The sequence below is a fragment of the Pinus tabuliformis genome, chromosome 4_2 (genome assembly GCF_031772625.1).
Source record: "Pinus tabuliformis cultivar Carrire ecotype Pingquan chromosome 4_2, CPIR1, whole genome shotgun sequence".
NCBI classification, from domain to species: Eukaryota; Viridiplantae; Streptophyta; class Pinopsida; order Pinales; family Pinaceae; genus Pinus; species Pinus tabuliformis.
The window spans coordinates 509,455,268-510,031,983 of NC_142304.1; the positions used below are offsets into that span (position 1 = coordinate 509,455,268).

The 576,716-nt window shown below is 38.0% G+C and overlaps 5 protein-coding genes across 5 annotated transcripts; 4 read left to right on the top strand and 1 right to left on the bottom strand.

The window, feature by feature from the left end:
- The first annotated feature begins 53,036 nt into the window (after nt 1-53,036).
- On the top strand, nt 53,037-290,870 carry LOC149170230 (uncharacterized). The gene is made up of 5 exons (XM_089428958.1): nt 53,037-53,518; nt 53,599-54,073; nt 54,178-54,230; nt 289,576-289,745; nt 290,381-290,870. Exons 1-5 carry the CDS (start codon nt 53,273-53,275, stop codon nt 290,493-290,495), a joined length of 1,059 nt encoding a protein of 352 aa, XP_089285084.1. The 5' UTR covers nt 53,037-53,272; the 3' UTR covers nt 290,496-290,870.
- Nucleotides 284,150-286,894, top strand: LOC149170231 (uncharacterized). The gene is made up of 2 exons (XM_089427280.1): nt 284,150-286,409; nt 286,532-286,894. Exon 1 carries the CDS (start codon nt 284,206-284,208, stop codon nt 285,961-285,963), a length of 1,758 nt encoding a protein of 585 aa, XP_089283406.1. The 5' UTR covers nt 284,150-284,205; the 3' UTR covers nt 285,964-286,409; nt 286,532-286,894.
- A 30,715-nt stretch (nt 290,871-321,585) lies between the features above and the next one.
- Nucleotides 321,586-322,176, top strand: LOC149170232 (putative UPF0481 protein At3g02645). Its single transcript, XM_089425485.1, has one exon. It carries the CDS (start codon nt 321,586-321,588, stop codon nt 322,174-322,176), a length of 591 nt encoding a protein of 196 aa, XP_089281611.1.
- A 165,569-nt stretch (nt 322,177-487,745) lies between these two features.
- LOC149170233 (uncharacterized protein At5g65660-like) lies at nt 487,746-488,947 on the top strand. The gene is made up of 2 exons (XM_089428959.1): nt 487,746-488,418; nt 488,532-488,947. Exons 1-2 carry the CDS (start codon nt 488,068-488,070, stop codon nt 488,688-488,690), a joined length of 510 nt encoding a protein of 169 aa, XP_089285085.1. The 5' UTR covers nt 487,746-488,067; the 3' UTR covers nt 488,691-488,947.
- An 8,281-nt stretch (nt 488,948-497,228) lies between these two features.
- LOC149170234 (uncharacterized) lies at nt 497,229-498,724 on the bottom strand. Its single transcript, XM_089425486.1, has 3 exons — nt 498,238-498,724; nt 497,546-497,967; nt 497,229-497,444 (listed from the first exon to the last, which is right to left on the bottom strand). Exons 1-3 carry the CDS (start codon nt 498,722-498,724, stop codon nt 497,229-497,231), a joined length of 1,125 nt encoding a protein of 374 aa, XP_089281612.1.
- Nucleotides 498,725-576,716: the final 77,992 nt, after the last annotated feature.

A 576,716-nucleotide genomic window follows, 5' to 3' on the forward strand; every position in this document is an offset into this window, starting at 1 on the left:
GATCGCTAATTGCAGGGGTCCTGATCCTCGGCCTTTGGGTTTTTCTGATGCCGATCGTCGATCACATAGACAACTCTCCAACATCGCCGATTGCCTGCCTCTGACTCCGATATCGAAGATCACTGATCGGGGGTCCTAAAGGCCCACCTTAAGTCCGTCCTTTGGACTATGCCGATTGCGATTTGCCTCTTAAGGCTTAAAGTCCAATTTTTATGGAAAACCTCATTTTCTTAAGGATCAAGCTGACCTTCTTTTCGCGATAACTTCGTCATCCGGACTCGGATTGACGAACCACTAACACCTCCACGATCAGGAAGATGAGCTCTTTGATTTGGTCCTAATTCGACATCATCCTGATCACTTTGATTTTTGAGCATTTCCATGCCATGGTGTCTGAAGATCCACATGGATCATTTAAGGTCTTCAACAAAGGAGATCGAGATAGCATCAGAATGAGGTAGGCCATCTTCTTCGTCTCTCTTTTAATTTGAAAATTAGGAAAGTGTCTAGTAGATTGTCACTTTGGTTGCTAGACCCACTCATTGGGCTAGAGGGATCGTCTCTGTCCGGAGAGAGGATTTACCTAGACAACACACCTCTTTGTTTGACCACAACATACCTAATCGAATTCGCAGAAAGGTGGTGGCCATGGAAGAAGAGGAGACATATTGTGGACATTCTCCCCTCTAAGCCCTCTGCAACCTCCTGGCCAGGCATCTGAAGGACAGGGAAGAATCTAAATCCCAGGCCACCAACTGAGTTTTTGAGCTCTCTGCGCTTTTCAGCTACTCGTCCTCCTCCCTGAAGCATTTAGACAGATACTTATATATCGACTACCCTCCCAACTTCCCTTCCCCTGTTGTGCCTCCCGTGCACTCCCCTCTAGCTATTTTTCCCCTCCCCTCTCTCACAAAGTTTCTTTGCCTCCCTCTATGCCCCTCACTCGCCCGCTGATGACTAAAGCTCCCCCCTTCTCCCCCTTGGCCCATCCTATATGGATGTTTTGTTGTGGACGAGTTTCTAGAGGCTACCAGTTCGATGCAGGCTCATGGAAGCTCTCAGGAACATGGCAGCTCCAGTTCAGCATCAGTTTAGCTTCACAGTGACGCGCGTTATCCGCCAACCACTTGATCATCACAATGTTGGTTCTCTCTCCTTTTTGTTCGATGACTTGCAAAACAATCTTGTTTTGGCTCGGTGATCATCGATGTGATAACACCCCTCATGCTACTATCCAACCATGAGGCTAAGCCCTCCTGTGTAATTTGTATGGGCACACATTTTTTAATAACAATTTGGAAGTTGTAAGCTTAGGTTTCCCCCTTTAGGGGCAGATAAATTTTGATTTCTCTCTCTCTTTTTTTCATTTTGAGTAGAGATGAACCTCATGGTTGTAAATACTGTATATTTTGTTAAGTTGATATAATTTAGATCAGCATACCTACAAAAAAAAAAACTATAACAACAACAATAACAACAATCACATAAATGAGAAATATTTATGCAATTTGTCATTCAACCACTCCCATAACACTCCTAAAAACCATCACTCATTCAATATGCAAACATAAAAGCAAGTGCACTCCAAACTGTAATAGAAAAGCAAATAATTCACTTCCACACTAAACTAAGGGACCGGTCCAAGACTTAAGTTGTCACACCATCCAAAGCTTATTGCAATTAATTAAATTACACACAAAATTAACTATAATAGCAGCAGTAACAACAATCAAATAACTGAGAAATATTTATGTAATATGTCATTCAAACACTCTCACAGCACTCCTGAAAACCATCACTCATTCAATTTGCACACATAAAATGAAGTGCAATCCAAATTGTAACAACAAAGCAAATAATTCATTTCCACACGAAACATAGGGACTTGTCCAGGACTTAAGTTGTCACACCATCCAAAACTTACTGCAATTAAACTTTATTATTCATCAGGCTCCTCCATCGGGCTTGCATGGATAGCAGGGTCACTTCCGACCAATGGTGGAGAAGTTGGGTTGACGTGTCTGCCACAAGAATGCACCTATGTCACCCCACCCATTTCATCATGGCACTTTCCATAGACACCCCTCTAGCACCCCTAGGAGGGGACCACTGGGCGGACCTGATGAGTAAGGCCTCCTCTCAGCCAATAGCATATCACCAAGCTCATGTGCTATCTAATTTCATCATGTATGTCGTTATCATTTCCAAACAAGGATGTGTAGGATGCACGGTTCAGTGGGCACCACCCCAGCCAATGGCATAACTACTGGGATGATCTATCAACCCACTCATCCCGACCAACGTCATCCCATGAATCCTTTTGCGATGCAATCTAAATCTTTTGGGCTAGAGGCTCTGGGCTACATCATCCTCCTTCGCCCAATCACTTGAAGGGAAATTTGGGTGTGCCAATCAGAAGCTTCCATGACTAGGGTTCTGCCTGGATAAAAGATAAGTTTGATCGTATCCCTTTATAAGTATTAACCTACACCTCCATCGTTGCAACACTTGCCTGCATTTGATTGCAGTCATGGCAAGACAAGAGAGAGCTCTTTAGCCCCTATGCCTTCTACTTGGCCTTGGCCTCAATGGTCGCTAATCGAACTCACATCCTCTCTTCATTCACATCCTTCCATCGATCCCTTCCAACCATAGCTCAACTGCGGTGGTTGTGTCGACGTCTGGATTTGCGTCAACACTTTTCCTGACCTACAGGGGTTTTTTAAGGCATAAACGGGTGCTATCGCTCCTTATCTTACACTGGAGTTAATTGTCCCAACTCCACGAGATTCATGAGGTTCCAAAAGGGCCACATAAAGATTGGTGTTCAAACAGGAAATTCCAGGCATGTGTGCACTGGTGACCCTTCAGTCGCCCTCTGCTAAGAGTTTGTGGACTCCTCAAGGACATCCAACTCTCTTTCCACCGACCAAGGTGCCTCCCATGGGTTGTAGCGACCCTGCATTCGATGTTGTGGTGCTTATTAAGGGTTTTAGGGGTATTGAACTATTAATAGGGATGTTCTCATCATCCCTTATGGACGAGATATTAACACTTTGAATGCCCTAGATGTTACCAGCCTTTTAGGCAAGGATCTCCCACAACATATTAGCATCGCGATAGCACACTGAGGGTGGCTTCCAACCTACGAAGGTTCAACCACCATACAATGCAAAACATTTCCTCCCATGATGACATGCCCTACTCAAGAATGTACACATATATTTTAGAACAATCTAGTCAAGTGAACAATGTAGACCCGACACTAGGGTACTTATAGTAGTAGGTTGAGAAGCCCCTTATGCAAACTTACATATTTTGTGCTTTAAGAGTGGCTAGGGTTAAAATCCTCAACATACACAAATGAATGACTTTTAGCCAACACTTCAACATAGTGTGTATAGAACTGTCAACGCACGTTGTCTTCCATGTGACCATTAAACTTGTTATGAAGGAAGTTTATATCAAAATTGTTGACATGAGTTAGCTTAATTCCTTATAGGTCCTTTCATTGCTTTTGAAATTGCACAATATGTTATTTATTTGTATGTTATCAACAACACAGCCAACCATTTCAAGCCAGAAATGCAACACACTTTTTGATAGTCAAAACATATGCCAATATGTATTCTAATACATCTAATGTATGTATGTACTCGTTCATGTGATGGTATTTTTCTATGAAGATATTTTGGACCCGAAATGGATATTTGTCATACATTGTGATCCAATATTAAGGCATGTATTGGATGATGCATTAGTGGATATTGAGCAAAACAATGATGACCAACAAAATGAGAGAGATGGATTAGAGAACAACGAAGAAATTGACATCCATGATGATGTTGAAGATAGTTATGTTCAGGCAAAAGAAGACAACAATACATATTTACATGATGTTATGGAAGACAACAATATGGATGGTATAGAAAATGATGATCCAGATAGATTTGGTAACAATATGGATGGTATATGGTCATATTTCAATGATGATGAAGATGATGCAAGTCAAGACAAGAATGATGATAATATTAACTACTTGAAAGATCATATAAACATTGACAATGATATATTGGATGACATAGTTGCAAAAAATGATGTTAATGACCAAGATTTCTAAATTTTCAGAATTATTTGTAATTCATGTTTAAAAATGATGATTCTTATAGCCTAGGATTTGAAATGCTTCAATATTATTTTGTCAATACAAATTACCGATTGCAATATCATTAAAGTGTTCAATATATGGTAGGAATTATTGACAGAAAAAATACGATTTCTTAAATGCTTCTTCTATTCATTTTGTATCAACATATGTTCGTGAAGACATCAAAGTTAATAAAATATTAATGGAATTATCTCACAATGATTTAAATAAGTAACTTTGTTAACTTCATTATATTTATATTATTTTCATTTTAATGTTGGTCAACCCGCTCTTACATTTAATTATCGATCCAGGTAGGCTTTAATTTTTGCAAGACTATCGCGTAAAGTCTATGCCAAGGTAGATGATGACTAGTATAAATAATCTTAACCAAAAGTCGTTGCACACACTCTCTCAGCAATCACCAAAGCTATTACACACTCCACACAGATGCAATGCGAAGAAACACTGCAGAATAGGCTACTTTGTCATTCAACCACTCTCACAACACTCCTGAAAACCATCACCCATTCAATATGCACACATAAAAGGAAGTGTAATCCAAACTGTAATAGTAAAGAAAATAATTCAATTCCACACTAAACTGGGGGACCGGTCCAAGGCTTAAGATGTCACACCATCCAAAGCTTACTGAAATTAATTAAATTACACACATAATTAATTATAACAATAGCATTAACAACAATAACATAAATGAGAAATATTTATGCAATTTGTCATTCAACCACTCCCATAACACTCTTGAAAACCATCACTCATTCAATTTGCACACATAAAAGGAAGTGTAATCCAAACTGTAACAAAAAAGAAAATAATTCACTGCCACACTAAATTGAGGGAACGGCCCAAGACTTAAGTTGTCACATCATCCAAAGCTTATTGCAATTAATTAAATTACATACAAAATTAGTTGTAATAGCAGCAACAACAACAATCACATAACTGAGAAATATGTATGCAGTTTGTCATTCAACCACTCTCACAACACTCCTAAAAACCACCACTCATTCAATATGCACACATAAAAGGAAGTGCAATTCAAATTGTAACAACAAAGAAAATAATTCATTGCCACACTAAACTGAGAGATTAGTCCAGGACTTAAGTTGTCACATCATCCAAATCTTACCATAATTAATTAAATTACACACAAAATTAATTGTAACGGGAGCATTAAAAACAATCACATAACTGAGAAATATTTATGCAATTTGTCATGCAACCACTCTCACAACACTCCTTAAAACCATCACTCATTCAATCTGCACACATAAAAGGAAGTGTACTCCAAACTGAAATAGTAAATCAAATAATTCACTACCACACTAAACTGAGGGACCGGTCCAAGACTTAACTTGTCACAACATCCAAAGCTTGTTGCAATTAACTAAATTACACACATAATTAACTATAACAAAAATCACATAACTGAGAAATATTTATGCAATTTGTCATTCAACCACTCTCACAACACTCTTGAAAACCATCACTCATTCAATCTGCACACATAAAAGGCAGTGCAATCCAAACTGTAAAAATAAAGCAAATAATTCATTGCCACACGAAACTAAGAAACCGGTCCAGTATTTAATCTGTCACACCATCCAAAGCTTATTGTAATTAATTAAATTACACACAAAATTAATTGTAATAGCAACAGTAACAAAAATCACATAACTGATAAATATTTATCGAATCTGCTATTCAACCACTATCACTGCACTCTTGAAAACCATCACTCATTCAATCTGCACACATAAAAGGAAGTGAAATCCAAACTGCAACAACAAAGCAAATAATTCACTGCCACACTAAATTGAGGGACCGGTCCACGATTTAATTTTTCATGCCATCCAAAGCTTACTGTAATTAATTAAACTACACATTGAATTAACTGTAACAACAACAATCACATAATTGAGAAATATTTATGCAATTATGTATTCCATTCTAACTAACCAATGATCTTTGCTAAGAAGGAGGGCCCTTTCTCCTTTGTAGGGGTCAGTGCACTAAAAAACACACAAGCTACTCAAATGAAATTATTGAACCACAAAGTTGAGATTTGCATTAATAAAAATATCAGGATTAAAGAGCTCTAGTGATTCCCCTTTCCAATCCTATTCTCCAATTCTTTACTCTAGCCCTCGCAGGTAAACAATCTTCTATTTTAGAGATCTTAATTACAATGAGAATATCATCATCGGAATCTTTTGATTCTCATGTGATCTTAAAATAAAACGATATCTTGACAATTACACAACAACTTCCATGGAAGGGGTAAAACTATAACAGTTTCCTTTAATTACAAATAGAGTTATAAAAGATCTCAACCAAATGATCTCGATGCTCCACAAATATCTCCAAGTGGTTAGTTGTTTCTTTTGACTTTGACACGCTCCTAGATCTAGTCTAATAAGGAAAGGAAACACATGCTTAAGTAACTATCTATGTAACAATAACAGCTCCTGTAACCTTAATTAATCCAAATTGGTAAAGGAACTAAAATGTAATCCTGTAACAACAAGCTTCGATAGACCATCCAAACCTGAAACAACCCATACATTAGTTTTATGATAAAAAACAGCCTAAGAAAGTAGTTCTAATGTCAAATTATAAGTAGAATTGGACTAAGAAAGTGACAAGTGAAAAAGGACATACTTAGGTGAATAAGGGTTGTTACAGTAATAAGATATGGTCCTATTGGTAAAAAAGGGATAAAATAAATAGGAAAAATATGACAGTTCCATGACCCTAAATCTCCCCCCAGCTTAAGCTTTTGCATGTCCTCATGCAGATTCATGTCGCTGATGCTTGATATGTTGAGAGTGAAGTTGCGTGAGGTTATATTTTCCTATCATGTCTTCACCTCTAACCTTTTATCCTCGAGAAATAACCAATTCTCCCTCCCAACACTTATCAGTAATATTGTATGGATGTTGATACCGATGGTTGGGTAACCTAACAAGAGGGAAATTAATCTAAGTCATATCCATCCTGCACCACTCCTCCTAATACAAGCAATATACAAATGAACTATGCAAAATTCTTGATAATTTTTTTTATAACAATAAGGGTCTCCCTTCTTCAATTCTTATTGGGAAATATCCCATCTCAATTTGCTTCCTTCTAATGCACTAGTTCTCATTCCTTATATATTTCTTTGGCATCTTTGTAGAACTGATTCTCAATGGACTATAAGAAGTTTCTTAGTGGTTTGAAACTGCCATATTTTATTGTATTTATGTGCAACAACTTTAGTTGAACTAGGTTCTCCTCTAATAAATAGTTCTACCCGTTCTTCATTAGTTGTTATAGTATCATGGGTAGCTTTCCATCCTATCTGATTTTGCATAAAAAACAAAAGCCCCAAGTTGTACATCTCCCACATAGGGTGTCAGATTGAATGATTTGTTCCCAATGCTAGCGAGATCATGCAGGTACAACTTGCACAAAAAATGTTGTTCTAAGAATTTAACAATTTGAATGTTTCTAGGAAGTCATGTATCTCCCTTGTCTTATATGGTATCTTTTCCTTCAGGGTTGTTGATTGCAAGAGATAATGTTTTTTCTGGCAAATATAAAGGATAAGAAGGAGAAGGATTCCTACCGCACAATAATCCATTAATGATCTCATAAATAAGCTCCTTTTCTTAATGTAACAACTTCACCTCTCCGTGCAGTTCCTTCACCGGTTTCATTGCTTGATTCCTCTCCTTCTTAATTTTCACAAATTCTGCAATTCTTAATTTTTCAGCCCACTCCTTCTTAAGCTTATTAACCATTTCATCATGTTGCTTTAGGAAGATAACTTCATCTTTGGGAAAGAGTGCTAATTTCTCCCACTTCTCTAGTACCCTCATCAAATCTTCAAATTTAACGTGAGTTGTTTCAGATGTTGTTTCAACATCCTCCTTCTGATCCCTTTTCTCCTCCTGTTGCTCTATCTCAACTGTTGGTTCTTGTGTAACAACATAATCGATAGGTTCTTATGGTACAACAACCTTTTTATTTCTAGTCTTCTTTGTTTCAACTATTGGTTCTTGTGTAACAATAACATCGTAAACATGTTCTTGTGGATTAGCATACTATTTTTCTTATTCTTGCTCTACTTCAATTATTGGTTCTTGTGTAACAACAACATCATCAACAGGTTCTTATGGAAGAAAAGGACAAAATTATTTGTCTTGTTCCCCCACTTGTACTCCAACTAAAACAATAATCATCTCCATGTTTTTAGCCTCATCAAGGATTGGTTGGCAACCCTTACGAAGTTTTTATGAGACAGTAGATGATGTTATTTCTATGGACTCTACCAACATATCCAATCTTGTTTCAATCTTAGAATGAAGTTGTTCTTTAACCAAGGCAATTTGTTCCTTTAACTCCTCATTTTACTTTCTCAAATTTTCAATTTGAATGAGAAGGTCAATTTTTGTCTTACATGGTGAAGTAACAACCTCTTGTTCTTTTGTCCGCTCTTTTGTTACTGGTCCTTCTGTCTCCTATTGTTTCTCTGGTTCTTGTTCAGGCTCTGGTGTAACAACCAAGATTTCAGATGTATAGGGGCCTTCCTATGCAGACTTCTCCTGCTTTTCTTTGTCTTATTGTTGTTTCCCATGCTGCTCCGATTTGAGTAGGCTCGGGAGTCCTCTGTAGTCCCGCCATGACTTATGCGTTGAAGACTCATTCTTCTTAGCTTCTTCGCTTCGTTCTGGCCTTATACCTTAGAGGCTCCTTTGTGTTGAGTTGTACTACTGCATTGCATGTTGACCACTTGCACCTTTTGGCCTAGAGCCGGCTTCACTTGGACTCGTGTTTAAGCCAACTTTTGACCATGACGACTGCAAAATCAACCTTGCCTACCTTTGACTACTACAGCTTGACACACCTTGACCCGTGGAAGGAACATACCTTTGAGTGTAACTGACCATTTTTCACCTCCCTGCATTGAGCATAGGAACGTTCCATTCCCAGGAACTAGATCATCTGTTTCACCGACACTCGTTCTTTCCACTATACCATAGCATTCTTTTATTCTTTTTCAAGCTTAACAGAAAAAGACAAAAAAATTAAATATTCCAAAAAAGAGCGGGAACGGGACATTATTTCCATTTATTGTTGGCAGCTAGAGTCAGTCGTGTCGCCCTTGAACAAAGCACTCAAAACAAAGTCTCCTCTGTTTGGGCGGGATTTAGTTTGACTTAGGTACGCCTTAACCTTGTTATTGAGTCAGTTCTCCCCCGATTGGTTATCTCTTCCAATCATATGGAGGGTTCGTTCGTGCCTCCTGCATGACGAACTTATACAGAGTCATCATATGTTTCCACATAGTCACATTGAGTCGTGCTTTTGTTCAAGGGAAGTTAACCTCAGTCGGCCTTTCTGCAGTGTCTCTTGACTCATTTTTTAGTCGGCCATCCCCGGTTGTCAGTATCATGTCTATCATCACATTAGCTATATTGGTCCTTTACTTGTGCCAGTTTGAAAAGGTCCCCATTGACTTCTTGCTGGCAGGTCTTGTCCTTATCGACGACGACACCTTGCTCTGAGGACAGGCCTAGAGCTGCACCCTAGCCCTATTTTCATTATTGATAGGTCACCTTGTGCTCAACATCGATCAGTATCATGAGTCTTTGACTGAGTGGTTTCCCTTGTGTTCGACATCAGCTTACATTATCACACATTGGGATTCTTGCAGTACCTTGGTTTCCATTTGACCCTATTGGTGGATACCTCGCCTCTGTGTCAGCTTTCATTATTGGCTGGTTCAGAGGGTTTCTGTCGTGCACTAGCCACATCTTGTGTACGCCGGAAACGTACTTCGGTTTAGTTACTACATCTCTTTCATCTGATTCCTTCCACATTATTGGCCTACGGGTTACACTCGTGCTACGTTGATGAAGGATGCCTTAATGCCCTCCTTCTAGCATATCTTTCCCTATCGACTCTGACTCATTGCTCTGGGGCAAAGTTCTAGAGTCCATTTGGCAGTACCTTGGGGTTTGCAGTCATTAGTGGCAGATCCTTCGCTATCGACAGTGGGAAACCATAATTGTCTCTTGATCGATAGATTCTTACAGGTGTTCGACTCTAGCTCATCTATTCACACTTGTTAGATTGTACTGGGTACCTTGACGCTCATTATCATTATCGGTGAGTAGTATCGCGTTTGTTAACGGTATACATCAATGACCGGTAATCAAACGATTTCTCACATGGTCAACTTTAGATTATTTATTCCCATGGTGTAGAAATGTACCACGGCGGTCGGTGAAGACCTCAGGTTGTATCAGCATTCATTGGTTCACTTGACAGTTGCTTCTTTTGTTGCTAGTTGATACCACTCCACCTTATATGTTGCAGTGAGTCATGGCGACATTCTATATGATGGCACCTGAGTTTGCAGTGTAGTACCATCTTATTCCATCATATTCAGCTGGTACCTTTTGGGCTCAATCTTTGATATCAGTTATCCGTTGCATCTTTCAGCATCATTGACAGTCTTATATGTGATATTCAGACATGTACTTGTTCATCATGATCAGATGATCCATTATGTATTTTCCAGTCATTTATACTTGTATACTTAGTGGATCCGCTTGTACTTGATATGCGGACATGCTTTAATTTTTTTGAGCATGGGTATGCCCGCCTCAGACAGTGTTTCTTTCTGATCTCCTTTAGTGGCTTGGCAGGCTGAATTCTGGTGAAGTCCTCCTTGGTTTTTGACAGATTTCCTTTCCATGTACTTGCATAATATATTTCGGCCATCATGTACCCCTTCTGACCTCATATATTAGGGGGCATCTATTATAACTCCAAATCTCACTCTTATGGTTTGTGATGCTACACTCATGGCCTAGGGAAACCCCTCCTTCCAGACCTGGTCCTAAAATTTAAAAAACAATGTTTTATCCCTTATATGCGACATTACCCTGAGTTAAACGCGTGTATACGCGGGTCTGTGTATACCCAACCCGCGTATATGTATTAAAACACTTTAAAAAATATAAAACTCCTTATTTTCGGGCGGAGATCGTGGGTTTTACCTGCTAATCACCTCTTAGTGCCCATGGCCCAACTGTTCCCAACCAACTCCCAACTAAAAAACTACTTTGAAAGAGGTATAAAAATACCTCAAAGGGAAGGCCTAAAGGAGGAGAGAAGAGAGAGAAAGGTTATTATGTTGAGATTTTTCCCTTGACCAGGTCTAAAGTCCCTTGTGCCTTCTGCACTTCCCCCATTTGTACAAGAAACCCTTGTTTCCTTGTGTGTTGATGTTCATCCACCATTTATGACATCATGGAGTGAGTCATGGAAGGAGTTTGTTAGAGGCTTGAGGCTGGAACGGATCCGGAAGGAAGCTTTGCTTGGAGCCTGCTGAAGGTGACTCAGGTGAAATTATTCCTTTTTATGTACTTTATTTGTCTATAATAAAAGAAACACATGTCTTGGTTCCCGAAATGAATCTTCTTTATGTTAATGATATTCATGTTTAGAATTCATATGTAAATGGTTGTTTGGATTTCATAACTAACTACCTGTATTTATAACATGAAGATGGTTTCTTTATAAGGTTTTGTCCATATACTGTTGTGTTCTTTGAATTGGTTGTTTTGCAGGACAAAAGAGAAGAAGGGAACTCGAAGAAGGGTTTGGACCCTAAGGGCCTTCTCAAACGTAGGACCTAAGGTACGTCCCCTTTACAATAGAATTTGCTTATAATAGAATAATGGCTGTGTGAATGTGTGTTTCTTTGGATAGATAACTTTCAGTCTGCTAGGGTTTCAACCCAAAAAGCCCTAGGGGAACATTTCCCTCCAACAATTGTTGTTCAAACCCATCAGGTCAAGTTATATCAACACATTCCCCCTCAGTTATAGCAGAAGGTGTTTTATTCTCTTCTGTTATAACAACTACTCACACCCTTTTCCCATGGGTTCTTCCACCAATCAAACTTTTCACTTTATTTTTCTACAATATTACCTTTATTGATACTCCCCAGGTCCCTTCAGGGGTCTTCACTTCCTCAACTCCAGTTTCAGGCAAAGTTGTTGTTCCAGCGGTTTCTTCCTCCAACACTTCCTGTACAATTTGGCACCCACCTTATCTTTCCTCCGATGAGTCACTAGACACCACCACATGTTCTTCTATCCATGCCTCCTTTCCTCGTGAGGCTAAACTAGGGGTTGTTCTAATGGAACTCCACCTCTTAAGGTTTCATCGACCAGTCATAGGAGGTGTATCAACCCTACTCCATGTTGGCCCTCAATTTTAGTCATTTTTTCCTATCCTAAACCCATCCATTTACCACCATATTCCATCATATTTCACTTACATATGCTTCATTTCACTCTTATCTTTCATATTCAAGTAACTAAATCAAGTTTTTCAATTTTTAGAGATTTTTGTAAAAATTGGTTTTTAAGAGTAAATTTTCACTGCACAAAAAATTCACATAATAGCTCTGTTAAAGTCATATGTGCAGGACACCTAGGCGAGAGATGAGTGCATATTTGGAAAACTTGGGAACTGTGGATGGATGAACACCTATTGTTTTGGTCAAACTGAGCAAACACAAGCCCAGTCAACACTAGTCAAACTTGACCTGTCATTCAAAAATCCTTATTAAAAAGGGGCAGAATATTATTTTTTGGGATTTTGCCTAATTTTGTGAACCAGACTTAATGAGCTCGACCTAGATGGATGGATTAGATAGATGAATATTGTTAGATATATTGTAGCTAAGTTTGTTGTTAATTTTCTTATTTAAACTGAGTTTATGAACCATTCATGCATGTAATTTGCATTCAGACTATTGGAGACCTTTTGATAATTTGAAGAATATTTTTTATTGTTCTAAGTTGTTGTTCAGGTTATGGATATTTTAATAAATTATCTATATCTGAGAGTTCCTTAGGTCTACGAGGCAAGGTTGGAGGGCCCTCATACCAAGCTAAGTACACTTTGATTACATTAGCATAATTTAAATTTCAATATTTCTTGTTTCAGATTTATGCTTCATTTATTTAGATGTGCGATGCTTTTTATGTGATTTTGGGATGATGATAGTTTAAAATCAAATTTGCATATGAAAGGACAAACAAGAATTTAAGTTAACTTATCTTTCTATCAAGTTATGAATCATAGCTAAAATCATCCTTTTTGCATTTCTTGTATTATTTCTTGAATTCCAGTTTTATTTGATGCAATGGTAATGTTATTGGAGTAGATCTGTGAGGAAGGAAAACCAAGATCTCATAAGTTAGGAGCCTCTTCTCTTGCTATCTACACATTACAGACCACTGCTCTTTATTTTCTCTTCTTGGAGAGATTACTGTGAGGAAGGACAACCGGGATCTCCTAAGTTAGGAGCCTCTTCTCTTGATTGCTGCATATTGAACAAGAAACGTGTTAGTCTTTTGAAACTTAGATGATATTTGTAATATGCACTTCCTTTAAATTTATAGTCTTGCCTTCCTAATTTGATTTCACCTAAAATCCATATATTTTGGACATGCTTCCAAGTCTACAAACCTGGATTGACAAGTAAAACACATGTGTTAGTTTACTTAGTAAATTGACCTTACATTTTTGGCGCCGTTGTCGGGGAAGCTTATTCAAAGTTAATCAAAATAGGAAGCTTTAAACAAAAACATATAAAAACAAAACAAAAACATAAAAAGTAAATAGGATTTTTCATTATGGTCATTTATGCCTAGACAAAGAGATGAAAAGGGTAGATACATAAAACAAGACCCCCCAATTACTAAACCACTGGTAGAAGCAGGACTACCTCCATTTGAATTAACTACACCAATTGCTGGAAAACCAACTTTGGAAGAGTTAGAGGAAAAACAACGTTCAGGACAAAGGTTAACTCTTGTTGAAAGACAAACTTTGTTAGCTTATGAAGTGAAGAGAAAATAGAAACATATAGGAACATCTTCCATAGGAAAACAAAGAGAGACAAGAAAACTAATTGATCAGCCTATTCTTGAACAAATAGATCAGCCTATATTTGAACAACTAAAACAAGTTGAATCTCAAGTTGTTACTGAAACATTTGAAACTGTTGAAAAAGATATGGCAGAAGAAGGCCAAGGATCTAATACCCTCACACCAAAACAAAGGTTACAATATGAAAAGCAACAAAAAGAATGGCAAAGAAGAAGAGAAGAAGATGCCAAAAGATAATATGATCATAAGAGAAGACAAGATGTAGAAATAGAAAATGATGAAGAAGCTACTTTTGGATTTCCAATTGTAGTGTTGTAGCCAGCAACAACCCCCCTTTTTATTTAGTATTAGTAATAACACTAAATAAATGGGGACCCTTCTAAAAAAAATAAAATAAAATAAAATAAAAATTAGCACTTAGAATTCCCTTTTAATAAAACACACTATCATAAACTTAGGAAAAACATCCGCAAATGTAAAATCTTGAGTATTATGAAAAGTCTCAAATAAAATCATTCTCTTAATGATGAACATCGCATCGCAAAAGGGCGATGGAGGGCATCATATACAAAGAAACCGTCAGAATTGTGAAAACACGATGATGCGAGATCGCGAGCCATGCAAATTCATCGCATATCGCAGATCCCATATATTGCAGCGCCACCTAAGATAAAACATCCCGATATTGCGAAATGAGATAAGCATCTCGCAAATCGTATCTCGTTGTCGCATAATAAAGCAAAAGATTGTTAACGAAGAAGGATTAGCGATATTGCGATCTGCGATATTGCAAAGCAAATCGCAAAATCGCAGATCAACAAGGCTCACAGTTCGATGAAATATTTATTGTCATCCGATACTGAGTTATGGGCATTAATGTCAACTGAGCGAAAGGGTTATTTCATGCAAGGTGATATATTTGATGTGATTTTGAAATTAAGAGCTTTCCCATCACCTTATTATTTACCATCATTCGTTATCTTTCTTATTGTGTCTTAGTTCTCTACTTGTGAACTTACAGGAGCGGTACACAGAACAATACACAGAGCAGTGCGCAGAACGTGATGGGGAAGAAAGGAAAAGCTCAGGTATCTGAAAAAACAGAGATGACTCCATTATTCACGGACACCACCTGTACCAGAGAAGCAGGGATATCTACTTGGGAAGGCATGTATAGTCTGCTAGAGGAAGAAAACCCAAGAGTCATGGAGGTTACAGCTACGGCAGATGAACGTGGGTCATCCGAAGCATCACTTACAGAGCTTGCATGCTCATTCCTACACAGTATCGCAGCATGGCCAAAAATACTTCCCTATACAGATATGGTCAAATGGGTGATAGTCGATGCTGATATAACGGATAGGTAGTTTAGGACGCGAAACCAGGAAGTTATAGGATCATTTACCCCACATAATTTAAGACGCATGTATCATTTACCAGAGCCGCAGGCTAGCTATAACAAACAATTCGTGAAGAAATTCGCCAAGGAGAACGAAGATTTGACGGAATGAACCAAAAGCTGGTCAACAAAGGACAGTAATCCCATTCCCAAAATCATGAATGATGTAAAGAAGATTATCTCAAATTCCAACCTTGACGAAAAATTGAAAAAGAAATTAACCCCCTCTTGTGAAACCATCCCTAGAATCTATGGATTACCCAAGATCCATAAGGAAGGGGTCCCCCTTAGACCGATAGTTAATACTATTGGTTCCCCAACCTATGAGCTTGCTAAATATGTCGCCAAAATTCTAAAGCCCCTGGTTGGAAGTACTGATTCCTTCATCAAAGATTCGCAGGATTTTGTGAATCTTATTAAAAATGAAAAGATGGAAAGGGATGACATCCTTGTGAGCTTTGACGTGGTTTCCTTATTCACAAAGATTCCTCTTGATGAAGCCATTCAAGTTATAAGGGATGTTACTGATCCAGAGACTGCAAAACTCGCTGAAGTCTGCTTAAGATCGACGGTGTTCACCTTCCAAGGAACATTTTATGAACAGACATCTGGTGTAGCAATGGGATCACCCCTCTCGCCAATCGTGGCCAACTTATACATGGAATATTTTGAGAAGAAGGCCTTGGAATCTTATCCTTTAAAGCCAGCTTGGTGGAAGCGTTTTGTCGATGACACCAATATAAAATGGACCCATGGTAAAGCAGAACTCGAAAAATTTTTCATTCATCTTAACTCCATCTCCCCTGATATAAAATTCACAATGGAGCTTGAAGAAAACATGAGCATCCCTTTCTTGGACATTCTTATCATCAGAAAAGAGGATGGCTCTTTGGGCCATAAGGTTTTCAGGAAGACAACCCACACAGAAAGTTACCTCCATGCGGACTCCCACCATCACCCAGCCCAAAAGCTTGGCGTTCTGAACACTCTTGCCATTAGAGCCCTTCGAATTTCTGACTCAGAGCATATAAGCGAAGAGAAGAGGCATTTGGTTTTAACTTTTAAAAATATAGGCTACAAAGATCATGAGATTAAAAAAGCCATAGAGAAAGCTGAAAAGAGGTTGTCATCTCCCAAGCCTAATGATCAGGATCAACCTCAATGTGGTAAGGTTTTTCTTCCTTATATCCATGGGGTTACAGATAAAATGGCTAAAATCCTAAGAAAGAAAAACATTATAACCCAATTCTCAGCTCCTGGTACTATCAGACAAAGTTTGAAATCTGTTAAGGATGATATTGACAAGCAGCAGCTTAAAGGAGTCTATAAAATAGACTGTTCTTGTGGAAAAAGTTACATAGGTGAAACTGGTCGCTCCCTCCAGACAAGACTCAAGGAACATGGCGCTGACATCAGGAATGGAAGATCTCGTACCTCAGCCTTGGCAGAACACTCCTCGAAGACTAAGCACCACATCTGCTTGGAAGGCGCATCAATTATCGCAAGAGAAGAGCAGCATCAGAGACGGAAAATCAGAGAAGCCCTCGAAATTTTGAAGCACCCTTGTAATCTGAACAGAGACAACGGTTTGGAGATTAGCGGAAGCTGGCTTCCCCTGATCAGTGAAATCAAAAAGCGTCAACCCTTCCCCAGGTAAGCCTTCAAGCAGGTTAGTTTTTTTTTCCCTTCCTTTCCTTTTCTATTATTATTGGCCAGTACTTTTTATTTATTTCATTATTAAAATTATTATCATTAGAATTCTTTAATATATTAATCCCTTCATAATGATTAATTAATATATCAATTATTATATTAATTAATTATAAATATCAATTATTTATAATTATTAATATAATCTGGTTCATATATTAATTTAATTTATATATAGAAATTAATATAGATATTAATATAGTTTAGGTATCAATATAGATAGTATTATAGTTTAGTTTTTAATATTAATATAGATATTAATATAAGTATTAAATTATATAGATATTAATATATATATTATGTTATATAGTTATTAACATAGTTTAGATATTAATATAGATATTAAGTTATATAGATATTAATATAGATATTAATATCTATATTAATAAAATTGAAAATTAAATTTAAGAATAAAAATAAAATTATTCAAGCCGACCTGTGTTGTTCCTTAAAATTGTTTCCCTCATGAATATTTATTTCTTCCATTCTGCTCTTCTTTTATCATCATTCTCATAACCCTGATGATGGATCCCATTTGGGATTTGAAACGTTGGTGTAAAAATACGCTTATTGTGGATTCTCCGGTTGAAGATTCAGAAAGGAAGAGTCGTTAAAGAAGGATAAATATGGTATGTACAACACCGGTTCCCTCTCTTCTCCATATTGTTTCGCTGCTGCAATGTTATGTAAGCTATTCGGAAAACCTAATATTAATAAGTTTTCATCCGAGTGGCTACCCCTACTGGATGCGGCCACCAATGCCACTATAATGGATTGGGCCCAAATATTGTATGATAACTTAGCCTCTGCTATTTGGAATTATCGGTCTAAAAGGACTCTTTCTCAGAGGATTTACCCTCCCTTCTTTCTAGCTGCCTATGTCATGGATGCTATCTGTTTTGTTTCTAAATTTCCTCTCATGGGTTGGAAATGGACGGTACAAAATCCCTTACCCATTCAAGTCTACCATAAGGAACTGTGGGATTCTAAGTTCACCCCATATTTTTATAAAATCTACCATGGAGTTATGCTACCATTCACAAAATTTTGTATAATACAGATGCCCCAAGATTTTCTCCTGAAGCCGAAATTGATATTCTCCCTGGGGGAAGATGGTTTGGAGAAGAAATTTCACTTATATCAGAGTATTCGGAAGCATTGCCTTTCCTCATGTACTTCCCTTATATGTTCCTGACAAGTTGATGGCCCGGGAAATAGCCTACCAAACCTGCGGGGTTGGAGGAATGAACAGAGAACTTAAGGACAAGAAAAAGGCAATCTGGCCGCAATTCCCTGTAGTCTGTGGGGCTTTTGCATTGTTTGATCTAGGTCACACTTTCAACAAAGTAGAAAACATGTTGAGTCTACGATTGCTAAAGTTCCCAGGGAAACAGTTTCATCCCTTTGATGTGATAAAGAATTTTACCACGGCAGTTAAAATAAAGGTATTCACTAAGGAAGATGATCTCTTCGACGACGTTTTCCAGCAGAAAAACATACTCAAAGACATCTTATACCTGGCCCAAATCCAATTTGGCCTAGAAAAATTCCAAGAGTTTAAACTCTATAGAGAACGAAGATTAACAAATCTCCCCTTGGACAAATTGCGCATAGAACCAATAAGGGAGCCCACTCCCAGCATTAGTATGAGTGGAAGCTCGGGGCAAGACAAGTCTAAATCTAAGTCTGAAAGAGAATCGCCAGAAAGGTCTAGACGGTCAGAGAGCGATCACAACAAGAGTGAAGGATCAGTCAGGGATACTGCCCAATCCAAGGAGAATCCTGAGCAGTAAGTGTTGTCGCCAAAATAGGTGGAAATTCCCGCTCCCCTCATCCAGCCAACAAATCCATTAAGAATAGAGTTGGAGAAATAATGGGAGAAATTTAATGAATTGATCAACATAGGGGAGCAAAAAGTGGAGACACCAAGGAATCCAGAACAGACAATCACAGAAATGGTGATTGAAACAGTTGTCAATGCTCCAAAAACTGAGCACATTCCCATAGCTCCATCATCTGAAATTATATTAAAGATAGAGGAAATCCCTCCTCTAGATGTGTTTTACAGTCCGCAACACAAAGCCGTGTTCAGTAGACAAAGAAAGAAGTGAAAACTAGACAACATGCTATCACCTGAAGCAGAGCTGTTGGATGTCCTTTCGCAAGACCCTACCACTGATCCGACAGAGAACCTGACTAGATTGTCCCAAATCGCAGGAGCTTATGCTTCTGCTACTATTGACAAAGCATCCGAAGTTCAACTATTGCTTAAAGATAAAGAGGATAAAATCCTATTTTTGTAGCAACAGTTACAGCAGGCCAGCATTAGCCAGGAAGCGGAAGAAAACTTGGTAAAGTTACAACAGGACTTCCAGCAAATGCAGCTGGGTTATCAAAGCAGTCTGGCCGAAAAAGAATAGCAATTACAGGCCACGTTAGAAATGCACAAAGATGATCCTAAAGTCGTAGAATTTGTCACAGAAGCCCTTGCCCTGAATGACCAACTCTTGCAACAGCAGGAAACACTTTGCCAAAGAATATCGCAATGGAACTCTCACTGTGAAATGAGCGATAAAATCACAAGTCAAGTCGTAGATTTGTGACTTGATTATGATTTAATTGATAAGAATGTTTCTGATTATTTGAATTGGTAGGAATCATAGGAAGGCAAGAAAGCAAGGTTGCCCAAGATCAATGAATCCCACAAAGAAATGTTGTTTAATAAATGGGATGCACAGATTAAGAAAGCAGAACAGGCAGCGGAAGAAGCAGCGACAACAGCAAGCAATGCCATTCACTATGTCAATGAAAATCTGCACAAAGCCAACCTGATATCGAAAATCACTCCAGGATTTCTCCCAAAAACGCAACAACTGCAAACAAGTTGGAGATAGAAAGCTGAAGAAAAGGCAGAGTCAATCAAAAGTTAACTAAGTTAAATTGGGACACTTACTGACAATATTTGGTGAAACCACACAGTCAGTGTATGACTCTGAAGTGCCTTACAAATTCTGGTGAGAAGATAGCACCAGCGCTTACTTATTCCGTTTTCCTAGGACAATTAAAATCGGAGGTCGGCCAACTGACACTCTTGAAGCCGATGCTGGATGCTTGCGACTTAAGAGAACAGATGCATAGTTGATTTTCAGATATAGTTTCAATTTTATTTTCATTTTATTTTTGCTTTAGATGAGGATGGTCATTTAAACCTCCTCCTATAGTTTTGTAATAACTATTTTTAGTCTTTAGTTAGTAGAATTTAAACCCCTCTCATGTATTTAGAGATGGGTCCAGAAATATGTCAAAAAACAGTTCTTCAGAACATGCACTTCTGCACCCTCTGAGGAGGTTTTTGATAAATGAATGGAACGAGATTTATTTCTATCTGTGTTTAATGTCTACTACTGAAATGCACTTCTGTACTCTTAGTAGATATTGAATTATGATAAGATAAATCTATATTGTTGAAGCTCATGAGTAGGACTTATTATCAATGGTACTTTTATCTCGTAATGATTTCTGTGTATGCGTCAAGTGATATGTTATTTTAAGTTGTTTATATATGAAGGCCTGAATGTTCAGATATCATTTGGCACTTTTGTACGGTTGTAACTATTCTTTTTATGTTGAGTGTATGAATAACTTATTATGTGATATGCTTATCATAATTGTTTTGGCTAATTTGTTATACGAAACAATTTACTTTTAATGGATTCTTTTCTCGTAGAAATTGAATAATCTTTATTACTGATTGCTGTTGGAAACTATTTTAGATTGCATAAGTGAAGAGTTAAATCCCGGGATAGTTTTTAGAATTAGATGTTTCCGTTCATTAGAATAAAATTGCATGTGTTAGATTAGATTTAAATTAAAATCATTCTCTTTAGAAACTTTTAGAAAAGAAAACATCATCCCTTAGCATCATCACAAACAAATTGGGAAACTGGTCCCGTTATCCCCAGTGGGAGCCACTATCCCAAACAGAAAAGGAGTTGCTTTCAAGGTCCGGACCGGGTGGTTATCCCCCATGTTGTAGACCCGATTTTCGGGGCTTCAACATGTAGATACTAGAGAAATTCTAAGAGAAGAGGTAAAAATGAATAATATTCCACCGTCATTTTTACCAAATTTCTATGGAATGTCTTGTGAAGATCCTAATTCATTCATGTTTGAATTTGATATCTTATGTATAACTTATGGTTATATTGATGATACACATAAGCTTCGTCTTTTTTCCTGCTACTCTTAAAGCAATTGCCTTAAAATGGTTTATGGGATTACAAGAATACTCTATTACTTCTTGGGAAGAAATGAAGAGAATTTTTCTTAAGAAATATCAAGCCTATTGTAGGCCTAGAGATTCAAAAGAAGATATTTTTAGAATGTCTCAACAAGAAGATGAGAGTTTGGAAGAATACTTGGAACGATTTCTTTACAACCTGCAAAAATCCAAACAACATTCTCTAAATCTCGATACCATTAGAACATTTTTTATTAAAGGAATAAGAGATGAGTATCTTGATATTCTCAATGTAATGGGTAAAGGAGATATTTCATACTTACCATTTGATGAAATTGCTAAATTATGTCAAAAGTACTCTAGAGGTAGATCCAAAACAAGAAAAAGAGATATAATTTCTAGAACTTCTAAATCAGCAACAGGAGGAGTGACAAGATCAGAAATAGGGAGTTTGTTAGAAAACTTTAAAACAGATCTTTTGAGCACCTTAGGAACACAAGTTGATGTATTAAAAGAAAATAAGAAACAATAAGAAGAAGAAAAAACAATGTCAATCTTTTGTCCTAAGTGTAGGAAGAAGCATCTTTTACGAGAATGTCCTTTGGATAATATACATGTTTGTGGACTTTGTACAGAAAATCATGTTACAAGCGATTGTCCAACATTAAAAGAGTTGCAAGCATGTCAATTAGAAGAAACTCAAGGATTTTATTATATGGCACCAAGAAGAGCTTAGAAACCACGTTTTACAGGTACATCTCAACACTTTCCTCAACAAATCCCCCAAAATTTTCAGTATCAAAATTCATGGAATACTCCTATGCCATGGAAAGTTTGGCCTCCTTGGTAAAACCAAAACCAACCTTCACAAAGTTGGCGAGGATATGATTATGGAGCTCAACCTCCCCAACAATTTTACCCTCAACAATATCAATCTTATAAGTCATATCAATGGCCATATCATCAACAATCATTCCCATATCAACAATTCTAACAATCCCCTCAATCAAATCCATTCACACAACAATCAATGCCTGCACTAACTCAACCTCAGTAGCTTCAAATGCCTTTTAACCAAACACCACCCAGACCAACTCAATTACCAGCTCATCCAGTAGCAAATCTGAGTAATAAAGTGGAGAGGCCAGCTTATAATGTGGAAGAAACAACATTGTTTCTTACATATTCTATTCTTCCTATTCAAGACATCCACTTGAGGTCAGGAAAAGTTCTCCAAAAAGATTCTCCAACAATCATAGAAGAACAAATTGAAGAAGGAGAACAATCTGAAAAATCTAATCCAAGGAATCAAATTCAGAAAACTAAAATTATTATGACTCGGACACCACCTTTCCTAGAAAGTTTGATCAGAAAGATTCAATTTCTCTTCCTGAATTTGATATCATAGATGAATTAAAGAATTATTATGTCAAAAATCCTTTGGTGCAAGCTACCAAAGATATTCCAATATATACAAAAACAATAAAGTAATTATGCATTAAGAAAATTGGCAGAAAGAAAAGAGACCCACCTATAATCCAGGTCATTGGCAAACTAGCTAGTCTCATGTCTGCAAAAACAACAATTGAAAAATATATCGATCCAGGAAAACCTATGGTTACCATTTCAATCATTAATTTTTCAGTTCCTAAAACATTAATTGATCTAGGAGCTGATACAAATATCATGACAATAGAAACTATGAAGTATTTAAAATTGCCAAATATCCGACCTACTACTACAATTTTAGAACTAACAGATAGATCTAAAGTAGTACCGGAAGAAATACTTGAAGGCATCATTGTTTCTTTGGATTCATGGGAATATCCAACAGACTTTCTAATCTTGCAACCAAAAACTAATCTACGAGGCCATCCTTTAATTCTTGGCATACCATGGTTAGCCATAGTAGATGCCTTCATTGGATGCAGATCAGGAAGCATGATCATAGCACATGGAGATGAAATGAAACATATCACACTCTATCCTCCTGCTCAATCACCTTCTTTACTATCATGGCCTAATGATCAATAAGAAGAAACTCTACATGTTTTAAGTATTAATCAAGCCTTTAATTTTAGAGAAGAAGAAGAAAATGAGGATTTAATAGAACTTTTTTTATCTCGGAACCTTATAATTCTAAGCAGCTAAGAATAACATAATATGAAGCTACAAATAATCTTTTAAATCAATGTTTTCAGGAAAATTGTACTATTCAATCGTTACAAAATTCATTTTGAAGCATTTTACCTGTCAACTCAATTACCAATTCTCAAAGCAAAATCATTGAAATCAGTGCTGGAAAGAATTTAAATATTGGTAATAATCTACAATCATCACAAGAACAACAGGTAATTGCATTGTTACATAAATATTCAAAAGCTTTTTCCTAGGATTATATAGATATGCAAGGAATCCATCCAAAAACATGTATCCATCAAATTTACACAGATGAAACAATCAAACCATTAAGACAACCATAAAGAAGAATAAATCCAATGATGAAGGATATAGTGAAAGAAGAGTTGCAGAAACTATTACAAGTAGGATTTATCTACCCTATCTCTAATAGTCAATGGGTTTCTCCTTTAGTTGTGGTACCAAAGAAAAATGGAAAATGGAGAATATGTGTAGACTATAGGGAACTAAACAAAGCAACATTGAAAGATCATTTCCCACTACCATTCATTGATCAAGTACTAGACTCATTAGCAGGGAAAAACTTCTTTTCCTTTCTTGATGCATTTAGTGGATACAATCATATCAATAAAGCATTAGAAGATCAAGATACATTTACTTGTCCATGGGGAACATATGCTTATAATGTTTTACCTTTTGGACTATGTAATGCACCTGCTACATTTCAAAGAGAAGTCTTAGCTATCTTTGCAGATCTTATACATGAATGTGTTGAAGTCTACATGGATGATTTTACTGTTTATGGAAGTACATTTGATGATTGTTTAAATAATCTTGAAAAAGTTCTAAAAAGATGCATAGAGACAAACTTATCCCTCAGCAATGAAAAGTGTTTTATGATGTTAACAGAAGGGATAGTGTTGGGACACCACATTTCTTCTTCTGGAATTAAGGTAGACCCAGCAAAGATACAAGTCATTATAAACTTAATGCCACCAAAAACACAGAAAGAAGTAAGAAGTTTCTTGGGATATGTAAGCTATTACAGAATATTCATTGAAAACTTCAGCAACATAACTTTACCCTTGTTCAAACTACTTGCAAAAGACATTGAATTTCAATGGACTACAAATTGCCAAAATGCATTTAAAAGCTGAAAGAAAAAATTGTATGTAGCACCCATTCTCAGAGGATCAAATTGGTCATTGCCATTCCACATATCCACTGATGCATTAGACACAACTATAGGAGCATCTCTAGGACAAAAAGAAAACCAGTTTAACTATGCCATCTATTTCATAAGCAAAAATTTAACTTCAACAGAATTGAACTATCTAGTAACTGAAAAAGAAATGCTAGTTGTTGTCCATGTAGTCAATAAATTTAGGCATTACATAACAGGCTATGAAGTATTTATTCATACACATCATTCAACCATTAAATATCTAATGAACAAAACAATAAATAATGGCAGAATTACTAGATGGTTGTTACTAGTGCAAGAATTCAATATCATTGTTCTGGATCGACTAGGAAAAGATAATCAAGTGGCAGATTTTCTATCGAGACTTAATTCTCCTGATGATGTTATTCCTATTTCAGACAACTTTTCTCATGAGCATCTATTTGATGTAACAGTTAAAACCCCATGGTTTGCAGATATAGAAAATTATTTGTTATCTAGGATATTACCATCCCATTTCACTAGCAAGCAAAAAAGGAAAATAATTAAACAGAGTGCTAGATACACTTGGGTTAATGGTGACCTCTTTTATACTAGTCCTGCTCTTTTGATAACAAAATGTGTGAGTGAATATGAAATTCTTGATATTTTAAAAACATGCCATGATGAACCATGTGGTGGCAATTTTGCAGATAAATGGATAACATACAAGGTGTTCAAACTTGGCTACTACTAGCCAGCAAATTTCAAAGACTCAAAGACCTATTGCAAAAGATGTGATAACTATCAAAGAATTGGAAGACTTGTAGTATCAGATGAGATGCCATTGAAACCACAAGTACTTATAGAACCATTTGAACAATGGGATATAGACTTTGTGGGACTAATTAACCCGCCTTCAAAAGGAAAGAAGTACATCCTAATATGTATAGACTATGTTATAAAATGGGTTGAAGCAAAAGTAGTGGCAAGAGCAACAGAAGAAATAATGGTTTCTTTCCTCTTTGAAGAAATATTTGTAAGATTTGGAGTTCCAAGACAGATTTTTATAGACCAGGGAACATAGTTCACTTCTAAACTTGTCTGAGATCTTACAGAAAAATACAAAATCAAGCATAGAAAGTCTACTCTATATCATCCACAAGCAAACAGACAAGTAGAATCTACTAATAAGGTTCTGGAAAACATCATGACAAAGACAGTACAAATGAACATAAAAGATTGGTCAGATAAATTGAAAGATGCATTATGGGCATACAGAATTACATGGAAAAACACTACTGGATTCAGTCCATATCAACTGGTATATGGTAAAGAAGTTCTGTTACCAATCGAATTTCAAATTCATACATTCAAACTTGCAGCAGAATTAGGATTGGATCTATCAGAAGCTCAATAGCAGAGACTTATGCAACTGAATGAACTAGATGAGATTAGACAACAGGCAGTTGAACATACCTCACTAGTACAACAACAGAGAATCAAATGGCATGACAGATTTATCAAAAACAATTCTTTTCATAAGGGAGACTGGGCACTTCTTTTTTACTCCAAGTACAAAGATTTCAAAGCTAAGTTCACTACTCATTGGCTTGGGCCATATGAAATAGAAGAAATCTTTGACAATGGAGCAGTCAAGATAAAAACAATCGATGAAGCAACAATTTCATTTTTAGTTAATGGTCATAGACTCAAAGTTTATAACAAACTTATCAATAAAGAAGACTTTCTAAACAGAGTCTCAGCATAAGACAATATGGAAGTATTGGAACAACATAGTAATACACCTTCTCTATTTCTAGAAGAATAAAAAATAAATAATAAAGGAGTTTGGTTGTGAAAATCCAGGATACTGGCACAATACAAACTTGAATTCATATCGGAAAACCAGCTTGTTTGGCCAATATGAATTTTCTCTTTTATGTTTTTCATTTTTGCAGGATCATACTCCAAAAACTTAAAAACTTGAGGACAAGTCTTAAGATCATCAAGGGGGAGATTCATAATAAATCAACAAACCATGCAATGGTTTAATATCAAGCATTTGTACTATAGAAGCGACCTGTTTCAAACAAAATCAACATTTATCAGTAAGGGACTTGTTTCAAATAAGATTAACATCATATACAGAAGGGACATGCTTCAAATCAACATAAAAGGGACCTGAGAAGCAACTACAAGCATCTATTTACACTCCAGTATTGACAAAGAATTCATTTTGAAAACGTCAACTGTTGACAAAAGAATCAAAGCATTGACAAGAAACTATCAAGTAAAAGGGAAAAATACTGTAAGTTTAAAAGCATTCTTAAAGCCTTTGATTTTGAAATTTTTTCTAAAGATTGATAACTTAGTTTAAAATTTGAATATGCAATACTTCTAGCCATGTACATTGTACATTATCCTATATCACCCTACATATTCATTCATTTCATCACTTAACCACATATTCACATCTCATTTCATCACCAAACCATACATTCACATCTCGAGAAAAATTTGGTGTGCATCATGGAGAAATTGTACAACCTGAAGGATTAGTTTATGCATCTACAAAACAAGCACAAGAAGTTAGTATCATTATAAAAATATGAAGAAAATTTGATTTGAAATGACCTAAAACTATGGTCATTTCAAAATCAAATATGTGATGAAAAAGGACAAAAGTTACAATGATAAAAACATGAATATGCAACATGTATATAAGTGTGATGGATAAACAAACAATGATGAGCTAAGGTTACATGCAATACGAAATTATAAGTTAAGGTTGCATACCAAATGAAATCATAAACTAGGGTCCTAATGGTTATGATTATCCAAAACTCTAAACATGCAAGCTATGATGCGGCCTTAGTGATATAAAACAAGTGTTGAAGGGTGTACAAAAGGTAGCATAGTCATAAGTAAATGAACCGTGATGAATTGTGATGCATTGACACAAGTGGCAACCCAAATACAAAATGGACAAGATAACTAAAACAATGAAATGGTCAAAACCATTTCAAAGGGATAGAGACAAAGACTGCATATTCTCCTTCATCTTCATAGCCAACCTTAGCTCAAAGACAGAGAGAAGTATTACGCATTCACCCATGGTGTAATGAAGCTCTAACCAAAGAAAAAAACACAGAGAGTAAAGATAAATGTGTAGAGAGTAAACCCTGTGTCATGGAGAGACTGTGTGAAAGAGAAGTGTGAAAAATTGAAGAGCAACGTGGTGAAATAAGGAGAAGAAGAGTCTCGAGCAGCGTGGAGAAATAAGGAAAGGAAAACCCTGTGCTGCGTAGAGAATTTAAAGGAACTTGGTCGTTTGAGGAAGGAGAAAGTGATTGGGATTTCCTCTACGCCGAGCTCTAACAAAATCCACAAAATACACAGAGAATTCCTCAATTAACGCAGTGACTCTCAGTGATAAGGTAAGTGCCAAAGACTCCTCAAACAACTAGAATGATTTAAACTCCAAATTTATTTAAGATGTGTCACAATCAGAGAAAATTACGACTTCAATTCCTTATTTTTAACGATTTGTCATCTTCAAAATCCTTTGCCACCTGTAGAATCCACAATTTCTCGAGATATTAGAAATGAGTTTAATTGAAACTATATGTTTACACAGGGAGGACAATTCATTAACAAGAGGTTTCTACAAATTTTTCTACAAACTCTTCTTGCAGTTCAGGTATCAAAACCACGATTTCCTCATGCATTTTTTTGTCAAAAATTTTGCACAGTGAATAAAAAAACACAGTATGCAGTTTCTAGAACATAGGAGGCTTTTTCATAAATTTTTATGAGGAAATAAGATTTGTAAAAACAGTGAGAGGTTTTCTTACACTCGAGATTTTTCTTTGGGTCTTTTTACACAGTCGTAATCTTTCTTCAATCAGATTTATAAACAAAGAACCTTGTGTTGATACTATTGCAGCAACAGTCAAGAAAAATGAAGATTTATAAGCAAAGGAAGTAATCTCATTTGTTTTCAAAAGCTAAGGAGATCCGGTAAGTGCATTTACCAAAATTGTTATTGCATGAATATAAAAACATTTTGTTTATTATCTTCATAATGATATTATTTATTGGGAAAGGTTATATAAATTGGTATACAAAGCATATGCAAATGGAAACAAAAATGGAACCCAAAGAATTCAAAGTAGAAAATTGGAGTAAGGAAGCAATGGATTTTTTTTCAAGCAGGACTATTGGAGTTCCTTAGGAAGTTTAATGGCCATAATGACAAAATTACACTAGAATTCATAGAAAATTTTGAAAATGGGCAAAGTAAAGTGGGTGAACTTCCTATACTAGTGAATTCAACTTTCATATCTCAAGCATTAGAATATCATAAAGGTTTACATTTTAGGGAGAAAGGATAGACATTTTTCTTAGAAAAACAAAGCAAAGGGACCTTTGATAGGACAAAAGGAATTTTAAGGGATTGGTTCAGAGAGCCTTGGTTAGAATTAGTTGTGATCATCCAAAAATATTTTACTTGTGACAATAGGCACAGTATAGTCTACCTTTACCATATAAAATTGCTTCAACATATCAAATGAGACTGTAAAATCAATATTCCTTACTTCTTCTCAAAGAGCTTGACTAAAATGATAGAAATTGTTAAAAACAAAACTTAAGCTAAAGAGGTTAATGTCTATCATTGTGGGTTGATTAAGATCCTTGTGGAATATCAGGCAAGAAACAAAGGGATACTTTGGAATGAGTTTTTCGCCAAAAATCACTTTTAAGACCAATTAACAGGGAATGAGGAAAGGTTTGAACAATTACATGTCACAAAAAGTAGCATGAATTCTCCTTTATATCCAAGGACAAGATTGAAAAAGAAGCAGGATGGTGTTATGATTGAGAAAGAAAAATCATTTCTGTCTATTCCTAGGAGATCAAGAAGAAAGTCACAAGAAGAGCGAAACAACCAAGGGAAATACCCAGAAATTGAGATTGTTGAAACTGAACCTCCATAAACATCAAAACAAATTGATGAGATCATAGAGAGTTTGGAGGAGGAAGCTCGGGAAGAGCCCATAGAAAAAGGCTCTTATTTTGAGGATGCTTGGGTTGGAGCTACCTCATCTCATTCATATGCTAAGGAGGCAAGGGAAGAATCCAGAGAATTGCACAATGAGGAATATTTGAATAAAATAGCAGAGTTGACTAGTCAACTAGAGGACAGTAAAATCATAGAAAGACACTTGAAGGGAGAGAACAAAATGTACAAGGAAAACAATAACAACATAGTCCAAGAAAACAAGAAATTGAACAAGAAAATCAAAAATCTTAAAACACATAACATGTTCATTTCTAAACAAGCCTATAGATGGCTAAAAGAGAAGAAGTTATGGCAATATAAATATGAAAAACAAAAAGTAAAAACTTCCATCTACAAAGCAGAGGAACATGAGGGCATTGATATTTTACTTAGAGCTGCACAAGAAGAGGCTACAGGTTCAGGTACAACAGGGGCAACATCACTCAGAAGGTCCAAATGGAGGAAGCAAGCATGAGGACATGCTTGAGTATCAACAAGGGGGAGATGTTGGCCCTCAATTTTGGTCATTTTTTCCTATCCTAAACCCATCCATTTACCACCATATTCCATCATATTTCACTTACATATGCTTCATTTCACTCTTATTTTGCATATTCATATAACTAAATTAAGTTTTCCAATTTTTAGAGATTTTTGTAAAAATTGAGTTTTAAGAGTAAATTTAGACTGCACTAAAAGTTCCCATAATAGCTCCATTAAAGTCATATGTGTAGGACACTTGGGCGAGAGATAAACGCATATTTGGAAAGCTTGGGAACCACGGATGGATGAACACCTATTGGTTTGGTCAAACTGAGCAAACACAGGCCCAGTCAATGTTGGTCAAACTTGACCTGTCATTCAGAAATCCCTATTAAAAAGGGGCAGAATATTATTTTTTGGGATTTTGCCTAATTTTGTGAACCAGACTTAATGAGTTCGACCTGGATGGATGGATTAGGATAGATGAATACTGTTAGAGCTATTGTAGCTAAGTTTGTTGATAATTTTCTTATTTAAACTGAGTTTATGAACCATTCATGTATGTAATTTGTATTCAGACTATTGGAGACCTTTTGATAATTTGAAGAATACTTTCTACTGTTCTAAGTTTTTGTTCATGTTATGGATATTTTCATAAGTTAGCTATAGTTGAGAGTTCCTTAGGTGTACAAGGCAAGGTTGGAGGGCCCCCATACCAAGCTAAGTACACTTTGATTACATTAGCATAATTTTAATTTCAGTATTTCTTGTTTCAGATTTATGCTTCAGTTATTTAGATGTGTGATGCTTTTTGTGTGATTTTGGGATGATGATAGTTTAAAATCAAATTTTCATATGAAAGGACAAACAATAATTTAAGTTAAGTTCTCTTTCTATCAAGTTATGAATCATAGCTAAAATTATCCTTTTTTCATTTCTTGTATTATTTCTTGAATTCCATTTTTATTTGATGCAATGGTAATGTTATTGGAGTATATCTATGAGGAAGGACAACCAAGATCTCCTAATTTAGGAGCCTCTTCTCTTGCTATCTACACATTACAGACCACTTCTCTTTAGTTTCTCTTCTTGGGGACAATACTGTGAGGAAGGACAACCAGGATCTCCTAAGTTAGGAGCCTCTTCTCTTGCTTGTTGCATCTTGAACAAGAAACTTGTTAGTTTTTTAAAACTTAGATTATATTTGTAATATGCACTTCCTTTAACTTTATAGTCTTGCCTTCCTAATTTGATTTCACCTGAAATCCATATATTTTGGACATGCTTCCAAGTCTACAAACCCGGATTGACAAGTAAAACACATGTGTTAGTTTACTTAGTAAATTGACCTTACACTCCACTTAGAGTTTGCAGTTTTATTTCTCTTGGAAGATGTAGCAATTTCAGCAATATGTGGTGTTTCAGCGATGGGTGTTTCTTTAGTACTTGGTGGTGTTTCAGCGATGGGTGTTTCTTTAGTACTTGGTGGTGTTTCAACGATGGGTGTTTCTTTAGTACTTGGTGTTGTTTCAGTGCTAAGGGCTGCTTCAACACTCTCTTCATGCTCCTCATTCGCACTAGCATAAGGTCTCACTATTAAAGCACGCCACGAGCTCCCTTGTCTCTATAATGAATGCATTATGATTAATTTAATGAGTGCATGGTTAGTGACGCGAGTTTTTGGATGTTTTTCCCCTTTCACAACTTTTACCATGTGTTGTAATGACTTCAACAAGTAATGTGGTGAATTAATCAACTGCCCTATCCTCAGGTGTGCCAACAATGGAAAGCGATAATTGAAAATAATCCAAAATGGCCCTCACGGGTAATGAATTTTTGGATGAAGAGAGATCTATCTTCCCAAGGGTGAGGAAGAGATTTTATATCAAAAACCCTATGCTCATGCATCAATTATTCTCCCTCTTGTAAGAATATGGCCTTAGCTTCAGAATTAGACACTTTCCTTGAGAACCACCATTCTCCTATGCTAGGAAGCCCTATAAATTTTGTGATAACTTCTTCTATAACATCAATTTTGAAGCCCCTAACCACAAATTGTTTTCAACTAAGGCTTGGGCAAATTCTAAAGCAACCAATTCACTGAAACCTTATATTTTTTTCCAAATAACTCAGTCATCCAGCCCTTCAAAAAAATTTCCAATGCTTCGAGATGTTATGACAGCACATTAACAGAGTCAGGTTCGTGTCTGACCGCTACTCCACCCATAACTGCTCACAATCACACTAATCAACAATTCTAGGAACCTATTACAAAGTTGCTTCAATGCACACAGATGCTTGCTCAGGGGAGAATGTCAAGGTGTTGGAATTACTGATAATTACTCCTCCTTATTACCAATTCAAAACATTTAAATCAAAAGAAGTTTTTGAATGATTGCATTGATCTCCAGATGTAACAACATGAATAATTAAAAAAAGAAAAAGTGATAATGATGAAGGAATATCCTTACTAAAGGTGACAATTACATTGATTTAACTGTAAAATGTAATGGTGTCAGAACAGTCTAATCATGCAATTTTATGGCAGGGTGAGGTATGTATTAGTTGGATGAATAATTGGATTTCCTAGATCCGATCTGATTAGGAAAGGAAACACATGCTTAAGCAATTGTCTTTGTAACAACAAAAACTCCAAGAACCTTAATTAATCCAAATCATTAAATGAATTGAAATGTAATAATGTAACAACAATATTTGACAGACAATCAAAACTTGAAACAACCCATCCATTAACCATTAAGCTACCTAACGTGTAAGCACCAAATCCCTTAGCTCTTGACCCTTAATCCCTATTCCCTAAATCCCATAATCCTCAAAGCCTCTATCCACCTAACCCCCAAAATCTCAATTAATTAACTATTTAAGCACATCTGACGCTACATATGAGGCTAAAAAGGGAGCTAACCAAGGAGGTAATTTAGGTGCAAAAAAGGAGGTAAACCCGGCGCTATCACTGGCATTATTTCTGGAAAAATTGATGGCACTATTTAGGATGCTATTTTCGGTGCTATTTATGGTGATACTTTTAGTGCTATTTACGACGCTATTATTACCTAAATTAGCACCTAAATGTTTTGGTTGGTGAAAGCAACACAAAAAATAGCGCCATCTTGATAAATAGTGCCAACTTTTTCAAAAAATTGGAGAAAAATACACAAATAGTCGTTGGAAGCAAAAAAGGGAAATAATCATAGGGATTTGTTGTAGTGATATGTCAGGGCTACTCTGCCCATTTGATTCCTCATAAACCAGGAACCTCTTCATGTCATTCACTTACATAAGCAATCATTCCTCCACAAGCATGATCCTTTATGATCTTGTCAGACAATGACATACATGCATACATGTATACATATAAAATTAGTATAAAGAAATCATGATCCCTGACAACCCCGTCAGACAACAACATATGTACATACATATATACATATATAGACATCAACATAATCACTAGATATCATAAAGTCAACATTAAAAGAACTCCCTTTGTCTGTGCACAACATTGAGAACAACAATTCCCAACATAGCCAAGGCATCTGATGACTCAAATCCATTTACTTTACCTTTCTCATGATTGTCCTACCATCGTCCATTTACCCCAATGAACCCAACCAATCCAACTGGCTATCATATTCTTGCCTTCAACTACCCTTTACTCATGCATCAGGCTTCATTCAAGTCTTACATTACCTATTGGGTTTCATTCAGCTCTCCCCAAGCTCCATTAACTTTCCTCTTCCCCCAACCAATTCCCAAGACCCTCAAAACATAAAAGGAAAGAACAAGAAGCAAACAAGAAGAAAACTATGAAAAATCAATAATAATACGACACTAAAAACAAAGTGGCATGGCCATGCACTAAACATAAACACAACTGCAAATCAAGCACGAAAAAACCACAAAGCACCTAAGGCACAAAAATAACTACAAACACCATGACTCAATCCCCATGGGTTCCCAATGATTCAAAGGGAAAGCTCAAATCAAGCCTTATTCAAGATTACATGGTAGTCGCTTTTACCATGCAATCCCCTGCATCATATTGCCATAAACACATAACTTTCAGTGCATAAATAAACATAACAAGATACAAGTTACCTTACCTTGTTGTAACCAACACAGTGACCCTATAACTGAACATGTACATATATCATCTCTCAAGGGACTCCAATTCGTTGACGGATCCAACCATAAATGGAAACCAATTGCTATAGTTGTCAAATACATGTTCATGAATATAACATATATCCACGTATTGTTAGACAAAATCAAGGTGAAGAAGGCTTCCTATATTCATGCAAGGCACTCATTCCAAACATAGCCAAAGGAATTGTGGTTTCCAAACATAACCAAAGGAATTCTCACACAATTCCTTTCTTTTACCTTTTCCTTGTTGCAATTGAGTCTTATTATATATTATCACATCACCCAGTTGTTAGTTATATTAACAAATCAATTGTTACCTTGTCATGCTAATATTAAGCATGTTGCCCCACAACTTGTTCACACATGTTAGTCACATGTTCCAAACATCAAGACATCATGTATTAATTTGAAATCAACCTTTACAAAGACTAACAACCATGTCACAATCAACAATCAACTCACAGTGATTAATCATAATACTACAACTAGCACCCACTTGCACTCAAGTACATATTCGTTGTCTTGGGACATATTGTGTCAGTGCAATTGTCTTAAAACAATATCATTCCTTCATGCAATCCTATAAACACACATACTCATATCATGCAGTTAATCAAACATTAAAGCAACTTGTAAACATACCATGTTAGATGAACCAAATAGATGACATAATCAAACTCACACCTCAATGTAACTAAGGGGAGACTATCACATCTACACAAGTCAATCCAGATTAGCATGATACAATATCACAAGTATATCAACGCACACCTGAATACCATAACCATAACCATCTACACATGCCAATTCATATTAGCACGATACATATAACATCAATATCTTAGTTGCAATGACTATAATCATCATGCATATGACCACAATGCATATAACAACAAGTTAACTACCATGCATGACTAATCGACGCATGCTCATATAACCACATTGATTAACTAGCATCTCCTATGCACCTAACCACAACAACAATAAAATGACAAGCATGTATATAACCATAATGCATATAACAACCATTACCCATTATACATGCATGCCAAGCATACAAACTCGTGTGACGATCTGCTCTGACCCTGAGGGCCAGTGCTACAACCTCGCTCTGATAATCTACATCTCCTACTCCATCTCATCCAACATATTAGCATCATAATGTACCAACGGCATCATGATGACACAGACTGCATAATGACCACCACAATGCATGTCTAACCTACTATGCATGCACAACCATACACATTTAGCCCATCCAGTCTAATTGTTTGAACCTAGAATCTCTTATACCACCCTGTAAACACCTCCTCCCATATTTACCCAATTTCACTAACCTGCCAAGGTAAACATGAGATGATAAGTTAGTATGACATGACCCGACCTCTAAGCTTCAGTTATGAAAGTGGGGCCAACAACTGACTTCTCACAAACGTCACTTAGGGCTACAAGACACTCAATGACCAAAGGACCACCCCAGGTGACCAAACCCTTAGATGGAGCTGTTTTTCTCACATATTAAGCCCCAACCACGTGCACAATAAGGCAAGGGTGAGGTTATAGGGCTTCAGATGCATGCATGACACTGCTTCCATGCGGTTATAGCCCAAAATCTTCAGTGCAGAGGGTGTGGTCCCAATATTTGAGCCACAATTCCAAGCCAGCCTCCAGACCACTACCCATAAATGTCTAATACTTTCCAAAATCATTATTGACATGATGATAAAGCTAAATATTCAATATTGAACTAAAAACTTGACCTAGGCTGCCTAGAACACACTAGACATTTTGTCAAACACATGGCAAACATGTAAGCTACAGGTCATGAATGCATATATGATCATAAAAGTTTGAGATCCATCCGAGAATCGCTAAGAAGGCTTTATGACCTCTCCACATAGCTGCAACAACACTTATTAGTTAATATGTTCATCAATCAATCAATAACTATGATTAATGACAAGAGCCATAAATGGTACACATCATATAACCAACATATAACCATAAAATAACCAACATAGAAACCATGGCAACCCAACCATGATATCACCAAAAAAGTGTTACAAATACTCATAGATCATAATAGGAAATTGTCTCATATTAACATATGAAAATACCAACCAAGTCAGGGACTTCCACGTACCACTCGACCATAGATTTGGCTAGACCAAATATCTCTTGTATTCAATCATCCCCACGCCATATTCAAAGCATGGATGTGGGATCTCATGGAATAACCAAGATAAAACCAACCGAGTCTTTCAGAGGAAAAGCCACCTCAACCCTCAACCACAATGATTCCACCTCTATAGTCAAACATCACTAACACAAACCATATCGGTCTCTACCCAAGCTGTCCAGGGCTCCAGGAACTAGTAACTCAACCCACAACCTTCCAGGGCTCTAGAGCATTTGTCCAACCCAACTATAGGGACTAGTAACTCAACCCACCAAGTGATCCAGAGTGTTTGTCCCAACCTAGGCTATAGGACTAGTAACTCAACCCAAGTTGTTCCTGGGCTTCCAGAGCGTTTGTTCCAACCCACAACCATAAGGAACATGAGCACCAATTAGAAAAATAATCAAGTGGAAAACCCACAATACCATGGCCATCCAGGAAAGCTCTGAGTGTTTGCAAGAGTATGAGAAAATGAGAAAATGAAAGAGAGCTCCAAAACTAGATTGACAAAACTTGCAAACTGATCCTTAAAAGCCTTTTTATAATTGATGTCTCTATTTTCTTCATTTTCCTTCATTTTCCCTCTAATTTCCTTATCTTGCAAAGTTGTGTCTCTTCACCTTCCTTTTCTCCTATTTTCCTTTATTTTTGTAAATAAATGCCAATTATTGCCTCTTTGTCTTTGCCATAAATAAACTAAAAGTAACACATGTTAGTGTGTTTTGCCCATTTTGCCCACCATTCAACTTGGAATATGTGTCCCATGACCTTGGAATTGTATTTTTTTTGCATGGAAAATCAACTAGGGGATGTTAGATTGGGGGTGGAGATGGTTTTCTCCGAGAATTCCTCGATAAGTGGGTGGAGACAGGAAAATTCCTCAAGGTATGGTGAATAAATTTTGAGGCTTCTAAGCTTGGTTTGGTTTTGTGATCTCGGGACCAATTTAGGTGAGATCACGGTAGCTTGAGGGTGGAGGTGGTTTAACCTCTAGAGTCCCTGGTTGATTATGTATTGGTTTATCCCATGACATCCCACATTCATTCTTGGAATATGGCACAGGGGTGATTGGCTAAAAAAATATTTGGTTCAACCCAACCTATGGTCAGGTGGTACGTGGAATAACCTAACTTGGTTAACTTTTGCATAAGATAACAAGAGTTATTTTCCTACTGTGATCTATGAGCACTTGTACTTGTTGTTATGTGGATTTTATTACTGATTTTTCATGGTTAATATTATGGTCATATGTTAGTTATAAGCATGGTTCTATGATGTGCTCTAGCTATGACTCTTGTTCATGAATTGAGAAGTATTTGAATGGTTGTTGAATGCATGGTCTAACAAGTGTTGTTGTAGCTACTTGAGAGGGCATTAGACCTTCTTAGTGATTCTCATATGAAGTTGAGAGATTTAAGATCATATATGCATTCATGACCTGTAATTTATATGTTTACCATATGTTTGACGAAATGTCTAATGTGTACTAGGCAGTCTAGGTCAAGTTCTTGCTTCAAGTTTAAATGTTTGGCATTGTTATCACCTTAATCATGATTCTGGAAAGTTACAAGTAGTTCTGGGTAGTGTTATGGAAGCTTGCTTGAAAAAGGTGGCATAGATATCACAACTGATGCACTGAACTGGGGAAATTGGGTCATACCTGGATGAAAGCATACCTATGCATGCATTTATAGCCTTCCAACCACATGAATGCAATCTTATGGGTGAATTTGGGGATTAAATTGTGTGAAAAGGTTCCAACTCAGGGATTGATCACCTGGGGTGGTTTGCAGGGTCTTGAGTGGTTTGTAGTCCCGAGGGTTGACTGTAAGTTGTCAGTTTGTAGGCCTCATTTCCATAACTGGAACTTGGAGGTCGTGTCATGTCATAATAGCATTCCACTCACATTTACCCTATAGAGCTTGTAAAAGTGAGTAAATGTGGGAGGGGCGGTTACAAAGTTAATCATAATCAAACATAATTAGCCATAACCAACAAAAGTTAACCGATAAACTATTGTCAAACATATTTATACATGGTTAGTCATCAACCATGGTCATACTTGGCAACCAAATCAACCATAGTCATATTTCATCAAATATGGTCATACTTACTCATGGTTAACCATTATCATACTTGGTCAAACATGATCAACCATATCAACCATGGTCGACCATATCATGGATATTTCAATATAAATTCTATTGATATTTTACTTCACAAATCTACTAATCCTCCTACACATGCCAATTGTCAATTGAACAACCACATTATTAAAGATGATTGTGTTAATTTTTAACAATTTAGATGATATATGCCAAAGCAATTATAAATTTTGAACCCCTAATTTAGAAGAAAAAGACTAAACCAACATAGATCCATCTTGAATCAAGATCTACCAAGTGTCGAGAGGGATCAAATCTCTCAAGATGCAAACATCATTTTGAGTACAAAACTTGAGGAAATGTTTGCATCTCAAGAGATTTGATCCCTCTTGACACTTAATAGATTCAAAGTTAAGTGTTGGTTCCTAAAAAAAAGAATATGTGGGTTCTTTATAATACCATTTATATTATACATAAATTTCACATCTCTATATATAGAAAAATTCTTATTTTTAATTACATTAAAGCCATCTAATCATATAACTACATACATATGCACATGGCATATATATATATATATATATATATATATATATATATATATATATATATGTAAAAAGAGAAAGAGAGAGAGTGTGTGCTTAAAAAATAATTTATTATAAATACAGTTTTTATATGTTTATTAATTAAATTTAAGCACAAAGTTTAGAACATCATTACTACTAATACGACTCATCGTTATTTTAATTTATGTGTTAAGATATAGTCCCAAGGGTTAGCTGAATTGGTTGAGTCCTCGTCGTTAAAGCACTTTTTCTATTGAGAGGTCACGGGTTCAATTCTCTCGACACCCTCGTGGTCAGGCTCTGTGGTTGAGACGATAGGAAGTGATCCCTTTGGGTGGATATGCCCGGTTCAAATATTATGTGGACATAGCGATCACTGATCTTTGGGAATATATATAAACAAGAATTAGTACATATATTATATTAAAAATTCACCCCTTGATGTGGCAAGTACATCAAGGGTTACATTGCTTTTGCCTCGCAAAATTCTAAAAAGGCTAAAAAGCAACCTCCTCCCGATAAGAACAAGGGGGGCAGAGGTCCAAAGCTAAATCTTCGAATGTTTATTCCTACTGCTTCATGGGAGCAAGAGTAAATTTTAACAAATTGCTTACACAAGAAAATGTAGAGATAGAACATTTTTATAAATTGTTGGAAGAAGGCGCACTGATGGACCCATGGAAGGCAAGGTAGATCCAAGGTTGAAGTTCTTTCTACTAGGATCCTTCCTACTCCTTGTTACCTATGGGGAATAATGTTGATTTTTAAGAACATCTGAATAGGAAGGGGAATAAGAGGAGGGTTTGAAATTCTTCTCAGCTACCATACCAACTTCTTCAACTTTCAATGCAAGAGGAACCTTTGGAGAAAATTTTCCACCACAAAAGTTTTCTTTGGAGAGTCCTAATTTGGGCCTTCTTCATCTTTTGAATCATAAGGGAATTTTGGAACATGAGTATTCTAGGAAGATACTTGATATGGTATTCGCTAATATGATTGGGCCTTAAGATTCTCACTATCTACTTGAGGAACATTCAAGACTTCAAAATTGTTGTTAGAAAGGGGTTGATGCTGAGATTTAGCCTTACATGTCTATTGCTTCTTATGTTTCCTTTTAACTGTAGTGAATCCTTGCTTATTTTTTCCTTGCTCATCTTTAGGAGAAGTAAATGGATTATGAGAACTTCGAAAAATTGAAGCTTTTGGACAACTTTTCACAAAGTGTCCATACTCATGATACATATTACACTTGAAAGGAACTTGTTCATAATCCAAAGCCTGTAGGTGAGACCAACCATCTAGATTTAGCTAAATGGTTTAAGGTAGGCCTTTTGATAAATCCATTTCAACATAAATTATGGCACACAAAAAATTGCTCCCATTTTCCATGTCATTAGTGATAAACCGGCCCAATTTATCTCTTATAGCCATAAAAATGCCCTCACCCCAACAAAGAAGAGGGATTAATGGAAATTTGATCCACAAAGGTGCAGATGAAATTCCAAAGACTAATGAGTGAGAAACAAACCTCTAGTACCTATGAAATAAGGACTCGACTTATATATATGGTCTTTATCTTTCTAGTTTTAAAAAAGAAAGGTGTAATATCCATTTCCACAATAGAAAATGCTTGTGGGTTCATGATTTGGCCAATTGACACAAACCCAATCTTCAACGACTTCATAACTTGGCCACAAGCCAATAAACTTTCCCAATAGCCCTTTTTCCTTCAAATTTGCCACATTCTTTTTCGTTAAGGAGGAAAACTGTTGAATTTTCCTTATACCCCAGATATGGTCTATGTCTAGACTTGATCATAAACACATTGAAGGTACTCAACTAAAAGCACTTTGCACAACAAAAATATAATAATAATGAAATCAATTAAGTACATAGATTTATATGGCCCAAATCTTGACCTTTATTAGTCCATTAATAAAGAACCATTAGGGCTCTCGTACGAGGGATAATAGCCCTTTATATCTCTGATACAATTAGTATACATAGTATACAAAACTTAGGGCTTGAGATCTATTCCATCATATCTACAATCTGCCCAAAAAATCAAATGCATACCTGAGCTAGTGCCTTTAACTCAAGGTCCTTGGATTGTTGTTGTCCTTGGCAACCAATCCTTCTACAACCATGCTACAACTTCTCAATCTACTAGATCTGCTTCTTCAAATCAAAAATCTAAGTTTCTTCTTGCAGATCTGGCCCTCCAACACTCAGATCTGACTTTCTTCTTGTAGATATGACCTTCCAACACTCAAATCTAACTTTCTTCTCGCATATATGACCTTCTAACACTCAAATACGACTTTCCTCTCATAGATCTAACCTTCCAACACTTAGATATGAATTTCTTCTTGCAAATTTGACCTTCTAGTACTGCGACTAGATCCTCCTACTCGACCTTCTTCTCCCTTTTGGAAGTGGCACCTTTAGCTAACTAGATCATGGAGAAACTTGACCTCCTTGCTATTGTGGCTCCTCAAAGGCAGGTTTGTGGCTAGGTCCTGTAGCCTTCCTCTCTCCAAAAGTGAAAGTGCTTCTCCACTTGCGTGTTTAAGCCTTTCCTTTGGCTACTTATTTATATTTTACCTTTAGGTTATTTGGGGAACCCTTGGTCCTTTAGGGTTTTTCCCATTCAACCCTTTAACCATAAATTAGAATAAACAATTAATCGACAAGGGTCCAAACACACAAATTTGGGCCAAAACCCCAACCGCTTGGGTAACTTTCCCAACCAACTCACTTTTGGTGGGTTTTCTTCTCTTGGAAATACCTTTTGAGCTACCCAAATTCCAACAAAAACCCTGAGTCCAAAGAAGGGATTAATTCTGTCTTCTTCACAAATTTGTTTGGGGCACTCATTATTCATGCATTGAACTGCACAACAAACACAACACCCTCTTGATATCCTTCAAAGGTTGTCCACGAGTAAACAAAACATATCCAGGTGACATAAGTCTTCTTGTCAAACCCTTGCACCAACGACCTAACAAAACACAACTACACAATGAGTTGGAGGTGACATCAATGACACATTAACAACACTCGGATGACAATGATAATGAGCTTCAACCAAATCTCGACAACTTTTGTTCATAAAACACGACTTGCATTAAGAATCAATGCAAAAGCTCGATGTCGAGGATTCATGTGGCTAGGGAAACCCTAACCGCAATGGAGTAGACGCATAGAGCTCCAACTCAAATTCTTTACTTATACACACACTCATACATTTACATTTTGCATTTCATATTGGATCATTATATATATATATATATATATATATATATATATATATATAGGATTCAGGTGGCTAGGGAAACCCTAACCGCAATGGAGTAGATGCATAGAGCTCCATCTCAAATTCTTGACTTATACACACACTCACACATTTACATTTTGCATTTCTATATCATATTGGATCATTATGTATATATATATATATATATAAACAACACTCGGATGACAATGATAATGAGCTTTAACCAAATCTCGACAACTTTTGCTCATAAAACATGACTTGCATTAAGAATCAATGCAAAAACTCGATGTCGAGGATTCAGGTGGCCAGGGAAACCCTAATCGCAATGGAGTAGACGCATAGAGCTCCATCTCAAATTCTTCACTTATACACACACTCACACATTTACATTTTGCATTTCTATATCATATTGGATCATTTTATATATATATATATATATATATATATATATATATATATATATATATATATATATATATATATGCAATGTAACATTTTTTTATTAGGTAATGTGAGTCATGAGATGATTGGCATGCTACCCTCCAAATATTTAACCAAATAACAATACTATCAATTTTAATTAATTATTATTATTATTTTTTACTGAGAGTAACCTAAAATAACTAAAAGTATCCATAACTACTCAAAAACACCATTATAAATTAAATTGATATATTACTTTTATTAATACTTTTTGTTTTTACGTCGAAGGTGTTCTTTAAGGGAGAGGTATTTGAGTAGTTTTTGTCGTCTGTCCACATCGAATCAATAACTAACACCTGTTGAATGGACGTGAGCCTAAACCACTTCCCAATTAATTTGCTAACTAATAAATGTTGTTGTGCTATGAGTCTTTGAATTGACATTCTAGGAAGGTGTATTGAGGGCAGAGAATTTTCATCTATCGTACACGTATACAAACCCTCCCGAGTCCCTTAGCCTCAAGAACAAATAAATGTCCAATTTTATTGTAGATTCAAACTGCAGATTGTGATATGTTAAAACAATTGACTTGAATCTACTCTACTCATCAGTGGAAACAAAAATTGATCGATGAAATCATGAAGCATAAAAGGAAGAATTTCAATCACACATAACACAATAATTTTATGGGGAAAGCCTTGGCTAAAAACTCCTACTATTTGTATATTGCATTAACTTGAATACCTGAGAAGAAAATACAATGCTGGTTCAACCCAAGCAATCTTTGCACAAGTACAATCTATCTCATTACTTCCTAGACAAGTCTTGGATGAATACAATATGCTCTGCTCAACCTTGAGCTCAGCCTGCACAAGTATTTTCTATCCTCTGCTTGACTGACTGCCTTTGACCAATAGTTAGCCAAATTCCTAGCCCTCCAAGCTCCTACTTCCTTGCATGTTTTCCTAAGGAATTAACCCATATTTAATTCGGAAAAAATTCCTCATCCATAATTGCGCAATCCATCCATAGGCCTTCCTTTGATTGCATGCACCATCGATTTAATTTATATGATTTTACAACTGATAGTACACTGCCCTTGAACTCTAATCTCAACTGGGTCTTTCTTTGAACTGACGTGCATGCATTATTTATGAGTGAATTATCAGTTATCTGATTGATCATTGCATGTGAATTAAATCCAATTTCATTCACTTGACCTCTCACTAATTCTGTTATCTGATTGATCATTGCGACCTCTCACTAATTCCTCCATCAGTTAGAATCACTGCATGTGAATTAAATCCAATTTAATATACTTGACCTCTCACTAGTTCCTCCATCACTTAGAACTAGTTTAACTTAATTTAACTTAGTTAAACTGAATTAAATAATTACAACTCAATAATAACTCATTGATCACTGCATGTGAATTAAATCCACCTCTCACTAGTTACTCCATCAATTAGAATTAGTTTAACTGAATTTAACTCCGTTAAACTAAATTAAATAATTACAACTCAATAATAACTCAACTCAAGGGCCTAAAATTTAAAGATCACTCTACATGACTCTAGAAAACTCCAATTTTAAAATAATTAACTATTATGTGTTCCTTTCCGCACTTCAAACTATGCTAGTTTTAATTAAATTAATTCATATTTTATTATGAACATCTTTTAATATAAAACTTCACTACACCCTTTTACTCCAATTCACTACACCCTCCACCGCAAACATTTTGCTCCAATTCACTACACCCTCCACCACAAACATTTTACTCCAATTCTTTTTCAGAGAAAGAAAAACAACGTAGCTTTATATTAAGAGTATATAAAGATCTTCAATACATAATTCAAGATGACTGATTTGGCATGGATATGCCCAGACCTCTTCATAATGATGCAAACAGATTCCCATACAGGCAGATAATGCCTATCATCCTTAGCAGAAAACATTATGTCGGACCAGTTCAGAAATGCACATGAAAGAGAACAGAGACAATATATAATACATCTCCAGGATCAGTTGATCAAGAAGCTTGATGGAGATGTGACAAAACTTTACAAGGCTGTACCAAAAAGGAGATTTCATTCAAAAACATATAAGGAGAGGGCAGCTACGCCCTGCCTATGTGAAGAGGATCCAAAACAAAAGAGATAGTGACAATCTGAAGGCAGAGACCTCATGCAGAATCACAACTCGCGGCATCAGATGGGATCACATGTTGATGTAGTAAGATATTAATGATAGGAATCATAGCAAGCCAATATACGCTGAAGAATAGCCTGGAGAGGTTCCTTAGAGTCTTGGAAAATGTGCGCATTCCTCCAGTTCCACAGATACCAGCAAGTGATAATGAACAACGATCTCCAAGAGGGGGATTGTCTACTCCACCAGAGAAAACCTTCCTGAACAGAAGAAAAAATGATGTGAGGGAAAACAAAATATGTAGACAAATCATACCAGATTATGAGGGACGTAGGGCACTGAAAGAACATGTGCAAGTTTGATTCCGAGGCATTGAGGCACATGGAGCATCTACTTGGACCCTGCCAACTTCTCCTTTGTAGAGTCTCCCACGTAAGGTTTTTGTTCCGAAATAGCAACCAGGAGAAAATGATCATCTTCATCGGGCATACAACTTTCCAAAAACATGGAGGAAAAGGCGGAGGAGGATTTCCAGCAACGACAGAAATCATGTCAGCATAAATGTTCTTGACGCTCACAGGTTTATGGATAGACCATACCAGACTATCATTTGTGCCCATTCGGGAGATCCCCAAACAATCAAGTCTCGCTTTTACCCTCAGCCATAGAGGAAGCATCTGACGAGGTAAATGAAGCTCCTCCCCATCCTTCCAAATCGGAGAGGCACCAGACCATCCTTTAATCAACTTATCCCACGTAAAGACTCCCAGCCTATGAAGATTACATAACAGTGGATGAGGAAATGTGAACCCCCAGCCAGATAAAATAGAGTCAAAAGCAATAAAAATGTTAGATCCAGAATATAAGGTCCAACAAAGTTTTTTCATGAAAAATGGGTGGACTTTTTGCAGGCTTTGCCATATCATCGAGCCGCTTCTGGTGCCAAGGATCCACTTCCTGTACCAAAAGTCTACAGTCTTTCCCTTCAGATATTTAGTCTTTACGAGTCTACTCCACGGCCCATCCCCATATATTCCTTTGTAGAGAGACTTACAGAGAAGAGCATTACCAAAGGAGCATATGTTTTTCAAGCCCCATCCACCCATACTTTTTGGAATAGAGATGGAGGCCATCTTGACGAGATGAATTTTACACTGATATGCATGACCTCCCTAAAGAAAGTTAGCAATCAACCTGTTCATTTGCTTTATAATACTGCTGGGAAGATAGAAAATGTGAGCCCAGTAGACTGATAGTTGACAGAGGACAGACTGAGCTAATATAAGTCTGCCGGCAAGTGAGAGGAATTTATATTCCCATCGTGCAATCTTCTTGTAAAACCTATCCAGTAGCCATTGCCAATCCCTAATAGTATATCCTTTTGCCTTTAAAGAGAAGCCCAGGTATTTGAATCCGTGATGTATTGAATATGGAGCTATACCCATCAGGTCTGAAATCCACTGAACAATATCCAGCTTTACATCATTGTGGAACAAGAAGGATTTTTCCTTATTTATAAACAGACCTGTAGCCTTCTGGAATCTTGAGAGAATGTCATTTATGCAAGCCCAGGAGGCCCTGCAAAGCATAGCAAAGATGAGAACATCATCAACAAAAAGATTATGTGAGATGGAGATGTTCTTACAGATCTTAACCGGAAGACATCTCTTATCCGCGACGGCTTTGTTAATCTGGAGACTAAGAGAGTTCATCACCAGTATGAATAGCAATGGAGAAAGGGGACATCCCTGTCGGAGTCCCCTCTCAGCTTGAAAAAAGACCGAGGGGATTCCATTCACGATCACCGAATATTTTACATTCTCCACACAAGACATGACCCAATTAACACCTTAGGATTTAAGTCCAATCTTTGCCAACAAGATTCTCAGAAAGCCCCAATCGACACAATCATAAGCTTTTTGCAAGTCAATCTTGAGGATTGCCGCATCCAAATTCTTTGATATCATTTTAAAAAGGCTTTCTTGGGTCATGGCGACCGCGTCCAAGATGAATCTACCCTTTAAAAAAGCATTTTGGTCTTTGGTGATATAGGAGTTTAGTAGAGGCTTCATTCTCTCCGCAACAATTTTTGATATAATTTTGAACATGATGTTACATATAGAGATTGGCCGAAAATCCTGAAAGGATTCAATCCTATGCTTCTTTGGAATAAGCGCGATGAAAGTTGAGGTGGTTGTTGAGTGAATGTTTCCAGTCATCCGGGAAGCATCAACCATGCGCAGCAGATCCGATTTGAAGAGATCAAAGAAATGAAGGAAAAATTCTATTGGCCAACCATCAGGCCCCGGCTTTTATCCTTTTTGAAGGAATTCATGGCCTTTAGAAGTTCATCTTCAGATATATGCTTTATGAAGTCTTCATTTGCATCATCATTAAACATTTCAGGCACAAGCTCAACACCCCAAAGGGCGTCTTGGAAGATAACCTCCCTTCTTCTGTATTGATTTTGAAAATACCGCACTGCCTCTATCGTGATCTGATCCTGAGATATGAGTATGTTCCCCTGATCATCTCTTATGCTCTAGATAGAATTTTTTTCCCTTCTTGCGCTTACGAATTTGTGGAAGAACTTAGTATTTCTGTCTCCTGCTTTTAGCTAGATGGCTCTGCTCTTGAGACGCCATGATTCCTCCTCTTTTAGAAGGATCATATTTTTCCTTTTTTCTAGCTTTCTAATCATGTTCTTCATATCAAAGGAAAGGTAATTGGGGTCGGACAACTCACAGAGGGAGTCCAGTTCCTTGCGGATGTAGTTTAATTCCTCTTTATCCATCTTCTTTTTATTTTTTTGCCACTCTTTCGAGACTACTTTCAACCTATTTAACTTTTCGCGGAATGGCATGAAAGGAGCCATTTCGGACTCCTGTATGTGCTTCCAATTCCATGATATGACTTCATTAAAGGACTGGTCCTCCAAGAGTATTCTATTGAATTTAAAAGGGTATCCGGCTCTGTTTATGTTCCCATGCCAGGAAAGAAAGATAGGCCTATGATCGGATGAATGATCTTTCCCGATTGATAATACATGCATACCCAGAATTCCAATAATGCTAGCATGTATAATGACTCTGTCGATTCTCTTGGCTATGTATGCTTGCCCGGTCCTGCAGTTGTCCCAAGTCGGCATCATTCTGTCAAGAACAATGTCCGCCAAGTCCCTGTAGAGTAATTCCTTCTTTATTCTCTCAGCCAGAGAGTCAATTTTCCTGCAATTCCCCCAGCATTCATCAGAATTAAGAGTCAAGTTAAAATCGCCAGCTAATAGCAGCGATTCAGCCTCTAGAATGTGTGATTCAAAAAGCTTTTCGCAAAAAGGCAGCCTGTTTTTATATGGAGCATAGATATTCAACAAGTCGAGAGAACAAGATTGTCCCCTGATTGATGCATGGATTAAGATCCCAGCACAGCATTTGTATGCTTTTGCCATAATCCAGACTGGATCCCACAGAACCACTAGGCCACCCGACTGACCATTTGCTTAAGTTGCCACCATATGCCACGTGGGGAACATTTTCCTAAAGTAAACTATGGATGCAAAGCTGGGATGCATAGTCTCCTGTATGAATATGATCTTTGGATGGGCCATGTAGAAGACATCCTTTAGCGCATTGAATTTGGGGGCTGCGCCCAATCCCTTGATGTTCATAGAGACAAGGAATGTCATTTTGATGACTCACCAACCTCGCATGCTCTAAGGGGTCGAAACTCAGGTGAATCCAGAACAGGGACTTCCACTAAGGAGAAATTTCTCACATCATGCTCAGAAGCTACCGTTCTCCCTCTAAAATGACGACTACCCCCCTTTGATTTCTTCCTGACAGTAATATTTTTTGCAGATTGTGGACTAATGAAAGGCTGGGGCGGGCTGGACGGTTTGTGAATGGTGAGTGGCTCAAGCTCCAGCGAGGTTCTATTGAGGAGACAATCAATATCACTGTCAAAATTATTAACCAGAGAATTAGGGGAAACATTGCCCGGGGATAGACTATGACGAGGGTCATATTCTTGAGTCTGGATAGGTTCCTTACCCTTCGATTCAACATGACAATGTTTAACAGGAGACGGAGTGGAGGATGAAATCTGAATGGGAAGAGAACCTACGACGAAATCTTTTTGATTCATATCAGGAGGAGGAGGAACCAGAATATCCTCTCGAGGTTCAGGAATTTGAGAGCATAATGGTGGTGAGATGATTGAATCTAAGCGGTCTTGTGAGTCTCTATAGGAGCAGTAAAGATCCGGCTCTGAAGATGGATCTAAAGGCTGAGACTTATGGGCCATGTTCTGAGCAAGAATCGACAAATTTTGATGAACCTGCTTTCTGATGACCCGAATGTCCTCTTCCCGGGAATACTCAGACTCAGATCGCCTGACCCGCCTGATGTTAGATTTCCTGAATTTTTGAGAGAAACGATGACTGCAATTCCTGATCAAGTGGCTTGTCTTATGACATAAAGAGCACCTAAAGGGGATTCCCCAGAAGTCTAGCCTTTGCTGGATTTTACTATTTCCCCATACAATCTCCAAGTGATCTGGATAACCACCTTTATACGGATTTTCAATTAGGACCCAGGCAATTCTCTTGTCTTTCTCTCCTCTACACCAGGGGTCAACATAGACAAACTTGCCTATCGAGTTTCCTATTTTTGAAAGAGATTCTTCCGACCATAGTTCCAAGGGCAAGTTTGGTAGTTTCACCCAAATCAGGCAATTGGAAGGAGTGTTCTTTAAAGGATCAAAGCCTATGTACCAGCGAGATAGAGCTAAGAAGCTTCTTCCATAAACCCAGGGATTTTTTAAAATAATATCTACATCAGAGTCTTTCAGGAAGTGGAAGGAATACCATTCCTTCATGAGGCGGGAAATGATAGGAGTATACCCAATCAGGGGAGCCCACTTGTCCGTTAACCATTTACGCATGTCCTGGTCATCCATCTCAGGGAATTGCCACTTCCCAACCAGCGACAATTTCTTTAGGCTATCAATTCTTTCTGTGAGGGTGGCTCCATCCAAGCATATGGCTTTCGGAGGAGGGTCGGTCTTGACAGGATTCTTAGCCTTGTTAAAGAAAGAAGATGGGGATTCAGCTATTTTAGAGAAGGCCTTTTTAGGTTTATGAGCCCCCCTGCAAGCTGGCTTAATAATCATGTCCTCCACTGTGGCTTGCCAGCCTGTAAGGCTTGGTTGTTTTTTCCGATCCTCCTCGGCTTGAATAGCTGCCTGTACAAGCGCTCGCGTGGCTGAAGAGTCCGAGTCATCCATGCTATTAATGGGAGTGGGTGAGCACTAAAGCCGACAAGTGTTGATGCCGTCAGCCACTTGTACCAAAACAAGAGATCAAGCTCCTATTTAATTACCTTCCTTGATATGATCCCCGGATATAATAAAGCCTGGAGGGAAAGGCCATAAGTAGAAAAGACTGTTCTGATAATAATCCCTGGATGAAATAACACCTGGAGAGAAAAGCGAATAATAGAATAGACCGAGGAGATCAGCACCGTAGATCCGATCCTGACAAGAGGATGTGTCGGACAGGGAAAAATTAAAGGATCCAGAATGATGAGGACTCGGGATCAGCAAGGTAGAAGACTCCAGAAATAGGAAAAGGAGGTGGGGACTGACAATATGGAAAAATCTTCTAGTTGATATGATATAAAAGGACTTTCCCTTCCCCGAGACAACATCAAATCCTAAATTGGAAGAGATCATACGTACTATGCCAGTTAAGGATAGATTGCAAGAGCTGGAGGTAGATACAGACGAATTAAGGCTAGTGCAGACCCGAGAAAATTTGAATTTTTCAGGTCACCGGAAAGATAAGGAAATACCAGGGATTTCACTGGTTTTCAGGTAACCCTGGTTTATAGCCTTTCAGGAAAACGGAAGCTGCTATGCGGGAGCATGTTCATGACAATCGACACAGCAACAGACAAGCTGGAAAACACACCACCACTTCCCAATTCTAATACGAAAATCAGTACATGGGCTATAGAAGACAATTGAGTTCTTTATCTTGGAAAATAAAGATTTCAGCATTGTACAAACAGAACTAGATCTACAATAATGCTTAATATGAAAAAAAACCAGAGGACTTATCAATACTACTGCAATTCGTCCTCAATCGTTTTTGCCTTAAAAACTAAGAACAGATAAGGAGAAATAGAATAAAACTGACCTCATACTTGCTTTGCCGGAACATGCGGGAGAGAAGCGTCGTTTGCCAAACCATCACCTTCAACGAGATGTCTAGGCATCATCCAGAGCATAGAACCAGATATGAGCCGATTATCCAGCTAAGGAATTGACAATAGAAATTTCACAACCACCCCCCACGAACAAATCTGTAAGAGTCAGAACCATCCGAATCACCGATATAACGAGGCTAGACTCTAAAGATATGCATTCGCCTGAGAGGAAACTATCATGTTATGAGACCACCGCCCAGGAAAAAAACAGACAGAGAGCAGTCGAAAGAAATCCCAAGGCCAAAGGCCCGAGGTGGGAGGAGGAAACCGCGGCAAATCTAACTGAGTCCAATATATAACTGGAAACTGAAAACAAAGAAGTAACACCAGATGTCCTTCTGCATGAGATGAGGATGGAGGCAGCGCTACGTGTCTAGGGGAGTGTAAGTGCATGCGATGGACCACCTATGACAGCCGGGTGTCGCTATTCGGAAACTTATCGACCCTACTATCCGAAACGTGCGTTTTCTGTAGGGGACCAACCAGAAGACGCTCCCAGCCTTCCTAGCTTGTAAACCTATCGCCCAAAAGAGGAAATATGCACTGTCTGTCTCCGGGAATGGTGGGTGGCTGAAATCTATTGGACTCTGTGAAAAACCTATTCCGGCTCCGCAGTCATCCAACATTTTACTCCAATTCGCATGAACAAGATTTAATATTAAATTGAGAATTAAGTCGCAGAACCAAATGACTAATTAGGTTATTTGATTATTACTCATTTATTATTTCTTCCTATTATTTCATATAATAATAGTAATATAAGCTTTGTAGATTTAAATAAAAATCTATTAATTTATTCTTAATTGAATGCAAGCCATTGTCATTTGATAACTAAATAACTAAAACTAATTAATTGTTTATTTAATTAACTAATTATAGGTCCCTAAATATATAATTTTTTTATTAAACTAGGAATTTAAGTTGAAAAACCAACTAACTAATTAAGTTATTTGATTATTCTCATTTATTATTGTTTCATATAATAATATAGGTCTTTGAAGATTTAAATAAAAAAGACCATCATTGAATTCTTAATTGAATGCAAGCTATCACAAAATAATTAAAACTAACTAATTATTTATTGAATTATCTTATTTTAGGTCCCTTTCCTTATCTCTTGGTCTTGTCGATTATCGAGTGGAATGTAGCCGTTTCCTAGTCAATTATAGCCGTTTTTGGTCAAATATAGCCGTTAGATAACCTGCTCTCTCTATTTATACTCCATGCATGATCTGGTTCTTCAACTTGTCCACACTAATTGATTCAAACACGTTGACAAATAAATTATGATATGATTTACGCAGAAAACTCTTCTCAAAAATATTAGTATAAATCACACAAACCTAAATTCAACAAAATTCAATCTTTATTACCAAAAACAACTTAACAAATATATATACCAAAATTAATAACATGACTAACAACCCCCACACACATATATATATATAAATTCCAATATCAACCTCCCATAAATTACTACATCACGTAAGTGAGTACATGGCCCACTTACGCTCTCCATTTCCCCTCTGTTTTTCCATTTCCATCCTTCAAATATGGTACACAACCAAAAAATACACTTCCTCCTACGAATGCATGGGGACTTGCAGTGCCGCATTAATTACATTATAACATGGGACTTATACGGTCGGAGTGGAAGCATCTGAAATGGGATACGCTGCGTGCTGGTTGCATGTTTCTTGACCGCCCTTTTTCATATTCTGAAAGCCGCTGGTTACCTTTACACTACTTTAAAGCAAAGCCCAAAGCTAACAAAAGATTTCCTTCATATGAGTCTCTGATCTCCCGGAAATGCAAGGGATATCTGCAAATTCTCACGTATCATGTAATTCCTGCAATCGAGTATTGGGGTTCTTCACAACGAAGGCTGTCCTGGCCGGTTTTATCTACTGCAATGAATGCCAATCCCAAGGGAAGCTCCACTCCTTGCATGCCTTCAGGAGGTATTGGGACCCAGACATCTTCTGTCCACCTTTTCCTGATTTCTACCTAGAGGGAAGCGATGGAGGAATTGTCAAGGCACATAAGGCCGTACTGGTATGCTATCAATATTGATATTGGCCAAATTACCGATATTTCATGTCTTTATTTAATCTGAATTGTTTTTGGTTGAGCAGGCGGGCAAGTGCAAAGTATTCAAAGCTATGCTCACGGCAGGCATGGCCGAATGCAGCCTGGATAAAGTGAAAATTCTAGACATGACAGCTCAAGAATTGCAGGCATTAGTGGACTTTCTATACAAGGGCATGGTCTCCCAAAGAAGCCTGGAAAAGCATTCCGTCGCTCTCTACAAGGCCTCACACAAGTATGACTTACCTTCATTGACCAAGCTTTCTGAACAGTTTCTGCAATCTAATGTCTCCAGGGATATTCCGGGTGCTATCGAGGTTGCAATCACCCATGATTCAAAAACATTGCAAAAGGCTGTGTTGCCTTATATTTTCAACGAGGGTTTTGTCCAAAGCAATTCCCCTTCATTTGTAGTAAAAACCCTCCGGGAGGCTTTTATGTTTGATGGCTATGAAGAGTACAGAGAGGATCATGGCAATGAGATTCCTTGGCTCATGGAGAAGGCTATACAACGGATAGCATGTATGTTGCATTGAAATCTTACAGGGATATGAGTTTCAGAAGAAGGGTTACATAGAATGTTTGTTAGCTAATTCTGGTTTGGGCTTCCCTCTATTGAAATTCAGGCCAACTTGTGCTCGAAGATATGGAGGGCGCTCGACAAACGGATACCATACAAGTACGTATATTTTAGAAAAATCTCCCTTTGCATATGTTTTGCATCACTTTATGAGGAAAATACACATTTTGTAGCCCCAATAACTGTCTTTAAGGCTACACTCTTTGAAGGCTATATCAATGCCAATAGTCACATCCGACAAATCTCACATAGACATGGAGCACGCCCGCCTGGGTTTGACCCTAGGTCATTGCCACAACAGCTGGTCAAAGTGCAGCTAGACCATAGTTCGGTTGACATTTTCATATCCATTTGAACTAACAATAGGAGATTTATTTTTGGATGCAATAGGTCAGAGTTGATGGGGCTATCTAAAGTGTTTTGAGTGACGAACAATATTATTTTTAACAGTGTTAGCCATGGGATTTCAGTGCCTTAAGTGGCTATGGGGTACTCAAAAGTAAACACTTACTTAAGATATGAGTATGAATGAAAGTTGATATGGTAGAAGCAAGGCCAAGGAAAAGTGTTGTCCTTTGACATATGGCCCATAGTGTTTTATATGATACTAAAATAGTGGAAAGTGGCATAAGATGGTAAAGGTGGCATGGCATGGTACTTTTGGGTTCCTTAATGTAGGGGTAGGAGAAAGGTGTTGCAGCTCATATTTGAATTTTGGCATTGTGACTGGCTGCTAAAATGATAATCAGCCACATGATTAGAAGTATTGGATATGGGCTTAGGGTTTGAACTAGAGCTTGACGTTGGTTAGTATTAGGAGTCTTCTTGAATATCTACTGTCAGTGGATGTGGTTGCCGAACGATAAAACATTAGTCATGGGTATGTTGATTTACCAAAATCTTGTTCGGGTCCCTTATGTATACTACTTGGAGATAGTGTAACATGACTTTCTTTTCGAATATGGTTCTTCATTCAAACAACTCTCAGTGGTGAATCAGATTAAATTTTGTAGCCTACATCAAGTGGGGATCCATGGCCAACATGTTTCCGAGAGAGCTGAGCGCTTTCCTAGTGGATTTCTTGCCAGTGCTTGCTTCTCTTAGGCTTTCCATCATGCTTCATGTGATATTCAACCAATCTAGGCAGCCCATTTGACTCTTACAAAGATCTCATCATTTGGCCAAGTTCAAAGATTTTCTCCATTAGCGACTTTTGGGTAGTTATAGTCATTTGTTTTCTCACAAGCTTTATGAATAAGCTAAACATGCTATATTTTTATCATGATTTTGCGAAGTTGATGTTTTCTGCATTGCACTTGTAGAATAGGGAATCTTACTTTATAGGTTCAGGTGGCACCTTGGCCACCTTTAGAATGTTCTTTGTTTAAATGGTATTGACTTGTGCAAGATCTGGCAAGGAGATTCATGCTGTCTTCACTAAATGTATACGTAAGATGAATTCTACTCACATCCAAATATATGCTTCTAAGAAATAGCTTGCAGGTTATTAAGGATCTTTTAAGAGGTGATGTTCAAATCACGCTGGTTAATTCAGTGTGCAAGTGTTGTAAATATACCTGCCTCTGTTCTGGAGTGCTCTGTTTACATTTTCTTAAAAGCAGATTGCATCATGTACATACTACACATCAGCGGGAAACATCAGTGTCATACATTCGCTTTTGCCATTGGATGATATTATGGGTTATGACTCATCTTGGACTGTCTGATCGATTTTGTGATTAACTTGATTAATGTTATGGACCTAACTTGAAATCTGAATTTTTATATATACTGGACAAGGCTCAAAAAAGGAACTTGGAACCTTATGTTAGACCTGAAACTAATGGAGTGCTAACAACTGTAGACAATAGAGAAGACCAGAGTAATGATAGTAAATTTAGCACCAACAGCAGTAAATTGGTAATAACAACAGATGTTATATTATCTGTTGCAACAAGCTGTTCTTCCTGTTCAGCATGGACAAGCAGCAGCAGAGTTCACTCTTTAGCCATGGGGTGTTGCAGCAGTAGAGATTGCTGTGTTGTTAGTGGGTGCACTTGTGAAGAAGGGCGCATCACCTTGGAAGTAACACCTTGCACATGTGGCACATTCATTACAGGAGTTACGGTTACTATGTAGGGTGCATTACTGTGGGGGTTACACTATGTTAGGAAGGCACATTTATTATAGAGGGGGATTCCTTGTATGATGTGCATTCATCCTAGAATGTGGGGTGTATTTATACTGTTATTACACAGTTCACAATTAGGTGTGCTCAAAATCTAGCAGGCCTTTGTGAGGGGAGCTCACAAGGCAAAAGCTAGACCAAGTGACAACACTTCTGAGGTGTGGTTTACCATCCACTGTCACCACAGCCACAAGGCAAAAGCTAGACCAAGTGACAACACTTCTGAGGTGTGGTTTACCATCCACTGTCACCACAGCCACTACCTCCTACTCTTTAGTGGGTTTGCACCACAAGGGAGGCCTCCCTGTGTTAGGTCACCTAAAGGATATATGAAGTCCAAGTGTTAGAGGTGACAAAATAGGCCAAGGAGAGATGCTCTACTTAGGAGCAAGGCTCAGCTACCACTAACAAGGCCATGCACCTTCTCCAAGAGGTCTAATTAGGGCACAAAATGAACTAGGTTTTGAGAGTAAGCAAGGTCAACAGGCTTATCTAGGATGACAAGGCCAAGAAGAGGCTTGAAACTAGATGAGTATGATCAATTTATGGCACAACAAACCTTCAACAAGCCTCAAGTGAAGCCTAGGGCAAAACTAGGGCTTCACTAGGGCAAAATTTACCTAGGGCAAAGGATGTCAGCCCTAAAATGGAGAAATTAACCACGAGAAAAGGTTGATTTTGAGGCAATGACCTCACAGCCAAGTTTTGAATCCCTCCACAAGGCAACATAGTCAACCCTACGTGAAAATTGAAATAATGCCCTAACTTTAACCTAGTGGCTTTCCTTAAGAGGTCAAAAATCAAGTTTAGGGAAGAAAAGTGTGAGTTGAATATAATTCTGGTGTGATCAGCAATAATAAGGTCAATGCCTTGACCTTGGGTGATGGAGCCTATGGGAAGTCTACTTGGGAGAAAATCCTAAACCTTAGCAAGGAGTAAGGGAATAAGAAACCCTAGTTTCAAGTCGTAACTATCATTTTATGAGGGAGCAAAGTCCTTGAGGAGAGCTAGTCTAAATATTCACTCGTGGGATTGTCACACAATTGCTATAAGGGTAATGCATGCATTACCATTGCTAATATTCCATAGAAGAATTTTCAATAATAATTAGCACATAGAAACCCTAGGCAACAACCATTCCATACAATAGCCATAAAATAAATTCTAATACAAAGAGAATTTACAAGATAGATGCATGAACCAATCATTTAATGCTCCAAAGTGATATCTCCAAAACGAAAGAATAACTCCATAAGCAAAAATCCATAGTAGATCACATCTCCACAAGATACAAGACAACTTTAAGTTGGGCCAAAATCTCTAAGAGGGATGAATTGGTCCACAAGTGGGGGTGCCATCAAGTGGTCTTCATGGGTCTCCAACTGTCATATAAGGTCTCCTTCTCTCCAATGTTAGGGCTTCCTCTGGTGCAACAAACCCTTTGTAGTCTCGCAATAGGAGACCATCCTTATCTAGGCTATGAATCAACCCCTGCCTATTAGGTTGTGTCAAGGCTAGCCTGGGGGTATGCTGGGTCTAGTGGTGTCATCATGAAGGATCCTTAAAGCTAGGTCAAAGTTGACCAATGTCTTGGGTCCTGAATGTACTTGGGACATGTAACATCTGCTCATGCTGTCAGGAGGCTCCGGTCTCTCAATGCTGCATCTGCTTTAGGCCATATACTTCTTTGGAAGGCATGGGTACCTTTGGAGTGGGTGCCCTCAAGGCCTGGGCTCCTTTGGACTACCTAACAAAAACAACATGGACTCAAGTGAAAGCAACAATTCATTAGAGGCTAAGATCATATATGCATCTAAGTGGACCAAACTTGAATGTTAAGGGCATGTTAATACTTCAAATAAGGATCACCTTTCGATATCTAACTAGACCAAGTCCCGTAAAGGTGTTCCATACCTTGGTCGAGGTGGCTAATAGCCAACCCTATTAGGTGCTTCTAACCCTCGAGGGAAAATGGCAATTTTAAGGTCAACCCCTCAATCAATAGGTGTTGGTGAAAATAATGTGGTAATAAAGGGGAGAAAACTTCATGTCCAAGTGCCATGGTCAAAGGGACTAGCTGATGGGGTTGTCCACATCTTGGGTGCATAGATGTAAAGGAGGGAGCATTCGTGGATGCATGAATTACCTGCTTGGCCTGATTTTCCCACCCCTCTTGTGCGCCTTTTACTTCTTGATTTTTCCTTGTATTACTACATATAGCTTAAGGGTTAGAGCTTTCTCTTTATGATGTGGCGGTTTTATTACCCTTAAAAGATGAGTTAGTTCATTGCTCATCAGGGTTGGGACATGCAAGGGCTCCTTTTTGATGTAATAAAGTATCGCGTACTCAGGATCCAGGTGATGGCTATATGAGGAAGGTAGAGGTCATGCTAGGTTTTTTCCTACATGCTATTTTTATGTCCCTACCCTCATTTGCATTTTGATTTCTTTATTTTTTTTTCTTGTGGCCATGATATGCTTTTTCTTTTCTTTTAGCTGCATAAACCTCCAAGGCAAAGTTTTTTGACCCTACTCAAGGTATGTGTGCCAAATCCCAAAGTGGCAATGACAATGTGGACCCAAAGAATGGAGGTAAGATATGGGGATTGTAATGTGACATGGAAAGTGTTAAGTATGGTATAGGGGACAATGAACATGCTATCTCAATCATGGTCTTCCAAGTAGTGTCCCTCCTATAACCCTAAGGGGTTTTAAGGGATGTCCCACTAGACTAGGGCTAAAGATTAACCCCCTTGGTAAATTGAGAGAACAAAATTACAATCAAGATCGATCAATCTTCCATATCACCCCTTTAATATACTAGACGCCTAAAACAAACGAGTAGAAGCACCCGATTACAAAATGATAAAATAACCTTTTGAATGGCAACCCACATTCATCCAAGTGCAAATATTGGATGGCGAGAGTGATGATGCAGATGGTAGAAGCACATGGCATATCATCGTCAAATAGTGGCTGGCAGGGGCTATTAGCTGGCTAATTGTCCGACTGGCAGGGAAATGGAGGAGAAAAGTTTTCTACCATGGGATTACCCATTTTGGTGGGTAATAAGGTGCATCTATAATGGGACTCACATCTTAGAGGTTAGGTGTAGTTACTCTTCTATTTTGAAGCACACCCTTGATGACATGCGAGCCCATGTGGGCACCACCCGCGATTCATGGGTATCACTAGGTATGGTCTTGTTAGGCCGATAGGCCTTTCCTATGCATCAACAATTGTCAACACTTTTATCCTGCTCCGTTGGATCAGGTGAGACACTTTCAACCGTTGATTTCAAGTGTGACTGCTTTTTCCAAATATCATTGAGTTGCCTTATTGCTTTTTCCCATTCTTTTATGTCACTCTTGAAGATATTTTTACAGCTTTTTCCCTGCCAGTGATTGTTGCTTTTTCCTGCCAGTGATTGTTGCTGTTCTTCTTCCCTGGCTTTTGGCAAGCACTGTTCTTCTTCCCTAGCTTTTGGCAAGCACTGTTCTTCTTCCCTGGCTTTTGGCAAGCACTGTTCTTCTTCCCTGGCTTTTGGCAAGCATTGATTAGTATTAAGCATCTCACAGAACGCGTTCTCACTTTCATGTCATCATTTTCTTCAATACTCTGGATTGCATTGGCTTGCCTGGTTTCTTGTTCATAAGGTTATCCAACGTGGACACCCGTTGCCTGCCAGATTGGTTTGCTCATTGGATTGAAGGCACAACGTCTACGAATTCGAGAACAATACTAGTCGCCATTGCCATCGCACAACTCATTGACTCTGCAGTGTGTACCTTGAAACATTGTAATGAAAAATCTTTTACTCATTACTCCTATTATAGTCATCTAAATCAGTTGTTTAGTTGTTTAAATTAGTTGTTTAATTTCTGTTCCTGTCATAATCTGATTGTTTTTCAGAGTTGTTACTTTTTCTTGCCTGCTGCCATAAAAATGGCACTCAGGGTCTTTTATGGCTGACTCTTTAATGTGAGTATAAAATGAATGGGTTTTATTGTTTAAAAAACAAATCGTGAGTGCAAGACTAGTATATAGTTAAATTGAATTCCCTCACACCGAGGGCTTCCAACTTGAATCTGCATTAACAGTAATGCTTACGAATTCTTGTTTTAAATAAAGAGTTCATTTCCTACCGTGTATTATTTTGGAGGAAAAATGTTATCGAAGAGTCATTGCATTTTTTGCATAGATATTTTGCATTAACGTCCGTTTTCATGCACACTGTATTTTCATATTAATTATTCAGAGGATTGTTAAACCAAACTCTTCCATGGAAGTAGTTTTTCCTCTCGCCGATAGTAATCTTTATATTTTTGAAAAATCTTTTAAAACTTGTATTTATATGATGAAGTAGCGAAATCAACGGAACTGCATAGGAATAACCTTGGGAAATTGGCAGTGAAGGAGGAGATTTAGTAAGCGGGAGGCAGCGGATATTTGAAGCTTGCACCCTGACAGGGGATTCAAGTATAGGTAAATGAGCTAAATGAACATGAACCCGCATTCTAATATTTCTATAGCAATGGCGGAGAAGCTAAGTTGCTTCGAAGCCGGGCTGCCCATTACGAATATAGCAATTCCCCCGCAGATTAAGCAGTTGCTGAATTTTCCATCGCCCACAACTTGCTGATGGACAAACGTCACCTAGATTCAGAAAATTTAGGGGTTTCGATTAGCAGGGTTAGTGACTATGAACTCAGCCTACTGAGGCGCACATAGTTTAATCCCTTGGCTGTAATGGTGCTCTTTATGTGTTTCAATGGCTGCCCCATTACAATGTTGGTTCTTATTTTTAAGTGTTAGGTTAATTTTAAGTTTAGGGTTAATGTGCGATGTTTACTTTTAGCTTTCAAAGTGTTAGTTTCATTTATACTTATGTTGAACCATTAGGGTTTCTAGTGATAATCATCAGGAGCTTCTACTCTTCTTCTTTTACATGTAGCTATAGTATCGGGTGAAACTTTTGAATATTGTCAGATAAGTAAAATAGTGATAAGATAGTGGATTGTTCTTTGAAAACCTTCCAAAAAAAATAAAATAGTGGATTGTCTGAGTACTGTGTATAGAGTATATATTTAATATTGTGTATATTTTCAGATTGTTGTGATGTCAAAATGCAACCTATTTAAGATGATAAGAAACCAAACTGCGTTGCTAAGTTCTTTGTATATTCTTAAAATATTTGCAAAAGGTATTTGATCTCTGAAATATTTGTTATTACTGAGAAAATGTTTTTTTTGACGTGGAACATTTCTGGTCTATTTGGAGGCCACTCTTAAGAAGCTCATATGCACTTTGATTTTTGTCACTTTAAAGGTGGTCAAATGTAATAAGAGTGAAGTGCATAACAAACACTTTGATAAATGTAGGAATGTGTTATTTTAATTATATTTTTTATTGTAAAAATGGGTTTAACTATGAGATTGAGGTTACACCCTTTTTGGGGGAACTGTTGGATGGAAAAGAGCACAATTTGGTTTTAGCGTGACCAATGCTCTGGATGTTTGGTTTATAGATGTGAACTTGCACCTGTGGCTTGATGGGAACTCTAGCAGTGCAATCATAGGGCAATTGATTGGACACGAGGAGCCGCAGTTGGAGTTGTCTTTGGTGTCAAACTTGAAAGAGCTTGATGGATCATTTCACACATTTGGCAATAGGCGGATCTCTTCCTCTGGCTGGGTAGAATCCTCTCATGGCAAGCTCACTACTAATACTTCGCAAGAGTTCAGGTATGACAATTTAATGACTTTTCAAGCACTTGGAGAGTGACAGATTGTGAACCAAACGATAGTAACCAATAGTAAGGTTATTGTAGAGGCAGCCACAGGAATAGAATTATCCTCTGAAGTTGATGACTTCTTCACTTTATATTTAGATTTCAATGCTCCTATGGCTGTAATAAATGTTTCAAATGTACTTAATAAAAATGTATCCATTGTTGACTCTAGTGGAACGTTCTTCAGCTCTCTGAATAATAATCAAAATGCAGGCGGAGACGATACGATCACCAGCACCCAACAGACGTACAATTATCAAAGCATTCAAGGTTTCTATTCCAGGAAAGTTAAAGCAATCAACTCAGCACTTGGGATCAAATCCCACAAAGCAATTCTATACTTGCTCTTCAAATTCCTTCAAGCTTTTGAAAGTAAAACCAATGAATTATCAATATAATTTTACAATAATAAAAAACAATTAGAAGGCCTTTAGCCAGCTCAAATTGCTCATCCGTTAGGCTTGAACCAACATCTCTTCTAGAGAAATTCAACAATTCTAATTTAATAATCCTATCGGCCTCTCTTTGTACCTTTTGGGACAATTGCTAGTTAATAGGAGACAAGATTTGACAATGTTAGAGGATCTAGTGGGGTTGTTTGTCTTATACGAGATTATTTTCAAAGCAGGGTCACTTTGTTTTCATTGGATGAGCATGCCATATTTCTGTGGATTCGTTTCTATTGGCACATCTACATTGCAGTTTGCTACTTATCCCCCACCCTCATCACACTTTTTCACTTAGGGTGATCCTTTTCGTAATCTTTATGCAAATATTTCCCACTATGCCACTCTTGGTGATGTCATTCTTCTAGGTTACTTCTATGCTTGTACTAGAAACCTTCAGGTTGCCCCACACGACATAGCAAAAGATACACTTTGCGTCTACTAATTGGAACCAAAATTTGTGGGCCTTCATAGGAGTTCGTGGGATAGTTAGTGGCCCCTCACAGGTTATGAGAGATATCTCTTGCAACTAGGTGAATCCCATGGCTTATTAATCTTGAATCGCTTCCCTTGCTTTCCAGGTTCCAGTGACTTTACTTACTTCCCCCATAGTAGTGTTGGGTGTGTTATATTATTTCCACAACTAGGGCAGCGCCTTGGGAATTTTTTTTTTGGACCCTATATTAGGTGGGTGGACCTACCTATGGTTTTTGTGCATGGGTTTCGCACATGGTTTTGGGCATGATGGTTTTCTGCCCATGGTATTTTGTAGATCCGGTCAAGGGAGCTACGGTTATGTTCTAATACAGGGTTAATGGATGGGGTTTATGAATGCTTCAACATGTATATATATGTGTTGTAACATTGAAAGGAATATAATGAAAAATCAATTTGGTAGTCCCGATTTTGGGATCTAGGGGAAAATCTCTATGTATATCTATTTTATGTTTTATGCTCTTGCCAAGGTTTATTTTCTGTTTTTTAGAATTCGTATGCAGGTAATTTCTGTACAATGTTAAAACCTACAAGTAGGGGGGTTAGCATTGTTGATTATGTCTTAACCAACCAAGATCCTCCCACATATCCAACAACTTTTAGTCTTTCATCTCTTTCTGGCTAACCACGTTATCCTCAACTTCTTTCTCTGCCTCCTTTCCTTCCTCTCCCCACTCCCTAGTCCACCTGGTCAATCCCTTGTACTACCTTCCTTTGGATAGAGAGTACATTGACTCCTACACCACTTGTCACAAAGAGTTGCTCCTCCCCATTTCCCATTTTAGGTCATTAGGCATGTTACCCACCACCAATGGGTGACCCCATAGGAGAATTTTTCTTCGGTCGACAACTAACAACCCTTCACAACCACCAGTGTAGCATATATATTGTGCTAGTTGATCTCCGCTCCCTGAGCTAGCCATATGTCACCTTGCCCATCTGTCGAGAACATATGTTTGAAGGTGGGCCATCCAATCTTGTAGGTATGTTTATCATTGTGCAATCGAGTGCTTATGCTTGTTTCTCCTTCGGCACATTGGGCATGGATTATTGGGTAACTTAGAAGGAGGAAGGGTTTAGTATTGTTCCCTCACCTTAAATGGGGGGTTAATCCTAAATCCTAGTCTCGTGGGATCTCCCCTATTGGCCTATAACTTTAGGAAGGGCACTACTTGGGAAACTATGATTTTGGTAGCACGGTCCTGTTTCCCCATTTCTCATTTTTCATTGCCTTTCACACATTAGATGCCCTATTCCATCATCTTCCCTCTTTGGGTCCATAAGGCTTTGGTACTCTCCCTCCCCTTGTACATATGCTTGGGTTGGGTCTGGAATGTTGCCTTAGAGGTTGATGCAGCTAAAAAAAGGATTAAAAGCGTGTCATGGCCACATACAAAAGAAAATAATATCACAAAATGCAAAAGATGGCCAAGACAAAAATAGCACATGGGCAAAAGCCAAACATGAACTCTACCCTCTTAATTTTAGCCATCACCCTAGTTCTTAGGGCCCCATGAGTGCCCCCACATCATTAAGGAACCCATACATAGTCCGAACCCCTGGTGGGTAATGAATTGCCCCACCTTAAGGGGGTAATCACTGCTTATATCATACACAACATGCTCTCATCTCCTGGAGCCCCGAGTAGTATAATAAAGAAAAATCAAGAAAAGGCAAAAGGCAAATGAAGAAGGGTGGAAAAACAAAATCCAGGGTAACTCATGTACCACGATTGCTCCCTCTTACATAAATACACCCAAATATGTGGACAACCCTCATCATTACTAGTTACCACCCTTGAACCTCTGGCATTTGGCCTTGAGACCGCTGTGTCCCAATCCACCTCATCATTCTCCACATGGCGCCTATCACTTGAAGGATGTACCTAGGACTTGTCTTTCCCTTTAGGGGCTAGGAACACCTAATAGGGTTGTTTATTATCCACTCCTACTACATAGGGAGGTAACACTATTCCATGCTCAAACCCCCAAATTTGGAAGGGAAGGCCATTATGAAGTCTCATTTGTGCCCTTGATTACAAGCTTGGTTCACTTAGATGCACTAATGAATTATTGTACTTGATGGTGAGGAGACACTGGATCTTATATGTAATTTGCAGGTGGTTTCATCATGGGCTAGGCAACTTAAATGGGGCCCAAGCCCACCGGAGGATCATGTTGACATTTGTAGGGGATGCTTTGAGAGCCATGGGACTCCATCATGTGATAGATCATTATTTCATGCCATGGGCACCCTCAACATCTTCAACATCTTGTTCGTTGCCCCACATTATTCACGAGATGATGCTCTTGGACTAGCATTGCCCCAGCCAACTTAGCAGTGTACACATGATTTGGTAGTTGATCCAAGGCCTAAATGAGGTTTGTCTCACTATTGAGACATGGGAAGGCATGCACCATCTTCAGATCGCTCATCTGGGGCAGTCTATAGGCTTATCTTTCACCAAGAGCCCCATGAAACCAATACTTGTGCCCCAGAGCCACTTTGGAGCACCACACGATGACTTACATGGACATGAAGGTCCATCCCCTTGTGCATCATTTATGGATCTCTCTCTCATTTTGGCACTTAAAGGACCCAACGTGGCCTTCCAATGGCCTCATTTCATCATGATGTCATCATTTAAGCCTACTATTGGATGGTTTATTCATAATTTTTGAAGCTACTTGGCGGGGATTGTAACCAAGGCCTTATTTTTGCACATTAAAATAATGTTAGGGGCTGTAGAATAGGAATTCAACCTCTAAAGGTCTCATATAAATAGATTCTTCTCACATTGTGAGAGAGCATCATCATCACTTGGAATTCCCTTGTAAAAGCCATTCACACTTTTTCTCTTGGATGGATTGGAGACTCTTTGATGCATTTTGATATCTTTGGAAGCTAGATTTTCGTTCTTCTTGGAGCTACATCTTGGTTTGTGGTTGGATATATCTCATTGCCATCTTGTAAGTGCTATTTTATTGAAGATTTTTCTTAAAATAATGTCTAATCTGTGGAATTATTACAACTAGTTAATTTTCTTGTGCCCTAATTTGTTGAATATCATTGTGAAAAGTTATTTTGTTGTAAATTGCACATGTTACCCATTGCATGGCAATTAGATGAATGTTCCTAGTGGATTGAAATTTATTTTCTTCCATGAAAATCCATAAATCTTGAGTAGGTAAATATTGAAGATTGGTTGCTAGGGCATCATTCTTCGGCCTCCTAGAAGACAATTTTGGCAAATCTTGAATCGTCCTAGACTTCATAGACTAGGGAATTAAGCACTAGTCTAAGAAAATTGGTGATCAACCTTTCCTTTCCCTCTCTTTTCTTCTCTCCAAAAATTTCGGTCCCTTTTCCTAGACGGCTAGCTAGGGCAACCAACGAAATCCATTGGAGAAGGAATTTTGAGGTTTTGTTGGGATAGAACTTTTCCTTAGTGTTTCATCTCGGGGACCTCAAATTTTTGTGGAATTCTCATGGTTAATTCTCTGAAAATCCTCATGCCTTAGGTGTGCCCTAGAAGGGAAACTTAGTTAGTTTTCCTTGGGTAAGATGGATTTCTTGAGGGTCATACGATCTTAGTATTTTGTGGAATAAATATTAAAAGACCCCTTTCTCTCTCTTACCTTGACCTAGTGAAAATCTTGGAGGAATTTCTTCCAACGTTTATCTCTAAAAACCTTAGGTCTAGTGTAATCTCTTACTAGGTCTCTCAAGAAAAGCGAAGAACCTTTTTTAAAGTGTCATTTCATCTTGCAAGGCTTCTTGAGAGTTCGAGTTCCTATCACACCTTTGGAGCCTTGATTCTAGCCATACCTATCATTATTGCATATTTTAAGCTCTAGGTCTTGATTTCCATCCTAGATCTTTCTTGGAGAGCCTTTAGCTCCCCTGAAGCATTGAATCATCGTCGTGCCTCTCCTTGAATGGGCTTCGTGGAATACGTCACACATAGATCATCGATCCTTCCTTTATGAAGTGATTCCCCCCTATCGAGACTCGCCCCATTAGTGAAACTTCGTAAATAATAGGGGACATTGACTAAAGTGATAGTGGGTCTTTACCCCATTGTTGTCATTTGGTCTAGTTGTTGTCCCGTAGGTTCCCCTCCTTGGGCCCTGCTAGATTGTGTGGTAACATTTTTGGCGCTGTTGTCGGGGAGGAGGAAAATCTCCCTCCTAGGTTCAATGTTTGAAGAGGTGTTTCTTACGAGGACAATATAGATCCTCTTATGGCAACTCCTAAATTACTTGGTTACTAAAGATACGAAGAAAAGATAGCTCTCGTAACTAGGGTTGCTGCTAAGAAGGCTACTCAATGAAAACATTCTTCCCTTGTTGAAAGGCACCTTTTTCCTGAAAACATGAATAGTAACACTAACTAAAACCAAAATAAAAATCTAACCCAAGTCCCTAAACTTAAGAAGTGGAATGTGGCAACTTTCAAACCTTTAGATTTTAGTGGAATTCCTGATTGCTCCTCACATATTACCTGAGAAGTATCGTGAATGGCTACCAAAGTTTAGAGGGAGTGCTGATCAAAATACTGAAAGACATGTAGAAAACTTCTTTTGGGCAACAGACTCTCGAGGGATCAAAGATGAAGGTGTAGTGATGATGTTATTTGCTTTGACCTTCTAAGGGGACGTTGGGGATTGGTACCTATAGAAATTATGGTGTAGATTTGCAACTGCTCATGAAGTTTTAATCAAAATCACAAGATACAAACCTACTCTACTGCTCTGCAGAAGTTAATTCACAATTTAGAACAAAAATCTCAGACATGCAATAAGAAATATAACACATGCACACAATTTTTCCTGGGGAGACCAATCTGCTAAAAACCCCGATGCCTGTGTGCATTAATCTGATGAATAGAGATGTATTACAATTGCTTTGCCCAACTGAGCACAACCTGCAAGTGAATAACCTATCTCTTTGCTCACTGAGAAGCTCTGACCTAGACTTGGTCAATTTCTGCCTTTGCTTGAGCCCCTACTTCCTTGTGCAATTCCTTGAGAAATTAGGTCCCTATTATTTAGGAATTTCTCCAAATGGATTGTGTAATTCCCAAGGTTGATCATGTGATTGCATGCAACACCTGTACACTCAAGGCTAGTCTACAATTGATGTTACACTGCCTTGGAATCTCCATTACAGCTGGGGATCTCGAATTCTTTGCATGCACTAGCTATTTTGGGCTGATTGATCACTGAGTTTGATTGAAGTCCCACTGCACAACTGACCTTCCACTAGTTCCTCCAATAGTTGGAACTAGTTTAACTGAAAACAACTTGAGATAACTGACCTTGATTGCTACAAATTAGCAATCACACATGCTTAACTGAACTCTAACTCCTCCAACTCGAATTTACTGAGTAAACTGGGTGACACAAGCCATGTCACACAAGTTAACTGCATCCAAGTTTTCTGCTGATGTGGAAATTCAAATTTTCTCAATTTAATCAAGGCAAAATCAAATTGAGAATTTCTTGCTGCATTTTTCAACACTCCCTCTCAGCAAGAAAGGGATTATCAACCACCCCTATCCTACACCCATGGAACTCAAACTTCCCTCTTGACAAGGCCTTTGTCAAAATGTTAGCATTTTGTTCCTCTGTCAGAATGTATTTTTGCAATATTATCCGCCTCTCCACACAGTTCCATAAATGGTGATACTAGATATCTATATGCTTAGATTGATCGTGAAATACAAGATTCTTAGAGAGCTTAATGCAACTCTGATTATCACAGTAGATCACAGTTGGATCCATCATCTGACCAAACAATCCCACAAGTATATTTCTCATCTAGATCGCCTCACATGCTGCTTGACTTGCAACCATGTATTCTGCTTCTGTCGAGTTGAGTACCACAAATCTTTGCTTCCTGCTGTACCAGGAAACAACATCAGACCCAACACTGAAAATTCCACTTGATGTACTCTTTCGGTTTGATGGATTCCTTGCCCAATCTGCATCTGTGAAGTCACACAACTTCACTCCCTTTGCTCGTTTGCACCATAGTCCAAATTGGGTTGTGCCTTTGAGGTACCATAAAACATGCTTAGTTGCCTTCCAAAATAATTAGGTTGGCCTAACCATAGCTTGGCTCAGCTTGTTGACTGCATAACACATATTTGGTCGTGTGTTCACAAGATACATCAGTGAACCCAATAGCTGTTGATAAATGGTGGCATCCACTTCTTCACTTGAAGTGGCATCGTCCTTCCTCCAGTTGCTCGCTAGAGGTGTCTCCATGGGTTTACAACTCTCCACGTGGAATCTCTGTAATATCTCATTTGCATAATTGCCTTGAGACACAAATAGGTCCCCATTGCCTTGCCATACTTCCAACTCGAGGAAGTATTGCATGAGACCCATGTCCTTCATTTCAAATTCCCTTGCAAGGTCCTCCTTGCAAGATCTGATTAGCTGCTCATCACCAGTTAAAATCAAATCATCAACATATAAGACAATAATAAGCAATTTACCTTATACCAAGATATGATAGAGGTTTGCATCCACTTCACTTTTGGTGAAGCCCAAACTAGTGAGATAACTATTAATCCTGATGTACCAAGCACGGGGTGCTTGTTTGAGGCCATACAATGCTCGCTAGAGTATGCACACATGAGACTCTCGATCAAATGTCTCAAAACCTTCTGGTTGCTCGATGTACGCCTCCTCCTTAATAACTCCATTGAGAAACACTGTTTTTATATCCATTTGGTGGATCTTCCACCCCATCTTCACAGCGAGTGAAAGAATTAACATAATGGATGAATACCTTGCTACAGGAGCAAAGGTCTCCTCATAGTCAATTCCCTCAACTTGGAAGTATCCCTTGGCCACAATTCTAGCCTTATACTTCTCTATGCTTTCGTTTGCTGCATGCGTTACCTTGAAGATCCATCTCAAACCCACAATTGATTTATCTGTTGGTCTTGGGACCACTTCCCAAAAAACTGTTCTTTACAATGGATTCGTATTCCTCCACCATTGCATCAACCCATATAGGTTGCTCTACTGCTTCCTCGAAAGAGGATGGTTCAGTCTTTACAAGCTTAGTCATAAGAGCCATGTAGCCAATGTATCGTTCAGGTGGCCTTCTCTGCTCAGTCATAAGAGCCATGTAGCCAATGTATCGTTCAGGTGGCCTTGTCTGCTCAGTCATAAGAGCCATGTAGCCAATGTACCATTCAGGTGACCTTCTCTGCCTGCGCAAATTTGAAGGAGCTCCCACATTCTCCCTCGCATCCTGCACAAGTCTATCAGCTTCCCTGATCTTTTTTCTGCCTTCTCTGGATGGTTCTGCTTGAGTGGATGTCTCCACTCTCTTCTCCTCAATTTGTGGCTACTCCACAACTTCCTGAGGCTCCTCCTTTGGAGCTAAAATCTCCTCTTCTGGTGGGATCTGAAGCTCCCTCTCAAGAGAGCACCGCATTGTTGAAAAGTGTAACTAGGTTCGGTCTTCATAATGACATGTAATTGTGACTTTTGTAAATGATGTAATGAAGAAAATAAAATTATTTTTGTAAGCCTTGCTTCATGGGTTTCATGAGCAAGTGATTTTATTTTAGATGGCTCCCATTGAGAGCCTTAGGATTGGTCATTAAAAGTCAAAGAGTCTATGTCATGTATGAAGAACCCTTCTTGGGGATATAACAATGTATTTGAGTCTATAATATGTCTAGAAAGCCCTCCAACGACAAGCACTAGTTTTGCTCTTGAAGTCGGCCTCAAAACAATGAAGAATTCATGTCGGCTCTCCATGAAAAGACACACCCCTTCAGATGGACATGTTGGCTTATTTATAGGACGAACTACTATATATATAAGTGCAGGTTCTTCGCATTTCAGACAGAGAAATCCAAGAATATCTCTGAGATTTTCGGATGGCAATTATAGTGAGAAATTCAGAAGTCTCTTTGTGGTTTCGTAAGGGTAGTGGCAGTGAAGATAAGTTCAGAACTCTATTACAGTCATCAAGTAAGTTCAAATCTTTGTTTTTGGGTGGATAGATACAACAAGAAGGTACAATGAATAGTTTGGGCAAATCACAGTTAAGGGAATTCGGATCCCTCTTGATTTCGGGAAGATGAGCACAATGACTAGTTCAGATCTACTTGATCAACAGTTCGGATGAAATGCAGAAGACTGTCTCAGTAAAAAGGATTCGGTCAAGTGTACAAGCTGACAAAAGATAAGCTCGGTGTCTCCCTGTCTTGGTGGCACATCAAGTGCAGAAAGACAGTATTGATGATACAACAGTTCGTTGCAAACACAGTTTGTTGATGATACTACTGTGTTGAGTTTCCATCTTAGAGAGAAGGGCTCGGTGAAGGAATCAATGAAGTCAAGAGAGCAATGAAGATCTTGGTATCAAAGGCAGTGATGAAGATCTCAGTGATGGCAAGGTCGAAACGAAAGAAGAGTGACTATCAAGAGGACTTGTGTCTTGATCTTGGAGAGGCTACTAGGTCAAGGGTCTTGGTCTTGGTATTCGTCAATTGGAATCTCTATAAGAAGAATTTGTGCGAGTTTTCCTCTCAAAGAGTGAGAGGTTTTGGCCTTGGCTGATAGCCTACATTCTGTGTCTCTTGTCTATTTATGTTCATGCATTGGTAACTGTTTGATGAAGAAGAACAATAATAATCTAAGTAAAGAAGATCGTAATCTAAAGAAGTAAAAGCATTCACAAGCAGTCACTAATTGAAGAGAAATCACCTAATAATAATGCCCTAGATTTCTCAACATGTCTCACTTTCTCCTCATCAAACTTTACATCCCTTTGCATAGCTGTCATTTTGAGGGATGACAAGTACACATGGTAGTTGTGGGGAGTTTTTGTGTAACCCACAAATACGCCTATTTCTGCTATCGGCTCAAGCTTCTTCCTTGATTCTTTGGAGACATGGCAGTAAATAGAGGCTCCAAAAATCCCGAAGTGCGACACATCCGACTTTCTCCTCGAGAAAGCTTCCTTTGGTGTAATCATACAAAGAATCTGATGAGGACTCCGGTTCTGCAAATAGACTGCTGTGTTGCATGCCTCAACCCACAAATGCAGAGGTAGGCCTTGGTCATGCAACATCGCCCTCGCTGCTCCCACAATGCTACAATTCTTTCTCTCAGCCACCCCATTCTGCTGTGGGTTGTGGGGTGCTGTCAACTCTTGTCGAATGCCTTCTTTTGCACAATTTTTTTTTGAATTCATTCGACATGTACTCACCTCCATTATCACTCCTGAGAGCCTTCACCTTCTTTCTGATTTCTTTCTCAACTAGTGCCTTGAATTCTACGAACTTGGAGAATGTTTCATCTTTCTTCCGCATGAAGAAGATCCAACACTTCTATGAGAAGTCATCAATAAAAATGACAAAATATTTGTGTCTGGCAGTGGAGGCTGTCGAGAAAGGTCCACAGACATCAGAGTGGATCCTTTCCAAGACTGCATGTGCTTTGTTGTCTCGATCATGGAATGTGGATTTTGTGTACTTCCCCAAAGTACATCCTTTGCATACATCCTGCTGCTCAAGTGCTCCTTTAGGGAGGCTAGTGGTTATTTGTTGCATAATCTTTAAGGCGCCGTGATGCAAATGGCTAAGTCTTCTGTGCCAAAGTTCACCGAGATTGCGACCCTTCACATTCTTCGCCTTAGTGCTTAATGCAACACAGTGTTCCACATCTAGCTTATATAGGTTCTTCATCCGAACCCCGATCTGCTTCACTTGTCTTGTGGTTGTGTCTCAGGAATGCTTTTCCTTTGCCAAAGATCACATCATAACCACGGTCTTCAAAAACTGCAACAAAGATGAGATTTTTCTTTAGGCCCAGAACAAACATGACATCCTTGAGCCTGAGAGGAGATCCTGACTCCCTCTGAAAGGTGACTATACCAATCCCGTTCGCGCTGTACCTTCCGTCGTCCCCTAGCTCGATGTGCATCTGCAAATCTTTCTCCTCTAGGTCATTGAAAAAGTCTCTACACCTTGTCATGTGGAACGATGTACTTGAGTCCAGTTACCACACGCTCCCCATCACTTTGCTGGCCATCGATGCGATAAGGGTAAAGTCAAGCTCGAACTATGAAGCCAAAACTTCACTTGCTGGTCCTCCTAAGGTCTTATTGTTGCCTTTTTGTGTGGAAACTACGTGGCATAGTGCCCATATTGTTGATAATGGAAGCATTTAATTTTGGACAAATCTTTCTTCTTGCCCCCTTGGTTGGATTTTGGTTTGGTTTGAGATTTCTTCCCTTTTCCTTTCTTTCCCTTTCGAACTAGTGCAAAATTTTCTTCATCCTCACCCTTGGATGAAGTCCCATCTTTGGTATACCGACTTATTTCCTCTTGTACCAAATCGGACCATAAGCATTCCCAATTCGTTAGTTTCTCCCTCCTATTCACCGAATCTTGATAGCTATGCCAACTCTTGGAAAGGCCCAAAAGGGCTGGGCTTACCAAGTCATCCTCTAAAAATTAACACCAAATCCTGCAAGCTCATCACAAACTTGTGTGAACTTGCTTAGATAATGTGGGTTAGCATCGTTCTTCTGCATCTTGATATTTCGAAGTTTATCCTTGACTGCTAGCTTCCTATGGTCACTACTATTCTGGAACAAATATGTCAGTGCCTATTACATAAGGAGTTTCTTTCCCATGGAGATTGGTAACAATGTGGTCTCATACTCCCTCCAATATTATTCTCCTCGCCTTGGCTACATCTTTCTTCCATTGAGCAAGGTTCTAGGCATCAGATTCCGTTGGTTTTGCAACATCTCTCTTGATGTATTCTAGCAATCCATTGTCATCGAATACCGCCTCCATGCGATGAAATTAGAGCTACCTTCCAAGGCATACTCTAGCCTCAGCCCATTGAAGGTCATCTTCTTAGCTCTGAAGAGATCTTGCTACATTAAACTGCAAATTCAAACCTCTTGAGAAACAACTTCGAAATTCCTTCTCTAATGTGAATCCTGCTTTGATACCATGTAGAAATTATGGTGTAGATTTGCAACTGCTCATGAAGTTTTAATCAAAATCACAAGACACAAACCTACTCTATTACTTTGCGGAAGTTAATTCACAATTTAGAACAAAAATCTTAGACATGCAATAAGAAATAAATTATAATACAGATGCGCACAATATTTTTTCTGGGGAAAGCAATCTGCCAAAAACCCCAATGCTTGCTTGCATTAATCTCATGAATAAAGATGTATTACAATTGTTTTGCTCAACTAAGCACAACATGCAAGTGAATAACCTATCTCTCTGCTCACTGAGAAGCTCTGACCCAGACTTAGTCAATTTTTGCCTCTGCTTAAGCCCATATTTCCTTGCGCAATTCCTTGAGAAATTAGGCCCCTATTATTTAGGAATTTCTCCAAAACGAATTGCACAATTCCGAAGGTTGATCATTTGACTGCATGCAACACCTGTACACTCAATACTAGTTTACAATTGATGTTACATTGCCTTGGAATCTCCACCACAGCTGGGGAACTCAAATTCTCTGCATGCACTAGCTATTTTGGGCTGATTGATCAGTTAACTAGATGATCACTAAGTTTGACTGAAGTCCCACTGCACAATTGACTTTCCACTAGTTCCTCCAGTAGTTGGAACTAGTGTAACTGAAAACAACTTGAGATATCTGACCTTGATTGCTACAAATTAGCAATCACACATGCTTAACTGAACTCTACTCCTCCAACTTGAATTTACTGAGTAAACTGGGTGACACAAGCCATGTCGCACAAGTTAACTGCATCCATGTTGTTTGATGATGTGGAAATTCAATTTTTCTCAATTTAATCAAGGCAAAATCAAATTAAGAATTTCTTGCTGCATTTTTCAACAGTACCTTAACTTTCCCGTAGGTAGTATTAGTGAATTTGACCAATTTGAAGATCTCTTCAAGAAAAGATGTGCCGTGGATGCTAATGGAAGCTATGCCATTGAAAAGTGTTGAAATTTGATGACTAAAAAGTTTCTTGCAATCCCAACTTGGTTTTAATTTCACCTCATCACTCCCATTCAGTTAAATGCCCTTTCCCATAAACATACATTCAACATATAAAATTTTGGAAATGAAATTTTCAGATTAAAACACATGGGACTGTCAACACATGCTGAAAATAAATATGGACATAAACAGACCAGCAACACACATAAAAATACACAGATTTTTGGTCAACTTAGACGCAGGCAAAACCCCTTCAATCTTCTTTTGGCAAAACCTGTTAGAGAGCTCTTCAAATTTATTTATCTTTCAAGTTCAGGAAAAATACATTTGCAGACAAAACAAAACAACAAAATACAACTTATCTCTTCAGCCCAAAACTCCTTGAAAACCGTGCCCACTTTGCCTCGATTTCTGTGCCCACTTGAAGCTGAAAATATGTACTGTATGTATATGGACTGTACAGATTGTACTATACGGATTCTGTATGGATTTTCGTACTGCTATATGGATTGTATGAATTTTTTCAAATTTTTTCTCAAAAACTTTTCTCGAACAGTGTGCGTCTCACAACATTAAATGTTGTTCATATTGTACCTTTTGTTGTCTTCTATGCCTTGATTTCCGTGCCCAAGTTTGCCCAGTCAACTTGCTGCAACAAATTTCTCCTTCAGAACTTTTCTTCAGCTCTCAGCCTCCTTTCTCCAATCTGCTCATGAAGAATGAATGCAATCTCTTTTTTCTTTTCCCCCTTTTGTTTCCCTAAATGACTTTTGGGCAACCCTAAGACCTAATGGCTCAGATTCATTTAGATCAAGGGATGAGAATAAATGTGCATTTAATTCTCACTTTCTATTTTTTTTTAACTCACCCATTAAATAAAGTACCTACATTGTACTTTATGTCTAAAGTCACTTTTCACTTTATAATTTAACATTGACTTTACCACTTATAAAATCACTTTCACTTTATAAAGTCACGCTTAAGAAAATAATTATTTTGGACACTTTTCCCTAGGTAGAGACTAACCCATGGGAAACCACTTATCCAAGGTACATTCAAAATCAACACTCCCTCTTACCAAGGAAAGTGTTTCTCACCACACCCATCTTGTCCATGAAACGGACATGCTTGCCTCTTGGCAAGGACTTTGTGAGAACATCGGCCACCTGCTCATTTGTTGATATATACTCTAGCTTCACTGCCCCCTTCTGAACATAGTCACTGATGAAATGATATCTGATGTCAATGTGTTCTGACCTGTCATGGAACACTGGATTCTTCGTGAGTTTGATGAAACTCTGATTATCATAGTGAATAACTGTCGGTCTTAACTCCTGATCAAATAGGCCATACAACAACTTGCGAAGCCAAATGGCCTCACAACTAGCCTGGCTAGCAGCCATATACTCAGCCTCAGAAGAACTCAAAGCAACTGACTTTTGCTTTCGATTGAATCACGACACACTACCGAACCCAATCCGAAGCAACACCCTGGAGTGCTTTTCCTGTTAGAAGCACAATCTGCCCAATTTGCATCTGTGTAACCCGCCAACCTCACTCCATCTCCCCGCCTATAGTCCTGACCATAATCAACAATCCCCTGCACGTAGCGAAGAATGTGCTTTGCAACTACCTAGTGCACCCTCCTGGGCTCAACCATGAACTGGCTAAGTGTGTTCACTTTAAAGCATATATCTGGCCTAGTGTTGACCAGATACACCAAGGACCCAATAAGCTGCCTATACAATGTGGGATTCACCAAACTAGAATTTGAAGCATGAAGCTTCTTCCAGTTGGTGATCATAGGTGTAGACATGGGTCTACAATCTGCCATGTGAAATCTGCTCAACACATCCACAATGTATTGCCCCTGCCCCAGAAAGATATGCCTCTCCTCCTGCTCACACCTCAAGCCCAAAAAGTAATGCATCAGCGCAATGTCCTTCATCTCAAATTCCATAGCCAGATCCTCCTTGCAACCACTAATCAGTCTGTCTGCCCCAGTAATGAACAAGTCATCAACATACAACACAAGAATGAGCGGATCATCCCCTACAACAATGAGGTATAGGTTTGGATCTGCATCACTCTTCGTGAAACCCATCTATTTCAAGTAAGTATCAATCCTCGAATACCAAGCTCTTGGAGCTTGCTCCGTAGAGTTCTCGCCTCAACCGACCTACATGGGTCTCCTGCCCAAGTACCTCAAAGCCCTGTGGCTGCTCAACATACACCTCTTCCTCTATAACTTCGTTCAGAAATGCGGTCTTCACATCCATCTGATGGATTTGCCAACCCATTTTTGTAGCAATAGAAATAAGGGACCGGATAGAAGTGTACCGAGCTACGGGAGCGAAGGTCTCATCATAGTCAACTCCCTCTATCTGTGAGAACCCTCTAGCCACAAACCTCGCCTTGAACTTCTCAATGCTGCCATCCGCAACATGCTTGATCTTGTAGAGCCACTTAGAAGTCACAATTGACTTGCCCTCAGGCCTAGGCACCACTTCCCAGACATTGTTCTTAATGATAGAGGCATACTCCTCCACCATAGCCTTTCTCCATATCTCCTGGCTGGCAGCCTCTCATAGCTAGTAGGCTCAGAGTCAACAATGCTGGTAAACTTGGCTACATAACTGCAAAACCACTCAAGTGGCACACTCTCCCTGTTCACCCTCTTCAGAGGACCAACGGACTCCGCTTCCTCCAAGGTGCCTTGAAGCCACTTGGGCCTCCTCTTCCCTGAAGAAGCTTCCCCATGAGGAACCTCATCCTCTGCCCCCCAGTCTGGTGAACCTGAAGGTCTGCCAACTAACCCTGGTGTGCCTGTACCAGCACCTGTCTTCGAAGAACTTGTACTGGCACTTGTGCCTGTGTCAGCTAAAGTGCCATGTGAACTTTGTACCAGTGGACTCCCTAAAGAAGTGCTCGGTGAACTCACCATTGGTGCCCCAGATGTCACTGACACTAAAGAACCTCCTATACCAGTTGATCTAGAACCCTGAGGTCCTCCTCCCTGTACTCGACCTCCCTGCTGAGGAGAAGCCTGTGACTCTCTCTCATCATACTCCCGTGATCTCCGATAGGCCCTCTCTTCCTCGAACTTCACATCCCTCCTAATCATCACTCTCTGTTCAAAAGCAATGAAGATCCGATAGGCCTTCGAATTCTCGCTGTAACCCATAAAGATACCCTTCTCTGCCATGGGTTCTAGCTTCGTCCTCTGCTCCTTGGGGATATAAGAGTATGTGAGACATCCAAAGATACGAAGATGTCCCACATGAGACTTCTCTCCAGTGAAAGCCTCCTCCAGAGTCATATTCCCCAATCCTCTGTGAGGACTCATGTTCTGAAGATAAACAATAGTATTGGAGGCCTCAACCCACAAAAACAAAGACAATCCCTGATCATGAATCTGTTGATTTTGGGTAGCATCGGATGTGCTTTAGCTCCGAAATTTTGTGGAGGGGCCAAAACACATGAGATCTCTAGAACCTAGAAATCGTTTGGAGAAATTCCACCCAGATGAGAAGTTTTTAAAATAATTAATATTTTTAATAAGTTCCTAAGTCTAAACTTAGGAAAATAAAAATATTTATGTGTATTAATAAAAATATGGGTGAGAAGATTCTAAGTGATGAGGATCAAGCCTGTTTTAATCTTAGCCGTTGATTAGAGATTAGATCACGACCGTTGTTTCATCAACAGGAAAAGTATAAGAGGAGGCTTGAGGGCCAGTTGGAGACACACCAACAGATCAAAGAGTTCGATTTTTTTGGGGCGTGGTTTGCTGAGAAAATCAAGCTAGTGGTCTGAATTGCAGCGAGAGGGGAAATTCGGTAGAGGGACTTCTATCCAAGGCCAAGGAATACATAGCAGAGAGGCAGAGCAACAACAAGAGAGACAATGTAGCTCCAGAGAGGGTGACGCAGCGCTTAGAGGATGTGACGCAGTTCCAGCACAGAGCTTGGAGTAGCCATCGCTGCCCAGCACTGGGATAATAAATTGTCATCTGTGGGGTTTGATAATCCAATTGCTGGAATTGTCAAAATATCTGTCTCCGTATAGAGGTACTTCTGCCAGGTTTATGCTCTGTTGGGTGAGTCGGATTTGGCACCCTAGTTGTATTCAAAAATCTACTTAATAATACAAACTTTCTATATGTTGCACCGGTTTTCCCGCATTGGGTTTTTCCGGGGACAATTTTCCAAAAATAACGGTGTCCCTTGTGTGATTGTCTCAGTTTATTTCATTTCATGATTTGTAAGTATGTGTAGGCTGCAATAGTGTTTCCATCGCTGTTTAAGTAATTAAATAACTTGTTAAATGTAAAGAACAAGTAAGAGAGGATAAGCCAGTGATTGCAGTAGGATTTCTAATGTGTAGATTCATAAATTTTCAAATGGTATTAGAGCATTGCAGGTCATAGGAGATTGAAGACACCAGTTGAGAAGATCTAGAGAATTTGCTGCAGAGAAGCAGCTGTCTTGAGTGACAACACTGTTTCAGAGGCAGAGGAGTAGCTGCAGGAGTGACGCAGAGGCTCACGTAGTGACTGCGTCAGCATTTCGAGCCTGCAAAGGGTGACACAGAGCCAGAGAGGAGCCTGCTCAATGATTGTGTCAGCTCTTTGGGCCGCGCAGAGCCTGAGAGGAGCTTGCTCAATGATTGTGTCAGCTCTTTGGGCCGCGCAGAGCCTGAGAGGCTCAATTTAGAGAGTTGTCAGGGCTGGAGAAGCAATGTAGATTCGATCAGTGGAGTTGGTGGGGTGCTGTTTATGTTGGTACAGTGTTTGTGGAGACAAAGCCGAGGTAGGGGGAGTCACTACCTTGACAGATTTCTAGCCAAAGAAATCTAGATCCCGGTTGCAGCAACAAAGGAGGATTCGAGAGGAAGTGATTCGACAGTTGGCAGGAGGATTTCTGTGAAGGAAATCAGGACTTAGAGGGAGTCTGGAGGAGCTTGTTCCTTAGAGGATTTCTAGCGCCAAAGAAATCCAGATCCAAGTCTTGCTAGATTGACAACAGGAGAGGGAGAAGAGAACCAATCCTTTTTTTGAGTAGAGATGGCAGTGAATGGGTTGAGGGATCAGGATATATTGGATGGAGCATCCAATTTTGTCATTTGGAAGGCCAGGATCTTGGCAATCCTAGACAAACATCGCATTAAGGACTATGCCTTGAAGGTAGTTGCTGAACCGGTCGACGCTGATCCGTTGAAGAAGTACGAGGAGGCCCAGGCTAAGGCCAAGTGCATGATCCTAGACGGGGTCAAAGATCATGTAGTACCACACATTGCTAAGAAGAACACAACAAGGGAGATGTGGGAGGCGCTGACCACCTTGTATCAGGGATCTTCCGTCCAATGGAAGATGCTATTAGAAAATCAACGGAGACAGTACCAGATGCAGAAGGGAGAACAGATCGATCCCTTTCTTTTCAGGTTGCAAGGGATTCGCGACCAGTTGACTTTTGTGGGGTCTACACCAGATCCCGAGTTCATGGCCATGACTGCCCTGAATGTAATCACCAAGGACTCAGAGACCTTTGTCCAAAGTATTTTGGGTAGAGCGACTCTCCCCAGTTGGGAGGAGATGCGGGCAGCTCTTCGACAAGAAGAGCTCAGGAGGATGACCAAGACAGGGAGTCGCGACAAAGGAGCCCAAGTCAAGAAGGAGGAGGAGGATGCAACTCTCACATTGTTAGGACAACAAGTGTGGCATAAGAGGAAGAAGAAGGACATCACCAAGCTCAGATGCTTCAACTGTGGGGAACTGAGACATTATGCCACTCAGTGCCCCCCGAAAGAAGGGCAAGGGGGAAGCTTCTGAATCGAAGGCTGCTCTAGTGAAAGCGAACAAGGAAGGCGAGGATGGCGATTGTGCCATGAGTGCTCATGCACCTCTAGAGTATAGGTGGGGCGACATCAAGTTGTAGTCGAGAGGACTACATGGACGGGGCATGATCCTTGAGGTGCCCAAATTCTTGGATCACATACGGCTACAGGAGCCCTTAAGGATAGTAGCAAAATGACGGGTGTCGGTTGGGGCGAGGTGTGATGGAGCGACAATGGCAGAGCTAGAGTGCGAAAATCTGAGGCAGCGCAGTGGATGTTGTAGCAGTGTGAGAGGCACAAAGCAGTTTGTAGCAGCAGAGGGTCGACACAAATTAGTAGCAGAGGAAGCTTCAACGTCACGAGGCATCCATACTAACCAACATGTCAATGTTTGGGTGAAGTTTCAGTTGCTTACTTCTCAGCAACTGAGTTGCAGTGCAACGGTTAGTAGTGGCAGCGCCATGGGCAGCATGAGGCACCAGTTTGAGAGGGAGCTGCAATACAGATGTGGCAGTGATAGTGGCAAAGTCATGGGCAGCAGTACAGGATGCAATAGTGCAGTGGATGAAGGGCAGGAGGCCAAGCATCAGCAGCATAGAGGACTGATGCAGTGGATCAGTGTAGTACTTCTGTTGAGAAGTGTTACTAGAGCACATTCCTCGCTATGAGGGAGTGTTGATTTTGGGTAGCATCGGATGTGCTCTAGCTCCGAAATTTTGTGGAGGGGCTAGAACACATGAAATCTCTAGAACCCAAAAATCGTTTGGAGAAATTCCATCCGGATGAGAAGTTATTAAAATAATTAATATTTTTAATAATTTGTTAAGTCTAAACTTAGGATAATAAATATATTAATGTGTATTAATAAAAATATGGGTGAGAAGGTTCTAAGCGACGAGGATCAAGCCTGTTTTAATCTTATCCGTTGATTAGAAATTACATCACGGCAATTGTTTCATCAACAAGAAAAGTATAAGAGGAGGCTTGAGGGTCAGATGGAGACACACTAAGAGATCAAAGAGTTCGATTTTTTTGGGGCGTGGTTTGTTGAGAAAGTCGAGCTAGTGGTCTGAGTTGCAGTGAGAGAGGGGTAGTTCGGTAGAGGGACTTCAGTCCAAGGCCGAGGAAATATAACAGAGAGGCAAAGCAGCAGCAGGAGAGACAACGTAGCTCCAGAGAGGGTGACGCAAAAGCTGGAGGGGCTGACACAGTCCCTTAGAGGCAGCGCTGGGGTTTTTTGTGGGGCAGAGAGAGCAGCAGTTTAGCATATCGACTTCTGAGCAAGGGAGGCTCACTGGGAGGGTGACACAACTCCTAGAGGAGGTGACGCAGTTCTAGCGCAGAGCTTGGAGCAGCCATTGCTGCCCAGCACTGGGAACAAAAATTGTCATCTGTGGGGTTTGATCATCCAGTTGCTGGAATTGTCAAAATATCTGTCTCTGGATAGAGGTACTTCTGCTAGGTTTATTCTCTGTTGGGTGAGCCGGATTTGGCACCCTAGTTGTATTCAGAAATCTGCTTAATAATACAAACCCTCTATATGCTGCACTGGTTTTCCCGCATTGGGTTTTTCCAGGGACGATTGTCCAAAAATAATGGTGTCCCTTGTGTGATTGTCTCAGTTTATTTCAGTTCATGATTTGTATGTATGTGTAGGCTGCAATAGTGTTTTCATCGCTATTTAAGTAATTAAATAACTTGTTAAATGTAAAGAACAAGTAGGAGATGATAAACCAGTGATTGCAGTAGGATTTATGATGTATAGATTCAGAAATTTCATAGAATCATCACTCTAGCAGCCCCAACAATAGCTCTGTTCTTCGTTTCAGACACCCCATTTTGTTGGGGGTTGTAGGGAACCTTGAATTCTCTCCTAATGCCCTCTTGTGCATAGAAGTCAGAAAACCCACCATCGGTGTACTCACCACCATTGTCTGACCTCAAGACCCGAATCTTCCTACTTGTCTGCTTTTCCACAAGAGCTTTGAACTCTTTAAAGCGACTGAAGACCTCACCCTTGGTCTTCAGGAAATATATCCAAGTCCTCCTAGAGTAGTCATCAATGAATATAACATAATACTCATAACCACCCAAAGACACATGAGACATACGACCACTAACATCAGTATGAATCAAGTATAGTATACTTGTAGATTTGTTGTCGCTCGCTGGAAATGGTAACTTGGTGTACTTGCCCAAAGCACACCCTCTGTAGACCTCATAATGCTCGACACTGAAATTAGGAACTCCAGTAGTGATCTCCCTCAGTACTCTCAAAGCTCCATGATGCATATGCGCCATCCTCCGGTGCCATAACTTGAACAAGTCTCTACTGCTAGTGGTACTAGTGTGAGTGCTACCAGATGTGCTACTCACTAATGCTCTTGCCAGCTGAAAACTGAACCTGTATAGTTTCCCAGAGCAGACTCCAATATCTTTGGTTGAAGTGATGGAAGCTCCCTTGGGATGCATCAATACTTGCCCTCTTGAGAAAGTGATGTCAAACCCGTTCTCCTCCATAGCAACCCAGTAATTCAAATTGCACGGGGATCATTGGTGCTACACAAATGTATGTTGCTTTTCCAATAGTATCCGACACAGATGGAGTTATGCCACAGACTTATTATATAGTGCCTTGTATTAACGAGTAGGTGTTACCTATTAGAAAAAAGACATTACTCATTTTGAGCACCCTATAGGTATTAATCAGTCGGAAGCAAGGCTTGTGCATCCAATGATAAGGGGATCCACGAGTACGTGAAGGTTGATTAATGGTCGAGGGTCGAAGGTCGAAGGTCGAAGGTCGAAGCAAGGTTGAAGGTTGATGGTTGAAGGAACATATTTGAGTCAGAGTCTGGAGATCAAATTTTAATGTCCGGAGGTGGTATAAGGAAAATATTTGAGTCAGAGTCTGGAGATCAAATTTTAATGTCCGGAGGTGGTATAAGGAAAATATTTGAGTCAGAGTCTGGAGATCAGTCTATTGAAGACTCAAATATTTTCCTTATACCACCTCCGGACATTAAAATTTGATCTCCAGACTCTGACTCAAATATTTTCCTTATACCACCTCCGGACATTAAAATTTGATCTCCAGACTCTGACTCAAATATTTTCCTTATACCACCTTCGGACATTAAAATTTGATCTCCAGACTCTTACTCAAATATGTTCCTTCGACCATCAACCTTCAACCTTGCTTCGACCTTCGACCTTTGACCCTCGACCATTAATCAGCCTTCACGTACTCGTGGATCCCCTTATCATTGGATGCACAAGCCTTGCTTCCGACTGATTAATACCTATAGGGTGCTCAAAATGAGTAATGTCTTTTTATTGAAACCAAGTTCTTCTTCATCTCCGAAACATACAAAACATCCATGACCTTCAAAGGAGGCAAAGACTCCCTCTTAAATGTCACAGTCCCCACACCAACAGCTCTCATAGTGCGGTCATCTCCTAGTACAATCTCAATATCAAGTGCCCTCTCTGCAAGCTCTGAAAAGAACTCCCGTGCACCTATCATATGGCAGGAAGCCTTGCTGTCTATGTATTATACATCGGATGATATACTCCTACTAGATGTAGAAGTAATAGTTGCAAAGTCCTAGTCAACCTGTGAAGCAAACTGCTCCACCTCTGCTGAAGCTGCAGTACCCTTCTTCCCCTTGTTCTTGCTCTCAGGACACGTAGCAACATAGTGTCCCATCTTCTGACATGCCCAACATTTGACTTTGGACATATCCGTATCTTTCTTCTTCTTCTTCTTCTCTTTTCCCTTAGCACCATATGATGAGGCCCCTTTCTTGGCCTTACCTTTGTTCTTCCCCCTCACTGTCAAGGCTACATCCTCCTCATCTGCTATCTTCACCCCACCATTGCCAGTCTTCCATATCTCATGCTGCACACAATCATCCCAGAATTTGTCCCAATTGGGAAGATTCTCCCTAGAGGTAACAACATCTCCAAAGACCTCCCAAGAATTAGGAAGTTCCGCTACAGCTATCCTGAATAACTCTGTGGGTGCAACTGCCTCACCAATAGCAGGCAAATCATTATGTCCCTGTTTGACCCTACCAAGATAATGAACTACACTTTCAGCCTTTGTCATCCTGATGTTCTTCAATTGTTCTTTGAGTACCATCTTCCTGCTCTCATTGGTATTCTGATAGAGAGTGGTTAGAGCTGTCCACATTTGATATGCATATGTGTTTCCTCTCACCTGAGGAACCGCATGATCCTTTAGACTGTCCATCAAAATCCTTTTTTCATTTGCATTATTTTTTGTGAATTCAACAAGTTCATCTGCAGCAGTAGGAGGTACAACCACTTGCCACACTATGTCCCAAACAACTGCCTCTTCAAACACTGTCTGAATTCTATCATTCCAAATGGCATAGTTGGATATCCCATCCAGTCTCTCCTCTATCCTTAAGAACATGGCCATGACTTTTGTCCAAAATTTACAAAACCAAGAAAATGGAGAAATCAACTTTTCAACACACCTTAGAGAAATTTTATTTTATTTTATTTTATAATATGGTTCTATATAATCTCAAGAACTTCTCTCGAATGTCGTGCAACTCACAACATTAAATGTTGTTCGTACTGTACCTTTTGCTGTCTTCTATGCCTAGATTTCCGTGCCCAACTTTGCCCAGAAGTCACTCCTTCAACTTGCTGCAACAAATTTCTCCTTCAAAACATTTCTCCAACTCTCAGCCTCCTTTCTCCAATCTGCTCATGAAGAATGAATGCAGTGTCTCTTTTCTTTTCCCCCTTTTGTTTCCCTAAATGACTTTTAGGCAACCCTAAGATCTAATGGCTCAGATTCATTCAGATCAAGGGATGAGAATAAATGTGCATTTAATTCTCACTTTCTATTTTTTAACTCACCCATTAAATAAAGTACCCACATTGTACTTTATGTCTAAAGTCACTTTTCACTTTATAATTTAACATTGACTTTACCACTTATAAAGTCATTTTCACTTTATAAAGTCACACTTAGGAAAATAATTATTTTTGACACTTTCCCTAGGTAGAGACTAACCCATGGAAACCACTTATCCAAGGTACATTAAAAATCAACAAAAAGTTCTACCATTTACAAAAGAAAAGAGACGAAGATGTTAGAACTTTTATCTAGGTGTTTTATAGAATTTTTAGGGATATCCTTGATCGCCTCAAACCCATTGATCCCTAAATCTTTGAAAAGTTAATCAAGGCGGTCCAAGATCACCTAACATATCAACTTAGGGATAAAAATCCAAATACTTTTGTTGAAGCAAAGGAAATGGTTATTGAGATTGAACACAATCTAAATGCTGCTCATATTGAGATGTTTGATTTCCCTAGGGCTAAGGTTCAGCTAAAAAGAACAAGGGTAAGGACCAAGTTGAGGAAACCCTAGTTACCACACTCAAGAAAATTGATAAATTATCTGAGGATATGAATGCTAGGGATAAGATGTATATGAACAAGTTTACCACCCTTGAAAAGGGGCAAAGATCCACTTTCCTTTCAAAGGAAAAAACCCTTTGTCAAGAAACATAACGAGTAAGGCAAACAGGGTCCACTGAATGTCCCTAATAGTTTAGCTCCAACCAATGCTATAGACAAGAAGACTCGTCTTCTAAGGGTTACCAAAGTGATAGTGCTAGTGAGGAAAGTGAAGACGAGGAGGGTGGTGAGCAAATGAATCTAGTCAATGACTTGTAGGCTTTCAATACCATATTAGGTGACATGTATACTCATCCTCAAATCAGTGAAATGAAACTTAAAGAAGAGCAAGACAAGCCTATACTAAATACTACTGAGGAGAGTGAAAGGTTTTAATGGTTGCAATATTCTAGGAAGAATGACAAAGAATCCTCCTCAAGCTCTAATACATCAAATGGGAAGGATCTCCCTGCTAAGGAACCCCCAAAGAAGGATCGCCCTAAAAAGAATAACAACAAAAAGGATTCTCACAAAGGGGAGCCCAAGCACAAAGCCAAAGGTAAAGAAGTTGAATTAGACATTGATGCGGGTGCTGTTGAAATGAGCATGCAGGTTCCCATTAAGGAGATTGCGAAGATTTCGTTCCAAAGAAAGCAAGTGAAGAAAGCTTTAGGACTTGATGAAGAGGATCCATCTATTATGTTGCAAAACATTCACTTCACTAAAACCAATCATGGACATGAGCTGTTCTTATTGACATTGAGCATAAATAACTTCCTTCTTCATAATTGCGTGCCGGATCTAGGGGTTTCTGCAAACATTATGCCACTAAAGTTCATGAGACAACTCAAATTAGATATCACCTGAAAATATAAGAATGTATGTGGTTTTGATTCTATATCTATTCCCGTTGAGGGCCTCATCAAAGACCTCAAAGTAGCACTAGCCATGAATGAGGACATATCTTTGCTCATGGATGTTATGGTTATTGATATACCTGATGTGTGGGGAATGTTATTGTCTAGAAAATGGGGTGCCACTATGGGTTGTCAACTTAAAATGGACTTATTTTATGCCACCATCCCGCTTCCTAATTGGACCCCATTCATTCTTTATAAAGAGCTCCAGTTTCCAACTCATGTTGAGGACCTTGGTCTCCTCCCATATCTTGACAAGCTTCCCAAGCTCGAGGAATCGAATGCTCTTGCCACTCATCCCCCTTAGCAAGTCCATATCCTTAAGAGGCCTAACACTAAAGAGGGTAAGCCTACGAAGAAATAGGTGTAGAAACCTAAGAAGGAATTCAAGGTTGGAGAGATAGTGTTGGTAGACAAAAACCTTGTTCCTTTCAAGATCCATGGTAAGGTTGGTGAGGGATGCTACTATATTTCTAGACTTGATGATGAGCTTTGGCCTAATCTCGTCAAAGCTAGTCACATCACCCCCTTCCTTGATACTTGACATTGTATATTATGTATGTTAGAGTAGGATGCATTGCATATTGATTTTTGCATAGCTAACATCATCATGTCATGTTCTCACGCTAGAATAGGTGCATTTAGGTTAGATTTGCACTTTAAAATAAATGTCTATTTTCTGTATGGTTTATTATTTGATGAAAACATGGGCGATAAAAGTATGCCCAGGACAGATGCTTCCAACATTGTCTGTGATGTGCAGGAAACAGGGCTACGATCCCAGAGGATTGCTGGTGTTTTCATGACCTCCCATTTGAGTACATGGTTTTTGCACTCTACAGAGAGATCATGTGCCAGTTGGAGCTAGATGTTACCTACGACCAGTGGGTGACCCCACAGGAGAAATTTTCTCCTAGATTTGTCTTCAGCCAACAACCCCTGACAACCACCAGTGTAGCTGATATTTTGTGCCAGCTGATCTCCCCTCTCTAAGCTAGTCATATTTCCCCAAGCCCATATGTCTCGAGTGTATGTTTGGAGGTGGGCCATCCAATCTTGAAGGTATGTTTTTCATTGTGCAATCGGGTGCTTATGCCTGTTTCTCCTTGGGCACATTGGGTGTGGATTATTGGGTACTTGGAAGGAGGAAGGGTTATGACTGTAGTTTTGTTCCCTCACCTTAAATGTGGGGTTAATCCTGAACCCTAGTCCCATGGAATCTCCCCTATTGGCCTATAGCTTTAGGAAGAGCACTACTTGGGAAACCCCGATTTTGGTAGCGCAGTCCCATTTCCCCATTTCACATTTTTCGCTCCCCTCCGCACATTACGTGCCCTATTTCATCATCTTCCCTCTTTGGGTCCACAAGGCTCTGATACCCCCACTCCCCTTGCCCACATGCTTGGGTTGGTCCTGGAATGTTGCCTCAGAGGTTGATGCAACTAAAAAAATGATTAAAAGCATATCATGGCCACATACAAAAGAAAATAATATCACAAAATGCAAAAGATGGCCAAGACAAAAATAGCTTGTGGGCAAAAGCCAAACATGAGCTCTACCCTCTTAATTTTGGCCATCACCCTAGTTCTTAGGGCCCCATGAGTGCCCCCACATCATTAAGGAACCCATGCATAGTCCCAACCCCTGGTGGGAAATGAACTGCCCCACCTTAAGGGGGCAATCACTGCTTATATCATACACAACACGCTTTCATCTCCTAGAGCCCCGAGCAGTATAATAAAGAAAAATCAAGAAAAGGCAAAAGGCAAATGAAGAAGGGTGGAAAAACAAAATCCAGGGTAACTCATGTACCACGATTGCTCCCTCTTACATAAATACACCCAAATATGTGGACAACCCTCATCATTACAACCCTTGAACCCGTGGCATTTGGTCTTGAGACCGTTGTGTCCCATTCCACATCATCATTATCCACATGACACCTATCACTTGAAGGATATACCTTGGACATGTCTTTCCCTTTGGGGTTGGGAACACCTAATAGGGTTGTTTATTAGCCACTCCTACCTAGGGAGGTAACACTATTACATGCTCAAAGCCCCAAATTTGGAAGGGAAGCCCATTATGAAGTCTCATTTGTGCCCTTGATTAACAAGCTTGGTTCACTTAGATGCACTAATGAATTATTGTACCTGATGGTGAGGAGACACATTGGATCTTATATGTAATTGGTAGGTGGTTTCATCATGGGTTGGGCAACTTAATTGGGGCCCAAGCCCACTAGAGGATCATATTGACATTTATAGGGGATGCGTTGAGAGCCATGGGACTCCATCATGTGATAGAGCATTATTTCATGCCTTGGGCACCCTCAACATCTTCAACAACTTGTTCATCACCCCAGATTATTCACGAGATGATGCACTTGGACTAGTGTTGCCCCAACCAACTTAGCAATGTACGCATGGTTTGGCAGCTGATCCGAGGCCAAAAGGATGTTTGTCTCACTCTTGAGACTGGGAGGACATGCACCATCTCCAGAGCCCTCATTTGGAGCAGTCTACATGCTTATCTTTCACCAGGAGACCCATGAGACCAGTGCTTGTGCCTAGAGCCACTTTAGAGCACCACATGATGACTTACATGGACATCAAGGTGCCATCCCCTTGTGCATCATTTATGGAGCCCTCTCTCTCTCATTTTGGCACTTAGAGGACCCAGTGTGGCCTTCCAACGATCTCATTTCATCATGACGTCATCATTTCGGCCTACTATTGGATGGTTTATTCATAATTTTTGAAGCTACTTGGTGGGGCTTGTAACCAAGGCCTTATTTTTGCACATTAAAATAATGTTAGGGGCTTTAGAATATGGATTTGACCTCTAAAGGTCTCATATAAATAGAACTCGCTCTCATTGTGAGAGAGCATTATCATCACTTTGATTTCTCTTGATTTCTCTTGTAAAAGACATTAGCACTTTTTCTCTTGGACGAATTGGAGACTCTTTGATGCATTTCGATATCTTTGGAAGCTAGATTTTCGTTCTTCTTGGAGCTACATCTTAGTTTATGGTCTGATATATCTCATTGTCATCTTGTAAGTGCTATTTTATTGAAGTTTTTTTTTCTTAAAATGATCTCTAATGTGTGGAATTATTGCAATTAGTTAATTCTCTTGTGCCCTTATTTGTTGAATATCACTGTGAAAGGTTATTTGGTTGTAAATTGCACATGTTACTCATTGCATGACAATTAGATGACTGCTACTAATGGATTGAAATTTATTTTCTTCCATGAAAATCCATAATTCTTGAGTAGGTAAATGTTGAAGATTGGTTGCTAGGGCATCATCCTTTGGCTTCCTTGAAGACGATTTTGGAAAATCGTGAATCATCCTAGACTTCATAGCCCAGGGAATTAGGCACTAGTCCAAGAAAATTGGTGATCAGTGTTGCCTTTCTCTCTTTTCTTCTCTCCAAAAATTTCGGCCCCTTTTCCTATATGGCTATCTAGGACATCCAACAAAATCCAACGAAGAAGGAATTTTGATATTCCACTTGGATAGAACTCTTCCTTAGTGTTTCCTCTTGGGGACCTCAAATTTTTTTGGAATTCTCATGATTAATTCTTTGGAACTCTTTGTTGAACCTGAGATGTACTTCCCCTAGCTCCTGAGAAGGACATCACATGTACTGGATTTAAGGGATCAGGCCCTAGGTGTGCCCTAGAAGGGAAACTTACTTAGTTTTCCTTGGATAAGGTGGCTTTCTTGAGGGTCATACGATCTTAGTATTTAGTGGAATAAATCTTAAGTGACTATTTTCTCTCTTTTACCTTGACCTAGTGAAAACCTTGGAGGAATTTCTTCCCACATTTATCCCTAAAAGCCCTAGGTCTAGCGTAAGCTCTTAGCAGGTCTCTCAAGAAGAGCGAAGAGCCTATTTTAAAGTGTGATTTCATCTTGTAAGGCTTCTTGAGAGTTCCTATATCATCTTTGGAACCTTGATTCTAGGCATACCTATCATTATTGTATATTTTAAGCCTAGTTCTTGATCTCCATCCCAAGTCTTTCTTGGAGAGCCTTTTAGCTTCCCTAAAGCATTGAATTATTGTTGTGCCTCTCCTTGAATGGGCTTAGTGGAAACACGTCTGACATAAATCATCGATCCTTCCTTTATCAAGTGATTCCTCCCCTACTGGGACTCCTCCCATCGGTGAAAGTCTGTAAAAAGCAGGGGACATTGATTGAGGTGACAGTGTGTCTTTGTTCCATTGTTGTCATTTGGTCTAGATGTTGTCCCATAGGTTCCCCTCCTTAGGCCTTGCTAGATTGTGTGGCAACAGGGCACAACCACAACCAAATATCCCATGAATCGTTGGTTTGACAATGAATGTAAATCCCTTCACAAACAACTTCATCTCACCCTTAGTGCTCACACATGATCCATCTTCCTCCCCTTGCCTTCAAAAAACCTACTGTTAACTTCTTCGCTGTAAAAAGTGAACCTCTCTCGAAGGAGACATGAAATTTATGAGGCCCTTCGCCACTCTCAAAAGCCTTCTAACATGCTCTTTTTCCTATACACCATGCCATCCTGCCTGACCTTGACCCCCAACTCTTGTTCTCCCACATAATTGTAAGTTTCCCTTAAAACCCAGTCACTCATTTATGATTTTCCAAGCATGCAACCAAAAATACAGCTAAACTATTGTTTTGAAACTTTAATCACAAACACTATTGAGTTTTCTAACCATAGCATGCACAACGAAAGTAAATAAACTAAAGACAAACACATGCAACACATAAAACATTGGATATACTAAGGAAACCCCAACTCCGGGGAAACACTGCAATCTGTGTTTGTGTTTGATTAGCTTCAGCAATTCCTTCTTGGGGAAATTATCATAGGAAGGTAAACACCTCCCGTTTGCAGAAAAAAATCTCTGAACAACTTCCAAACAGCTAGGATTCACCCCCACAAATGACTTGGCCTGTACGACCTTAAATGGCTATACGACCGCACTATACCACTGTCTTTGTGCCCTTTTGCATGCTAGGAATGAATCTGATTGGTGCTGAGTTGAAGTAGAGGTTGTACGACCCTCTCTTTCTCTCTCTTGGTCGCTGAATTGAACGCTGAATTGCTGAAACCCTACTCTTCCTTAAGCTGAGCTAACACACACACTGTATACCAAATTGAACTGACCACTTTTGTGGTCTATTCCCCCATTAAGTTGACTTAGGCCCCACCATGATCTTCAATGGCTGAGATTAACTCATGGTGAAGGGTTGAGATCTAATCATTTGTTGACATTATGCTTTTTAATTTTTCCTAAGTCCAACATTAGAAAATAGTAAATTAAATTAATAATTTGCTAAGTGGCTGTCTAGTGGGTCCCTCAGCAAGCCTTGACACCTAGGCAAGCAAAACCCTTACTACTCTACTCCAATCAACACTCCCTCTTAGAGAGGAAGGTGTTCTGCACTACACCCAACTTGTCTCTTAACGTAAACAAATCTCCCCCTTGGCAAAGCCTTGGTCAGAATGTTTGTTTTCTACTCCTCTGTCAATGTGTACTGGACTCTAACTGTACCTTGCTGAACAATGTCCCTGATGTGATGATAGCGTATCTCGATGTGCTTTGAGCGACTGTGAAGCACTGGCTTCTCAAAGATCTTATTGCATCTCTGATTGTCATAGTGGATCACGGTGGGTTCTAACTCTTGTCCAAACAAGCCCACAAGCAACTTTATCAACCAGATAGCTTTGCATGTTGCTAGGCTGGCAACCATGTACTTGGCCTCTATTGAGCTCAATGCAACCGATCTCTGCTTCCAGCTACACTAGGAAACAACCGCTGATCCAACACTGAATGTGCAACCTGATGCGCTCTTCTTTTTTGTGGAACTCCCTGCTCAATTTGCATTAGTGAAGTCCCAAGCCTCAACCTATCAACCTGTCTATACCACAATCCATGCTTTATTATGCCCCTGAGATACCTTTGTACGTGCTTGGCGGTAACCCAATGCACCCTGGTAGGCTCAGCCATGAACTGGCTCAAGGAGTTAACTGCAAAACATATGTTTGGCTGCGCGTTCACCAAATACATAATTGACCCTATCAATTGTCGGTAGAGCATGGGGTCTACTCACTCTGATTTGGATGTGTCCACCTTCCTCCAGTTTGTGGCTAGAGGCATGGTCATGGGCTTGCAATCCTACATGTGGAATCTCCTCAAAATCTTTAGGTCGTACTTGCCTTGCCCCAAGAAGATCGCGATCCCTGCCAAACCTCCAATCCAAGGAAATAGTGCATCAAACCCACATCCTTCATCTCAAAATCGCTTGCAAGATCTCTCTTGCACTCTTGGATGAGCTTTTATGCTCCTGTCAAAATCATATCGTCCACATACAACAGTAGAATGAGTAGCTCACCTCCAATAACGTAGTAGGGGTTGGGGTTCGCTTCACTCTTAGTGAAGCCCAATCCCTGAAGGTAACTGTAAATACGAGCATACTATGCCTGTGGAGCTTGTTTGAGCCCATGCAAGGCTCTCTTGAGTCTGCACACGTGAGTCTCCTTGCCACATGTCGCAAACCCCTCTAGTTCAATATAAATCTCCTCCTCAACAACCCCATTGAGGAATGTTGTTTTAATGTCCATCTGGTGGATCTTCTACCCTATCTGAGCTGTAATGGCTATAATGGTCCTGACAAGGGAATTTTTGGCCATTGGGGCAAATGTCTCGTCATAGTCAATGCCCTGTACCTGCGAGAACCCCTTGGCCACAAATCTTGCCTTAAATTTCTCGATGCTCTCATCAGCCCCATGCTTGATCTTATAGACACAACAAGAGCCCACCACTGATTTGCCCTCAGGTCTCAGCACCACCTGGTAGGCATCATTTTTCATGATGGAGGCATACTCCACCATGGCATCTCTCTACACTTGTTGAGTGGTTGCCTCTTAGTGGTTGGAAGGCTAAGCATCCAACAACTCTGTCATGAGTGCCATATACCTAGTGTACCTTTGTGTTGAAATTTGGCAGCTCAGGGAAAAATTCCCTCCTTTGACAAGCCTTCCTCATCCAGAGAGGACCCTACTAGCCCTTAGAATAATTTAATTTGCACAAGGAATAATATTGTTTTTAATGTGAAACCCACTTTTGCACAAAAGTACAAGTCGGCCTGCGCATGGAAATTTGACCTCCTTGGACACATATAAATACACCACATGTCACATCACTTGGAGGCATCAATCACACATCACATCTTCTCTCTCTTGATTTGATTGGTTTGTACAAGTTTGAAATAGGAGGCTCGAGTTGACATGTGTGAAGGGAAGGAAGACTCTTTCTTTGTTTGGTTCGTTGACTTTTTGTGGGACAACTTTGACTTGGTTTGACTTGGAAATTCAAAATTTATCTTTGTTTTGGAAGGCCGAATTGATTGGGAAGGAGACTAAAGTTTTTTGGGCATGTTGACCAACTTTGACCACAGACTTTGGTTGAGTTTGATCACATATCTGTTGAGGGTTGACCATAGGTTTTATCTCTCCTTTGACCGAGTTTTTGGAGGCTACTTTGATAGAGGAAAGAAGGCCGAGTTCTTTGACTATTTGACCGAGCCTTTTGGAGTTTTATTTGATCGTTGACCATTGATTGGTTAGGGCTTCTTTTGCTACTGATGACTTTGACCAAAATTGACAAATTTGACTTTGGATCATATTTGGCTTTTGGGCTCATCTTTGATTGGATATTGGATTGATGTTTGGGATAGTCAAGGCTTTGAACTTTTGACTCTTTGTTGATGTTCTTGAACATTGTATCTCTCAAACATTTGATGACGATCTAATAGAAGAAGAATTTGGAAGGGTTTTCCCCCTTGTGTTTTTCCCTAGTCTTTGACCAAATCTTGTGTCTCTATTGTTCTTGGCTGTCTTCTATTGTGCATTTGGATTTTTGTTCTATCGACAATTGCTTATTGTTGTTGGAAGATTGAATTTATTGGATGAAGTGATTACTAACTAAAGAAGAATTGTAATAAGTGATTGTGTTAAGCATTGAACATTGGAAAATTTAACATGGTATCAAAGCTGAGGTGAAGACAAGCCCAAGGAGTCAAGAGACAAAAGCAGCCACCTTTGGAGAGATTTGAAGAAGCTTGTTTGACTTGGTCAAGATGTCCACCTCATATTTCAAGGAGGCAGAGAAGCTGAATGACTCATCAAATTTTTTCGTTTGGAAAATCATGTTGGAGGGGACCTTGGATGAGAATGATGTCTTGGAATATGTGGAAGGAAAGGTACCTAAGCCTCCTGAGAATGCTTCTGCTCTTATTAAGGCCAAGTAATCAATTCAAGGACCAAGGAAATCTATGATACACTGGTTGTGATCTATGAGGTCAACAATTTGAACCATATTCTTTCCTTGAAGAATCAACTCAAGGGCATCAAGATGAATAAGGGGTACACTGTGCAATCATACTTCATGAGAATATCTCAACTCAAGGACCAATGCTGACTATTGGAGAAATCTATATCTGATACGGAGTTGGTACTCGTTGCTCTTGGTGGTCTTCCTCCAATTTGGGAAACATTTATTACAACTATTAGTAATAATGACAAATTCCCGACATTTGATGAGCTTGTTGGCAAGTGCACTCAAGAAGAAACCAGGATGATTTCTAGAGGGAGAATTCAAAAGCATGAAGAAAGAGAACCATCTGCATTTGCTACTCAAGGAAAGAAGAGGAAAGGAAGAGGAAGACCATCTAATTCAAGAAAGTCTGCCCTTGATTGCTAGGAATCCAATAGAAGACATAAAAGGGACAAGCCACAAGTTGAATGCTACAATTGCCGCAAGGATGGTCACTATGCCCGAGATTGTCCAGAAAATAGAAGTGCTGCAAGGTCCTACAACAACAATCGTGGCTACAACAACTACAGGTAGAATGATAGAAGAAGAAGAGGAGCTCCTACTAATCAAGAAAAAGGCGATCGTCCTCTCAAGAGATCAAGGAACACAAGGTATGGAAATAATACAATTGCTACTCAATTTGAATATTTTCTTATTTCTGCTCTTTCTAGTTCCTCTCCTCTGGATTCGTTTGATAGTTGGTTGGTAGATAGTGGGGCCTCTAAACACTTCACTGGGTATTGTGAAGTCCTCTCAAACCTGGTTGAGAGGGAGACACATTTGAAGATTATTCTTGAAGATGATTCCACCTATCCTGTAAAGGTCTTTGGTTCTGTTTCATTTCATTTGAACTATGGTGAAAGCATACATCTACAAGATGTTATGTACATCCTAGGATTAAAGAAGAACCTTGTATCTATAATTGCCTTGGAAGACAAAAGGATAAGAGTTGCCTTCATAAGAGGAAAGGTCCTTAGGGATGCATTCACTTTGGGATCGAGAATTGAAGGACTCTGTAGAGTCAATGGAAGGCCAATCCAAGAATTGGTACATGATAGAAATCATCAAAGTGAACTATGACACATCTTCACTATGAAGCCTTGCCTAAAAGTAAGGAGGATGGTTTTTGGAATGCCTGAGGTTCAAGCTAACCATGATGGAGTATGTCCAGGATGTGCAAGTGGAAAGAAATCAAAGGGACCATTCCTTTCTAGCAGGAGCAAGACCAATAATATTTTACAACTCATACATTCTGATCTATGTGGACCCATGTCGGTAAAATATCTTGGTGGCTACCTATACTATATAATCTTTATGGATGAATTTTCGTGGAAGACATGGATATTCTTCTTGAAACACAAGGATGAGGCATTTGATATGTTCAAGGACTTCAAGGCACTAATAGAGAATCAAACAGGGAAGAGAATCAAAGTCTTCAGGTCTGATAATGGTGGAGAATTCACTTCGAATGAGTTCATTGACTTTTGCAAGAAAGCTGGGATCAAGAAGGAGACTATTGTACCTTACAACCCTCAACAAAATGGAGTGGTTGAAAGAAAGAACAAGACCATCATGGAAGTTGCCCGAGCCATGTTGCATGATCAAAAGTTGCCAAAGTTTCTATGGGGAGAATTTGCTAATATTGTGGTCCATGTTCAAAATAGACACCTCATTAAGCCTTTGGTGACAAGACCCTCGAAGAAGTCTTCACAGGTGTGAAGCCTGATGTTGGACACTCGAGGATATTTGGATGCCCCGTATACTTTCATCTGCCAAAGGAAAAGAGGGGAACAAGCTGGAAGCTACTGGAAAGAAAGGTACGTTTGTTGGTTACTCTAAAAATTCTAAAGCTTATTGAATATTTGTACCGGGTTAAAGGAATATTGAGTTTATTAGGGATGTGACATTCGATGAAGATGTTGCCCTTGGGAAAGGAAGGGACACTTCTCTTCCTCCTCCCAATGTTGAAAAGAAGGATGATGACATAGATTTACTAGAAGGTCTTTCTATGCCTGAACCTGAGATAGATGTGCTAATGATCCATTAGAACCCATGGACCCTTTGGATCCCCTTCCAAGTGATCCTCTCGCTAGGAAGAGACGTCTATGGCTTTATGACACCTTACAGGACGCTGAAAGACATGCTGCTGCTAGAGGAACCTTCAGAGAAAGTAAGAAACCATGTTGATACTAGGGTTATGTTGTAGCTACGAGCACCATCATACAGGCTGAACCTCACACCTTTGAAGAAGCAGTGAAAGAGCAGGTATGGAAAGATGCTATGGCAGAGGGGTATGAGTCTATAATGAAGAATGATGTGTGGGAAGTAGTTCCGAGGCCTGAAGGAATGTCAGTTATGATTTCTAAATGACTGTACAATATTAAGCATGGTGTAGATCAAAGTATTGAGAAATACAAGACGAGGTTCGTGGCTAGAGGTTTCTCCCAGAAAGAGGGAGATGATTATGATGACATTTTTGCACCAGTTGCCTGCTATACGACTATTCAATCTATTGTGGCTCTCGTTGCTAGTCAGGGATGGACTCTTCACCAAATGGATGTGAAGACTGCATTTCTACATGGCATACTTCAAGAAGTATATGTTGAGCGACCACAGGGCTTTGAAGTGCATGATAGGAAGACTCATGTTTGCGGGCTAAAGAAGGCACTCTATGGAACGAAGCAAGCCCTTGGGCTTGGTATGCTCGTATTAATAACTACTTGATGAAGCTTGGATTTACGAGAAGCAATGCTTACCCAAACCTCTACTTCCAGGTCATCCAAGGTTGCCCTTGATTTTGGTTTTATATGTTGATGACTTATTCTTGACAGGTGGCGAGCCTCTGATTCTCGAGTGTAAGAGAGAGTTGGCCTTTGAATTTGAAATAAAAGGCCTTGGATTGATGCACTATTTCTTGGGATTAGAGATGTGGCAAAGACCCGGTGAGATTTTCCTTTCTCAAGGAAAATATGTTTTTAAGTTGTTGGAGAGATTTGGCATGGTAGAATGTAAATCTATGGCCACACCGATGGAGATGAACTTTAAGAAGTTATGTGGAGAAGCCGTAGGACTTGACTTGGCAAATACTTTTGAGTATCAATAGTTGATTGGGGCATTGATGTTCCTTGTGAACACTCGACCGAACATATGTTTTGCATTTAACACACTGAGTTGATTCATGACTGAGCCTCTACATGCACATTGGGTCGTTGCTAAGCATGTGTTGAGATATTTACATGGGACAATTAATCTGGGATTGAGGTATACTACCGGAGATGTGAGGCTTCATGGTTACACTGATGCTGACTAGGCCAGAAATGTTATTGATAGGAAGAGCACATCAAGATGTTGTTTTAGCCTTGGATTTTCCATGATATCTTGGATGAGCTGAAAGTAGAAGTTTGTTGCCCTTAGTACGACTGAGGTTGAATATATTGTCGCTAGTATGGCAAGCTGTGAGGCAGTATGGTTGAGGAAGCCCTGAGAGCTGTTTGAGCAGGTTTTGGATACGATAATGATCTATTGTGACAATAAGAGTGGTATCCGATTAGCAGAGAATCCTGTGTTCCATGACAAGTCCAAGCATATTGAGATTAGATATCACTACATTCTAGATATGGTATAGAGAGGAGCCTTAAGACTCCATCACATTTCGACTGATGAGCAGATGACATATATTCTCACCAAGGTTTCATTTAAAGGGATGTTCTTGTTCTTCAGAGAGCAGCTGGGACTGAAGGGTGTGACCCTCCCAGGCAAGGGTCACAATTGATCAAGGATATTGAGCTATGCTCTTCCCCCCTGTCTGAGCTCCCAGGGAGAGGACTTGAGCTAGAGAGCTCATGGGGTTGAGGGAACTCGTGGACAATAGGTGCCTATGATCATTATCTCATGGTAATTTAGTATCTCCCCTATTGTCATTGTAGGGTTTTGTTTGATCCTTACCATTAATGGTAAGTGTGTATCTCCCCCTACCTAATATACCCTAGTATGCATCCTACCCACAAGATGGGCTTGTTAGGATTGCAACCCATCTGGATAAGGGGTGAGGATACTTGAGCGTGTCTGATCCTTACCACTGGCAAGTGTGTATCTCCCCCCAAGTGATGGGATGCCAGTGTTTTACCACTTGATTCTTGAGGATCAAGGTGGGATGATCAATGGACAATAGGATAGAGTCTGATCCTTACCTTGTAGAAAAACCACGAAATTCTGATATGATATATGAACAATCCGAAAGACACTTTCTTTTCATATAAACACAAAATTTCTTTATGGAATTTGCAGCGGAATAGAACAAAAATAAATGCACAATTCACACAAGAGAACGCAACAATTTTTTCTAGGGAACCCAACTGGGAAAATCCTCTGCTTGTTATTGAGAATTCTATTGAAGGTTGAACAATGAATCTCATACAATACAATGAAGTTTCATTAGAGAACAATCATGTTTTCTTTGCTTACACTAAGCTGAAACACCGTTGCTTGCACCTTGACCTTTGCTTCCTAACCCAAGGAACTCGTCCTTCTTCAAGCTCCCACAAGCCTCACCTAGGTTTGTTCTCTTTCTCTTACAAGCTCCATGCACAGAATTGTGCTTCCTATTGCTTGGTCTCACCAACACGCGCTCACCAAAACGATGATTAAACTTATGCCTTTGTTCCTCCTTTTAAAGGCAATTTGAATGGTTAAAATTTGTCAGGCCAAGAGTAACTCCAATTTGGCAGAAAACTCAGAAAAACTCATTCGTCTGATTATTCCATAGGTAGGCTATTGTTTTATACATTAGGAGTGATTGTTCAGTTCATCTTCCGATGACTGTTCACATTCCTGATTTATTTATTTTACAAATTCCCCAATCATGAAGATTAGGTGTCAACGTTCCCCCCCTTAATCTGAAGGAATGTTGGTGAGTCCAAGCATCATTCTGAATCGTTCAAGCTTTTCCTTTCCAAGTGCTTTGGTGAAGATGTCTGCAATTTGCTCATTTGTGGAACAATGACGGAGATGGATTGTTTTGGCCTCAACATGATGTCGAATCAGATGATATTTAGTATTGATATGCTTTGTTCGATCATGGAACTTTGGATTCTTGGCCAACTTTATTGCAGAGGTGTTATCAATCATGAGTGGAGTTGATTGTACTTGTTTTACCTGCAAATCTTCAAGAATTTTCCTGAGCCACACAATTTCTTTCGTTGCTTCAGCTGCTGCCACGTATTCTGCTTCAGTTGTGGAATCTGCTGGAACTGATTGTTTGCATGATCTCCAGGAGACAGCTCCTGATCCAAGACTCATAGCATATCCTGAAGTAGATACCCCAGTTTCTTTGTCTCCATCGAAGTCTGAATCAGAGTATCCAATCAAGCTGAAGTCGTCCACCTGTGTATACTTGATTCCAAGGTCTTGAGTTCCCTTCAAGTACCTTGGAACTCTTTTTGCAGCAGACCAATGTCCCTCACAAGGCTTTTGCATGAACCTGGAGAGGATTCCAACAGTAAATGAAATGTCTGGTCTGGTAGTAGTGAGGTAGATGAGACTTCCTACAAGCTGTCTATACTTTGTTGCATCCTCAAATTCCTTTCCTTCAATAGATGTGAGCTTTAAGTTTTGTTCCATTGGAGTAGAAAGAGGATTGCACTCTGTCATGCCAAATATGTTTAACAAATCTCCAATGTATTTCTTTTGAGAAAGAAATATGGATTTTGGATGTTGGGTTACTTCAATGCCAAGATAGTAATGAACATAGCCCAAATCCGTCATTTCAAAACTTTTCCCCAATTCCTTCTTTATGGATGCAATGTAGCTTTCATTGTTCCCTGTCATTAAAAGATCATTTACATATACCACAAGATACACAACTGTTTTGCCAACTTTCTTGACAAATAAAGTTGCATCATCAAGATCAAAATGATTGAAGTTGAGTTTCAGAAGATGCTCTGTTAGTTTTTCATACCAGGCTCGTGGTGCTTGTTTGAGGCCATACAAGGACTTCACAAGTTTGCATACTTTATGTTCATGTCCTTTCACAGCAAATCCTTCAGGCTGGGACATAAAAACATTCTCTTTTAGATCTCCATTCAAGAATGCAGTTTTTACATCCATTTGATGGACTTTCCAACCGTTCTGAGCAGCTAGTGCAAAGAGTGTCCGGATGGTGGCCCATTTTGCTGTGGGGGCAAAAGTTTCCTCATAATCGACCCCTTCCTTCTGTGCAAAGCCTTTTGCCACAAGCCTAGCTTTGTGCTTGTCAAGTGAGCCATCAGCTTTGTACTTGTTCTTGTAGACCCACTTGCAGCCAATTGGTTTGGTTCCAAATGGAGGATCAACCAGCTTCCAAGTGCCATTCTTTATGAGGGCATCATACTCCTTTTTCATCGCTTCTTTCCATTCATCATGAGAAGCAGCTTCTTTGAAGGAAGTTGGTTCAAAATCTGTAGACAAGTTCAATTCACAATCATAAGTAACATCCATATCAACAGGTGAATTAGAGTCATCTACATCACCTCCATTTTGTCGGTTTGAATTTCTGGTTCTTGTTTTTCCAATTTCATCAGGATGAACACTTTCAAGTGTCTTTGTCAGCCACTTTGGGGGACCTTTTTGAGATGGTCCAGGCTGCTCTGTTGATTGAGTTGGGACTAAATCAAGATTGAGTCTCCCAATTCTATCAATTACATCACTTAAAGGATCATCCGTTGTTGGAGTTTCATGCAGGGGAGATTGTTCTTCAGAAGAAGATTCCACATGTTGATCTAGTATAGGAATCCCCCCTTCAAGATGTGGAATCTGATTATCAAACTCTTGAAATGATTTCGTTTTTGTGAATCTATCCAAGCGATCAAGTTGCCGCTCAACAACATTGTCAAATTTGGATGATTCAAGAAAAATGACATCTCTAGATACAACAAACTTTTTATTTACTTCATCATAGAGGCGGTATGCTTTAGAGGTGTTTGAATACCCCAGGAAGATACACTTACGACTTCTAGCACCAAGTTTGTTTCTATGTACCTTTGGTATCAAAGCATAACAGGTGGAACCAAAGATCTTGAGATGTTTTACCAAAGGAACATGTCCATACCACAATTCATAAGGAGTCTTGTTTCTTATAGCATTAGATGGACATCTATTCTTTATATATGCAGCACATAGAACAGCATCAACCCAAAACATTATCTTTACATTTTTGAAGAAAAGCATAGATCGTACCATATTCAAAATTGTTCTATTCATTCTTTCTGCTACACCATTCTGTTGGGGATTATAAGGTACAGTTGTTTGATGTTTGATCCCATGTTGGCGAAGATAGTTTTCAAATTCATTTGATGTATATTCTTTTCCATTATCAGTGCGAATAGACCCAATATGAGATTGTGCATCATTTTCAATCCATTTATGAAAATTCTTGAATGTTTGAAAAGCATCAGATTTGTTCTTCAATAAATAAACCCAACACATTTTGGTGTAATCATCAATAAATGTCATGATATATTTATTTCCATTTGCAGAAGGAACAGGCATTGGACCACATAAATCAGAATGAATGAGTTCAAGCTTCCTATGTGCTCTTGAATGTGAATCATGAAAAGACTGTTTGCTATGCTTTCCTAGAATCCAAGCATCACATTGCTTATGTTTCCTAGGAATTGTAGGCAAACCAACAACACCATTTTTCTTCAATAAGTGGAGACTGTCATAGTTTAAATGTCCAAATCTAGCATGCCATAATAAACTTGATGGAAGTGTACCTTCTTCATGATGAGAAATATATGAGAAATGTTGTGCATGAGCAGAAGTTCCTTGCAGTTTGAGAAGTCTTTCTTCTTCTATTCCCCTCATGACAAGTGAGTGGTCAGATGCTTTTCTTACCTCAAGCTTGCCATCAAACATATGAATGGAGTGACCTTGCTGGCGGATGTGGACCAAGGACAATAAGTTTCTCTTGAGCTGTGGGAGATATAGAACATGATCCAGAAGAAAGTCTGGAAGACCAGGCAGTTTAAGCCTGATTGTGCCAAGCCCCGATGGCTTGATTTTTGACTGATCTGCAAAGTACACTGCTCCATCAACATTGTCAGTGAAATCTTCAAAAAAATCTTTCCTATGAGTCATATCACAGGTTGCTCCTGAATCAAGCAACCAATCATTTTTCGAAGAAGCAAGTGAAGCATTAAACAAATCTTCATTTACTCCAATGTTACATTGTGCCTCAATATAGTGAGCGGATTCAGGTGCTTTACCTTTGTCTGTATCATCAGTTTTACCTTTCTGCTGGTTTCTTTTCTGCTCAATTTTGTCCCATGGTAGCTTGCATGTAGAAGCATCATGTGATCCATTTCGTTTGCAGCGAATGCAATGCAGATCTGCCTTTTCTCCTTGAGAATGTCTGCCCCCCCTGCCGCTGAAATATCTTCCTCTTCCTCTTCGTCCACCTCTTCCTCTTGTAGAGTCTTGAGCAAGATGCTTTTCTTTATGAGCAAAGCACACAGTCTCTTCAGAAGATTCAGGGATTGTCTTCTTTCCAAAGGCTTTCTCTCTTTCAGCAAACTTTTTCACAAGAGAGTCAAAGGTTATATCTTTAAGATTTCCATTTGCTTGTAAAGACTCAAGATAATTGGAGTAAGTAGGATAGAGTGCCTTGAGAAAAGCAATAAGAGGGATATCCAGCTCAACCTTAGTGGATTTGATATCATGCATTATGGATTTTACTTCATATGCAAGAGCAAGAGGATCATTATTTTTCAGTTCAAGAGTGAAGAGTTTAATCATGAGCTGAACAACTTCAAGTGCAGAATGTGAGTCATAGAGTTCTTTCAGCTTTTGTAAAGCTTCAAAGGCAGTTGAATATGATGAAATATGACGACTTACTTCTTCATTTACAGATGCTGCGATCAATGCATAGGCTTTGTTGTTCTTGTTTTCCCAAATGACAAGCTCTTTATCTGATGTAGGCTGCACTGGGTCTTTGTCTTCTCCAACACACACTCCTTTCCACAACTCGTTGAAGATGAGGGTGTGTTTTATCATCCGGGACCATTCAGGATAGTTCTCCTTGCCAGTGAGAACTATTCCTACCATAGAGATGATTGAATGCATTCTGTAAAAAATTACTTCTGCTGCTGATAAAAAAACTTCTGCTGATAAAAAAGTGAAATTGCACTCAAAAAGGCATTCTCAAAGGCTAAAACTTTATGCACTATATTTTCTTCAAATCCCTCTAATGTTAGATAAAAGCATCCAGAATAATACCAGCTGTTCATCCATACATAACTTCAATACTTACAAGATTATCTGAATACTTAATGATGCAAACTCGGTTTCACCTTATAATTATTACAATGAAGACCCACGTTGAAGAAGCGCCTTCCCACTGGGTAAGGCTGAGAGCCACAATTCTGCAACCAAGCAATCTGTAGATAACAATCCACTGCCGTGTAGAGCGCCCTAAACTCTACGACTTAACCTATAACTAGGTTTTTTTTTCTCAAAAGATTCTGCCAAATCTAATTCCCATCAATTGGACACTGTAACATGGATTATTAAAATTCATACAGACTAAAATTCATCAGTCACGCCGACAGAGAATAAGGATATCATGTTTCGAAGTCCGAGAGCAGCCCAAAATTCACATATCACAAGGCGATATCATCGAAATTGGAACAGCCATGTCAGGCATATTAACATTGCAGTCGAAAGGATTTAAAGAGTCCACGACTTCAATCACATTCTCATTAACATTGCAGGCATATTAACATTGTCAGGCATATTAATATTGCAGTCGAAAGGATTTAAAGAGTCCACGACTTCAATCACATTCTCATTAATTATCTCCGGGTATGAATGACCCTTCTTCCTCAAGATCTCAATCTGTGGAGATCTCTGTTAATGGGTGAGCCCGCATCGATAGCCACAAAAGCTTGTTGAGTTAAAATATAATTAAATCGAGCGGCCCATTTTCTTGACCCAAGCCGTGCTCCAAAAAAAACGGGAGCGTATACATTCAACAAGCATGAAACATCATAAATCGAACAACGTATAAATTTAGAATACCAGCGTTTCTTCCAAAACAGGAGCAGCATACAAGTTCATAATACCAGCGTTCTTCAACAGGAGTAGCGGACAAATAAACAGTTCAACGCAGCATTCCAGATCAGCGTTCTTCAAACTTTAGTTTACTCAACGTGCCAGACTTCTTGCATCAGTATTTTTCTTTGACGATTGCTCTTGAGCCCACGCAGCAAGACAATATTCCACCGAAAGGTCTTCAGACAATATTCCAGTTTTGAAGCAGTAACTCTCTCAACGCTTTCTGAATTTAGGCAGGAAGAACAGTAGGTAGACTCCAGAGGGGCAGAGGACAAAGAGCAGAATAGGGAGTTACAACAGCCAAAAAAAGGGCTGGCTCTGATACCATGTCAGGCCAGGAGTAACTCCAGTTTGGCAGAAAACTCAGAAAAACTGATTCGTCTGATTATTCCATAGGTAGGCTATTGTTTTATACATTAGGAGTGATTGTTTAGTTCATCTTCCGATGACTGTTCACATTCCTGATTTATTTATTTTACAAATTCCCCAATCATGAAGATTAGGTGTCAACAAAATTAGTATGTTCTATATTAGGCAAGTCGAACCGGTGGTTCACAAGTTAACAAAGGCTCACTACTAGTGTTAACTCGTCCTTCCAAAATTTTAGGAGGCTAACTCAACTATTCCTCGTATTCCCAATACAACTCACATGAATACAAATTACGTTGACCTTCTATTTCAACACATTGGTTCACTGCTTCATAACTTGTCCTAGATTCCTATTTTTTTAGGAGCTCGAATATCCCAAAGAAGAAACTTGTTCTGGCTCCTATGACTAAGGCATAAATCAAGAAACCCTTTTCTTGCTAATATTTTCAACATACCTCTCATGGCAAGTAGTATCTTGCCTATTGTCATTGGATATAGGGCGGCAAATTTATCTCCCCAATGATGATTCTTCTTCTTTAGATTCGAGAGTGTTCAACAGATGAGTAGAGATGAGATATGATATGATACAATGATGATGATGTCGAGACATTTGAGATGAGGCTTATGGTGCAGTCGGAAATTCCTTCCTCGTTGAGAGGGGGTGTTGAAATTTGGCATCGCAGGGAGAAATTCCCTTGTTTGAGAAGCCTTCCTCATCTGGAGAAGGCCCTACTAGCTCTTCTAAGAATTTAATTTGCACAAGCAAAAATAATATTTTTAATGTGAAACCCACTTCTGCACAAAAGTACAAGTCAACCTAGGAAGGGAAATTCGACCTCCTTGGACACATATAAATTCACCATATGTCACATCATTTGGGGCATCAATCACACACCATATTTTCTCTCTCTTGATTTGAGTGGTTTGTACAGGGCTGAAATAGGAGGTCTGAGCTCACACATGTGAAGGGAAGGAAGACTCTTTCTTTGTTTGGTTCGTTAACCTTCTTCGGGACAACTTAGACCAACCTTTGACTTGGAAGTTTAGAATTTATCTGTATTTTGGAAGGCCGAATTGATTGGGAAGGAGATCGAATTTTTTTGGGCATGTTGAGCAACTTTGACCACAAACTTTGATTGAGTTTGGCCGTAGTTCTGTTGAGGGTTGACTGCAGGCTTTATCTCTCCTTTGACCGAGTTTTTGGAGGCTACTTTCATAGAGGAAAGAAGGCCAAGTTCTTTGATTGTTTAACCAAGCCTTTTGGAGGTTGATTTGACCATTGACTGTTGACTAGTTAGGGCTTCTTTTGTTGCTGTTGACTTTGGCCAAAATTGACAGATTTGACTTTTGCGCTCATCTTTGATTGGATATTGGATTGATGTTTGGGATAGTCAAGGCCTTGACCTTTGACTCTTTGTTGATGTACTTGAACATTGTATCTCTCTACTGAACATTTGATGACAATCTAATAGAAGAAGAATTTGGAAATGGTTTTCCCCCTTGTGGGGGTTTTCCCTGGGTTTTGACCAAATCTTGTGTCTTTATTGTTCTTCACTGTCTTCTATTGTGCATTTGGATGTTTGCTTATTGTTGTTGGAAGATTGAATTTATTGGATGAAGTGATTGCTAACTGAAGAAGAATTGTAATAAGTGATTGTGTTAATCATAGAACACTAGAAAATTTAACATCGTGGTTGTCTACTCTTTCGAATTAATGTTCTCGGAGCACCAACTGACTCCTGCGCTTGTTGAATCAACTGCTCTACCCGTCTCATTATCCTTCTCCCTGTATTGGGAGTCACAACATGAGTGGGTTCCACTCTCTCTACTCTCTCCTCCACCTACATGTCCTTGTTGTCCTCATGTTGTTCAGCTTACCCATCAATGTGTACTACTGTAGTCTGAGGTGCTAGGTGAGCCCCCTACTTGGGAGCCTGCGGCTCATCCTCTTGTGCTATAAACTGCTAAAGCTCTAAGGACTTCCTTAAAGCCCTTTCTCCCTCAAACTTCACATCTCTCATGATGATTGTCTTCCTGAGTGCTGGTATGCATACCTTGTATGCCTTTAGATGTTTCGCTATAGCCCACGAGATGCCCTTCTTCGTTGTGGGCTCCAACACTCTATGTGGGCTTTGGTTCTGCAAGAAAACTACTGTATTGCATGCCTCGGTCCAAAGAAACTTGGGTAACCCATGATCATGCAACATAGCTCTGGTCACTCCAATTATGGCCCTATTTTTGTGCTCTGCCACCCCATTTTGCTGACAGTGATATGGTGTGTTCAACTCCCTCCTAATGCTCTCCTTGGCACAAAACTCCTTGAATGCATTTGAGGTGTATTCCCCACCGTTATCTGACCTTAGTGTCTTGATTTTCTTGCCAATTTGGTTCTCAACCAAGGTCGTAAACTCTTAAAACTTCGAGAAGACTTCATCCTTATTCTTCATGATGAATATCCAAGTCTTTCTCTTGTACCCCATGAGGGATATTGAAGAGAAAGGGACCATAAACATCTAAATGAACATGGTGCAAATACACCCTTGGCCTAGTTGTCTTTGCTAAGGAAAGAGGTTTTGGCATATTTGCCAAGTGTGTAGATCTTTTACACTTCATGCTATTCTATGCTGCACTGTGGTAGCCCCATCTCTATCTCCTTCAGAATTTTTAGTGCGCCATGGTGTAAATGCTCCATGCGCCTATGCCACAACTCCCCAAGCTCCTTGCTCGAGTCACGACCCCCCTGCTGGTGAATGCTGAGGCTGTCTCAAACTGCGATCTGTATAAGTTCTTTTGTCTAACCCCAATCTTCTTGGCCATGTTGGAGTTTGAGGGTTTTATGAAAACCCTACCTTGTTTGGAGGTCACCTAGTACCCCTTACCCTCTAACGCTGGAACTAAAATGAGGTTCTTCTTGAGCCTTGGAATGTAAAGGACATCTTTGAGAAATAGAGGGTTTCCCTCCCTCTCAAATCTGACTGTACCAATGCCCTCGCCTTGGTACCTCTCGTCATCTCCCAACTCAATATGGAATTGCATGTCCTTCTATGTCAGTTTGCTGAAGTAGTTCTTGTTCTTGTTCATATGACAAGATGCAGCACTATCTTCGTGCCATACTTTGGTAGCCACTGAGCTTGCCATGCAAGCAATATGTGAGAGCTCGTTCTCAAAATGAGAAGATAACTCATCTACCTATCTCTGTAGAGGCTGCTGCTTAGTCCTTCTTGGACCGTTTCTTTTGGTTAGGGCACTTAGTGGCATAGTGCCCAAATTGGTGGCGTGGAAAACACTTGATCTTGTTGAGATATTTCTTCTTCTTTTTGCCCTTGGAGCTCGAGCCTCAACTCACCACCACCACTATTCTTCCTACCCTTTGACTTGCCACCTTTACCAACTAGGGCAAAGTTCTCTTCATTTTCGATCTTGGCACGAGACCTTGACTAAGCATGTCTGCAAATTTCTTCTTGGACACAGTCACCCTATAATCCCTCCCAGTTCGGAATCTTCTCCCTGACACATATTCTGTCCATAAAAGTTTCCCAAGCTTTGGTGAAACCCATCAGGGAAAAACTCACTAGGTCTCTATCTGTAATTGTCTCGCCCACACCAGCTAGCTCATCCCTTACTTGGGTAAACTTGGTGAGGTAAGACACCACGAAATCTAACTTGGACATTTTGATGGTCCTCAGTTTATCCTTCAACACTAGCTTTTTGGCCTCACTCGAACCTTAATAGAGGTCAACAATGGCCATCCGCATAGCTTTGGTTGTCTTCTTTCTGGTCAGGTGAGGAATAATGTGGTCTTTGACTCCTCCCATGATGATTCTCCTCACCTTGGCATCTCTCCTGTTATGCTGAGCCAACTGCTGAGGGTCATTGGGGGCAGCTGGGACATTATCCACTGTTGAATTTTGTAGCATTGGTCGGTGTTCAAGTCAACAATTCAAAGGGAAAATAAATTATTACTTAAGGTTCATGTAGGCTCCAAGATGACAGGTTGGCCCCACCTCTTGAAGGGGTTTGACCCTTAGTCAAAACCACTTGATTTGTCACATAAATTGGCAATTTGACCTCCTCATTTGGCATCATCATCATCAACTCAGATCTGATCAAGAAGACTTCTGTTCACATGTGCGAAGGAGGAAGAAGACACTTGAGGTTGACCATTGAAGTTTGACTAGCTCTATATCTGTTTGACTAGTGTTGACTTTGACTTTTCTAGGTTGCATTGACTTAGAATCTTTGATTGGATGTTGGATGAATTTCTAGGCAGAATTATGGGCATTGACTAAACCTGTTTGACCAGCATTGATTGTAGGTTAACTGAGGTAGTTTGATCAAAGTTGAAGGGCCAAAATTCGGCCTGTTTGACTGCAATTGAGTAGTTGTAGAGGCTGAAATACGACTTGCTGACCAGATTTGACTAGCTAAACAGAAGTTTGGAATTTCTGGTTTCATTGACCAGGTTTGACTTATGTGTTGGTGTTGTCAATTTGACCAAGTTTGACTGGGAAAATTGAGATTGTGTTTTTGATTGAATTGGACAATTTCTCCTAAGAAAAGATTGCTGGGTTTTTCCTTGTTTTGGGTTTTCCCAAGATAAATTTTGTGTCTCTTGTGCATCTTTATTTTTACTGTGATCTTTATTGCCCTAGTAAATTTTTGGTTGAAATTTTCTAAAGTATAATTGCTTAATGATCTGGAAAGTGCTAAATTTGTAATCATATTATTGGAAGTAATTATCTGGAATATAAAATTGTGCTGGTCTTAGTTGCATTTGTAAAATCAACATGTTATCAGAGGTTTGGTGAAGGAAAGGGCATTGAGATCACTCTTGAATATACCTACTTTTATAATTTTGATTGTTGACTAGATCTATGACCATGGGTTCTTCTACCAAGATAGAAAACAAGTCGGAAGGTGCTACAAACTTCAGGGCTTGGAAGACGAGGATTGACCTCATTCTTGCAGAAAATGATGTTATGAATTATGTGAAAGACAAGGTTACTGAACCACAAGATAATGAAGGAAAAGCAAGATACAAGAAGAATGAAATCACAACCATGAGGATTATTGTGGAATCGATCAAAGGTCATTTGGTTCCATTTTTTTCAGGATTAGAAACTTTAAAGTAGATGTATGATGCCTTAGTGGGATTGTGTACCATCAAAAACATTGGTCAGAAAATGAGTTTGAAAAATCAACTTTGTGACATTCAAATGACAAAGGATGATACCGTGGCTTCTTATTTCATGAGGATCCCTCAATTGAGAAATCAACTTCAAGCTATTGGTGAAATTATTTTTGATACAAAACTTGTGATTACAACACTTAATGGTTTTCCTAATTCTTGGGATTCATTTGCATCTAGTATTTGTGGCAGATATTCCAAATTTTGTTGAACTATGGATCTCATGTACTCAAGAGGAATATAGACTTGTATCAAAGGGGAACATTCAAAGACCTTAGGATGGTGATTCGAAAGCATTTGCAGCCCATTCTAAGAATGACAGAGGAATTTTTTTTCAGGAGGTTTCAAAAAAGGAATGTAAGAATAAGACCCACTCCCTCTCAAGGGAAGAAGGATATGTCAAAAATTCAATGTTTTCGTTGGCACAAGTATGGTCATTATCAAGACAATCATCCTAAAGGAAATAATAATAGGAAGAGGAGGGGCAAGCAGCATACCTCAGTTGTAGACTTTGATCATGATCATGCACATAAGAAGAAGTCAAGGAATGTCAATTATAATGTCATTTCCCCAATTTTTGTGAGTGCTAAATTCACTAAAAAGTTTTGCCAGTTTGTGAGATAATATTATTTTGTAGGAGAAAAGTGGAAATTATTATTTTAATGGAGAATGATAGCAAAATAATATTTATTAGAGAAGGGAGGTAAATAATATTTTATTAGAGAGAGGAGGTAATTTATATTTTAATGGAGAATGACAACAAAGTAATATTTTATTGGAGAATGGAAGAAAAATATTATTTTGTTCAAATGGTGGAAAAAATTGGAAAATAGCCCCCATCAATAAAATAATAAGGAAAAAGGGAGGATCTAGAAGCTAGAAGAAGGCTCCATGAAGAATTATAAAAGGAGGAGGAACTCAATTGAAAATCATTCTATCTTATCATTTCTAATTGACATCTATACTTGACTTCTCGCGCACTGTTCAGCCAAGACAACCAGTGCTACTTAGCACAAGGGATTTCCAGGCATAAATTCCACCTCTATCTTTGGAGAACTTCGAGTGTCTCCCTAGTGAGGCTTTGGGGGAGTCTATTTGAGGACTTCCATTGGAATTTATTGCAGAAAATTCACAGGGATTTTTGGGTGCAGAAGACAAACCCCGGAGATTAATTGGAGCAACATCTTTCTATTACAGGTTCTAGGGATTTGCAGGAGATTTTCTATTGGTTAGGGGAAGAGTTTGGCACCATTTGTCAGAGTTGTTCCCATATCTTTTGGTTGGGCCGAATTTTCTCTTACAGACCCTGTATAGGGATTGGAGAACAAAATTTTTGTTAGTGTTTGGTGCTGGTATTTGCTGGGCGTTTTTAATTTGGAGTGATAGCTAATTGCCGAAGGATATTTGTCCACAATCTCTTAGCCATTTGCTGGAGAGTTTTATCATTTCTCAGTTGTTCCTCTCCGGTTGGGCACAAAACTGTGTAGTTGGAAATTCACTCTATTTTGGGCATTCCAGATCAGCTGGAGTTAGCCCAAACGATTTCTGGCTTTTGTTGGTTCGGGTGTGAGGAGCCTACAACTAATTTTATAGAATTTTTAGGGCAGTGTTCGGGCCATAATCATACATTCTTATAGTAGGGTGTATTGCTGGTTAACTGAACAGTTTGCATCACATTGTGGGTTCGATTTTGGCTTGGAGTTAGGCCAAACCTTTTCTGGGTATTATTGGGTTATAGGAGAGGAGCCCATGGCTGCAATTTTAGGTTGATTCGAGCATTATTGAGGTCAAAATTTCAGATTCTTCTCTTATAGCAGTAGCAACAACAACATTATTTGCTGGGTAATTTGCACAATTTGGGGCTTTCTGGGTCTGGAATTAGCCCAAGATTTTTTTGGGTTTGGTAAATTTTGGTGAGAGAAGCCTCAAGTTAATTTTGCAAAAATTTTAGAGCAGATTTGAGGGCACATATCACAATTCACCTCCAGCAGCAACAATATTATATTTTCTGTGCAGTAATTCACAGATGCAACTTATTGATTTCCAGTTCTATTTTGGAGGTCCGATTTATTATTGCAGCAAATCTTCTGTGGCCATCATTGCAGCTATTTCTATTGAGAACTTTGTATGTAATTGCTCCAGTAAATAAATAAAGTTGCTCAATTCTCCATTTCTTGTGTTATTTGCAATTGTGGCATTTATGGGTTATTTGGAAATGTTTTTTTTTTTTGCCGCAATTTCATGGTTCTTGTTCTGCAATTGCTTGGTCAAATTTATGGTAGAAATTTGTAAGCAATTTCTCGAGAAAACTAGGAAAAATTATAAACCGGGACATTTCATCTAATGATGATAATTATTTCTTCTTTTCTGCTTTTACAAGTTCTATTGCAAATTACAATGACATTCGCTGGTTAACAATGGTGCTTCCAAACATATGCCAAGAAGCCGTAATATTCTCACAGAGCTGGTAGAAAAGAAGATGACACAAAAGGTGGAGCTTGGTGACAATGACAAGTATGCAATCAAAGACATTGGCTCAACATCTTTCTAGCTGGAATCAGGAGGTAACATTTTTACTAATGATGTATTGTATGTGCCTAGTTTAAAGAGGAATTTGCTCTCCACCTCATCTTTGGAAGACAAAGGATATAGAGTTGCTTTTGTTGATGGACAAATCTTGTATGGAAGAAAGGCTCTAGCATAGATTCTGCCAAAGTGATTGATGTTCGAGAGGGAGGCTTGTACAAACTTTTGGGACGATCAATTCAAGCATTGGTACATAATAACACTAATCTGTGTGAATTATGACACCGAAGGTATGCTCACATTCACTCTAAGGCTTTACCTAGATTGAGGAGATGGTTACAAGTTCACCTGAAATTCATGTAGAATGTGAAGGAGTTTGTAAAGGTTGTGCACTTAGGAAGAATGCCAAAGGACGATTTCCAAGCAGTGACAAAGGAATTTTGGTTTTAATACATTATGATGTATGTGGACCTATGTCTGTGACATGCTTGGGTGGTTTTTTGAACTATTTATCTTTCATTGATGACTTCTCCCGGAAGACATGGATTTATTTCTTGAAGACCAAGGATGAGGTCTTCAACAAGTTTTAGGAATTCAAGGCTCAGTGGAAAATTTTATAGGAAGGAAGATTAAAATTCTGAGGTTAGATAATGGAGGAGAATATACCTCCAAGGAACTTATTGCCTTTTGCAGGGAAGGTGGAATTAAGAGGAGTTGATAGTCCCTTACAACCCTCAATAGAATGGGATTGCTGGAAGGAAGAACACAACCATTATGGAAGTTGCTAAAGCAGTGATTCATGATCAAGACCTATCTATGTTCTTATGGGGAGAAGCCTCCAAGGCAACAATTTATGTCCATAATAGAAGTCCTCACCGAATATTGGAAAATAAGACTCTTGAAGAAGTCTTCACAGGTGAGAAACAAGAGGTTGGACATTTAAGGATCTGTGGTGGTCCTATCTACATTGTTAAATTTGGCAACTAGGGCCAAACTCCATGTGGGTCTACTTATTCACGACAGCTGATATTTTTCTTTCATTCCTCGTCGAGAGGTGTAGGATTGATCTAAAGATCATCCGATTTCGACATGTATTCATGGAGATATGAATTTATTTGTGTTATGGGACAATTCATCAAGGTCGGCCAACAACCAAATTGTCCCCACTTGTGCTCAACGTTTTAGTATAAAAAGAGGTGGCTTGCTAGTCATTTGTACACACTTCACTTTTGATCTCTCTCCACTTGTTTTGGGTTTTAATGGCAAGAGAGATCTAGATGATGAAGCCCTAAAAGTAGATGGAAGGTGATAGTTTGGCCACAGTCAAGAAGGGGTATATACGTTGTCCTAAATGGAGATATGATGCCCTAACCACAGTCCAGACTAGGAGTTGAAGCCGTTGTTCAGTTATACACTAATCTGCAATCAAGGAAGGGTTAATGCTGCCCTAAACACAGTCTTAAAGGAAGTGTTATAGCCGCAGCCTTGGAAGAGCCATAGTTGCTGTAAAACGTGCCCTAGCCGCAGGTCTTATAAGCTGTCCTAAAGGGATTAAGTCACAGTAAAGAGAGGCTCTATCTCTGTCCCAAAAGAAGACTCTTCAACGCAGCAAGGAGGCTTCCATATGTTGTCAAAGGAAGCTCCAAAAGAGCCCTAGCCGCAGTCTTCTATACACAAGCTAGACGCTGTCAAAGGGAGCCAATGAACCTTTAATTTGCTGTAAGAAAGAGACTAAATTCACAGTCCTAAAGGATGCGTTTTAGGTGTTGTTAGTCCTAGCACATCATAGCCGCAGTCCTGAAGACCAGCCACATTGAAGGGAGAAGTCTCTACAACTGTCTTATGAGGAGAACCTATACGTTGTCTCAAGAGGTTCTAACCAGCAGTTAAGGAGGGCTCTACTACGCTGGCTAGAGGAACTGCTACAACAATGAGAAACCTCAATCCGCTAATGAGAAGAAGCTCTAACAACATATAGAGTCTTGAAGGATCAACATAGTATTTCAGTGGCCACATGTTGATGACAACGTTGTGAGTGAAACTGTTCCTAGGACTGTGGGATTATAGCTTAACTTGCTGCTGGGCTAGGTCGTAGGCCATAGCCAACAGCTAAGGCAGTTGTATCAGTCTTGGTAGCATGGCAGAAGTAGTGTCCCTCCTTGACTGCAGGAGGAGGACAACATTCTGGAAGATGCAGCTTAATGGTTGGATGCAATGTGTTTAGATGCAGCAAATGGATGCAACTACATGTTTAAATGCAATAGTTGGATGCAACATTAATGTATTGACAACATGTTTAGATGCAAAAGTTGGATGCATCATGGTGTTAGAGACAATAGTGTAGTGCAGCATAATGATTGGGTGCAACTCGGTGATGGGAGCAACACAGTGATGCATAGTGCAACATGATGATGAAGAGGAGCATGTTGGTTACAACATGATGAGGTACAACCCAGTGATGGTGCAACATGGTGCAACACAGTGATGGTGCAACATGGTGCAACACAGTGATGATGGACATGGTATGATGGTGCAACACAGTGATAGGTACAACAAGGTGATGGAATCAACTGTGTTCGGATCAACTACCTCATGTGTCATCTTCTTAGAGAAGATCTCTTCTCTTATTTAGATAAGTCAAAATGTTGACTTCTGATGTATATGTACTATCTCTCTCTTTGCTGAAATATTGAAGAATACATAAGAAGAATTGATCAAGGGTTTCCCCACATTGGGGTTTGTCCCTGGCTGGCGCCACATCTTGTGTCCTCTTGTCTTCGCTTGTCTTCTGCGATTTATGTTTATGTTCTATCTGCATTTTACTATCATGCTAAATGTGATTGCTAATCTGGAATTGATATTGAGCTAATATGGAAAATTGAAGTAAATTTGCTATCAGCACAGAACATACCTAAAATTAACATGGAATCGGAGCTGAGGTGAAGACAAAGCCCAAGAAAGAGTGAAAGAGCAATCACCGAAGACAGTTGGATAGGACAAAAAGCTTAATGGGTTCCTCATCCCTCTTCAAATTCACCAAGGGTGAAGTCGAATCAAGAAGATTATCAGAGTGGCGCAGCAAAAGCACCTGATGGCCTACCTAAAGATCACTTCAATGAGAAGTCCGGATCTAAGGATGGAAGGAAAGGTAGATGCCTTGCTTGCAATAAGTTTGGCCATTATGCGAAGGGGTGTTCGATTAGAAGGGACACATCACTTGATAATGATAACAATCATTCCAGGGGCATCTTCAATGATCGAAGGAATGACAGGTACAATGGCAAAGGGAAAAGGAATGAAGGTCATCAGGGAAATGGCTAACTCTTCAAAGAACTCGAGACTCTTTGGGAATGTGGCTTATTGATAGTAGTGCTTCAAGGCATTTCATCGGATAGAAGGAAACTTTCTCTAATCTGAAAGAGAAGGAAACAACTAAGAGATTAGTCTTGGACACGATGCCACCAATCCTGTAAAGGATGTAGGGAATGTTACCCCTTAATTGAATGAGGGTAACATGATTCATTTACAAGAAGTTATTTATTTACTTGATCTCAAGAAGAACCTGGTGTCCATGGAAGTCAAAGGTTTCAAGGTGGCATTCATCAATGGAAAGGTACGTGTTTGAAAAAGTAATTTTAAGATGCTTTTGAGTTCGGGGTTGGCAATTTGTATCAAGTTGCAGGAAGTCCATTGGGGACCATGTCGGTTGACACATCTCTTCTATCGCACCGGAGGTCTACTCATTATGGGGCCCTACCCGATGTGAGACAGATGGTGAAAGGGATGCCTGAATTCAAGAAGAACATGGAGGTGCATGTCCAAGATGTACCGAAGGAGAATCTTACAAAGGGACCATTCCCCTCATGTAGCAAGTCCACAAGTTTGGAACAACCCGAGGGGTTTGAGATTCAAGATCGGGAATCTCATGTATGCAGGTGGAAGAAAGCCCTCTATGGCTTGAAGCTAACACCCCAGGCTTGATATGAGAGGATTGATAGCTATCTGATGAAGCTGAGATTCACTAGGAGTGAAGTCAATCCAAACTATTGCTTGAAGGTTGTGGATGATACACCTCTCTTACTGGCACCGTATGAGGGCGACCTCTTTTTGACAGGTGCAAACCCTCTCATTTGCAAAAGTAAGAGGGAGTTGGATTCCGGATGTGGAATAATGAACTGCAAGCCCATGCCTACCTCGATGAAGCCTAAATTTAAGAAGTTATGCGGTAGTGATGCCAAACCTGATTTGGGAAATGCCTCTGAGTTTCATAAACTCATACTAGCATTGATGTTCTTGGTGAATTTCCGTCCGGATATATGTTTTGCAGTTAACATGTTGAGCTCATATATGGTTGAGGCTCACTGGATTGGCGCTAAGAATCTTTTTAGATATCTTCGGGGCACAATCTCTCATGAATTGAGATACACTACTGGAAATATGAAGCTGCATGATTATTCGAATGCTGACTGGGTGGGCAGTGTGGAGGATTGTAAGAGCACTTCTAGGTGCTGGTTCTCTTTGGGTTTTGCTTTGATATCTTGGATGAGTAGGAAGCAGAAGTCGGTTGTTTTGAGCACGGATGAGGCCAGATACATAGTAGTGAGTATGGCCTCCTGTGAAGCTGTCTGCTTGTGGAAGCTCTTCAGTGAGTTGTTTGGACACGTGCTGGATACCGTCGTGATCTTCTATGACAACTAGAGGGGGATTCGATTGTTAAGGAATCCCGTGTTCTATGATCGCTCCAAGCATATAGACATCAGGTACCACTTTATCGGGGATATGGTACATCGAGGAGAAAGAAGGCTCCATTGCATTGGGATGTGCAGGCCGCCGATATTCTGTCGAAGCCCCTGGGAAAGGTCAAATTCTTGAATTTCCGAGAACGACTAGGAGTTGTGGAGAGACTCTCTCCTAAGGGTCCTGTATGATATGGACATTAAGCTCTGGGAGCTCCAGGGGGCTTGGGGGTACATTGTGGAGCGATGAGCAACCATAGGGTGAGTGGTTCAACCTTCCCCTAGTGGTTAGCTATGTAGGTAGCATGAGTGGTTCATCCTTCTCTTGCCGAGACACAGTCATAGGGTGAGTGGTTCAGCCTTCCCGTGGGATACTCCTGGCGACATGTAGGTAGGATGAGTGGTTCATCCTTCTCCTGTTGAGACATCCTACCTATGTAGTCTGAGACTCATGGGAAGTACCTCTCATTTGGCCAATGAATAGGGAAATGAGGATAAGGACCATGGTAGTACCGATGGATGCATCGTGTTACTACCGTACTCCCTATGCTAGGATGATATTGATTTGGGATCAATTGGAACTGACTTAGGGTTAGTGAGAGTGATATAACTCACTCTCTTTTGGAACTGATTGCGGATCAGTAAGAGTGGTATGATACACTCTTTATTTGGAACTGATTTCGGACTAGTGAGAGTGGTATGACACACTCTCTTTATTGGAACTGACTTTAGGTTAGTAAGGGTGGTATGAGACACTCTCATTTATATGGGACTGACTTCGGGTCAGTAGAAGATGGTATGATACATTCTTGATCACTTCTTCTTCTTCATAGTTTAACAGAGTAGAGTAGAGCAACGTAGTGCAGGGCACTGATGGCAGAGATAGTACAGTCTGGCAGATGGTTAGCAACCAAACTCCATGTGGGTCTACTTATTCATGGTAGCTGATATTTTTCTTGGATTCCTCTCGTCGAGAAGTGTAGGATTGATCTAAAGATCATCCGATTTCGACATGTATTCATGGAGATATGAATTTATTTGTGTTATGGGACAATTCGTCAAGGTCGGCTAGCAACCAAATTGCCCCCACTTGTGCTTAATGTTTTAGTATAAAAAGACGTGGCTTGCTAGTCATTTGTACACACTTCACTCTTGATCTCTCTCCACTTGTTTTGGGTTTTGGTGGCAAGAGAGATCTAGATGATGAAGCCCTAGAAGCAGATGGAAGGAGATAGTTTGGCCGCAGTCAAGAAGGGGTATATATGCTGTCCTAAATGGAGATTTGATGCCCTAACCACAATCCAAACTAGGAGTTGAAGCCGCTGTTTAGTTATACACTAATCTGCAATCAAGGAAGGGTTAATGCTGCCTTAAACGCAGTCTTAAAGGAAGGGTTATAGCCGTAGCCTTGGAGCAACCATAGCTGCTGTAAAATGTGCCCTAGCATTAGGTCTTATATGCTGTCCTAAAGGGATTAAGTCACAGTAAAGAGAGGCTCTTTCTCTGTCCCAAAAGAAGACTCTTCAACGCAGCAAGGAGGCTTCCATACGCTGTCAAAAGAAGCTCCAAAAGAGCCCTAGCCGCAGTCTTCTATACACAAGCTAGACGCAGTCAAAGGGAGCCAATGAACCCCTAATCCGCTGTTATAAAGAGACTAAATTCACAATACTAAAGGATGCGTTTTAGGTGTTGTTAGTCCTAGCACATCTTAGCCGCAGTCCTGAAGACCAGCCACGTTGAAGGGAGAAGTCTCTACAACTGTCTTATGAGGAGAACCTATACGTTGTCTCGAGAGGTTCTAACCAACAGTTAAGGAGGGCTCTACTACGTTGGCTAGAGGAACTGCTACAACAATGAGAAACCTCAATCCATTGATGAGAAGAAGCTCTAACAACATATAGAGTCTTGAAGGATCAACATAGTATTTCAATGGCCACATATTGATGACATTGTTGTGAGTGAAACTGTTCCTAGGACTGTGGGATTATAGCTTAACTTGCTGCTGGGCTAGGCTGTAGGCCATAGCCAGTAGCTAAGGTGGTTGTATGAGTCTTGCCAGCATGGTAGAAGTAGTGTCCCTCCTTGACTGCAGGAGGAAGACAACATTCTAGAAATGCAGCTTAATGGTTGGATTCAACATGTTTAGATGCAACAGATGGATGCAGCTACATGTTTAGATGCAGCGGATGGATGCAAATACATGTTTAGATGCAGTACATGGATGCAACTACATGTTTAGATGCAACATTGTTGTATTGACAACATTTTTAGATGCAACAATTGGATGCAACATGGTGTTAGAGACAACAGTGTAGTGCAGCGTAATGATTGGGTGCAGCTCGGTGATGGGAGCAACACAGTGATGCATAGTGCAACATGATGAAAAAGAGCAACATGTTGGGTACAACATGATGAAAAAGAGCAACATGTTGGGTACAACATGATGAGGTGCAACTCAGTGATGGTGCAGTATGGTGCAACACAATGATGATGGACATGGTATGATGGTGCAGCACAATGATAGGTATAGCAAGGTGATCGAATCACCTGTGTTCGGATCAACTACCTCATGTGTCATCTTCTTAGAGAAGATCTCTGCTCTTATTTATATAAGTCAAAATGTTGACTTGTGATGTAGATGTACTATATCCATCCATCTGTTGCATCTGCAGAACTATTGAAGAATACATAAGAAGAATTGATCAAGGGTTTCCCCACATTTGGGTTTGTCCTTGGCTGGCGCCACATCTTGTGTCCTCTTGTCTTTTGCGATTTATGTTTATGTTCTATCTGCATTTTACTATCATGCTAAATGTGATTGCTAATCTGGAATTGATATTGAGCTAATATGGAAAATTGAAGTAAATTTGCTATCAGCACAGAATATACCTAAAATTAACATACATTCATGTACCCAAAGAGAAGAGGACCAAGCTGGAGCCTTCTAAGAAGAAGGGAACATTTGTTGGATACATTGAAATGTCAAAGGACTACAAAATTTTGTTCAAGGACAACAACATGTTGAAATTATCAGGGAAGTTACTTTTGATGAGGACACTGCCTTTTAGAAGTCCAAAGCATCACACTTGGACACTGATGATGTGAGCAAGAGGCGCCCAAGGATGTGGATTCAAGACCTGTGAATAAAGGACTTGTAGAACATCCTCTAGATCAACAAGAAGAGCTAGAAGGGCCAAATGAAATGGACTCACCTAGGATCATTGTTCCAGAGATGAAGAAGAGGTTGGCATGGCTTCGAAATATATTGCAGGATGGACAGGAACATGCAACTCCCTGTGGGACTTTCAGGGAATCCAAATGTATTAAGAGACACTCAGGACATGCAACATTGATAAGTAAGATCATTGAGTCTGAGCCATCCAACTATGAAGCAACATGTCAGCGAGTCTGGAAGGATGCTATGTTGGAGGAGTACCAATCTATTATGAAGAATGATGTATGGGAAATTGTGCTGGGACCCGAAGAGAAGTCTTTGGTGGTTTCCAAGTGGATCTAGAAGATAAAACATGCGATTGATGGTAGCATAGACAAGTACAAAGAAAGATTCGTGGCTAGAGGGTTCTCCTAGAAAGAGGGAGAGGACTATGAAGACACATTTGCTCCAGTTGCCAGGTACACATCCATTATAACTATTATTTCTATTGCTTCTATTGCAGGTTGGAGATTGCATTAGATGGATGTGAAAACCACTTTCCTCAATGGAGTGATTGAGGAAGAAGTGTACATAGAGCAACGTCAAGGCTTTGAGGTTCATGAGAGGGAAACTCATGTTTGCAGACTGAAGAAAGCTTTGTATGGACTCAAGCAGGCACCTCGAGCTTGGTACTCTTAGATTGATGGATACTTAATGAGTCTTGGTTTTACCAAGAGTGATGCTGATCCAAATTTATACTACAAGGTTGTTGGAGGTGAGCTTGTGATTTTGCTACTATATGTTGATGATTTATTTTTGACAGGAGCAGAGAACCTCATTGTTTAGTGTAAGAGGGAGTTGATTTCTGAATTTGAGATGAAGGATCTTGGTTTAATGCATTACTACTTGGGATTAGAAGTGTGGCAAAAGCCGGGTGAAATCTTCCTTGGTCAAGGGAAGTACATTATTAAGATCCTTTAGAGATTTGGGATGATGGGCTACAAGTCCATGGGCACTCCCATGGTGACTAATATGAAGAAGTTGCGAGACTCTTACTCAGACCTGGTAGATCCCTCTATGTATCATCCGCTGATTGGATCATTAAACTATCTGGTTAACACCAAACCTGATATTTGTTATGCATTGAACACTCTGAGTCAATTCTTGGTGGAACCCAGGCATTTACATTCGATTGTAGCAAAGCATATATTGAGATATCTGCATGGCACTATCGGTTCTGGATTGAGATATGCCTCGAATGGTGAAGTTTAGTTGTAGGGTTTCATAGATTCCAATTGGGCTGGAAGTAATGAAGATAGAAAGAGCACAATGATATTTTGGATGAGCAGGAAGCGAACATTGTTGCAATTAGCACTGCTGAAGCATAGTATATTGTTGCTTGTTTGGCGAGTTGTGAAGCAGTGTGGCTTCAGAAGCTACTTGTAGGATTGTTTGATCAAGTGCTGGAACCGGCCGTGATATATTGTGACAATCAAAGTTGTCTGAAGATTTATGAAAATCTAGTTTTCCATGACAAGTTGAAGCACATCGAGATCGAGTACCACTACATCCAGAACATGGTTCAGAAGGGAGCAGTGAGGCTCCAATATATTTCCACAAACAAGTAGGTTGCTGACATTCTCACAAAGCCTTTGCCCTGAGTGAAGTTCATTTACTTCAGGGATAGGCTTGGAGTGGTTGAGAATGCCTCCCTCTATGAGAGGGGGCATTGATGTTATAGCATCAAAGGGTGAAGAATCTCCCTAGGTCATGGGTTTTGATTGGGAGCCATGGGATATAGCTGGGGAGATTAGCCTAGAATGCTCCCTCGGTTAAGGGTGGCTTGACTATATTGCCATGTGTTTTGCCTAGTGGGTTGAGCAAGTGCCTTATAGCACCGAGCAAGTATTTTTACCATTCAATGACATGTGGGAATGGTAAATGGACCCAGGTTTCACCATGGGTCGGGTGGGTTCCCTGACATGACTCTAAGTGACGACTTGGTAGATTGGTGACCCAAGGACATGGGTGACTAGTTCCTCTATTTGATTCTGATGTGGGGAGGCTTTCAATCTTTTCTTGGAATGGAGAAATTTATTCAACAAAAGTACATCTAAGGAATTCAAGGAGAATACCTCCCTATTTAAGAAGGAGCATTGAAATTTTATAGGCTTGGTAGGTATTCAAGTCAACAATTCAAAGGGAAAATAAATTAGTATTTTAAGGTTCATGTGGGCTCCAAGATGATAGGTCAGCCCCATGTGGGTTGAGCAGAGGAAGAGAGTTTGAGCTAGAAGGGATGCAAAGGGGTAGAGACAGTGATTCCATAAGAGGATTCCAGTTTCGGAGAGTCAGGAGAGGAGGCCGAGTTATTTCTTCAGGAGGCTACGCAGTAGTCTCAAGAAGGCAGTTCGATTTGGTTGAGCAAGAGGAGGATTCAATTTTCGGAGGCTAGAATAATTTTCCAGAGGGTCAGAGAATTCTTTCCAAAGCAACAATAGTAAGTTAGAGGCAGATTCATGGTAGATCCGGGCAGTGCGTGTGGGTGACTGCGGAAGGTTTGCGCAAAAGCTATGTAGAGGGGTCTGAGTTAGCCAGTGTGAGTGGCCTCACTGAGTTGGGATTCCTTGTGGAGGAGGGTAATTTTTCTTCGGTTGATTTTGCTAGTATTTCTCTCAGATTAGATTGCTAGTTGAGCATCCATATATTGTACTCAAAATTTCACTGTTGCATAATAATAAAATCCTCATCTGCTGCACTGGTTTTCCTACATTGGGTTTTTCCAGGGATAATTGTACAAAAGTAATTGTGTCAAATTTTTTACGTGTGTGCTCTATATTTCTCAGTTTCTAGCATTATATATTCCACAACGTTTTTATTGTGAAGAGATTACAATGTGATTAATTCGATATTTTCTTGTAACAAAATAAACTGCATAATTTATCAGTTAGAAGAATTAATTCAGGTGACTGTATTTCAAGCGAATTTTCACATGGTAGCAAAGAGAAGTTGATCAGATAGGAAGCTCAGAGGCGGAAGAAGGAAATCTTCCATATTTAGAGGGAGTTTGGCAGTTTGATTTCCAGTTTTGTGTAGGGCCTAGCCAGGTAGTGCATTTCATTGGACAGAGGTTCGATATCCAGAGGCAAGTGGCCGAAAAAGTTCGAATTTGTCTTGAAGTGATTCCAACAGGAAACATGTGAGCATATCAATATTTTTTGCAAGGTAGATTCTTGATTTGGGTGCAGTTGTTTTTGGAGCAATTTTGCAGTAGTAGAATCAGCGCCAGGTGGAAGAGAGATAACACATTGAGTGATTTTCTCAAAGGGTTTCTAGATCCAATTCATTGGAGGAAATCCGAAATTTCTAGTTGCAGAGGCAGAACCAATAGGCAAGTTTCTGCATTCCAAGGAGGAAGGCAGAGCAGGTAGCCAAGTAGGAGAGGAGGAGATTCCTGTTTATATCCTAGTTATGAGTTTTGCAGAGAATGGCTTCAGTAAGGCCTAAGAGTTCCAAACAGATTGGATGGTGCATCCAACTACATTATTTGGAAGGCCATGATGTCCTTTCTGCTGGATGAGTTTGGTCTGAAGACGTATACAGAACGAGCTAAAGCCTTACCTACAGATTCGCAATAGTTAGACAACTATATTAAAGAGATGGCCAAGGCAAAGCGATTGATCCTTGATGGAGTTCGGGATCATATAGTCTCACACTTAGTGGCCAATAATACAACCAAATAAATGTGGGATTTGTTGTCGCCCAAAGTGTACAAGAAATATGCGACAACGCGTAGGGCGGGGGTTGTCACTCTGATCCCTGCCCTTTTTGTTCTAGTTGTCTCCATACAACAAGCTATGGGGTGTAGTCCCTATGAAATTTGAAGATGGGAAACTTGTTGGCAACCAACAAGTCCAGGAGACACAATTGAAGATCAGATTTGATTTATCTTGAAAGATCAGTGGCTTAATGACGTCAATTACTTGCTTAAGATAAATTATTTACCAAGTTACTGGATGAATAATTGTTGCTTTAAAGATGCTTCACTATTCTATATGAAATGCAAATCTTACTAAGTGAGATGCAAAATCTTGGTTTATTTTAAGTCATGTGTCTTTCTAAGTGTATCCCTCCTCTCAACTATTTTGAAGCTACTCTCTAGAGTAGGTTGTGAGAGAAACCAAGGGGAAGCAAGCTATAGTTTGATTAACAATCCCTCCCCTTGGGTTCTAACTACCCGATGCTTCCGACACTGTAGAGATTGTGGATTCAACAACTGCAAGGTCACCGTGTTAACCACTAAAGAAGTTCTAGACTTTGCAAGATGGGTGAGAAAGGTGGGCCTATCTCTCTATCAACCAAGCTTATGCTTGGAAGTGAGTTAATTAATGCAATGCTAAACCTAAGATGCAAATTATGAGTGAATAGTCTTATGGTGAGATTATTACGTTTCTTAAGTACTTGAAAGACAATGATATTCAATCTAGAACAATGAAGCACTTAACAATAAATAACGACAATCTTCACCACAAAAGAAAGTGTTCAATATAAACGGTGCCAAAGAATGTTGCCAATATACCAATAGACAATTGCTTAAAAGGTAGAAAAGATCCAATTGACAAGATCAATGCTTCTTAACACAATTAACAACCTTCATGATTAGAACAATGGATCACCAATATGCCAGTTAGATACAAGAAAGGGCTCCTTATGGACACAATTAGATCTCTTATCATAATTATCATTAAATTCGATTAAGGTGCTTTAAGAGTTACTAAAAGCTATTAATAAAATCCAATGTATCCACTTATCAATGATATAAATGAGAAACAAGAGCATTAATCACAATGTTACTTGTTAAGCCAATATCATGAGACTATTAATACAATCCAATGTATCCACTTATCAATGATATAAATGAGAAACAAGAGCATTAATCACAATGTTACTTGTTAAGCCAATCCCATTAGACAATCATCTAATCAATTAGAGCACTTATGTTGTTAATGCAATAGTGCAAGTAGATGCCAATGATGCAATATGGATCAGCCAAGAGACATATGATTGCCTTGGTAAGAGAATCACCCAATTACACAATTAAACAATTATCCAAGATCCACAATATGCAAGACGCACGAGCTAAATGAAATTAGATGATTCCCAACACTTTTTCCACCACTGAATTTTTTTATATCAGACTTTTATGTAGTAAATTTCAGACCTCAAACTATTATTACAACCTTCCAAAAAGATCAAAAAATGGCCAAGAGATGCAAGCCCAATGAGTGCAAGTGACAATATAATGTTGAAATATGACTGCAAATGGGTTTATGCCACTGTTATATAATTTTATCACTGCTGTAAGTATGTTTTATATGGCTGTAGCAACCATATCAGATCTGAAATTAACTCAACAGTCCATGAGAAATTCACTTAATATGCACTGAAATTGACTTTAGTTTAAGCCAATCTCATTAGACAATCATCTAATCAATTAGAGCACTTATGTGTGTTAATGCAATAGTGCAAATAGATTCCAATGATGCAATATGGATCAGTCAAGAGACATATGATTGCAGCAATAGGAGAATCACCCAATTACACAATTATCCAAGATCCATAAGATGTAAGACACATGAGCTAAATGAAATAAGATGATTCCCAACACTTTTTCAACCACTGAATTTTTTTATATCAGACCTTTATGTAGTAAATTTCAGACCTCAAATTATTATTACAACCTTCCAAAATGATCAGAAAATGGCCAAGAGATGCAAGCTCAATGAGTGCTAATAACAATATAATGTTGAAATATGACTGCCAATGAGTTATTATGCCACTGTTATATGATTTTATCACTTCTGTAAGTGTTTTTTATGTGGCTGTAGCAAACATATCAGATCTGAAATTAACCCAACAGTCCACAAGAAATTCACTTATATGCACTCAAATTGACTTTAGGTTAATTCTCAATGCCTTAGTGAATTGTTAATGAATTTAGGCTTATTTAAAAATGTGTTTAGGCCTTAAATATGCTGCTGTCATAAAATACTTCAGAATTTAAAACAAGGACAGTGATGAAATCAAAGGGTTAGAGAGCAAACCAAGAGGCTTAGTGGCCTTGTAGATGGTTAGTGAGGCTTCCAATGAACTTGAGAACCTACAACCACCAAGTTAGCTCTAAAATTGCTACAAAACCAAATGTTAGAGATGAAAAATTAAAATAATGACTGAATAATTGCTGAATGAGGGCTAGAATGAGAGGCTAGGGCTAGGAAACCCCAAAACTAGGGCTAGAAAGGGCCAATGAAAGGTTGGAAATGGAAAACAAGGGCAGAGATGAGGGAAAAGATGCCTAAGAAGGCTACAAACAAGGGAATCAAGTTCCTTAGGGCTGACGTCAAGCCCAAAAGGGCTGACGCTGGGCTAGAAAAGGTCGTAAAAGGGCTAACAGCTAGGGGATAAGCCCTTTTATGGCTGCAACCAGGGGTAGAAGGGGGGCTGAGGGCCCCAGGAGGCTCCTTAAGCCCACAACCAAGGATAAAGGGGAGGTTGAGACCCTTGGAGGCGTGTGGCTAGGCCAAGGAAGAAGGCCGAGGGTTTTAGGGGCCCACGACAAGCCCGAAAGGGGCTGCAGCCAAGGTAAAAAGAGGGCCAAGGGCCCTAGGAGGCCTCTAGGCCTCACGACTAGGGCAAAGGAGGGAGGACGGCTAGGCCTTACCGCCTAAAAAGTTTTCGGTAGCTTGCAAATTGCCAAAAAAATGCAAAAATCACTGCCAAAACGCTGGATGGCTTCCCTTCAGCTAGACGTTGAGCTGCTGGAAGTTGGGGAGGCTAGATCTTACCCCCAAGGGCCTAGATTAGCCTTCCTTGCTTGATTAAATAGCCCAAAAAATTTGTTGCTTCAAACGCCTGAGCTATTACTTGCAAAATGGATCAAAGAATGCCAAACCCCAAATATATATACAAAAAATATAAAACCCCAAATACACAAGTGTTGCAAAATAAAATGGGTTAGGAAAATAATTTACAAGTTATTTACAAATGTAAAATATTTACAAAATAATAATTTTGGAAAAATAGTTCTGAATAAATAATAATGTATGGATAATTTCGAAAAAAATAGATATTTGCCAAAACCCTCCTGCAAAATAAAATGGGTTGGGAAAATAACTGACAAATTATTTACAAATGTACAATATTTACAAAATAATAGTTTTGGAAAAAATATTTTTTGAACAAATAGCAATGTAAGGATAATTTCGAAAAAAGATAGATATTGGCCAAAACCCTCGTGCAAAATCAATTATCACAATCAAGAGCCCAAACATAGTCAACTCTTCCCCACATTTTGTGAACTTGCAGCCTGTTGCACACATTTTGTTAAAGTTCCAAGGAAGTAGTTGTGCCAATTTTTTTCCAAAGATCAGGATCATCAGCCAAAAGTTTTTTGATTCATTATAAACCCGTTCTGCAAATTTGTAATTTAAATGATGCTAGTAAGACCGTGTATTTATGTAACAACCTAGGTAAGCCTATTATTTTGGCGACAAATTTCATCCTAGGAGGTTTTTCGTCTCATTGATTCTCTGTGTTTGTAAACATGGATGGTCGGCAAAGTTTTTTCCTCCAGCCTCACCCCAAAGCTAGGGTGAAATTTATCGTCAAAGTGTTAGGTGAGTCCTAGTGTTCTAGTCGAGTCTTCTGTAAAAGTGATTTGTGAATAATTTAAGCTAATTGGCTAAATTATTTTATTACAAGTCACTTGATCTACTAGATCATATTGTGTCGCAGAATTGGGTAAGTTATTTGAGGGTTTATAAAGAATGGGCATTTCACCTTTGAGGGTTGAATTATTATAAAATTTTATGTAAAAAATATTTTAGTGCATGGTCCCTCACACTTAGACACCATGGTTAAAATATTTGAGGGTGGAAAAATAATTAATCTCCTCAAGTGTCAATTAATTAATTTATCTAGCAAAAATAAAATTAATTAATTTAATTAATTAGAGTAAAAAAATTAAAATGTTAGAGAAATTAAATTCTTCAAGTGGAAAAATTCGCGGGTCTTGAAGAATTCAATTTTGGAGGTCCCCCACCAAGGGAATATTGGAAATTTCAAGAAAAATTAGACCCTTGGACCTTGGTGGTTAAGTCAAAGTCAAATTTTTGAGGAAATTAGCTCAAAATAATTATTTTTGAGCTAATAAAAAATAGTTTTAATGAGAAATTTGAAAATTCCTCAAAAATAATTATTTCAATGACAGAGATTAAAAGATTATCAAAGATTTATCGACAACTGAGATTATTTTGACGGGGATCAAACCAACTAGCCGTTATTTTCCACTTGGAGGAATTTCTCTATAAATAGAAGGCTTTTTGCTTCTATTTTCATCTTGATCTTGAGCTCTGCTCTGATGTAACTTTGTAAAAGCTGGTGTAAAGCCACTGTCCCACTGGGAACGTTTTGATCATCATAATAAAAGACTTTGGGGTGCAGTTCATGGTGTCTTTGTCTCACTGATTTGTGGTATGTGTTGGGTACGGACATTCCTATATTGTGCTTCAAATATTAATTGAATCGTTATTTTATTTGTAGATGGTAGGAACATTCTATTGGTAAGTTTTGGGCTTATTTTAGGTGATCTGATTCATTGTATGTTCTAACGGTTTCTTCTTGAGAAAATATATAGAGTTTGCAGGTTCCCCAGTCCTTAGTCTCCAAGTTCAAAAACTGTGGGCACAAACCAACTATGTTTGGATTTTGAATATTTTATGTGATTTTCTAATTTCGCTAACGCTGTGGTTTGACATTATTTTTCGAAATACATCTAGCCATTGTCAAGATCTACAAAAAATTTATTTTTCAAGTTTTTTCTCAAGCATTGTATATTATTTTTGTAAGATAATTTTTTGTAAATAAATTTTTCTAATGCTTGTTTTGTAGCCAAATGGGGTTTGGTGTTTTTATTTTGTTTTTGTAAATTTTGGGTTTTTTTGGGAAAATTCCTTTTTATTTGTACAGGTGAAATCTCTCAAGGGATCAAAGAAAGGAGTAAACTTTTGAGGTTTCCAACCCTTAAAAACCCTAGTCGTCTAGGGTTTTTGAGCCCATTTTTATTGGTCGTTTGTTTTCAAATTGGGGAAGAAACCCATTTTTTGAAGGCGCCATCCCTTACCCAACCTAAAAGGCTACTGTTTGGAACCTATTTTGCAAGCATTAAGAAGGCTATAAGCCCTACAAGAGCTAGATCTCATTGCAAAGAAAGATTTCTTCAAGGCATTGACATTTTATCTCTAATAATTTGTAATTGTAGCAGTCATAAAGGTTTGATCTTTGGGTTTTGAGCTAATATTTTGTGAGTGCAGGTGATTTCTCTCACATCTCCAAACTTGGCATAGGCCATTAGGCCTTGGGATTTGTTTCTATTGCCTTCATCTCTCATTTTAATTGACTACATAATTTATATCAGATCTGGTATATTGATATAACAGTGGCACAATCATCATAATATAAGCCTAAAGAACCCACACTTTAAGTTAATAACTCATACAAGGCATCAAGAATAAATTACAAGGGTTTGATTTATCAATTTTATTGTTTTATGTTGGTTGGCATATAATTTTCAAAGTTTGATTTGAAATTGCAGAGGTCTGATCTCAAAATTTCAGGTCTGATATAATTGTTACAACAATGTATTCATGGCATAAAACACACATAAAATAAGGCTAAATTCCTATGTTTCCAGGAAACGTGGGTTCGGGGACGGGGACGGGGACAACATTTTTTGAAACAGGGTGCGTGGGTTCATCGAGTAATATAATAATATTAAATTTTAGTAATTATATTTTATAAATTATAAATTTATAAATTATAATTAATAATATACATGAAATTTGAATTTGTATATTTTTCAACTTTAAACAAGAAAACATGCACATCATTGAACATTCAACATTCACGTTGAAATTTCAAAATTTATCACCAAAAAACTGTTCAGTGTTTACATATTAATAAGAATCATGAATCATGATATATGTCCATTGTCATACTACATTCAAAATTTGTCTTAAGGCATCTCCAAACATGAACTAGGAAATTTTAAAATACTAAAATAAAAATAGCTAAAGTCTAAAGAACATTGGCTTCCTCAAGCCATGTCATCAACATCACTTAGATCTTTTGCTAGCATGCTCTCCAGGTAAACACGGAGCCACAATACAAAGAAAGTCACCGCACAAGGAAATAGAATATACATAGATGATAGAACGCTTCACAAAATAAGCGTATGCAGCCTCCGAGAACACACCTAAACAGCAACGTCTCTGCCCGACGTCTCCCCTGCGCAAACACTAGCTCAAACTGGCGACGTCTCCCTTGCGCAAACAACATCCCCTGCCAATTGTTGGTGATGGAACGCCTAACGCCACTGGTGCTTTGTTCGTCTGAAGGTGCCGTCGAATCTGTCCATTGCCACCGGAAATGGGTAAATCAGAACAACTCAACCAAAAACAAAAATGAAATTTCGATGGCTGTGGGTTAGGTAAAAGTTTAGGTTTTAACTTTTAAGGTTTTGACATTGTTTTTGACATTTGTTAATAATAAATATCATATTATTAATTTTTAAATTTCAATAAAAAAATTATTTGAAAATTAAATTTTTAATATAATTTTTTCTGAAGAACCCAAACCGAAGAACCGAAGAACCCAAATAACCCGTTAAAGGAAAAGAACCCAATTTTTCTTTTGGAGAACCCGGTTCTTCATAGAAGAACCCGGTCCTTATGGGTTCTTCTGAGAAGAACCCGTACCCGAATCCGGTACTTAGAGACGGGAACCCGGGATGGGTTCGAGAACCCCACCCCCGGGTTCGGGAACCGGTGCAACATATCTAAATTCATTCACAAGTCACTTAAGGCATTGGACATTAATCTTGTGGTTAAATTGATTGCATATAAGTTAGTTTTTGAGGACTATTGGACAATTTTCAGATCTGATATGTTTGCTACAGCCATCTAAAATAAAATAACAGTGGCATAATAATTGAATTGCAAGCATATTTCATCATTGGAAAATCATTGGCATTGGTTGGGCTTGCATTTATTTGCATATCTTGTCACTTCTTGAGGGCTGTCATAAAAATCAGAGGTTTGATATATGCTGCATAGGGTCTGATATAAACATTGCAGTGGTGTCAAAAATTGTTGACAGTCATTTAAATTCACTTGGCATTTGTTCCTTACATCCTTGCTATTAAAGTCAATTGATAGTCATAATGTGATAAGAAATATTCTTGTGGTAATTTGGAAGAATTGCTAATTGTGTTTAATCTCTCTATCTTGTGTATCTAATTGACACATTGACACTCTATTGTTATTGGTCATTATCTAATTGGCATTATTATTTCACGAGCAATTGCCTTGATCTTAACAACCTCTTAGCGCTTTCTGTCTTGTTTCAGTGACCATTATCTCTTTTAGTGAAGATCATCATTACATATTTATTAAGTATTTCATCGTTTCAAATTGAATATCGTTGTGATTTATTGCTAAGTACTTGAGACATTTAACAATATCACTAAAAGTAATCTTACATCTTGCATTTACATTCTAGGATTAGGTTGCACTAATTTACCTCCAAGCATAATCTGGGTTGATAAAGAGATAGGACCACCTTTCTCATCTAGCTTGAGGAGTCTATAAACGCTTTAGTGGTTAACACTGTGACCTTTTAGTCGTCAGAGCCACAATCTTTGCAGCGCCAGAGGCATCGGGTGGTTGGAACATATGGGGAGGTATCGTTAATCAAGCTTCTGCTTGCTTCCCATTGGCTTCCATCCCACAATCTACTCTAAAGACTAGTTCCAAAACAGTTATGAGTAAGGTTACATTTAGAATAGGAATCTAACTTAAAATCAACCAAGATTTTGCATTTCACCTAGCTTGTAGGATTTGCATTTCATCTAGAATAGTGAAGCATCCAAGCCTGTTGTTGGGAGATAACTAGAATGGAGAGGTCAGGGATGAAAGTAATAGCCCCTGACCTAAGTCGTTGTCGCAGTGTCTATACAATTTGAGTGACAATATTTTTTGGTGTTGTTGCCGAGGATAGATTTTTTCTGTTCTTGGCCCTCACGACAAAATATTCAATCTTTCATCTTCATCCTTCATCTTTGATCTTTTCATTTTGTCGGCAACGCCACAACACCTTTTGGCGCCGTTGTATCTCTTCATCTTTTCATCACCTTATCTTTCTTCCTCTCACTAATCTTTTCATCTCTTCTATTTGCACCTTTAGCACCTGGACATTTAGGTTGGTTTCCTGTTCGAGTGGCAACTCCACTAATTCATCCATATACAAGAGCTTACTCTAGAAGAAATCTTGGTAGCTTGCTCAAACTCGCTCTTAGAACTTGGTTGAACAAACTATATTCTAGTAAGCATCCATTTTTTCTCAAGCAGGAAGCCCTCCCTGATATTCATTTGCTTCTCCTTGACTTACTTTTTGGTTTTTGCCTTGTGGGTTTTAGAGTTAGATTCATGTTCAAGTGACGACTCCATTTCTTTTATTTCTTACAAGAATTTCTGCTGGAAGCTTGCTTCTTATGGATCTCTTGTTTTTCTTGAACAAGGATCTCTCTGTGACATCCATTGGCTCCTTTTCCCCTTTAACAATTCATCATGGATGACTTGTTCGCCCCTTTGCATTTTACTAACATTCCTCATGATATTCTAGAAAGGTTATTGACAGATTACCTTCTTTCACGGGTAATGATGCAACCATTCCTACAAATCACATCAAAAGGTTCACAACTTTCCTGCAAAGATATGCTCATGCGACTGCATACAATCATGAAGACGTCAAGATGCAAATTTTTGTCCTTTCCTTGAAAGGTGATGCTAAAAATTGGTTATGTGGTTTTCCTGACGGTTCTTTTGATTCCTTACAAGCCATCGTCAAAACTTTCAAAAATAGATATGGGGATCAAAAGGGTTCGCCTTGTGCCCCTAGTACTATGAAGCAATGTTTTTAAAACCGGAACTGGTGACCGGATCTGTCCACCTAATGAACCGGTTTACCGACCAGAACTAGTCGAACCGGGAGTGGTTAGGTCTAAACGAACCAGTTTTAGAAAAATACATTAAGTAATTAATTTTTAATGAAACAAAACTATTTTTAAGATTTAAAACCATGATTCCAAGCAAATAGAGACAAAATATGCAAAGTTTGCTCATTTACATACCATGTAAAGGTGACTATATCAAAATGGCACCGAGTGCAATACATATCATCGACAAAATAGAAAAATACATAAGCAATGAGGCTCTAAATGGCCTATAAAGTCCAAAAACAATGCTGCAAGCTATGAGGCCATTGGCCTATTACAAGTCTACAGTGTACACATGATCAATCATCAAGTTCATCACCACTACTAGACACAGGATCATCATCAGGAGCTACATAGACATCATCTGGTTCAGAGTCTGAGGATGCCTCAGCCTAATCTGCAACCTCAGCAGCAATGGCACCAATAACAATAGAAGTGGACCTAATGGAAGCACGAGTTGGTTGACTTGCACGACTAGTGCTTTCCATTGGTTCTTTGCCTTTCCTTGATGCCACTACTGATCCTGGTTCTGATGCCACCACAAAATCTACTTCATCCCCCGCTAATGCCATGTCGATATCAAAATCAGCCTCAAACACAGGATCTTGAGTCTCCACCCATTCTGATGTTGGATCAATATCGTCCAACACAATGGGATCTAGATCAGGTGTTTTGTTCATCATTTGGTTCCTCCTTAGTCGAAGGTTGTATTGCACGAAAACAAGATCATTTAATCGTTTTTGTTCCAAATGGTTTCTCTTCTTCGTGTGTATGCGCTCAAAAATAGACCAATTGCGCTCACAACTTGAAGCACTGCAAGTTTGGCTGAGGACTCTAATTGCAAACCTTTGCAAATGAGGACACTGGCCACCAAATGACTCCCACCAATGTGCTACAAAGAAAAAGACATTAATTAGTAACTTAGTTTATAATTTGAATTGTAAAGAACATAAACAATTTTAACTTAAAAAGAAAAACAAATTGGAAATTGGAATTGCTTACCTGGTTGATCCACATCTCTTGCCATCTTTGCCAAGTTTTTGCTAAAGGTACCACCTGCCATAGTGAAAACAGTAAGTTGTCTATGTATTTCCAACTGGTCTGCATGGGTAGGGACCATGCGATCCAAGCAATCAATCAATCCAGCTCTGACCTCCCCATCATGCAGATCTGTTAGCCGATCTTTATAATGATACTTTGGGTTCAAAAAATACCCAACTGCATGTATAGGACGATGGAGTTGATTGTTCCATCTGTTATCAATGATCTCCCATATATGACCATATTTAGCTAACCTGTCCTTGTAGGATGCCCGTATCTGCTCCTTGCTTGATCCATAGCCTCATAAATGTAGCCCATTGCCACTTTTTCCCCATCCACCATCCGTAGCACCTTAACAAGGGGCTTGGTAATTTTCACAAGCTCTACAGACCTTTTCCAAAAATAATTGTCAAACACTTTCTTTTTGGTGTCTTTTCCATCTTGTCTACGAGCCCACTGAGATTCAGACCATTCTTCAGAAGAAAACATTTTCTGCAAGTTTTTATGTTGACCATTGAGACATTGCAATGTGAGGAAGTGAGTTGCAAATCTCGTAATTGCAGGCCTAACAAGCTCTTTGCCCCTAGTGTTTTTCCTCATTAGGTTCAATACCCATGAGTGGTTGTAAATGTATTTTGTAATGCACTTGGCATGCTCTACAGTGTTTTTTACCCACTCCACTTTGCCTATGTCCTCAAGCATGAGGTCTATGCAATGTGCAACACATGGAGTCCAAAATATGGTCCTATATTTGGACTCAAGCATCTTTCCAGCAAGAACATAGTTTGAGGCATTATCGGTGATGACCTGCACAACATTCTGCTCCCCAACTTCCTGAATAATGTCATCCAAAAGCTCAAATAGAAGGGCTGCATCCTTCACCTTATCAGATGCATCAACTGATCTCAAAAACATGGTTCCTTGAGGGCAAGAAACAAGGAAATTAATGATAGTGCGGTTCTTTCCATTGGTCCATCCATCTGACATGATGGAACAACCTGTTTTGAGCCATGAATCTTTAAACTCAACCAAATACTCATCAATGGAAGATATCTCTTTTTGCAAAAGAGCTCCCCTCAAGTCATGCATACTAGGGCCTTTGAAGCCCTTTCCTGCAGCTATAACTGAGTCCCACATAACTTGGTAATAAAGTGAGCGAGCAATATTAAATGGATATCTGAATCATACCACCATCTAGCAATGTATTGATGAGAAGTTTCTTTGCATTGTTTTTTCCAATCAGGGAAAATTTTAAGAACCCCCCCTAAATTTATAAATATAATAAATGGGCGAATCTCCATGGTATATAGGAAAAATGGAAGGCGATTTTATCAATAATATAATATGTATATATAATTTTTTGGCGAATCTCTCACCAGGCATGGCGAATATTTTACTCAATTATAAAATCTTGTAAGATCTTGGCGAGTCTTTCACTAAATAATAAAACTTTGTAAAGTCCTAGTGAATCTTAGCATAGGCTACATGTTGGTTTAATTCCCCCATTTAAATAGGCTACATTCCAGGTGAATACCATGGGTCAATACCATGTGCCATTTTGGTGAATACCATGGGTCAATACCATGTGCCATTTTTATTTTTATTAATTCTAATATTAGGGCTAATAATGGTTTTTTGCATGGTTTACCATATCTCTCGTTTATTTATATTTTTATTAATTTACCATACCTCTTTTACAAATATGGTATTTGGCCCATAGGATTCACTTAAATAAAACCTCTTTCTTGAGCCTTCATAAATAGAACGAGGGTTATGGACTAAATATAAAAAGAGGTTTTATTTATTTACGATACGTCTAGTTTATTTATATTTTTATTTATTTACCATACCTTTTGAGTAAGTATAAAAATACATTTTATTTATTTACCATACCTCCACTTTACTTATATTTTTATTTGTTTACACCCTTACATGTATATAAGGTGACTTATGGAGTAAATATAAATTTTTATTTATTTATTTACCATACCTCTCATTTATTTATATTTTTATTAATTTACCATACCTCTTTTATAAATATGGTATTTGCCCCATAGGATTCACTTAAATAAAACCTATTCTTGAAAATGGGCGAATGGATTCACTTAAATAAAACCTATTCTTGAAAATGGGCGAATGGAAGGTTGTAAGTCTTAATTTCAAGGGCTAAATTTACCTTTTTTACCCTCTCCCTTAAAATAAGGTGGGCTATTTGAGGTGATTTGTAAAAATGTACTATGATACAAAATATTCACCCACTAAAAATTTAAAACCCCTTAATTTCGCCAAAGGGCGAACATTCGCCCCTAAAATTATCCTTGTTTCCAATGTTGATCCAAAGTGGGTTGATGACTTGGCTGGGAGGAAGTGGGATTAGAAGAGGCAATGTTGGCAGAATATGAGAAATAACTTTGGTTGTTTGTTCTCTTTGTTCCTTTTGATGGTTGGCCACAAGAAGGATGAACATAGTGAAAGGGGTCATTGGTGGAAGGGATAGAAGTTGAGTCTTGAATCTCATAATCATCATACCCACTCTCTTTCATGGCTTCTAATAATTCCCTCTTCCTTGCAATGTCATATTGGAGGGCCTTCTCCCTAGCCTTATCCTCATAAAACTTTTCAAGCTTGGAAATGTATTCTGCTCTAATAGAACCTAACACTGCATTTGGTGCATCACATGGCTTTACTTGGCTTCTTACCCCAGCCAAGTGTTGTTTCAATCTAAGAATACCCCCACCCCCAATAGATTTATGGCATAATTTGCATATCATTTTTCCATCAATTACATCACGATGAGCCCATGCACTGTCCTTTCCTTTTGGAGCCATGTTTGCTTGAAATAATTACAATTTGCAAAGAAATCTGCCATTTAAAAAAAAATTTGCAGCTAAGAAACATGGAAAACAAAAGCTAAATTTAGGAAAACAAATGCACATGTAGGCTACAAAATTTGATAGCATAGAACTAGAGATTTGATAGCATAGATGATAGAAGTGAGAAGTTTATAAATTTATAACACAAAAAAATTTAATTTATGGACCACAGTCAAATGAGGAATTTTCAAGTGAAAATCCTTACCTGGAAATGCAAACTATCTTCCTTAGCCTCCTCTTGAAGATGCCAACTCCACTGACAGTTACAAACTATCTCCAAAATAGCTCCAACTCCAACTCCAAGCCTCCAAGATGACTACTCCAACAAAAACTCAACACTCTCCAAGCTCCCAAGCAAACTCACAAACACTCATAAACACTCCAAATGAGATGTATGGGACAAATGAAAGGGATAAGGGCCTCTTAAAGGCTTGGAGAGGGTGTTTTTGGAGGGAAATGACCCTTACTTTCCCTCCAAAACCCCTAAACCACCTTGGCTAAGCCGCTGCGTGGGTCCTCCGCGGGCATGGCAGGTAATCCGCCGGTTTGACTACAAACCGGCCGGTTAGGGCCAAAAATCCGCCAAACGACCTTTCTGACCGGGTTTTTCAGCTGATTCCAACCGGTGGCCTTGTTGACCGGCCAGTTTGACTAGTACCGATTAGGACCGGCCAGTTTTAAAAACACTGCTATGAAGAAAGATGAAAGTGATTATGTAAAGGACCCAATTATCGAAGACGGATCTCAAGAAAATACACCACATCAAAATGTGCCATATTGCAGACATTGTGACCATTCTCATGATGAATCCACTTGTGCCGTTGCAAGAAGAATCCTCGATAGTGGAAGGGCAAGGACAAAGGATCAAATTAATATTGATGATGAAAAGGAAAATGATAAGCATCTTATCAAGGAACTAAAGCAAATGATTAAAGACATGCAATTCAGTCAAGCACAGTTGATGAAAACCATGGAACTTAATCAAGAAAGATTAATAGCAGATCACGCCAAGGATATGAGAACCATGTATACCAAATTATTGGCCATAGAAGAAAAACGTGATGAGGAGCTAGAAATCATGAAAGTTAATCATAAACATCTTATCAAGAAACTAAAACAAATGATTAAAGACATGCAATTCAGTAAAGCATAATTGATGAAAAGCATGGAACTTAATCAAGAAAGATTAATAGCAGATCACGCCAAGGATATGAGAACCATGTATACCAAATTATTGGCCATAGAAGAAAAACGTGATGAGGAGCTAGAAATCATGAAAGTTAATCACTCCAATCAGATGACCACCATGCAAAATTATTTGATCACTATGGAAGCAAATCATAAGGAAGAAATGAGTTCTATTCAAATAAATCATGATAAAGTGATAAAGGACATGCAAGCCAGTCAGATGGCTCTTCAGAACAGGTTACAAGTTATGGAAGTTACGCAGTATAATTAGACAATCACCTTTTAGAATATGATGGATACCATGGAGGAGAATCATGCCAGAGAAATCAATGCTATGAAGGATGAGCATTCTAATCAAATGAATGCCATAAGAAGCAAACAAATCATTCTTCAAAATAAGTTGCAGATAATGGAAAAATCACAGGTTCAGGAACTCCAGCCAAGACCAAAGGACCCTGAACATGAGCCTCCCAGCTCACAAAAGCAACCTTCATCTTATTATGAAGAAGTCATTGATTCCATTGAGAAATATTTAAATGAAGATGATCTAGGCCGAAAGGAAATTGATAAGAATCAGGTTGATGCTTACAAGGTCGATCCACCGGTCATAACAGATCAGGTTCATGAGAATAAAACAGAGCAAGTCACAAAAGTCTTGGATGTTCCAAATTTTCCGTTTTCCAAATCAGATAGAAAGTTGCACACCGATCGCATCAACATCAACATCACATCCTGCTGAGAGCAACGTAAAAAACGAGAGAGAAGAAGGAAGAGGTTTGATGCATCCAATGGCCGGGAGCAACTCGATATTCATATAAGATAGAGTCCTTAGATTTTCAGATAAGATAGAGTCCTTCAATATGCAGGATCAGGGATTGCACATCCGAGAAGCAACCCACAGACTTGCCTGAAAGTCGGCAGATGCTCAGTATGCACTATGTTGAAGACACCTGATGCCATAGGGCATCTTTGTATAGTATTTATAACCCTACTCCTCTTCATTTATATCATTAGTTAGTTTTATTTTATGCACTTATGTTTTATATTTCAGTTTGTTAAAGTTGTTCTATTCCAGCAGATATTCTATATACACATAATGATTTTGATTATGAATGGATATCTATTTGACGGACTTTTGTTTTCTTCAATACAGTGTTCTGGGATTCTCACGTTACTTCATGGAAGAAATGTGTCCCCATATGGAGCTAGATGTTGCACTCATTTTAACAAAAGTTCTAAGGAAACAATTGTGCCGATTTTTTTCAAAGATCTGAATCATCAGCTAGTAACTTTTTGAGTCATTATAAACCCATTCTGCAAAATTTGTAATGTAAATGATGCTAGTAAGATCGCGTGTTTATGTAACAACCTAGGTAAGCCTATTATTTTGACGATGAATTTCATCTTAGGAGTTTTTTCATCTCACTGATTATCTGTGTTTATGCTAAAATTGGCAACTAGGGCCGAATTACTTTGGGCAGGTCTTTTGAAGAAGATAATTATGGCATTGAATTCCTCTTTTCGAGAGGATCAAAATCGACCTAAAGATCATCAAATTTGGTCAAGCAAAAGTGTGTTTTTGAATTTATTCCCACGTGCATTTTGTCAAGGCCGGCTTGGGGTAAATTTAATCAAGTGGAACCCCTCTCCATCTCTTATAAAAAGAAGTATCCTGCACCCTTATTTGACACGTTCAACACATGATTCTCCTCTCTGAATAGCTGCAGAAGATAAATAACTACAACGAAGGAAGAAAGGCTTGGTTGACATCATTAGTGGGATGTTTGATAAGCCGAGTTCCTCAGGCAGGAGGTCAAGGCAGTTAGGGGTAGTTTGGGCTAATTGGAGAACTGTTCTGGGTCGAGTTCATGCCCTTTTGCAGGCCGATATCCTACAGGAAGGCAACCACATGCTTAAGGATTGTTTGGGACATGTTTGAGGGCTACTGTATCCATGGTTTCTCTCATGCACCGGCCACAACATTGTGAGGTTGATTCAGTCTGGCCGCAGGCCTAAAGGACATTGATCATGGGTCAAAAGAGTGAGAGATTACCTAGGGTTGGCTGCAGGCTCTACATTGGACAACAAATAAGTCTAGTGGAAATATTGAGGGCTGAATCTAGCCCAGATCAACCCAAGGGTATGGAAAATTTACTAGAAGAGGAGCCACTGTCTTAAAAGGAGATCTGGAGATGAGTAGACTAGTTGAAACAGTGAGTCAATAAACCCTAACCAAGATACAATCTGCTATCGAAGAAGTCTGTACTCAAAAGATAGTACTTTATTGATGCCATGACCATCATTGATTATTGGATGGTTGTTGTTGACAAAGTGCTAGAATTGCAGTATTGATTGAGCCATCCTCTTATCTAAGGACAATGATGTTGGATCTGTTGGACAATTGGTGGTGTCTGGATGATTAGTGGCTATGTTAATGTTGGCATTGATGTCAACCAAGGTCAACATGATGATTGATGTCTACAAGGGTTAGCATGATGATTGGGAGTCCAGAAGGAATCCCATGGTAGCTGCAGGCTTCGTGTAGAGAATCATCATAGTAGCAGGCTTGCTGGAGAAGCCATAAAATGATGACTATGATGGTTGGGAGTTCAACATTTCAAGCACAAGAAGAAGAGTCAAGGAGCAAAGAGTGGCAGAGAGTTTGCAGCCATCTTAAAGGTAGCAGATGGGATCGAAGCCTATATTGGACCCTCTTCACTGGAAAGTTCCCAGAAAGAGCTTTCCAATAGTGTGTGGAAGTCTAAAAATGGACTCCTGGATCAAAAGTTATGGTCTGCCGAAGTTCAGGGACTTGAAGTCCTAAGAAGGTTGAAATATCGGAGGTCAGCACATCGGAGTAGGCTATATTGGAGGTTGGAGCACCTTAGGACCCAATTTTGGAACCCCGAAGACTAGAATAGTGGAGCATCATAGCAGATGATATCATAGACTAAGATATCGGAATACTGAAGGACATCAGAATATGGGAGGTTTAGGATATCGGAATATCGAAACTTCTTAACAATAGTATTATAAGAAGTTATGATATTCGACAGGGCCGATATTGCTGAAAGTGCTGAGCAAGTTAACAAAGGATTTGATGCAAAACCAAGGCTGATCGGGACTCTTTCTCTCTCCTCCTGTAAGACACATGGTGACATGTCATTGGATCCGAGAAGCTGAAGTGGCTAGTGACGTCAGGATGACGAGACAATATCAGTGGACATGTGGCATCCTGTTTCAGCATCGTCAGTGGCCCAATGGGACAAATCAGCGTGACACGTGTCATCTCTCATGAGTCGCCACATGTGGAAGCAATGTCAACATATTGGAGGTCGAAATATCGGAGGATGAGGATATCGTAACTCTTGTGCAAATGATGATTGAGAAGTTACGATAAAGAGGGTTACGATATTACCTGGCACATGGTCGTATGGAGCTCAAAGGGCCAAGGGCTGAATAAAGGGATCCAAGATGCTATCAGAACCTTGTTGAAGTTATGATACAAAGGGGGCTTCGATATAGTGCTAAGCCCATCGGTCACAAACTCGGTCCTATGAGAAAGCAAATGCCAAAGAAGCTAAAGGCAAAGGAGGCTAAAGATATCGGAGCAGTCCAATATCGTAACAATTCGCTTGTGTTAGTTACGATATGTTGAAGTTCTGATGGAGCAGTACAATGAGCTTAATGGATGGTTGAGTCGGCAGTTGAAGAATTAAATGCAGATTGACGAAGGTGGTTGTTGAAGTTAGCTAGATCTGCAGAAGGCTCTAAGACAAGGCAAGGAGGACAACATTTAACAGAGACAAACTGAAGGAATAAGGAAAGCAATCGACTGCTTCGTGTGCACGTCTGGTAGAGTTAAATGAGGAATAGAGTGGCCATTCTTGCGTGCTGTCAAGCTCTGTGGAGCAATAAATAAGCATGGGAGTCTCGGTAGAGTGTGTAGGCCGCCTGAGATTAAATTATCAGCATGGAGATTTACATAGGAAGTCAGTGGAGAACTTGAAAGCCCATCTCTGTGTTTAATGCTATGACAAAGTCCAACCAACAGACACAATAACAACAGAAAGAGCCATGTCGAAGTATGCTTGGATAGTATGGACACAGGAAACAAAGACAACTTAGTGTAGTGTGCATTAGTGGATCAAAACCATCGATTTCCATTGAGCAATGGGAGGAGCAGAGTATATTGTTGAGGTGTTGAGAAGTGAGAGATGAACAGATAGAGAGGTCTAAGCATCAAGAGCAGTGAGAGAGTGCTGGAGCAACGTGAGCAGTGTTGTCGCTGTGAGAAGAACAACAAGGGTAGAGTGCTGAGGATATGTCGCTGTGAGCAGTGTGAGCAAGGAACAACTGCATGAGACCAAAGGGACTCTGTGGAACAACAATGGACTGAGAGTAGAAGTTGAGTCTGCAACCAACCATATTGGTATTTTACTTGTAATGTATATGCCTCTGTTTTCAGTTTGAAAATTGTATGAAATAGTAGAATAGTGGCAAGAGCAGGTTGGTACCTGCATTTAGAAGAGGTTGGTGCCTCTTGGCAAGTTGGTGCTTGCTAACCTACCTCTTGTGAGTGGCTGCTCACAAACAAACATATGTAATTAAGTAGGTGCTTAATTTACATCATAAACAAACAACAATTTGGTGGTTTTTTCCCTCTGGGTTTCCACGTGAAAAACACTGTGTCAAATGTGTGTGATTCTCACATGATTGGTTGTATGAACATGAATGTTTAAACTTGTTGCTCACTTCCTTTATGAATGAATGCTCTCATAAGTAACAAAATAGAAAAAGGGACTGTAAGCATATTAGAAAAAGAAAAAGAATCTCACTATTACTGATTCACCCCACCCTCTCAGTAATTAATTATTCCAACAATTTGTATGGGAGCCAACTTCCTTCAGGAACAGTCTAACCATTGGAAGGTAGATCTATAAGGAATTATGTCTAGGTAAGAGAGTCAAGAGGCTTACTCAAGTACAATACCAGTCTTTGATGGGACAAACTATGCCTTTTGGTAAGTAAGAATGGAAGCTTATCTAATGTCCCTGGGAGTAGATGTTTGGACTTCAGTGCTAGTAGATTACAATGTCCTAGATATTCCTCCCACTGAAGCTGACAGTAAAAAATTATATGGAAATAATGCTAAAGCCAAGAATGCCATTCTCTTTGGTCTTAGTCAATCAAAACTTGTAAAAGTTGTGCACTGTAAGTTTGCTAAGGAATTATGGGTAAAGCTTAATCAAAGTCATGAAGGAAAGGGAAAATTCAAGCAGTGGAAGCTTCAAACTTTCAGAATGAGGTTTGAGAGCCTTAGAATGAGTGAAGATGAAAGCATAGTAGAATACTTCCTCAGAGTTGATGAAGTAACTAATATGATTATAGGACTTGGTGAAGAGGTCAAGGAAGAGATGATTGTTCAGAAAATACTAAGATCTCTGCCCATGATATTTAATGCCAAAGTCTTAGCTATTGAAGAAACGACTAATTTAAAGGATCTCAAGATGGACCATTTGCATGGTACTCTCATAGCCTATGAGATGAGAGTAGGAAGAGAAAAATCTGAACCTAAGGAAGCAACATTCAAAGTATCGAAAAAGTCTAAGGAGCACAAAGATCATCAAGACTGCTCCAGTTGTGAATTTGATTAGGAGTTGGCTCAACTAGCTAGGAAATTGAAGCGTGGCTCAGGAAAATATAAAGGGAAGTTTCCCTTTAAATGTTTTGATTGTCTAAGAGTTGGACATCTTTCGTCCAAATGCCTTTCTAAAGAAAAGGCTGAAAAGGAAGATGAACAAAAATTTGGAAACAAGTCTCAGAAACAACAAAAGAAAAATATGTATAAGAAAAAGGGGTTCTACTCCAAAGAGGATAGCTCAACACCAGAGTCAGACAAGTGAAAACTCTTCGGTGAATGACTCAGATAATATCTACTTATGGCTTTTGAAACAAACTCCAAGAAACAAGGTATTATGGACTCTGAAGAGGAAGAATGAGTAGTTGACCTTGAAGAGAAACTCATCAATGCCCTTGATTAGTTAAAGAAAGCGACGAAGAAGAATAAGCAGTTGAAGGAACAACTACAGTGTGCTGAACAAGGTATGTATAACTTTGATAATGAGGAGTTTGCTTATCAAAAAGAAAAACTTGAAGAAATTATCAAGAGCAAAGATAGTTTAGTCCTTCTACTAGAAGAAAAACAAGGAACATATGAGAAACTAGAAGAAGAGAACAAGCAATTAAAACAGGAGCTGCTCAAGTTAAGGAAAGAAACGATCTCAAAGACATGCAAAGATGATATTCTGTCTTTGAAAGTTAAACTGGAAGAGGCTAAACGAAAGGAAGAGGTTCTTCAAGACTTGATCCAGGAATGGGAAGAGAACTGTTAGAGTCTTGAAGCAGAGGTTGTCTCTCTAAGAACTGATCTTGAGGGAATAAAGATCGAGAAGGATTTAAATGAAAAATTTGCAAAAGGCACAAGGAAATTAGATCAGATTCTAAATAGCCAAAGACCCTCAGGAATCAAAATAGGTCTGGGATACTCAAAGACACATGAATCCTCTATGGAGAAGATGAAATTCAGGTCCACATGATTCAAAGAACTATAGAGCTATGTGAAGAAGCATCAAGGTAGAATCAATGAAGACAAAAGAGTAGTAGGGCAAAGAGGAGACCATCAATGGAGAACGAATCAATTAGTCAAACAACCACGGTACCCTCATGCACAATCTCATAAGATTTCCAATAACAGGCATGCCTATTTATTTTATGGTCATTACTATAAGTGTCATATCTTTGGACATAAAGCTGTTGATTGTAGAAGGATCAAAGTTGAAAGAGATGAAAATCCTAGATATAATAAATATCAAAATTTTAGATCTCAAAACTCTTCTCTCTAAGATCGAAATGTTTTTTCTCCCTAGCTAAGTAATGTAGAATGCTTCAAATGCAATAATTTTGGGCACAAAACAAGTGAGTGCAAAAGCAGGTTTGAATACCTGTCTAAGTCCCAAAATATTAGACAGTCAACTATCCAAAAGGATAAGGAAAGCTGGAAAGGAAAGACTAAAAATAACATGCAGTGTTGACTCGTTTTATCAGCTCATAATCAAGAAAACAAATGGTATGTGGATAGTGGTTGTTCCAAACATATGACTGGGGATAAAAGCAAATTTCTTACGCTAAAAGAAAAGGACAGAGGAAACAATGTCACCATTGGAAACAATGCTCCAACAAGAATCAAGGGTAAAGGCATAGTCAGTGTTGATAAAGAAATAAAAGCACAAAATGCGCTGTATGTGGAAGGTCTCAAGCACAATCTGCTTAGTGTTAACCAAATGTGTGATAATGGCTACGATGTGACCTTTCGATCCAAAGACTGTGAGATCCACAACATGGAGAATGGAAAGCTGGTGGCAAAAGCAATCAGAACACATAATGATGTATATGTGTTTGATGATTCCAGGTTCAACCACTATTTAAGCAAAACGAATGAAGCACAATTGTGGCACAAGAGGCTTGGGCATATGAATTTTGATAGTTTGATAAAAGTTAGCAAGATGGGAGCCATGAGAGGATTACCAAGACTGTCAAGGCCCGATAACTCAATCTGCAAGTCATGTCAGTTTGGCAAGCATACTATGACTCATTTCAAATCAAAAGAGTTCTCCACATCCAGACCACTAGAGTTCATTCACATAGATATTTGTGGCCCAACTAGAGCAAAAATCCCAAAAGGAGAAAGGTATTTCATGCTGCTCATTGATGATTTTACTAGGGCTGCTTGGATTGTGCTGTTAAAAGAAAAGTCGCAAGCATTCAAGCATTTTAAGAAATTTAAAGCTGAAGCGAACAAAGTTCGGCAAACAAAGTTTGTTCTTCACATTACTCCAAAAGACTTGGAATATGTAGATCTCCATTGAAGATACAACAATATATATTAAATGTATGAATAAGAATGATGATGCAATTGAGAGTGAGGGTCCTGTATATATAGGCAAGTAAGTACCCTTTTCACGAATGATTATGTCTGTAGAGACATGCTTCTTCCCTACTAATTATTAGTTAATTAATCATTGTTTATGTCTATTATTATTTATATTATTTTTATTGTTTTTATATATATTTTATTCATATTATTACCTTCCTCCTCAAAAGCTTTGTCCTCAAAGTTCACTGATGAAAGACTTGATCTCTTTTTTCTGTTTCAAATGTCTTCTTGTCTAAGCACTGTCATTTTCGTCGAAACAGGACGATATGATGCTCTAAGTGATAAACAAAACTGTTGCACTGGGAATGGATTTGACCATCCTAAATTAATTTTTTGTGGAATCTTGTGGTTACTGGATACTTCTTGTGAATTGTTATCTCAAGACTGAATTGTACTGACATTAGTAGTCTTCAGAACATAAGTTTGTTATTTATGTTCAAAGTGATATAGATTAGTAGATTGATTGAGATGTCTGTTCCTGATTCAGATGTTGATAAAGAGTTCTTTTGTCTATCTTTCCCCTATCATGTGTGTGGCGGTATCTTGATTTACTTTAGGTGACGATGTTGTTGAGTTGGTTACAGAGCCTTCACTTGGGGAGTTTATCATCTGAACTACAACATCTAAGTGCGTCTTTTCTTCAACAAGTTTGCCTTCTTCTTGAGTTATGATATTCACTGGATCAGTGTTTATTCCTTTCTCTTCAACTTGGACTTCTACATTCGATGCGTCCTTCTCGATAAGCTGTTGTACCTTGTTTTCCAATGAATTCTTATCCTTTTTAAGCTTCTTAATTTGTGTCAGTAGTTTTTCACTATGGTCTTTAAGCTGAGAAACTTCTTCATTTTTGTCAACAATGATCTTGTCAACTTCTCTTTGCAAATTTTGTAGTACTTTTTTACCTTCTTGAAAAATCACTTTTGAAATATCGTGTATGTCTTCTGGTGTTACTGAATTTGGCTTCAATGTAATGTCCTGTAGTGTTAATTTTTTCTTTTCATATGAAAATATCAAAAACTTCTTTTTTTGTATTTAGGATGAAGGAACCTAGGGTTTCCATCTAGGGTGAACCTAAAATAATGTCACCTTGATCGCTCCGTAGAGTTTGAATTGAGTATCGTGATATGAATGTATAATATCCAATGTTTAATTGTAAATTGGTTATGTCATAATTTTTGTTGTTATAACAATCTAATTTTTCGATTATATTTGGCATGGGAATCACTAATTGGTTTGCAATTTTAGGTTTTATATAATTTTTATCTTCAGCTGGCGAGATAGCGATAGTAACATCCTTTCTTGCAATAGACCCTTTAATTTTAAATAGCACTGAGGCATAGTTATATTTAGTTTATGGGAATCTTCCGACCTTCATTTCCGATCTAGGCTCCATTTTTCTCGACCTTAGGGTTTTAAATATACCCCTTTTTAATCTTTAGAGTAACACTTTTATATCTTTTTTTGTTTTAATACCCTTGGGTTAAATAATTTTTTTTGTTTTTTGTTTGTTTGTATGTTTAAGTCGTACCCTTTTTACTTTTAATAATAATACTCTTTATATATATATATAAACTTAATATTCATTTATTAAAGTTTTGTATACCATTCATGTACTTCTTATGTAGTACTTAGTATCATGTCAACTTTTAATGCGTGTTTCTCTAAAAATCGTTGACTGAGTAGTGTGTTAATTTTTTTGATTAATCATTTAGTTAGAGAAGTCAATTGTTTTTCATTAAGATAATGGTTATACGTATGAAGTGTTGGAACTTGTGACTTTTTCGAATATACTTGTTGTGTCGACGTGGGTTGTACGAATCGGTGCGATTGGAGACAACAGGATTGTATGGGTAGTGTGTATGGACGTGTCGGACGTTGAAAGGATGCTGAAATTATGTGAAGCGGATGGCAGTTTTACAGATATTGTTGCACATCTTATTTAATTCTCATGAAACCACTGGTGACTATGGTTGACTAATGAATGTCGGTGTTGAAGTGCCTAACTGAAGGTGGTGGTGTAGTAGCTAGTCGATGGCGGTTTAATTGCGAGGGCTGTGGCAGCTAAGGCGGAGCGGTGCCGGGTGGATATGAGGCTGGCAGCCTGCATCGGGGTTGCATAGTCGTTTGTTTTTTTCATATAAAGTTTTCTTTTTCCTATTGTTTTTATTTTATTTTTTATTGTTTTTATTTTTATTTTTCTAACTTAACTTTTTACATATTTTTTTATTTTATTTTTTTAAACTTGTTTTTTAATATATATTTTTTTCATATATATACTCTCTTTTTATATATATATATATATATATACATACCTTCTTTTCTTCTTTCCTTTTTCCAATAATAGATTTTTTTTTGTTTTTTGTTTTTGTTAAACAACCAAAGGCCTGACGACAAAATGGAGAATCTCCAATTACTTGAGAAGCGAAATGCTTGACTTGTAACGGCAACAAGGTTGACGAATTTGATGGGAAAAGGCCTAGACTAGACTGGCTCTGTGCAGCGGTGGAGCGGCTAGAGGAACGAACAACTCTGATACAAAATGAAGCGAACAAAGTTCGTTCTTCACGTTAAATACTCTAGAAGACTTGGAATATGTAGATCTCCATTGAAGATGCAAGAATATATATTAAATGTATGAATAAGAATGATGATACAATTGAGAGTCAAGGTCATGTATATATTGCCAGGTAAGTACCCTTTCACGAATGTTCATGTTTGTAGAAAAGCTCAAGTAGAAAATGAGAAAGACTTAAAGATAAAATGCTTAAGATCAGACAGAGGAGGAGAGTACACCTCAAGAGAGTTTGAAGAATTCTGTGAAGAGCACGACATCAGGAGGCAGTACTTAGTGGCTAGAACTCCACAACAAAATGGAGTAGTGGAAAGGAAGAACAGAACAATCCATGAAATGGCCAGAGCAATGTTGGATGAAGCAGGTGTGTCTCACATCTTCTGGGGAGAAGCAACACAGGCAACAACCTATCTGTCAAACATAACTCAACTTAGGCCTAACAATATTAAAACTCTCTATGAGTTGTGGAAGGGAAGACTTGCACCAGTTAAACACCTCAAAGTCTTTGGGAGCAAGTGCTTCATCAAAAGGAATGATAAGAATCCTGGAATGTTTGACTCTTGCGCTAACGAAGGAATATTGGTCGGATACTTTGACAGGACCGTAAAACAGATGTAAAACAGTAAAGGAGATTTTATCCTGAACCTGTAACTATTTTCCTGAAGTCTTACAAATTTAACTAACAAATTAACTAACAAAACTGTTGAGGGTACATACCTGTGCCCTTGCGGTTGATGATGCCTCCAGCTCCTTGCTTCGGTTACCAAAAGACCGAATCCACCCAGCCAAACTGAGCAAAACCTGGCTACTCAGTCCATTAAGCTTCTAAGATGAAGTCGACTATTCCCCCATGCCCAGAACCTCAGAACAGTTCCGGCTCTTCCTGTGGATAATTTCCGTTGATGATGTTCCTCCTCCTTCAGTTTTCCTTTCCTCCCTGTTTACCTTCCTATTCCCTCGGTCCCCTTCTAAAATTTTGCTCCGTGGTTTTTATTTGGTTTCTTGGTGGTGGCCGCTCTTCCACCAGCAGCCCACCGCTTAGTCTCTTGGTGACACCCTTCCATGTCACGTATCATCTCCCATATTTCTTTTAAGGTCACGTATATATATATATATATATATACTGTATGATTTAATAAATTGCCTTTCTTTATGTTTTATTAACGTACTCCTTTTATTATAAAGATTATAACATTATACTAAGTACCCCTTTTAATTAATTTCTTATATATATATTTTTTAATTATTTTATTAATTTATTAATATAATTTTTATTAATAATCTGAAATATATAATTTATATAGCCTTCTTTTATTATTTACCCATTAATCATGATACATTAAGCAATATGGGTGTTGATGGATGAGTAGAACCTCTATTCGAAGAAGTGTCATGATATTTAGTACTTATAGTTAATTTAGTATATAAATACTAGTGCGGTGTATGCGACACATGCATATGTAGCTATCATATGCATGCATCGTATGCCTGCTATTATTCTTGCGTTCTCTATATTTATAAATAGGTCGTTACATACACTCCCCCTTCAGAAAACTTCGTCCCTAAGTTAGAGTTTTTATGTGATTACTTATGATAGCAATTAGTACATTCTGCTTAAGATTGTGCATCGAGGTTGAATTATTATTTAATGTGAAGACACTATAAAATTGGCGTGGTTTTTTTTTTTTTTGAATACTTTTAGGTTTACAACTTTAATGAACCTGTCTTACTTCAAACAGGTCCCCAAGCTATTACAAAATCATCCTATCTTTCCTAATCTCTTCCGCTCCCATCCTATCCGCCCTCTACTGGAGTATGCCATGGCGTCAGTTTTACTGACCTAACCATTCATAAACTCTAAGGATGACAACGTCAGTTATACCGACCTGATTCCCAGTAGGCATCCGACAGTCATCATCACACGTCTAGGGGAGCGTGATTCGCACAGTCCTCCCATGACTCTAGGGTTCGGAGGATAAACGGTGGGTAACACCTCCACCCCTCCCAATAGAATTAGGGTTAATACCCTATCATAGAATCTCTTTGAGCTTTAATTGTTCTGAGGTTCTGTCATCACGTGGTCATTTTGGTAATGGATATTATCTGCAATCATAAACACTAGTCCATGCATTTATAAAATGTGCATTAACATATTCAAAATAACTTATGTATAATTCACATATGTCAACTACAGTATAACATATTTTGCCATATTCTATTCATGTCATTGTCTTTCATATTAAAATGTAATTATTCTTTGATTTCTATCTCATCAATCATATTGATATGCATAAATAAAACATAATTATAATATCTTAATTCCCATTAGAAGTAAAATCATTTAAATGTCTTGAACTTTACTTTGACAACTATAATTTAGTAAAATCAATAACATATTCCATCTTGGTATCCATGTACTAGCGGAATTTAAACAGATATTATGTCATAAAAGTTCACGTTTATATATGATCATTCAAAATGGTTATGAGTCTCTGATTTGCAGTAAAGTAAATATATACAAAACATAGTTTAAAGTTCTTCAAAATTGACACAGATTAGGGTATTTTTGACATATGTCCTCTGTATCTTCCCAAGTAGCTGATCCAGGACTATACTTGTCCCACTGGACCTTAACTTGGTCTACCAGACGATTCCTGAGCTGTCGAACCCTACGTTCCAGTATACGTAATGGTTCGACCGATATGATTCCTTCATCCTTCCATTGAAGGTTATGAGATTGATCAGCTATATAATGTCTTAATACAGATACATGAAATACATTATGAATTTTATGCAAGTGAGGTGGCAGTGCAAGACGATACGTGATAGGTCCAACTCTTTCTATGATTTTAAATGGTCCAATAAATCGGGGTGACAACTTTGTCCCTTTTCCGAATCGAATAGTACTTTTATTTGGCTTGATGTGGATGACAATCTGATCCCCTACTTCATACTTCCTATCAGTTCTGTGAGCATCAGCATAACTCTTTTGTCTATCTTGTGCTTCCTTTAATCGTTGTCTAATTTGTTTTACCTGTTCTTCCATTTCTTGGATTAATTTTGGTCCTATTATCACTCGATCTTCTAACCTGTCCCAACTTAACGGTGTTTTGCAAGGTCTGCCGTATAATGCTTCAAATGGAGGCATTCCAATCGAACTGTGATAACTGTTATTGTATGCGAATTTGACTAAGGATAAGTACTTTTTCCAATGTGATTGCTGATCCATAACATACATTCTCAACATGTCTTCAAGTACTTGGTTTACCCTTTCTGTTTGCCCATCAGTTTCAGGATGGTAAGTAGTGCTCAAATTTAGTTGGGTTCTTAAGGCTGTCTGCATGCAAATCTAGAATCTTGAAGTGAATCGTGAATCGCTATCGGATATAATCTTCTTAGGTACTCCATGAAATCTGATAATTTCATTTATGAATACTCGCGCTACGTCAACAACTTCGTAAGTATCTCTTACGGGAATGAAATGGGTGCTTTTTGTTAATTTATCCACTACTACCAGAATGGCATTGTGTTTTTGAGAAGTAAGAGGTAGCCCAGTGATAAAATCCATAGAAATAATCTCCCATTTGGTCATAGGAATGTCGTGAGGTTGTAAGAGACCTGCTAGATGACAATGATCCGCTTTTATTGTTGACATTCCAAACATTTTGCAACAAATTGAATGATATGACGTTTCGTGCCCGACCAGAAGAATAATTTCTTAGTATCTGTATACATTTTCTTTACTCCAGGATGTGCACAATATACTGCTCTATGGGCTTCCTTAAGGATAGTGTTTCGAAGATCCTTATTATCAGGAATATACATCCTTCCATGGAATCGTAAGATTCCATCATCTTCTAGTTCATATCTTTCAAACTTAGATTCTTTTGGCTTTTTACCCTCAAGACTAGATCTCACTTTTAAATACCAACTATCTTTTATGAGATATTCTAATACTCGTTGCCTTAAGTCTACTTTGATAGGTATGAGAGAGAATATTTGAGGTCTTCTGCTTAAAGCATATGCTACTACATTTTCTTTTCCCTTAATATATGATATTCCAAAGTCATATTCACTTAGGAATTCACTCCATCGTCTTTGTCTGGCATTTAAGTTTCTTTGGGTGAACAAATATTGTAGACTTTGATGGTTGCTTTTAAGTGTAAAACTTCGTCCCACTAGATAATGTCTCCAGATGTTTAAAGCTAGTACTACAACGGCTAATTCTAAATCATGAGTAGCATAGAGTTCTTCATGAGACTTTAACTTCCTTGAGACATACGCTATTACTCCTCTATCCTGCATCAATACTGCACCCAGCCCTTGTTTGGATGCATCAGTACATACCGTAAAATCTTTTTCCATATCAGGGACTCTTAGGATTGGTGCACTGGTGAGTAGTCTTTTGAGTTCAGAAAATGCTTTATTACATTCCTCAGTCCATTCATACTTAACACCTTTACACTTAAGGGTTGTAATCGGCTTTGCAATTTTGGAGAATCCCTCCACAAATCTTCGGTAGTAACTGGCTAAACCCATAAAGCTTCGTACTTCATGTGCGTTTTTCGGTATTGGCCATTCCATGATTGCTTTTACCTTCTCAGGGTCTACTGAAATCCCTTCACCTAATATGATATGACCTAAGTAATGAATCTTTTCCTAAAAGAATGAACACTTGGATAATTTTCCATACAACTGATGTTTTCTAAGGCAGGACAATACTATCCGTAAATGATTTTCATGCTCTTTCTTATTCTTCGAATAGATGAGAATATCATCTAAAAAGACTTGTACAAATTGATCAAGATATTCGCGGAAAACACTGTTCATAAGATTCATGAATACTGCTGGTGCATTTGTTAATCCAAATGGTACCACAGTAAATTCATAATGTCTAAAACGTGTCTGGAATGCAGTCTTAGAAATATCGTTTTCAGAAATCCTTAGTTGATGATAGCCTGATCGAAGATCGATTTTTGAAAAGACAACAACTCTTTTCATTTGATCAAAAAGATCACCGATTCGAGGCATAGGATATCGATTCTTTACTGTAGCTCGATTCAAGTCTCGATAATCTATGCATAATCTTAAGGATCCATCTTTCTTCTTAACAAAAATTATAGGAGCACCCTAAGGTGATATACTGGGTTGAATATGTCCTATATCCAGTAGTTCCTTCAATTGAATTTGCAATTCTTGAAGTTCTGGAGCTATCATTCTATAAGGCGTTTTAGAGATTGGTTGAGTACCAGGTTTCAATTCAACAGTGAGATCCAACTCTCTTATAGGGGGTAATTCTAGTAGTTCCTTTGGAAACACATCCGGAAATTTGGCTAACACCGGATATTGTTCTAAGGATGGTCTTTTTTCTTTACTTCTTGAATTACATATTCCTAACAACCTTTTCTTAAGAAACGCTTCATTTTCATTGCGGATATGTAACGTAAAGATCATAAGTTCCTAAGGCTGTGAAATAAACTTTTAGTTTAGTCGTACAGACCCCTAGGTCAATTTTGCATTGATCCACACTTAAGTCTACGGATTGGAGTTCTCCTGAGGCCATTTCTACCTGTTTGAAATCATTTTGTCTGCGAGCTGCCAACCCACATTTGTTTAATGCATATGACGAAATGAAACTATCTGTGGCACCAGTATCAAATAAGATTTTGAGTTTTATACCATTAATAATACTTGAAGATTCCACCACAGTGGATTGATGTGCTGCTTGGTCGTTGTTGACTAATGCATGAGTTCTATGATTGCCTTGGTTGTTTGATATTGGTTCCTTTCCAGTCCTATGCAGCGTATTTGATGAAGTTTCAAGGAAATCACGTTGAATATGCGGTCCTCCATATCCTCAGCAATTAACCTGTGTTGGTCCTCTTGAATCAGGATGTGAATCTCTAAATAAAGAGCTTCGTCCTCTCAAGTTGCTTCCTCTCGAAATTCTTCCTCTATTAGCAGTTCCATGGGATTTCCATGGGCTGGTGTTTGATGATTCAGCGGCTACAGTATTAACTGCCATGGGAGCTCTTGTTCCTACATTTCTTGGGGTAAATCTATTACCATAAGGTGGCCTTGAGCTACCTCCTCCGAAGAAATTTCGGTGAGTATTTCCTGGAAATCCTGATTGTAAAGGTTCTGCTGGACCTACATCCTTTTTGATTCCTAGATGTTCTTCTGCATAACGACCACACTCTACCGCCTCAGCTACTGATGATGGTTTCCACATGCTCACCAAGGCCCTGATGCGAGGATTTAACCCAAATATGAAGCGTTCAGCTTGACGTTCATCAGAATATAAGTAGTGAATGTATTTTACAAGCTCCATAAAACTTATCTCATATTCTTCCACTGTTTTATTACCTTGAACTAATGTATGGAAGGCTCTGCCTTGCTGTTGTTGAAAGTATGGAGGTAAATACTTTGTGCGGAATCTTTCCTCGAACAATTCCCAAGGGACAGTACCCGATGTAAGGTGCAGTTGTTTTTCCAGATTTCCCCACCAAATCAAGGCACTTTCCTTTAATTGAAATACAACAATTTTTGTTTTTGCAGAAGAAGAATATTCTCTTAATCTAAAGCATCTATTCATTCCTTTCAACCATGCCTCAGTGCGTTCACTTGCTCGACCACCTGAAAGTTCTGGGAGTTTAATTTTCTGAAGCTCCTTAGAAATATCGTCTTTTGATCTTTTGTGCTCAAAATTCTTTGGTTCCGCTGAATTGGTTGCTAAGGGTTGAAGTTCTTCTTTGGTCTTAGCCATAGTTGATACTTTTAATGTTTCCAACAAGGCTTCCAATGAGTTCATTATCATGGTCAACTTCAGTGCTGGAGTGATTGGTGTTGATAATGGTCTCGGTGGAGATGATGATGATGGTGGTGGCGATGGGGATGATGATGACGACAGTGGTGGAATTAATGACGGTGATGCTGCCCGACCACGTTGGCGTCACTCATATGTCCTTACCATTGTAATGTTTCTTGTGCACATAATAAAATTTTGTAAAAAATTGAGGTAGACATTCGGTTTTAACATACATTTTTTTTTTTTTTTTTGCAATTTCACATTTATAAACGGGTATAACTTTTTTTTTTGCTATTTTTATCTGCTAGGCAGATCTTACTGGTACCGAGGTCAAGGAGGGTGGTCTCGCGACCTCCTTGTCCCAATGCAGGGTATTCTATCCTATTATGAAATAATGCAGAAGCGTATGGTTATTAATTCCTAAGGTAGATCATCCAAAATTAATTACTAAGTAACATTCACAAAATTAAAATATTAAATGCCTCGTCATAATAAACATCATCAACATACCCATCACACCTCAAATTGACTATTACCTTTAAAAAAAAAAACAACACATAGCTATAATGTTGAATATGTTACCTAGATGTATACTATCGGAATATCAATTATAACTATAACATATTCATTGCAATTTCATAAAAGAAATTTAAAATATTTTCATAAAGATTATGGTAGGCTGGTAGTTTATATATTTCTATAAAATAAATATAAGGGTCAAACTCTAGTAGAACTAAGTAACTTAGATGATACCGATTAAACAATTTAAATATCATATTTATTTGTCCAACATAATATTTACATTATCTTATTCTTCTATCAAATTTTGAATTATAATTGATTAAATAATTTGTAACATAATTATATATATATTATTTTTTTTAAATTTCACAACAAAATTATAAATGATGATCTAAATATATAAAAACAAACTGCTTTATAACTATTACGCATGTTAATTAGAGTTTCGAATTCAAAAAAAACTATTGTCATAATAAGGTGATGTATCACTATTTTATTAATTATATTTTTTTTAATCAACCCAAAAAGATTTGCATGCAAACATGCGTGAGTGTGTAGAGTCAAAGTTCAAGGGGCTGTGACTGCGCCGACGAAAGAGAGCAACACAAGCCAGGCATCCAGCGTCCGCGACCACGATTAAAGTATAGATATAAGGCCGTCCTATTTATAAATAATTTATAGTCATTATTATTTATAAATATTTTAAAGTCATTTAGGCATTTTTATAAGATTAAAATGAAACAATATTACATTCACGCACCCATATCTATCAGGTATTGATATACAACGACATCTCTTTACATCGAACGACTGGGTTTTAAATGAATTTATATCGATGCGCAACATCTAGTTAAAAAGCTTAAAATTATTTAATGACTTTTGGTTCGAATGGATTCAGAGTTGATGTTCTAATTAACAATCTGAAAATTATTTATTGACTTTTGGTTTGTAAGTATTCGGTGTCGTGAGAATTCTGCGTCAATCTGATTGCTTATGCCTTCCTTACAACTTGGAGAGACGGTGCCCACTTGCATTAAGCACTAGTTACCAGGACGCGGGCCCTACTGCGTTTCTTGGGTGCCGGAATGCCGCCCATCATGCCCACGAATCATATCTTTCTCCAATCCGGAAACTTCAATGTTTAATGTTGGCTGCCCTCTGCCATGACACGGACGCTTGAATGGTTATTTATTGTATGAAACTAGGGAAGACACGCACCATATATGGAGCAGTTTCTCTGAAGGTCTTCCGAATCATCCCTACCATATTTTTTTTGGTTTTTATAAATAGCCCCTCCATATTTGGATTGGCAAGTAAGACACCTGATACCCGACGTCCGACCAACCGAGAGGTGGAACCATGCTGACACGCGGGGTCGCGGGTTCGAAACTCGTGGCGGGGATCCCTTCTCCTCCCACTCTAGCTGGAAGCGACCAGTGGAAAGAAACATTACCAACGGTGGTGGAGGGCATGCAGGTTCACACATTCAAATATATTATTAAGTTTGTCATTTATCCGGGTAACATCCCCTCTCAAAATCCACCATGAATTTCCGTGTGGGCCACGTTGGGGCCATGATTTTTTTCTTCTTCTTCTCTTCTTGCATTAAGCTCTTATCGGACGGATGACGGATGCTGTCTCTGCTTTTCAGATTTCATCTCAGTACATAGAGACCGGAATTTCTAGCATTTCACAGTCGGGGAGATGGCAAAAGGTCGTTGGGTCGATTCCCTCTTAGTACCTCGAGGGTTGCTTTCTATATGCGAGCAAACAAGGCCAGGATTCATTCAACTATACATATCAATTTAATCTCCAGCCCTCCTGCTTTTTCTTTTGCCATTTTGGACGTCTTCACAAAAGAAATTGAGTCTATTTGCTGCAGCAGGTCATGGTAAAAAAAAAAACGGGACGACATTGCTCATTCCAGTTTAATCATAGCTATTATTAATATGGGCGTCAAAGTTGCACTGCGTCTGAACGGAGAAGGTTTAAAGGTTAAGAAGTTCAGTCGATTCAGAACTCCGGAGCGTCCACGAATAAGATAATGGAGAAACCCCGTTGAAGCAAGGGCATGGAGAAGAGCGTGCTGGATGATATCATGGGGAATCCCGACGATTCAGTTCTAAAAACCAAAAGTTGCCAGTTCATAGTGAATTACCTGTTTAAATACAATGAAGTTGCGTCTAACTTAAAAGGTTCTCCAGAAAGAAAGAAAATGACTCCTAAAAATTTCACACAGCAGTTCAACAGAAAATTCAACAAAATTAAAATTCAATAGAAAATTACACGATGCGTAGGGCCTGTGAGGTCGAAGGGGTTAACCTGCCTCTGATACCAAATCACAGGACCGTAAAACAGTAAAGGAGATTTTATCCTGAACCTATAATTATTTTCCTGAAGTCTTACAAATTTAACTAACAGATTAACTAACAGAACTATTGAGGGTACCTACCTGTGCCCTTGCGGTTGATGATGCCTCCAGCTCCCTGCTTTGGTTACCAAAAGACCGAATCCACCCAGCCAAACTGAGCAGAACCTGGCTACTTAGTCCAGTAAGCTTCTGAGATGAAGCCGACTGTTCCCCCGTGCCCAGAACCTCAGAACAATTCCGAGTCTTCCTGTGGATAATTTTCGTTGATGATGTTCCTCCTCCTTCAATTTTCCTTTCTTCCCTGTTTACCTTCCTATTCCCTCGGTCCCCTTCTAAAATTCTGCTCCGTGGTTTTTATCTGGTTTCTTGGCGGTGGCCGCTCTTCCACCAGCAGCCCACCGCTTAGTCTCCTGGTGACACCCTTCCATGTCACGTATCATCTCCCATATTTCTTTTAAGGTCACGTATATATATACTTTATGATTTAATAAATTGCCTTTCTTTATGTTTTATTAACGTACTCCTTTTATTATAAAGATTATAACATTATACTAAGTACCCCTTTTAATTAATTTCTTATATATATATTTTTTAATTATTTTATTAATTTATTAATATAATTTTTATTAATAATCTGAAATATATAATTTATATAGCCTTCTTTTAGTATTTACCTATTAATCATGATACATTAAGCAATATGGGTGTTGATGGATGAGTAGAACCTCTATTCGAAGAAGTGTCATGATATTTAGTACTTATAGTTAATTTAGTATATAAATACTAGTGCGGTGTATGCGACACATGCATATGTAGCTATCATATGCATGCATCGTATCCCTGCTATTATTCTTGCGTTCTCTATATTTATAGATAGGTTGTTACATACTTTGCTCGAAGTAAAGGATATAAGTGTTACAAAAAGCGAACAAAGAAGATTGAGGATTGCATTGATGTGATAGTAGATGAAATAGCTTCACAACCTGAGTCCTCTAAAAGAAATATGAACTTAGATGGTGAAGAAAATTCAGATATGAGGTCTGCAGATATAGAAGAAATAGATTCAGATAGTGAAGGTGAGGAAGAAGGCACAACTCCAAGGCCAAAGACACCCTCCAAGTATGTACAAAAAGAACATCCTGAGAGTCAGATACTTGGAGATCAAAGACATGGTGTCCAAACTAGGAGAAAACTTGTTGGCAATACAAGTTATGCAAGTCTGGCTCTGTTGTTGCAAATTGAACCCAAGAATCTCAGCCAAGCAAGTGAAGACAAGTTCTGGGTGAAAGCTATGAATGAAGAACTTGACCAGATTGAAAAGAATGACACTTGGGAGCTTGTTCCAAGGCCTAGAGAGAAAAATGTTATTGGAACCAAATATGTTTTAAAAAAACAAGCTGAATAAGTAGGGTCAGGTAATCAGGAACAAAGCTCGATTGGTTTGCAAAGGGTATGCCCAAATAGAAGGGGCAGATTTCGAGGAAACATTTGCACCGGTGGCACAACTGGAAGCTATCATAATTTTTCTTGCTCTTGCCTACCATAAGAACATCAAGGTATATCAAATGGATGTAAAGTCTACATTTCTCAATGGAGATTTGGAAGAAGAAGTTTACATTGAGTAGCCAGAAGGATTTATACTCACCACAGATGAAGGATTCGTATGCAAATTGAAGAAGGCTCTATATGGATTGAAACAAGCTCCCAAAGCTTAGTATGAAAGGCTGGATAAATATCTTCGTCAACAAGGCTTTAAGAAAGGTACAGTTGACAAAAATTTATATGTAAAGTCTGAAGGTGACCATCTACTAATTGTAGTTGTGTATGTGGATGATATAATATTTGGCAGTGACATGGAACAATTGGGGCATCAATTTGCAAAATGTATGTAGACAGAGTTCGAAATGTCCATGATTGGAGAGTTGTCCTTCTTCCTAGGTTTGCAAATTGCTTAGTGTCCATAAGAAATGTTTATATCCGAATCCAAATATCTCAAGGAAACTCTGAAGAAATTTGGGCTGGAAGATTGCAAGCTAGTAAGCACACCTATGACTATAGGTTGCAAGTTATGCAAAGAAGATGGGACACTGCTGGTAAATCAGACTGAATACAGATCCATGATGGGAAGCTTGTTGTATCTTACAGCTTCGAGGCCAGACATCATGCGAGCTGTGGGACTTGTGGCTAGATTTCAGGCTTTCCTGCGTGAAAGTCATATTGTTTCCGTCAAAAGAATTTTCCAATATCTTCAAGGGACAACAAAATATGGATTGTGGTATGCTAAGAGCAAAGAATTTAAGTTGAAGGCCTACACTGATGCAAATTGGGATGGTAGCCTTTATGACAGGAAGAGTACTTCTGGTGCAACCTTCTTCTTGGGGAAATGCTTGATGTCATGGGTAAACAAGAAACAAGCCTCCATTTCTTTATTGACTGCTGAAGCAGAGTATATTGTTGCTGCTACTTGTTGTACGCAGATTCTATGGATGAAGCAGACTTTAAAAGATATTCAGGTAGAGCTGACTGATCCTATTCCAATTATGTGTGACAATACAAGTGCCATCAGCATCTCCAAAAATCCAGTCATGCATTCAAAGACTAAACATATTCCTATCAAGTTCCATTTCTTGAGGGAACAAGTTGCAACCAATATTGTCAGACTTGAATATGTGGCCACTAAAGAGCAACTTGCAAATATCTTTACTAAGCCACTGGAAAGAGAACCATTTGAATATCTCAGGCAACAGATAGGAGTTGTGACTCCTCCTTCCAAATGACTTCATTTTGGTAGGTGGTTGCAGCTACTCATTGTGTGGGATACATGGAAGAGTAGGCTGCAGTGGTTTAGGGGGAGTATTCAAGAAGTATTCTTTGCCATTGATGCCAAAGGGGGAGAAGATTACTGGGGCATCGGAGAAGACCATGCCTAGCCTGAGGGGGAGCTTATGGTGTTGCCATCAATGCCAAAGGGGGAGATTGTTGGACAATTGGTGGTGTCTGGATGGCTAGTGGTTGTGTTAGTGTTGGCATTGATGTCAACTAGGGTTAGCATGATGATTGGGAGTCCAGAAGGAATCCCATGGTAGCTGCAGGCTTCATGTAGAGAATCATCATAGTAGCAGGCTTACTGGAGAAGCCATAAAATGATGACTATGATGGTTGGGAGTTCAACATTTTAGGCACAAGAAGAAGAGTCAAGGAGAAAAGAGTGGCAGAGAGTTTGTAGCCATCTTAAAGGTAGCAGATGGGCTTAAAGCCTACATCAGACCCTCTTCACTGGAAAGTGCCTTGAAAGAGCTTTCCAATAGTGCGTGGAAGTCTAGAAATGGACTCCTTGATCAAAAGTTATGGTTTGCCGAAGTTCAGGGACTTGAAGTCCTAAGACGGTTGAAATATCGAAGGTCAGCACATCGGAGTAGGCTATATCAGAGGTTGGAGCACCTCAGGACTCGATATTGGAACCCCAAAGACTGAAATAGTGGAGCATCAGAGCAAATGATATCGTAGACTAAGATTTCGGAATATCGAAGGTCATCAGAATATGGGAGGTTTAGGATATTGGAACATCGAATCTTCTTAACAATAGTATTATAAGAAGTTATGATATCCGATAGGGCCGATATTGCTGAAAGTGCCGAGCAAGTTAACAAATGATTTGATGCAAAACCAAGGCTGATTGGGACTCTTTCTCTCTCCTCCTGTAAGACGCATGGCGACATGTCATTGGATCTGAGAAGCTGAAGTGGCTAGTAACGTCAGGATGACGAGACAATATCAGTGGAGACGTGGCATCCTGTTTCAGCATCGTCAGTGGCCCAATGGGACAAATCAGCGTGACACATGTCATCTCTCATGAGTCGCCACATGTGGAAGTGACGTCAACATATCGGAGGTCGAAATATCGGAGGATGAGGATATCGTAACTCTTGTGCAAATGATGATTGAGAAGTTACGATAAAGGGGGTTCCGATACTACCTGGCACATGGTCGTATGGAGCTCAAAGGGCCAAGCGCTGAACAAAGGGAGCCAAGATGCTATCAGAACCTTGTTGAAGTTACGATACAAAGGGGGCTTCGATATAGTGCTAAGCCATCGGTCACAAACTCGGTCCTATGAGAAAGCAAATGCCAAAGGAGCTTAAGGCAAAGGGGGCTAAAGATATCGGAGCAGTGCAATATCGTAACATTTCGCTTGTCTTAGTTACGATATGTTGAAGTTCCGATGGAGTAGTACAGTGAGCTTAATTGATAAAAACCATTGATTTCGATTGAGCAATGGGGGGAGCAGAGCATATTGTCTAAGTGCTGAGAAGTGAGAGTTGAGCAGACAGAGAGGTCTAAAGCACCGAGAGAAGTGAGAGAGTGTTGGAGCAGCGTTGTTGCTGTGAAAAGAACAGTGAGGGCAGAGCGCTGAGAATATGTCGCTGTGAGCAGCATGAGCAAAGAGCAACTGAATGAACTATAGTGGACTGAGAGGAGAAGTTGAGTCTGCAACCAACCATATTGGTATTTTACTTGTAATCTATATGCCTCTGTTTTTAGTTTGAAATTTGTATGAAATAGTAGAACAGTGGCAAGAGTAGGTTGGTGCCTCTTGGCAAGTTGTGCTTGCTAACCTAAGGGGGTCGGTGCCTCTTGTGAGTGGGTGCTCACAAACAAACTTATGTATTTAAGTAGGAGCTTAATTTACATCATGTTTTTTTCCCTCTGGGTTTCCATGTGAAACACACTGTGTCAAATGTGTGTGCTGTGTAGGAATTTACAGGGTAATTTCCTTAGATAGAACACCAAAGGACATCGTTCACTAACAGATCATAGATTAGTACATCAATATTCTTGACGTGGTTAAAACCCTCAAAGAGGGAAACAATCCACGACCTAAGCCAACGTGGCCACTTCAGGCAATTTATTAATGTAAAAGAAAGAAAATTTACATAAGCTCCTCTCATGAACGGTCACCTAAAAAGTGACCCTCCATGTTCTTTAAATGGAGATCATGGACCAATCAGGCGTTAAGCCATAGATCAGGTACGAATAACGAGGAGAGAATGAACCGTCAGATCACTTTACGTCTAGAAGATATCGTGATCGTCGGATTGTAAGTTACACAAAGTACATACTAAAGAAACACACTTTACCTAACTATACACTAGACCAAGTTGTACTTAATTATTTCCTATGTGTCGGAATATCCTAACATCCCCCCTTAAGAACAACTTGGGATAGGATTGAAGGATGTACAAATATGACACAATAGGAGAAGGAAGGAGGCATGAAAGCCTATTCCCCCTTAGTGAAAACTTCCTAAACTCCAACCATATATCGAAGTTTAGTAAACTTCGCCTTTGTGAGAGCTTTTGTAAAGATGTCTGCAACTTGATCACTACTTGAACAATATTGCACTTCAAGAACATGGTCATGAATGAGCTTTCTGATGAAGTGGATGTGTAGTTCAATGTGTTTGCTGCCCTGATGTTGGATTGGATCTTTGCATGGTTGAATGGCACTTTGATTATCACACCAAAGTGTAGTCGGATGCTGCTATTGAAAACCAAATTCTGACAGGATCTGATGAAGCCACATGGCTTCCTTACTAGCTTCAACGACGCCACAATACTCTGCTTATGCTGAAGAAAGAGAAATGGCACTTTGTTTCTTGCAAGCCCTTGTAATACGTCCAGAACCAAGAGTGAAGACATAACCCGCAGTGGACTTTCGATCATCCGGGTCACCAGCCCAATTAGAATCAGTGAAACCAACCAACATAGAAGATGCTTCTGCATTGTAATGAGTCCCAAACTGAACTGTACCTCGAACATAACTAAGTATTCTTTTAGCTGCTTTCCAATGACTTTCATGTGGGTTTTGCATAAACCGAGCAACAAGGCCAACAACAAAGGAAAGGTCAGGACGGGTATGGGTTAGATACAATTTTTTTCCAACAAGCTGACGGTATAAGGTAGCATCAACTTCAGGGGATGTACAAGTGATTGAAAGTTTGGCTCCAGACTGAAAGGGAGAAGGGGCTGGCTTATAGTCTTCCATGTGAAAGTGGCGCAGAAGATCACATGCATACTTGGACTGGGAAAGGGAAATACCTTCTTTGAATTGCAAGACTTGAAGACCAAGAAAATAATGCAAGTGTCCCAAGTCTGTCATTTCAAACTGCTTTTTAAGGCTGGACTTCACATGGTTTATAAGGTTGGGATCACTACCAGTAAGGATAAGGTCATCAACATAAAGAACAAGAATGATAAGAGACTTACCCACTTTCTTGGTGTAGACAGTATTGTTAGAATGACACCTAGAAAAGGCAATATCTAAAAGAAAGCTATCCATTTTAGCATACCAAGCCCGAGTGGCTTGCTTGAGACCATAAAGGGATTTCTTAAGCCGACATACAAGGTTGGAATCTGTTTGAACTTTGTATAAAGCCAGGAGGTTGTTCCATATAGATTTCTTCATGCAAGTCCCCATGCAAGAAGGCGGATTTAACATCCATCTAATGGACTTCCCATTTCAAAGAGGCAGCAAGGGAAAGAACAAGGCGGATAGAGTTCATTTTGGCAACAGGGGAGAAGGTTTCAGTATAGTCAATGCCTTCAACTTGTGAAAAACCCTTAGCAACAAGATGAGCTTTATGTTTATCAACTTTTCCATCTGGTCCAAACTTGGTTCTGTAAGCCCATGTAAGCCCATTTGCATCTAACAAGTATTTGTCCTTTTGGAAGAGGAACCAGGTCCCATGTATCATTTTCCAATAATGAATGATATTTTTCATTCATAGCTGCGTCCCAATCTCGATGGCCTGAAGCTTTTGCAAAGGTGTCAGGATCATAATTCGTTGAAGCTTGAGCAAGTAAAGTAGATGCTCTATCGAACTAAGAACGTGTACGACATTGATCTATAGGGTCACCTGCAAGAGCACTTGTTGCATCTCGAGTAGCGCAGACCCATTTTGGAAGCTGGGGAGCTGAAGGAGGATTCCGAGGTGGGGGAGGATTGTCATACTCGCTGTCATCATTTGAATAAGGAATATTTTCAGAAGTAGAAGGGATAGAGAGAGGTGGCACATTCGCCGAACTAGGCTCGTAGGCTGATATATTTTCAGCAAACTTTACATCTCTTCTAATGATAACATTTTTTGATTTAGGTTGAAGAAGTCTATATCCTTTGACATCTTCAGAATATCCAACAAAAATACATTTTTCACTCTTAGGTTCTAAGGATTTATGTTTCTCATCTGGAATATGGGCCCATGCTTCACTTCCAAAAACACGGAAGTGACTTACATCTGGTTTAATTGAGCTCCATGCTTCTTCTGGAGTGATATTTTTTAAAACCTTAGTAGGAGTGCGATACTATGTAATTTGCACAGTTAATTGCTTCTGCCCAAAAATTAAGACCAAGTCCTTTGGATTGAAGCATACAATTAGCCATTTCATTTAAGGTGCGATTCTTCCTTTCAGCGACACCATTTTGCTGTGGAGTATATGGAACAATATGTTGGAATTGAATTCCATGCTCAGTGCAGAAGTTGATGAATTTGTTGTTAACATATTCTCCGCCATTATCAGATCTTAGCTTAAGAATTTGATGTCCAGATTGTTTCTCAATAAAGGCCTTAATGGCCAAGAACATGTTAAAGACTTCACTCTTGAGTTTTAAGAAGTATACCCAAGTGCGTCAGGAGAAATCATCAATGACAGGTAAGAAATACTTGTAGCCAGAGAATGAAACAATTGGAAGTGGACCACATAAATCACTATGTACAAGCTGTAAAGGGGTTGAGGCGTGCCAAGAGGCATGTTTTTCAAAACTATCCCGATGAAGTTTTTCGAGTACACATCCAAAAAACACCATCTCTGCAAGATACCATAGGAAGACCTGTCACCATATTTTCTTTACATAGATTTCGAAGGGAGCGATAGTTTGAGTGACCAAATCGCTCATGCCAAAGTTTGCTCACTTCATCATTATGAGCAACAAATATTGAGGGAAGAGTTGATGACCCAAAGTTGTTAAACTTATACAACCTTGTAGAATCATCAACAATGCTAGTAGCTAAAATCTGTCTAGGATCTATTAGGTCCTTAATTACAACATCATGAGGTGAAAATTTAGCAGTTTTACCTTCACGTGAATGAGTTATCTGATATACAGTTAAAGGTTGCAGGATAAGGTAGGAACACACAATACATCATTAAATTGACCATTGTCTAGATGAATAGTTCTAGTCTCTACAACACTAGAGATATATCATCATCAACATAAATATTTTTGGTGTTACAATCATTTAAAGAAGAAAACATGGCTTTGTTTTTGGCCATGTGATAAGAAGCTCCAAAATCAATGAGCCACTCATGAGAATGAGAAGAAGAAGATACATTTAGTGCATAACCATACCGAGATGCTTGACAACCACATGCAGAAAGTGCTATTCCTGGAGATGAAGTTGAAGTTTAAGAGTGCTCCAAATGGATGTTATGCTTCTTCATGGCTGCTTCCAAGGCTTCCATCTTCTTAAAGCATTTGGATTCTAAGTGGGCATCCCAATTACAAAAGTTGCAATTTCGATCAATCTTCTTCCCTTTGTTTTTATTTGCCTTATCATTTTGTTGAATTGGTTTTTCATTTTGAGATTGAAATTGCTTAGGACCCTTGTTTGGTTTAGGACCATTCTTTTTAGGATGCTTCTTCTTAGGATTCTTTGAATTTGGTTGTTGCTAGGCTGCTAAGGCTTTCTTAGAAGAGTTTCCAGTATAAAGAAGATCAAAATCTAAGAGTTTTTCTTGCTCTCTTATTAAAGAATCACAAAAGGCATCAAAAGAGGGGGACTTGTAGGCTTGTCCTTGAGAAATAAAGGCTTCTCGAGTAGAATGGAAGGTGGAAACAAACTTAGAGTAGGCTGGTCCTAACTTAGTAAGAATGGAATAGATAAGGCTACCATCTTCTTTCTTAAGCTTAACACCTTCCAAGAGAAGTTTAAGGGTCTTGAACTTGGACAAAAAATCTTCAATGGAAGAAAAATTATTGGGGTCCAACGTAAGAAACTCATTTTCAACTTGATGGGCTTGAATTTCATTTTTAATTCCAAAATTTTTATTGAGTTGTTTCATTGCTTTATCGGGGGTATCAATTTTTGCGATATGGAATCTAAGGTCTGGAGAAATAGACATCCCTATCAACCCACGTGTTTGATCTTGCTTATTTTACCATTTGGCTTGCTTATCTTCATCTTTAGGTTGACTCTTGGCCTGAGGCTATTCTATAAAGACCTTTACTTCTAAGTAAATCGACAATGTAGGATAGCCATTGTAAGTAGTTGGTGCTGTCAAGAATAACTAGGCATGAAATTTCCATTTTAAAAGAAATTGAAGTTGTAGATGCTGAAACTAAGTGTTCCAATGGAAAGATATCTAAAAATTAGGCTGATTAAAAAAAACGGCTTCCGGATGAAGAAGTTATGGCTTTTTGAAGAAAAGTTGTTGAAGATGCCGTCGAACTAAGTGAATGATAATGTTATACAGATAAAAGGTTGCAGGATAAGGTAGGAACACACAATACATCATTAAATTGACCATTGTCTAGATGAATAGTTCCAGTCCCTACAACACTAGAGATATATCATCATCAACATAAATATTTTTGGTGTTACAATCATTTAAAGAAGAAAACATGGCTTTGTTTTTGGCCATGTGATAAGAAGCTCCAAAATCAATGAGCCACTCATGAGAATGAGAAGAAGAAGATACATTTAGTGCATAACCAGACCGAGATGCTTGACAACCACATGCAGAAAGTGCTATTCCTGGAGATGAAGTTGAAGTTTAAGAGTGCTCCAAATGGATGTTATGCTTCTTCATGGCTGCTTCCAAGGCTTCCATCTTCTTAAAGCATTTGGATTCTAAGTGGGCATCACAATTACAAAAGTTGCAATGTCGATCAATCTTCTTCCCTTTGTTTTTATTTGCCTTATCATTTTGTTGAATTGGTTTTTTATTTTGAGACTGAAATTGCTTAGGACCCTTGTTTGGTTCAGGACCGTTCTTTTTAGGATGCTTCTTCTTAGGATTCTTTGAATTTGGTTGTTGCTGGGCTGCTAAGGCTTTCTTAGAAGAGTTTCCAGTATAAAGAAGACCAAAATCTAAGAGTTTTTCTTGCTCTTATTAAAGAATCACAAAAGGCATCTGGAGCAGAAAACTTAAGATGCGCAGAAATTTATATATATAAATATTTTATTAAGAGATGAATTACAGATGATGCTATTACAATTGCGGGTGCCTGGCTTATATACTGCCATGGACACCCTTTGGGAAATGGCATGATCTTATGATCGTGCCCTTTCGTCTAATTAAAATTAAATAATACCTAAGTTAACTAATTTTTTACATAACATTGCCTTCCTCTCGAAAGAATGCTTTGTCCTCAAAGCATACGCAATGACGGATGTTGTTGACAAAATGCTTCATTCTCCCATGAAGCGTCTTCTTTGGCAAGTCTTTCCACTTGATTATATATTCCAAAATGATCAAAGTCACACACTGTAAAAGGTCTTGGATTAATCTCTCAATTTCCATTTTTTGGAGATGTGGATATCGGTATGGCTTGATGTTGACAAGGTCTGACCCTGCCTTAACTTCTATTCTATGTTCAATTTCCCTATTAGGCGACGTCTTCATAGGTAGGTCTTGAAATACTTTTTCATGCTTCCAAATCAGATCTTGTATCTCTGGTGACTCTTCTCTGGTCATATTTGCAGATAACATTTTTAATTGGTGACATTGTATTGCATAAGCAGGTGCTCTTCTTCGACTCAGCTTCATCATCTGAGATGATGATACAACTTGATTTTCTAGTGCTTGGAATCCGTGTAGCTTGTACTTCTGACCTCCCCATTTGAATTTTATAAATTGTACTTGATGGTTGGCAGCATAAGTACTTAAAGTTCGTAGCCATTAGATACCTAAGACTACATCTACTCCTCCTAACGGTACCGTGAAGAATGGAGACTCTAGATTAAAGTCTTGAATGTGCAAATTGACCTTATGGCATTTCCCTACCTTTTCAATCTTCTTACCATTAGCTACCATCACTTTCATGTTTGGTAAGGGAAATGAAAAGATATTAAGTCTCTTTGCCACGGTTGCATCTAAAAAATTGTGTGTGCTTCCAGAGTCGACGAGAACCACTACGTTGTTCTTCTTTATGTGTCCTTTTAACTTTAAAGTTTGAGGTTGTGATATACCTATCATAGCTGATAATGATACTTGTGGAATACTTCCATCATCTAGTTCTGGTGAGAATTCTGGGGCGTCTTTTGTGTCTTCTATGTCATAATCTTCACTGTTTGAATCATTGGTTGCTTCACAATTATATAGGTTCTTTGGTTCTTTACCTTTAGCACATCTATGTTTGGGGTCCCACTTCTCACCACAGCGTTTACATTTACCCTCTTTTATCCTTTGCATTTCCACATTAGATTTTTCATCTTCACGACGATGTGGTGGAACATATCTTGTATTATTTGAGTCCACATACTGGGGTATCCTTCGTCTTGTGTAAGATTTTTCCGCTGTTGACCAAAATATTGGTTCGGATTTCTTTTCGGCTGTTTTTGCTTTTCGTCTTGCTACTTCTATAGATGTAATGTCATGCATCTCAAGTTCTGCTTGTAAATGGGTGTTGAGTCCCGAGATGTATGACTGAATTAGACGAGATTCTGATAACCCAGGTACTCGTGTTACTAAGGTCTCCCATTCTTGAGTGTATTCATCCACACTTCCTTTTTGTCGTAATTTGATGAGTTTTGAAAAGAATTCTTCTTCCTTTAAACCTTGGAATCTTTTGAAGAATGCATCTTTAAATTTTCTCCAGCTAATGACGTGTGTTGTCTTTTTCCAACACATATACCAGTTATATGCTTCTCCTTCCATTTTCATGGATGCATGCCTGAGCTTTTCTTCATCGTCATTGATGTCATATATCTCAAAGTATTCTTCTGCTTTATTTATCCATGCAACATTATTTTTTTCGTTTCCATCGATTTTAGGCATCTCGACTTTTGCCCTTCGCTGGTATGTCGCTACTGGTTGAGCGAAAAAGGGTGTTGATTGGTAAAGTTATCCTAGAGTTGCTTGTTTGTAAAGGCTGTGTTACTCGCTTCTTGGTGGGGTGTCGCTGATTTTTTTGGGGATTCAACTTTGTCATGAGAGTCTGTGGACTTAGTTGAATCTGACGAGATGTGTTCTTGATTCTCTTCACCTTCTTTTAGTAGTTGTTCAGGTGTACAATTCGACCTTTTACACAGAATTTTCAGCATTGCTAAGACCTCTCTGATCCCTGCTTCTGTCTGGACATGGTAATTTTCCATCTTTATTTCTATTCGATTTGTCGTATCGTGAAGATTTTTGATTTCATCAGCTTGCTCCCCAAGCTTGATCTGGAATTCATTTAATCTTTTAATTTTTGATTTCATCAGCTTGCTCCCCAAGCTTGATCTGGAATTCATTTAATCTTTTATTGACCTCATCGTGGTTGCTATTTATCTTATGCTCTGCATCCAACAATTTTTTTTGGAAATCCGCCATTGTCATTGTCGACATTGAGCGAGTTTGCGGAGGCGTGTATTTATTTGCCAGTGAAAATATTTTTCCTCTTTTTTTTAATTAGCTAAAATAAATTTTATACATATAAAATTTAATTAATTAAAATAAATTTAATTAATTAAATTAACTTATATATATAATTTTTAATTAATTAAAATAAATTATATGTATTATATATAATATAATTATATATATATGTTAGTTATATATATCATATGTCACGTTATATATATATTATATATAATATATGTCACGTTATATTTATTATATATCATATGTCACGTTGTATTATATATAATATATGTCACGTTATAACGTTATGTATATTAAAAATATATATTGGACCGTTTGTAAATAACGTTATATGGTTGACCGTCACAACCCCCTGCCCAGTCACGTCTTTTTTTTTGAGCAGTCCGAATAATTTTAACCGTCAATCTGTTGGTGCAAATATTCTGCAGAAGTACCGTACACTGTACTGACAGCAGGGTTAATGCTACGATTCAACGCAGATATCCCGCAGAGATCACACCGTACGAACCAGTTTTAACGGTATGATTCAACAGCGTGACAGAAGTCAATGGAAGTGGACGTCAAAGTGGGCAGCACGATCGATGGTAGAGGAAGAGAGAATATTGGATGCGCAGAGTGTAATGACGCTGTCAGAATTTAATCTGTGCAGCACTAATCCGAGGAGCAACCTGCTCTGATACCAATGGAGCAGAAAACTTAAGATGCGCAAAAATTTATATATATAAATATTTTATTAAGAGATGAATTACAGATGATGCTATTACAATTGCGGGTGCCTGGCTTATATACCGCCATGGACACCCTTGGGAAAGGGCATGATCTTATGATCGTGCCCTTTCGTCTAATTAAAATTAAAATTAAACAATACCTAAGTTAACTAATTTTTTACATAACAGCATCAAAAGAGGGGGACTTGTAGGCTTGTACTTGAGAAATAAAGGCTTCTCGAGTAGAATGGAAGGTGGAAACAAACTTAGAGTAGGCTAGTCCTAACTTAGTAAGAATGGAATAGATAAGGCTACCATCTTCTTTCTTAACCTTAACGCCTTCCAAGAGAAGTTTAAGGGTCTTGAACTTGGACAAAAAATCTTCAATGGAAGAAAAATTATTGGGGTCCAACGTAAGCAACTCATTTTCAACTTGATGGGCTTTAATTTCATTTTTAATTCCAAAATTTTTATTGAGTTGTTTCATTGCTTTATCGACAGTATCAATTTCTGCGATATGGAATCTAAGGTCTAGAGAAATAGACATCCCTATCAACCCACGTGTTTGATCTTGCTTATTTTACCATTTGGCTTGCTTATCTTCATCTTTAGGTTGACTCTTGGCCTGAGGCTATTCTATAAAGACCTTTATTTCTAAGTAAATCGACAGTGTAGGATAGCCATTGTAAGTAGTTGGTGCTGTCAAGAATAACTAGGCATGAAATTTCCATTTTAAAAGAAATTGAAGTTGTAGATGTTGAAACTAAGTGTTCCAATGGAAAGATATCTAAAAATTAGGCCGATTAAAAAAAACGGCTTCCGGATGAAGAAGTTATGGCTTTTTGAAGAAAAGTTGTTGAAGATGCTGACGAACTACGTGAATGTTGGGAAGTGAATGATAATGTTATATTTAAACCCCTCCCCCCCTTTTCCAAACTTAATCTAATTAGCTCACTTTAAAAAAAACTTTATGTGACCCACTTTTATAAATAAGTGAAAGTCACTTTTAGAAGGGTACTTTATGAACTATCCACTAAATTGTAACTTAATTAAAAGATAAAGTGACTTTAGAATTATAAGTGACTCACTTTTTATAATGGGTGAGAACACTTTTACATAAAGTAACTTTAAAACATAAGTTACATGTGCTTTTTGAAAAAGTAACTCAACAAAAAGAAAGACTTGAACCCAAGACCTCTATTCTCATAAAGTAACTTTGGGCCAAGTTTAGTGATTTTTGGAAAAGAGGAAGGGGTTTTTTGTTTGTTTGTTCATTGAAGCTTTGGAGTGCGTGCTTAATTGAAAAACCCCTTTTTGCCTTCAAAACAAAAAAACCACAAACCAAAACGAACACACAAAAGTAAACCCAGCCTTGCGGCTTAATATTAGATTTGGCCGGAAACTATATATTTTCCTCAATCTTTCTGGTTTTCCGTGATCACACTAAGGCGTAATGGAAAAGAGCATATGCATGAGAAAAATCCTTTCTTTTTGTTTATGGTTTTCCCAGATCGCACAGAGTCACGGGGCAAAGAGCATACACAAAAATGAAAGGTATAAGATCTTCTATTTGGCAAGTCAATTTTGACTTTGAATTATTGTATTCTCTCTCTCTGAACATTTGATATTGATAATAAGAAGAATTGATCAAGGGTTTTCCCCATCTTTAGGTTTTTCCCCGGCTTGAGCGATATCTTAGTGTTCTCTTGTCTTGGCTTGTCTTCTGCAACTATCAGTTATGTTATTTCATTAGTTACTATTAATATATTAATGACTCATGTGATTGCAAATGGAAACAAGTGTTCTGATTAATGGGCTAAGATGGAACATTAAAGTAACTATCCTAAGCAAAGAACATGTTAGCCTAAAATTAACATGGTTTCAGAGCCAGGTTGAGGACAAGCCCAAGTAAGAGAGAAAATAATCAATAAGAAATGTTGACAAGTCTCCATGGCCTCCTTCCTTCCTCCTCAAAGATCAGACAACATGAATTATGGAAGCTTCTAATTTCTGGGTTATATGGATTTGCTGGAATTTCTGTTTAATGCCAGGCAAAAGAGTGAGATTTGAAAGTTGAAGGAACAAATAATCCGATCCTCATTAGGGCATCTCTTTTCAAAAGCTCTAAGGGTCTGACATGCATCTTTGCTGGAGACCGAGATGCCTTGACTGATCTGTTGATGTCTGTGGCTATTTTCATTTGGTTATAAGAGCTTTTGAGGCCATTCATCCCTATGAAAACATAACACATCAGATGGAAGTTTGTGAACAATATGTGACCTGCCTTTAGAGACCACTTTAGCCTCCCTTTTATTGACACATCAACGAAGTCTGAAAGTTGAATTACAGACTCATTTGATGCCTGTAATGATCAGAACTGAAGCTATCTCTGTGGCTGATCTACATATCTTCTTGTCTCTGTTCGTGGAAGAGAACAAGTTTTGAAGTTCTTCTTGCAACCCCTTGATGACAGAAGTAGCCTGCTTTAACAAGAGAATCTCATGGGAACAAAGGATTTCCTTGTGGCTTATGGGATGATCTCTATTGCATTCTGCCTCTGTGTTCAAAATTGAAGTCATTTTTATCTGTAGTAGATCTCAGACCTGGAGTTGAAGCTTCTCTATATATTGGTTGCCAAATTTGAAGGTTTGCTTAAGCCCTCATCCGAGCTCCTCTGAAGCATAATTTCATTCATGGCCTAATTTCAATGAGTTACAGTGACATTCACATTGATAAGACTTGTAAATCTGGAATGTTGTAATATCATACAACCATAAGTTGTGGATTTGTTTGAAGCTCAGTAAACCCTTAGGGTTTGTAACTACTGTAAGTCCTAAAAGGAAATTCTTTGTCCGTTTGATAAAAGTTGTGAGACAATCCTGAATCCTCCTGCTCTTGTAAGAAGTCACAGTCATCAATCTGTAACAGATCTTGTGGTTTGTAGTATTCTTTAAATGACTGATGCAACTTGTCAAGTTTTCATACATCTAAGGCTGTTGAGGCTTGCTTCTGAGCTCGAATAAAATCATATGGTAAGCTGTTTTCCCTACTCAGCGAACCTTCAGAAATTAATTGCAGGGTTCAATTTCTATGCCTAATGGTTGGCTGGAGCAATTGTTGTTTGGCTTGAATGATTTAATAGTTTAAGGGTTCCTGTTGGGCATCTGTGGTTTTTCTCCTGTGTGAAGTCAATCCTGTACATCAGTTAACTAATCTGGCATCTATACAAGTCTCTGACTGAATAATGGTAAGAGGTCTTCAAGATCAAGGATCCATTTTCAACAATTTAGGCAGAAGTATCAAGATAAAGACATCACTTTCATCTAAATAGATCAAGCATCTAAGGAGGTCATCCTCAAGTACTCACATGAGGTATGATTTCTGCATGAGGTAGGAATGACATCATATTTGTAGGAATACCTATATCGACAGCATCATACATACATACATACATATAGTCAGCATTAGAAAAAGTATTGGTATGTGTGCGGCATCCTTGCAGTACAGAGGCTGTTATGGTATTTTGGTAAGTCATAGAACTTCCAAATCCTCATCACTCAATTAAAGGAAGAGGCACAGTTCTCGTATTGTTCCTAGATCAATTGCATTCATAAAGAAAAAAAAGACTTTAGTCTCCTTTGCATAAAGAAGACCTAGGACAATGGATCATTGAAAGATCATCACCTTTTTCTTCAGTTTCAGACAATAGCTCAAAAGGATTAATGCATCTGTACATCCTACCGGAACAAATGACATGATATATGTTTCTGTCCAATATCAGATGAGCCATCTTGTGGAGATTTTCTGTCTTACAACAGCCACAAGCATGAAGAGGTGAAAGCATCTGATTCCAGAATTAATCCTCCTTCTGTAATGAGAAGAAAAATTGAAAAGCTTCAATACTGTCACAGGATTCTTCAAGTAACAAAGCAAAGAATCTGCTAAGATCTTGAATCTTTCAAGTAGTAATGGTTTTCCTTGAAGTATGGAGACCTGAAGCTACCAGCCAAGGATAGAACCCTGTCTAGTAAAGATTCGTGGTTACTTCCTTAGTCACCAGATACGCCGAATTTGAAGCATTAAATTCGAAATAAATTCGGCGTTTTTCAAGGGAAAACGAACATATTCGGCGTTTTTCAAGGGAAATTCGGCGTTTTTCAGACCTTGCAAGGGTTGGTCACCAAGTATCAAGCATTAAACATCACTTTTTTGTGGTCAAATCTCCAAATTTTCATTCCCTAGCTCTGCTAGTTATTTCTCTATAAGGCTGATCTGTTATTGGCATGTGTATGTGGGCTAACAAACTGTGGTTGCAGCAGTCATAAAGGTCTGATATTTGGTTTTGAGCTAACAATTGGTGAGTGCAGCTATTGAAAAATTGATCTATTCTGATATAAAATTTGATATTAAGCATTTAATAGTCTGATTATAAGGATAATCATGATAAAATTCACTCCATACCATTTCTCATATGCATATGATATATCTATCTTTAATATACATTTTTTTTTTCGAATTTCTATATGTCGAATTTTATGTCGAATTTTATCGACAAAATTTGAGTTGCCGAACTTTATTCGAATTTCATGGTCCTCGAACTCGAACCTGGTGACTAAGGTTACTTCATCGTTATATATGGCATCAGTGCTGTTATGTGTGGCTCTACCCTATGTATAGCATCTCAGGATATACGACTCAACTTATTTTCAGTCCTGCATTATGTATTTGTTACAGTTCAATAGCCATGACGATATGTTGTAACCCCTATAGATTGATGGTCTTGTTCACAATCGAAGTTGTGAACAAGACAAATGTAAATTTCGGATAGCTTATCTTTTGAAAGGTTATAAAGTAAAAGAAATTACAGCACCTTTTGGCTTTGATAAAAGTTGCAACTCACCTGAAGTTTTTATTCTTGAAGAACAACTGGGAAAAGAAGTGCATGGAACTCTGGAACAAGTTGTCTGTATCAGTTCTTATGAGCATGAAAAATAGAGGTACCTGGAAGAAAGTGCATGCCAGATTCTAGGCCTTGACAAGCACGATAAGCATAAGACCTTGAGGTCACTATCCTAGTTGAAGTCATAATCTTATGAAGAATGGTTCTATAGATATGAACACTCGAATGAGAAAGTCTCCTCCTCATCATGGATTGGGTAATTTGATGCATTCGTAGCTATCATCTAGCAATGAAGGATCATTCAATTGTGTTGAGATCTAGCAAGACTTCAGAGGGAGCTTGTCCAATTTTTGATGGAAGCAAGTCATGACAGCTGAGGTTAATGACTCTGATGAACTGCATATAAGCTGCATAATTATGATTGGATAATTCTAACACATGGACTAAAGGATTAATAACAGGTTGCAAGTGGCTTGATGGTTATGAGCAAGCTTAGTTTCCCAATATTCAGAGGGAGATATGATGTTTATTGATAATTCCTATCCTCTCATTTATCATTATAAGAGGAAGCTGATCCTCTTTCAGAGAGAAGTCTAGAGTCAAGAAAAGACCCTACTATGAGGCTCCCAGTTGAACACTGAGCTCTAGGAGCTCCTGGAGACTTGGGGTACTTTTTGAAGCTGAGCGGCCATATGGTGTGTGGTTCATCTTCCCCTATATGTGTGCTATGTACAGGGTGAGTGGTTCACCTTCCCCCCGTGATACCCCATGATGGTTGACATGTGTGTAGAGTGTTTCACCTTCCCCTACGATTGATGACACATGTGTAGGGTGCGTGGTTCACCTTCCCCTACGTTTGATGATATATGCATAGGGTGAGTGGTTCACCTTCTCCTATGGCATATGAGCAAGATGAGTGGTTCACCTTCTCTCGCGGATACCCCCGTGAGAGATGCATATAGGCATCTACTTGTTGTCACACATGGACATGTCGGTGGGACATGGTTTATCCTTTCCCCACATGTAGGATGCTCATTCCCTACGATCGATGCTTGACATGTCATTGGGATGTGGTTCATCCTTTCCCCACGTGTAGGATCCTTCCTACGATTGCTGGTTGGCATGCAAGTAGGGCGTGGTTCATCCTTTCCCTACACTCGGTGATTTGCATGCGCGTAGGATTTGGTTCATCCTTTCCCTACGATGGTTGTGATGTGTGACTGTAGGATTTGGTTCATCCTTTCCCTACGTGTGGTTGTGAGCAAGATGTGATTTATTCTTTCCCTGCTATTGCTCCATTACATCCTACTCATGTAGTTCGGGACACATGGGAAGTACCTCTCATCTGGCCAATGAGTTGGGAAAAGTGGATAGGGACCATAGAACTACCGATGGATGCATCGTGTATTGCCGTACTCCCTATGTCTAAGATGCATGTTGTTCAACAACTTGATCACTTGGGATCAAGTCCAATTAGGGTTCAACCCTTAGTTATGTGGATTGACTTTTGTTAGTGGAGAGTGGCGAGGTCTTATGACTCACTCTTGATTAGTTGTTCTTCATTATCTATATCATTGTTCAACAGAGATGAGATGAGATGCAGAGATGGTTCATGATGACAGGATGACATGATAATGAATGGATTGGAAAGTGGAATTCTCCCTAGTTGCGAGGGAGTGTTAAAATTGGCAACTAGGGCAAATTCCACTTTGGGCAGGTCTTTTGAAGAATATATTTATGGCATTTAATTCATTTTTTTGAGAGGACCAAAATCAACCTAAAGATCATCAAATTTGGTCAAGCAGAAGTGTGTTTTTGAATTTATTCCCACGTGCATTTTGTCAAGGCCGGCTTGGGGTTAATTTAATCAAGTGGAACCCCTCTCCATCTCCTATAAAAAGAAGTGTCTTGCACCCTTATTTGACACATCCAACACATGATTCTTCTCTCTGAAATAGCCTCAGAAGATAAATAACTCCAACAAAAGAAAAAAGACTTGGTTGACATCATTAGTGGGATGTTTGATAAGCCGAGTTCCTTAGGTAGGAGGTCGAGGTAGTTAGGGGTAGTTTGGGCTAAATGGAGAATTGTTCTGGGCCGAGTTCATGCCCTTTTGTAGGCCGATATCCTACAGGAAGGAAACCACATGCTTAAGGATTGTTTGGGACATGTTTGAGGGCTATTGTATCCAGGGTTTCTCTTGTGCAGGTGGGCCGAAACATTGTGAGGTTGATTCAGTCTGGCCGTAGGCCTAAAGGACTTTGATCATGGGTCAAAAGAGTGAGAGGTTACCTAGGGTTGGCTACAGGGTCTACATTGGACTACAAATAAATCTAGTGGAAATATTGAGCGCTGAATCTAGCCCAGATCAGCCCAAGGGTATGGGAAAATTTACTAAAAGAGGAGCCGCTGTCTTAAAAGGAGATCTGGAGATGAGTAGACCAATTGAAGCAGTCAGTCAATAAACCCTAACAAGGATATAGTTTGCTGTTGAAGAAGTCCGTACTCAAAAGATAGTACTTTGTTGATGTCATGACCATCATTGACTATTGGATGATTGCTGTTGACAAAGTGCTAGAATTGCGGTATTGATTGAGCCATCCTCTTATCTAAGGACAGTGATGTTGGATCTTCTATTTGGAAAGCCAATTTTGACTTTGAATTATTGTATTCTTTCTCTCTGAACATTTGATATTGATAATAAGAAGAATTGATCAAGGGCTTCCCCATCTTGGGGTTTTTCCATGACTTGAGCTATATCTTTGTGTTCTCTTATCTTGGCTTGTCTTCTGCAGCGATCATTTATATTATTTCATTAGTTATTGTTAATATAATAATGACTCATGTGATTACAAATGGAAACAAGTGGTCTGATGAATGGGATGAGATGGAACATTAAAGTAACTATTGTAAGAAAAAAACATGTTAACTTAAAATTAGTAGTTTCTAAACACGAATGATCGACAAAGTTTTTTCCTTTAGCCTCATCCCAAAGCTAGGGTGGAATTTATCGTCAAAGTCTTAGGTGAGTTCTAGTGTTCTAGTCGAGGCTTTTATAAAAGTGTTTTGAAAATAATTTACGCTAATTGGCTAAATTATTTTATTACAAGTCACTTGGTCTACTAGATCATATTGTGTTGCAAAATTGTTTAAGTTATTTGAGGGTCTATAACGAACGGGTATTCCCCCTTTGAGGCTTGAATTATTGTAAAATCTTATGTAAAAAATATTTTAGTGTATGGTCCCTCATACTTAGACACCATGGCCAAAATATTTGAGGGTGGAAAAATAATTAATACGCTCAAGTGTTAATTAATTAATTTTTTTTGGCAAAAATAAAATTAATCCTAAGCCAAAAAATTAATTAATTGGAGTCAAAAAATTAAAAGTTTAGAGAAATTAAATTCTCCAAGTGGAAAAATTCGTAGGTCTTGAAGAAATTAAATTTTCGAGGTCTCTCACCAAGGGAATATTGAAAATTTCAAGAAAAATGGGACCCTTGGACCTTGGTCATTGAGTCAAAGTCAAAATTTTGAGGAAATTAGCTCAAAATAATTATTTTTGAGCTAATAAAAAATGGTTTTAATGAGAAATTCGAAAATTCCTTAAAAATAATTATTTCAACGACATAGATTAAAAGGTCATCAAAGATTTATCAACGACCCGATTATTTTGATTGGAATCAAGCCAACAAACCGTTATTTCCCACTTGGAGGAATTTCTCTATAAGTAGAAGGCTTTTTGCTTCTATTTTCATCTTGATCTTGAGCTTTGCTATGATGTAACTTTGTAAAAGTTGGTGTAAAGCACTGTCCCACTGGGAATGTTTTGATCATCATAATAAAAGACTTTCGGGTGCAGTTCATGGTGTCTTTGTTTGGCTGATTTGTGGTATGTTCAGGGTACGGGCATTCCTATATTGTTCTTCAAATGTAATTGAATTATTATATAGGAACATTCTATTGGTAAGTTTTGGGCTTATCTTAGGTGTACCTATTCATTTTATGTTCTAACAGTTTTTTCTTGAGAACATATATAGACTTTGCAGGTTCCCCAGTCCTTGGGCTCCAAGTTCATAAACTGTGGGCACAGGCTGACTTTGTTTGGATTCTGAGTATTTTATGTGATTTTCTAACTTCGTTAAGGTTGTGGTTTGATGTTTATCTTTTGAAATACATCTAGTCATTGTCAAGATCTACAAAAGTTCATTTTTTTCAAAATTTTTCTATAACGACCAAAAGTCGTGTATGCAACAGAAATCTTTAAAATACTTCAAAGATGAACATGTACATTGTAAGACATGTAACTATATATTGAATATTGTATATTGAATTGATGTAAGATATGTGATGATTACAAATGAGAATGAGGGCTTGCTTATATACCCTAGGTAGGTGCTCTTTCATGAATAGTCATGTCTCTAAGACATGCCTCTTCATTACTAACTAACTAACCATTAGTTAATTATTTATTTATATTTATATTTATTATTTTTATATGAATTATATTCGTAACATTGCCTCTTCTTCAAGAAGCTTTGTCCTCGAACCTTACTGAGAATATCTTCTCGTCTCTGAACTTTCATCTTCATTGATACAAGATGATATGATGCTCTGAGTGATAGACAAAATTGTCGTACTGAGAACGGATCAAACTATCCTAGATTAATCTTCTGTGGAATCTTCTGATCTCTGAAAATTTGTGATGAATAGTTATTATAGAACTGGATTATGCAAACTTTAGTATTCTTGGGAACATAAATTTGTTGTTTATGTTTTGAGTGATACTGGTATGCAGATTGATTGGAAGGTCTGCTCTTGTGATTCAGATGTCGATAAGTAGTTCTTTTGGTTGGATTTTCCCTTATCATGTTAGTGGTTGTTTCCTGATTTCCTTCAGGGGTGGTTGTTGTTGAGATGGGTACTGAATCATGATTTGGAATGTCCATCGTTTGAACTGCAACTTCTGCATGTGTCTTCACTTCAGTAGGTTTATCCTTTGCTTGAGTTACGATTTTGACTGGATTGGTATTTGTTTCTTTATTTTCAATTCGCACTGAAACGACTGGAGACTTCGATACTACTTCTTGAAGTTGTTCTAACTTGTCATTTAGTGATTTATTGTCACTTTTAAGCTTCTTTATTTGCGTAAGTAAGGCTTGGTTATGATTCCTTAGACGTGAAAGTTCGCCATTTTCTGAATCGTTGACTTTGTCCTTAGTATATTTCTCTTTATCTTTTAAATTTTTGATTTTCTCTAATAATTTTTGATTAAGGGTTTTTAGGCACAATTTTTTATTTTTATTTTATTTTATTTATTTATTTATTTTCTGATAGATTCTCCTTTAGTTCCTTATCAGAACTTTCCTTTTCTTGTTTTAGTCTTTGTTTCTTAACCTTCGACTTTTTTATCTGTGAAAGTAATTTCTCATTGTGGTCCCTTAGACGCTAAATTTCTTTGTTGCTTTCTATTGATTTTTCATGAAACCAATCTTCAAGATATTTATATTTTTTCTTTGATGCTTTGTTCTTTTGTTGAAGTTTTGCGATTTCTTCCTTTAATCATTTTATTTGCATCTGCTCATTGTCTTGATGGTCTTCTGTACTAAATAATCTTCCACACTTTAGACAATGTAAATTGCCTTTTTTTAATATATGTATATCTAATTTCTTCACGACAACTTGGAAATTTAGTCCAAAATAGTGATTTTTGTGTGGGACTTGTTACCCACCATTTTGTGAGTAATATCCCTAGGAGAACTTTTTTCTCCATGACAGTCCTTAGCCGACAGCCAACAATCCCTTACAACCATCAACTAGCTCATTGTGCCATTTCTCCGCCACCTGAGTCAACCATGTGGTCCCTCGTCCATCTGCCATGATCGTATATTTGAAGGTGGGCCTCTCGAATCTAAAGGTATGCCTTGTCAACTTGAAATTGAGTATTATAGTTTGCTTATCATGGACACTTATGGGCGTGGATTAATGGGGGGATTCAGCGGAAAGAATGGGCTAGGTCTATGCTTCTGTCCCATAGACCCCTTCTAGGAATTAACCTTGGATTGTAGTCCAGTGGGATCTCTTTTATTGTCCATTTAGTTTCAGGGATGGTATTTCATGGGAAACCTCGATTTTGGTTGCGTGGTCCCACTCCCTTATCCGCTTATATTACCCTCTTTCCATTCATTACTACCCCATCCATCATTTTTCCCGCCTGGGTCCACATTCCTCCATTGGGTCCACATAGGGTTAGCTTGCCCCTTCCCCTTGTCCCCACCTTGGGTCATGGTCTGGAATGAAGCCCGGAGGTTGATGCAGCTGAAAAGAAAGTTAAAAGCATATATGGTCACACTCAACAAGAAAAGTACCACAAAATGCAAAAGATGGTCGGGACAAAACATTTTAGAACGTGGGCAAAAGCCAATACATGAGCTTCTACCACATTATCATGGCCATCACCCTGGTTCCTACAAGTTCTATGAGCCTCCTTCATCATATAGGAACCCATGATTGTCCCAACCCTTGGTAGGCGATTAACCACCCCACCTTAAAAAGGGGAATCCACAGCTATATCTTACACATCATGTTCTAACCCCTTGTGTCCCGAGCAGTTAATCAAAGAAAATCATAGAAGGTAAAAGGCATATAAAGAAGGGTGGAAAAACCAAGGCCAAGGTACCTCATGTACCACAATTGCTCTCTCCTACACATTATAAACCCAAAGTGTGGGCTTCCCTCTTATTATCTACCGTTCTACCCCAACATGTGACCCATGGCTGCCCCTTCTCATCCCCTACTTCATTTACCTATCTGTCACATCCTACCACCTTTTGACGGATGTACCTTGACTATATTATCCCCTTTAGAGGTGGAAATCAACTAATAAGATGGTTGGTTAACCCATTTGGAGTTTAGGAGACACTGGCACATCTCGAAGCTCATTATGGAAGGGAAGGCCATTATGAAGTCCCCACTTGTGGTCCATGATTAGGTAAGCTCATTTACTCCATTTCTCTAATGACTTGTTGTACTGGAAGGCTAGGGGACGCATTGGATCTTATGTAGAATTACAGATGGTTTCCATGTGGGGTTTGGTCTACCTATACGGGGTCCTAATCCTGCAGAGGCCTACATTGGCACATGTATGGTGAGGGTTGAGAGCCATGGGCCTCCACAACAGCAGATTACACTCCTGCAGAGGCCTACATTGGCACATGTATGGTGAGGGTTGAGAGCCATGGGCCTCCACAACAGCAGATTACACTCCATGGATCCCCACAACCATTTAGAGATTGCTCGTGGTTCACCTATTGGATGAGGAGGATGCACTTGATCCATCATGCCCAACTGGCCCCAGATCTACATCATACACTTGGCAGATGATCTAAGACTTCCATGATGATGTGGCATCACCTACACCATCATCCTAGCCCTTGAGGGCAGCCTATAGGCATCTTTGATTTGTTTGGAGACCCATGAGGACACTTGTGTGCCCCCAAATGTCATTTGGAGCACCACAGGTTATTACAAGGGGCCACCCCCTTGTCCACTGCTTTTGAGGGTCCTTCTCTTCATTATGGCACCCATGGACCTCATTAGGTCTCTTAGACGGCCCTACAATATGCATAGATTATTACTTGACCTCTTGAGAGGCTTATCTTTTCGTTCATGAGCTAGTTTGGTGGGCTTGTCACCAAAAGTTGCAATATTAGCACATTATTTTATTTTTGGGGCTTATGTAGGCCAAAGAGGCTAATTCGAACTCCTTAGACGTGTATAAATACAAGTGAGGTTAGCTCATTTCTCATCATCACTTTGGATTGGATCTCTCTCTTCTTTAGAGAATTTCACACCTTTTCCTAAAGGATGAATTGGAGCATTTATGGATGAATTGGTTATTGGTCTATCTTTTCTTGGAGCTTCTCTATTGTCATTTGTGAATGGTTGGATATACTCTACTGCATGTAAGTATGAAATTTTGATGTTTTTTTTTTCTTTTTTTTACAGAAACGGATAGAGGTTCTATTAAATACTTGGCCTTAATGCCGAAAAACGGATTACAAAAGGTGAGATTGATTCCACAAGAACCGCACAGTGATGCAAGGCCATGCCTTTTATGATTAGCTCACATCTCTTTTTGCCTGCTACTATGTAATCTATTTCTGAGATTTTCCCAACTTTATGGGTACAAACAAACTGCTTTAACAAAATGCTGTAAAACATGACTTAAGGAATTGGTTCCCATGATTCTTGTCCTCCTCTGAGTAAGGCTCCAGCCGTAAGGAGGGCAGCTTTGTTGGCTTCGGTGTCCGCCTCTTTATTGTTTGCTCTCAGAACATGATAAAAGTTCAACTTCTGGAAAGAGTCTCTAAGATCTGATACTCAGAAAATCAGCCTTGCAAGCTTTAGATCCGTTGGCTTAGAATGAGTTACCATAGTATTAATTATAACTTGGGAGTCCCCTATTACATTTACCTCCCTGATGTTCAACATTTTCATAATCTTGAGACCTTGTAAAAGAGCCAAAGCCTCAGCTTGTATGCTAGAAGCTATGCCCAGACCCTAGGCAAAACTGTGTATCTTTGTGCCATCGGGATTCAAAATGACGCCTCCAGCTCCAACTCTTCCAGGATTGGCCTTTGCAGCCCCGTCAAAGAAGAGGAAGAATCTTTGCTGATTTGTGGCCCAGTGTTTGAATTCATTTCCTGAAAGTCTTATTTGCCAATCTTTGAGGAGGGAGGTACTGTTTGCATTATTTTGGAACTGGAGTCCAAGAGAGGAGCCCCAATTTATATCTTGCTGATTGAGATTTAAGTCATCTTTAATATCTCTCAGATTCTCTTTAAGCTGGCTTTTAATCTTGACTACCACCAGCTTGGCATCCTGTCCATAGCTTCTAAAAATCCTTTTGTTTCTCTCTAGCCAAACCTACCAACAAATTATTTTAGGGAGAGCAGTCCAAGCAGCTCTGATGATTTTGTTTTTTGGAGGAGTCCCGGGATACCTTTGCAGCCATTTAGAAAAAATATCAGGGGTGGAGGAAGGCAACACTATGCTGAAACTCAGAGGTCCTAGGAAATCTGTCCAAATCTGCAAAGTAAAGGTGCATTCAAGCATCAGATGAACTACGCTTTCCTGATTTCCTTACAAAGACTGCACCTTGAAGGACCGTGAAATCCACGTTTCTGGAGGTTATCATCAGTCAGAATTTTGGAGTGACAAAGCAGCCAGCTGAAGAAATCGATTTTAGGCAAGGTGGGATAATACCATATCCCTTTCCAAGGCTCAGGATTAGTGGCCACATGGGGACGCTCACATAGCTTGGCGTAACCTTGAGCAACAGAGTATCTGCCAGACTTCGTACCCCATCCTCTTGTGTCCCTTTTTCGAGCCAGCAAAGGAGACAGGCCGTGAAGCATGGAAATCAGGGTCTCGCGCTCCATAAAAAGTTCTGGGGGTGTTTGAAGATTCCAGCCATCCCAGCGTGAGTTCTGCCAAGCTGAAATGTCCCAGAGAGTTCGCAAACCAGCCTCATTCATCCAACTGCGCAGCGATTGGAGTGAACGACAGTCTCCCAGAGGCTCGTTATTCAAAATTTTGTCAGTCCAGAGGTTGATCCTTTTCCCATTACCAGGAACCCAGAAGGCATGATCGTTGATGAGAGAGCAAGCGTTGCTGCAAGACTTCAGGAAGGATGAATTTGTATGCTTCTTAGGGTGATCTAGGCAGCGAGAACGCTGGCCTTTGAAGTATTTTTTCCAGAGAGCTAATTGCACCCAACCAGGTTTAGGGGCAATAATTCTCCAGATTAATTTAGCTCCCATTGCTACATTATGATAGCCAAGATTCTTGAAATTCAAGCCTCCTTCAGATAGCGGTTTGGAGATACATTCCCAGTTGACTAGCGGAATCTTTTTCTCGTTTTGTTTGCCCCCCTTCCAAAAGAATTTTCGAATGATCTCCTCCATTTTTCTGAGAATGCCAGTTGGAGCGAGAAGGATAGAAAACTGAAACAGGGGAAGACTGGAAAGAACAAATTTAATGAGGACCGACTTACCAGCTATGTTAAGCCAAGAATAACCCCAGGCATGCAGCTTATTCTTGAATTTCTCCAATTGGGGGAGCCAATCTCTGTTGTAAGCTTTTTTGAGGAAAACCGGGAGGCCCAAATACTTGAAGGAAGTCCAATTTGAGGATGCTGCAAAACCAAAGGTTCTGGATATAGAGTTGAGCAAGCTGGAAGTGGTGTTCCAGCAATAGATATGGCATTTTCCTTTGTTTAGACAGCTTCCTGAAACCAAACAAAACTCATCCAAAGCTTTTTTAAATCTGGAGGCAATAATCCCAGAAGCTGCTCCCAATAGCAACGTGTCATCCGCGAAAAGAGCGTGATTAATGGAATTCACACCCCTCGCTATACAGAGTCCAACAATATCCTGATTTGCTCTTTTTTTGTCTAGGTAAAAACTGAGAACAGAGGCTTGAAGAACAAATAATAGAGGTGAGAGAGGGCACCCCTGCCTGAGCCCTCTCGTGGCTTTGAAAAAGTCAGCAGCTCTGCCATTAATTAATGGGGCAATCCAGGGCTCTGAGATGCAAGCTCGAATCCAATTTATAAAATTCTCCCCAAATCCAAGTTTATGTAAAACTTTCAGCAGAAAACTATGTCTAACTCTGTCAAAAGCATTAGCTAGATCAAGTTTGACAACCATACCTTTTTCATTGCGGCTCAAGCTTGAATGGATTGCCTCCTGGACCAGAATGAAGTTGTCCACAATCTGTCTACCTTGAATGAAACCTCCTTGACTTTCTGGCATGAATTTGGGGAGGATGGGCTTCAGTCTGTTAGCGATGACTTTAGTGATCAATTTGTAATCTATATTACAAAGCGAAATCGGACGGAACCTGTTGAAGGAGTTGGCTCCCTTCTCTTTGGGGATGAGAGCGAGAAAAGCAGAGTTCGTGCTTCCTCCGATTTTCTTGCAAACTTGAGATTTAAGGACCATTTTGAAAAGATCCTTTTCCACAATGGGCCAGCAAATTTGGAAGAATCTGGCTGAGAATCCATTTGGCCTAGGGGCTTTGTCTGGATTCATGGCAAATAAGGCAGCCTTGACTTCATTCTTGGTGACTTTAGCTTCTACGAGTTGGTTCATATCAGCAAAGATCAGGGAACGGATCCCGTCCAACATCTCTGAGTTTTGATCCAGAATTATCTCTTCATTATATAGACTTTCAAAATGAAGAGAGGTTGCTTTTTTGATGTTTGCACTGTCCTTGTGAATGATGTTGCCATCTTTGATTTCAGAAATAGAATTGGTACATTTCCTGGCCTGAGCTTGTTTGTGAAAAAAGGAAGAGTCCCTGTTCCCTGCTTTGAGCCAAAGACTGCGAGACTTAAGTCTCCAATATTCTTCCTCAGCCAGACATGCCTTATGATAGTCTTGCTGAAATAGAGCTTCTTTGTCTAGGATTTCTTTTGTTATGACCGCTGTTTCAGCTTGAAGCTGATGGACTTCCAGCATATGCTGGATTTTTTTCCTTTCATTGGTTGGGTTTGGCAGGGATTTGGCCCAAATTTTCAAAGCCCTTTTCACTCTTCTGAGCTTTTCTTCCTAGACGAAAAAGGGAGAACCTTTGACCGGTTGCACCCAAGTGTCCTTGACTACTTGCATGAAGTCCGCTTCCTTAGCCCAGAGCGGGCTGAATTTGAAAGGGATAGGACCAAGGTTATGCTGAAACACGAGTTCCAGCTTGATGGGTTTATGATCCGAAGTGCTGCAAGGGAGAATATGCACTCTAGCCTCTAATCCAAGCAGAAGAAAAGAGCTTTGAATTAAGAATCTATCCAATCTAGGAGCAATGTGGCCAGGACCAATCCTTTTATTAGTCCAAGTGTACTTACCAGAAATTGGCTTGATGTCCAGCAGATCCCAGTCCTGTATAAGATCCTCTGCCCATTCCCTTGCCGGATCTCGAACAATGCTGCCTCCTCTCTTGTCTGCTGAAGAGAAGGTGAGATTGAGGTCTCCTACTATGATGATATTCTCAAGGATAACTAAATCTGCTTGGGTTCATATGGAGTCCCAACAGTCCTTTTTTTCCACAACATTCATAGGGGCGTATACATTGAAAAGGCTGATTATCTCTTTTGAATCTATGTGCTGCAATTTTAAGAGTAGCCAATGAGTATTGAGGGTCTCAGAGACGAATGTGAATTTGCTAGCGTTCCACAGAGAGCCCAACCCTCCGGAAGCCCCTTGGGCTGAGATTGCTTTCGCCTCACATTTGTTCCAGAGTTTCTTACTTGCCTGAAGGAAGACAGAGTCTTCCAGTTTGGTGTCCTGGATGAGTAGTATGTCAGGAGTTTGTGTTCTTATTAAACTTCTGATGGCTTCTTCTTTGATTCTACTGCCCATACCTCTGCACTTCCCGGAGACTATCTTCATCATTTGTATTTCTGATTGACTCCTTTGGAGCCTAGGGGCTGGTTTCTCGTCATCTTTGCTTTTGATGCTAGTAACTTCTCAAGGGTTGGCTGGCTGCCTTGAAGCTTATCTTTGAAGGTTTCCTGCTCTCTTTTTTCCCGATCTGATTTGCGGCCTCTTGTGGATCTCCTTATCGTTGCTGGAGATTCTCCTATTTCCCCCTCTTCCTCCGAGCACTCCGATTCATGCTTGTCTTCCTCTTCTTCAACAGTGTTTCCTTTGGAGCTCCCAGCCATTGCTATTGCTGGAACACCACTTTCAGCCATTACCTCTATTGCTGGGACACGATTTCCAGCTTGCTCAACTCCATTTCCAGGACCTTTGGGGGTGCCTTTAGAGGGCGAGATTGATTTTTGATTTTCTGGGTCCTGAGTTTCCTCTACTTGCGAGCTTAGAGGGGCGAATTTGTTTTCTTGGGCCATTCTAGACGGGGGTTGCTGAGGGGGGGCCTGAGTTCCTTTTCCGATTGTACCAGCCTGCTTTTGAATTTTCCTGGTGCGCTTGACCTGATTCCAACCTTCTTCTTTTCCCTTATCTGGTTCTACATTGGTTGGGCATCCTCTGGCGAAGTGGCCATAAACATGACATTTTCGGCATTTAAAAGGCAGCTGCTTGTAATCTAGCGTTTGCAAATGAGTCCAGTTACCTACCTTGATTTTGATGGCTTCCGGGAGGCCCACCTCTAGGTCTACTTCTACGCAGATACGAGCACAGTCATATTGATATTTGCTATTTTCCCTATCTATGAATTTCCCAAGGGCGTTTCCGATGTGTTTCAGCGAATCCCAGTTCCAGTAATGGACTGGGAGATTAGGGAGCCTGACCCAGACAAGAACAGCCAAGGGGACATCCACCGCAGGGTTGAAATCTGGCGTCCATCTGTTGAGATACAAACCCTGGGGGCCCATGAAATAGGGGCCATTCTGAAAAATCAGGTCCTTATCTTCCTTTGAGGAGAATTCGAAGAGGAAAAACCCTCGACCTAAGAAGTAAGAAGTGACGCTTCCCTTGATCAGAGGAGCCCAATTCCTGGTAACCCAGGACTCTGTGGTCTTAGGAGAAGGCCAAAGACTTGTAAACTGGCCCACGAGAGCCTGTTCAGCTAAGGAGAGGGCAACTTGAATCGGGGTCTCTGGCAGCAGGGAGATTTCAGGAATATCATCCAGCCTCTTGACAAATTTCGGTGCTTTGATCTTCTTCTTATGCGGCAAGCCAGCCGAGAGCCGAGAGAAAGCTTCGGCAGCTGAAGGCGGGTCTGCCTGGGGTGAGCATGGGGCCTCCATAAGGACGAGCCCGGCTTTAACGCCTACCCAGCAGAGGCTAAGCAATCTGAATTCGCAGAGAGGCTAAGGAGAACATAGGGGGGGGGGCAGAGGGCCCAAATTCGGGCCGCAGAGCAGCCTGGCGCTGAAACGCGGCGTCTCACAGCTAGGGTTCAGCACAGGGACTCGCAGCTGGGGTTTGCTTCCTATCCAGTTTGATTAGGTCAAGTATGAAATTTTGATGTTATTCTTGTCACTTTTGTCATATATTCTGGATGGGATTTTCGTTGTTTTAAGGCTAATTACTGCATGCAAATTATTGCTTAATATTATGGGATTGTCTCTATTATAACGTTCTCTCCATGTATGGGCCTTTTAGTATGAGCGAAATCTCCTAGGGGTAAATTTGACCTTGATAAACCATTCCTCTTGTGCATTTGAAGTATAAAAGCTGCAAGATTGCTTTCACTTGACTTAGAGGGGTTTGTGAAGTAATTTTGAGGCCTTCTTAACTGGGAACCTATAAATCTTACACATAATCAACATAGACTCCATTCTCCCAAGGATTAAGGCACTAATCTACCTAGGGTGGTCACCAAAACACTTAATTCTTTCACCTTCTCCCAAGTCTAGCCACATTGGGGTACTGAGGGCATCAATTTACCGACAAGTTAGCCACTAAAAAAGTTCGATCTCCTAGGGTTTCCTGCAATGGCCTTTCCTCTGGCCCTCCTCCAAATTTGAAGACATTCCGACGGTGGACTTGGGAGAAAAGTCAAGCCCTAGCTCCGAGACCGAAACTTGCCCTGCCATCGCCAAGGCTAGGACTTCCCAGGGTCAAAGCAACATCATTGAGTGAAATACTTTCTTTGATCCTTCCCACCTTGTCTAGGGTAAGAATATCATTGATTGTTTCATACCTTCCTCATACCATAGATCGGGTCCACTTGGCCCCATGTGGTCCCGCTCCTTCAAAGGACCATTCTTCAAGAACCATTTGAGATACCAATTCTAACAAGGATTTAGGGTGCGGGGAACTCCTTTCAAAGCTTATTCCCATACACCTAACCCCTAAAATCCTCATCCTTTCCTAGAAGCACATAGTACCTTGCTTAGAAAGCGAGCAAGCTCCATCCTTCAAAACCTTATGGGTCTCATCCCATCAGTGAAAGTCCGTAAATAGAAGGGAGCCTTAGCCGAGGTGACAGTGGGCTAAGACCCCATTTGTTTCCCTTGGCCTAGCATTTTCCCTTTAGGGATTCCCCTAAGGTCCCCTGTTAGTTTGAGCGGTAACAAGAGTCATCTTGACTACTTCCTTCATTATTTTCGAATTAGGCTCCATTTTTCTTGACTTGATAACCTTCCTTGGTAATTAATTTTTTTTTTCATTTATATATATATATATATATATATATCTATATATATATATATTTTTGTATGCTCAACAATTGTTTTTTTTTCTTAAACTCTCTTTTTTTATAATTTTTTTTTAAACTTTTTTTTGTTTATTTTATTTTTATAAACCTTTTTCTATATATATTTATATTTTTTTTTCTTTTTGAAAAGTGAAAACCCTAGTAAAACGTGGCTATTCACCTCTTTGGGGTATAATATAAAATATATGTGCACTTATGTGCCTTTGACTCTGTGAATTTTTCTCCACATAAAAAATAAAATTTACCATTCACATAAATAGATTTTGTATTCCTTTTGTTCTTCTTTTACCTTGAAAATACCATGGGCAATTACCATGGGTTGCTAAAACCATGAGCTTGTAAACCACTTAATGAAGAATCAAGATAATCTTATCTACTCTTCTTTCTCTTATGTATAGTTTTAAAGATATTTGGAAAGATTCCCTTTTGACTTTATCATGCATTTTTTTATTATCAATAATGTAGAACTTTATATATATATATATATATATATATATATATATATATATATATATATATATATGAATGTTCTCCTTCAAAATTTACATCGGACTATATTTTTTTTTACTAGAATCATTGAAATGTCAATGGCCAAAGGCCTTTTTTTTAATTAAATAGTTTTTTTTTTAACTCTTTTCTCTTATAACCTTTTTTCCAATTCTTTTTTTTAAGTGGCCAAGGGTCTGACCGAAAATGGAGAAACTCCAACTCGTGTAGCGAAACACTTTATTTGTGGTGACAAGTTGATGGCCAAAGACCGGGATCTGCCGACGTGGCTCTGATACCAATGTAACAACCAAAAGTCGTTGTTGGACATAGATTGTCATTGATGTCAATATGGCAATATTCGAGGAGCAGATAGAGGCGAGAGGAGCAGACAGAGCCGAAGAAGAGGAGCACACAGAGCCATCGGAGCAGATGGAGATGAGAGGAGCAAATATACCACAGATAACGCTATCAGGAGCCATCAGGAGCCGTATAGGCCACAAAAGCTTATTGGATGCTAGCGATTACACTATCGGAAGCTTATCGGGCCTGTAAAGCCCATATATGCGTTTAATACATTATCGGAGCAGAAACCATATAAATATGCATTAACGTAAACGGAGGTGGAATACTATGAATCCCTGGCAAATACACTATCAGAGTTGCGCAGATGGATGGCAGATACAGCACGACGGGCAGATCCAACGGTCGCGGGCGATAAAGATGCACGCAGGTTAACGAGCGGGAGGGCCGTACTAAAAGGCGGTAAGCGGTTTCCCCGCACCGCTCATGGGAAAAGGTGGCTTACGTACGAGATGGCGTACGTACGAGATGGCGGGATCCTATAATAAAGCGCCGCGTGGCAGATGGGACGGCGGGGAAACAACTTTCCCGCGGGCTATCGCGTGCGCAAGTTCGCGGGGTGGGAGTTGCGAACGCCGTCAGATCTTGTGGCAGATGATCGAACGACTGGGATAATCGCGCATGTTTCGGGGTTGATGTGACAGAGAAAGCCGCGGGCCTGGGATTTTGTTAAAGCTTAGGGTTATGAGGAAATGGTCATATGGCCGCTTTAACTCTGCGCTCGAGCTAAAAACGAAAAACCCTTATATGTGATTTTAAACAAAGGATCCCGGGAAAGAAGAGAAATGAGGATGAACGAGGTGAAGGGTGACTTAAACAGGGTCTTGAGAGAAAAACAGAGATAAAGGGGTTTAAAAGAGAATGAAGGAGAATGAAGGGGAGATGAAACCAACTGCTGCGAACCTCTTGAAAGCACAACCAACACTGCCAAACCTGCTTCTTACCCATCAAAAGCTTAATCTTATAGCGGAGCTAACAGTCACAACGATCAAGGAGGGAAGCTGAAAGATCAAGCGAGTCAGAGGAAACGATAGTGATTGAGGAGGAAGCCTAAGAGATAGTGTAAGCGGAAACGAATGGACAAAGGCATGGGAATGTATAAAACAATAGAAACAGAGAACTATTGGTGCGGTCATGGTGGTGAAGAACCCGAGGGTGAGATAGTAGAAGCAGCAGAGGCAAAAGAGGCAGAAAAAGCAGCGGAGGCAGGAGGTTAGGAGGGAGTGAACCTTCGCTGAATAGAGTGCAGCAGCATACTAGTGTATACCCAGATTGGGTTGGAGCCCAAGAGGTTGGAGCCTCATTGAAGTCCAAGTTGGAGCTTGGCAACTATTCACAATCAGATTTATACTTATATTGTATTTATTTCATTGCACTGTCTTGAGCTTGAATAAAAGCATTAATTCCAGCTGTTGATTTCTGTGTTCTGTATATACATATACATATCTATATATGTTTTGGCAATCACTAGAACAATTAAAAAAATAGTAAGAAATACTGATTCACCCCCCCCCCCCCCCCAAGTATTTCCAACACTTGGTATCAGAGCAGGCTTCTTCATGCTAGCCTAACAGCTTGAAGAAGGATCCGCAGCCATGATGAGAAATCACGAAGCATGAGGAAGACCTCCTTTGTTCGATGGCAGTAACTTTGGTTTCTGGAAGAAAAGAATGCCCTACTACTTAATGTCCCTTGGACCTGAAGTTTGGCATTTTGTTCAAAATGAATACAAAACTACTTCCACTCTTCCAACAGACCAAGACGAGAGGAAAGCCTACATCGCAAATGCAAAGGCCATGAAATCCATCACTAGTGGAATCACTGATTCCGAGTTCGCAAAAATCATGCACTGTACCTCTGCCAAAGAAATGTGGGAGAAGCTAGTTGGCTTGTACGATGGAGACTCAAAAGTCAAAAAGGCAAAGCTTCAAATTCACAGAAGACAATTTGAAAGTTTGAGGATGGAAGATGAAGAAGATATTGCAACATACCTCCTCCGAGTAGCTGAAGTGGTAAATTCCCTGAAAGGATTGGACGAAAAAGTGGAAGAAGTACCATTGTTCAAAAGGTATTAAGGTCTCTTCCAGACAGATTTGACTCCAAAATAAGCGCTATAGAAGAAGCAAAGGATCTAGATACCCTCAAAATGGATGAACTCCATGGAATTCTCACTGCCTATGAAATGAGGAAAGGTGGCCTAAGCTCCAAAGGTGTAGCATTCAAGGCCTCAAAGTCAAAGAAGGGGAAAGAAAGGAATGACTATAGTGATGAGTCAGATGTGGAATCCGAATCGGCTCAATTTGTACGAAAGCTGAATAGAGGATCTAAGCTTAAAGGCAAGTATCCTCTTATCTGTTTTAAATGTGGTAAAATAGGTCATTATGCAGCAAAATGTCCTCATAAACATGACAATGATGATGAAGGAAATTCTAAAAGAATGGCACATAAAAATAAAGGGTTCAATAAGAAAAACTTCTTCTCCAAGCAAGATGAGTCTGATGAGGATGAGTTTATGGTCATCAAAAAGAAATCAGATGAGGAAAGTGATCATGATGAAAGCCAAGAAGCATTATTCATGGCACTCGCAGATGATGATGACTCAGGGCTGGAAGGAAATGCAGATGAACTGTTAATAAGTGCCATTGAAGAAAATGAGAAACTATGGAACAAAATCGTTTCTCTCAAAGTGGAAAACGAGGAAATAAGGAGAGAAGATCTCTTGGAAGCAAAGCTTAAAGAAAAGGAAGAGACTTGTGAAGAACGCGAGGCCGAAATAGTGTCTTTGAGAAAGGAGTTGGAGCAAATTAAAAAGGGCTGTAAAAGCTCTCAAATACTTGAGACTATTCTGAAAAATAAAAAACCTCAGCATGACAAGTTTGGAATAGGTTTCAAAGGAGAATCCTCAAGCACTAAGAATAATGCGAAAAGCTATGTTGATGCACTTTCCTGCAATCCAAAAGATGAAAAGTGCACCCCAGATCCCAAGAATGAAGAGAGAATTACTCCAAAGAAGAATGTGGAGTCGAATCATGGACACTACAGCAAATACAAACCTGTACTCCACCAAGGGCCCATCGCAAATCCAAAGAACGAGGGAGGAGTAATTCCTAGGAAGGAAATCGACTCAAACCGTGGTTGCTTCAACAAGTACAAAACCATCTTTCTTGGACACTGCTTTCACTATAAAAACTTCGGTCATCAAGCCAGACATTGTATGGCTTGCAGAAGTCAAAAGACAAAGCTAAAGGACCGAATAATCAACTCATATGCCCCCAAAAGGCAAGGACAAATCAAAATGTTCATTTCATTTGATCCCTTGACCAAATTTGATTTGATTTTCTCTTTCTGCTACAATAATGGACACTATGAACAAGACTGCCCACTCAAAGGAAGAAGGACGAGTAGCAAGAACTCCAGCATGGACAAATGTGGCCTGGCTCTATATGCACAAAATAATGAAAACCAGTGGTTTGTAGATAGTGGGTGCTCCAGACACATGACAAGAGATAGAAGGAAGTTTGTCTCACTGAGTAAAAAGGAAGGGAATGTGTCCTTTGGAAGCGGATCAGGCAGAATTGCAGGAAAAGGAACAGTTACTCTGATCAATGGAAACGGAAAAGCTCAAGATGCTCTGCTAGTTGATGGGCTCAAACACAACCTCCTGAGTGTCAGCTAAATCTGTGATCAAGGACATAAGGTCGTTTTTAGCACCAAAGACTGTGAAATAAGGAACTCTGCCTCATGGAAACTTGTGGCAAAAGGGGTGAGAACATCAGACAACATTTACATCCTGAACAAGATTCAAGAAAATAAATGCTACTTAAGTCAGACAGATGAGAGTTGGCTATGGCACAAGCGACTTGGACATACAAGCTTCGAAAATCTAATCAATATCAGCGAGATCAACGCTGTACGAGACATACCAAGGCTGTCCAAACCAAATCAAGTACTGTGTGGTCCATGTCAACATGGAAAGTAGACCAGAACCAGCCACAAGACAAAGGAGTTCTATACATCGAAGCCCTTGGAGATCATCCATGCTGATGTGTGTGGGCCAACTAGAAATCAAGCACTCCAAGGAGAAAGGTATTTTGTGTTATTTGTTGATGATTATACTAGAATGATGTGGATATATTTCATAAAGTATAAATCTGAAACTTTTGAGTGTTTTAAGAATCTAAAAGCCCTTGTAGAAAATGAAAAAGATTCAAAAATTAAGTGCCTCAGAACAGACAGAGGAGGAGAATTCACATCAAACGAGTTTAGTGAGTTCTATAATATTCATGGAATTAAAAGGGAATTCTCGTTTGCCAGAACACCTTAGCAAGATAGGGTAGTTGAAAGAAGAAACCGAACAATCCAAGAAATGGCAAGAACTATGCTATTAGCAGCAGACTTACAGCCTAGATTCTGGAGAGAAGCAGTAGGGACAACTGTCTACACACTGAATCGAACTCAATTAAGACCAAATTGTGATAAAACTCCTTATGAGGTATGGAAAGGAAGACCTGCTTCGATGAAGTACTTCAAGATCTTTGGAAGCAAGTGCTTCATAAAAATAAATGATGGTTCACCAGGAAAGTTTGATTCTCGGGTTGATGAAGGGATATTTCTTGGATACTCTACACGAAGCAAGGCTTACAAGTGCTACAATTATCGACTGAAGAAAATAGTGGAAAGCATTGATGTAAAGGTTGATGAAGATCTTCCAGTAAAGGAAATTGAAGAACATGAAGATGACTCTCTCATTGAAGAAGAAGAACCTAAAGAAGAAGAAATAGATGAGGAAGAAGAAGAAGAAGAAGAGGAAAGAGAACCACCTAATACCCCTTCTAAGATGAAGTATGTCCAAAGACACCATCCAGAAGAGCAGATCATTGGCGATAAAGATGAAGGTGTGCAGACCCGAAGAAGGATAACAATTACACCCAAGAGAAAAGTCATTGCCCTCCTATCTATGATAGAACCAGAAACATTTGCAGAAGCAAGGATCCTCATTGGGTAAAAGCCATGGAAGAAGAAATGACCCAAATTGAGAAGAACAAGACATGGGAGCTGGTACCTCGTCCAAAGGACAAAAACATAATAGGAACCAAATGGGTGTTCAAAAATAAAATGAATGAGGAAGGACAGGTTATCAGAAACAAGGCAAGACTTGTTTGCAAAGGCTATTCACAAATTGAAGGAATTGACTTTGAAGAGACATTTGCACCAGTGGCCCGTATGGAAGCTATCAGGATGTTCTTGGCATTTGCTTGCTCAAAAGGATTCAAAATCTATCAAATGGACGTGAAATCAACATTTCTAAATGGGGAACTCAAGGAGGAAGTCTACATGGAGTAGCCAAAAGGTTTTGATCTAACAGCAGGAAAGGACTTAGTTTGTAAGTTGAAAAAGGCTTTATATGGGTTGAAACAAGCTCCTAGAGCTAGGTATGCAAGACTGGATCACTATCTACAACAACAAGGCTTCAAAAAGGGAGTGGCTGGAAGTAATCTATACATAAAAACAGATCAAGGTAAGTTACTAGCTGCTCTTGTTTATGTCGATGATCTGATTTTTGCTAGTAATAATGATGAAATGAGCCATGAATTCTCTCAAAACATGTCAAAAGAGTTTGAGATTTCAATGATAGGAGAGCTGTCCCACTTCCTTGGACTTCAAATATCCCAAACCAGAGCAAGATTGTGTATATCTCAAACCAAATATCCAAACGACATGCTCAAAAAATATGGAATGGCACACACCTATGACCACAAACTGCAAACTGACCAAATATGATGACTCCCCTCTAGTAGATGCAACTCACTACAGGTCAATGATTGGAGCCCTTCTATACTTAACAACTACACGACTAGACATAATGCAAGCAGTAGGAATGGTGGGAAGATTTCAATCTGCTCCCAAACAATCCCATTTATTAGCTGTAAAAAGAATTCTTAGATATCTGAAGGGAACTTCTGATTTCGGTCTTTGGTATCCAAAGGACTCAACACTGACTATAACTGCATACACCGATGCTGATTGGGCTGGAAGTATAGATGATCGGAAAAGCACTGGTGGAAATGCATTCTTCCTAGGGGACTGTTTGGTATCCTGGCCCAACAAAAAACAGTCATCCATATCATTATCCACAGCCGAAGCTGAGTATATTGCTGCAGCAGATTGTTGCTCTCAGATACTATGGATGAAGGAAGCTCTAAAAGATCTCGACATATGTACAGATCAACCAATTTCCGTTTATTGTGACAACACAAGTGCTATCAGTCTCAGCAAAAATCCTGTGATGCACTCAAGAATCAAACACATACCAATCAAGTATCATTTCCTCCGTGAACAAGTAGCTGAACAAAACATCGTCTTGGAATATATTAGTAATAAGGAGCAGATAGCTGATATTTTCACAAAACCTCTTCCTCGAGAAGCATTCGAACATCTGCGTCAAAAGATGGGGGTTATTTCTTTATCATCACTCAAGTTCATTCATAAAGATGTAGCAGCACAGGGGGAGCAGTTGGACAGGGGGAGTCCATATGCATCCGTTTGCCATTGATGTCAAAGGGGGAGAAAGCAGAAGAATATTGCCATCAATAACAAAGGGGGAGATTGTTGGACACGGATTGTCATTGATGTCAATATGGCAATATTCAAGGAGCAGATAGAGACGAGAGGAGCAGACAGAGCCGAAGAAGAGGAGCACACAGAGCCATCGGAGCAGATGGAGACGAGAGGAGCAAATATACCACAGATAACGCTATCAGGAGCCATAGGGAGCCGTATAAGCCACAAAAGCTTATCGGATGCTAGCGATTACACTATCGGAAGCTTATCGGGCCTGTAAAGCCCATATATGCGTTTAATACATTATTGGAGTAGAAACCATATAAATATGCATTAACGTAAATGGAGGCGGAATACTATGAATCCCCGGCAAATACACTATCAGAGTTGTGCAGATGGACGGCAGATACAGCACGACGGGCAGATCCAACGGTCGCGGGCGATAAAGATGCACGCAGGTTAATGAGCGGGAGGGCCGTACTAAAAGGCGGTAAGCAGTTTCCCCGCACCGCTCACGGGAAAAGGTGGCTTACGTACGAGATGGCGTGATCCTGTAATAAAGTGCCGCGTGGCAGATGGGACGGCGGGGAAACAACTTTCCCCGCGGGCTATCGCGTGTGCAAGTTCGCAGGGCGGGAGCTGCGAACGCCGTCAGATCTTGTGGCGGATGATCGAACGGCTGGGATAATCACGCACGTTTCGGGGTTGATGTGACAGAGAAAGCCGCGGGCCCGGGATTTTGTTAAAGCTTAGGGTTATGAGGAAATGGTCATATGGCCGCTTTAACTCTGCGCTCGGGCTAAAAACGAAAAACCCTTATATGTGATTTTAAACAAAGGACCCCGGGAAAGAAGAGAAATGAGGATGAACGAGGTGAAGGGTGACTTAAACAGGGTCTTGAGAGAAAAATAGAGATAAAGGGGTTTAAAAGAGAATGAAGGAGAATGAAGGGGAGATGAAACCAACTGCTGCGAACCTCTTGAAAGCACAACCAGCACTGCCAAACCTGCTTCTTACCCATCAAAAGCTTAATCTTATAGCAGAGCTAACCGTCACAGCGTTCAAGGAGGGAAGCTGAAAGATCAAGCGAGTCAGAGGAAACGACAACGACTGAGGAGGAAGCCTAAGAGACGGTGTAAGCAGAAACAAATGGACAAAGGCATGTGAATGTATAAAACAGTAGAAACAGAGAACTGTTGGTGCGGTCATGGTGGTGAAGAACCCGAGGGTGAGATAGTAGAAGCAACAGAGGCAGAAAAAGCAGCGGAGGCTGTAGAGGCAGCAGAAGCAGCAGACGCAGGAGGGTAGGAGGGAGTGAACCTCAGCTGAATAGAGTGCAACAACATATTAGTGTATACCCAGATTGGGTTGGAGCTTAAGAGGTTGGAGCCTCACTGAAGTCCAAGTTGGAGCTTGGCAACTATTCACAATCAGATTTATTCTTTTTTTTTTAAGTGGCCAAGGGTCTGACCGAAAATGGAGAAACTCCAACTCGTGTAGCGAAACACTTTATTTGTGGTGACAAGTTGATGGCCAAAGACCGGGATCTGCCGACGTGGCTCTGATACCAATGTAACGACCAAAAGTCGTATACGCAACAGAAATCTTTAAAATACTTCATAGACGAAAATGTCCATTGTAAGACATGTAACCGTATATTGAATTGATGCAAGATATGAGATGATTACAAATGAGAATGAGAGTTTACTTATATACCCTACACAGGTGCCCTTTCATGAATGATCATGTCTCTAAGACATGCCTCTTCATTACTAACTAACTAACCATTAGTTAATTAATTAATATTTATTATTATTATTATTATTATTATTATTATTATTTTTTTTTTTTCCAACTGGTTCACGGATACCCTGGTCAGTGGGTCCGCTACGTCCAGGTTCGAAAATGCTGGGTGGACCCCACCCGAAGGGGGTCCACCCCTTGGTCACCACAGACCTAACCCCAAGAGCTTTTGGGTTTCGACCCTGTGACCTCCCATTGGTGAGGCCCCGACTTGACCGATTGTGCTAACCCTTGGGGCTTAATATTTATTATTATTATATTTATATTTATATTTATTATTTTTATATGAATTATATTCATAACATTTTCTTAAGCATTGTATATTTGTATATAACTTGTAAATTATTTTTGTAAGTTGATTTGTTGTGAAGAAAATTTTCTAACCTGTGTTTTGCAGCAACTAGGGTTTGGGGTTTTTATTTTATTTTCGTATACAATGGGTATTTTTGGGAAAATTTATTTTTATTTGTACAGGTGCAATCTCTCAATGGATCAAAGAAAGAGCAAACTTTTGAAGTTTCCAACCCTTAAAAACCCTAGACGTCTGGGATTTTTAAGCCCATTTTTGTAGGTTGCTTATTTCCAATTAGGGAAGAAACCCATTTTTTGAAGGCCCTAACTCTTACCCAACCTAAAAGGCTAGTTTTTGGGACCTATTTTGCAAGCATTAAGAAGGCCGTAAGCCCTACAAGGGCTAGATCTCATTTCAAATAAGGGTTTTTTTCAAGGGATTCACATTTTATTTCTAATAATTTGTGATTGTAGCAGTCATAAAGCTCTGATCTTTGGGTTTTGAGTTAACATTTTGTGAGTGCAGGTGATTTCTCTCACATCTCCAAACTTGGAATAAACCATTAGGCCTTGGGATTTGTTTCTATTGCCTTCATCTCTCATTTTAATTGACTACATAATTTATATTGGATCTGGTATATTGATATAACAATGGCATAACCATCATAATATAAGCTTAAAGAACCCACACATTAAGCTAATAACTCATACAAGGCATCAAGAATAAATTACGAGGGTTTGATCTATCAACTTTATTGTTTTTTCTTGGCTGTCATATAATTTGCAAGGTCTGATTTGAAATTGTAGAGGTCTGATTTGAAAGTTTTAGGTCTGATATAATTGTTAAACAGTGTATTAAGGGCTTAAAAAACACATAAAATAAGCCTAAATTCATTAACAAGTCACTCAAGGAATTGAACATTAATCTTGTGGTTAACTTGATTGCATATAAGTTATTTTTTGAGGATTGTTGGGCATTTTTCAGATCTGATATGTTTTCTACAACCATCTAAAATAAAAATAACAATGGCATAATAATTGAAGTGCAAGCATATTTCATCATTGAGAAATCATTGGCATTGGTTGGGCTTGCATTTATTTGCATATCTTGTCACTTCTTGAGAGCTGGCATAAAAATTAGAGGTCTGATATATGCTGCATAAGGTCTGATATAAAAATTGCAGTGGTGTAAAAAATTGTTGACAATCATCTAAATTCACTTGGCATTTGTTCCTTACATCCTTGCTACTCAAGTCAATTGATAATCATAATCGTGATAAGAAATATTCTTGTGGTAATTTGGAAGAATTGCTAATTGTGTTTAAGCTCTCTATCTTGTGTATCTAATTGACACATTGGCACTCTATTGTTATTGGTCATTATTTAATTGGCATTATTATTTCATGAGCAATTGTCTTGATCTTAACAATATCTTCGCGCTTTCTATCTTGTTTCATTGAGCATTATCTCTTTTAGTGAAGATCATCATTACATATTGATAAATATTTCATCGTTTCAAATTGAATGTCGTTGTGATTTATCGCTAAGTACTTGAAACATTTAACAATATCACTAAAAGTAATCTTACATCTTGCATTTACATTCTAGGATTAGATTGCACTAAATTACCTCCAAGCATAAGCTTGGTTGATAGAGAGATAGGACCACTTTTCACATCTAGCTTGAGGAGTCTAGAAACTCTTTAGTGGTTAACACAGTGACCTTGCAGTTGTCAAAGCCACTGTCTTTGCAGCGGTAGAGGCATCGGGCGATTGGAACACAGGGGGAGGTATTGTTAATCAAGCCTCTGCTTGCTTCCCGTTGGCTTCCATCCCACAACCTACTTTAGAGACTAGTTCCAAAACAGTTAAAAGGATGGTTACATTTAAAATAGGCATCTAACTTTTTTTTGTTAAGCTTGGTAGGATTCTTCATTTTCTGTTTATAAACAACAAATTTACACCACTTATGTGAGATAGGTGGCCTCAACTTGCCCAGTGGAAAACCAAGTTTGTTGGCCACCTTTCTTCATTATAAGCCATCCAAAAACAGTAAAGTATCAACGTTTTTAACCAAGCTAGATAAGTTTCAGTTTCATGGTAAGACGCTATATGTCTATCTATCATAAGCATGCATATTGTAAAGTAAATGCTACCTGCAAAAACAAAAAGCGACCAGATTAGCTGACTATTCCTGCTGCTCTTCTGACGCTGACTCAACCGAAGCGGGGTTTTTGGCAGATTCACCAGCATCTCAGCTAATTCGATGATGCAAGGGATGTGCCTTTGGATTCTGTCCAGGCAGATGTCCTGCTTGTGAAGCTGAAATTGAATTTTCTGCAGATCTTTTTTGTAGTTGGGCATATCTTGGAGGGTCAGAGCCATCCCCACTGATATTTGTTCCATCGCCTTCCCCATCAAGCTTTTCATAAGCCAATAAAGATAAAGAGTCTGCTTAAACTGAGTTATTCTCCCTTTGGTATTCCCGGGGTCCGGGATTAAGGTCCTCCAATCCTCAATCTCCTCCTCAGTCTCGCTATGCTGCTTAATTTCTCCCTCCCATTCTTCCAGCAAATTACGGATACCTACATCCGTTCCCTCCCTGTAAGCTGCAACGGCTTCGCTGATGAGGTGTTCAATCGGTTTTCTTCCTTTTCGTGTTTCCGAAGTGCTCGGGTCTTTTGCCCTTGTAGGCTCCCTCCCACGTCTTCCACGCCCTCTTCCTCGCGCTGGTCGAGCCATCTCCTCTTTGTAAACACCTTGTTCACAGGCACGATGAATTAACTTCTGACGTTGAGTTTCATTGTCAATGTTAACCTTATTCCTTTTCCTATCCCAAGTGCTCTCCGAGAAATACACAGGTTGGGTGACAACCCGTTTTGGAAACGAGGCTAGTCGCCTTGTCCTAGCTTGCTTCTCTTTGCTCCCTTCCTAATGCCACTCATACCCAGAATGGTTGGCCAAACCCGCTCTGGGCCAAGCAAGAGTTCCCATGCATGGTTGAGCCTTCCCTTTCCCCTCTGCCTAGTCAAGCTGCGCCGCTCCTCTGCTTTCCTTAATTCCTAGCCTTCCCCAATGCATTGCTTTTGCCATTTCACCCGAATAATCATGTGAGTTTACTCTACTACTCTCAAGAGGGGCTTCCCAGCCACTGACCAAATCGACACTCAGGAGCCTCATAGCTAGAACACTAAACCAGATAGCAGCCATACCTTGCCTGCAATGTTTTCCCCGGCTAGCCCCCCAATTCCCCTCCCCAGGCTTCTCCCAAGCCCTCCATCCATAACCAAACAATGTCGCCATTGCAAGAAGGTTATAGGACCAAGAAACATACTTGAGTTCGCTCCACAGATGCTGTCGACGATGTCTCTGCCTCCTTGTTCCAGTGCTCCAGATCCCACCACCGTTCGCAACAATGCGATTAACACTCCCTTGTTCTGCCTTAACTCCACCCTCAACAATGCAACTGCAGCTCTCCTATCCTTCCTTACCTGCTACGCCTCCCGCCTTGTCCTTGCCATGCCCGCCACCTTTCCTACCACCTCTGCATGTATGCATGCGGGAGGCCATCGCACCCATCGCCATGAGCGTGTGGGGGGTGGTGGAAGGTACCCTACCTTTACTCCTCATAACTATCCACTGTCCTTTCTAGCCTCCAGCATGCACCCCGATTGGGGTAAAATAGGCATCTAACTTAAAATCAACCAAGATTTTGCATTTCATCTAGCTTGTAGAATTTGCATTTCATCTAGGATAGTGAAGCATCCAAGAAGCGATTGTTCATTCGGTTACTTGGCATTTAATTGGTAACAAGCAAGAAGTTGACTCCATAAGGCACTAGTCTCACATTCAAATCTAATCTAATCTTTAAATCCTGCTAAAATTAACCAAGTAGCTAGGCCATTCAATCGTGTCTCCCAGACTCGTTGGTTGCCAATTTGTCCTTCATCTTCACATTTCCATAGGGAATAACCCCCATAGCCTACTGTTGGGAGACAACTAGAATGGAGAGGTCAGGGATCAGAGTGACAGCCCCCGACCTGAGTCGTTGTCACAGTGCCTGTACAATCTGAGCGACAACACAACCTAAGGGCTAATGTACCTGCAATTCTCTATAATTTTTTCAAAGTAAAATTGTTAGATCATATGGTGAATCAGATCAACTAAGATGGCATGTACCAATAGAATTTTATTATTATCGACAAATGAAATAACAATTTTTTAAACAATATTCAACAAAATATAAGATCACACATAGCTAACTCATACCACAGATCAGCAGAAGAAGAACACCATGAATTAAACCTCAAAACTTTTCTATTATGATAAAATAATGTTCCCGGCAAAGCAACGACTCAGTACTAGCGTTCAAGAATTACATCATCCAAATATATGAGATAGAAGCTCAATAACTTCCTTATATAGAGAAACACCTCAAAGTGGAAAATAATGACTAGTTAGCTTGATCCTCGTCAAAATAATCTTGACTGTCGAAAATAATTTGATCATCATTTAATCTCCATCGTCAAATTTTTAATTTTGAGGAAAAAATCGATTATTTATTAAAACCCACTTTTAATTAATCCAAAAATTAATATTTTGGATTAATTTCCTCAAAACTTTGACTTTGACTTAACCACCAAGGTCCAAGGGCTCGATTTTTCTTAAAATATCCATTTTTCTCTTGGTGGGGGAGCTCGAAAAATTGACTTCTCTTTGACTCACTATTTTTTTGATTATTTTCCATGTGTAAAGAAACTAATTTCTCTATAATTATTTTTGATTGAAAAATTAAATATTTTTCTGGCTTAAGATTTTATCTTTATTTAGCTAGAAAAATTAATTAATTGACACTATAGGGGATTTAATGATTTTTTCCACCCTCAAATATTTTAGCCATTGTGTCTAAATATGAGGGACCATGCATTGAAATATCTTTACCTCAAATTATTACAAAATCAGCCTTTGGAAAGGGAAATATAGATTTAGACTCAGACCCTCTATAACTTATCCATTTCTGCGACACAATATCATTTAGTATGAAATCAAGTGTGCTTGTAATAAAATAATTTAGCCAAATGTGCTAAAATTATTCCCAAACATAGTTTTACAATAGACTCAATCTAACACTAGGACTCACCTAAGTCCTTCTCAAAGAATTCCACCCTAACTTTGGGTTTAAGCTGGAAGAAAAGCTCTGCCGATTATCCGTGTTTAGAAAAACAGATAATTCGGTGAGGTTAAAAAACTCCTAGGATGAAATTCTTTCCAAAATCAGAGGCTTACCTAGGTGTTGTTACATAACTAAATGATCATACGAGCATCATTTACAATACAACTTGTAGAAATTGGGTTTACAGTGACATAATTGTGTTGGCTGATGACTTTGAGCCTTAAAACATTTTCTTGACATCTTTGTACGCTACTTCCTTGGACTGTTTACAAAGTGTGGTCAACCGGATGCTTTTGCAACACTATATCAGAATCCTTTCGAGAATCAAAAGATGTTCCTAAAGGAGAAGCTGAGAACCACTAGGATGCAGAAGGGAGGAGGGGTTACCCCCTGCCTCACCAAAATTCAGGATATCTGAAATGAGCTATCCGCAGTTGGAGAGATGCCACAAGAAGCCTAACTGGTGCATGTAGCCATCAATGGTTTCACCGAGGAGTGGGCTACTCTCGTCCAAGGCATTCCTGGACGAGATTAGCTACTAGGGTGGGATCAATTGTGGGTAGATTTCATGCAGGAGGAGATGCGACTTGCCCTAGTCAAGAGTAGTCTCGGTGGTGGCAGCAGAGGATCGAAGAGCGTGAAGGAGGAGAACGTATCCCTTGCATCGAAGGGAAAGGCAAAGAAAGGTCTTAGTCAGGGACAAGACTCACAGGGAGGAGAAAAGAAAAAGGACCTGTTGAAGGTCAAGTTCTTTAGGTGTAGTGAGTTCAGTGCATCAGAGGAAATTTCAACCTAAAAGTGCCCATGGAATTTTCATTTAACTTCCATGTCATAATATGTAAACCAATCAAAATCCTTTAAATTTAAAAAGAGGTACATGTTTTAAATAATTTTAAATTGTTTAATTTGGGTATCTGTGAAATATTTTATTATTAATTTGGGTATCGGTGAAATATTTTATTATTAATTTGGGTATTTGTGAAATATTTTATTAATGTTATTTACCTACCTTACCCATATGAATTAGAATATCGAAAAAGTTATTAATGCAATGTAAATCTTGATATTAGTGAAAAATATAAATTAAAAATGCGGGCCCATTTGACATTAATAACCATGCCCTAAAAAAACACCAAAAAAATAGTTAAATATAAAAAATATATAGACAATTAAATATAAAATATAAATATAGAGTTAAATATAAAATAGTTAAATAGTTAAATAGTTAAAAAGAAAATATAATTATAGGTATAAAATAGTTTAATAGTTTAAAATAAAATATAGTTATAGTCAAGTAGTTAAAAAACTTATTCCAAAATGGAAAAATTACTGGATTTGGCAAAAATATAGAATATATAGTTAAATATAAAATAGTTAAATAGATAAATATAAAATAGTTAAATAGTTAAAAACGTATTCCAGAAAGGACAAATTACCAGATTTCGGTCAAAACATATATTCCAGGCGAAATTGTGGCTTCAGTAGATTGCCGTTAAAAAAACGCCCAAAAAAATAGTTAAATATAAAATATATATAGTCAATTATTTTAATAAAAGTGCAATATATTGAGGTATTTCGATAAAAGAAAACAATTAGAAATAATATATATTTTATTATTATTAAAACTCATGCTAATAAATATTGTCAAACATAGATAAAAGTAAAGTAATACTAAAAAACTGTCTGCATGGCATTTTTTTATTAATTTCTTGGTTTTTCCTTAGGTGGCCACTTTTAGGCTGAAATTTCCTCTAATGACTACAGTATTCAATGTCCTCAGAGGAAGAAGGACAAGAAGGAGAAGTAGGAGCGGGTTGCAACTTCGGCAGAGATAGATAAGTTGTTGTCTAGGTTGGAGGAAGATTTCACTTTGTATGCAACTATATCTCCAAGAGAGAGGTGGGGAGACATTGAGCTCTAGACTCTAAAGTTGCGCAGACTTGGGTAGGGTCCATCGAGATGAGCATCGAACAAGTGTTTCCTCTTGGATTAATACCCTTGCTACAGGGGTCCACAGTATTCAGTAGCAGATGGATGAATGTTCAGGATGGTGCAGTTAGTTCTTGAGGGATAGTTGCAGTACTAGTTGCAGTTAGACGCCGAGGGGCTCAGAGCAGTTGTAGCGCAAACAGTTACTCAGTGGACAGTGCAAAGGCACCCCCAAACATAGTGTAAACACTTTTGGAGTAATCCCAAAAGCTAACAGTTGGAAGATTAGTAGTAATTGCATTCCAACTTTCTGTCAAATATAGGTGAGTCTCAATGTTTGTCTTCATTTCTTAGCTATCTTTATTTAATTAACAATTGAACTATAAATGAATAATTAGCAATACCTCAATAACTAGCCATAATTAATACATTAATTAATAATTATTATTAGATGTTGAAATGAATAAATAATTAGTTGAATATTAGTTATTGTAGTAAACTTGTAAAACTCATTTACTGATAAATCAATAATTAATTATTAATGAGTATAAGCCTTCAAGAATTAAAAATTTAGTAATCTTGCAAACTCAACTAATAAATATATTCTTGTAAGTTGACATTCTAAATTATGATAATGACTTATTTAGGGTTATTTTTTGTATCAACTAACTCGATATAAAACAATTTATTCTTCTTGATGATTGAAAACATTAAATTGGTCCAGATGTCAAAACACAAATAAATGTGATAAATTTGAAAGACTCCATGATGAATTCCATGTGGTTGCAATCGGAGACTAGCCTATGTGATCTCCTCTCAAGAGTGCCAATTTTGAATTCTTAGCCCAACCATTGTTGATGTGGGTATTAGTTGTAACCAAAAAATCTAGCAGGTCTTGGAGAGGAAAACCCTTCTAGACAAGAGCTAGAAAAAATGCTAACAATGGGGTAGAGGCCCAATGTCAACTCAGCCAAAACCCCTTTCTCTTTATGGATTTTCATCGATGGGAGGAGTCTCGGTGGGAAGGAGATCACTTAAAATGGATATGTTAGGTATAAGGCACAAAGTGATCAAACTAGAGCTCATTCAAAAGAGAGACTCAATAATGACTCAAGGCTTCAAGGAAGCAAAACGCTCTCTATGAAAAGCCTAGAAATCAAGGTTCAAAGCGTAGGGTTTTGAGGTTTTGACTGAACACCCAATCACACTATGACCTGCAACCCAACCATGACATCATCCCAACAGAGACTCCTATACCTCCCAACAATGTCTTTTCGACTCTAGGCAGATTGATTCTTTTACAATAATGACTCTTCCAATGATGACACTTTTACAAATGGATCTTTTACACTTTTACAATGATGACTCTTGGCCTTGACACTTCTTCACAATATGCAGATGGCTGCCATGTCTTCAAACGATGTCCCGTTGACTCTTGGCCTTGATACTTCTTCACAATATGCAGATGGTTGTCATGTCTTCAAAGGATGTCCCTCTGCAATGCCTCCTTTGATTTGATACTTCAGCTTTTTAATTCTTGCTTGAAGTTGTACTTGGGTCTTTTTCTACCTGCATGCAAAATTTGCCTGGCGAAACCAATCCCAAAACAAAACAAAATACCCTTCAACTTACCCTGCCTGCAAAACACATGTAAGTGCATAATAATGAATAAATACAAATTGAAATTACAATATGTCACTGAAGTGTGCTTGTCACTTTTGTTGTTGACTTGTTGCAATAGTAGAAAAACACACCCACTCTTGATATAGGCCTGGACTCTATGCAAGACTATATCCAAAACTGACTTAAAGATATATACAATAAAAACTGATGACAAACCCTAGACTTGTGATGAACTAAGTTCTAAGTACAACAATAGAGACCATTCTATCAACTATGACAAGACAAATAACATGAACTCACAACATCATATAGATTTAACAGACTTGGTGTAGCATGAAATGTGTAGTATCAAGAATAGGACATCCGAAATGTGGTATCAAAACTAATTGTGACATATAGAGACATAGAGATATAAACGAGAGTCTGTATATACTTACGTTGTCCTGCAAAAACATATGTCAGAGAGGATACTCAAAATTCAAATGTAAACACTAATCATACATACCTTGCTGTAGGAGACTCACCCTTGACTGTTGATGTGTGGTCCTTACTACAGTGATCCTTGAATGCATGTTTTTTCTTGCCTTCTAGGATCTCGATATTGAATCTGTTGTATCTATGTAATTTCGGCTCTCCAGGGTCTGAAATTTCGTCCTGTGGTAGCCCTCTGAGTCCTCTTTCCAACCCCACAGGTTTGATCAAGATTGGATTCTTCAAGAAAGAGTTATGCCCAATCTCCCACGATGACCTGATTATAGACTGATTCAGTAGAACTTGTACGAAGTTCCACGTGTCACTGTTGCGACCTTAGGTCCTGAAAACGCTACTCAACAAACTATAGTCCGTCCTCTTTTTGTGACTATTTACGAAATTTGAATCCAATGCTCAGAGAGAAAGTTATGACGATTTTCCCAACGTCACCTGTTTGACATGGAATTCGGGACCCTGCAAAAACCCTAACTTCCTCAGATCATATCTCCGAAAATATAGCGAACCAAGATCTGAAATTCGGTCACTCATCAAGAGTTCGGTGCAAATGGGTCTTAATTTCAGCTTCTGAAGCTTCATAGAAAAAAGAAAGGTTATAGCAAAAATGCCACAATGACTTGTTTGAAAGCACGAAATCCCTACTAGAGGAGGATATGAGGTTCATTATTTATATGAATGTCTTGAGTTGAGAGGGTCCTCAACAGTGAATGTTGGAAGGATTTTAGGAGCAAAAAAATATTATTAAGTATTGACTATTCAATGACCACAACCAATTATGAGTGCCATGCCACAACCCCATAGGTTTTTAGCCCACTAATTGGGGTTACTAACTTCAAATGCAAATAACTCTCAAACCATGAAGAACTGGGAGGCGTACCATATATCAATGGAAACATCTCGACAAGTAGAATCCATCGAGAAGATCTTTGACGCAAAATAATATGAGTTGTCAAGTCAAAATTCCCTTGCAACATCAGGGTAGCCCCTGGTGCTGCTTGGGTTGACATCAATGACAACCACTGATCAACACATACAACTAATGCAGGTGGCGGAGATAAAGTGGCACATCCCATTGGCGGCAAGGTGGCTATCAGAGGTTGTTGGCTGCCAGTTGGAAGAAGATGAATAAAACAAATGCTCTCCTAGGGGTACCGATGTTTGGTGGGTAACATTTGACTCCAACTGGCACATGAGCTCATCGTAGAGTGCATGATCCATGTACTCAAATGAGAAGGTCATGAGAATTCCAACAATCTCTTGGGACGCGGACTTGTATCCTGCACACCATACTACAACCATTGGAAGCATGTGCATTGGGCATACTTTTATGGCCCATGTTTTTTTATCAAATATCAATTCATATAGAAAAGTAAATCTATTCTAAGTTCAAGTATAATCTAGATGCAACTATTCTAGCATGAGAACATGATATCATGATAGTAGCTATGCAAACATAATATGCAATGCATCCTGCATTAACATGCATGTTAGCACATTATGCAAGGGCTAAGTGTAGTCATATAGCCATTGTAACCAACATATCATTAGATCAATGTAACATCTTTTGTTCATACGAGTTCTTGTGAGATAGAGCATCAAAATATCATATCCTTTGTAAAATAGGCTTGATGAAGGGCAAGGGTGGGAGGCAGGGCAACAAGAAAGCCAAGCATCATGAAGAAGAATCATGGATGAGGAAGAGAAATCCGACTTGCACTATTGGATCCTCTCTTCTAACCAAAGAATAGAGAATTTAACAATTAAGTTCATGAACTTTTGGTGAAGAGCAACCTTAGGCTTATCGGTCTCATCATTGTCCTTAGTAAGATGGTGGGAGCGATATGAGGAAGACGGAGGAGGGACTAGATCATCATCAATGTCATATATTGGATTATTTGTCAAAACAATGACCAGTGTCCCATTTGTTTCTTCTATATGCAAACATTCAAAAGATGTCAACATCATGCAGATCCCAGGGAGCCATCTACTTGAGCTTTTGCATAACAATCAATGGGAAGTCACCAGGGTGAATTCCAAAATTCCCTGAGAGATGTTTGCTTCACCCTACAAGCATTGACATTGAAGTTTAGTGAAGAACTAGGGCTTCGTTCTTCCAGTGGAGTCGCCAAATAATGACCGGTATTGTCATATGGCGAACAAGATAGACGTCTCATGTCCTCGGCAACGACACCAAAATGTTACCACAAAATCTAGCAGGCCTTGGGGAGGGAAACCATTCAAGACATGAGCTAGAAAAAGTGATAACAATGGGTAGAGGCGCAATGTCACCCTTGCCAAAACACCCTGCGCTTTATGCATTTTCACCGATGGGAGGAGTCTTGGTGGGAAGGATAACACTTAAAATGGATATGCTAGGTATAAGGCACAAAGTAATCAAGCTAGAGCTCATTCAAAAGAGAGACTCAATAATGGCTCAATGCTTCAAGGAAGCAAAGCACTTTCTATGAAAAGCACTAGAAATCAGGGTTCAAGGGGTAGAGTTTTGAGGTTTTTCGATGGTGATAGGTATTCATAAGGTCAAGAACAAAGAGAAAGGATTTCTTACAAAGTTAATCAGCTATTCCAGGGCTCATGAAACCCTCAAGAAAGTCCTCAAGTTGAGGGAGAAAAAACTAGGGTTCCCTCTTAGGGCAAGACCTAGAGCAAGAGATTTTTTGGATGAAATTTGAGTGGATTCCCACCAAAATGACATGTCATGTAGCCAAGACCTACCTATTGATGTTTAGGCTCTAAAACCACCAAAAAACCTCCTCTCTAAAATTTCGCTTCAAGCCCTAGTTTTTCTCTCTATCCTTAAAAGGATCAAATTTAAGCAGAAAAAATTATGGAGAAAAATTTGAGACGGTCACCAAAGACTTGGACTAGTGCCTTGTCCTTTAGGCATATGGAGTCAAGGATGTGATAAATGAGCCAAATTCATTGCTAAGGAGCCGAAATTTGATGCCCTAGGTATTAAAATTCCAACATTTACCCTCTCTATGATCAATGGAGTTTGATGGAGAGTTATAAGAATTTCTCCACTAAGAACAGTCATTACATGTTATACAATGAGTAGCATATGCAATTCTCAACTAGATATCCATTAAAATTTATTTCAACAAATTAGGGCACAATCAAGCATAATTTAGAAGCAACAATTCCATACATTAGACAAATTCAAAATGGTAATCTTCAACAACAAGCACTTACAAGATAACATGTAGTATATCCATTCATTCACCAAATAAATAGCTCCAAAGAGAATCCAAAATAGCTTCCAAATATCAAAATGCATTCCAAGAATCTCCAATAGCTAGGAAGGAACAAGTGCGAATTCCCCTATGAGGTCTAAATTTTCCAAGTTATGATGACGAGAGAGTGGAATGACCTCTCTCTTATTTATACATGTTAATGATCTCTAATTTTAGCCTAAAGCCCCCCTAGTCATAAAATAATGGGCTAATACTAGGTGAGTTTGCAAGGCAACCTCATAGCCAATGTAAAACATAAGAATTAACCCACAAAAGAGGTCGAATGCTGACGTCATGCATGCGTAGGCCCCTCTATGGCATGCGTTGTGCTCCTCTAGTGCTGAGTTGAGTGAAGAGGGCTCCAAAAATAATACTCTAGGGGTTTGCCCCTAGATCTCCATGCAAATCATCATGTGGACCCCAATTTTGTGTTTGGGGCGCAAAGTAGGTCTCATGGGTCTCCTAATGATAGAATAGTTGGGTTCTGTTCTAACGTTGAGGGCTCAGAGGATGGTGTTAGCCCTCCCATGTCTCAAGGGGTGAGTCAAACCTCATTCGGGCCTCGGATCAGTTGCCAAACCATGTAATGACTGCTAAGGTGCTAGGGCACTATAGTCCAAGTGCATCATCTTATGAATAATGTGGGGCACACTAGTCCAAGTGCATCATTTGATGAATAAGGTGCAAACTGCTGTGGTACTCAAGGTGTCCATGAAATGAAGTGATGCTCTGCAAGTGATAGGATTCACATGGATCTCAACGCTTCAACTGTAGGGTGTCATAATGCTAATCTAGTGGACCTGGGCCCTGGTTAAATTGCCTAGACCATGATGAAAACCACCTGCCAATCACACACAATGTCTAGTGCAACATCTTCACCATTAGGTACAATCAATCATTTGTGCATTTAAGTGAATCAAGCTTGTTAATCAAGAGGAAATTGAGACTTCAAATAGAGCTTCTCTTCCAAATTTGTTGCTTTGACCACGTAATAGTGTTACCTCCCTAGGTAGGAGTGGCTAATAGACGACCTTATTAGGTGTTCCCAACCTCTAAGGGGAAAAACATGACCTTGGTACATCCTTCAATCAATAGGTGACATATGAATATTGGTGGAATGAATGGGGATAGAGGGGGTCTCAGAGTCCATTTCCATGGGCCAAAGGGTAGCAATAATGAGGAAGTCCACATATTGGGTATACAAATGTGAGGGAGGGAGCAACCGTGGCTGCATGAGTTACTCCAACCTTTGTTTTTCCAACCCTCTTTAATTGCGTTTTGTTTTTGATTGTTTTTTCTTTGTATCATTGCTCTAAGCTCTAGGAAATGAGAGCATGTTGCGAATGATGTATGACAGTCACTACACCCTTAAAGGAAGGGTAGTTCATCGCCAACTATGTGTTCGGACATGCATGGGTTCCTTAATGATGTGATGGGGCAACTAGTGGTCATAAGAACTAGGGTGATGGCCATAATGATAAGGGATAGAGCTCATGCTTGGATTTTCCCCACATGCTATTATTAATGGGTACTAAAGTTAATGGGTACTCAACTTTGCTTTATACATAGCTATGCAACTGAAATATGCATTGTTTATATTAATTGCATTACTTGGGCATTCACAATGTGCACATTATCTCTAAAGGCTTAAAGTTTTGCTTCATGTCCAATATATGTTTGAGCTCCTTTCTTAACTTGCATATTCTCCATATTTTTCTTCATGGTTTGAGAATTTCACTCATTGACGCCTTGCTGCCATTATCATTGTTATCAAAGTCGACTGTTTCGACCTCATGAACTAGGAATTGGTTCAGAGATGGGTTGGAACTAGGAAAATCTTGACAAAAAAGGTCAAACAAAAAATATACAAAATATTTAAATTTTAAATAAAAACATATAATATTCATGTGCATCCATATGAATCCAAACCATTTATACACAAATATGCAAAAGTTCTCATTTATATAGCAAGAGTGCATATAACCAAAATAACACTTAGTGCAATACATCTTAGAACCAAAAATACATAAACAAAGACGCTCTAGACGACCTCTAGTGTCAAAAAGAGAAATAAAAGAAATGCTAAAACGAATACCTGCATATCATCAAAGTCATTGCCTATATTGGGATGCTCATCTTCAATATTAACCCTTAAGCATTAAAACAAGATAGAGAAAACTTAACATGTCAAATCAAGATTTTTTTTGAGTGATGGATGCATTTTTGCTAGGGTCATGATAGAGGAGTTCAACAATCAACGCTACTAAATGATATTCTCCTTTATCCTTTATTTTACTTCAAGTATTTAACATTACCATTAATTACATATCATTGGTAGGGCCCTAGAGTTGAATATTATGTTGGCCCACTCATAAACCATTGTTTTTTTCTCTAATTTCACGTTTGGAGGGTCCTTGGTTACATTGTATAGAATCGACCAGGTGGAAAAAAACTGGTTCGGTATTGAACCGATGGGTTCTGTAAAAGAATCAGTTGGTTTGTTACCAAACCAGTCTTTTCCAATTCGTTGCCACTAGCCAGACTGTTTTAGGCTCCAAAACGGTTGGGCTAGTCGGTTTTGATAATATTGGCCCTTATTGGAGGATGTAGATAAGTATTGTTGGACCTGTTACCCACCAAAATGGGTAACCCCATAGGAGAATTTTCTTCTCCTACATTTGACAACCAACTGGTAAGCGAAACAACCTACAACCCTTGCTGGTCACTTGAATCAACCATGTGCTTCACACTTATCCGACATAAGCACTTGGGTGAAGGTGGGGTTGCCATTCAAAAGGTACTTTGATCATTTTGCATTTGGGTGCTTATAGTTGTTTGTTTTTGGGCATTTAGTATGGATAATGGGGTGATTTGGAAGATTGACAGACCTTGACTGCATTCTTGTTCTCTCACCTCACCAGGGGGGTTAATCTTTGATCCTAGTCTAGTGGGACCTCCCTTAAGGCCCTTTGAGTTATAGGAAGGGCACTACCTGGGAAGCCATGATTGAGATAACATGTTCCATCTTCCCTATGTCATAATTAACACCTTCCATCCTACATCACAAGCTCTATATCTTACCTCCATTCTTCGAGTACTAGTCATTGGTTCTTTGGGATTTGGAAGTCATATGTTCACATCAATGCTATCAGAATCGAACCAGAAACCCTTGTGGATTGGGAACCGGTCGGAACCAGATTGGAACTGGTAAAAAAACCAGACCAAAAAACCGGTTTATCAAAAACACAAAAAATATTCATATTTTAAATAAAAAACATATATATTCATGTGCATCCATATAAATCCAAACCATTTATACACATATGCAAAAGTTCTCAGTAATAGTGCATATAACCAAAATAACACTTAGTGCAAAACATCGCTGAACCATAAAACATCAATAAGCAGGCTCTAAAAGGCCTCTATAGTCCAAAAAACATGATAGTATGATACTACAATCTACAATGCTACAACTCAACCTACAAGTGCTAATTGTCAATGTCATCATCAGAATCATCATCCTAATCCCCCTCATCCTCATTTGCAGAATGAGTAGCATTCAAGTCTGCGATGGGATTACGGCTTGATTCCTCTGGCCCTAAAGCTGCTACTGGTACTTTTGATATATCTGCCTCTTCAACTTGTGGAGGTGGGTCCAAGTCCAACCAAGAAAGGTCTTCATTGTCAAATGATGGTGCCTGACTCTCCACAACCAATTCTGACGTTGGATCAAAGTCAGCTAAGACAATGTTGCTTGATTCAGGGGTTTTGTTATGCAATTGGTTGCGCCTCAACGTAACGTTGTATTGAACAAAAACCATGTCAGTGAACTGCTTTTTCTCCAAACGATTCTTCTTCTTAGTGTGTATACACTCAAACACATTCCAATTCCGCTCACACCCTGAAGCACTACATGTCTGGCTCAATATTCAAATTGTTTTTTTTTTTTTGCAATTGAGGGAATTCACCACCAAATTGTTGCCACCAATACGTTGCAAAAAGGTTGGAAGGCAAAGAAGTATTAGCAAATGAATTGGAAAGTTGAAACTTGGACTCAACAATTGCAAATTGAAATGAGTAATATAATAATTTGCAAATTTTGACAGTTCTTACTTGGGGGATTCTTTGCTCTATTTCTTACAACCATAGAAATGCCAAAGGTACTGATACTCTCACTGAAATTCAAGAGCTTGTTATGAATTTGATCTTGAGTCTTGGAATCTGGGACTATTCGCTTAATACATTTATACAATCCCCCTAATACCTCCCCATCAACCTCAGAATTTGTAGTGTAATGGTACCTTCAAAATTTAGAAAACAAAAACATATTCATCAACCAATTTCGAATATTTTGTAAAGCTTTTCTAATTAGTAATGAATGACGAAAGTTAAAAATTTAAACTTATAAGCATTGAGATCCAAAAATACATACCTTGGATTTAAGTAGTAGCCAACTGCATGTAAAGGTCTATAGAATTGTTTGTTCCATATTTCATCAATAATTCTCCATAGAGGAATGTACTTCTACCTTTTATCCCCTTATGTCGTCTTTATTTGTTCGTTGGTCCGATCCATGGCCTCATAAACAAAACCCATGGTAGGTTTATCAATATCCACCATTCGTAAAACTCTGACAAGAGGTTCACTAAATAGCACAATCACCTCTGCCTTTGATCAAAATCTTTTGTCAAATACTTGGTCAACCATTTGTTTCCCTTCAACCTTTTTGCTCCACTGAGATGCATTCCATTCATCATAGGAAAACATCTTCTTCAAGTCAGATTTTTGTTGAACAAGGGATTGCAACGAAATTTTTTTTGTTGCAAATCGTGTGATGGACGATCGAACAAGCTCTTTACCCGTAGTGTGCTTTCTCATAAGGTTCAAAACCCATGAGTGGTTGTAGATGTACCTGGTTATGGATTTTGCATCATCCACACACTTCTTCACCCACTCAATTTTGCCAATATCCTCAAGCATGAGGTCCAAACAATGGGCTGCACATGGAGACCACCAAATGGTGGGGTGTTTTTCCTCCAACATCTTTCCAACTGCAACATAGTTAGAGGCATTATCTGTGATCACTTGTACAACATTTTCAACCCCTACTTCCATAACTACTTCATCCAAAAGATGAAATAGTAATTGTGCATCCTTCACCTGATCAGATGCATCAATAGATTTGAGAAACATAGTACCTTTTGGGCAAGCAATTAAGAAATTTAATATGGTGTGAGATCTACCATCAGACATAATTGTGCATCCTGTTTTGGTCCATGATTGCCTGATCTTTGTAAGGTACTCTTATATTATTTGGACCTCATTTTTGTAAAAGTAGCTCTTTGATATCTTGAAAGATAGGGTCTTTGAAGCCTACTTCACATGAAGCTATAACATCAATCATGGGCTGATAATATGTAAAATTAGCAACATTAAAAGGTATTTTTGCATCATACCACCATCTAGTAATGCATTCATATGCAACCTCGTTTTCTATCTTCTTCCATTTAGCATCAAGGGTGGGTTGAGAACTAGGGGTGGTATGAGGTACAAAGGAGGAGTCAATCCCTTTATGGGTTGCTGTCCTCTTCAAGTTCAAAGCACTTGAATTAGGGCTAGAATTACCCTCTCCAACTCTAGCAGGGAAACTAGAGGAATCTTCAAAACTAGACATATATTCTTCAAAATCAAGGTCGCTAAGAGCACATCATCTTTTTAACTTTTTCCTATATCTTTTTTAATTCTCTTGTTTTAACCCTTACTTTCGTTGTAGGCTTCAATTAGACTTAGCATCTCTGCTTTAAGATCGTTAGAAACGTTGTCACAAGGTTTTACTTGCCCTCTCCAATGTGCTAAGTGTTCTTTAATTCTATGGATCCTGCCACCCTTAACTTTCTTCCCACAACAGTTGCAAATTTTTATCCATTGTTCATTTAAATGGTAGTGAACCCAAGATGGATCATTCTTGTTTTTGGGGGCCATGGCAACTTTTATAGGAAGAAATGAAAATTTGCATAGAAAACCCTAGGGTTTTTAAAATTCTATGGCAATATTTTTTTAGAGAAAAATAAAAGAGGAATAGAAGTCACGAAATACCTGGAGAATTGTAAATTTTGAGAAGAGAAGAAGCTCCCACAAATCAGAAAATAAACTCTTCAATTAGCTCCAAAATCTCCCTCACAAATTTGCCAACGAAATCTCTCAAAATAACCTTGCAAAACAGTGGTTGAGAAAAAAAATACAAGAAAATTTCAGCCATAAGAAATTTTGCAAACTAAAATTACAAATATGCATAAAAACACTAGGGTTTTTAAATTTTTAGAGAAAAATAGAACAATAATGGATGGCAAAAAATACTTTGACTTTCCCTCTAAATTTTCTAAAGAAAATCAGCTCCAAAATCTTTCCAAAATCAGCTTTGTAGCAACCCCCGCAAAATAGAAAAAATGCCCCTTGAACCAACTCCAAAAACAACTCAACAACACCCAAATATTTCTGGGAAGAAAAATCTTTGAAGTAGCTCGAAAATCTCCCTTGGTAATTAGCCCAACAACTTTCCAAGACTCCAATAAGCTCTTCAAATCTGCAAAAAACTCCCTCAGAACAACTTTGCGAAAAAATTCTCCAAATTCTCCTCTCCGAACTCAGCTCAAGAATTTCAAGAGGCAAATGAATAGTGTGAGCGAAAGAGAGGGGTGGGTGTGTTTAAATATGTTTACAAGGGGCAGCGGCTAGGGTAGAAACTAGAAAAAAAGAAGAAGATTTTTTTAGCCTGGGCCGCATAGGTATGGGTTGTATCAACCGGTCCCGAACCGATCGGTTCAATTTTGGTGGCTTGGTTCGGAACGGTTTTGGGCCAAAAATGATCGGACTAGTCGGTTCCACCAGTTCCAGTCTGACTCTGATAACATTCTTTCACATATGTTGAGTAGGGCCCGAAAACTTGGCCCTGGGAGGTTGATGCAGCTAAAAGAAAAGGAAATAACATATCTTGGTTGCAATGAAACAAAAGAAAATTAAAATGCATAAGATAGCCAGGACATAAGAATTAGCACATGGCCAAAAGCTTAGCTTGAGCTCTACCTACTTCATATGGCCATTGACTGGTTCTTGAGCACATGATAATCCATTACATTAAAAAGGAACACTTGGTGTCACAATAAGCAATAAACCGAGTCATTGTGTCAAAGAAAGAAAATGTTTTAATGTTAAAATAAAGTCTTGTTTCTCCTCCATCAAGTTAGCCTTGTCTACAATCAAGTCGACCTCTTCCGTAGTTAAGTTGACTTGATTGTAAACAAGGCTAACTTGATGGAGGAGAAACAAGACTTTATTTTAACATTAAAACATATATAAAGGAACATTCAACCTTGTGATGGATCACCAACCACCAACCATTCGATTTACAGAAAGAAGAGTACAAAGAAGAAAAAGGTAAGGAATAAAGAAGGAGATCGAAATTTGATTGATTGTAGGGACTGAAGTCCAATATGATAGCAGGGACCAAAGTATAGTACAACTGCAGGACCGAAGTTTTGATGAGGTCAACGAAATGAACCAGAAGATGTTTTATCTCATGAAACGCTGACTTGATGGATGGAGAGAGGTCTAGGTCAAGGGACTTGGATTGTCTCAACTTGATTTGATTCTACTAAATGCAGAGTTTGACTGGGTTTTCCCATTCATAAGGGTTTTTCCTTGGCTAAGTGCCTATATTTGGTGTCCATTTGTCATTGATGATCTTCATGTTTTTTGTGTCTAGGGTTTTCGATAAAACCTTAAGGTTGATATAAGGAAATAATAATGAAACCCTAGCTATGAAATGTTAGTATGCTAAATTGATTGTTGATATTCATGATTTAGTTTTATTAATGAAATCTAGGTTTTGTGACGAAACCCTAGTAGAGTTTGACATGAAATTCGATGACATAATATTGAAACCCCAGATATAAAAATGCTATGATTGGATTGCTAACTTAATTTAGTTGCTGATATCTAAAATGTTAAGTCTCGATGATGAAATCTAGGGTTTGTGACAAAACCCTAGCAAGTTGTTGAAGCCTAGAATATAAAAGATGTAACACTTGTTGATTATGAACCTAACTAGGTTTAGGTTTCTGATGTATAAAAGTTGATTGTTTTGATGCTCCCATTATAATGACATTTTGATATAGTTTACTTCATGCCTCTGTATATTTGTACTTGGTTGTACTTGCTGATGTGCAGGTACATAATCTTCAAGATGTTGAAGATGTTCATGACATGATAATAATGATGAGCATGATGGATAAAGTAAGCTGTAAGAATGATGATGACATAAAATATGAATAGATGACTTCGTTGCCATGATGAAGCTTTAAAAGGAGGTTGAAGTTTCTCCGATGTTATGATAAATAATTTGTAAAGATAAAACTATTGATCTCCCTAAGTTGAGAGGGAGCTTGGATGAAAGAAAGTGTATAACTCCCTAGTTGAGAGGGAGAGCATAATGTAACAACTATAATAAAGACCTTAAAAAAAAGGAATAAAGATCATGGCTGAAGCATTACAGATAGATATTTGTGAGTAGCAAAGTTAACAAGACTTGGATAAAGTGCTAAGGTTGAGTTTGATGCTGCTATAAAAGTTAAAGAATAAAGCTTCCAATGAAGATGTGTTTGGATAATATGATGATGACGTAAGCAACATCAGTATATTTGAGAACCCTGGAGGTTTGAGCTAACTCTTATATATATTGAAAGTTTATTTCTAATTGGGGTTGTGATTGTGCAGGATCTCTCCATAAGAAGGTTAAACCTTTTGAAGCATGCTTGGACTGGGGGATATATCTCATTCAGTTGATAAGGAGAGATGAAGCATCTTGGGGTGACAAGATACTTGGGAGGACATCTGGCCGATCCGTGATGATGTCTAAATCTCGAAGTAGGGAGGGTATTGTTGGTCTTGTGGAGCTCCGACCTTGGATATGGTACCAAGATCCCTTGGTTGTTGTTAGTGTTGAAGCATGATGGTACCTATAGTGGCAGAAGCTTGGAACACACTTTAGTCCCACCCGGTTAGATACCTTGGTAAAGTATCTAATCTGTAGCACTGCGTGTGTTGTGACTCTTCATAGAAAATATCGTTTTGAGATCATCCTTGTACCTATGTATATATGTAATTATGAATACCTCCCTAGTTAAGAGGGAGTGTTGAAGAATGTAACTAGTGTCGGTCTTCATAATTGTATTTGTCAAAAGAAAGAAAAATATATATTTTTTTTAATTGTAAAAGAAATTGACTTATTAAAGCATGGGTTTCATGCTTGGGTCAATGGTAAATAGGTCAAAGCAACCATTGAGTGCTCTAGGATTTTTGTTGAGTCAAAGTCAAAGTCATCATGTAAGAGGCCCTTATATAGGAGCATTCGACCTTGTGATGGAGCACCAACCACCAACCATTCGATTTGTAGAAAGAAGAGTACAAAGAAGAAAAAGGTAAGGAATAAAGTAGATTGAAATTTGATTGATTGCAGGGACCGAAGTCTAGTATGATTGCAGGGACCGAAGTCTAGTATAACTGCAGGACCGAAGTTTTGATGAGGTCAAAGAAATGAACTAGAAGATGTTTTATCTCGTGAAAGGCTGATTTGATGGATGGAGAGAGGTCTAGGTCAAGTGTCTAGGATTGTCTCAACTTGATTTGATTCTACGAAAGGAAGAGTTTGACTGGGTTTTCCCCTTCATAGGGGTTTTTCCCTAGCTGAGTGCCTACATTTGGTGTCCATTTGTCATTGATGATCTTCATGATTTTTGGTAGCTATTTGATGACAACATAACGTAATAATAACAAGGATAAGAAGAATCTAAAATAATGTCATGAGAAACTATCAAAGTTAAGAGAAATCAAATTGAATTAGCCCTATCCTAGCTGCCCTAAATTTGTCAATATATGCATCTACGAATGCTCCCTCCTCACATCTATACACTCAAGATGTGGACACCCCCATCAGCTAGTCTCCATTACCACATTATTGCTATTCATTGACACCTACCAATTGAAGGGTGGTCTAGGGAATCATTACTTCCCCTTAGGGCTTGGAAACACCTAATAGGGTTGACCTTTCAACCACTCCTACCTAGGGAGAAAACAACTTTGCAAGATCCTGGTCTTGAATTTGAAAAAGGATCCTTGTTTGAATTATTAAATTTCCCTTAACATTCAAGTTTGGTTCACTTAGATGCATTATTGATCTTCGTCCCTAATCACTGGTTGCTTTAACTAGAATCCATGTTGTTCTTGTCAGGTGGTTTAGTAGCCCATGCCTTGGGTTTCCACTCCACAGGTACCAAGCCTTTCAAAGGATATTGGCCCAAACAAGTGAAGTGATGAGAGTTTGGAGCCTTCTAGTAGCATTATTAGATGACACATGTCCCAGGGAGGAGAGCCTCCTAGTAGCATTATTAGGTGACACGTGTCCCAGAGCTCCTCCAGTACCCTGGACATTGGTTGAATTTGATCCATATTTGAGAATTCTTCGTGATGACACCACTGTACCCAACATGCTCCTAGGCTGGCCTTGATACAACTTGATGGGTAGGAGCTGATTTAGTGTTGTAAAATGTAACTAGTTTTGGTCTTCGTAATGACATGTAATTATGATCTTTGTAAATGATGAAATAAAAAGAATAAAATTATTTTTGTAATGCCTTGCTTCATGGTTTCATGAGGAAGAGTTTTTATTTCTAGATGGTTCCAATTGAGAGCTTTAGGATTTGTCAAAGAGTCATATGTCATGTATGAAGATATGTCAAAAGTATTCTGTCAAAATAGCCCTCCCAAAGACAAGCACAGTTCTCCTCATGTATACAAGTCGCCTTATTTATGGACAAACTACTATAAATACCCAGCTAAGATCTTCGCACAAGGACAGTCAAGAACTCAGATATCTCTGAGATTTTTGGAGGTTGATTACAGTGCTAAGTTCGGATAAGGGTATAGAAGAAGATTCAGTGAAGGAGCTCGGTCCAGTGTATAGAAGTATAAGAGATAAGCTCAGGATTCCTCTGAAGTTCGGATCACAGAAAGGAGACCAGTTCAGATCACAGATAGGAGACACTAGTTCGGATGGAACTCATAAAATGATGAAGGGACAACGAAGACTTGTTTAAGGACTGATCACATTTTGGATCTCTGAAATTAGGATGGTAAAACACAGAGACAGAGGTTTAGACTTGGATAAATAATTACAGTCAAGTTCGGATGTTATTACAGTCAAGAAGTTTAGACTTCTATGAGAAAGTCTCAGTGTTATAAAGAAGACACAATTCAGTAATGGAAACCACAGATTCAGTGCTATATCACAGTGATTTGGTGACATTACATTGACATGTTTCGGTACTATCTCTAGTGTATCTACAACTCGTTGAAGAAGATGATCTCAGTATGAAGAAGGTCGAAGAGGAAGAGGAAGTCAAGAACAGAGGACTAGTGTCTTGGTCTTGGAGTGGCTAATAGGTCAAGGGTCTTGGTCTTGGCATTCATCAATTGGAATCTCTATATGAAGAATTTGTGTGGGTTTTCCTCTCAAAGAGTGAGAGGTTTTGGCCCTGGCTTATAGCCTACATGATGTGTCTCTTGTGTATTTATGTTCATGCATTGGTTATTGTTTGATGAAGAAGAACACTAATAATCTAATGTGAAGAAGATCCTAATCTAAAGAAGTAAAAAGCATTCACAAGCAGTCACTAATGAAAGAGAAATCAACTAACACTAATGCCCTAGATTTCTCAACATGGTATCAGAGCTAAGGTGCTGAAGTCAAAGGAAGGGCATCTAATCAAAGAGACATTCAAGGATCAAGTCGAAGGTTATCAAAGCAAAAGATCAAGACCTACATTGAAGAACCAGACCCTAGATTAAAGAAGCAGTCTACAACTGCAAGAGCCTTTGTTTCTATAGTCATCATCAAAAGGCCATAAAGACACTCATCAAGTTGTCTACAAGGCAAGATAAGTTCTAAGGACTTTTAAAAATGAAGATCACATCATCTTGGAAAAATTTGAAACCCTAGAAGCATTTTTGACACTACAGGAGAAGTCGAAGTATGTTGAAGGCAAGAAGGCATTGGCATAATTTTCAAAGTTATAAAGCAAGCAAGGATTCTCTCCTCGCCCTGGAAGAAGTTCATCCAAGGAAGCAACAAATCATCCTCATCAAAAGAGGCAATCTTCTCTATTGGAGAAAGGATTTTTCATATGGAAGAACATTATCCAAGAGGGAGCATTAATAAATCTTCTTCAACCATAATCAAAGTGATCAAGGTGAAGATTTCATCTTTCACTTGTCAAGTAAGTATCTTTCATTCTTTAATCAATTTGGTAAAATGACTTCGTGTTTGCAAGGAGATCTATAAGCTGGTTGGGTCATCAAAATTCCTTGCATGAAAAAGGAGGATAAACATAGTCCTTTAAGAAGTTGGAGTCATTGAACATGTCAAAAGGTCTCCTCTGAATTCATGGAAAGGGATACTTATGAAAGATCCCCTCATATAGCAGTATTGGAGACATCAAAGAAGATGCATGTGATAAACTCATTCTCTGAAGGTACGATAAAGAAGGTCACATCTGATCTACACAAAAGTAAAGATATCAAAGGATGAAGGATATCTTCATAAGATCTCATCTTCAAGATCTAGGAAAGAAGATAATCATCATTGATCTATAATGCACTAATTGATAATCAAGGTAACAAATATCCATGGGATAAGAAAGTTACCTCATTCAACAACTTGTGATTTCTATGCAAGATAGAAGATGACAAATTGAAGGCAAAAGTGTTGAAGGTTAAGGACTCAAACATTTGCTGAAAGAAGGAATTCCAAGGAAGAGAAGCATTAGAAGCAAGAGCTTGTGACATCACCATAGGGAAACATGAAGGACCACTGGAACAAAATCTATGGTAGTCAACTTTGGAAGATATAGCTCTTGGTGACCTCATTGGAAGATCAAAGGAAGAAGTCATCCAAGACAAGTCTCATCAAACATCAATTTAAAAGGGAAACATTTGCTGAAAAAGGATATGCGAGATGGAATCCTCATTGGAGGATTCACCGATCAAAAGAAGAAGCAAGTGTTTCGTTAGGACCTCCAACGTGTGGAGTTTGTGGGATGATGGTATGATGACATGAGAGATGAAGCAAATCAAGGGGTTGAAGATCTTTTCAATCAAGGAAGCTGCTGAAAGAAGCCTAGATGACCTAAAGGTAAAATGAGGTATGTATGCTTGTATTTAATATTATAAAGTCATGTCATATGGTTGCAGGTAACAAGGATTACTATTTCTATTTTGAGAAACATGATCAAATGAAAGGAATATCCTCCTATGAAAGAATGTTGGAAGGCATGAGTCACACTAGATGAAATCAATTTAATATGTCCTCATATGAAGTATGAGGTGGTTGACTACGATTGAGGAACTCTGATTGGAAGACCATGGGAATGAAGTGTGTGAAAAGATAGGAAGAGATCGTGATAATATGCAATGAAGGTAGAAGGCATTCAACATCCAAAGTCCAAGAAGATTTGACTAGAAGATCTTTCAGAAGAATGTGAATTCAGAAAAAGATGGAGACCCTTGACACTGAACATCTGTGGGAGATGTGTCATTTTGCATGCAAGATGTTGATCCTTATAGGAAGATGTCATGGTGAAAGATCATCACAAAGGTAAATATGATTTGAAGTGTTCAGTGATTATTTTTGAACTAACATCTGGTTGGGCTTATGTAGGACTGTCAAAGGGAAGATCTGTGATTGAATTCCAAGCAAACTATATAAAAGGATGTAATGTACTTCCGAGAAATATGGCATGAAAGTAAAATGACATGAAGCAAAGCCAAATGGAAAATTTGATGGATCACTTTCTGATGAGTTAGGACATGACTAACTCATGGACAAAAGTGATGGATGATCTGTGCCCTATATATAGAAGTTCCCAAAAGTTGAAGACTCCTTAAAAGAAATTCATGACATCGAAAGGAGCTCTTCATGCAACTAAGTGTTCTAGAGCTGCTATAGGTCCCTGGTTAAGAGGGAGCCTGAGAAGAAGTTTCTTACTTGGAGGAAACTTAGAAATTTCTAAGCCAAAAGCTTAGGTACATTCCTCTGTGATAGGAATGGGTACATCAAAGGAATAAAACTTCCTGGTATAAGAAGGAGCGATAGACATGTTGTTCTGTGCTTCACTTAAGAAGACAGAATGGAGGATTGTGTAATCATTTGGCATCCAATGCTCTTGTGGGATGAGATAGGGAATCCCATGGAAGAGTAGTCATGGGGGACCGATATTCTTTTGGGGACTGGGGAGTCCAAGAAAAGAATAGTCCTCATGGAGCATATCCTAAGAGAACCCGGGTGGGGTATGTTCTAAGAGGGACAATGATGAGGATGTCTATAAATCATTTGTCTCGCCAACATTTTGCTCTGATCTTATGGAGAGATAGAGCTGTTAGTCAAGGCCTTGCTATATAAATGCTGGTTGGTATGATGCTATACAAATGAGTTACAAATCTGAATTCTTCTTATGAGAAATTATTCAGATTGAGAATGACCAAGTACCATTATGAATACCTCCCTAGTTAAGAGGGAGTGTTGTAAAATGTAACTAGGTTCGGTCTTCATAATGACATGTAATTATGATCTTTGTAAATGATGAAATAAAAATAATAAAATTATTTTTGTAATGCCTTGCTTCATGGGTTTCATGAGCAAGAGTTTTTATTTCTAGATGGCTCCCATTGAGAGCTTTAGGGTTTGTCAAAGAGTCATATGTCATGTATGAAGATATGTCAAAAGTATTCTAGTTGATAGCACTGTCAAAATAGCGCTCCCAAAGACAAGCACGGTTCTCCTCTTGAAGTCTGCCTACAAGATGAATTAAATAACACAAGTCGGCTTATTTATGGACAGACTACTATAAATACCCAACTAGGATCTTCGTGTAAGGACAATACAATGTTTTTTCATGTATTTCTCATTTTCCGTGTAGCAACATGGGTACTCTTTGGATGAGGAATTAAATTCCAATCATGTTTTTCATGTATTTCTCATTTTTCGTGTAGCAAGGTCCGTTGAAAGTATGCAACATGGCTACTATTTGGATGAGGAATTAAATTTTGCATCCAACGAGTGCTCTCGCTCGAAATTTGAGTAAAACCATAGGGAGATAATTTGAAAATACAAGTTGAAAAAATAGTTTTTTTAACTTTATAATATTTTTATTTTTTTACTCCAAAAATGGTGAATCATCTCATTTTTCATGTATTTCTCATTTTTTGTGTAGCAGGGTCCATTAAAAGTATGCAACATGAATTTTCCTTGGATGAGGAATTATATTCCGCATCCAACGAGTGCTCTCCTTCGAAATTTGAGTAAAACCATAGGGAGATAAGTTGAAAATATGAGTTGAAAAAATAGTTTTTATTTTTTCCCTCTAAACTTTGATGATGTAATCTAGTATTATTTTATTATTTCCACTATTATTTTATAATATTCCTTAGGAGGCCCATTTTAGACCTCAAAATTTCTCTAATGAGGAACATTAGAGATGTCAACAACTTATGACAATCAATCTACCCTTGAAAAAGGCACACTTGACTTGCTAAAGGAGATCTCACACTAGCCCTGCTCATAAGTACTTCTGCTGCTCCCGAATTGCTAACATCTTCAGCTGAACAATTCACCTTCCATCAATCCTCTTGTTGATCCAAGAAGACTGAGCATAGACCTCTAACAGTCCTCTGGTGCTCCAAAGGTCCCTGCTCTTAGGGTCTTCACAACATTGTCAACCGACTGTCTACTTGTGTCTCCAAAGTGATAGAACTTAGGGCACCTGTAAGAGCCCTCACAATAACCTGTAGGAATTTACAGGGTAAGTTCCTCAGAAAGAATACCAAAAGGACACCGCTCACAACCGGATCACAGATCAATACACCAGTATTTTTGACGTGGTTAAAACCCTCAAAGTGCAAGGAGGGAAACAGTCCACGGCCTGTCCCAACGTGGGTACTACAGGCAATTTATTAATCAAAGAATGAAAATTTACATAAGCTTCTCTCATGCACGGATTACCCGAACAATGACCCTCCATGCGCTTTAAATAGAACTCATGGACCAATCGGGTGTCAAGCCACGGATCAAGTGTCGGTAATACCGAGGTGAGAGTGAACCGTCGGATCACTACATATCGTGACCGTCGGATTGTAAGTTACAAAATGTACAACGGTAAAGAAACACACTTTACCTAAATCTAACCTAACTCTATACTAGACCAAGTTGAACTTAACTATATCCTATGTGTCGGAATATCCTAACATCCCCCCTTAAGAACAACTTGGGATAGGATTGAAGGATTTACAAATATGACACAATAGGAGAAGGAAGGAGGCACTAGAGCCTATCCCCCCTTAGTGACAACTTCTTGAACTCCAAGCATATATCAAAGTTTAGTGAACTTCGCCTCTGTGAGAGCCTTTGTGAAGATGTCTGCAACCTGATCATCTGTTGGACAATATTGCACTTCAAGAACATGGTCATGAATGAGCTTTCTGATGAAGTGCATGTGTAGTTCAATGTGTTTGCTGCGCTGATGCTGGACTGGATCTTTGCATAGCTGAATGGCACTTTGATTATCACACCAAAGTGTGGTTGGATGCTGCTGCTCAAAGCCAAACTCTGATAGGATCTGACGAAGCCACAAGGCTTCCTTACTAGCTTCCACGGCACCACGATACTCTGCTTCTGCTGACGAAAGAGAAATGGCAGCCTGTTTCTTACAAGCCCATGTAATAGGTCTTGAACCAAGAGTGAAGACATAACCGGCAGTAGACTTCCGATCATCAGGGTCACCAGCCCAATCAGAATCAGTGAAACCAACTAACAGAGGAGCTGCTTTGGCACTGTAATGAATCCCAAACTGTACTGTACCTCGAACATAACGAAGTATTCTTTTAGCTGCTTTCCAATGACTTTCACGGGGGTTTTGCATAAAACGAGCAACAAGGCCAACAACAAAGGAAAGATCAGGACGAGTATGGGTTAAATACAAGAGTTTTCCGACAAGTTGACGGTATAAGGTAGCATCAACTTCAGGAGAAGTACAAGAGACTGAAAGTTTGACTCCAGACTGAAAGGGAGAAGGGGCTGGCTTACAGTCTTCCATGTGAAAATGACGAAGAATATCATAAGCATACTTGGACTGGGAAAGGAAAATACCCTCCTGGGATTGCAAGACTTGAAGACCGAGAAAATAGTGTAAGTGTCCTAAGTCTGTCATTTCAAATTTCTTTTTAAGGCTGGACTTCACATGGTTTATAAGGTTGGGATCACTACCAGTAAGAATAAGATCATCAACATAAAGAACAAGGATGATAAGAGAGTTGCCCACTTTCTTGGTGTAGACAGTATTGTCAGAATGACACCTAGAAAAGCCAGATTCTAAAAGAAAGCTATCCATTTTGGCATACCAAGCCCGAGGAGCTTGCTTGAGGCCATAAAGGGATTTCTTAAGTCGACAAACAAGGCTGGAGTCTGTTTGTATGAAGCCAATGGGTTGTTCCATATAGATTTCTTCCTGCAAGTCCCCATGCAAGAAGGAAGATTTAACATCCATCTGATGGACTTCCCATTTTAAAGAGGCAGCAAGGGAAAGAACAAGGCGGATAGAGTTCATTTTGGCAACAGGGGAGAAGGTTTTAGTGTAGTCAATGCCTTCAACCTGTGAAAAGCCCTTAGCAACGAGACGAGCTTTATGTTTATCAACTTTCCCATCTGGTCCATACTTGGTTCTGTAAACCCATTTACATCTAACAAGTTTGCGTCCCTTTGGTAGAGGAACAAGATCCCATGTATCATTTGTCATCAATGAATGATATTCTTCATTCATAGCTGCTTCCCAATGTGGATGGCCTGAAGCTTCTGCAAAAGTGTCAGGATCATGATTTACTGGAGCTTGAGCCAGTAAAGAAGAGGCTCTTTCAAACTGAGAACGTGTACGTCGCTGATCTGTAGGATCACCGGCAAGATCACCTGCTGCATCCCGAGTAGCACGGACCCATCTTGGAAGTTGAGGATCCTGAGAAGGTGGGGGAGGATTATCATCCTCGCTTTCATCATCTGAAGAAGAAATGTTTTCAAAAGTAGAAGAGATAGGAAGAGGTGGCACATCCGCCGGACTAGGCTCGCAGGCCGATTTATTTTCATCAAATTTTACATCTCTTCTAATGATAACATTTTTGGACTTAAATGGAATAAGTCTATAACCTTTTACATCTTCAGAATATCCAACAAAAGTACATTTCTCACTCTTAGGTTCTAAAGCTTTATGCTTTTCATCTGGAATATGGGCCCATGCTTCACTTCCAAACACACGAAAGTGACTTACATCTGGTTTAATGGAACTCCAAGCTTCTTTTGGAGTGATATTCTCTAGAACCTTAGTAGGAGTGCGATTGATTATATAATTTGCACAATTAATTGCTTCGGCCCAAAAACTAAGACTGAGTCCTTTAGATTGCAGCATACAATTAGCCATTTCCTTTAAGGTGCGATTTTTCCTTTCAGCTACACCATTTTGTTGTGGAGTGTATGGAACAGTATGTTGCATTTGAATTCCATTTTCGGTGCAAAAGTTGATGAATGTGTTTTTAACATATTCTCCACCATTATCAGTTCTTAGCTTAAGAATTTGATGTCCAGATTGTTTTTCAACAAAGGCTTTGAAGGCCAAAAAAGTGTTAAATACTTCGCTCTTGAGTTTTAAGAAGTATACCCAAGTGCGTCTGGAGAAATCATCAATGAAAGTTAAGAAGTACTTGCAGCCAGAGAATGAAGCAACAGGAAGAGGACCACATAAATCACTGTGCACAAGCTGTAAAGGGGCTGAGGCGTGCCAAGAGGCACGTTTGTCAAAACTGTCCCGATGATGTTTTCCGAGTACACATCCGGAACAAACACCATCTCTGCAAGATACCATAGGAAGACCTGTCACCATATTTTCTTTACATAGATGCTGAAGGGAGCGATAGTTTAAGTGACCAAATCGCTCATGCCAAAGTTTGCTCACTTCATCATTATGAGCAACAAATACTGAGGGAAGATTTGATGACCCAAAGTTGTGAAACTTATACAACCTTTTGGAATCATCAGCAAGACCAGTAGCTAGAATCTGTTTAGGATCTTTTAGATCCTTGATTACAACATCATGAGGTGAAAATTCAACAATTTTACCTTCACCTGAATGAGTTATTTGATAGACAGATAGAAGGTTGCAAGATAAGGTTGGAACACATAATACATCATTAAACTGACCATTGTCTAGATGAACAGTTCCAGTCCCTACAACATTAAGAGATCTATCATCACCAATATATATATTTTTGGTGTTACAATCATTTAAAGAAGAAAACATGGCTGGGTTTTTGGCCATGTGATAAGAGGCTCCGGAATCAATGAGCCACTCATGAGAATGAGAAGAAGAAGAAGATACATTTAATGCATAACCAGACTGAGATGATTGACAACGACATGCAGAAAGTGCCATTCCGGAAGTTGAAGTTGAAGTAGGCTCCACATGGATGTTATGTTTCTTCATTGCGGCTTCCAAGGCTTCCATCTTCTTAAAGCATTTAGATTCTAAGTGGCCATCTCGATTACAAAAGTTACAATGTCTATCAGTCTTCTTCCATTTGTTTTTATTGGTCTTATCATTTTGCTGAAATGATCTTTCATTTTGAGGCTGAGATGGTTTAGGACCATTCTTTTGAGGATATGACTTCTTAGGATTCTTTGAATTTGGTTGCTGCTGGGCGGCTAATGCTTTCGCGGAAGAGTTTCCAAGATTAAGAAGACCAAGGTGTAAGAGTTTTTCTTGTTCTCTTATTAAGGAATCACAAAAGGAGTCAAAGGAAGGGGCCTTGTAGTCTTTTCCTTGACAAATGAAAGCTTCCCTTGTAGAATGGAAAGTGGAAACAAATACAGAGTAGGCTGGTCCCAACTTAGTAAGGATGGAATAAATAAGGTTACCATCTTCTTTCTTAACTTTAACACCTTCCAAGAGATATCTAAGGGTCTTGAATTTTGACAAGAAATCTTCAATGCAAGAAAAATTATTAGGATCCAAAGTAAGCAACTCATTTTCAAGTTGATGGGCTCTAATTTCATTTTTAATCCCAAAAACTTTAGCGAGTTTTTCTAATGCTTCATGAGGAGTCTCAAGTTCTGCAATGTGGAATCTAAGATCAGGAGAAATAGACATCCCTATCAAACCACGTGCTTGATCTTGTCTATTTTCCCATTTTGCAGCCTTGTCTTCATCTTTTGGTTTCTTCTCTTGGTCTGTGGCTATTCTGAAGAGACCTTTACTTCTAAGTAAATCTTCCATGTAGGCTACCCATTGGAAGTAGTTAGTGCTGTCAAGAATGACTTGGCATGGACTTTCCATCTTTAAAAAAAACTGAAGCTGAAGATGCTGAAAGTAAGTGTTCCAATGGATAGATCTCGAAAAAATAGGCGGTTTTAAAAAAAACGGCTCTGAAAAAGGCTTCCGGATGAAGAAGTTATGGCTTTTTGAAAAAAAATTGTTGACGTTGCCGGCAAAGTGCGCGAATGTGCGGGAATGAAAAAAAAAATCCGCCCCCACAAAATGGAGACTTGAACCCAAGACCTCTACTCTCTTAAAATAGCTTTGAACCAATTGATCTATACAAAAAATTTGAGAGAGAGAGAGAGAGAGAGAGAGGGGGGGGCCTTGGTTTGCGTGCTTGCCTTGAGAAAGCTCTTTTTCCCTACAAAACACAAAAACACAAAACCCAACACGAATATGCAAAGAAAAACGAACCTTGCGGCTCGAAGTTAGCTTTAGCCAAAAAACTAGAAATTTAAAAAAAATCTCAAAGTTAGCTTTAGCCGAAAAACTAAATATTTTTCTCAATGTTTCTGATTTTCCGAAATCACACTAAGGTGCAGGGAAAAGAGCATACGCATGAGAAAAATCCTTCCTTTCTGTTTCTGATTTGCCCAGATCGCACAGAGTCGCGGGGCAAAGAGCATACGCAGAAATGAAAGGTATAGATCCGGTTAAAAAAAAGGCTAAATAAACTGAGACCGAAATAAGCAGAGAGAAAATAACAGTAAACTGCAAAAAACACTGTATACCTCCCGATCTGAAAAATGACGCAGCTCGGGCTATCAGAAACCTTTTCGCGTGAAACAAAAGGGGTTCCTCACTGGAACAGATGCTCCGAACGCAACAGAGCAGTCCTCTCGGCCCGAAAGCAGTCAGAAACAGCAGATCTAGGAAACGACAGCCACATGCAGTTCTACCGGCTTCAGATTTGGATCACCAACGGACGCGGCCCTCAAATAGCTTTGATACCATGTAGGAATTTATAGGGTAAGTTCCTCAGAAAGAATACCAAAAGGACACCGTTCACAACCAGATCACAGATCAATACACCAGTATTTTTGACGTGGTTAAAACCCTCAAAGTGCAAGGAGGGAAACAGTCCACGGCCTGTCCCAACGTGGGTACTACAGGCAATTTATTAATCAAAGAATGAAAATTTACATAAGCTTCTCTCATGCACGGATTACCCGAACAATGACCCTCCATGCGCTTTAAATAGAACTCATGGACCAATCGGGTGTCAAGCCACGGATCAAGTGTCGGTAATACCGAGGTGAGAGTGAACCGTCGGATCACTACATATCGTGACCGTCGGATTGTAAGTTACAAAATGTACAACAGTAAAGAAACACACTTTACCTAACTCTAACCTAACTCTATACTAGACCAAGTTGAACTTAACTATATCCTATGTGTCGGAATATCCTAACATAACCTTCTTCCTCCACCAAGATGATTGCCCTTAGGGCACACAATGATCTGCCTTCTATCAGTGGTTTGGCTCATCAAGCTTACTAAACATAAGGTCTTCTGTACTATGCCTCTAATAGTCTCCTAACTCCTCTTTAGGGTCACTTTACTTAGGCAACCAAACAACTGTCCTAATCCTTCTTGTAGGACAAACTTCAACACTTTACTTTCAACCCTCTTCTCCATAATTAAGCTCATTTCACCCTTCACACTATACCAACCTTTACTTCTGTCCCATTGCTTGCACCTTTGTTCACACTATGAGGCAGATTTCGGCCTATCTCAATTTCGGATCAGACATAAAACCTTATGCAAAGACCTGTGGCCCTATCATAGAGATAACCCAACATTACAACCTCTTCCTTAAGGTCTCGGCCCTTCCCTTCAACACAAGACTTGAGCACACTTCAACAAATTTCTGGACAGATCTTTGATGCGGCTAGGTACACAGAAAAGAAACCCTAATCTAGAGCACGAACCACACAGTAAATGACCTATATACCTGCTAAGACAGACCTCCAACAAGGGTTGAAAAGAACTTAAGTTAAGCATCCTCTCACCTGAGCTAAACTCGGCCTTCAATAGACTTATGAATGACCATAAATGCACCAACTCGTCCTTGCTTGAGGCCTGCGACTTCCTGAGATATTTGGCATTTCTTCGAGGGCAAATATCACTTGAGAGAGATGCTTAAATTGATGCCAAATGAACTCCTCTTTCATCCTTCGTATAGTGTTCCTTGGTGGTGTCTTTTCTCACCAAGCGTCATGACATATAACCATGTCGGCCTAAGCCATCTTACTTGAACACCAATTTCTTAAGGAATAAAATTAATTTCGTTTGACCTTTTTGCGTTAAGCATTGAAGCCTTACGTTCCCCTTCAAGGTTGCCCCTCATGCTTTTAGTGATTAAACAATTCATTTTCGCCTTGGTGTTACACCCACAACTTTGGCTACAAAGCCCACCACTTGGGTACATTGTGCACGAAGCTCCATTTTCATGGGTCAACTCCACACAAACCCAGTACCCCAAGGGTTGTGGGCGTACCTCCTAAGCGACACATTTCAACACTCCCTCTTAGCGAGGGAGGTACTTCCATTGCTGAGAAGTGACTCATCATCAATGACACTAGCCCAATATTTGGTGTTCACCACAGTAGCATACCCTATAAAATGAACCACACTATCCTCGGTAGTGTCCTTGCCTCGATCTTGTCAGAACCTGAAGATTCAATCTTCCATAGGGAAACTGACAATCCTTCATAGTCTACCTCTGAAGCTAGACTCCCTCTGAGTCTACACAACCTCCACTGGCTCACCTTGCTTTACCTCCTGGAAAGTTCTACTATTGAACTTGTGTCCTTCCAAGATCAGTCCAAGCTGTGGTCGAACACTGGGTCTAATCACTCTAGGCCCTTGCAACTCAACTCAATAAGTGATCTCATCCTCCTAGGTCAAATACCTCATGTGCACATGAATCCAATGTCAGATGTGCAACTTCACAACCCAATGAAGATACTAACTTGCCATCATCTCATCCTTCACATAGAGCTAGCTTGTTCATGCCAAAGCACCCTCGAGCAGTCCCAACAATCTTTGACAAGTCATCGGAAGTCCATGATTTGCAACTTGCCTCACAACACAATTGTGTTCACCACCAATCCACTAGAACTCTTAGTCTATCTTGTCACCTAGCCAATCAAGACCACATTTCCATGTTCTCAGTTGAACCTTCTGCTCCATGTTCTAGGAAATTTCACAACTCCCTCTTAAGTTGCTTCGCTGTGCACACTTTGATTCAGTTGTCCCTTCAAAGTAGCTCTGATACCATGTTGATTTTTCCTTGGCACTTCAGAATTAGGTCTATGTCTAAAACACGATCATAAACACACTAAAATGCCACAACACTAAGCACTTTGCACAGTGGAAAATGTACAATAGTGAATCAATGTAGTACACAATAGATTTTTGCAAACCCAAAACTTGTTATATTACAACTTTAATACAACAAACATAGGGCTCCCATACTAGGGATCATGACCCTTACAATTAGCCCTGATACAAGGAAAACTAGGGCTTGATGTCAACAACGTATGACAATCAATCTACCCTTGAACAAGACACACTTGACTTACTTGATGGAGATCTCACACCAACCCTTTTAGTCCACGTACCTTGAACACCTAGCAGGTCCTTTGCCACCTCTATTGTTGCTCACAAGTATTTCTGCTACTACAAAATTGCTGGCATATATAGTTGACCAATTCACCTTCCATCAATCCTCCTACCGCTCCAAGAAGACTGAGCATAGGTTGCCCTTTAATAGTCCTCTGCTGCTCCAAAGGTTCATGCTCTTAGGCTCTTCACAACACTGCCCATCGACTATCTTCTTGCGTCTTCAAAGTGATAGAACCTGGGGCACCAATAACAACCCTCACAACAACCCTCTTGCTCCACTAAGATGACTGTCCTTAGGGCACACAATGATCTGCCTTCTATTAGTAGTTTGGCTCATCAAACTCACTGAACATAAGGTCTTCTATACTGTGCCTCTAACAGTCCCATAACTCCTCTCGAGGGTTATTTTACTTAGGAAACACAACAATTGTCCTAATCCTTCTTGTAGGATAGACTTCAACACTTTACTTTCAATGCTATTCTCCACGATTCTGCCCACTTCACCCTTCACACTATACCAACCTTTACTTGTTGAAATTTGGTACCGGAGGACAGGTGGTTCCCTTAGGCTTTGTTCTTTGGCCTAGGAAAAAGTGTCCAAAAGAATTTAATTTTTCTCCTAAAGTGACTTTATAATTTTATAAAGTTAAATCTAATTTAAAAGTGACTTTAAGTGATAAAGTTACTAAGTCTAATTTTAAAGTAACTTTTATAAAGTCAATGAAAAATTAGAAAGGAAAAGTGACTTTGGAAATAAATGACTAAGTGGGTCTTTATTAAAGTAGGGTGAATTAAAAAATAGAAAGTGAGATTTAAATGAGCATTTAATCTCAGCCATTGATCTAAATCTATTTCAGCCATTGGATTTAGAGATCACCCAAAAGTCATTTGGATCACCCAAAAGTCACTTGGAGTTATATTAAAGGAGGAAAAGGTCATTCATTCTTTCATGAGCAGATTGGGAGAAGGAGAGCAAGAGAGCAAGAGAGATTTCTGAGCAGGGAGGAGAAGGAGACAGCAGCTTGGCACACATTCCAAGGCAGCAGTTGAGCAGATTTGTACAGCTGATTCAGCACATAGTGAAAGGCAGATTTTTGCACAAAAATCGAGGAGCAGTTTGCTGATTTTTCTACACACAAAACGAAGGTCGTACAACATTTATTGTTGTCCTGTTTGCTGTAATTTCCAGATTGCTGTGAGGCACGGGAAAGGAGATAAGTTGTAAATTTGCTTGCTGATTTTTTGCTGAATAATTCTCACTGTAAAAAGGCAATTTTCAGAAATAAAGAAGAGCTCTCAAATTGGTTTTCCCCAAGAGTTGTAGGGGGTTTTTCCAGGGTCAAGTTGACCAAAAATATCAGTGTTTTAATGTGTTTTAATGGCTGTTTTTGATTGCTGATTTTTAATTCTGCAATTTCCAGCATTCTGAAAAATTTCCAGAATTTGTGTTTTCAGCAATATTTATTTTTTTCAGTCTGTTAAATGTATGGTTATGGGAATGGGCATTTAACTACATGGGAGAAATAAGGAGAAACTGAAAACTGGGGTGGGAAAACAGAAATTTCTACATGGTATCAGAGTTTGAGTGCTGAAGGGCAGTTTGGGACAGCAAAAGGAAAAATTACAGTTGCTGATTTTTCACTCAGAAAATTCCAGCAAACTGATTTTTTCATAAACAGCAGTTTTATCTTTACTATAGCAGTGCTATTTTTCAGTTTTAGGACAGCAGGATGTCATTGGGATTGAGGGTGGAGGATAGGTTGGATGGGCATACAAATTACAGTGTTTGGAAGGAGAGAATGCAGAGTATCTTTGAGGAGGCAGAAGTCTGGGATATCATGGTGCATACCGCACAGAACCCTGTTGTTGTGCCCACTGATGTTACTCAGTTGGCTGAGTATAAAAAGAAGAACAATAAGGGTAAGAGGCTGATTCTAGACGGAATCAAAGACCATTGCATTCCTCATGTGAGAGGAAAGAGCAATGCCCATGAGATGTGGACAGCATTGTCCAATCTCTACCAGAGTACCATTGAGAATCGGAAGATGGTCCTGAAGGAGAAGCTGAAGAACATTAAGATGGGTAATGATAGTGCAGCTGGATATCTCACAAAGATTACTAATGTGAGAGATCAGTTGGCAGCGATTGGAGAGGCCATTCCACCCACTGAGTTGGTGCGGATTGCAGTGAATGGCCTCCCCTGTTCATGGTTGAACTTTGCTGATGGGGTTTGTGCACGTGAGACCCTTCCCACATGGGAGAGGTTTTGGGATGATTGCATTCAGACAGAGATCAGGAAAGGTCAGCTTGGGGCAGCCAAGCCAGTTGAGCAGGATGAGGACGTAGCACTGGTGGCAGGAGGCAAGAAAGACAAAGGGAAGAAGCAAGCTTCCACAAGCGGTGGTGGGGGCAAAGGCAAAGGTAAAGGTAAACAGGGGAACACACAGAAGGACTATTCCAAGGTGAAGTGTTGGAATTGTCAAAAGATGGGACACTATTCAGTTGTGTGTCCGGAGAAGAAGAAGAAGGGGAAGAACCAGGACGTGGCAGCTTCAGCAGAGATTGAGGACTTTGCTGGTTGTTTTGACCGAGAGTTTGCGTTCACTACGTGTGAGTCCTCTAGTGCAGGATCACCTGCCACACAGGTTCAGAGGGAGCATGCTTTTCCCTCGATTAGCGGAGCATCTACAGGTATCTGGTATGTGGACAGTGGGGCTTCACGTCATATGACAGGAGTCTGTGAGTACTTCTCAGAGCTTTCAGAGAGTGACACTGATATTGAGGTAGTACTCGGTGATGACAAAGTTGTTAGAGCAGTCGGGGTGGGGACAGTGACATTTCAGAGGGAGTCCAAACCTCTCTTGAAGGTGTCAGAGGTTCTTTACGTGCCAGGGATGAGGAAGAACCTCATATCCGTCTCAGCTTTGGAGGACAGAGGATATGAGGTACTGTTTAGGGGAGGACAGGTGTTGATGTATCCCAGGGGCACTCCAGCGGATTCAGCTAGAGTGATAGGTGTACGCCATGCAAAGGTGTACAAGTTTGCATTCCAGCCCCTTTTGGCATTAAGCAGTAGTACCGATAGCAGAGCTAGCAGTTTTGAGCTGTGTGAGATTTGGCACCGCAAGATGGGACATATGTATCATGGAGCCTTGAGGACATTGCGGGAGATCACTACAGGTGTGCCAGATTTCAGTACTGACCACTTTGATACTTGCAGAGGTTGTGCGATGGGCAAGTTTGCCAAATCCCCTTTTCCCAGCAGTGACAGCAGAGCGACTGGGATACTTAATTTGATTCATTCCGATGTGAGCGGTCGGATGTCTCATGTTTCCTTGAGTGGATATGAGTACTATGTTTTATTCATTGATGATCACTCCAGGAGGACCTGGATTTATTTTTTGAAGACCAAGAGTGAGGTCTTCAAGCGGTTTCAGGAGTTCAGAGCTCTTGTGGAGACTCAGACAGGTCGAAAGATCAAGTCCTTGAGGTCGGACAATGGAGGAGAGTACACCCTTGGAGAGTTTGTTGACTATTGTGCGGAGGCAGGCATTAGGAGGGAGTTCACTGTTCTTTACAACCCCCAGCAGAACGGGGTTGCGGAGAGGAAGAACAGATCCATCATAGGGGCTGCCAAAGCCATGTTACATGATCATGGGTTGCCATTGTTCTTGTGGGCAGAGGCCTGCAACACAGCTGTTTACTTGTAGAACAGGAGTCCGCATCGTGCCTTGGGGCACATGACTCCGGAGGAGGCTTTCTCTGGGAAGAAGCCTGATCTTGGTCATCTTCATATCTTTGGATGCATTACATACTCCTATATACCCAAGGAGAAGAGGACCAAACTAGAGCCCACCGCAGAGAAGGGTATCTTTGTGGGCTACAGTGAGACCTCAAAGGCCTTTCAGATTTACATTCCTGCACAGAGGAGAGTTGTTGTCAGACGAGATGTGAAGTTCGAGGAGGACAGGGCCTTTAGGAGGTCACGGGGGTTAGAGTATCTGGATCAGCCAGACCCTCAGCAGCAGTTGAGTCAGTCGCAGGGATCCAGTGGGCAGGGATCAGGAGGATCCGGAGGTACATCTATGAGGATGTCAGGTCCGTCAGTGAGCAGTGGCTCGCCGAGCCAGAGGGGTGGTGCTCTGGGCAGCATGCAGAGCAGTTCACAGAGTAGTTCACTAGGGAGTCCACTGATGGACAGTTCACACGGTACCTCAGCTTCTACAGGTTCAGGTGCAGGCAGGAGGACAGCAGACAGACAGTCAGGAGTTCAGGCTACTGATGATGATGAGGAGGAGGAGTTTCATTCTCCGGTGGGAGAAGTGCGCTCAGGGAAGAGGAAGCCCAAGTGGCTTCAGGACACCTTGAGAGATGCCACATCTGTTGCTGAGCCGAAGAGGCCGGTCAGAAAGAGTAGACCACCTGAGAGGTTCTGTAGCTATATGGCGATGGTTACCAACATCCTTGACTCTGGGCCTTCTAGCTATGAGGAGGCAGCTAGCCAGCAGGTCTGGAGAGAGGCCATGCAAGAGGAGTATTCTTCTATCATAAAAAATGATGTTTGGGAGGTGGTGCCGAGGCCTGAGGGCAAATCCGTGGTTACTTCCAGATGGCTTTACAAGGTAAAGCATGCTGCAGATGGTAGCATTGAGAAATTCAAAGCGAGGTTTGTGGCTAGAGGGTTCTCCTAGGTAGAGGGAGTTGATTATGAGGAGACTTTCGCTCCCGTGGCTCGATATACTTCGATCCGCTCCATTATATCGATAGCAGCAGAGATGGGTTGGAAGATCCACCAGATGGATGTGAAGACCGCATTTCTCAATGGCTTCATACAGGAGGAGGTGTACATTGAGCAGCCACAGGGCTTTGAGGTGCATGGGAAGGAGTCCCATATGTGCAGATTGAAGAAGGCCCTTTATGGCTTGAAGCAAGCTCCCAGAGCTTGGTACTCCAGGATAGATGCATACTTGCAGGGGATGGGTTTCACAAAGAGTGAGGCAGATCCGAACCTTTACTTTATTGTGATTGGTGAGGAGCCTCTCATTCTGGTGCTGTATGTGGATGACTTGATCATTACAGGTGCAGAGAGACTCATAGAGCACTGCAAGAGAGATCTTGCGGCGGAGTTTGAGATGAAGAACATCGGCTTGATGCATTACTTTTTGGGCTTGGAGGTGTGGCAGGAGGAGGGGCATTTCTTCCTGGGGCAGGGGAAGTATATTGTGGGCATCCTTAGCAGATTCCACATGGAGGATTGTAGACCCATGACGACACTGATGATCACCAACTGGAAGAAGCTTCATGCTTCGGATTCCGAGTTGGTGGATCCCACATTGTACAGGCAGCTGATTGGTTCCTTGATGTATTTGGTCAACACTAGACCAGATATCTGTTTTGCAGTCAACACGATGAGTCAGTTTATGTGTGAGTCTAGGAAGGTTCACTGGGTGGCTGCAAAACACATTTTGCGGTACTTGCAGGGGACAGTGGATTATGGTCTGGACTACAGGCAGGGAGATGGAGTGAGATTGGCAGGGTACACTGATTCTGATTGGGCAGGTTGTGCTTCTGATAGGAAGAGCACTTCAGGGTGTTGTTTTGGGTTGGGTTCAGCAGTAGTGTCATGGTTCAGCCGGAAGCAGCAGTCAGTAGCACTGAGTTCAGCGGAAGCAGAGTATATGGCAGCCAGTCTAGCTAGTTGTGAGGCTATCTGGCTTCGCAAGATGTTGTTTGGCTTATTTGGTCAGCCGTTGAGACCTTCAGTGATTTACTGTGATAATCAGAGTTGCATTAAACTCACGGAGAATCCAGTATTTCATGACAGGTCAAAGCATATCGGGATCAGATATCATTTCATCAGAGACTATGTTCAGAAGGGAGTTGTGAAACTTGAGTATATTTCCAGTGATGAGCAGGTTGTAGATATTCTTACCAAAGCCTTACCACGGGGCAAGCATGTCTACTTCAGAGACAAGATGGGTGTGGTGAGGAACACCTTCCTCGGTAAGAGGGAGTGTTGAAATTTGGTACCGGAGGACAGGTAGTTCCCTTAGGCTTTGATCTTTGGCCTAGGGAAAAGTGTCCAAAAGAATTTAATTTTTCTCCTAAAGTGACTTTATAATTTTATAAAGTTAAATCTAATTTAAAAGTGACTTTAAGTGATAAAGTTACTAAGTCTAATTTTAAAGTAACTTTTATAAAGTCAATGAAAAATTAGAAAGGAAAAGTGACTTTGGAAATAAATGACTAAGTGGGTCTTTATTAAAGTAGGGTGAATTAAAAAATAGAAAGTGAGATTTAAATGAGCATTTAATCTCAGCCATTGATCTAAATCTATTTCAGCCATTGGATTTAGAGATCACCCAAAAGTCAATTGGATCACCCAAAAGTCACTTGGAGTTATATTAAAGGAGGAAAATGAGGAAAAGGTCATTCATTCTTTCATGAGCAGATTGGGAGAATGAGAGCAAGAGAGCAAGAGAGATTTCTGAGCAGGGAGGAGAAGGAGACAGCAGTTTGGCACACATTCCAAGGCAGCAGTTGAGCAGATTTGTACCGCTGATTCAGCACATAGTGAAAGGCAGATTTTTGCACAAAAATCGAGGAGCAGTTTGCTGATTTTTCTGCACACAAAACGGAGGTCGTACAACATTTATTGCTGTCCTGTTTGCTGTAATTTCCAGATTGCTGTGAGGCACGGGAAAGGAGATAAGTTGTAAATTTGCTTGCTGATTTTTTGCTGAATAATTCTCACTGTAAAAAGGCAATTTTCAGAAATAAAGAAGAGCTCTCAAACTGGTTTTCCCCAAGAGTTGTAGAGGGTTTTTCCAGGGTCAAGTTGACCAAAAATATCAGTTTTTTAATGGCTGTTTTTGATTGCTGATTTTTAATTCTGCAATTTCCAGCATTCTGAAAAATTTCCAGAATTTGTGTTTTCAGCAATATTTATTTTTTTCAGTCTGTTAAATGTTATGCCTAGGGAAAAGTGTCCAAAAGAATTTAATTTTTCTCCTAAAGTGACTATAATTTTATAAAGTTAAATCTAATTTAAAAGTGACTTTAAGTGATAAAGTTACTAAGTCTAATTTTAAAGTAACTTTTATAAAGTCAATGAAAAATTAGAAAGGAAAAGTGACTTTGGAAATAAATGACTAAGTGGGTCTTTATTAAAGTAGGGTGAATTAAAAAATAGAAAGTGAGATTTAAATGAGCATTTAATCTCAGCCATTGATCTAAATCTATTTCAGCCATTGGATTTAGAGATCACTCAAAAGTCACTTGGATCACCCAAAAGTCACTTGGAGTTATATTAAAGGAGGAAAAGGAGGAAAAGGCCATTCATTCTTTCATGAGCAGATTGGGAGAAGGAGAGCAAGAGAGCAAGAGAGATTTCTGAGCAGGGAGGAGAAGGAGACAGCAGCTTGGCACACATTCCAAGGCAGCAGTTGAGCAGATTTGTACAGCTGATTTAGCACATAGTGAAAGGCAGATTTTTGCACAAAAATCGAGGAGCAGTTTGCTGATTTTTCTGCACACAAAACAGAGGTCGTACAACATTTATTGCTGTCCTGTTTGCTGTAATTTCCAGATTGCTGTGAGGCACGGGAAAGGAGATAAGTTGTAAATTTGCTTGCTGATTTTTTGCTGAATAATTCTCACTGTAAAAAGGCAATTTCTAGAAATAAAGAAGAGCTCTCAAACTGGTTTTCCCCAAGAGTTGTAGGGGGTTTTTCCAGGGTCAAGTTGACAAAAAATATCAGTGTTTTAATGGCTGTTTTTGATTGCTGATTTTTAATTCTGCAATTTCCAGCATTCTGAAAAATTTCCAGAATTTGTGTTTTCAGCAATATTTATTTTTTTCAGTCTGTTAAATGTATGCCTAGGGAAAAGTGTCCAAAAGAATTTAATTTTTCTTCTAAAGTGACTATAATTTTATAAAGTTAAATCTAATTTAAAAGTGACTTTAAGTGATAAAGTTACTAAGTCTAATTTTAAAGTAACTTTTATAGAGTCAATGAAAAATTAGAAAGGAAAAGTGACTTTGGAAATAAATGACTAAGTGGGTCTTTATTAAAGTAGGGTGAATTAAAAAATAGAAAGTGAGATTTAAATGAGCATTTAATCTCAGCCATTGATCTAAATCTATTTCAGCCATTGGATTTAGAGATCACCCAAAAGTCACTTGGATCACCCAAAAGTCCCTTGGAGTTATATTAAAGGAGGAAAAGGAGGAAAAGGCCATTCATTCTTTCATGAGCAGATTGGGAGAAGGAGAGCAAGAGAGCAAGAGAGATTTCTGAGCAGGGAGGAAAAGGAGACAGCAGCTTGGCACACATTCCAAGGCAGCAGTTGAGCAGATTTGTACAACTGATTCAGCACATAGTGAAAGGTAGATTTTTGCACAAAAATCGAGGAGCAGTTTGCTGATTTTTCTGCACACAAAACGGAGGTCGTACAACATTTATTGCTGTCCTGTTTGCTGTAATTTCCAGATTGCTGTGAGGCACGGGAAAGGAGATAAGTTGTAAATTTGCTTGCTGATTTTTTGCTGATAATTCTCACTGTAAAAAGACAATTTTCAGAAATAAAGAAGAGCTCTCAAACTGGTTTTCCCCAAGAGTTGTAGGGGGTTTTTCCAGGGTCAAGTTGACCAAAAATATCAGTGTTTTAATGGCTGTTTTTGATTGCTGATTTTTAATTCTGCAATTTCCAGCATTCTGAAAAATTTCCAGAATTTGTGTTTTCAGCAATATTTATTTTTTTCAGTCTGTTAAAGGGAATGGGCATTTAACTACATGGGAGAAATAAGAAGAAACTGAAAACCGGGGTGGGAAAACAGAAATTTCTACATTACTTTTGTCCCATTGCTTGCACAACCATGAAGAAACTTCGCCTAGGCACATAAATGTTTGAAATTTTCAGCTGTCTTTAGGGCTCCTACAACAGCTTCAGAGAATGCCCTAACTCGGCCTCATCATATCTTTGTTTTTCCTGTGCAAACCTTATTGTTTAGCCCTTTATACCCCTACGCATAGAGTTAAGGGACTCGATCCTTGCTCCAACTGTGCCATAGGCCTTGCAGCCTCCCTATTCAGCAAGTATAAGGGTTTTGACTGATCCAGGTGGATGTTGGTGGCCACCCACCTATCCCACTTGGACCCCCACAATTGACTCTTTCAGTTTTTTAGTTTCCTTAATTGTAGCACAATTTACTATTTTTAGCAGTTTTTCGGGTCCTGAACTTCTGGAGCCGTTTTGAGGCCCTGAACGACGTTTTTTGGGAAAACTGGGAGCAACGTGGGTCCATGGATTGATGTTGCTCTTCCCAAAGTTGTAGTCCTCAGATAGATCTTTCTAACGAGATATTGTGCGCGTCAAACAAAGATTGTATGCCAAAGTTACGACCCCGGGAAGTTAATGTACCAATTTACCCAAAACAGGGCCCATAGTTTGGTGTTTCATCTCCTAGGGTTAGGTTTTTGGATGTTTAGGGTTTTCCATTGTTTCTCAACAATAAATAGGCCTTCGAGCCTCATTGTAACATAGTTCAGAGGCATGTAGCCGCCACATCTCTTCTCAGAGATAAGCTACCATCACCTTAGCTGGTTTATTTCCATTTCTGTTTGTAAGCATATTTCAGTATTTTACATTAATGAAATGAAGTATTATTTCCGCTGCATCTTTGTATTTATGGTTATATCTGTACTTTCTTGCATTCCTGTATAAATCCGGATCAGTGGTATCAAAGCGGTCTGCTTTTTCTCTGTTTTTCTTTGCATGTCCCCAACGAGGTTAGGACATAAGGAGTTAGGGCTTGAACTGGTCGAACCTTTGCAAGACCAACCTCGCAAATCCCGATGGCCTCCCATGGCGGATGAAAAGAAAGACGAGGGGGCAGGAGATCCTATCAAAATCTTGCTCAAAGAAGCCCTCGAGTGACAAATGAATGCGATGATGGACAACTTTGCCCTAGATCCTTCAACGGCTACCCAGGGGTGACGCATCGGCTTCCAACAGCTACTCTGGAAAAGCCACACCCTTCAAGTTACAAGTTAACTTTGAAATCCCCATATTCGAGGGTCAGATAGATGCAAATGTTGTAGATAAATGGTCAAATCTGCTAGAAGGGTATTTTTCTATTCATGATTTTTCCAGTTAGGAAAAAATTATTTTCGCTCTTCTCAAAGTAGCCCCCCACGTCAAGGACTGGTGGGAAACCTACTGTGAGTAGAAGGATGAAAGTACGGGCTCACTATTTTCAGCCGCACCCACTTGGAATTCATTCCAGGATGCCATCAAGGAGCAGTACTACCCTGTCAAAAGCTATGAGGACAAATACATAAAGTGGACCACGCTACGGCAGGGAAGGGACCAAGATGTGCCGGAGTTCACAAACATTTTTCATACCCTTCGCACACAGTTGGGTATCAAGGATTCTGAGCTGCATTTGGTACTCAAATACCGCGGCTGCTTACACATGTACATCCAGGACGAGATGGAGTTCCTGAACATCTCCTTGCTTGGCACAGCGTACCGATACGTTGTCAAAATCGAGCAGATTAAAAGTTTAAACAGAATAAATGAGACTTTGGATCCACGAATCTGAAGCAAGGGAAAGGCTTCCCCAAACCGCAGAACCAAGGACAAAGCGAAGACGGGGCGACCCAAGACAACCCGTTGAAGCCGCAAGAAAAGAACAACACCACAAAGTCAAAGAAGGACACAGGAAAGTGGTGTGAGTTCCATAAGAGCCCCACTCACAACACAAGTGAGTGTCGGACCAAGCAATCGTTGGTGGCCGAGTTGAAGGCTTCAGAATCAGATGCATGTTCCGACCTTGAGTTAGAACCCGACAAGGGGAATGACAAAGGGAAGCAGATCATTGATGCGGAGCCCAACGCCACTGTTCCCAGTGCCAAGATCCAGAAGAATGAGCCCAAAGATCCAGAGGAGGGGGAGCTTCTTTTCCACTCACAGATGTGGGTGAAGGGTTCGCCGTTGCAATTCATTGTTGACAGTAGGAGCCAAAAGAACCTCATTTCAGCAGAGGTCGTGAAGCGGCTGGGACTGCTGACCATACCACACCCGCAACCGTACAACATCGGGTGGCTTCACCAAGGATGAGATCTTCGAGTTCGCCGGCAATGCCGGCTTCCCTATAGCATAAAACCCTTTCACAGACGAGGTATTGTGTGATGTTACACCTCTTGATGTTTGTGATGTACTATTAGGCCAACCATACTTATGGAGGCGACATGCTGTGTATGAGTCAAGGCTTTATGTTGTTATTATTTCTTTGGGTAATTCTTTATACGGGATATCGGAGGTAGCCCCACCTACCGCCACCTCTTTGATCACTGCAAAGAAATGCAACAAGCTCATCTCCCAGACTAGAAAATTCATTTTCTGTCTGGTTCGCTCCCAAAGTAAGGGGAAGATCGTCGCCACATCCATGGCCCCCGTGAAGGGTTCCTCCACGTAGCAGCAACAACAGATGGATACGGTCATGAAAGCAGACAAGAACATCTTCTCCTCACCCACAGGGACACCGTTGCACTATCAAGTCAAGCATTCATTCGATCGGACTCCTAGAGCACCTCTACCCAATGGGTTGATATATCGTTGCTCCATTCTAGAAAATGCCGAGTACAAACAGCGACATGATCAGCATTAGGTACCACACAAGTTTCCAGTGGGTGACAAAGTTCGGTTGCATCTGTAGAAAGAGCGCCTTACAAGAGCCCATCAGAAGCTCATACCACTCCTACATGGTCCTTACACCAGTACCCAGGCTGTGGGAAACAATGCTTTGGAGCAAAACATTCCCCCATTCCTTCGCTTGCACTGAGTGTTCAATGTGGACCGCCCTCTACCATGCTTCCCACCATTACTGGACACATCAGAGATTGCAGAACAACTCACTAGGGACCAAGTTCAACGAAAGTTTCCTCATCTCATGGAGGAATTCAATGCAATGGGGACCATTGCTTCCTAAGGGGAGAGGAATGATCCAAGTGGATGTTGGTGGCCACCCACCTATCCCACCTGGACCCCCACAACTGTCTCTTTCAGTTTTTCAGTTTCCTTAATTGTAGCACAATTTACTATTTTTAGTAGTTTTTCGGGTCCTGAACTTCTAGCGCCATTTTGAGGCCCTAAACGACGTTTTTTGGGAAAACTAGGAGCAACATGGGTCCATGGACTAATGTTCCTCTTCCCAAAGTTGTAGTCCTCAGATAGATCTTTCTAACGAGATATTGTGCATGTCAAACGAAGATCGTATGTCAAAGTTACAACCCCGAGACACTGATATACCAATTTACCCAAAACGGGGCCCATAGTTTGGCGTTTTATCTCCTAGGGTTAGGTTTTTGGATGTTTAGGGTTTTCCATTGTTTCTCAACAATAAATAGGCCTTTGAGCCTCATTGTAACACAGTTCAGAGGCATGTAGCTGCCACGTCTCTTCTCAGAGATAAGCTATCATCGCCCTAGTTGGTTTATTTCCATTTCTGTTTGTAAGCATATTTCAGTGTTCTACATTAATGAAATGAAGTATTATTTCCGCTGCATCTCTGTATTTATGGTTATCTCTGTACTTTATTGCGTTCCTGTATAAATCCGGATCATTGACTCTTCTTGGATGCTCATAAATTATCTCGGCCTATTCATAGAGATTTTCCCTGAAACATATGTCCAAAACCATGTAAAACAACTCGTCTAGTAGCTCTTCCTAACTCGGCCAATCCAAATCACAAGACAAAAAGTCAAACTCATGCTTCTCTTCAACTCCAACTAGGCACCATTAGGTTTGTGGCCATCTCAGATGTAATATCCCTTATCAAGAATATACCTTAAACACAAGCAAACTCCAACCAGAGATGTATTGGGAGGGCATTTACTAGATATGTCGCCTTTGAAAAGAGGATGAGATCCGAAGGCTACCTGGCCCTTTCCAGACTCTGTCTAAGAGTATAAGAGAAACACACAAGTGGTATAATAGCCGGGAATGCTCAAAGAGATACAAATAACAATGATGCAACGTATAACAATAAAATCATAAGCAGATACTCAAGAAATGCAGAGAGAATGCTAAGCCATTTTATTATACTAAGTAATAGAATGAGTACACCTCGACTTGCACAAGGCAAGTGAAGAAATGCACTCAGAATAGCAAAGGAATAGCCCCTCTCTAAACTGCATCCAAGCTGCTGGAGAACTGTTGTGCTGCTGTTGCTGCTAGGAATCAAATGAGGATTTGGGGTTGCTCCCCTCCTCAGAAAAGGCTGAAACTCTGGAATCAGACTCTACTCAAGAAACCCAGAAAAGCCCAGAAAGCTTTTTTGAAATGGCCGATCCCCGAAAATCACCCCCTTGGTGTTCTGCGCAGTCCCTCAATGCTCTGCGCTGCCACTGAATGAACCCCTCCAGAAATTTGCCTGAAACCCCTGCCAAATCTCTCCAATATGCAAGGGTTGATCCCTTGCTCTATCTCTGAGCACAAATCCTACTGCAAACCCTCAACCCAGCAGTCCTGCAAAAAGGAACTGCGTCCCTCTCTCAGCGCTGCGCAAGCCTCCAAAACGCTGATGAAACTGCTGCTGAAATGCTGATGAAACTACTGCTGAAATGTCAATGGAAATACCTTGCCCGAGCAAGCATTCGAAGTCCCCCGGGGCTAAGGGTGAGATCTCCGAACGGAGACACTCAATGCACTAAACAGTGCTGCAGACTAGCTAAACAACCAGCGAGCTCTAAGTCGAAATGACTATCACCAATGCTCATAACAGGATGATCAGAATGAGGGGGATCCTCTCTCCGTTATAGCCTTTGCCTCTCTCAATCCCAAGGCTCACCTCCTCCTGCGTAATTCTCCTCTTGCCATGTGTTTCTTCCCTTCTGCACAGTCCCTCCATGTGTCTGCATGGGCTCCACTTCTGCGTCTCCCTTGGCCCCCTTGGCTCCCCTTTAAGTCACAACGTTGTGCTACTAGGAAGTGACTTTTTATTATAAAAGTGAGTTATGTCCCCCTTCCTCACTTTTATTTACAAATAACTATAGAAGGCAAAAATCGAGCAAAATCGAATATTCCAATTAGCCATGGCTAATTAGGAATATTACAGTCTCCCCTGGCAAAATGTTGCTTGTCCTCAAGCAACTGAAGTGATGGATGCTGCAAGATTTTCTCACTCTCCCAAGTGGCATTCTCATTCGGCAAATTCTTCCACCTCACCAAGAATTCCCAGACTGTCCTCCGCCGCAACTGCCTCTCCCTGGTATCAATGATAGCCTCCGGCTGCAATACCAAATGCCCCTCATCATCCATGGGTGGTAGCTGTTAGGATATTCCGACACATAGGATATAGTTAAGTTCAACTTGGTCTAGTATAGAGTTAGGTTAGAGTTAGGTAAAGTGTGTTTCTTTACCGTTGTACATTTTGTAACTTACAATCCGACGGTCACGATATGTAGTGATCCGACGGTTCACTCTCACCTCGGTATTACCGACACTTGATCCGTGGCTTGACACCCGATTGGTCCATGAGTTCTATTTAAAGCGCATGGAGGGTCATTGTTCGGGTAATCCGTGCATGAGAGAAGCTTATGTAAATTTTCATTCTTTGATTAATAAATTGTCTGTACCCACGTTGGGACAGGCCGTGGACTGTTTCCCTCCTTGCACTCTGAGGGTTTTAACCACGTCAAAAATACTGGTGTATTGATTTGAGATCTGGTTGTGAGCGGTGTCCTCTTGGTATTCTTTCTGAGGAACTTACCCTGTAAATTCCTACATGGTATCAAAGCTATTTGAGGGCCGCGTCCGTTGGTGATCCAAATCTGAAGCCGGTAGAACTGCATGCGGCTGTCGTTTCCTAGATCTGCTGTTTCTGACTGCTTTCGGGCCGAGAGGACTGCTCTGTTGCGTTCGGAGCATCTGTTTCAGTGAGGAACCCCTTTCGTTTCACGCGAAAAGGTTTCCGGTAGCCCTAGCTGCGTCATTTTTCAGATCGGGAGGTATACAGTGTTTTTTTTGCAGTTTACTGTCATTTTCTCTCTGCTTATTTCGGTTTCGGTTTATTTAGCCTTTTTTTTCTCCGGATCTATACCTTTCATTTCTGCGTATGCTCTTTGCCCTGCGACTCTGTGCGATCTGGGCAAATCAGAAACAGAAAGAAAGGATTTTTCTCATGCGTATGCTCTTTTCCCTGCACCTTAGTGTGATCTCGGAAAATCAAAAACATTGAGAAAAATATTTAGTTTTTTGGCTAAAGCTAACTTCGAGCCGTAAGGTTCGTTTTTCTTTGGATATTCGTGTTGGGTTTTGTGTTTTGTGTTTTGTAGGGGAAAAGAGTCTTCCCAAGGCAAGCACGCAAATCGAGGCCCCCCCCCCCCTCTCTCTCTCTCTCTCTCTCTCTCTCTCTCTCTCTCAAATATTTTGTATAGATCAATTGGTTCAAAGACCTTTTAAGAGAGTAGAGGTCTTGGGTTCAAGTCTCCATTTTGTGGGGCCGGATTTTTTCATTCCCGCACATTCGCGCACTTTGCCGGCAACGTCAACAATTTTTTTTTCAAAAAGCCATAACTTCTTCATCCGGAAGCCTTTTTCAGAGCCGTTTTTTTTAAAACCGCCTATTTTTTCGAGATCTATCCATTGGACCACTTACTTTCAGCATCTTCAGCTTCAGTTGTTTTTCAAAAAATGGAAAGTCCATGCCAAGTCATTCTTGACAGCACTAACTACTTCCAATGGGTAGCCTACATGGGAGATTTACTTAGAAGTAAAGGTCTCTTCAGAATAGCCACAGACCAAGAGAAGAAACCCAAAGATGAAGACAAGGCCGAAAAATGGGAAAATCGACAAGATCAAGCACGTGGTTTGATAGGAATGTCTGTTTCTCCTGATCTTAGATTCCACATTGCAGAAATTGAAACTCCTCATGAAGCATTAGAAAAACTTGCTAAAGTTTTTGGGATTAAAAATGAAATTAGAACCCATCAACTTGAGAATGAGTTGCTTACTTTGGATCCTAATAATTTTTCTTGCATTGAAGATTTCTTGTCCAAATTCAAGACCCTTAGATATCTCTTGGAAGGTGTTAAAGTTAAGAAAGAAGATGGTAACCTTATTTATTCCATCCTTACTAAGTTGGGACCAGCCTACTCTGTATTTGTTTCCACTTTCCATTCTACCAGGGAAGCTTTCATTTGTCAAGGCAAAGACTACAAGCCCCCTTCCTTTGACTCCTTTTGTGATTCCTTAATAAGAGAACAAGAAAAACTCTTACACCTTGGTCTTCTTAATCTTGGAAACTCTTCCTCGAAAGCGTTAGCCGCCCAGCAGCAACCAAATTCAAAGAATCCTAAGAAGTCTTATCCTCAAAGGAATGGTCCTAAACCAACTCAGCCTCCAGATGAAAGATCATTTCAGCAATATGACAAGACCAATAAAAACAAATGGAAGAAGACTGACAGACATTGTAACTTTTGTAATCGAGATGGCCACTTAGAATCTAAATGCTTTAAGAAGATGGAAGCCTTGGAAGCCGCAATGAAGAAACATAACATCCATCTGGAGCCTACTTCAACTTCAACTTCCGGAACGGCATTTTCTGCATGTCATCGTCAATCATCTCAGTCTGGTTATGCATTAAATGTATCTTCTTCTTCTTCTCATTCTCATGAGTGGCTCATTGATTCTGGAGCCTCTTGTCACATGGCCAAAAACCAAGCCATGTTTTCTTCTTTAAATGATTGTAACACCAAAAATATATATGTTGGTGATGATAGATCTCTTAATGTTGTAGGGACTGGAACTGTTCATCTAGACAATGGTCAGTTCAATGATGTATTATGTGTTCCAAACTTATCCTGCAACCTTCTATCTGTCTATCAGATAACTCATTCAGGTGAAGGTAAAATTGTTGAATTTTCACCTCATGATGTTGTAATCAAGGATCTAAAAGATCCTAAACAGATTCTAGCTACTGGTCTTGCTGATGATTCCAAAAGGTTGTATAAGTTTCACAACTTTGGGTCATCCCATCTTCCCTCAGTATTTGTTGCTCATAATGATGAAGTGAGCAAACTTTGGCATGAGCGGTATGGTCACTTAAACTATCGCTCCCTTCAGCATCTATGTAAAGAAAACATGGTGACAGGTCTTCCTATGGTATCTTGCAAAGATGGTGTTTGTTCCGGATGTGTACTCGGAAAACATCATCGGGACAGTTTTGACAAACGTGCCTCTTGGCACGCCTCAGCCCCTTTACAGCTTGTGCACAGTGATTTATGTGGTCCTCTTCCTGTTGCTTCATTCTCTGGCTGCAAGTACTTCTTAACTTTCATTGATGATTTCTCCAGACGCACTTGGGTATACTTCTTAAAACTCAAGAGCGAAGTATTTACCACCTTTTTGGCCTTCAAAGCATTCGTTGAAAAACAATCTGGACATCAAATTCTTAAGCTAAGAACTGATAATGGTGGAGAATATGTTAAAAATGCATTCATCAACTTTTGCACCGAAAATGGAATTCAAATGCAACATACTGTTCCATACACTCCACAACAAAATGGTGTAGCTGAAAGGAAAAATCGCACCTTAAAGGAAATGGCTAATTGTATGCTGCAATCTAAAGGACTCAGTCTTAGTTTTTGGGCCGAAGCAATTAATTGTGCAAATTATATAATCAATCGCACTCCTACTAAGGTTCTAGAGAATATCACTCCAGAAGAAGCTTGGAGTTCCATTAAACCAGATGTAAGTCACTTTCGTGTGTTTGGAAGTGAAGCATGGGCCCATATTCCAGATGAAAAGCATAAAGCCTTAGAACCTAAGAGTGAGAAATGTACTTTTGTTGGATATTCTGAAGATGTAAAAGGCTATAGACTTATTCCATTTAAGTCCAAAAATGTTATCATTAGAAGAGATGTAAAATTTGATGAAAATAAATCGGCCTGCGAGCCTAGTCCGGCGGATGTGCCACCTCTTCCTATCTCTTCTATCTTTGAAAACATTTCTTCTTCTGATGATGAAAGCGAGGATGATAATCCTTCCCCACCTTCTCAGGATCCTCAACTTCCAAGATGGGTCCGTGCTACTCGGGATGCAGCAGGTGATCTTGCCGGTGATCCTACAGATCAGCGACGCACACGTTCTCAGTTTGAAAGAGCCTCTTCTTTACTGGCTCAAGCTCCAGTAAATCATGATCCTGACACTTTTGCAGAAGCTTCAGGCCATCCACATTGGGAAACAGCTATGAATGAAGAATATCATTCATTGATGACAAATGATACATGGGATCTTGTTCCTCTACCAACGGGACGCAAACTTGTTAGATGCAAATGGGTTTACAGAACCAAGTATGGACCAGATGGGAAAGTTGATAAACATAAAGCTCGTCTAGTTGCTAAGGGCTTTTCACAGGTTGAAGGCATTGACTACACTGAAACCTTCTCTCCAGTTGCCAAAATGAACTCTATCCGCCTTGTTCTTTCCCTTGCTGCCTCTTTAAAATGGGAAGTCCATCAAATGGATGTTAAATCTGCCTTCTTGCATGGGGACTTGCAGGAAGAAATCTATATGGAACAACCCATTGGCTTCATACAAACAGACTCCAGCCTCGTTTGTCGACTTAAGAAATCCCTTTATGGCCTCAAGCAAGCTCCTCGAGCTTGGTATGCCAAAATGGATAGCTTTCTTTTAGAATCTGGCTTTTCTAGGTGTCATTCTGACAATACTGTCTACACCAAGAAAGTGGGCAACTCTCTCATCATCCTTGTTCTTTATGTTGATGATCTTATTCTTACTGGTAGTGATCCCAACCTTATAAACCATGTGAAGTCCAGCCTTAAAAAGAAATTTGAAATGACAGACTTAGGACACTTACACTATTTTCTCGGTCTTCAAGTCTTGCAATCCCAAGAGGGTATTTTCCTTTCCCAGTCCAAGTATGCTTGTGATATTCTTCGTCATTTTCACATGGAAGACTGTAAGCCAGCCACTTCTCCCTTTCAGTCTGGAGTCAAACTTTCAGTCTCTTGTACTTCTCCTGAAGTTGATGCTACCTTATACCGTCAACTTGTCGGAAAACTCTTGTATTTAACCCATACTCGTCCTGATCTTTCCTTTGCTGTTGGCCTTGTTGCTCGTTTTATGCAAAACCCCCGTGAAAGTCATTGGAAAGCAGCTAAAAGAATACTTCGTTATGTTCGAGGTACAGTACAGTTTGGGATTCATTACAGTGCCAAAGCAGCTCCTCTGTTAGTTGGTTTCACTGATTCTGATTGGGCTGGTGACCTTGATGATCGGAAGTCTACTGCCGGTTATGTCTTCACTCTTGGTTCAGGACCTATTACATGGGCTTGTAAGAAACAGGCTGCCATTTCTCTTTCATCAGCAGAAGCAGAGTATCGTGGTGCCGTGGAAGCTAGTAAGGAAGCCTTGTGGCTTCGTCAGATCCTATCAGAGTTTGGCTTTGAGCAGCAGCATCCAACCACACTTTGGTGTGATAATCAAAGTGCCATTCAGCTATGCAAAGATCCAGTCCAGCATCAGCGCAGCAAACACATTGAACTACACATGCACTTCATCAGAAAGCTCATTCATGACCATGTTCTTGAAGTGCAATATTGTCCAACAGATGATCAGGTTGCAGACATCTTCACAAAGGCTCTCACAGAGGCGAAGTTCACTAAACTTCGATATATGCTTGGAGTTCAGGAAGTTGTCACTAAGGGGGGATAGGCTCTAGTGCCTCCTTCCTTCTCCTATTGTGTCATATTTGTAAATCCTTCAATCCTATCCCAAGTTGTTCTTAAGGGGGGATGTTAGGATATTCCGACACATAGGATATAGTTAAGTTCAACTTGGTCTAGTATAGAGTTAGGTTAGAGTTAGGTAAAGTGTGTTTCTTTACCGTTGTACATTTTGTAACTTACAATCCGACGGTCACGATATGTAGTGATCCGACGGTTCACTCTCACCTCGGTATTACCGACACTTGATCCGTGGCTTGACACCCGATTGGTCCATGAGTTCTATTTAAAGCGCATGGAGGGTCATTGTTCGGGTAATCCGTGCATGAGAGAAGCTTATGTAAATTTTCATTCTTTGATTAATAAATTGTCTGTACCCACGTTGGGACAGGCCGTGGACTGTTTCCCTCCTTGCACTCTGAGGGTTTTAACCACGTCAAAAATACTGGTGTATTGATTTGAGATCTGGTTGTGAGCGGTGTCCTCTTGGTATTCTTTCTGAGGAACTTACCCTGTAAATTCCTACAGTAGCTCGTCTGTCACCATCACCTGCTGCCCCAATGCCTTTTTCAGGCATGATACATGAAAAACGTTATGAATCCTGCTGCCTTGGGGCAGCTCCAACTCATATGCAACCTGTCGAATCCTGCGTATCACCCGATATGACCCATAAAAGCGGGGCTTGAGCTTCTCAGCCCCCTTCTGCTTCAATGACGACTGTCGGTATTGCTGTAATCATAGGTAGACCACGTCCCCTACCTCGAACTGTCTCTCCACCCGACCCTTGTCGGCATACAGCTTCTGCTAGTTTTGCGCTGTAGCCATGTTATCCTTGAGAGCTCGGAGGATATCTTGACTCTCTTGGATCGAAATCTTGGCTCTAGGAGCCTTGCTATCACCAAACATCACGTCTGCAAAAGATAAAGGATGATACCCATATAAGGCATAGAATGGTGACATACCAATGGACATGTGATGTGAAGTGTTGTAGTAGTACTCCCCCAAATGTAGCCACTTTAGCCATGCTCGCTGCTACCCACTGACATAGTTACGTAAGTAGCCCTCCAGCCACTTGTTAACTATCTTTGTCTGCCCATCTGTTTGTGGGTGATCACTGGTACTTGGTGTCAACTCTGTCCCCACCAACCGGAAAAGCTCCTGCCAAAACCTGCCCATGAAACGGCTAAAGACCATGTAGCCTGAAGATCTCTTTGAAGAACAGCTCGGCCACTTGTGCTGCTGTATAGTGTGTGGATATGGCAAAAAAATGTGCATACTTCATCAGTCGATCAACGACGACAAAGATACAATCCTTGCCCTGTACCATGGGCAACCCTGTGATGAAGTCCATCAAAATACTCTCCCATTTATCCTCCGGAATGGGAAGAGGCTGCAATAAACCCGTGGGATGGCTCATCTCTCCCTTGTTTCTCTGGCAAACATCGCACTCCCGGATGTGCTGGAGTACGTCCTCCTTGAGGCCCTTCCATGAGAACCTCTCTCTAATGGCCCTGTAGGTTTTGGTAAACCCCTGATGTCCTGCCAATGGTGAATCATGTGATGCCTGGAGTATCTTCTTCTTGAGCTGAGACCCCTCAGTCAAGAAGATCCGGTCCTTGTAATAGATGATCTCATCGACCACCCTGTATCTGTCATCTGCCACCTACCCATCCAGAATCTCACATGCAAACCTGTCCTTGGAGTACTCTACTAAGAGTCAAGCCCTCCAGTCTGTATCCAAGCTCATAAGAGACAACATGGCTGGTCTATGTGAAAGGGCATCTGCTACCACGTTGTTCTTACCCTTAACATACTCAATGTCAAAGTCATATGCTTGGATCTTACTGATCCACTTCTGCTGCCTCTCCTGTAACTGCTTCTGCTCCAAAAAGAACTTGACGCTATTGTGATCAGTCCTCACCCTGAACCTGTTACCCACCAAATACTGCCGGTACTTAGCCAATGCATGCATGATGGCTAGCATCTCCTTTTCGTATATAGAATACAACCTCTCGTGCGGAAGGAGCTTTCGGCTGTCAAAGGCTATAGGGTGACGTCCTTGCATCAACATTGCGCCGATCCCCTCTCCTGACACATCACACTCCAAAACAAAAGGCTGCGTAAAATCTGGCAACGCAAGCACTGGGCAGCTGCTCATAACCTCCTTGAGCCTGTCAAAGGCTCGCTGCGCTGTATCCGACCAACTGAATGCTCCCTTCCTCGTCAAATCTGTCAGGGGTGCAGCACGCTGTGAGAAACCCTTGACGAACTTCCGGTAGTAGGTATAAATGCCAATGAATCCTCGAAGTTCCGTCATGTTTCTCGGCTCTGGCCATTCTCTGATGGCCCTGATCTTCTCTTCGTGGACTCTCACTCCAACCACCCCTATGATGTGTCCCAGAAACAACATCTCCGTGAACCCAAACTCACACTTGGAGAGTTTGGCATAGAACTGCTGCTCCTGTAAGATACTGTTTCAATGTGATGTAGATGCTCCTCCCAAGTCCTGCTGAAATGAGAATATCATCAAAGAATACCAACATAAACTTCCTCAAGTGACTACGGAAGATGTGATTCATGCAGGACTGAAATGTAGCAGGGGTGTTGGTTAGCCCAAAAGGCATCACCAAGAACTCAAAGTGCCCATGGTGACACCTGAAGGCGGTCTTGGGAATGTCCTGCTCCCTCACGCGAATCTGATGGTACCTAGATCTCAAATCGATCTTTGAGAAGAACTATGCTCCTCTCAACTTGTCCATCAACTCATCGATCCTGGGTATGGGGTACCTGTTCTTCAGGGTCTTCTTGTCCAGGGCCCTGTAATCAATGCACATCCTCAATGTACCATCCTCCTTCTTCACCAACACCACGGAAGAAGCAAAAGGACTCGTGCTCGGTCGAATGTGCCCAAGAGCCAGCAACTCCTGGATAGACCGCTCAATCTCATCCTGATAGGCCTTGGGGTGCCTATAGGGGGTGGTAATCATGCCCTGTATGCCCTGCTCAAGCTCGATGGTGTGCTCAAACCCCCGATCCGGTGGCTGTCCTGGTGGAATATCCCCAAACACTATGGCATACCGATCAAGGATGAACTATATCTCTGGATGTATCGTCTGCCCTGTAGTCCCTGCCTCTGATGCATGCAGCTCCACTGCCCACTCTATGTCTCCCTTCCGGAAGACTGCTTCCATCCGATGAGTCGAAACAGTCTGAGGCGGATATGTGTGCTATCCCCGTATCTTCTCATGCCTCGCTGTCTTATCATCATCCCACTCCATCTCTAGGGTCTTCGAATCCGTCGTGACCTTCCCTAGAGTGATAAGCCACTGAACACCCAGTATCATGTTGGTGTCCAGAATATCGACCACGAAAAAGTGGTCAGTCCATGTGTAGGTGCCCTCGTCACTGAAAGCTCTGGAACATAACGAGCACACGTCATGGTCTGATCTCCTGGAACCAAGACTGAAAATCCATCGAAGCTCTCTGTCTGTATACCTCTCCGCTCAACCATCTGTGCATCGATGAAGTTGTGGGTTGCTCCACTGTTAACCAAAACTGATACCCGCTGGCCACGTACTGTCCCTTGTACGCGTAGCGTCAGATACTTGGGAAGTCCTCGCAACGCTGCAAGGGCCCTTCCGGTGGGTGCAAAAGGTGCACCACCTGCTGCTGGCGGTGGAGGTGGCAAAGGTGCTATCACCTGCCTCCACATCATCCTCGTCATCCTCTTCTCCACTGCTCTCGGAGAAGACCTCAATAAAATGTGCTTTGCCAGCAGCACATCTATGTCCTGGTGCCCACGGCTCCTGACATGCGAAGCACAATTGCTTCTTCTTTACCTCCCTCCTGACATTGTCATTAATCTGTACTTGTCTTGGATTCCCTTCGGGGGTGGAATCCTCACATCCTTCCCCTTAGATTGAAAAGTCTGTCTCTGGGGTAAGGTGTCCGGGTCCTGGGTAAGACATCCTGTAAGTCCTGGGTCCTGCTGATAGCGTCCTGGAGTGTGGCTGGTCTAGTGGATCGGACTAGACCCCGAAGTGGCTCTGCTAACCCCTCAACATACATATAGACCCTTCGCGCCGTGGATAGGTCTGGCACCATCACGGAGATCCTCAAGAAATCTGCAATGTAGGTCTCTCGGCTCCCTGTCTATTTGAGCCTCGTCAACTCAACAAAATGCTGCTCTGGATCCCTCCGATCAAATTGCTCCATCAATCTCCTGGTAAACTCAGCATATGTCGTCATTGTAGAGTGCCCGAGTGTAACCATCCCATGAAACCACCAATCCTGGGCCTCACCATCCAAATGCAATGTTGTCACCTTGATGGCCTCTGTCTTCGACATCTGGTTAAGCTGGAAATAAATGTCCAGCTTCTCCACCCAAGACTTTGCCGAACTGTTTGATGAACCATCAAACGTAGGCAAGTGGAATCTACTCGCTGCACGGTGGGTGTCACCATCATGGTAATGTCAGTACCCTTTGTGATGGTCGCGGGGTCTACTATCCCGTTGGAGTTGAACAAAATCTCTGAATGAGAGGGCTTCCCTGAACTCCTGCCGATAGGCCTGGTACTCTGCAAAATAATCACCCATATGTATGGGCTCTGCCTCCTGCTGGGCTACGGCCCTTGTGTCTGCTCCTAAGAAAGTGGGCATGATAGAGCGTGTAGGGGTATGTGAGGCCACCTGCTGCGCAGTATCACGCTACTTTGGCAAATGGTGGGATGCGCCCGATCCCTCACCAACTTGGAAAACTCGTGGGCTCTCACACTATCTGGCCTCTACTGCTGTGAATCTCTGCCCCATCACCTCAATCTGCCTCGACAGATCCTGCACGGATTTGAGGAGCATATCCGCAAATCTCTTCCTGTCATCATCTGCCATCGGAGCCTCCCACTCTGCGTCCACCACAGGCTCCCTCTGTTTTGCATCCACCACAGGCTCCCCCTGTTTTGCGTCTACCACCGGAACACAGTTTCCCTCTTCGTAAGTGTTCTCCAACCTACGCCTAGTGTCTTTGTATCTCCGACCTCTATAACAGATATAGGGTTTTTCCCCGGGTGTCATAGATTGCTAGCTCCACAGGCTGATCCAGATCTATGCTCTGATACCACTATAACATCCCTTATCAGGAATATACCTTAAACACAAGCAAACTCCAACCAGAGATGGACTAGGAGGGCATTTACCAGATATGTCGCCTCTGAAAAGAGGACGAGATCCGGAGGCTACCTGGCCCTTTCTAGACTCTGTCTAAGAGTATAAGAGAAACACACAAGTGGTATAATAGCCGGGAATGCTTAAAGAGATACAAATAACAATGATGCAACGTATAACAATAAAACCATAAGCAGATACTCAAGAAGTGCAGAGAGAATGCTAAGCCATTTTAATATACTGAGTAATAGAATGAGTACAGGAGGTGATCAGGAAGATGGCACCTCGACTTGCACAAGGCAAGTGAAGAAATACACTCAGAATAGCAAAGGAATGGCCCCTCTCTGAACTGCGTCCAAGTTGCTAGAGAACTGTTGTGCTGCTGCTGCTGCTAGAAATCAAATGAGGATTTGGGGCTGCTCCCCTGCTCAGAAAAGGTTGAAACTCTGGAATCAGACTCCACTCAAGAAACCCAGAAAAGCCTAGAAAGCTTTTCTGAAATGGTCGACCCCCGAAAATCACCCCCTTGGGGTTCTGCGCAGTCCCTCAATTCTCTGCGTTTCCACTGAATGAACCCCTCCAGAAATCTGCCTGAAACCCCTGCCAAATCTCTCCAATATGCAAGGGCTGATCCCCTGCTCTATCTCTCAGCACAAATCCTATTGCAAACCCTCAACCCAGCACTCCTGCAAAAAGTAACTGCGTCCCTCTCTCAATGCTGTGCAGGCCTCCAAAACGCTGATGAAACTGCTGCTGAAATGCTGATGAAACTACTGCTGAAACGTCAATGGAAATACCATGCCCGAGCAAACACTCGAAGTCCCCCAGGGCTAAGGGTGAGATCTCCGAACGGAGACACTCAATGCACTAAACAGCGCTGCAGACTAGCTAAACAGCCAGCGTGCTCTAAGTCGAGATGACTATCACCAATGCTCATAACAGAATGATCAAAATGAGGGGGCTCCTCTCTCCTTTATAGCCTTTGCTCCTCTCAATCCCAAGGCTCACCTCCTCCTGCGTAATTCCCCTCTTGCCACGTGTTTCTTCCCTTCTGCACAGTCCATCCATGTGTTTGCGTGGGCTCCATTTTTGCGTCCCCCTTGGCCCCCTTGGCTCCCCTTTAAGTCACAACGTTGTGCTACTAGGAAGTGACTTTTTATTATAAAAGTGAGTTATGTCCCCCTTCCTCACTTTTATTTACAAATAACTATAGAAGGCAAAAATCGAGCAAAATCGAATATTCAATTGGCCATGGCTAATTAGGAATATTACATCAGATTCGTCTTCTTTGTGATGAATTGCACTTGAATGATTCCAAATGAACTCCATTTCACCTCTATTTATAGTTAATCTTAGGTGGTGTCATTCTCCACCAAGGGTCATGTCTTGTAGGCGAAGCCTACATGAGCCTACACATAAAAGCCCAACTAACATTAGAGATAAAATTCTTTTTATTTGATTTTTGCCACATCATTAAAGCCTTAGATGTCCCTTAGCCCATCAAGGATACCCCTCATGCATCCAATAAATAAATTGTTACTTTCCACCTTGGTTTTGTGTACACAATTTTGGGTACAAAACCCATCATTGGGGTACATTGTCCACGAAGCTCCATTTTAATGGGTCAACTCCACACAAAACCAGTACCCCAGGGGTTGTGGGAGTACCTCCCAAGCTACACATTTCAACTCTTGTGCCATAGGTTGGAGGTATACATTGTTTAGAAACCTTTTCTTGCACTTTTGATTCTAAGTTGATCCTTTTTGGCTTGCTATTTCTCAAGCCCTACATCACATTGTGCCCTAACTAGACATATTGGAGGATGCGAATTGCCCTATACTTCCTGCTAAGCCTTGTTCTTAGAAAGAGTTATCCTCCATAAGCCTTTCTTGTCACATTATACCTTGCACTTGGCATATCATTTTTGTTTACCTATTGGAGGGAAGCCTCCCTAGTGGTGAAAGTCCACAAAAGCGCGAGAGTTAGTTGCTATGGTGACAATGGGCCACACCTCATATTGTTGTCCCTTAATCTAGTTCTTACCTTGTGAGCTCCCCTCACAAGACCTGCTAAATTTTGAGGCAACATTTTTTGCATCCTTGCCAGGGAGGATTTGAGTGAACCTCCTCGTAATTTGGAATTAAGCTTCACACTCTTTGAAGAGAACATTCAAAACGACAAAATAGATTCTCTTCTGGCAAATTCTGAATCAAATCATACTAAATCCCTTGGTAGTTCTCTAGACAATACCATAGCTCCAAGAAAGAGAAAGGCTACTAAGAAAACCACTGAAGCATCTACATCTCCCATAAATCCTATTAGTTCAGTTGTTAGAAAGCTCTTTGTAGATAACACCATGCCTTTCACCACGGATAGACCATGCATTCAAACCATTGGATCTAAGCGAACTCCCTAATGCTCCATACCCATCACCTGAGAAATATTATGAGTGGTCACCCAAATTCAATGATATTGATGCCACAACTACAAAGAAACATATTCATGAGTTTTACTGGGCAGTGAGTGCAAAGCTGATAACAGAGGAAGATGTAGTCATGATGTTGTTTGCCTTAACTTTTGATGGAAATGCTAGGGATTGGTACCTTAGTTTGCCCCAAGGTAGTATTACTGATTGGGATACCTTTCATGAAGCATTCAAGAAAAGATGGGCTACACTTTAGATGGAGGTATCCTTCTTGAGAAGTTCCTTCAAGCCACTAAAACTGAGAAAGAATCTGTGAAGGAATATACTCAAAGGTTTGAAAATCTTCTTAAAGAGGTCCCTAAGAGATATAAGCCTATTGATGACACCATCCTTGATAGGTATATTAGATCTCTCCATGGACATTTGACCTATGCCCTTAGAGACAAAGGTCCTAAAAGCCTAGCAGAGGCTACACTCATGGCTACTGAAGTGGAGCAAAATGTAAATTTTGTTAGGATAGATTTGTTCAATTACCGTAGGGCTAGATTGAACACAAGGTTAAGCCTAGTTCCCAGGTGGATCCTGCGTTGTAGGCTTTTTCCCAAAAATTCGATAAACTCACAAATGAGCTAATGCAGGGGAAAAACACATGGATGAACAAATTCTCGATTATGGGGAGAGAGAGGGGATCTCAAACAACTTCCCTCCTAATTCGCAATTCAATAAGGACATGCCATTCGATAAAAAGGCCCCTGAGGGAGTTCGTGCCAACTAGCAAAGTGTTCCAAACACACTTGCCCCAACCAATTTGGTAGGGAAAGAAGAGTCCCCCTAGTGTCAGCCTTGTGAGGAGTATCACTCCCAAGAAGATTGTCCTTACAACCAAGTGGAGGAGGAGGAAGTCCCTAAGCACTTGAACATTGTGAATGATAGTGCTTCCTTTAACATCTTGCTTGGTGATACTTACTTCCACCCAGAGCCTAATCAAGTCCATAATGAAGACACTAATGATCGAGCTGAACCGATCATGGCTGTTGAGAATAGTGGAAGATTCAAGGGTCTGCAATATTCTAGGAGAAACACTGACCAAGCCCAAGCAAGCTCTAGCTTCAGTGATGCATCCAAAAGAAGGATAATTCTGAAGTGCAAACTCAAAATAAACCTAAGTCAAAACCTAGGAACAATGATATTGCATTAGATGTGGATATGACAAATGTTTTGGCTAAGGTTAATGTGCAAGTCCCTCTTATGGAGATGGCAAAGCTTCTTGCTCAAAGGAGGCAAATTAGGAAGGCCTTTGACTTTGAGGATGAACTTGAGGATCCTCCTGTCATCTTACAAAACATGTACTTTGATAGGAAAAATGGAGGTCATGAGCCATTCTTGTTATCTCTAGTGATCAATAATCTCATATTACATAACTATATGCTTGATTCAGGTGCCTCAACAAATGTTATGCCATTAAAAGTCATGCATTAGTTAGAAATGGACATCACTAGACCTTACAAGAATGTATGTGGTTTTGATTCCAAGTCTATACTTGTCTATGGTCTTATTAAAGATGTGAAGGTATCTTTGGTAGCTAACAAGGATATATTTGTGTTGATGGACATTTTAGTGATTGATGTGCTTGATGCCTGGGGTATGTTGCTATCAAGAAAGTGGTGTGCTTAAATAACTGGCCAATTGCAAATGGATTTATCATGTGCCACCACCCCGAATTCTGATGGGACACCTTTTGTCATGTATAGGGAAACCTCATTCCTAATCGTGTTGAAGATATTGAGCCTTTCCCAGCCCCCATTAACGAGGCCATAGTTAGCAAGAATCAAAAGATTGTGAATCAAAACCCTTATAGTGTGTTCCCAAAGTCAAATAAGTCTCCTAGTTCACAAGATGTTTATCGCATTAAGAGTTCTTAACACGAGGAAGACCATCACCAAAAAGCAATGGGTCCAAAGATCAAAGAGAGAATTGGTGACCTTGTCTTGGTTGATAAAGATCCTATTCCTGTTAGGATCCATGACAAAGTGGGTATGTGATTTTTCTACATTGCTAGACTTGATGGTCAACTTTTACCTTCATCGGTGAAAGGGAGCCACCTAACTTTGTTTGATGGAAACTTTAAAACATGCATGATAGTTAGTTGCATTGCATATTGTGTGAGCATCCTAAATCTTGCATTCTCATATTATGTTTCATGGTAGATTATTATGAATTTAGAATAGATTTTATTTTCTGTATGGATTTATATCATCATATAAAACATGGGTGATACCCTACACCTAGTGCACATGCTCCCAAACAAGTTGATTGGAATGTGTAGGTTATAGGTCTGTGAGCCCAAGGATTGCTAGAGTTCTCATGAATTCCCTGTTCGATCTAATTGGATTATGCACTGGTGAGCTCATGTCCACAAGTTGGAGCCAGATGTTACCCACCAAAATGGGTAACCCCATAGGAGAAATAGAGAAATGTGAAATTTCACTACAGAAATTCTATTGTAGCAACTGGAATTAATTCTTCTAACTGTAAATTAATTTCGCAGTTTATTGCTATGACAACAACAAATTAATCACACTGCAATCTTCACAAAAATAAATACTGCGAAAGATAAATTGGAAACTGAGAAAACACTGGGACACACACAGAAAATATAACACCGTTATTTTTGGATGAAAGTCCCCATAAAAATCCAACTTGGGAAACCGGTGCAGCAACTGAGGGTTTTTATTATCCAGTAGTAGTGAGAAAATTTTGAGTACAATAAATATCGCCAAACTGGCGAATCTACCCAAGAGAAACACTGGTTTTTTTTATGAGGGATTTTACCCTCTCTCCGAGCAATCTTGACACTGCTTGACCTTTGAAAAGCTAGCCGTCCATGTGGTCTATGCAGACCCTGCGTCACCCTAGCGCTGCCTGCGACACACACTGCCTGAAACAACTGCCAATCTAGCCATCTTGCTTGCTGCTGACTTGGAAAATGCTTCTCCGGCCTTTGGAAAATCTTCCCTGTCTTTGGAACCAAAAATGTCTTCCCTTCTAGCCAAATTGAATTACTCACTTGAGGCTATGCGCTACCTCTGCGCAGCCTCCTATAGAAAATTTTCGACCTCCTCTTCCTGACTCTCAGAAATTGGAAAACTTCCTCCTGACTCACTGTCTATTCCCCTCTCTATCTCAACTTCCCCTCTCCGGCTCGAACTCTTCCATCAGAATGCTGTTGCTCTCTGGAAAGTCGAACTGCCCAAGGAAATCGATCTCAAGTGTGTTCCTCCATCTACCCATCAATTTCTTCTTATAATCTCTAGTTGGGACTCCAACGACCAAGATTAAAACTTAATCAATAAATGATATTATTTCCTATTCGATCCATGTGAGTTTCTAGAGAAATCTCACATTCCTTAATTAATTGTTGTTAATTAATCATTTTCCCTAAGTTGGGCTTGGGAAAAATTTAATTACTGGTTAATTAACTTAATTAAAGCATCTCTAGGTGGATTTCCCTGAAACATTTTCTAGGTTATGGAGTCCTAGTGTTTCTTAGCCTCTATGACAACTGTCGAGACTAGAAAACCATCTGATGCTACAAAAACTAACACTCCCTCGTAGCGAGGAAGGTGTTCTAGTGTCGTATCGCTACAACATCCTATCTTTGCATCACCCTTTATACATGTTGATGTTTGGCCACTGTGACTGCTTGCCACTACCCATCAACCACTACGCAACTCTGATGCTGCATCTGTGCTACTGCTGACACTGCTATATTGTTGCCAACTTTGCATCTGTGCTGCAACTCCCTCTGAACTGTTGTTGCTACTACTACAACTATTGCAAATGAGAAGCATCCAAAATACTGAATCAATTGTATCTCCGTGCTGCATTTGTCTTCGGAGCATCTGAATGCTACCTCCCTCTGTAGTGTCCATTGGGGAATCTACGTTGCCATTGAGCTTCCCACCTTGTTGTTCAAAACTACATTTGCGCTCTTCAGCCCCTGACTGCAACTAGTCTACAACTGTCATTCTGGAATCTGACTACATTAGCTGACACTGTTCCTCCTACTACTGAATACTGTGGGCCCTTGTAGCAAGGTAATGATTTGTTAGGATATTCCGACACATAGGAAATAATTAAGTGTAACTTGGTCTAGTGTGTAGTTAGGTAAAATGTGTTTCTTTAGCATGTACTTTTTGTAACTTACAATCCGATGGTCATGATATGTTCTAAACATGAAGTGATCCGACTGTTCATTCTCTCCTCAGTATTACCGACACTTGATCCGTGGCTTAACACCCGATTGGTCCATGATCTCTATTTAAAGAGCATGTAGGGTCATTTGTTAGGTGACCATTCATGAGAGAAACTTATGTAAATTTTCTTTCTTTTACATTAATAAATTGCCTGAAGTGGTCGCGTTGGCTCAGGTTGTGGACTGTTTCCCTCTTTGAGGGTTTTAACCACGTCAAGAACACTGGTGTATTGATCTGTGATCTGTTTGTGAGTGGTGTCCTTTGGTGTTCTATCTAAGGAACTTACCTTGTAAATTCCTACATGGTATTCGAGGGTCGCATCTATTGGTGATGTAAATCCAAAGCCGGTACAACTGCATCCGACTGTCGTTTCTTAGATCTACTGTTTTTGACCGCTTTGGGGCCGAGAGAACTGCTCTATTGTGTTAAGAGCATCTGTTCCAGTGAGGAATCCCTTTCGTTTCATGTGAAAAGGTTTCTAGTAGGCCTAGCTACGTCATTTTTAAGATCTGGAGGTATACAATCTTCATTTGTAGTTATAGTTATTTATCTCTTTGTTTATTTCGATTTATAGTCCTTTATAAATTTTTTATTACTGATTCTATACCTTTCATTTCTGCGTATGCTCTTTGCCCCGTGACTCTGTGTGATCTAGGCAAACTAGAAACAAAAAGAAAGGATTTTTGTCATGCGTATGCTCTTTTTCGTTGCGCTTTAGTGTGATCTCGAAAAACCAGAAAGATTGAGGAAAATATATAGTTTCCGGCCAAATCTAACTTTAAGCCGCAACGCTTGGTTTACTTTTGTGTGTTTGTTTTATTTGTTTTGTAGGCAAGAAGAGGGTTTTTCAAGTAAGCATGCACTCCAAAGGTTTAGTGAGCTAAAAAGAAAAGAAAAAAAAACCCCTTCCTCTCTTCCAAAAATTACCTACCTTTTAGACTAGCTCACTTGGTCCAAAGTTACTTTATGAGAATAGAGGTCTTGAGTTCAAGTCTTTCTTTTTGTTGAGTTAGTTTTTCAAAAAGCACATGTAACTTTTGTTTTAAAGTTACTTTATGTAAAAGTGTTCTCACTCATTATAAAAAGTGAGTCACTTTATCTTTTATTTAAGTTATAATTTAGTGGATAGTTCATAAAGTAGCATTGTAAAAGTGACTTTCACTTATTTATAAAAGTGACTCACATAAAGTAATTTTTATTAGAAGTGAGCTAATTAGATTAAGTTTGGAAAAGGGAGGTGGGGGGGAGGGATTTTTTTTATAAATATAATATTATAATTCACTTTCCAACATTCACGTAGTTCGTCGGTATCTTCAACAACTTTTCTTCAAAAAGCCATAACTTCTCATCTGGAAATCGTTTTCAAAGCTGTTTTTTTAATCAACCTAATTTTTCGAGATCTTTCCATTGGAACACTTAGTTTCAGCGTATACAACTTAAGTTTATTTTAAAATAGAAAGTCCATGCCTAGTTATTCTTGACAGCACCAACTACTTCCAATGGCTATCCTACATCGTGGATTTACTTAGAAGTAAATGTCTTTATAGAATAGCCTCAGGCCAAGAGTCCAAACCTAAATATGAAGATAAGCAAGCCAAATGGGAAAATAAACAAGATCAAGCACGTGGGTTGATATAGATGTCTCTTTCTCTAAACATTAGATTCCATATCGCAGAAATTGATACCCCAGATGAAGCAATGAAACATTTCAATAAAGTTTTTGGAATTAAAAATGAAATTAGAGCCAATGAGTTGCTTGCTTTGGACCCCAAAAATTTTTCTTCCATTGAAGATTTTTTGTCCAAGTTCAACACTCTTAGACTTCTCTTGGAAGGTGTTAAGGTTAAGAAAGAAGATGGTAGCCTTATCTATTCCATTCTTACTAAGTTAGGACCAATTTCCTCTGTGCTTGTTTCCACCTTCCATTCTACTAGAGAAGCCTTTATTTCTCAAGGACAAGACTACAAGTCCCCCTCTTTTGATGCCTTTTGTGATTATTTAATAAGAGAGAAAGAAAAACTCTTACATCTTGGTCTTTTTAATACTGAAAGCTCTTCTAAGAAAGCCTTAGCAGCCCAGCAGTAACCAAGTTCAAAGAATTCTAAGAAGAAACATCCTAAAAAGAATGGTCCTAAACCAAACAAGGGTCCTAAGCCATTTCAGTTTCACAATGAGAAATCAACTCAACAAAATGTTAAGGCAACTAAAAACAAAGGGAAGAAGACTGATAGACATTGCAACTTTTGTAATCGTGATGACCACTTAGAATCCAAATGCTTTAAGAAGATGGAAGCCTTGGAAGCAACAATGAAGAAACATAACATCCATTTGGTGCACTCTTCAACTTCAACTTCAACTTCATCTTCAGGAATAACACTTTTTGCATGTGGTTGTCAAGCATCTCGGTCTGGTTATGCACTAAATGTATCTTCTTCTTCTCATTCTCATGAGTGGCACATTGATTCTGGAGCTTCTTATCACATGGCCAAAAACAAAGCCATGTTTTCTTTTTTAAATGATTGTAACACCAAAAATATATATGTTGGTGACGATAGATCTCTTAGTGTTGTAGGGACTGAAACTATTCATCTAGACAATGGTCAATGTAATGATGTATTATGTGTTCCTACCTTATCCTGCAACCTTTTATCTGTATATCAGATAACTCATTCAGGTGAAGGCAAAACCGTTGAATTTTCACCTCATGATGTTGTAATTAAGGACCTAAGAGATCCTAGACAGATTTTAGCTACTGGCATTGTTGATGATTCTACAAGGTTGTATAAGTTTAACAACTTTGGGTCATCAACTCTTCCCTCAGTATTTGTTGTTCATAATGATGAAGTGAGCAAACTTCGGCATGAGCGATTTGGTCACTTAAACTATGGCTCCCTTCAAAATCTATGTAAAGAAAATATGGTGACAAGTCTTCCCATGGTATCTTGCAGAGATGTTGTTTGTTTTGGATTGTACTCGGAAAACATCATCAAGATAGCTTTGAAAAACATTCCTCTTGGCACGCCTAAACCCCTTTACAGCTTGTGCATAGTGATTTATATGCTCTGTTGAAATTTCTAAGTCTAACCGTTAGAAATTTTATCTGTATTCTTCTGGTTTATTTCTCCTACTTGTTAATTACAAACAAGTTATGTAAACATATAAACATCGAAATAAACACAACACTGTCTCAACCATCTACAGATCAACAACTGAAAGAAATAGCAAACACACAAGTGACACCGTTATTTTTGGACAACTCGTCCCTGGAAAAAGCCAACTTGGGAAAACCGGTGCAACAATTCTGAGGGTTATTTATTATGCAGTGTATCCTTGAGTACAACTGGGTGCCTAACTGGCTAACCCGACAGAGAAAAATAACCGGCAGTAATACCTCTCTATTTGGAAGCAGATATTTAGAAAATCTACCCTACAAAACCCTCTTCAACACAACTGAAGCACTGCGTCAACCGTCCTGGCCTCTGCGTCAGCCCTTTGAGGCACTGCGCAGCCTCTACGACCTTTTGCGTCACTCTTGCTGCCCTTTGCGTGGATGACATAGGCCCTCTAGCCTCTGCATTGTCTCAGCTAACCTCTGTGTGGCCTGCTTTGGCTTCTGCGTCTGCCTCTCTGCCTCTGCGCTAGTCTCTCGACACTATCTCTGCCTCTCTGTCCAGTACTCACTGCCCCTTACTGCAAATTGATCACTGATTCGACTTTTCTTAGCAAACCCTGCTCTAGAAAATCAAATGACTGATCACTCTGGTGTGTTCTCCCACTGACCCTCAAGTCTCCTCTTATACTTTTCCTGTTGGTCCTTCAACGGTTGAGATTACATCTCTAATCAACGACTAAGATTATATTTGGCTTGATCCATGTCTTTTGAAACTTTCTAACCCAATTTTATATTAATACCCAATAATATTTTATTTTTTTTCTAAGTTTAGGCTTAGGAACTCCATTAAAAATATTAATTATTTTAATATCTTCTTAACTGGGTAGAATCTGCCCAAACCATTTCTGGGTCTTGGAGATCTCATGTGCGTTAGTCTCTCCACCAATTTTCGTGGCTAGAGCATATACGATGCTACCCCAAATCAACACTCCCTCTTAGCGAGGACTATGCTCTAGTAATACTCCACACTGAGCATCACTCTGATTATACAACACCGGTACTTGCACTGATGCTAGGCCTCCTCGCCCAACATCCTCTGCACTACTGCATCCTATACCGCTGCCCATGGCTTTGCAACTGCCATTGCTGCATTCGTATGACAACTCCCTCTGCATCCGTGCTGTCGCTGGTCCTTTCTCCCAACACTCCATTTGCACTGCAACCCCCTCTCATCATGTTGCATCGTGCTACTGCTAACTGCTACTACACTGCAACTTAGTTACTAAGAAGTAAGTAACTGATCAACCCAACTACTAACATCCCTGTCAGGCTAGAAACACTCCTGATGTTGAAGCTCTCTTTGCCGCTATCAAGTGCTCCCTCTACTGCCTCTGCGCTACTGCAACAACTCCTTGCATCTCGCACCGTTGCAAACCTCTCTGTGCCATCCTGCACTGTTGCAACCTCCTTTGTGCCTCTCGCACTGTTGCAGTCTGCTAGCTCTGCGCTGCCCGGGACTCCTGCACTGTAGCACTCTCTACCACTTCATCTGCATCTGTTTCTACCGATATCCGCCAATCCTGCTACTCTCTCTTCGGGCTCCCGTAGCAAGGTATAATCCAAGAGTTTGGGTACCTCAAGGATCCTGCCCCTCATCGCCTGTAGTCCTCCTAACTACAGCTTGATGTCTCCCCACCTCTTCTCTAGAGGTACATGAGCACTCATGGCACAATCGTCATCCTCCTCTACCTCCTTTTCCGCCTTTGTTGGCGCTGCCTTGGAGTCAGACGCCTCTCCCTTGTTCTTCTTCCTCGGACACTGATTCGCATAATGACCCAGTTCTCCACAGTGGAAGCACTTAATCTTAGAGAGGTCCTTTTTCTTCCTCTTCTCCTGCTTCTCCGCAGATGCCAGAGCTGCATCCTCTTCCTCTTGCTTCTTGATCCGGACTCCTTTGCTGCTACTTCCCGTCTTAGACAACTGTCTAATCTCTTCTTGGCGAAGAGCCGCCCACAATTCTTCCCAATCTGGAAGATTTGCCTTGTCCAGTATGCTCTGGACAAATGTCTCCCACTCCTCGGAGACTGCATTTAGTGCGGTCCTCACCATCAATTCCTGATCCGGCGTGGCCCTTATGGAAGTCAGTTGGTCTCGGATCTCCTTCAACCTCTTGAGGAAGTGATCTATCTGCTCCCCCTTCAGCATCTGGTATGACCACAATTGATTCTCAAGTAACATCTTCCTTTGCACGTAAGTATGTTGGTACAACGTCTTCAAGGTGTCCCACATTTCCTTTGTCGTCTCTTTCTTGGTAATATGTTGGACCACATGATCCTTGATCCCATCAAGGATGATGCATTTCGCCTTGGCCATTGCCTCCTCGTACTTTTCATTATCAACCGGGTCATCTGGGATAGCCATTGTTCTCAAGGCGAAGGCCTTGATGCGATGTCTATCTAGAATGGACAGGATCCAGACCTTCCAGACCACAAAGTTGGACGCCCCGTCTAGCCTGTCTTGATCCTTCAGTCCATTCATGGCCATCTCTCTGCTCTTCCTTTCGACTCCTTTAAGTCTCTACTTCCCTCTGGAAGTTTTCTTTTCGACTCCCTCTGAGTTGCTACTTCTTGTTTGGAAGTTCTCAGATAGACTCCCTCTGAGTCTCGATTTCACTCCTGGAAATCTGCCTGCCAACCATTGAGTCGAACCTCATTAGAGAACTTTTGAGGTCTAAAATGGGCCTCCTAAGAAAAATGTACAACCAAAATAAACTTTATAAGAACCAATGGGATTCAAGATGATGATGTCAACCATGGTGGATGATTCACCATTTTTTGGGTAAAAGGATTAAAAAATAAAAAATTAATAAAACTACTATGTCAACTTATCTCCCTAAGGTTTTACTCAAATTTCAAGCGGGAGTATTCATTGGATGTAAAATTTAATTTATTATCCAAGGAGTACCAATGTTGCATACTTCATATGGACCCTGCTATACAAAAAATGAGAAATACATGCAAAAACGTGATTGCAATCACGTTTTTCATATATTTCTCATTTTTCGTATAGCAGGGTCCATCGAAAGTATACAACAAGGGTACTCCTTGGATGACGAATCAAATTCTTCATCCAATGAGTGTTTCTACTTGAAATTTGAGTAAATCCATAGGGAGATAAGTTGAAAATATGAGTTAAAAAAGTAGTTTTTTCTTTTTTCCCTCTAAAATTTGATGATGTAATGTAATCTTATTTTATTTTTTCCACTATTATTTATAATTTCCTTAGGAGACCCATTTTAGACCTCAAAATTCCCCTAATGCTCTGATCTCTTGTGCACCTACAACCTTGATCCGGATTCCTTGGCTAGAAATCCGCCTCAGTAGCGACTCCCTCTACCTTGGTTTTTCCCGTTAAGTACTGTTCTGACTCGGCAGCAACAACACCCCACCAGCTTCACTCCCCGCAATCCGCCCACCACCTCCTATGCCCTTGCAACTGAGGGACTGAGCCTCCAGGCTCTGCACAATCCCGACACTGGTTGAAATGCTCCCCTAGCCCACTGCGTCAACCCTCCTAGTCTCTGCGTGAGCCTTTTCTGCCCTCTTCAGCGTTTGTGCTTGCCTCTCTCTGGCCCAAATTGATGATGCAATCCCTTTGCGTCAACCCTTCTCTGCTGCTTTCTGCTAGAAACAACATCTGTCACTTGGGACAACTGTTTCTGCTGTAAATGCTCTGCTTCAGTGGGTGCCTTCAACTTTCCAGTGATCTGCAACCACGCTCTGATACCATGTTGAAATTTCTAAGTCTAACTGTTAGAAATTTTATCTGTATTCTTTTGGTTTATTTCTCCTACTTGTTAATTACAAACAAGTTATTTAAACATATAAACATCGAAATAAACACAATACAGTCTCAACCATCTACAGATCAACAACTGAAAGAAATAGCAAACACACAAGTGACACTGTTATTTTTGGACAACTCATCCCCGGAAAAACCCAACTTGGGAAAACCGGTGCAGCAATTATGAGGGTTATTTATTATGCAGTATATCCTTGAGTACAACTGGGTGCCAAATTGGCTCACCCGACAGAGAAAAATAACCGGCAGTAATACCTCTCTATTCGGAAGCAGATATTCAGAAAATCTGCCCCACAAAACCCTCTCCAGCACAACTGAAGCACTGCGTCAACCCTCCTGGCCTCTGCGCAACCTCTACAGCCTTCTGTGTCACTCCTGTTGCCCTCTGTGTGGATGACGCAGGCCCTCTGGCCTTTGCGCTGTCTCAACTAGCCTCTGTGTGGCCTGCTCTGGCTTCTGCGTCTGCCTCTCTGCCTTTGTGCTGGTCTCTTGGCACTATCTCTCTCTCTTTGTCCAGTACTCATTGCCCCTCGCTGCAAATTGATCATTGATTCGACTTTTCTTAGCAAACCCCGCTCTAGAAAATCGAATCACTGATCACTCTGGTGTGTTCTCCAACTAACCCTCAAGCCTCCTCTTATATTTTTCCTGTTGTTCCTTCAACGATCGAGATTACATCTCTAATCAACGACTAAGATTAGATTTGGCTTGATCCATGTCTTTTGGAACCTTCTAACCTAGTTTTATATTAATACCCATTAATATTTTATTTTTTTCCTAAGTTTAGACTTAGGAACTCCATTAAAAATATTAATTATTTTAATATCTCCTTAACCAGGTAGAATCTGCCCAATCCATTTCTGGGTCTTTGAGATCTCATGTGCTTTAGCCTCTCCAACAATTTTCATGGCTAGATCACATCAAATCAACATGGTCCGCTTCCAGTTTATCAACCATATGACTAGAGTGAAGTCTTTAACATGTTCTTGGCATTTAATGCGTTCGCTAAGAAACAATCTGGACATCAAATTCTTAAGCTAAGATCTGATAATGGCGGAGAGTAGTTAACAACAAATTCATCAACTTTTGCACTGAGAATGGAATTCAATTGCAACATACTGTTCCATATACTCCACCACAAACTGGTGTAGCTGAAAGGAAGAATTGCACCTTAAAGGAAATGGCTAATTGTATGCGTCAATCTAAAGGACTTAGTCTTAATTTTTGGGTAGAAGCAATTAACTGTGCAAATTACATAGTATATCACACTTCTACTAAGGTTTTAAAGAATATCACTCCAGAAGAAGCATGGAGTTTTATTATTGATCTGTGATCTGTTTGTGAGCGGTGTTGGTGTTCTATCTAAGGAACTTACCTTGTAAATTCATGAACTTACCTTGTAAATTCCTACATGATCCATGAGAAAAATCCATTTGATGCTCACCTCAATGGACCTTGCCCATACCTCCGCGCAACTCTGGGACTGTACCTCCATATTACCCCATCTCACTTCTGGAGGTGTAGCTGCAAACATGGCAAAATCTTCCTCCAGCTTGGAGGACAATTTGTCTATCTCTACGGATGCTGCCGCCTAGTCTTGCTTCTCTTGCTTGTCCTTCTTCCTTTGAGGACACTGAGTACTCTAGTGGTCAAACTCGCCACACCTGAAGCACTTGACCTTAGATAGGTCCTTCTTTTTCTTCTTCTGAACCTTGTCCTTGATCGGGACCCTTTGATGCAAGGGCCACATTCTCTTCCTCCTCACCTTTTGAACCCTTATTGCTGCTTCCACTGATGGAGGTCTTCACAAGTGCTTGACTCATCTCCCCTTGCTGCAGGTCTGACCACATCATGTCCAACCTAGTTAGAGTATCTTGTCCTAAACTGCCTTGGATGAAGATCTCCCAATCATTTAAGACACTGTTCAGTGCCAAACGCACCAGCTCTGTATCTTGAGGCGCCTCCCCAATGGTTGCAAGCTGATCTCGAATTTCTTGAATTTTGGTGAGAAAGGGATCAACGCCTTTACCCATATACATCCTGATGTTTCTCAACTTCTCCTTCTAGAACATCTTCCGCTGCTTCGAAGGATTCTGATATAGCTGAGCAAGAGCATCCCACATCTCCTTGGAAGTATTCTCGCCAGATATATGTGAAACTATATGGTTGCAGACTCCATCTAGGATCATCTGCTCTGCCTTGGCCATCTCTTTCCTGAATTCCTTTAGCTGATTTGCATCAATAGGTTTTGCCACAATGTTCTCTGCATAGGTCTTCAGGCCAAATTCATCTAGCAGAAAGGACATCCTGAACTTCCAGATGACATAATTGGAGGCTCCCTCCAACCTATCTTGATCTCTAAGCCTGAATGTGCCCATCTCTGAAATTGGAATATAAATCTCCCTCTTTCACCTGGTCGACAGCTGAATCTGCTCTTTGCGCTCCCTTCCGAAGTGAGAAAATTTGCTTGCAGCTATTGTTGTCTGCAATTGGAAATTTGGATTTCTAAACTAGAGACCCTTTGGGAGAAATTCCCTGTGTGTGTGAAGTTTCTCTTCTACCAGATGCTGATTCTGCTCTAGCAACTGGTGCAAAACCCTTCTGCGCCCAAAAAAGAAATTTTCTCAGTGAAAATATAAGCTACTGGGGCTCCCTCTGCCTGCTGTAATCACTCAATTTGGCAAGCCGAATTTTCAAGCAACCTTGCACTGAAAAAATCGAACTGCCCAACAATTCGCACTGCCTGGCTACTAGGCACTACGTAGCTCCCAGAAAATTCGTCTTGCTTCTCCCTTTGAACGTAGAATTTTCTTCTTCTGCTTTTGAGCTTCCTTGTCTGATCAAATATGCTTTGATATCATGTGAAAATTTCACTACTGAAATTCTATTGTAGCAACTAGAATTAATTCTTCTAACTGTAAATTAATTTAGCTATTTATTGCTATGGCAACAACGAATTAATCACACTGCAATCTTTATAAAAATAAATATTGCGGGAGATAACCTGGAAACTAAGAAAACATTGGTGTGCACACACAAAATATAATACCGTTATTTTTAGACAAAAGTCCCTGGAAAAACCCAACTTGGGAAAACTGGTGCAGCAACTGAGGGTTTTTATTATTAAGCAACAGTGATAAGCTATGTTGCACGGGTTCGCGAACCCGAGGGTGGGGTTCTTGAACCCGTCCTGGGTTCTCGTCCCCAAGTACCGGATTCGGGTATGGGTTCTAATGAGAAGAACCCATAAGAACCGAGTTCTTCTATGAAGAACTGGGTTCTCCATTAAAAAAAATGGGATTCTTTTGTCTTAACGACTATGAATAACCCTGATGATGGGTACTTGGAACCCCAAAATTGGGTTCTTTCGGGCATTTTAGTTTTTATTTTTAAAATTTTAATTAATTTAATCGACTTCCCCTAATATTCCAGGTAGCCTATTCTTCATCTTGCGAGAGGAATTGGAGTACTTATGCCTTTATACATTCAATAAAGAGAAATAGATTGGGCTTGAAGAAGGTAGAGACCTTAGTGTACATTCATAGCACACTTTGTCTCATATCTTGAAAAGACCCTGGGTACAAGGAGGGTCCTTTTAAGATATGGGACCAATACACAGATGATGCTATGTGTGTGGATGAGGAGATACAACCAGATGGCCTTATTGAGCTACCTCTAGTGGCTATCAATGAGAAGGAGCCTCGAGATCAGAGTGACTCCTACCTGGAGAGCATGCTAACTGAAGATCTGAGTGATGTCGATGACATAGATGTTGATGACATGGCTTGAGGAAGCCATTTTTCACTATTAGCTATTTTTGTTTTAGTATTTTAAAATTCTTTAGTTCTTGTTTGGAGATGCCTTAAGGCAAATTTTCAATGTAGTATGACAATGGACATATATCATGGTTCTTATTAATGTAACTTCCAATTTGCACTTGATATCAAACTAGAAATTTTGAAATTTCATTGTGAATGTTGAATGCTCAATGATGTGCATGTTTAAATATTTAAAGTTTAAATCATAAATATTTTAGTTATCTTGTTTAAAGTTGAAAAATATACAAATTCACATATATTATAATTTATAAAATATAATATTTATATATATTATATATATAAATTATAATATACCCCCGACGAACCCACGCACCGTGTTTCAAAAAATGACGTACCCGTACCTGTTCTCGTACCCATACCCGTCCCTGAACACACGTTTCCTGGCAATATAGGTGATAAGTTTTTGAGTACAATAAATATCGCCAAATTGGCGAATCTACCAAAGAGAAATACTGGCAAAATTTTTCTAAGGGATTTTACCCTCTCTTCGAGCAATCCCGAAACTGTCTGACCTTTGAAAATCTAGTCGTCCAAGTGGTATGCACAGGCCCTGTGTCACCCTAGCACTACTTGCCACACACACTGCCTAAAACAACTGCCAATCTAGCCATCTTGCCTGCTACTGACTGAGACAATGCTTCTCCGGCCTCTGGAACTGAAAATGTCTTCCCCTCTAGCCAAATTGAACTGCTCACTTGAGGTTCTGCGCTGCTTCTGTGCAACCTCCTAGAAAAAAATTTCGGTTCCTCTTTTGGACTCTTCGGAACTGGAAAACTTCCTCCAGACTCACTGTCTCTGTTACTCTTTATCTCTGCTTCCCCTCTCTGGCTCGAACTCTTCCAGCGAAATGCTGCTGCTATTTAGAAAGTCGAACTGCCCAAGGAAATCGATCTCAAGTGTGTTCCTCCATCTACCCATCGACTTCTTCTTATAATCTCTAGTTGGGACTCCAACGACCAAGATTAAAACTTAATCAATGACTAAGATTATTTCCTAGTTGATCCGTGTGAGTTTCTAGAGAAATATGACCTTCCTCAATTAATTGTTGTTAATTAATCATTTTCCCTAAGTTAGACTTAGGGAAAATTTAATTACTGACTAATTAAATTAATTAAGGTATGTCTAGGTGGATTTTCCTGAAACCTTTTCTGGGTTATGGATTCCTAGTGTTTCTTAGCCTCTCTGACAATTGTGGAGACTAGAACACCATCCGATGCTACAAAAACTAACAAGAAAACACGTTTGCAAGATTATGGTCTTGATTTTGGAAAAAGATACTTGTTTGAAGTGTTAAATTGCCCTTAACATTCAAGTTTGGATCACTTAGATGCATTATTGATCTTCGTCCCTAATGGCTGGCTTCTTTCACTAGAATCTGTGTTGTTCTTGTCAGGTGGTTCAACAACCTAGGCTTTGGGCACCCACTCCAGAGGTACCAGGCCCTCCAGAGGAGAACATTGGCCTAAACAATTGAAGCGTTGAGAGTTTGGAGCAGTGTTGCACGAAGCGCCCCCCCCGGATCGAAGCTCCGAAGCGCGCCCCGTACGGAAGCGCTGTACGAAGCGCGCTTCGTGAAATTTTTAGCGCTTCCTGGAATTTCCGAAGTGCCGACTCCGAAGCGCGCTTCGTACGGCGCTTCGGGCCGCCGAAGCGTGGCGCTTCGGAGCAGGAAACGCTTCCGTACGCTTCGGCGGAAAGGGGAGCGCCCAAGGGAGAAAAACACATTTTTTTTAATTTTTTTTTTAAGTTATGTTCACTCAACCTTAAGGGGGTGGGTTAGGGTGAGGTTAGAGTGAGGTTAAGGTGAGGAATGAAAAGAATAAAGCCCCCATTCATTCCTCATTTTCTCACTTTGAGTTTATGAGAGTTGGAGAAGAGAAGAGAGGAGAGGAGAAGAGAAGAGAGGAAAGGAGAGGAGAAGAGAGGAGAGCTTGGAGGAGTGAAGGAGGAGCTAGGAGAAGGAGGAGGAGCTTGGAGCAAGAGCTTCGAGGACTTCATCTACAAGAGCTAAAGAGGTAAGTTCAAACCCCAAACTCCCTTGTTTTTTTGAAATTTTTTTGTATTTTTCTCCTCCCTCTCCTACTCTTTCCCATTGTTTCTACTTGCTCCTTTATTTACAGGTTGCCGTTGTCCACCACCTATATCCATATTCCAAGATGGTGTTCTTTTGGCTTCTATGTATCATTCCACTCTTGGTTTTAATGATGGCAAGGGTGAGGAATAGAAGGGAAGAAACAGAAGAGGACATTGGTGATGGTCCTAATAGTAGTGACCCAATGTATGATGAGGAGGAAGGGTTTGAAGAGGAAGGGGATGAACTTGAAGGGGACACTGAAACACAACATGGGAAGGCTACATCAACACCCTTGTGGAACTATGTGACCAAACTTGATGGGGGAAAGGGTGGTGGATCTTACAAATTTGTGTGCCCTCATGGTTGTCATGGAGGAAAACCATATTGTGGTTCATATACCCGTCTGAGGAGGCATCTTTGTGGGGTGCTGGACAGTGATGAAAAAAAGGGTTCTGTGGGGGTACAAATTTGCCCAAACATTTCAACTGAAGAAAGAAGAAAATACATCCAAATAGAGATGGCTGCACAACAAAAAAACAAGAAACAAAAAACTCATTCTGAATCAAGTGCAACCTCTAAATTTGGTAGTTGCTCATCTCCTCATGGTACTTCTGCAAGCTCTGGAGGTAGAAGAACAATAGGGGATTTCCTTAATGTTGCTGGGAGGGATGATGTGGATGGAAAGATAGTCCGTTTTCTTTGTGCTTGCGGTGTACCATTCAATGTGCTTCGCTCTCCCTATTGGCATGAAATGGTAAAGGCCATCAATGAAGCCCCAAAAGGATACAAGGCCCCCAACTATGAGAAAGCTAGAACAGTGTTATTAGAAAGAGAAAAAGCTAAGGTTCAAAGAGCTTTGACACGTTTTACAAATGAGTGGGTAGATTCTGGGGTATCCATTGTATCAGATGGGTGGACAAATATTAGAAACCAACATTTGATAAATGTTCTTGGTGTTTCTTCTAGTGGTGCAGTATTTATTGCATGTCATGACTCCTCCTCCATCACTGCATCTGCACAAAACATTGCAGATCTACTATTGAAATCAATCAGAGATGTTGGTCCGAATAATGTGGTTCAAGTGATCACAGATAATGCAGCAAATTGTAAGGCAGCAGGAAAAATTATTGAGCGTACTCATCCACACATCTTTTGGTCTGGGTGCCTGGTTCACACATTGAACCTTTTGATGCATGATATTGTGAAACACAAAGAATGTGGGTGGATTGTTGAGGTTTACAGGAAAGGGAAGCAGCTCATTAAATTCATCACAGGGCATACAAGGGTAAACTACTTCTATGGCACTTACTCCAAGTTGCAATTGCTTAAAATTGCAAAGACAAGATTTGCTAGTTATTACCTCACCTTTAGGCGGCTAGTGAAGGTGAGACAAGCTTTAACTAATCTGGTGTGTGCTGAAACATGGGATGAAATTAACACTGACATAGATGGTGCTAATGCAGTCAAGGACACTGTTCTTGACAGTTACTTTTGGGGACAGGTAAAATATGTTTTGCAATTCACCAAACCAATTTATTACATGATCAAGTTTGCAGATTCAGATCGACCAGTAATTGGGGAGGTGTATGAGCAAATGGATAGCATGTTGGGGCAGATTAAAGACATTGTTGAGCCTAGAGATACCACCTTGTACAATTATATTCGTGTAGAGGTGGAAAACCGATGGGAAATGCTAAATGTTCCATTGCATGCATTAGCATATGTTTTGACACCTAAATACTATCATCCATCATGGCTTTCAACACCAGCACCTGGGGGGGAAGCAGGAGAAAACCACACCAAGATCAAGAGGTTCACAAAAAATATATGGCTGCATTGAGTAAATTAATCCCTGATGAGGAGGAGGCTGCATTGGTACGGAGACAGGTGAGCAACTATACGCTCAACACTGGTCCATTTGGGAGCATGCATGCAATTAAAGATCAAGAGACTTTTTCTGCTCTTGAGTGGTGGAACATGCATGGAGGGGGTACTCCACTTCTACAGAGTTTGGCATTGCGGGTGCTATCACAGGTGGTAAACACTTCTTCTGCAGAGAGGTGTTGGAGCTCTTATTCTTTCATCCACAATGTTAAAAGGAACAGGTTGAGTTTAGACCGGGCAGAGAGCTTGGTTTATGTTCATTACAACTTGCGATTGTTGTCCCATTACTGTGAAGATGCAAAGTCTAATAAAGACTTGTTGATTTGGGACAAGAATCCAGAGGAGCCCAATTTGGAGGATGGAGTGTTGCGACTAGAGCAATTAGAGGATGCTCTTATCCAGGTATGTCCATTGTGGTATGAATTTTCCAATTTTCCCTTATAAAGCATTTCTCTAATTCATGTTTTTAATTTTTTTGTTAACTAGTGTTTTTTTTTTTGCATGAATTTTTTGAGCGATTCTAGGATGATGATGACCGTGTTGATATGCCACCACCCCCACCCCCATCTGGTCCCTTGGTTCCTAGGTTCCATGGTTCAACACCAACAGCAGGGGGTTCTTCTTCATCAGTTTCAGTGCCACGACTTCCACAGGCACCATCTTCTTCATTGCCACCACGTGGAGGCCCGCCACCACGTTCTATTCGTGGTGGAAGGAGGAGAGATTAGTAGATATATTCACAATCTACTACTTTTTGTCATAGATTACTCATTAGACTTGTAGACTTGTGAATTTGAATTTTGAACCTTTTTGGCTTGGCGGTGACCAAGTGACATATCTTGTAAACATTATTATTTGAATTTTGGACATGACAAATGTTGACAGTTGCTCACTTGCTAGATAAATCATAATATGCTCTATGTTTTATGTTTAATAATATGCTTAAATGTTTTATGTTTTATAATATGCTTAAAAATTTGATGTATGTTTGTAATAGCTAGAATATAGATGATTGTTGTACATACTAGTAACTACAATGGAATCATGGATGCCATATCTATCTTGATTTATGCAAAAATATGCATGTTTTCATGTCTTCTACAATTAATTTGGTATTTGGGATGTTTGTTTTGAGTATAAATGCAAAAAAATAAAAAAAAAATATATATATAGCAGACGCTTCCGCGGACGCTTCGCTTCCTAGATTTTTGGAAAATGACGCTTCGGCGTCCCCGCTTCCAAAAAACGCTTCCGCTTCGCTCCCGCTTCGTGCAACATTGGTTTGGAGCCTCCTAGTAGAATTATCAGATGACAAATTTTGTGGAGCTCCTCTAGGACCTAGGACATTGGTTGACTTTGACCCAAATATTAAGGATTCTCTGAGATGATACCACTTGACCTAGCATGCCCCCAGGCTAGTCTCGACACAAGTTGATGGGCAAGAGTTGATTCAAAGCCCAGATGAGGATGGTCTCACATTGAGAGACTAGGGAGGGTTTGTTGGACTAGAGGAAGCCCTAACACTGGAGAGAAGGAGGCCTCATTTAGCAGTCAGAGACCCATGAAACCACTTTGTTGCATGCAATTGGATCTTGGACCCCATAGGATTTTGAGGTAAATTTGAGGGCCAACCCTCAAATTTTGGAATTACCAGGCTTTTACATTTTCTTGGACACCTCGTCACCATTGGACATGGCATTTGGAGCATCTATGATGGATGACGTCAGTGTTAAGAAAGCTACGACTCACAGGTGTGGGCAAATGTAGACCTATTTTGATAAAGCTAATGGGTTGGCTTGTAACCCAAGTACATTTTAGCATGAAACTTGTTTTAGGAGTTTTGTTAGGCATAATTGCTAGTCATAATCCTCATATAAATAGAGGATAGACATACTTCATTTGATCATCACTTGTGATTGTTTTCAGCCCTCTTAGAGAATTCTAGCCTTCTTGTATCTTATGGAGATGTGATTGTATGGTGAATTTTGCTATTGGAGCTTTTTCTTTTTTCTTGGAGATGTCATTTTGGAGCAATAGAGGCTTGTTCATGCATTCTATCTTGTAAGTGTACCTTGGATTTGATAAATATTTACTGTGTCTAATGCATGGAAAGGCTAATTATTTTGGGTTTCTATTGAGCTAGTTATTGTTGAAAATCATTGTATGGATCCTAGATGATATTATTGCATGCATTACTAACTTTAAAATGTGAATGGCAATCCCATTGGTGAATCTTTAAACCAACTCTCCCAATTGATTTTGCTCCCTCACAAAAGTGATAGATAGGGTTTTGAAACCTAGGGTTTTACTTTTCCCTTACTCGTTGCCAAGATCTAGAAAATCTTACAATCCCATAGACTTTATCACCCAAGGATCAGGCACTAACCTTGGTCACTTTGTTGGTCATCCATAATCTCGCACCACAGTCTCACTTTTTCTCCTTAAATATGATTTTTGGCCCTTCAACGATAAGCTGCTAGTGCACAAATTTCAACTAGGGTTGAAGTTGTTGGCTAGTGGGAGGGTTCAACACTTGAAGAAAGACTGATTGTCTCAAAATCAACTTCTTTTAGTGGCCAATTCATCCATATTAAGGCCAAAGTCTTTTGCCCTAGGCATATTTTTTTTCCCTAGAAAAACCCTAGTTTGCCCTAGGTTTCTATTTGGGGCTTATTGAAGGTATAAATTGTTTAGAAGCCTTTTGTTGGCCTTGTGATTCTAGGTTGATCGTGTTTGGCTTTGGCTTGCTATTTCTCAAGCCCTAGATCACATTGTGCCCTAACTAGGCATATTGGAGAATGCAAGTTGCCCTATCATGCTTGCTAAGCCTTGTTCTAAGGAAGAGTTGTATGTATGAGGAATTATTCATGTATGTATGTGTGAGGTAGAGAGAGAGAGATGCATTAAGACCAGAGGTCGAAGAGGAGAATGAGGAAGGATATCAAATTTGTCACTTTGTTTTATTTCACTGCTTACATTGTCATGAATATACAATGGATGCAAATGTGTGTTTGCGTCTTCCTGCATTTCCGAAACAACAGTAACAACAACAAAGATGGACTGACTTTTTCAATTAATGAACTCCATATTCCTTAATAAAAGTTTAGACAACAAACACACAAAGGCCTTCCTCCATGTATTCAACTCAGTGTCCAACTGACAAGACTTATACATAGATAGAGACATTCTGTTTCGACGTCTTCCTCTGCTGCTTGGCCGTCTAGTTGTTTGAACTTTGTAAGTAAATTATTATATTCACTGAGATGCACCACTTTGTAATTCATGGCCTTGTTAAATTCTTTTAAAGATTTTATGTATTCAACTTTTGTTACTTAACTGAGGTTTTACCAAATGAGACCTACCATAATTGCGAGAAATTCACCAACTTTTATTATTAAGAAAGGCTTGTAAAAAAATGAAGAGGGAAATTGGATCCTGCTCTCCATTATGACGGGAGTGGGAGCTCAAAGGTAGGGACAAGAACACATTTTGTATCGATGTTTTTCTTGTTGTTGAAGTTATTACCTCTTTGACATTGTTGTTGTTAATTGGTTTCAATTCATGTCAGGGTACAGGAGAGAGGGATGATGCTGAAACCTCTGTTCACCAGCATAACAATGTGCATCTTGATAGGAAACTCTGCAAACCAGAAATAGTTGAAACAAACCTCACAGTTCCTGCTCCAGATTCTCAGCCTAAAAGTTGTACGCTTGGAAATGCAATCAGTGCTGCAGAGAGGTAAACATTAAAGATCATGTTATGTTGGGATACCAGTCTTGAGTTTTTTGCATAGGATCAGGGAATTTTTGTTCTGGCTAGAGAAATGAGATGTATATGCTACTATGTTCTGGATCAATATCTATAATCTATCCTATTTATACACTGGTGATGAAGTATAAACAAAAGCTTTCACTGTTTATCTATATTGTTTTGTATGGCTATTTTAGAAATGATGGTCCTGGAAGTTCCTACTATCTGAATACACATCTTCCTATAAACATTACTGGCTATTGGCCGAGCCCATTAGTAGGAATGTAACCTCTGAGGGCCTAGTGTTATCATACTTCACCTTCCTTAAAAACACTTTCCAGAATACAGGGGTTGAGGTACTCAATGGCGCACCCTCGGATTACGGGATCTTCAGGTAAAGCCCTCCCTCCTATATAGGCAAGGGGATCTTAAGGAAGGGGAAGCCCTCCTTCCATTAACAACTATGGTCTAAGCTCCCTCTTTATGTACGCTCGCCGTTAAGCCTAATTTTCTATGTTCATCTCTTATGATGCTACTAGTGTATATTTAAGGAACTATTTTGTAGTTTTAAATAAAAATGGTATCAATGTTATTTATTGCTAATATATGTAGATGATACACAGGGGACGTGGCAGGGATCTTTTTAAAAGCTCTCGTGGTTCTAGACGAAGGAAGAGTCGCCAAGGGCAGCATGCTGAGATAGAAACTCACGATGCAGAAGCTATGCAGACAAATTAAATACCATGTTTTGTGATCAAATTAAGTTAATTTATCACATTGGTATGCAGAGGACTTAATCATGTGGATAGAAAATGTCTAGGGTCTAGAATGAATCTGTATGAGAACCTATGCAAGGCCGACCATATTTGAATTCTATTGTTGAAGAGATTTCTCATTATACCACCAAGTTGTGTAGCAGCTGTGAGTCATTTAATTTGATATTCACATTGTTTTCATTATGGACAAATCTACATACCCATATTTGCTTGACAGTCTCTGACTTGATGCAGCATCCACTGTAGAAATTTTGGTACGAGTTGTAAGTTGTAACAGTTCAGCAAAGCTACTTCCATATAGCTTAAAATGCACTTTATGAGCTGAATCGTGAAATTATCTGAACAAATTAGTTAATTAATGTTGGGAGGTGCAAAGAGTCCCCCTATCGAGTGGGCTTAAAGGTGCAGTTTGATGCTGGCAGAGTTGAGAAGAGACGTTTGCTGTTTTCCAGGAACTTGAATCATGCAATTGTGCTCTATTGCATATATTTAAAGACACATATATTGGCTTGGAGAATGAATAAGAGATGATTTCTGTTTTCCAGGAACTCGAATCATGCAATTGTGCTCTATTGCATATATTTAAAGACACATATATTGGCTTGGAGAACGAATAAGAGACGATTTCTGTTTTCCAGGAACTCAAATCATGCAATTGTGCTCTATTTCATATATTTAGAGACAAGTATATTGGCTTGGAGAACAAATAGGAGCCCTTGTCTATACGTCTAATATTGTGGCTAAAACATGCATTGTATTCTATATGTCTAATATTGTATATGTCTAATATTGTGGCTAAAACATGCATTGTATTCTATGTCTAATATTGTGTCCAAAACATGCATGATATTTCATTAAACAGAAGTTTTTGGTTTATAAGACTAGCATGTTATTGAAAACTTATAATGAAATTACATAGAGAACTTATTAATTTTTTCGAAGTTACTAGGTAAAATCAAAGGCATTGGTTAACGTTGTGCACTTTGATCCATATCAGATTGCCACATCATAATGCCATGTTAGCGTCTCGTCATCTCCATGTAAGTGCCACACCATCTCCATGTTACTGACACATCATCTCCATATTAGTACCATGTCATCTCCACGTTGATGCCACATCTTCACCACGTTAGTGCAATGACATTAGGTTCTTTATTGGGCTTGGCAGTTTCAAGAAGAATCCTTGAAAGCCTTTGTCTCATTCCCTAGACACCCAAAAACTCTTACACCTTTCGTTATATCACTGTTAGGTAAGGACATAGTGGCTCTATAGCAACAAATGGGGTTTGGGGTTCCATTAGTATTGGGGGCTTAAATCGATATGGAAAGGCTAGTCTCCCAGTGACTTGACACTCAACTTTCGAGTCTCTCAATAACTTGACACTCAACTTTCGATTGAGAGACTCTACTAACATGAATATTACCATCAACTAATGAACTTGTTGGCCCTTGTTAGTATAAAGAGTTCATAGGAGTTCAATCTTGATCAGTTTTCGATCTCCTTGTACTTTGATATGCGACAACTTGATATCTGTCACTTGACACTCCAACCATCCATCTCAATTAACTAAAAAGTAATACGAGTTCTGTTTGTGTAGCGGTTGTGTGACATCATGCACATCATGATCGTCCAAAAGTCGATCTTTGATCTATCGATGACTTGATCTTCTCTTTTGACGTCCCTGACCCTCCATCTCCATTGACTAACCAAGTCTTAGGTGGTGTCTATATTGGGGATTTGCATTAGTTGCTACTAGTTGAGTCCTTCAAAGTATCAATAATCTAATACCCAATAAACCCCTCATCTTATAGCTCCTGATCACTGCTCCCTTATCAACCATATGACTAGGGGTTGAGGCTGGGGCCTCCAAACCCCAAATTTCCAAATAGTCAGAAGTTTTGAAGGGGAAATCAGTGCTCGAATTTCTCCCAAGAAAAGTAGGCTTACAAGAAGTGATTTCTTAGTTTCTTCCTAAGGTTGGAAGAGATGTTTAGAGGGCAAGGGATTAACCAAAATAATTTTGAAGCCATAAAATCCCAACTGCTCATGAAGACATCCTTAATTCTCCCTTTGACTGCCCTATAATAGACCGTGGCATCCCAACCATGGAACGTTATGATTAACCAACAATCCAAATTGAGAGAAGTGCACCATTGTTCATCCCTCCGTTGGCATGGCAAGGCCAACATAGTTAACGATAACCTCACCAACCTACATCAAGCCCTTCAACATACTATCCAACTAGCTCAAGGGTTTTTCACTTGTCATTAGATGTTTTGGGAAGACATCTCTAATTTGGGTCCTCACCTTGCTATCAAGGCTATTGTCCTTGATTACAAGTCCAAAACACCAACAAGAATTTCTAATATTTATAACACACATAGGGATCCTTTGTCTTATCTAATGCATACCAAGCTTATTGATTAAACTTATTGAGAGCTCTTTACAATCAACCAACCATCAAGGCCATCCAAGACACAGAGGGGTTAACTTCCCTGGTCTTCTCAGCCTTGCTTCTTATTTGGTCAGGGCCTGTAACATCTAGGACAAACAATAATTAGACTATAGCTTTATCTATCCTATCCTCCACAAGCACATCATAAGAGTACATAAAGATTTATAAGTAGGCATATGAACATCACACAACTATTAAAACTTGATTTACCCTACCAGATGATAAACAAGCAACATTGACTATGATATCCATTTAGTAGACAACTCTTAGATACACAATTTATCAACATAATTTCCATTTTATTCATTATGGTTTACATTACAAATTAAAGTCTGCAAAGGCACTTGTCTGATTACAAACAAATTTTGCTTGCAATTGATGAAGGGTGATCCACATTCCACCCCACCATAGGCTCAACTGCATTATAATATTTCTTACATCTAGCTGTGGAAATTTCTGAATCTTTACAAATAGAAATCCTATTGCAGTCACTGGTTTAGCATCTCCTACTTGTTATTTCATTCAACACGTTATTTAATTAATAAACATCGATGAAAAACGCTACTGCAGACTACATTGACATACAGATCATAAACTGAAACAAAAGATGAGACAAACACACAAGGGACACCATTATTTTTGGACAACACGTCCTCGAAAAAATCCAATGCGGGAAAATCGGTGCAACAGATAGAGGGTTTGTATTATTAAGCAAGCAGAATTTGAGTACAACATGTTGCCTCTCTCACCGACTAACCTTTCAAAGAAATATTAGCAGTAAGAAATACATATGAGGGTTTACCTCATCCCCCAAGTCACGACTGATCCAATGAGTGATTTGACTCTCGACAAACACTGCAAAATCCTTGAGCAATCACTATTTGGGTCAGCGTCTTGCCTCTAGGAGATTGCGTCACCCCTTCTGCTGGATCAATTTATTGGAGGAACACTGTTGTTCAGCTCTCCCGACGTAGAACTTCGCTTCTTCTGTAAAATCTCAGACTTCTGATGAATACTCTGCACTGCCACTACAAGAGACCCTCTTGGCCTGCGTCAGCACTGCGTGAGCCCCTCCTGGGCTGCGTAGGCCTCTGTGCTGCCTCTCTGATGCTACTGCTGCCTCTTTGCCACGTACTCTTTGGTTCAGAACTCCTTTCTGATCCAAATCTCTACTTCTACCCCTCTCACTGCAACTCAGATCACTTGTTCAATATTCTCAACGAACCTCGCTCTAGAAAAATCAAACTGATTAATCACTTGGTGTGTCTCCAACTGACCCTCAAGCCTCCTCTTATACTTTTTCTGTTGATGAATCAATGGCCGAGATTAAGTCCCTAATCAACGGCTAAGATTAAAACAGACTTGATCCTCATCTCTTATAAGCTTCTCACCCATATTTTTATTAATATCCATTAATATTTTTATTTTCCTTAGTTTAGACTTAGGAACCCTTTTAAAAATATTAATTATTTTAATAACTCACAATCTGGGTGGAATTTCTCCAAACAATTACTGGGTCTTGGAGATCCCATATGTTCTAGCCCCTCCACAAAATTTCAGAGCTAGAGCACATCCGATGCCACCCAAAATCAACACTAGCCACCCTCGAGCTAGGTCAGAAAGCCATTAGGGAAGTTTGCCTAGCAACATAGGGTGGAGTTCAAAGCATATCTCCTTCATCCAATCTAAACTCTTCGTTTCTCTATCAGTTCGTTTGTGTCACTACTCTTGCACTTTGTTGAGTGTTTATTCTTTATCTCTCTGCTCTCCTCTGGTCTCGCATATAAGTTCCCCCCTACCTTCTCTCTTTGTCCTCTTTTCTCTAGTTTCTCTTTTTTATGGGATTATGTGGGTCATTATAAATGTCCAAAATAGAGGGTACATAGCCCATCCCTCTGGGCAATTTGGTATCACTATTTCACTACTGTCATAATTGTTGTTAGTTATTACAACTTCCCCCCATGTATTTTCTTGGGAGAAGTTTGACAGTCTCATATTTCATGATTCTTTGGCACAACTAATAATTCATTAGTAAATATTAATTCTCCAAATCCCCTTGCTGACTTCCCTCTTGCTCAAGGCTTATCGTGGTTTGTGTCAAGGCTTCACCTCTTCACCAATTGGTATTAAATTATAGTTACAATTATTTTAGGTCTTTTGCTCATTTAAATTTTCATGCCCATGCAGAGATCAATAATATAATTAATTACAATTACAATATCAACGAGGTTAAATGTTGGGGATGTTACATGCTAAAATTGCACAAGATGACAACTCAGTGATAATTCATATGATAACTACATAATAAACCAAAGTTATTTTTAAGACTCCATATCAAATCCTACTTATGAAAACACCATCTCATACAATTCTACTTGGGCACTTATAACATTCTCATACCTATCCAATAATACTCCCCCCATAAGCAAATTATATTGCAACAATCATGACCATGAGATCAATTCACATAGAGAACATGAAGGACAAGGTTATCCAAGGTTACATGTTTTGGGATATACACATACCAACATGTCATTTTGTCACCTACACAAGGGGTACCATCATGCCTCATTTTCACCTAGACCACATGAAGAAGATTGTCCAAGGTTGCATGTTATGGGATATGCACATCTTGTTGGAAATAGTGAGGGGTGAATCAATATTTCTTATCAATTAGTATATTTTTAATTTCACAGAGCATTAATTGTTATTAGCATCAAATAAACATAAACACCATCAACACTGTTCAACAATGCATAACAAATAGAGACAGTAGATAGAGATTTTTAGGTGGAAACACCTCCAGGATAAAAACCACCAAATGCTTCTTAATATTTGTCTTTCAAAGATTTACATTAAGTTTTCAGCTCCAATTGAAGGAGGCTCCAATTTCCTAATTTACATGCTTCAACCTGTAGGACACTTTAATGCCCCAATTACCCACTGCAATTGGGAGGGTGCTCCAACCCCCTTAGTTTACAGGCTCCAACCTGAAGGTACTCCAACACCTCGTGTACTCGCTGCAACTAGACATAAGCTCCAACGCCTTGTGTAGGCTCCAACCTTCCTTAGCACCATCTTGCCACCCTGAAGTGTTCTCAGGCTCCAATATGAAGAAGACTCCACTCTCTTGTCTTTCACTACCCTGCCACCCTAATCAACCAACAAATCACATTTCACAATTTTCGTACTGGATCCCCTTGCTCTCAAAAATCAATATGAATGAATTGCAATACAAACTTTGCTTCTCTGCGTGGTATGTATATCACTGTCAAATCCTCACAACCTTATTGCTCAACTCTTCTCAATTTGATCATGACACAATCAAACCTCAAAGCCTAGCTTCAATATCCATCGTCATACACAATCCTACCTTTTTCTAAAACAAACTACTGCTATCTTTGTCCACTCTGCAATAACAGAGTTGTTCACATGCCACAATTGAACAACATCATAATCATCACTATTATCACTATCAATGCACTGTCAAGAGGATCTTAGTCACATAAAGTGTTACTGTCACAAGGTCACTGTGTCAAGAATATTGTTATAACCTCACTGTCATATGAATATAATTGTCAATCACTATCATCTCATACTCAAGTCACTTCATTATGTAGTAAGTATCACTGTCATCAAGTCCTTGTGAGCATCATGGTTATTGTCGCATTACAATTTCACTATTGTCACATATGTTTCATTGTGATAACCACACTATAATATTTCCATATTGTTCAATACATCATAATCAACTGTCTAGAACATATCACTAACACTGTTATATCCTTGTCACTATGCCACATAGGAGACCACTAACACATTGATAAGAGAACCATTGTCACTACACTGCCATATACAATTTACTGTGAAGAGACTTTGTTATACACCACTATTCATATGTCATTGTTGGACTTGTTTGTTAAATACTTTTGTCACATCACTATAATCTAAGTTTTATCGCAAGATCACGACTACTATTGTATAGATCACTATCACAATGCCATGGAGGAGATCACAATTACCATGTCATTATGTTGCAAATCATAAGGTCACAACCATGTCTCGGATACTACTCTGCTGATGTCTAGGTTATAGTCTCAAGAGAGATCTGACTATTATATAGGCGACTGCACCATCAATCGTCAAGGGTATTCTCACTGCTATAGAATAATGTCGGTCACTGTTTTGCTATGTCAATTACTGCTTGTCTCACAAGGGCACTTTACACAGGTCACTACATGTAGTAAATGTCACTGTAAGTTTGGACAGTCACTTGGTGATACCGTGACTCTTTAGTAGTAATTTGTAATGGTTCTTGTCAACAAAAATACATAACAAGGCTCAAGCCGAGACCCAACTGTTTTCAAGATTCATACCACAATTAGGTCTTTACTATCACAAATCTTGCTACAATGTTCTGTGTCCACTAAAACCCTTGCACAACTAATTAGTGATTCTCATACGCCAAGAACACTGTAACAACTTTGCATAAGTTGGATTATATATATATATATATATATATATATATATGCTAGTCCAAATATTCCTCAGTAAGATCATTAATGGACATGACTAGAAGTTAATGTAACTGATTTGTCTGTGCTGGTTAGGATGTGTGAACTGACCTTTCTTTGTTTTGAGAAGCTACAAACTTAACACATTTTAGAATCGTTTTGGAGGTTGAACATGGATTATGTTTCGCTGTACCACTTGGAAGATCCAACCCATAGGATTAGTCTGCAACATACTTTAACTTGATGCCTTATGCACAGATAATTTTGCTTGGCTTCTGCTCAGAGACTAGGCCCTAAAAGGGCAAGATATTCCTGTAATAAATCTACCAATCCAATGCTAAAAGGGCTTCCTTCAATAGACGTGAATTTGTGCCCTCAAGATCTATCACAAATACGCACAAGGAGGAGCTTTGTCTGGTGAATAGAAGTCGAGAACCCTTTCAAAACAATGTTTGCTAGCCAAATGTTTGCTTCAGAAATGATGCCCTAGATGAGGGCCGATGACCTTGCTCCAATGATTTCAACTAACCAAAAAAAAAAACGAACTACGAATGAAATATGCCACAAAACAATGCTCTTTGCTGGTTTTACAAAGACTGAAAAGAAGAGATGGATAACGAAACCCTTACCCAAGATGGGAAACCATAAAACTTGCTCAAAGGGTCGAAAATTTAGAGCTAGACTTTTGTCAAGTGATAATCATTGAGATAATTGCCTTAGGAGGGAGGACTTGGAACCTTCTATAGTTTTCTTTTGACATGAGAAGGGACTTCCTCATGAGTGAGCTGTTGGAGGGACTGACAAATAAATTCAATTTAATTTGAGCTAAAAAGCCTTTTGAATTTTGACCTTAATTTCATTTATGTTGAAACCCATGTTGAAATATGTAACTAGGTTTGGTCTTCATAATGACATATGTAATCATGATTTTATGTATTTAATGAAAAGAGAAAAATGATTTTATTATTTGTATTCTTGAGGCATGGGTTTCATGCTCAAGGGAAATTTATTTTTAGGTCAAGCATCCACTGAGTGCTTTTAGGTTTGTCAGTGAGTCAATTGAGTCATTGTCATGTATTGAAGACCCATTTGGGCATGTTACATATTGTAAAGAAAAATTTATTGAGTCTAAATATAGTCAAAAGACCCTCCAAGACCCCGTCATGGCACAAAGATTAAGTCGGCCTACTTGAAGGGACAAGTCGGCCTCAAGATAGCGATTCATATCCCACACAAGCCTAAAACTAAGAAGAAATTCAACCTCATTTGCACACTTGCTCAAGCAAGTTCGATTTGCTCAAGATAGAAGCTGGCAAAGGACAAAGAAGAAGAAGAAGATCAAGATCAAAATTTTTGGGCTTCTCTCTCTCTCTCTCTCTCTCTCTCTCTTTTGTTAGGGTTTCTACAATTTCTGGGCTAGAAGAAATTCTGAAGCTGTATCGACGCTGTGAAGCTGCAAGGTTGAAGTTATGAAGTTGCAAGATCGAAGTTGTGAAGCTATGAATATACATCTAGATCAAAGTTATGAAGTTGCTAAAGCTGCATCAAGGTCGAAGCTGTGATGCTCTAGGTCGAAGTTGCTAAAGCTGCTAGGTCAAAGTTGTAGAAATTGTTGTTGGGTTCAAAGTCGTTGGAAGGTCGAAGTTTGCTACTGGAAGTTGTGTAAGGAAATCTCATCAAGAAGGAAGAATGACTTGGTCTTGGATGGTCTTGGTCAAGGGTAATAGGTCTTGGAATTCATCAATTGAATTTCTAAAGGAAGAGAAGGATTCTGATGGGTTTTCCTCTCAGTTGGAGAGGTTTTGGCCGTAGCTGATCACCTATATCTTGTGTCTTATTGTCTCATTGTTCTTTATGATTTGGTAGTTGTTTGATGATAAAGAACACTAATAATAATAAATGAAAGAATTTAATTTAGTAAAGTAAAAATACATCACAAGCAATTATCAAAGTAAGAGAAATCACCTACATTTGTTGCCCCCTAGATTTCTCAACAACCCAAAGATAAGGTCATTTAGTTAGATTTTAATTTTTCTTTGAAACCAAAAGACCTTTTGTGAATAAAGGGTAATCTTTAAGGTCCTTCGAGGAGTATGAAAGTCCATCTCTCTTGTTTGATTAGATATGCTAGCCAATGGAGGATTGCCACATCAACACCTTGTGGGGTTTTTGCCCAGAAACTAGGTCGTCCATCTTCAAACAGGGATATCTCTCAACTTGTGAGGCTTCTCATGGCGCTTAACATACCACTAGAATCGACTTGATGAGGAGAATCCAATGGTGAGGATATCTATGAAAGATTCAATGATATGCATCATCAAAAACCTTCAACAAATGCGAGGTATGCCCAATGACCAAGACATCCAAACCCTGGAGCTTGGGTTTTTAGCCATCCTTCAATTATAGCGTCAAACTGATGTAATATAGACAAATATTATGAGTGTTCATTAATTTGACATCAATGACAACAGTATTCAACAATCTCCCCCTTTGGCGTTGATGGCAACACACATACTCCCCCTGCGATCACTACTCCTGACTTGATGCCTCAGTCTCCTTTTCCTGATTTCTCTCCCCCTTTGATATCAATGGCAAAGGGTGACTCCCCTTAACAATCTGCCTTCTTCTTGTGGACTCGTAGCCTATTGAGAAATCAAGGGGCAACTCAATTAGGCGATTTCTCTTATTTTGATAACTTTTTGTGATGTTCTTTTACTTAAATTTATATACTTGTAGTTAACTTCTTCTTATCTTGATTATTATAGTGTTCTTTCTATCATAAAAAAACTACCAAACAATGAATAACAATGAGATAAGAGGACACAAAATGTAGGCTGCTAGCCATGGTCAAAACCTCTCCTCTTGAGAGGAGAACTCACAAGAATTCTTCTCTTCTTGTAGATTCTTCAAATGAGGAATTCCACGACCTATGACCCAAGATCAAAACCCCTCCAAAACCAAGTCAACCTCTTCTTTGATGATATTTTCTTGCACAAAGTCAAAGTGTGTCAAACTCGCTTCAATACTTTAGATTTCAACCTCTCTTAAGAATTTCAACTTGCTATTGCAGGACTGCAATCTTCAGCCTGTACTACATAAATCGTAGCTGGAACGTGTGAGAAAATAATGGTGAATCTTGCCTCCTTTCTCCTTTGTTTGGTTAGCCTTCTCTCGCTTGAAAATTCAACTTGCAAACTTGACTCCTTTTAACAATATATTCAACTCCTTGTGGTGGCTGCAATTCAGTCTTGCTGCAACAAAATTTGTCCTAGTTCCTTCGCACATGTGAGAGATTCTGCCCCAAAAATAGTCCTTTATTTACTTTGCTCTTCCTTCTTTTGTTTCTCCTCTTTTTTGACGGATATTGGCTTCTTGTCTTGTGCTTCAACGAACTTGATGGATATCTCTGAAATGAGGTCGAGTACCTCTTATATATATGCTTCTCACGGTGGTCGAATGACCCTAATGAGGCCGACTTCACTGCTTTGTAGGCTGACTTGACTTTTGTAGGTTGACTAGGTCTTGGAGGGTTTTTATGACACTTTTTATGACTCAAATAAATTCTCTTACACAATACAACATGCCCAATGGGGTATTTCATATATGACAATGACTCAATTGACTTCTTGACTCTATGATAAATCCTAGAAGCACTCAATGGGTGCTTGGCCTACAAATAAAAGTGACCTTGAGCATGAAACCCATGCTACAAAAATAATAATAATAATTTTTCGTTCTTTTTACAATATATAGGAATCAAGAGTACATTTCATATTTATGAAGACTGAACTTAGTTACATACTTCAACACTCCCTCTTAACTAGGGAGGTATTCATAATACATACAAGGTACTTGGACATTCTGATATTGAAGAATTCTCATAAGAAGAGCCGGATTGGAAAGCCATCTCATAAACTATTTATTCAACTTATATCGATGCATCTCATCATATCAACCAACATTGTCACATAGCAAGGCCTTGACTAACAACTCTATCTCTCCACAAGATTAGAGCACAATGTTGGGGAGACAATGACTTATATACACCATCATCATTGTCTCTCAAGGCACATAACCTATTTAGATGCTCACAAGGTATGTCTTTCCAGGACCATTCCCATCTTGGATTTACACATCTTCATGGAATTTCCTCTTCGACTACTCTTGCCTATTGAATGCCCTACCTCATCCTCAAAGATTATTGGAATTTAAATGCTTATCCAATCCTCCATTCTTTCTTCATAATGAAGGAAATAATGATGTGTCTATCTCTTCCTCTCAACTAGGGAGGATCTATTCATTCCTATAAAAGAAATATACACAAGATCCCTCTTACCTAGGGACTTGTTACCAACAACAATTATCTACTCTTTGGGGGAGATCATGGTACTTTCAACTACTTGTAGGGCTCCTTCTTTCAACATCATTGTGTCATGAATGGACTTCAACTTTATGGAGCCATCTTCTTCTAGAACTTCTATGTAGGGCATCAACCATCTTCTCCATCACTTCCTTTCAACAAAACATAGTGTTGAACCATAGTCATGTCATCATTTTATTCACTGGGAAGTGACCTTCTATTCCATATCTGGCTATCCTTCATACAAATAACTTTTCCAAGTCATGTTTCCTTCAGGACCTTCCATCCAATCACATGAGTACTAGTTGTAGGTGACTTCTATGACCCTCTTTCGGTAGCCCTGTTTCAACCAAACCAGATATTTTCAAAAATAAAAAAATGTACTTTAAATCAAAGTTACCTCTTTATGATGGCCTCTTGTCATGACATTAGCTTCTAGAAGTAGCAACATCTTGCACATGTATGAATCCATCTCCAATGCATTCATTTCCAAGGTTCTCCTTTTCTAGCATACACATCAGGGTCTTCACACCTTTCTCCATGGAGATGCGATAGCTACTCCTTTTGGTTATCATATGTTGATTACTTATCTTATATTACATGACTATGAACTCTTCTTTCACCTTCTTCACATATGGCTTCCTTAGGAGCTTCTATACATAGTTCCTTCATCATAAGAATCATAGTTTCCAACCACCTCATATTTTCCATGAGGTCATATCATGTCAATTTATAGAAGAGTTCAAGGCACACTGTCTACATACCTTCATGCATCATTCAAATGGAAGAGTTTCTTCTTATTTTATCATGCTCATGAGATAGAGCATTCTACCGATTCTATCTGCAACCATGTGATGACAATAATTTATCTATTTATCATATATATATATATATATATATATATATATATATATATATATATATATATATGCTTCTTCCTTCATGTGATCATCTAGAATTTCTTCTAGCAGCTTCCTTTCCTTGCTTGAAGATGAGAATACTTCAACCAACTTGATATGCTGCACATCTTAGTCAACATACCATCATTCTTCCAAACTGTGGATCCCACACAAGGTGGAATGTAGGCTATCTGCGAGACACTTCTTATAAGTAGAGGTGAATCTTTTAACAAAGACTCCAATGGAGGATGTTGATTGTCCTCACTCTACAAATGCTTGTTTCTAATGATGATGAAGTGTGACAACCTCTTATCTTCCTATTTCGCTAGATGAATTTCTCTAACCATAAAATTGCTTACTTCGGTTTTCCTTCTTTGCTTCCAACGAAGATTCCATGAGCTACTTCCTTTCTATCATGTACTATGACTAATTCAACCATATAGATTTCTACTTCATCTATATTTCCATGCCTCTACGATGATGTCATCTCAATCTTTGCTATAATGCATCTTATCATACTTGTGATGCTTTCTATCATGACTACCATCTTCTACAAACTGAAAAGAACTAAGTATATAATGTTATCTTAGTAATAGTAGAGGTATTTTACTTCCTCCTCCTTTGAATTCTTCTTTTTAGGTTCTTCTACTTCTCTAGTGACACGGGTTTCATTCCTTTCCTTTCTCTTCTTGTTGTCCTTCTTTAGTTTAGAACAATTCCTCTTGAAGTGTAGAAAATCCATGAAATTATGATACGCTAATATAAGAAATCCGAAATCAAATTTCTTTTCACATAAACACAAAATTTCTCTACTAGATGCAACGGAATAGGAACAAAAATAAAATCATAATCACACAATAAAAACACCCTATTTTTCTAGGGAATCCAACAGGGAAAACCCTTGCTTGATGAGAATTTTATTGATAGCAAAACTGAATAATCGATCTCTTACAAAATACAACTGTTTCAATATGAAAGACACTTGTCTTTCCTGATTTATCTAAGCTTGAAACCTTTGCAAGACTTCTGATCTCTGCTGCTCTCTACCAACCTATGCACAAGCTTCTCTTGCACACTCTTCCTCTCATAGGGTCTATGCACAAACTCGTGCTTCCTATTGCTTGGTCTCACCAACTCGTGCTCACCAAAACAATGATTAAACTTGTGCCTTCGTTCCTCCTTTTAAAGGAAATTTGAATGGTTAAAATTAGTGAGTTTTCTAATTAAGGAATGATTTTGTGATTGATTGAGTTAGCATGAGTTAACTGCTCATGCAACTTGTCCTATTTCAAGTCAACCACTTGAAACTCAATCACTTGTGTTTTTCCTCAATCAACTCACACTAGAAAATCAAGAACTCAACTTTCAATTTCAACACATCAGTTAACTGCATCCTAACTCATCCTAATTTTTAGGGATTGATTCCTAAATTATACGAACTCATCCTAATTTATAAGAAATCTCCTAATTTTTAGGAACTCGAGTCATGCACAAGAAGGAACTCATTCTGGCTCCTATGATTAAGGCACAAATCAAGGAACCCTTTTCTTGCTAATATTTTCAACACTCCCTCTTAGTGAGAAAGGTGTTCCTAGAAGAACCTCATCCACCTGGATCTGTCTTCAACCCTACCAAGTTCTCCGCTACTACAACTGCTCCCTTTGAACAAGAAGAATTTCCTGCTTTCTTCTTCAGACCCTGTTCTAAAGACCCGTTCTTTCCCACCTTGTTTTGCAAGTCCATAATCTACGACTATCAATGATCACAACTCCTTTTGTGTCACTAGACTTTGGCTCACTAATTTGCCCACTTTTCAAGATTTTGGTTGCTCCAAAATGCTGCTCCTAATGCTGATCCGGTGCTACAGGTGCATAGGGAACACATGGCGACTTAAGCAGTCATTTGTAAATTCATGGGGTTATGGCCAAAAAATAAGGCTTTACAGGCATGGATAAAGAATCATTGGAAACCTAAAGGGGATATAGATCTACACCTTGGATCAAAGGGTTTCTTCACTGTAGTTTTCACTAACATTGAGGATAAAGACAGGGTGTTTGAAGGAGGGCCCTACTTCTATGCTACTGTAGGCCTCTATATGCGGCCTTGGGTGATGAATTTTGTCCCAGAGCGCGAGACATTCACTTCGGTCCTGGTTTGGGTAAGGCTCTACTCCTTACCACTGGATTATTGGCAGCCAGAATCATTAAAAGCAATAGGAAATAAACTAGGGCATTTTGTAAAAATATCAGAGGCCACTAGGCAGGGAAAGTATACCTCCTTTGCCCATATATGCGTAGAGATGGACCTCTCTGGAGCTCTACTGGATGAATTAATTCTGTAAGTTTTTGATGAAGAATGGGTACAAGCGGTGGACTATGAGCATGTTCCTTTCAGATGCTGCAAATGCCATGAACATGGGCATCTATTCAGGGATTGCCCCTTAAACAAAATAGAAAGCAGAACCAAAGCTACCTCAAGGAAAGAAACTGATAGCTTTAACAAAGTGGGAAATAGAGGTAAAGGAGGGAGAAAGTACCAAAAGAAAATCAACGAGGAAAAGAAGATAAGTCAGAATAGATACAAGGTATTAGAAGAAGAAGAGGAGCACGATAAAGAAAATCAAACTCTAGAGGATAGCCCTGTGGAGAAAGAAAAGGAAGAGAGTATGGAGGACACACATGACAACAACCAACAAAAGGAGGATCTGCTAAACACTATGGAACTTGACAAGGACCATGAGGTGACCCCAAGCGAGGTGGGAACAGAGGATCATGAACTGCAGGATATTCTTGATAGGGAGCATCTAGATCTGGAAAAATTCCTGGAGCAGGGAACCACCAAAGGAATGGATTCGCTACCACAAGAGGAGTTCAATAGAGTGCAACAACTGTTTCTATGGAGAACACAGGCAAAAGGTTCGGGAGTCAAAAGAAACCATGATAGTCAGGACAACGAAGGGGTGAAAACTATGAAGGCAACATCGAGACTAGCTCCTAGGAACCCAGGCAGGAAAAGAGGTAGGAAAAAACAGAACGAGCTACTGATAGAGTGTGGAAAACTCATGATCAATTCTGGTAAGATGAAAGACCTAACTAGTTATTCATTTACAAATATTTCTTAATGAAGCTCACAACATGGAATATTAGGGGTCTAGGGAGTAAAAGGAAACAAAGGAATCTTAGTAATAGAATGAAAGAAGAAAAACCAGATATGATTTTCATCCAAGAAACAAAATGTTCAGTACAAAAGATAAGAGAAATACACAACAAATGGACGACTAAATATGAATATCTAGAAGTTAAAGTAGACAAAACAACAGGAGGTATTCTCACACTTTGGAACACTCAGAAACTAGGAATCCTTGATGTTGAAGCATCTAGGAACTACCTATCAGTGGTTATTCAACCTTTGGGGGACAAGGAAGTTTATTTAATCACAAATGTTTATGGTCCAAAGAATCCTGAAGACAAACTCAGGCTGCTTACTTCACTGGAGGATCTAAGAAATAGACATTCGAGCATCCCCTAGATTTTGGGAGGGCACTTTAATATGATCAGGTCCCTGTCAGAAAAAAAAGGTGGAACCAGATCACTAGGCAGAGACTCCATAGCATTTCAGAATTTTATAAACAATATGAGGCTAGTAGACACGGAGACAAGTAATGGCATCTTTACCTAGAATAACAAAAGGGGAGGAGAGTCTCAGGTGGCCTCAAAACTAGATAGATTCATTATCTCGGAGGACCTTATCCTAATAGGCCTTGACTTGTCAGCGATGATACTTCCTTTTGGTGGCTCGGATCATTGGCTTGTTCAACTTGAAGCATCCTTTATAGGAACTCCAAGAAACAAACCTTTCAGGTTTGAAAACATCTGGCTCACCCATCCAGACTTTATCAGCAATATTGAAAAATGGTGGAAAGAGGATATGCAAGTTCAGGGCACTAAAATGTTCCTCCTGCATAAAAGATTGAAACATATCAAAATCAGGCTTAAATATTGGAATAAGAATGAGTTTGGCAACATTTTTGAAGCCAAAAAAGTTGTTGAACGGAAGCTACATGAAATTAATCAGATCCTCATTACAGATGGCTTCAGCGAGGGAAGAAAGGAACAAGCTAACAACCATCAACAGGAATGGGAAGAATTATGCAAACAAGAGGAAATATTATGGAAACAGAAATCAAGAGTACAATGGTTAAAAGAAGGAGAAAGGAACACAAGGTTTTTTCACAAATCCACCATGGATCACAGGTCTCATAATAGGATCTCAAAAATCAAGGATTCTCAAGGAAATCAACTCAATACCCACAAAGAAAGAGAAGTTGTGCTGGTTCAACATTTCCAAGACATAGCAGAGGAACCTCTCTTAAATAGATCACCATTCCTTAATGACTTCAAAAAGAATATTCCTAAGCTTGTGACAAGAGCAGACAATTATAATCTGAATAGGCCTGTGAATGAAGAGGAGGTCAGCGTAGTCATCAAATAAATGCAAAACGGGAAGGCGCCAGGTCCGGATGGTTTTAATGTTGACTTCTTTAAAGCATGTTGGGGAATAGTCAAGTAGGATATCCTCGATGTGGTGGAGGACTCTAGCAGAAATAGAACTGTTTTGAAGGCGCTCAATACCTCTTTCATATCCTTAATTCCAAAACAAAACAATGCTATGACACTAGACAGATTCACACTGATAGCATTATGCAATGTGGCATATAAAATAATTTCCAAAATAATTGCCAACAAGCTTAAACCCCTTCTACCAACTCTTGTATCTGAGGACCAAACTAGGTATGTCGAAGGTAGACAAATTCTCAACAATATCATTCAAGCACATGAGGTGGTTCACTCTCTTATAAGCAATAGGCAGGCAAGAATGATTATGCAACTTGACCTAGAAAAGGCTTATGATAAGCTAAATTGGGCCTACATAAGGAAATTTCTTATAGCATATGGATTTGACCATAATTGGGTAAGATGGGTAATGGCCCTTGTAACTACCTCTAGTTTTTCAATCCTATTAAATGGTTCGCCATCCAAGCCCTTTAATCCTACGAGAGGTCTCAGACAAGGAGATCCTCTCTCACCCTTCCTCTTTATTCTCATGATGGAAGGGCTAGGCCAAGCTATCAAGTCTGCCAAAGCAGAAGTCAAAATCCAGGGTTTCAAACTCACCATGAATGGAAATGCTTTAACCCATCAACAATTTGTGGATGATACAATGCTACAGGGTACACCTATGGTCAGGGAAGCTCTATCCTACAAACGGATCCTGAAAGACTTTGCAATGGCTATGGGCATAGAGGTAAGCCTCTCCAAATCAAATATTTTCTTTTTTAATAGTGACATTGCTATTCAGAGAAATATATCTAAAATTCTAGGCTTTCAAAGAGATATGCTACCCTCCAAATATTTGGGAGTACCGCTAACAGACAAACCTCTGAGCAAGATGGTCTGGGAGCTTGTGATTAATAAGCTACAGGACAAAATATGGAAATGGACAAGTAGGTCCTTGAACTTAGCAGGACGGCTAGTGCTCATAAAAGCTGTCCTTCAAACTTTCACCATCTTTATGTTTTCGGCCCTTCTAGCTCCTAAAGGAGTCATGTAACTATGCAGAAATATCCAAAGAGATTTTCTTTGGGGTAAAGGGGAAGAGAAAAAAAAATGGGCCTTGGTAGCGTGGGAAAAAATTTGTAAACCTAAGACACATGGAGGTTTGGGACTGGATGATCCTGAGGTGCTAAACAAAGTTTTTGGGGGCAAAACTATGGTTGAGATGGCTAAAAGATTTAGCTTCCCCTTGGGCCCAAATTTGGAAACAGAAATATGCAAACAATTGGAAAGACAGGGATCACATTAGAATGTCTGGGATCATCAAAGGTTCCCACATTTGGAACAAAGCTTGGGAGAATAGAGCCATTGTTTAGAAACACAATTTCTGGGAAATTAGAGATGGAAACCTTGCATGGTTTTGGGAGGATAAGTGGCAACAAGAACCTAAATTATTAAGAGAAGAATTTGCAAATCTCAAGAACGATACTGACAACAAAAGGTTACTCAGAGTAAATGAATTCTAGGATCAGGAAAATAGCGAAGGAAAATGGAGGATATGGAAGAACCTGGTTTATAGTGATAACTCCCCCTTGAAGGCACAGGTAGAAGCTCTAACAACCATCCTGGAACAGAGGAAGATTCTGATATCAGCAAATTTAGACCAGCTGAGATGGGGCAATAACAATGAAGGCACCTTTAACCTCAAAGAGGCCAAGCGCATAGCCCTTGGGCTTGACTTTACAAACCCTGATTGGGTATGGAAGGACCTATGGCAGAACCAAAGCTGGATGAAAATCAAACTGTTCATGTGGTTAGTGCAGCATAAAAAAATTCTAACCTAGGAAAACCTTAGGAAAAGAGGGGTATCTGGTACATTTAAATGCCAACTATGTGAATCACAAGAAGAAACTATGGATCACCTTCTCAACCTCTGCCCATTTACATCCTCATTGCGGAATTAGATTGCTTCAATATTCAGACAAACAGACAGGGACATGGGTAGCATTACCAACACCTTAAAGAAGTAGAGAAAAAATTTCTCTGATAATGAAACAATCAACAAAGCTTGGGCTTTAGCTCCAAGCTTTCTAATCTAGGATGTCTGGAAAGAACGCAACAATAGAATATTCAAAAACAGGAAAGGTTCTTCCTATATCATCATGGCACAGATTTTAAGACAACTCAAGGAGACGGTAGGAACCCTCATTAAAAACCCCCCTGAGAACCACCCTACAAATACTGATGTGCAGATACTACTACAGTTGGGTCTGCAGGGGCTTATCCCACAAGGAAAAAACATAAATGCAAATCATATAATTGCAGATAAGGACTTCTAGCAACCTCCCCCGCAAGGTTTTATGAAAATGCAATATTGATGGGGCCTCAAAAGGAAACTCGGGCATGGCTGGTTACGGAGGAGTGATAAGGGATGATAAGGGTTGTATAGAAATCATCTTTCACAGTAATTTGGGGAAAGCCACAAACAATATGGAAGAGCTCATGGCCCTTGAGAAATGCTTAGAAATCCTGAGGGACTCAAATCTTCATAACATTATAATTGAAGCTGATTCTAAATTGATTATCATTTCGGTCAATAAAATTTGCTATGGCTCAGCTCTGGAAAAAGTTTCAAGACATTAGAAGCTTATGAAATTCTATCAAAAGATTCAATCCCACCTGCAGAACATGAGAACCCTAAGTTTCACTCATGTGCACCAAACATCCAACAAATTAGCGGACATCTTAGCTAATGAAGGAGTACTCTGTGCTAAAAGCAACAATAGATATAAATGGATAGAGACCCCCCAGGGTAGATTGAAGGAAGAGTGTCTCAGATAGGTGAACGCGGACCGGGAGCTCTATTAGAGCAGGGGATACTAGCAAGTTGTAGACTTCTGGAAATAGTTGAATTACAGTCCACTTGAAGCAGCAGTTTAGGGATATATACGAAAAGAAGGTCCAGCCCTCAGGCAGGAATATGTGCCCAGAACTCTACAAACCCAAGGTTCTCGGGCGGGTTTCGATTGATGGCACAAGTACTAACAAGAATTTGGATTATACTACAAGTCACCTTTTCATTGGCTATGCAGGAAGCTTGGTTAAAGTGCACGCAGTTAGGAGAAATAGCAGTGATCTTATCAAATCCGCGTGGCAAATAACAAGGTGGTTATCAAGCCAAACAGACCCGCAATCACCTTTAACGGTAGCTTTATTAGACTTTGGGTCTGGAAGCAGTGTTAAAAATCGAGCAAGTTACTCAGACCAGTGCAATTCGCTTGCATCTTGTGGATTTCGAGCAGACTACATGCGTGAGGGTTATCAGCCAAATCAGACCCAAAATTTTTATAGAGCGGCCTTTAAATGCTTATTGGGTCCGATTCAAGAGTTAAAGAGTGAGCTTGTTAGCATTCTGATATTGTTCTTGATCGTCAGATCTCCATTGACAGATCGAATGGTCTTAGCGCTCAATCATCCTTTGCGGTTTCGACGTCATGTTTTGTGGGCCCTAAGCCCGGTCAGCAGGCCTTAGGCTCGGTTTCCTAGGCTATTTGTGGCCCACATCTTATTTGTACATATTGTAATATGTTTTTATTATCAATTTGAACAGAAGGTCCGACGCTTAATTCAGCAAAAAACAAAAAAAATTATCAACCTAAGGAACGTCATTTTGTTTTAATGCACACTACAAAATATATGCAAGCAACTACCAACAGCTAACACTGGTTCTATGTGATTGTGTTCTACGCTGTCAAGCTCATTCAACAAGAAATAAAATGTAAGACTTGAATAACAATGTTAAATTTAAAATGCAGAAAGTAAATGACAGGAAAAATAATTATACTAATCACACAACTTAAACCAATACTAAATTAGACCACACCTTGCTGAATTTAAAATTTAACCTATTGCACCCAACAAAATTCAAATGCTAATCTAGAGCATTAAATTAATATAAATCTAAAAATTGAAGGAAACAAAAAATCTGGAAAATGCAGCAGACAAAAAATTACTTTAAAAAAGGAAATTTACTTTAAGAAACAACAATTGAAATTCCAAGAAACAAGCACACAACTAAACTACTTTAGATTTTCAAGGCAACACCTTGTCCAAGGTAGTGGGCCCAACTTCCCAAGAGTCAATTTTGCCTGGAAAAATAATTCAGATCAGATTACAAGTAGACAATTATGAAATTCCATTGATAGCTCCTTTCATTAAAAATTATAAATATATACAATACAATTATTAAATTCCACTGATAGCTCCTTTCATTAAAAAATAGCACAAACATAGAATACATGCAACCTGTGACCTTTCACCTCCATTTCCTCCTATTTTTCTTTATTTTCATAAATAAAATACCAATAATGCCTTTTTTGCTTTTCAAAGCCTTTTCCATTTCCTTTGTCAATTTCCCCTTAGCCATAATACACAATAAGTGATGCCCACTAGGATACTTAACTCAACATTCAACTTGGAATAAGTGTCCCATGACCTCGGTCTTATTGTTCATTTATTAACTTTATTACATGAAATTTTAACTCGAGGTTGGTACATGTTAGCCCATGCATTCATCAACCATTCAATGACTTATCAAAACATGTCAATGGCCTTACATAAAAATACATTATATAACCAGTGTATAACCAACATATAAACATAATGTAAACGATGGCAAATCAACCATAAAACCACCAGCATAATTACTACAAATTGTTAGGATATTCCGACACATAGGAAATAGTTAAGTATAACTTGGTCTAGTGTAGAGTTAGGTAAAGTGTATTTCTTTATTATGTACTTTTGTAACTTACAATCTGACGTTCACGATATGTTCTAGACATGAAGTGATCTGACGGTTCATTCTCTCCTCGGTATTACCGACACTTGATTCGTGGCTTAACACCCGATTGGTCCATGATCTCTATTTAAAGAGCATGGAGGGTCATTTGTAGCGTGACCGTTCATGAGAGAAGCTTATGTAATTTTTCTTTCTTTTATTAATAAATTGCCTAAAGTGGCTGCGTTGGCTCAGGCCATGGAATGTTTCCCTCTTTGAGGTTTTTAACCACGTCAAGAATACTAGTGTATTGATCTGTGATTTGTTTGTGAGCAGTTTCCTTTGGTGTTCTGTCTAAGGAACTTACCCTGTAAATTCCTACATGGTATCAGAGCTATTTGAGAGCCGCATCCATTGGTGATCCAAATCGGAAGCCGGTACAACTGCATCTAACTATCGTTTACTAGATCTACTGTTTTTGACTGCTTTCAGGCCAAGAGGATTGCTTTATTGTGTTAAGAGCATCTATTCCAGTGAGGAACCCCTTTCGTTTTACGCGAAAAGGTTTCCAGTAGCCTTAGCTACGTCATTTTAAGATCTGGAGGTATACAATATTTATTTGCAATTTTAGTTATTTATCTCTCTGTTTATTTCGGTTTATTTACCTCTCTATTTTTTATTACAGAATCTATACCTTTTATTTCTGCGTATGCTCTTTGCCCCACAACTCTGTGCGATCTGGGAAAATCAGAAACAAAAATGAAGGATTTTTCTTATGCGTATGCTCTTTTCCGCCGCGCCTTAGTGTGATCTCGGAAAATCAAAAACAGTGAGGAAAATATTTAGTTTCCGGCAAAGCTAACTTGAAGCCATAAGGTTTGGTTTTTTTTTGTATGTTTGTGTTGGGTTGTGTGGTTTTTTGTTTTGTAGGCAAAAAAAAATAAATTCAAGTAAGCACGCAACCCAAAGCTTCAGTCACCAAGAAAAAAAAACCCCTTCCTCTTTTCAAAAAATTACTAACCTTTTAAACTAGCTCATTTGGTCCAAAGTTGCTTTATGAGAATTGAGGTCTTGGGTTCAAGTCTTTCTTTTTTGTTGAGTTACTTTTTCAAAAAGCACATGTAACTTATGTTTTAAAGTTACTTTATGTAAAAGTGTTCTCACCCATTATAAAAAGTGAGTCACTTATAATTCTAAAGTCTCTTTATCTTTTATTTAAGTTACAATTTAGTGGGTAGCTCATAAAGTACCATTGTAAAAGTGACTTTCACTTATTTATAAAAGTGGGTCACATAATTTGTTTTTTAAAGTGAGCTAATTAGATTAAGTTTGGAAAGGGGGGGGGATTTTTTTTTTTAAATATAACATTACCATTCATTTCCACACATTCACGCACTTCGTCGGCATCTTCAACAAATTTTTCTTAAAAAAGCCATAACTTCTTCATCCAGACGCTGTTTTTAGAGCTGTTTTTTTTAATCGGCCTAATTTTTCGATATATTTCTATTGGAACACTTAGTTTCAACATCTACAACTTTAGTTTTTGTTAAAATGGAAAGTTCACGCCAAGTTATTCTTGACAACACTAACTACTTCCAATGATGGTCCTACATTGTAGATTTACTCAGAAGTAAAGGTCTTTACAAAATAGCCTCAGGCCAAGAAACTAAACCTAAAGATGAAGATAAGGTATCCAAACGGGAAAATAGGAAAGATCAAGCACGTGGGTTGATAGGGATGTCTATTTCTCCATACCTTAGATTCCATATCGCAGAACTTGATACCCCTAATGAAGCAATGAAACAACTCACTAAAGTTTTTTGGAATTAAAAATGAAATTAGAGCCCATCAACTCAAAAATGAGTTGCTTACGTTGGACCCCAATAATTTTTCTTCCATTGAAGATTTTTTGTTCAAGTTTAAGACCCTTAGACTTCTCTTAGAAGGTGTTAAGGTTAAGAAATAAGATGGTAGCCTTATCTATTCCATTCTTACTAAGTTGGGACCAACCTACTTTGTGTTTGTTTCCACCTTCCATTCTACTAGAGAAGCCTTCATTTCTCAAGGACAAGAATACAAGTCCCCCTCTTTTGATGCCTTTTGTGATTCTTTAATAAGAGAACAAGAAAAACTCTTACATCTTGGTCTTTTTAATCTTAAAAACTCTACTAAGAAAACATTAGCCGCCCAGCAACAACCAAATTCAAAGAATCCTAAGAAGCAGTATCCTAAAAAGAATGGTCCTAAACCAAACAAGGGTCCTAAGCAATTTTAGCCTCAAAATGAAAAATCAATTCAACAAAATGATAAGGCAAATAAATAAAAAGGGAAGAAGACTGATAAACATTGCAACTTTTGTAATCGAGATGGCCACTTAGAGTCCAAATGCTTTAAGAAGATGTAAGCCTTGGAAGCAGCGATGAAGAAGCATAACATCCATTTGGATCATTCTTTAACTTCAACTTCATCTTCAAAAATAGCACTTTCTGCATGTGGTCGTCAAGCATCTCGGTCTAGTTATGCACTTAATGCATATTCTTCTTCTCATTCTCATGAGTGGCTCATTGATTCTGGAGATTCTCATCACATGGCCAAAAATAAAGCCATGTTTTCTTCTTTAAACGATTGTAACACCAAAAATATATATGTTAGTGATGATAGATCTCTTAGTGTTGTAGGGACTGGAACTATTCATCTAGACAATGGTCAATTTGATTATGTACTATGTGTTCCAACCTTATCCTGCAACCTTTTATCTATATATCAGATAACTTATATAAGTGAAGGTAAAACCATTGAATTTTCACCTCATGATGTTGTAATTAAGGACCTAAGAGATCCTAGCCAGATTTTAGCTACTGGCGTTGCTAATGATTCTACAAGATTGTATAATTTTAACAATTTTGGGTCATCAACTCTTCCCTCGGTATTTGTTGCTCATAATGATGAAGTGAGCAAACTTTGGCATGAGCGATTTGGTCACTTAAACTATCGCTCCCTTCAAAATCTATGTAAAGAAAATATGGTGACAGGTCTTCCTATGGTATCTTGCAGAGATGGTGTTTGTTTCGGATGTGTACTCGGAAAACATCATCGTGATAGTTTTGAAAAACATGCCTCTTGGCATGCCTCAACCCCTTTACAGCTTGTGCATAGTGATTTATGTGGTCCACTTCCAGTTGTTTCATTCTCTGGCTACAAGTATTTCTTAACTTTCATTGATGATTTCTCCAGACGCACTTGGGTATACTTCTTAAAACTCAAGAGTGAAGTATTTAACATGTTCTTGGCCTTTAAGGCCTTTGTTGAAAAACAATCTAGACATAAAATTCTTAAGCTAAGATCTAATAATGGCGGAGAATATGTTAGCAACAAATTCATCAACTTTTGCATTGAGGATGGAATTCAAATGCAACATACTGCTCCATATACTCCACAACAAAATGGTGTAGCTGAAAGGAAGAATCGCACCTTAAAGGAAATTGCTAATTGTATGCTTCAATCTAAAGGACTTAGTCTTAATTTTTGGGCAGACGCAATTAATTGTGCAAATTTCATAGTAAATGGCACTCCTACTAATGTTTTAAAGAATATCGCTCTAGAAGAAGCATGGAGCTTAATTAAACCAGATGTAAGTCACTTTCATGTTTTTGTAAGTGAAGCATGGGCCCATATTCCAGATGAGAAACATAAAGCTTTAGAACCTAAGAGTGAAAAATGTATTTTTGTTGGATATTCTGAAGATGTTAATGGATATAGACTTATTACACTTAAGTCCAAAAATGTTATCATTAGAAGAGATGTAAAGTTTGTTGAAAATATATTGGCCTATGAGCCTAGTTCGGTGGATGTGCCACCTCTCTCTATCCCTTCTACTTCTGAAAATATTTCTTCTTCAGATGATGACAATGAGGATGACAATCCTCCCCCACCTTCTCAGGATCCTCCTTCAGCTCCTCAGCTTCCAAAATGGGTCTATGCTACTCGGGATGCAAAAGGTGCTCTTGAAGGTGATCCTACATATCAGTGACGTACATGTTCTCAGTTCGATAGAGCCTCTTCTTTACTGGCTCAAGCTTCAGCAAATTATGATCCTAACACCTTTGCAAAAGCTTTAGGCCATCCAGATTGGGACACAACTATGAATGAAGAATATCGTTCATTATTGGCAAATGATACATGGGATCTTATTCCTCTTCCAAAGGGACAAAAGCTTGTTAGATGAAAATGGGTTTACAGAACCAAGTAAGGACCGGATGGAAAAGTTGATAAACATAAAGCTCGTCTTGTTGCTAAGGGTTTTTCACAAGTTGAAGGCATTGACTATACTGAAACCTTCTCCCTTGTTGCCAAAATGAACTCTATCCACCTTTTTCTTTCCCTTGCTACCTCTTTCAAATGGGAAGTCCATTATATGGATGTTAAATTTTCCTTCTTGCATGGGGACTTGCATGAAGAAATCTATGTGGAACAAACTACTGGCTTCCTACAAACAGACTCCAGCCTTGTATGTCGGATTAAGAAATCTCAGTCCAAGTATGCCTGTGATCTTCTACGCCATTTTCACATGGAAGACTATAAGCCAGCCCCTTCTTCCTTTCAGTCTGGAGCCAAACTTTCAGTCACTTGTACTTCCCCTAAAGTTGATGCTACCTTATACTGTCAGCTTGTAGGAAAACTTTTGTATCTGACCCATACCCGTCCTGACCTTTCCTTTGTTGTTGGCCTTATTTCTCAGTTTATGCAAAACCCACATGAAATTCATTAGAAAGAAACTAAAATAATACTTCATTATGTTCAAGGTACAGTTCAGTTTGGGATTCATTACAGTGCGGAAGCATCTCCTTTATTGGTTGGTTTCACTGATTCCGATTGGGTTGGTGACCCTGATGATCGAAAGTCTACTACAGGTTATGTCTTCACTCTTGGTTCTGGACCTATTACATGGGCTTGCAAGAAACAAAGTGGCAATTCTCTTTCTTCAGCAGAAGCAGAGTATCGTGGCGTCATAGAAACTAGTAAGGAAGCCCTATGGCTTCGTCAGATCCTGTCAGAGTTTGGTTTTCAGCAGCAACATCAAACTATATTTTGGTGTGATAATCAAAGTTCCATTCAACTATGCAAAGATCCAGTCAAACATCAGTGCAACAAACACATTGAACTACACATGCACTTCATCAAAACGCTCATTCATGACCATGTTCTTGAAGTGCAATATTGTTCAACTGATGATCAAGTTGCAGACATATTTACAAAGGCTCTCATAGAGGCGAAGTTTACTAAACTTTGATTTATGGTTGGAGTTTAGGAAGTTGTCACTAAGGGGGTATAGGTTCTAATGCCTCCTTCCTTCTCCTATTGTGTCATATTTTTACATCCTTCAATCCTATCCCAAGTTGTTCTTAAGGGGGGATGTTAAGATTTTCCGACACATAGGAAATAGTTAAGTATAACTTGTTCTAGTGTAGAGTTGGGTAAAGTGTGTTTCTTTACTATATACTTTTGTAACTTACAATCCAATGATCATGTATGTTCTAGACATGAAGTGATCCGATGGTTCATTCTCTCCTTGGTATTATCAATACTTGATTCGTGGCTTAACACCTGATTGGTCCATGATCTCTATTTAAAGAGCATGGAGGGTCATTTGTAGCATGACCATTCATGAGAGAAGCTTATGTAAATTTTCTTTCCTTTATTAATAAATTGCCTGAAGTGGTCGCATTGGCTCAGGCCATGGATTGTTTCCCTATTTGAGGGTTTTAACCATGTCAAGAATACTATTGTATTGATCTGTGATCTGTTTGTGAGCGGTTTCCTTTGGTGTTCTGTCTGAGGAACTTACCTTGTAAATTCCTACACAAATGCTTATGGATCACAATAGGAAAATATCTCATATTAACATCTGAAAATGCCAACCAAGTCAAGGACTTCCATGTACCACCAAACCATAGATTGGGCTGAACCAAATCTCTCTTTTAGCCAATCACCCCCACACCATATTCCAAGCATGAATGCAGGATCTCATGGGTCAAACCAAAACATTAGAAAACCAGGGCTTCAAGAGACCAAACCACCTCAACCCTCAACCACAGTGATCTCACCTATATGGTCCATAAATCACTAACATCAACCAAATCAGTCTCTACCCAAGTAGTCTAGAGATCCAGGAACTAGTAACTCAACCCACAAGGCTCGAGAGCATTTTCCCCAACTTGCAGGCTCCATGAACTATTAACTCAACCCAAACTATTCCAGGGCTTCTAGAGTGTTTGTTCCAACCCACAAGCATAGGGAACCTGAGCACCAATCAGAAAAATAAGTGATAAACCCACAACACCATTTCTATCTAGGAAATAGCAAGGAAAGGTTGAAACCATTCTCAATCTAGGCAAATCTCCATGCCAATGACAACACATAACCAAGGAACCACATGCATATACCATGCATCCAAAAATCAACTAGGAACTCTCACGTGCAACCTGTTACTTGTAAGGTAATCCTGTTGTAGTTGTTGATCCAACTATTCCCTTACACTTTCTTGCTTTCCTTTGCCTTTTTTTCTCCAAATCTAAGTGAATGCTAGAGTGCTCCAAGCATTCGCCAAGAATACTCAAAGTGTGAAAGAGTGTATGAGAGAGAGAATGAATGGAGAGAGCCAAAACTGAGCTGAAAAAAGGTTGTACTCACCAAAACTTGTGAACTGATTCTCTAATGCCTTTTTATCATTGTTGTCTCTTTTTTCTTCATTTTTCTTCATTTTCCCTCTAATTTCCCTTGTTTGCAAATTCGTGTCTCTTCACCTTCCTTTTCTCCTATTTTCCTTTATTTTGATAATTAAATGTCAAATATTACCTCTTTGCCTTTTCCAATGCCTTTGTCAATTTCCATAGCCATCATTAATCCACAAGTGTTTCCCACTATAATTTTTGCCCACCATTCAACATGGAATATGTGTCTCATGACCTTGGCCTTATTTTATTTACATGGAAAATCAACCAAGGGCTGCTACAAAATATATATGTTTATTTACGTAATATATATAAAATTATATTAAAATTATTTAGATAATCTAAAATATATAAGTGTTTCCAATTGATTTGAAAACTAAAAATGATTGGTTCACATTCACTTTTATTTTGCTAAGCACATTGTGATCATGAACACTTTCCAAACAAGTATTCTATGTTTGTGCCAATTTTATCAAGTTGGTCTTGAATATAAGATTACTTTGTAGGAATTTGTAAGGATTTCCTCAAAATATAGACAAAATCAAAATATTTTTTTAATAACAAAATATCAAAGATTATTATTTATGATAAATTACACACATTTATCAACACTATCTATACACAAAATTATATTCTATATACTCAGAACTTTGATATGAAATTTCCTACAGTATTCCCTTTTCTGAGGTAAAGGCTTTGTATTTCTTGTAGTTAGTTCCTAAGGAAACTTTAGTGCACAACAACACCCTTGATCCATCTTAATGATTCCTTTTGCACACTACATTGTTTTTTTTAAATACCAATAATATTTCATTTAGGTAGCTAATAATAAATTCACCCATTGTGTTCATTATGGAAATATATTCCTATCATAATGCATGGGATGTCATCAATGGCCCATGTTCACATGCATATCTACAATATGTTGTGATTGGTCAACCTCCTTATGAGGAATTGTATCACAATATGAATAGTAATTGATGTAGTTGTTGTATCTCAGTGTTTTAACTTATTTTCTTATAACTCATGGACTTAGTATGAGCTAGCTTAGACAATATATTTACCATAATATTGATTTAGGAGATAGAGACATCAGTGAGATTTTTAGATTTGTATTGCTTATAAGACTTAGCATTAACAATTTTTGGTTTATATAAATGGCTATGTTCTAAGATAATGGATTTAGTATTTGATGCGTAAACATGGACATGAATGAAATTTAGATGTTAATCTATATAGAATGTATGCTACATCATCATGCCCCTTTTAAACAATGTCACTAACCAATCGTAATTGTTGAAACATCATTAGTAGATTTATATATCATTCACTAGTCATTATGGATATTGAACATATTTATGAAGGTATCAACCTCATGATTTAGAAGGTTAATAAACATGAAAATTAAACACAAAAGCCATTATGTTGTCGACTGTTGTATCTTAATCTTAATGCAATATATTGATTTCAAAGAGCTTGGAAATCTAACCATTTAACATACAATCAATTTCATTTCATAATCCCGTTCAAGATGTTACAAAACAACATCACAAGAATACCTAGATACAAGGCTACAATCCTTATTCCACCACTTATCTCAACAAAAGGACTCTATGTTCTTTACCTAAATCATATCTATATGTAGAAAGAAACAAGCTCTTTATTGTCATTCCATCATTAATGAAATGTACCAAAAGGACTCATTTGAGTGTCGTCTTTAGTAGTATAAATAGATACTAGGTCATAACAAGTTAATTTCTAATGTTTGTACAAAAATAAAATAGTATAAACTTCACCTTTATAATATAAACAATCTCAAATGATCATACTCAAACACAATAAGTGCAATCTATTTTCTTCGTGAGTTCAAGTGCAATAGTCAAAATAATACAAATTTGACTAAAAAGGCATCATACAACTCTAATAAATAGATAATATATCTTAAATTTCAATATCAATCCTTCAGATATTTTGTTGGTGTTTTCATATCCATGTAAAGTTATTCTCTACCAAAATTCATGTTGATCCATACCATATATTGTAATATAAGAGAAAAATTTTGCAGACCTATATTCACATGTGATGCCCAAAATCAACATAAAACATATTCAAACATTTACAAACACATAAAATACAATACCAAATTATGACGATACATGGAATAAATATAACCAATTTTTCCAATCACACTCTACCATTGTGATATCCATTCTTCCTAATAAAACAAAAAACTAATTAAAAAAACCCATATTATTTTGCTTTTAAAAACCACTCAAAGATTAAAATCTTTGTCAAACTTGGGAGAAAATGCCATTTTTAAATCCTAATTTTCTTTCACTTAAAACTCAAATAATACTTTTATTTAAATAATAAATATATATACAACAATTTCCTATTAAATATATGCAAAGAAAAACTGGGCACTTATTAATTACCAATCCTTTTGCCATTCACAAGACAAGCCATTAATTAAACATATGCAAGTATGATCGTAGGTATACACAATGCATGCCATGCATTGAATTACAACTATTACCATGACTAAGCTAATAAGAGAGAAGTCAACGTTATCAAAAAAAAATTGATGTACAAGCAATAAACAAAAATCAATATTGTAACTACATTTACTATGCAAGGAATAATTTTGACAAATGCTTTACTCAATAACAAATTGCACACCATATCAGTTTTCCGATGTTGAGCCATATCAAGCTGAGCATCCCCTCTCAATTAAAAGTTGTATTGGCTATTGCCTTCTAATGCTCCAAGGCAAACATAAAGCACTGGATGCTGACTGCGAAAGCATCCCTACTGCAGTAGAACTAAAAAATGTTGGGATCAAATTTCGACCATGCAATGGAGGCATAAGTGGGATTACGTTCGACCAGAAGAGGGCCATAATTTATCTTCCTGTGGTCTATATCACATACGGCACAGAGGTACTATTCCGTAACTTAATCGCTTGGGAGATGTGCAAGCCATCAGAACGCAATTTCGTGAGTAGTTACGTGAATCTCATGGACGACTTGATCGACTCGCGAGAAGACGTGGCATTGCTCAGATCAATGGGAATCCTTACAAAACTGATTGGGAGTGACAAAGAGGTTGCCGACCTATTCAACGGTTTATGCAAGGATGTTGGGATCGCGAATATGGCAGATCTCTTTGTCCCATTGAAAGAAAGTGTGAATAAGCACTACAGAGATAAAATTAGGGTCCAGTTTGCAGAGCTTGTGCGGGACCATTTCTCATCGTACTGGAAAGCTTTAGCAACGGTGGGGGCAATTGCTATACTGGGTCTCGCCATTGTTCAAACAATCTTCACAATTAAATCGGCACATAAGAAGTAGCCTCTTTGCTGTTTTTTTCTTCGAAATAGATGTGTGATTTATAGTCGGTTGATGATTTGCAATTTGGATCAGATGTATCACCATCCTAGTTCTAGTTGGTTTAAGCGAAGTGTACTCCAATGTTCCTCCCGGCGCTCCCTTTTTGTTCTTACCTGCTGGTTCCTATGGTCGTGGAGGAACGACAGTATTTTCAAGAATTCTGACAGGCCTTTGGCCTCCATTTTGACTTCTATAATGGGCTTCTTGCCCCCCTTGGTTTAAGCTCAGGCGCTTTTCCTTCATATCTGCCATATGAAGAGCAATTTTTTTCTCTGCAATATGATCCCTCCAATTGGTCGTTTCGGGCTTTTCAGCTATCTGGGATCCTCAATTGGCTTTCATCTGGACTTATACATTTTATGTGGTTTCTTATGCTTTTCATGCTCCTCATTTTCATATGGAATCTTTGTTGGACTGTTCCCAACAGTTCTCACTCAGCATTCAGCATGTATTTAGATCTTTATATTTTCTTAATATAATCCATTATGATTTTCTCTCTGAAAAAAAAAAAACAAATTGCACACCAATGAAAGGGTAAAATGGGAGTATATTGTGGTGCACGTATCATCAAGTAAGTGATTAGGGAATAAGAAAACCATCCAACAACTTAGTTCAAATTCTGATTCAATTAAGAAAAAATAAATATTATTTTTTAATGAAAAAAATAGAATAAAAATTATATAAATTTTTAATTCGAATAAAAAATTATGACTATACAAAATCATGAATCAAGAGAAAATATTTTTGCTCATAATAAATGGAATAATATTTTTATCAAATAATAAAATAATAAATGGAATAATATTTTTATCAAATAATAAAATAATAAATTATGGTAAACATGTTTTTTCAAATAATAAATAATGAAAAACAAATATAACAAAATTAAGCATAATCTACACTTTTAAGATGTTATACTCATACATAGAATAATGATCAATAAAATTGGACAAAAGTTTACATTATAGTAATTTTCTTCAAATTTGGTGAAGGATCATGATCACATTCAAGTTATTGTTATCCTTAACATTATCAATCATATTAAATACATTAAAAAAAACATTAACCAACACTTTTCATCCTTAACATTATCAATCATATTAAAGGCATAAGTAAAAACATGAACAGACACTTCCCAAATTAACTTTCATAGGAAGATTTATGACAAACATTTCACATGTAAAGTTAATAGTTTTTTTTTAATTATTATTAAATAATTTCATAAAACTCTTCATTCAATTCAAAACAAAATCTATCCCAATTTTTTTTATATTTATATTAAAATTATGCAAATTAATGAAAATAATTATATTGAGAAACAATTTATCTCAGGTTACCATGAAATTTAGTCCTGCATTTATATTTTCTTTTCTGTGTTCCTAAATTGCCATTTCTCTACATTTTTAGAAAGTTTTTAGTAAATTTATAACTAGCTTTTAAGTTTCTTTATCCTTCCACCTTTCTAACCGTGATTAGAATTTAATTACACAATTTTCTCACGAGAAATATCGAGGTGAACTCAATTTTTGATTATATATATAACTTGAAAGAATAATGTGATAACCAAATTAGAATTAATAACAATGGTAATAAAACATAACCAAACCCATTATAGCTAACTAGAAGAATGATTCCATCAATTCCTTAAGTAATATTTAGAGGCTATTGACCATCCTTTATTGGTTGTAAATTAGGTTAGGAAACTCAAGTATAATCGATGTGATGCATAGTGCTTTTAGATCAAAGATAAATTTTGATTAATCAACCTAAATATACTCATTATTGTGTGCATCTAAGATTATCTAATTTTATTATTAACATTGGTACAAACACTTCAATTTCTTTATAGAAAGATTAGTGATAAAATAAAACAAAATCTTTTGTAAAATATAAGTTTAGCAATGGATACACATGGTTGCCTCAAAAACTTGTTTTGTATAATTAAATTAGCAAGCTATGAAAAATTAAGTTTAAATAAAAGATGCTTCTCTTTTGTCTTTGCAATACACTAAATTGAAGTTTAAGTAAACAATTGAATATATTTTAAAATATAGGTTATAATTTTGTACATATGTTCAATCTTCGTGGGAATCAATAGTTGAATTTTATAGGTAGTAGTAACTAAATGTTGCTATCTCTTGGAAATGCATTTTATTAGAGAAAAAATAAATCTCAAATATTGCTAAGTTTAATGAAACATTGTAATTCATTAGAATATTAATTTTTTATTTTATATTAAAAAAAAATTGTTTTAGAAATTTGAACTTCGGAAGTCTTTTTTATTTTATTTTATTGTATTGTTGTGGCGGTTAGAAAAATAAAATTTATGATCTAATATATACCTTTACTTATGAATCACTATTCAATTTTAAAATGTTGAAATATATGTAACATCCTATACCATTTCTAATACATAAAGGTGTACCTAACAACATGAACATAAAACCCCTTACTAATGAGTTTACCCTTTAACTCACTCTAATCTAAAGACTTTGAAAACAGGCCCAATCATCGCTCTCTTCTTAAATAAAAATTATTTCCTTTACGATATAAATTATGTTGTGTTAAATGGCTTGATATTTTAATATTAATTAAAATTTAATTATAATATAAATTTATTATATTATAAAGGAATTAAATTATTAATAATAAAAAAATAAATATATATATTTTTAAATAAAATATTTATTAATTTTAAATTAATATAAAAAGTTAAATTGTTAATAATAAAACATAACAAATATCTATTTTTTCAAATAAAATATTTGAGAAAGGAAAATATAAATGATATTACCCAAATCATATAATATGGCCACTCAAAGTATAATCATTGGGTCAACGAATTTGATACCTATTTCTGCGGTGAAAGATGTTGGTGTAAGGTTAGCTTGAGGTTAATGATGGCAATCAAATAAAAAACAAGGTTGCATAGTTAGTGTTTCCTGCAACTTAGTTTAATTATTGAAATTTGAAAGGTATCAACTAGCTCCCACATTTGAACAAGGGCTACTCAGTAGCTAGTTTAAATATAGTTAAATTAGAGTAAAAAACAATAAAGACTTACAAATTTATATTGGAAAAAATACAATTAAAATAGTAAGATAATTCATGATTTCATTAGTTCTCACAGTGGAGAGATAATAAGGACTTTATTTGTGGATAGTTTTTTGAAAACTTTAATATCATATTTGTTCATTTTATTTTGTGATGAAAGTTTGTTACTAAATTATTGTAGGGGAGAATTGAAGGGCATTGTCATCCATTTATCTAGTTACTATGTTTTGTAGAATGTATCTTTTGGCTCATGTTTAACAATGAAATACACACTTATATTGTAGTGGCCGAAAAGAAATCCATGGTAGTTGAAACCCGAATTGTTTTGAATAATAATGAATGAAAATGTTACCATGCTCGTGGACAAAGAGTTGTCATTCAACCAAATTTTTGTTTGTCTGCTACTCATATACCACCTAGCAATAACTTAAAACCATGCAGTGAAATATCTATCATTTAAATACATAGAACATTGTGTTTGTTATAATTGTTTCTTAATTAAAATGTACTAATATTCCCAAAAATATTTGAAAAATATATAAATATTCAACATACAACATATCATACACTTTTTACATACAACATATCTATTTAATTACTTAATTTAATAACATTGTTTAATAATGGTCTAATTTAAATTAATTTATATGATTAAGGAAAAAATATAAAAATTCTTGTTGCTAACAACCTCTTTTCTATAAAACATAAAGTGATTCTATAAATAGAGGACTTTTGATCTAAGATAACTACATAGCTTTCTATTTATTAAAATTTGATAAATAAAAAATCTTTGAAATCACAATTTGTATTACTTAAATTACCATTTAAAAGATTATTTGTCATCTATAAATGTTAAAATTCCATATTGACATTAAATTTAAAGTAATTCTTATTTTAAAAATTGTAAAAATGAGAGATAATACAATAGAAACTTATATATATATATATATATATATATATATAAAAATATTAAATTTAAACTCAAACAGCTCAAACAGTGACATAAAATATAATTGAAAAATAAAACATAATAATATTTTTTGGTGTTTGTTTTATGAGCATTCAAATTTCATTCTACATAATTTTTTCTCTTTTGAAAATATAATTTCTACTTAGATACTAAACTATTTAACACTTGTTTACCTATTACATTCATCAATTTGATATAGACATGGATTGGTCCTCTAACCATGTCAAAAGAAAATCTCGTATCATATGACAAAAGTGAAAAGTCGATGGATTGAGTATCACATGGCATTTTAATTGAGAACACAATTTGTATGCTCTACATTTCCAAGAATTTCAATTTCCATGTTGAAGATGAACTGTATTATAGCGTACGCTTATCAATAAGCATTGACACCTAATGTATCGAGCCCGTACAAATTATGTATTCATTAGATTTTTCAATTTTAATTGACATTTTTCCACGTATGCAATAATGTTTTGGTTAAAATCATTTGAAAATTGTGTTATTTATAATATTTATATAAAAAATTTAGTGAAGGTTTAACAAAGTTCAAATTTATCTACAGAGCGCTCAGCTTTAAGGGTTATTGAAGCACGAATAACCATTCTGACTGCATTGATGAGACATGCAAGGTCACATGGCCCATTCGTGTCCTATTGAAATGTTATTGCAGGAGATAGCGGATCAGCCTGAAGCAGCACACAACGCTCATATGCAAAGAACCTGTCACATTGACAACCCAAAGAGGTGTGCAGGAATTTAATTCGTTGAGCACTGACTATGTGAGGTGATTATATGACGGTTGTACCTCAATCATGATTACATAATAAGAGCTAATGCAACTGAACCAAACATCATTCAAAAAAATAGCAATTAATATAATTAATAAAATAATTTATTTATTTTTATAAAGTTAACCTTACCAATTTGCATCTAATTTGTTGGTCAAAGAGCTAGTATTTCAAATTCAACGCGTTTTCGAATTTGTTATACCTATCCTATGGCAGGGATAATAACACATAGTAAATGGTCCCTAGAAAAGAAGGGTTTAACTATATTTTCATCATTGTTAGTAAAGATTTGTGCAAATTTATTACAATGCGCAGATATATGAGAAAAATAAAAACTTCAGTAAAGAGTTCGGATAATGTGGAAAGAAATGTTTTGGTAAAAATGTGTGTGAATTATTCTGATAATGAAAAATTGTTTAAAAAAATATATAAAATAAGGTTGAAAAATGTAAAATATGGAAATAGTATAATAAGTTATGAAATTGAATTTTTGGATAAATATTGTAAAAGAGTAAGTTTGATAATATTAAAAAGAGAAAAAATGAAAAAAATTATGAAAAATAGCTTAGAGTTTTAAATATAGAAAGATGATACAGATTGTGAGTTAGGAAAGTAGGAAAATTGTGCATGTTTCATCATTATGCTAAGAAATTATTATACAAAAAAATGTACATTATTGGTGTGATGGTACCGTTGATCTGCATACACTATATATATGAGATCATCGTCGAATGATGGAATGCTAACTTGTGATACTTGTGTGAGATCATCACCTATTTGGGAGAAGAATATGTTGTAACACTGACATTCCCATAGGTCACTACATTGTGGCAATAACCCTTGTCTTTTAGTCTTATGTCCTTGTAACTAATGTCAATGAACTCAACTTTTCTCTTAATGTTTGAGGTGATCCAAGTAGTCACATGAGGTCATCTCATAAATAATCATGATATTGGGAGTTTTCAAGGTTTGAACTTCCAACGTTGTTTTGGGATGTTTCCATGTGTTTCTTGAGATTCCAACATCTAAACAAAAACATTTAGATCATTTTACAAATTTTGTTTTCAACCAACTTAAAAAAGTCTTAAAACAAAGCAATGATTGATAAAGGTTATTGTTTTAGCAAAGCTCTCTTTTTAACTCAAAGTGGTCCAAAACAACATCACTCTCAACACTAACTTGCTATTAAAGTTAAGATTCTTGTATTTTGGGGATTATTACTTCTTATGATTTAGATATTATTGTAAAATATAATTTCAATTTCTTGTTATTGATCTTTCCAAAGAGTCATTGTATACACATATCTTCTTAAAAATAACTACTATTCTTCTAATAATTATTATATTTGTAAAAAAAAACACCTTTACTTTATAATATAAATTGATTTTTAATGGTGTCTTCGTGTTTTTTATATTTTTTTGTTAACAACATTTTTCATTTCATTCTTAACAAAATTTAGAACATGCAATAAATTAGAAACTTTTCCAGATGATGTTTTTGATAGAAATATAAATTGATTTTTAATGGTGTCTTCGTGTTTTTTATATTTTTTTGTTAGCAACATTTTTCATTTCATTCTTAACAAAATTTAGAACATGCAATAAATTAGAAACTTTTCCAGATAATGTTTTTGATAGAAATTAATAAATCTTATTCGGCTTAATCCATCAATTAAATATGGTTTTAATTACAAAATTTATTGAAACATGGAATCCAATATTTAGACCTGTTAGATTATTAGTGTATATATTATATATACAAAATATAATAAAGAGGTCTGACTAACATGGGATGATCTTTAAAGTCAAACTCTGGAAATTTGTATGTGGAAAAACAATGACTTGGTGAAATGTGGTGGTTCAATTCTATTAAATAATTTATGGAATGTTGAGATGATAATTATATACGTGTGTTTATATTATATATAAGATAGGAATATTTAGTGTTAAAATGATGTTATGCTAATTTAATTTATTTTATTAAATTTATATTTTATATTTTATGAATTTTATTTTTATTTTTTACTTATATTAAATATTGTGTAGCATTTTTGATGGTGTAATTAATTTTTTTATTAATGTTTGCACGTTTATGTAATATATTTCTTAATTTGAGTTGTACGAGTGTATATTATTATAAAAATGGATAGCAAAAGTTTATAGGAGATAAAATTTCTAACATAAAACTTACGTCATGGTAGGTGTGGTGTTTTTTTCCTTTTTTATTAGTTCATAGCATAAGGGATAATAGTAATGAGTGTTGGAAATTAGGACAATACTAAGGGGATGAATCAATATTGTAGGAATTTTACCAATTTAAAAACTTTTTTTCACTTGTGCAAGAATACTAGGACACCATTAAGTACTTCAACAATTAATTTAAAACACGATAGGAAACAATATCGACAATCACAATGGAACACACAAGGAGAAAACAAATTCTTCAAAGCTACTCTTTTATTCATTGACAAGGCAAGCTACAGCTTGTTCTTACAATTATCTGGCTACAACTAGTAGGAAGTTACAACTCCCTGATTTATCAGTTACAATTGAATGGAGCTACAACCCTAAATATTTATCAGCGCCCACTGGAAGGAGCACCAACCCTTGATTTGTAAGCTACAACTTGCTTGACACCCAATGGTTCATCTTTCATCCATTTTCATACTAGATCCATGAATGCCTTCTATGTTTCCAAAATAAATTAATTTCCTCAATCACCATTACCTTCAACAACCTCTGATCGCTGAGAAAACAACAGGAGCTTCACCACAACTTGCTTACAGAACTCACATAACTTCTCTGTAAAAACTTCACTTTCTTACTTATTCAAGCCTACTTATATAGAAATTTAACTTGATATTTTTGGTTTCTTTTATGTTCTTGTATTGTTGCACGTGTTCTTATTTTTTCCTTTGTCTTGTGTATTGCAACCCTCTGACTATGTTCACCATGTTCTCTAATCTGGATCATCCTTTTCTACCAGTTAAACTGAGTTATTTCACCATTTTTAGCTAATCTCGCATTTTACAGGTTTTAGCAGAAGTTTTATATTTTATCTCCAATTAACTTTGACTTTTACTACTAAATCCACTGCCAAACTGATAGTTCCACCAAATTTTTTCTTAAGCCACTTTTTCTCATTCCTTCACCTATTTTTTTGCCATAGGACTAGGTCTCCACGACCATTGGCTAGGCCTTTGGGCGTTAATCCACTTTTTACCTATCGGAGGCCAAATTTCTTTGTTGCAAGCTTCCACACCCTTGGTCTATTTATACGTAAAATGACCCAGGTTCAAGCGCTAAGCTCATAGCCCTTTCTATCCCGACGCATTTCGTTTAAATGCGCAAAAAGGATTCCTTATACATTCGTCGGGGTCATGCCGTCTAGTCGACGTGTCCCATGGGGATTACCTATTTTCTTTTGATTTCTTTTAGATTTCCTTCGTGTCCTGGCGCCTCTTCTCCTGACGCATTATCTTTACCCTCTTATGTACCACTAGGGTCATCCCTACAAGATGATGTGTTTTGTGGGGTCCTTTCGGCCTCATTCTCATTTTTCGGTTAACCGTATGTTGTCAATGCCAACGTGTCCCGACAATCTCCTCCTAGCCATTTCTTTGTGCACCTTTAAAATTCCTTCGGGTTTTTTCCTATAGGCTAAGTTGTATCATGGGGTTCACCCCCTGCAGCAAGAGCCAATAGGAATGCTCTCTACACTGAGTTTTTTCTCACATGCCCACGTCATCCCCAATCAGCTTGCTGCTTCCCTTTGTGTGTCACTTCAAATCCTCTAGGGTCCTGCTAGCGGGATGACTTCACTCGATCCACGTGATGCCTTCCAAGTGGTGACATGTGTCACCCAGAAATGGCCCATTTGGGTACCTGAAAACACTGAATCTACATGCCATGTGTCCACCTCTGATTGGGCCTATGCTAACATCATAATCAATGAATAATATGTTGCCATATGTCTTCTGTTAGAGAGGAGAGAGAAAGGGTCTAAGGCCTTTGTCTTTCATGATTTCTCTTTATAAAAATTTAAAAGGGTTCCCAACTTATTTCTTTTGATTTTCTTTGGTCCATTATTTCTCTAGGTTGGCTCTCCTATGTTCACTGCTTCATTATGCCTTCGGGATTGCCTCTCCTGGCTAGCCCTTAGTGGGCTGAGCTGTGAGAGTGGGGACCTCCTGCTCGACTCCTCATTGGTAGTTGATATGTTGTCGTGCCCTGACACCGTATCTCCCAGCACTTAAACTTTGTGTGCCCTTTGCAATCCTCCGGGGTGCACTCACCAGGGTAAGTCTGTCGTAATGGCATCATCTTGCTCTTTGCATCCTGGTGCTTAAACTTGTGTGCCATAACTATATCGTCGAGGTACTACTGTTGGATTGTCTCCACCAACACCTAATAGAAATTTGCCTCATTGTTGTGTTGTCCATCCATGTCAACCTAGTCCCTTATTTTTCCGCTCTACTATGCTTTTTTTTCGAGTTTGGCACTTGTGCCAACTTTGGTCATGTGCCAAAATCTCATCCAACCACCTTCTAATTCTACTAACTTTGACTTAAGGTCACCAAACTTTGACTGGCTCTATCTTTTGATACAGGAGGCCATTTTCAGACTTCCTCATATAAGGGGAAAGCTCTTTCAGAGCTCTTTCCATCTAAGTGGGGTTCACCTGTATTTGATGTGGTCTACTACATAAAAACTGACTTTAAAGGATCTGCACACATCTCATCTCATCCATGTTGCTCCTTAAGTCTACTACATGTGCTTGGAACTGGATTTCATGAGACCTTCTTTGACACTTGTACCATATGCTCACATCAATGGACAGCGTGTTTCCATTAATGACAACATATTTCCAACAATGAGATGCCTAAATTTTATCTCAAATTATACTCTCTTATTATCATATCACTAAATTCATTAACAAAAAATTATTCCATCAAATTGTTAAATTCATTAATAGCCAAATATCATAATGATATGTAACTTCAATTCTTTGTACAATAGTAAAATTTATTTCTTCCCCTTAACCTTGATTGCACACACTAAACTCAAAGTAGTACATAACTTTATTAGGGAAAAGGAAAAAATTTCATCAAATTTCCATGTTCAGAAAAGGGGTGTGAGAAAAGGTGTATTTCATGTTGAGAAAAGGAGTGTGTTTCAGTTTCTATAATAAAATGTATTTATCTTCGACACACATTAAACATTTTATTTGGACATGATTTTGCACTATAACATATCTATAAGAAGTATGCAATTTGTTAATAAAAAGGAAAATATATCCTATAATTTCCATCTAAAGAGAGTGTGTGCTCTTCAACTTGCATATTTAAATATATTTATGCTTGCATGATTTTTATTATAATGTTTCTATATATATGTGGCATGCTCTATAGTAAAAATATCATAAATAGGGCCACATGAAGCGTTTATTTTACTTATTTTTGTATAAGATACCATCATATAATGAAAAGTAGTTGAGTTGGAAGATGAGGCATGTCCTCTTTGTTGCAAAAATGAGGCATGTCCTCTTTGTGGCTGGTTGTCCTTGTAACCATTGAAATAGAAACCCATCTTCTAATGGACCCCTCTAATCTCATTTTTGGAGATTCATATGAATTTAGTTGGTCGAGAAAAAAAAGTTTATAAACAAATCCATAGCATTAGCTATGAAATTCTATATTCACACTATAGTTTTAGTAGCTACTGAAGTTTACTAATCTTACTATCAAGTTGTAATTATAATGGTTGCCATAGATTAGAGAAGGTCCTTCACTAGTTTTTGTGAGCCAATATAAATGGAAGAATGAATAGGTAAGTATCGATATTTATTAAACCGCATACAAAATACTAGGTTTTTTTTGTTAAGTGCGACATCAAGGCATTTAAGGGAAAGAAAGCACATGAATTCTTGCTTGAAACTCTAATTTTTCCCAAGGTACTTATTATGAAATATTCTTGGAAGGGTTCTAACCTTTAAACCTTGATTGTCATTCTAATTCAAGTAAAGATAAATTCCCACATCAACCCTCCCATTTTATACCATATGTAAAGTTTGGGAGGATGTTTTGACTCAACTATGATGGAAGGTGAATCCCCTAGGTCAAGCCTTCATTTTAATGATAGGTGATTCCATGGGCCTCTGTAGAATGATAAGGTGTATGTTGAGGATGTATGGTTCTTGATCTCATGCCTCATGATGAGGGGAATTAACATGGTTTATGAGACTCAAGTATCCACGAAGCTTGGTGCCTTTAGATCCAAACCCACATATGCTCATTATTGAGATCATCGAAGAGCTTGTTCCTAATAGTTTGATGATTTATATGGACACATACACTTCAATTACTTAACATAAGGATCAAAGATGAAATAAAAGTAAAGCTTTTATGAAATATATGCCTATGAATGGATACAAATGTTGTCTCAAAAACCTACTATAGACAATCAAATTAACAAGATATGGAAGCTTAAGTCTAACTAAAAGATGTTTCGCTTCTAGATTTAAAACATATTGAGGCAATTTTTGGAGGCCAATAAGACCATTTTTATGTGATTTTTTATTCTTGAGCTCACATTTAATCCAAATACTCATTGTGTTGAACATGCCACAAACTAGAGGCTCCTTATGGAAAAGTTGAATAGATTTTGAAGCATTGACTATGGTTTTGTACATATGCCAAATCTTTTTGGGAACTAATGTTTGAATTTTGTAGTTAACAACTATAATAACAATAATCTAATTTTAAGGGCATGGTCAAGTCAAACAAAAAATTGATGTACAATTTCAGTTGCTTATGGGACAAGTGACCCCCTCGATGTAATAATTCAACTACTAAAATCTACATAGTTCTACATAAACTACCCCTCTTTGGATTCGAACATATATATTTTTAAGATAAAACACATGTTCTTAACCATTAAACCCATTCATATAATTACACCTTAAAATGTGCTTAATTAAATAAAAAAATTCTATTATAATATCAAATTCAAAATACAACATCATAACACACTAAAATAATCATCCTTTATTATTGACATAGCAAAAAATAGAAAATAAAAATCCAACTTAACACGTTGGTTTATGATGACTCCTTTATAAAAATAAAAATAAAAAACTTTATTTATAAATTACTAAAGATGAATATAACACCTTATACCAATTAGTATAATAATACATGAATACTTATCACGAGGCAAAATAAACCTATTAACTTTTTTTCCCACTTGGTTCACTCTTCTTAAAAATGCATGTAAGGTGTGTTTGTCATACGTGTCTTTTCCATTTAAAATATGTTTATGTGATGTATTGATAATATTTTTTGTTTTTTCGAGGAATATAAGTTTTTGTTAAAAATATTGAGAGATTACAGATGTCCCATATTAAGATTGTAAAATGGATATTGTTGGAAATATTATTTTCATTGATGTCAAAGATAAGGGAAGGCTATATATATCTAAGATAAAGACTGAAAAATGAATATTGTTGGAAATATTATTTTTGAGCTTTTGATTCCCAGCTTGGATACCTTATCTTTGAATGTAATTTTACTCTAAAGACCTAGTTCAAATGGAGCATAAGATATATTTTATTATGAGACCTTTCCAATGGTATATGACACTCTCTCTAATTACATAGGAATGAGGAAATGCGAAGTATTTTGTCAGGTCTGCCAATCCAAAAAGTGCATGTAAGCTCAACCAGGTTTTACAAGTTGGCCCCATAAGTAAACACAAAAATGTTATAAGTAAAGGATACATGAGTGCATTAGAAGTGTGTCCAAGCAAGAAGGTCAAGTACAAGTGCGCAAAATATATTTGAGTTGTGCAATAGGAGATGAGGAGTATTCTTGGGGTTTAAAGGTGCACAAGAAGAGTTGAGAAGTATTCTTGGGGTTTAAAGGCATGCAAGAGGAGCCTAAGGAGTTTTCGTGGAGTATTAAGGGTTTGTTATGAAGGACTAAGGTCTATAATAATGTGAAGTATGTTGCTTTGCAGTAGTGATGTTCTGAAGTGTATTAGTCTAGGATTATATTATGGGGAACGATAATATGAATTTTGCTAGGGCATGAAGGCTAAATATGACTATGGTTTGAAACTATTTTGGGGCATGGAGCAAGAGGAGGCATTGGAGCATGAAAGTTAACGGTATGATGATATTGTGAAATGCATGAAATATGAAGCATGCAAGTGAAGTCAAAGGTACTATATGTATGAAGACCTTAGTTTGCTACCTATATAGGTTTTACTGAGTTGGTTCTTAGCCAAAGAGATTGGCATCTCCAGTACATTGATGCTACAAGCTTTGTAATAGTAAGTTACTGCTTACAAACATTTATAAAAATATTTTTTTGTGATTTTTTCTCTCAAAACATTTCATGTTAAATTTTGTGTACTTTAATTTGAGTTTACATATATTTAACATTTTAAATTTAATAAATAATTAATAAATACTCATAATATATGTAGTATAAACATAAATTCAACATATTTTTAACAGTCACTTATTTAAATAAACACTGGTAGAAGTCTATGGATTTTATTTTCATTAACATTCACATATTATAGGTCTTACTGAGTTGGTGCTTAGCCAAAGAGATTGATGTCTCCAGTAGGTTGGTGCTTACAAAATATCTTGCTAAGTTAGTGCTAAGCTAAGGAAATTGATGTCTCCAATACAATGATGCTACAAGCTTTGTAATAGTAAGTTACTGCTTACAAACATTTATAAAAATATTTTTTTGTAATTTTTTTTCACAAAAAAATTCATATTAAATTTTGTGTACTATAATTTGAGTTTATATATATTTAATATTTTAAATTTAATAAATAATTAATAAATACTCATAATATATATAGTATAAACATAAATTCAACCTATTTTTTAACATTCAATTATTTAAATAAACAATGGTACAAGTCTATGAATTTTCTTTTCATATTCATAAAGTTTATTGTTGACCAAATATGCTTTGAAAAAATTTGAAAATAATACACAAATTATGAAGTGGGTTCTTTAAAAAGAGGATTTAATCATATTTTCATTGAAAATAGCAAGACTATAGAAATAATCATATTCTCATTGAAAATAGCAAGATTATAGAAAGAAAATTCATATTCATAAGGTTTATTGTTGGCCAAATGTGCTTTAACAAAATTTGAAAATAATACACAATTTATGAAATGGGTTCTTTAAATGAGGGATTTAATCATATTCTCATTGAAAATAGCAAGGCTATAGAAAGAAAATTCATATTCATAAGGTTTATTGTTGGCCAAATATGCTTTAAGAAAATTTGAAAATAATACACAATTTATGAAATGGGTTCTTTAAAAGGACGATTTAATCATATTCTCATTGAAAATATCTAAGACTATAAAAAAATATAATACAATGGATAATCAATATTAGATAAATGTAAATTTCAGCAAAGATTTTATCATGAAATTGTCTAAATAATTTAATTGGATTTCGTTGTAAACTCTACTTTGAACCTGGAATATGAGTGGAAAGATTTGGAAAAGAGAATAATTATAACTCTTTCAAATTGGCTTAATTGCAGATTTGAGTTCAAAGACGTTAAAGGAGTTTAAATATTTTACCAAATTATTATAGTTTGGTAAAGTTATTAATTTAATCCATAATGATGTAAATGTTGAGATGATAATTATGAACATTTTGGCAAAATGAGTAAATTTAGATAAGATATAAGATATAAATATCAAATATTATATCTATGACGTGTAGATTAATTGATTTGTGTGGGGCTTAGTTTATTTAAGGTTATTAATTCAAATCTCAATGGGAGGGGTTGAGGATAAGAATCATTTTTGACAGAGTTAAGTCCAAATTCGATCGAACTTTACACAATTATAATAATAACATACCTATAGTGAACAGATCATTCTTCTATCAAACATTAAAACTAATATTGATCTATATTCAACTTGATTAGAAAAAAAACAATTAAAACATATATATATATATATAATTTTTATTTTATTAATTTTAACTTTTTAAAATATCTTCCTACAACAGATATTTTCTCCTTTTCTCCTTGATTCATATGAGTACACATCATTTCTCTCTATACAATTATTAAAATTGACCATAGAAAGAAATGGAAGATAAAAACCTTTACTTGAAACTTATGTCATGATAGGTGTGGAGCATTTTTCCCTTTATTAATTCATAACATAGGGAAATAAAAGGTTAACACATGGAAATAAAAGGGAAATAAAAGTTATGAGCTGGCATGAAATTTATGTAAAGGTAGATGGGCCCACATTTGTTCTAACCTCTTTTATCATCCTAATTAATAGTCACATATTCCATTGATATATCATTTTAATTTTTTTTAATAGTTATAAAATATCTCTCTTCTCTTTTTTTAGTTTTGATGGGACTAATTAAAAGAATTACTTGATTTATTAAGAAGAAAGAAAAATTGTCATGCAATTCTTATCTTGAATGAAAAAGTGTGTTTCAATTTATATGTTTAAATGTATTTAAATTTAACATATATCAAATAATTTATTTAGGCATGTTTTTGCACTAGAATGTTTCTATATACATTTGGCATACTCAAAAATAAAATTTTATTATAAACTAAATTTTGGTCATAAATCAATATTCCACATTTTTTCTACTCCAAAAAATACATTAATTTCCATTTTCCGATGATGATGAAGAAGAATTATTCACTCAAACATTTATATTATAAAAATATTTTATTCTCAAAAATTCCCAAAATTTATAAAAAATTGCCAAAATATTTAGAAACTTAATATTTTACATTTTATAGTTATAATTTTAACCATTATTAAAATACACTAAAGTTTCATTATTTTATCATAAAAATTAACTCTTAATTTTTTTCTTCGCAAACTATCATCTTTGTAAAACTCTTAATATTGTTATAACGAAAACATCCTAAGTTGAAAAATGATACATATCCTCTTTATTTTTGATTGTGGTTATATTAATTGAAATGGGGGCTCTTTTAATCTTCTTACTAGAGAATTATATGCATTTACACAAACCCATAAATGGGTAGCTCATAAAGTACCATTGTAAAAATGACTTTCACTTATTTATAAAAGTGGGTCACATAATTTGTTTTTTTAAGTGGAATAATTAGATTAAGTTTGGAAAGGGGGGATTTTTTTAAATATAACATTATCATTCATTTCCGCACATTCACGCACTTCGTAGGTATCTTCAACAACTTTTCTTAAAAAAGCAATAACTTCTTCATCTGGAAGCCGTTTTTAGAGCTGTTTTTTTTTAATCAGCCTAATTTTTCGATATATTTCCATTGGAACACTTAGTTTCAACATCTCCAACTTTAGTTTATGTTGAAATGGAAAGTTCACACCAAGTTATTCTTGACAACACTAACTGCTTCCAATGGTGGTCCTACATTGTAGATTTACTTAGAAGTAAAGGTCTTTATAGAATAGCCAGCGGCCAAGAAACTAAACCTACAGATGAAGATAAGGTATCCAAATGGGAAAATAGGAAAGATCAAGCACGTGGGTTGATAGGGATGTCTATTTCTCCATACCTTAGATTCCATATCGCAGAACTTGATACCCCTAATGAAGCAATGAAACAGTTCACTAAAGTTTTTTGGAATTAAAAATTAAATTAGAGCCCATCAACTCAAAAATGAGTTGCTTATGTTGGACCCCAATAATTTTTCTTCCATTGAAGATTTTTTGTCCAAGTTTAAGACCCTTAGACTTCTCTTAGAAGGTGTTAAGGTTAAGAAATAAGATGGTAGCCTTATCTATTCCATTCTTACTAAGTTGGGACTAGCCTACTATGTGTTTGTTTACACCTTCCATTCTACTAGAGAAGCCTTCATACAACAAATATTTTCTCCTTTTCTCCTTGATTCATATGAGTACACATCATTTCTCTCGGTACAATTATTAAAATTGACAATAGAAAGAAATGGAAGATAAAAACCTTTACTTGAAACTTATGTCATGATAGGTGTGGAGCATTTTTCCCTTTATTAATTCATAACATAGGGAAATAAAAGGTTAACACATGGAAATAAAAGGGAAATAAAAGTTATGAGCTGGCATGAAATTTATGTAAAGGTAGATGGGCCCACATTTGTTCTAACCTCTTTTATCATCCCAATTAAATAAAAGTTATGAGCTGGCATGAAATTTATGTAAAGGTAGATGGGCCCACATTTGTTCTAACCTTTTTTATCATCACAATTAATAGTCACATATTCCATTGATATATCATTTTAATTTTTTTTAATAGTTATAAAATATCTCTCCTCTTTTTTTTAGTTTTGATGGGACTAATTAAAAGAATTACTTGATTTATTAAGAAGAAAGAAAAATTGTCATGCAATTCTTATCTTGAATGAAAAAGTATTTTTCAATTTATATGTTTAAATGTATTTAAATTTAACATATATCAAATAATTTATTTAGGCATGTTTTTGCACTAGAATGTTTCTATATACATTTGGCATACTCAAAAATAAAATTCTATTATAAACTAAATTTTGGTCATAAATCAATATTCCACATTTTTTCTACTCCAAAAAATACATTAATTTCCATTTTCCGATGATGATGAAGAATTATTCACTCAAACATTTATATTATAAAAATATTTTATTCTCAAAAATTCCCAAAATTTATAAAAAAATTGCCAAAATATTTAGAAACTTAATATTTTACATTTTATAGTTATAATTTTAACCATTATTAAAATACACTAAAGTTTCATTATTTTATCATAAAAATTAACTCTTAATTTTTTTCTTCGCAAACTATCATCTTTGTAAAACTCTTAATATTGTTATAACAAAAACATCCTAAGTTGAAAAATGATACATATCCTCTTTATTTTTGGTTGTGGTTATATTAATTGAAATGGGGCTCTTTTAATCTTCTTACTGGAGAATTATATGCATTTACACAAACCCATAAAATAAACCATGAAATTCTATATTTAGATTATAACATTAGTAGCTACTCAAATCTACTACTTCCATCATGTTTTATCTCTAAAGGTGGCCTTTCACTATCAAGTTATGAGAATTAGTAGGGAGTTGTAAACATTTATTAAACTATAAAGAAAGGAGTCATCAATCATCAATGCAATCCATATGGTGCAATATGATTAGCTCTTGCTCCCTCCAGAATGTAGGGTTTCTCAAAATTCACTCTTACGATACAAGAAGTCAATGTCTATTTACCTGGCAAAAGGTAGTGCAAGTCCTATGAATTAATGATGTATTTTTATTTGATACTCAAATGCTCATTGGTTGTCACATATGTCCAATGAGATTAAAATAATACATAATTTATGGAATGGGTCCCTTGAAAACAATGGTTTCATTGTATTCTCATTACTGTTAGCGAGACTTTGGGTAGAATTTTGGATAAATTATTATAACTGGTAGAGATATAGAAAAATTATTGAAAATTTGTGTAAATCAGGTATATATATAATTATTGCACGAAATTATGATTTAGAATATTTTAATAAATATTAAAAAAATGAAAAAGATTATGAAAATAATTTATAGTAAAAAATAAGAGAGAATAAAAATTGGCAATCAAATAAAAAAGTTGTGTTGTGTATTTATGAGGTATAAATCATTGCATACAACAATGCTTTGATGGAATCATTGATTTTCATAATCAAATAAAAAGGTTGTGTTTTATTTTTATGATGTAAAAATTTTCAATTAAATAAAAAAGTTGTGTTTTATATTTATGATGTATAAATCACTACATGTACAACAATGTTTTGATGGTATCATTGACTTTTTGATGATAAAAAGGTTATGTTTTATTTTTATGATGTATAAATCACTGCATAAAGTATGTATGTACAACCATGATATCATTGACTTTTAAATATTGTACATATGAGCTTATTATGCAACCACCTATTAGGGAGAAGCATAATGTTGTAACATTAACTTCATCACAATGCATTTTGATGTGGCAACTATCCTGAACTATTATTCTTTTGTCCCTTTATATTTATGATGTATACATCAATGCATAAAGCATTTACAACAATGCTTTGATGATATCATTGATTTTCATAATCAAATAAAAAAGTTGTGTTTTATTTTTATGGTGTAAAAATTTTCAATCAAATAAAAAATTTGTGTTCTATATTTATGATGTATAAATCACTACATAAAGCATGTACAACAATGTTTTGATGGTATCATTGATTTTTATAATTAAAAAAGGTTATGTTTTATTTTTATGATGTATAAATCACTACATAAAGTATGTATTTATAACAATGTTTTGATGGTATCATTGACTTTTATATATGGTACATATGAGATTATTAAGCAACCACTTTTTAGGGAGAAGCATAATGTTGTAACATTAACTTCATTACAATGCATTTTGATGTGGTAACAATCTTGAACTATTATTCTTTTGTTCCTTTAAGTAATATCATTGAATTAAAACCGTTTCTTAATATTTGAGGTGATTCAGGTGGACATATAGGGTCATTCATAAATAATCATTATACTGATAATTTTTGAGGTCTAAACTCTCATCATTTTGGCATCTTCTCATGTACTTTTTGAGATTGTGATATCTAAAGAACAATATTTAGATCTTGCTAGAAATTATTTGTTCAACAAGCTAAAGAAGGCTTAAAATGGAGCAATGACTTATTGATTTGAATTTAAGGAGGGAACAAAATGAAATACAAATTTAAAATAAAACATAGATATACGATGAAATTGAACTCCATTTAATAAATATAAATGTTGAAATTGTTTACATGTAGAATGAAACAAACTAGCTCGAATGGTGGTAGCTTATCTCTGAGAAGAGATGTGACGGCTATGTGTCTTCCTAAACTATGTTACAATGAGGTTCAAAGGCCTTTTTATCATGAAGAATCAACCCTAAACATCCAAAACGCTAACCCTAGGATATGAAATGCTAAAGGCTTATGGGACCTGATGGGGTAAGTTAGAATGTCAATTTCTTGGGGTCGTAACCTTGGCATATGATCTTTGTTTGGTGTGCATGATAGACCGTTAGAAAGGTCTATCGAAAGAGAGAAACTTCCGACTGCCAAATTGCGTTGGAGATTCAAGTTGGCCCGTTTCCCTAAAAAATGTGGTTTAAGGCCTCAAAATGGTTCTAGAAATTCAGGACTTGTAACTGCCAAAACTACAAAAATTTTAAAATAGAAAAATTATGTTGTGAGCCAATGGAATAGGTCAGTATCCACCAATATCCACCTAGATCAGTCCTCACCTTTTAGGAAGCAATGGTCACCATTGTGTTGAGTGCCTCCATGAGAAGGGGAAACTTTTGTTGAACTTGGTCCCTTTTAAGCCACTTTCCTTCGTGCAATAATTGGCCTACTTTGACAACGTGATACAATTAGATCCTTTGTTGGTGAGTGCTCTTAATTTGTGTGTCCATGTTAATCACTTGTGTCATGTTCAAGGCAATTTGGGTTGAGCTCTATCAATGTTAGCTACTATGCAATGTCCAGTGTGTCCAACAATGGTGGCAAGTATGGTCGAAGGCGGTCCACATTGAACACTACATGTGGGCCAAGGAATGGGGGGATACTTAGCTCAAATCAATGTCACCCACCACCTTGGTTATGGTGTAAGGTCCATAACGGATTGGTTGAAACTTTTGATGGGCCCCTGCAAGTTCTGTAAATGTAACCAAACCTTATTTCCCACCTAAAACTTGTGTGGCACCTGGTGTTGATCATGACGTTGTTTATGCTTAGCATTGGCTTTGAGAAATGTATCATGGACCTATTTGTATATGTGCTAAATTTGTTCAATAAACTTGGTAGCTCTTTTGGCTTCAATTTGAACATGTGCAGATTCTACTTGGGTAGTTGCAAGAGAGAGTGTGACATCAATGGGACACAATGGTTGAAATCCCTGGACCACCTGAAAGGGGTTGTGTCTAGTTGAGCTATGGAGATCTCTATTGTATTTGTGTTGGACATAAGGGAGACTCTCATCCCATGTTCGTGGATGCCTGAAGTTGTACATGCGTAATATGTGCATGATCATCTTGTTGATGAACTTTGTTTGGCCATTAGTCTCTGGGTGGAAGGTAGTTGACGTAATGAGCTTCGTGTCCAATAGTGACCAGAGGATCGAATTGAATGCACTTAGGAATCTACTATCCCAATTTGATATGATTTTTTTCGGGATCCAAAAATGTTCCCACGCCCATTCAAAGAAGATCTTAGCAGTGGCTTCTGTTGTGACATTATTCTTGCAAGTAGTTGGAATGGTCATCTTAGAAAATCTATCAACGACCACAAATACAAGGTCATTACCATGATTTATAGAAAGAATAACATAAATTTAGTCCATCAAGATGGATTCTCAAGGTTGGTTAGGAGTAGGTAGAGGGGTGTATAGGCCTTGCTTCTTAATGGTTGGTTTGGCAATGAAGTAGGCAGTGCAGGATCTAATATACTTGCCAACATCCTGCCATAGTTTTGGCCAATAAAAATACTTTTGTAGTACTGCCACTATCTTCTCTACACCAAAGTGCTCTATGACCTTACTATAATGAGCCTCCTAGATCAGCTTGGCACAATCTCTTGAAGGAACAAAAAGGTGTCCCAACTAGCACAATGGTCCATTCTAAAGGTGGAAGTCTGGAATCGTCTTTCTAATCAGCAACATCTTCTAGGTAACAATGAATTATGAGTCATTGTCATATAGATTCGGCCATCTAGAGTATTGCGCCCATAAGTGTTGAGAACTATGTGTCGGGTGAAATAATTGTTCCTTTAAATCGGAGCAACAGGTTCACTCTTACATTAATTATCAATCTGAGTAGGCTAGAGTTAAGGATATCACACAAAGTCTATGCAAGGGAAATGTTAACTAGCAAAATGAATCTCAAACCAAGGTCATTGCACACTCACTCTCAATAAAACATTCAAGTTGTTACACTCTTCAACACCACAAAAAAAGAGTCACACAATTGCATAATAAAACACACCATTACTCAACCACTCTTACTCAGAAACAACATTCCTGCAACTTGTCATTCACTCAATCAAATGTTGAACACACACGTTCAAGGAAAGTGCAATCCAATCCATAACAAAAAGTAAATAACTTGTTGCTACACTAGTAAAAGGGACCATTCCAGGACTTATGTTGTCACAGCATTCAAAATCTCTCTACAATCAATAACTCATAAATAAAGTTGAAATTAACAACAATCACATAAATAAGAAGAATTAATGCAAATAATTACTATGCTCTAATTAACCAGTGATCCCTGTTATGAAGGAGGACCCTTCCTAATTAGCAGGGGTTGGTGCACTAAACAACACAAGGGCTACTCAGAGAAAGATATAATGACACAAGTTTGAGATTTACATTAACAGAACATCAGGATTACAATACTTTAGTGCTTCCCCCTTCTTTCCAAACCTTTCTTTCTAAAATCTTTGTTGCCCCCGGGGCAAAAAATTCTCTTCGTTATAATTTTTGAATATAACAAGAACATCATCATGAGAATCTTTCGATTCTCATGTGATCTTAAAAGAAAAATATATTTTAATAATCATACAATTTCCATGGTAGGGGTGAAGTTGTAATAGTTTCCCTTAATTACAATGAATTTACAAAGAATCTCAACTAAGTGATTTATATGCTCCATAAATATCTCTCGATGGTTAAACTGGGTTTGACTTGATGTGCTCCTAGATCTAGTTCATGTGACTAATTAGAGAAGATAGCATGCACAAGGCAAATTGTTCGTTTATTAGCAACAATGCATGGAGCCTTTGATCCAAATTGGTAAAGGAAACTGAAAATGCAATCCTGTAACAACAACTTCAACATACCACTTAAACCTGAAACAACTGATATATTAGTTTTATAAAAAAAATCAACTAAGAAAATAGTTCTTATGCCAAATTATAAGCATAATTAGAACAAGAAAGTGGCATATGGAAAAATACATATTCATGTGAATAAAGGTTGTTATAGTGGCAAAATGTGTTGAAAAATGCAGCAATAAATTCTCAATTTATTTTTTCCTTGATTAAATTGATATAACTCAAAATCCCACATCAGCAGACAAAATGGAGGAGTTAACTGAGGTGAAATGGCTCTTGTCACTTAGTTAGCTCAGTTAATTTGAGTTAGGGGCAGAGCCTAGGTTAAGTTAATTTCAGTTGTAATCAGTTAAACTAGTTCTAACTGTTAATAGAACTAGTTGGTGGTCAGTTAAGTAGTCGGACATCAGTGTAACTCAGAGATCATCTTGTTAACTGATCAATAAACTAATAATTAGTTCATGCATGTAAAGAATATGAGTTGCCCAATTTTGGTGGAGTTTCCAAGGAAGTTAACCAGCAGTTGTAAACTAGTTGAGTGTATAGGGGTTGCATGAGGTCAGGTGATTAACCATGAGGAATTGTGCATGAATTTTGGAGGAAATTCCTAATTAATAGGGACTTATTTCCTCAAGGATTGTGAAAGCAAATAGGGGCTCAAGCATACATTGAAATTGACTAAGTCTGGATCAGAACGTCTTAGTGAGCAAAGAGATAGGTTATTCACTTTTAGGTTGTGCTCAGTTGAGCAAAGCAATTGTAATACATCACCATTCATCAGATTAATGCAAGCAGGACTTGGGTTTTTTAGTAGTTTTCTTTCCCCAAGAAAATAACTTGTTAAATGTGTGTTATTTATTATTGCATGTCTGTAATTTTCATTCTAGATTGTGAATTACTTTCTGCATAGTAGTAGAGTAAGTTTGTGTCTTGTGATTTTTATTAAAACTTCATGATCAACTGCAAATATACACCATATTTTCTACATGGTATCAGAGTAGTATTCACACTAGAGAAGAAATTTCGAAGTTGTTTCTAAGGAGGATCAAGTTTGGAGTTCAGTGCAATAGGATCTCTTTAGATTTGAGAACATGACCTTCAATGGACTAAGGTTAGAGTATGCCCTGGAAGACACCTCTAATTTTGTCACATGGAAGGATCATATGGAGGCGATATTAGAGGACAATGGATTGCTAGAATACATCAAGAAAGATATTGCAAAACCACCAGATTCTGATGTCGAGAACCTTGCTCAATGGAAGAAAGATGTAGAAAAGACGAGGAAAATAATCTTGGAGGGATTATGAGATCACATTTTCTCAAATCTCCATGAAAAAAACTTTGTTCATAATGTGGAAAGCACTAATAGAATTTTTAGAGAAAAATAGTGACCATAGGAAGTTGGCACTCAAGGATAAACTTTGAAGTATCAATATGTAGAAGAATGACACTATTCCATAGTATCTGATCAAGTTCACACAATGTCGTGATCAACTCGGTGGGGTTTGTGTTAGTGTCTCTGAATAAAACTTGGTAATCCTGACCCTTCTAGGCATTTCCAAGAGTTGGCATAACTATCAAGATTTGGTGAATGGGAGGGAGAAACTATTGAATTGGGAACGCTTATGGTATGATTAGGTACAGGAGGAAATAAGGTGGAATACCAGAGATGGAACCTCATCCAAGGAAGAGGAAGAGGATTTTGCTGTAGTTAGCAAAGGAATGAAGACCAAGGAAAGAAGTCCCAAGGTGAGGTTGAATCTAGCCAAGAGGGAAAGAATAAATACTTCCCCAAAATTAAATGCTTCAATTGACATAAATTCAAGCACTATGCTACTAAGTGTCCACACAAAAAGTATAGCAAGGAGGAGTCAGCAGTAGCATTAGCAAGTGAAGCTTTGGCTTCACAGTTTGATCTAGATTTCACCCTTATCGCATGCATGACCAACGCTGGTCCAAATTGGATGATTATATTGTTTTTCATCCATCTTGATGCATTTGGAGTGGAAAAAATGGAGGAATCATCTCACGGGACCATTTTTACGAGCGAGACCCAGTTTGGCGGAACGAGGTCTGAAACCTTCTGGGAGCATTTTGAGGCATCAAATGACATTTTTTGGGGGTAAATTGTTTCACAAAGAAATTTCCAATGACATAAGAAGTGTGCCAATTGGAGTCTTTATGCAAAATTTACGCCACTCAGAAGTTGACCTTCATTCTTTCACACCTACAATTCGAGAGGATGTCACACCAGCCTCATTATTCATGGTAAAGGGGCTAGCCATGCGATTTTGATGTAAAATAATATAGAAGAGTCTTTATTGTAACTCTAGTTAAGAGTTGATGTAGTCAAACTTAACCACTGGTAGGTTATCGGGTTGTGTTATAACTAGTAGGAAGAGGCATTCCATTCTTTCGAGAGAATTTTGTTCCATAGTTGAGTAAAGATAGCCAAGAGAGATAGGATGTAGAGCACACATAGAGGATATCTACACTATAGCAGCCCACAGGCCACAAACATTACTTCTTTGTACCTACAACCATATTTCCAGACAAAGAAAGAGAGCGAAGTGGCCTCACCTTCCAGCTGATTTTTCTCCTGAAAGGGTTTCCCAGAGAGAATATCTTGTGTCTTATGTGTGTGTGAGCTTATTTTGTCTTTCTCTACTTATCTGCATAATTTCCATTCACATGCATGCACTAATTACACTTAAATTCACAGATATTAAAGTTTAATAAACTGTAATAGTTTAGAATTTTCAAAGTTTTAATATAATATTATTAGGTATGTTGTGACGAATTATCTAATGGAATATCCACCACAGTTTACAAATCATTTGCTATCAGAGCTAGGTTTATTTTGGTATTTGGTGGAGATTGTAGGAATCTAGATCGATGGGGCTGAAAATCTTAAAACCCTAATCATGGGTGACGAATCTGTAAACGAAGCTCATGATCCTGCACATGTGAGGTTTTGCAACTCGAACAACAAGTCACAGATATAAATCGCAATGTAAGATTCTTCATGGCTACCCTAAGCAATAAGTTGTGGATATTTGGTGAAGATGGGGATTCAAATGCAGAGGAAAAATTAGAAGGGGGATCGGGAGATTGGGAATACATGGATAACTAGTCAAAGAAAGAACCTAGAAAAGATCAACCTAGTTCAAGTGTCGTGAATCAATCCCTATTCAAAATGGAAGCAAAAGTCCATATCAAGTTGTACCATGATAAGATTGATGCCATGAAGTTAAACCACTGGTTGCAACAACTGGAAGTTTATTTTAGCGTCCATTAGATCGAGGAAGGGCAAAAGATCTCATTTGCGCATATGAAATTAGAGGGCCATGCACTGACTTGGTGGGAGAGCCACACAGAAACCCTGAGATTGGAGGGAGAACCTATAGTGACTAAGTGGGAGGATTTGAAAACCCTCATTAAGTCACAGTTTTATCCCATTAGGTACATGGAGGACCAGTGAATCCGGTGGCATTACTTCAGGCAAAAGTTGGACCAAAGCATGCACGATTACACCACAATTCAGAAATATGGTTATAATGTTGGGTATCTCTCCAAAGAACTGAGATGTAGTCCTAAAGTATTTGGGGGTCTGCACTGCCATTTGTGCAAGCAAGTGTTGTTGTTCAAGCCCAAATCAGTGGACGAGGCTTGTGTATAGGCACAATATCTAGAAAACATGGGCTTGAAAAGAGCCTAATCAAGTGGATCGAAGCAAAAGGAGAAACAGTAAGCTTCTAAGGAGGGGAAGAAGAAGAAAAAAGGGGGAAAATATAAAAAGACAGTAGCCACAACACAGTGCAAAGATCCTAACAACCACTGAATGTTGATGGCCATACAAAGGAGAAGTATTGGAAGTTGCATCCAGACAAAAACCCGAAGAACAAGAAGAAAGCTAATAAGAAGAAGAATCTCATGGCCACTAATTCGAGCAACCAAGTTGGAATTATCTCAAACGTGGATGATAAGATCATATTAAATCAATGTAGAAGGATGTGAATCTGAGCATCCTTCAGCAACAGGAAGAGAAAGGAATGACCAAACTCTTGCATATAAAGATACAGGTCAAGAAGACAAAAATTAATGCTCTCTTTGACTCAAGATCTTAGGTGAATCTCATTGCGGCAAAGCTGGTCAAGAAGTTGGGGCTGGAAGTTCGTTATCATCCAAACGCATATCCACTGGGATGGGAAAATGAGGATGCAGAGATGAAGGTAACAAAATAGTGCAAAATTAGATTTACGATCAGTGTTGATTTTATTGATGAAGTAGATTTGGATGTGGTTCCCCTTGATGTATGTGGAGTCATGTTTGGGAGTACATACATGTACATGCATGATGCAATATTCATGAGGAGAGATAATTGGTACCTTCTCATCAAGGATGGAAAATTTTTCATCATCAACACGCACAAAGGCAAGTAAAAAAATTCACTGGTAAGTGCCAACCAAGCCAAGAAATTGATTAGTTCCAACAGGAAGTATGTTTTATTGTTTTTAAGAGAAAGTTAGCTTGAAGAGGAGTCAATAAGAGGCAAGGCATCCCTAGAGGGGTGTACTAAGAAACAGAAACAACAATTGATGTTGTTACAGGCATAAAAGGATGTGTTCCGAGAGCCTAAAGGGTTACCACCTAAGAGAGAAATGGAGCATGAGATCCAACTATTTCCAGACTCGCCATTTCCAAATATTGGGTTGTATAGGTATTTTGTTATAGAAGCAAGTGAGGTGAAGAAACAGTTGTATCAACTGTTGGAACAGGGTGTCATTCGACCGAGTACATCACCATGTGGGTCACCCATCATCATTGTGCCAAAGAAGGATGGTACTTGGCGGATGTGTATAGATTACAGGGAATTGAATAAAATCACGCTCAAGAAACCCCCTGCCCAAGATATACAATCTGCTGGATCAGTTGCAACAAGAAAAATACTTCACCAAGCTGGACTTGAAGTCTGGATATTACCAGGTTCAAGTCAAAGAAGAAGATGCATGGAAGACTGCCTTCAAAACTAGGAAAGGTTTGCATGAGTGGTTAGTTATGCTATTTGGACTATGTAATGCATCAGCTAAGTTTATGAGATTAATGAATGATATATTGTGCCTTTTATATATATTCATTTGTTATTGTCTATATGGATGATAAACTAGTATATAATGCTACCTAGGAGGAGCATATTTCACATTTAACACATGTGATGGAAACATTAAAGAAGCCCCAGCTGCTAGAAAATATCAAAAAGTGTGAGTTTACACAACGGTCTTTGGTGTATTTGGGTATGTGATTGGTGGAGGAGAGTTGAAGATAAATCCTTCCAAGATGGAGGCCATCATCAAAATGGTCAGTGCCTATTAATGTTTATGAGGTCAAGAGTTTCATTAGAGAAACACAATACCTAAGGAAATTCGTAGCCTCATTTTTAGTGATAGCAGCACCTCTCCATGCCATAACAACAAGTGACAAGAGTTTCCAATGGGGAAAAGGTAAGCATAAGGATTTCAGGGAGCTAAAGAAGAAGATCAGTCAAGCACCAATTATGGCAGTAGCAAACTTTCAACGACCCTTTGAAGTGGAGAGAGATGCGAGTGGGTATGCTATGTGAGTTGTCTTGATGCAAGGAGGAAGGCCCATTTTCTACCATTCTGAAGTATTTCATGGGGCGGTTCTTAACTACCCTAGCTACGATAAGGAGCTCTATGCCATGGTTCAAGATTTGAAGAAGTGGAAACACTATTTGACGGGAAAGGAGACAATAATCCACATATATCATGAGTTGTTACAATACTTGCAAGCCCGGAGTAAGCTACAATAGACAAGGAATTACAAGTGGATGGGGTTTCTAGAGCAATTTCATTTAGTGATCAAGCATAAAAAGGGCAACACAAACAAGTTTCATGATATGCTTTCAAGGCCACCCACATAAAATATTACAACTTTGGGTACTCTTATGCACATGGATCCATTCACCCATGATGCATACAAAAAGGAATATTCAAAAGATGAGGACTTAAAGGAGGTGTATCAGTAGTTGCAGAGTTAGATTCATCTACACGATGGCAACATCGCCATTGACTACCATCTCCAAGATGGGTTACTCGACAAGTCGGATAAATTGTGTGTTCCTAAAGGTGAGCATTTACAACTAATTAGAGAGGCTCTCACCTCCAAGGTTGCAGGGCACTTTGGTGTAGGGAAGACCGTGGCTAACTTGCAGAGGTATGTGTATTGGCCGAAGATGCAAGAGAAAATAGCTAGGTTCATAAGAGTATGTTGTTTTGTTATACCAACAAGAATAGCAACAAGAAACAAGGTCTATATCATCCCTTACCTGTACCTACTCGTTCTTGGGAAAAAATTTCCATAGACTTTGTGAGAGGTTTACTGACAACCAGGAAGGGACACGACTACCTGTTCGTGGTAGTTGATAGGTTCAACAAGATGTGTGCTTTGATGCCCTGTAAAATTACCATCAATGGATAAGAAGCAGCAAACTTGTTCTTTGGACAGGTTTGGGTGCAATTTGGGATATGAAGGAGCATCATTTCAGATAGGAACACAAGATTTCTCAATGCATTTTGGACTACATTGTGGGAGAAGATGGGCACAAAGTTGAAGAGATCTACAACATTCCATCTACAAACAGATGGCCATACAAAAGTAGTTAAAAAGACTTTGGTACAGCTTCTAAGGGGATACAACTAGAAGCATCTGAATACCTGGGATGAAAATCTGGTATATATACAACATTATTATAATAGAGCATTCCACACTTCTATAGGAAAGTCCCCATTTGAGACTTGTTTTGGATATTTTCCACCTTCACTGTTGGATATTGCATATGGGCAACAAGGAGGAGTGAGGGAAGATCTTACATGAGATGCTCTGAGGGTTGAAAATTTTATAGAGAAGATCAGGTAGATCCATCTACAAGTACAGGAAACACTGCAGAAGTCGTAGGAGAAGTATAAGTTCAGTCATGATCAACACAGAATAAAGAAATCATTCAAGGTGGGAGACAAAGTATGGCTATAGTTGAACAAGAGGAGGCTGTAGGGGCCTGCTAAGAAAATCAAGGCTCTAAGGTATGGTCCTTTCGATATACTGGAAAAGGTGGGTGATAATTCCTATCGACTCAATTTACCACCATATGTCTGCATTTAGTCAGTTGTCAATGTAGAGAATTTGAAACTTTATGAGCGCTCCATGCTAGATCAGGAAGAGGAACAAGTCCTACATTCTGTGGAGGATTTGGCACCATATGCTCAGATATAATTGACATAAGATATAGTTTTGCAGAAGAGGTCTAGAACTACAAAACAGGGGTAGCATGACCTTTGGCAGATTGGGTTGAAGGGACAACTTCCATGCAAAGCTAAATGGTACACTAGAGAGAAGGTGGAGGAAAAATTTCCTCACCTCATTCAGTAAAATATGTTAGGGACCAAAAGCCTCCCAAAATGGGGAGGTATGATCCGAATTGGATCATTGTATTATTTTTCATCCATATTGATACATTTGGAGTGGAAAAAATAGAGGAATCATCTCACGGGACCATTTTTACCAGCAAGACCCAGTTTGGCGAAATAGGATCTGAAACCTTCCGAGAGTATTTTGAGGCATCAAATGAAGTTTTTTGAGGGGTAAAATCCTACATAGATACCTTTTCAATATATCCCTTTCCAACAGCGTTAGAAGCGCGTCAATCGGAGTCTATATACAAAAGCTATACCACTCAAAAGTTGACCTTTCTGTTTTCACACCTACAATTCAGGGGGATGTCACGTTAACCCCCATTATTCATTGAAAAGGGGCTAGCCACATGTTTTTGATGTAAATGACTCTAGAAGAGTCTATATTGTAACTCTAGTTAAGAGTTCATGTAGTCAAACTTAACCACTAGTAGGTTATTGAGATATGTTATAACCGAGCCACTAGTAGGAAGAGACATTCCATTCTTTTGAGAGCATTTTTTTCCATAGCTGATGAAAGATAGCCATGAGAGATTGGTAGTAGAGCACACAGAGAGGATCTATGCACTTGTAGCATCCCATGGGCCATAGACATTACTTCTTTGTACCTGCGTCCATATTTCCAGACACGGAAAGAAAGTGAAGCGACCTCACCTTCCAACTACGTTTTCTCCTTAAATGATTTCCCAGAGAGCATATCTTGTATCTTAAGTGTGTATGAGCTTATTTTCTTATTCTCTACTTTTATTCATAATTTCCATTCGCATGCATGCACTAACTACAGTTAAATCCACAGACCTTAAAGTTTAATAAATTGTAATAGTTTATATTTTTCAGAGTTTTAATATAATATTGTTAGATCTATTATGATTAACTATTCAGTGGAATATCCACGACAGTTTACGGATCAAACACCATGATGGGGAGTGTGTGGTACTTGGATCTAGGTGCCTGGCTCCACATGACTGGTGTAGAGACCTTTTTAGTGACCTAGAGGAGAAAGATCTCCAGATGAATATTGAGTTTGGGGCTGAAGGAAGGTACATAGAAACCGAGAATTGTAAAGTCACCTTTCAAAGGGAGTTGGTATCCCCTCTCAGACTCAAGGATGGCATTTTCGTTACAGGCATAAAGGAAAATCTCATCTCTATTGCAATTTTGGAAAACTGTGGTTATGATGTGATCTTCAGAAAAGGAAAAACATTCCTGAGACACATAGCCACGGGACAAGTGAAGCAGATTGGGATTCTATTCAAGAGATTGTGTGCACTTAAGGTAGAATATGCATGCACAACCTTGAGGAGAAAGGCAGATATTAAAGATATGGTGGTTGAAAGACAACAGGATAGGCCTCTCAAAATGGAGCCTTAGAAGGAGCCTTGGGAAGTTGTGGAGCATCCACAAATAGAGAGGCAAAGGGAGGTAGATGGGAGACATACACTAAAGTGGACACCTCTAGTAGGGGGATATTTTGAGCCAAGTTGAAAGAGTGAGCACATGCAACTATTCCTCTAAGAGTGAGGTGGAGTGATGTAGATCCTTAGTCCAAAAGTTGCAGAAATTTAGGCAGGGTCCAGTACCTTGCTACGGGAGCCCACAATATTCAGAAGCAGGACAAACAATATCATTTAGATACTGAGGAGTGCAGAGGAGTTTTGACCGCAGAGTAGGAGGCTCAGTAGTAGAGTCAACAACAAAACAATTTTCCCAGTAGATAGTAGCAGACACAGTTGATTCCGGTTTTTTTGGATGCTTCTCAGTTGCAGATGGTGTAGTAGAAACAATGATAGTGAGAGGTGTTTCATACAGTACATTCCATAGGTGCAGGATAGGGGTGGTTGATAATCCCTTTCTTGCTTAGAGGGAGTGTTAAAAAATGAAGTAAGAAATTCTCAATTTGATTTTGCATTGATTAAATTGAGAAAATTCGAAATTCCACATCAGAAAATAACATGGAGGAATTAACTAAGGTGACATGGCTCTTGTCACTCAGTTAGCTCAGTTAATTCAATTTAGGGGCATGAATTTCAGTTGTATGTAGTGATTCCTAAATTCTAGGAGCCTAGGTTGAGTTAATTTCAGTTGTAATTAGTTAAACTAGTTCTAACTGTTAATAGAACTAGCTAAGGAAAAATAATAAAATAATAGGAAAATAATAGTTATGAATTTTGGAGGGAAAAGAAGAAAACTACTTTTTTAACTATATTTTTGGCTTATCTCCTTATATTTTTACTCAAATTTCAAGTGTAGACACTCATTGGATGTGAAATTTAACTCCACATCCAACAAGTACCCATTATACATGTAAGAAGACCCACAATACCGAAAATTGAAGATACATTAAAAAAATGCATTGAACACATTTTTTTAATGCATCTTAATTTTTTTTTACCAATGTGGGTCTTGTTAGAAATATGCATAATGGGTACTTGTTGGATGTGGAATTTAATTCCGCATCCAATGAGTGTCTACACTTGAAATTTGAGTAAAATTATAAGGAGATGAGCCAAAAATATAATTAAAAAATACTTCTTTTTTTTCCTCCAAAATATTTACATGTACCTCTTTTTAAATTTAAAAGATTTTGATTGGTTTACATCTTATGTACGTGAAAATTTCATGGGAAATTTTAGGTTGAAATTTCCTCTAATGTAATTAATGGGATATCAGTGTATACATATATCATCTAGTTAATAGATCAATCAACTAATTATTAGCTCATGCATTCAAATAATACGTGTTTCCTAGTTGTGGTGGAGTTTCCAAGGCAGTTAACCAGTAGTTATAAACTAGTTGACTATACAGGTGTTGCAAGAGGTTAGGTAATCAACCTTAAGGAATTGCACAATCATTTTGGAGTAAATTCCTAATTAATAGGGGCTTATTTCCTCATAAATTACGCAACCAAATAGGGGCTCAAGCAAAGGTTGAAATTGACTAAGTCTGGTTCAAAGCTTCTCAATGAGCAGAGAGATAGGATATTCACTTACAGGGTGTGCTCATTTGAGAAAAGAAAGTGTAATACATCTCTATTCATCATATTAATGCAAGCAAGCATTGGGGTTTTTAGCAGTTTTCTTTCCCCAGGAAAAATACTTGTTTCATGTGTGTTATTTCTTCTTTCATGTTTGAAATTTTCATTCTAGATTGTGAATTACTTTCCACAGAGCAGTAGAGTATGTTTGTGTCTTGTGATTTTGATTAAAAATTCATGAGCAGCTGCAAATCTACACTATAATTTCTACAAAATTTTGTCTTGTTGGTCAAAAAGGAGGAAAAAGAAAAAGAAAAATAGACCCAAAAATATGACAATTCAATTTCCCAACATTGTGTTTAGTGCCATAACCCAGGGCCAACTAAGGTAGTATGTGACATGATTGGTGTTACCCTTCATGTATTTAATGTTCAAATGGAATTTTTGCAAATATGTGGACCATTTATAATGGCGATCGTTCTACAAATTCAATTGTGTTTGCATAAATTGAACAAGTTGGTGATCCATGTGGATGATCATCTCCTTCCCCGGAATATAATGTTTCCATTTCCAATAGGGTTCCATGATGGAATACTATTTGGTCAATTTAGTGTCCTAAATTGCTCTACATAAATTATCAATCGGGGTATCGTAAACTGATGAAGTGTAGTGCATTGTTTGTGCTAGCTAACCCTTCTTACTTCGTGGTTTGTATGTTTTATGTTGTTCTGGGGCTTTTTGGTCTTTTAATTCCTAATGATTTACGATGTAAATTATCAAAACTAAATCTAACTTTCTTAAAGATTGCTCAAAATCTAAAAATGAAAACAGAGCTAAGAAAGAAATTAAAATAGAGCTAAGAAAGATACGGAAACAAAGCTAAGAAGGAAATGAAAACAAAGTTTCTATTCTCATTTTACCATTCTTTCCAAATCATGAATTAGAACTGAAAATGATATTTTCAATTGATGTCTAACTAATTACAGAAATAAAACTAAAAGAAATACTTGGTTACTCTGCCTCTCAATTTTGGGAGAAAGTCTCCTTGGGATGACATTTCAGTAATTATGTACTTCATTAATCTAAGAGAAAGCAAATACAGAGATGCAAAAATAACTCATTGCATAGATGAAATGTTCAACCACTTAGTTAAGGATGAATTATCAACTTGAAGGGTTTTCCATAAACATTCATTAACACCATAAGTTAGTATTTTGAACTAAAAATTAAATGGCAAAGACAGTAAATGACATTGATCAGTTTAACTGAGAATTTAAACTAGAAAAACAATAAATGAAGTAAACTATTCAACAATGTATCCTTATCATTCTTCAATCCTCCTCTCATCCTGAAACAAGGTTAGTTTTTTATTGAAGAAACAAGATTACACTATTTAGTTCTATCTTCTAAACTATTGATAAGAACTAAAAAGAAATCAAGCTAATGGAAACTGCTCTAAATTATAAACACTGTTAGTATGAAAAATGATTATAAACACTGTTTCAGAAAGAAAATGATGAATTTACATTTAACAAGAAGAAGACAAATAAATAAAATAAAACCTCTTCAGTGCTGGGGCCCTCTACAACTGATTAGGCTACGCTGGCTCAATCAATTCCAAGAGAACTCCTTCAGATCTTCATAAAAACACGTAGCCTTCTCATATTAAAACAGGGACACAAAACGTCCAAAAATTACAGAGTCTGGAACTTTGATTTCACATAAAAACTATTACTATTACTGCTAACTTCTTCAGTCCTTTACACATGTATTTATAAGAAAAATCATATAACTTTTTGTGGAGAAAAGCATGCTACAGCCAAACACGTAGAAGACAGATATGTGGAATTTCTTCCTCGGCTGCTGGAGAAATAAATCCAAGACATGGTGGATGTTGGAGTCCGTAGGTATAGGTAGTTTCTCCGGATAACACTTCCCATCACTATGAAACGTATTAATTAACCACGAAACAGAGTCTTGTTACCCTCGGTCTCTTTGCGTTTGACTTATCCATTGACCGTAGTCTTATGCCATCTTCTTTGTCGACCTGGGCTGAATGAATAGAACAGGGTCCATTGCATGATGATTTCAAAGTTGCCCATGCGACTAGTTTCTCCTTCTGACACCTAGAACCTGTTAGAGCATGGAAGTAGCTACGAAACAGCCAGTTAGCTGTAGAATATGCTGCGTTCCGTAGCTAATATACAAAAATTTATTCAAACAACAAAACATAAAAGCATAGCATGTAAATCACTAAATGTCCTCCTCAAGACAGTATATACCAATTATTGGTGATGAGAATGCATCTTTCTTATGGAAAAACAAAGAAAAGGAATGAGAAGAGTTGTTAGGGAAAGAGTAATTTTAAGGCTCAACATACCCCCACTGCAAAATCATTGCATGTCCTCATGCAATTTTCAAAAATTTGAACTTCTTTCTCCTATTGCATCTGTTTTGATACTTCTGCCAGCACACCCAACTTCCCTTTCTTACTTCTCCTTGCATTGACTGCCATCCCGGGCTTCTTCATAAGAAGTCTGTATTTTAGGTTGATAATGTTTAGCTCAAATTCCTATTTTTCCTCTTCAACTTCATACTCTTCTTGTACCATAGCCCTAGGTGCAATATTGTATTGTCATGAATGGCTTTATCCAATTTGCTTTGTTCCTCCAGGGTTTCATTTTCTTTCTTAATATGCCTGTTCAATATCTCCAACTCATAAATTTCTTGTTTAAGGGAGTCAGTGAGAGGTTCTTGTGGATTGAAAGGTTGTTCTGGATTGGCTGAGCATCCTGGATCCATTGAGGCACTTTTATTTTCCAAATATTCTATGTAATCATAAATTTGTTGTTGTACTGGATCTATGCCAGGAGAAGCTCTGCTTGGGCTGCGTTCAAAATTCTATGGAGGAAATTTTTGTGGACTACGTTTAGGTGGAATACTGTCAGGAGATTGAACCGGAGTTTCTTCCTCTAAGTTTATGAACTGAGCTCCTTTTTATGTTACCTTCCTCACCTTACCTTGGAGTTTAGAGCTCCTTCTCAGGTTTTGGATGTTGTGTGTGGAGAATGATTATTCAGAGGTCTTTGTTTCAGCTGGATGTATACCCCAAGAAGTTTGTACACCCCTCCACGCGGGGGGGTGCAGGGAGGCCGATCCCCCCCAGCTGGGGGGTCCACAGGCCAGCGGTCCCCCGGTGGGGGTTTGGGGGCAGCGCCCTCGAAGCCAAAAATAGATGTAAAATTTCCTTGTAAAAGTATAGTAATTTCTAGTCAATCTGGGCCGTTCATTAGGTGGATGATCTGACGGTAGAACGTATTTTTAGTTTATGGTTTTTTGCCCTAGAAGGCAACCCCTCTCTTTGTATGAGAGCATTGTATTTGAGGCTGTGACATAAATGTGTATTCTCTGAGCGAGAAACAGAGAGGTGAGACTGTGAGAGAAAACAGAGGATATTACAACAAATTTGTTGTAGGTTGTGTCTCTTCATTTTGCTAGATAATAGAAAGAAAGGACTGGTTGTTCGGGGTGGACGTAGCCCAAAATGGGTGAACCACGTATATCTGTGTCTCTCTTGTTTTATGCGTTTTTTTCTATGTTTATATTTCTGTAGTATTTTATGTGTTCCATTGCTCCGTAATAAATAATTCTCTAACATTGGAAGCTTATGGTTTCTTCTCTTGTTTCTTCCTCTTCCCTATCTCTTTCTTTTTCTTAATTTGCTTCCTAATCTGGTCAGTATTTTAGAGAGTAACTATTCATCTTCTTGTGGTGATGAAGGTTCAAGAATGTCTTCATTGATTTCTTCAGCTATCTCTTTCATTTTTCCTTTCTGTTTAGTCTGCTTTCTAACCTCTAGTTTACGAGCTGTCTCTGCATCATTCTCTTGTGAGGAGGTTCGAGATTTGTTTTGAATGTTAATGATGATCTTTCTCCTCCTACTTTTCTTAACATGACTCTCCTCGGGTGACTTTGGAGCATCCTGGAAAACATTTCTTACCAAGAAATCTTCCCATGTATCCCCTATACTTTTCGAATGGAATTCAACTAGTATCTTTACTAATCCATGATGATACATAGTTGTTTCTATGGAATCGATTTTCTTTTGGACATTTGTAGCCATTCTTCTTAGACTATTTAGAACGAAGAAGGGAAGGTTGATGGTTCCATTTTGTAAGAAATTCATTAATAAGCGTATATGGTAAACATACATAGACCCAAATCTTCCTTCACATGTAATGAATTTTTGCAATATCAATTGCATATTACCCCATTTGTTCTTGAGTGTTGAAATAGGAATTCCCTTTCTAAATACTGCAACATCCATACCTAGGTTTCTGAGGATCACCTTCCAAGATTCACCATGAAATTCCTTGTTTTTAAACCATATTTCTCCTTGTCTCGGCGGCTCTGTTGCCTCTGCTATGAAGGATTTTGTGACTGCAAATTTAATATCTCCTATCTCCACTTTTGTGCCATCAAATGACCTTGCAAAAGACTTGGTAATTTCCTTGTGGTAGCCGTCAAATTTCTCAGTAAAATTTAACCATCCAACCTTCTGTAGCATCCCTTTAAGCTGTGGATACCCCTCCATATACTTTACCCATATGGGCTCTGTCTTGACAATAAGCCCCATATCCCCTGTTTCCGGTTAACCTTCAGAATTACTCTTACTATCTATAAAACGAGTGCTATTAAGAAATGGAATGACTGTGTATGGAAATGGAATTACTACGTATATATGAAAATGGAAAGACTATGTGTATAGAAAATGGAAAGATTGTGTATATGAAATGACTGCATGTTATAGAAGAAATAAACTTAAGGGTTTGTGTGTAATAAATAAACAGTAAGGGTTTAGAGATTCGTAGATAGGTAGGTCACATCATCATCTTGACCGTTAATAGGTGGAGTTGTGGAGGACCATTTAAGTACAAGTCGTGGAGTTTGAAGCAGAGATTTGTTATGAAAGAATCATTGAGACTGTTTGTCATTAAAGATGGAAGATATGGCGGAGATGTAGTGGCGGTCAAACCAAATGATGGTTGATTAAGGAGACATGCGATTATATATACTATACAAACTTATGTTTTCAAATTGCTTTTCGAAATAAATCTTTGTATTTACCTTTGGAACCTTTACCTTTCGCTCGCTAATTTTTGATGTTGATCCACGAGTACCTTGAGCATGGTTGGTCTTCAAAAATTGATTTTTCTTTCAATTCCCTACATAATGATTTTATTATGAGCTGTACACTTATCCTTGAATTGATAAACAAATTGTAGCTACAGAAAAGAATCAACTGGATGTGAAAAAAGAAAATGGATCATGAATGAAATGGAAGTGGATATGTGAGTGAAATGAAATGAGATGTAAGACAAGATGATAAATGAAATGAAAATGGAATGAAACTTGTAAAAGGAAAAACTAAAAAATTTATTGATGGAATATGACAATGAAATGAAGTGAAACTGCAAAAATAAAACGGAGTGAGGTGAGATGAGATGATGAATTTACAGAATCTAAACTACAAAGTCACTATAGCTTTTTGTCACTACTTATTACAGAAAGAAAATGGAAAATATAGAGTGTCAGAAACCTCTGATTTTCACCCTGTATTTTCTGTATAAGTATGCCAATCAATGATTGGTTTTCAACCTTATACAATTTTATTTTTTTTTAGGAAAAATAAATACTAAGTTAGTGGAGAAGAAGAATTCTTCTTCACTAGATTCATTTCAGAATTGTTTGGAAAATTAATGAAATCCTCTTTTGAAATTGATTTCTGATATATCTTTAATCTATGACCATTCACAAGAAGAGGAGTTTTACTTTCATCTATTGTTCTTAGCCTCACTGCTCCATTACTAAAGACTTTTTCAATCTCATATGGCCCAAGTCAATGAGTTTGAAACTTCCCTTGAAAATCCTTGAACTTTGAATCAAATAAGAGCACCCAATCTCCCACTTGAAACCTCTTGTCTTTGATATATATGTCATGCCATTTAGCCCTCTGTTGTTGGACTATACTAGTCCTTTGGACTGCCTCTTGACTAGTTTCATCAAGTTCATTTAATTTCTCCAGCCTATGCTTTTGTGCCTCTGATAAATCTAGTCCTAGTTGGACTGCCATCTTGAAAGTTCTGATTTGGAACTCTATAGGGAACAGGACTTGTTTCCCATAAACAAGTTCATAGGGTGTATGTCCTGTTGTGTTCCTCCATGTAGTTCTATACGCCCATAAGGCTTCAGGAAGCCTTTCAACCCAATCCCTTCTATGTAGATGCAAAGTCTTGGTGAGGATTCCTTCAATCACTTTATTTGTAGATTCCACTTGACCATTTGCTTGAGGATAATAAGGAGTAGATTTTTTATGTTTGATATTTTATTCTTCCACAAGCCCTTCCACCATGCTAGATGTAAATTGAGATCCCTGATCTATCACAATTTCTCTTGGAACACCAAAACGAGTAAAGATGTCCTCAAAAAGAAAATTCACTACATATTTTTCATTAGCAAAAGGTAATGCTTTGTCTTCTACCCATTTAGTGACATAATCAGTGCATACCAATATATACATCTTCTACTTAGATGGAGGATTAATTGGCCCAACAAAATCTAAGGCCCATTTTTTAAAAGGTTCAATGAGTACCTGAATTTGTAATGGAATTTCATTTGAGGGAGCAAGTTTCCCTGCCCTTTGGCAGCTGTCACATCTCCTGACATATTCTTTAGAATCTTTGAAGATGGATGGCCAATAATATTCTAAAGAAAGGATTTTATAGGCTGTCCTCTTGTCAGCAAAGTGTCCACCACACGCTCATCATGGAATGCCTTAAGAATCTCGGGCATTTCATCTTCCCTGATACACCTTCTGATCATAAGATCTGGGCCTGTTTTATACAATTTGTTAGTGATCCATGAATATCTTGCACTTTCCTAAATAATTTTTCTTTTCTCTCTAGGAAACAAATGTGAAGGTAACTTTCCTGTGACTAAATAGTTAACAATATCTGCAAACCAAGGAGTTTGAATAGTTACTGCAAAAAGATATTCATCAGGAAACTTATCTTCAACCGGAGAATCTTCTTTTATATTATGAATACTGGATAAGAATTCAACAACTGTGTTTTGTTTTCCAGATCGATCTAGCACAATAATATTGAATTCTTGCAAAACTAAAAGCCATCTTGTAACTCTGCCATTAGTAATAGGTTTATTCATTCAATATCTAATTGCAGAGTGATCTGTATGAACAAAGGTTTCATATATAGTGTATGAACTTGTTAATTGCATGAAAAACAATGAAAAATTCCTTTTTAGTCACCATATAATTTAACTCAGTGGGAGTCAAATTCTTACTTGTATAGTAAATGGCATAAGGAATCAAATATTTTTGTCCCAATACAGCTCCCAGAGCTGTATCTGAAGCATCTGTTGAAATATGGAAAGGGAGTTTCCAATTTGGACCTCTTAAAATGGGTGCTTTAGAAATTTTTGTTTTTAAGGTTTCAAATGCCTATTGGCAATCAGAATTCCAATTGAATTCACAATCTTTGGTAAGCAATTTGAAGAGTGGGGATGCTATTTTAGTGAAATTTTCTATAAACCTTCTATAGTGTCCTGTAAATCCTAGAAAACTTCTAACATCCTTTTGGCAATTTGGAATTGATAATTTAGAGATGACTTCAACTTTAGATTTGTCAACTTTAATCCCATCTCCTGAAAAGTGATGTCCTAAAACAATACCTTCTATGAACACCATAAAACATTTTTCATGGCTTAGTGAAAGATTTGTTTCTTTACATCTTTTAAGAACTTTTTCCAAATTTTCCAAAGCTTCTTCAAATTTATTCCCATAGACTGTAAAATCATCCATATATACCTCTACACAATCATGTATTAGATCAGAAAAAATTCCTAGTACTACTCTTTGGAATGTTGCAGGTGCATTACATAACCCAAAAGGAAGTACTCGATAGGCATAAGTTCCCCATGGACAAGTAAATGTGGTTTTATCCTGATCTTCAGGTGCTACTTGAATTTGATTATAACCACTAAAACCATCCAAGAATGAGAAATACTTCTTACCTGCTAATGTATCTAACACTTGATCTATAAAAGGCAAAGGAAAATGATCTTTAAGGGTTGCTTTATTCAATTCTCGATAATCAATGCACACCCTCCATTTACCATTCTTTTTAGGCACAATTACCAAAGGAGAAACCCATTGGTTATCTGAAATTGGGTAAATGAAGTTTACATTCAGTAAGTTTTGGAGTTCTTCTTTTACAATCTCTCTAAGATTTGGATTCATCCTTCTCTGAGGTTGTCTAATAGGTCTACAATTTTCTTCAATATAGATTTGATGGATACAAGTCATAGGATCAATGCCTTTCATGTCGGTGTATTCCCATGCAAATGCAGCAGAATGTTTTTGTAATGTTTTGGTTATCTCTTCTTGTTGTAGTTTCTCCAACTTTTTGTTTATGTTCAATGTCCAACCTGGAAAAATTTCAATTGTAGAGCTACCAAAATCTTCCATAGAATAGAGAGACATCTGCCTAGATGAAAAATATTCAACATTCGATTTTTCTTGAAATTGCTCATGGTCATATTCTGAAGATGATTCAAGATTTTCCAAAGTATTTAAAATTTGACTATCTTCACTAATATTTGAAATAGTAAAGAGAGGTTGAATATCATCTTCATCATCAATCCATTCTTTGTCATCTATTTCTGTGATATAGAGTAAAGTTTTTTGTTGAATTACCACCAGAAATATACATGTCACCAGATCTACAACTAATGAAAGCATCAGCTGTGGCCAGCCAAGGTCTTCCTAATATGAGTGGATGTCCTCCTAGATTTTTCTTGGGGGTCAAGATCATAAAATCAACAGGATATTCCCAAGAATATAAGGATGTTGAAATATCTTCTAACACTCCATCTGGTTTGATTACATATCTGTATGCTAATTGCAGTAATGTAGGTGTGTAAAGAAGATTAGGAAGCTTGAGCTGCTCCATAGTTTGTTTGTTCATGATGTTTATTGATGCACCTAAGTTAATCAATGTATTTGGAATTTCAACTCCATTGATATGTGTTTTCACAATTGGACTTCCTGGATTCACATATTTTTGTATGGAAATTTTTCCCATCATTATGTCTGTGATTTTTCCTACTAGGTGAATTCTTTTTGTTTCTTTTGTTTTTCTTCCTGGTTTCCTTATGCTCAACTCCTTTATTGTTTTGGCTAGAATTGGAATTTATTTAATGGATTGTAGCAAAGGGATTTTGATACAGACATTCTTCAATTAATCTATAAAATCATAATTGGGCAACATACTCTGCTTTTCTACTCCTCTATCAATTTGTAATCTTTCAGGAAAAGGAGGTGTAGAAGTAGATGTTGGTTGCTCAATGATAGGAGTTGTGTTCATTGATTCTTTTTGTTTTTCTTTTTCAATGTTTTGGTTTTGAATAGATGTTCCCTCAAAACTTTTATTGACCTTTAGAGAATCTTCCTTAGAACTGTCTTGTTCCTGAATAACTACAGAAGGTCTTTCCTTTTCTAATATCCTACCAGATCTCAGTTGAACATCATTAAGATCTAGAGGAGTGATCATATAAGTTGGAAATTGTTGTCCTTCTACCATGTAAGCATTCTGAGGATTTTTATTGTTGGGGTTTTGTAATGGTTGGGCAGGTAGCTGATTTCGTTTCTGTTGAAATGGCAGTAAGAGTTGAGGACTTTGGTTTTGTTGTGGATTTTGTTATGGAAATGGTAATGAAAGTTGAGGGTTCTGATTTTGAAGTTGTGGCTGTTGATTTTGTTGTGGAATGTGTGGGGGAGGATAATTCTGATATGATGGAGGATATTGATAATATTGAGAAAATCTGCCATAAGGATTTTGTACTCCTTATGCCCACGGTTGAGATTGAGATTGAGGCTGAGGCCAAGGTTGCTGCCAAGAATTCCAATTTGGTGGGGGTTGAAGATACATTTGATTGTTAAATCCCTGATTTTGTGGCCCTTGCCAAGGTTTTCTAGCAACAAAATAAAGAGGTTCTGCATAATTTGAGACTATTTCTTCTTCAAAGACAACCTTAAGACCTGGAATTGAAGGACAACCCTTGGTCTCATGGCTTTCTGAGAAAATCATACAAGTTTCTACACTTTTGCATCCAAAGGACATTCTCTTAGAGCATGTTTTTTTTCTACATTTTGGACAAAAAATGGCTAAAGCATCAGCCTCGGTTTTTTCTTGTTTTCAACTTAAGGGTGTCTAATTGCTCACTAAGACTCCCTAGGATGTCAATTTTAAATTCATAAAGCATATTACCAATTTCTACCCTACTTACAGATCCAGTTGCAGCTTTGTTTACTCTAACAAGAGAAGGATCTCTTGGACCTTTCCTAGTTTTAGATTTCCCTCTTGAGAGATGAACACATAATTCTCCTATATCATTTAATGGAAGTTGAGATATATCTCCCTTCCCCATCATGTTAAGGATATCTATCCACTCATCTCTAATGTCTTTTAATAAAAGAGCTTTCAAGGTATCCTCATCTAAATTGTTCATCTTTGCCCTTTTCAAATTATAATTGAATCTCTCAATCAAATCCTCTAAGTTTTCATATTCTCTTTACATCATTTTGAACACTTCATCTTTTTGGTTGGTAGGCATGCAATAATCCAAATACCTATCCAAAAACGTTTTTTTTTCATGTCATTCCATGTTCTAATGGACGTGACTAACCCCATGAACCATTTCAAAGCAGCTCCTTTCAATGTTGAAGGGAACAACTTAAGTTTTTGAGAGTCTTCTAGATAGTCATAGGTTCTGCACAAGACTTTATACTCAAATAGGAATGTTTCAGGATCCTCACTTTTTAATCCTTAGAAGTTTGGGAGGACAGAAGGTGAGATGTTTTTCATTGTGGCATTTGTTTGCTCATCCACTATAGGGAATCCAAAAGAATTATCTATTTCCCTATTTCCTCTGCCTCCTCCATTATTTCCTCTACCTCCTCCATTATTTCCTCTACCTCTCCCTCTACCCCCTCCTCCAAACAGTGAGAATTCTCTATCTTGTTCTTCTTCTACCATTATAGTTTTTTCAAAGTCAGTATAGGGTTCAACCTACAAGGTTACTTCCTCCTCCTCTGGTTCTTCTATTAATGGAATATGGGAGAGAGGTTCTACTTCTTTTCCCTCACCAAGTATTCCTAATTCTTCAACTAAAGTATGTTATCCTGTGGAGGTGAAAAAGGTTATTCCTGTTGTTGGAGATTCAAAATTTTTCTCCCCTAAGACTGACTTGGTAGATGAAGTAGGAGATTCATTTGATTGGATTTCTGCCCTTGGAATTCTAGGAGTCCTATGGCTAGGAGTATGAGTTTGGGATGGAGGTGTGCCTTTTCTTGTTCTTGGTGGAGTAGGTGGTGTTGTAGGAATTGAACTTCTACCCCTAGCTATAAATCTACCCCTAGAGTCTCTTTCTCTATGCATGTCATTTTTTTTTTAATGTAAGAGATAAGGCTACCTAGTTACACTTCCCTGGCAGCAACGCAAAAATATTTAGTCAATTTAGTGTCCTAAATTGCTCTACATAGATTATCAATCTGGGTATCATAAATTGATGAAGTGTAGTGCACTGTTTGTGCTAGCTAACCCTTCTTACTTCGTTGTTTGTATGTTTTATGTTGTTTTGGGGGTTTTTGGTCTTTTAATTCCTAATGATTTACGATGTAAATTATCAAAAACAAATATAACCTTCTTAAAGATTGCTCAAAATCTAAAAATGAAAACAGAGCTAAGAAATAAATTAAAATAGAGCTAAGAAAGATATGGAAACAAAGCTAAGAAGGAAATGAAAACAAAGTTTCTACTCTTTTTACCATTATTTCCAAATCATGAATTCGAACTAAAAGTGATATTTGCAATTGATGTCTAACTAATTACAGAAATAAAACTAAATGGGTTACTCTTCCTCTCAATTTTGGGAGAAATTCTCCTTGGGATGACATTTGAGTAATTTTATACTTCATTAATCTAAGAGAAAGCAAATACAGAGATGCAGAAATAATTCATTGCATAGATGAAATGTTCAACCACTTAGTTAAGGATGAATTATCAACTTGAAGGGTTTTCCATAAGCATTCATTAACACCATGAGTTAGTATTTTGAATTAAAAATTAAATGGCAAAGACAGTAAATGACAATGATCATTTTAACTGAGAATTTAAACTAGCAAAACAGTAAATGAAGTAAACTACTCAACATTGTATCCTTATCATTCTTCAATCCTACTCTCCTCCTGAAATAAGGTTAGTTTTTTATTGAATAAACAAGATTACACTATTGATTTCTATCTTCTAAACTATTGATAAGAACTAAAAAGGAATCAAGCTAATGGAAACTGCTTTAAATTATAAACACTGATAGTAAGAAAAATGATTATAAACACTATTTCAGAAAGAAAATGATGAATTTTACAGTTAACAAGAAGAAGACAAATAAATAAAATAAAACCTCTTCAGTGTAGGGTCCCTCTGAAACTGATTAGGCTATGCTGGCTCAATCAATTCCAAGAAAACTCCTTCAGATCTTCATAAAAACACATGGTCTTCTCATATTAAAACAGGGACACAAAACCTCCAAAAATTACGGAGTCTGGAACTTCAATTTCACATAAAAACTATTACTATTACCGCTAACTTCTTCGATCCTTTACACAGGTATTTATAAGAAAAATCATATAACTGTTTGTGGAGAAAAGCATGCTACAGCCAAACACGTAGAACACAGATATGCGAAATTTCTTCCTCGGCTGCTAGAGAAATAAATCCAGACATGGTGGTTGTTGGATTCATTTTTACAGGTGGTTATTGGAGTCTGTAGGTACAGGTAGTTGCTTCGGATAACGCTTCCCATCACTGTGAAATGTATTAATTAACCACGAAACAGAGTCCTATTACCCTCGGTCTCTTTGCGTTTGACTTATCCATTGACCGTAATTTTATGCCATCTTCTTTGTTGACCTGGGCTGAATGAATAGGACAGGGTCCATGTCATGATGATTTCAAAGATGCCCATGTGGCTAGTTTCTCCTTCTAACACCTGGAACCTGTTAGAGCATGGAAGTAGCTGCGGAATAGCTGGTTAGCTACAAAATAGGCTGTGTTCCGTAACTAATATAAAAAAAATTATTCAAACAGCAAAACATAAAATCATAGCATGTAAATCACTAAATGTCCTCCTTAAGACAGTATATACCAGTTATTGGTGATGAGAATGCATCTTTCTTATGGAAAAACAAAGAAAAGGAATGAGAAGAGTTGCTAGGGAAAGAGTAATTTTGAGGCTCAACAAATACATTTCCTTATCATAGGTGGGGTATCTTCAGACAGTATCAGAGAGTGTCTCACTATGATAGGCCACCAAATTCCCTTGTTGAGTGAGGATTACACCAATAACATAGAGGCATCTGTCTCAATCTCAAATGGATGTTGCAGGTCTAGCAGGGTAAGGATTGGTGCAAAGAAAATGTGATATTTCAATTCAATGAATTCCTTCTATTGTGACTCAGACCAAAAAATATTTACTTTTTCTCCACCCTTGGTAACTTGACTTAAGGGCCAAGTGATATGAGAGAACCCCAACACAAATCTTCGATGGAAATTACCAAGGCCCAAGAATTTGTGAAGCTCTGTTAGAGTCATTGGGTCCAACCAATCCCTAATGAATTGGATCTTAATTAGATCCACATGCACACCTTTCTCATCAACAATGTAACCTAGATATTGTACTTTGTCCATGCCAAAGGAGAATTTTTCCAGGTTAGCACATAACTTGTTTTGCTACAGAGAGTGAAGGACCTGTCAAATATGTTGTAATTGCTCTTCCTAACTCTTGTTTAAGATGTGGATATCATCTAAATATACAATCTTGAACTAGTTGGTGAAAGGCCACAAAATTTCATCTGTTAACCTCATGAAAGTTGTGGGGGCATTCGCCAAACGGAAAGGCATGACCAACCACTCCAAAAGACCCTCCTTGGACTTGAAGGTGGTATTCCATACATCCATGGGTTCTATTGGAACTTGGTGGTAGCTGGAATTCAAATCAATTTCCCCCTTGATTTGGTCAATAAGGTTATCAATTCGTGGAATTGATTATCTATTCCTAACTATGATTTTGTTCAGATCTCTATAATCAATGCCGAGTCTCCAGGCCCCATCCTTATTTTGTATGAGTATAATTGGGCTCCCACATGATGAGGAACTTGGTCAGACATGCTATTTTTGTAGCCACTCTTGGATTTTCCACTTTATTTCCTTATTTTCTAGAAGATAGTGGTGATGGATTGGCCCATTAGGTAGAGGCGTGCTAGGGATTAGATCGATCAAATGATTGACCTGAAAATGTAAAGGTACCCTTGTTGGAGAGGAGAAGATGTCCTTGTACTATTCCATGACCTTATCCACTTGCTTCTACTCCACAGATTAGACCTTTCTGGAGGTAATGGATGTGGCCATGATCTTCCCCTTACTTTGATAGAACTTCAGGAAGAAAACAAATTCCCCAGTCTAGGAGATTGTTATGAAACCAGCTCAAGAAAAGATAGAAAAGAAAGATCAACGCCTTATAATTCAGCCTCTTCGAGGGGGCAACCTCCTTTACATTACATAAATGAACAATTCTTGGATGATACAAATGACAAAACCTCCTTTCTATATATAGGATTCTAAGGAGTCACAATATAATCCAGCCGACCTAACAATAATAATATAAAGCCACAAAAATAATAATAGAGGGATTCTATGGGGCACAGAAATAACAATATGTGGGTAATAGGGGCACAACAATATAAATAAGGGGTATAACTACAATAGTAATGGGGTAATCACTAGTATTATAGGGACCCAACATGCCCCTCTCCTTCAAAAAAAGTGTTGTCCTCAACGCTTGAGCAGTTCTGGATACTTCTGCATAAAATTCTCATCCTCCCATGTGGAATCTTCAGCGGATAAGTTCTTCCACTTGATAAGATACTCTGAAATTGATCGATTTCGTAGCTGCCGAGTTCTTGTTTCTGTGACTGCTTCCGGTTCCAATATAATTTTTCCTTCCTCGTCAAGTTATGGAAATATTGTTTGAACTGGGAGCTTGTCGCCTATAACCTTCTTTAAACATGAAACATGGAAAACTGGGTGCAATCGAGAAGCTGCAGGAAGCTCCAATTTGTATGCCATAGTACCAATCTTTTCCAACACCTTGTACGGACCATAATACTTTGGTGATAATTTATTATCCTTCTTAGCTTGCTTTAGGGACATTTGCTTATATGGTTGTAGCCGTAGGAATACCCAATCACCTACATCAAAACTTCTTTCACTGCGATGTTGATCTCCCTGTTGTTTCATTCTATTTTGTGCCAACACGAGGTTATCCTTTAAGAGTTGGAGGACTTGTTGTTGATGTTCGATGTGATGTTCCACTGCTTGAACCTTAGAATTTTCTCTTAAATATGATGTGATTGATGGTGGTTGGTACCCATAAAGTGCCATAAATGGGGTCATTTTTGTTGCTGTATGGAAGGAAGTGTTATACCACCATTCAGCCAGAGGCAACCATTTGACCCATTGTGTCTGTTTATCAGATACAAAGCAACGAAGATATCCTTCCAAACATTTGTTTACTATCTCAATTTGCCCATCAGATTGAGGATGATAAGATGAGCTATGAGCTAACTGAGTACCAAGACAAGAAAATAATTCTGTCCAAAAATTTCCAGTGAAAATGGGATCTCTGTCACTTACAATAATCTTTGGGTTTCCATGTAGCTTTTGAACTGTTTCCATAAATGCAGTAGAAACTGTACTGGCTTTAAATGGATGTGATAATGCACAAAAGTGTGCATACTTGGTAAGTCTGTCAACTACCACCATGATGACACTCTTTCCCTCAGACTTGGGTAAACCTGTGATAAAATCCATTGAAACCTCCTCCCAACGTTGGCTTGGAATGGATAAAGGTTGTAATAGACCCGGTGTCTTAATTGTTTCAACTTTATTTTGTTGGCAAACCAAACATTCCGCTACAAACTTTTGAATATCTGATTTAAGGCCATCCCAAAAAAATTCCTTCTTAACCCTGTGGTAAGTTTTTAAAAATCCTGAGTGCCCTCCTAAGGGAGAAGTGTGCAATTCCATAAGAATCTTTTGTTTTAGTTGGGAATTCTTACAGAGGTATAAGCGATCTTTGTACCATAACGAATCATTTTTCCAGCTAAATGTATCAGAAGTACTTGAATCTTGTTGTAGCTTTCGAATAAGTGCCCACACTTCTTCGTCATTCTTCCATTCCTCCTTTGCTTCGTTTATCCAATCTGGTTGGATAATAGAAATGGCACACAACAATGCTTCCATATCCTCATCCTTTCTTGAGAGTGCATCTGCCACCACATTTTGCTTCCCTTTTTTTTAGATGATTTCAAAGTCATAACCCAACATCTTTGTGACCCACTTTTGTTGCTCTTCAGAGGATAATCTTTGTTTTAAAAAGTATTTAAGGCTATCATGATCTGTTTTTACCTTGAAGTGTCTTCCCATTAGGTAGGGTCGCCATTTCTTAAGTGCATGGAGTATTGCCAACATTTCCTTCTCATAAATAGCTTTGCTTAAAAACTTTCCCTTGATTGGACGACTTTCAAAAGCAATGGGTCTTTCATCTTGCATTAGAACAACACCAATTCCATTTCCTGAAGCATCACATTCCACAATAAAGGTTTTTGTGAAGTCCAGCGTAGCTAAGACTGGTGCTTGGCACATTGCCTCTTTAAGATGTTTAAAGGCCTTTGTTGCTTCCGGAGTCCATGAAAATGAATCTTTCTTCAATAATGTTGTTAGAGGTGCTGCTATTCTCCCATAATTCTTAACAAACTTGCGATAATACCCTGTCAACCCAAGAAATCCTCGCAGATGCTTTATGGATGTGGGGATTTTCCATTCCTTAATGGCTTTAATTTTGCTAGGGTCTACCTTAACTCCTTCATGAGATACAATATGACCCAAATATTCCACCTCCTGGACTCCAAAGAAACATTTGGATCTTTTTGCATATAATTGTTTCTCCTCCAATAGTTGTAGCACCTTGTCAACATGTTCAACATGATCCTTCCAAGACTTGCTGTAGATTAGTATATCATCAAAAAATACTAACACAAATTTTCTAAGGAATGGTTTGAAAATTGAATTCATCAAACCTTGAAATGTTGAAGGTGCATTGGTAAGGCCAAAAGGCATGACCAAAAATTCATAATGACCCTCATGAGTTCTAAATGCCGTTTTCGGAATGTCTTCAATCTTCATTCTGATTTGATGATATCCCGAACGAAGATCCAACTTGGTGAAGTAAATTGATCCATGCAATTCATCCAGTAATTCATCAATGACAGGAATGGGGAACTTATCTTTAATAGTGAGCTTGTTGAGCTCCCTATAATCTGGACACATGCGCCATGATCCATCCTTCTTGTGCACCAATACTACTGGAGCTGAGAAAGAACTTTGACTCGGTTGAATTATACCAGCCTCTAGCATTTCTGCAACCATACGTTCAATTTCACTTTTTTGGACATATGGATATCTGTACGGCCTGATGTTTGGAGGAACACTTCCTGGAATCAGATGAATAGCATGATCATGATCACGCATAGGTGGGAGACCTTTGGGAGTCTCAAATACCTTGGAATGATTGTCCAGGACTTTTTGGAGATCTGGAGAAATAGATGATTCCAATGTGGAAACATCTAGCGAACATAATTGTGCAATTACACCTCTTTGCTCCTTTTTTAGAAGCTTTGTCATGCCATTAGAGCTGATTATCTTTCCTGGTTTCCCTGCAATACCCCTTAATTCAACTTCCTTTCCTTCCACAGAAAATTTCATGAAAAGTTCTTGAAAATTAAAAGCTATTGTACCCAAGGATTGTAGCCATTGGACTCCTAGTACAACATCAGCACCTCCCATTGGAATGGAAAGCATTGGGCTAGTCAATACATATTCTCCCATGGATAGCTTGATATTATGGCACTTTCCAGAACAATTTATTGTTCCTCCATTTGCAATCATCACTTGACACTCTGGTGCTGGATATAGGAAGCAATTCAATTCTTTTGCTACCCTACAATGAATAAAATTGTGGGTGCTTCCTGAATCAATCAACACTATTACCTTTTTCTTCTTGATTTGTCCTTCTATCTTGATGGTTTGAGGAGTGGTAATTCCCGCCAATGCATTACAAGATATGGTCGGATTTATTTGTTCTTCATCTAGGCTTTGTTCCTGGAATATATCCTCTTCTTTTGACCTTTCTTGCTCCTTTTCTTCTTCCTCTTCACAATCTATGTAGAATAATTTCTTCTCAGCACACTTATGACCTTTTGTGTATTTGCTATCACAATTGTAACAAAGCCCTTTTGCTCTTTTTTCTTCCAATTGTTGTGGTGTCAACCTTGTAGGTTGTGGAAGACTATGGGCAACAACACTTCCGTCTTTATAGTTGTGAATGGTATGCTTCCTAGTTGCCATAATTTTGCTTTCCATTTTTCTTGCTAACCTGAATGCCTTCTCTAATGAATCAGGTTCCCAAAGGCGCACATCATGTTGGATATTATCCTTTAAAGACCCTATGAACACATCAATCCTATGCTCCTCTGGAATATCTTTTACCCTTATGTTCAATTTTTGGAACTCCTCAATGTGCTCCATTATTGAACCCTTTTGTTTGAGACTTATCAATTGGCTAAAAAAAGTGTTGCTTTTTGTATCCTCATAATGTGCTATCAATTCTTCCGTAAAAATTGCCCAAGTGATAAATTGTTTACGAAAACAAAGCCATTGATACCATACAAACTGATTTGGTTCCAAATATAAAGTTGCCATACGTACCTTTTGTGTGTTTTGCACATTATTGAGATCAAAGAATTGCTCCATCTGTAATATCCATGTGGCGGGATCCTTGCCATCAAACTTCCTCATATCGATTTTTGGAACATGGTGAGTCTTCGATCCAACATTAGAGTCTATGGAATCATGATTAACATTTCTTTTGTTCTCATCATGAGTTTCCTTTAGTACTCTTTCACCCTTAGTGACCATTTCTTGTAGCAACTTATCCATCTTATCATCCATGCCATCAATTTTAGCGTCCATGCCATTCACCTTAGCTTCCATGCCATCCATCTTAGCTTCTACACCTTTCTTTAAACCGTCCATCTTAGCTTCTACATCTTTCCTTAAACCATCCATTTTAGATTCTATTGCTTTCTGTGCAAGTGACACTCGTTGCACTTGTTCTTGTAATTTTGATATATCATATAGCATTTCTTCTTCTTCTTCATGAGTCATGCTAGAGCTTTCAGGCTCCTTACTAGGTGTTTGCATTTTCTTTCCTCGGGGCATCAGTTACCGATAATAATTCTCTAATATTCCCTTTGAATTCCTTCAAAATAAATTTTCAAACCAAGCTTAAGCAAAAATTAAAGAAAATCTACACACCTTTTTTCACTTTGTAGGAGCTCGATATTGCCTCCGATGTATCTCTGTACTTTCTGATTATCTAGTTCTGAATTTGTGACCTGTAGTAGCCCTCTTTGTCCTCTTTCCAATGCCACAAGTCTGACCCAAATTGGATTCTTCAAGGAAGAGTTATGCGAAATCTCCCACAGTGACTTGATTATAGACTAGTTCAGTAGAGCGAACTTGTACGACGTGCCACGTGTCACTGTTTCAACCTTTGACTCTGAAAAATATATAAAAGAAAACTACAGTTCGTCCTCTTTCTGTAACTTCTTACGAAATTTCAATCCGATGCTCAGAAAGAAAGTTATGACGATTTTCCCCAGGTCACCTGTTTTGAGTGTAATTCAGGAGTCTGCAAAAAGACCAACTTCCTCAGATCATATCTCCGAAAATATCACGCAAAAAACTCTGAAATTCGTACCCAAGGTTCAGCATGATTTCTTCTCAAATGGGTTTTTTTTGCGACTTCTGAAACGTTACAGAAAAAAAGTTATAGCGAAAATTCCACTATGACCTGTTTGGAGCAGCGAAACCCTAGAATCCAAAGCTCTGATACCAAATGTTATGAAACCAGCTCAAGAAAAGATAGAAAACAAAGATCAACGCCTTAGAATTCAGCCTCTTCGAGGGGGCAACCTCCTTTACATTACATAAATGAACAATTCTTGGATGATACAAATGACAAAACCTCCTTTCTATATATAGGAGTCTAAGGAGTCACAATATAATCCAGCCGACCTAACAATAATAATATAAAGCCACAAAAATAATAATAGAGGGATTCTATGGGGCACAGAAATAACAATATGTGGGTAATAGGGGCACAACAATATAAATAAGGGGTATAACTACAATAGTAATGGGGTAATCACTAGTATTATAGGGACCCAACAGAGATGATCTTACTGCATTGCTTAGCAAAGATCAAAGAAACAACTGTAGGCAAGGCTACCTCTAGTATCCTTTACAATTTTATATCCAAAGTAATAATAATTGTACAAGGCCTAAAATAATACACAACATGATGCTTCCATAAGTATGGTTGGACTAACAAATCATCACAAAATTCAAGGGGAGAAACATCGCATAATAACTCGTCCATGAAAGGATTAATGTTGTAGGGAAGGTGACACTATTGACTGACCCAAAGATATCACCCTTGGTTGAGCCCCCCGATGTTGTATGGTTTTTGTTCTGGTGTTGTCGATAGGCCCAACTGCTTAACAACCTCTACTAAGATGAGGTTCTTTTGACTCCCACTATCGACAATGAAATGCACCCTTCACCCACATTTGTGGGTGGAAGAAGCCCTCACCTTCCTCTGAATATTCAAGTTCACTTTGCTTGATCTTGTTGGTGGTAATGGTGGAACTGGGTTCTACATCAATAATTTGTAACCCCTTGTTAGGCTTTAGTTCAGATCCGAAACCTATGTCTAACTATGAAGCTTTTATCTCGACCACTAATGATTTCTTTGTATGACATTCATTTGTGTTTTGAGTGGCACCCTTATGGAACTCACACTACTTTTTGTTTCTTTCTTTGCCTTCTCATTATTATTCTTTTCCTGTAGCTTTGATGGGTTGTCTTGGGGTGTTTCACCCTGGATTTTTCCTTTGTTTTATGGTTTGAGGGTTCCCTTTCCCCTCTTTAGGTTCACAAATCCAAAGTCTCTCTTCTTCTGTTTAATTTTTTTGCTCGGTTTTGAAAGCATGTCATTATGTTCCGCCAAGTGAGGAGATGTCCTTGAACTCGATTTATACCTATATGTATTTTTGCAAACAACCATGATACTTGAGCATCATATGTTTCTTAGAGTCTTTGATACCCAACTTCCTATGTAATGTAAGAAATATATTCGTGAATTTTGGCACTTATTGGTTCCTTTCTTGTCGTTGTGTGGTCCATTTTCTGCACTTGTCTTCTTAGCTTCCAAAAGGGTAATATTATTCCTTAAAGAAACCTCAAAAAGAGTTCCAAGAGGGTGTGAATGAAAATAGTGGGGATTCCTTTGTGGTCCTTTGCTCACAGTCAGCTTCTCGCCAGTCCTTGACATGGGGGGTGGCCTAAAGGAGTGAAAACATAATATTTCCTCTTCGTAAATTTAACCATTTATCCAAAGCATCTACATATATCTGACCTTCGAATATAGGAATATCAATATTAACTTGTACCTTAAATGGGGTGGTGCCTTTGAAGTGGTTTTTGGATGAGGACATGTCACCTATTGGAATTTGTTGAATGATTTGGGAAAAATTATCCATCATCTCATTCTGTTGTTTCTCAAGGGATTATTTGAGCAACAATTTGATAAGATCTCCTACTCCCTCACCTTTCTTTTCTTCTTCCATGGAAGGCTCGGGGTTGGTGAGGATGGTATTGTAAGGGCTCAACAGGGTTAAGTCCCAACTCCTTATACCCCAACCTTGTTAAGATCATGCATAGAAAAAAAAAAAGAGAAAGATGCTCTAATACCACTAGTTTGATTTTAAGAAGGGAATGAAATGAAATACATATTTAAAATAAAACATAGAGATATAGTGAAATTGAACTTCATTTAATAAATAGAAATGTTGAAATTTTTTACATGCATAATGAAAACAAACTAGCTCAAATGGTGGTAGCTTATCTCTGAGAAGAGATGTGATGGATACATGCCTTCTTGAACTATGTTACAATGAGGCTCAAAGGCCTTTTATCATGAATAAATAATGAGAAACCCTAAACGTCTAAAATCTTAGACCTAGGAGATGAAGCACCAAAGGCTTATGATCCACAATGGGATAAGTTGGAACATCAACTTTTCGAGTTCGCAACTTTGGCATATGCTCTTCGTTTTGCATGCACGATAGCTCGTCAGAAAGGTCTATTCGAGGAGAAAAAATTGATTGCTAACATGGGTCACTCCAATTTCTTCACCAAATAAAATATTGCGGAAGAAAAAATAGGAACTGAGAAATGCTAGCACACACACAAAAAAGATGGCACTATTATTTTTAGACAAAAGTCGTTGGAAAAATCCAATGTGGGAAAATCAGTGCATCAGTGAGGTTTTTTATTATTATGCAGTAGAAGAATTTATGAGTACAATAAAATATCACCAAACTGGGTATTCTACCCAAGAGAAATACTGTAAAAACTATATTGAGGGATTTTATCCTCTCTCCAAGCAATCCTGACACCTTATTGCCTTTGAAAAGCAAGTCATCCAAACCCTCTATGCAGGCCTTGCATCACCTCTGCACAACCTGCCAAACGTTCAACTCAGAATTGATGTTAATCAAGTTTTCCTACCTACTGTTGACTGGTAAATTGTCTCTTATGCACTCTGGAAAATCTTCCTGGCCTCTGGAATTAAAAACGAGCTTCTCCCTAGCTAAATTGAACTACTCAAATGAGGCCCTACGTTGCCCCTGTGCATCCTCCTAGAGATAAATTTTGGCCTCCTCTTTCTAACTCTTCGGAGCTAGAAAATTTCCTCCAGACTCCTCTACTCTGCCCCTTTGACACCTGCTACTCACCCACTGGTTCGATCTCCACTGCTAAATCACTCATGCTACTAGGAATTAAAACTGCCTAGGAAACTTAGTATCTGCACTAGTGTGTTCTTCATCTACCCACTGAGCTCTTCTTATAATATCCAGTTGGGACTCCAATGACCATTATAAAATATTAATCAATGGTTGAGATCATCTCCAAGTCAATTCATGTGAGTTTCTAGAGAATTCTCACCTTGTAATTTTTCCCTTCCGTACTGGGTTAAAATTATTGTTTTGAGGCTTCTGCGATTTGTACTTTGTGTATAGTTTTCTTCCAGAGTTCTCGCATCCATAATTATTTGAATCGACGTTTCAAGCCATCCACCATGGCTCATCATCAAGATAGATCATGATGATGAGCCACTGTGGATGGCTTGAAACGTCGATTCAAATAATTATGGATGTGAGAACTCTGGAAGAAAACTATACACAATTCTCACCTTTCTCAATTAATTACTATTAATTAATTAATTTTCCTAAGATGGACTTACGAAATTTTTATTTATGGTAAATTAATTTAATTGAGTTATCTCTAGGTGGAATTTCCAGAAATGATTTTTGGGTTTTTTAGAATTCCTGTGTTTTAGCCTCTCCACCAATATTCAAGACTAGAACACCATATGATGCTACAAAAACTAACACTCCCTCTTAGCGAGGAAGGTCTTCTCTCCAACTAAGGTTGCACAATTGTCACAACAACCTGCCTTTGCAACATCCTACAACCATGTCGTTGATGTATGAAAATTGTAGCTTCCTGCCACTATCCACCAACCACTACGCTAAATTTGATTCATATTCCACTTACTGTAGCTTATCCAAACTAATGCATTTGTGTTGTTTTTGACATTGCGTTGTACATCATGCACTGCTACCAACTCTGCATCTACACTACAACTCAACTAACATTCCCTCTCTCAATTTGTTGTTGTTGTTGCAATTACCGCAACTTAGAATCATCCAAAATATTGAATCACCTATGTCTTTATGCTTCAACTGTCTCCTAAGCATTTGATTTCTACTAGCCTCTTCATGGTCCATTGGGAAATTTGTGTTGTTGTTGACTTTTCATTGGGCCTCCTACTCTGTTGTCAACATTACTTTGTGCTCCTTAGTATCTCACTGAAACTAGTCTACAACAGTCACTCTGGAACCTAACTGCATCAACTGACATTGATTCTCCTGCTACTAAATATTGTGGGCCCTTATAGCAAGTTACTGATCCAGGAGGAAATACCATTCGATGCTCGCCTCACTAGACCCTACCCAAATATCTATGCAACTCTAGGACTAAAGCTCCATATCACCCCGCCTCACTCGTAGATGTATAGTTACAAATATGGAAAAATCTTCCTCCAATCCGGAGGACAACTTATCTATCTCTATGAATGTTGCAACCTAATCCTACTTCTCATGCTTGTCCTTCTTCTTTTGAGGAAATTGAGTACTATTGTGGCCAAACTCACCACACCTAAAGTAATTGATCTTAGAAATATATTTTTCCTTCTTCTTTTACCCTTGCAAGCCTTGTCTTTGATTGAGACCTTTTTCTTTCCCCTTTGATGCAAGGGCCACATTGTCTTCCTCCTTCACAACTTTCGATCCCTTGTTGATGTCGTCACTGACGGAGACCTTCACTAAATTTTGCCTCATATCTTCCTGCTATAGGTTTGACCACATCCTATTCCATCCTGGTAATGTATCTCCTCCCAAAATTCCTTGCACAAAGATTTACCATTCCTGAGAGACACTGTTCAGGGCCAAATTCACAAGCTCTATATCTTGAGGCGCTTCTCCTATGGCTAAAATTTCATCCATATATCCTAAATTTTGGTGAGAAAGAGATTAATTCCTTCACCCTTCTACATCCTAGTGTTCCTTATATTTTCCTTTAGGAACATCTTCCATTTCTTGGAAGGATTTTGATATAACCTTGCAAGAGCATCCCACATCTTTTTGGTCATATTCTTGGCCAATATGTGTGAGACTATACAGTATCAGACTCTATCCATGATCATCTGCTTCACCTTGGCCATTTCTTTCTTGTATTCTTTCATCTCATCTGCATCAACAAGTACTACCACAATGTTATCGACATAGGTTTTTAGTCCTTTCTCATCCATTGGGAAGGACATCCTGGCCTTTCATATGATATAGTTTGAAGCTCCTTCCAACTTATCCTGATCTTTATGCCCGACTGTGGCCATCTCTGCAGAAACTCAAACTGGGATGGAAATATCCCTCTTTCTCTTGCTTGATTGCTAGATCTGTTATTTACACCCCCTGATGGAGTGAGAAAAATTGTCTACTGCTACAACCTGCTACAACTGGAAATATTGGATTTCTAAACTAGAAACCCTCTGGGAAAAATTCCCTTTGTGTGTGCAATTTCTCTTCCACCCGGTACTAAATATGCTCTAGCAAATTGTTGCAAAACCATTATGCACCCAAACAAGTAATCTTTTTAGAAAAAATATTGAGTTGATGCTCCCTCTACCTGTTGGAATTTTTTTTATGGACAAATCAAACTTTCTTACAACTGCATGTTGAAAATGCAACAAGATGATGGAGCTTAGTGGAAAGGAGTCGCCTTCACAAAGTGGGCCCGCAGGCTATTTTTGGCACAAAGTCTATTTTTAGACTATGTCTATTTTTAGACATATGGATCATGGTCCAGGAGTTGCAGGATGCTATTTGTGGATGATTGGTCATGTTGGTAAAAATAGATGGAATTCTATTTTTAGACATATGGACGGAGTCTATTTTTAGACTGCCAGGCTAAAAATAGAACAGTCGAATATTATTAGCTCTTAATAATATTTGGACTATAAACATTATCTTATACTCTTGGAGCACTTCAGTTCGAGCTACAGATATGGCACATGCAACTGTCAGAAGGAAATACGCTTTTCTTATGGGTCAGTTGAGCTATTGCATGATAGACTTCAGTAGAACTCAAGTGATTGAGTTTGGTGGAGTTGACTGAGGAGTTGATGGAGTTGTGTTCAGTTTGACTTAGTTGAACTAGTTGTATTTAGTCTAACTGCAGAATACACTAGTGATGAGTGATGTGAATTAATTATTAATTAATTCACTAATTATTAACTCATAAATCAACTAAATAATACATCAGTTAACTCAGTGCATGGACAGTTCAGTGGAGACAAGTGTTAGAGGTGAGTGAAAGGGCAAGACAGCTGTCAGTTGTGACTATAGTTGTGCATGAGATTTGCACAATCAATGGATTGAGTATTGCCAATGAGGATTGCATGGTTTAGCCAAGGGAAATATGAGTTTGGATCAGCCATTCTCATCCATTCTCATGCAGGATTGCACAGTGGAGGCAGGCAAGCAACAGAGGAGATTTGAACCTGTGATTGATTTAGATCTTAGCTAGTTTGTGTGTAACAGGTGGAGATAGTACTGAGTACTTGTGAGGAGTATTGTACTATGTATTGTTACATGTTCTCAATCAATATAATATACAGATAGTTGGGGGTTTTCAGCTATATGCTTTCCCCGTGATATACTGTGTTGATATGTGTGATTGATGCTTCAATGTGCACATGCGATTGTTTCTGAATACTGCAAATTGATGATCAATAGTAGAGGAGGTTATGTATTATGCATGCATTCCGAAAATAGTGTATAATCGGGATAATCTCTGTGAATAAGTGTTATATTATTCAAAATTTCTACATGGTATCAGAGCAGAGTTGATCATCAGATTTATTATTCAGAAAGTGATTACATTTTATTTCTTCAGGCGGAATCTGTAATCGGGCCAGGTAGCCTCTGGATTCATCCTTCTTTTGGAATGTGAGATATCCGGTAAAAGCCCATACAGTCAATCTCTTTACGAGAAACACTTTGTTCTCACGAATTTTAGATCAGAAGCGGTTGATTTTTGAATTTGTAGCAGTGTTTTCTTGGTGTCAAAGTTGAAATGTCTTTCAACGGATTGCGATTGGAGTATGCCCTTGAAGGCAGCTCGAACTATATTGCATGGAAAGACAGGATGGAGGTGGTGTTAGATGATAATGGGTTGAAGGAGTTCATAGAGGCTGAGGTCCCAAAGCCTACTAATGCTGCTCATGTTGAGGCTTGGCAAAAGAAGACAGCAAAGTGTCGAAGGATTTTGTTGGAGGGCGTGAAGGATCACATTGTATCCAGCGTGCATGGAAAGGCTTCTCCATACTTGATGTGGAAAGCGTTGACAGATTTATTCGAAAGCAAGAGCGATCAGAGGAAGTTGGTGCTCAAGGATAAACTCAGAAACATTAAGTGTGAGAATGGAGACAGTATGCCCAAGTATCTCATGAAGTTCACCCAATGCCAGGATGAGATGGGAAGTGTGGGGGTGACTATCGATGATGAGGACTTGGTGAGCTTGGCTCTTCTTAGTCTTCCGAAGAGTTGGCATTCCTATCAGGACTCTGTCAATGGTCGGGAGAAATTTCCAGGATGGGAGAGACTTTGGTCAGATCTTGTGCAAGAGGAGATCAGGCGGAATACCAGGGACGAATCTTCATCAAAGGCTTCTAATGAAGAAAATTGCGCTTTGGCTGACAAAGCAAAGAAGGGGAAGGAGAAGGGTTCTCTTTCAGAATCCAGTTCTTCCAATGATGGGAAGAAGGTTGACAAATCGAAAGTGCGATGCTTTCGTTGTCATGAGGTGGGCCATTATGCTGCAAATTGTCCACGGAGGAAATCCAAGAAGGGATCCGGGGAAGGATCTGAAGGTGAGGCACTTGCTTCACAGTTCGAGTTGGATTTCACACTCTTCGCATGCATGGTTTCATCCATGGTGGGAAGTGGTTGGTTTCTTGACAGTGGAGCTTCTTTCCACATGACCGGTGACAAGAGTTTGTTCAGTACTTTGGAGGAGAAATATCTCCAGATACTCATAGCGATGGGTAATGATGAGAAGTATATTATCTCAGGTGTAGGCACAGTTATTTTTCAAAGGGAGCATAGAGCTCGCCTTACCTTGACCGATGTCAAGTATGTACCAAGACTGAAGAGAAACTTGGTGTCGATCGCGATGCTGGAAGACAGAGGGTTTGATGTAGTCTTCAGTAAGGGAAAGGTTTTCCTTCGACACATCATCACTAGACAGGTGAAGCAGATTGGTTCATGGGTCAAGAACCTGTATGCTCTTGAGGTTCAAGATGCATGCAAAGCCTTGAGCAGTGATGCAACTGATGGAGACTTGGTGGTTGAGAGGGAGCGTATATTACCTCTCAACATGCAGAGCCAGAAGAAGTCTCAGACGATTGTGGAGGAGCCATGATTGGTGCAACAACTTCAGGAGGTTGTGGAGCAGCCACAATAAGGGAAGCTGAGAGGAGATCGAGTAGAGACATCTACTCATGCAGAGACCTCCAGTAGGGGGAAACTTCGAGCCAGGTGGGCTGAGGGATCACATGCAGCCATACCTCCAGGTAGGAGGTGGGGCGATATAGAGTGATCGTCCCAAGGAGGAGGGGCAGGATCCTTGAGGTACCCAACCTCTTGGATGAGACCTTGCTACGGGAGCCCCGATGTGGAGTAGCAGGAATTGACTGATTGGGTAGAGACAGATGCGGATGGAGCGGCAGAGAGAGCGACAGTGTAGGGAATCCCAGGACAGCGCATAGCTAGCAGGCTGCAGCAATGCGAGAGGCACAAGTGTTTTGCACAGTGCTAGGTGGCACAGAGAGGTGTGCAATGGTGCGACATGCATGGAGATGTTGCAATAGCGCAAATTTCAGAGAGGGAGCACTTGTCAGCAGTAGGTAGAGCTTCAGCATTAGAGTATGTTCCTAGCCCAACAGAGTGGTCAGTTGGGAGTGTTTTTGTTCCAAGTGTTGTTGGAGAAAGTGGACCGGGCAAATGTGTTGCATGCAGAACATTCCAGAGTTGTAGGATAGGGGTTGCAGATAATCCATATCTTGTTGAGAGGGAGTGTTGAAAATGCAACAAGATGATGGAGCTTAGTGGAAAGGAGTCACCTTCACTAAGTGGGCCTGCAGGCTATTTTTGGCGCAAAGTCTATTTTTAGACTATGTCTATTTTTAGACATATGGATCATGGTTTATGAGTTGCAAGATACTATTTGTGGATGATTGGTCATGTTGGTAAAAATAGATGGACTTCTATTTTTAGACATATGGACGAAGTCTATTTTTAGACTGCCAGGCTAAAAATAGAACAGTCGAATATTATTAGCTCTTAATAATATTTGGACTATAAACATTATCTTATCCTCTTGGAGCACTTCAGTTCGAGCTACAGATGTGGCACATGCAACTGTCAGAAGGAAATACACTTTTCTTATGGGTCAGTTGAGCTATTGCATGATGGACTTCAGTTAGAACTCAAGTGATTGAGTTTGGTGGAGTTGATTGAGGAGTTGATGGAGTTGTGGTCAGTTTGACTTAGTTGAACTAGTTGTATTTAGTCTACCTGCAGAATACACTAGTGATGAGTGATGTGAATTAATTATTAATTAATTCACTAATTATTAACTCATAAATCAACTGAAGAATACATCAGTTAACTCAGTGCATGGGCAGTTCAGTGGAGACAAGTGTTAGAGGTGAGTGAAAGGGCAAGACAACTGTCATTTGTGACTATAGTTGTGCATGATATTTGCACAATCAATGGATTGAGTATTTCCAATGAGGATTGCATGGTTTAGCCAAGGGAAATACGAGTTTGGATCAGCCATTCTCATGCAGGATTGCGCAGTGGAGGCAGACAAGCAGCGGAGGAGATTTGAACCTGTGATTGATTCAGATATGAGCTAGTCTGCGTGTAACAAGTGGAGATAGTACTAAGTACTTGTGAGGAGTATTGTACTATGTATTGTTACATGTTCTCAATCAATATAATATACAGATAGTTGGGGGTTTTCAGCTGTATGATTTCCCCGTGATATACTGTGTTGATATGTGTGATTGATGCTTCAATGTGCGCATGTGATTGTTTCTGAATACTGCAAATTGATGATCAATAGTAGAGGAGGTTATGTATTATGCATGCATTCTGCAAATAGTGTATAATCGGGATAACCTCTATGAATAAGTGTTAAATTATTCAAAATTTCTACACTGCAACTATAAAATCGAACCCTTGCCCTGCAATTCACACTGCCTAGCTAGGCACTGTGCAAACCCTAAAATTTTTGGCCTGCTACTGCCTCTAAACAATGAAATTTTCTCTTTTTTTCCTCTAAGCTTCCCATCTGTCAAATACGCTCTGATACCATGTGAAAAATTCTTGAAATGCAAAAACTAGAAATATTTCTTCTAACTGATAAAACAATTACGCAATTTATTTTGTTAAAGACAAAATAACGATATACTCATGCTACAATTTATTCACCAAATAAAATAATGCAGAAGCAGAAATAGGAACTAAGAAATGCTAGCACACACAAAAAATATGACACTGTTATTTTTGGACAAAGGTCCCTGGAAAAACCCAATGTGGGAAAATCAGTACAACAGTGAGGGTTTTTATTATTATGCAATAGCATAATCTCTGAGTACAATAAAATATCGCCAAACTAGCAATTTTACCCAAGAGAAATACTAGAAAAAATATGTTGGGGGATTTTACCCTCTCACCAACCAATATTGACACCTCACTGCCTCTAAAAATAAAGTCGTTTAAACCCTATATATAGGCACTACGTCACCTCTGCGCAAGTTGCCAAACAATCAACTTGGAGTTGATGCTAATAAAGTCGTCCTGCATGCTGTTGACTGGGAAACTGTCTTTTGGACACTAGAAAATATTACCGGCCTTTGGAATTGAAAACGAGCTTCTCCCTAGCTAAATTGAACTACTCAAATGAGGCCCTTCGTAACCTCATGGAGATAAATTTAGGCCTCCTCTTTCTCATTTTCTGAAATTGGAAAAAATCCTCTGGACTCTGCTACTCACCCACTGGCTCGATCTCCACTGCTGAATCACTCTTACTACTAGGAATTTGAGCTACCTAGGCAACTAAGTATTTTCATTGGTGTGTTCTCCATCTACCCATCGACCTCTTCTTATAATCTCCAATTGGGACTCCAACGACCACAATTAAAAATTAATAGATGGTTGAGATAATCGATGAGTCGATCCATGTGATTTCTATAGAATTCTCACCTTTCTCAATTAATTACTATTAATTAACCATTTTTTCTAAGTTAAAATTAGGAAATTTTTAATTATGATCAATTAATTTAATTGAGTTATCTCTAGGTGGAATTTCCAAAAATGATTTATGGGTTGTCGAGAACTCCTATGTTTTAGCCTCTCCACCAAGTTTTGAGACTAGAACACCATTTTATGGTTCAAAAACTAACAATTAAATGGTCCAAAGGACCATTCATGGGTTGATGAAGTCACAAGGGCTCTGGCCATGACCTAAGGTTCAAAAATTGTACTAGGGATTTTTGCTTATGCAGAGGAAATTGCAGTACCCAGGTATGTGTTTATGGTAATGTTTCCTAGCAAGGGTCTAGGTATGTTACAAAGTGGTATTACATCCCATGTTGTAGCATTGGGATTGTTTTGGTCGACAAAATCTTTACATGGAAAATTTATAGGTTGTTCATTAACTATTTCATGTAATTCGTAGGTGGAAATGGTTAAATATCACAATTTGAGACAAGATCCACAAGAATTGTGAATAAACAAGGGATTGAATTGTGTACAAGGTGAAATTATGGTAATTATGTGATTTTCGGCATAACTAGGTGCAGGTTGAATGTCGGGTTAATTTCTTGGAATAGCTCAGGAAAAACCCAGAAATTCATGTTGGTTCAATAAGGAAGAAAACACTTATATATGGGGGTTAGATTTTGGCTTAGTCTGGGATTTTGGGTGTTTGGGAGAATAACAAGAGTTTTATCGTTAGTGGGTCAGATGTCGAATAGGCTAGACTTGGCCTTATGAAATAATAGGTGGACTCAGATGTGGGCCCACACTGAACCAAGGGTTCATAAGTTCGGGACTCTTTAAAGCAAGTGCCTTGTGGTTATCCAGAATGAGCGGTAGTCCAAAGGCCCGGATGTAGGCTAAGTCAGGGTATGTCACAACAATGCTAGTGCGGAGGTCTGAGACCTCTCATAGAATGCAAGTGAATGAGGGCAAGTAGGCCCAGATGTGGGCCAAGCCCGAATTCTGCACGTGATGAAGAATGGTTCAGAGGTCTAGCGTGTGGACCTCAATTTAGGCAGTAAATCATAGGAATTCCCAGATGTTCAAAAATTCCATATAACATAAAAATTCCACGTTGCAAGCCATGGGTCGAACTTGTGGGACCATGTAGAATGGTTAAGTGTTATTATTAAGTGAGGCCAACATGTAGGAAAAGAATTTGTGGACATGCCAAGTTTTAAGGAGACCTTGGCAAAACCAGTTCACACCCAATAGAAAATGAAAAAAGGAATTGATGTACGGGAATGGATGTAGAGGTGCATAGGGGATGTTTGGAGGTCAAATTGTAGTTACAGGACATGGTTACAAGCATATTTGAGTGGTTAAGGGGATTGAAACAATCAAAATATTTTCTAGTTCCCCCAAAACTTTGCCAAAATTTTGGGTCAATTGCTTGTAAGGAATTTTTGACGCCCTAAACAAAATTTTGAAGTAGTGAAACCTTTTGCAACTAATGTACCAATGGTTCAAATAGTTGTAATGAAAGGAGAAAGAGTTTGGAGAGATATTTACAATGATATACTACAATTATGAATCTGAATGAATATGAAGGATTTATGACCAAAACAATATGAAAAAATGGGGTAAATTGGAAATTGGAAAGGGCACAACTCAAGCTCAGACTGGGACACGGAAGTAGTATATGGAAATCTATGGGACTATAGAATCCCTCCATAGAGTCAATTTTAAAATTTTACCATGTGATTTCCCAAAAAATTGGGAATTGTGTGCGATGATAGCATAGGAAAACTGGAGTAGATAGATCAAAACTTCCTAAAGACATAAATTTTAACTTGGAAGCTAGAATTAAGAAAATAGATAGTCCATGGAAAGTCATTGACAAGGAGAACACATTGGAAGATCCATATTTCTAAAATTGGATGAGAATTCAAACAAAATTCCTCAAGAAACCTACAGGGCTAAAATGGGGAAAATTCAAAATGAGCATTGAAAGTGCAGAAGATGCTCAGGGATCTTATAGTGAGGAATAAAAGGTTAGGTCTATGAGTATCGACATGGAAAATGCTGAGATAGAGTCAAATGGGCATGAAGTGAATAGACCCAATAACATAGATTTAGAAGATACCATGAGAAGCCTCAAAATGGAAGTACTCAACTTCAAGGCTAACAATGAGAGGCTAGTGAAGGAGTAAAAACAATTTAACAACCAAATCTTGCATAGTCTGAACAAAATTCAGAGAGAGTTGGACAAATAGACTGAGTCTAAATAAGCACATTGGTATGAATCCAAAAGTATAGAAAGATTTGTTGGAAGCTCAAGTCATTCAAGGGGTGCTACTTAGCAGCATTATCACTCAACAAGGAGGTCAAGCAAGAGGGATTACACTACCTAAAAATTAGGTAGTAGCCTAAATGTATCACCAATCAAAAAGTCAAAGAGAACATTAGACAAGGATAATTTACAGGGAGAGCTTAGAAAAATTAAACCTCCCACATTTAATGGGGAGCATAATAAATGGGAAGAAGGTTAGGCTTAGTTGTTAGAGATGAGAAAATATTTATAGTTATATAATTATTCATTAAACCTGGAAGCCATAATCGTCATTATCACTTGAAGGGAAAGGCAAATTTGTGGTGGGAACAAATCAAGGAGATCAAACATTTGGATGAAAGGATAATCACATGGAGGAAATTCACGAAATATTTCCAAAGGAAATATTTATCAGATCACTACTATGAGAAAAAGATGCAAGAATTCTTTGAGTGCAAGCTAAGGAATATGACGATGGAGGAGTATGGTCGAACATGTACTAAGTTGTTTAGGTATGTGGATTTCATCAATGATGAAAAATTCGAGATACAAAGGAATGTCAATTGGTTACCATATTTTTATGGTGACAAGCTCAAATTTGACGAACCTAAAACCCTAAGTACAACCATGAGAAAGGAAGAGTAGTTGTATAAACAAAGCAAGAATAAATTAGTCATTCAAAGGAATTTGGAAAGAAAGAGGGAAAAATTGATGGAATATAGGACGAAAGGTTTTAAACCCTCCCCTTTCAAGAATGGCTCAAAGGTAAAACAATAGACATCGTCAACTTTTAATGAACCAAGAGGGGGTGATTTTTCCAACAAGAAACCTCAGTTCCAACCAATTAAATGTTGGAGTTGTGAAGGAGACCATTGATATAGAGGTTGTCCTCACAAAGTTGGAAATATAATGGCTATGCATAACTTACAACTAGTGAATATAGTGGAAGATGTGGGCAGGAGCATGTCCAAAATTAATGCACCGCTGCATAACAAACAGGATGAGCACCAAACACACGTGATTGAGATAGAAGGTAAGCTTAATGATCAACCTATTTCTATTTTAATTGACTTGAGGTATATTCATAGTTACATTGATCCAAAATTGGTTGAGAAATTTAACTTAAAAGAAAACTAAGCATGGTTAGTTCAGCTAGGCCATAGGTGCAAAGAGGAAAATTAAAGAGCTAGTAAGGGAAAGTCCCATCGGCATTAATGGGTTGAATACAATGGTAGAATGGAATGCTATTCCTTTTGGTTCTTATTATTATATAATTGGCATGGACTAGCTGGAAAAGCATCATGCATGTCTGGATTACTATAATAAATATTTTATTTGTCTTGACGATAAGGGAAAATAGAGGCAATTCCATGGGATACCAAGGCCAATATCCATCAAGGAAATATCAACTATGAAATTGAAGAGGAATTTTAAAAAAGGATGTCAAATCCTTGTAGCTCACTTGGAAGAAGCAAATATGGATCAACAATCAAATTTAGACAATTATGCAGTATTAAAATAATTTGCAAATGTGTTTACTAAGATTCTAGAATTACCTCCAAGAAGAGATATAGACTTCTCCATTGATTGGGTACCTAGCGTTGCTCTAGTATCTAAAGCACCTTATTGAATGAGTCCTCCAAAACTCAAAGAATTGCAAATGCATCTCAAGGAGTTGTTAAAGAAGGGATATCTACGCCCTAGTGTATCACCATGGGGTGCTCTGGTTCTCTCTGTCAAAAAGAAAGATGAAATATTATGGTTGTGCATAGATATTTGGCAGTTAAATAAAGTTACAATTAAAAATAAATACCCATTGTCGTAGATAAATGATTTATTTAATTAGCTCTGGGGAGCTAAAGTATTTTCTAAATCTGCCTTTAGGCCATGGTATCACCAGCTATGGATTAAAGAGGAGGATATAAACATATAACTTTTCAAACTCATTATGAGCATTATGATTTTGTAGTGGTTCCTTTTGGATTATCGAATGCATTGAGAATTTCTATGTGTTTCATGAATGGCATAGTCATAAACTACTTAGACAAATTTGTCATTTTTTTCATAGATGATATTTTGGTATACTCCAAGTCTGAAGAAGAACATGAGTAAAATTTGTGGTTGGTTCTACAAATACTCAAAGAACATCAACTCTATGCCAAGGTGAGTAAATTCTCATTTTATTAAAGGAATATCCATTACTTGGGTCATATCATTTCCTAAGATGGAATAACTATGGATCCAAAAAATATTAAGGCCATCAGAGAATGGCCAACACCTACAAGTGTAGCAAAGGTGAGGTATTTCATGGGCCTAGGTGGTTATTATAGAAGATTTATAAAAGTGCTTTCAAGAATATCCCATACCATCACTTCTTTGTAGAAGAATGGTATAAAATTCAAATAATTGACTGAATGTGAAGAAGCCTTTCAACATTTAAATGTGCTTTTAACTAGTGCTCCAATATTAAAATTTGTAGATCCAAATGAAGATTTCCTTGTATGCACAAATGACTGTAGGGAAGGACTAGAAGGGGTGCTTGTGTAGAATGGACATGTAATATGTTATGGGTCTAGAACATTGAAGGAACACAAAAACAATTATGTTTCCCATGATTTGGAGCTAGCAGCTATGATTCATGCTCTCAAAATCTGGATACATTACCTCATGGGATAGAGGTTTGAGTTGCAAACTAATCATTATAGGTTACGACATTTATTTGGGTATCCAAACTTAAATGCACTGCAAATTAGGTGGATAGAATTGTTAGTTGAGTATGATTTTGAAATTGACAATATTAAGGGAAAGGAAAACAAGGTAGCTAACACACTCAGACATAGAGTGCACATCAAGCATGCTACAACAGTAAGCATTTGCAGGACCGATTTAATGAATAGAATTGTGGATGTTGGGAACTCAGACAACCTATATGTTTAGTTCAAAGGTAATCTACAACAAGAGAATGTGCAATTGAAATACAAAGAATATGAAATAGAAAATATGGGATTCTTCTCTATAAAGGTCGAGTTTATGTGCCAAATGTACAAGATTTAAAATAATTAATTTAAATGAATTACACAAAGTGCATTATGTTGGGCACCCAATTTACGAGAATAATATTATAGCCATTAAAAAGAAATGTTTTTAGCCAAGTTTGAAGTAGGAAGTGGCTAATTACATATATGGATGCTTATAATGTCATAGGGTTAAGGATAAGCATAAGCGCCCAAATGGCTTGCTACAACCAATACTCATTCCTAAGTGGAAATGGGATGTAATATCAATTGATTTTGTTACCAATTTTCTAGAACTACAAGGGAGCATGATTCTATAATGGTTGTGGTGGATAAACTCACCAAAGTTTCCCATTTTATTCTGGTGAAGTCGATGCATAAGGTAGCTAACATAGTTGATTTTATATGTGGGATATTGCTAGGCTTCATGTAGTGACTAAGGCAATTATTTCAGATAGAGATCCAAAATTTACATCCAATTTTTGATGGGATTATTTAAAGGAATGGGTACTAATTTAAAATTTAGTACAACTTACCACCAAGAGTTTGATGGGAAAACAAAGCGAGTTAATTGGGTGATTGAGGATATGCCATAGATGTATGTGAAGGATAAGCCATCAAAATGGGAAGACTACCTGAATTTGGTAGAGTTTTTATACAACAACGGGTATTAGGCATCATTGAAGATGAACCCATTTGAAGCCTTGTATGGCAGAAGGTGTAATACTTATGTGAGTTGGAGTAATCCAGTGGATAGGATAATGGTTGGGCCTAAATTTCTCTAGGATATGTAAGAGGAAGTGATGAAAGTTAAGCTAAATTTAAAATTTTCTAGGATAGACATAAAATTTATGCGGACAAAAATTGTATTAACTTGAAATTTGAAATTGGGGAACATGTATCCTTAAAAGTAAAAGCAAAGAAGAGCTCAATGAGATTGGAAAATTGTACCAAACTGGAAGAAAAATATTGTGGTCTATTTGAGATCCTAGAGAGGATCAATCTTGTTGCATATTGGCTTTCATTTCCCGCATCTATTCATATTAATAATGTGTTTCATGTTTCTTTGTTTAAAAAGTATGTTCATAGTACTAATCGTGTAATTGATTGGTATATGATTTAGGCGCAACCTGAAGGAGACTTCTAGGTCTAGATAGTGCGTATTTTGGACAGGAAGGTCAAAGTGCTCTGGAATCGAGCCATTGATATGGTAATGGTGCAATTGATCATGCATTGTTTTGAGGATGCTAAATGGGAGAAGGAAGACATGATGAGGGAGGAATACACTCATATTTTTTACTAAATATATTGTATATATACATAAATATGATGCACTAAGGATAGTGCATAACTAAGGGGGGGAATGTAATACCCCAACCTGACCCGGTTAGTGTAAATACATGTACAAATGATATTTAGGCCAATGAGATGGATATATGAGATTAATATGCTGGTGGGCCAAAATTATTTTGGGGGCCTGCGTGCCCATGTATATATGTTGACATATTTTTGGGTCAGTGTGCTTGGTTATATATGCCTTTATAGGTTGTGAGGCCGGAGAGCCTGGAATGGTAATCATGATGTAAATATTGTACATACATTAATAAAATAAATGGTTAGCTACGGACAACTTCCACGTAAAAGATTATGGGGAGCACACAACTCCATGTAAAAGGGAAACAATTTTGATGTTTATGAGGTGTTGGTGAAAAGGCATTAAGGCCCAAGTGGTTTTGGGGAATTCCACATGACCAGATAAATCCATGCATATATAAAGTGAATGGTTTTTCATGTGAAGGAATTCACTCTGACAATAGATTACATGCATTCGAAGGGTTTCTGAGTGATCAGTTATGGATGGATTAATGTAATTTTTTCAGTCTGGAAGCTATTTAATTTTAGTTATCAATGAGTCTTGGGCTTGGACCTTATAACTTACTGCAGTTTTCGTGAAATCAGTTTTGGTAACCATTTGGTGAACCCTGTGATATGGGTCTGTAACTGACTGGGAGCTATTTCGATTTGTCTTGAAGGGCTACTCCACTTGGGTGTAGGACAAAGGGAGCATGAACCTATGGTCGAAGACTAAGGTTGTTGGGGTTGGGATCTTGGCTAAAGTATGTGGTTTGATACTCGATTTACAAATGGTTGCCCACAGAATTGAGGCCCTGGCTTGGGGGTGACCCGCGATTGAGAATTTATGAACCGTGCGATCTAGGGTTAGGTGGAATGTGGAAGGTATGCAACCAATTAATCTCTTATTCATATAAGTGTCCATGTGTAATGGATGGTGTTTATGTGTCTTTAATTGTAAACCCTAATTTGGGTTCTATAATGTGAAAGCTATTAGTGTTTAAATTGTGTTTTTCATAACTAATTTCGATAAGTGAATGAATAATGACTAATTTAATTATTGTTGTTGGGTATTGCATGAATTATGCATGTAGAATTGCATTGCAATAACCTATAGGTTGATGCCTGGTATAGGTGTAACCTATGATAGCTTTGGTACAATTATTTAACCTTTACACCAAGTATTTATTGGTTTTAGAGGACCAACCATGTATTGGTGAAGTCACAAGGGCTCTAACTGTGAGCCAGGGTTCAGGAATTGTATAAGGGATTTTTTCTTCCATAAAGAAAATTGTAGTACCCAAGTATGGGTGTGTGCTAGCATTGCTCGATTGGGGGCTGGGGATGTTACACATGACCCCCTTACATTTTGAGGAGAGATCTCACATTGGCTCATGATTGTTGGAGCTAACCCTTAAGGATAAATCCTAAGCAACATTTCACTTAACACTAACTTCACATTAAGGTTATGGTTTTTGCATCATAGAATTTTGAATTATTAAACATTTAGTCTCAATATCTTGTTATGGGTTTTTTGCAAATGATCAATCATAGACACATTTCTTATCAAAGATAGTTATCAGTATTATAGTGATTATGCTTATAGAATTTTTTCACCATTTATTTTTTTAATAGAAAGAATATTACACTATAATTTCATATTTCATTTTTTGAGTTAATGTTGTCTTTGATTTTCCTCTGAATATAATATAGATTATGCAACAAATAAAAAAAAACATCAAAATATTATTTTAATAGAAATTAATAAACCTTATATCACTCCATTCAACACTTATATGTTTTGATCACAAGATTTATTGATCCATGGATAATATATATATATATATGAGGTGATTAGCATAGGTGTTATACATACCATTCCTAATAAAAAAATCAAGCTAAATATGAAATGATCTTTAAACTCAAACTCTTAAAAATGGTATCTTAGAGTATATTGATTAAGTGAACCATGGTGTTCTAACTCATTAAATTATTTATAGGAGTTATAGGAGGTTGATATGATAATTATGAGTATGTTAGAAATATGAAATACAAGTATTATGGTAAAAAAAAAATCAAAATTTTGATTTTTTAATATTAAAAAAATAATCATCATATTCTAATTTCTACGAAGTAAATAATTTTCTATTAATATTAGACATTTTTATGACACATATCTTCCCTTTATGGCACATCAATTCTCTTGGTACCATTATAAAAATTGATGACAAAGTTGGTAAGAGATAAAACCCTTACATGAAACCTATGTCCTTATAGGTGTGGTCCAACTTTCTTCCCCTCTATTTGTTTATAGCACAAGCGGATACAAGTAGTGAGATGGCATGAAGATTATGGAAAATTAGATGGGCCCACGTTTTTTAACCTATTTTATCATCATATTGTTAAAGTCATTAGGGAATAGTTAAATGTTTTAATGATACTTAACTTCAAATTTTTATATGGCTAGAAAATCACTTTCTTTGATTTACCCTTTTATTACACTAATGAAAAGAAGTACACAAGTTGTTACTAAAAAGGAAAACCAATCATGCAATACCTAAAGGGTGTGTGTTTCCATTTGGATACTCAAATATATATATGTTTGACACACATCAAACAATTTATTTAGAAATGCTTTTGTACTATAAAGTATCTAAGTATACAACTGGTTAGTAAAAAGGAAAATGTGTCCTATAATTTCCATCCAGATAAATATCGTCTCAGTTTGAAATAATTATTTTATGAGTAGAACATAAACACATTTGTGTATTCAATTTGTATATCTTACAATAAAAACAACATAGATAGGGCCACATTAAACATATATTTAACTTATTTTTGTATAGGCTTCCATGTTATAATGAAAATTCATTGGGTTGGAAAAATACACATGTCCTCTTCATTGTTTCATGTTTTTCTAACTATTGAAATGGAAACCTACTTTTAAATGGATTCCTTTAACCTTATTATTGAAGATTGATGTGTATTTAGTTGGTGGAGAAAAAATCAATAAGTGCATGCATGACATTAGCCATGAAATTTTACATTCACGTTATAGTATTAGAAGCTACTCAAGCTTACTAATTTTACTATTAAGTTCCATCTACGATCATTGTTATAGGTTAAATAAGGTCCTTCACTACTTTTTGTGAACCAACCTATATGTCAAAATGAGTGAGGAAGCATGGGCATTCATTAAAGTACAAATACAAGACTAGATTGTTTATGCCAGGTATGGATCATTGAGGAATTGTTTATACTTTGTTTTTCCTAAAATTCACATAGGGAAATATTAGTGGAAAGGCATATACCTTCAAACAATTATTATCATTTTAATTCAAGTAAAGTTAAGTCCCCTATGAACTTTCCCAATTTAGACCATATGTAATTCTTGAGAGGAAGCTAAGACTCAACTACGTTGCAAGGTGAATTACTTAGTTTAAGTCTTTTTTTAATGATGGGTGGTCCCATAAGATTCTTTAGAATGATAAGTTGTTTGACAAGGATTTATGGCTATTGGTCTTTTTTCTTTCGAAGAAGGGTATTAATATTATTTATGATATTCAAATATACCTATTTATAATCAAGTTTAGATCTAAAGACCCATTTTAGATTAAAAATCTCATATAGGTTTGTTATTAAACTCATCCAAGAGCTTATTGCTAGTAATTTGATAATTAATATGGACACAAACACTTCAATTTCAATTTTAGATTAAAAATCTCATATATGTTTGTTATTAAACTCATCCAAGAGTTTATTGCTAGTAATTTGATGATTAATATGGATACAAACAGTTTAATTTCTTTGTAAAAGGATTCAAGATGAAATAAAACCAAAGTTTGTATAAAATATAGGTCTATTAACCGATAGAAATGGTTGTCTCAAAAACTTATTCTATATGGTGAATTTTCCAAGTTATGGAAGCTTAAATTTAAATAGAAGATGCTTTTTTCTAGTTCTGCAACATATTGCAACCATTTGCTGAGGTCAAGAAAATTATTTTTATTAATTCTTAATTTTGCATTTATGTTAAATAAATAAAGATGATTGTCTCAAAAATTTGTTATATATGGTCAAATTAACAAGCAATGAACGATGAAAGTTATTTTTAAACAAAATGTTTAAACGAAAGAGTAACTCTTCTAGATTTGTAACATACTAAAGCAATTTATGAAGCCCCAAAATAACATTTTTACATACTCCTTAATTTTGGGTTTCCATTAAGTAGAAATATTGATTAAATTGAACATGTTAAGACTTTTTATGAAAAAATTGAATATATTTTGAAGCATTTATTATGGTTTTGTATATATATGTTAAATCTTTTAGGCAATTAATGTTTAAGTTATGTAACAACTATATCTCAAAAATGCACTGTATAGAGCAAAAAAAATCTTATATTATTAAATTCAAAATGCAATATGTATAAAAATTTAATTAATAATTTTTTTTCTTATTTTATATAATTAATTTTCAAAATACTACATTATGATGATGATTATTATTATTTTGTAAACTTGGTAGGATTACATCTTCATCATGTTCAATATATCACCTCGATCAAGACTAGTAATTGAATGAGTGATTTCACATCAAGAAACGCCTTAACATAACACGTGATCACGATTTATTAAAGCCCTATAAACTCATTATTATTATTACTAAAAATAAATAAATAAAAATTGATTTCTATTCACATTACATTAATATAATGCCCAAACTTAATTAAATTTTTTTTATACTCGAATATTGTTGGTCAAAGATGCCAATAAAATTCGAAAATAATACCTAATTTATGGAATGAGCCCCACGAAAACATGTGTTGCCTTATACTCATCGCTATCACCAAGTCTTTTGGCACATCTCTTAGTGAAAAGTAAGGTTGAGCATAAATTTTACCATGAAATTATCTCGTAATGTAATTGGACTTTCATTGTAAGTTCTAGTTTGGACTTGGAATTCGATAACTTCTTTTTATAAAATCAAAGTCTTATCAAATTTATGGCTGCAAAATATGAACCTTCATGAGCAGTGGAAATATTAGAAAAAAAATAAAATAATAATAATTAGTATCCTTGAGTTAGATAACTCAAGTATAATGTCGAACTCATAAGTAAGAAGATTTAGAAAAGGAGAATAAAAAGAATTCCTTACATTGGTTTTAATATAAAAGTCTATATATATAAAAGAAAGAGAAAAAGAAGAAGATGAAAAATTAGAGCATTGATTAAAAAAAAGCATTTATTTTTATTTTGTGATTTACAAATTATTACACAAAACATGTATAATATTGTTTTTTAAAGCATTAGTAATTTTAAAAATGAAATTATTATTGAATAGCGGAATATTAATTTGCAGTATTTATGTGATATTGAGGAAGTCTATGGTTGTAATATTGATTTTTTCATAGATTATTTTGATATGGAAATGGTTATTAACCATTATTTTTCTGATTTTTTAAGCAATTATATTAAATTTATTTTTTAATATTTAAAGTGATCTAAGTGATTATGTAGGTCATATTATAAATAGTCATGATTTTGATCGTGTTTGAGGCTTGAACTTCTAACATATTTTTTTGGGTATTCTCGTTTATTTTTTAGATTTTAACCTCTAAAAAAATATTTGTATCATTTTACAAATTCTTTTATCAATGAGTCAAAAAAGGCCTAAATGGAGTAATGTGGGATACAATTTATAGTCCTAACAAAGCTCCTATTTTTTTGTGCAATTCAATATTGTCCAAAACAACATCAAACTCAATGGTAACTTCATATTAAGATCATATTTATACATCTTAGGATGTTTTCTTCTTAAGCTATTGATACCGTTATAAAATGCAGTTCAACCTCTTGTAGAAATTTTGCAATTGACCATAACATACAGACCTCTTCTCAAATGTAGCTACCATTCTTCTAGTGATTGTACTTGTAGAATGTTTTTCATCATTGCTTTATTAATAGAAATCATTTTTCACTACACCTTTATATTTCTTTTTTGTGTTAATGTTACTTTTCATTTCGCTCTCAATATATTTGATTATGCAATAAATTAGAAAAACTTCAAAATAATATTTTTGATAGAAATTGATAAATCTTATATTAGCTAACTCATCATCAAATATAGTTTGTTTACAAAATTTATTGAGATGTGGGCAATCCAATATCTATGAGTATGAGGCAAATTAGTGTTAGATATTGTATAGATAATTCATAATAAAAAGGTCAAACTAAGTTGAAATGTTTTTTAAACTTAGCCCTCAGAAACAATATGTGGTACCACATTGGTTAGATGAAATGTGGTGGTTTCACTCTATCAATATTTTATGGAATATTGAATGATAATTATATGCATTTTAGGAAGAGGAATAAAACTTAGAGTATATGTATATATACTAGTTTAGTTTGGGTGGTTGAGCGAAATAGTTGTTATTCTCCCCACCTAGGTTCAAGCCTTGTAAGTTGACATGTTGATGTTATGGAATAAAGTAACTTTATTGTGTTGAGGCTAACTTTCTTCCCCCAATGCCCATACATATATAATTGTTATATTATTAAATTCATTAATAGTTAAATATTTCAATGATTTGTAACTTCAATTAATTTTACAATTATAGAACTTATTTCTATTGTTTGACCTTGATTGCACTAACTAAAATAATTACACAAAGAGTAACATCTAGGATGCAATTTCTATCTTAAGAGAAAGAATGTATTTTAATTTGCATATTCAAATGTATTTATGTTTGGTGCACAATAAACAATTTGTTTGGACTTGGTTTTGCACTATAACATATCTAAAAGAAGTACCCAATTTATTTGTAAAAAGGAAAATATATAATGCAATTTCCATCTAGAGAAGTGTGCTTCAATTTACGTACTTAAATGTGTGTTTGTTTAACACACATTAAAAAATTTACTTAGGAACCTTTCTATAACATTTCTATATACATGTGGCACACCCCATAATAAAAATATCATAACCAAGGACATATGAAGCATTATCCTACTCATTCTTATATAGGCTACCATGTTATAATGAAAATTTGCCAAGTTGACAATTGATGTATGTCCTCTTCATTGTAGGCTATGCTTGTAACCATTGAAATGATAATCTGCCTTCCAATCGACTTCTTTAATCCCATTTCTAGATATTTATATGCATTTAGATGTGGGAGGCAAAGTCAAACAATAAATATGTTAGTCCATGAAATTATTTGTGAAATTATATATTTGCCCTCTAGTATTAGTAGTTACTCAAGTTTACTACTTTTGTTAGTGAGTTCATTGACAATGGTTACCATAGGGTACAAAAGACCATTCACAACTTTTTGTGAGCCGATATGGATGGTAGAATAGTGGGGAGGTATGGGAATTTATTAAACTACAAACAAATGACTAGGTTATTTGATGTCAAATGGGTCATCGAGGAAATTAAGGGAAAGCAACATGGAAATTATTTCTTGGAAACTCTATTTTTCATAGATCCTTATTGGGAAAGATTCCTAGAAGGATATAAACCTTGAAACATCAATTATCATTATAGTCTAAGTAGATATAGTTTCCCATATGAACCTTCCTAGTTTAGACGATATGTAAACCATGGGAGGATATTATGACTCACCTATGTTGGAAAGTGAATCCCTTAGCATCCTTTATTTTAGTAGTGGATGTACCCATTAACTAAATTAAATTGATAAGGTGTTTGTTGAGAATGCATGATTCTTGGTCATGTACCCCTTGAGGAGTGCCATAAACATGGTTCATGAAACCTAAGTATACACGAGCCTTGGTGCCTTAGATCCAAAAGCCAAGCTTTGAATAACAAACCTAGATATATTGAGTGCATCTAGAAGCTTATTCCTAATAATTTGATGATTAGGATGGGACAATAAACTTTGATTTATTTGTGGAAGGATTAGAGATGAGTAAAACCAAGGCTTTTCTTAAATATAAGCCTACAATGGATATAAATAATTGTCTCAAAAACTTGTAGATGGTAATTAACAAGCTATATACCTTTATTCTAATCAAAAAATGATTCTTTAGCTTTACAACATGTTGAAGCCATTTGTGGAGTCCTAGAAGAAAATTGAATACATTTTGAAGCATTAATTATAGTTTTGTATATATGCTAAATCTTCTTGGGAATTGTGTTTGAATTTTGTAGCTAGAAACTACAAGTTTCTCTCACTAAAAAATGTACTCTATTAGGCAAAAGAACACCTTATGATATTAAGTTTAATGTAACATGCCAACTCATTAGGATATTAGTCCTTTATCTTAGATAGACAAAAAGATATGAAGATTTGTTAAAAAAGTTTCAACTTAACCATGTTTTATTTTTAATTTTTTTAGCTATGATAACTCTTTGATATGTGACAATCTTCATTTATAGATTACAATTCAATTTTAATGGTCATTATTGATGTGGCATCCTATGCCAATTGCTATAATAATATATAAGAGGTGGCTATCATCGGAAGCACAAAATTTTCTACTCACTCTTTTGACCCCTTGACTCCTTCTATGCAATCCATACAATTTGAAGAAAAACTTGAGAATCAAATTGTTTCAATTATTAAAAAAAGAAATAATCATGATTGAGATTTGCTCTTTAAGAATTGAGACAACCCTCTTCACAATTGAAAATGTTTTTCTTTACTATATAAATTATATTAATTTAATTCTAAAATTTTCTAATATATATTAATTGGTTTAATATTTTAATATAAATAACATTTAAAATTTAATAGATCATAATAATCTTATAACAAATAAATTATTAATTATTATTATGTACTCCATCCCCACTATTTAAGCCCTTCTTGTGCATTCATCCATACATTCATCACGCCCATCTTTGTAGAACATTATACTCCAATGAAAAAGATCGTAGTTAATGGCATTACAGACTACAGGAAATATTTTGTTATTTTGTAATTTCCTTTTGCACATATTCTGCAAAAAAAAAAAAAAAGTTTAAGGTTTTTAAAGTTTTTAAAAGAATTTAAAGTTTAAGGTTCTTAAGGTTTTTAAAGTTTTTAAAGTTTTTAAAAAGAATTTAAAGTTTAAGGTTCTTAAAGTTTTTAAAAGAATTTAAAGTTTTTGGATAATTTAAAATTTTTAAGAAAAATATTATTTTAATGATTTTTATCTTTTTATTTTTTAAATTATAAAATTTTAAATAAAGAATTTAAATTTTAATGTTTTGAATTTATTTATAAAAAATAGATAATTTTTACTTTTCTGTAGAGCTCAAAATATATAAGATGAAAAATATATGAATATAAGTAAGGTGTTTGGAAATATTGATATGATTAAGCTACACTCAAAATATTTTAAGATCATTTTGAATTTTTTAATTGTTATAAGTATTTTTTTATTATTTTTTTATTATTATTTGTCAAAATTGAATTTGGGTAGGGAATAGTGTTAATATTTTATTTACAATTAATAATTAGTCAAATAATAAATTTAAATTTCCTTTTACTTTTAAGGCAGATGATCTAATCCTCTATCTTTTATAACTTTTATTAATAAATAATATAGTAAGTTTTTGATAAAGAATATGTTTTTACTTATATACTTAGTAATAATAATTTTAGCTATGAATTATATATTTTATAATTTCTTCAACAAAAATGAAATTGTCATGAACCAAATTATTTATTTAGGTTAAATTTTCTTATAAATTTAATCTTTTTTAATAAAAAAATAAATAATAATAATAATAATAAATTTATTAATTTAATTATATATTTTGAATATTATTGGACTTGGAGTTACTCTCCAACATACTAGGGTAGAGATGTTGTAATTTCTAATTTAATCCATCTTAACTTCAATATGCCAAATGCCTAAATATATCAAAACACACACATATGACTACCATTTCTATTTTTACTTTAATCTTTTAGAAATACTTGTGAATTCTTTTATACGAAAACTCATAATTAGATGTTTTCTCTTATTAGTGTATTAGGGTTATATTTAACACCCATACAATTGAGTTATTTAATGACTTTGGTTTTATCTTTGTCAAGATCAAATAATAAAAAACATATGATGGCAAGAAAACATTTATTACCAATTGAGTTAAATATCAAAAAATACATGGTGAGAAAACAAATGGTAGCAAAAAAACAAGAGCATTAACATTGCCACCACGTGGCTCTCATTATATAAATTCGAACCTTAATATAAATTCGACTCTTTCTTAATTTTTACATAAAACAAGCAACTGATGTTATTGAAACTTTAAATGATTTGTTTCAAGGAAGATGTTCTTTTTCATGTCGGGGCCCTTTCCATGTGGGGCATTGTTAGTGGCTTTTGATTCCTCGAAGAACGTAGGTCTCTCAAAGTTCACTATTTAGATAGAAGAGTTCTATTTCTATGTAAGTAGCGAAAGATATTGGTGGAAGTTGTATTAATTAATGATGTATTTTCCTTTCATGGTAAAAGGAAGGTTGGTGGTCAAAGATGCCCAATGAAAGTAATAAATAACTTATGGAATGGGTCTCTTGAAAATCAGGGTTCATTTATATATTTTTCATTGTTAGTTACTTATAGTATAAATAAGTAAAAAAAATCTATTATAAAAATAATTTATTTTTAAAAAATGGCAAATTATTTTAAAAATAAAATTGGTAAGAAAAAGGAAGATATAAAATAGAGTCTAACGATTTTGACGTAATATAGCAAGTTATAATTTTTTAATTGAGTTTAGTTTGAGAGGTTGGGTAATATCGTTATGATCTTCTCTATCCAAGTTCACATTTTATATGTTGACATGTTTAAGCTTTTGAATAGAGTAGTCTATGTGACACACTTAAGTGAGTCTATATTGTGGGCTATCTTGATACCAACAATCTCGCTCTTGTCTTGAGGTTAAGATGGAGGTCAATTTCTTTCCCTCGGCGGTCCCAATGCCCAAAATTTTATTCTTTAAAAAGAAAAGGAAAGAAAAGAAAAAAAGAAAAGAAAAGAAGAAGAAAAAAAAAAAGAAGAAAAAGAAGAAAGGAAAAATAGAAAAGAAAAGAAAAGAAATAAAAGAAAAAGAAGAAGCTATGATTTAGAACATGTCAATATATATTCAAAATGAGGAAGAAATTAAAAATCTTATGAAAAACAACTTAGACAATTGAGGAAGAAATTAAAAACCCTATAAAAAGTAGCTTAGAGATTTAATTAAGAGAAATGATAAAGATGGTTAGTCATATAAAAATGTTGCATATTCTTTAGGATTCATCTTCATGATATGCAAATCACTACACAAAGCATGCACACCAATGCTTTTATGCTATCATTAATCTTTGTACACGACTTATATGAGATCACCATGGAAGCATAGTGAAATGTTAAATTGTGGCACTTGTGTGAGATCACCACCAATTAGGGAGAAGTATATGGTCTCAATTTTTACTTCCCCACTTGTCATTTCAACATGGCAATAATCGCCTACTATCGTTATTGTGACCCTCTAAGTAATGCCAATTAACTAAACTTTTCCCTTAATCTTTGAGGTGATCATAGCGGTGAAACAGGGTCATCTCATAAATAGTTATGATATTGAAAAAATCTAAGGCCTAAACTTGTAATGTAGTTTTAGTGCCTTTCAATATGTTTTTTTATATTTCAATATCTAAAGAACAATATTTGGATCATGTATGAATTATTTTTCTAAAAAGAAAAGATGTCTTTAAATGGAGTAATAACTTATAAAGGTTATGGTTCAACCAAAGCTCCATTTTTTTTCCTACAAATCAAAATTATTCAAAGCAACATCACTATTGTTTTCCCCAATGAAAACACCTCATGGAAAACCCTTCATGTCATTCCCCGTGATCCATGAATGATAAATGGTGTAAACCATCGACCATGATTGCTGAAAATAGCAACAAGAAATGCTAAAAATAGCATTGCTATAGATAGCATTTTGAGATACATTCCAATTTTAATTAGTCCCTAAATTAAAATTGAGAATTAAAATTCGAATTTGTCTCAGCAGTCGTTTGTAAAATAATTAATTAATTCATCTTGAGTTAATTATTTGGAGAAAATCAAACATGAAGTCTATGTGAATACATGCAACAGTTATCCCTTTGATTGAGGAAGTTATGCCTTAATTAAGGAGATTAGGATGAGTTGTACTTTGAGTTGTAATTAGTTAGCTCAGTTAACTGAGTTAAGTCCAATTAGATTAGTTCCAATAGCTTGTGGCACTGATTGTGAGTTCAATTAGTCAATGCATGCATGCATGCAACTAGTGTACTTCAGATAACTGAATATTCTCTCATAAATAACTCATGCATGTCAATTCAGACAGAGACCCAATTGAGATCAAAGGATAGGACAGTGTACTATCAATTGCAGGAATATTCCCATGAGGATATCTCTTGCATGCAGAAGGAATTCATTCCTTGAGGATTGTGCAGTTATTTCAGAGGTTAGAGCAGTGTGTGAGGAATTATTACACACAAGTGGCAGCTTGAGGACCAAGGAGAAACTGCGCAAGGAAATAGGAGGCTTGGAGGGAAGAGGAAAGGCATATGTGTTGTCTATTATGTCTATGAGCAACAATGAGGGCTTGTACTGAGAGCTAGATAGCTTGTGAGCTAAAGTTTTGTGTAATCCAGAGATATTTCCACTTGTATGATAATACAGAGAGCGGGCTTTTTAGCGGAGGCTTTCCCCAGAGTATTCTTTTGTGTTCATGTGTGATTGATTTCTTCTTCATCTGTTATATGTGTTCTATTTGATCTTGCTCAAAATCTATTAAGCTTCCACAAGTTTGTTTGTAGAAGTAGATCAATTATTTTACTTTAGTTACATTGCATTATCAGGTGATCTACAGTGAAAATTTCTACATGGTATCAGAGCAAAGGTGATCAAAGTGGAGAACAATATACAAAGAAGGGAGAAGTTCGAATTTTTGAAGTTCTTGATTGTAGGTACAGAATCAATTTCTTATCGCATCTCAAAATTCATCAATGGCATTCAGTGGCTTCAGAATCGAGTATTCCCTAGATGGCAGCGCAAATTACATAGCCTGGAAGGATCACATGGAAGCCGTATTAGAGGACAACGGGTTGAAGGACTTCATTGATCAAGAAGTCCCCAAGCTAGCAGCAACTAATGCCCAAGAATTGGTAGAATGGAAGAAATGTGTGGCGAGAGCGAGGAGGATTCTTCTAAAGGGAGTTCGAGACCATATTGTCTCAAGTCTCCATGGGAAGGAGACACTATTTTCAATGTGGAAGACATTGAAGGATCTATATTAGAACAACAACAGTCAGAGGAAGTTGGCGCTAAAAGAAAAGCTTCGGAAAATCAAGTGTGAAAAGGGCGACATGATCTCTACATATCTGAACAAGCTCACCACCTACAGAGATGAGCTTGGAAGTGTAGGAATCACGACAGCCGATGATGACATGGTGAGTCTTGCTCTCATTAGTCTTCCTAAGAGCTGGCATAGCTACCAAGACTCAGTGAATGGAAGAGAGAAACTACCAGATTGGGAACAACTGTGGTCAGATCTAATGCAGGATGAGATCAAGAGAAGCACCAGAGATGGTTCTTCATCAAAGCATGATAATGAAGAAAATCTAGCCTTAGCAATTAAGGCAAGGAAAGGGAAAGGGAAGGCTTCCCATTCCAAATCAAGTTCTTCCCATGGTGGGAAGAAGATTGACAATTTAAAGTGCGATGCTTTAATTGTCATCAGGTGGGACATTATGCAACAAATTATCCACAGAATAAATCCAAGAAGGGATCCTCGAAAGGATCATATGGTGAGGCACTGGCCTCACAGTTCGAATAGGATTTTACCCTCATCGCATGCATGGTTTCATCAATGGTGGGTTGAGTTTGGTACCTGGACAGTGGAGCCTCATTCCACATGACAAGCGATAAGAGTTTATTCAGTACCTTGGAGGAGAAGGACCTCCAGATGCGCATAGAGATGGGTGATGATGGAAAGTACCATGTTTCAGGTGAAGGCACGGTTGTGTTTCAGAGGGAGCATGGAGCTCCTCTCACCCTGACTGATGTAAAGTATGTGCCTGGACTGAAGAAGAACCTGGTATCCGTCGCAATGTTGGAAGACAAAGGCTATGATGTAGTCTTCAGTAAAGGAAAGGCGTTCCTGAGACACATCGCCATGGGTCAGACCAAGAGGATTGGGATTCAAGTGAAGAATCTCTACAAGCTAGAGGTAGATGACTGTGTTGCATTGAGTTCCAAAGCAGAGTTGGTGCAAAGCTAAGATATTAGCGAGTTATGGCATAGAAGGTTGGGCCACTTGCATCATGGGGCCTTGAAGATCATGCAGCAAATATTTAGCGGACTTCCCAAAGGCAAACTTGAGCAAGTAGATACATGCAAAGGTTGTACCTTTGGTAAGTATGCAAAATCTTCCTTTCATGATTGAGATAGTTGAGCTGAGGAAATCTTGCAACGAGTTCATACAGATGTGTGTGGACCATTCTCGACTGCATCCACCATGAAACAAAGGTACTATGTTATTTTCATTGATGATTTTTCTCGTAAGTGCTAGATCTATTTCATGTAGAAGAAGGATTAGACCTTCTCCAAGTTTTGTGAGTTCAAAGCTTTGTTTGAGAAGGAATCAAGGAATAAAATAATGGGCTTGAGAAGTGACAACGGTGGAGAGTATGTCTCTCAAGAGTTTAAGGACTTCTGTGCAGCGGAAGGAATTAAACGGGAGTTGACGGCACCACCACAGCAGAATGGGGTGGCCGAGAGGAAGAATAGAACGATTGTGGGAGCAGCTCGATGTTGCATGACCAAGGCCTACCACTTCATTTGTGGGCCGAGGCATGCAATACAGCGGTATACTTACAGAATAGAAGCCCGCATCACATACTTGGGATGAAGACACCAGAGGAAGCTTTCTCCGGGAAGAGACCAGATGTGAGTCACTTCAAGATCTTTGGCTCATCAGTATTTTTCCATGTGACTAAATATGCCTGGAAGAAACTTGAGCCAACCATTGAGTTGGGGATACTTGTGGGGTACCCTAATACACCCCACAACTATTGGGTGTTCTTGCCTACCAGTCAGAGAACAATGGTTCGCAGATATCTAAAGTTTGACGAGCAGAAGGCCATGTGAGTTTCCCTTGAGAGGGAGCTCAAGTTGCATGTAGAGGAGTAAATTTTGATTACTAAGGAGGAGGAGCCTCAGAATGATGCAGAGCAGCTGCATGCAGAGGTTCTAGGAGTGGAGACATCCACTCATGCAGAGTCTTCTAGAGAGGGGAGGAAATGCACAAGGGAAGCTGACAGATTATTGATGGATGCGAGAGAATGTGGGAGAGCCATCTTCTCAGCGCAGACAGAGGAGGTCACCTGAGCAGTACGTTGGTTACAAGGCCCTTGTTGGGGAATGTGTAGAGGCCGAACCATCTTCCTTTGAGGAAGCAGTGCAGCGGCTAGTTTGGGTTGATGTTATGGTGGAGGAGTATGACTCCATAGTTCAAACAGTGTTTGGGATGTGGTTCCAAGACCAGAGAACAAGTCAGTTGTGAGTTCTCGTTGGCTTTACAAGGTAAAGCAAGCTGTTGATGGTAGTGTGGAGAAGCATAAGGCAAGATTTGTTGCCCGTGGTTTATCACAGGTCGAGGGGATCGACTATGATGAGACTTTTGATCCAATAGCAAGATACTCATCTATCAGATTGATGTTGGCACTATCAGCACAGATGGGTTGGAAGATCCATCAGATGGATGTGAAGACTGCATTCCTCAATGGAAAGATTGAGGAAGAGGTGTACATAGAGCAACCAGAAGGATTTGAGACATTCAATCGTGAGTCGCATGTGTGCCGACTCAAGAGAGCTTTGTATGGGCTGAAGCAACCACCTCGTGCTTGGTACACCAGGATAGACAGCTATTTCACCAGGTTGGGCTTCACAAAGAGTGAAGTGGATGCAAACCTATACCACATCCTGGTAGAAGGTAAGCCATTGATCATTGTTCTTTATGTTGATGATCTAATATTAACAGGTGATGATCAGTTGATCAAGTCTTGCAAGAAGGATCTTGCAAGAGAGTTTGAGATGAAAGACATGGGTCTCATGCACTACTTTCTAGGCATGGAAGTGTGGCAAAAGGATGGGGAAGTGTTTGTGTCTCAATGCAAGTATGTCAATGAGATACTCAGGAGATTCCACATGGAGAAGTGCAAGCCCATGCAGACTCCTCTAGCAGGTAACTAGAGGAAGGAGGATGCTACATCAGGTGAGGTAATATATGCTATTATGTATCGGAAACTTGTGGGTTCATTGATGTATTTAGTGAACACACAACTAGATTTGTTCTTTGCGGTGAACCAGCTAAGTCAAGCTATGGTTCAGCCTACCAAGATGTTTTGGAAGGCAGCTAAGCATGTGCTGAGATACCTCAAAGGCACATCTCAGTATGGATTATGGTACAAATGGATAGAGGGAGTGAAGCTTCAGGGCTTCACAGATGCAGATTGGGCAGGGAGTCCATCAGATTAGAAGAGAACTTCAGGAGGAATTTTCAACCTTGGTTCAGCTGCAATTTCTTGGTACAACAAGAAACAGAGGTCAGTTGCACTTAGCTCAGCAGAGGCTGAATACATGGCTGCAAGCCAGGCAGCATGTGAGGCCATTTGGATGCGGAAAATTCTAGTTGGGCTATTTAATCAAAGGATGGATCCAACTGTGATCTATTGCGATAATCAGAGTTGTATCAAACTCTCTGAGAATCCAGTATTTCATGATAGGTCCAAGCACATCAATATCTAGTATCATCATCTTCGAGCCTGTGTGGTGAAGAGGATCATGTTGCTGGAGTATGTTTCGACCGAGGAGCAGGATGCAGACATTTTGACTAAGGCATTGTCAAAATGAAAATTCAAGTTCCATAGAGACAAGATCGAGGTCGCAGATAATGCCTTTCTTGTTGAGAGGGAGTGTTGAAAATATTAACAAGAAATTCTAAAAATAGCATTGCTATAGATAGCATTTCGGGATACATTCTAATTTTAATTAGTCCCTAAATTAAAATTCGAATTTGATCTTAGAAGTTGTTTGTAAAATAATTAATTAATTCATCTTGAGTTAATTAGTTGGAGAAAATCAAACATGAAGTCTATGTGAAGACATGCAACAGTTATCCCTTTGATTGAGGAATTTATCCCTTAATTATGGAGATCAGGATGAGTTGTACTTTGAGTTGTAATTAGTTAGCTCAGTTAACTGAGTTAAGTCCAGTTAGATTAGTTCCAACAGTTTTTGGAACTGATTGTGAGTTTAGTTATTCAATGCATGCATGCATGCAACTAGTGTACTTCAGATAACTTAATATTCTCTCATAAATAACTCATGCATGTCAGTTCAGACAGAGACCTAGTTGAGATCAAAGGATGGGATAGTGTACTATCAGTTGCAGGAATATTCCCATGAGGATATCTCTTGCATGTAGAAAGAATTCATTCCTTGAGGATTGCGCAGTTATTTCATAGGTTAGAGCAGTGTGTGAGGAATTATTACACACAAGTGGCAGCTTGAGGACCAAGGAGAAATTGCACAAGGAAATAGGAGGCTTGGAGGGTAGAGGAAAGGCATATGTGTTGTCTATTCTATCTATGAGCAACAATGAGGGATTGTACTGAGAGTTGGATAGCTTGTGAGCTAAAGCTTTGTGTAATCCAGAGATATTTCCACTTGTATGATAATACAGAGATCAGGGTTTTTAGCTGAGGCTTTCCCCAGAGTATTCTTCTTTGTTCATGTGTGATTGATTTCTTCTTCATCTGTTATATATGTTCTATTTGATTTTGCTCAAAATCTATTAATCTTCCACAAGTTTGGTTGTAGAAGTAGATCAAGTATTTTTCTTTAGTTACATTGCATTATCAAGTGATCTACAATGAAAATTTCTACAATGATTACAAGTCCTAACCTCAAGGGGGGCAAGAGAGTTGAACTCATGACATCCCCAACTTTAGGGTAGAGATCTCATGTTTGACTCGTCATCAATTGAGCTAACCCTTAAGACTAAATCTAAGTAAAAAGTTACACTCAACACTAACATGATATTAATATTAAGGATCTTATATCTCGAGATTTTTTCTTTCTTATAATTTTGACATTATTATAAAATGTTGTTTCAATCTCTTATTACAAGGTTTTTACGATGATCATAGGCACGTCTCCTTAGAAATAGCTAACACTCTTCTAAACTTTGTAATTGTAGAATTTTTTTAAACATTTTTTTATTAATATAAATTATCATTTCACCCTATCTCCATGTTTCTTTTTGTCATTAATGCTATATTGTATTTCATTCTCAACAAAATCTAGATCTTGCAACAAATTAAGAAAACTTCAACAAATGGTTTTTGATAAAAGTTGATGATCTTTACATTACTTAAATATGGTTGATCATAAGTTTTTCGAGAAATAGATAATCTAATAAACTAAAATTGAACTTATTAATATAAATATTATATATACAATTCATAATAATGGCTAAACTCTTAAAATATTACATTGATTAAGTAAAATGCGGTAGTCATTAAATTATTTATATTTTATTAAAATGATAATTATAAGCATTTTCGTAAGACTAACCAAACTTAAATGAGACATGCAATATAAATATCTAAAGTTAAAATTATGATATAATAATTTATTTTTTAGTTTTTTGATTTAATTGGTTTTCTTAGAAATTCATCTTAAACATTGCATATAAATATTTAGTGCACAAATACTTTTTTATTAATAATACACATCTGTATAATACATTTTGTCCTCTTGAATTGTATAATCACTTATCAATATTTTTGGTAGAATTATAAAAATTAATGAAATAAGTTGATAGGAGAGAAAAGTCTTTATATCAAACTTATGCCATGGTAGGTGTGGAGCCATCATTTCCTCTCTTTGTTGATAACACAAAGAGATAAATTCATGATATGGCATGGAGATTATGTTAAGGTAGATGAGACCATATTTGTTATAACCTCATTTACTATCATATTGCTAAATTCATTAGATAATAGTTAAATATTTCAATGATATGTAACTTTAATTATTTATATGACTAAAAATATTTTTTTCTTTCCTTGAACCTTGGGTACTCATTAGTAAAATGGAAAATATATCAATTGCCATCCAGAAAGAGTGTGTTTCTATTTGCATACTCATATTCATTTATGTTTGGCACACATAAAACATTTTATTTAGACAATTATGACATATCTTTTCTATTTGCATACTCAAATGTATTTATGTTTGGCACACATAAATTATTTGGACATGCTTTTTCATTATAACATATTTAAAGGAAAAATGAAAATGTGTCATATAATTTCTAGAGAAAAAGATTGTGTTTCAATTTCTGTATTTAAATGTGTTTATGTTTTCCACAAATTTTTTTATTATAACATTTCTATATACACATTCCATGCCTCAAAATAAAAATGTCATAAACAAGGCAATATGAACCATTTTACTCATTCTTACCATGATAATTCGCTGAGTTGGAAAATGACATATGTCCTCTTTGTTGTTGTTCATCCTTATAACCACTAAAATGGTAGACTAATAGACTCCTTTAATCTTGTTGTCGGAGATCCATATGCATTAATAGTATAAATAATCCCATTGCATTAGCTATGAAGTTCTATATTTACACTATAGTATTAATAGTTACTCAAGTTTTCTATTCCTACTATCAAGTTCCATTTGCAATGGTTTCCAAATGCTAGAGAAGGTATTTCACTAATGTTTCAGAGTCAATATAGATGGAAATTTGAGTTGGGTGGAGTGGACATTTATTAAAATACAAACAAAACACTACATTTTTTGTGCTAAGTGGGTCATTAAAGAAATTAAGAGAAAACAAGCATGAAAATTCCTACTTGGAAAATCTATTTTTCCCAACGTCCTTTTCGGGAAAGGTTATTTGAAAGTTCTAAACTTGTATACCTTCTTAATTTAGATCTTATGTAAAGGATGTAAATATATCAAGACTCAACTGTGTTGGGGATCCAATTTGGGCCTAGGTCAAGCATTTAGTTTAATGATGGGTGGTCCCATGGGCTTCTTTATAATGATAAGATTTTTTTAGGATACATGTTTCTTGGTCATGTGCCTCTTAAGGAGGGGCATTAATATGGTTTAGTATACTCAAGTATATTTGAGGCTTGGTGCTTTAGATCCAAAGGCCAAATTGTGACTAACTAATCTGGAATGGATCATTGCATTATTTTTCACCCATCTTGATGCTTGCAGAGTGGAAAATATGGAGGAATCAACTCACATGACCATTTTTATCGGCGAGTCTCAATTTGGAAAATTAGGTCTTGAAACCTTCCGATGGACTTTTGAGGCATAAAAGAACATTTTTTTGGGGTAAAACTTTTCTTCTTAAGAACCACACCTCCTAGTGCTATTATAAACACAAATATGTTTCCAATTATGCAAAAATTACCTTAAAGGGAGTTCGTATGCAAAATTTATGCCACCGAGAATTTGACCTTCTTGTTTTGACCACCATGATTTGAGCGGATGCCACATCGACCCCCATTATTCATGGGAAAGGGCTTAGCCATGTGATCATGATGAAGAAGACTCTAGAAGAGTTGATATTATAATTTTAGTTAAGAGTTGAAGAAGTAAAACTTAACCACTAGTAGGCTATCAAACTGTGTTATAACCAATCCATTAAGAGCAAAAAAAATATTCCATTCTATTCGAGTGCATTTTGTCCCATAGATGAGTAGATTAGCTGAGAGTGGATAGGAAGAGAGAAAATACAGAGGATTTGTGCACTATAGAATCCCACAGGTCACAAGTTTCACTTATTTGTACTTGCATCCATTTTAATGAGAAAGAGAGAGTAGAGCAACCTCACCTTCCAGTTGGGTTTTACATGCAAAAAGGTTTCCCATGTCATATCTTGTGTTATTATGGTTGTAATTGATTTTATTTTTGTTTGTTCCCTAGTTTCTACATTTTATATATTATATATTTTTGTTTGTTTTGAAGATTTTTCCAATGGAATATTCATGCTAGTTTACAGATCATATTTCTATCAAAGTGGGTTTCTTTGGGTTTATTGTGGGGAGTTGCAGGGGATCCAAATTTGTTAAGGAAAAAAGTTATAAAACCCTAGCCATGGTTGATGAATCTGTGAATAACCTTCAAGATATTGTAGAGGAGAAGTTTGTATGGATGGAAGCAAGTCATAGATGTAAACCATAATGTTAGCCTCCTCATGGTATCCTAGACCAATAATCTTGGGCTATTTAGAGAAAAGGGACGATCTAATGCAGAGGTTGTATTAGAGGGGAAATCAACTACTTTTGAAGAACAAGAAAGGGAATCTAAGAAAGAACCCAAAAAGGATTAATCCAGTTCAACATGCATGAACCATTCATAGTTCCTATTCAAGATGGAAGTGAAGGTTGACATTAAGACATATCAAGGTGAGATTGACACTATAAAGTTAAATCACTAGTTGTAAAAGTTAGAATTTTATTTTAGTTATCATCATATAGAGGAAGAACACAATATTTTGTTTGATCGGCTGAAATTAGAGGACCATTCCATGACTTGGTGGGAAAGCCACACAAATACACTGAGCTTGTAGCGATATCCTCTAGTGACTAAGTGGGAGGATTTCCAAACTCTCATAAAGTCACAATTTTACCCTATTGGGTATGCAGAGGACCAATGGATTCAGTGGCATTACTTCAAGCAGAAACAAGGGTAGAGTGTATAGGAGTACACCATAGATATTAAAAAAATGGCCACAATGATGGAGATCTCCCAAAAAACCCAAATGTAATCCTTAAGTATCTAGGGGTTCTACACAACCATCTGTAAAAGCAAGTTTTACTATTCAGACCCAGATTGGTGGGTGAAGCTTATGTACATGTATAATATCTAGAGATCATAGGCTAGAAGAAAGGAAATTGAGTGGGTCAAAGTAGAAGGAGCACCGGGAAGCTTCCAAGGAGAGGAAGATGAAATGGGAAGGGGGAAATATAAAAGGAGAGTAACCAAAATACATTAGTGCAAAGATCCTAGCACCCAATATAACCACTATAACATTAACGGTCATGCAAAAGAAAAGTGTTGGAAGTTGCATCTAGAGATCAACATGAAGAATATAAATATAGATGTTAAGAAGAAGAATATCATGGCCATTGATTTGAGAAACCAAGCGGAAAGCAACTGAGACATGGATGAGAAGATTGTCTATACATCAATGGAGAAGGGGGTGAATTTGAGTATCCTTCAACAACAAGAAGAAAATGAAATAACCAAACTCTTCCATATAAAGATACAAGTCAAGAAAACAAAAATTGATGCTATATTTGACTTATGATCACAAGAAAATCTCATTATAGTGGACTCGGTCAAAAAATTGGGATTAGAAGTTTATGATCATCCAATCCCATATTCATTGGGATGGTTAAATGAGGATGAAGAAATAAAGGTAACCAAACAATCCAAAATCGGATTTGCTAGTAGTGTTGATTATATTGAAGAAGTAGAATTATATGCAGCTCCCCTTGATGTATGTGGAGTGGTGTTAGGGAGTCCCTATTGTGAGAAATACACAATTGAAATAACTAGAAATGACACACGCATATAATTACACCAAATTTTGGACTAATGTCCTCGGAAAAACCCCAAAGAGAAAACCAAAGAAGCAAATGAGGGTTTATATTTTATTGCCTTCAGCGATTATAGAGTTCATATATTTGCTTGTCAAACACTAGAAAATATCCAGAAAATTGACTCCACCACACCAATTGATAGATTGACCTAGAAACCCTATGTTTCCCTTGCAAAATAACACTTTGCCTCCTCCAGTAAATGCACATAAAAACGTTGTTGCGGGAAATATGCACTAGATGGAAACTGAGAAGTGTTGATCATGCACTTGTTATGGTGATCTTGCACTTGTACTTGGAAAATCTCTCTATCTTTCGAATTTGATTTCGGCAACTAGAAAATGTGATCAACTACCCAGATTTGTGCACTATAGAAATTCACACAACCTTCCTACTGATGGAATCAACCTCTAAAAATTTCAATGGAAACCCCCCTTTAAAACCTTATATCCAATCTGTGTTGATCCTCTCACTAATGCTCTGTTGGCTCAAACTCTTCCCTCACTGGATGTTGCACACTGGGAAATTCACACTGCCCTACTCTCTTGCTCCTTCGATGTGTCTTCTCTAAGCCCCATTGACTTGCTCCTACAATTCTCTTGTTGGAGCACCAATGACCAAGATCTAATCATGATCGATAGCTAAGATCATCTTAGACTTGATCCAAATCACTTTTGGAAGTCTCTAGAGTATGAGTCGATCTACTTAATTAATATACTTTAATTAACCATTTTCCTAAGTCTAACTTAGGTAATTTTAATTGTCTAGTCAATTAATTTAATTAAGGTGTTTTGGAGCTATATTTCATAAAACCATTTCTAGGTATTGGATATATCATGTTCCCTAGTCTATCTGACACCTTAGAGACTAGGACACTTATTCGATGCTACCAAAAATATAACACTTCATCTTATAAAGGAAGGTGTTCTTTCTTCCCAGCATATTCCTCCACTCTATAGAAGAACATCCTATAGTTGGAATAATCACATTACTGGTGTCTAACATTTGTGATATGACTAGATCTCATTGTCCACCATGCTATTGTGCATACTCTGGTCTACCTCACATTGTTGATGTTGTTAATCCTGCACTATTTCAGAAACTACTGCAACAGTGAGACTGATCTCCTTAGAACCTGAAGCTCTAAGCTTCCATAGGGTTGCTCCCTCTCAAGCTAGACTGCCTTTGAGTGTCAATCTCCCAATGGGATATCACTTTGGCAAGAATCGCGTATGTGACCTGTAACTAAGTAATTCTTACTATGTGTGCCATTGTAATTAGTTCTACAATGTCTCTCTCGAGCTGGTTGCAACTAGCTGTGTTGACATTGAACCTACTACTATAATACTGTGAGCTCCTATAGAAAATTTAATGGTCCTATTGCAACAACTGGAACTGATCTAACTGATATCCATGTTGCATCTACAATGGACCTTGCCCAACTTGACATGCTAAGCTATCAAGCACCTCCTCCACTAGGGGGTATATCTGCTATCAGAGAAAACACCTCTAATTTTGTGGTCAACTCATCAATTTCTATCGAAGTTCCTATATTCTCTTGCTTCTTGTCCTTATTCCTTTGAGGACATTGGGAGACGTAGTGATAGAATTCACCACACCCAATGCACTTGACCTTTGACACATATTTCTTCTTCTTTTCTCCTCCCATTGAGCCTTGTCCTTGATTAGGAAACTTCTTCGCCTTTCCCTTGCAAGGGCTAAGTTCTCCTCCTCCTCCTCCTCCTTCAATCCCTTGTTGTTGTTGTTGATAAAAACTACTGCTAGACTGACCCTCGAGTCCTTTTGAGTGAAATTACTCCACAAACGATCCCATCCAGGTAGTGTATCTTGCGTATAAATAACATCGACAAAAGTATGCAACTCCATGGTGAAACCATTGAGAGTTTTCTACACTAGCTCATTTTCATCAGGTTTCTCTCCTACTACTATGATCTCATCTTGGACCATCTGAAGTCTAGTGAGATAGGACATAACACCTTCTCCCTTCTGCATCTTGGTGGTCCTCAGTTTCTCCTTGAGAATCATCTTCTAATTCTCTGATGGATTATCATACAGATTTATGACGACATCCCACATGTCCTTTGTCATATTTTTATCTACAGTATGTGGGATTATGTGATCCTAAACCCCATCTAGGACCATCCTCTTAGCCTTATCCATTTCTTCCCTAAAGGTGGCCAACTATTGTGGATATGTTAGCTCAACCATGAAATTTGTCATGGAGTCCTTTGTACCATGCTCATCTAACAAGAATTGCATTTTGGCCTTCCAAGCACAAACGTTAGAGGCTCCGTCAAGTATGTATTGACCCCTGAGAACTATTGTGGCCATCTCTACGAAAATCACATAATTTGGAACTCCCTTTTTCTCTTTTCGGCAACAAGATTTGTCTTCCTTTTCTACTCGCACTTCTCCTGGAATGCGCAGATCTAGCCTCTGGAAATTTTTACAGCCTCGAATATGCCTCCAGGTGAGGTATCTAGCCTTTCTCTACCTCTAGAAGAATTTTTCTTTGCCTTCCGGACACTAATTTGACCTTTGGAAAATAATCAAACCCTCTTCCTACAACTCGCATTGTTGTACTGGAAAATTTTCACTGCAAAATTTGATCTACTGTTGTTGCAATTTCGATCTCCTCTTCTTAACTAGAAAAACTAGAAACCACTATGAGAAATTCCTGGAAATTCCTCCCGCATCCTTTCCTCTTCATTCCTTGGATATATCTGCAACTATATACCACTGCTACAAACTTCTACGTCAAGATATGATAGATATCCTTTGTAAAATTATTTATCTACTCACCAGAGCCTTCACTTTGGAAAACCTACTACTGGTTGCTGCGGATCTGAGACAATTTGAATTTTTCCACCAAGCTGGGTTGGGAAATCAAACTCTACCTCTCTTCTATATGCATTGCCTCGTTGATCTACGTAGATCTAAAGAGAGTGCTTCACGTCTCCCTCTAAAACTACATGATCTCTTCTTCTTTCACTTTTGAGCTTCAGATTTAATCAACACCGCTTTGATACCATGTGAAAAATCCATGATTGCAACAACTGGAAACTATTCTTCTAATTGATGTATTTTATTTGTATTTATTTAATTAATTGAACGACAAATAACAAATATCTCACTACTGCAATATTCACAATTTAAAGTAAATGTTGTGGAAATAAATCAAGAATTGAGAAATAATGCAAACACATAAAATGACACCAAAGTTTGGACTAATGTCCCTGGAAAAACCCCGAAGTGAAAACCAGTGCAAAAAATGAAGGTTTATATTTTATTACCTTCAGCAAATTAGAGAGTACATAGATCTTCTTTTCAAACACTAGAAAATCTTCAGAAAATTTACTTCACCACTCCAACTGGAAAATCGACCTAGAAACCCTCTATTTCCCTTGCAAAATGAAACTCGGCCTCCTCCAGTAAAAGCACACAAAAATAATTGTTGTAGGATATATGAAATAGCATGAAATTCGGAACTGTTGATCATGCACTTCTTCTGGTGATCCTGCACTCATACTAGGTAACTCTATCTATCATCTGGATCTGATCTCGATAGCTAGAAAACATAATCTGCTGCCTAGATCTACACACTAGAGAAATTTTCATGACCTTCCTACTGGTGGACTCAACCTATGCAAATTTTAGTGGAAACCTCCCCTAGAAACCTTCTTTCCAATCTCTGTTGATCCTCTCACTGATGCTCTACTAGCTTAGACTCTTCCCTCGCTGAATGTTGTGCACTCAGAAATTTTCACTGCTCTACTCTCTTGCTCCTTCGTTGCGTCTTCTCCAGCCCCGTGGACTTGCTCTTATAATTCTATTGTTGGAGCACCAATGACAAAGATCTAATCGTGGTCGATGGCTAAGATCATCTTAGACTTGATCCAAATCACTTTTGGAAGTCTCTAGATCATAAGTCGATCTCCTTAATTAATATACTTTAATTAACTAGTTTTCCTAAGTCTAACTTAGAAAAATTTAATTATCTGGTCATTTAATTTAATTAAGGAGTTTCAGATCTATATTTCACAAAACCATTTATGGGTATTGGAGATCTCACGTTCCTTAGTCTCTCTGACACCCTAGAGACTTGAACACCTATCCAATGCTACCAAATATCTACCACCTATATGTACATGCAGGATGTAATATTCATGTGAAGAGCCAACCAGTACCACTTCATTAAGGATGGCAAATGGTTCGCCATCAACCCATAGAAGGGAAAGTGAAAATTTTCATTGGTAAGTGCCAACCAAGCCAAGAAACTGATTAGTTATAGAAAGAAGTATTTTTTACTTTTTTAAAGAGAAAATCGGACTGTAGAAGAGTAAATGAGAGAAAATTCATCCTTGGGCGGGTGTGCCAAGGAACATAAACAATAATTGGAAGAGTTGCTACATGCATATAGGGGTGTGTTCCATAAGTCAATACGCTACCACCCAAGAAGGGAGAGGAGTATGATATCTAGCTATTATCGGACTCCCCGTTGTCAAACATTAGGCTGTATGGGAAATCCATTATAGAAGAAAGTGAGGTGAAGAAGTAGTTGTAGCGGCTATTGGAACAATGTCTCATTCGTCCAAGTACCTAACCATGTGGGTCTCCCATCATCATTATGCCAAAGAAGGATGGGACTTGGCCAATGTGTATTGATTATTGGTCTTAAAAAAATTATGCTCAAGAACATGTAACCCTTTCCCAAGATAGATGATTTATTGGATCAGTTACAAAAAGACAAATAATTCACCAAGATAGACTTACAGTCAAGATATCACAACGTTCGATCAAAGAATAAAATACCTATAAAACCACCTTCAAAACCAGACAAAATTTGTATAAATGATTAGCCATATCATTTGACCTATACAATACACTAACTACATTTATCATTTGACCTATACAATACACTAACTACATTTATAAGATTAATAAATAATATTTTATAAATTCACTTGTTATTGCCTATTTAAATTATAATTATTATATCACTACCTAGAAAACATCTCACATATAATATAGGTGCTAAAGACATTAATATGTTTAAAATTATTAATCATAATTTTATACGAATGCTAAATCATCTTCGTGGGAATCAATATCTAAATGATGGTGCTAGTGACTATTAGTTATCTATCGTAAATGCACTTTATTATGGAAAATAATGTAATATAAGAACACATTAAAATAAGAGTCTTTAGAAGAAAAAGTATGAAATTTTGTTTAAACAAAATTCCAAACAAACAAGCTTTTCATAATAACTCTTTCATATGTGTAAGTCTTCGTTTATTAATTATTATTCAAAATATAAAAGAAATATAATAAATATAATATCTTATATTAAATATTATAATAATTTATAAAATATTTAAGACTATGATCACAAAACCCATTGCTAACTCTTTTATAAGGAGTTGTCTAACGAAGCAGAGGAATTGCGTCAAAAGTGGCCGGAATCTGGGTAAAAAGCTTTCAAAAAATTTTGTAGAGGCATTGTTTGAATCGTGTTTTTATGGTGGAAATGGATTCAGTGCCATAAAAAAAGTTTAGGACACCTAAAATTTTGAAGTTTAACAATTATAACTTCATTTACAAAAATCCTTGCCAGATTTTCCCTAAAAACAACCAAAATTTTATAACTTTCTAGGCAACTCCTCCGTCTTGTTAAACTACGCGCTTTTATAATATTTAACACTATAAACATAAAACCAACCAATAATTATTTTATCTCTCTTTGTTTTTATCCCGTGATGATTGAGATTTCTCAAATATTTATTTTAACTCTTTTTGTATTTTTCCCGTGATTATTGAGATTTCTCATCAATTCAAGGAATCTTTATCATGTATGGGGTCGAGGAGTATTTGTCATTTATGTGTTCATTTCCTTCTCGAATACACTAGCTGCTCCTTTTCAAGGAACATGAACCTCTCAAAATTCACTCCGTAAATAAAAAATCAAATCTAAATTTTATTGGAGTTGTCTTTAATGTGATTTTTTGGATTTTCTGGTGCCAGAATTTGGTGGAAAATTTTGAGGTGAAATCTTGATTTGTGTTATTTAAAATGGTTTTTTTTACAATATATATATATGGATTCAACACCCTTAAAAACCCCTAGGGTTACCCATCAAACTTGTGATTTCAATAAATCCTACCGGATTTTAGAGAAATTATACCGGAAAAACCCATCGGAAAAACTTCCGAAAAGTCACACTAAAGACAACTCCAATTTTATTTACATGTTAAAGGACATTGGCCATGAGTTAATGATGGTTTGCTAATGGTTAAATATAGTAAATAATATATAAATATATTCAATAAAAAATTGAAAAATAATATATAACACAAATCTTTGTTTTTAAAGGTTTAATTATATTTCCAAATTAAATTTCTTGAAAATAAGGATTTAACTATATTTCTATTGTTAATTATTGTACTCAGGAGAACTCTCAAGTTTAATATGGAAGAGATGTTGTTATATTTTGTTATGTTCTTGTTATATTATGTTATCTAAATATTTTGACTCATTAAATTAAATAAAAATAAAAACAAAAATAAATTAAAATAAAATTATTCAAAATATATATATAGAGTCAAATTACATAAAAATAAAATACAATAAAATTATATTTACTTAATCAACGTGGATTTATTTTAACTCTGGATCTATCAAGGGTAGAAAGGGATCAAATCTCTTGAGGTGTAAACTTTTCTTCAAGTTTTGCACTCAAAAAAGAGATTTGCACTTTGAGGAAGTTAATCCTTCTTAACACTTGGTAGTTACAGAGTTAAAATAAATTTATACTGATTATTAGCATGACTAGAAACAATTCACAATAAAAAAAGATATAAAAACAATAACAATTTGAACAAATATTTTACTCTCAAAATATCTAACCACTATAATTGGGATTCGCTCTAGCTAAATCAATGTGTTCTCAACCTGTAAATGTAATGATATCAAAAATCACAGGTGGGAATATTTGATAAAAGAGAATAATGGGAACTTTTGAGATGTTATGACACAATATAGTGCAAAGCTTGAGGTGTACTTTTCATAATAAAAAAATAAAAATAAAAAATTAATGAGTTAAATTTATATATATCCAGTTTAGATCCATTTTAACTTTGGATATGTCAAGCACTTAGAGGGATCAAATACATTTTCACTTTAAAAGAGGTTTGCATCTCAAGATATTTGATCTCTTTGGGCTTCGTAGATGAATCTACGCCAATTTAATTTCCACTTTTAAATAGGCTATATTCCACATGAATACCATGGGTCAATACCATAGGTCATTTTTATTTTTATAGGGTTATTTATATTTTTATAGGGTTTATATTACATTACACTAAATTTTTTTTTTTTAATGTAATTTGATTTAGTTAAAATGTTAAACATTATATTACAATATCCCTATCAACTTTCAAAAATCTACAAAAGTAGAGAGCTTGGCCACAAAGATCCCTTTGCAGCCTTGAAAATGGATATTGCAACATATTCTCAGCTAGGTGAAGTCCTTATAATGGGTGATTTCAATGCTAGGACTGCAAGTGAGCAAGCTAGCATTCTTTATTTAAAAAAAGATTGTGACCCTATTTGGCTTACAAAAGAGAGCGTGGGAAATAATTTCAGAGGACAAGGGTTGAAATCTCTTTAGTGAACAATTGGTTACTCTATGTGGGGCTTTCGATTTAGTAATTTGTAATGGTTTGACTAGATGGACACAATCCGGTAATTTCACTTGCAATACACAATGGAGAAAGTGTAGTAGACTATGTAATTTGCTCACATGGTTTGTGTGAGAAAATGGAGGAAGTTTTGATTCGAGATCAGCTTTGGGACTTAAAATCAGATCACAAGTGAAATTATTTAAGTTTCTCTTAGACTAGAAAGAAGCAATTACAGTAAAAAACTCAATGTGTTCAACAAAATCTCCCAAAGGGCAGAATTTTTTTAACTCTAGAAAATTGTAATACCTTCAAAATGATGCTCAAGAGGCTCTTTGAGAAGGAGAAAAGCCAAATTCATGGCCTTCATAGTCACGAATTAACACATTTAATTCAAAATGCACTTGCAGAGTGCAAAAGAGAAAAAATTAAGAAGTCTGAAACAAATTTCTTTTTGGTTAATGCTTGGTTTGACAAGGAATGCAAAAAGGCAAGGAGAATGTAGAAAGAGTCAAACAAGGATAACATAAAGCTCAAAGCTTAAAAGCAGATATTAAGAAATAAAAAGGTTGATTTCATGGTTTCAAGGAGGAAAGAATTAATATTCCTTGGGGAAAATAACCCCAAATTATTTTGGAAGCAACTCCAACCCAAAAAGATGTAAACTGAAAATAGTATTACAACTTCTAAATGGTTTGACTATGCAAGACAACTCTATGAGAAGGATCCTAAGGTTGACCCTTCTCCCTTGGTCAACACTAATACTAAACTCTTCATGGTGCAAGAGGTAGAGATTGGTATCAAGACGTTGGATGCTGGAAAAGAAAAATACTTAGATGAACTCCAAGCAAAGTATATAAAATGGGGCTTAAGGATTCTTGCACCTCACATTACAAAAAAATTCAATAACATCATACAACAGGGGTTCCCTGCAGATTGGACAACTAGTCTGGAAATACATCTTTTTAGGAGTGGTGATGTCAATAATCCCTTCAATTATAGGACCATAATGATAAACCCTTGTTTGCAAATTTATTTGTAAGCATGCTAGAAAATAAAATCAGCAAGTGGGCAGAAGAAAGAGATAAACCTGCTAAAGGGAAAGTGGGTTTTAGATCTAAACATTCCGTCGTTGATCATTATATAACTTTAAGGCACATTATTGAAAAATTTTGGGAGAAAAAGGAAGAAGCCTTTTGTTGTTTTGTTGATTTCAGAAAAGTGTTTGACACGGTTCCTAGGCATAAGGTTTGGAAAATAATGGAGGAACTTGGGGTTCCTAGCCATTTGAGAGAAGTTGTGCATAGGTTGTATGAAGAGGTGAAAGTCAAAATTAGAATTTCAGCGAGTATTTCTAAAAGTTTTAGAAGTGATATCGGGGTCAAGCAAGGTTTCTCATTATCTCCTACCCTTTTTTGTTTATATATCGACAAGCTTGAGGAGTGGTTAAATTCGCAAGGGAGTGATGGTATCCATTTGCGCAAGCTTGTTATAAGGATTGTTTTATATGCATATGACCTTGTTATGATTAATAAATCTGCTCTTAGTTTGCAAGAGAAATTACTCTCCCTTGAGCAATTTTGTAGAAGGGTGGGGATGCAAGTCAATATTAGAAAAACGAAAATAGTGGTTTTCTCTAAAAAACAAAAACATAACCAACATAAGTTCTACTTTGAAGGCAACATTATGGAAGAAGTTGCGGATTACAAATACCTTGGAATTGACTTCAACAAAAATCTACGCTGGGATGGTTGTAGAAAGAAAAGAACTTTGGGGCTTGGAAATCATTTTATGCTTTTCAAAATAGGTGTAGAGAGACGGAGTTATGGGACTGGAAAATCACTAAAACTCTTTTTGGGCTTCTAGTGATTCCAGTGATTCTCTATGGTTGTGAACTATGGGCCAGTAGTACATCCAACATGCAGTGGAAACAAATTGAGAAAATTCAGAAGCCTTTGATTATAAACAAATTCAAAATTAAAAGTGTAGTTCTGTATGCTATCTTGTTAAGTGAAATAGAGGCTACTCCTATTGAAGAAATTGCTATAGTGCGAGTCATAAGGTATTTAAAAAAATTGAGCAAATGGTAGAGGAAAGATGGCCTAAGGTTGTCTTTAATGACATATTGTGCAAAATAAAGAAGACTTTGATGCAACATAATAACACATGGTTTAGTAAATGGGGTATTTTCTTGAACATGTGTCCCATAAACAGTAAAGAGATAAAATCTTTTGTTATGGATAAGTTGCACAAGCGTACTTGGGATAAGGAGCTAGGGAGAAAGAAAAAGTACTATATTGAAGTGTTTAATCTCACTCATAATCATAAAAAAAAATGTACATAGAGGCCAATATTTCTTAGAGAGCCAAAATTCTTATTGCTCAGTTAAGGACTAATTCTCATCAACTCCGTTGTGAAACAAGATGCTAGAAAAGGCCCAAAAAAGTGTGGGAGGAAAGAGTATGTATTTTTTGTTTTTTTGGAAAAGTGGAAAATAAAAGCATTTCATTTTAGAATGTGAGGCCTTCAAAGACGACAGGGAAAGTTATGCAGATATTCTAGCAGCTATCTCTTGCGATAATCTACTCAGCGAGAGGTTTGTCGAGAAGCTGGAAGCGTTTGTTGTGAGGCTTCACAAGAAAAAGGTTGAATACATCAACCAGATGAAGAAATAATCTGTCCCATAGACTATCTTTAACCTTATAGATGTTAAAATAATTTCTTTCTTTCTTCTTCTTTCTACTAAACATTGTCAACCATTCAAATTTTTTTTATAATAAAATAAGTAAAAAATATATAAATAAGTTTTTTTTTTTTTTGAACAAGGAAGAGCGGTGCCTTCAATTAACCTCAAAAATAATATTACATAGGGTACAATGTCTTTACAAGTGTAAAGATCAACAAAAGACAGACCCATTGATGAAAACAAGCAACAAGGTCAACAATACCCCAAACATCACACATAAATCAAACAAACAAAAAGAATACTCTTCCTTCTAATCTCGGCTTATCGTACCTCGCATTGAGCCGCCAACACCTGAAACTATGAAATGTGTGAGTCCATCGCAACCTCGCAAACCTCAGCACATCTCGGCGTATTTCACATCTCAGCTTATCGCACATTTCGGCTTATCGCACATCGCAGTGACTGCACGCCGCCAACCTTTGAAACTGCGAAATGCGGGAGTAAGCCTCCACCGTTCGATCAAACTATTGATCAGACGGTCCACAGTCCATCGCATCCCCACAAACCTTGGCACATCGCAATATCGCAAAACTAAGTTTATCGTTGGCCATACACTTTTACCGAAAGACAAAATGCGATTGAATCTCCGCCATCAATCTGGTTTTTGATCTGACGGTTGATGTAGCATCGCTTCAGATACTTGCATGCCCATTAACCGATTTCTGGACCTGATAAAGAAAAGGAACCTGTGATCTATAAAAAATCGGGTCCGCTCATCGGCTTAACTACCCCCCATCTTAAAACCCGATATTCATTCAATGATGAGGTACTTAGATCCATCGGTCTACGGCTATTCAAACTAGCTCTCAGGTTACCAGTGGCTGATCCCCCTAATGGAATATGATGTCAACACATGGAAAAGGATCGAAGGTCAAGAAATACTGCGACATTTCAGCTCGGCTCAAGAACTTCCATCCGCTCCTACTCCCGCTAAACTTTTCCACCAAATATGTTCGTTAATCTGCCATGATCAAACAATTCATGTGCATCATTCTCTTCACTTCGGGTTTATGTCGTTCCTTCCTCACCCATTGAAAATTCGAGTCTAGCCTAAGTCTTAACCTCCTATCACTTTTAAAACCTGATATCCATACAATTAAGCCCCTATTGATCTGATGGTCATCAGAGATATCAAATCGGAAACTAGCGTGACCTTTACCTATTTTATGAATCCAATAAAGATTATAAACCACTAATTTATAAATCTTTGGGTCCGCTTGTAGACTTAACCTTCGGTCATTTTTCAACCCGATAGCCATTTGATAACGAAGGCCATCAAAATCTATGGTCGGTGACCTTTCTAATAGCCTGCTATTTACCATGTACTCCTCCCTTGTAGCTTGCTCTGTCTTAAGCATCCTTTGTGGGATCAATGGTTAAGATTGACTCCTACTTTTGCTTTATCCTGCTTCCATTGTTCTTCCTTCTGCTCATTTCTCATGGTTTGGAAGTGCTCCATGTCTTTGGATGCCTGTCTTTGACAATCATCACGCAAATTCCCCGAGGGTTTTCAATCCCAAGTGTACATGTTGTAACTTCCCTTGTGAAGCACTCCTTCATTTGCTAGATGATCAGCTAGCATATTGGCTTTTCTTCACACATGAACAAAACTGATAGTTCTCAGCTTCGCAAGTGGGAAGAAATACGCTAAAAGACCTATGATAGCCTCCAATGTTTCGAAACTTTTCTTGGTGTCATTCCATTACATATCTTCTTGGCCACATTGATGACCAATTCAAAGTTTGCTTCAATGATGGTGTTGTATAAATTTGACTCGATTAGGATTTCAGGCACTGCTCTAAGGCCATGAGCTCTGCCATATTATTAGTGGCAATCCCCAAATGACTATGAAAGATGTCCTTTATGTGCCCCTGCTCATCTCTTATAACCCCACCAAATCCAGCCATCCCAGGGTTGCCCTTAGAGGCTCCGTCTATATTGATTTTCAAAAAACCATGAGGAGGAGGCTGCTAGATGTCTTTACCAACAATTGTTTGGCTCACACCCTTGTTTATGCCCTGGGGAGCTAGCACATGGAGATCCAACTTCAGTAGTATGTGAGCATCCTGGGCCAAACGAGGGTTTTCACGAAGTTTCCACAAAAGGGCTCCAACTATGTCTTTGAGCCGTCATAATATTTGTGCAATGATGTACTGGGTTGAGCCAGTTTTGTTCAAGAAAATCCTGCCATTGCGATCTTTCCATACATCCCAGATAATAAAGCCTGGAACCAGAGTCCAAGATTTATTGATGATTTCATTGGCTGAGAAGTTTTTCTGCCAATTCTTCAAAGTGTTAGTGATGCTGAGTTTGTCCCTGTCAGTTTTCCTGAAGACTGAGGCCACCCAATCCCACAAGGTAGAGGTGAATGGGTAGAGGTTGAGTAAGAGTTCCATCGTCTCTTCTTGTAATCCACATAGATGGAATTTGGATGGGCCAACAAAACCCCTTTTCAGCAAATTCTCCCAAGTTAGAATTTTCTTTTGTTGAACCAACCACATAAACAACGTTATTTTCATCCAATGCGGGTTCCGCCAAAGGTTCTTCCATACCTGATTAGGATTTTGATAATCAAACCCTAGGGCCATTCATTTAGCTTCTTGGAGATTAAAGTTACCTTTGGTGTTTCTTCCCCATCTTAGTTGGTCAAACGAGGATGACACCAAAATCTTCTTCTGTTCCAAGTCCAGAGCAAGAGAAACTGTTTGGGCCTTCAAAGGGCTCTCTTCACTATAGCCCAGATCCTTCCATATTCTCAATTTACCATTGTTCCTTACCTGATCCCAGAAGTCACTTACCATAAGTAAACCTTTGTTGTTAGTGTCATTCTTGAGAGCGGTTAATTCTTCCTTGAACAAATTTGGTTCCTGCTGCCAGTTATCCTCCCAAAAACGTGTCAGGTTCCCAACTCGGATCTCCCTGAAACTATGTTGTTGGACAATGGCTCTATTCTCCCAAGCAAGGTTCCAAATGTGGGAGCCCTTGATGAGCCCTGACATTTGTATATGATCCCTCTCCTGCCAATCATTTGCATATTTCTGTTTGCAAAGCTTGGCCCAAGGGGTTGACGATTCCTTAAGCCACCTCCACCAAAGTTTTTCTCCCAAAACTCTATTGAGGGTTTCAGGGTCATGAAGCCCCAAACCACCATAGTCCTTAGGTTTTCAGAGCTTGTCCCAAGCTACCAAAGTCCACTTATTTTTCTCTTCCCCTCTACCCCAAAGAAAATCTCATTGAATACCTCTGATCTGTTGCATAACTCCTTTAGGAGCAGGAAAAGCTGAAAACAGGAAAATGGGAATAGCCTACAGGACTACCTTCGTAAGCACAAGACGCCCCGCCAAATTTAAAGACCTGCATGTCCATTTCTTGACCTTGTCCTGAAGTTTATTCGTTACCAGCTCCCACACTCCCTTTCTTAGAGGTTTGTCTGTAAGAGGCATTCCAAGGTACTTGGAAGGTAACTGATCCCTTTGAAACCAAGAATTTTGGTGAGGTTCCTCTGAATAGCAATGTCAGTGTTAAAAAAGAAAACTTTTGATTTGTCAAGGCTTACCTCTGTACCAGCAGCCATAGCGAAGTCGTTCAGGATTTTTTTGAAAGCTCTGGCTTCCCTGACTATGGGAATACCCTGCAGCATTGTGTCATCCACAAATTGTTGATGAGTAAAAGCAGCACCATCCAGGGTAAGTTTCAGACCCTGGATTCTTCCTTCAACATTTTTCGTTTTGATCGCTCTGCCTAGCCCTTCCATCATGAGAACAAAGAGGAAGGGGGAGAGCGGATCCCCTTGTCTGAGACCCCTAGAAGGCATAAAGGTTCTGGAGGGAGAGTCGTTAAGCAGGATGGAAAAACTAGTCATGGATACAAGGGCCATAACCCATCTTATCCAGTTGTGGTCAAATCCATAAGCTCTTAGCATTGCCCTGATGTAAGACCAGCTTAGTTTATCATAAGCTTTCGCTAGGTCAAGTTGTATGATCATACCAGCTTTCTTATTGTTCTTAAGAGAGTGTACCACCTCGTGAGATTGAATGATGTTATTGAGAATCTGTCTTCCACCCACATAACCAGTGTGCTCCTCTAAGACAAGAGTTGGAAGCAGGGGCTTGAGTCTGTTAGCGATCACTTTGGAAATAATTTTGTACACCACATTACATAAATCTATGGGTCTAAATCGGTCCGGTGTCATAGCTTTTTACTTCTTTGGAATCAAAGCTATGAAAGAGGAAATAAGAGCCTTCAAAACCGTTTTGGATCTTCTTGAGTCTTCCACAACCTCAAGGATATCTAGTTTGACTATTTTCCAGCAAGCTTTGAAGAAGTCCACATTGAAGCCATCTAGGCTTGGAGCTTTCCCATTTTGTATCTCATTGATAACTTCATTGACCTCCTCTTCAGACACTGGCCTTTTAAGATTGTGGTTGTCTTCCCTGGTTACAAGCTTCAGAATGTGCTTTGTGAAATTGTTGATGAACCGAGATCTGTCGACGAGAGGCTCCTCTACTATGCTAAGTAAGTGTTGAACTAGGACAAATTCCATTTGTTTGTGAGACACAACCTCTTTCCCTTGAGAATATTTGAGTTTTGTAATTCTGTTATGTGACCTGTGATCCAGGATTGATTTATGAAAAAACTTTGTGTTTCTTTCTCCTTCTCTAATCCACTGCACCCTCGATTTCTGTCTCCAGAAAATATCCTCTTGCATGCACCGATCTTCCCATTCATTCTGAAGAGAGTCAACTTGATTTTTTCGTTCCTCAGTAAAACCATCTGTGATGATGATCTGATTAATCCCCTGGGGTTTTTGCTCAACTTCTCTTTTGGCTTTAAAAATATTACCAAACTCCTTTTTGTTCCAATCTTTAAGCCTAGATTTGATGTGTTTAAGTCTTTGTTGTAGCATGAACATTTTAGTACCTTGAACGGGCATATCTTCCATCCACCATTTGTCAATATTGTTGGTGAAGTCAGGGTGAGAGAGCTAGACATTTTCAAACCTAAAATTCTGTTCCTCGGTGTGCCCATAAAAGTAGCTTCAAGCTGGACAGGCCAGTGGTCCGAGCCTCCAAAGGGAAGGATTAAAGCTGACATGTCAAGGCCTGTGAGAAGGAGGTCCTCTGAGATTATGAATCTATCTAGTTTAGAGGCAACTTGAGCAGCCCCTCCCCTCTTATTGTTCCAGGTAAAAGTGCCATTTATTGTTTCAGTGTCCACTAGCCCCATGTTATTTATGAAGTTCTGGAAGGCAATGGAGTCTCTGCCTAGTTTTCTGGTACTGCCTTTTTTCTCTGTAAGAGATCTGATCATATTGAAATCCCCTGCCAGAATCCAAGGCACATTAGGATATCTCTCTCTTAGCTCCTCAAGGGAGGTGAGAAGCTTGAGTTTGTCTTCTTGTTTTTGAGGACCATAGACGTTTGTGATAATGTATATCTCCTTATCACCCAAAGGTTGAATCACCAATGATAGATAGTTCTTGGATGCTTCAGCATCCAAGATTCCTAGTTTCTGGGGGTCCCAAAGCGTAAGAATCCCCCCCGACGAGTTGTCCGCTTTAACCTCTAGATACTCATACTTGATTAACCACTTGTTGTGTATCTCTTTGATCTTGTCCATCGAGCACTTTGTTTCCTGAATAAAAACCATATCTGGGTTTTCTTCTTTTATTCTACTGTTAAGATTTCTTTGTTTCCTTTTACTTCCTAGACCCCTAATGTTATAGGTTGTAAGATTCATTAAGAAAGGTTTGTAAAGGAGTAACTGGTAAGATCTCTCTTCTTTCCTAAGTTAATCATGAGTTTCCCACTTTTAGTCAGCAGCTCATTCTATCATTTTCTTCCTCTTTTCTTGCCCGGGTTCTTGGAAGAATGCATTGGTGTATCCTCCATTGTTTTCACTCCTCTATTCTCCTAGCTATCATGGTTTCTTTTGAATCCAGAGCTCTTCGATTGTGATCTCCAGAGGAAGAGCTATTGAACCTTGTCAAACTCCTCTTTTGGCAGGGAGTCTACCCCTTTGGCTATTCCTTGCTCTAGAAACTTTTCTAGATCTAAATTCTCCCTTTCTAAAATCTCCTGCAGTTCATGGTCCTCTGTTCCAGCATCACTTGGGGTCATCTCATGGTCCCTAATAAGCTCCATAATGCTTGGCAAATCATCCTTTTGTTGATTGTTCTTTGGTATATCCTCCATGCTAGCATCCCTTTCCTTCTTAGTGGGATTATTCTCCGATTCCTGGTTTGTCCCATTGTTTCCAACTTCTTCTTCTAAGATCTTGAAACTATTGTGGCTCGGTTTTCCATCCTCATTAATCTTCTTTTGGTACCGCTTTGCTCCTTTCCCTTTTCCCCCAACCTTAGTAAAACCCTCGGAATCTTTTTCGGTGGTGTTTTTTGTGTTGCACTCCATTTTATTTAATGGGAAGTCTTTGTATAGGTGCTCGTGTTCATGGCACTTGTGGCACCTAAATGGGACATGTTCATAGTCCACCTCCTGCACCCATTCTTTGTCATACACTTCTAAAATGATCGTGTCCGGAAGTGCCCCAGATAAGTCCATTTCCACACATATCCAGGCGAAGGATGTGTATTTTCCTTTTAGAGTCGCATCTGAGATCTTTATAAAATGCCCTCGCTTGTTGCCGATAGCCTTTAGAGACTCCGACGGCCAATAATCTAAAGGAAGGGAGTAAAGTATTATCCATACCCATACTGATGTGAAAGTTTCTCGTTCTGGGACAAATTTCATCATCCATGGTTGCATGTAAAGGCCTGCAGCAACGTAAAAATAGGGTCCTCCCTCAAACACTCTGTCTTTATCCTCTAATCTTGTGAAAACCACCATAAAGAAGCCCTTGGACCCAAGGTGAAGGTTTATTACCCCCTTTGGTTTCTAGTGGTTCCTTATCCATGCTTGCAAAGCCTTCTCTGTTGGCCAAATCCCCATAAATTTACATATAACCGCGTATTCCGCCGTGTGATCTATGTGCACCTGTAGTGTTGGGTCACTTAAAACGATCCGAGGAATAATGGTCGACTTGGGTTTCTAGACACCTGTTGTACTCATAGGAGCAACTTTCTAACTGCTACCCCCTGTCCTCCTCTCCCTATTAACTTCCTCTTGATTCCCTTTCTATCCATGAGGTCTGATATTTTCTGATTTTTCTGTGTTAATATCCTTTGTTGCCACCTCCATTGGTTTCTTGAAGTGATGCGATCTAGCTCCCTTGCTTCTATCTGCAGCTACTTGACTATAAGAGGGAGCAGAACTCCCTCCTCCACGTCCCGCCATGGTGACCAGTGACAAAACCCTAACGCAAAACCCTAGCTCAGATTGCAGAGCCAAATTATCGAACCCTTCTTTCAATAAAAATAAATAAATATATATATATATATAAATAGATTATTAAATATATTAAAAATATATATATATTTTTTTATTTATAAATTAATATTATTAAAATTTTAATTAATGAAAATAATGAATATTCATATTAAAATTTTAATTTCTACGAAGTTTATTTGGCAAGTTTATGATATATAAAATTATGAAAATGATAAAATTTCCATATTCAAATCTCCTTATTGTCAAATTGTGTGTCATCATATAGGCCAAAGTGGTTACACATAGGAATTATAATAGTAATTATTGAAATTAAGAGGAATTCCACCCAAAAACAAAAAACAAAAACATTATTAAAATTTCAATCAATGAAAATAATTAACATTATTAAAAAAATTATTAACCTGGGTTAATAAAAAGATTAATATGGTAGAGGATTGATTTTTTATTTAAGAAAAACATATTAATATGCATAATCTTGAATATAAAGTTAAAAACGAGGTGCTCTGTTAAAAATATTTAAAAAATAAAAACAAGTGTATAACATTTTATACATAGCTTTTAAGATATAAAGGAGATAAAGATAAGACAATATTGAACATTAAATCTAATTACGACCTATGAACACATCAAAACTTTGGTTAGTGTGAAAATATTTTATATTGTTTATGGTAAAAAATGTGTGATTTATTTTTACAATAAGAATTAAGAATTTGTAGGAAAAAGAAGAAGGGAAAAAAAATATAGTTGAACAACATAAAATATTAGTTGAAAAATTTAAAATAAAAGAAGATGGCACTCGCGTGGCAGGCTAGGGGCTATAGTTTTATTTTCTTTCTATGGAGTCGTTACAGGGTTTTAGATCAAGGCTTCTCCATAAATATTGTTTCAATAGAGTCATGTTGAGATAGAGCATTCCCTGTGGATGTAAATGAAGCCTTTCTATTGGAGGGGATTTATGGAGAGTATGCATGCACAAGACTTGTTGGGAGATTTCCCTCAACTAAAAACTGTGGCTCTTCCTTAAGTTGGCTTTCATCTTTTGTCATGGTATCATCCCTACATTATTCTCCTTCACAGTATTTTTCTATGGAATATTCTCTTGGTGTGTGGAGGCTTCATGTTATTATAGGGATATTTTATTTCTTGATATGTCTGTCGGCCTATGTTCCTTTTACCCTTGCTCTTCCCCTAAGACTTTGCAGGTGGTTTCCATCTTAGTGGTTCTCAAAATCATGGCCCAATCTGAGATATTATCGTCTTTGTCAGGCTCTAGCAGGGCACCCCTCTTTTATATTTTTATTAAAAATTACAACGGGGAATCTAAACTTGTCTATGTAAAAAACTCTTTCTCTGTATTGTATGTTGAGAAATCTAGGGGGCAACAAGTGTAGATGATTTCTCTTACTTTGATAATTGTTTGTGATATATTTGTACTTGATTAACTTCTTCTTTCTTTTATTATTATTAGTGTTCTCTATGATCATTAAACAACTACCAAATCATCAATAACAATGACAAAATAGGATACAAGATATAGGCGATCATCCAGGGCCAAAACCTCTCCAACTGAGAAGAAAACCCATGAGAATCCTTCTCTTCTTATAGAACTTCAATTGACGAATTCCAGGGCCTATGAGCTTGACCAAGACCCTACAAGACCAAGCCATTCTCCCTTCTTGATGATCTTTCCTTACATAGCTTCCAACGACAAACTTCGACCTTCCAACGTCTTCGACCCTAACAACAATTTCTGCAACTTTGAATTGACAGCTTCAACAACTTTGACCTAGTAGCTTCACAGCTTCGACCTTGATGCAGCTTCAGCAACTTCGACCTAGCAGCTTCACAACTTCATCTAGAGGCAGCTTCACAACTTCGACCTTGCAGCTTCATAGCTTCAACCTTGCAGCTTCATAGCTTCAACCTTGCAGCTTCACAACTTTGATGCAGCTTCATAATATCGTGTAGCCTAGAAATTGTATAAACCTTAACGAAAAGGTGTTTATCTGATTCCATGTTCTTGTGAGACCCCTTACATTGGAAAAACTGATCGACCCATTTTCGTTTAAATTTTGCACATCTTTTTAAAATACTTAGAATTATTATTCAAACATCATAAATAATTTAATAATACTAAACCATTGTATCTCATTTAACCAATATCTTTTAAATATAAAATTTATTTCATCTTAGTTTATTTCTTTATCATGAATTGTATGTGTGATATCTTCGCTAATTGTATGTGCAATATCTACACTAGTCGTTTCATTTCAGGTATTGAATTATCCATGTTTTAATAAATCTGGTAACAAAAGTTAAAACCATATTTTAAATATCAAATTATCCATATCTTAATAAATCTTGTAATTAAATACCATATTTAAGTGATGAGTAAAATTATGTACGGTTTATTAGTTTTTGGGGAAAATTTTATTTTGAAGTTTTTGTTTGTTGTACAATTTAGATTAGGTTTGAAATTACAATGAAAGATAAGATTGAACCAAAAAAAACATAAAATACAATGAAAATCAATTTTTATTAGTAAATAATGGTAAAGAATATTATACAAGTACAATGGGTAGAAAATGGTAGTTATTTTGAAAAGAAATGTGTTTGTAATGGTAGTTATTCTGAGAAGAAATGTATTTGCAATAATCATTTGTAAAAATCCCATATCCAGATGTTGAAATTTGAAATTACATTTTTTAATAATTCAAAAATCTCAAGATACAAAAACCTTTTAAATTCCAGCCAAAACCACCTAAGGCTCAAGCGAGGCTAGTATAAAGACACTAAGGCTTGGTTAAACTATTGGGAGATCGACGAGAATGTTGCATTGCAAAACATTAATAACATTAAAAATATTGTTACTTCTAAGTTCAAAGAAAAAATGTGGTGTGAGAAAGATTTAGCAACTAAAAGAAAATTAAGATATTATAAGGAGGTCATCAACCCCACCCTAGAAGATCAAAAGTATCTCTCTGTTTTAACTAGCTCAAAGAAGAAAATTAATATAGCCAAGGTTAGAACAAACTCTCATGAGCTCCATAGTGAAACGGGTTGTTGGACAGTTCCTAAAACACCATGGATGGAAAGGTTCTGCCATCCCTGTGAGAATACGAACATCGAGGATGAAAATCACTTCCTCTTAGACTGCCCCGCGTACAACCACATTAGATCTCAGTTTCAAAATATCTGTTGCAATACTGACCTTCCTAGCCTTTTACGATGTCAAAATTACAGTGAGCTCGGAAGGCTTCTCTCCAAGCTTTTTGAGCATAGGAATAAAATCTTAAATCAAACTAAATAATTCGTTTCTTTAGGCCCGATAGACCAAATTTTGGTCTCAGTGGACGTTAACCATCATCATCATCATCAAGAACCATAACCTTCGTATGAAATTAGTGTCATGTGGGATGTTGCTTTCAATGATGTTGAGTTGTATCAAAAAATGGTAGCTCTGCTAGGACCACAACTTTTATCACTTGTTACTCCATTTTATGTCTTCTTTCTCTTGTTGAAAAAAAAAATTACACAATGATCCAAATGTGGTGTCTTAGATGTTGGAATATCAAAAAACACATGGGAAGACGCCATAACTACATTGGAAGTTTAGGCCATGAAAACTATCCATATCATGGCTATTTATGAGATGATCTGGAATGACCAATTATATTACCCCAAATAGCATTAAATAACAATTTAGTTCATTGACATTACTTAGAGGGCTACCAAAATGATTATTAGTGGCCCCTACCATGTCAAAACTAGGGGTGGCAACGTAAGTGTTAATAGCAGATAGTCTCATGCAAGTACCACTAGTTAACATTCTACCATTCCATAGTGATCTCATATATAAGTGTACAAAGGTCAATGATAAAGTGTTGTATATACTTTCTGTAATGATTTGTACATTAAAAACATTAAACTCAAAACCTTTTTGCGTAAGTTACAACCTTTATCATCTCTCTTACTTGGATCCTTTTTTTTAATACTTATTGAAATGTTTTAATTCATTGTTGGTTATACTTCTCCAATATTTTATGTTTTTTTTCCCAAGAAAAAACTCGTAATTTCTATTAATAAAAATAAAAATTGCACTTTGTAGACACACATAGTGTGTATGCATCTCAAGTCAAAACGGAGGAAAAAAAAGGGCCCGAGGAGTGGCATGCGGGGTCATCATACATGACACCTCATAAAATAAATAAATAAAAACAAAAAATAACATAATATGTACAGAGAATTATGGCTGACTTGTGCAATGTTTTTCTTTTTTTCCTTTCCGTTTATGCACGTTTTGCTAACCATCAAGATTTGGTTCAACAAGAACCAATGCCAATTCTTGACCCACATGTGGAGCCTCTTTGTCGAAATCTGAACTCTCTGAGACATGTACTCTTTTGGAGCCGTCAGATCCGTCCAATGTCATTTAGTCTTCGGATTCCTTTTCTACCTGTTGCAGAATTCCAATGGACCGTTGAATTGAAGCGCCCCCATCTTGGACAACATCTGACATGTTTGTTCCACTAGTTCCTTCTTGGTCGAGGTGGCATTATTTTTTGTCATCTTCTTCATCCTCAAAGGGACATTGTTATGTGAACCGCCATCCTTTTGGTCTTTTTGATGGCTGAGATCAATCTCCACACATATTCTGGCATATGTGTAGATACTATTTTATGCTCTTTCCATATCCAATTTTTTGAATATGTGTAATGTGTTTGATCTAGACTTATGCAGGAACACAATAGAATAAAGATATAAACATAAACATAGATATGCAACAGAAATAAATCTTCATTTCATTAATATCAAAGAACTGAAAGATGCTTAAAAGCATAATGGAAATAAACTAGCTCGGGTGATGGTAGCTTATCTCTGAGAAGAGATGTGGCAGCTACATGCCTCTGAACTGTGTTACAATGAGGCTCAAGGGCCTTTTTATTATTGAACAACAAATGGAAACCATAAACAACCAAAACCCTAACCCAAGGAGATAGAATGCCAAGATTTTATGGGCCCCATTGGGGTTAGTTGGGCAACCAACTTCTTGGAGTTGTAACTTGGTCATATGATCTTCACTTGGCCTGTACGGTAACTTGTTGGAAATATATCTCCGAGTATTATAGGACTTTTGTCAGCCCTGTGGTTGTGGCATGCCTATGGCTATGGGGTTGCTGCGGCCCTAAAAAAAATGTCGTCTAGGGGATTAAAACAGCTTCGAAATTCAGGACCCGAAAAAACTACTAAAAATAGTAAATGTTGCTATAATCAAGGAAATTGATGAAACCGACTAGATGTCTAGGTGGAATAGGTGGGTGGCCACCAATATCCACCTGGATCAGTCCTCCCCCCTTAGGAAGCAATGGTCCCCATTGCATGCAAGCACATGGGACGAGATCCCCAAAGTATCCACGCACATGGGACGAGATCCTCCCCTATGTTTAGCACAGCTACAACCGGGCTCTCCATAGCTCGACTAACCATAGCCTTTTTCAGGTGGGCTTGGGATTCCAGCCACTATGTCCCATTGATGTGGCCATGCCATTTGCAGCTACTCACGTAGATTCGGCTCATGTCCAGTCTGAAACAGATAAGGCAAACAACTTCATTAATCTCATCCAACATATTCACCAGCAAGTTCATGACATTCTGGAGAAATCAAATTCCAAGTACAAGCACCGACATGATCAACATCGGGGGCCACACAAGTTTCAGGTGGGCGATAAAGTCTGGTTGCATTTGCAAAAGGAACGCCTTACCGGAGCCTATCAGAAACTCAAACCACTCCGATATGGTCCTTACACCATTACCAAGGCTATGGGAGACAATTTATTTGAGCTCAGCATTCCCCCATTCTTTGGCCTGCACCTAGTGTTCAATGTGGACCGCCTTCGACCATACATTCCACCATTACTAGACACATCTGACATTCAGAATAGCTCACACCCACAGAGTTGAATCTAGATTGCATGGAACAAGCTGCAACTAATCGGATCATGGACACATAGATCAAGCACACTCTCCAGCAGAATATCCAATTGTATCGAGTTGTCAAAGCAAGCCAACTCCTTTACCAGGGCAAGTGGCTCACCCGGGACCAAGTTCAACAGAAGTTTCCTCATCTCATGGAGGAACTCAACGCAATAGGGACCATTGTTTCCTAATGGGGGAGGAATGATCCAAGTGGATATTGGTGGCCACCCACCAATTCCACTTGGACCCCCACCATTGCTTCTTTCAGTTTTTCAGTTTCCTTAATTGTAGCACAGTTTACTATTTTTAGCAGTTTTTTCGGGTCCTAAACTTTCAGAGCCGTTTTGAGGCCGTAAACGAATTTTTTTTGGAAATCTAACACAAGCGATTTTCTGTCTAAAATCATCTTTTCCGTCGTAGTCCTCGGAGAGATATTTCCAACAGGTTATCATGCGCGTCAAACGAAGATAATATGACCAAGTCACAACCCCGAGAAGTTGGCTGTCTAACTCACCCCAACGGGGCCCATAAACTCTTGGTGTTACATCTCCTTGGGTTAGGGTTTTGGTTTTTTAGGGTTTTCTCTCATTGTTCAATAATAAAAATGTAGAAATTCCCACTGTAGATCAATAGATTATGCAATATACTAAAACACAATACAAGATCTACTTCTACCATAAACTTTGCGAAAGCTTAATCAAATTGAGCAATATCAACCAAGAACATATATAACTGAAAATGAGAAGAAATCACACATAACATAGAAAAAATAACCCGGGGAAAGCCTCAGCCTAAAACCCCAACTCTGTATTATCATACAAGTGGAAATATAGTCTGGATTACAAAAAGAATCAGCTCACAAGCTATCCTGCTCTCTCTGCAATCCTTCTGCTGCTCATAGACAGTTAAAGGCCTCTCCCAAAACCTTCTCCTCTGCCCTCCAAGCCTCCTATTTCTTTGCGCAATTTTTCTTGGGGTCCAGTGAAGCCACATGTGTGAATTGGCCTCTTCACACACCCACTAACCTTTGATCTAACTGCGCAGTCCTGAAGGAGATAAATCCTTCTCCATGGATGAGTTTCCTTTATAGGAAAAATCCATCCAACTCATAGTACACTATCCCTCCTCTGATCTCAACTAGGTCTCTGTCTAAACTGGCATGCATGAGTTATTCATGAGAGAATATTCAGTTATCTGAAGAAAAACAATTACATGCATGCAAGCATTAACTAACTGAACTCACATTAATTTAAACAAACTGTTTAAATCAATCTAACTGGACTTGAATCAATTAACTGAGCCAACTAATTACAACTCAAATTAGAACTCATCCTTATCTCTTTAACTGATGGATAAATTCCTCAATCAATAGAGAAACTATTGCATGTCCTCACATAAACTTCATGTTTGATTTTTCACAACTAATTAACTCATGGTGAATTAATTAATTTATTTTCAAATAGTTGTTAAGTTCAAATTCAAATTTTACTTCCTATTTCAGTCCAGGGACTGACTAAAAATAGGAATCCATCCCGAACTGCTAAAAATAGAATGTTATTTTTAGCACTTCCATTTTTCATTCCCTATTGCTCAATCCAGCACTCGTACCCAAACTGCTATTTATAGCAGTGCTATTTTTAAAACTTCTATTTTTAGCATTTCTTGTTGCCATTTTCAACAAAAAAGGCCCTTGAGCCACATTGTAAGGCAGTTCAGAGGCATGTAGCCGCCACATTTCTTCTCAGAGATAAGCTACCATCACCCAAGCTAGTTTATTTGCATTTCTGTTTGAAAGAATATTTTAGTATTTTACATTAATGAAGTGAAGTATTATTTCCGTTGCATCTGGTTGGTGTTAGTGATGTATGACCGTGGAGGTGGAATCACTGTGGTTGAGGGTTAAGGTGGTTTGGCCTCTAGAAACCCTTATTTGGTTTTGATTGGTTTATTCCATGAGATCCCACATTCTTGCTTGGAATATGGCGTAGGAGTGATTGGCCATTAGAGAAATTTTGAGGTCTAAAATGGGCCTCAAAAAAAAAAACGTACAACCAAAATCAACTTTATAGGAACAAATAGGATTCAATATGATGATGTCAACCATGGGGGATGATTCACCATTTTTGGATTAAAAAATAAAATAAAAAATAAAAAAACTACTTTTTAAACTTGTATTTTCAACTTATCTCCCTACAGTTTTACTCAAATTTTGAGCAGGATCACTTGTTTGATGTGAAATTTAATTACTCATCCGAGGAGTATGCATGTTGCATCCTTTCGATGGACCTTGCTACATGAAGAATGAGAAATACATGAAGAACGTGATTGGAATAATGTTTTTTCATGTATTTCTCATTTTTTGTGTAGCAGTGTCCATCGAAAGTTTGCAACATGGGTACTCCTTGGTTGAGAAATTAAATTATGCATCCAACGAGTGCTCTCACTCGAAATTTGAGTAAAATCGTAAGGAGATAAGTTGAAAATATGAGTTGAAAAAACATTTTTTCTTTTTCCCTCTAAAATTTGATTATGTAATTATTTAATATTATTTTATCATTTCCACTATTATTTTATAATATTTCTTAGGAGGCCCATTTTATACCTCAAAATTTCTCTAATGCTGAAAGAGATATTTGGTTCATCTCAATCTATGGTCAGGTGGTACCTCGAAGCCCCTGCCTTGGTTGCTATTTTCATATGTTCATATGAGACATTTCCTTATTGTGATCTATGATCATTTATAGTGATTATGTTGGTGATATTATGGTTGAGTTGCCATGGTTTCTATGCTGGTTATTTTCTGGTTATATGTTGGTTATATGGTGTGTATCAAATATGGATCTTGTCATGAATTGTTCCATTATTGTTTGGTTGATGAATGTATGGACTAATAACTATAGTTGCACCTATGTGGAGAGGGCATAAGGCCTTCTCGGTGTTTCTAAGATGAATCTCAAATTCTTATGATTAGATATGCATTCATGACCTATAGCTTACATGTTTACCATGTGTTTGACGAAATGTTTGTTATGTTTTAGGTAGTCTAGGTCAAGTTCTGCCTCTAAGTTTGAATGTTTAGTCCTGTTGTTATGTCATTTATGATTCTAAGAAGTCTCAAGCAGTTCTGGGCAGTGGTCTGGAGGTTGGCTCAGAATTGTCGCTCAGATCTTGGGACTGCACCCTCTTAACTGGGCAAGTTGCGTCACAACCGCACACAGGTAGTGATGTGCATGCAATTGGAGGTCTATAACTGCACCTAGGGCTTGTCATGCATGTGGTTGGGATTCTAGGTCAGTGGAAAAGAGCCCTATCTCAAAGTTTGGTCACCTGGGGTGGTCCTTTGGCCTTTGAGATTCTTGTAGGCCTGAGGGGTGTTGTGAGTTGTCAGTTTGTGGTCAGTTGTAGGCCCCACTTCATTAACTGGAACTAGGAGGTTGGGTCATGTCATAGTAACTCTTTGTCTCATGTTTACCCTAAAAGGTTGGTGAAATTGGGTAAATGTGGGAGGGGTGATTACATCAGCCTATAATGAAGCGGCTCTGAAATGTATGCCCTCTGTCAACACCAATATCTCTACAGTGGGATCCCTGGTAAGTCCACTTGTCGCAACCACTTCTATACTTGATATTGTTCCTTATCAAGGTAGGACTTTTAAACCTCCATCTCTACCTTTGGTTTCCATGAGTCCATTATCTTCTGCACCTGCTACCATTTCTGATGTTGATCCTATTGCTTCCATATCTTTTGATCCTTTTTCCTTGCGACATAATCATTAGTCGTTATCATATCTAAGCATTCTACATCTCTTACCAATTCTTAGACCATTGTAGACATCCTCGATGATGAACTAGAAGACCCTATCCAACATATAACTATTATTGAAGAACACACTATCCCCCTTCCCACTACATCTCTGTCGCATAGTCCTATTACATCATTGAGGACAACTATGCCTTTTGACACTATTTCCATCCTTCCCGGCATTCTAACCCTAAGGACACCATTGAGAATGTGGTAGACATGAAAATAATTTTTGAGCTTGAGAATACAGGGGAACCAGAGCGAATTCTAGAGATAATTCCTCTGCTAACTATACAATCTCTATCTTCATTGCAACTAGGAAGAATCCACCCCATTTCTCTAGTGGATTTCTGTCTCTTTGTCTAAGATTTTAGTTATTGCAAGGAAGTCTTGCATTTGTATGCCCAAACCCTTGATATTGTTCCCCTTCCTCCTTCTCATGTGATAGCTAAAGTCCAAGAAGATATCCAACAAAAGCAGGATCATGCATTAGTGACTTCACCATAAGGACATTCTGAGAAGTATGTTGCAAGTGGACAACCATTGTAGGAAAAATGCCCCCTATTGACAATATTTCTACTTCAAATGTTTAGGATTGGTCCTCATAGCAACTTTTTTAGTTAATCAGAGGCTTCATCAACATAGTTGGAAGATCGGTTGACCATTGTCGATTCTAAGTATAATGAACTTGACATCTCGCATGAGTAGAAACAACAAGAAGTTCTCACTATTTTTTAGGAACATGATCAGTTGCGCCTGCAGAAAGAGCAATTGGAAAAATAGGTTAAAGACATTTGCGCCAAAATTCAACATATATGTCCAACAATTGAGCAGTAGTATGCTTCTTTTGTGCTGGAATATATCTCTTTGTATGAGCCTATGCAGTGTCTTGAATATATTGAGACCACTTGTACATATCTAATTGAAGCAAATTGGGATTTGCACAAAGCCATTATCAAGCTGCAAGTTTCTACCTCTAATGGTACAACACAATTCCAACAAAAGATCGATGAAACCATTGAATACGGATCCAACTTTTGAGATATTGCTTCAATAGTGCACACGGGGTTGACAAGATATTTTCCATCAAGTTTAGGATTGGCTATGATTGCTTTCTAAATGTAATTTACCTTTGTATCAGTTACGAGAACATAACAAACACTTGAAACCGCATACTTGATGCAACAATAACAATTCTTCGATTAAGCTAAAGAAATTGATAAGAAAATTCATGGATTGGAGGAGGAATCACACAAGGCCAAGACTACTCTCTGAGACCTTCAACCTACCACCAAATCCTAGTACATGCATCTATGTAAGCTCAATTTTGATGGAAATTGTTATCACAATTTTATTTATTAGTTTTTAAAAGCGTTGACAGTTGCAGTGTCAACCCCGATTTGTAAATAAAACAATGTTAAAGCCCTAACAACGGGAGTTTCAGTGTCGTTTTGTATTAAACAGGAGAATTTATATAATGGGGCTATCAGCATTTATCAGTTGCAGAAAAATGATTAACAAGAATACGTTGACAATGGGAGTGTCAATGTTATCAGGTATTGGTTGATAGCGGGAATATCAGAGCCAAAAATAAAATTTGAATTTGAATTTTATTTGTGTTGACACATTCCATGTCAACAACAAAATAATCATTATTAAAATAAAATAAAAAAAGCAAAATTCGCAGACAACGGGAGTAGCAACGCATTTCTGTAAAAATGGCTAGTTAAAACTCTTTTTTTCCTCTACAGTATAGTAATTTCGGGCATGCTTTCCAGACAAACGAGATTGAATTTTTAAAAACTGAAAGAGGTTTCTTTCCAAAATGGACCCATTTAGAAAAAATTCTCTTGGTTTTATAACATCTGTCATGGTTTTGGATTTTCGAAGGGATCATTGGACCCTATTTTTTAGGATTTCGTGAGGAAAAATCTCATGGACATTTGTTGACTTGGATGCCATCTCACCAAATTCAACTTGTTGATCCTTATCTCCAGCCACGACTCCAACAACAACATGATCTTTAGATGCAAATAGAATTGGAAAGTTTTATATGCATGTATTTGAGATGTATGTTGTGATTTTTAGACTTTATAATTAAAGCTTTGCTAGAAACTGGTTTTTAGTTTGTTTGTCTTTTCTATAAAGATAGGGAATGTGTAATGAAAAAGAGATTGGGAATACTTTGAAAGATCGGACCTTGTGTATATTATTTTGATATTAATAGAACTTGTTGGAAGCAGTATTACAACATTTTAGAGATTCATGTGTTGGAGGTTTCCAGCCAATTTCTTATGGTTTTTTTCCTCTTTCTTAGTCAAAGCTTGAATCCATTGATCTATAGTAACAATTTGAATAAAGGTTATGAAATATAATTCTTTGTAAATTCTTTGTTTCAGGTTATTCAGATTTCCTATATGTTTTTCATTTTAAATGTCAATTGCAGAATTCACATGGTTGCGCTATCTTTTGATGTTTACTTCTAGTTTCTCCTACCATCTCTCATTAATGATTTGTCTAAGAAACCTTCAATTATCTTGCATCTATTAGACTGATTTGTATGGCATGTAGCTAGTGTCTTTTACTCAGAGACTCCATGCTTAATGCTAATATTTTTCACATATCCCAACCAAACTTCATTTTTTTATAAATCTGGCCACAAAACTCAATTGCAAAACCTACTACTATAGTGACCTAGAGTAGTTGAGTTTTAGGGAGAGATCCCTCTCCAGGTTGAAAAGCTAGCGTTCAACCACAAAGAGGTTCAAGCTTACCTTAGAGTTTTTCCTGTAGTCAAGTTTCCTCTAAGAGATAACATAAGTACTCAGTGGAAAACTTTGCTTGCTTCACCCCTTGAGAAACCAACTACAGAGACTACAACTTAATTCATTGACAAGGCCACTACTTTGATCGTTGCATGGAAATATGCAATGGATGATTATAACAATTTTAAGACTCAAGTTTTGTAGACCATTCCAGAGCTGGGTCTTTTGTTTGAAGCAGAAACATTTGTTTAGGGACAGGGAACATTAGTGGTGATTGTGCAACCACAAGAAGGACCGAGTGCACAAGTAAGAGATTGACTTAAGAGCGAGTAAATATATTGTGATCAAGGGCCTGTTGGGTCCTTCATTTTTGTGAGAATTTTTGATCAATTTTGACAAAAAAGAGTCATAAAGATAAGCAACACAAGAGGAAAAGAAAATGGTCAAACACGCCGAAAAACGGGAAAAATGAACAGTTATATTGGAACTTACAAAAACCATGTAAGAAACATCAAGAAGTTGATTTTGAAGGAATCAAGCAAAAGTGGACCAAGACATTGGATTCCATCAAGCTGGCTAAGTTGGACAAAATCAAGCAAGCATGGATAAAATCAAAAGTGAAAATCTATGTAACGCCACATGGATCAAGTTGCGAGAGAGAGACGAAGGAAAAAGTCATCAAGCTACTAAAATGAGAATCGAAGTCCCCTTTTATGTATTCTATTGTAATCTTGTCTTGTATGTCCATATAGTTTGAATAAGTTCTGAAAAGATCTTGCATAGCTTTCGCAGATCTTTGATGTAATGGCTTGGTTTTTGGAGTTTAATATAAAGAAGAATGTTGCAGGGATTCACATCTATGATTATATATTTGAATATGTCGTATCGAATAACCCCTTCAAAACTTTATAAAGCTCTTTTAAATTTTTTGTTTTGTATTCTTTTGCTATCGTGTAAGAGTTATTTGAGGATCTGTTAATGTTTACAGGATTGGTGTATAATTTAATTAATGGAATGAATCTTGTTCCTTTCTAAAACCCAACACATCACTTTACAGTCTCAACACACCTCGGGTGAGACCTTCTTCCCTTGTGGAAGATTGAGAATGTCGGTGTTGTGCTAGACTATGAATAACACCTTTGTTGGCACCCTGTGGTCGAATCCTAGGTCAATGATGTAAAACTTTTTGTCAACAGTTCCTTCTAAGATGACAGGAGTGTTGAATATTCAACATGAATGTGGACATTTTGACCGATATATGCACATTGTTGACCTATATTGGCATATGAAATTCCTCCTTAGTAGAATTCTAATGGACAGGTTTGAGTATCAAGAAGACCGCCTTCACTCTATAGAGCACTTGCATCGCCACATGAAGGACTTGGATAAGATATTGGATCATATAGAATAACATCTTGGCATCTCACCCCTGGCTTGAGGCACTCCTGTCAACAACAAGGACCCCATTAAGGTTACAGCTAAGGATTTTGATCCTTCCACTTAGAATTATGATATACTCTGAATTCTATTATCTTTTGTTTTTACTGCCTATTTTTTAGGCCAATTTGGCTCGCTTTTAAGTCTTTGTATAATCAATTTCGATTTTTCAACTACTCTTTTATCTTATGCTTCTCTATAGAAAATAAACTTTTGATTATAATTCGATCTTCGTAAAAGACTAACCTAAATTTTTTAGCATTTTCATATATTAAAAAGCAATATCAAATTTAGCTAAAACTAATAATAATAAAACATTTTAAAAAGTTAATATCAGTAAAATTATTAAACTACACAAATTAATTATTATTATTTAAATAAAAAAATTAATTTCACCCAATTTATTTAACATTTATATAAATAGAAAGAGTTTTGAACTTAAACCCAACTTTAATATGAATTCAACTATCTCTTTATTTTCCTATATACCAAACACTTTTGATGTAATTACGTGTTGAAAGAGACTGTCCCAAGCTCCATGGATGAATGATGAAATTGGTGAGTGGTCAAAGATGCCGATGAAATTTGAAAATAATAATTTATGGAATGGGTCCCTTGAAATTAGAGGTTTAACGATATTCGCAGGTCTCACTTCACTGGAAAAATTGTTCACTAGGAAAATTTGCGTAAATTATTTTACAATTAAAAAGTGTGAGATAAAAAAATATATATATCATAAAGCATCCGCTTAGAGTAAGTTATAATTTAAAATATTTGATAAATAGTAAAAATAAATGAAAAAGTTTATACAAATAATTTAGAGCTTTAAATAAAAGAGATGATAAAGATGGCCTAATTGGCAAAAAGGTTGGGTGTGTTTTTGTCTTCGGAATGTACTAATCACTCCACAAAGCATGTATATGAATATTTTGTTTATAGTGTTCATATGCGTACACTACTTATATAAATATCACTATGGATGGGTGGAATGCTAATTCATGAGTGAAATCATCACCTATTATATGGTCACAACACTGATTTATCTATAGGATCCAGGTCTTTTTCATATGACAATATTTTCAAACTATTATTTTTGTCTTTTTTAATTGAGTTAATGAATTGGGTCATCATAAGTTTTTTTTGGTTTTTTTTTTTTAAAGATATTGATATTTACATAACAATAATATTTAAATGTCTATGGGGTTTTGGATAGACGGTGATCAGGTGCTTTGTTAATACACTCTTTGACGTAAAGTCATCGGTTCAATTCCCTGCCCGATCGGGGTGATATATTGGACATGATGAAGATATAGTCCTGTCAAACTTATAAAAAATAAAAATATTTAGATGATTTTACAAAAAAAAATCAAAAAATTAAAGAAGGTATCAAATAAAGCAACAACTTATAAAGGTTATGGTCTCAATAAAGTTCTTATTTTTTTTCTACAACTCAACATTTTACAAAGTAACATTTTTTTAATTTTTAAGGAAAACATCTCTTAGAAAACTCTCTAAGTACTCCCTATGATTCATGGATGGTAAACAAGGTAAATTGTTGAGCATGATTATGAAGCCTAGCTTTGAGGGATTCAAGAGAGTTGAACTTGTGACTTCAACAACTTTTGAGGAGAGATATAGCTTCTAGCTCATGACCACTTGAGCTAACCTTAGAAGGTAAATCCAAAGAAACATCAACTTCAACTTCATAATAAGGTTAGAATTCTTGCATTTTAGGGTTTTACAATTTTGATATTACTATAAAGTGTAGTTTCAATCTCTTGTTATGAACGTATTGCACATGGTCATCATAGCCATATATCTTCTCAAAAATAACTACCAATCTTCTAAAGATTGTATTGTAAAATATTTTATCATTATTTTATTAATAAAAATTGGTTTTTCACTATACCCATATGTTTCTTTGTTGTATTAGTGATATTTTTCATTTAACTATCAAAATAATCCAAGTTATGCACAACACATTAATTTTTTTTTTTAAACAAAATATTTAATAATAATTAATAAACCTCAAATTACTCGACTCATCACTTAAAATATATTTTAAACACAAGATTTATCAAAAACATGAATAATCCAATATCTAAAAGTATCAGATGACTAGTTTAAATCAAACTAAAATAAAATGATCCTTAAATTCAACCTCAAAAATCATATATATATATATAATATGTTAGTCTCAATGCATTGAATTATTTAAACATTGAATTATTTGAATTATTTAAACTATTTATATCTAAAAGTATGAGATGATTAGTTTAAATCAAACTAAAATAAAATGATCCTTAAATTCAACCTCAAAAAAAATCATATATATGACTAATGTGGTAATCCCAATCCATTAAATTATTTATAAAATCTTGAGAAGATAATTATGAGCATACTCAATAGACCAACAAAATTTAAATGAGATATAGAATAAAATATTCAATATTAAATTTATATTATCATAATTTTTTAATGAATTTTATATTTATATTTTATTTTTAAAATATTAAATATCAATTTCTTTAACATAAATACTTCTATATTAATATTACACATGTATACAGCAAATTTCTTTCCCAAGTTGTATGGACGCACGTCAATTTTCTTGATGCCCCTCTATTAGTTCCTATCACAAGGGGATACAAGTTGTGAGATGTTATGAAACTTATGTCAAAGGTTGATGGGCCCACATTTATTGTAACCTCTCTTATTATCATATTGAGAAATTCATTAGGGATTAGTCAAATATTATAAGGTAAATGGGCCCACATTTGTTGTAACTTTTCTTATCATCATATTCCCAAGATTATTAGGGAGTAGTTAAATATTCTATTTAATTCAATTATTTCTTTAACTATAAAATTATTTTTTATGGGCCCACATTTGTTGTAACCTTTCATATCATCATATTGCCAAGGTCATTAGGGAGTAGTTAAATATTCTAGGTAACTTTCATTATTTCTTTACCTATAAAATTATCTTTTTTTTTTTTACTTTAACCTTTAACGCATTATTGAAAAGCAATATCATTAGGGAGTAGTTAAATATTTTATGTAACTTCAATTATTTTTTTAACTATACAATTATCTTTTTTGACTTTAACCTTTAACGCATTAATGAAAGGAAGTATATTACTCGATTAGACTCTACTCCTTACCTTTATATTAGACTCTACTCCTTACATTTAGATTACTGGATGCCAGAGTCTTTAAAAGTTATAGGCAATAAATTAGGTCATTTCTTACAAATTTCAGAGGCAACTCTACGGGGAAAATATACCTCCTATGCCCGTATATGTGTGGAGATGGACCTATCAGGAGCCCTTCTAGATGAGGTCATTCTAGGAATCTATGACGAGGAATGGATTCAAACAGTTGACTATGAACATATCCCGTTCAGATGTCACAAATGTCATGAGCATGGGCACCTATCTAGAGATTGTCCTCTTAATAGAAGGGAGGAAAACCTAAACACCAGCAAAGGGAAAGACCAGACAGGTTTCACCAAAGCAGGAGGAAAAGGAAAAAGAGGGGAAGGAAGACACAAAAGAACCCTATTACGAATGATAAAAAAACAAAAAGTCACAACAGTTTTGAGATCTTAGGAGAAAAAGAAGTAGATGGAGGTGATCAAGAGAGTACAGAGAATCAGTCAGCAAGGGGGAAAGGAAAAGAGACCAGCATGGAGTTCACTCAAGATCAGAATGAACACACGACGGACCCTTTGAGTACCATGGAAATAGAAAAAGACCAAGAAATGACTCAAAGTGAAAGTGGTACAGAGGACCAAGACTTACAGGAGATCCTGGAAAGGGAGAACCTAGAGCTGGAAAAGTTTCTAGAACAAGGAGGAAACCTGGGAATAAACTCCATCCCTCAGGAGGATGTGGACAAGGTACAACAGATATTCCTTAACAAGTCACATCAAACAGCTGCAGGAGTCAAAAGAGGACATGATAACCAGGAAAACAAAGGGACTTCCTCAATAGGATTAATAACAGGAAAACTAACAAAAAATCCAGGCAAAAGGAGGGGAAGGAAAAGACAGAAAGAACTACTGCTGGAGTGTGGCAAACTCATGATTGACTCAGGAAGGATGAAAGACCTTTCCAGTTACTCCTTTAAAACCCCACCTCAATGAAAATCACAACCTGGAACATTAGAGGACTAGGGAGCAGAAGAAAAAAGAGGAATCTAGGTAACAGGATTAGAGGGGAAAAACCTGACATGGTATTCATACAGGAAACAAAATGCTTTGTGGAGAAGATCCACGAAAAACATAGAAAATGGTTAAATAGATTTGAATACTTTGAATTTAAGGCAAATAAATATGTTGGTGGCATTCTCACTCTATGGGATCCGCAAAAATTTGGTGTGATTGATGCGGAGGCATCCTGACATCACCTTTCTCTGATTTTCCAACCGGTGGGAGACAGACAATGTTACATGATCACCAATGTCTATGGTCCACAGCCAATGGAGGACAAACTTCGACTCCTCACAACACTGGAGGATATGAAGAAGAGATACCCAGCTCTACCCTGGATTCTTGGAGGTGATTTTAACATGACAAAATCACTTATGGAGAAGAAAGGAGGAACTAGAACACTTGGTAGAGACTCAGTTGCCTTCCAGAACTTCATCACCAATATGAAATTGGTTGATATGGAAACAAGCAATGGAATCTTCACTTGGAATAACAAAAGAGGGGGCCCTACCCAAGTAGCCTCAAAATTGGATAGATTTATTGTTTCAGAGGAACTTCTTCTCATGGGAAGCAACATTACTGCGCTCATCCTACCTTTTGGAGGTTCAGATCACTGGCCTATCCAATTGGAAGCTTCTCTTTTTGGTAAACCAAGGAAATCCCCCTTCAGGTTTGAGAACTCTTGGCTCACACACTCGGATTTCCTCACAGACATCGAAAAATGGTGGAAGGAAGAGCTAAACCTTCAAGGTACAAAGATGTTCCTTCTACACTACAGGCTAAAACACATTAAAGGCATACTCAAAGAGTGGAATAAAGGGAATTTGGTAATATCTTCAAAGCTAAAGGAGATGTGGAAAATAAACTAAAGGAAATAAACCATATTCTTATCACAGAAGGCTATACAGATGAAAGAAAAGAGATGGCAGAGTCACTCCAACAGGAATGGGACAATAGATGTCTTCAAGAGGAAATATTTTGGAGACAGAAATCCAGAGTACAATGGATTAAAGAAGGGGAGAGAAACACCAAATTATTTCACAGATCCACCATAGCTCACAAAAACAACAATAGAATTGTGAAACTTACAGATCAACATGGAATAGAAAGAAAAACTCATGAAGAGATGGAGAAGGTACTAGTCCAGCATTTTCAGAAAATTGTTGAGGAAACCTCAGAAGACGGATACTAGTTTACAAAAAAATTTACTCAGTATATTCCTAAATTTGTTACTAGAGAAGATAATTATAATCTCAACATACCAGTAACAGAGGAAGAAATTGAGGAAGTTGTTAAAGAGATGCACAATGGGAAAGCACCAGGCCCGGATGGCTTCAATGTGGACTTTTCAAAGCTTGTTGGAGGATAGTAAAGCAGGACATCCTGGAGGTAGTGGAAGACTCTCGACGTTCTAAGACAGTCCTAAAGGCGCTCAATGAATCTTTCATAGCTTTAATCCCCAAACAGGAAAAGGCCACCTCTCCAGACAGATTTAGACCTATAGCATTATGCAATGTGGTATACAAAATAATATCCAAAGTACTTGCCAACCATCTCAAACCACTTCTCCCAACCCTAGTATCAGAGGAGCAAACGGGCTATGTGGAAGGAAGACAAATTCTAGATAACATAATTCAAGCACATGAAATGGTTCATTCACTCATTACCAATAAACAGGCAGGAATGATAATTCAGCTGGACATAGCAAAGGCCTATGACAAACTTAGCTGGTTGTACATAAGAGCAATATTAAAAGCCTATGGATTTGATTACAATTGGATTAAATGGGTTAAATGTGATTCAATATGCAATAATCTCACTATGAATACATGAAACTTATATGACTTATCTTTGATGGCTTGATAAAATTTGCTTTAATATTTCTTAATAACAATTTGTTGACATGACAATAGATTAGGTTGCAACTTGGTATTTGGATGTGAGCTCTACCTAACACCTGGTCCAAAGAGTTTGTTACAGTGATATTGGCATAAATTTTTATGACTTTGATATTAGCTTTAATTTGGAATCTAAGGCTTGATAAGTTGACTTAGTTGATTTGATTACACAATGTTGATTTGTGTGAGGCTTAGTATATTGGTTTGATCAATGTTATGTTTGTAGAAAGAATTGATAGTTTCCTAGTGAAGCCAGGAAGATGTGTCGATCCAAACCTCTACTTCAAAAGTGGTCCAAGGTATGACTTTGATTTTGGTTCTATATACTAATGGTCTATTCTTGACAGGTAATGAGCCTCTGATAATAAAAGTAAGATGGAGTCGGCCTTTGAAGTTCAAAATGATGAATCATCACATGATGGATTACTTTATGAAGTTTGGAAAAGACAATCCATATTGTGAAGTTATTGAAGAGTTTTTGGAAAATGGAAATGTAAATCCTTGGACACTCTAATTGAATTTCAAGAAGTTATGAAGAGATATTATTGAACCTAAATTGGAAACCGATAATTGATTGAAGCATTGACGTTTAGTGTGAACACATATGTTTTGTAGAGAACAACTTAATCCAACTCATGATTGAGTCGCTTCATACACATTGGGCTGCCCTTTAACACTTTTTGAGATATTTGCATGGGACGATCAATTTTTCGTCTAAGATATTATTAATATGATATATGACTGCACGGATGTACTGATGTTGTTTGCGATCATCATTGATGAGATGAGCACATCTAGGTGTTGCTTTAGTATGAAATATGCCATGATATTTTGGATGAGAAGTCTGTAGCTTTAAGCATGACCGAGGTTGACTTTGACATTCCTAGCATGGCTAGCTATGAGGCAAGTTGAAGAAACTCTTTGGAAAGTTATTTTGAATAGGTTCTGGATGTAACTATGATACATTGTGATGAGAAAAGAATAATTGGATCTAATTGGAAAAGAATCATGTATATAGATGGGACTGAGATCTCTTCATATATTGATATAGTGTTGTTGTATGAGACAAGCTTAGGCTTGTGATTGTTGACTCTATAAGAGGGAGGATGAATAACATATCCTTTTTGTGATATGTATTTGTTCTAATATAATATTTGATTTGATGTCTTACATGAACAAGAGTTTCTTGCTATTGAGAAATGATTATTGAAATCTTCAATGAGTTTTTTTTATATTGATACCAGATATGAACACGATGATATGTTTCAGATTTACAAAGAGTAGGAATGAACGAGGACACTGAGCCAACTCTTCCCCCTTGCTGAGCTCCCAGGGTGAGGAATTGAGATGGATGACTCTTGGGTTTGAGGGATCTCTAGACAATAGGGTATCACCCTATCTGTTACCCATAAGGTTGTAGATGTTTCTCCCCTATCTTGGTCTATGCAGAGTATACCCCAGTTGGAATCATACCCACAAGATGGGATTGTTACGATTCGCTCCCCATCTAGCCAACGGGTTGAGAGAGTACTTGGAGGTGTGTCACCCAAGCTGATTATGATGTAGGTGTTATAAAAAATGACTCTTCAAGATCATTGTTGGGAATATCAATGGGAAATAGGATGGATGAGACATTGCATTGACATGGGGTGGAAGATGGTTGCTCCCCTATGCAATGAATCTTATTGCTAGACATAGGGTGGAAGATGTTTTCTCCCCTATGAAATGACTCAGGGTGAGAGTGTCCCATATGACCTTCCTCGTTGTCATTATATTCCAAATTGAGACTGAGCTCCTCTATTTGGTTCCGGGTTGAACAAGGCTCCTTGATGATAAGCTCTCTGGTGTTTCCCGAGTGGTAGAATGGGGCTCCCAATGGCATGTGAATTGAGGGCGGTAACTTAAGCTCCCCTTTAATGTCAATTCTTCTTCTTTTAGATTTTAGAATGTTCATCATATGAGTAGAGACAAGGAAGAGATAACCAGGAATAACAGAAATTCCTTTCCATCCACTGTCACAAATTTTTCATGTTCATAATTCCTTTCGGGGAATGGATCCCAGCCTTGGATCGATTCATTATTACACTTATAATTTGTTCTAGGGGTTCATCCCAAGGATGGATTTCCCAGACCCCAGCATTTTTGACTCTAAAACAAGTCTGCTCTCAGCCTAGTTCCTCTGTGCATTGATGCTTCCAGTGTCCACTCTGATCTTTCTCTACAACGGGATCATTGATCACTCCATTGATTAATGATCTATGCTTCCAACTGAGTTTGAGGAGAATGAAAGGATTCTCACCTTCTCTCTTCTTCAAAGTGCTACCACTTCCTGAGATTCATTATTCCTGCAACAACTTTTCATTCAACACAAGATCACATTAAACCTTTAACAGACATACATGCACATGGAGACGCAACCATTCTTGCTCTTAACTATAACTAAAAAGATATTATCCACATATCAATCTAGAACACTTGAAACATAGTTATTATTCCATTAACACAAATAATAATTACAAAGTTGAATAAGCCTTTTTCTTCTTTCCAAATTTATATTCATTTGGCCCTTTGTGGCATTGAGGTCAGACAGTGCTTCTTCAAGCCTCTCATTGTTCTCCCTATGCCACACACACTACTCTCTCTATCTTTCATTTACATTATTATATACAAAATGATTATGAACTAATTCAGTTCAGGCCTACCATTTCCTCACCTAAACCTCTGATCTAGTATTTTTTAGATCCAAAAATATTTCAAGGAATTCAACTACCCTCATATCTCTCCAATTCACTCAAGTATTCTCGAGATCTATATTCTAAGAGAGATCTAGTTACAATATTCCTCATTCTCATCACTTATAACATTTCTCATGAAAACATAGGAAAATACAATTAAATAAACACTTATACTCAATTAGGGAACCAACTCCCTTGGTAAATGAAAGTCCCTAGGTCTAGTCAAAATGATTTTTGACTTGGAAGTGGGATGCTCTTGCCTTAGATGAGCTCTTTACTGTGTGTGAGGATGTATATAAGAGGGTCACCTACTTTATTTATGGATATCTAGTAGTGGTTATTGTGATGATGAAGTGGTGTACCCTAGAGAGTTGAAACTTGACTGGGATACCATATAAAGAAGCTCTTGCTCTCGCGTATGGTCCATGGAAATCCTAGGCTGATTCTACCAATCGTGCCTACAATTAGAATGCATTTGAAGATTGGTATAACAATATTATTAATGCCATGATGGCCATCAAGATACCCATGTCTATTTTGGACAAGTACTTCTACCAAATGTGGTTCAACATTAACCACAACAACACATATGTTCGACCTAAAGTTGTTCGTAAAGACACATTCCAAATGCAGCTATTTCTATAATACATGTCAGAGGAAGCATTCCACCATGAAGTCTTGTCTTGGACAAGAATTCAACGAATGGAGACTCATGCAAGGATAATTTACTCTATTGACGGATTGAAACTATGCAACTTATCTTTTGATTCTCCATCATCATCCCAGAAGCACTCAGCTGCACCTGAATATGATTTTCAGTTGTAACAACCCTTGGTTAATTTTCTATGTAAATAAAATAAGACCAAGCTCATGGGACATGTATTCCAAGCTAAATGTTGGGAAAAACATAGTGATGGGTATTATTGGTGATTATTTAATGGCTATGGAAATTGGCAAATGCAAAGTGGAAATAGTTGGTATTTTATTTATGAAGTAATGGAAAAATAGGAGAAAAGGAAGGTGAAGGGACACAAATTGTTATGAGAGGGAAATTGAAGGAAAATGAAGAAAATAGAGGCCTCAATGATAAAAAGGATTCTTGGGATCAGTTCACAACTTTTGTTGGTTAGTCTTTTGTTAGTTTAGTTTTGGATTTCTCTTCTATTCTCTCATCCTCTCATACTCCTGCACACTTAGAGTATTCTTGGAGAATTCTTGGATCACTTTAGAATACATTAGATTTGGAGAAAGAAGGAAAAGGAAAGTAGGAAAGCACAAGAGAACATGGGGATCAACATTTACAACTAAATTTCTTTGCAGGTAACAGGTTGCATGTGTGATTTCCTTGTTGATTTTTATATGCATGTCATTTTTTGGTTATGTGTTATCTTTGACATGTAATTTTTCTTGGATTAATAGTGGTTTTAGCGTTGCCTTGGCCTTTCCTAGATAGCCATGGTGTGGTGTGTTTTCCCACTTGATTGTTTTCTAATTGGTGCTCATAATTCCTTATGGCTACGGGTTGGAAGAAATGCTTTGGAATTCATGGAACAACTTGGGTTGAGTTACTAGTCTGGAGCCTAGGTTGGGACAACGCTCAAGAGTCCTTGGTGGGTTGAGTTACTAGTCCCTGGAGTAGGGTTGGACAAATTCTCTAGAGCCCTGGAAGGTTGTGGGTTGAGTTACTATTTCTAGGAGCCCTAGATAGATTTAGAGACCAATCTGGTTAGTGTTAGTGATGTCTGACCGTGGAGGTGTAATCACTGTGGTTGAGGGTTGAGGTTGTTTGGCCTATGGAAGCCCTAGTTTGGTTTTGTCTTGGTTTATTCCATGATATCCCAGATTCATGATTGGAATATTGTGTGGGGTTTATTGGATGAAAGAGAGATTTGGTTCAGCCCAATCTATGGTCAGGTGGTATGTGGAAGTCCCTGACTTGGTTTGTATTTTAATATGTTAATATGAGAAATTTCCTTATTGTGATCTATGAGCATTTATAATGATTATGTTGGCTATATTACAGATGGGTTTCCATGGTTTCTATGTTGGTTATTTTTCGGTTATATGTTGGTTATATGATGTGTATCACTTATGGCTCGTGTCATGAATTGTTTCATTATTGGTCGGTTGATGAATGTATGGACTAATAAGTTGTTACAACTATGTGGAGAGGGCATGTTATAGACATTTTTGGGCACTACAACCCCAAGCATGAAATGTCCATAAACCAAGGGCTCCTAAGTCCCTAAAAGTGTTGTTCTAACCCCTAAAGGAACAAGGTCAGCTGATTACAACTTCTCCCAGAAGTTCTCCATGAAAAACTGCTCAGAATTGGTCAAAACAGGATCATTTCAGCTGCTCCACAGGCCAAGTGCGTTGCATCTCACCTAAATACTCTGTGTGGGTGCGTTGCATTTCAAAAATCCCTTCTATGGGGTGCGATGGGCGAGAAATGACAAATGGCAGTGTCATTCCGCGAGGTGGAGAGGCAATGGAAGCTTCCAGAAACTTCTCCTGTGACACTTGCCTCTCTGAATTCGACCAAGGATGAGTAAGAGATCATCAATCTCCAAGTGGAAGCAAGAACTATCAGAGGGAAGACACTAATCAAATCACAAGCTGACTCATCTCCCTTATAGATATCTATATATGGATCCCTCATCCCAGAGATCCAGAGGCTGGAATTTTGCATATTGTAAGGAATTGTTGTTGGTTTCTTGAGACAAACATCAGATTGTTGGGTGATCTAAGCTTTGTATGAGGTGAAGAGGGGCTTCCTTGCTGAGAGGTTGATGTTGGGTCAGAACAACCGGTTGTAACTCCTCTGGGCTCTTTCTTGTTTATCAATAAAATCTATTCAAGTTTTCCTCCATACTCTTGTGTCATTTATGTTTGCTGCATTTGTATGGTCAATTTACATCTGATCCTAGATTGTTTATGATTATAGATCCATGTTCTTGTATAGTGCTATGCTACTGTGATCTTACAGGTACTCTGTGAAGCTGGGCGTGCAAGGGAACAAGTAGCGAAAGACTATCAAGGAAGAGAGGAATCGAACCAGGAGATTAGCGCAAGACAGAGGTTGGTCTTCTTTGTTCCTCTCTATCTATACTTCATAAAGGAAAAACGAAAGTAGCTTTACTTTGTTTGTTTCTAAGGCAGCTATCACACCTTAGTGGGATAAGCAGTTCTGAGTAGACACTTTTCCCTGTAACAAAATGGCGACTCCGCTGGGGAAGAATTAGTTTGTTTGTTTATCTCCTTGTTGTCTATTTCATAAACTTACAGACGGAGTCTGAAGTCATGCCAGGTAGCTTTCAAACTGCATTTGCTATGCAAATGCAAAGTAGATAAATGTCGCTTCAGTCAATCTCCGGGATTTGTTTATGATTTAAACAACTGATTCACAAACTCTCTGATTGCCCCTTGTGGTAGCTCTTAGATCCTCCTTAGATCTACCTCTGATTGTTGCATTACTGATTACCATTTGCTTGGCCAAAACCCATGAACTGAACTGCAAATTGTGACCCAGAACCCAAGCAAAGTCTCGTTTCTGGCCCAGCGCAGGTATTGTTCTGAGAATCTGAAATTCAGCGCACTTCCCGAGTGTAGTAGGTGCGCTGCATTTCAAATTCCCTGTGTTACAGGTGCGCTGATCAGACTAGGCATTGTGCAGTTTTGGTTTCTGTGATTCATTCTTTCCAGTTCTATTCATGAATTTTGCTGCCAGTGATTAGTATATCTCTGTTTGAAATCCCTCTTCCTTGTTGTTATTCTGCCTCCTTTGTACAAAAAAACTGTAAATGTTTTTGTGTGTTTGTTGAGTCATTTTCAGTTCTCCTTTGCAAAAAGTAACATAATCGCACTGTCGTCCTTTGATTAGAAAGTGTCGATTTCAATCATAGGAAAGAGTTTGATTGCTGTTGATAGTCGGTTATCTTGTTACTATTGTTTTTGGTCTGAATTTGTAATTTTTCTAGTGTCGAAAACAAGTATTCATTTCCAAATCGTAAGGTGTTGTGATTGCCTCCATTTTTTATTTCGAAAAGAAACTTGTTGATAATTGTCGCTTGAAAAGTAATTCAGATTTGTGCATCAACTTTCTTTTTATCATTCATATACTAAGAAAGTCGAAAACAAATACATGCATGTGCATTTGCATTTAGACAGTCTGATTGGTTTGATTTAGGAAAGTGCATTTAGAGTGTGCTCTTTGCTCTTTGTGAAAGGATTCTGTCTTTCTTTCCTTAGTAGCTAGGATTTTCATTGCACAAAGAAGATAAAAAGATTGTTTATCATCTTAGATTGCATTTTAGGAATTACATCTACATCTCGCGGTGAACCTGAAAGGCAAACTTCATAAACAAGATCAACTATAAAATAAATTCAATGAATCTAACAACGCTTTGGAACCTAACGCACAACATTTAGAAGTCTAGGCTAGAGATGTATTCCGGCGTCGTAAAGCCTGGTAACTGTTGTTCTCACTGATGGTTGGGTGATTCCTCCACTTTGAGACGATAAGTACCAGTACGGACTTGTGCTCCCACGTACCGTCGAGTATATTTTGGGAGACCCCAATAGGCTTAATCCTTTATCCATAGGAAGCCGTGTTTGCCGCCCTATCGATCGCAATGCACTGAACACAGCATTCGGGAAGATTGAATTCCGTACCGTAAAAAGTATTCTGCAGTTTTGCGATTGGTTTGGTAATCCCTCTACTAGATTTCCAGAGCAGTCCCTTTTGTTCCTTTTCAGACTCTTTAACAGTGCATCTGAGCACTTGTCACTTCAGGCTCATTAAAAATCGAAGGCGACTAGAGTCATCTTTTGTTTTTTCTCGACTCTTAAAAATTGAAAAAACAAGTTGTGTCAAAGCGTCTAAAATTTATTTTAAACGGAATATTCATCACCCTTTCCTACGTTGATCTTGGGTTGAGGAAATGGAATCCACCAACCAAGGAATTCCCCTCGGAGGAAATCCTAGTCCCTTCTCCTCTTGGGGAGATGTTGGTGCACCCCATATGGCCACATTGTCACTTCCAGGACTGACAATCGGCTTGCCTGTATGGCTCTTCTCAACCTCTGTCGTTCAGAACACCGCAATTCTTGAACAATCAAGTCAGCAACTAGACGAGTCCAGAGTTACCCACCAACCTTCTACTTCCTCCAATTCTTCCTCTCCTCCTTCCTCTTCGCTTGATGGCACTGGTAAAGCCAAAAGTCAAGTACCTGAGAAGAAGAAGGAAAAGAAGAAGAAAGAGAAGAAGAAGAAGGAGCCAAAAGCAAAAGGGGGCAACCAAGCGTCGTCTAGCGAAAATCCACACACTGCACCGACTAGGCCTAAATCGCCATGTGTCATTTGCAAAGGAGACCACTATCATAGAGATTGTCCTTGCATCCCTCGGATCTTAAGGGACTGGTCTCCTCGTTTGCACAACCCGGTGTCGTCAACCTCTGATGATCATGTTGAAAACACACCGTCGACTAGTGAAAGTGAAGCCCCAGGACAAAAAGGAAAATATAGATTTCCTTGTAAATTGTGTGAAGGCGATCATTCTGTCCACCGTTGTCCCTTCTTAGACGAGGCTAAAAGAGTTTTGGACGATCGTCCGGTTTCATCGTTACGACTTCCTCCTGGATATAAAAAACTCTTGCCGAGTCCATCACTAGTTGAAAATCCGGCTGGCCCACTCAGGTGGTCGGCTGAAGCATCTATCATTGAAGACAAACCATCTGAACCCATACTAGACGAAAGTCAAAAGGTCGAGGCGGCAGTTGACCCGGTCTTTCCTTCAGAGGTTCCATCTTCAGATGATACAATCACCGGAGAGAACAAGGATGACACCGTCCAAATTCTTTTCGTAAGCACAGACTCCGATGAACATGGGGGCAATTTACCCATTCCTTTACCGTAGGAAGGAAGTTCGTCAGAGTCGTACCCGACCGTCTATTTGGTCCCACCTCCAAGCAACCTAGTTGTCTCCTTTAATTGGAATCAACTAGGCAGACCCCGTTTACCAGCTAGTATACCATTCTGAATCATTGTTCAAATATATAGAATGGTTATGGCTGGTACCATCATAGATGAAGGGGCTTCTGTGAGTATCCTTTCCTCAACTGCTTGGAAAGCGCTTGGTTCGCCATCGCTTTTGCCTGAGATGAGAAATCTAACATGCTTTGACAAAGGAACCAGTCGACCGTTAGGGATCCTTCCCAATGTACCCATAACATTGAGAGGGAAAACCGTTCAAACGAACGTAATGGTAGTTCAAGGACCCCTGGATTATAATCTACTCCTTGGACGAGACTATATTTATTGCATGGGAGCGATTGTCTCCTCACTCTTTAGAGTAATGTGTTTTCCGCACGAAGGAAAAGTGGTCAAGCTCGTAGACAAGCTTCCATTCCCCAGATCACACAGAGCAAATAGTCATATACCATCCCTGAATGGTCTTTTCACGCAAGAAATGTCTCAATCCCCAGTCCGTCCGCCCGATGAGCACGAGTGATTCGGGGGACATGACTGAAACCCAGGGGGCATGCACCCTGGTCTGCTTCGGCAGGAAAACTTCAGGTATAGGGTAGGTTTCCGCGAGAGTATATGACCTCCGTACTCCCGTCCGAGATTGGAAGAGGGAGTTGGACTGGAATAAGATTCTCTTGTCAAAGTTATGTGGGTTGGCAGGCATTGTCGCTCACCTTTGTTTATTTCGATAAACATCGCCGAAGAAGTGTTTTGTTTACGCTGTGAATAGAACAATCTTTGGTAACCTGTAAGAGGTATACCTTTCCTGATAAAACAAATGTTTTGTCGGTGATTTGAAGGGTGACCTTGAAACTCTGTTTTATACCTGGGGGCATGCAAACCTTTTGGCGTGCAAGCGAAGAGCGACTATTTATTTTTTAAATTTGTAGGTCCTCTAACCCTTTAAACTCATAGGATTGGTCGTTTCCTAACTTGCATAAAGGAAGGATGTGGGGAAAAACTCTAAAAATTGTCGTTTTTATATATGAGACATTCTTATTATACGACTAGATTAATCGAGCAGTTTTAGCGCGGACTTCATGCTCGTTAAAAAATAAACATAAGCAATGAGCACATGTTCCTCCAGAGTTTAATCTCATTAAAAAATGAACCAATTTTCCGGTAAATAACCATCATGAATGTAATACTTCAGCCTTTAAAGCCTTTGTCGTGTTTGCACCATCACCTCCACTTTTGCATTGGCCGATCATTCACCTCCATTTGATTGTTTACCCATTTTGAGGAACAGCTGCGAAGAGTGATCTCACTAGCCATCCTTGGAAAATTCCAAACCTTACCTGGAATCAGTAGCTACCCATTTTATCACTCGTTCCTCAAAAGACGAGTCTCCTTTAAGCTCTTTTCAATTGACTTGTAAAATATGAAAATATTTCCGAGCCATTGGCCTCTCCAGCTCATTAAAGGGACCGGAAGTGCTATCCCTCCTCTAAATTTTAATCTTTTTGGACCTGAGGGATTATTACACAAAAAGATCGAGCGCTTGTTTTGTTCGGCTCGTTAAAAGTGTCAAAAATTCATCCCTTCTGTATTATTTTATACTTTTTCGGACTTAAGGGATTAGATGACGAAAAAGGAATTTTGGAGTTTCCTTTACATTCCTTTTCAGACTCTCTAAAATTGAAAAGGACCGAGTTATCTTTGTCGTTAAACTCGTTAAAATTTTAATAGCAACAAACTTGTTTATAGATGAGAACGAGTTTCACTATCGCTAGGCTCGTTAAAACATAGCGATGGGTTTGCCCGAAGGGCAAATTATAGAACAAGCATATGTTATCCTCCTCAAGCTTGATAAAAATAAAGAGGTACTGGTCAACAATGATTGGGGAAAAATTGGGAAGAAAACTTGAAGAAACTTTGTTGGTAGCAAGTCGCTCTTGAACATGACACTTTCACTCCGCATCCAAGTCGGGTTGGGTTGTTTCATTCACCGGTCACATCACCATGGTCCCATCATACCATCCACATTTGGGGTTAATGCTACCAATCCATCACGTCAGTGTCGCCGATATGTTCAAGAGAAGTCATTCAGAGAATTCACCTGTGTCTCACCCACTACAATACATTTATACTCCATTCTTTCATGACCGCCACCCTGAACCTTATATCACCAGATCGTTTTCACCTCCATTAAAATCATTTGCTCCGTTCCATGTCATTGATGTGGGATTCATTAAGGCCCTCCTGTGATGGATCGCTTCTTGTCGACATCAGCTCATTATCCAAGAAGTTGATCTAGGAACACCCCATTCAGTACTTTGAAGCTTGCATGCCTCAATGGCAAGTTTCTCACTTCCGGCAACAGGTTTACATCAATGACCTTCGACCGAAATATTTTGCGTGGTGTTCTACGCCAAGTCCTTTATTCACACCACGTGAATTGTACTGCAGTACCTTGAGGGTCATTATCATTATCGGTGATTCCTCTCGCGCTTGTTAACAGCTTATATCATTCGCTGGTAATCAAGCGATGTCTTTCCATGTTCGACTCCAGAACATCTCTCACATGGATAGATTTGTACTTTGAGTGAAGATCAAACGAGATTGAAGACCCCGGATCTAGTTTCATCCATCCGGGCTGCGATATATATTTAGGGAAATAAAGACATCAAATGTACATCATTGCTGCACAGATAATCATCCAATCAAAGGGATGATGGCTCTATCTGAATCATCAGTCTACACTCAGACGATTGTCTGTCCTATGTACATGAAAATGAATTTATAAAGCTGAGCATGGGAATGCCCGCCTCAGCTAGATCATGACAATATTATGAAGATAATGTATTGTATTGTATCTTATTACAGGTCTCCTCCCAGCTTGAAAGAACTTCGGATCCTCATAATAAAGCATTTCACCTGACATCAAAAGATTAACGACCTCATGCTTTAGGGGGCAACTGTTATAGACATTTTTGGGCACTACAACCCCAAGCATGAAATGTCCATAAACAAAGGGCTCCTAAGTCCCTAAAAGTGTTGTTCTAACCCCTAAAGGAACAAGGTCAGCTGATTACAGCTTCTCCCAGAAGTTCTCCATGAAAAACTGCTCAGAATTGGTCAAAACAGGATCATTTCAGCTGCTCCATAGGCCAAGTGTGTTGCATCTCACCTAAATACTCTGTGTGGGTGCATTGCATTTCAAAAAACCCTTATATGGGGTGCGATGGGCGAGAAATGACAAATGGCAGTGTCATTCCGCGAGGTGGAGAGGCAATGGAAGCTTCCAGAAACTTCTCCTGTGACACTTGCCTCTCTGAATTCGACCAAGGATGAGTAAGAGATCATCAATCTCCAAGTGGAAGCAAGAACTATCAGAGGGAAGACACTAATCAAATCACAAACTGACTCATCTCCCTTACAGATATCTATATATGGATCCCTCATCCCAGAGATCCAGAGGCTAGAATTTTGCATATTGTAAGGAATTGTTGTTGGTTTCTTGAGACAAACATCAGATTGTTGGGTGATTTAAGCTTTGTATGAGGTGAAGAGGGGCTTTCTTGCTGAGAGGTTGATGCTGGGTCAAAACAACTGGTTGTAACTCCTCTTGGCTCTTTCTTGTTTATCAATAAAAGCTATTCAATTTTTCCTCCATACTCTTGTGTCATTTATGTTTGCTGCATTTGTATGGTCAATTTACATCTGATCCTAGATTGTTTATGATTATAGATCCATGTTCTTGTATAGTGCTATGCTACTGTGATCTTACAGGTACTCTGTGAAGCTGGGCGTGCAAGGGAACAAGTAGCGAAAGACTATCAAGGAAGAGAGGAATCGAACCAGGAGATTAGCGCAAGACAAAGGTTGGTCTTCTTTGTTCCTCTCTATCTATACTTCATAAAGGAAAAATGAAAGTAGCTTTACTTTGTTTGTTTCTAAGGCAGCTATCACACCTTAGTGGGATAAGCAGTTCTGAGTAGACACTTTTCCCTGTAACAGGGCATAGGGCCTTCTCAGTGATTCTTAGATGAATCTCAGACTCTGGTGATCAGATATGCATTCATGACATGTAGCTTACATGATTATCATGTGTTTGACGAAATGTCTATTATGTTATAGGCAGTCTAGGTCAATTTCTACCTCTAAGTTTGAATGTTTAGCCTTGTTTTTATGTCATTTATGATTATGAGAAGTCTCAGGAAGTTTTGAGAAGTGATCTTGAGGTTAGCCTGTAATTATGGCTTATATCTGAGAACCACACCCTCTGAACTAGGTAAGTTGGGTCACGACCACACATAAGCAGTTTTGTGTGTGCGGTTGGAGGGATACAACTGCAACTAGGCCTTGTCATGAGTGTGGTTGGGAATATAACTTAGTGGAAAATAGCCCTAGGTCATGGTTTTGTCACTTGGGGTGGTCCTTTGGCATTTGAGTGTCCTGTATCCCTTAGGGGTGTTGTGAGTTATCAATTTGTGTTTAGTTGTAGGCCCCACTTCCTTAACTAGAAATGGGAGGTTGGGTCATGTCATAGTAACTCTTTGTCTCATGTTTACCTTGATAGGATGCTGAAATTGGGTAAATGTGGGAGGGGTGGTTACAAAGTGGTATCAGAGCTTCCAGGTTCAAACACTTGGACTAGATGGGCAGGGTGTGATTTTTATGCATGCATGTTAGTTCTCTATGTGTTTGTTATGCATGTATTTTGATAATCATTGTTACAATTTGTGTCATCATGTAGAGGTTGATGATGTTGATGTTGAGACGATTGATATGTTGATTTCACTATATATACATATTTTGTGCTAATTTGGATTGACTGTGAAGATGAGATAGCCTCCCATGAACTTCACTAAGGTATGTTTGATTATGTTTATATTTGATTTATCTGACATGGTATGTTCGTAGGAAGTAGAAGATCAGAGATGAAAATCAAGATGGTGGATTACAGTTCACATGACACTCCGTATAGATGAGATGAGAAGCACAGAGATGAGTACTCTCTTGACATAGCAGATACCTTGAGAATTTTAAAGGCAAAAATCAGGAGTTGTAAGCTGGATAGTAACAAGATCACTTAGTAATAGGAAAGGCTTGCCAGAGCACAGGAAAAGAAAGAAGAGGTCAATGCAGTGATTCTTCAGAGTTTATTAGATTTGCAAAGACAGGGACAACCACATATCAGTTATGGATAGGAGGAAAGGACAATGGTGTGCATGGTAGCAGGTGTCATGGAGGATAGAGGTCACACAAGGATGACATAGTAAAAGGTGGTAGATGGATGGATACACCCGACATGAGAGGTAGTGGTTATGGGATTTATTCTAGTTTTGGATTAGAGAGGAAACATGGTCATTATCGCTATCATCCTTACTTGTTGGATGAGTTCAAGAAAGCCAAACATCCTACATTCGATGGAAAGCTGAAGAAACCAAAGGATGCAGAAGCATGGTTTCTTGGGATGAAGAAGTTTTTCGAGCTACATGACTATACAAAGAATATGAAAGCTAGGATAGTTATTTTCAATCTCAAGATAAAAAAAGACATCCAGTGTGAATATGTGAAGCATGTCAGAGGCATAAGACAGAGGATTTGAGTTTACATGAGTTCAAAAGAATCTTCAGGAAGAAGTACTTGTTACAGAGATACTATGATGGTAAGTCTAAGGAGTTCTACGAATTAAAGATGGGGTCTATGACAGATGACGAGTTTATGACTAAGTTTTTGGAGTTATTGAGCTATGTACCATATATTAAGGATGAGAAAATGAAGGTTCAAATATTTTTAAGTGAATTTCCTTTAGCATTTAAATATCAGACTAAGTATGATGAGCCTCTGAGACATTGGAAGAAGTAATTAGGAAGTTGAAACATTTTTATGAGTAGTCTAAGCATAAAACAAAGCCTAAGAAGGGTTGGAAAGGTAATGATAAGGCTAAGTGAAAATGGGATAAGAAGCGAGTAAGACCTTAGGGTGCATGTAACAAGGAGAATGCAGTGTCGTATAAGAAATTCAATGCAAATGACAGAGGGAAAGGATTTCAGTTTGAGGAGAGGAAAAGGGGTGAGCTCAGGAAGCCTTTGCATTGTTTGACTTGTGGTGGAGATCATAGTAGGAGATATTGTCCACAAAATCAAGGTGGTAAATCTTAGATTTATAGTGCTCAAGAGGCACAAATAGTTGGGGATGTTGGACAGAGTATTCCTTGGATTTATGCATCATTGGACAGTAGGCAAGTTGGTCATCATGAATCTATTATCGATATGAAAGGTAAGCTTTATGATCAAGTTGTTTCTATTTTGAATGACCCTAGATCTAACTATAGTTATATCAATCCTGACCTGGTGGATAAGTGTTGCTTGACTAACGAAGTGCATGCAAAATCTTTGTTGGTGCAGTTGGCTACATGTACTAAGAAAAGAGTTCATCATTGGGTAAGATCTTGTTCATTTGAAATGAATGGTATGTCTACATCAACGCATCTAAATGTACCTCCATTGGGATCATATAGTATGTTGTTGGGTATGGATTGGTTGTACATTCACAAGACTAAGGTAGATTTCTATGATAAGTCTATTGAGTTCTTGGATGATGATGGATAGAAGATAATCTTGCAGGGTAAGAAGAAGCCTATGTGAGTGAAAATGGTTACAACTATGTAGGAAAAGTGCAGTAGCAGGAAAGGGTGTGTATTGTTTGCAGTTCATATTTCTAGTGACAAACGAAAGGATGTTGTATTCTTGAAGAGGTATCGATTTTACAATAGCTTCAGAATGTATGTCCAGCAAAGATTTCAGAGTTACTACCTCATAGGGAAGTGGACTTTTCTATTGAGTTGATGCTAGGAGAAAAACTAGCATCAAAGATATTGTACACGATGAGAACTTTGGAGTTGGTGGAATTGAAGTTGCAACTTAAGAAAATTCTCAATAAGGGATAAATTAGGCCAAGTATGTCGCCTTTGGGTGCACCAGTGTTATTTGTAAAGAATAAAGACAGAACTCTCAGGTTATGCATTAATTATAGGTAGTTGAACAAGGTGACTATCAAGAACATGTATCCTTTGTCGCAGATTGATGACTTGTTTGATCAGTTGAAGGGAGTAACAGTGTTCTTGGAGATCGTTTTGAGATCAATATATCATCAAGTACACATCAAAGAAGAGGACATCTACAAAACTGAATTTTGTTTCATGTATGGGCATTATGAGTTCGTAGTATTTCCATTTTGCGTTACTAATGCTCTAGATACTTTCATGTGTTTGATGAATAGTGGGTTGCATCCTTACCTAGACAAGTTTGTAATAGTATTCATTGATGACATATCGATATATTCTAAGAATGAGGAAGAGCATGTAGAACACCTAGAAGTAGTGTTAAAATTGTTGAGAGAGCATCAATTGTATGCCAAGATTAGTAAATGTAGTTTCTTTTAGACAAAATTTCATTACTTGAAGCATGTTGCTTCCAAGGAAGGCATAGCAGTGGACCTAGAAAAGATTAGATCTATCATGGAATGGGCAGCTCCTAGGAATGTATATGAGGTCAGATCATTCATGGGACTAGCAAATTATTAAAAATGGCTCATCAGGAACTTCTCATGGATTGCCTATCCTATTACATCTTTGCAGCAAAAAGGAAATAAGTTTGAAAGGAATGAGGAGTGTTTAGCTAGTTTCGAGTAGTTGAAGAATTTTCTTACAAACGCTCCAATTTTGAAGATTGCAGATATAGATAAAGAGTTTTTGGTATCTATAGATTATTGCAAGAGAGGAATTGGTGGAGTCCTGATGCAGGAAGAATAGGTAGTATATTGCGATTCAAGGAAATTGAATAAGCACGAGCAAAATTACGTGGCACGATCTTAAGTTGGAAGTTATCATTCATGTCTTGAAGATGTGGAGACATTACCTTCTTGTTAGACTATTTATTCTGATGAGTGATCATAATGTACTGAGGTACTTATTTGAACAACCTAATCTGAATGCTAGGAAAGCTAAATGATTGGTTATGCTCAGTGAGTTTGATTTCGAGATCAGGTACATTAAGGGGAGGGAGAACATGGTTGCAGATGTTTTTAGTAGAAGAGAGTAGGTGAATCATATTGCAGCAATGAGTTCTTATGGGACATACTTGCAATATCAGATCTTACAGGCAAGACGTCATTATGACAGGTATCAACAATTGAGTCACATGTTACATCAACAAGGTACAAGTGATATGGATGAGGAGTATCACCTCATGACAAATGGCTTCGTCAGATTCAAGAACATGATTTATATACTAGATGAAAGTGAGCTCAAGAATATTATCTTTGAGAGAGTTTCATGTTAAGTCATATTCAGGTCACCCTGGATATCAGAAGACATTGTCAATAGTTAAGAAATTCTATCATTAGTTAAATTTGAAGAAAGAGGTGGCAGAGTTTGTCACTATATGTTTGGATTGTAAATAGGTAAAAGCATAGTGTAATCATCCATGTTGTTTATTGCAGTCGATTCTGATTCCATAGTGGAAATGGGAGGTCATTTACATGGATTTCATTATAGGTTTGTTGAGGACATCGAAGCAGCATGACTCTATCATGGTTGTGGTCGACAGGTTAAGTAAGGTAGCTCACTTCATTGTAGTTAAGTCTATGAATTCAGCTAGTGAGGTAGCTCATATTTTCATCAGGAAGATAGTAAGATTGCATGGTGTTCCTAAGAATATTGTATCCAGCAAAGATGCCAAGTTCACCTCCAGGTTTTGGAAAGAGTTGTTTGCAGGTTTGGGCACAGAGTTGGCCTTCAGTATAGCTTATCATTCGTAGATAGATGGATAGTCAGAGAGGGTCAACAAGATTCTTGAGGACTTGTTGATGATGTATGTCATGCATCAACAATGGAAGAGTATCTTACACTGCTAGAGTTTGCTTATAATAATGGGTATCAGGAGTTCTTGAAGATGAGTTTGTTTGAGGTTCTTTACAGGTGGAGTTGTAATACTCCTATCAGCTAGAGTGATCCAGTGAACATGGTACTGATTGGATCGGATATGTTGGTAGAGATGGAACATGGAATGAAGGTTATCAAAAGGAATTTGAAGGCAACACAGGATAGGAAACAAAGTTATGCATATCAACACAGGCTATTTAGGGAGTTTCAGGTTGGGGAACATGTGTACTTGCGCATCAATCCCAAGCACAGCTCCTTGAGAATTAGATCATGTGCCAAGTTGGAACCTCAATATTGCAGGTCTTTTGAGATCCTTGAGAGGATTGGACCAGTGGCCTACATACTTTCACTATGTCCGACAATGAAATTCCATGACGTTTTCCATGTTTCATTGCTTAAGAAGTATGTGCAAGATGTTGATCATGTGATTGACTAGTCAGTATTGTAGGTGGAACCAGAGGGAGAATTCCAACCAGAACTACAATGCATATTGCATCAGAAATAACTCATGCTCGAGAATCGAGAAATCGAGTATGTTAAAGTGCGGTGGAAGCAGTTTGGACCTGATGAAGCTACATGGGAGATTGCTGATCAAATGTGGGTTATGTATCCTTCATTATTTGTTGGTTCGAACAAATGAGTTTTTGGTATATGTATATGTATATCGATGTTGATTGTAGAAACCATAATGAGCTATGTTATAAAGCTCCAATAAGCGGTATGATTTTTATGTTTGTTATGTTGGTCATGGTTTGTAGTAGTTGTTCATTGTAAATATTGCATCGAATTGTGTGATAAATCTCCCTAGGCAGTATGTTTTGTTTTCAATGATTTTTTGGTCATAGGTGTCATAGAATATCGAGGACAGTGTTCCCTTGATGAGGGGTTTGTAACAACCCCTGTTTGATTTTCTACGTAAATAAAATAAGACCAAGGTCATGGGAGATGTATTCCAAGATGAATGTTAGGAAAAACATAGTGATGGGTATCATTGGTGATTAATTAATGCCTATGGAAATTGGAAAAGACAAAGTGACAATAATTGGTATTTTATTTATGAAAGAAAGGAAAATAGGAGAAAAGGAATGTGAAGAGACATCGATTTGCATGAGAGGGAAATTGAAGGAAAATCAAGAAAATAGAGGCCTCAATGATAAAAAGGATTTTGAGGATAAGTTCACATCTTTTGCTGGTTAGTCTTTTGTCAGTTTAGTTTTGGGCTCTCTTATATTCTCTCATTCTCTCATACTCTTGCACACTTAGATTATTCTTGGAGAATTCTTGGAGAACTTTGGAATACATTAGATTTCGAGAAAGAAGGAAAAGGGAAGCAGGAAAGTGCAATGGAACAGGTGGATCAATAGCTACAACTAGATTGTTTTGCAGGTAACATGTTTCATGTGTGATTTCCTTGTTGATTTCTAGATGCATGGTATATGCATGTGATTTTTTGGTTATGTGTTGTCATTGGCATGGATATTTGCCTAGATTGGTAGTGGTTTTAGCCTTTCCTTCCCATTTCTTGGATAACCATGGTGTTTTGGGTTTTTCCACTTGATTTATTTCTGATTAGTGCTCATAATTACTTATGGTTATGGGTTGGAACAAACGCTCTGGAAGCCCTGGAACAACTTGGTTTGAGTTACTAGTCCTAGAGCGTAGGTTGGGACAAACACTTTGGAGCCCTTGGTGGGTTGAGTTACTAGTCCCTGGAGCCATTTTGGACAAACATTCTAGATCCTTGGAAGCTTGTGGGTTGACTTACTAGTTCTTGGAGCCTTGAACAACTTGGGTGGAGACCAATCTCATTGGTGTTAGTGATGTATGACTGTGGAGGTGGAATCACTGTGGTTGAGGGTTAAGGTGGTTTGGCCTTTGGAAGCCCTTATTTGGTTTTGTCTTGGTTTATTCCATGAGATCCCACATTCATGCTTGGAATATGGCGTGGGGGTGATTTGCCATTAGAGAAATTTCGAGGTCTAAAATGGTCCTCAAAACAAAAATGTACAACCAAAATCAACTTTATAGGAACCAATAGGATTCAATATGATGATGTCAGCCATGGGGGACGATTCACCATTTTTGGATTAAAAAAGTACAAATATTAAAAAATAAAAAAATAAAAAAACTACTTTTTAAACTCGTATTTCCAACTTGTCTCCCTACAATTTTACTTAAATTTTGAGAAGGATCACTTGTTTGATGTGAAATTTAATTCCTCATCCGAGGAGTATGCATGTTGCATCCTTTTGATGGACCTTTCTACATGAAAAATGAGAAATACATGAACAACGTGATTGGAATAATGTTTTTTCATGTATTTCTCATTTTTGTGTAGCAATGTCCATCGAAAGTTTGCAACATGGGTACTCCTTGGTTGAGAAATTAAATTATGCATCCAATGCGTGCTCTCACTCGAAATTTGAGTAAAATCATAAGGCGATAAGTTGAAAAAATGAGTTGAAACATTTTTTCTTTTTCCCTCTAAAATTTGATTATGTAATTATTTAATATTATTTTATCATTTCCACTATTATTTTATAATATTTCTTAGGAGGCCCATTTTAGACCTCAAAATTTCTCTAATGCTGAAAGAGATATTTGGTTCATCTCAATCTATGGTCGGGTGGTACCTCGAAGCCCCTGACTTGGTTGGTATTTTCATATGTTCATATGAGACATTTCCTTATGGTGATCTATGACCATTTATAGTGATTATGTTGGTGATATTATGGTTGAGTTGCCATGGTTCTATGCTGGTTATTTTCTGGTTATATGTTGGTTATATGGTGTGTATCAAATATGGATCTTGTCATGAATTGTTCCATTATTGATTGGTTGATGAATGTATGGACTAATAACTATAGTTGCACCTATGTGGAGAGGGCATAAGGCCTTCTTGGTGTTTCTCAGATGAGTCTCAAACTCTTATGATTAGATATGCATTCGTGACCTGTAGCTTACATGTTTACCATGTGTTTGACGAAATGTTTGTTATGTTTTAGGTAGTCTAGGTCAAGTTTTGCCTCTAAGCTTGAATGTTTAGTCCTGTTGTTATGTCATTTATGATTCTAAGAAGTTTCAAGCAGTTCCAGGCAGTGGTCTAGAGGTTGGCCCGGAATTGTGGCTCGGATCTTAGGACTGCACCCTCTTAACTAGGCAAGGTGGGTCACAACCACACACAAGTAGTGATGTGCGTGCAATTGGAGGGCTATAACTGCACCCAGGGTTTGTCATGCATGTGGTTGGGATTCTAGGTCAGTGGAAAAGAGCCCTATCTCAAGGTTTGGTCACCTGGGGTGGTCCTTTGGCCTTTGAGAGTCCTATAGGCCTTAGGGGTGTTGTGAGTTGTCAGTTTGTGGTTAGTTGTAGGCCCCACTTCATTAATTGGAACTGGGAGGTCAGGTCATGTCATAGTAACTCTTCGTCTCATGTTTACCCTAAATGGCCGGTGAAATTGGGTAAATGTGGGAGGGGTGATTACATTAGCCTATAATGAAGCAACTCTGAAATGTATGCCCTCTGTCAACACCACTATCTCTACCCTGGGATCCATGGTAAGTCCACTTGTCGCAACCACTCCTATACTTGATGTTGTTCCTTATCAGGGTAGGACTTTTAAACCTCCATCTCTACCTTTGGTTTCCATGAGTCCATTATCTTTTGCACCTGCTACCATTTCTGATGTTGATCCTATTGCTTCCATATCTCTTGATCCTTTGTCCTTGCGACATAATCATTAGTTGTTATAATATCTAAAAATTCTACATCTCTTACCAATTCTTAGACCATTGTAGACATCCCCGATGATGAACTGGAAGACCCTATCCAACATATAACTATTATTGAAGAACACACTATCCCTCTTCCCACTGCATCTCTGCTGCATAGTCCTATTACATCATTGAGGAAAACTACGCCTTTTGACACTATTTCCAACCATCCTTCCCAACATTCTAACCTTGAGGACACCACTGAGAATGTGATAGACATGGAAATAATTTTTGAGCCTGAGAATACAGGGGAACCGGAGCGAATTCTAGAGATAATTCCTCTGCTAACTGTACAATCTCTATCTGCATTGTAACTAGGAAGAATCCACTCTATTTCTTTAGTGGAGTTCTGTCTCTTTGTCTTAGATTTTAGTTATTGCAAGGAAGTCTTGCATTTTTATGCCCAAACCCTTGATATTGTTCCCCTTCTTCCTTCTCATGCGATTGCTAAAGTCCAAGAAGATATCCAACAAAAGCAGGATCATGCATTAGTGACTTCACCATAAGGACATTCTGAGAAGTATGTTGCAAGTGGACAACCATTGCAGGAAAAATGCCCCCCTATTGACAATATTTCTACTTCAGATGTTTAGGATTGGTCCTCATAACAACTTTTTTAGTTAATCAAAGTCTTCATCAACATAGTTGGAAGATCGGTTGACCGTTGCCGATTCTAAGTATAATGAACTTGTCATCTCGCATGAGCAGCAACAACAAGAACTTCTCACTATTTTTTAGGAAAATGATCAGTTGCGCTTGCAAAAAGAGCAACTAGAAAAACAGGTTAAAGACATTTGCACCAAAATTCAACATATATGTCCAACAATTGAGCAGTAGTATGCTTCTTCAGTGTTGGAAGATATCTCTTTGTATGAGCCTATGTAGTGTATTGAATATATTGAGACCGCTTGTACATATCTAATTGCCACAAATTGGGATTTGCACAAAGCTGTTATCAAGCTGCAAGTTTCTACCTCTAATGGTACAACACAATTCCAACAAAAGATCGATGAAACCATTGAATAGGGATACAACTTTTGAGATATTGCTTCAAGAGTGCACATGGGGTTGACAAGATATTTTCCATCAAGTTTAGGATTGGCTATGATTTCTTTCTAAATGTAATTTACCTTTGTATCAGTTACGAGAACATAACAAACACTTGAAACCGCATACTTGATGCAACAATAATAGTTCTTTGATCAAGCTAAAGAAATTGATAATAAAATTCATGGATTGGAGGAGGAATCACACAAGGCCAAGACTACTCTCTGAGACCTTCAACCTACCACCAAATCCCGATACATGCATCTATGTAAGCTCAATTTTGATGGAAATTGTTATCACAATTTTATTTATTAGTTTTTAAAAGCATTAACAATTTCAGTGTCAACGCCAATTTGTAAATAAAACAATGTTAAAGCCCTAACAACGGGAGTGTCAGTTTCATTTTGTATTAAACAGGGGAATGTCTATAATGGGGCTATCAACATTTATCAGTTGCAGAAAAATGATTAACAAGAAATCGCTGACAATGGGAGTGTCAGTGTTATCAGGTATTGGTTGATAGCGGGAATATCAGAGCCAAAAATAAAATTTGAATTTGAATTTTTATTTGTGTTGACACATTCCACGTCAACAACAAAATAAGCATTATTAAAATAGAAAATTAAAATGCGTCGACAACGAGAGTAGCAACGCATTTCTGTAAAAATGGCTAGTTAAAACTCTTTTTTTCCTCTATAGTATAGTAATTTCGGGCATGCTTTCCAAACAAATGAGAATGAATTTTTAAAACCGAAAGAGGTTTCTGTCCAGAATGGACCCATTTATAAAAATTTCTCTTGGTTTTATAACATCTATCATGGTTTTGGATTTTCGAAGGGATCATTGGACCCTATTTTTTAGGATTTCGTGAGGAAAAATCTCATGGACATTTGTTGACTTGGATGCCACCTCACCAAATTCGACTTGCTGATCCTTATCTTCAGCCACGACTCCAACAACAACATGATATTTAGATGCAAATAGGATTGGAAAGTTTTATATGCATGTATTTGAGATGTATGCTGTGATTTTTAGACTTTGTAATTAAAGCTTTGCTAGAAACTGGTTTTTAGTTAGTTTGTCTTTTCTATAAAGACAGGGACTGTGTAATGAAAAAGAGATTGGGAATACTTTGAAAGATCAGACCTGGTGTATATTATTTTGATATTAATAGAACTTGTTGCAAGCAGTATTACAACATTTCAGAGATTCATGTGTTGAAGGTTTCCAGTCAGTTTCTTATGGTGTTTTTCCTCTTTCTTAGTCAAAGCTTGAATCCATTGATCTTCAGTAATTTGAATAAAGGTTATGAAATATAATTCTTTGTAAATTCTCTGTTTCAGGTTATTCAGATTTCCTATATGTTTTTCAACTTAAATTTCAATTGCATAATTCACATGGTTGCGCTATCTTTTGATGTTTACTTCTACTTTCTCCTACCATCTCTCATTAATGATTTGTCTAAGAAGCCTTCAATTATCTTGCCTCTGTTAGAATGATTTGTATGGCATGTAGCTAGTGTCTTTTACTCAGAGACTCCATGCTTAATGCTAATAGTTTTCACATATCCCAACCAAAATTCATTTTTTTTTATAAATATGGCCACAAAACTCAATTGCAAAACCTACTACTATAGTGACCTAGAGTAGTTGAGTTTTAGGGAGAGATCCCTCTCCAGGTTGAAAAGCTAGCGTTCAACCACAAAGAGGTTCGAGGTTACCTTAGAGGTTTTCCTGCAGTCAGGTTTCCTCTAAGAGATAACATAAATACTCAGTGGAAAACTTTGCTTGCTTCACCCCCTGAGAAACCAACTGCGGAGACTACAACCGAATTCATTGATAAGGCCACTACTTTGATCGCTACATGGAAATATGCAATGGATGATTATAACAATTTTAAGACTCAAGTTTTGCAGACCGTTCCAGATTTGGGTCTTTCGTTTGAAGGAGAAACATTTGTTTAGGGACAGGGAACATTAGTGGTAATTGTGCAACCACAAGAAGGACCAAGTGCACAAGTAAGAGATTGACTTAAGAGCGAGTCAATATATTGTGATCAAGGGCCTGTTGGGTCCTTCATTTTTGTGAGAAATTTTGATCAATTTTGACAAAAAAGAGTCACAAAGATAAGCAACACAAGAGGAAAAGAAAATGGTCAAACACGCCGAAAAACGGGAAAAATGAATAGTTATATTGGAATTTACCAAAACCATGTAAGAAGGATCAAGAAGTTGATTTTGAAGGAATCAAGCGAAAGTGGACCAAGCCATTGGATTCCATCAAGCTGGCTAAGTTGGACAAAATCAAGCGAGCACAGATAAAATCAAAAGTGAAAATCTATATAATGCCACATGGATCAAGCTGCGAGAGAGAGACGAAGGAAAAAGTTGTCAAGCTGCTAAAATGAGAATCGAAGTCCCCTTTTATGTATTCTATTGTAATCTTGTCTTGTATGTCCATATAGTTTGAAAAAGTTCAAAAAAGATCTTGCGTAGCTTTCACAGATCTCTGATGTAACGGCTTGGTTTTTGGAGTTTAATATAAAGAAGAATGTTACAGGGATTTGTGTATGTGATTATATATATTTGAATATGCTGTATCGAATAACCCCTTAAAAACTTTATAAAGCTTTGTTAATTTATTGTTTTGTATTCTTTTGCTATCGTGTAAGAGTTATTTGAAGATCTGTTAATGTTTACGGGATTGGTGTATAATTTAATTAATGGAATGAATCTTGTTCCTTTCTGAAACCCAACGCATCACTTTACAGTGTCGACACACCTCGGGTGAGACCTTCTTCCCTTGTGGAATATTGAGAATGTCGGTGTTGTGCTAGACTATGAATAACACCTTTGTTGGCACCCGGTAGCCAAACCCTGGTCCATGATGTAAAACTTTCGTCAACAGTTCCTTCTAAGATGACAGGCTGAGCGTTGAATATTCAACATGGATGTGGACATTTTGACCGATACATGCACATTGTTGACCTATATTGGCATATGAAAGTCCTCCTTAGTATAATTCTAATGGACAGGTTTGAGTATCAAGAAGACCTCCTTCACTCTATGGAGCACTTGCATCGCCACATGAAGGACTTGGATCAGAGATTGGATCATATAGAATAACACCTTGGCATCCCACCCCTAGCTTGAGGCACTCCTGTCAACAACAAGGACCCCATCCAGGTTGCAGCTAAAGATTTTGATCCTTCCACTTAGACTTGTGATATGCTTTGAATTCTATTATCTTTTGTTTTTACTGCCTATTTTCAAGGCCAATTTGACTCGCTTTTAAGTCCTTATATGGTCAATTTTGGTTTTTTAAGTACTCTGTTATCCTATACTTCTCTACAGAAATAAACTTTTGATTATAGTCTGGTCTTCCTAATAAAAGACAAACCTAAATCTTTTAACATTTCATATATTAAAAAGCAATATAAAATTTAACAAAAAAATAATAAAATAATAAAACATTTAAAAAAGTTAATATCAGTAAAATTATTAAACAACACAAATTAATTATTATTATTTAAATAAAAAATTAATACATTAAAAATTATTAATGTCACTCAAATTATTTAACATTTATATAAATTGAAAGAGTTTTGAACTTAAGCCCCAACTTTAATATGAATTCAACTATCTCTTTATTTTCCTATATACCAAACACTTTTGATGTAATTACGTGTTGAAAGAGACTGTCCCAAGCTCCATGGATGAATGATGAAATTGGTGAGTGGTCAAAGATGCCGATGAAATTTGAAAATAATAATTTATGGAATGGGTCCCTTGAAAATAGAGGTTTAACGATAGTCTCGTCTCACTTCACTGGAAAAATTGTTCACTAGGAAAATTTGCGTAAATTATTTTACAATTAAAAAGTGTGAGATAAAAAAATATATATATCATAAAGCATCCGCTTAGAGTAAGTTATAATTTAAAATATTTTGATAAATAGTAAAAATAAATGAAAAAGTTTATAAAAATAATTTAGAGCTTTAAATAAAAGAGATGATAAAGATGGCCTAATTGGCAAAAAGGTTGGGTGTGTTTTTATCTTCATAATGTACTCATCACTACACAAAGCATGTATATGAATATTTTGTTTATATTGTTTATATGCGTACACTATTTATATAAATATCACTATGGATGGGTGGAATGCTAATTCATGAATGAAATCATCACCTGTTATATGGTCACAACATTGATTTATCGATACGATCCGGGTCATTTTCATATGACAATATTTTCAAACTATCATTTTTGTCATTTTCTAAATGAGTTAATGAATTGGGTCATCTCATAAGTTTGTTTTGGCTTTTTTGTTTTGTTTTTTAAAGATATTGATATTTACATAGCAATAATATTTAAATGTCTATGGGGTTTTGGATAGATGGTGATCAGATGCTTTGTTAATACACTCTTTGACGTAAAGTCACCGGTTCAACTCCCTGCCCCGATGGGGGGATATATTAGACATGGACATGATGAAGATGTAGTCCTGACAAACTTATAAAAAAAACAATAATATTTAGATGATTTTACAAAAAAAAATCAAAAAATTAAAGAAGGTATCAAATAAAGCAACAACTTATAAAAGTTATGGTCTCAATAAAGTTCTTATTTTTTTCTACAACTCAACATTGTACAAAGTAACTTTTTTATTTTTATTTTTAAGGAAAACATCTTTTAGAAAACTCTCTAAGTACTCCTTATGATTCATGGATGGTAAACAAGGTAAATTGTTGAGCATGATTATGAAGCCTAACTTTGAGGGATTCAAGAGAGTTGAACTTGTGACTTCAACAATTTTTGAGGAGAGATATCGCTTCTAGCTCATGACCACTTGAACCAAACTTGGAGGGTAAATCCAAAGAAACATCAACTTCAACTTCATAATAAGGTTAGGATTCTTGCATTTTAAGGTTTTACAATTTTGATATTACTATAAAGTGTAGTCTCAATCTCTTGTTATGAACGTATTGCACATGATCATCATAGCCATATATCTTCTCAAAAATAACTACCAATCTTCTAAAAATTGTATTGTAAAATGTTTTATCATTATTTTATTAATAAAAATTGGTTTTTCACTATACCCATTTGTTTCTTCATTGTATTAATATTATTTTTCATTTAACTATCAAAATAATCCAAGTTATGCACAACACATTATTTTTTTTTAAAACAAAATATTTAATAAAAATTAATAAACCTCAAATTACTTGACTCATTACTTAAAATATATTTTAAACACAAAATTTATCAAAACATGAATAATCCAATATCTAAAAGTATGAATGATTAGTTAAAATCAAACTAAAATAAAATGATCCTTAAATTCAACCTCAAAAATCATATATATATATATGATTAATGTGATAGTCTCAATCCATTAAATTATTTATAAAATCTTGAGAAGATAATTATGAACATAAAATCTTGAGAAGATAATTATAAGCATACTCAATGGACCAACAAAATTTAAATAAGATATAGAATAAAATATTTAATATTAAATTTATATTATCATAATTTTTTAATCAATTTTATATTTATATTTTATTTTTAAAATATTAAATATCAATTTCTTTAACATAAATACTTCTATACTAATATTACACATGTATACAACAAATTTCTTTCCCAAGTTGTATGGACGCACGTCAATTTTCTTGATGCCCCAAACTATGTCAAAGTTCCTATCACATAGGGGATACAAATTGTGAGACGTTATGAAACTTTGTCAAAGGTTGTTGGGCCCACATTTATTGTAACCTCTCTTATTATCATATTGACAAATTCATTAGGGATTAGTCAAATATTATAAAGGTAAATGGCCCCACATTTGTTGTAACTTTTCTTATCATCATATTCCGAAGATTATTAGGGAGTAATTAAATATTCTATTTAACTTCAATTATTTCTTTAACTATAAAATTTTTTTTTTATGGGCCCACATTTGTTGTAACCTTTCTTATCATCATATTGCCAAGGTCATTAGAGAGTAGTTAAATATTCTATGTAACTTTAATTATTTCTTTAACTATAAAATTATCTTCTTTCTCTTTTACTTTAACCTTTAACGCATTATTGAAAAGCAATATCATTAGGGGTAGTTAAATATTCTATGTAACTTCAATTTTTTCTTTAACTATACAATTATCTTTTTTGACTTTAACCTTTAACGCATTAATGAAAGGAAGTATATTGAAATTTGCTAGTAAAAAGGAAACTTTGTCGTGCAATTCCCATATAGAGAGGGTACTCAAATGTAATTACTTTTGGCACCAATCAAAGAATCTAGTTGGACATATTTTTGCATTATAACATATTTAAAAGAGGTACACAACTTTTTAGTAAAAAGGAAAATTTCTCATATAATTTCCATTTTCCATTTAGGTAGGAAAAACGTGTTTTATTTACATATTTAAATTTATTTACGTTGGGTATATATCAAACAAAGTTATAAGGACTTATATTTACTAAAATTATGTAAATTTTGACAATTTTTATTTATTTTTAGAGTTATAGCTATAAAATGTTTTATTATGTTTTTATAAAAATGTTTAATTTTTTTTTATGGATTTTATATAGTTTTTATAAAAAATTAATGATAGTATAATTGTATTTCATAAAATTTCGGTGAATTATTTTAAGAAAAAGATGGAAATTATTGAATTTTTTTGACAAAAACATTAAAAAATTAATTTATGGGTGAAATTTAACCTCTAAAATTTTCCTCTATACATGTTTTTGTATACATGTGGCATGACCCAAGGGTCGAGGGTTAACTTAGTTGGTTGAGTCCCTTTAGTTAAAGCACCTCTGCTATTGAGAGGTCACTGGTTCAATTCTCTCGACACTCTCTAGGTCAGGGTCCATCAACAGAACCATGAACCACATAGAAAACAAAAATGTGACATACCCCAAAATAAATTAAATAGCATAAATAGGGTTAAATTATCTCGACACTCTCTACCTAAATAGGGTTAAATTCTCTCGACACTTTCTAGGTCAGGCTCGATCAATAATCTCACGGAACTATGAACCACATAGAAAACAAAAATGTGACATGCCCCAAAATTAAATAGCATAAATAAGATCGCACAAAACGATCAATAATCTCACTGAACTATGAACCACATAGAAAACAAAAATGTGACATGCCCCAAAATTAAATAGCATAAATAAGATCGCACAAAACATTTATTTAACTCATCCTTATATTGTATAAGCTTCCATGTTATCATAAAATTTTGTTAATTTGGAAAATAACAAGCTTTTTCTTTGTTATAGTTTATCCTTATAGACATAGAAATGACAACCCTCTTTCCCAATAAAATCCTTTAATTCTATTGTTAAAAAATCATATGCATTTATCCTGGTAACCATTGAAATGACAACCCTCCTTCCCATAAAATCCTTTAATTCTATGGTCGAAGATTCATATGCATTTAGTTGCTGTAAAAACAAATCAAAAAATATATAACAAAGCTCATGATAATAGCTACCAAATTCTATACATACTTTAGTATTAATAGCCACTCAAATTTACTACTCTTACTAATAAGTTCCATCTATAATGGTTAACATAGATAAAGAAATTTACTGCTTTTACTAATAAGTTCCATCTATAGTGGTTAACATAGGTAAAGAACTAGTTTTTTTGTGTGTGCCTAATTTTGTATTTTAATTGTGAAATAGATTAAGTGCTTCTAGAATTTAGACTTGTGTAATCCATATTAATTGTAACAGTATTTTTATTTTTTATTTTTTATTTTTAACAACCTATTTTAAAATTATATATATATATATATATATATATTAGTTAATTATAACTCTATAACTAGTTAGTTATACATTTTATTCTAATATTTATATTTTCTATGTATTTATTAATTAGTTAATACCTTTTAACTATCTATTAACTTAACAACCAATTAAATTAAAATTACTTTATACATATAATTTATATATTTGTTCTAAGGTAAGGTCCCTTATTATAACTAACTTCCATCTAATTTATTAAATAACTGGTTTTTTGACCCGGGTCTCAAGTCAAATTTAGCTGTTGGTCTAGTTAGCCGTTGGAGGTTCTGCTCAAGCTAGTTAACATGCAAAGCTGGATCTGATTCTTCAACTTGTCCTGACGATGAACCACACTGGTTGGTTCGAAAGGTGTCGACAAATGATTTATCTTGTGATTTACGCCGAAAAATCTCTCGTAAAAAATAAAATCTGGTCGAGGCTTTCGAACTAACCAGTGTGGTTCATCTTTAGGACAAGATGAGGAATCAGATCTAGGCAATGGAATAATAGATGATGAGAATAGCTAACAAACCGTTAGAAATAAAAGCTAGTTTAACTAAAAAATTGAAATAATTAATTAAGTCTTTTGACAAAAATTATTATTATTTTTTAATTAATAATTAATATTATTTTTTTAAATTAAATTAAAATATAAATAAAATCAATAGAATAATTTCATTTTAATATTAATTAATATTAGTACTATAAAATCGTTGTATTAATATCAGTATTATTAAATCAACGATTTTATCGAAGTATTCACCGATAAATTATATTATTACGGAAATAATATCAATAAGAGTTAGTATTTTACTAGGAATCAGATTCAGTGCTTTCAAAAAAAAATTATATTATATATAATTTCAATAACCGATATTTATATTTCATTCTTCTGATTTCAACCCAAATGCCTCGAAAAAGAAGACAAACACCCAACCTGAAAGTAACATGTTTAATATACGCATTTATTAGTCCCCGCCTTTGCCTTGGTATTTAATTTTATAAAAGGCAGTCTCTACAGTAAAATATCGTAATCAGGGCCACGTGAAGCGTTTATTTGAGTTATTCTTGTCTAGGTTGCCACGTTATAATGAAAAAGGTCGCGTCGGAAAATGACACGTATTTTAATTGTTGTGGGCCGTCCTTGTAACCATTGAAATGGCGTCCCGCCTTCTGGTGTACTCCTTTAATTCCATTGAAATGGCATCCTGCCTTCTGGTGTACTCCTTTAATCCCGTTGCCGGAGTTGTGTAGTCAGACAAGAGAAAATGGAGAGGTACCGGCATTGTTCTCAGATAATATCTTTATTTTGTTAATCTTTTTGAAAGCAGTCGAAAAACTAGTTAAGGATTTCGACATTTTCCCAACCGGTATAACTGAACTCTGGCGAGGCAAACTCGGCCAAATACGCATAACAATGGACGCTGTTGTGCCGCAGATGGATTCAAAGGCCTCGGAAACCGGCGCGGTCAATAGATCGATTTCACAAAGCAAAAGGTTGTCAAATTCCAGTTAAAAAGGCTCCGAAAGGGACGCCGATAAGTACGAAATAGCTAAGTTTTCACGGTTTGGTACTTGCTTCATCTTTTCTTCGTATTGTGTTCTTGCTCGTTTGTCAGCTTTTCTCGTTGAACTTTTAATTAATTCTTGTAATTTCAAGAAAATTTAAACTTAATTGCTTATATCGCTAAAGACTGGAATTTGGTTGAAGTGCCTAAGTTAGGTCGTGTGTCAAAGTATGGAAACGAGTTAACTTTAAATTGTGATAATTTTCTGCTACCGTTTGAGACCTGTGGAGTACTATTTGCAGTTTTTGTTAATTGCTGCTGGTTATGATAGCCTGGCCATTGCATTAATAATGCCTCCCCTTTTTCCTGGTTCTAGGAGGTTCCCTTGCGGACAGCGGTTTTACCGAGACCTCGCTTTAGTTTGCATGTCCGAGGCCTGAAATTTTAATGCATATGGCATTCTTCAGTTCTTTTACACAGAAGTCGCTTTAGTTTGCAAATCCAAGGGCTAAATTTTAGTATTTTTGATATCTGTAGTTCTAAGCCCTTTATTTGAACAAATCCAAGGGGTTAACTCTTTATTTTTGGGATTTCGGTTAAGAATTATGCTCTATATCTGTTTTCTGAAATAAAATCTTTAGATTTAAAAGAAGGAAAACAACTTTGTAGTAGATTTTTAAACGAAAATTCTATACTATCTTTAAATATATTCTAGGATAATGTTCTGGTTTTGTTCTGAAAAGGCCTTTCCAAATTTATTAAATAGCTGGAAGGTCTTTGACTGGTTTAAACGTTAAACGTATGCTTTTTGTAAATCTGCGATTCCTTACAAAGTAATCGTTTCCGTAAACAATAAGAATCTTTGTTAATGTTTTCTAATTTCGATTTCCTATATAGTGCCCTCTCTGTTTTCTCTGTTTAAAGTTGTAATCGTTTCCGTAAACAACAAGAATATTTGTTAATGTTTTCTAATTTCGATTTCTTATAGAGTGCCCTCTCTGTTTTCTCTGTTTAAAGTTGTATTAATTTTGTCCCGAAGCTGTAGTTTAACCGTTAAGGGTGGAGGTTTGGTCTCACAAATATTCTAAATTTAGAAAAAAAAATAATAAAAAATCTCAATAATCTGATTAATCAGAAATACAATCTCATTATTAAAAAAAAAAATCAATACTTTTAAATTAGTTGGAATGCACGGTCCGGAATACAATGTAACTGGATTTAATAGGATGTTCTAGTTCAAAATATTTTCTATATACCGCCTAAAGCTGTAAAGAACTGCGAGCAAGACCAGTGGAAGCCTCGCACAGCTACCTAGTTTCTTGAAATGACTCGTGTAAACCTCCAAGAACTTCAACGCGGTTTGAGCTTTGCGGGCAATAAAATTCTGAAAAGCAATCAGTGGCAATATTTTGGTTATGGCGGACAGATTAATTGAAGTGCTGCTGGTTCCTGGATTAGACATGTTGAATCCGATTGTTCGATCTCAGAGTTAGGGTTAGAGAGCAATAATTTTCTTTTTCGTTTGGCTCAGGGACAGGGTTAGAGCAATAATTTATTCTTTTGCGTTTGGCTACTGTGCGTTTTTCTGGCTCATGACAGCAGGTCCCGCCATGGTTTGTGGCCAGCGCTCAACGGGGCCCTCTTTTCATCGTTTCCGCTCAATAGCTCCGCTCTGTAATGCCTTGTCCTTTTCCTTTCGCTCTCGTATGGATGAATGGAATTGTCCTGGCCAGTAAGTATGACTTGGTCTTCGTAAAGGATGTGGTCACTTTGGAATATGTCATTGAGTGGTGGGTGTAGGAAGCAACAAAGGTCGCGATCACACCATGCGCGCACAGGCACTTAGTTCCTATTTAGAATATTGCCTTCCTCACTAACAAATAATTCAATCGCCTTCTGTGAATAGTAACTTGATACGTGTGCCTATTTTTCTGCTTCCACGAAATCCCGCGTCCCTTTCGAGTCTTCGATCATTGCTGAGGCTTTATTTTTTGTGCAGTGTTGTGGGATAAAGCCCGGCATTCATCGTGTCTCTGTTGGTAAGTGCATCATCATTGTCATTGTCTTTGAGCTTTACTTAGCGGACGAATCCGATTTTCGTCCCCATAGTAGGCCTTAGGCCTAGCTGACTCATGTTAGCCGAGCCGTATACAACTGCTGATCGGTCTAAGCAGCACGTTATTCGAACCCGACCAATATAAGCTCGGAGTTCGGCGTATCAGGATTCGAACCGTATACCTTTAGGCCAAATGCTCGCTGTAACCTAGCAGTATTCGATCAGAGGTATACCCGGGGGAGGGTTATGTACTGAATCGGATCACTCCACATTGAAATTGTATTGCATTTAGTCATGAGCGAGTATGGAAGAAAAGCATTGCATCTTCACCTTCAGCAGCAGCTCAATCGGCGCATCATGGACGAGATCTCTGCCGGGGGTCACCGACGCGTAGACACCACAAGGCCCACCCTAGGGTTTCCTCTTGGAACAGCTCTCATATTAGTGATAGTTTTCGGCATCAGCGCTTTGTTTTCCTGTTGTTATCACTGGGAAAAGATCAGAAACATGCACAACAGGCACGACGGAAGAAGCAATTCTTCACAGCCAACAAATCGTGCGTTTTCACCCGAAATTCATGCTCTGGTGCCTCTGTCAAGCCCTGCCAATTTCAGCCCCCTTTCCAAGAACAGTCGACACTCCCAGGTGATATTCGATTCCAGTCCATCAATTTAAATTTAAATGCAAATTTCTCCTTAATCACCTTGAATCCCCAAAACTGCCTATGAAGCAGCTGAGCGTTTGACCGTTCGTTACAGAGCCGTGGCAGTTTTCCAGTTATGATGCCAGGGGACAATGTTCCGAGGTTCGTAGCATATCCTTCTCCTCATGGATTTGCGACGGAAAGCGTGGGAGACCTGGCGTCGTCCCAGACGAGTCGATCAAAGGAAACAAATCTGACACGGAGCTCAGTATGAATGCAAGATGCAGACTCTTGGAAGGTCATATTTTGTTCTGTCATATTACTGTTAGGTATCCAGATGTAATATATAGAGGTTTTCCATGTTTAGTTTTGAATCGAAAAATCACATTTCTACGAGGGATTTGTTTTCTGCTGCAGATCCGAGATAGCATCATGATCTATATTATATTTTGTGAGAAACATTTTCCTTAAAATGTTTGTATGTTTCACCGAAAGCAAAAATTTAGCACATATATACTCTAGTTCTGTAAATTATAGTTTCGAGGCAATATTGATTTGAGGCTCGGGTTCAATAGTGTTTCATCTCGCTGTCTTTGATGAAGCGTATCTTAATTATCAGTAGAGTGGGGTTAGAATACTGTGGCATGAGAAATTATAGAAAGACGTAGGTCAGCTTTAAGATTTGGTTTGTTACTTTCCAGGGAAAAGTTGAACAACTTATCAAGCCCAGTTGTATATTCTGACCTGTTTTACAGTTTGCCTTCAAAAAACACAGTGACATCACGATCAAACTTGTCTTCCACGGCGTCTTATGATCTCATACGATGTGAGCAGATTTCTTCCATAGGATCATATAATATGAGCTTATATCTCTTCTCGCAATTATTTAGAGATGTGTACCCATCCATCCCTAGACTACTTTAGGTGTGGTAAAGATAGTTTCACCTTTAATGGTCGTGGGAACACTGCCTCAGCTTAATTTTAAGAATTAAGAGAGTCGAGCCCATAACTGTTTCAGCTAATTCTCTGGGTTAAAAATATCTGTAAACATATGTGCTTCGTCTTAATTTACAAAATTTACGTGGATTGAAAAAAACATTCTTTTTCTTTCCTCTCATGATTCAAAGTATTTTATTTTCCGCAACAAAATTTTTCATCCATACCTTTAAGTTAAAAATAAATGTTAGAATTAAAAATAAAAGATATTACAGCGATATGAGAGCCCTCTTACCAAATCAGATGAGAGCAATATAGAAAGTGAATATATTGACATGAGAGCCATATAGAAAGTGAATATATACATACGGAAGTGAAAGTAGGTTATGATATGTATATATATAGGGAAATATAAATAGGAAGTATAAAGTTTTATAAAATTTAGTATATAGAGAAGCTTTTAAATAAAGTAGATAAGTGAGTTTTACATTAAAATTGTAGAGAAAGTATTTAGAGAAGATGTATTTGAATTTTTTAAAATAAGAAACTTGTAAGGAAAGTATACAAAAAGATATAGAAAGAGATTTTTAGAATTTCAAGGTTTTTTATACTAGAGTAATTATGTCTGATATTTTATTCATAACTAATAGGGTAATTTATAGTAGATTTGAAATCACTACATTAGGGAATTTACCTGTCTTTAATACCTAACAACTTGTGATGATTATATGATCATTTCTTCCATATAGACCTAAGAGATACAATCTTGTAGATAACAATACCTCAATTCTAGTCTTAAAATACGCTTTGGACTTCATAAGTAGGAGTCATGATTCTCACCATTGAAATTACTATAAAAACCTAAAAATACCTTTTTAAGGGAATTCTTATTGTCCAAGTCCTACATTGCTTCCTTCTTATCTGTGTCACAAGGTTCATCGAACTTCAACCTCGAGGTTTGAGTTTTGGCGAACCTTAATTTTTTTTGAGGTTCGATGAACCTCATCGAACCTCACGGCTTTAACCAAGTCCATAGATCAAAACTCATAACATCGTTTCACAACTCAAGCTTGTATTCTATCCTTGTAGTTCCAATGTTCGTGATAGCAATTTTTTTTATTGATGTTGATTTCTTACAATTTTATCCCATATTTCATTTTCAAGTTAATATATCTATCATATAGAAAATGTATATAGACGAACCTAATGGTGAACCTTATTTGAACCCCATCAAAAAATTCGAACTCAAACTGAACCTAATCATTGTCGAACCCAAATTCGAACTTGAACCATGTGATATTGCTTCTTATAATGACTTTTTTATCCATTTTGAATAAGATAGATTAATAAAACCAAATGGATCCCTACCCTAAGTGAGTGAGTGTTTAAAATGATCTATATGCATAACTTCATAGATTAGAAGTTTATTAAATATAGTATATTTAGTGGGGTACAAGGAATATTTAGGCATATTTGATTAAGGGCTTTCATTTCATGTTGAGCCAAATGAAGTGAGATCTAGGAAGGTAGAAATATGAAGATCCTTATAAAACCAAATAGCATGAAAGATAATAAAGGAAAAATATGAAGAATTTACAAAGCCAAATGCTATGATATTTTGAGGCCATAATCATGAATCTTTCATGCTAATTGGTATTGGCTCTAAAACCAAAATATAAGAATATAATATAAAAAATGTGAATATTCACATATAAGAGAAGATAAGAGTGAAAGTACGCAAATATTAAGGAGTAGGTTACCAAAATTGTACATGTGTTGAAAATATTTATATCATGTATATAAAGGGAGTACAAAGATACATAAAGAATCTCTAAGGAGACCAAAACTTTTAGAAATGATGTGCACAAAGCTTCTAGAACAAGATAACTAACTTCTAGAGAAGGTACATGGAAAAATGTATAAAGAAACTTTTATAATAGGAAGTATGTAGACAAGTTGTACAATACATGGGGATGTATGACATATGTATCATCTCAAGAGCAATGTTTGATCATGTATCATATAGGTAATTATGATTAATAAAATAACTATAGCTTGGGTATCATAACTCCAATAAATATTTAATTATATATCTCTTATAATTAATTGGTTAATGAAGTGTTATTAAATTTTAGAATGTTGAAGTGGATTTTCTATGAATTTTTCTATAAAAATTGTGGTTTCCATCATCATGATATTTTCCAACACAAAACTATGATCTCCTATAAGAGGATGATGTGAATCTGGGAAAAATCTAATCAAATTTATAACAAAGAAGATAAGTGAAGGAGTTATTTGGAAAATGAAAACTTTCACATGAGAATGGAATTTGAGATTTGTATAATACAAGGAAATAAGCACATGACATCTAACTTAGTCTTATAGTGAAAGTGTAATTTATTTCTATACTCGTATTTTTATCTTACTACTCCTACATTCTTATTTTTTTTACTTACTATTGTTATAGTTGCCATTTTCCTTGTAATTTTGTAAGTTTAAATTATGAAAATGGAAAAAAAAAAATCAACATGAAAAGAGTTATGGAGAAGTTGCTCCATTGGAAATTTCATATGGAACAAGTTGAAATGCACCTTTCACGTAGTCAAAAAGGCTTTTGGAATCTTGTTGATGGAAAAATATGTTGGGTTGTGTTATATTCTGTCCACGACTAGCGGGGGGTCACAGGGGGGGCGACAGCCCCCCTGTCAGGGGGTATGGAGGGGCTTGTCGCCCCCCTTATGACCTCCCCACTAGTCATGGACAGAATATAACACAACCCAACATTCTCCCACTTGTTGTTTTCTTTCCATAAGGGCCACATGAGAGCTTAGTCATTGATCCATCCTTGCAACACCCTTTGTTTCTCTACACCAAGAGAACTTCTCAGAGCTCACAGATTTTGTCAATGCATCTGCAATATTCTTCAAAGTGTCCACCTTTACCAGCAACACCTTTTTGTCTTCTATCATATCCCTCACAAAGTAATACTGAACATCAATGTGCTTTGTCTTTGAATGATAAGCAGGGTTCTTTGCCAAGAAAATTGCACTTTGGCTGTCACAGTCTATCCATATAGCTCCCTGTACTAACCCCATGCTTGAACACAATATCTACAACCAAACTGCTTCTTTGCTTACATGAGTGGCTACGATGTATTTTGCCTCTGTAGTTGATAGTGCCACTACAGATTGTTTCTTACTCATCCAACTGACTGCACCTCTAAATAGGTTAAACACATACCCACTTGTAGATCTTCTCTGATCCAAATCTCCAACCCAGTCTGCATCAACAAAGCCATGGATGTCCAAAAATCTGTCTAATCCTGGTCTTCCTTGGTAGCACAAACCACAATCATTAGTGCCACGCAAATACCTGAAAACCCGCTTCACTGTTGTTCAATGCTCCTTCCCTAGTTTTGACATAAACTTGTTCAATACTCCCACTGCATGTGCAATGTCTGGTCTAGTACATACCATCACATACATCATGCTATCGACTGCACTTGCATATGGAACATGGGACATGTCTTCTTCCTCTTCTTGTGTCTTGGGACATTGTTCAACAAAGAATTTTACACCTACAGGAATAGGAACCTTCACTAGTTTACTATCCTGCATATTAAACCTCTACAGTATTATCTCGACATACTTCCTCTGGTTTAACCAGAGCTTCCTCTTTGTATGATCTCTTTTAATTTCCATGCTAGTTTGCAGCACCGAGATATTTCATGTCAAATTTGGAGGACAATTGGGTCTTCAAATCCTGGATAATTTCTTTGTCATTTCCAACCAACAACATATCATTCACATACAAGACCAGATAAATAACACGGTCACCAATTAATTTAAAATACACATAGTGATATCCTTTGCTTTTGGTGAAGCCAAGTCCCCGTATAAATGTATCAAATTTTTGATACCACATCCTTGGTGACTGTTTTAACCCATACAAAGACTATTTTAACTTGCATACCAGTCCTTTCTTACCCTTCACTGCAAAGTCTTCAGGTTGCTTCATGTAGATCTCTTCTTCCAGATCTCCATGAAGAAATGTTGTCTTCACATCCATCTGTTCTACCTCAAATTAATCAAAAGCAACAGCAATAGATAAAAGTAATCTAATAGAAGCTACCTTGGCAATAGGAGAAAAATTATCACCAAAATCAATTCTCGGCACTTGGGAATAACCTTTTGCTACCAATTGAGCTTTGTATTTCTCAACCTTTCCTTCTACATTCATCTTCTTCTTGAACACCCATTTGGTGCCAATGGGTTTCCTTCTAGTTGGCAACTCCACCAAATCCCAAGCCTCATTTTTGTGCAAAGATGCCATTTCATCAACCATGGTCTCTTTCTAGAGTTTGCCATCCTCTGAATCTACTGCTTCCTTCACAGTTTTGGGATCATCATCAGTAATAGATAAAATAAAATTTGAATAGAAAGCAGATGGACTATACCTTTTTGGATGTCTTCTTTCTTGAACTGATCTTCTCACAACTGGAGTTTTTATCTCTTCCGTCTTTTGATTCCTCTTCTGCTGTAGAGTCTGATTCTTCCTCCTTAAGCTCAAACTCTATCTTCTCGGGTTCCTTTGGTTGGACTTCATGTTTAATAACATCTTTCACTTCTCTGAACACCACATATCGACTGTACACAACCTTCCTTGTCAGTGGGTTCCAAAGCTTATAACCCTTTAAACCATCCTTATACCCAATAAAGATGCACTTTTTAGATTTACTATCTAACTTTGTTCTTTTCTCATTTGGAACATGTACATATGCATCACATCCAAATACCCTCAGATGTGAAAGAGAGGGTTTCTTACTAGTTCGTACCTCTTGTGGAGTCTTATCCTCCAATGCTGATGAAGGTGATCTGCTGACCAGGTAACATGCAGTCTCCACTGCCTCTGCCCAGAATTCCTATCCTAACCCAACACCACTGAGCATGCTTCTTGCCCATTCCATCAATGTCTTGTTCATTCTTTCTGCAACTCCATTTTGTTGAGGTGTGTATGGAGTAGTCTTCTGTCATGCTATACCAAACTTCTTATAGAACTCTTCAAATTCCTTCTTGCAAAACTCTCCACCGTTATCTGTCCTCAGCACCTTTATTTTCTTCTCTGTTTGGTTTTCCACTAGAGCCTTAAATTCTTTAAACCTGTCAAAGACTTCAATTTCTTCTTGAGGAAATATATCCATGTATTCCTTGAGAAGTCATCTATAAATGATACATAGTACACAGACTTACCCAGTGATGGAACCTTCACAGGTCTAACTTTTTTTTTAAACAAAAATGGTTATAGTTTGTATTAAAAGAAATCCAAAGCCTACTAGTCGGTTACATTTAGGAAGCCCAAGAACCGGTTGTCCTCAACATATAGATAAACTAACATCGTAACTTTAATATTCTGAATCTTCTTAACTCTGTTAGTCGAATCGATTTCCTGAATTTCCCCATGCTTGTGAATATAGAAAAACTGTTGAAGTAAAAGACAGTAATACATGAGAAATAGAATTAAGGGATTGGATCCCAATCTTCAACTCTTCTCTTATCCGAATGCCTGCAGGAAGGAGGACAAATTTGTTGGCTTCCGCATCCACTTCCTTATTATTCTGCCGAAGAATGTGGGAAAATTTGCACCTGAAGAAAGGAGCCAACTAGCTTCCTTATTCTAGCGACCACTCTTGCTAGCCGAAAGTCCCTCGGGGACGTGTTATCCACTAGAATTCGAATCAAGGATTGGGAGTCACCAAGAATAATGGATTTCTCAATACCAAGATCCTGTAAATGCTTAAGACCCTGCAACAGAGCCATGGCCTCCGCTTGCATGTTGGTACTATGACCCAGACCCCAGGCATACATGTTCTCTATGCAACCATCTGCATTCCTGATGACACCTCCAGCCCCAGTAGTTCTTAGATTGCCTTTGGCGGCCCCGTCAAAAAACAAGGAGGAACTATCACGCTTATGGAGCCACATGTGGAAATCGGCCTCAGCAAGCTTGATCTGCCAATTTTTCGTAGTTTTGAATTGTATCTCATCCTCAGAAAACTGGAGGCCAAGCCTGCTCCCCCACGCCAGTTCTTGAGGACTTAAATTTTTATTTTCCAGCTTCTCAAATTTCTCATCGAGAAATTCCTCAAGCAGGCCGTTGGCTTTTGACAAAACAAGGTTACCCTTTTGCGCTTTCTCTTGAAATTTTTTGTGATTGCACTCAATCCATATTTTCCAGAAAATGAATTTTGGATAAACCAGCCAGGCTGCCTTGAACCAATTGTTTTTGGGGAACTTTCCAGGATAGAGGTGAACCCAATCAGAAAAGAAACCATCAATCGAGTTGGGTAGACGAACAGAGGATCCCCATGAGGAAAACGCGTTAGCCCAAATACTCTTGGCGAACCTGCATTCAATCAACAAATGAGAGGCATTTTCCTCATTTTCTAGGCAAAGGTTACATCTGGAAGGGCCCAAGAAGCCTTTCTTTTTAAGCTTATCCTCAGTTAAAATGCTGTTGTGGCATAACAACCAATTGAAGAAATCAATTTTTGGCACACATTTATGCCTCCAAAGTCCTTTCCAAATCGCAGGGCAGCAAGGAATGTGAGGAATTTTTCTGAGTTGTGCATAGCCTTGAGCAACAATATAAAAACCAATTTGAGAGCCCCAACCCCTCTTATCTTGTTTTCTGATGCTAATCGGGCTCATTCCTTTTAGCTTAGCCAATAGGAATGACCACGCCTGATCTAGAGCATCCGACATTTGAGGTTTCTTCCAGCCTTCCCACGCGTTATCCTTCCAGCTAGAGATATCCCACAAAGTCTTGATGTCGCTGTTCAACATCTAGCTTCGAAGCTCAGAGAGCTATTGGACTTCTCGTTCATGATTTTATCGGTCCAAAGATTAATGAGCTTGCCATTACCCAGGATCCAAAAGGAATGCTTTTGTATCAGTGGTAAGGCCTGCATGCAAAGCCTGTGAAGTTGAGAACCTTTAATGGCGTGGGTGAGGTCATCCAAGCTTCGTAACCTCCGACCCCTGAAATATTTCTTCCATAGCGCCTTTTGAGCCCATCCTGGTTTCGAGGCTATTTGTCTCCACAAAATCTTAGCCCCCATAACAATATTTTGAGTCCTCAGGTCCTTGAAGTTCAGACCTCCTTCTAGTAGAGGTTTAACAACTTTGCCCCAACTAACAAGGGGGATCTTCATGTCATTTTGCTTGCCGCCTTTCCAAAAGAACCTTCGAATCCACTCCTCCATCTTCTTGAGGATGCTGGAGGGAGTCCACATGGCCGAGAATTGGAAGATGGGCAGGCTGGTTAGAACAGACTTAATAAGCACTGTCTTCCCAGCAAGATTCAACCATGAGAAGCCCCAAGACTGAATTTTTTTCTTGAATTTCTCAACCATTGGGAGCCAATCTTTACTGGAGTGCCTCCTTTGGAAGATAGGAAGGTCCAAATAGATGAAAGAATTCCAAGAAGCAGAGCCAGCGAAGCCCAAACATCTGGAAATTGAGGAAAGCTCGCTGTTGGATATATTCCAGCCATAAAAGTGGCATTTCCCTTAATTTAGTTTGCTGCTTGAAGCACCACAGAAATCGTCCAACACTTTCCTGAATCTAGAGGCAGAGTATACTGAGGCAACACCCAGCAAAAGAGAATCATCAGCGAACAATGCGTGATTAATATCCTTGACTCCTCGAGCAATCCTAAGACCCAAAATCTCTTGGTCCACCTGGCACTTTTCTAAATAAAAACTTAGAACTGAAGCTTGCAAAACAAAAAGAAGAGGAGAAAGAGGGCAGCCTTGACGCAACCCTCTAGAGGCTTTAAAGAATTCTGTTGCTCTTGTAGCCAATGTTGCATAACGAAATCAGACGAAACCTGTTAAAATGCTGGCTCCCTTCTCCTTTGGGGTGAGGGCGAGAAAGGCAGAATTCGTGCTTCCTCCAATTTTCTGATAGTTTTGAGATTTTGAAACCATTATGTGCAGGTCCTTCTTCACTATTTTCCAACAAACTTGGATGAATCTGGCTGTGAAGCCGTCCGGACCCGGGGCTTTGTCCAACTCCATTTCATAGAGCGCAACCTTTATTTATTTTTTGGTAACTTTAGCTTCCAGCTGTTGATTCATATTTGAAGAGATCTTGGGGGGGTAACATCCAAGAACATAGTGTCCTGGCTCATTACCTCGACTTCACTATATAGTTTCTCAAAGTGGGAGAAGGAAACCCCTTTGATACTTGTGAAGTCCTTGTGGGTAACAAGATCTTCTTTTATTTCAGAAATTGTGTTGAAGGACCTTCTAGCTTGGGCTTGCTTGTGGAAGAAGGAGGTATTCCTGTCTCCCGCTTTCAACCACAGGCTACGGGATTTCTGCCTCCAATATTCTTCCTCTTGCAAACATGCTTTGTGGAATTTTTGCTGCAGATTTCCTTCTATGACTATAGATTCCTCCGTGGGGTCCTCCTCTTCCATCTGCAGTTGGTGTTTCTCGAGGGAGGCATGGGCCATCCTCCTTTCATCAGCCAGATTCGGAAGAGTTTTAGCCCAACTCTTTAGAACAACCTTTACTCTTCTTAATTTTTCTTCCCATACAAAGAAAGGAGACCCTGTGATAGGCCGATTCCAGCTCTCTTTAACCTTATCCATAAAGTCTGGATGCCTAATCCATAAAGCATTGAATCGAAAAGGAATGGGCCCAAAATTTTTGTGTGCTGAGAGCTCCAGCCTTATGGGTTTATGATCCAAAATGCTGCATGGCAGAATGAGCATCCTAGCTTCTAAACCAAGGAGAAGATAGGAACTTTGAATAAGAAATCTATCTAATCGCGTAGCAATATGGCCAGGACCCATTCTTTTATTTGACCAAGTATACTTACCTTTCAAGGGCTTGATGTCGAGCAGATCCCAACCTTGCTTGATGTCCTCCACCCATTCCCTCGCTAGATCCCTTACTATGCTGCCACCTTTCTTCTTGGAAGAGCTTAGGGTTATATTCAGATCCCCTGCGATAATAATATTTCTCACCGTTTCTTCCTCAGCCATGAGTTTGATTAAGTCCCAACACTGCTTCTTTTCCCCTGCGTTTATTGGCACATAAACATTAAAGAGACTAAAGGCCTCCCTTGTTTCTCGACTTATGAATTGCATAAGCTGCCAGTGGGTATTCTGCTTTCCATTGACCAATTCCAACTTGGCTTCATTCCAGAGAGCTCCCAGCCCTCCCGATGCACCTCGGGCTGAGACAGCCTGCCCTCCACTTTTTCTCCAAAGATTCCTGCTTACTTGGAGGAAGCTCTTCTCCTCCAACTTAGTCTCTTGGATCAGTAGGATATCTAGGGTTTCTATCCTAATCAAACTTCGCATTGCTTCCTCTTTTTTCTTGCTCCCCAACCCCCTGCAATTCTAGGAGACAATATTCATTATTTACCTTTTTGAGATTGGGTGGCCCCTGTCCATGACTTCTTGTAATATTTGGTGTTTTTGCTAGCAGCTTTTCCAACGTTGGTTGTCTGCCTTGGAGTTTGTCTTTATATGTTTCTCTCTCTCTTTTTTCCCGATTAGTCTTCCTTCCTCTTGTCGATTTTCAAGACAATGTTTGGGAGTCTCCTATTTCTCCTTCCTCCTCAGATTCTTCTGAATCTTGGTCTTCCCCTTCCATATTTGTGGCCTTTCCCTTAGGGCTTACTGCTGCACTCTCACCTAGCCTGGAGTTTTCGAGAATCTCTTTCTCATTTGACTCCTTTTGTTGCTGTTCTGTTTCTTGCACCTTAATTGAGGCTGAGGAAAGGGGGGCGAACACATTCTCTTGTGCCTTTGGTTGCTGTCCTTGGCCACTAGAAGAAGGTTGTAGCCCTTTTCCTTTTGAACCTCCAAGAGAGTTTGTGGGTTTAGGGTTAGCCCTTGATCTTTTGACCTGCTTCCATCCTTCTTCCTTTCCTTGAATCGTCTCTTCATTTTTAGTATAGTTCTTGGCAAAATGTCTGTATTCCTGGCACTTGCGGCACTTGAAAGGAAGCTGCTTGTAGTCAAGTTTTTACACATGGGTCCAGCTTCCTACATTTATCTTTATAGCCTCCAGCAGCCCCACTTTTAGATCCACTTCGACACAGATCCTACCGCAGTCATATTGATCCTTGGTGCTTGCTTGCGCGATCTATGAATTTTCCCAGTGTGTTGCCTATATGTTGGAGGGAATCCTAGTTCCAACAATGTACAGGAAGATTTGGAAGCCTTACCCACACTGGAACTGCTGACGGAACATCTTCAGCTGGATCAAAATCGGGAGTCCATCTATTCAAATAGAGACCTTGAGGGCCCATAAAATAGGGCCCATTCCTGAAGATTAGATCCTTGTCTTCTTTTGAAATGAACTCGAATAGGAAATAGCCTCGCCTTAGAAAATACGAGGTGACACTTTGCTTGATTAATGGTCTCTAGTTCCTGCAGACCCAGGTTTCCGTGGCTTTGGGGGAAGGCCAAAGGCCAGTGAATTTTCCTACCAGAGCCCTCTCTGCCAGCGACATAACTACCTTGATCGGCCCCTACGGAGGAAGGGAGACCTCCGATATATTTTCCAGCTTTTTAACAAACTTCGAAGCATTCAGATTCTTCTTGGTTGGCATCAAAGCCAGAAGAGACTTGAACGCGACATCTTCAGCCTTAGGGAAGGACAAAAGACTGATGGGAGGAGCCTGGGACGAGCCCAGCTCATCCATGGCAGAGGACCGCAGCCCTAGCGCGGCCAACCAGCTTGTGAGAGCACGCAGCAGTTCGTAGAGCTCGGGGAGGCGGAGAAAAAAATTCATAGGTTTAACTTATTCTTATAGTGAAAGTGTAATTTATTTCTATACTCTTATTTTTAACTTACTACACCTATATTCTTTTTTTAACTTACTATTGTTATAGTTGTCATTTTCCTTGTAATTTTATAACATTAAATTATGAAAATGAAAAAAAAAACAACATGAAAAGAGTTATGGAGAAGTTGCTCCATGGGAAATTTCATATGGAGCAAGTTGAAATGCACCTTTCACATAGCCAAAAAGGATTTTGGAATCTTGTTAATGGAAAAAGAAAGGAATCCTTTTGTTGCTTATGAATTAATGAAGTAGGAAGTGAAAGATAACAAAGCTTTTTGGATAAGTATTTTAGATTCTCAAGTTTATTTAGTGGATATGATAAAGATATTTTTTTTTGAATTTACCATCTTTTATATGGTTTGTGAATTTTTATTATTTTAAATCAACGAGAATATTTTTGAAGTGCAATTGAAGAGTAATTTTTAATTTTCCTAAAAAAAATTTAGAGAATAAGAAGTACTTTATATAAATTTGCTCAGGTAAATTGATAGTCTTAGCCAAGTTACAATTTTATTTTATTTTATTGTATTATTTTTTTCATATGAGAAAGAAATGGAAAATTGAAGAGTAATTTTTAATTTTCCTACAAAAAAATCTTGAGAATAAGAAGGTACTTCATATAAATTTGCTTAGGTAAATTGATAGTCTTAGCCAAGTTACAATTTTGTTTTGTTTTATTGTATTATTTTTTTCATATGAGAAAGAAATGGAAAACTTATTAGAGCATAGAAAGGTTCTCATAAATCTTGAGAATAAGAAGGTACTTCATATAAATTTGCTTAGGTAAATTGATAGTCTTAGCCAAGTTACAATTTTGTTTTGTTTTATTGTATTATTTTTTTCATATGAGAAAGAAATGGAAAACTTATTAGAGCATAGAAAGGTTCTCATATTTACGAGGAAGTTTTTCATAGTGTTCAAGAAAGTCGCAATATTCTCAGTGAGTAATTCTTATATTTATTTATTTGTCTTCATATATTTTTTTCATCATATAGTGAGAGGTCCTAATATTCATTTGTTTTTTTCATATAATGAGTGGTCCTAATATTCATTTGTTTTTTATTATTGTTAATAGGGGATTGAATTTTTTTGGTCAATATCTTGCATGGGAGTATTATAAATAATAATTAAGGTATTTTTGAGTAATTCTTATATTTATTTATTTATTTGTTTTCATATATTTTTTTCATCATATAGTGAGTGGTCCTGATATTCATTTATTTTTTCATCATATAATGAGTGGTCCTTATTCATTTGTTTTTTTATTATTGTTAATAGGGGATTGAGTTTTTTTTTTTCAATATCTTGCATGAGAGTATTATAAATAATAATTAAGGTAATTTGATTAGAAACAAAACACATTTTTAGTTATCATTTTTAGTGAGATAACTTGTTATGATTAAGTTAAATTATATTTTAATAAATTAATACAAATATGTAATCATTAATTAATCATATCTTAACTACAATTATTGAGTTATTCAAATGTTAATAAATTCTAAAATGTTGACCTAGTTCCTTTATTCCAATTTTGTTAAAAAGGCTTATAGCATTTAAATTAAACAATGTGTGTGGGGCATTATCCAGAAATTTCTCGTCTTTAATATCTATTTCTAAATTTTAACATTAAAATAATATTATATTGAGTTATTTGTTCATTTCAATTTTTATTATTTCTTAAATTTATATAATTTTAAATTATGTCATTTTTTTTTAATGATTGCTTACGAAAATATAAATTTGAAATGAGAATTTGAAAAATAATTCATTGGATTTTTTTTATAGTATTTATTTTTTATTTTTTTTCTGGGATATCTATTGCACTTATATAGTATAGAAGATTGATAACTTCATGTTCAATTTGTGTTTTTCTTTTTATCTCAAAGTTAAAGAAATTTAAAAAAAATCACGATTTATTAAAAGATATACATGCATTGAAGAGTAATATTTAAAATATTAATATTTCAATACTAAGACATTTTTTAATTAAGATTGCACTCATTTAAAATTAAGTTTTTATACATTTTAAATTATTTTTATAATAGTTATTTTTTTTATAAATTAATCTTTCAATACAAATGCATTTTTTAATTAAAATTGTACTCATTTAAAATTTAAGATTTTATACATTTAAAATTAGTTTTCTAAGAGTTACTTTTTAATAAATACATAATTTTGTATTTAAGATTTTATACATTTAAAATTAGTTTTCTAAGATTTACTTTTTAATAAATACATAATTTTGTATTTTGTATGGAGTAAAATTTTCTAGCTTATTTTATGATAAAGGGTAAATCTTTATTAAAATAATAAAAACTAATATATAAAATGCAAGATTAATTGGAAAATTATTTATCTATTTGTTTAGCATTTTTTTTAATTATAATTTTATTAGATATTAATATTTTCATTACTATATATTAAAACCATGTTCATTGCATATGATATTTTATTTAAATTGAATAATTCTAATTTGAATCTTGTTATATTTTATCCATCATATCTCATATTTAAATAAGACATTAATAAATGAAATAGTTGAGGATGTTGCTACTTTTATATTTAGTTTGTTGATTTTTAAAAATTAGATAAAAACATTGACATCTTTTTACTTGAAATAAAAAATGTTGTTAATTATGTATATAAACACACATGACATACACAAACATACACAAGTATTAATCTATGGGGTTAACTCAACAATTGTTAGTAATGTTCTTTGGCATTGACTAGTTTTTATGTTGGTGATTATTTGGTTCAAATCCTCTTAAGTGGGGCATACTAGTTAACATTGATGGGTTTATAGTAAATGTCATCCATGAATGTGAGAAGGCATCATTTGGATTTCCATGCAAATTATTCTTTGGAAAGAATATAAACACCGCCATTTAAACATTAATCAATATTCAATGATTAAAAAGTGCTAGAAAATGTCATATATATGAATCTTAACGGATCAACACTAGTTTTGAAAAAATGGTCAATGTTTTGTGACATCATGAAAAGTTACAAAATAACAAATATGTTCCTACAATGTTAATTCTATTTTTTGAAAATTTAAATCTTAAATGACAACAAATGCTATGCCACAACACTAAATGAAAAGTTAAGAAATAGCTTACATAAATACTAAAACATTAATTCTTATTTTGCAAAAGTTTAATCATTACTAAATGACAACAAAAACTATGTTATGACATATAAATATTACAAATATATATGGATCTTACAATATTAACATCACATTTCAAAAATTTGATCATTATTAAACGACACAACAAACACCATGTTAAGACACTACAAAAATGTTATAAAATGACACATGAATTCTTATAATAATAAAATTATTCGTCAAAAACTTCATAATTACAACATGATAATAAACACTGTGTTGTAGCACTAAAAAATGTAACAAAATGACAAATATGAATTCTAAACATTAACTCCTAATTTCCAAAACTTAATCATTATTAAATGACAAAAAATACTAAGTTGTGAAGTAGAAATGCTACAAACACATATATGGATTCTATGACATTAACATCACTTTTCAAAAAGTTAAATCATTATTAAATGACAATAAACACTATATGTGCCATTAAGATAATGTTATAAAATGAGATATGAATTCCTATAACAATAACAATATTATTCAAAACTTAATCATTATGAAACAACAATAATAAACATTGTGTTCTTAAATAAAATATGCTACAAAATGATATACATGAATATGCCATCATTAACACTACTTTCAAAAAAGTGAAGGTTGATTATGTGAAGAATAACCATTTTATGATGAATATGCCATCATTAACACTACTTTCAAAAAAGTGAAGGTTGATTATGTGAAGAATAACCATTTTATGATGTATGTTGTTGTAGTGATGTTGTTGCACTATATGTGATAAAGTAGAAAGCTTCTTTACAAAGTGCATAGAGAAGATGTACAAAGAAGCTTATAGAGCAGATAAGGATTTGTATAAGAAATCTTCTAGAATATGGAAACATGTAGAGAAGGTACATAGAAAGATATACAATGAAGATTTTAGAAGAACGATTAGCTTCAACGTGTACATAGGCTATGTAGATATATTGTTTAATGCATAAGAATATACAATATTTCTATTTTCAATTAGGATATATTTATCTTTGGAAAAAGATAAATTAGAAGCGTGAAAATGAACTATAACTACAACATTATTAGTGGAGTGTTAACTTTTAAAAGAAGAAGGCTTCTAAAAAATTATATAGAGAAATTTTATAATACATAAGAATATAACAAATCTCTATTTTCACATAAGCTATGCCTCATTTCCTTCTTTATTGTCACATGGGATATGTCTCATTTCCTTTGGGGTTATAGGGAATTCATCCTTGATTTTGATTAATGTTGTATTATAACCCTTCCCATCGATACTTAGGTCTTGTTTGTTTTTTTGTTTTTGTACAATACCATCTCCGTATGAAAAATAAAATCCTTGAATTATAATTGTAGAATACACTATTGAAGAGAAGGTGTTTGTGAAGAATGTTGATGGAGGTCCTCTTTGCAGAAAATAAAAACTTTAAGAAGCACGTGGAAAACTAAAGAGGAGAAGCACTAATGTAAAATGAACATAAACTATAGGAACTTCACAAGTAGTAGAGTACACAAAGTTGTTGATCTCATTTTTCTTCATAATTGATTTTGAGTAGCTTTTCTAGCTATTAGATTCCTAACTTGACATGAAGATTGTTGAATAGCACAATGTATTACTAAAGTAATTAGATAAATGTTTCCTATGCCATAACAATTATGTTTATTCTATTAATATATAGGAGGGTAGTTCATAATAGATTTGAAATCACCCAATCAGGGGATTTGCCTTTGTTTAATATCAAACAACTTTGATGATTCTACGATTTTGTCTTTTATATGGATCTTAAGAGTTATGATCTTACATGTATCAATAACCTCAATCCAAGTCTTAAAATATGCTTCTAGGCTTTCAAGAGAGAATATTGTAGAAGCGTTTCATCATCTCATCTTTCTCAAGTATGTCTTTCACTCATATTGGAAATGACCTTTTCAAGTGAATCCTTATTAGGCAAGTCTTGTATTGTTTCCTTCCAGTGTGTCTTTTTGAGCCATTTGAATAGGATTTGTTGTTGAGCTAACGAAGAAAAATAAAACCAAATAAAACCAAATTGATCCATATACTAAGTGGGTGAGTGTTTAAAATGCTCTAAATGCATAACTCCATAGATCAAAATCTTCTTCAATATAATATATTTAGTGGAGGCCATGAGGTAGGAACTCTTTAGGAAACTTGATCAAGGGCCATGATTACATTGAGCCAAATGACATGAGATCTAGTGAGTGTAAAAGATAAAAAACTTTACAATATTAATGGCATGGATCTTGTAAGGGTAAAGCATATAAAGATAGAGATTATTTTGAAGCAAAATAACATGAAATATAATAAGGGAAAAATGTAAATAATTTACAAAGATAAATTCCATGTCATTTTTAAGCTGTGATTAATAATCTTTGATACTATTTAGTGATATCTAAAAAACAAAATATATGAATACAGTATAAAAAAATGTGAATGCTCACACATAATAAAACATAAGAGAGCATGTATGCAAATGCTAGGGAGTAGGTTGCAAAAGTTGTACATGTGTTGTATAGTCTTTAATATGTATATAGAGGGAGTACAAAGATACACAAAGAAGCTTTAAGAGGAATAAATATTCTAAAAATGATGTACAAGGAAGCTTTTATAGTAGGAAATGTGTAGAGAAGTTGTAAAATATTTATAGGTTAAATAATATATTCATCATCACAAGGATGATGTTTGATCATGTATTATATAGGTTGTTATGACTGGAAAAATGATCATAATAGTTTGGGTATCATATGTCTAATTAATAATCAACCATATATTTCTTACCATTAATTGGGTAGTGAAGTCACATTAAACTTTAGAATGTTGAATGGGTTATTCTAGGGTAATTGTCTATAAATGGCTCATATGTTATTTGAATTTAAACAAATATATGTGAATAAAAGTTGTAGTTCATTATTATGGTATTTTCCATTATACAACTATGATCTCTTTCATGAGTGAGAGATGTGTATCTAAGAAAAATCTAATCGAAATTGTAACATAAAAGAGAAGCAAAGGAGTTGTTGGAAAATGGAAGATTTCACATGGGAATGGGATCTAAGATTAGTATGTGGCAAGGAAATAAGTACATTACAACAACTTATTCTTATAGTGAAAGTTTGATTTATTTTTATACTCCTATTTTCAAATTACTATTTTTATAATTGACTCTCTCTTTATAATTTTATAATTTGAAAAGGTGAAAATGGCACATAATTCAGTGTGAAATACTTTTAGAGAAGTTTATATGTGAGAGAAATATCATACAAGGCAAGTTGAATGCACATTCACTTAGTAAAAAGGGGTTTACCAAATCTTTTTGATGGAAAGGAAATGAAACCTCTTGTCATTAATGAATTATCTAAGTGGGAAGTGAAAAATAGAAACACCTTGACAGTTCCAAATCAAGTCTCTTAGATTTCAAGTTCACCTAGTGGATTTGATGAAGATATATTTGTTGAAAAATTGTCATCCTTTATGCTTGCATAATGGGTTATTAATGTAAGAAATAATGGAATATGTGACTCACTAGCATATTTTTAAATGTAATTGAAGAGGAGTCTTTAGTTTTTATCCAAAAATTAGATAGTGGGGGTATCTTAGAGTGATTCTCTTAGGTAGACTTATAGTCTTGGTCAAATTATAGATTTTTCTTTCTCACATGAGAAAACTAGAAAACTTATTGTAGTATAGAAGGGTTCTCATATGGAGGAGGAACCCACTATTAAATTAAGGTTGGGGAATTTTAAAACACTTATCAGAGTAGGACTTAGAAAAACATTAAATAACCTTAAAAAGGAATATGCCTTATTTGTGGTATTATCCTAACCAAAGAAGCAAATGTTAGAGTCCTCTTTTCTTTTTGGACACTTAATGATAGTCATCAAGGTAATGCTTAGCAAATCCCTTTCAAAGGGAAGCAAGTTAAATCATATCATCACTCAAATAAAGGAGGAACCCATATTCTTCTCCAAAATATTATATTATTACATCAAAAGAGACCTTAATGAAGAAACCAATTGGTGGGATAAATGAGCAATAGAGTTAAGTCTTGGTATTTTAATTAAAAATGGGGTGCCTGAGACCATACCTATCTCCTAAGTATTAATTTTAAAATGGTGAATCAAATTGATTAATTAACACATGAACCAAATCTCCACACCTCATCATCATGGCATGGACATTGGTGAGAAGAGGACAAGTTATAATCCTTATAGCATGTGAATAGTCTCCCTGCTCATTGTTATTGAATGTTTGGTTGGTGCTTCGTATAGTACTTGTGGGAAAATGGCTGGGTAGAGGTTTGGAAATGGGTGCAAATTTGATTGGTATTTTGGTGTGCTTAGACAATTGGTGAATAATTCTCTTGTTTTTGGGTGGCCGACATTAGGTGAGTAATTCTCTTTTATTTAGATGGTTTGATAATCTTTGTGCTTTAATTTGGAATGTTTGTAATTCAAAAGTGGTTGAGTTTTGAGACCAAGCATTAGGGAAATACTCTTCGAAAAAATAATGAGAGGGAGGGGGGTGAATTAGTATTTTTAACTCACTTTAACTTTTTATTTTTCTTATTCTGGATTGTGTATGCTATTATTCTTTATGAAACTACCGTATGTATGCGACTTCAGTGAAAGAAAACAACATATATCCAGTTAATCAATTATTCATAAGTTCCATGAGATCTTTATCTTTAACCAGTGCATTATTAATTTCATCAGACATATAGTATCCAATAAAGAGTAGAATAAACCATCACACATAAGAAACACAACACATCAGAACACCGATAATTTTTTGGTGGAAATTCAATGTGGGAGAAAACCACCACTATCGTTGTATCTGTCTTCATTCTTATTATATAAAGAAAATCTTCTTAACAATCTTGTACTAGTGCAGACTCTTACCAGCATGCAGGAACCTACCTACAGGAGCCTACAACATCCACTCGTTCTGTAGAACCCACTGGAAGGGACCTCTAACCCTCTGATCCATTTTACTAGTTCCTACTGGAATGGAGCACCTACCCCTTGAACAAATTTACCAGCGACCACTAGAAGGAAGCTCAGACTCCCTCACTGAATGATCCAACCCTCAACACCTCTTATGGACCATGTTTCATAATATTTCATACTAGATCCACCTGAATCAAAACATCAAAACCCGTAGGTCAATTTTCATTATATTTTCAAACAAGACCCACACCCAACATTATGCTCAATACAAAAATGAATACTAAATTTGAACTTCAATCACAGAACCAACTGAATCACTGTATCATTATCAAACCAATCACTGAACTGAATCTTAATCAACCATTGCAACTAGATCAAACCAATCCATAACAGATATAAACCATCATAACCAGATCATACCAACCACTCATAAATAAGCCATACACTGTTAACCATCACAGAAACAAAGTGTTGTCACTGGAAATCCTGATTAGATTTACTTTAGAATGTATACGCTATTGTTCTGAAGCATACCCACATATATACGTGCTTCCTCTGTATAACACCTACGTACAGATCTCAAATCATTGACTACTGCATCATGGATCATTGTAACACTGAATTACTAAACCATACATAGGTCATTGAACCAATCATAGATCACTATAGCATCATTACTAACCAATATTCCAATCATGAATAACTGACCCAATCAACATCGTCAGACAAAGATCAACATGATCAAGACTTCATCGATAGACAACATCAAATACAACAAAACTCATCAAATGCCATCATTTATCAACACTTCAAACCCTAGAACATATATGCAACATTCATGAAACATATCAGCGTATGTACACAACTACCATCCATAACACCCACATATAGATATCAAGACACAAAATAAATTCGCAGAATTTATACGTGACTATATGAAACTAGATTCACGTATGTATGCGACTATACAACAACAAACTAGTGTACAGATTTGAAATTACTAAAACATACTTTCGTTGCAACCAAAACACATACTATGCAAACTTCATTGTCACACATTCATATCCGAGTATCATTATGACCATAGATCTATCATCGTTAGCTACAATCATAAATAGATCAAGCAAGTATATTCATTGGTCTTCACTACACTTTTAGATATATCAGATCTGAGCCATCTTATTGCTCTCTGGTGCATCGGGTGAATCAATATTTTTAACTGATTTTAACTTTTCATTTTTCTTATTTTGAATTGTGTACGCTATTATTCTTTATGCAACTAGTGTATGTATGCGACTTTAGTGAAAGAAAGCAACGTATATCCAGTTAACCAATTCTTCATAAGTTCCATCAGATCTTTATCTTTAACCAATGCATTATTAATTTCATCAGATATATAGTATGCAATAAAGAGTAGAATAAACCATCACACATAAGCAACACAACACATGAGAACATCGAGATTTTTTTGGTGGAAACCTAATGTGGGAGAAAACCACCACTACCATCGTCTCTTTCTTCTTTCTTATTATATAAAGAAAATATTATTTACAATCTTGTACTGGTGCAAAATCTTACTTGCATGCAGGCACCCACCTACAGGAGGCTACAACCTCAAATCGTTCTTCAAAACCCGCTGGAAGCGACCTCCAACCCCTTGATCTATTTCACTGGTTTCTACCGGAATGGAGCTCCTACCCCCTAAACAAATTTACCAGCTACCACTACAAGGAAGCTTCGACTCCCTCACTAAAGGCTCCAACCCTCAACACCTCTTGTGGACCACGTTTCATAATATTTCATACTGGATCCACCTGAATCAAAATATCAAAACCTGCAGGCCACTTTTCATCATATTTTCAAGCTAGACCCACACCCTGTTAGTTTTTGGTAGCAGTAGATGTGCTCTAGCCATGAAAACTGGTGGAGAGGCTAAGGCACATCAGTTCCAAAGAACCCATAAACTGTTTGGTGAAATTCCACTCGAATTGTATTTTATTAAAATAATTAATATTTGTAATGGGGTTCCTAAGTCTAAACTTAGGAAAATTAAAATATTAATGGGTATTAATCACAATATGGGTGAGAATGTTCTAGAAAGCGGATCAAGTCAAGATTTAATCTTACCCATTGATTAGAGACTTAATATCGGCTGTTGAACTCTCAATGAGAAAAGTATAAGGAGGCTTGGGGTTCATTTGAAGACATACAGAGAGAACAAATTGCTCTGGAATTCGATTTCTAGGGCTAGGAAGTTGAGAAATTCGAATTGAGTGATCAATTGCAACAGAGGGGTAAGGATAGTTCGGGAGTATTGACATAGAGACGAAGAGAAGCTACTGGAGGTAGCGTAGCATCCAGAAGGACTGACACTAGGCCAATCTGGGCCCACGTAGGACTGACGCAGAGCCAGAAGGGCCAACGCAGAAGCAGAAGCCGCCCTCCACGTAGAAAGATAGAACTATCAGGGAACTGTCAGAACAACCAAGAAAGTTGATGTAGTGGGCAGAAGAGAGAACGCAAAGCTGACACGGGGCCTACGCAGGTCTAGTGCAGAGGTAGCCGAGGTTAGCCAGTTTTGCTGCCGGATCAACCAGAATCTGCTAGGTGAAGTGAGATGAAACTCACTCAGTTTTTCCGTCATTATATTTCTTTGTCACTGGAAGGTCGGGAGGGCATCCAACATTTGTATTCAAAATTACTGCTTAATAATAGAAAACCCTCAGAGTTGCTGCACCGGTTTTCCCGCATTGGGTTTTTCCCGGGGCTATTTTGTCCAAAAATAATTGTGTCCTATGTATCTTGTTCTTTGCTCAGCTATCTGTTTCATGTAATCAAATATTTAAGTAGTGTAGTCTGCGTAAGTAATTTGCTTCAGCATTCAAAGAATAACTTGATGAATGTATATTTAAATCAAGTAGGTGAAGTAGATTCAAATTTGTTGCAGTAGGGGTTCCTGGAGGATTAGGAATTTTCACATGGTATTAGAGGATTGATTTTGAAATAAGAAGAGCAGATCCAACGTTGAGAAGAGAGGCAAAAAGTTTCACTTGGCAGTAATTCAAATCCCATTGAGGGGATTCGTAGTCCTTGCTAGGAAAGCAGAGATTCTGAGGAAATATTTCTTTGAGAGCATCAACAGAGAGGTACAATTTCTAGTTCATGAGTTTGCAGAGGTAGAGGGAGTGACAGAGAGCCTCAATGCAAATGTTTGAAGGGCATAATTTTTGCCAGAGTAGAAATACGTCGGAAAAGCGCGAAGACACATAGAAGGGGAATTTTCTCCTCATCGAACTTTTTGCCAAAAAGTTCAAATTTCTCACTTGCTCGGTAGTTGAGCAGTGACTAGAGGAGTTAGTTCGACAATTGGGTGAGATGCTGTCACATGGGCTCAGAGATCAGGACAGGTTGGAAGGAGCTTCCAACTATGTCATATGGAAGACTAGAATCTTAGCTGTTCTAGAGGAATACGATCTCGAAGCCTATGTCAAGAGTGTTGTGGTTGTTCCTGCTGACAATGATCAGAAGAAGAAGAACTATAAGGACGAGTAGGGGAAGGCAAAGAGGTTCATACTCGATGGAGTTCAAGATCATGTGGTCTCACACTTGTAGGGCAAGGATACAACTCGAGAAATGTGGGAGGATTTGTCTTCACTGTATGAAGGCTCTTCCAAACAACGAAAGATGTACCTATAACAAAAGTTGCAATAGACATTGATGTAGAAGGGAGGAGTTAACTCCTACCTTCAACGTATTCAGGACACTAGAGACCAACTTGTAGTGGATTCCACTCCTCAGTCTACCATGATGGTAAGGATAGCCCTGAATGGAGTCTTGGATGAATGGCAAGTCTTCGTCCAAAGCATATTGGGTAGGGAAATACTACTTTCATGGGAGGAGATGTGGGCAACTCTTCAACAGGAAGAATTAAGGAGTGACCTAGTGAAGGTTAACCAAGGAGGAGGAGGAGAATGCAACTCTAGCATCAAAGGGACAGCAGAAGAAGAAGCAGAAGAAGGACATTTCGAAAGTGAAATGTTTCAGATGTGGGGAGATGGGCCACTTTGCATCCAAATTTCCTTTGAAGCAAAAGTACAAGGATGAGAAACATGATCCTAAGGCTGTTCTAGCAAATATTGACGAAGATGAGTTCACCATGAGTACCCACGCATCTCCAAGAGGGAAATGGGGTGATATTGAGCTGTAGTCGAGAGGACTACATCTGGCCAAGATCCTTGAGGAGTCCACCTCCTGGATCAATTCCTTGCTACAAAAGCCCGAGATTCAGCAGTAGTGATATGGACTTAGTGTCATATGATGCAATGGATTGTTTGGAAAGATAGATGCAGTAGCCGGAGACCAGAGACTGATCAGTGAAGAGCAAGGTTGGCAACAATGTAGATGTCAGCAGCAACGCAGAAGATTCAGAGGGTCAGAGAGTAGAGAAGTCAGATTCCAACATTCCTGGTATTATGCTCAACACAATTAAGTTCAGTTAATTTTGGATTTTTTTTTTTTTTTTTTCTCTCAGCAACTGAGTTACAGTACGAATGCAGTGTTAGTCGTGGCAGTGCTAGAATTATAACAGATGAAACATTTGAGAGCGAGCTATAGTATAGATGCAACAGTGGCAGTGGAAGTGTCATGGGTAGTAGTACAGTTGCATCAACAACACAGTGTTGGTGGCAGCAACAGTGCAGAAAGGAGATGCTTCAAAAGCAGAGCAGCATGCAGTTAGAAATTGTTGCTAGAGCACTTTCCTTGCTAAGAGGGAGTGTTAGTTTTTGGTAGCATCGAATGTGATCTAGCCATGAAAATTGGTGCAGAGGCTAAGGCACATGAGTTCTAAAGAACCTAGAAACTGTTTGGTGAAATTCCACTCGGATTGTATTTTATTAAAATAATTAATATTCTTAATGGGGTTCCTAAGTCTAAACTTAGGAAAATTAAAATATTAATGGGTATTAATCAAAATATGGGTGAGAATGTTCTAGAAAGAGGATCAAGTCAAGATTTAATCTTAGCCATTTATTAGAGACTTAATCTCGGCTGTTGAAGTCTCAACGAGAAAAGTATAAGGAGGAAGCTTGGGGTTCATTTGAAGACACACAAAGAGAATGAATTGATTTGGAATTCGATTTTTGGGGCTAGGAAGCTGAGAAATTTGAATTGAGTGATCAGTTGTAGCAGAGGGGCAAGGATAGTTTGGGAGTATTGATAGAGAGGTGGAGAGAAGCTACTATAGGTAGCGCAGCAGCCAGAAGCATTGTCGTTGGGCCAATCTGGGCCCACACAGGCCTGACGCAGAGCCAAAAGGACCAGTGTAGAAGCAGACACTGCCCTCCACACATAAATTCAAAACTGTTGGGGAACTGTCGGAACAGTCGAGAAAGCTTACGCAGGGCTAGCATAGAGGTAGTTGAGGTTAGCCAGTTTTGTTGCCGGATCAACCGGAATTTGCCGAGTGAAGTGAGGTAAAACTAAATCAGTTTTTCTGTCATTGTATTTCTCTGTCACTAGATTGCCAGGAGGGCATCCAACATTTGTATTCAGAATTACCGCTTAGTAATAGAAAACCCTCAGAGCTGCTGCATCAATTTTCCCGCTTTGGGTTTTTCCGGGAACTATTTTGTCCAAAAATAATTGTCCTATGTATCTTGTTCTTTGCTCAGTTATCTATTTCATGTAATCAAATATTAAAGTAGTGTAGGCTACAGAAGTAATTTGCTTCAGTATCAAGAGAATAACTTGATGAATGTATATTAAAATCAAGTAGGTGAAGTGGATTCAGATTTGCTGCAGTACGGGTTCCTTGAGGATTAGGAATTTTCACACACCCAACATTATGCTCATTACAAAATTGAATACTTAATTTGAACTCCAATCATAAAACCAACTAAATCACTGTATCATTATCAAACCAATCACTAAACTGAATCTCAATTTACCATTGCGACTAGATCAAACCAATCCATAACAGATATAAACCATCATAACCAGATCATATCAACCGCTCATAAATAAGCCATACACTATTAACCATCACAAAAGAAAAGTGTTGTCACTGGAAACCATGATCATATTTGCTTCATAATGTATACGCTATTGTTTTGAAGCACACCCACGTATATACGCGCTTCCTTTATATAACACCTGCGTACAGATCTCAGATCATTGGCTACTACATCATGGATCACTGTAACACTGAATTAACCACTAAACCATACATAGCTCAATTAACCAATCACAAATCACTGAACTAATCACATATCATTGTAGCATCATTACTAACCAATATTCCAATCATGAACAACCGACCCAATCAACATTGTCAGACATATATCAACATGATCAAGACTTCATCGACATACAACATCAAATCGAACAAAACTCATCAAATTTCATCATTATTAGCACTTCAAACTCTAGAACGTATACGCAACATTCATGAAACATATCAACGTATGTATGTGACTACCATCCATAACACCCACGTATAGATATCAAGATACATAACAAATTCGTAGAATTTATACACATCTATATGAAACCAGATTCGCGTATGTACTTGACTATGCAACAAAAAACTAGTGTACTGTTGTGCTATGCAAAAAACCCCCATTTATTTATATATAAATGTCTGAGGAAATTATTGTATAAATAAATGGGGACCCTTAAAAATTTAAAAACTTAGGAAAATAACATAGTTTAGGGTTTTTTTTGAAAGAACAAATTTTATTTTTGAATAAACAAATCCAATCGAACCCAAAAAAGTTCAATAAGACCCGCCTTAAAGAAAATCACGACGATATCGCATATCTCAAAGTCTAAAAGAAACAACACTTTGTTTTTACCCTTTCGAAACTTGCGATGCGATAAAGGATAGCCCCTGAGAACCTAGCAGGTTTATTCGGTAAAAGGCTTAAAATATTGACAAAATCACTTCATCGCAGAACTTGCTTGCATCTCAATCTTATAACGAAAACAATATATGAAAAGGTAGAGGAACACTCACATAGCGAAATGCGATAAGCTAACCGAACAAAAACAATGAACACAGTATATAACCATATCGCGTCCAGTTAAATCACAGATTATTAAAAAATCTCCCCGCTTGTTTCACGTTCAATTCATCCCGATGGCGATAGAGATATTTCTTAAAAAATATGCGCTTAAAGAAAATCATAACACTGAATAAATTTATTTCTCAAAAGCCATGCTTGTTAATAATCCGTTGGGCCCGCTATAACTCCACGTTATGTCTTGTGATTTCGTAATCACAAAAAGCCTTTGTCCATATCCATTCTTCGCAACTCTCGAATCCTCTGATTGCAATATTGCGATTATCGTATCGCACATATCTCATACCCAACGAACCGATATAGTGATATCGCTATTTCATATCGGCATAGTACATGGAAATAAGTTTTATTTACTGTTTGAAAAGGTTTCTACGACGCGATATATTAATGGATAATAAATAACCACGCGAAGCCATGATTTTAATTATTTAATAATTCTAACAGTATTTATGATTTCAAAGCCCAAGGTGATTTGATGGCCCATATAGATTGATTCGCATTTAAACTTTCCTTCCCGTTATTTCAAAGACTTGTATGTTTTTGGATTTCACAGCTACTGCTCTTCATTTCTCTGTGTTCTCAATTCACAGGTTTAGCCTGAGAAAGAACTGTGCAACAAGATGACTAAGTCGAAGAAGGGAAAGAAAACCATGGAGGCTTCACAATCTTTTGCTTTTGATGTAATATAAATGCCCCCACTGTTCTCAGATATGACATGCACAATTTCCAGCGAAACCTCCTCATGGAAAACCATGTACCAATTGCTACAGAGCGAGGGTCCTAAGATAATTTAAAGAGTAGCAACAACAGACGCTACTACCTCTTCTAAAGCCTCCCACTTTGAAGTTGCCAGCTCTTTTCTTCATAGAATTGCTGCTAGACCCAAGATTCTGCCTTACACCGATATGGTAAAATGGATAATTGAAAATATTAACATTACCGATCGGACGTTCCAGACTTCAAGGAAAACAGTTATAGGGTCCTTCACAGCAAAAGACTTGAAGAGAATGTATCATGTACCAGACCCACAGAAGGTATATGATAAATCCTTTCTTGAGAAATTTGCAAGTGAAAATGATGTGCCGTCAGACCCAATTAAATAATGGAGTTCCAATTTGAATAAACATAGGCATGCGAAATCGGGTTTGTATTCTATATCGTCTTTCGTTGCTCCCTATTCTTATATTGTAGTTATGATGTGTAGATTGTTTGGGCATGCCGATACAACTAAGTTCTCTGTTGATTGGATTCCCCTAATTGATGTTGTAGTAAATTCTTTTATAATGGATTTGGGAACTATCTTGTCTAATAATATTGCTTCCCAAATCCTGGAGTTTAGACAACACCGGTATGTCACCACTAGAACAGTCCCACCATTTTTCATGAGTGCCTACATTATGGATGCAGTATGTTTCACTACCAGTTTCCCAACCATGGGATGGAAATGGACTATTTGAGATCCCACTCCCATCCATATATACCATAAAATCCTATGGGAATCCAATTTCCGCACCATTTTCTATAAGATTTGCCAAGGAGTTATGCTACCCATCCACCAAGCTATTTTTGACAAAAGGGCCTCAAGATTGTCTGATGAGGAAAAAATTGATTTTATACCAATAGGTTGGTGGTTTGGATAAGAATTGTTTACTTATGTCTGATTCTATGGAAGCCTAGTACCTCCCCATGTTCTCCCATTGTACGTACAAGATAAACTGTTTGCTAGGGAGATTGCCTACCAAATTTTAGGGGATGGGTTAACCAAGACCCTAAAAGAATCTAAGAAGCCTATTTGGCCTTCCTTTCCCCTCCAATGCGATGTTTATTCATTACACTATTTCAAGCATGTTGTGCTTGAAATCGATCATTTTACATGATTAAAATTTGCCACCATTCCTGGCAGACAGTTTGACCCTAATAAAGTTGCACGAAACTTCACTGCTCAAGTGAAAATTAGACAGTTCAGCCATGAGGATGATGATTATGATGACTTTTTTAAGTTTGCTGAGCCATTTTCACAAGTGAAACATTTGGCTACTTTGAAACTGGATCCACAAAGTGTTAGGTAAACTTGACTCAGGATAAAGTCAAAATTGACTAGGTTAAACAGTGATGGTTTTGGGGCACATGGTATTGTGCATCCATAGTATTTTGCCTGTGGTATTATATGTAATGGAGCTTATAAAAGGCTGGAAGGACTTCATTGTAATGCAAGACCTAGAGGTGAGTGGTGAAGGTTCACCTGGTCGGATTGGCCAGGGTTTTGGCCAATGCTAATGAGATCTTATTAGGTTGGGTTTTTCCCTAGATTTGGGGTTTCCCCGGATAAACATTTGTGTTTATGTGTTTATGGTTGTTGTTGATTATTTTTATATTTATTCCTATGTTATGCAGTAAATTTCTTAACAACTGGTATCAGAGCCAGATACTGGCTTCAAAGGGATTCTTTGATGCCAGGGGTTTATAGTGCCTGATGAGATCAATGTAGCCTTTTTACAGATCTGAGTATGGAAAATAATGGTGGAACAATTGTACACGGAAGAACCTCGAGGAGAATGTACAGAAGATAGTGCCGTAATTGCCAGGGATCGCAGTGCATTTGCGATATTTAACAGTTTGGAACATGCTGACGAATTTTTCGGGATTCATGTGGCTATTTAAAAAAGGTTGAGAGATACCTTTGGTAATATTAAAATTCAAGGCCGATTTTGTTCAGAGCTTTTTTCGTAGGGAATCGATAAGGGATATTTCTTGTGTGTTCTATGCTGTGTTGAAAGATGGAGTAGGCATGGGCTGCATGCAGGTCAACATAAGAAAATTGTTCATGCGGCTTAGAAAATTGTTTGTTTTCTGCTACGTGAGGCCACTTGTGCTGGAATCTACGAGGTTCTCGTCAAGCTTATAATTGGAGTGGTTTGATAGAAGTTTTTTAGCAAATCAAATTGAGAGAGGATGGATTAGAATCGCAGCAGCAATAAACAAAAAAAAAAATTATGAAGTCAAAATTATTGCATGTAAATGGGCATACTACTGTAAGACCTGATAAGGCATGTGTACCCCTCGGTGATCACCGGTAAAGTCTGGGTTAGACCTAGGTGATAGGGGGGATGTCGGGTTAACAATACCCCGGGTAAAAACTCTGAGGGGGGTAAGAGCTAGAGTGAGTGGGATTGTCTCACTTAGCAGGTTTGGCTGGAGTTAGTCAAAGAACCCCAAGTCAAGTTTAAGGGGGGAATTGTTAGGTAAACCTGACTCAGGATAGAGTCAAAATTGACCAGGTTAAATAGTGATGGTTTTGGGGCACATGGTATTGTGCACCCATAGTATTATGCATGTGGTATTATCTGTAATGGAGCTTATAAAAGGCTGGAAGGACTTCATTGTAATGCAAAACTTGGAGGTGAGTGGTGAAGGTTCACCTGGTTGGATTGGCCAGGGTTTTGGCCAATGCTAATGAGATCTTGTTAGGTTGGGTTTTTCCGCAGATTTGGGGTTTCCCCGGATAAACATTTGTGTTTATGTGTTTATGGTTGTTGCCGTTTATTTTTATATTTATTCCTATGTTATGCGGTAAATTTATTAACACAAAGGCTAGCTCAATTCCACCAGTATAGGAGGAAAAGGCTACAAAATGTCCCTTTGGATCTTTTAAAGATCCCTCAACCAATTGTTCAAGTGGAGCAAGGCTCAGACCAATATTCAGAAAAGGGTTCGGAAAGCTTCCGAGAATAATTCAAAGCAGAAATCAGAACAAGGTTCTAAGCAAAATTCAGTGCAAAAAGTGGTTTTGGCTGCTCGAATTGTTTATTAATTAAACAGTCAAGTACCACATTAAATTGTCAACCCGGGAAAGTCCTTTTGCTTCAAAGATGACCTCGTACTGTATGCACTTAATTCTAAAAGCATTAAAGGATGTAGTATAAATAAATCTACTTTCTATCGAACCCTTACTCTGTGTTACAGTAGTTATGATCTATTGCAGAAATGAAATGAAAACAGTGAACTAAAGGTAACAAATCTGCAAAAAGAAATGATGGCTGTCTTGTAACAGAGGATCAGGACCCTATCCTCAGGGTAAGGATGTTCAGAACCTGCCCCTGTGACCAAATTGCCAATGCACACTGCAAATCCTAATCACTGGTGACACACTCTTTTACAACGCCAATTGATTAAGAAAACAGAGTATCAGCAAAGGAAAAATATCAGAAGCAATACACAGAAATCACACACACACTCAACAGAAAAGAAATGGGTGAATCTTGTGAAGAAGGTGGGCCCTGTCCCTCTCACAAGATTCCTCAGGACACAGATGCTAAGTTAAAATGCTCAGAACAATGCTTTATTCATCTGCCAAAATGTCAAATTACAATAAGGATTCAGACTTATTCTGCACTACAATACCCCTGTTACAACTTGTTCTCCTCCTTTCTAATGTAGATGTCTCCTCTTTATAGAGGAGACATCTATTACAATAGATTGTCATTACTCATTTAGTTGACCCTTTTGTACAAAAATAGGAAATCAATTCCTGTTACAGCATGCTATTACAACAGTGTGTAACTTTATCATCCTTTGTTAATCAGATCCTTTTGCTGTTGCAAAGCTGGTAAACCTCAACCGTCTCTTTGAGATCCTCGTACTGTCCTTGGCTGTTCCACCATTGTTGCCGATTTGGTAAATCTCAACTGTTCCCTTGAAGTTCTCGTGCTGTTCCCGGTGTTCCCATCTATGACTGTGTTTTGCCAATTTTGGACAGTGGCTGATCATGCTATGTCAGCATCTGCAACGTATAGTTCTGCCAGCTTCAGACGGTTACTACTCTTGCTAGGCAATTGTTGTTCCTGGTGTTTCAGCCATTGCAAAATGAGGTTTTACCCGCTTTATTCAGTTGCTGTTTCTGGTATTGTAGCAACTGCACAGTTGCTGTTTCTGGTGTTTCAGCAACTGTGAATTATAATTCTGCAGACTTTGAACAGTTTCAACAATTGTCAGCGACTTAGTCAACTTCCAAAGATTAATTATAAAGATAACATGAATATGTGTTGCATAATTAAACATAGCAATGAGGAGAGTTACTTCATACCTTTGGAATAATTAGGTCAAAATGTTATCAAGGCTTTCAACTTATGGGCTAAAGAGGGTAACATAATGACAAAATGCAAGGTCAAAAGTAGACAATATGGAGTCCTAACATCCCCCCCAACTGAAAGGGTTGCATGTACCCATGCAACGTTTACTCTGAATCGGAGTCGGAATACTGGGATGAAGAGTGTAAGTTGCTGATACAGTAGCTAAAGAAGGTGCTATCCAACCTATTTCTGAACCCATAGACACTCTGTAGTTGCTGCCATACTGCCACCTCCTCCTTTTTGGTCAATTTATAATGAGCCTTATATTGCTGACCATGTAACCACAAGAGCGGGAAATGAAAACAATACCCAATCCACTATTCATCACACTGTTCCATACATCTGACATAATAAGGTATGCGTGAAATTGCTACCGGAAGATTGAGGGGATTGTAAGGATCGTATTCCCGTCTCTCTTTCGGACAATGTTCCTGTTATAGACATTTTTGTGCCTTACAGCTCTAAGCATGAAATGTCCATAAACCAAGGGATCCTAAGTCACTAAAAGTGTTGTTCCTACCCCTAGAGGAACAAGGTCAACCAATTACATCTTCTCCCAGAAGTTCTCCACCAGAAACTGCTCAGAAACAGTCAAATTAGGATCATTTCAGCTGCTCCACTAGCCAGCTGCGTTGCATAACACCCCAGTACACTAGCTAGGTGCATTGCAACGCACCTAAATGCACTACCAGGGTGCGCTGAGCGGGAAATGACAAATGGCAGTGTCATTCCGCGAGGTGGACAGACAATGGAAGCTTCCAGAATCTTCCCCAATGACACTTGCCTCACTGAGTTCGACTAAGGATGAGTAAGAGGCTCTCAGTCTCCAAGTGGAAGCAAGAACTGACAGAGAGAAGCCACAAGTCAAATCATAAGCTGACTCATCCTCTCTGCATACATCTATATATGGATCCCTCATCCCAGAGATCCAGAGGCTGGAATTTTGTACTTTGCAAAGAATTGCTGTTGGTTTTGAGATTGAGATCAGTGCATTGGGTGATTTATGCTTTGTTGGAGGTGAAGAAGGGATTCCTTTGCTGGGAGGTTGATGCTGGATCGGGACTCACTTGGTTGTATCTCCTCCTGGATCTTCTTGTTATATCAATAAAACTATTTGAGTTTCTCCTACATGCTTGTGTATCAATGATGTTTTGTTATATTTGCATGTTTAGCTTAAATATGATCCTAAGCTATTTATGAATGTAAATCTATGTCTTTGTGTAGTTTTCCTCTTCTGTGATCTTGCAGGAACTTGGTGAAGCTGGGCAAGTAAGGGAGCAGGTAGCGGGAGGCTGTCAAAGAGAAGAGAGATTGGATCAAAAGACTAGCGAAAGACACAGGTTGGTTCATCCTATTCCTCTTCGTTTACAATTCATAAAGAAGAATACGAAAGTAGTTTTCCTTGTTTGTTGCTAAGGCACTATCACACCTTAGTGGGATAGGGGCGTTCTGAGTAGACACTTTTCCCAACAACAAAATGGCGACTCCGCTGGGGATCGTGTCTAGTTAGTTTGTTTGTGTTTCTCTTGTTGTTTGTTTCATAAACACAGAAGTAGCAATCGAACTGCATTTGCCATTATCAAATGCAAAGTAGACACCTGCTACTTCAATCCACTCACTGGATTTGTTTATGATTTGAACAGCTGATTCACAAATGATCTGATTACCCTTTTTGATAGCTCTTAGTCCTCCTTTAAATCATCCCTCTGATTGTACCTTACTGATTGCTTTTACTCGGCCAAAAACCATAGATTAAACTGCAAACCGTGACCCAGAACCCGGATAGAAGTCTCGTTTCTGCCCCAGCGCAGGCTCTGTGAAGAGGTTCTGCATTTCAACGTAGGTCCCGAGAGGGCTACTTGCGCTGCAATTCAGTTTCTCTGTGCAACAGGTGCGCTGATCAGCCTTTGCCCTGTGCAGCTGAGGTTCTTTGCTTCATTTTGTCCAGTTTTGTCCCTGATTTTTGCAGCCTGTTATCAGTGTGGGTACCTATCTGAAAACCCCTTTTCTTTGCCTTAATTCCGCCTCCTTTGTACAAAAAGACTGTAGATGTTCTTTGTGTGTTTGTTACATCATTTACAGTTTTCCATTGAAAGAGTAAAATAGTCATACTGTCGTCCTTGGATTTAGATCTGTCGTAAGTGTCGATTTTGATCTTAGGAGAAAGTTTATTTGCTGTTGACAGTTGATTATACTTTTACTTTTACCTTTGGTTTGAATTTGTCACTTTCTAGTGTCGAAACGAGTGTTTATTTCAAAATCATAGAGTGTCGTAATCTTCTCTACCTTTTTGATTTCGAAAAGAAGCTTGTTTGTGTTTATTCACTTGAAAGCAAATTCAGATTTGTACATCAACTTTCTTTTTAGGCATCAATATTAAGAAAGTGAAAACAAATACATGCATATGTGCATTTGCATATTGATAGTTTGTATGGCTTGATTTAGGAAAAGTGCATTTACAGTGTGCTCTTTGCTCTTTGAGAAAAGATTGTGTCTTTCTTTTCCCCTTGTAGCTAGGATTTTCATTGTTGAAAAGAGATAAAAGCTTGCTTATCATCTTTAGATTGCATTTAGGAATTACACCTACATCTCGTGGTGATCCCAAAAGGCAAACTTCTAAGAAAGATCAACTTAAAATAAACTGAATGAATCTAACAACGCTTTGGAACTTAACGCACAACATAGAGGTCTAGGCTAGAGACGTGTTCCGGCGTCGTAAAACCTGGTAACTGTTGTCCTCACTGATGGTTGGGTGATTCCTCCACTGTGAGACGATAAGTGCCAGTACGGACTTGTACTCCCACGTAGCGTCGAGTATATATTGGGAGACCCCTATAGGCTTAAAACCTTTTATCCATAGGAAGCCGTGTCGGCCGCCCTACTGATCGCAATGCACCGAACACAACATTCGGGAAGATTGACTGCCGTACCGTAAAACGTATTCTGCAGTTTTGTGATTGGTTTGGCACACCCTCTACCTAGATCTCCAGAGCAGTCCCTTTCGTTCCTTTTCAGACTCCTTAACGGAAAAGGTCCATCTGAGCACTTGTCACTTCAGGCTCATTAAAAATCGAAGGAGACTAGAGTCATCTTTTGTTTTTTCTCGACTCTTTAAAATTGAAAAAACAAGTTGTGTCTAAAGCGTCTAAAAATTTATTTTAAACGAAATATTCATCACCCTTTTCCTACGTTGATCTTAGGTTGAGAAAATGGAGTCTACCAACCAAGGAATTCCCCTTGGTAGAAATCCTTGTCCCTTCTCCTCTTGGGGAGATGTTGGTGCACCCCATATGGCCACATTGTCGCTTCCAGGACTGACAATTGGCTTGCCAGTCTGGCTCTTCTCAACCAATGTCGTTCAGAACACCACTATTCCTGAACAATCGAATCAGCAGTTAGACCAGTCCAGAGTTACCCACCAACCTTCTACTTCCTCTAATTCTTCCTCTCCTCCTTCCTCTTCGCTTGATGGGGTTGGCAAAGCCAAAATTCAAGTTCCTAAGGAGAAGAAGGAAAAGAAGAAGAAAGAGAAGAAGAAGAAGGAGCCAAAAGCGAATGGGGGCAAACGAGTGTCGTCTAACGAAAATCCACACACTGCACCGACCAGGCCTAAATCGCCATGTGTCATTTGCAAGGGAGACCACTTTCACAGAGATTGTCCTTGCATCCCTCGGATACTAAGGGACTGGTCTCCCCGTTTGCACAATCCGGTGTCGTCAACCTCTGATGGCCATGTTGAAAGCACACCGTCAACTAGCGAAAGTGAAGCCCCAGGACAAAAAGGGAGAGCTAGATCTCCCTGTAAACTGTGCGAAGGCGATCACGCCATCCACCGTTGTCCCTTCTTAGACGAAGCTAAAAGAGTTTTGGATGATCGTCCGGTTTCACCGTTACGACTTCCTCCTGGATATAAAAAACTCTTGCCGAGTCCTTCGTTAGTTGAGAATCCAGCTGGCCCGCTCAAGTGGTCAGCTGAAGCGCCTGTCATTAAAGATGAACCAGCTGAATCCATACCCGATGAAAGTCAAAAGGTCGAGGCGGCAGTTGACCTGGTCTTGCCTTCAGAGGTTTTATCTTCGAATGACACAGTCACTGGAGAGAACAAGGATGACACCGTCCAAATTCTCTTCATCAACACAGACTCCGACGAACACGGGGGCAATTTACCCATTCCCTTACCGCAGGAGGGAAGTTCGTCAGAGCCATACCCGGCCGTCTACTCGGTCCCACCTCCAAGCAACCTAGTTGTCTCCTTTGACTGGAATCAACTAGGCAGGCCCCGTTTACCAGCAAGCATACCATTCAGAATTATCGTCCAAATATATAGAATGGTCATGGCTGGTACCATCATAGATGAGGGGGCTTCTGTGAGTATCCTTTCCTCTATTGCTTGGAAAGCACTTGGTTCGCCATCGCTGTTGCCTGAGATGAGAAATCTGACAGGCTTTGATAAAGGAACCAGTTGACCTTTAGGAATCCTTTCCAATGTGCCCATAACATTGAAAGGGAAGACAGTTCAAATGAACGTAATGGTTGTTCAAGGACCCTTGGATTATAACCTACTACTTGGACGAGACTATATTTATTGCATGGGAGCCATCGTCTCCTCACTCTTTAGAGTAATGTGTTTTCCGCATGAAGGAAGAGTGGTCAAGCTCGTGGACCAGCTTTCATTTCCCGGATCACGCATAGCAAATAGTCATATACCATCCCTAAATGGTCTCTTCACGCAAGAAATGTCTCAACCCCCAGTCAGTCCTCCTGATGAGCGCGAGTAATTCGGAGGGATATGACTGAAACCCAGGGGGCATGCGTCCTGCTCTGCTTTGGCAGGAAAACTTCGGGTATAGGGTAGGTTTCCGCGGGAGAATATGACTAGTCTGTACCCCGTCCGTCAGTGGAAGAGGGGTTATTCTAGAATAAGATTCTCTTGTCAAAGTTATGTGTGTGGCGCTCGTTGTCACTCACCTTTGTTTATCTCGGTAGACATCGCCGAGGAAGTGTTTCATTTGTAACGCGAATGAGACAATCTTTGGTAACCTGAAAGAGGTAGGCCTTTCCTGATAGAACAAATGTTTTGTCTGCAAATTGAGGGGTAACCTTGAAATCGTATTTTATACCTGGGGGCATGCAAACCTTTTGGAGTGCAAGCAAGGGGCGGCTATTTATTTTTTAAATTTTTAGGTCCTCCGTTTAAACCCATAGGCTAACCCTTTAAACTCGTAGGATTAGTCGTTTCCTAACTTGCATAAAGAAAGGATGTGGGGCAAAAATCTAAATGTTGCCGTTTTATATGAGACATTCTTATCATATGACTGGATTATCGAGTAGTTTTAGCACATAGTTCAAGCTCGTTAAAAAATAAACATAAGACCGAGCAAGTGTTTCAATCCGCATTTAAGCTCATTAAAAAATGAACTATCCTCCGGTAAATAACCACCGTGAATGTAGCATTATCAGCCATTAAAGCCTTGGTCGTGTTTGCACCGTCACCTCCACTTTTCCATTGGCCGATCATTCACCTCCATTTGATTGTTTACCCATTTTGAGGAACAGCTGCGAAGATTTATTTCACTAGCCATCCTTGTGACACTGCCGTGATTGGAAAATTCCAACCCTTACCTGGAATTAGCTGCTACCCATTTTATCACTCGTTCCTCAAAAGATGAGTCTTCTTTAAGCTCTTTTCATCTGACTCGTAAAATATGAAAAGATTGCTGAGTTTTGGCCTTCCAGCTCGTTAAATCGACCGGAAGTGCTATCCCTCCTCTAGATTTTAATCTTTTTGGACCTGAGGGATTATTGCACAAAAAGATCGAGCGCTTGTTTTGTTCGGCTCATTAAAACTATCGAAAATTCATCCCTTCTGTATTGTTTTATACTTTTTCGGACTTAAGGGATTAGATGACGAAAAAAGAATTCTAGAGTTAACTTTACGTACCTTTTCAGACTCTCTAAAAATGAAAAGGACCGAGTTATCTTTGTCGTCAGACTCGTTAAAAAGATTAATAGAGACAAACTTGTCTTTAGACGAGAACGAGTTTCACTATCGCTAGGCTCGTTAAAACATAGCGATGGGTTTGCCCGAAGGGCAAATTATAGAACAAGCATATGTTATCCTCCTCAAGCTTGACAAAAATAAAGAGGTACTGGTCAGCAATGACTGGGGAAAAATTGGGAAGAAACTCAAAGAATCTTTATTGGTAGCAAGTCGCTCTTGAACATGACACTTCCACTCCGTGCCTGAGTCGGGTTGGGTTGTTTCATTCACCGGTCACATCACCATGGTCACGCCATACCATCCACATTTGGGGTAAATGCTACCAATCCATCACATAAGTGTCGCCGACATGTTCAAGAGAAGTCATCCAGAGAAGTCACCCGTGTCCCATCCACTACCATACATTATACTTCATTCCTTCATGACCGCCATCCTGAACCATATATCATCAGATCGTTTTCACCTCCATCAAAATCATTTGCTCCGTTCCGTGTCATTGATGTGGGATTCATTAAGGCCCTCCTTTGACGGATCGCTTCTTGTCGACACCAGCTCATTATCCAAGAAGTTGATCTAGGAACACCCCATTCAGTACTTTGAAGCTTGCATGCCTCAATGGCAAGTTTCTCACTTCCGGCGACAGGTATACATCAATGACCTTCGACTGAAAGATTTTGCGTGGTGTTCGACGCCAAGTCCTTTATTCACACCACCTGAATTGTACTGCAGTACCTTGAGGGTCATCATCATTATCGGTGATTCCTCTCGCGCTTGTTAACAGTTTACATCATCGACTGGTAATCAAGCGATGTCTTTCCATGTTCGACTTCAAAACATTTTTCACATGGATCGACTTGTACTTCGAGTAAAGATTGGACGATATTGAAGACCCCGGATCTAGTTTCATCCATCCGGGCTGCGATATATATTCAGGAAAAATAAAGACATTGACATGTACAGCATTGCAGCACAGATAATCATCCTACCAAAAGGATGATGACTTCCTCAAAATCATCAGTCTACCATCAGACGATTGTCTGTCCTGTGTACATAAAAATGAATTTATAAAGCTGAGCATGGGAATGCCCACCTCAGCTAGATCATGAAAACAGTATGAAGATAATGTATTGTATTGTATCTTATTACAGGTCTCCTCCCAGCATTGAAAGAACTTCAGATCCTCCTAATAAAGCATTTCACCCGATAAACGGCCTCATACTTTAGGGGGCAACTGTTATAGACATTTTTGTGCCTTATAGCTCTAAGCATGAAATGTCCATAAACCAAGGGATCCTAAGTCCCTAAAAGTGTTGTTCCTACCCCTAGAGGAACAAGGTCAACCAATTACAGCTTCTCCCAGAAGTTCTCCACCAAAAACTGCTCAGAAACAGTCAAATCAGGATCATTTCAGCTGCTCCACTAGCCAGCTGCGTTGCATAGCACCCCAGTACACTAGCTAGGTGCGTTGCCACGCACCTAAATGCACTACCAGGGTGCGCTGAGCGGGAAATGACAAATGGCAGTGTCATTCCGCGAGGTGGACAGACAATGGAAGCTTCCAGAATCTTCCCCAATGACACTTGCCTCATTGAGTTCGACCAAGGATGAGTAAGAGGCTCTCAGTCTCCAAGTGGAAGCAAGAACTGACAGAGAGAAGCCACAAGTCAAATCATAAGCTGACTCATCCTCTCTGCATACATCTATATATGGATCCCTCATCCCAGAGATCCAGAGGCTGGAATTTTGTACTTTGTAAAGAATCGCTGTTGGTTTTGAGATTGAGATCAGTGCATTGGGTGATTTATGCTTTGTTGGAGGTGAAGAAGGCATTCCTTTGCTGGGAGGTTGATGCTGGATCGGGACTCACTTGGTTGTATCTCCTCCTGGATCTTCTTGTTATATCAATAACACTATTTGAGTTTCTCCTACATGCTTGTGTATCAATGATGTTTTGTTATGTTTGCATGTTTAGCTTAAATCTGATCCTAAGCTATTTATGAATGTAAATCTATGCCTTTGTGTAGTTTTCCTCTTCTGTGATCTTGCAGGAACTTGGTGAAGCTGGGCAAGTAAGGGAGCAGGTAGCAGGAGGCTGTCAAAGAGAAGAGAGATTGGATCAAAAGACTAGCGAAAGACACAGGTTGGTTCATCCTATTCCTCTTCGTTTACAATTCATAAAGAAGAATACAAAAGTAGTTTTCCTTGTTTGTTGCTAAGGCACTATCACACCTTAGTGGGATAGGGGCGTTCTGAGTAGACACTTTTCCCAACAACAGTTCCCAAAATAAATTGTTTGCTTTGATTGCCAGAGATCCCTTTGTTTTCACATAATGTTGGCAGTCCTGCAAGACTGCTGCTTGTAGTTGCCTCATGTGATCAACCATCCCTGGTTTACTCAGATTTTGTTGATGTTGTGCAATGAAGATGGCTGCATTCTGTGGTTAACTTTGAATCCAGAGAAGGCAGTTCTGCTCATTGTGTGTTGCTGACATAAAAGCATTTTTCCAAGTAAGTTGATTGGCTAGAAAAGAGATGAATGCTCTTATTTGGATATCACCAACAATAGGGAGTATATTCATCATTCTATCTTTAGGCATGGCCTCATTGTGAAGATAGAGTTCACAGAGCAAGTTCTGATCATTATTTAGTGCTTCTATGAATGTTTCAATAAATTGATCAGGTCTAGCAACTTGATAAGGTCTTCCATCTCTGATTGCCTTTATTTGTAAGAACGCTAAGAGTTCTCTCAAAAATGCTGCATAGTTAAAAGAGGGTTTTCTTGTAGCCAATACCCTCTGAACCAAATCAAAGATATTGGACAGCCTAGCTTTTAGTTTCCTATTTTCTTTGCGTTGAGCTCGAAACTGTTCAAGTGTATCCCAATTTTGTATGCATAGCTGAACCAGATTAACTTTTGCTGTTGGAATGCCTTCCCTTGTGAAAGCTCATATTTTGTTCTCCATGTGTCCTTTAGTTCTTGAAAACTAGAGGTCTCAGTGTGAGCATTGCTGACACAGGGAGGTTTAGTCTGTGTAAAGGCATCAGTAAAGGGTTTCTGTTCTGTAATAGTTTGGGTAGGCCGGGGTGGTTTTATGTCCTCCTCTACAATTCTTGAAGAACCTGCTGGTTCTTGTGTAGCAGCAGGTTGTTCTGTTTCTTCTTTTGCCATTCTTAGAGAGCCTGCTGGTTCTTGTGTAACAGCAGGTTGTTCTGTTTTAATTACAACAGGGGAGGTCTGTGAGCTGGCTCCAGTCATTGGAACTTCGACTATCTTGTATCCCGCTTGAGTGTAAAGCTCACCACACTCACTGCACATATATTCATTGTATTGACTCTTTTCGGCTGCAGATGCTACCCGTGCTAAGGTATGTAGATTGAATTCGTTTTGATAGGATTCTTTAACCATTATTATCTCCTGCTGATAATCCTTAATTTGAGACTTTAAAAACTCAATTTCTTCCTGCAGGGAGGCTAAGGTGGCCGGGGCTTGTGTAGCTGCAGATTCCAGTGGAGGCAGGGGTCGTTGTTCATCATCAATTTGATCATTGGCATCCCCAACAGGTGGTTCTTGTGTATCACCTGTTGGGTCAGTGGCTGGTTCTTGTGTATCAGCCACATGTAGGTCATTATCTTCTTGTTTCCCAACAGGTGGTTCTTGTGTAACACCTGTTGGGTCAGTGGCTGGTTCTTGTGTAACAACCACTTGCCCAATATCATCTTGGGTGTCTATTTTGGATTTTTCGGCAGCTGGTTCTTGTGTAGTAGCTGCCTCCTTTAAAGAAAATAATGTCACAAAACTGTCAACGCTCTGCATTTCAGCAGCAGAGGGTGAGGGAGGTGAATGCTCAGGGCTAGTTAGAATGCAGGATTTTAGGATGATGGGTGGGGAACTAGGGATAATGGGTTCAGTTGCTACAGACGACCCTATTCGTCGCCTTGGTAAGAAAACAGGAAAATCAGTGATTTTTCTCTTACCGCCATTTTCCTTTAAAATGGGAGAACTATCAGCAATAGCAGCTTCTTTAACTGAAGCCCTGGTTCTTCTTCTTTTTGGTGGGGTTACAATTTTCTGCTGCTTTTTCCTTTTGCGAAAGATGATGGGGGTATTATCATCGGAGTCATCGGTGGAAATATGAAGTACAGGGGTGGATGGTTGAGCTTCATTGGGGGATGGGGTCCTCTGCAGGGGTGTTTCTGCTGCTGATTGTTGATTTTCAGCCGCTTGTTGGGAAATTTCTTGGGATACTTGCTCTGATTGTTGGGGAATTTCCTGGGATACTTGTTGGGGAATTTCTTGGGATACTTGTTGGGGAATTTCCTCTGCTTGCTGAGGAGGATTAATGAGGGGGGGTGGGTGGTTTAGAGCAAAGCCTCTATTTATCAGAAGTTGGGCTAAGCGATGGTGTTTCAGGGAAAGGAGCTGATGCTTTGCATTTACAGTATAACGTGACATATTTTTTAGACAACCCAATAGATAATAAGGCATGTTTATTAACTGACCATGCCTCAAATGATTTAGCAAAACGAAGTCATGTTGGTAAATTACCTGATAACAAACTTCGCATGTCAAATATTGCTTAACGAACTCCGCAACCTTTGGCCACGGTGGGGGCAGTGACCGAAGTGCGACCCCTCTGCCTTTGGCTTCGACATGCTCGCCTGGTAGGAGAAAGTCTTGCTGCGCATTCAGAATAAGATGTTTTCTACTAAACCAGCGCGTACCATTGGTTGGTAACCCGGAAACTTGGGCTATGGCTTCTTCTGTCACTGGAATTTGCACTCCCTGGACAATGGAAAATCCTTCTCTTAAGTTGCATGCGAACTCCAGAACTTGCTGTGAGTTAAAATCCGACAGTCTTCTGAAATACTCTACCCATCCTACTTGAAGAAAGATTTGGTAGGCCTCTGGGTAGAGTTCCAGCAATGCTGTTGAGCCAGGTTCATGTGTAATCAGATTTCCCCCCATAGTTGCTGGTTCAGACAAAATACACAGTGCAGAGCCGAGTAGCCGAGGTCCAGACAGAGTAAACCGTTCCAAATGAGGTTATGACATGGTAAGGTATAGTCGAGGTGACTTAGATACTACTGCGAGAATTAGGGACGGCGGTGATTGACGTGTTAAGTCATAATTATGATATTTTGGTAATCCCCCAAATCTACGGCTGAATGATCTGATTGGTAGTACAATGATTTTGGTAGTCATATCAACGTCTCCACATTAACTATAATTTAATATCCACACTTAAACATGCGTACCTTTATATTTACCTTTAGTTGTTGCGCCATAAAGTCTTATCTTGTCTTTTGCTGGATCAATAAAAAAGGGTCTAAAAATATGAAAATACGGGCGGTCTTTATTATTGGCAGGAAGTAGTAGTGGAGAAATGTAATTATCAGGGTGCATGGCTGGTTCCTTAAATGAAGAATGATATGTTCCATCAGAATAATGGTTCATTTTTCGGGAACACAAATGAGGAAATTGGTACTCTTTAGTAAAAGAATGAAAAAGATTGGTGTTAAGCGCTGGAATGTGGTGTTTCAGCAACGGGAAATGGTGTTGCAGCAATGGGGAATGGTGTTGCAGCAACGGGAAGTGGTGTTGCGGCAACAGGAAATGGTGTTGCAACGAGAGTTGCAGCAACAGGAAATGGTGTTGCAACGTGAAGTGGTGTTGCAGCAACGGGATGTGGTGTTGCGGCAACGGGAAATGGTGTTGCAGCAACGGGAAATGGTGTTGCAGCAATGGGAAGTGGTGTTGCAGCAATTGGAAATGGTGTTGCAGCAACGGGAAGTGGTGAAAGGAACGATTTATGGTCTGAAAGATGTTCCCAAGCTGCAAAGTGATTCTTTTGGAATTTTTGTTCTCAGCCATCCTCCGAAACTAAGATCTGCAAAATAATTAATTGTAACATGGCAACCCTTGACAGGGATTATTAGTTAAGAAATATTACTCTAGAAATAAATAAACAAACAGAAATTTAAGTGCATTGAGGGATGGCAAATTCCCCCAAAAAGGTGTAGTGTATGTCTGTCATGCAAGTAGCTTTGAATTCCTCTTTAGAAATAGGTCGTTGATACAAACGGAGTCGATACCCATTCACTAATAATGGTGTCCTGCTATCATCAATCGTTAGGAATCTGACTGTTTCATTTGGAAAAGCAGCATCTACTTCATAAGGTCCTAGCCACCTTGTCCTTAATTTCCCTTGAAAATTTTCAAAACAGGAGTCATACAGTAAGGCCCAATTACCTTTTTGGAACTGCTTGTGCTTAATAGTTTTGTCATGCCACCTAGTTCTTTGCTGTTGTATCATGGTTGTTTGATGGATGGCATCCAACCTTTTTTCATCCAATTCCTGAAGCTGCTGCAACCTAGCTGTCTGTGCATCAGTCAAATCAAGGTTAACAGCTAAAGCAGTCCTTAAGGTTTTGATCTCAAATTCCACAGGAAAAACAACATTTTTACCATAGACCAATTCATAAGGTGAAAAACCGGTAGTGTTCCTCCAAGTAGTTCTGTAAGCCCATAATGCTTCAGGCAACCTTTGAAACCAATCCCTTCTATTCTCCTTGACTGTCTTTGTTAAAATGGCTTCTATGACTTTATTTGTACTTTCCACTTGCCCATTTGCTTGGGGGTGATAAGGTGTAGTCATCTTATGCTTAATATGATATTTCTGGAGCATATCTTTGAAGCCATGAGAATTAAAAGGAGGTCCTCCATCTGTGACTAGTTCTCTAGGCAAACCAAACCTAACAAATATTTCTTCAAATAGAAAAGTTAACACAGATTCTTCATTAGCTTTGATAAGTGCCTTAGCTTCTACCCACTTAGTCATATAATCTGTGCAAACCAGTATATAAACTCTTTGATTGGATGGAGGATTGATGGGACCTATAAAATCTAGCGCCCATCTTTCAAAAGGTTCAAGTATTACCTGGGGGTTAAGTGGCATTTCATCCCTGTGATTAGGCTGGCCCATTCTCTGACAGCTATCACAGGCCCTGACATATTTCTTTGCATCCTTAAAAAGTGAGGGCCAATAGTAACCCATTCTGAGAACTTTGTGTGCTGTTCTTTTATCTGCAAAATGCCCTCCACAAGGGCCATCGTGGCAAGCCTTCAATATATCATAAGCTTCATCTTCTCTGAGGCATCTTCGAATTTCCTGATCGAGTCCTGTGTGAAAGAGACACCCACTTATCCAGCTGTACCTAGCACTCTGCTGAACGATCTTTCTTTTCTCTCTGTGCGATAGGTGTGATGGTAGTTTTCCTGCAACTAAGTAGTTTGCAATGTCTGCATACCAAGGTGAGTGAGAAGATACTACAAATAAATATTCATCAGGAAAAGAATCATCTACTGGAATATTTTCATTAGTCTTTAACCGAGAAAGGAAATCAACAACTACATTTTCTTTACCTGGCCGATCTACAATTGTGATATCAAATTCTTGTAATAATAATAACCATCTGGTAACTCGAGCATTTGTAACTGATTTGTTCATTAAATATTTAATGGCCGAGTGATCAGTATGCATAAAAGTAGTGTAACCAGTAATATAATGCCGAAACTTGTTAATAGCATAAATAACTGCTAAGAATTCTTTTTCGGTGACTGTATAATTAAGTTCAGCAGGGGTCATATTTTTACTAATAAAATAGATAGCATAGGGAAGATTGTTTTCTTCTTGACCCAAGACAGCTCCTATTGCAGTGTCTGAAGCATCAGAGGATATATGAAAGGGGAGTGCCCAATCAGGTCCTCTTAAAATAGGAGCTGTAGACAATTGATGTTTAAGTTCATTAAATGCTTTTTGACAACCATCAGTCCACTTAAACTCAGAATTTTTCATAAGTAACACAAACAAAGGAGAAGCTATTTTAGAAAAATCCTTGATAAATATTCTATAATATCTAGCATGTCCTAAAAAACTTCTTACATCAGTTTGTGTTTTTGGGATAGGCAGAGTCTGAATTACTTGCACCTTAGCTGGATCAACTTGAATTCCTAGGAATGAAATGAAGTGTCCCAAAACAATACCTTGATTCATCATCATATGACATTTTTCAGTACTTAAGGCAAGATGTGCTTCTATACAACGTTTAAGTACTTTTTCAAGATTTTGTAAGGCATCTTCAAAAGTCACACCATAAGGAGTAAAGTCATCCATAAATATTTCTAAGGAATCATTAAGCATATCAGAAAAAATTCCTATCACTGCCCTTTGAAATTTTGCTGGGGCATTACATAGTCCAAATGGGAGAACTTTATAGGCAAAAGTTCCCCATGGACTAGTAAAAGTGGCCTTGTCTTGATCTTGGGGTGCAATCTTGATCTGATTATAACCACTAAACCCATCCAAAAATGAAAAGAATCTCTTACCTGCCAAATTATCTAGCACCTGATCAATAAATTGTAAGGGAAAATGATCTTTCTGAGTAGCCTTATTCATAGCTCTATAGTCCACACACACTCTCCATTTTCCATTTTTCTTAGGTACTATCACTAATGGTGAAACCCATTCACTATCAGATATAGGATATATGAATCCTGCATTCAACAGTTTTTGAAGTTCTTCTTTCACAATTTCCCTTAAATTGGGATTCATTCGTCGTTGGGGTTGGCAGACTGGGCGGGATCCTTCTTTAATATAAATTCGGTGAGTACATAATTCAGAAGAAATTCCCTTCATATCTGTGTAATCCCATGCAAATGCTTGTTTATTTTCGTGGAGTAACTTCATTAACTGTTGTGTTTTAGCATCTGTTAAGTTAGGGTTTATATTTAATGTTTTTCCAGGCTCAATTTCGACTGCTATACTTTTGGAGGGGGTGTCAGCTGATGTCTGAGATAAGTCTTCAGTTTTAAGATTCTGCTGTGATTCAGATTCCAAGATTGAAGTCAAGTGATCATGTATTTCAGAGTTAACCGAAGAAGGTTCAGAAATAAAACTACTAATTAATTCATCTTCGGTTGAATCTTTAAAAGTTAGGGCTTGTCCGACAGTCAAAATGGGTTGAGTCTCATCATCCTCATAATCTAACCATACTGAATTATCATTGTTAATCATAGGTGTGGCATGAGGGTACATAGTAAGCTGCTTGGTTTCAGATCCATTAGAAATTGTCATTGACCCTGATCTACAGCTAATGAAGGCATCTGCTGTAGCCAGCCAAGGCCTCCCTAAAATCAATGGATGAACCCCCAACTTTGTTTTGGTCTGTAACACCACAAAATCAGCTGGGTAGTTCCAAGATTCCACTGAAATTATCAGGTCTTCAATGACTCCTTCAGGTTTGATTGTGGAGCGGTCAGCCAGCTCTAGAATGGTTGGGGTTTCCCTAATAAAATTTTTTAACTGCAATAACTGTGCTGTTTCAAGTGTCATGATGTTTATTGCAGCACCGAGATCTACCGGAACTCTAGAAACAAAGGTTTTACCAACCTGAACTGTAACTGTAGGGTGACCAGGGTCACCATATTTTACAGGAGGGTTTTTTCTGACATTAGAGCACCTAGATCACCCATCACATGAACTGTGAGGGGGTCCTTAGCTTTTCTTCCAGGTTTCTTAATACAAATATCTCTAACAGTTCTAGCATAAATCGGTACATCTCTTAGTGCTTGTAAAAGTGGAATTTTAACATATAAATTCTGCAGTTCTCCTAACAAATTAAAAGCAGGTGGCTCAAGTGTTTTGGTAAGAGCCAAACGTTCAGGGAATGGTGGCTCTGCTGCTTCAGCAGTCTTTTTAGAGGATGTTTCAACTGCTTCAGCATTATTATTAGAGGATGATCCAACTGTTTTAGCATTAGATGACTTTTCTTTTCCGATTTCTTCTTTATCAGAATCAGAAGTGATGTCATCAATAATGGGTTCAAGTATTCTTCCTGAGCGTAAATGAATGTCATTGCATTGCAGAGGGGAAACTAGTTGGTTTTGAACATCAATTACTTGCAGAGCTTTATTATTATTCGGGTTGGGGTTAGGTTGTACAGGCAGCTGAGATCTTATTTTCTGATTATTAGGTGGGGCATTTGATGGTAAGGAGAGAGATTGCTGATATTGAGGTAATTGGTTTGGAAATGGGATCTGTGGAGCTGTCCAATTCGGGTTCCATTGATAGGGTTGCTATAAAGCCTAGGGGTTCCACATTGTAGGGTCAACAAAAGGAGGATTCGATTGCTGCATGGGTGGGAAATTCATTTGATTAAAGGGTGGGTACTGCATTTTATTGAAGGTTGGGTAATTTGCTTGAAAAGGAGGATGATTATTCCAACGATTAAATGGCATGTTAGAATTCATACCTTGTCCTCTTGGTTGCCATTGCCTTCTCTGTGTGAGGAGGTACACTGCTTCAGCTTCTTCTTCAGTTGGCTGCAGTGCTGCTTTTATTCCTGGCAGAGAAGGGCATTGTTGGGTCTCATGGTCCTTTTCACAGATAGTGCAAATTGGTACCTTGTCCAGGGGACATTCCCTTAGTGGGTGTTTTTCCCTGCATCTAGAGCAGAAAATAGCCAGAGCAGCTTCTGCTTCTGCCTGCTTCTTTTTAACCTGCAAGGTATCAATTTGTGAAGCAAAAGAGCTTAACATTTCAGTTTTAAATTCTTCAAGTAAGTTACCTATTTCGGCCCGTGTTGCTCCTCCACTTGCTGATTTCTGGACTCTTGAGTATGTATTGTCTTTGCTCATTGGTCTGCTTGCTGCTCCTCTTGAACATCTTTTATAGAGATTGATAATCTCATCATAGGATTCCTTAGATATGTCTCCTTTTCCAAGCATGTTTAACATATCTAAATAGTCATCTCGTACCCCTCTTAGCAATATTGACTTGAGAATATCCTTACTCATATCAGGATGATTAGATCGCTGTAAGTTATATTGTAGCCTTTCCACGAAGTCTTCTAGACTTTCGTCCTCTTTCTAAGTCATCTTGAATAATTCCTCCTTTCTTCTCTTGTTCGACAATAATCTTGGTATTTAGCCAAAAATTTCTCCTTCATCTGGTCCCATGTTGTAATCACATGAGCTCCCAGGCTCATGAACCATCTTAATGCATTCCCTTTTAATGTAGCTGGAAGCAAATTTAATTTCTTAGCAGAATTAATATAGTCATAGCTTCTACACAGTATATCAAATTCAAAAAGAAATTCATCAGGATCTTCTGTGGATAACCCATGGAAGTTGGGTATTGCTGAAAGTGGGATATTCTTCATAGGAGTTGCTCCTCTGGGGAGATCTCCAATGGGGAATTCCAGGGTGGAGAGAGAATTTTCTCCCCTTCCCTCTATTCTGCGTCCTCCACCGAAAATTCCTTCATTGTTATCCTCCATTGGTTGTTTCCCTGATGCGTTTGCCCAGTCTTCGGAATTTTCTGTTGGGATTTCGATGTCCTGCACTGGTTCCTCCACCTTAACTTCCTCTATTGGTTCTTCTACTAGTCGTTCGTCTTCTTCCACCGGTTCCTCAGTATATTCTGATGGTTCTAGAACCCTCTCTGGCCCCACAACTTCCTCTGTCTGAAAATCTGTTTGGGAAGAGTGTTGGGCCTGTGGCCTCCGAGAGCTTAACCTCTGGGATGTCTCAACTTTTGAAATAATATCGTCAATAAATTTTTTTCTTCCTCCTCCTTTGCCTTTGCCGCCTGAATGGTTAACCTTCCTGCGTCCTCTCATGCATCCTGCCTTTCTGAAGAGAAAAAAAAAATGTTAATACCTTTAAAATCTTCAGTCGCCTTCCTCGGCAACGGCGCCAAAATGTTGGTTGCTCGAATTGTTTATTAATTAAACAGTCGAGTACCACATTAAATTGTCAACCCGAGAAAGTCCTTTTGTTTCAAAGGTGACCTCGTACTATATGCACTTAATTCTAAAAGCATTAAAGGTTGTAGTATAAATAAATCTACTTTCTATCGAACCCTTACTCTGTGTTACAGCAGTTATGATCTATTGCAGAAATGAAATGAAAACAGTTAACTAAAGGTAACAAATCTGCAAAAAGAAATGATGGCTGTCTTGTAACAGAGGATCAGGACCCTATCCTCAGGGTAAGGATGTTTAGCACCTGCCCCTGTGACCAAATTGCCAATGCACACTGCAAATCCTAATCACCAGTGACACACTCTTTTACAATGCCAATTGATCAAGAAAACAGAGTATCAGCAAAGGAAAAATATCAGAAGCAATACACAAAAATCACACACACACTCAACAGAAAAGAAATGGGTGAATCTTGTGAAGAAGGTGGGCCCTGTCCCTCTCACAAGATTCCCCAGGACACAGATGCTAAGTTAAAATGCTCAGAACAGTGCTTTATTCATCTGCCAAAATGTCAAATTACAATAAGGATTCAGACTTGTTCTGCACTACAATACCCCTGTTACAACTTGTTCTCCTCCTTTCTAATGTAGATGTCTCCTCTTTATAGAGGAGACATCTATTACAATAGATTGTCATTACTCATTTAGTTGACCCTTTTGTACAAAAATAAGAAATCAATTCCTGTTATAGCATGCTGTTACAACAATGTGTAACTTTATCATCCTTTGTTAATTGGATCCTTTTGCTATTGCAAAGCTGGTAAACCTCAACTATCTCTTTGAGATCCTCGTACTGTCCTTGGCTATTCCACCATTGTTGCCGATTTGGTAAATCTCAACTGTTCCCTTGAAGTTATCGTGCTGTTCCCAGTGTTCCCATCTGCGACTGTGTTTTGCCAATTTTGGAAAGTGGCTGATCATGCTATGTCAGCATCTACAACGTATAGTTCTGCCAGCTTCAGACGGTTACTGCTCTTGCTAGGCAATTGTTGTTCCTGGTGTTTCAGCCATTGCAAAATGAGGTTTTACTCGCTTTAGTCAGTTGCTGTTTCTGGTATTGCAGCAACTGCACAGTTGCTGTTTCTGGTGTTTCAACAACTGTGAATTATAATTCTGCAGACTTTGAACAGTTTCAATAATTGTCAGCAATTTAGTCAACTTCCAAAGATTAATTATAAAGATAACATGAATATGTGTTGCATAATTAAACATAGCAATGAGGAGAGTTACTTCATACCTTTGGAATAATTAGGTCAAAATGTTATCAAGGCTTTCAACTTATGGGCTAAAGAGGGTAACATAATGACAAAATACAAGGTCAAAAGTAGACAATATGGAGTCCTAACAAGTGGCACAAGGCTTAAAACATAGTTCAAAGCATGATTCAGAACAAGGCTCAGAGCACAATTCAGAAAAGAGTCCAAAAATGAATACTGAGAAGGAATCAGAAAATGCATAAAAGGAGATAGAAGTGGAAGATGTATCCATAGATTTAGATACATATGAATCTCCTTTCAAGAATCAGCTAGATGAGGCATGGAAACAATTTGACCAGCAGCTTAGACGAAAGCAAGGGGAAAATATGTTGAAATGGAAACAACATTCAACACACCCCAAAACATTGGACATAACTTGCTTACTGGAAGGGCTATTGACAAAGTTGTCACTACAAGGGAAGTTGAGATCATCTTGGCCTTCCCTTCATCTGAAATCATTCTCAGGGTGGATGAAATCCCTCCTCTTGATTTCTTTTATAGTCCCAAGCATCGGGCTATGGTAAAAAGACAAAGGAAAAGGAGGAGAACAGAATAGTCACCAGCAATAATTCCTAACAATGAACCTATGAATGTAGTATGGAAGGATACCCCCATGGATCCTTAAGAAAATTTGACAAAATTGTCAGAGTTTGCATGTGCTTATGCATATGCTACTATTCACAAGGCAACCAAAGTTAGAGAACATGTAAGAGAGAAAGAAGAGAGAATCCAATAGCTAGAGCAATAGTTGGCAAAAGAGAGACATAATGTTGAACATCAAATGAAGATTTAAATGCCCCAATTACAATAGAGCCTTGATCAATTGAACCTCCAGTCTCAAGAAAAACAAATGCTAAGGATATCCATATACAACAGCTACAGTTTTCACTGGACCAGTTGAAGGATAATCCTAAGGTTGAGGATTTTATAAAGGAAGCATTAGAGCTCAACTCTTTATTATCAAGGAAACAAGCAAAATTCTGTCAAAAGTTGTCTATCATCAATCCAATGTGCAAGATAAGTGATTCATTAATGAATCAAGCATTCGACCTGAGGGTGACTTTTAATGAGATTGATGATAAGATATCGGGATACATAACATGGTAGGATACTCCAGAGGGTAGAGCAACAAAACTTCTCAGGATAGAGGAATCACATAAGGAAATCCACTTTACTGATTGGGATATTCAACTGAAGCAAGCAAAAATAGAAGTTTCGAGAGCGACCGATGTTGCAAATAATATCATTTAAACCATCAATGATAATTTGCACAATGCTAACTTGATACATGAATGCTCACTGGGAGTGTCCCCGATATTAGAGTCCTGGAAACACAATATCAAGAAACTTCAAAAGCAAGGGAAGAGGCAATTAAACAGTTGGCCAAACTAGACTAGGAAGTATATTGGAAATATCTACTGAAGCCACATAGTTAGTGGCTAATGCTATGCTGCCTCGCTGACTCATCCACCCATATGCTTCCCACTCTTTCAGATGCAGTGTATACAGGACAACTATGAATGAGGATGGGTGAATCTCTTGAAGTCAATCTGATGATGGATATCTACGAGCTCAGACAACGAATGAAAGAGTAGACACCATTGTATTATAACACTCGTCATTACAATAATTTCTATTTCTATATTTCTGTCACTTATTTTAAGGAGAGTTGTTTAAACCTCCTCATAAATTTCATGTAATATCTATTTTTGTACTTTATTTTTATTATATAAACCCTTTCATGTCTATGAAGAAAGGGTCCCCAATTTTATAAAGAAATGCTTTAAAAGCTTGCACTTTTGTACTTTTAAAGTTTGTATTATTAGAATGACTAGATCAGTGTCTTGAAGTTTTATGAAGAACGTTTGGGAAGCTTACACTTTTGTACTTTTGAAACCATCTTAACGAAAAAGACTAGACTAGAGCTATTTAATTCATTATCAGAGTTATGTGCATCAGGTACTTCTATCATTGTATATTTTTTTTTTTATGAATTAATAGCCATTTCTCTTTGTATTGTTTGTTATATGTATCCCATTTAATGCATTTTTGTATCCATTCACTTATGAAAATGCTAGGAATGTTTGAACGATACTTGATTCAATATATGTTTCATCAATTATTTTGATTAACTATTTAATCAAAATAATTATTTTAAAAGCTTTTCATTTTTGTTATTGTTTGATCAATCTTCATTATCTTACACTAAAGATAATCATTGTAGATTGCATAAACAGAAGTAAATCTCAGGTAATAAATAGATAGGTTAAACATACATGTATTCCAGTTGAAAGCCACCCTACCTATCACTTAGTTTTTGTCATCAACACCCTATCCATCCTATTACTTTTTAATTGGGAAATTGGTCCCATTATATCCAATTGGAGCCACTAATCCAAAAGGATAAGGGATGGTATTCAAGTCCCCGACCGGGCAGTTATACCCATGTCGTTGCGGTGAATTTTGAGGCTTCAACATTTTGGCTCTAGAAGGAGGGCCATCTACTATGAATGGCAAAGAGAACTCAGTCTAAATTAACAAACCATTCCAAGAGTCACTCCCCTCAAGATCACCTCCAACTTCTAGATCCTCATCTAAAACTCCTATTTCTAGATCAGAAATTGAGAAATCACGTCCGAAATCTCCTCGTACATTTCCTGAAGCATCTTCTTCAGATTATAATCCTGAATCACATGAGGTCCAGACGTTAATAAACAAATTGGGAGAAATCTCTATTTCAACAGAAAATCCTGTGCCATATGAAGCTTCCGAAGGAAGTATAACTTCTATTTTTCAACCTACTCGGATTCTAACTCGTTCTCTAAGCGAAAATTTTGGAGTTCCTCCATTTGAATTTCCTCTTCCTTCTTTCTGAAAGAAGAATAAGAAATCTGAGTCGCAGACATCAACTAGTGAGGTTTTATCAAATTCCCCTCCGCAAATACCTTCATTTATTCCATTCATTCCTCTTAATACTCCTTCTTCTCAGGGTAATGGTACTAGTTCATCCAACCTAAGTACCCAAACTATCTCTTCTTCCACTCAAACATCTTCAATATCCACTTCCTCCTAAAATCCAATAATAGCAGGAAGAAAACAATAACAACCACCAACAGTCATACCATGGGCCAATCCTGGAGCTGTGCAAATGGTAGCACCTATTCATGATCTACCTAAGCATCTTGAAAGATGGCTACCAAAATTTAATCCTAATGATGGATTACTTGCTGAAGAGCATCTCCATAATTATATGTTAGCCATTAATCTTAATGGAGTAGTTGAAGAAGACTATGTAGTAAGATTATTTCCCTACACCCTCCAAGGATCAACAGGTTCATGGTATTTCTTATTACCACTAAGGTATATTACTAATTGGGACATGTTTGAAGAGAAATTATTAGATAAATTTGGTGATGACCGCATAATTGCATCCCTTATTAATGATCTTTCTAATTTAAAATCTAAATCAGGTGAAAAGATCAAAGATTTCACTTCCAGATTCAGTAAATTGCTAAACAAAATCTCGGCCACATCAAGCCTTGGTGTTGATGTCAAAATCAAATGTATATTTCTTCTCTTCCTTCCAATATAAAATTTTTTGTAGATAGAGCCAATAAGGATACTTTAGTGGAAAACATGAAAGAAGCCATGTCTGTAGAAAAGAGAATAGTTGCATTGGGGAAGAAGACATCCCAGGAAGATAGGAAAATGAAAAAGGTTACGTTTAAGGATGAATCAAAGAAAAAAACCCCTAAGGATCCTTTCGATCTTGGAGGCCTGCAAAAAGTCCTTAAAACCATGTCAAATGAGATGGTAGAGATTAAGGAACAAGTAGCTGAATCCTCTTCTAAGAAACCTTTTAGATCCTTCGAGAGAAATTAGACATCTAATCCTCACCTTCTGAACAAAATATCCAATGTTGAATCTGATTTAGATGAAGATGATGAAGAAATACATTATTTGATGATGAGACCGAAGATGAAGAATTAGTTGAAGTACATGGAATGTGGGATTTTATCTTACATACTTCCAATGATGAATATGAGCAAGAATATTTACCTGTTAGCACTAGGAGTAAAGGCCCTGTTGATTCAATACAATCAACCCAAAATCAAAAGCCCTCAACCTCTGCTACCAAGGATAAAGTGGCCAGTAAAAAGTCTTCTCCTAAATCTCCTCAACCAACTTCATCCTCATCTAATCCTCCATATTCATCTAAAACCTTGGTAGTTGTTGATACCATGGAATATAACATAGTGGAGGACATGAAGAAAGCTAGAGAAAATATCTCTCTTCATGAGCTTAGTAAGCTTAAACATCAACAAAATCTATTGCTGAAAGAATTGAATGCAGTTCTTGCTTCTCCTCTTCCTGCTACTGTGTTATCCCAAGCTTCCAGAGGAATGGGTAAGCCTCCCAACGATTCATCAAATAAGGTAGGTCCCACCGATGTTATCTTAATTGGTCACAGATCTAACTCAGATACTCCCCCTTTCCTCTTGACTTATGAAATATTCAATAAAAATATTCACAACTGCTTAAGGCTCAGGGGCCTCTTCAAACATAATGCCAAGAACAATCCGTACCAAATTAAATGTTTCACCCCAAAAGTCTGTTGTTCACATTGTGCAACTTGATAGAACAAAATTTGAAGTCTTAGGGGAAATGAATTCAGTCACCATTAGACTTTCTTCTAATCCAAACATTTGTCAAGTAATTGACATACTAGTTGTTGATATTCGTGAGTTCTATGGTTTAATTCTTAGTAGAGATTGGTCTAAGAAACTTCACGGCTATTTTGCAACATATTGGTCTCACATGTGGCTCCCTTACAATGGAAAGCCAAATCAAATCAGAATTGACCGAGAAAAACATCTGAAGCACACAGTAACTGATTTTGAATATGAAAATGAGCTAGTAGATTTTAACAATAATATCATTGGAAACTACGGTGCTGAGTCATTTTTAGGAAATTTCAATGCACATAAGTCACCATTTTTGGATAACTCTGTTACTTCCCAGATTGAGAATTTTTCTCAAACGGATCCTTCCAGATGTATAAATCTTGTAGATAAAAAATTAGTTAAAACTTTTTTTTGGACATTATATTTTGATGGATCTAAATCCAATGATGGTGCAGGAGATGGTTGTATATTAATCAGACCAGAAGGAGAAGAAACCATGCTAGCATGTAGGTTAGAATTTGAATGCACAAATAATACCGCTGAATATGAGGCACTGATCCAAGGTTTGTATAAAGCAATAGGCCTTGATATCAAATATCTTAAAGTTTTTGGAGATTCAGAAATAATTATAAAAAAAGTAAGAAACACCATTCATTGTCTCTCTGGACATTTAAAACATTACCAGTCATTAGTCCAGGATCTTACTTCACATTTTTTAGCATTCAACATCTCTCCTATCCCTAGACTTCAAAATGCAAGTGCTGACCTTTTGGCTAACATAGCATCCAAGTTTATACCATCAGAGGATTACAATCCAAATAGGTTTTCCATAGAATTAATTTTTCAACCATCCATTCCCAACAATGTCACCAATTGGTGAGTGTTTAATGATGACAAAGACATCCTAAGCTTTTTAACATATGATGTTCAAATAATTGATGAAAGTGAGCATGATAATCAGTTGAAACAAAATTCCAATGAGAATCCCATACCTAAATATGTGGTAAAACTTGAAGATCTTTATGAACTAAAAGACATATTTAAGAAGGTTGCTACTTCTAAACTCCAAAGCTCAACCTTAATGTTTGAAATAGTAAACCTTGGAACTGATATCAAACCTCAAAGCATCAATCTAGGACTTGGTCTCTCACCTGATGAGAGATCAACCTTTATTCATTTGTTGAAAAAATATAAAGGTATATTTTCTTGGAGCTACGACGATCTTAAAACATATGATACCTCCATCATACAACACACTATTCCCATGATATCCAATAACAAACCTGTACAACAAAAATTAAGGAAAATTCACCCCAATATAGAAAATCAAATCAAGTCTGAATTGAATAAACTCCTTAAAGCCAACATTATATTTCTTGTTAGACATTCAAAATGGGTTCCAAACTTAGTACTTTTCAGGAAGAAGAATGGTGACATTCACATCTGTATAGACTTTTAGAAATCTCAACAAAGCTTGTCATAAGAACAATTTCCCATTACCAACTATAGAGAAAATACTACAATCAATAGTTGGTTTAGAACTAATGTCTTTTCTTGATGTATTTTCAGGATATAACCAAATCCTGGTCCATCCATATGATAGATTAAAGACTACATTCAAGACTAAATGGGGAACCTATGCCTACTAGAAAACACCTTTTGGTTTAATTAACGCAGGGGCAACCTTCCAAAGAGCTATGTATATAGCCTTTAAAGGTCTGATAAATAAAACTGTTGTCATTTTCCAAGAAAATAAATAACCATTTACATGATTTAAAGCTGATCTTTGAACGTTGTAAGAAATATGGAATTTCATTAAATCCAAAGAAATCTTATTTTTCTCTAGATGAAGGTAAGATTTTAGGGTTTATTGTATCTAAAAAGGGAATTTGTATTGATTCAGACAATGTAAAAGAAATTGCTAAAATTTCTTTACCTCATAATAAAAAATCTATGCAGTCCTTTCTAGGTCAGATAAATTTTGTTAAAATATTTGTCCCTGACTCTTCCCAAATTGCTTTACCATTACAAATCATGATTAAGAAAAATTCAATCTTTAAGTGGGGATATAACTAAAGAGAAGCCTTTGATTTAATAAAACAAGCCATTATGAATGCTCCCTCTTTAACAACTCCAGTATTTTCTAATCATTTCATCTTGTATACATTCACTTCTCAAACATCTTATGTTGTTGTTCTAACACAACTTAACGATCAACAAATTGAAGCACCCATCTCTTTCTTTAGTTCTAATTTTCAAGGTGCTAAACTAAATTATTCAGAGGTGGAGAAGCAAGCTTTCACTGTTTTCAAATCTGTAAAGCACTTTAGACCTTTTCTCCTAAAAATGCACACTAAAATAATAGTCCCATTCTCAGCAGTGAGACAATTGCTTATGCAAAGGGAAGTAGGAGAAAAAAGGGAAAATTGGGTAATAAATATTGACATTAAACCAGCCAAAATTGTCAAAGGATAAGGTTTTTGCAGATTGCTTACATGAGCTTCCAACCTAGCAGTAGATGAGGACTCAGGTAATACTTTGCACATATCTGCTCAGGTAAGGCTAAATGATTTGGAGTCCCAATATATTGATCTCATTTTGTATTTGAAAAACGGATATGCTCCCCCTGAACTCAATCAAAAAAGGAAAAGGGCTTTATGATTAAAAACAAATCAATATGAAATCATTGATGATGTGTTATTCAGGAGAAATTATGATTCTATATTATTAAGATGCCTTGAAAAGTATGAAGCACAGAAGGTTTTGTAGGAACTCCATGATGGACCAGCTGGTGGAAATTTTGGAGGAGATACCACTACACATAAGATCCTACATGCTGGGTACTATTAGCCAACTTTGTTCAAGGATACCCATGAATACGTGAGGAAATGCAAAATATGTCAAACTGCTACTAAAAGACAACGAAAACATGTCTTACCTCTACAACTGATCAACATTGAACAACCTTTTGAACAATGGGGATTGTATATCATAGGTGAGATTGTTCCTCATTCTTCAAAACAACATAAGTATATCCTTATAGCTACAAACTATTTTACTAAGTAGGTGGAAGCAATTCCACTAAAAGTAGCCAATTCTGATGCTATCATTGAATTCATTGATCAAATTATTATTACTAGATTTAGCTTACCAACCGCACTTATGTTTGATAATGAATCTTACTTTTCAGGAAATAATATGACTAAATTTGCTCTTAAGAGGGGTTTTAAACTTAAGTACTCTGCTAACTACTACCCTCAAGGAAATGGTTTAGCAGAATCAACCAACAAGAACCTCATAAGAATTATTAAAAGAACTGTTGATCAGATCCAAAAGAATTGGCATAAATCTTTGACATTTTCTCTATGGGTAAATCAAATAACTTAGAAGGCCTCAATAGGCACTTCTCCATTCAATCTAGTATATGGGAAAGAGGCTATCATCCCTTCAAATCTAGCTCTTCCCTCATTAACCCTAGTCCAATTTATTGAAGAAACACCTTCTTCTTCTTTACAACTAAGACAGTCTCAAATTCTTAAACTAGAAGAAGAGAGAGAGAAAGCTAAGCTTACACATGCTCGCCATCAATAGCTAGTCAAATCTTCTTTTGATGCAAGTTCTGTTTCCACAAAATCTTTTCAAATTGGAGATCCTGTCCTTAAATGGGACAAGGCACATGAGGAAAAAAGAAAACATACTAAATTCTAGAAAATGTGGCTTGGACCATTTCAAATTGTTGAACGAGTAGGCCCATCAACATTCATATTGCAATATTTATTAGGAAAGAGAGATTCTTTTCTTGTCAATGGGATTATTTAAAAAAAAATATTTTCTTAGAAGATTATATCTTCTACTGTCACATTATTGCATTTACTTTTAGTTCTTTTAGAAAATAATGTTAAATAACATTACTTTTGGCTTTGCAATAAAATATCTTAAAAACATTTTATGATCTTTCACTTTGAAAGTAGGAATTCTTAAGGAAATGATCACAACATTTGAAAATTAGATAAGTATCATAAAACTCTGAAATTTTCTTTTCCATTGAAGTTGTAAATTCTTTGAAAACCTCAACTTTATAAAATCCTTTTATTCTATTATCAGTCAAGAAAGGTTATCTTTAACAAAGTAAAGACTATTTACAACTAAGCATCTCCAACTCTAAAATTGTCATCCAAAAATCCTAAGGAGTCAATGATTCTCCCCATCCATTAAATTTACTATTTTTAGAGTGTAATTCAAAAATATATTAACCTTTAAATATAAGGGGTCTCAACACGAGCCTACTTACCATGTTCATAGGGAAATAATAGACTAACATTACCAACACTGAATACCAAACCAGGGTAATGGCTTATGATTATTTTAATCTTAAGACAAGGGGTCTCATCACTAGCCAACTTGTTCAGTTCAATTACAACCAGTGAATGGCATTGTCACTTTCTGGTCACCAAACCAAGAAGATGGCTTTTAGGTAATTAAAAGAAAAGTTGAAAAAAAATGAAATATATATACACTTTTGAAATTATCTCTAAAGGCTGCACTCTTAAATGGATGGAATTCTAAATCATTAATGGTTAAAAGGTAACCCCATCGAGGCTATGAACACTTGCTGGTAGCAATGGCTCTACTTATGACAAATGAGTATATTAAAAACGCCAAGTTCTAAAAATCCCCCTACTTTATCTCTACAACCAATTAAAGACTAATATAGACAAAAAGTATTTTCATCTATAAGAGGATATAAAAAGAATTATGATTAAGTGAGTTTTTTTTATGTTCAGAGTAATGTTACTAATCTAACTATTTCGAAAATACTTTTCCTTTCCTAAATTATTTTTACTTAGAAAAGTTTTAGAAATTTCATTATTATAAATCAAAGGTAACTGATTCTTCCAGTGAATTGCCAATTGTTGTGCTATGCAACAACCCCCCCCCTCCCCCATTTATTTATATATATATATGTCTTAGGAAATTATTGTATAAATAAATGGGGACCCTTAAAAATTTTAAAACCTAGGAAAATAACATAGTTTAGGATTTTTCTTGAAAGAACAAATTTTATTTTTAAATAAACAAATCCAATCGAACCCAAAAAAATTGAATAAAACTTGCCTTAAATAAAATCTCAACGATATCACATATCGCAAAGTCTAAAAGAAATAATTCTTTGTTTTTACCCTTTTGAAACTTGCGATGTGATAAAGGATAGCCCAAGAGAACCTAGCTTGTTTATTCCTTAAAAGGCTTAAGATATTGACAAAATCACTTCATGGCAGAACTTGCTCACATCACAATCTTATAACGAAGACGATATATGAAAAGGCATAGGAACACTCCCATAGGGAAATGCGATAAGCGAACGAGACAAAAAAATGAACACAGTATATAAACATATCATGTCCAGTTAAATCACATATTATTAAAAAATCTCCTCGCTTGTTTCACGTCTGATTCCTTCGGATTGTGATAAAGTTATTTCTTAAAAAGACGCACTTAAAGAAAATCATAAGGCTGAATAAATCTATTTCTCAAAATCTGTGCTTGTTAATAATCCGTTGGGCTCGCTATACCTCCACATCATGTCTTGCGATTTTTCAATCGCACAAAGCCTTTGGCCATATCCATTCTCCGCTACTCCCGAAACCTCTGATTGCAATATTGCGATTATTGCATTACATATCTCTCATACCCAACAAACCGATATAGTAATATCGCTATCGTATATCGGTAGAGTACATGGAAATAAGCTTTATTTACCATTTGAAAAGGTTTATGTGATGCGATATGTTAATGGATAATAAATAACCACGTGAAGCCATGGTTTTAGTTATTTAACAATTCTAACGATATTTATGATTTCAAAGCCCAAGGTGATTTGATGGACTATATAGATTGATTCACATTTAAAATTTCCTTCCCGTCATTTCAAATCCTTGTATCTTTGTATGTTTTTGCATTTCACAGCTATTTCTCTTCTTTTATCTTTGTTCTCAATTCATGGGTTTAGCCCGAGAAAGAACTATGTAACAAGATGACTAAGTCGAAGAAGGGAAAGAAAGCCATGGAGGCTTCACAATATTCTGCTTCTGATGTAACAGAAACTCCCCCACTGTTCTCAGATACGACATGCACAATTGACAACGAAACTTCCTCATGGGAAACCATGTCCCAATCACTAGAGAGAGAGGGTCCTAAGATAATTCAAAGAGTAGCAACAACACACATTACTACCTCTTCTAAAGCCTCCCACTTTGAAGCTTCCAACTCTTTTCTTCATAGAATTGCTGCTAGACCCAAGATTTTGCCTTACATCGATATGCTAAAATGGATAATTGAAAATATTAACATGACCGATCAGACGTTCCAGCCTTTAAGGAAAACAGTTATAGGGTCCTTCATAGCAGAAGACTTGAAGAGAATGTATCATGTATCAGACCCACAAAAGGTATATGACAAAGCCTTTCTTGAGCAATTTGCAAGAGAAAATGATGTTCCGTCAGACCCAATTAAATAATGGAGGTCCAATTCGAACAAACACAAGCATGAGAAATCGAGTATGTATTCTATATCGTCTCTTGCTGCTCTATATTCTTATATCACAACTATGATGTGTAGATGTTTTGGGCATGCCGATACAACTAAGTTCCCTGTTGAGTGGGTTCCCCTAATTGATGTTGCAGTAAATTCTTTTGTAATGCATTGGGGCACTATCTTGTCTAATAATATTTCTTCCCAAATCATGGAGTTTAGACAACATCGGTATGTCACCACTAGAACAGTGCCACCATTTTTCATGAGTGCCTACATTATGGATCCAGTTTGTTTCACTACCCGTTTCCCAGCCAGGATGGAAATGGACTATTGGAGATCCCACTCGCATCCATATATACCATGAAATCCTATGGGAATACAATTTCCACACCCATTTCTATAAGATTTGCCAATGATTTATGCTACCCATCCACCAAGACGTTTTTTAGAAAAGGGCCTCAAGATTGTATGATGAGGAAAAAATTGATTTTATACCAATTGGTAGGTGGTTTGGAGAAGAACTGTTTACTAATGTCCAAGTCTATGGAAGCCTAACACCTCCCCATGTTCTCCCATTGTATGTACCATATAAACTGCTTGCTAGGGAGATTACCTACCAAACTGTAGGGGATGGGTTAACCAAGACCCTAAAAGAATCTAAGAAGTCTCTTTGGCCTTCCTTTCCCCTCCAATGTGGTGTTTATGCATTACATGATTTCAAGCATGCTACACTTGAAATTGATCATATTACATGTTTAAAACTTGCCACCATTCCTGGCAGACAGTTTGACCCTAATAAAGTTGCACAGAACTTCACTGCTCAAGTGAAAATTAGACAGTTCAACCATGAGGATGATGATTATGACGACCTGTTTGAGTATGCTGAGCTATTTTCACAAGTGCAACATTTGGCTACTTTGAAACTGGATCCACAAAGGCTAGCTCAATTCCACCAGTATAGGAGGAAAAGGCTACAAAATGTCCCTTTGGATCTATTAAAGATCCCTCAGCCAATTGTTCAAGAGGAGTAGGGCTCAGACCAAGATTCAGAAAAGGGCTCAGAACAAGCATCCGAGCATAATTTAGAGCAGAAATTAGAACAAGGTTCCGAGAAGACTTTAAGGCAGAAATCGACACAAGGCTCAAAACATAGTTCAGATCATGATTCAGAAGAGGGCTCAGAGAACGACTTAGAAAAGAGTCCAAAAAAAGGATACTCATGAGAAGGAACCAGAAAAAGTTTCAAAGGAGATAGAAGTGGAATATGTATCCACAGAATTAGATACATATGGATCTCCTTTCAAGAATCAGTTGGATGAGGCATGGAAATAATTTGACCAGCAACTTAAAGGACATTAAGGGGAAAAAGATGTTAAAATGGAAACAACATTAAACACACCCCAAAACATTGGACAAAACTCACTTATTGGAAGGGATACTGAAAAAGCTGTCACTACAGAGGAATTTGAGATCATCCCGGCCTTCCCTTCATTTGAAATTGTTCTCAGGGTGGAAGAAATCCCTCCTCTTGATGTCTTTTACAATCCCAAGCATCAGGTTGTGGTAAAAAGACAAAGGAAAAGGAGGAGAACAGAACAATCATCAGCAGTAATTCCTGACAATGAACCTATGGATGTAGTATGGAAGGATACCCCCATGGATCCTTCAGAAAATTTGACAAAATTATCACAGTTTGCAGGTGCTTATGCATCTGCTACTATTGACAAGGAAGCTGAAGTTAGACAACTAGTAAGAGAGAAAGAAGAGAGAATACAGTAGCTAGAGAAACACTTGGTAAAAGAGGAATAGAATGTTGATCATCATATGAAGAGTGAAATGTCCGAATTACAACAGAGCTTTTATCAATTGAAGCTCCAGTCTCAAGAAGAAACAAATGCTAAGGATATCCAGATACCTCAGCTACAGTTTTCACTGGACCAACTGAAGGATAATCCTAAGGTTGATGATTTTATAAAGGAAATATTAGAGATCAACTCTTTATTATCAAGGCAACAAGCAAAATTATGTCAAAAGTTGTCTATCATCAATCCAATATGCAAGACAAGTGATTCAATGATGAATCAAGCATTCGATATGAGGGTGACTTTTAATGAGATTGATGATAAGATATGGGGACACATAACATGGTATGATACTCCAGAGAGCAGAGTAGTAGATCTTCCCAGGATAGAGGAATCACATAAGGAAATCCTCTTTATCGATTAGGATATTCAACTGAAGTAGACAGAAAGAGTAGTTTCCATAGCGACTGATGCTGAAACTAACATCATTGAAACCATCAATGATAATTTTCACAATGCTAACTTGATATAGGAATTCCCACCTGGGAGTCTCCCCGATATCAGAGTCCTAGAAACACAATGGAAAGAAACTTCAAAAGCGAGGGAAGAGGCAATTAAAAAACTGACCAAACTAGACTGGGAAGTATATTGGAAATATCTGGTGAAGCCACATAGTCAGTGGCTAATGATACAATGCCTCGCTGACTCATCCACCCATATGCTTCCCACTCTTTCAGATGTAGTGTATACAGGACAGTTGCACATGAGGATGGGTCAACCTATTGAATTCAAGTCGATGATGGATATCTACGAGCTCACACAATGAATGAAAGAGTAGACACCATTGCATTTGGAAGCTCGTCATTACAACAATTTCTATTTTTGCATTTATGTCACTTATTTTAAGGAGAGTTGTTTAAACCTGCTCAGAAATTTCATGTAATATCTATTTTTGTACCTTATTTTTATTATATAAACCCTTTCATGTCTGTGAAGAAAGGGTCCCCAATTTTATAAATAAATGCTTTAAGAGCTTGTACTTTGTACTTTTAAAGTGTGTATTATTAGAATGACTGGACCAAAGTCCTGAAGTTTTGTGAAGAAGGTTTGGGAAGCTTTCACTTTCACACTTTTGAAACCATCTTAACGAAAAGACTGGATTGGAGTTATTTACTTCATGATAAGAGTTATATACATTGAGTACTTCTATCATTGTATATATATATATATATATTTTTATGATTTGATAGACATTTCTCTTCGTATTGTTTGTATATGTATCTATTTTAATGTATTTTTGTATCCATTCACTTCTAAAAATGCTAGGACTGTTATCCTTAATACATAGATGAGAAAATGTTTGAACGATATTTGATGCGATATATGTTTCATCAATTATTTTTATTAACCATTTAATCAAAATAATTATTTTAAAATCTTTTCATTTATGTTAGTGTTTGATTAATCTTCATTATCTTATACTAAAGATAATCATTGTAGATCGCATAAACATAAGTAAATCCTGGGTAATAAATATATAGGTTAAATATACATGTATTCCAGTTGAAAACCACCTCATCTATCACTTAGTTTTGGTCATCAACACCCTATCTATCCTATTGGTGGGCTCCAGTATTGCAGCAATAATGCTGCAACTCCTGGGACTCCCTTCTTTACTTTTATCAACCCGGTAGTTCGTAAAAAACTTGGAAGCGATGGTGCTGTATGCACAAGTACTAGCTCTTGCCGCAACTGTCACTTGGTCAACTGGCACAAGTCCGCTAGGAGCTTAAGCCAACTTCTATGAGCTCTGAGAAGAAGCTTTTTAACTGATGGATGAAAGCTAACTCAAAGAAGGCTGATCTACTTGCAGAAAGAAACTGGAAAGATGAAAGGGAACGTAAACCCTAGAAAACCCTAATTTTACCAGCTAGCCCTACTGATGCAAGAAAGAGGATGCAAGCAATTGAAAGAGATGCCATTGACTTCTAGGAAGGTAAAATACATGTACTTAAGCTACTTCTGAAAAAACATCTTTTTGTATTTTTGAATAAGTTGCCAGAATTATCATGCATGCGATTTGACTGTTTTTTACTGTGCAGAGGTGGATTGGTGAGAGGAAATGCTTGGAGGAGGTCGGGAAGGTTCAGAGAGGGCCTAAGGGGTCCCTAACACCCTTCCAGAGAGTTTCACAGAGTTTGGCTATCAAGAAACCTCATTCATGAGCCTCTACAAGAAGTTTGCAGGGGTTCTACAGGATGTTTTGGAATTTCTACAAGATGTATGTAATTTTCTACATATTGTTCAGAAATGGGATTTTGGAGGATGGATGGAGAGAGAAAGGTGAAGGAGTGAGTATGGAGGTAGGACAGGGGTGTAAGGAGGTCCAGGACTTGGTGGATGGAGTTGAGGAAATATGAAGATGGCTGGATTTGTTCAAGGAGAAATGAAACAATGTTGCACAAAATTAGGGTTGTGTGAGCAAGTGTGGCAAACGTGAGGCAAGAATCTGAGTTAGGGGATGGAGTAGATGGGATTGATGGAGTATGGGCAGATAGAGAAGTGGTACAGGTTCTCTGCAAGTTGTTTTTCCAACTGAACCAACGAAGACTTGTAAAATCAAAGACCTAGTTACGTTGACCTAATCTGATCTAGCTAACAATAAAGAGAATGAACAGAAGTTTTAATTGCAATTAAACCATGTATACTAACTATGCAACGAAGCATTCAAGAATCTGAACATGTAACCAAATTCTGTAAATGAAAATCAAACACTAATGATTGCATGGCAAAGCAAAGTCAGTGTTTTTGTTGGCCGCAAGGTCACCTTGATCCCAGCTCCTGATCCCACTGAGGGAGAGGTGAAATCAGAGGTGCTTGATGGCCTTTTTCTAGAGCTTTTCCCTGTTAATAACCTATCAACTCAATCTGAACATCAAAAGTATTTCTAATCATCAACAGTGACCTAGTTAATCAGCAAGATTTAATCTACTTAACAGAAATGATTTTGCAAAGACATAAAGAAAAAATAACAATACATAAAGGAGGCCTTGGCACTTGGGTTGGGCCCAACCCCAAGGGCTGCAGGCTCCTATAAAGAACTCAGATTTGATGCCAAGTAAAGCTGCTTTTCATTACTCAAAAATAATCATCACAAGAAAGTTATACAGCAGTAGCTACAAGAAAACGAGCTGAGAAAATGATAGCACTATAGTGCAAATACCAACAGTTCCAAAAGTAAACTACGAAGGCTGAGGCCTTCCTATTTATACACTACGAGGGGCCTAGCAACGCTCCTTAATTCAAGGGACTTCGCTGTTCAAACTTCCAGTAAACAGTCACTCTTCCCAAAGTTGCTCGACTTCCCTTAGGATTCGTTTTGGTGGCCTGTTGAGCTCGGAGTTGAGGGTGGAGATTTCGAGGAAGGGACATTTAATGCAAGAGACAACCTCCCTACGAATCCTCACCTCAAGCTTGGCTGTCACTTGGCCCATAATTGCTTGGTTTTGCTCCAAAATTTGTCCAAAAAACCTGAAATAGCCACATATTAGCCTCCTTGGTAGAGTGACCACCCTTATTCGTTCAAATAACATAAACATACTCAAAAAAACAAGCATACTCTATGAAAAATGGTGGATTGATCAAAGACAATTAGGCAAAATGAGCCCAATAAGTTACCCAATTCGGGGCTCATCATCACCCCCCTGCTAAATGGGTTGCTCATCCTCTGAGAAACTAGTCTAGCTCATCATCCTTTATGGCTTTGACCGCCTCCCTCACGTCCCAGGCCTCCGCGGTGATATCCTCTTCCTAGTCGTGGAATCTTGCTTGCCTTTCCACTTCCTCCCATTGTCTACCTTCCTCCTCTTCCTTAACTCCTTCTAGCAATCCCAAAAGCAAAGGAGGACTGAATTTCAAGCCAATCCAATTGGCCTGTAGATTCTGCATCAACTATTTGTAGAGAGGTACCCTTGTCAAGGCTTCCCTCATCCTGGTGGGAGAGTGGTATTCCTTTATCTTCAAGCTATGAGGCATTGTGTTCCACCGCCTTGTGCAGGCATGCAAGCAGTTTTTTCCCAATAGTCTCTCCATGTCCTCAAAGTGAGCAATAGCTTGAGCCTGTTGCTTAATGTATTCCGGTAGATCCTAAGGGCTGTTGGCCAAGTGCTGGTGGGCGCTTATCACTGCTGAGGGGTCATCCGGCTTTGCTCTGATCATTAGTGGCTCACTGAGTTCTCTACCTATGATGCTGCGGATCTCTGCTGCTCTCTTCTCCTCATGACTCATCCAAGAGGCCATGGCCATAAGTTGGATATCTCTTATCACAATGTTGGGATCCCATGCATTCATGTTCGGAAGGGCGAATTGTGCAAGTAAAACTCTAATAATTTGGCCCTGTCCTCTGATGAACTACTGCCACATAGAGCTGCAAATTGATGATAATTTTCGAATGGGGTGATGCCCCTTTGGGCCAAGGTGTTGATCTGAAACTGTAACCACTGATCCTTGAGGTATAGGGCATAGGATTTGGCATGCTGCCTACACTGCAGAGCTTCCATTGCCCAGCTGGCTGTGCAGGCCAGTTGGGCCTCCTTTTCTTGTACCTGCTGTTTTAGAGACTGTATCTCTAGGCCTGCTTGCAATTCCTTCTCCTGTAGCTATCTATTCAGTGTCTCAATTTCAGCTTGCATCTCTTCCCTTCTCTGTTGTTCATCAGGGGTATCTTTGTCTGTTGTGGGCTCCTCCTGTTGCTGTTGTTCTACCAAGATGTGAGGCCGATCTTCCTTCTTCTGTCCTTGTAACTGTAGCTATTGTTTAAGTAGCTCATTTTCTTCATGTAGGTTGACCCACTGGCTGCTCTCCACATGTCGTACCATAGCCAATTCCCTTATTGCCTCTTTGAGTTGTTCCTCCAGAGGACCTATATCTGCCACACCCTTGGACTTAGCGATATTCATCCAAGTGTGGGTCCTCACTCTCTCTTCTTCTAGTGCAAGGAAAAGTGGCACTGTGAATTTTTGGGGAATGATCTTTCCGGCCTCTAAGAAGTTATAGTAGGAGCCCAAGCTGGGCTAGGGGCTAGGTTCCACAATTTTCTGCACCTATTCTTACTCCTGTGGTGATTTAGCTGCCTCCCCCTCCATTTCTTCGGTCTCCTTTAGCCTAGCTAGTGTTTCCTATAGAACAACCTCAACATCCTGTAGAGAGGCCTTTGTGTCCAACATTTTCATTCTTTCTCTCCAGGTGGATGTCTTTGGGCTTCCCCCTAATAGGTGATGGATGCCTTTGAGGGAGACCTCTCCTTTTGTGTAGCTGGGGTGTCTACAATCATGATTGGTTCTTTTGACAGTGGCTGGGGTCTGCCAGTATTTATCCTCATGCTCCTTCTTGCCTTAAAATACATGGAAGGCTCCCTCTTCCACTTCCCTGTTTTCTTTGGAGATGTTCTTAGGGTAGCCAGCATAGCTGCTGCCTCCCTGGCTAAAATCTCAGGCGATTTTTCCTTCTGTTGCCCTGTTTCGAGACTTCCTGTAGAAAGTCCTATGTCTACTATTTTCTGGCTTCTTGTAGAAACGGTTTTCTGGCTTCCTGTAGAAGCGGTTTTCTGGCTTCCTGTAGAAGTTGTCTTCACTGTTTTGGTCTGCTTGGCTAGGGGTGCCTTCCCTTTTAATTTTGTTGTGGTTGCCTTGGTTGTGTCCTCACTTGTTTGGACTTTTTTAGTCCTTTCTGCCCTGATTTGCAATCATTTCTCCCTTGGTGTTTGTGCCTTTATTCCACCCACAGTTTTGGGCTTAGCAGCTTGGCCTTTCCCTCGTCTCTCTCCTTGTTCTTTCTGTGGTGGTCTGTCCTGGGTTTCCTTACCCTTGGATTTCTCTTCTACCTCAATGTGCTCCCTTTCCTCACTGTTGGATGAAGTGAGTTCCTTGGCCAGAATTTGAATATCATCATCCTTGGACATATTGCGGAAAATCTCCCAAGAGAGAGGGACAGTGTAGGTATGGAGGGCATCTTCCACTAGAAGCTTGATAAGCCCATGATGGGCCAGCTGGTTCGGTGTCCCTTCCTTCAATTTTGTGCCACACTCAATTAATGATTGTAGGAGGAAATAGGGGATGCTTAACTTTTGTTCTGGGGGTAAATCCATCCTATGTCTGAGTTCACTTAGCAACCGGAAGTGATAACCGTAAACAATACTAAACCGCCCCTCACAGGTAATGTATTTCATGATTTGAAGGCTGAACTCGCTCCAAAAAGGGTGTAGGCTGGCTCTCCGGACCCCATTCTTATCTTTTGAAAACTGTTCCTCTGGTAGGAAGAATTCTTTCTTGGCTTTTTGGCCCAATGCGCTCTCCTCTTTGCTCCAGGGTATCCCCAATGGTAGATCAGTGACTTGACTAATGAGTTGTGGGGTAAGCTTTAAGGTCAACCCTCTGAAATTTACAGTGGCTAGTGTCTTGGATTTAGGCTGCAGGGACATTAAGAACTCTTATGTTACCTCATCGTCATGACCTTGAATTCTGTCAGAGAAGGTCATCCAATTGGCACAGGTGAATAGGTCCACCACCTCTGGAGTTTCTCGCAATTTCTTGGAATCCGAGGGTTCCTTTCTGATAAACCCTCCTGGCATGGTGAGAGTGCACTGTTTCAATGCTCCGAGCAGAAAGGGATTGCTGTTTTATGGTTTCCTCTTTTGATTCTCAGGACAGGGTTTCTCAGGTGTTTGTATTTCACTTTGCACCAATTCCCTAGTTATAATGTTGTTGCTGCCCAAAACTCGACTGTAAAAAGGGAATTAGGCTCCCACAGACAGAGTGCAGAGCTTAATTTTCATCCCCAGCATGCATACAACCACATAAAAGTCACATTCTTCATGCACAGGTTAGCCCTCACAGTGGTTTATCGTTTCTATAGGAGGAATTTCTTAACAGGAACCGTGGAGGAGAATTTGACGTAGAACCAACTGAAAAATTCCGTGTATCACACAGGCAAACTACTATTCTTGACCCACAGGCAGACTTGCTTCTAATTCTCCTACTCCAGATAGTTTAATTCACCACCTTTCGAAATATCATGCATGGGAATGGTGTTTTCGAGCCTACCTCTCTTCGAAACTCCAATTTCGACGCAGAAAGTTCAGGTTTCTCTGCTCCGGGAGGCTATGCCATGTTTCCTATAGAGCTCCTTCCTGTAGAAAGCTTTGCCGGCTTTTGGAGGACGTCACGGCGCTTCTGAACGAGCCTGGGACACGGGAGGAGTTTGAAACAGGCCGAGAAGCTCGGGCTAACAGACTGCGAAGGAGGAGGACGCGTACTTTGCTGAGAACGGTTGCAAGTGTAAATGACAGCGGTTAATCGTGAGTTCTCCGACCGAGCATGTTTGAATTATGGCACAATTCATGGCGAGGGGGTGAGGTGGCCAGGCTGATCCGTTAGCCAACGTTACGGCCATCATTCTTCTGCGTGTCTATGACCGCCGTTACCCTTCCTCTGCCATTAACCACCGCCATTACTGCCAATCCGCCGATTCTCCCCTACTGGGCACTTCCCACATGTCGGTTGCACGTCTCTTTGGCATAACCGAGCTCGTTCAGATCCCACGAGGCCATTCGATTGACTGTGGGTGGCTAGTAGACTGGCCACCGAATTCGTTCAATCCACACCATTTCACAGACATGCAGTTTTCAGAGTATAGTCTATGCAATTTGACGAATAAGGTTAGACACTTACTTGTGTGGCCGTGGACGTGTTCTACAGGCTTCGAGATGTGGAACGATGGCTTTGCTCACTGCTGCTTCGTGCACAGGTGCTGGAACTCCTTCTTTCATTAGCTGATGCTGTATGCACGGCTTCGGGACCCAATCCTCTGGTTGTAAACGCTGCATGTACAGGCTCCATCTGATTTCAGCTGTTGAGGATGTGTTCACGTCCAATCGGAGCTTGTTACATGTCCCCTATGTCGATTTCAGCTGCTATTGACTCCATAGTATGTGCTCCAGATGGATCAGCTGCTACAGATTCGTATAGGACATCTTGTAGCTGCTTCTCCTCCTGGGATGCATGCTGAAACGAGCAAGGTTATATTCGCAGATGAAGGGTCCTGATGGAGCTTTGACAGGTAGAGTGTGCGAGCCTTTGTGTGCTTGATTTGTCACTTGGGAAAAAAAAAGATTTCAATCTGAGGAAAACAGGACTCTTTGCATGACTGTGCAGGAATACATAACCAGATTGTTGCAATGGCGGTGGAAAGAGATGAAACCGGTGATGGATGGAAGAGAGGGGTGGCTGTAGGCCTAATCAATAGACTTCAAGCTTTAAATCCCTTTCCAGAATCGATTTTGGCCTGCCCGAAGGTTCTACAGGATGTTTCCTGTAGAAATGCAGAACTTCTTGTAGAAAGCCCCAAAACTTCCTGTAGAAAGATCAGAACTTCCTGTAGGAGGTTGAATCTCGACCCAAATGTGTTCAAATCCTGGAAAAAGTGAGTGGCTATGGAGGGAGTGTCTGTAAGGATGTCCTGTAGCCTGGTACGGACCCCTGTCCTCGTTTTGCGCGACCTTCTTTATCTGCAATGTATTCCCTGCAACCTGCAATAATTCCAGAGATTAGACCTATTTCTTTTTCTTTTTTTCTTTTTCTTTTTTCTCTTTTTTTCTTTTTGAGAGACAGCAGGGGTGCCTCCATGAGGTTTTCACCCCCACTATCTGCCCTGGGTGCCTCAGAGAGGTTTTCACCCAAGGATCTTTTTTATTCCATTTCTTTATTTTCTGAGAGACAGCTGGGGCGCCTCCATGAGGTTTTCACCCTCACTGTCTTCCCTAGGCGCCTCAGAGAGGTTTTCACCCAGGGATCTTTTTATTCCCCTTTTGTTTTTTGATGATCAAGGTGTGTCCGGAATAGAGGCAGAACCCTGCTCTACTACCAACACTGGTTTTTCCATAGTTTCAATGAACTCCTGCCTCGAAAGGGGTTTCTTGTAGATTTTCAATCGATGCCCATTGACAAGCATGGGGATGGCTTCTTCATCAATGGTCCTGATAAGGACTGAACCATTGTCATTGCGTTTCTCCACTGTATATGGTCCTAACCATCTTGTCCTCAGCTTTCCTTTGAAATCCTTGTATCTAGTGTCATACAGGAGCGCCCAATCTCCTGGCTGGAATTGCTTTTCATTAAGGTGCCGGTCATGCCATATCTTCCTCTGGAGTTGAACTACTTCTGAGTGGAGGAGGGCATGCATTCTGTGTTCATCTAATCCATTCAGCTGTAGTAATCTTTCACGTTGATCATGGCTGAGATCTAGGTCCAGCTGAGTTTCCACCCTCAATGTGTTGTACTCGAACTCTATGGACAGTAAAGCTTTCTTCCCGTAGACCAACTCATAAGGTGTGAAACCTGTTGTAGTCTTCCAAGTGGTGTTGTAGGCCCAGGTGGCCTCAACCAGGCGATCTGCCCACTCCTTTCTGCTGCTACTCACCACCTTAGTCAAAATCCCTTCCAATGCTCTATTAGTGATTTCCACCTGCCCATTTGCTTGTGGATGATATGGGGTGGAAGTTCTGTGCTTGATCTTGTGATGCGCGAGCAAGTCTTCAAACAGGTTGGAGGTGAACTGGCTTCCTTGATCTATGAATAACTCTCTTGGGTAGCCAAACTTGTAGAAGATATTTTCCCTTAAAAACTCAGCCACCTTTTCTTCTGTTGCTGCTTTGATTGCCTTTGTTTCTACCCACTTTGTCAGATAGTCGGTGCACACAATGATGTAAGACCTTTGCTTTGAAGGAGGGTTGATAGGACCCACAAAATCCATGCCCCACTTCTCAAATGGCTCGAAGGTCACTTGAGGTTGGAAAGGCATTTCATCACTTGGAGTCGGTTTCCCCATCCTCTGACATCGGTCACACTGGCTGATGTATCTTTTGACATCTTGATGAAGAGTAGGCCAATAGTAGCCTACCTGTAGAATTTTGAAGGCAGTCCTTTTTGCTGCAAAGTGGCCTCCACAAGGTCCGTCATGACAGGTTAGGAGGATGTCAAAGACTTCCTCCTCCCTAACACAACGCCTCAAGATCTGATCTGGGCCAAGTTTAAACAGGTTACCCCCGATCCAAGTGAACGGGGCACTCTTCCTTACAATTCTGCTCTTCTCCTTTGAGGATAGATGCGGAGGGAACTGTGCTGAGACAAAGTAATTTGCTATATCAGTAAACCATGGAGAGAGTACTGAGATAGCAAATAGATGTTCATCTGGCATCTGGTCATCCACTATTCCTTCTTCACCTACATTCAACTCTAATCTAGACAAGAAGTCAGCAACAACATTTTCCTTACCTGGCTTGTTGACAATAGTCAAATCAAATTGCTGCAACAAAAGTAACCATCTAAGGATACGAGCATTGACATCAGGCTTATTCATTAAATATCTAATCGCAGCATGATCAGTGTGTACAAATGTTTGATAACTAGTGATGTAGTGTTTGAACTTGTTTAGGGAATGGACTACAGCCAGGAACTCTTTCTCGGTTATAGTATAGTTCATTTCTGCCTTGGACAGGTTTTTGCTGACGAAGTATATGGCATATGGTAGTTTCTCCTCCACTTGTCCTAAGGCTGCCCCTATGGCTTTGTTCGAGGCATCAGTGTGGATGTGGAAAGGTAGGGCCCAGTTTGGACCTCTCAAGATCAGGGCGTACACCAGCTTATCTTTCAACTCATCCAGTTCCCCTTGACGGTTGTCAGTCCATTTAAACTCAACATCTTTCCCTAAGAGGCCAAAAAATGGCGAGGCTAGCTTACTGAAATCTTTAATGAATCTTCGATAATATCCTTCTAAGCCTAGGAAACTCCGAACATCTCTTACCTTTTGAGGAGGTGGGACCTTTTGGATGATAGCAATCTTATTAGGATCCACCTGTAATCCTTGCTGAGAAATGGTATGACCCAGCACGGTCCCTTCAGTCATCAGGAATTCACATTTTTCGAGACTGAGGGACAGTTTCATCTCAATGCACTTGGTTAGAACTTTTCCCAGATTAGTCAATGCCTCTTGGAAGTTGGACCCATAAGGAGTAAAGTCATCCATATAGATTTCTACCGAATCATGGACCAACTCAAAAAATATGCTCAATACTGCTCTCTAGAAAGTGGCAGGAGCGTTTCCTAGCCCAAAGGGAAGGACTCGGTAGGCAAAGGTACCCCATGGAAAAATGAAGGTGGTTTTATCTTGGTCCTCCGAGCTTATTTGGATCTGGTTATACTCGCTGAACCCATCTAGGAAAGAGAAGAACTTCTTCCCTGCCAGTCCATCCAACACTTGATCTATGAAAGGCAAAGGGAAATGGTCTTTCTTGGTGGATTTGTTAAGTTCTCGGTAATCTACACAGATTCTCCACTTCATGTTCTTCTTGGGCACAAGCACTAGAGGTGAGACCCACTCACTATCGGAGATAGGGTAGATGAATCCTGCATCCAACAATCTTTGCAATTCTTCTTTGACAATGTCTTTAAGGGCTGGATTCATTCTCCTCTGAGGCTGCTTGACTGGTTTACAATCTTCTTTAATGTAAATGTGATGGGTACATACCGAAGGTTGGACTCCTTTCATCTCCTTATAACTCCAAGCGAAAGCATCCAGATGATTGTTCAGTAAGATACACAACTCCTTCTCCTAGGAGGGAGATAGGGAGGAGCTGATCTTTAAAGTTCTTTCGGGACCAAACTCCACATTCTTAACTCTGGGAGAGGCCGGATCAGTCACCCAGAGGTCCACTAAGGTGATGGCTTGGGTATCTTCCACCAATTCCTCTAAGGACAGTGCACCGGGAGGTGGATATTGAATCAAAGTCTCAATCAAATCATCCTCGGTTTGAGGGCCTCCCCTGGTGGTTTCTACTGTGCACAATGGTGCAGAGTAGACCTCATCCTCATCTCCCTCTTCCAACCAAAGTGGTAAGTCATGTTCTAGCAGAGGTTGGGCAGGAGGGTATAGGACTAGCTGCTTGGACATAGGCCCATTCTTGATGGTCATGCTTCTAGCTCGGCAACTGATGTAAGCATCTGCAGTGGCTAACCAAGGCCTTCCCAAAATGAGGGGGTATCCAATGAGCTTTGCCTTTGGCTGAAGGACCAAGAAGTCCGTAGGGTACTCCCAAGAGTCAACAGAGACCAAGACATCTTCCACAATCCCTTCGGGTGGCCCTGGTCATCACATTAATGGCAGCCCCTAGATCAATCAAGGTATGGGGGATTATGGTTCCATTGATGTGGACATCAACTACAGGACTCCCAGGGTCCAAATACTTTGGACAGATTACTTGCCCCAACATTAGATCGGACAGTTGTCCTATGACATTGATAGTCGGGGCATCTCTCTTTCGCCTGCCTGGGTGCCTGAAACACTTCCCCTTAATCAATTTATTGTATATAGGTACATCTTTTATGGCCTGGAGAAGTGGTATTTTCGCACACAACTATTTAAGTTCTCCTAGAAGTTCAGTCTCCTCTGGGTTTGGTTGCGTGGTTACTATTAGTCGTTTAGGAAAGGGTGGAATGGCTTTGGGTTCACTTTCCCGTTTCTCTTCCTCGTCCTCTGGGGGAGGAGGTTGGCGATTTGGAAGGGTCTTCCCAGACACAGGTTGATCTCTTGGATCTCCATAGCATAGGTAGGGCATGTTGTCTCCCCAGTGTATACCTGCTGGGCTTGTCGGTTATTGGGGTTCGGGTTCAGTTGAGCAGGCATCTGGGTTTGTCTTGGAGGAGTAGGAGGTGATGGTTGTGGCTGAGCTGGTGGTGGAGGAATAATGGTGGGAGGAGAGTTGTATTGGGGCCTCCACCCTGGTTGAGGTGCATTCCACTGAGGTTGTGGTTGGACATGTGAGTGAAACGAATGAGCAGTGGGTTGAGTATGGTATTGAGGTGGATAAGACCACGAAGGAGGTGCAGACCAGGAAGGATGAGCAGGGGGACCCAAAGAATGTATGTGAGCAGATTGGTTGGGGCCATAATAAGCTTGGGATGTCCCTTGCATCCCCTGCTGGTAAGGTTTGAGCCCATGCAGCCTCCTTTGGTTGAGGAAGTAGAGAGGTTCAGTGGGTGCCTCAATCCCTTGGTACATGGCTTTAAATCCGGGTAAGGTTGGGCATTGGTTTGTGGGGTGGTTTTCCTCACAAACGAAACATACCTCTACTGAGTGCAATGTACACTCGTTCTTAGGGTGCTTCCTCGTACATCTAGGACAAAAAATGGCCAAAGCCCTCTCAGCTTCCTCTTTATTTTGTTGGATTCGGAAAGTATCAAGTTGCATGGCAATGGTCTGTCTCATCTCACTTTTGAGGTCTTCCATCTGATTAGCAAAATCATGCTTGGAGAAGGTAGTACTAGCTGAAAGTGGATTCCCCTTACCTCTTTTCCGGGCTGCCCTAGAGTGGTTTCTAAACACAGTCTTTATGTCCTCATAAGGGAGTTGGTAGATGTCTCCTCTAGCTAGCATGTGAAGGGTATCTAGAAGGTCTTCAGGGACTCCTCGGAGCAGAACCAACTTTAGAGATTCAGGGTTAAGTGTGCACCTAGCCTGTTTATAGCTAAGTTGGAACCTTTCCTCGTAGTCTTCTAAAGACTCATCATTTCCCATGGTCATCCGAAAGATTTCTCCCTTTGTTTCCTTTGACCTATAGTAATCTCCGTATTTGTTGTTAAAGGCTTGTTGCATCTGAGCCCAAGTGGTGATACTGTTTCCAGGTAACCCCATGAACCAACGTAATGCTGCATCCTTGAGGGTAGAGGGAAAGAGTTTCAACTTTTGCTCGTCTTTTGCGTAGTCATAAGTTCGACAAAGGACAACAAACTCAAACAGGAAGGTATCAGGGTCTTCAGTGGTCAATCCATGGAAATGAGGTAAGGCTGAGGAACTTATGTTCTCCATCTTCATGTCCCCGTTGGTCTCTCGGATGGGGAAGGTACCTTCTATTCTCTCATCATCTTCTCTACCATTTCGGTTTTTAGCCATGGTCTCAAAAGGAATGGTTTCTTGCTCTTCTTCTGTTATAGGATTTTCATATATCTCAGGAGGTTCACCTATAGGTTCTTCTGGGTCACTGCCACCAAAGAAGAGAGAAGGGTGACTCAGTGAAGTGGTGGGGGTGTTGGGTAGGAATTTTCCAGTATTATCTCTGTTCCTATGAGGCATGAAAAGATTTTTGGTTGCTTTTGTTTTTTCTGCTTGTACCTGAAAAACGAAAACAGATGGAATTGCAACTAACTAAAATCTATCTTGCGGAAATGAAAATGCGGAATTGAAATGAAAGCAGGAAAGGACTAATCTATTTTGCTGAAATCAAATTGCGAGAATGAAATGCTAGACTATGCTTGCAGAATTGAAATTTTATTCTATGCTTGCAGAATTGAAAGGCTAATCTATGAAAGCAGGAAATGTCTAATTTACTTTTGCAGAAATGAAATTGCAGAATGGAACTGAAATAAACTACTTAAAAGAAGGTTAGAGTAGGAAAATAGAAGAAAAGCATCAATCAAAAATACTCTGACACTTCCCTGGCAACGACGCCAAAAAGAATGGTGGGCTCCAGTATTGCAGCAATAATGCTGCAACTTCTGGGACTCCCTTCTTTACTTTTATCAACTCAGTAGTTCGTAACAAACTTGGAAGCGACGGTGCTGTATGCACAAGTACTAGCTCTTGCCACAGTTGTCACTTGGTCAGCTGGCACAAGTCCACTAAGAGCTTAAGCCAACTTCTATGAGCTCTGAGAAGAAGCTTTTTAACTGATGGAAGAAAGCTAACTCAAAGAAGGCTGATCTACTTGCGGAAAGAAATTGGAAAGCTGAAAGGGAACGTAAACCCTAGCAAACCCTAATTTTACCATCTAGCCCTACTGATGCAAGAAAGAGGATGCAAGCTACTGAAAGAGATGCCATTGACTTCTAGGAAGGTAAATTACATGTATTTAAGCTACTTCTAAGGTAACATCTGAAAAAACATCTTTTTGTATTTTTGAATAAGTTGCCAGAATTATCATGCATGCGATTTGACTGTTTTTGACTCCGCAGAGGTGGGCGAGAGGAAATGCTTGGAGGAGGTCGGGAAGGTTCAGAGAGAGCCTAAGGGGTCCCTAACACCCTTCCAGAGAGTTTCACAGAGTTTGGCTATCAAGAAACCTCATTCGTGAGCCTCTACAGGAAGTCTACAGGGGTTCTATAGGATGTTATGGAATTTCTACAGGATGTCTGTAATTTTCTACAGGTTGTTCAGAAATGGGATTTTGGAGGATGGATGGAGAGAGAAAGGTGAAGGAGTGAGTATGGAGCTAGGACAGGGGTGTAAGGAGGTCCAGGACTTGGTGGATGGAGTTGAGGAAAGATGAAGATGGCTGGATTTGTTCAAGGAGAAATGAAGCAATGTTGCACAAAAATTAGGGTTGTGTGAGCAAGTGTGGAAAACGTGAGGTAAGAATCCGAGTTAGGGGATGGAGCAGATGGGATTGATGGAGTATGGGCAGATAGAGAAGTGGTACAGGTGCTCTGCAAGTTGTTTTTCCAACTGAACCAACAAATACTTGTAAAATCAGAGACCTAGTTACGTTGACCTAATCTGATCTAACTAACAATAAAGAGAATGAACAGAAGTTTTAATTGCAATGAAACCATGTATACTAACTATGCAACGAAGCATTCAAGAATCTGAACATGTAACCAACTTTTGCAAATGAAAATCAAACACTAATGATTGCATGGCAAAGCAAAGTCAGTGTTTTTGTTGGCATCAAGGTCACCTTGATCCCAGATCCTGATCCCACTGAGGGAGAGGTGAAATCAGAGGTGCTTGATGGCCTTTTTCTGTAGCTTTTCCATGTCAATAACCTATCAATTCAATCTGAACATAAAAAGTCTTTCTAATCATCAACAGTGACCTAGTTAATCAGCAAGATTTAATCTACTTAACAGAAATGATTTTGCAAAGACATAAAGAAAAAATAACAGTACATAAAGGAGGCCTTGGCACTTGGGTTGGGCCCAACCCCAAGAGCTGTAGGCTCCTATAAAGAACTCAGATCTGATGCCAAGTAAAGCTGCTTTTCATTACTCAAAAATAATCATCACAAGAAAATTATACAGTAGTAGCTATAAGAAAACGAGCTGAGAAAATGACAGCACTATAGTGCAAATACCAACAGTTCTAAAAGTAAACTACGAACGTTGAGGCCTTCCTATTTATACACTACAAGGGGCCTAGCAGCCCTCCTTAATTCAAGGGATTCAGCTATTCAAACTGCCAGTAAACAGTCACTCTTCCCAAAGCTGCTCGGCTGCCCTTAGGATTCGTTTTGGTGGCATGTTGAGCTCAGATTTGAGGGTGGAGATTTCAAGGAATGGCCATTTAATGAAAGAGACAACCTCCCTACGAATCCTCACCTCAATCTTGGCTGTCACCTGGCCCATAATTGCTTGGTTTTGCTCCAAAATTTGTCCAAAAAACCTGAAATAACCACGTATTAGCCTTCTTGGTAGAGTGACCACCCTTATTCGTTCAAATAACATAAACATACTAAAAAAAACAAGCATAATCTATGAAAAATGGTGGATTGATCAAAAACAATTAGGCAAAATGAGCCCAATAAGTTACCCAATTCGAGGCTCATCACCTATCACATTTTTATTGGGAAACTGGTCCCATTATATCTAGTCGGAGCCACTAATCCAAACAGATAAGGGGCGGTATTCAAATCCCTGACCGGGTGTTTGTCCCCCATGTTGTTGCAATGATTTTCGAGGCTTCAACATGTACATATCTGAAATTACTAAAACATACTTTCGCTGCAACCAAAACACATACTACATAAATTTCATTGTCACGCATTAATTTCAAAGATGAAAGGAGTCCACCCTTCGGTCTGTACCCATCACATTTACATTAAAGAAGATTGTAAACCAGTTAGGCAGCCTCAGAGGAGAATGAATCCAGCCCTTAAAGACATTGTCAATGAAGAATTACAAAGATTGTTGGATGCAGGATTCATCTACCCTATCTCCGATAGTGAGTGGGTCTCACCTCTAGTGCTTGTGCCCAAGAAGAACGGGAAGTGGAGAATCTGTGTAGATTACCGTATGCTATTTTTCTTTATGCAACTAGCGTATGTATGCGGCTTCAGTGAAAGCAAACAACACATATCTAGTTAATCAATTCTTCATAAGTTCCATCATATCTTTATTTTTAACCAGTGCATTGTTAATTTCATCAGACATATAGTATGCAATAAAGAGTAGAATAAACCATCACATATAAGAAACACAACACATGAGAACACTGATATTTTTTTGGTGGAAACCCAATGTGGGAGAAAACCACTACTACCGTCATTTCTGTCTTATTTCTTATTATATATAAAAAAGCTTCTTTATGATCTTGTACTCGCACAGACTCTTACCAACATGCAAACACCCATCTACATCAGGCTACAACCTCCACTCGTTCTCCATAACCCACTCAAAGGAACCTCCAACCCCTTGATCTATTTTATCGATTCCTACTGGAATGGAGCACCTACCCCCTGAACAAATTTACTAGCTACCACTGGGAAGAAGCTCAGACTCCCTCACTGAAGGCTCCAACCCTCAAAGAATATTGTGGACCACGTTTTATAATATTTCATATTGGATCCACTTGAATCAAAACATCAAAATCCATAGGTCACTTTTCATCATATTTCAAAATAGACCCACACCTAACATTATGCTCGATACAAAACTGAATAACGAATCTAAACTTCAATCACAGAACCAACAGAATCATTGTATCATTATCAAACCAATCAATGAATTGAATCTCAATCAACCATTGCAACTAGATCAAACCAATCCATAACAGATATAAACCATCATAACCAGATCATACCAACCACTCACAAATAAGCCATACACTATTAACCATCGCAGAAACAAAGTGTTATCTCTAGAAACCATGATTAGATTTACTTCAAAATGTATATGCTACCGTTCTGAAGCATACCCACGTATATACGTGCTTCCTCTGTATAACACCTGCGTACAGATCTCAAATAATTGACTGCTCCATCATGGATCACTGTAACATTGAATTAACCACTAAACCATACATAGATAATTGAACCAATCACAGATCACTTAACTAATGACATATCAATGTAGCATCATTACTAGCCAATATTCCAATCTTGAACAACTGACCCAATCAACATTATAAAACAAAGATCAACATGATCAAGACTTCATCAACATACAACATCAAATTGAACAAAACTCATCAAATGTCATCATTTATCAACACTTCAAACGCTATAAAATATACGCGACATTAATGAAACATATCAGCGTATGTACGTGACTACCATCCATAACACCCGCGTATCAATATCAAGATACAAAATAAATTCATAGAATTTGTACGCGACTATACAAAACCAGATTCACATATGTACATGACTATACAACAACAAACTAATGTACATATCTAAAATTACTAAAACATATTTTCGTTGCAACCAAAACACATACTCGTTGCAACCAAAACACATACTACGCAAACTTCATTGTCACACATTCATATCAGAGTATCATTATCACCATAGATCTATCATTGTTAGCTACAATCATAAACATATCAAGCAAGTATATTCATTAGTCTTCACTACACTTTTAGATCTATCAGATCTAAGCCATCTCCTTGCTCTCTGGTGCATCCCTGTTTCAGATCAGATTACACATGAATAACCCATAACTTGCACACTTAACACCTTGATCTCCATCTCCTTATATAGCTTTATCCTTAGTCAATACCTTAGGTAAATCCCTTGGTAATGTCATTAGTATTCTTTGACGGGATCAAATAACTGTTTCCACTCCAATTACTATGGTCCAATACCATGGTAATGACCCATGGTATCCATAATTCCATGGTTCAGATTCTGTACGTGACTTTCATTCATAGGACTTGCGTATGTACGTGACCCTTCTTCATAGGAATGACATATACTTTCTTGAACTTTTACTTTTGTCATCCTACTGTCACTGAACTGTCATTTCTTTGTTCATGTCCTCCATAACATTTGTACTAATCTGCATTAGATCATATTATCACAATGTTGACATCAAGTATATCTTTATGAATAAGGTTGCCATCAAGGACAACACATTAGCCATAATGCCAAAATTCTCCCCCTTTGGACTTGATGGAAACCACTTTGGTGTTTCGACACCACCTACAAATACACCTGCAAATTCCAAGTCTTCTCTCAAACACATCAAGCTTCTCTCCAAGCATTCATCTCCAAACACCAAGCTTCTCTCCAAGCATTCATCTCCAAACACCAAGCTTCTCTCCCCATTTCACATCAAGGGAAAAGGGTTGAACCAAGTCGAATGACGTACTTACCTTTTAGTGTTGATTGTTGTAGGACTGGTCTTCTGAATGGCTACATATTGACCATGCTCCACTTGAGAATATGTTGAGCCTGCTAAAGATATACAATAAAGGTACAAGGCTTTATGACTTCACCAAAAATGACCTTTCCTATCACCAATGACTCATGATTACATCATACACCCAACATATTGGGTTTACATATTGACCCCAAATTTTACATCAGTGTACCAACATAATGGGATTACATACATGACATGACTTTATCCCAATAGCCCATACATGACTGAATTTTACAATCATTACAATATGGGTGTTTTTCATGACCTTTACATCAAGAGACATATAAGACACTTACAACCAAAACAGGGACCTCAACCATGAGGTAGCAAAACCATGGTAGTCATCAACAACCATCATTCACCATATAGGAATTTGCAACATAAACATCTAATATCAACAACATAGACAACAACATGAACATCCTCATCATCAACATGTAAGATAAGACAATGTAGTTTCAATCTCTCCAATGTGACCAAATATGTAGTGCTTCGAAGCATCACTAGGCAAATATAGCAAAAGCATAATATAGTGCAATAAATCTTTGTCGGAAACTCATCCTCTTAACCTCATATCATCAAGGTCAACATGTTCTTTCCATTTGTAGGAAGAGCCACAATCCTCAAGTGAGAACCAAGAGTACCTCCAACATCACAAGGCATAGAATAGAACTGATTGGCATCATCATCAACCAACATCTTCAATGAAATAGAATAGAACGGATCGACAACATCATCAACCGACATCTTCAATGAACATAACATATGTATCTTCAATGTTTTAGAACAAAAATTTTTCTAAAATAGGCATCATTCATAACTTCACCTCATGCAACCCATGCATCATTGATGACATAATAACAACAACATATAAATCTTCTCAGTAATGTCAACAAATAGTGAGTGAATCATAAACTCATCCTTGTCAACCAATGTCAACAACGACCATAACATACACATCCTCTTCATCAAGTGTATCAAGTAGGATTAACAACTTCACTAAGTGAAACTCACACAACATATAGGCATCATCCATGAATTCATCATCACTGATGAAAGAATGACAATAACATATGCATCTTCAACAACAACAACAACAACATATAAATCTTCTTAGTAATGTCAACAAACAGTGAATGAATCATAAACTCATCATCATCAAACAATCTCAACAACGACCATAACATACACATCCTCTTCATCAAGTGTATCAAGTAGGATTAACAACTTCACTAAGTGTAACTCACGCAACATATAGGCATCATCCATGAATTCATCATCACTAATGAAAGAATGACAAGAACATATGCATCTTCAACAACAATAACAACAACAACAACAACAATTATACATCAACAATGATATGTACTCATCATAAAACAACATGCAACAAGAAATGCTCAAGAAACCATAATGCCAACAATGGACCATTCAAAATCATAATAGATGCTCCCCTTGAACTCGTGCCAACTATTCACCATCAAATTTTATCATATACATCTCATAAAACATCAAATCTATCAAAGAACCACGACAACAATAACATTTTCCAACAACTCATGAACCAACATTATTCCTAAGCATCATAAGGACATTATTAACAGTTTGAACAAAGTTAATATCAAAAATAGAAAGCCAATAACAACTAATCGAAGCATATCCAAAGCTCCCCCTGAGTTTGTGCCACTGTTTATTCATCTCAGAGAAACATACACGACTATCTAGATCAAAATACACATATACATGTGTTTGTCTTTCATAAGATCCTCGTACATAATATAAAATGTTGTTTTTTCATAACTACAACTCCCCCTAAACATGACATGTATGTTCATGTTCACTGTTACTTCATCAGATATACTGTCAATAATACACATCATCAAAATATCAAAACATCATAGGGAATCATCATCTATATACACATGCATAGATCCCCCTGAGATCATACATCATTTATCCTATGGACCTGATAATCACCACATTCTCTTCATGGGGTTATGTACCTTAGATTTACTTTTGCAGTCATTGTTAGAAGTATGCTTTAAGAGAAATGAAATGCAGTAGGGAGAATATTCTCTACGTCTTTGATTGATGTTCCTTCTTCCTCCAAATCTGCTTGCAATTTCTAATCATGTGTTGGAACTTATCCCATCTTCTGCTTCCATTCCAAATGCTTGACTTGCAATTAGTGGCCTTATGCCCAAATGAGTTACAAGAAAAATAGTATCCATGAAACCATCCTTTATGCCTAGGGATTGGTCTTGACTTTGATCTCGAATATTTCCTTTCAAATGTGTGACTTGATTTAGTTTTCTTTTGAACAACATTATGTTGGTTTTTTCCATCACATTGTGTATCTGAAGCCATGCGTTTATATCCAATGTCTGTCTTGATTAAAGGAGAGTGTTTTTCATTAATAATCTCGCTAGAGATTCAAATGTCTTTACCCATTTATTGATTTTCTCATAATCTTCCCTTATAGTCACAACTTCACATTCTAATTTTTCACAATGATTTTCCTTTTCTTGGAGTTGCTTTGCTACGAATTCTATTCTTCTATTGGTTTCTTCTAGTTGAATTCTTAACATGTTTATTTCCTTGACCATACTACTTTCTTTTGTTTCCAGTTATCCATTCGAATTCTTGAGTCTATCAATTTCATGTAATGTTTCCAATACATCATCTTCTTTACAACTATATGATTTACTAATTGATTGATCTTCAAGAGCCATAAGTGTTGGCATTATGATTCTGGTATGGCTTTATGATACATATGTTGTACTTGATGGCAACCCACTCATCTCAGATGATAAATTATAGTGCAGAAAAGTTCACGCACTTATATGCAGAGAAAAGTTCACGCACTTATATGTAGAGAAAAGTTTATTTCATGTAGAGAAAAGTTCACGCACTTTTATGCAGAGAAAAGTTTATTTCATGTAGAGAAAAGTTTATTTCATGTAGAGAAAAAGTTCACGCACTTTCATGTTGGAGAACTTACCTTGGTCCATGGTAGTTAGTCCTCGGTATTTGAACCTATGGTTTTGGACCATGGTACCTCGTCAAAAGTGTGTATATGTTGGAGAACTTACCTTTGGTCCATGGTGGTTATCCTTGGTATTATTGAGCCCCATGTTTTTGGGCCCCTTGTATTGGTTATCTATGGTATTGATCCATGATTTTAGGAAGAAGCTTGCCTATATAAAGCAAAGGAGATCACTTGGCTAATTTATTCTTGCAAATTGAATATCTTAAGATCTGAAATATTGGGTTATTGTTTTTAAAAGTTTGATCTATGAAAGGGAAGTTGAAAGCGAATCTGTGAAGGTTGATCTCTCGAGCACTGCAGCTGCGGAAGTGCGGAGGAGCCACAGAAGGCGCAGTGCGGAGGTGCCACAGAAGGCGCAGTGCGGAGACGCCACAGAGGCGCCACAGAAGGCGCAGTGCGGAGATGCCACAGAGGCGCCACAGAAGGCGCAGTGCGGAGGCGCCACAGAAGGCGCAGTGCGGAGACGCCACAGAGGCGCCACAGAAGGCGCAGTGCGGAGGCGCCACAGAAGGCGTAGTGCGGAGGAGCCACAGAAGGCGCAGTGCGGAGACGCCACAGAGGCACCACAGAAGGCGCAGTGCGGAGGCGCCACAGAAGGCGCAGTGCGGAGACGCCACAGAAGGCGCAGTGCGGAGGCGCCACAGAAGGCGCAGTGCGGAGGTGCCACAGAAGGCGCAGTGCGGAGGCGCCACAGAAGGCGTAGTGCGGAGGCGCCACAGAAGGCGCAGGTGCGGTGGTCGCGGCGCCACAGAAGGCGTAGGTGCGGAGGTAGTACAGATATCCGCAGATCTATACCAGTGAAGTTGCGATCCCTGCTTAAAATTTGTTTTAACTGCCTTTGACTATTCTGCAGGGTTTTGGGTGCATAACTGATGTTTGGTTACTGGTATTGAGTTCAGATAACAGCATGATTAATGACTTATCTTTATGTACTAGATCTGGTTGATAACTCTCATAATATCATTGTATATGTATGGATCTGGTGATTGGGTGATTCAGAAGGTTGTTTGATTATGAGCTTCAATGTTGTTGTTGGATCCAGTTTGAAAATTTATGAAAAGTGGTCCTTGAAAGAAAAGACGTAGGGGGTTGTAGCTCCCTTCCAGGAGAGACTGGAAAACGAGAGAGAGTTGTAGCTCTCTGCAGGTTGCAGCCTGCGTACTGGTAAAGGACTGCACCAGTACAAAATCATTGTAACAGGAGTTTCTAATTTGAAAGAAGATAGAGACATATTGCAGCAGGTGGTTTTCACCCACATTGGGTTTCCACCTTATATCTGGTGTTCTTTGGTGTGACTATCTGTTTTTCTTGTTCATGCTCATTATTTTATGGTACTGATATGCAAAAATAATTCAAAGTGTAAATAAGGAAGATTTGTTAAAAGAACTTGATAATACTGATTCACCCCCCCCCTCTCAGTATTATTTTCAACAATTGGTATCAGAGCAGGTCCTTCAGAGAAGCTTGATCGCTTGAAGGTAGATCATTCATCATGAGCAACTACGAGAGAGAAGCATCAATCAGGCCACCAATTTTTGATGGGACGAACTTCAATTATTGGAA

Excerpts from the sequence above, each read along its gene's own strand:
- LOC149170230 (XM_089428958.1), top strand. The coding sequence starts at position 53,273 with ATGCAAGGGATATCTGCAAATTCTCACGTATCATGTAATTCCTGCAAT. Across the intron at positions 53,519-53,598 it reads AGGCACATAAGGCCGTACTG|GCGGGCAAGTGCAAAGTATT; the intron begins GTATGCTATCAA and ends TTGGTTGAGCAG. Across the intron at positions 54,074-54,177 it reads GGCTATACAACGGATAGCAT|GCCAACTTGTGCTCGAAGAT; the intron begins GTATGTTGCATT and ends ATTGAAATTCAG.
- LOC149170231 (XM_089427280.1), top strand. The coding sequence starts at position 284,206 with ATGGTGTTCTTTTGGCTTCTATGTATCATTCCACTCTTGGTTTTAATG.
- LOC149170232 (XM_089425485.1), top strand. The coding sequence starts at position 321,586 with ATGCTCCAAGGCAAACATAAAGCACTGGATGCTGACTGCGAAAGCATC.
- LOC149170233 (XM_089428959.1), top strand. The coding sequence starts at position 488,068 with ATGAGCGAGTATGGAAGAAAAGCATTGCATCTTCACCTTCAGCAGCAG. Across the intron at positions 488,419-488,531 it reads AGAACAGTCGACACTCCCAG|AGCCGTGGCAGTTTTCCAGT; the intron begins GTGATATTCGAT and ends CGTTCGTTACAG.
- LOC149170234 (XM_089425486.1), bottom strand. The coding sequence starts at position 498,724 with ATGCGAAGTTTGATTAGGATAGAAACCCTAGATATCCTACTGATCCAA. Across the intron at positions 497,968-498,237 it reads CGACATCAAGCCCTTGAAAG|GGTCTCCTTTCTTTGTATGG; the intron begins GTAAGTATACTT and ends GGCCTATCACAG. Across the intron at positions 497,445-497,545 it reads AACTATATAGTGAAGTCGAG|GTTGCGCTCTATGAAATGGA; the intron begins GTAATGAGCCAG and ends AAATAAATAAAG.